Genomic DNA, 576,716 nt, shown 5'->3' with positions numbered 1-576,716 from the left:
ACACCAGAAGGATGGCGGCTTACGTTTATGCGTTGACTACCGGGGATTGAATGCTGTCTGCGTAGAACCGTTGTACCCCCTGCCGCTGATAACTGATTTGTTGGCTACCCTGGCGTCAGGGAAAATCTTCACAAAATTGGACCTCTGTGAAGCCTATTATCGGGTACGGATACGTCAGGGAGACGAGTGGAAAACCACATTTAACACTCCCCTCGGCAGCTACCAGTTCCTGGTGATGCCTTTCGGTCTACAAGGGGCACCAGCGGTGTTTATGCAGCTTATAAACGGTATTTTACATGAACACCTATATCGGGGCGTCTTAGTCTATCTGGACGACATTTTGATTTACTCTGATACAATGGAAGAACACGTCCAGCTGGTTAGACAGGTCCTGACCAAGTTGCTGGACGCACATCTTTTTGTAAAACTCTCAAAATGTGAGTTCCACCGGGAGGAGATCGATTATCTAGGTTTTCGAATTAGTCGTACTGGTATCCAGATGGACCCGAAAAAAGTAGCTGCGGTTTTAGAGTGGAAAGCTCCGCAAACCCGTAAACAACTGCAGAGTTTTTTAGGTTTTGCAAACTTTTATCGACATTTCATTCCGTCCTTTGCAACAACAGCATTACCATTAACGGAGCTATTGCGAACAAAAGGTGTGGTGGCCCCTGGGAAAAAGCCTAGGCCGGGAAACTACAATGGTCATCTGAATGCCAACAAGCTTTTGAAAATCTTAAACCGGCTTTTGCCACTGAACCCGTATTGATACACCCTAACACATCACAACCGTTCGTAATACAAGCGGATGCTAGTGACGTGGCAGTAGGAGCTATTCTAATGCAGAAAGATGCGAACGGTATGTTAAGGCCTTGTGCATACACCTCCCGAAAATTTACAACCGCAGAAAGGAACTGGGCAGTGTGGGAGAAAGAGGCCTATGCTGTAGGTCTGTAAATGGGCGTTACAGACATGGCGGCACCTGCTGGAGGATAATCCCATACCGTTCGAGGTCTGGACGGATCACAAGAATCTACAGGCCCTCCAAACGCCTCGGAAACTATCCCCAAAACAGGTGAGATGGGCACAATATTTTCAGCGGTTCCGTTTTGCCCTCGTGTTTAAGCCAGCTAAAGGAATGTTTTTAGCGGATGCGTTGTCACGGATGCCGCAATATCACAGTAAATGAGATGAGGGTTTACAAGCAGTAATCTCACCCCTAAAAGCGTATGTATTGACAGCCCCGCAGACCGAGGATTGGCTGACGCTTTTACGGAAAGCCATTCGGACGGACGCATGGGCACAAAACAATGCAGCATCCCTAACCCACCGTGATGGCCTAGTATGGTGGGGAGATAAACTCTATATTCCAGCAACATTGAGACAACGAGTGTTACTCCAGTGCCATGATAGGAAAACCGCCGGACACTTCGGGTTCCTTAAAACCCTACATCTGACGCGCAGACAATTCTGGTGGTCTAAAATGAGGAAAGACATTGACCAATACGTCCGGGGATGCCACACATGCGCGGTATCCAAGCCACAACCAGGGAAGCCACTGGGCTTATTACAAACCGTAGCTGAACCAAGCAGACCATGGGAGGAAATAGCCATGGATTTCATTGTAGACCTTCCCAGTAGCAGAGGTTATACCGTTATTTGGACAGTAGTCGATCTTTTCTCAAAGCAAGCCCACTTTATTCCATGTAAAGGCTTACCCTCTGCCCGACGCCTGGTACGTTTATTCCTACAACATATTTACCGTTTGCATGGAGTGCCTAAGAGGATAATATCAGACAGGGGGGTACAATTCACTGCCCGATTCTGGAGAGGGTTTCTCCGTGATATAGGGTCAACCCAGGGCCTTAGTTCAGCCTATCACCCTAGTACGAACGGTGTTGCTGAACGCACAAATGCCATGGTAGAACGATACTTACGCTCCTACGTTACCTACCAACAAAACGATTGGGTTGATTACCTTCTATTTGCTGAAACAGCATACAATAACGCAGTACATCGGAGTACTGGATTTACACTGTTCCGGGTAGTCATGGGGAGGGACTTCCCTGCTATCCCGGAGTTAGACCATTCCCTCCAAAAACCTATGACTCCCAACGACTGGGCTACTAACGTGAATGCTGTGTGGCCTCACGTGAAAACCGCTTTGACACGGGCAGCCGATGAATACAAGCTCCAGGCAGACAAAAGGAGGGCTACATGTCCACCTTTTCAGATCGGAGACCTGGTTTATTTGTCAACAAAATACTTAAAGCTACGATTACCAAGTAAAAAGCTAGGACCCAAATATATAGGCCCATTTCCTATCATTAGAGTAATTAACCCCGTAACATTCATGCTAAAACTACCCCCCTTATTGGGAAAGACCCATCCGGTATTCCACTCTAGTTTGTTAAAACCGGCCACTACACCCACTACAACACCAAAACCACCTCCTGGCCCGGTAACCGGTGCCCACTATGAAATACAAGACATCATCGATTCCAAACTACGTAGAGGCCAGTTATACTATTTAGTTCGCTGGACAGGGTATCCTGATAGTGAAGCATCCTGGGTACCTGTAAAAGACATAAACGCCCCAAGATTACTGAGAAAGTTCCACAAAGCAAACCCCCAGAAACCACATCCCTTACCTGACCATTAATATCATCTCTTTTTGTCTCCTCCTCTTAGACGGACGCCTGGTAGGGGGAGCCGCCTGTCGAGCGTCAAGAAGCACTTGACATCGTGTCCATGCACCGGCAGAACATGGATACCTGGCTGGAAGGGGGGGGGGTTGAGCCACATGGGTGATGGTGATGGAATAGGCTTCCGAGTAGGCGTTTATGTGCACGGGTGCCTTATGGGGTCGCGTGGGATTAGCTTACCACTCTGAGAACACTCTAGAAAAGGGACAGCATCCCAGTACGTCCGAAGGAAATGAGGAAGTACGAGACCTTCCAGCTGAATGTAATCTGGAAGGAACTATATAAGGACTCGCTTGCAAGGGCGTGACAGTTGCGTCTTTGTTTTGCTATGCTTTGCATTCCGGTTTCTGTAAGCGCTGATTGCCACGATTAAATGAAGATACACCAGCTTGGCTTTAAGCGTGTTCTTTGAGCGTGGACACAGTCCTAGGGGAGCCGAGACTATCTCTCTGGTCGATCACAGTTGGTGTTGGTAGGAGGACAGAGGTTGACCCCTAGACCCCTCGTTTGTGGGGTGCCTCAGGACTCGGTCCTCTCTCCCCTTATATTTAACATCTACATGAAGCCGCTGGGTGAGATCATCCGACAATACGGGGTGAGGTATCAGCAATACGCGGATGATACCCAGCTGTACATCTCTACCCCGTGTCAATTCAGTGATGCGGTGGATGTGATGGGCCGGTGCCTGGAGGATGGGAGTCAACAGGCTCAGACTTAACCCAGACAAGACCGAGTGGCTGTGGGTATTGCCTCCTAAAGACTATGTTGATTGTCCATACTTGGTTCTGGGGGGGGGGAGAAATTGTCCCCCTCAGAACAGGTTCACAATTTGGGTATCCTCCTAGACTCACAGCTAAGATTAGAGCAACATCTGACAACTGTGGCTAGGGGGACCTTTGCACAGGTTCGCCTGGTGCACCAATTGTGACCCTACTTGGATCGGGAGGCTCTCCTCACGGTCACTCATGCCCTTGTCACCTCATGGTTAGATTATTGCAATGCGCTCTACATGGGGCTACCTTTGAAAAGTGTTCAGAGACTACAGTTGGTTCAGAACGCAGCCGTGCGAGCTGTCATGGGTGTACCTAGGTGCACCCATTACACCAATTCTCCGTGAGCTGCACTGGCTCCCTATTGGTCTCGGGTCAAAATTCAAGGTGTTGGTTATTACCTTTAAAGCCCTACATGGCTCAGGGCCAGGGTATCTTCGAGACCGCATTCTACCGCATAACTCCCAACGACCGGTAAGATCCCACAGAGTTGGTCTCCTCCGGGTCCTGTCAGCTAAGCAATGCCAGCTGGCGGGCCTGCGGGGGAGGGCCTTCTCTGTGGCTGCCCCAGCTCTCTGGAACCAGTTACCTCCTGAGGTCCGGACCACCCCCACCTTATTGGCCTTCCGAAAAGCGGTGAAGACCTGGCTTTTCCGGCAGACCTGGGGCTGTTGATCTTTCTCTTGCGATCCGGCGAGATCCGGCCATGAATGGTGTGAATGAGTTTTAATGTTTTTAATTTTAAAATGTTTTTTATAATGATTTTAAATGCATTATGAGCCGCCCTGAGTCTTCGGAGAGGGGCGGCATACAAATTGAATAATGAATGAATAAATAAATAAATAAATAAATAAATAAATAAATAAATAAATAAATAAATAAATAAATATGGCTCAAATGTTAAGAAATAACAAGGTCCTAAATACCTTCTCTCCAAAGGAACTTCTTTTTCCTTGAAGGCTTGGTGTAATAGCATTTAAGATTGCACGAGACTCAAGAAGGAGGCACCTTCCCCTAAATTAATTATGGAGAATTCTGTAAAATGCAGTATACATGCCTAGAAGACCATGAGATAGGGGAGGCTGGGATAGACTTCTGAAAAAAACAGAAACTCCTTTATTACATAAAAATGATGCTGTTACAAAATATGCCACACTATTGGGAATGATAATTATCAGAACCTGTTACAGAAAGTACCAGTTGAACAAATCATAGATAGAAAGCAAGATAGCAGGAGTGTTTCTGAGAAAACAGGCTTCCTCTTAGAACGTACTGCTGTGATCAGCATAATATATTATTCCACAAATGTTCATTCCTTTCCAAACTAGAAGGTTATTCTTATGCATATAGGTGGAATTGACTAATCAATGAAGACACGCCAAGTCAGGTTTCTCTAACTGGTGAATGTTTTCAAAGTAAGTGCCATTAATGTAGCTCAGGGATCCTCTTTTTGATCTTGTCCAGTAAGATTCAGCACAGAAATATTGCATTATCTTCCTTTATGAGTCAAACCGGCACAATGCCATTTTACCTTGCCATAGTCACCAAAGAATAACAGACACATAGACACACATAAACATACAATTACAATTGTGGGAAAATTCTCTGCCAGTGATATGGTCAGGTTTTAAAGAGAGCAATCTATTTCTCTGTTAGCAGCTCATCCTGCCAGGTGGAAGTGAGTGGAAAAATATGTTTGGAAAGAGAAAAGAGGCTGGGAGAGAAAAGAGCATTGACTGGACTGGCCCATTTTGGGCTAAGCTTGCCCACTTCCAGCATTGCATTACCCTGAAGGGAATAAGACCTCCGGATGGGAAGATTGCATATCCTTACCCAAGCATTCACTATATATTGTTCAGAGCAGTGGTGGGTTTCAAAAATGTTTACTACTGGTTCTGTGGGTGTGGCTTGGTGGGCGTGGCATGGCTTGATGGGTGTGGCAGGGGAAGGATACTGTAAAATCTCCATTCCCATGCCACTCAGGGGGAAGGTTACTGCAAAATCTCCATTTCCTCCTGATCAGCTGGGACTTGGGAGGCAGAGAATAGACGGGGGTGGGGGCAGTCTACCGGTTCTCCAGAACTGGCCAGAACCTACTGAAACCCACCTCTGGTTCAGAGCAGAGATAACTGGAGCTGAGAGATGATTCTCTTATATTTCATAATTAATTAATCAAGGAAAATAATAACCATGTGCTTGTTTCATATTCACAATAGCTATTTCATGTGCACATAGCTATTGCAGGTCTATAACCCTTTACTGTCTTTAGCAACCATGAATGGAGGAAGTGTGTCAAAGGGAAAGAAAGGTGGTCTCTTATTCTGGGCTCTATTTCTTTTTCATCTGAATAGGAAATGGCTTGGAGAAAACAAAAGAGGAGGGGGCAGGTGAGAACTCAGAAGTCTCATTTGGGCAATGGGCAACTATGGCTTCCTTTTCTACAGTTGTCAAAGCAACCAGTGACAGAGCTTATAGCGTGAAAGCATTGGCAGCGTAAAAAAAAAAAATCCAGGTGGGGAAATTTCATTGGGAACAGTTTGGGCTCAAGCCAAGACCTCCTGGCCTGGCACCAAATGGCCAGTCGGTGAAGTTCATCACTGCAACTCTGGGGCTGGAGGCTTAAAATAGCCCCACACAATGTTATTCCAGGGCCAAATTTCCTGTACCGTCTCCTCAGCTTTTGCGACCAAAAGTCCCACGTTCTGGTCTCTACTTAGACCTACCAGATATGCTCACCTTCAAAAGCCCAACCTCCCAATGTAACCAATTTTAAATCAAAATATTTAAATCATGACATTTTCTTGCCAAAACAAGCATAGGAAACATAGCAAAATGAAATCTTTCTGATTAAATGCTAAAGAACATAATAAAAGTTTACACAAAAATCATTCAATAAAATGCAACTATGGAGAAGGGCATATTTTACATATATACATGAAAACATTTCACGTAGAGAGATTTTAGAAGCCTCTAACAGTGTGCTTCTACTCCTTTCCTTAAAAGGGGAGATTCAACAATGACTACTATTTGAATATAAGGAGCATTTCCTTAGAAATAGTCCACTTTATTAATGGAACCATTTCAATACAGCATCCAGACCAGGGTTGAAATCCAGCAGGTTCTGACAGGTTGTGGAGAACCGGTAGCGGAAAGTTTGAGCAGTTCGGAGAACCAGCAAATACCACCTCTGGCTAGCCCCAGAGTTGGGTGGGAATGGAGATTTTGCAGTATCCTTCCCCCAGGAGTGGGAGGGAATGGGAATTTTGTAGTATCCTTCCCCTGGAGTGGGATGGGAATGGAGATTTTGCAGTATCCTTCCCCTGCCACATCCACCAAGCCACACCCACAGAATTGGTAGTAAAAAAAATTGGATTTCACCACTGATCCACACATATTTGGGTGGAAGACTGTATCTCTCCAAGTAAGCTAGCTGGATCTTTAGGTCATCATCCATGAATTATACTATATTCCAAGTGGAAGCAAGTTGGAATATAGGTACACTATTTGTATTTCAAAAAGCCACTATGGCTGCCAAAATTTCAAAATGATAACTGCAAACACAAGCCAGAGTTTGTACCACTCTAAAGGCACTGGTAGGATTCAAAAACTTCCAGTGATGGAACATCCACAACTCTGGGAGGCAAGCTGTCCCACTTGTTGTTCTCACTGTCAGGAAATTCCTCTTTAGTTCCATGCTGAATCTCTCCCTGATGAGCTTTCATCTATTGCTTCTTGTCCTACCCCTAGGTGCTATGGAGAATAAATTGACCACTTCTTCCCTCTGGCAGTCCTTCAAGTATTGGAAGACTGCTATCATGTCTCTCTTGAGCCTTCTCTTTGTTAGGCTAAACATACATGGTTCTCTTAGTCGTACATCATATGATTTAGCTTCCAGACCTAACCCTAGCTCTTATTATTCCTTATTTATTATTATCCTATACGGACAGCATTGGAAGACTATTCCGAGTCTTCTGATGAAAGAAAAATGGAGACTTCCTCCTGAGGTTCTTCACCTGAACATGCATAAACCCAGTTTTTAAAATGCCTGCCTTTAAAGAACTGCTTCCTCTGTTGCAATAGTATCCCAAAGGTGCTTTTTAAAGAGGCATCTGGACTTCGTTTTTTTTAAAAAGACGTTTCATTTCTCATCCAAGAAGCTTCTTCAGCTCTGATTGTATGGTGGGGAATGTAAGGATTTATATTCCTTGTAGACAGCTGGTCATTTGCATACTTTTAGAGAGTCATTGAGGCCACCTGGAGGTTAATCTCTATCCTCAGGGTCATTTGAGTAGTATAAATGGGTGTGGAGCCTTCTTTGAACTCTGTTGAGAAAGGGTTGTTCAATTTCAACATAGACGACCTCTTTGACCCCTCTTTCAAACCAGCAGTCCTCTCTGTCCAAAATGTGGAGTTTGCTGTCTTTAAAAGAGTGCCCATTGTCTTTTAAATGCAGGCATATTGCTGAATCCTGTCCTGATGGGTGTGTTCTCCTGTGTTATGCCATGTGTTTATGAAGTGGAGTCAAGACTGACTCGCACTTTCACCTATATTCCACTTCACTCAGCTTGACAAAGAAAAGGGTGGTGGTGGAATGGCATGCAAGGGTGAGGGGAATGGCATCCAAGAATCATCAGTTCTCATGAGACATTGTTCCCCCCTCAAAGACACCCTGAGCAGATGTCCCAGTGTAGCCAGCTGTTTCCCATAACAAAATGAACAGAAGTGATTGGTGGACATAATGGACTATGGGTAGCCCGTGTGGAAAGGGGCAATGAATTATGTGTGCTTTTGCACAGGAAGCCCAGAGCTGGTTTCGCTTCTTCTGTGCCAATGTGGTTTATTCAGTAAAGTTTATACCCTTGGTAAAATAATGTCCCAGGAGTTTCTTTTTCTGGATTTGCCAACTAGATAGTTGACAAGTGGTTGTTTTGTTTCCCCAATGTACAGATCTGCACATGGCTCACTGCATTGTACTGCATATATCACCTTGCTCAGTTTGTGGCTGGGTGTTTTATTTGCCTTAGTGTATTCTTGGGTTTAAAGTGTGCACGTATGTTGTGTTGGCTGAAGATCCTCCTGAGATTTTCCAATATTCCTGTAACTTATAAAATGACAACATTGCTTTGTTTATTGTTCTCTTCTTCGTCTGTTATGGAGGAGCTCCTGCTGAGTCTTTTTTGGGATTTGATGATGGCCCACTTGGGATAGTGACACATTCTTTTTATATATATATATATATATATATTTAAACAAAACAAAACATAAAACAACCATAAATAAATAAATAAATAAATAAATAAATTTATTTCTATACCGCCCTTCTCCCGAAGGACTCAGGGCAGTGTACAGTCTATTAAAAGCACAAAGACAGACATCAGTTTAAAATAATTAAAATTATTAAATAATTTCGGCTCAGATTTAAAACCCCAAAAACCATCATCCATTACAATTACAGAAAGTGTGTTGATCGGTTACAATTCTTTGTGCTTAATCCCATATCCAAAATTTTCAAGTTATTTAATTTCTCTTATTTATTTATTTTTTATTTATTATTAAAATTTATATGCTGCCTTTCTTCCGAAGGACTCGGGGTGGCTCCCCGAGCTCGGTGGGTAACCCATTCCAAAGGGTCGGTCCATTTAACAATTTATTATATCCCTTTATGCTATTATTCTCATTTAACAATTATTTAACAATGGCTTAATGGGATAGTGACACATTCTGAGGCCTTCCTTGATGTGTTTTAGTTCTTTTTCTTTCTCATCTGTCTGATAGGCAGGCCTTCAGCTTGGTGGTGTAGGGTTCTGATAACTCCCATTTTGTAGGTAGTGAGAATCAAAATATAAATATTGATCTCTGTGTGTGGGTGGTTTTCTGTAAACTTCAGTGTTAAGCCTTCTGTCTTCCTTAATGTGTACTGCACAGTCCAGGAAGGCTAGACTATTTTCCTTAACATCTTCCCATGTGAAGTTGATGTATCTGTCCACAGAGTTGATATGTTTGGTGAATGCTTCCAATTCCTGTGTTTTGAGCTTGACCCAAGTATCATCCACATACCTATACCAGTGAGTGGGTGGAATTCCTGTGAAGGAGTTCAGGGCTTTGGTTTCTACAACTTCCATGTAGAGATTGGCCACAATGGGGGACACAAGTGAACCCATGGTGCAGCCATGTTTTTGTCTGTAGAAACCTTCATTGTATTTAAAATAGGTAGTGGTCAAGCAGAGGTCCAGCATGGTACATATGTAGTCTTGGCTGAGGGTTGGTTCTGTCAGCTAAAGTGCTGTCTTGTAGCAATCGTTTCTTCACTACCATGATAGCTTCAATTGTTGGAATGCAGGTGAAGAGGGGAGTCACATCATAGGAAACCATGGTCTCATCCAGGTCCAGTTTTAGTTTCCAAACCTTGCTGGTGAAGTCCTGTGAATTGTTTATGTGATGGGTGGTGTTGCCAACTAGAGAAGCTAATAAGATGGTTAGATATTTTGCAATGTTGTAGGTGACAGAGTTGATGCTGCTGACAATTGGTCTGAGTGGAGTTCCCCTGTTTGTGAATTTTGGGGAGTCCATATATGCATGGTGTGCAGTGGTGGGTTTCAAAATTTTTTACTATCGGTTCTGTGGGTGTGGCTTGTTGGGCGTGGCAGGGGAAGGATACTGTAAATCTCCATTCCCTCCAGACTCCAGGGAAGGTTACTGCAAAATCCCCATTTCCTCCTGATCAGCTGGGACTTGGGAGGCAGAGAATAGATGGGGGCGAGGCCAGTCAGAGGTGGTATTTACCGGTTCTCCGAACTACTCAAAATTTCCGCTACCGGTTCTCCAGAACTGGTCAGAACCTGCTGAAACCCACCTCTGATGGTGTGGCTTCCCCAGGGTAAAGACAGTAATATTGTAGCTTGTCGATGGCATTGTCCTTCAGTAGCTGTTGCAAGAAATCAACGACCTTTTTCTTGTAACTGCTGGTGGGATCTCTTTTCAGATTTGATCCAGTCAAAGCTGAAGAAGCTTCTTGGTTGAGAAGCAAAATGTCTTCAAAAACAAAAAACAAAATCCAGTTGCCTTTTGAAAAAGCACCTTTGGGACAACTATGACGTGGATGACTGAGAATCTTCCTAGACATTGCAATAGTAGTTTCCAAGTACAAATATTTGAGGAATGTAATACATTACATCAGGTCAACCATCCAAGACTTCAAGTAAGGCAAGTCATACCAATTTCTAGAGAGCAATTATTTTATCTTCAGTTTTGTTTCCATAGCAAAGTAACAATATACTAGATTTTTTTTTCTGAATCAGTATTTATGATCTTGGTGATCAGAATACAGATCTCTAATCAATATCTGTACCTTTATGTTACATTGCAGCAGGAGGATTGGACCCTTTCCATGGTTTTATCCTAGGTCTATAATGGAGCAAGCCTCCCTGTTGCAAAATACTAATTTTGATCTTCAATGACAGCATCCTTTACTATTCTGCTAAGAAAGAAAAGGAAAAGAAAAGTGGGGATGAGAGAAAGAGGACAGAAAGGAGACAGGGCGGGATGGAAAAAGGAGGAGTCTTCAACAGGGTCAGTCCCTATACTGCCAACATTTAGCCCTGAACATAGCACTCTTGAGAAAATCCAGGCTGGATTTTACCTGGACAGAAAAAATAAAACATCATCCAATATTATGTTATGGGTTGCGGTAAGGAAGTAATTATGCTTAAGATAGCCTACGCTTTCCAACCTACCCCCACCTCCATCCAAAGGAGATATGGGAAGAGTGCATTTTTCAAAAGTACAGGTAGTCATCGACTTACAGCAGTTCATTTAGTGACAGTTCAAGTTACAACACTGAAAAAAGTGACATATGACTTTTTAACACTTATGATTGTTGCAGCATCCCCATGGTCATGTGATCAAAATTCAGATGCTTGGCAACTGACACGTATTTTTGACTGTTGCTGCATCCCAAGGTCATGTGATCACCTTTTGCAACCTTCTGGTAAGCAAAGTCAATGGGGAAGCCAGATACACTTAACAACTGCAGCGATTCACCTAACAACGGTGGCAAGAAAAGTCATAAAATAAGGCAAAACCTACTTAACAATTGTCTCTGTAATGGAAATGGTCGTAAGTCAAGGGCTACCTGTATATAGAAGTTATATAGCTCCAGTAACTAGGGCCAAAGTTAGTTGATTTTTTGAGCAATGAGCAAAAAAGCAATGCTAGCTGGGGAAAAAGAAGGCAGAATATGAGAATCCTTGGCTAACACAAAGTCCTTTATTTTTGCCTCCCATTATGTAAATACTTTATTTTTAAGATGCAGTCCCTCAAAGTCAGATTTCTTGAGAGAAGAAAAGCTGAAGAGCATCTTCCTTCCTCCCGGTCTCCCTTCTCTCTTCTGTCATAACATTATCTTCTCTCTTACAACAATATCCTTCCCTGCCTATGAGAGAGGCTCCAATGGATCAAGTGTTTCCAAAAAGAATGGGAGAATTCACATTGCTCCCCATACTCACATATTTCTATAACACAGTGGACAGGAACATTTCCTCTCCTGCATGAGGAAAGGCATCCCTCCCTCATTGCTGTGAACCTTCCATGATTTCATTTCCCACCTGGTACTCTATTTTCACTTCAAAGAGCCACTTGATGTTGGTATGGAACCTCATCAAGGGCAGAAGAGGCTCTTATTGCGCTCTGGAGTCAAGGGTCACTGGTTACTTATGCTTCCAATCATGATTAAGAACAAGTGGCCATGCCAAATGACTGGCTGTGTAGGGACCAAATGGAGATAAGCCAAGAGAAGGCTAAATGTGCTACCTCTTTATGCTAAACTTTACATAATCCACTTTGACATTTGCCACTCCAGTAAAATCCAGGATAATCCAGTGACAAGCTTCACAATCTGATCCTCCTTCCAAAATATTAATGTAACTTCCCTATTACTATTACTCCAAAGCAGTGATGTGTGGGAGTGTAAGATCTTTCCAATTGTCCTCCTTCAGCTAAGCAGAGCCACAATGGTCAAAGGAAATAAAAAGAGGGCCAATTGTCCCTTTAGACTGAGTTGCCTTCAGAGTTGGCTAGGAAGCTCAGGTTGTTTCCTACATTCTACTATCGAAAGGGCTTGGATCCTGCACAGAGAAGAGTTCCAATCTCTCTCTACAATTTCTTCCTGGTGCACAATGGTTTAAGGATCAGCCTGCAGGAAAAGCAAAATCAGTCTTATCTAGTGGCTGCAATATTTCCCTGGACAATTCTGTGGCCATTCCTACAGTCCTTAATGCATTAGGGTGAAATAGCTATCCCAGGCAGCTGATTCTGAGAGTCAGTGCAGCTGCTGGGGGGGATGAATTATTGATAGTGGCTAATGACTGGATAATTGAGGCAGAGCAGAGAGCAGCAGGTATCAATTATACATGGGGTAGTGGGCAGCTGGGATTGAGCAAGAAAGGAAGGAGGGAGGGAGGGAAGGGCTACAAAGGTCAGTGCCAGGTCTTGTGGAGAACATGAATTACCACAGAACCAGAGTCACATCTGACATGGGGCTACCTGAAGCTCATGGATATAGGCTGTGCAAGGATAGCCTGACTCTTGAAGCCTTCAAAGTGCTGATTTGAGTAGTATTTTTTTCAGAGGCATCAGCAAAGGAGTAGCAGCTGACCATAGCACTGCATTCTCTGAAACTCAGCAGGGATCCTCTGTCTCTTGAGCTTGACCCTGAATGGACAGCAAAGACCTCAAAAATACATCAAATAAGCTCTCTCCCTTGACTACAACTTCCAAGCAAGGAATACCCTTACCTCAACACTGGAGACATGCACCCCCTGCTAAAAAGAACACAGTTTCCATGATGTAGATCAGGTCTGTCAAACTCCCGGCCCACAGGCCGGGTGCATCACATGCTGGCCACGCCCATGCCCAGCTTAGTGAAGGAGGGAAAAGTCGTGATATGTCTTGTGATGCCGCTGTGACGACGTGAGTTTGACACTCCTGATATAGATTGATGTGAAGAAGTAATCATGGGGTATCATAGATGGAAATATAGAAGGTAGCTAATCCAAATGTCTGCAACATCCCGGATCTGCAGTGTAGGGTGTTGTTGCAACATTCATATAATCGAATGTCTAGGGCAGTGTTTCTCAACCTTGGCAACATTATGCATGGCTGGCTGGGGAATTCTGGAAGTTGAAATCCACATATTTAAAGTTGCTAAGGTTGAGAAACACTGATCTAGGGAAATTAAATACTTAGAACATAGAACATCATCAGAGTTGGAAGGGACTTTGGAGGTCTTCCAGTCCAACCCTCTACTCAGGCAGGAAACCTTATATCCATTTCAGACAAATGGTTGTCCAATTTCTTCTTAAAAGCCTGCAGTGACAAAGCTTTGAACAAAAGAGAGTGCCCCACTCCCCATCTTTTTAAGAACTCTATTCTATTGTCTCCATTTTAAAAAATATTAGGAACTTTCTTCTAATCCTTGATCAAAACATGCTGTCATTTTCACACATTGGTTCTGGCCTTGCCCAACCAAATTAACAAAAATTAATTCTGCTCCATCTTTTTCACTCCTTGAAAATTTTTAGAGAATTCTTATTATGTTCTCTTTCAGTCTTCTGTCCTCTAAACCCTAATACAGACATGTGTTTCAACCATACTTGAGATTTTCTTTCCCAAGTCCTGAGTGGCACCTATAGATGCTACACTGGAATTTCCAGGCATATAAAAATGCTGAACACAGAAGTGGTTGCACAACATTCAAAGCCTAGTCCCAAAGGTGCTTTTTTCATGAGGCAACTGGACTTTCTTGTTTTTTCTTTGAAGACATTTCGCTTCTCATCCAGGACGCTTCTTCAGCTCTTCAATTCAGATCTGAAGAAGCTTCTTGGACAAGAAGTGAAATGTCTTCAAAGAAAAAATAAGAAAGTCCAGTTGCCTCTTGAAAAAAGCACCTTTGGGACAACCATGACCTGAATGACTGAGAATCTCCCTAGACATTCAAAGCCTAGGTTGAGCAGAATTCATCAGGAATGTTTCCCTAATTTGGAAACTTCATCAGTTTTAAACGAGAAAGGGGAACTTAAAACCAGACAGAACTACAAAACCAAGGGGTGGATTTAGCATGGTGGCCACACCTGCAAATACAATCAAGATCTGAGAAAGATGCAAAAACATGGAGTTTCTATAAGGAACCAACAACACTTGATAAGATATTATTAGGGACAGATGAAAAACTGATAAGAAAACTACTAAGCTTTAAAATGGAACATGAACAAATAAAAGAAACAATGATAGTATGGGCAAAAAACTTTGGCTATAGTATAGAACTAGATAAATGGCAAAAACTCTGGGATAGAAATTACAAACTGACAATGGCTACTGCATATAAGGAAAATCTTTATAAAATATTTATAGGTGGCATTTGCCACCGACAAGACTAGCAAAAATGTTTAAAAATATGTCTGCCAAATGTTGGAAATGTAATCAGACCCCAGGTACTTATTATCATATGTGGTGGACATGTATGAAAGCAAGAAAATATTGGATGAAAATACATACATGGCTGGAAAAAAATGATTAAGCAGCATATAGATTTAAAGTGAGAAATATTTTTGTTAGGTATAATACCAGAAAGTTATGATAAAGGGACTATATACAATGCTACATGTATTGACAGCAGTGAGAATTGTATTTGCACAATATTGGAAAAATGAGAACACCCCACCAGATGAAAACATAATCTGGAAAATTTTTGACTGTGCAGAGATGGATAGATTGACATTGAAAATAAAAGATAAAAGAGATACAGAGTACTATTCAATGTGGAATAGGTTTTATCAATGGTTAGAGATAAGAGGTAGAAGCTAGATGAAAAAAGATTATTGTTATGTTTAAGGAAATAAGAATGTTGTTGATAATTATAAGCACGCTAGTTCAATTAATATGATCATAAATAAGTTAATATATAAATATTGCTATAAACATCACATTTATTATCATTATTACTATTAGTATATCTATTATTATTTTTTTCTTTTGTAAAATGAAGTGCCTGGACAATACACTGTCTTCAAAATATTTATATATAAATAAAAAACTTGACTTTAAAAAAAAGGAAACTCCATCAGTTAACCTAGTCAAGGGTGTCAAACTCACATTGTTGTCACTTGACGTATCAGGACTTTCCCCCCCTTTGCTAAATCGGGCAGGGGCAGAGCCAGCACATGATGCAGGCAGCCCGCGGTCCGTGAGTTTGACACCCTTGACTTAGATGATATTAATATGATCTAGTATGTTGATTTTAAAAGCAAAGTGTTCTTAAAAAGAAAAATGAAGGAAATTTTAGCTGTTTCATTTAAATCAGTGTCCTTCTTACACAGCTCAACTTGGTCATAAAGCAATGCCCAAGAGGGGGGAGGGCGACAACCCACATGATAAATTATGAGTTTAATAAACCAATATTTTCTGGTTCAGGAACTTTCTACAAACACTGAGGCAGACAGCATAAAACAGAAGCATCTGCAGAATGGATATATGAATTAAAATACCGGTACTCATAGAGTCCAGTATGGGTTCTTGGGACCATCTTAGGTAGACATTTGGCATCATCTGTCTCTGAGAAAGTTCCTTTGCCAGAGCCCCAAGCAGTGTGCTGCTCTTGGCTGGAAAGGAACAAACAAAACTCCTGCAAAACTCATGAAACAGCATTCTCCTATCATTGCCTGGAACTGGGGCTAGATCGGAATGGGGAGGCCCTGATTTAACTAACGCCCATTCTCTCTAGGTGTAGACAGAGCTTCTACTACTAAGCATCTACAAAATGCCAAACTAGAGCTGAAAGGTAATCAAATGTCCTTCATTTGTCCTCTGCTATTGTTCTGTGTTTCCTGCTCATTGTCTCCCTCCCAATCTCTTTTCACTCTTCCCTGCAAAAGAAATTACAATTGTTATTTATTCAAACTCACCCACCTCATTGCTTCTAATCTCTGAGCCTGCAGCACTCAGTAAATTGAATCAGGGAAATGCTTTAGAACCTAGGAAAGGCTCTTGGCTAGGCACCAGAAACTTGGGAACCTCACCACCCAACAGGAGCATGAGAAATCAAAATTCACAGGCTTGTCTGTCATCCTACAAGCAACATTGGTAGCTCACTGATTTTGTGTGGCACATTCTGACAGCAGACAGATAGAGTGCCTCAACAAAGGAGGCATTTTCTCTTTCCTGTGTCTTTAAAGTAGATATTACAATTTCAGTTTTTAGTGTAGAATGCCACATGATGAAAAAACAAGGCAAACGATATCTCTACAGCCCTACTGCAAAGTCCTGAAAGGACATTCTGACCATCAATTGTGATTTCACCTGTGCAAAATCTCTGTGCACAGACCTTGATGGGTTTCCATTTTACAGAGGATTCAGAAAGATAACACAGCAGAAGAGATGCTCAGAGCACCACTGTAAGAAGAGAAAGATGATGTTGACTGCATAGACGTAAGAATCTATTAGGTATTACCTTGAGGCAATAAGAGCAGCAAAAACATGCCTATTTCTCTGTTCTTATGGCATTCTTCTAGTATCAGCTGGTTTCCCTGTTTAGAATGATCCATCCTTTTTGGGTCAGAAGAGCCTGAGGAGTACCTGCAAAGCAAATGTGAGGGCTACTTTCAACACTTATTAAATAGAATCACTTAGATTTACACCGAGTTGGATTCCAGTTTGCAAGTCCTATAAAATTGACTTATTGACTTATTATCTGGGAGGAGTTGAATTCTCTTCATCTTAAGAAAATGGACAGGGTCCTGGGCCCTGTCTGTACAACTAATTGTGTTTTAAATCCATGTTCCCCCTAGTTGGTCAAGGTCTCCAGGGAAGGGGTATGTCAGTGGATGCATATGATGATGAATGCTTCCTTCAGAGAGGAGATAGCTTTCATCCCTCCTCAAGAAGCCATCACTGGATCCTATGGAACCAGACAATTTTTTCATCCTGTCTCCAATCTTTCCTTTTCAGAGAAATGGTTAGTTTACAGTCCCAAAGAATTCTGGAAGAAGTTGATTATGAATTCCTTTTAGTCTGGATTCAGCCCAGGATATAGTACCAACCAATTCAAGATGCTGGTTTTATCTACAAATTTCTACATTGACAGTAATATCTGTCAATCTCACAGTCTCTGATACGATAAGCATGTTTTGCGTCTCTTCTTTGAAATAATGACATTTCACTGGACTCAAGAGGTGTGCCTCTTCTTTTGAGTTTCCATCTGGAATAATTAAGGAATGTCATTGATTACTGATTTTTGCTTTTAGCTGGTATTGTTTATTTTGTTTCTGTATTTTTGTTCCAGAAGGATGGCCGTATAAATCTTAAACAAATAAATAGTGCTATCAAAATTTCCAGAGAGATCCATTTCATTGGGGAACAGCCACAATACAAAGGAAATTATTGAACCAACCGACCCAATTGATCAGCAGAGAGCAACATGACCCTCCAACTTAATTTTGTGGTTTCCCCACCTCCGCCCCACCACCGTTTTGTAATGCAAAGAATTAATGTTGAGATCATCACAAGCCAGAGGAGCAGATGCTTCCACCTTCCGGCCTGGTCTATTTCCCATCTTGGTCTCTTGAAAGCTTGCAGCAGATCAGAAGATGGGAGCGGAAACATCCGCTGGGAGGTGGAAATCATCTCCCATTTTCTCATTCTCTGATCCAATTTCCTCCCAGAAGAGGCAGCGTCTGGTATTCACTAATGGCCCAATCTGTCTTAATTAGCCAAAGAGAGAGAGAAACCAGCAGAGGAAGGGGAGGCTGCAAATCTCCAGCCTTCATAAAAGAAACAAAGGAGGTATTCCTCACCCAGGCTGACTGGAATGTATTCTCCATCTATGAATAGATAGACATGGCACAACAGCCAGCTCCTTGTTCCCCGAACATTTATTTCCTCCTTAACACACACACACACATGCTTACACACAGTAGAATTAATTTATATCGTAATCTGGATATAAGACAGTGGAGAAAGAATGATAGGTAATCTAGGGGAATGGTTTTTCGCACCCACAACCTAAATCCCACGTATGCACAAATGAAGCTTTGCATACTCGCAACCTGCTTTGGTGGCCCAGTTCCCAACAGGCCATGGCCCAGGGGTTGGGGACCCCCTGCTCTAATGTATTCCCTCTTCTATAAGCAGGAATTTCTGGATTTTCTCGTGGTCTTCTAACACATCTCATATGAAGGTCTACAATAGATGCATATGTAAGGAATCACTAAAACAAAAACTTAACAAGAGACTCTGCTACAAATGGTCCTTGACTTACAACTACTTGTTTAGTGACCAAACTTACAACAGCAATGAAAAAGTGACCTATGATTGGTCCTTCCACTTATGACTGTCCCAGTATCCTCATGGCCACATGATCAAAATTCAGGCACTTGGCAACTGGCATGTATTTATGACACTTGCAATGTTCCAGGCTCACACATTCATTTTTTGCAATCTTCCCAGCTGGTTTCCAACAAGCAATGGAGGGATGCCAGAGTCACTTAATGACCATGTGATCCACATAACAGTGATTCAGTTAATGACTGGCAAAAATAGTCATAAACCTGGGCATGACTCATTTAATAACCACCTTGTTTACCAATTGAAATTCTGGTCCCAATGTGGTTGTAAATCAAGGATTATCTATACATTCAAATTGTTACTTACTTCACTTGATTTTTTCTCAGTTCATCCCTATTGTGTACTCAACCCAAAATAGCACATAGCAGTACTAAACATTGTACAATACTACAGTATTGGGCTGTGGAAACTTGATGGATGCCCTTTAACCAAAGTGCTTCTTTGAACCAAAATATACCAATAGCTCCACCTGCCGGTAAAGTCTAAAACCTGTTAATGAACAATAGGGTTGCAATGAATTGGGTAGCCTTATAAACCCGAAAGAACAAATGAATAACTGTAAACATAGGTGGAAAAAATGCTTACTAATTCTTCTATTTAAATTCCATTAAGAAAGTGGCTGCTTGAATTTTCACTGGTTGTTAATAGTTTTAAAAAGTGGATTAAAAAACGCTTTGTCAAAAAGATCACCAAGGTGATGTCATGCTCATCAATGCATCCTTAGGTCTTCTAACACTTTTAAAGTTTTACAGAATGTGGGCCTCTGTGTTTCAAGAGAGTACAGGATTGAAGTGTCCTCTTGTCAACAATAACAAATCTGGGTGGTTCTGTTTCAGCATAGTATCTCAAGCCAACAAAATCTGATCAGCACAAGCATTATTGAGCTGTTCACATCAAGTTCACCAGACCCACTCCTTCATGGTAGAATGTTTGGCTTTTTATTAGCTTTGCTCAATCACCAGCCCGTCTTCTCATCCATATGACAAGAGGAAGACATTTTGAGAGTGTGAACAAAATGCTTGTGATTGCAAAGGGATAGAATCCAGGTTGCAGTCAAAGGAGAAGAGCTTTTGAGATGTCCTTGGTGTTCAGAACAGTTCCCTAAATCTGCATTATTAATACGGCCTTGTCGGGTAGTGAATTATTTATTTAGAACTATTTGCAGGAAGTGCAAGAGGCACCAAGGTGCTTTTAAAATAAAGAGTACAGAAATTATATGGATTATTAACCCCATTCCTAACTAAGAAGAGGCTAGAAAACAAATAAGATGAAGCTTGTAGGATGTAACTGTTTAATTGGGGTCATAGGCAATAACTATAATATTGCTTTTACTGGCAATATGTAAAATAATATGGGAGGTTTTTCAGCTGCACAACAGAAAAAATATGAGATACACAGAATGCTGAATCTGACAAGAGGGTTTCCACTGCAGATACGATAACTGCTCAACAGTTATCTACAGAAAGCAGCAATTCTTACCTGGTGGCAAAACTCCAAAGTTGGCGTCAGGCACAGCAACTCTTAAGACCTTCCTTATCAAAACCTACCATTAATCTCTCTCCCAATCCTTTAGAATAAAAGGATTCCAGTGTTTAGTACAGAACCAATTGGTATCCTCCATCTTTTCCAGGGATAATGGGGATGAGGACTGTGAGATTGTATGCCCATATGTTGATTCTGAAGCTTTGCAAAGCCCACTTTTTTTTTTTTTTAATTTGATTTATATGCCGCCCTTCTCCGGAGACTCAGGGCGGCTTACAATGCGTTAAGCAATAGAGCTTAACTTTAGAGCTTAACCCATTGTTCACCTCAGGGGTGGGTTCTACTTATCTTTACTACCGGTTTGCAAGCCTCCCACCAGTTTTACTACCGGTTCTATAGAACAGGTCTGAACTAGGGGCAACCCGCCATTGGTTCACCTCCCCCGGACACCATTTGCTCTCATTAAAAATGTAATTTTTTTAAAAAGGTGGGGTACAATAGTCCTCACCCCCATGAAGTGAATTAAAAGCTGTCTCTAATCTGGCATCTGAAATCCCCATATATTATAAAGGGGGAATCAAGATTTGGCCACCTCAATACACATTGACTGCATAAGGCTGCCTTCAGTTCCCTGAAGACCTCCGATTCCAGTAAATGTAATTCAGTTCATTTTGCTTGGTTAAGTCCAAGGCACCCAATAGGACATAAAATGCTTATAGTATACTCCAAAACCTCCAAAACAACCTACCCTCTTTCTTGGGGTGTGGGACTACTTTTTTTCCCTTCCAGTTTATCCTCCTGATAGCCTAAAACATTTCACAGGTATCTTATTTCTGTATAACCCAGATCACATTTTGCTTGGTTCATGGGAAAACCAAACTTCGGAGAGGGCTCGCAACTTGGGTGTCTTCCTGGATTCACGGCTGTCTTTAGAAGAGCACCTGACGGCCGTGACCGGGAGGATTTTTCATCAGGTTCGCCTGATTCGCCAGTTGCGTCCCTTTCTGGATCGGGACTCCCTACACACAGTCACTCATACCCTTGTCACTTCCCGCCTGGACTACTGCAACGCTCTCTACATGGGGCTCCCCTTGAGAAGCACCCTGAGGCTCCAACTGGTGCAGAGTGCGGCCACGCGGGTGGTTATGGGAGCAACATGGCGCTCCCATGTGATACCTCTCCTGCGCGAGCTGCACTGGCTTCCGGTGGTCTTCCGGGTGCGCTTCAAGGTTTTGGTCACCACTTTTAGAGCGCTCCATGGCTTAGGACCTGGTTATTTATGGGACCGCCTACTACCACAAGCAGCCTCCCACCGGCCGGTATGCTCTCATAGAGAGGGGCTCCTCCAGGTGCCGTCAGCTAAACAATGTCGACTGGCAGCCCCCAGGGGGAGGGCCTTCTCTGTGGGGGCACCCACTATCTGGAACGAGCTCCCCCCAGAGATACAGAGGATCCCGGATCTGCGCACTTTCTGCCATGCTCTTAAGACTCTCCTATTCCAGCAAGCCGGCCTGGCCTAATTTTCTCCCCTGTTTTAAAATTCTTTTAAATCAAAATTTTAATCTGTTTTAAATTATTGGGATTTTTAATTGTCTCGGGCTAAATTATTTAATCTGGTTTTAATTATGTCTTTTAACCTTTGTATCTATGTATTTTATTTTGTGCCTGTTCACCGCCCTGAGTCCTTTGGGAGTAGGGCGGTATATAAATCTAATAAAACAAACAAACAAATAAACAAAACAAACTTGAGAGTGCACTACTGTACTTTCCAGAGTACTATAAATTACAGTATTAACCAGATACACTTCACAGAACTTTCTTCATTATGCAATAATCTGTTCCCACAAGCACTGGAAGGTTGGAGTGGCATCATAGAGACCAACATTTCCCAATATTGACAAATTGAATGTGAGTGTTCAATTCCCAGAATGCTCAGCAATGGCTATACTGACTGTGGAATTCTGGGAGTTGAAGCCCATATATCTGGAAACTGCTACAGTTGGCAAACCCTGATGTAGACCAAGTGGTATCTTCACAAAATAAAATACTTCAGCATTATAAAACCCATTTCCCACTAGAAATAGCATCCAAAGGGAGTTGCCAATTACAGTGCATTAAATCAAGGGTTGATAAATACAGGCATTATTTAACTTACATAGCAAATCATCAGCTTGGACAGAACTGTGGACAGAAGGTAACTATCAAGTTTCATGACATGATTTTACTTACTTAGGTCCACAAAATCTAACCTCCCCCTTAGCTTTTGGCATCAAGACAATATTCCACTCTTTGATAGTGTCAACTTTGAAATGTGCCCTGCTGTCACAGGCATCTTTTCGTTTCTCAGCTTGCCACAGACTATGGGGGAGTGGAGGGAGAGGTTTGGAATGCTAGCCCAAATGACAAGAAGAAATCATCCAATAGGAACCAAGGTCATATCCACAGATGTTTGGCAATAGCTTGAAGTTGCCATAGAGTCACCAGAACACCTAATTGGACAATGTGACTTGGTCAAAGAAGGGGAGAAAAGAATTCATTCTTTAATTAGGCAAAAACCGTGGCAACTAGCTAGAGTTGGTTTTGCTTCATGCGTGCTGAAATGATGTCCTCAATAAAGTTATACTTAAAGAGATCTGATCATCATGACTTGCTGTATTGGTTGAGTTGGGTTCATCAGTTGGAATCTTGACATTAAACCAACTCTTGCTCTTTGAACTTTAACTATGAAGTAATGTCTTTGGGGTCCTACCCAGCCTACCCAGTCATCTTCAGGAGTGCAAAAACTTGGGGAAGAGCACTGAGATGGAGCACAAGGGAGAGCCAGCAGTGAAGCCTGGAGTGGGCCCGATGAAGGAAGTTCCGGGAGCAGCCCAAGCCAATTTCGGAACCCAGGTGATGACAGCCCAGCCAACCGACAGGCAGTGTGAGAAGAAATCATGGCAACTGGGGACCTCTACCAAGCAGAAGAGGTGGTCTGGTGGAGGACAGCACCAAAAGCAGTTGAGGCAGAGTTTCCATTGATTTCCCCTTGGATGTCATTCACCCAAGCACCGAAGTGGAGAGTGGGGAGAGCAGCAGAATGGGATGAGCCCGGGGAGTGCAGATACCTTCCTGTGTCAGCCCTGCAGCCAGTGGCGGGATTCAAATAATTTAACAACTGGTTCTCTGCCCTAATGACTGGCTCAGTAGGCATGGCTGGATGGGTGGGCATGACCAGCTCAATGTCACTCACGTTGAGGGGTGCCTCGCCTGGCTTCTCCTCTCCTGGCCACACACAACCACACCTCACCCCTCCCCTCCCAGTCTCACCTAGCCTCCCGGCCACTCGCCTTAAAGGCCTCAACATATCTATAGTTCTTTTAAAATGTTGTTCATCTTTTTTTGACTTTATTATCTGCATCTACATACTATAAATGTACTTTCATGGACCAATGAGAGAAAATGGCGCACATGCTTTGCCCAAGAGTGCGATCATAAAATAGGCTTTTGAGGGGCTGCCATAAAAAAGGGGGAGGCAATGTTTTTTTTCCAAAGCAGCAGAAAGCAAAATAAGAAGCAATGGATGGAAACTGAACAAAGAGAGAACAACCTAAAACTAAGGAGAAACTTACTGACAGTGAGAACAATTAACCAGTGGAACTGCTTGTCTCCAGAAGTTCTGGGTGTTCCAGCCCATAGGGCTCACACTGCTTTTCTCACCGTGGCTGCCAACGAAGGTAAGGTCAATGGCAGGTTAGGGAGACCTGCTCCGGGCCTGCTGTGCTCGGCCAAAGGACACAGGCCACCTTGGAGGGGATGGTGAGGCTCAGACACCTTTTGGGCCCAACAACCTCCAACATAACCCATAGCAGCCAATTATGTACATATCTAAAAATATTTGTCAGAAATTGGCCAACTTGATTTTTCATCTTTTGCTGTGTAACAGAAACGAAGAATTCTCTTAATTTGTGATAAGAGAAATTACAAACCCACGACCTCCCAAAAATGGAAAAAGGACTACTAGTAGCATCAAGACTAAATCTAAGAAAGAACAAGACAACCAAAGGAAGATTAGAAGGCAGGGCAACAGCACTGTTAAGGCAAAAGATTTTGTCGCTGAAGGAGTGATACAAAGTTGTGCTTGTGTGTGTGTGAGAGAGAGAGGAGGAGGAGGGAGGGAGAGAGAGAGAGAGAGAGAGAGAGAGAGAGAGAGAGAGAGAGACAGAGAGAGAGAGAGAGAGAGAGACAGAGAGAGAGAGAGAGAGAAAGAAAGAAAGAAAGAAAGAAAGAAAGAAAGAAAGAAAGAAAGAAAGAAAGAAAGAAAGGACCCAAAGTTATCCATTGAGTCTCCATGAGTGAGAAACTACTCTTTCCTCTCGCTCCATAATTACTGCTCCATGTTGTTTTTTGTTCCTGCTGCAGTGATTTGTTTTGCGAATGGCCATTAATACTGTGTTTCCCTGAAAATAAGACAGTACTTTAATCGATTCAACTTCAAAATTGAAGTACATCGGGGGGTGGGGGGGTGGGTTCTAGCTGATACTCTATCCTGCATGCGCAGTACGAAAGTAATCGAGAAGTTGTAAATGTAATCATGCCTCCAAAGCAGCGGGCAGCACAAGCGACCACAAGGCAACAGGCGAAGAAGTTTCCAGACTCCAGCAGTGAGCTGACTCAACAGATGAAAAAGGAGTTAGTCTAATAAATGGTTTGGAGTCCATGGGAATATAACATCAAGAGGGCTAGCATGGAAGGGGTACAAGCTGCATGTTCCCCAAAGCCTACAAGTCCAAGTCCTGCAACAGAGCCACGACACCAAGCAAGCTGGCCATTTCAGGTTCTTAAAAACTTTGCATTTGGTTTAAGAGAAAGTTCTGGTGACCAGGGATGAAGGACATAGAGATCTATGTGAAAAGTTGTGCAGTGTGTGCAGCAATGAAAAACAGACCAGGGAAGAGTCCAGGCTTGCTGAAACAAGTGGCAGAGCCAACCCAGCCTTGGGAAGAGATCACAATGGACTTCATAGTCCATAGAACTCCCAGAGGAGGGGAAATACTGTGATTTGGACAGTAATACTTATTTTCCAAGCAATCTCACTTCATCGCATGCTTGAGCCTCCCATCTACTCAGAGACTGGCTAAAATGTTTCAACATATCTACCGATTGCACGGGGCACCAAAGTGAATCATCTCGGACTGGGTGGTCTAATTCACTGCTAAATTCTGGAGGGAATTCATAAAACTGATATAATCCTCCCAAGGGATTAGCTCGGCGTTTCATCAGAGTACGAACAGGATGAAGTGTTGCACGAGCGAACACCATGATAAAACAAAACCTGCATTGCTATGCCAACTATCAGCAACCTAACTGGGCAGACCTGCTGTTTGCAGAAGTTGCCTATAATAACGGTGCGTAGCAGTATGGGACTCACCCCTTTTAAAGTAGCTACGGGGTGGATTTCTTGCCTATGCCAGAGTACCTTAGGGAGCCCCCTTTCCCAGTAAATTCAAGTGAGTGAGTGGGTTCCCTCCAAATGCCTGGGGAAATGTAAGCAAACACCAGCTAAAGTAACCAGAAGTCAGAAGATTCAGGCAGACAAGGAGCAGTCAACGTAGAAACCATTCCACATAGGGGAGAAAGTATATTTGTCTACAAAGTATCTTAAGTTGTAACTACCTTGCAAAAAGCTGGGTCCAAAGTATATAGGATCTTTGCCCATAGTAAAGATCATAAACCCAGTCACAGTAGTTACTACTATTAGGAAAAGTGCACCTTGTGTTCCACTGCAGTCTGCATAAGCCAGTGGTAGGGTCTGAACCAAGACCAGTGGCTAAGATTACCCCAGGTCCGATCATAGTGGGGAGAGGGGAGGAACACTGAAGTTAAATGGATTCTGGATTCCAGACTATACAAAGAAAAATTCCAATACATAGTCCAGTGGAAGAGGTACCCAATGTCAGAAACCAGATGGGTAAAAGTGCAGAACATGAGGGCAGATAGATTAGTAATTTCAGAGGAGGAACTGGAAGTGTCATGGTGAGACCGGCTGGAAAAATAACGGGCTCCGACAAGCTCTGCAAAAATCCAGCCGGACAAACCGCTGTCGAGGGGTCTTCGGACTGGAACCATCCTGTAGAGATGGTGAACGTGGAGAGGTTCCTCAGACGACCAAGAGGAACAGGCAAGTTCCTCAAAAGGTTGGAGGCTGCTCTTCGAACCAGCGGCAGGGGTGTCGGCTCTGAAGCTGGGGCAACCGTACTAAGTTTGTTGTGCAGGAGCAGTGTCTGAACAGAGTGCTGGTACCGAGAGTGATTAGCCAACTCACAGGTAAAAAAAATTTTTTAAAATAATTTTAAAAGATGTCCCGGAGCGGCAATGAGCAGCTAATTGGCACTTAGGAAAGTTAATGGAGGGAGAAGAACAAAGAGGAGGTTAAAATACCAAAGCCCAAGAAAGAAAATTTCACAACTGGATTTAAAATTGGATTTGGAGAAACAAAAAATAATAAAAGAAACCCGAGGAAAAGTAGTTTTTATGTGGATTCAAAATATTTTTGACAGCTTTGATACTTAGTTGCTCTGAGAATATTGTGGATTTGAGAGAGACATCTGCTGGCGGAAAGAGAGAACTGCAATCTTGGTTGGAAGATAGAAGAGAAAATAACATCTGTGACCTTGATTAATAAAAAATAATTCAGAAAATGTGAGAACTCTTACGGAGTATTTGTTTTTCTGAACTGCTTGGTTTCGACTTTCAACTGTTGTGGAAGATAATAAAGCTTTAACTTGGAGTGGATTAAATAAATATTCAAATTGGATACTATTTGGAATTAAAGAGAGACTAAAATGGACTTTAAAATTTTAATTAAATATCAAAAGTTTTAACAATTTTTTAAAATTGACAATATGGAGTCTTGGATGTGTGAGGAATTAACTGAGGTTTAAAAACGTGTGAATCACTAAAGGGTAATAAAAAGTCAGAAATTTTGCTGGAGTACAAAAAACAGGAAAAAGATAGCATAAATATTGCTAGCTGATAAATATTTCTTGCTATTGATAGCAAGAAAATATTGAAGGAAAAGGAATTGAATGCAAAAAGCAGTTAGATGATTTCGCTGGGATTAACAATGGTAAAAAAAAGAGTGGAGGGGGGGGAAATATCCCCCCCAAAAGAATCAATCATAGGGAAAAGAAGAAAAGAGTGGAAAGAGATTAGGAGAAAGCTTGGGGAGAATTATTTCAGTAATATATTTAAAAGTGAGAAAAAGGATTCAAGAGAAAAGATATAATAAATACAAAAAAAAAAGTTGTTAAAAGAATGGGATAAAAGGAGGAAATGATTAAGAAGTGGAATTTTGGAGAGACCAAGTGATAATGGTTAGAGGGGAAAAATAGTGGAAAGAATATTACATAAATATTATATATTTACTAATATATAATAAGATATATATTAGTAAATTTAATATTATTGTGAGTCAAATAAATTAAAGGGTTTTAATGTAAGAAGTGAATATGACATTGCTTATAGCAAAACAGAATAGCAGATGAAATATGAACTGGCAATGGGGTTTAATTATGAAGACAAGTTAAATTAAGAAACAAAATTGAAATGTTGAAAAGTTGGATGGGGAGTTTGAAAAATATATACTGTAAATGAAGAATTAATTAATTGATATTTTAAGAAATTAGGAATTAAGGGCAGATAGTGATACTGTTTATGTATTATGTATTAAGAAGAGATTAAGATAAAGAAATATGGAAAAAGAATATTATGGCCAAAACTGGAAATATGTAAAATGTACTTGGGGGAGAGATGAAATAACAAGATATGGTGAAAAATGATGAATTTGCAATAAAGAATTATATAAAAGGGATGAATTTGGAAAAAGCGGGAAGATTGGAATAGATTATAAAAATTAAGATATATAAGATGTGATCCGGTCAACACTGTTCCTAAAATATGTATGATGAAAGAAAAATTTTAATAAAACTTGTTTACAAAAAAAAAAATGAAATAAAAAATTAGTAATTTAATGAGAAATATCCCCAGAAGGCAACGGGCCCTTCTTAGAGGCCAAGGCACTCCTGAAATAAATGTGTACTTATTTTCGAGGTGCTTATTTTCTGGGGGCATGGGGGGTGTCTGTCAACTTTGAACCTTGCCCTGCTGTCACAGACATCTTTTTGTTTCTCAGCTTGCCACAGACTATTGGGGGTGGGGGGAAGGTTTGGAATGTTAGTCCAGATGAGAAATCATCCCGTGGAAACCAAGGTCATTTCAACAGATGTTTGGCAATAGCTTGAAGGAGTTGCCATAGACACACCAGAACACCTAATTGGACAATGTGATCTGGTCATAGGAGGGAATGAAAGAATTCATTCTTTAATTAGCTGAAATCCGTGGGAAGTAGTTAGAGTTGGTTTTGCTTCATGCGTGCCGAAATCATGTACTCAATAAAGTTATGCTTAAAGATCATCTTGACTTGCTGGCTTGGTTGGATTCATCAGTTGGAACCTTGACAGAGAGTTCAAAATCACAAAATTCCATTGTGTATTGAGTCTCCTTCTTATCTGTTTTAAGGATATGATAATTATTTTCCTATTGGGTATTCCAATGCTGATCAAGTATTCTATAAAAATAACAGTCCCATTTTACTGGTGACAAGCTTTTATGGCTGGTATTAATCAAGGAGTGATGAGCTTTCAGGCTCTGTGGCCGTGATCTTGTTTTCTGCTGACCTGATGTTTCACCAGCAGCTATGGCTGGCCTCTTCAGAAGCATAGTGTGCTCATCACTCCTTGGTCTTTGATTTGCCTGTGAACATTATTGTGCTCCTTTAAGAATCTCTCCAGATTTGCCTTTCCACTCTGATCTGAATCTATATGGATTTGAAGAGTGATCTTTGCCTGGATTAAGGAAACAAACGTGCAAGACGACAAGCTAATTTCATTCAGCCAGCTTCCCTCTCAAAATGATAAGATATATGCTGCCTCCAGATTACTTTGATCCTTCACCAAGGGCAACAATGATTACTAAGACATATGGGGAGCTGGAATGCAGCATTTGGAAGGTCTGTCCATTTTAGCACCTGCAAGTTCAGAAAACAGGAAGCAAAAGTTCGGCAAGTTTTAAATTCTGTTCACTAATGGCTTGTACATCTTTGAGGAACATGGCAAGAACAGCCACACAAAATAATCTCCAAAAGTAGAACTATCTAAACTAATAAAAAAGAGCTCTTCCTGTCCCTCCATCCCAGAATGACAAACCCCACAAAATTTGACCCAACTAAGCTATTTTGTCTGCTGACAATTCCATATAAACAGGTTCTTCAAAAAGAGGAGTTTTTTGGGGGGTGGTCGTGGTGAAGAAATGGCATACACCCAATTATGAGTGCTCTCACAGAGCCATGTCAATTTCAGCTATAGAAAAAAAATCTGTCAATTTTCACATTTAATATTTTTAACTTAGTCCTAAGGATTAAATAGCATTTTAAAGTCAAAAGCAGTGTTTCTTAATAGTATAATAAAAAATACACTGATGGCATTAAATTTTAGAAATTCCTTATTTGCAAACAAGGCTATGAATATAGCAAACTATAGAGGATGGCCACAGATAACCGGAATAATAAAGCAACTTAGAGCTGGAATCCAAGTCTACCCAGTATCAGAATCTGTGCTTTATATAACACCAATATTTCAAGAAAACAGGTACAAATGCCAACTCTAGATTGTCTTCAAATGCAATAGCCCTGAATGTTGAAGGGAAAATAGTTCCTGAAACAGAACCATGCTTAGACCAATATATGACTATGTTCAACCAACTATTTCAAGGAAATTGAATTAATGCATATCAGCCAATAATTTTCTTTCAGTTGTCAATAGATATACAACATTCACTTGAACTAGACCTGCAGCTATACATTGGAAGTAGTCTCTCCATAGTTAAATGATATGCAACTAGACCTTTCATACTGTACTCCTCCTTCAGATCAAGTATCAGGTGGTTAAAATGTAGACGGTGCTGCCAGTGGATAACATAGTACTGATACTTTAATTAAGATTATTCTTGGCTGTTGCTTCGCTGTTCTTTTCCCCTTGAGAAACAGGACAATTTAGCACCATAATCTCGAGTTAGATGTTTTAACTTTATGCTGTCAGAACACCGAGCACACTTGCATATCAGAAGTTTTTGTCATTCATCATCTGGTCTTAAAAGTCTTCATCCTAACCTAATAGACCCTTGTGCTGGGGGTAGCACACACTATGTCTTCAGTTGTGACTATGTAAGACATGCCCTCAACTGGTTTAGGTATTTGGAGCAACAATAATTAAAGTGATTCAGGATCAGGGTCAGGCAGTCTTATGGTCTGGGTGGCTCTTTAGTTTGTGGAACTTGACACTGTCCAGCTTCTCAAAACGTTTGCCACAGTTCTCGCAAGTAAAGTTATATTGGACTTCTGAAGTATGCTTCTTCATATGCCAGTTGAGAGAAGACCTCTGACGACACTGATAGCCACAAATCTCACACCTGTGGAGAGAAAGTCGTCATTCCATTATACTCCAGACTAAAACCCAGGAAAGCATCCCCAGCCCCAACAACTACCAACAGCTGTTGCTGTCTATTCAGTATCTGCTACCATAATCGGGCAGAGTATGTATTTCAATTTACACATTTTTCCTGTCGTACTGAAAGTAGCTTTTCTCAGTATAATTGTAGTTAAAAATTGCATAATTACAAAAACAATTAGTTCAGTTCTTTAGTCTCAAGTATATCAAATATACTAACAATGATTACTAAGTAGCTCATTCAGAGTTTCCATTTTAAAAAATGGTTAGATATGATCAGCCAGACTGAGCCCTGGCCAACTTGCACAAAAAAGGCAAAGCAAGCAGGCTCCAAAGACCTCGCCCAGTTGCTCTCATGCTGGAGGGTGGCTCAGCCCAGACTTTCTTGTCACGCCCCAGGTCACTCACTGGAGAGGGGTCTCTCCAGTATGTGTTCGACGATGGACCTCCAGATGATTCTTCCGCTTGAAGGATTTTCCACAAGTCTCACAGGTAAATTCCCGGACCCCTGGGAAGATATAGGAATAAAAAAAGGAACAGGAAAACCCATCAATAGCTAACATAGGGACATTCTCTGTCCCAAAGAAGAGACATCTCCTGAAATAACTTGCTTGAATGGGCCCTGCCATTAATTTAATCAAATTAAACCTTAAGACACCATGCACCACTTAAAGGAATATAATATTGCTTTAAACTTAGAGGAAGGAAATAATAAAAAGAGAATGCCAATCCCATTGGTCCTCAAATTCAATATTCAAAGAAAACTAGATTTTAATAAACTTTTAATTAAAAGTTTCATAGAGAATAAAAACACAAATTAATAGAGTAAAAGCACAAAAGTAAAAAGTAAAAGAGCAAATAGAAAGAATAATCTGTTACTATGATTTATTTATTTATCTAAAACATTTATGTAAGTGCCCACGTTTATTCCAAATTCTGAGTGGCTCCCAATCAAGGTTTAAAACAATATCAGTAATAAAGATTACCTGGACCTGTGCCAGAGAGGCTTTTAAAGAAGTTAATCAGCACCTTGAATTGCACCCAGAACTCTAGGGCAAACCTAGGGGCACCCTTCACGGAGTATAACACCTCATTCTGGAATAGTTATAGCTTCCAGGTGGTCTTCAAAAGCAGCCTTATATAATCCACACTGCAGTAATCTAAACAGTGACCAAGGCATGAATGACAATAAGGAAGGTCTCCCAGTCCAGGAAAGGCTGCAATCAGCATACCAGATGAATCTGTGCAAAGGCCCCTCTAGCCATGGCTACCACCTGCTCAAGCTGGAGCCACGAGGCTAGCACAATCCCCAAAATCGGCACCAGCCCCAGGACTACCAACCCATCCAGAGTCAATGAAATTATTACAATACTATGATTATAAAAAAATCTCACTCTTTTCTATTATCCAGGATTTTTTTCTAATTGCAAAACCACTAATCATAAATGCACTTTGTTTTGTGCAAAAAATCTATGAAGGATTTCCAGTCAACCATAAATGTAGATAGTTTTTTCTCAAGTCAGAGAAATTAATTTAACCATCTCAGAAAATTTTATCATCTTCACCAACCATTCCTTCATTGTGGGTAGTGTTATGCCTTTCCATTTTTTAGCAAATACCATGTTTTCCTGAAAATAAGACTCTGTCTTATATTTTTTTGAACCCCGAAATAATAATAAAAAATAATAATGGAAATATATGCTAGTTTTCCACAAAAAGGCATAAAATACAGTCACATTCCACAGAACACCACAAATGGCCATAAATGCAGCCCAGTTGCTGACCCCTCAAAAAGATCCTTTTTAGTGGACCTAGCAATGCCATTAATAATTTCCCTTGTGGGAAAAATTAAAAGCATTTCCAATCAGTTCTGGGAAAAGCTAATGGGTCTTTAATCAGTGAAAACACCAAGATAAAATTATGAGAGATAGAAAATATGAAGCATGAAAAAATGGAAATTAGGACCATTATGCCGACTGCCACAGAAAATGTACTATCTTGGCCAACTATTATTCAAGTGCCCAATGAAAACTGAGAGAAAATGGGCATCTTGCAAAATCTTTAATTGCAGCGCTTGTCACCATGTTCCTCCACCTTGAAGAAAAAACAGTAAAAAAGGAACAATCTTTACTTAGACTAGAAAGCCACAGATTTCTCAGTGACTTGACTGGAAGGGAGAAACCCCTCTAGAGATTGTTGCACATCTTTTACTCTTGCCTACTGAAGTAAATAGGAGGAGCAACTTTCCTTTTCCACTGTAAGAAAATGATATCGTTTTTGGACCTCTCTATTCAAAACAGTTGGTATGCATTGATATGCAAGGTTAACAATTCCATCAGAACCACCATATACTAAAATACCATGTTTCCCCGACAATAAGACTCGGTCTTATATTTTTGGGGGGCTCCAAAATAAGAATAGGGCTTATTTTCAGGGAAACATGATTTCAGAGTTATCAGCCTGGCTGGGCACCCCACCCTTGGCACGCACAAAGGCAGCTCGCACGCGGGGGCCAACATTGACCGGCGCAGCTGCACCCCGCTGGCTCCCTTGGTCGGCGCACTCTGGGGCTGCGCAGCCTGCATAGCACCGGTGAGTTAATTACGTGTCCAAGCAGCAGCCTGGAGTGGGGGGAGGGGGGGGGGGAGAGGCATTTAAATCCAGACGCACTGCATGGGCCACAGGAAACCTGACAGTCAGTGGGCCAGAGCGGCCGGGCGGCTGCAGGAGGCTCATCTTCATGCAATGGCACTGGCAGCAGACGGAGGTAGAGGCATGGGGGTAAGGCATGCAATCCGGCTGCGCCACACAGGCTGCAGGCAAACCGAGAGACGGTGGGACAAAGTGGACAACCAGCCGCAGGTGGCTCATCTTCGTGTCTATTGGCTTGCCTGCGGCCTGCAGGGAGTGTCGAGATTGCCTGCCTTCCCCCCACCCCCCCATCTTCCCGTGGCTGCCAGTCTACTCTGGCCCACTGACTCTCAGCTTTCCCACAGTCTGTCCGGATTGCCTGCCTTCCATCCGCCTCTGCCTGCTGCTTGAATAGGTACGCAACTCACCTGCGCTGTGCAAGCTGCTGGACACTGTCGGCCCCCGCGCCCTCACAGCCTCCGGTGCTGCCCCCTCCACCCACTGATGACAATCTTCACTAGGACTTATTTTTTGGGCAGGGCTTATATTAGGCACACTTAAAATCAGGTTAGGTCTTGTTTTCGAGGAAACACCGTACCTCCGAAGTGATGAAGACATATCATAAATAGCAAAACTTAGAGGTGACAATATACCTGAATGGATTATCATGTGTCTTCGGAGATGATTAGATAGGTAAAACTTTTTGCCACAACCTGGGTGTGAGCACACCTTCGTTTTTCCTTTCCGATGAACAAGATTAACATGATTCTGAGGACAGAAAAAAATGAGAAGAACATTGTTCCTCTAGAGCAGTGGCCCCCAATCTTTTGGGTACCAGGAACCGATTCTGTGGAGAGAGGTTTTTCTGTGGACCGGAAGGGCCAAAGTTTCGCACACTGCCTGAATCCCACAAATGGGGCTTCACTTGTTTGCACAGACCAGTTTCTGGCATGCCGTGGCCCAATGCCGGTCCACAGACCATGGGTTGGGAACCCTTGCTCTAGTGTACAAATTGGAAAGTTTTACTTCTTCACAAACACACAAATCTATAGTAATTAAATTACTACCTGTCCTTCAATATATTTGTCTTTATAAGTCAAACATGGACCAAATGATGTGTAATATGCCATTGGTTGCATTAAAAATTATTAGGGTTTAATTAGGGCATTTAGGCCCTGAAGTCTAACCAAATGTTTCATGCAGGAATCCAAAGTAAAGCTTCCCTAGAGAAGGCTGTCTAAATTCTGCTTGAACATATCAATGGTTATTAGATCCACTACAAAAATAGCAGCTCTATTACTTCTGACATTTTGTCTGAGTCCTCAGCATAGAATATAATTTAGTAGCCAAATTAAGGTCAGAAGCTCTTTTGCTCTACCACCATAAATTTAATTAATCTAACAGGTCAAAGGAACTATACCTGGAAGCTACTAAGTGCTACATAGACTTGGGTGCATCCTTCATAAGGACAGTGGAACATCTCCAACATACCATCTGCATCTATGACACGACCTCTTTTGCTCCGCCGCCTCCTAAGAGAAGAATAAAAATTATTCAAAGGAAAACTGCTATACATTGTCCATAAATCTACTTCAATGTCACAAAACAATTATATTGTAGTATTGTGCTCTATGAAAAAAAAAACAAAGTGTAAAAAGAGATTCACCACTGCATCACAATAAACAGAGATTGTAGAGAATTTTATGAATACCAGTTTCAGGGCTGGAGAGAAGCCTGAAAAAAAATAAAATTTGAGACATTCCTTTCTGAAAGTCTAAGATAGATTTCCAGGAATTAGCACTAAATTCTGCCAAATGTTTTGTAAACGAACCTACCATTTACTGAACTTTGTTCCAACAAAAATTAATCTGCATTTCTCTGGTTTAGATTGTCACAAACACCATGCTGGACCCAGGCTAAGACCCAACTATTCCAGTATTTTTTCTTACACTGACCAGCCTCCGGGGGGGATGTCGATAGAAAATCTAGATTTGCCAAACCATGCTGATTCTTCTTCAGCAATGTTTGCTCTCCATAGGCCTATTTATTTTTGCATAATTAGTATTACAATATGCCTGTCATAAATATTAATCTGAATGGATGTATAATTTTCTGTATTTCCCCTTGGTCCCTTTTACAGGTGCAACTGATCAGCGAAATATGTTCAGGGCTACCAATATTTACCATTTAAGCAATGGTAACTCACTTGGCAGCAATTGTGGAAAAGTAACCAGAATCTTCAAAAATTGGACAAACTATATTCACAATACTCTATGAAACACATAATAAACATTTCTTATTGTTCCAAGAAGTAGCACCCAGTTGCTTCCCCAAATGTAGAAATCTGCTGCTGCTCACTCACTTTTCAGGCTCCTTTGGAATCTCATAAATAATGGATGACATGTTGTTTCCATCAGTCTCCTCCTCAGGTTCAGCCTCTGGTTCCTGCCCCCCGTTCTCATGGGCTGGTTTTGAGTTACAGGATGCTTCTGTTTCTGTTGGAGGATGATGCTCTTCTTTTTTGAGTTTAAAAAATGCCTTATTTTCTGTCATCAATCAGAAAGCAAAATTGTAGTTCTAAATGCTGACCTCTGCCTCACGTTATATAGGGATATTAGCCAAAAAGCAATCACTTCTGAATTGTGTTCTCTCCTAAAATATTGTGCAAGTGATTGAGGGAGAAATGGCAAATTAAATAAGCAGCTTATTGAAGATAAACCGGAGAACCTCCATGGAAAGAAACAGAAGGCAATGTCAAACATACACCACTCCAAAAAGAAGTTTGTACCATTTCTTTACATGAGTTTCACATAAAGCCAGATTTGAACATAAAACTAACAGGTGGTACCAAAAAATGAAAAATCATTTAAAAATTAACATAAAAATATGTACACACGCTCAAAATATACATTTTCATGTCCCAAATATGAAAATATCAAATAATCTACTTTATTTTAAAATTAACACTATCCTTCTTGCAACAATATTAAATAGAGGCAAACCATTCAATTCTTGATTTTCTCTTATTATGGACTTTATAAGCAATTGCTGATATATTTGTAGTTCAACTGTTTTGGCATGAAACACAAAAATAATCACAAAATTAGTTATTGCAAGATGAGTGAAAAAGTAACAAATCTGTCTTATTCCCACAGAGGAATGTCACTTCTTCACAGGATGTTGCACTGACAGCTGGAAGAATGCTTATAGAAAAGAATAGACATAAATTTGCATGCAACAATATGTAGACTGGGATTCCTCCCATTCCTTCTGAATTCTAAAGCACAGAGCTGGAGGCCCCTGCACTCCTTCCTCTATAGCAGAGTGCCCCAACTTTTCTGGGTTGGCCCAGAGCAGGGGAGAGGGGGGAAAGAGGGGGTGATTTTGTGGGAGAGGTAAGTGCATATGTGTGTGCATTGCACCCATGTTTTCGCAAGTGTGGCTGCGAGAGCCTGTGATGAGGCTTGCGCAAGTGGGGCTTTGTGCGCTTGCACAAACCCCAGTGGCAATTAGCCCACAGCAAGCTAGTGGGCCACAGCCCACAGGTTGAGGACCCCTCCTCTATAGCAAAAATGCCACACTTATACTTACAACAGTGCATTAAACCTACACATTTTAAAGCTAGGCACCTGGTCATTTGAGAACAGGCAGCCAAGATGGATGGTAGAAACTACCTTTTTTTGTTTTGATGCATTCCATGTTTTCCTTGCTATGTTGTCCATTCTCAGGCTCTGCCTGAGTATAAGGTGCTATACCCTCTATCATAGCACAAGGCAGCTCCTCTTCTCCTGTGTTGGTGACATTCAGTTGGATTCCTTCTGCTGTGAGAGAATCATAGCCAGGTCCAGCAATGATGATCACCTGTGAACCTTGCATCATACCTTGCACAGGGCAGCTGGCTACTACTTCTCCAAGTGTCTCTTGGGAAACGTTCTCAAACAGGGTTTCATGACCTGAACCCATCTGCATGGGCACTGGCATGCATACCACAGTTTCCGTCGTCTCTGGTCCATTGAGGGATGGATTGTGGCACATGCTAGTACCCTGTTCTGCTTGTAAATTCTCAAATGGAATATGGATGCCATCCTGTGTGATGAGGCCACTGGTATTTTCTCCTTCTGCATTTGCTGAGGATTGTTGAACCTGGGGTTTGTCTTTCTGATTCTCCAGCTGTTCCTCTGTCTCAGAGCTAGAGCTTTCTTCTGAAGACTCAGAGCTTCCAGCTCCAGTACCATTGGCAACTACAAATTTCAACAAGGATAAGAAAATTATCAGATAATTTCTTGGGAACCCAGACAGACAAACCTTACAGCCGGATACTTCACTTGCTTACTATCTATAGCTGTATCCAGGATTCTACACTATTCGGAATAGATAAATTAGGATATCTAAACACCTGCTGAACAAATGCCCTATTTGCCTCAATTTAAAAAGGCCTTCTCTTCACACTCATTAAGAATTTTAGATCACTTAATAAGACCGAAAGTGCATATTCTTGCCTTCTGTGTCTTCCACCATTACTCTCTGTGCAGAGAATAAGCATATCCAAAACTGATTTTAATGAGAAGAGATTAGTTATTTATTGTTCTCTATTGTACTTCCTCAACCTCTATATAAATGAATATGAAAAACAGTATTTTCTGAATGGTATTCTGGAGTCTAATTCTGTAGTACTTGAAATCAGACAGGCAAATCTTAGCCAAGAATACGTTGGAAAAACAGTGTGCTACAATCAGTGATTGTAAATATCAAATCTGGAACATAAACTTTTTTCTGGTTGGCACTAGGAAATGTTCTAATGTGGCATTTTAAAAATAATTTAAATTTTTTTTAAAAGAACATATTGTCACAAACTACGAGAAATGACAGGCCTAGAGAAAATTATGAAAAAACACTGGTTAAAATGGTGTAATATTACACAGACATTTTAATATAAACATTTAAACACAATATCTTACCTTACAATATTCAACCTGAAAGGAAAATAACTGAAAACTATACATATGCTAATAATCTTTAGGAATTCTCGACTATCCATGATGTTATTTATTTCAGAAATGAATTTCTTTTAATTAATGTTGTGTTGGGCCATCTCCAACTTCATTGCCCTAACTTAAACTATGCATTTCCAAAGTTATCTCATCTTGTGTCACTGATTTCCAAGCTCAGCTGCACTAAAGAATAACTCAGAAAGCAGCTAGCTATATGATTTGCAAAAGCTACATAGAAATATTTGCTACATGTTAACTGCAAAAAAAAAAAAAAAAAGGCAGGTTGGAGTTTTAACATCCAAGACACTCTGTACACTTACTTACCACTGTCACATTCATTTTCAGAATCACTGAGTGGTTTAAGTGGTGAGTGTAAGTCCTGGAAATAGCGGTGCCCTGCTTCACATTGCCAAACAGCTGTGGTGTACATCCCAAAGTTGGGATCCAGCTCGGAGAGATGAGGCTCATAAGGGCAGCGATTCTTGTGATCTTCATACCAGATGACTGTGTTCTTCAGGCAGTTCACATTTCGCCTTCTTCCTTGGGACATGGTAAGGATGGGAAGCAAAAAAATAAGATAAAGCAACAACAAAAAAAGTGTTTGAGAAACTTGGAACAGATGGTATGCTCTCTCTGAAAGCTAACAATGAAATCCATCTGTTTTTATATATGATGTAATTTTATGTTATTTCTACATTTAGGAAAACAACTAACCAAATGAATTTCAGCCAAATAGAAAAAAAGAAAATAGGTCCATTTTAGGCAGGAAAACTGTTAAAATAAATATGGTATACCTCAGTGTATTATCATTGTTCATAATGTTCTTTATGATTAATGACAATAAAGAGTAGCATTTTGCATTTCATCAGAAGGAATACATAAATGAAGTTATATTCCACACTTTCCTTTAGTAGTACAAAGTCATAGAATGCCTTAGCATCACATGATATTAACTACATATTTCTAGTCACTATGCTGAATATTTACAGTACTTAACTACTTCCTGAGACAGTTTGTACATTATGCTTTATGAGAGAGAAGTATTGTACAGGCTGCAGCTTTTGTAAGAATAGTGTTGATATTTAGGTTGCTTGACGATGTATTTCTTCTCCTTTCAGAAAATTCAGTCCTTTATCCATTCTGTCTAATTTGGACATCAGTTAAGTCTTACAAACAATTGCTTTAGCTTAGGCAATAAACTGACCTATTTGGCTATGTTCAGCCCTGAAAATTATACGGAGATCAGTATCTATCTCTTCCACATCTAGTTAACTCACAAGCTTTGGAAATGTCTTACAACAGAAACCAAAACCTTTGTAAATGAATGAATAAAAATGCTGGTTGTAGTGCTTATGACAACAATTTAGTTCAATGGGATTTATTTGAGGATTTTATAAGAGTACAATCATATATATCGGTGTTGGCGAACCTTTTTGGCACCAAGTGCCAAAACGGGAGTGCACTCCCATGTGCATTCCAGAAACCAGAAGAGTAGCCGACGGGTATGCATACGCACGCCAGGAAGATGATCTTCTGGTTTCTGGCACACGCATGCACACCGGCCAGCTGGTCTTCGAGTGCACATGCGCGCCAGAAACCAGAAGCCCAGGTGGCCGGTGTGCATGTGCTTGCCAGAAACCAGAACAGCAGCTGCCCAGCGCACACATGTGCACCAAGCGGCTGCTCTTCTGATTTCTGGCGCTCCCGCGCATGTGAAGACCAGCTGGCTGGAAGAGCAACAGACAACAGTTCGTGTGCCCAGAGAGATGGCTCTGCGTGCCACTTCCAGCACACGTGCCATAGGTTCGCCATCACGGATATATATAGTATATTCCTGGTATAGCTGAGAATTTATAATTTGAAGTAAACAAAAAGCATTTAATAATTCAATAATTTCAGTTCTATTTTAGGAACTACTTCAGATGAAGAAAAATACATTTTTAAAAATATCATTAAAAGGTTACTAAACCTGTTTCATTTTTAATAGTCATTACTCATAATGCCAACTCTAATACAGTATTTTAAAAAACTGAAATTTCTACATGAACATGACATGTGACTTTTCTGATTACTGAAGGATTATTGTCATTACATGTTGAAAAATAACAAAATGAAATATCTTTAACACAGGGGTCTCCAACACCTGAGCCGTGGTCCATTAATGGGCCATGGCCTATTTGGAACCAGGCCGCACAAGCACTGGGGCTGACGCATGTGCATGCAACTCAACTCACACGAGCAGTGGGTCAGTGTGCATGAGTCGAGCTGTGTGTGCATGTGTGAGTGCCCCATCGCTCACCCGAGTTGAACTGTAAGTGCGCACATGCATGCCAACCCCCACTCACATGGCCCAATTCCCCTCCCCCACAAGCCAGGCTGCCAAGCCCCAAAAGTTGAGAACCAGTGCTTTAATGCTCATGTCAATACTAAGAGAACAAATTTTAAAAAACCAAATAGCTAACTTAAATAAGTTCCTAACATTTAAATTATTGTCAATACAAGAGCTATAAATGATTTTAAACAGAAAATGTGATGCACTACAAAGCATTAAGAGCCACAGTGGCGCAGTGCACTACTGCAGCTACTGCTGCCTGCAATTTGGCATTTCAAATCTCACCCGGCTCAAGGTTGACTCAACCTTCCATCCTTCTGAGGTGGGTAAAATGAAGACCCAAACTGTTGGGGGCAATATGCTGACTCTGTAAACCGCTTAGAGAGGGATGTAAAAGCACTGGGAAGCGGTATATAAGTCTAAGTGCTATTGCTATTATATTTATATTTTAATTTCTATTATTACTTTAAAAAATGAAGCAATGCCATTCCAGGAAGTCAATAATGATATATTATGAAAATATGAAGAATTTTTCAGCATATACATTTTGGCTTTTTTAATTTTAAAAATATTTGAGCCAGTTATAGGAAATTAAATCTGTAATGAATGCTGAGCAGTTTCAATGTTAAGTTTAGTGTGATCAAATGTAGTAGAATCAATAAAAAAAGTTACAAGTTATAATGTGCCTTTTGATGTCTTGATTCTTTTTGATAGGTGTAAAGGCGATTATAGCCAAGAAAAAAATTTAACTGATTTTCAGATGCAAATATAAAGCAAACTAAACACTGAGAACATTAGATTCAACAAAACTAATAAACCAGATTGGGCCAAAGATGGGAGAATTTTAAACTATTAGGAGACAAGTGAAAATTATTTAGAGGTCATCGGAATTAGGCAGCTACAATAAATTTGAATAAATATTTCTGAAATCATTACATAGGTAAATGAAGATTCTTATACCAGGAATTTATGCTAACAATTATATATGTTCAGTCAAATTTACTGAGATTTACTTTATAAAGAACTGCTGCCAATTTCTGTATCACTGTAAATTCATTCCAGACTTTCTTCTTGATTTCTTTATACTTTATGGCATTCAGCTTTTTCATGTTTTTTTTAATTTAAAAACTGACAGCAATTCGTTGTATTTTTAGAGCATGAATAAAATTGACATATCAATGCATAGATCACACTTACTTTTCTTTCGCTGTGACTCATAAGGGATCTGCTCCCATGGTTTTCTGCAAGTAAAGATGGTAGCATATCATAGTATGCACGTAGATCTCCAGAAGTGAATACCAGGACTTGTTTGCCAAAGGAAAGCCTCAGCCAAAGGAGGTACTAAAAGCCTTTGAAAAACTTCTTTAAAGATAATATTTCAATAAGACTGTCATTCACAGAGAGGAAAGTAATGGTAAGAAATAAGGAAATTATGCTTCTGAAGATACCTAGTTTATACCCTAATAATCAGCACTATCTTTTCTAACAGCCTCTATCAGAGCAACAAACAACTAAAAACAGAATTCAAACATGCTCTCAGTTTCTCTGTTAGAGCAAATACTGCCAATGAGCAATCAAGGAGTCTATCAAGAACAGTTATCCACTATTACTTGATCTGGTATAATTTACAGGTCACCTTGCATAGTAATATGGATTGGTCTCTAAATTACATAGAGTTTTTAGACCTATATATTACATTTCCAGAGAATGCAATGCAAACTAAACTAAGGATATGATTGATCATTTTTAGGAAATGTTTTAAAAGATTTGATAAATAATTATTGGTTGCACAAAGATAGTAAGGATGGATAGTTATGGAGGATGCAATACTCAAATGTGACAGTCAAGTTATATTATTACATTCCAAAACAGCCACATCATCATCATCATCATCATCATCATCATCATCATCATTATTATTATTATTATTATTATTATTATTGCTATTATTATTTTATTATTATTTATTGAATTTGTATACCGCCCTACTCCCGAAGGACTCAGGGCAGTGAACAGCCAAATAAAATACATATAATACAAATGTTAAAAAACCATTAAAATACAATTAAATAATTGGCCTGGAAAACGAAATTTAAAACACCCCAAATTCATAAGACAAATTTAAAATTTAAAAATTTTTAAAAACAATTTAAAAGAGAGGTTAGGCCAGGCTGGCCTGCTGGAATAAAGTATTTTAATGGCATGGCAGAAAGCGCGCAGATCCGGGATCCTCCGTATCTCCGGGGAGAGCTCGTTCCAGATGGCGGGTGCCCCCAAAGAGAAGGCTCTCCCCCTGTGGGCCGCCAGTCGACACTGTTTGGCCGATGGCACCCTGAGGAAGCCCTCTCTATGGGAGCGTACTGGTCAGTGAGAGGCTACTGGTGGCAGAAGGCGGTCTCGTAGATACCCCGGTCCTAAGCCATGGAGCGCTCTAAAGGTGGTAACCAAAACCTTGAAGCACACCCAAAAGACCACCGGGAGCCAGTGCAGCTCGCGCAGGACAGGAGTCACATAGGAGCGCCACGTCGCTCCCATAACCACCCGCGCGGCCACATTCTGGACTAGCTGGAGCCTCCAGGTGCTCCTCAAGGGAAGCCCCATGTAGAGAGCATTGCAGTAGTCCAGGCGGGAAGTGATGAGGGCATGAGTGACCGTATTTAACGAGTCCCGATCCAGAAAGGGACGCAACTGGCGAATCAGGCCCTCCTGGCCACAGCCGTCAAGTGCTCTTCTAAAGACAGCTGTGAGTCCAGGAGGACCCCCAAGTTGCAAGCCCTCTCTGTGGGGGCCAACGACTTGCCCCCAATAGTCAGTGATGGCACCAACTGACTATATCGGGATGTCAGAAACCACAGCCACTCGGTCTTGGATGGGTTGAGCCTGAGTCTGTTCCTCCCCATCCAGATCCGTACAGCCTCCAGGCACCGGGACACTTCAAGGGCATCATTGGGATGGTCTGGGGTGGAGATGTACAGCTGGGTGTCACCAGCGTACTGGTGGTACTTCACCCGAAACCACCGATGATCTCACCCAGCAGCTTCACATAAATGTTGAACAGAAGGGGCGAGAGGACCGACCCCTGTGGCACCCCACATACAAGGGGCCTCGGGGTCGACCCCTGCCCCCCTGCCAACACTGACTGTGACCGGTTGGAGAGGAAGGAGAACCACCGCAGCACGGTGCCTCCCACCCCTAACTCTTCCAGCCGGTGCAGCATGATACCATGGTCGATGGTATCAAAAGCCGCTGAGAGATCTAATTGGACCAGGACAGAGGGGCAACTCCTGTCCCAAGCCCTCCAGAGATCACCAACCAATGCGACCAATGTCTTTTCCATGCTGTACCCAGGCCTGAAGCCCGACTGGAATGGATCCAGATAAGCCAATTCATCCAGGTACTGAGGGAGCTGTCGTGCTACCACTCTCTCAACAACCTTCACAACAAAGTGAAGGTTGGAGACTGGACGGTAATTAGCCAATACTGCCGGGTCCAGGGAAGGCTTCTTGAGGAGAGGCCTCACCACCGCCTCTTTCAAGGCGGCGGGAAAAACACCCTCACTCAAAGAAGCATTTATAATCCCCTGGAGCCAGCCTCCTGTAACCTTCAGAGAGGCCAGCACCAACCAGGAGGGTCACAGGTCCAATATACATGTGGCAGCATTCAGTCTACTCAGTATCCTGTCCACATCTTCGGGAGTCACAGAATCAAACGCTTCCCAGATAATATTCTCAAGACCTGCCTCCATCCTCCCCCCTGAATCTACCCTGTCAGAGGTAGAGGTAGATAAGTGCCTGATGATAATTGGGGGGGGGACACACACAGAATGGTTCTAGTTTTCCAGGTATCCACCTGTTTCCAACTACCCGTTTCTAAATGACAAGATGACATAAGATGTCTGTTTGCAGAATTAACCATCTCATCCTCCTTTTGTCAAACGCCTTGAAATCCAGAGAGTGACCTCTTCCCAGAGCAGCCGATTTTGATGGTACCCAGGGAGAGCAGAGCTAACTGGAAATCGTGCCTACGCTGACCTCCGAAACGTCAGGCAGTTTTGCTGGCAAGACGCCGCCATCAGCCCCCCACGTGCAGGAAAAGGCCTCGCGCCTGTTTTTTTCATGTCTTTGGCCCTTGCCTGCTTTGCACTTGGCCCTCGGGGGGGGGGGCGCACCTTGTATGACCACGAGGCCTCCGGGGCTCATTCGACTGAGTGCTCCCCCCCCCGCCTTCGCATTAACCGTCTAGCCATCTCCTCCCTCAGCCCTTTCTGCCGACTCTCACCCGCGGCGCCCGGCCCGCTCTTCTCGTTCCAGTTCCAGTAAATAAGCCGCCAGCTTGGCGTCACTCCAGCCACTGCGCTGCCTCAGGTCCACCCACGAGCCGTGAGACTCGCCCAGGTAGACTCGCCGCTCGTCGTATTTCTTGCGGGATTCGAGGCGTCGTCGTACCCGGTCAGACTCGGTGAGGCGCGGCCTACCCCGGGCTTTCCGCCCACCACGAACCTTCCGCCCACCCGGCGCAGTCTCGGCATCCACATCCCCAGCAGCGACCTCTTCTTCCTCCTCTTCCCCTTCTTCCTCGGGCTCCCCACCATCCTCCTCACCTGGGGCTGGGCCGCGCTCCGAATCATTCATCCCTGCTTCGTAACCAGGGAACCCTCCTCTCGCGAAGCTCTGTCGTCCGTTGGTCGCGCGCTAGTGACGTCACGGGGCGACCGCTCGCTCGCACCCCCTCTCCGGCTGGAGGAAGGCTCTCGCGCTCGGTCCGACGGGGAAGGGGCTGTTGGCCCAAAACTTTCCTCCAGGTGGCAGGTAGTCCAGTCCAGATGCTGGAGTGTGTATTTTGGCAGAGGGGAGCACCACCGTTAGAAAAAAGAAAAGTGCAACAGACTTACCTATGGTAGGACGATTAAACAAGTTGCAAGGGCAACGATAGCAAAAAGTTTTATTTCGCCCCCTCTTTGCTGCCTTCTAATGATCCTCCGGATTTTCAGAGTTCAAATGGAATGTCTGCCTGAAAAAAATGAGCATCCTGCCTTTCCTTTTGGTGGGGAGGAGGTTGGAGTGGGAGAATTAGACTTCGTTTTCCCTCTTGATCCTCCCACATAACTATTGTCATAACTCTGATCTGTGTGTTTGGAAAGCTCTTCAAATTGCTTCACTTCGATAAGAAAGTCTTTGTTCTTTGTTGTTCAGCCTTTGAGAATTCTTGTGAGCTTTGGCTGTGCCCTCAGTCTAATCATAACTTGGTGGTCTGTCACAAATAGTTTGATTTTATGTCTTAATAATAACTTTATTGTCACTGCACAACATACGTACAATGAGATTGGTGGAGCTCCCTCAGTGCACCCCTTCCAACACAATACAGCTCACAGTGAAGACAGACAATCCCTAACCCAATAAACCATATTAACAAACACCCAGTCCTATTGCACCAGTGTGAACATGTTGCGCCAGCCCTGCAAGTCCATCGTACTACATAGTTATGTTATTTCTCATTCAGGAGTCTGACAGCCCACGGATGAAAACTGTTCTTGTGCGGCTGGCTATTGCTTCTATCAGTGCTGTGAAGTCGGAGTCGGAGGAAATTTTGGGTACCTGGAGTCGGAGTCGGCAAGCAATGCACCGACTCCGACTCCTACTAAATTTAGATTGGAATGAAAAAAAAAAGCAAGTTTAAATGTCCCAATTCACAAAAAGTTATAATTAATGACTTCTCTACTTCTCTACTGTAAGAATAAAGACCAATGCATGCAGTGCCTCACGTAACCGCAAAACGAACACGTTAAGTGACCGTGAAGAAGCATGCTTTTCATGTGCTTCACTATATGGCACAATTAGGAGCGGCAATACTTATACTTTCCATAGTGTTGTGTTCTGCTGTTACAGGGAACGCAGCGCCCATGGGTAACCTAGCCTCTCACTGATAAGGGATTAAGTAAATATGTTTTTTGCAGGACTAGAGACACTTGTATAAGTGAAGGGAATGGAGGGTCAATAGTTCAAGACTGAAGCTGTAAACCATTGGAAAAACTGCTGTCATTCAGCTAAGGCTATAAAAACTTGTAAACTCCGATTGTTAGCTTAAACTTTAAACATGACTATGGGATTCTACTAGGGAAATCATGTTTTATAATAAATAGCCTCCTCAGGGTGCCGTCATTAAAACAATGTCGACTGGTGGTTCCCAGAGTAAGAGCCTTTTCTGTGGGGGCACCTACCCTTTGGAACAGGTTACCCCCAGGGATACGAATGATCCCAGATCTTCGTACTTTCTGTCACGCACTTAAGACCTTTCTCTTTCACCAAGCTGGGCTGGCATAAATCTCTTCATTGTTCTAAATCTTTATGCTGAAAATTCTTAACCGATGAGCCAAATTGGCTTAATCATCTTATATTCACATTTTATATGTATGTTATGTTAACTGTTCACCGCCCTGAGTCCCCCAGGAGAAGGGCGGTATAAAAATTAAATAAAAAAATAAATAATAAATAAATAAATGCCATTTCCTGGATCCTCCCACTGCCCTATCTTCAGCAGCAGATCAGCACACAAAAAGGAGAAGGCAGCAGCTTCTGCCCAACTACCTCTCTCTGCTAGAAGAGCTTAGAAGAACTTGGTGGAACAGCTTCTTGGATTCAACTGTAAGTGTTTATATTTATTTTAAAACCTGCATGCCTGCTTGTCTGTATGAGGGAAGACATGTGTATATGTTTCTGGAAGAAACTGTCTATCCTAGGTTTGTAAGTGTGGTGCAGGAATGTATGAATGTTTATGTATAGTGCAGATAGTTTATATGCTCTGAGTACTAAATGTAGGCTCTGTGTTGTGTGTGTGTGTTCAGTACATGTCTGTGCATGTTTTTCTGTATAGGACAAATCATGTCTAGGTTTAGTGCTGGGATATATAGCTTATTTGTTTGTATAAAGCCATGTACGTACAACTTACAGGACTGTGTATGTTGATATTAGAAATCTAATTATATGCCAGTTAGTATAACATATTTTATATTTTAGGGAAAGAGGCATCCTAAACAATGGCAAAAAGACTGCTAACAACAAACACAACTGTTTATGAGCACTTTGCATTATCAAGTGATGGAAAACATTACGTGTGCCAATGTATTAGAAAAGATGATGATGGTGAAAAACAATGTGATGCAAAAATTAGCAGTTTCAGTGGGCCTGATAAAAATGCACCTACAAGAGCATCAAATTTGAAAAGACACTTACAGCGTTTTCATCCCAAAGTGTTAGAAGCCGTGAATGAGAAAGATAGCAATGAAAACATTGCATCTACTTCTGTGACAAAAAACGTTCAGAAATCTACTGGAGAACAATCACAAATAAGAAAATTCTTTATATCTGACAAACTTACCGTAAGGATGACACCAGAAAAATTCAAACACCACATTATTGAAATGGTAGTAAAGAATAGTGTACCACTATCCTTCTTTTCACAGACAGCCTTTTTAGGCCTAAATGGAGAAATGGCAAAAAAACTTGGTGTTTCTCTGGATAGAGGAAGTATAAGGAAACTTATAATTGAGGAGGCCAAATGTAAAAAGGAAGAACTATAGAAAGTTCTGAAAGGACGTTTTGTCTTCCTTAAAATGGATGCATGCACACATCACAGAGTCAATTATTTCGCTATTAATGTTAGATTTGTGGATGAAAATAACAAAACAATAACACGGACCCTCGGATTAAAGGACACTCAGGCACATCACACCAGTGATTACCTTCAGAAGTTAGTGGAGGGTGTTTTAGAAGATTTTGAAATTAAAAAGGAACAGATTTTATGTGTTGCGACAGATAACGCTTCTAACATGTTGAGCACAATTGAGAAGATGAACGCAGATGAAGAAGGTAACAAACAGATATTAGAGTTAGAGGAAGACAGCTCTGCAAGTATTGGAGAAAGTTTAGAAACTGAAGAGAATGCTGACATTTTTTTAGACAACTTTGTTGAAGAAGCATTGAAGCTTGCTACTATTCATCATATGCGATGTGCTGTTCATACACTGCAACTTGCCATAAGAGATGGATTAAAAGATCGCCATGCAGCTACACCAATTGGCAAATTACGGCAAGTAACTGTTGCAGCCAGGGCCCCGAAAATAGATGCAATTTTGAAAAGACGTGCAGGAAAAGGAGCCATTTTGGATCAAACAACTCGCTGGGGAAGCACTTATTTAATGGTGAAGCGTTTGCTTGAACTTAAAGACTTCATAGAAGAAATGGACAATGAAAATCTTGCATTAACTGCAAGCCAGTGGACACAAACAAAAGAGCTGGAGAACCTTCTTTCTCACCCCTTCACTGTCACCAAGAGGTTGCAATGTGACGATCTAACCCCGGGTAAATTCCTCTTGGAATGGAAGAGCCTGTTATATTGCCTGAACAAAAATGGAGGCTCAATAGCTGAGGGCATTGCATCTTCAATGATGAAAAGAGACAGTCTTTTGCTGGAAAATGAAATCTTGTTAGCAGCTATTTATGTCGGCCCAATGAGCCGACTTTTGTTGAACAGTGAACAGACTGCTACTGGGAAAAAGGTCCTCTATGATGTAGCAGTTCGCATGAAGGGATTACGACCTGAAATACAGTCAGGTCCAGAAATATTGGGACATCGACACAATTCTAACATCTTTGGCTCTATACACCACCACAATGGAGTTGGAATGAAACAAACACAATGTCCGTTAACTGCAGACTGTCATCTTTAATTTGAGGGTGTGTACATCCAACTCAGGTGAACGGTGTAGGATTTACAGCAGTTTGTATATGTGCCTCCCACTTGTTAAGGGACCAAAAGTAATGGGACAATTGGCTTCTCAGCTGTTCCATGGCCAGGTGTGTGATATTCCCTCATTACCCCAATTACAATGTGCAGATAAAAGGCCCAGAGTTCATTTCAAGTGTGCTATTTGCATTTGGAATCTGTTGCTGTCAACTCTCAAGATGAGATCCAAAGAGCTGTCACTATCAGTGAAGCAAGCCATCATTAGGCTGAAGAAACAAAACAAACCCATCAGAGAGATAGCAAGAACATTAGGCATGGCCAAAACAACTGTTTGGAACATTCTCAAAAAGAAGGAACGCACCGGTGAGCTCAGCAACACCAAAAGACCCGGGAGACCACGGAAAACAAGTGTGGTGGATGACCGAAGAATTCTTTCCCTGGTGAAGAAAACACCCTTCACAACAGTTGGCCAGATCAAGAACACTCTCTAGGAGGTAGGTGTATGCGTGTCAAAGTCAACAATCAAGAGAAGACTTCACCAGAGTGAATACAGAGGGTTCACCACAAGATGTAAACCATTGGTGAGCCTCAAAAACAGGAAGGCCAGATTAGAGTTTGCCAAACAACATCTAACAAAGCCTTCACAGTTCTGGAACAAGATCCTATGGACAGATGAGACCAAGATCAACTTGTACCAGAGTGATGGGAAGAGAAGAGGATGGAGAAGGAAAGGAACTGCTCATGATCCTAAGCATACCACCTCATCAGTGAAGCATGGTGGTGGTAGTGTCATGGTGTGGGCATGTATGGCTGCCAATGGAATTGGTTCTCTTGTATTTATTGATGATGTGACTGCTGACAAAAGCAGCAGGATGAATTCTGAAGTGTTTCGGGCAATATTATCTGCTCACATTCAGCCAAATGCTGCAGAACTCATTGGACAGTGCTTCACAGTGCAGATGGACAATGACCCAAAGCATACTGCAAAAGCAATCAAAGAGTTTTTGAATGGACAGAAGTGGAATGTTATGCAATGGCCAAGTCAATCACCTGACCTGAATCCCATTGAGCATGCATTTCACTTGCTGAAGACAAAACTGAAGGGAAAATGCCCCAAGAACAAGCAGGAACTGAAGACAGTTGCAGTAGAGGCCTGGCAGAGCATCACCAGGGATGAAACCCAGCGTCTGGTGATGTCTATGCATTCCAGACTTCAGGCTGTGATTGACTGCAAAGGATTTGCAACCAAGTATTAAGAAGGGAAAGTTTGATTTATGATTATTATTCTGTCCCATTACTTTTGGTCCCTTAACAAGTGGGAGGCACATATGCAAACTGCTGTAAGTCCTACACCGTTCATAATGGTTCATTAATATAAACCATTTCTAGGTTTTACAGATTTTGTTTTTGGTTCATAAGCTTTGTTTTTGTTCTAAAACAACCAAATAATGTGGTTTGTATTTTTGAACTGGTAAAGTTCCTGTTCCTGATGTTTATGCCTGCTACTACTATCCAGCAACTTGATTAATTAAATTAATTAAAAAAAATTAATAAAACTTTGTTGTTTTCATTGTGTTTGTCTTTTGCTTAAACTGTTCAATACAGTAGACTGTTGGCTTCCCAGCCAGTAGTCCTGTGGTAATGACGTGTATGTTGCCTTTCTTTCCTTCAAGGAATGTATAAAATACATTCATATATTAATACAGAGGAGTCGGGGAGTCGGAGTCGGAAGTACAAAAAACTAAGGAGTCAGAGTCGGAACATTTATCTCCCGACTCCACAGCCCTGGCTTCTATATCTCCTTCCCGATGGTAGAAGGGTAAAGAAGTGCTGACTAGGGTGTGAGTCGTCCCTGAGGATTTTCCTCACTCTAAGGCAGCAAGCCCTAGCAATCTCGTCTAGTGGTATTAGGGGACAGCGCACGATGTTTTATGCTGTGCTCACCACCCTCTGTAATGTTTTTCTATCTGTCGCTGTCAAATCTTGCAGAATTAATTACCAAAAGGGAACAAAGGAAGAGCTAAAATCCTTAGTGTTGCGATCATCTGGCGGGCTCCTCATGAGGGGTCCAGATTAGAGAAGACACAGACACAGGTGTTTCTCGGGATGAGAGAGCCTCGAGCTGACTCCAGACCTCTCTTTTATTAAACAAGGGTATGGGGCGTATCAGAAGGCATGATTACAGCTATACATTCTCATATTACATTCTTGATTAAAAGGATTTTCTCCATATCTGGACATAACTTTCACATCCTACTATATTACAGTAAATCACATGAATTCTAGGAAAGCAATACTTAAGGCAGAAACAAAACTTAACTCTTGCTATGTTATCATATTTGGCTTCGTTTCCAGCATCCCATCACCTGCCAACTGAGAGGCCCCGTTATCAGAGATTTACCTCAGTTGTCAGGAATGTTAGTTCAAAGGGATTGCTACACACTTTCTGGTCTACAATATTATGAACAAAGAGAGAACGAAGAGGGCCTTTCAGTGATCATCTAGCTGAACCCGCTTTTCCTACTTTACTCTTCTTCCATAGCCAAGCTCCGCATATGTGTTCCAACCAGCCAAACTGGTCTATACATACACCATGGCTACCTCATTCCCACACCTTAGTCATTCATGTGCCTATAAAATTTAGAGTCAAAAAATTGCATCACAGAAATTGGTTCATTTTTTTCACATTTACTTTTTTTATTGTCAGTAAAGCAATATTGGTAGTAAGAATACTCTCATGCAGAGACTGAGGGGGTTCCCAAGTGAAGTGCCCTCGAGAAAATAGTTGGTGGCAGCAGAAACTACCAATACTTACCTCAAGGAAGCATGGACAAGGTCCGTATAACAATAGGGATTCTGGAAAAGGAGACTAGTATGCAATTATAATTTCATAAATTAATCCACTGTTGACATTTAGCCTACATGTGGGCTGGAACTGGATTCAACTTCCTACCTCAAATCATGTTATAGGAGCAATCAGTCTATTTAAGTAAACTGCTTATTACTCTGTTTTTGAAAATAAAATTCCTGCTTATTTAAAAAGTTCCAACAAATAGCAATAATGTTGATTCTACAGTCTCAGGATCACATCAGAAATAAAATGTTAGTATATTAATGGAAAACTATTTTAAAAGAAATTAGAAACCAGAAGTGCAAAGTAATTAAATTATAAAAATGGAAAAGCTCTAATTCATATGGCACTTTTAACTGGATTATTGGGAATAAGCACATTATGCAAATCATAAAATTGAATTGACCCAGCAAATTAACTATGAGGGTATTAATTTTAATTTAATTTTAATGAGGGTTGTTTGGATCTAAACTACTGAGAGTTGAAATCACTGGTTTAATTCTGTTATATGAATAGAACCTAAAGAAATCTGACATTGAACAAACAGAATTGGCAGCAACAAGAGAGGTTTCCTGTTAGCATTGACATGTCAGTTGCCTTTCTTCTGCGTGACACATGGAGGATCTTAGGTCCAGAATGGGACAACTTGCTGTGGTCAACTTGCTATGATCAACTAGTCGCCGCAACCTTGCTGCTGCCACTCACCTCAGGACATGACACGTTTAACTCATCTTGGGGACAACTCACTGCAGGAGCTGGCCAAGCAGGTGAGCAGAGTGTGTGAGGTGCGGCAAGAGAATGGAGTATGCCACCAGCAGCCGCAACTGCCTGCCACCACCACCACCACCCAAGCTGGCCAGCCAGTGCTCGACGCAAACTGGTGCAAATCACAGTGAAACGGTGCCCAGAGCATCTCTCCGTCTGCTTGGCACATCTGATGCGACTATGTCAATGTAGGACCCGATGCTGCCCCCTCTCTAGGCTCTGTGGAAGAGCCAGGAATGTGTCGTGGCCCCGCCCTCTGAGCCTATCCCATTGGAGGAAGAAAGCTCCGAGCATGAGGAAGAGGAGTCAGCCAGGCCTCCCTCTCCAGGCCCCTCCCCTCTGGCACTGTCTCAGGTGCCGGCCGAGGGAGAGGAGATTAGCAGGGAGACAGGTGTCTCAGATGAGAGTGAAGGAGAGACATCATTCCTGGACGCACGCCTCTGAAGATGTGATAAACGATTGCAGCAGCTCAGGAGGCGTGCTAGGGATTAGAACTGAGTCACTGGACCACACCCCAGAGACTATATAATAGAGGGTGGTGGCCAGTGATCCCTGTGACGAACAAAAATAAACCTTGGATAGTCACTAAAGCATCGTTCGAAACTGCTGAGAGGAATATTATTTTCTGTTGGACTCTTGTACGCTGAGTATATTATCTTTGTTTCTGTGGAAATAAAGCACTTGGCAGAAGGTGTGTATATCGCTGCCAAGTTGGAGATAAAGACCTGGGTGTGTGCCAAGTGCTTCCTTACCCCTCGGCTGGCTGTGTTTGTGTGTGTGTGTGTGTGTGGACGGGGACAGATCAGAATGGCAGGGGCAGGCAATGAGGGATTAGTGTCACAGGCATTGCCTTGGTCAGATCAGATGAGCCAGGGAGGGAGAGGAGCACTGACCTGCTGTAGCCTGTGCCAAGTTGTTCCAAGCACCAGCTGGCTGGTGGGGGGCTGCTGTTGCTAATACTGCTGGTGGTGTGGTCCACCCTTTTGGCACACCTCACATACTCTGCCCATCCGCTTGCTTGACTCATCCTCCGGTCGCCTTCAGGGTCCATTGTCTAGCTGTGCACTCTGCTCACCCACCTGGCTCTGCCCCCAACTGCCTGTGCCCTCTTACTGCATCTTGCACGCTCTGGCCACCTGTTCACTTGCCAGCTCCTGTGGTCAGTTGTCCACATAGTGAGTTAACCATGTCAAGTTTTCTTGCGGTGAGTTGGCGATGGCAGGCTGGCGGCGGCTATTTGGCTGCTGTGAGTTGTCCTAGGCCCTCTTAGGTCTGAGTACCATTTAGATTCCTTTGGTTGATACATATATTGTTCCTATATCTTTTGTTATGAAAACTCTGTGTTCTGTTCTACTATATACTACGTAGGAAGGGAAAAAAGGCCTTGTTTTACTTGTGACCATCTTGGGTTTAGAAAAGTACAAGCCTATCACTTTCTTTTCTTCCTTCTTGTTCCTTGGATTTCTCTCCTTGCTTTTCCACTTCCACATACCAGTGCATCAACTTTGGTGGATACTTCCTCTATCTTTGAGGTTAATTCACTCAGATAGAGCTCCACAGAGACCATTTTTTTCTGATCACAAACATACAAGTAATCCTTTCCAAACCTTCCTTTTTATACTCCAGACTGTTAAATGCTGTATCTGAATACTGTGAATCATTGTATCTAGCCCTTAGTTGTTGGTAATAATTCATCTTCTTGACTAAAAACAGTGATCAGAATATGCCTCTTCCATTGTTCCTATAATTGTATTTATTTGTATTGTCCTATTGATTTTAAAGCTTACCTATTATAAGAAGTGTGTGTGTATCAAAATGCTGTAGGGAAGGAGGATGTAGCAAATACTTGTACTACATGTCTTCCAATTTTGGGATCAAGTACTCTTGCTTTTCACTCTCTGCAAGGGATGGTACTTTTCTTAACAGTCCTTAAAGTCCCACCAAGAATTACCAGATAATATGGATAGGAAGAAAGCTTACTGGCCCTAACAAAGTCCTGCTCCTTTCTGCCCACTTAATCAAAGGGGCAAAAAATCTTTTTTTTCCCTTCAAATGACAAGCTGCATTTCATAAGGATTCTAAACAACTTTTCCCCACTAAGCATATAGTTCAAAACTCTTTTGCAGTACAAGGTAAATCTTCAAATACAATTACAAGTTACAATATCAGTAATGGTGTCTTCTATGGATAGATTATTTCCAAAACAAATAACAGATGTGAAAGAGAACATCTGAGAACATCCACAGGATAAAAGAGCTGAAACAAATATCATCTGATGTAGAAAATTAAATATGCTGTTGAAATATTGGAAAATAAAAAAAAATGTGGATAAAGTGGAAATGCAAACAAACCAAGAAAATCATCTATATAACTCCTTGCTGGATTTGCAAAAGAGGTTTGCTAACTGAGTTCACTTTTCATTAAAATAGAAGTTATTCCAGTTTGACTGCAGTTCAGATCAGTAAATGCTCAGAACTATTTGTGAAGTTACAGTGGAAAAACTTACAATGAAAAAATCTGTTACTAAGCAGATTATAGAAATATTGCAATATAGAAAAATTTAATGGACTTAAAACTGGTTTGTCTAAGTATCAGCAGCAAGCACTAGGAATTCTTCTATTTGTCATATTTATTTTTTGGTGAACATGGAGAACTTTCTTATGACACTGATAAATATGTCTCCTTTAAGTCTGTGTGGACATAGTATACTTAGATTTCAGTAAGGCATTTGACAAAGTAGACCACAACACACTTCTTGGTAAACTAGAAAGATGTGGAATAGATAACATCACCACCAGAAGGATTAGTAGCTGGCTGACAAACTGTACTCAACGAGTAGACCTTAAGGAATATGGAAAGAAGTAAGTAGTGGGGTACCACAAGGCTCTGTCTTAGGCCCAGTACTCTTCAATATGTTGAGCAATGGGCCCTAGACAACAAAATTAATTTTAATGTGGAGAAAAGCAAAGTTTTGCATTTAGGCAGGAAAAATCAAAGGTGTAAGTACAGATTAGGTGACACCTGGCTCAAAAAAAAAAATAACTGTGAGAGGGACCTTGGAGTCCTAGTGGATGATCACTTGAATATGAGCCAGCAGTATGCAGCAGCCACCAAAAATGCTAATACAATCCTGGGTTTTATAAACACGGGCACAGAATCAAGATTATGTGAAGTATTAGTACCGCTTTATAAAACTTTAGTAAAACCACACCTGGAATACTGCAACCAATTTTGCTCACCATACTACAAAAAAGATGTTGAGACTTTGGAAAAAATTCAGAGATGAGCAACTAAAGTGATCAAAGGCCTGGAGACTAAATCATATGAAGAATGGCTGCAGGCTATTCTAAAAAAAAGAATTAGGGGTGACATGATTGCAGTATTCCAGTATTTGAGGGGCTGCCACAAAGAAGAGGGGGTCAAATTATTCTCCAGAGCACCAGAGGGCAGGTTAAGAAACAATGGTTGGAAACTAATCAAAGAGAGAAGCAAATTAAGGAGAAACTTCCTCACAGTGAGGACAATTAACCAGTGGAACAGCTTGCCTCCAGAAATCGTGGGTGCTCCATCACTGGATGTGTTTAAGAAGTGTCTAGACCAGGGGTGTCAAACTCACGCCCGTGGGCCAGATACATCACATGCTGGCCACCCCCACGCCCAGTTTAATGAAGGGGTGGGGGGAAGTTGTGATACGTCATGTGATGACGCCATGAGTTGACACTCCTGGTCTAGACAGTCACTTATCTGACCAGAATACAATCACTTTTTTGTACTTCAGCTCACCCTCCAACACATGAAAAGATGGGCAAAACTTGGTTGACATATAAAGTGTTATGCAGTGAGAAAAGGAATTTCCTTCCAGATTTAGTAACATCCAGAAAATGTTAACTATTGTCTACAGAATTAAGCTTGATCATGGAACTAACTGAAGAACTTTAACATTTTGAACATTCTCAAATTTGTTTAATCTACAGCTATCTAGCACTAAAAATATACACATAAGACAGTTGGTGGTTTTATGTCAGATCTTATTTTACAAAGCCTCAATCCTCCATTTGCAATATCAGAAACATATTACATTAATCTACATCTTAAGCTGATTTAACAATTCAGGAATTTATTGGCTCAAATGTCTTAAAAACCTCATATAACATGACTGAAACCTAAAGCATGATGAGTGAAGTTTCAAACTTCTTGTTTGAAGAATTTGGCCTGTATTCTTGTATTATTGCCCTCTGTTTCTTTGTTGCACTGCAGCTCCTGAGGGCTGTGCATGAGACGGAATATGACAGTTATATCATGCAAAATAGGGTTTGTTTCCTGAAGACCCACAATCCATTTGGCCAAAGTAGCCTTGTTTTCTGCCCCAACCATACACATGGCAAATACAGGGCCCTCCTTAACTGTAGAGAAAGCACAAAATACAGTGTCAGCATTCTAAGGCAGCTCAAAAAGGATTACAAAGAAGTATAGGTGTGAAATGTTCACCTCAAGGCCAATTCATCATCCACTGTCAATTCCCAGAATACAGTTTATGTTACTTGCATGCAGTTCTTGACTTACAACAACCATTTGTTTAATGACTGTTTGAAGTTGCAATGGCACTTTTAACAAGAGGTCATTACACTTATGACCATCACAGCATCCTTATAGTGAAATAATCAAAATTTGAGAATTTGGAAAGTGGCATGTATTTATGACAGTTGCAGTATCCTGGGGTCAAACTATTGGCATTTGTGACCTTCCGAGCCGCCACCTCACAAGCAAAGTCAATGAGGGAAGCTAGATTTGCTTAATGACTGCATGATTCACTTAACAAAATTGTCATAAAATTGGGTGCAACTTACTTAACAATTGCCTTGCTTAGCAATGGAAATTCTGATACCAATTTGGGTCATAAATTAAGGACTATCTGTGTATGCATGGGACTTTACACAGATCCCACATCCTGGGTGTTTACATTTTCATAAGAGAACTCACAGACAAGCAAGCAGGGGTCTTTCTAACAAATGGTCATGCGAGACAAGAGAAGCTGTTAGTTTAAACTCCGTTCACTTGATTCTCCTATCCTTTTCTAGTTTTTACTTTGGGAAGGATTTCATCCTACTTGCTAGGGATGATCGAGACTGTTATTTTTGCATACAAAACACAATACCCACATATATGATGGTTACCTTTATCTGTGTAAAATTCATAATCGTCCAGAACATCCCGTTCCAGATCAATATCCAGATGCATGGGGTAGTAGAAATTCCTTTCTGGGTCAATCACTTCCACTATCTGTGAACAGAAGCAAGGAAGTGCTGATTATTTTTTCAATAGCAAATTATCTGACCAGAACCCTACTATCTTTGTTTAGGAAAAGTAAACAGAAACGTCTAGTCACTTATTCCAGTGTTTGTCTCCATTAAAGCTACATGCTTCAGAGGATATGGCAGAGCAATGTATTTTATTCTAACAATCTCAATTTTCAGCAATGTTTTAGAGATACTCAAAGGATAGTAAGTTATTGGTCTCTACTATTTCTGTAGAGTACTAGTATGACTGATAGTAGTGCTCAGGGTGTTCTTCCAGAGTCTGCTTATCCCTTCAGATATCCTCTGAAGTATACAAATGCCGTTTAAGCAATCAATAGGTCCCTCTTGTTCTTTTTCTCTATCAAGAAGCTTTTCCTTCCTAAACTAAATCCATGAAATGAGCCACTTTTCTCCATTTTTCCTATAGCTGGATGCCCTCTTTGTTCCCCAGTTTCATTTCTTTTGGCTTCTACATACTTGCACCTGAACATGTCCAACAGAGATTTTGTTTAATGTGCTTGGTGTTGAATTATTTAAACAAAAACAAATTGTCATCATTTTGTTGCCCTCCTCTGGTCCTCACTTCCAAATAACAAAGAAGTGAATGGAAGTGCTTTGTTGGAGCTTCAGCTAGTGCAAGATCCAGCTTGCTCTTGAACAAAAATTAGTCTTTGTCATCCAAAATAACCAATAATTACTTACTGTTCTCTCTCAACTAAGACCTTAACACTAAAAATAGCACTAAGCCATTCAGATATCAAATTCTTTTGTAGGTATCCTGTTTAATTACACTATTTCCCTCTCTAAAATGTCTAGGCTGCACAAACGCTATCAGGTAGGAATATTTTCACACCCTGAATTGTTTCTCCCTCTCTGCATGACTAACTCCTTGCATGCCTGTTCAGAGTACAATCATAGTTCATCCTTTTTTTATAAGTTTATTTTGCACTGACACATGCTCACACAACTCCATCTGGTGCGCTAGCAGAGAAATTACATGCATCCTTCCGTGTCTAACTCAATGTTATAAGCAGCCTTTAGAGAAGATACCAAATACTAATTTACATGTTCTTCTGAAAGCTTTGCTCTGAGGACATAGTAATAAACACACTTGGTCTTGAGCCATAAGCGAAAGGGGCCTTCAAGGAAAATGGGCTTTTCAGTATTATGAGAAGCAAGCAGTGACTGCTGATCAGGGCTTTGGGTTCCTGAAAGGCAGAGAAGAGACACAAAAAGAGCAGGTTATAAACAAAGGTTAATCACCACCATTATTTTAAAATATAAAAATAATATGTCAACTCTAGTTCTTTAGTAAATTAAAAAAAGAGATGTGCTTTGTTTTCATCCAAAACAAGAATTCTCAGCATTATCAGCTATGTCCAAGAAAGAGTTTAGAAACCAAATTCCAAGAAATCCAGACTGAGATTTTTGGATAATGTCCACAAGTATTTCAAATCTTAGATCCCACTATCCATTCATGTTGATTAACTATCAACTTTGAAGCTGGCAGCCAAAGCACTATATTTTGAAGAAATTTTATAAGCCAGTATTTCACTTCATTGCCACAGTATTTCTGTCACTATATAATTCTCCTGTGATTGTATTTCTAGTCCTAGAAGAAATAAAATAGCTAGAAGATGCAGAGAATTAAGTGCTAGCTATGAGAAAAATAAGTGGAGCACAGAAAAAAAATTCATGCAAAGGAAATTTCTTGTTCTTTCCCTGACCAATCTGTTAAATTTCCAGTTTCAGCGTTTGTATTTCTGAGCCAAAGAATAAGGATTGCACAATATTCCCCAATTGGTACACAAATATCCATGCTTCCCAAGTCTATTCAAGTCAAGCAATGCCTTGTTGCATTCTTATCTGTAATTTTTATTTCTGGTCCTGCTGTATGCATTATAAAATTAATAATTACGCAAACAATGGCTGTTGCAGGTATATATTGAGTTGCACATTTTTGTGGAGTTCCCTCTATCTCCTATGGCAGAGTGAGAAGGCAAACAAGAAGGAAGAAACCAGACTGGCCTACTTCCTATATGCACTTGACAGAAGGAAATCAATTAATTTGCAACAAGAGGAAAACCTCTTGTACAGGAGAAAATCTGGTCCTTGAGATTTACATTCATTCAAATAAAGGGGTATTTTCTTACCATAGGTTTGCCACCAGGCTTCTATTTTATCCCTTTATCCTGCCTTTCACAATTTCATTTATGTGAAGAAAACTGAACCTGAAATTAAATAGCATTGCCTTTTTGTTGCCTTTGAGCTTTCTCTGAGCAGCTGATAAGATTCTTTTCTTTTCCTTTCATTTTGAACATAGCTAAAGAAGCTCCCTTGTCTTACTTGCAGCTACGGTGGCACCTACAGACATTATGAAGGAAATCCCAATTTTGTTGCATATTCATTTGGTTCTCAAATCTGAGATTATCCAGTCAGCACAAAGAAAAAATGACAGAAAGGATTCAGTACCTACGATATGTGGATGATTGATTTCTTTTCCAGAATCCAGCACTTCCGAGTGGGAGAGCTGCAAACGTTAAGATAGTTTACATTCATTGATGACCCAAAAGTTAGTAAAGGAGCAACATAATAAGTTGCAGGAAGCCATTAAGGGACAGAAGATAAGGATGAGAATGAAACAGGAGGATTAGGAGTTGAAATACAGGTAATCCTTGATTTACAACAATTTGTTTAGTGACCATTCAAAGTTACCAAAGCACTGAAAACAGCGACTTATGACCGTTTTTCACATTTATGAATGTTGTAGCACCCCATGGTCATGTGAATAAAATGTGGATGCTTGGCAACTGATTCATATTTATGACGGTTGCAATGTCCCAGAGTCATGTGATCCCCTTTTGCAACCTTCTGACAAGCAAAGTCAATGGGGAAACCAGATTCACTTAGCAACCATATTACTAATAAAAAACTGCAGTGATTCACTTAACAAATGTAGCAAGAAAATTCGTAAAATGGGGCAAAACTCTCTTAACAAATTTCCCTTAACAACATAAATTTTGGGCTCAATTGTGGTAGTAAGTTGTGGACTACCTGTCTTAGTAGAGGAGTTAATGGGTAATGAAAGGAAGTATTTTTCTTTTACATGCTTCCCGAATATTTTCAGATTTAGCTTTCATTTACTTGAGAACTCCAAACTTTGGTTGTTGTTTTTTCTCTTAAAAAGTTAAGATTTTCATAATTAAGCTTTCTCTTATTTCAGGAATATATCTATACTTTCCACACAAAGCCTGTGGCCCACATACTGAAAAGGCCAAAAGCTCAAGATTTTTAGTTTTTCTTATTAATTTGAATGTTTCACACGTTAAAGGAAAGGTACTACATCCAAAAGAAACATCAGTACTTTAAATTAGTGGAGAAACTAATCATTTGAATCCGCACAGTAGATTATCTCCTCTACCAGTAGGACTGCAAATTTCTCAATTTACCTGATAAACTGTAACCTTGGCATTCAGATCAGCTGCAATCCTCTGCAAGCCCAACTTTGCAAGTTCAATAGGATCTTCTGGCAGAGGAGTCGGGACTGGATAAGGATTGATATGCTTAAATTTAGGGAACCAGTACATGATCCTCTGATATTTTCTTATAGGGTAGCTTTTATTACCAAAGATCTCGAGCAGTAAAAACCTGGTTTCCTGGTTTGGCATGACACCTTTAGGACAAGAGAAAGGACAAACTTATCAGGAATGAGAAGAAACTGTTTTTATTTACCCATTACTATAAGGAGTACAAGGTCTACAAGGAGAAAGCCTCAAAAATGAAAGTAGCTTAATTTTACCAGAATTGGGTCACTAATAAAAGAAAATTAAGTCCTGAGTATTAATTGGCTCTAGTTTCCAAGATACAACTTCAGGTTAAAATTGCATCAAAATAATTCAAAATTATTGAGGGGGATGTGCATTATGCTCCATAACTTTTCTGCAAAATGTGATGTAGCAGTGAGAATGGTACCACACCGATCATTATAAATTTATCTTTTTATTGATACCAATACATTTTTTTATTGATACCAATGTTTTATTGATACCAACTATGTTGTAAAAATCTTTCCAAAGCAAAAACCAGAAAAAAACTTCTCCAAGTGACTGGAAAGTTTTCCATTAACAGTTATTTTATCAGCAGTGTTAGTCAGCATTCTATGCTAAGATTATTCATGTAATATATGGAACAATTTTTAAATTGAGCAAGTTTGTCGAAATGGAGGATCCCATGTTTTTTCATATACATATCATTAAAAAATTCCCCACTTTTGGGGCCCTCTTGCTATTACTACCAGGCATGTACTTACCAAAGTGCTCCATCTGTTCAAGTAGCTGGACAGCACAATCCTGCTGCCTGGGATAGTATTTGAGCATTTTCTGAAAAATATTTTGAGGAATAAAGACTTTCTTAGGAAAGACATCCAAGATTTTGTTGTACACATTAACATCTTTCTCCACTCCAAATTCTGGCATTTTCTTCAGAGCTGCATAGATGAACTCTACGTGACCCGTGCGGCGGATATCCCGCTTGCAGAAGATGTCCACAGCTTCCTGAAATGTAGCTTTAGTTTTTTCGTGTTCAGATATTGTCTCAAAGATATCTTCAATTTTCACTAACGACTGATTGGCAGATTCTTTGTCAGGTTTTTCATGCTTCTTTATGGCAAAGTTGGAAGTGCTAAGAACTGTGCTCGTTTGGATACTTCTCACAGGAACCAAACTGGAGTTCTAAGACAAGCAAAGTTTATTGAAGAGATGTAAGAATTACAGACCAGAGTACAGTCAAAGAAATATTGCAGATAAATAGACCCACATTTTTATGCAATCTCAGAAATTAAGAGAAGTTTTTAGGACTTTTATTTTGTACCTGGAAATAAGAGCTTCTTTGTAATTGTAGAAGATCCTTTTTAAGAAAGGAGCCTCTTTTTGCAGAAAGCTCCCCAGCCACTAATAATGCCCTGAGGCACTTCATGACAGTCCATGTGTTTTCAAGAACAAAAAATTGGGATTTATCAACTTCCCATTACATGCCTCCAGAAAATCAAAGACCTAAAAATAGAAGAAGATGAAATTATGGTTACATTCAATGTCACAGTACTCTTTACACCCATAGAACCAGAACTAACAAAAGAATCCATGGCAGCAGTACTACACAGCATACTCAACCTAGCCAAGTACACTAAGATGGAGATACCCAGAATCATGGAACTCATCAACTTCTGCCTCACTAGCAACTTTCAGTTTGATGGATAAATATACCAACAAGTCAGAGAAACACCCAAAGGATCACCACTCTCAGAATTCATAGCAGAGATTGTAATGCAGCTTCTAGAAACAATAGCACTTCAACACATACAACATAAAGTATGGGTCCAGTAAGTAGATAACAGCTTTGTCATAATAAAAAGGAACAACAGAAGACACATGAAACAATTAGAAACATTTTCAAAGGAATAAAATTTACAAGAGAAGAACAAAGCAACAACATACTCCACTTCCTGGATATCCTCATCAACAAAGGAAACACCTGCAAATTAGGCATGTAAGTCTATCGAAAAACAACCTACACCAACCAGTTAACTAACAAGTAGACCAGCAAAATGCTGTGGACGTAATATACTTAGATTTCAGTAAGGCATTTGACAAAGTACACCACAGTATACTTCTTGGTAAACTAGAAAAATGTAGAATAGACAATATCACCACCAGATGGATTAGTAGCTGGCTGACAAACCGTACTCAACGAGTAGTCTTTTAGATTTTAGAAAGAGCCATCATAGTCATACTCCACTCAGTATCAAGGATGCAGCTGTAGAGATGGTCAACAGTACTAAGTATCTGGGGGTGCAGATAACTAACAACCTGAACTAGTCTCTCCACACATCCTCTTTAGTGAAGTGTGCAAACCAGTGTCTGCATTTCCTGCGTCGGATGAGAAGAGCACATTTTTCTCCTATCCTGGCCACTTTTTACAGAGGCACGATTGAAAGCGTTTTAACGAACGGCATCACTGTTTGGTTTGGTGGCAGCTGTGCCTCAGATAGAAGTCCATTCAGAGAGTGGTAAGGACAGCCGAGAAGATTATAGGAAGCTCGCTTCCTGTCATTCAGGATACAGCTTATAAACACTATGTGCCCACACAGCCACTTCACGGTCTGTTTCTGTTGCTCCCCTCTGGGAGGAGGTTTCGAAGTATTTGTAGCAGGACCTCCAGATTCTGTAACAGCTCTGTTCTCTATGCCATCCATCTGGTAAACTTGCAAGATTTGTTTCTCTTGCCATGTACATCTGAACTAGACTGTGTTGTTTCTCTGTGCCATATGATATATATCGGTACATGCATAATTTTGTATTTATTTATTTATCTTGTCATGTTTATATTTATATTAAAGGTGGAGACCCTTTGAGAGCTGTATGCAACTTAATTTCATTTTAATGTATGCCAATTAGTGTACATTCAAAGTGACAATAAAGTAGTCTAGTAGTCTAGTCCTTAATGGTATACATCCACATGGAGGGAAGTAAGCAGTGAGGTACTACAAAACTCTGTCTTAGGCCCAGTACTCTTCAATATTTTCATAAATGACTTAGATGAGGGAATAGAAGGGGAATTCATAAAATTAGTTTAGATGACACTAACCTGGTAGGAATAGCCAACACTCCAGCAGACAAGCTCAGGATCCAAAAAGATCTTGACATACTTGAACAATGGGCCCTATACAACAAAATGAATTGTAATGTGGAGAAAAGCAAAGTTTTACATTTAGGCAGGAAAAATCAAAGGTGTAAGTACATATTAGGCAAGACCTGGCTCAAAAACAGTAACTGGGATAGAGACTTTGGAGTCTTAGTGGAGGATCACTTGAATATGAGCCAGCAGTATGCAGCAGCAGCCAAAAATGCTAATACAATCCTGAGTTGTATAAACAGAGGCATAGATTCAAGATCACGTGAAGTATTAGTACCTTTTTATAAAACCCTGGTAAGACCACACCTGGAATATGGCAACCAATTTTGCTCACCATACTATAAAAAAGATGTTGAGACTTTGGAAAAAGTTCAGAGAAAAGCAACTAAGATGATTAAAGGCGTGGAGACTAAAACATATGAAGAACGGCTGCAGGATCTGGGTTTGGCTATTCTAAAGAAAAGAAGAATTAGAGGTGACATGATAGCAATATTCCAGTATTTGAGGGGCTGACACAAAGAATAGGGGGTCAAATTATTCTCCAAAGCACCAGAGGGCAGGGCAAGAACAGTGGTTGGAAACTAATCAAAGAGAGAAGCAACCTGGAATTAAGGAGCAAATTCCTAACAGTGTGAACAATTAACCACTGGAACATTGTAGTACACTAACCCAACAAAGACCTTCAAAACATCTTAAGTAAACCAAAAGATTCAGTAGGCCAGGAAGGAAAAATAGGAGTCATCTACCACATATATTGTAAGAATTGTAACCATCATTATGTACACCATAGACTTGCAGAACTTATCCATAAATGCCAATTACCAGTCAGAAGACACTGAAAACTTCTAATTCTCATAATTTACCATTTACATTTATTTATTTATTTATTTATTTATTTTTATTTTTATTTTTATACCTCCCTTCTCCCGCAGAACTCAGGGCGGTGCACAGCCAAAATAAAACATAGTATACAAAATTTAAAAACAATTTAAAAACAATTAAATAGTTTTGGCCCAAATAATTTAAAACAATCCAATTAAAACCAAATCAATTAAAACTGAGAGGATGAGATCAAGCCAGCCTGGCTAGATGGAAAAAGTGTGTTTTCAGGGCCCGACGAAAAGTCCGGAGGTCTGATATCGTGCGTATCTCCGGGGGTAGGTCATTCCAGAGGGCTGGTGCCGCCACAGAGAAGGCTCTCCCCCTGGGGGTCGCCAGCCGGCACTGTCTGGCCAACGGCACCCTGAGGAGGCCCTCTCTGTGCGAGCGAACCGGCCGGTGGGAGGCTATTGGCGGCAGAAGGCGGTCTCGCAAATACCCCGGCCCTAAGCCATGGAGCGCTTTAAAGGTGGTCACCAACACCTTGAAGCGCACCCGGAAGACCACAGGAAGCCAGTGCAGCTCGCGCAGGAGAGGTGTTACATGGGAGCGCCATGTCGCTCCCATAATCCCCCGCGCGGCCGCATTCTGGACCAACTGCAGCCTCCAGGTGCACCCCAAGGGGAGTCCCATGTAGAGAGCATTGCAGTAGTCCAGGTGGGAAGTGACGAGTACTTGAGTGACCGTGCGTAGGGAGTCCCGATCCAGAAAGGGACGCAACTGGTGTATCAGGCGAACCTGATAGAAAGTCCCCCTGGCCACGACCGTCATATGCTCTTCTAAAGACAGCCGTGCATCCAGGAGGACACCTAAGTTGCGAGCCCTCTCCGTGGGGGCCAATGATTCGCCCCCAATAGCCAGCGATGGCACCAGCTGGCTATATCGGGACGCCGGAAACCACAGCCACTCGGTCTTGGAAGGATTGAGTCAGAGCCTGTTTCTCCCCATCCAGGCCCACACGGCCTCCAGGCACTGGGACATCACTTCAAGGGCATCGTTGGGGTGGCCTGGGGTGGAGATGTACAGCTGAGTATCGTCAGCGTACTGATGGAACTCCACCCCAAAGCCACGGATGATCTCACCCAGCGGCTTCACATAAATGTTGAACAGAAGGGGCGAGAGGACCGACTCTTGTGGCACCCCACAAGCAAGGTGCCTCGGGGTCGACCGCTGCCCCCGTCAACACAGATTGCGACCGGTCAGAGAGGTAGGAGGAGAACCACCGCAGGACGGTGCCCCCCACCCCCAGCCCCTTCAACCGGTGCAACATGATACCATGGTCGATGGTATCAAAAGCCGCTGAGAGATCTAACAGGACCAGGATAGAGGAGCAACCCCTAGCCCGAGCCCTCCAGAGATCATCCACCAACGCGACCAATGCCGTTTCCCTGCTGTGCCCAGGCCGGAAGCCGGACTGGAGCGGGTCCAGATAGACAGCTTCATCCAGGTACTGGGGAAGCTGCCGCGCCACCACACTCTCAACAACCTTCGCAACGAAGCGAAGGTTGGAGACTGGATGATAGTTAGCCAAAACAGCCAGATCCAGAGAGGGCTTCTTGAGGAGGGGCTTCACCACCGCTTTTTTCAAAGCGGCCGGGTTCAACCATAGTTTCATTAAAATGGACAATAAAAAAAGCTAAGAAGGAAATGAAAAGACCAGAACACATCCTTTCCAACAGCCAAGACCTAAATCAATAGGTATTAACCCTGGGCCAATCAAACAGAAAACATTGCCCTAATCAAGGAATGATCAAAGAGATATGTATGACCTCACTAAAACTGGCAGGTCAAGCTATTGTATATAGGCAGGGAGTAAAGCCCACATTTATGCTGATGTACCTAGTTGGGCAATGAAACATCTGCAAGCAAACAACCAAGCTTGGAGAGCCAGGGATTTCAGTTTGGGAAAAACTAGCTGTATTGAGGGGCTGCAAGACAAGCAAAACAACAGCTCTGGATATGCAGAACTTGCTAAAGATTAAGATTCCTTAGTAAAGGAAGGTATTAGGATGCTATTACCTTTCCATAATTCTTGTACATACACAATGCATATCCCTTCCACAGTTAGGAGATAAATTCTGTAGCTTCCCCTCAAACATTCTAAATTGCTTTGTCCCAAAACTTCATTGTCCAAACATTATAACCAAATGTGTGAAATAAAAGGGTAACTGTGGTGTTGTAATAACTTATTCCTTCAACAGAAAAAGTTTTCACAGACCAATCCTGAGGTCAAGCAAAACATATAAAACAATGAAAAGTAAGGAGTCAGAAGTTGGCAGAAAGATTAACATGAAATAGTAATTATAGATTATCCTATTTCTCCATGTTATGATCTTCATCCCCAACCTTAATGATGGAGAGTGAAGTTTAGAGAATGTAATTTACTGCAGTATTTTGATTTGAAAAATATCGAAATTATAATATCATGTGACATTACGGAAGCAAAAGTTACTGAAAAGGAAGAATAACATAGTTTGAAGGGACCTTGCAGGTTTTCTAGTACAACCCCCTATTCGAGCAGGAAACCCTATACCATTCTAGACAAGTGGCTGTCCAGTCTCTTCTTAAAAGCCTTCAGTGATGAAGCACCTACAACTTCTGAAGGCAAGTCATTCTACTGGTTAATTGTTCTTCTGTCAGGAAATTTCTTCTTTGTTCTAGGTTGCTTCTCTCCTTGATTAGTTTCCATCCATTGTTTCTTGTCTTGCCTTCTGGTGCTTTGAAAAACAGGTTGAATCCCCTCTTCTTTGTGTCAGCCCCTTAAATATTGAAACACTGCTATCATGTCATCCCTACTGTTTCTTTTCACTAGACTAGACATATCCAAGTCCTGCAAACATTTTTCATATATTTTAGCTTCCACCCCACTAATTATCTTAGGGATGGACCCTTTTCAGACTCTCAACTTCTTTTTTATATCGTGGTGACCAAAACTGGATGCAGTATTCCAAGTGTGGTCTTACTAAGGCTTTATAAAGTAGTGCTAATCGTTCACATGATCTCGATTCTGTCCCTCTATTAGCGCAATCTAGGATTGCATTGGCTTTTTTAGCTGCCACACACACTGTTAGCACATAATTAAGTGATTGTTCACTAGGACTCCAAGATCCCTCCCACAGTTCCTGTTTTTGAGCCAGGTTTTACCTAATTTGTACCTGTACATTTGGTTTTTCTTGCCTAAGTGTAAAACCTTACTTTTCTTTACATTGAAGTTCATTTTGTTAAATAGGGCCCAGTGTTCAAGTCTGTCGAGAACCATCTGGATCTTGAGCCTATATTCTGGAGTTTTGGTTATTCCCACAGCTTAGTGTCATCTGCAAATTTGATGAGTTCACCTTCTATTCCCTTATCTCATAGGTGTCAAATTCTTCGCGTCACATTGCCATCATGTGACGTTTCGCGATGTTTTCCCCATTCGTGGAGCTGGATTGGGCATGGCCTGTGCATCTGGCCCACGGGCTTCCAGTTTGACACCCCTGCCTTATCTAGATCATTGATGAAAATATTGAAGAGTACTGAGCCTAAAACGGAACCTTGGGATAGCCCACTGCTTACATCCCTCTATGTGGATGTAGTTCCACTGAGGATTATACGCTGAATATGGTTTCTCAGCCAGTTACAAATCCATTTGGTGGTGGTGCTGTCTATCCCACATTTTTCTAACTAACCAAGGTTGTGGTCTACTTACCCTAGCAGGATATGATATCTACCTACCTAGCAGGATATGAATAGTATTGACACTTTGATTTTTGTGTTGGAAAAGATCCTGAGAATACTATGCACAGCCAAGAAAACAAATAAATTGATCATTGAAGAAATCGGCCCAGAGTTTTCTCACTTGAGAAACAAATGATCAAGCTCAAATTGTCCTACTTTGGACATGTTATGTGAAGACCTAGCTCTCTGGAAAAGGCTGTGATGCTGGAAAAGACTGAAGAAAAGGCCGACTGGCAGCAATGTGGATAGTCTCAGTTACAGTGACATTGAGAGCACCGCTGGAAAACCTGAAACACCAAGTTAGGGACAGATCTTCAATAAGAAAAGGTATCTACCGGTATGTGGTCACTAGGTATCAAAAACTACTTGATGGTCTGCAAACAAGATTTGAAATATGTACTATACTTCAATTCCCAACTCAGTAGTACATACTTACCTTATCTAGTTTTTAGATTGCACAAGTATAGCAATACATGACTGCCCATAATTACAGCTAACTTCCCCACAGCTCTTTTAAATATTTATGCCCCGACCCGCTTACTTGTGGCTGACGCTCAGCCCTCTGAACTCAGCCTGCACCTCCTTTAAAAAGCTAGGGAATATTAAATATATAGTAAAACCTAGAGCCAATAAGAAATAAACGCGTATACAAATTGGTCATAGAAATATGATATATTAAATGTTAACCGCATTGTCAAACCTAATTCATATTTAAATGGAACAACGCACATGGACAGTCACGATTCCTATCAGACTTTCTCCCAGCTCTGGCACATTCCTCTGTCCTACTCTCGCAGGCTCTTCTTGTTCCACAGCGCCCCCATCCCCCCCCCCACATTCCCCCGAGGGGCGTCCGCACGCTCGCCTTGTGCTTCTGACCTTTCGCTGTCTGGACCGCCATCCTTGGATTTCTCCACGTGACGCCTTCTCCCCAATTGCTCAGATTGTTGCCTAAAGTCCCGCCTCCTCTCATACTCGATTAGAGTTACGCGAGAGCCGCCTCGGAAGCCTCCCATCTCAATCCAAACTCTCTTAACGTTAGTTCCTGTGCAGTCTTGCTCAACCTTACTAACGTTAAGAGAGTTGGACTTCAACTCCCAGAATTCCATAGCTAGCGTTAGCGTTAGCGGATAGAGCCCGTCCGCGGGTTCCTTCGATTGGGATTGTCTTTTTCATTTCTTGGCTAAACTTCTACAGCTGGAAGTTCGTTGCCTCTTGGAGATTACAATTTTCACTTGACGGGTGGGTGGGTGTTGTTTTGTTTTTAAACCACTCCAGTAAAGTGGCTTTTGCGGGAAAACCCTGCGCAAATCCGACAGCACTATTGTCACTAAATTCCAGACAGTTACTCTGCCGGCCACAACACCTTCATTTGTACAGAGCTAATACTGCAAATGTGTTATCCTCTCATTTTTTGTTCTTTCCTCAATTTCAGACAAGATTTTGGAGGGGGTGGGGAGAGTACATAAAATAACTTGAATATAGAAAGGCAGGATAAACTTGTCTGACCAATAAACTGGTAGTTGATAAACCAGTACTCTAAGGGCTGTCAGAAGGGGGGGGGGGGAGTTGACTTATTTTCCAAAGTATCAAAGGGCTGGACAAGAAATAATGGGTGGAAGCTTGTTAAAGAGAAATCCAACCTAGAAGTAAGACATTTTCTGGCAGTGAGAACAATTTAATACTTGCCTCCTGGAGTTGTGGGTGCTCCATCACTGGAGGTTTTCAAGAATAGACTAAATAATCATTTGGCTGGGATGGTAAGGTCTTCTATCTTGAGCAGAGTCCAACCCTCTGCTCAATATCCAAGGTCCCTTCCAGCCCTATGATTCTATGGTCTATAACACTGGCTGGACACTTGGTGACCAGAGGGACAAACTCTTGTCATCGTGACCTGCTTTTGGGTCTGTAACTAACTTCCAATGACATTCCAGCTGCTTCTTTGATCCTGACCATCCACTTTTTTGCTGTTCTCCCATTCTTCTCTCAATTAGCTCGCATCATCTGGTTGCATCACATGTTCAAAATGCATTGTGCAAGTTTCTGTTGGCTGATCATAGTCCTAGGGAAACAGCCATTATCAGTTCCATAATTGGTTTGTTGTTGTTTTCTCTTGCAGTTTGTACTCTTCTGGCATGTCAAGATAGCTAGTTTAAGATGTGGTCCACCAGTCCATGAGGTGGCATGCAGAATGTCAGTATGAATTTCATTTCTTTACCTGATCACTTGTGAGATGCATAACCAATCTCAATTGTGTATCCCTATCAAGGCTGACTGGTAAACGTTTTTCACAGTTGCTTCGTATTCTGCCCATTTGCCTGATGGGCTGGCAGCCAGGAGGGTAACAGGCTGGGTGCTATAGAAAACTTATTATACCAAGCACTTGCTGCTCACCTACTTGTTTATGAAGGGATTTCAGGTCAGATATTCAGTAAGGTCTTTTTGCTGGTGAAAGCATATGCTGATGAATTGCTGTGCCCTGCTGAGTAAGTGGTTGGCCAGATACTTTGCTCCAGCACCAGTCTGGCAGTGCTCTGCCTGAATGACATAGTTGGGTCTGGCAGGAAGAATGCTAGGCATGGCACTGATAAAAGTTCGGTGACCTGATGAGTAAGGTACGAAAGGCAGACACATAGCTAGGATGGCAGCAAAAGTACACCCGGTGCCCCTGTGTTATCTGCTGCAGTAATTGGTCTACATGGTGGGTGACTTTGGGTTGCAGACCTCCCAAATCCCCTGTATGATTTGTTAGCATGTCACGAGGGAGGTACTGGCTGATTAAACTTACCAAACTTCCTTCTGTTTCAGAAGGATTGCCTCCTGGAGTTGTGGGTATAACCTTTGACAGCTGATATGCAACTTGCTGATGTGCTTTGGAGGATTTGAGAGGAGGAAATAAAAAGTATTACCATCCACTGGAGCAGATTGGAGGGGGGGAGATGTTCCTCCAGAGGCCAAAAGCAGGGTCTAGATCCTATTCTTTGTCACCGCATCATGCAAGTAGTCAGTCTTTTTTAAAAAAAATACTTTATTGAACAATATTGTATTGGGCCACGTGGGTTGGGATGAAAGAAGGGTAAAATATTGTGGATAGCTGCTGCTACAGTACCCTTCGGAAGACCGGTGCAAAGCACATGGGGCGCATCTCTTGGCCTCCTGTTGCTTTTGTGGCCGCAATCGATGGCAAAAGCAGCCACGCTTGCTGGAGGCACCAGCTGGAGTGGCACCCACGAGGCAGCTGTTCTGTGGATGGAATTGCCTGCTGTGACTGTCACCATTAGGTGAGGAGGGTGCGAGCTGTGTGGGGTGTGTCACTTGGCCTCTGGCTACTTTTGCAGCCACAATTGGCGGCAAAAATGGCCATGCTTGCTGGATGAGGCAGCCTGAGTGGCACTGTGAATTAGCTATTTCATGAATGGTGGGATGGCCTGTTGCGACCCTTTGGGAAGCTGGCACGAGGGTCACTGCCCCTCCCACCTCATACCAGTACAAGGGGGGGGGGAATAAGACACACATCCCTGAAAATAAGGCCAAGCGCCTATTTCAGGGTTCAAAAAATATAAGACAGGGTCTTATTTTCGGGGAAACACAGTGATTATAATTATGATATTAAAAAGAAGCAATCATTTTTTACTTTAATGTCAAAATCTACACAACATTAATGTTTAGAAATGTTTTTTAAAAGAAAGCAGAATTGGAAGGGACCTTGGAGGTCTTCTTAAGGAGGAGATACTATACCATTCCAGGCAAATAGCTGTCTAATCTCTTCTTAAAAACTTCCAGTGTTGAAGCATCCACAACTTTTGGAGGCAAGTCATTCCACTGATTAATTGTTCTAACTGTCAGGAAATTTTTCTGTATTTCTAGGTTGCTTCTCTCCTTGACTAGTTTTCCATCCGTTGCTTCTTGTGCTGCCTTCAGTTGCCTTCAAGAATAGGTTGAGACCCTCTTTGTGGCAGCCCCTCAAATATTGGAGCACTGCTATCATGTCACCCCAATCCTGCTTTTCATTAAAGCATACATACCCAATTTCTGCAACTGTCTTCCTTATGTTTTAGCCTCCGGTCCTCTAATCATCTTTGTTGTTCTTGTCAGCACTCTAGAGTCTCAACATCTTTTTTTTATATCATTGCGGCCAAAACTGGATACAATGTTCCAAATAAGGTTTTACCAAGGCACTATAACACTTCATGTGATCTTGATCCTATCCCTTTATTAATGCAGTCTTATCTCCAGAATTTTCTCTGGAGTTTGATGTGAATTTTACAGATTTGTTCCAAAATTCAACTGCTGGATTGAAACTGTTTCTTTGAAATTTTGAGTCCAAGTTATCATGTATGTTCTTATTTGTTCTGTCTCTGTGTCATATCTAAGTAAGAGTGTATATTTATATATTTAGGTTATGTTTATCCTGCCTTATTGTTTTTGTAAATATTTCAAGACAGCTAACATACCTAATACTCTTTCCTCCTACTTTCCCCACAACAACAACCCTGTGTTTGGGTTGGACTAAGAGAGAGAGTGACTGTCCCAAGGTTATCAGGCGTCTTTCATGCCTAAAGTGGGATCACAATCTCTTGGTATATCTATTAAGTGTTTTTTTTCATATAAGCATTTCAAATTGTGTCATTTTAATTAAAGTCCTTTTCTTCTTCCAGCAATTTGTAACTATGTCATCCATGACACACTCTGGCCTTCACTGAGTAATTATTACTGTGTCTAATCTGTTCATCAGATCTGGAATTCATTGTCATGAATTTCTTATGAGCTTGGCTAAAGGAAAGCTTAATATACTGCATCATGTGGCAGTGTTATTCAAGATGTGTTAACCAGTCATTCTTAAGATGAATTGAGGGCAGTGGTGGGATTCTGGGGGTTCTAGGGGGTTCGGCCGAACCCTTTGTTAAATTGCTGGCTCGCCCCGCCCCTTGCCCCGTCCCTCCGCACTACTATTTATTGCCAATAAATGGGGCAAGCGAGCCAGCAATTTAACAAACGGTTTGGTGTTTTTTTGTAATTTATTGGCCCCACAGCACACCGAACCATTTGTTAAATTGCTGGCTCGCCCGCCCCTTGCCCTGCCCCGCCTCCCACCCGCGCGGCACCAGCCTACCGTAGCCAGGGGTAGGCAATTGTGGCTCTTTTACAACCTGTGGACTTCAACTTCCAGAATTCCTGAGACAGCTTGGCTGTCTCAGGAATTCTGGGAGTTGAAGGCCACAGGTTGTAAAAGAGCCACAATTGCCCACCCCTTCCCTAGCCTGAGTTCCGCTGCCTGGGATCCACGTGGGCTGCCACGTGGTTTCCCACCGGCTCCGGACGCAAGAGAGCAGGATGGAGAAAGCAGCTTCCACGCCTTCACTCACCCTCACTCTCTGCTCTGTTGGATCGCCGGCCGTTCGCTTACTCCGCCCACTCCCAATCTATTGCTGCCTCCGGAGTCCCAGCTGATGGCTAGAGGAAAAAAAAACTGTTCAAATTCAAAGGGCCGCCCTATAGCCAGTGGTGCAGCTGAACCGTTTGTTAAATTGCTGGCTTGCCCCGCCCCTCTGCACCACTATTTATTGCCAATAAATAGTGGTGGGCGAGGGGCGGGCGAGCCAGCAATTTAACAAATGGTTCGGTGTTTTTTTGTAATTTTATTGGCCCGCGGAGCTTCAGCATAGGCTAATTAGCCCTTGCTTAGATCGGCTCCTGAGTCTCAGCTGATTTGTCTCAGCTGTTTTGCTCAGGGCTCTGCTGCTTGCTGGAGCAATTTTTTTTCCCCCTAGCTATCCTGAAAAACTGAAACTGAAACTGCTTTGCTGTTGCTGCAAGGTTGGATAATTAGGCAGGCAGATTTCTTTTCTTTTTCCTCACCAAAAAAGGTAGGTGCAAACAATGGGAAATTTAGGGAAAAAGAGGAGAGTTCAAGATTTTAAAACACAAAAGAAAAAAAGGTCTATTTAACTAGGGAATTGTAATAATTGAGATACTATTAATTGTATATTTCTGAAAGCAGAAATGGTTAAGTTGTGGTTTGGAGGAATATATGGGGGAAATTATTTGGTTTATTATTATTGGTAAATATAATTAATTGATTTGTAAGAAATTGGATTGCATGGAAATAATTGGAATATTCATGTTCATATTGATTAATATACAAAAAAGGTAGTTATATAACTAATTGATTTATATTAAAATGTTGAATTTATATTAAACAACTAATATTACATAATTAACCAATGTGAGTATGGATATAAAAATATATGACAGTGGGAAGGGGTATAATATAGAATAGAAGGGAAAAATTGAATTTGATTAAGATTAGAGATGAGGATGAAGGGTAATATTGGTTTTTTACAAAAATAGATGAGGAATAAATATGGCAAAAAGGAAATATAGAAATTGTAAATTTAATTGAAATGACTAAACACTGTTTAAATTTGTGAACCGACCAAATACTCTGTTCAAAGAAAATACATTGTATGTTTGTATGTGTGTTTCTAATTATTGTTATTTATTCATATTTGTTCTCTTTTATTCTTTAAAGTTTAACAATTCATTCTTTTATCTTAATATCTTTATATTTGTTTGGGGTTGGCTTTCTTCCCTTTCATCTTTTTTATTGTACAGCAATCTTTCTCCTCAAACCTACCACCTCTCTCTTTTCTTTCCTTCTTACTTTCTCTTCCTCCCCCTCTTCTTCTCCTCCCTACTTCCTCTTCCTTTCTCCTTCTCCCCCTCTCTTCCTCCCTCTCTTATCCTCCCTCCTACTCTAATTTCCCTTCCCTTCCTTCATCCCTCTCTATTGCTGTATCCTTTTATGCATATGGACTACTCAGAGGGCTGAAAAAGTTATTTTTGACTGGTCCTCGCACTTTTGACCAGTCCTCGAACTTACGACTGTCCTCACATTTTACGTTTTTGCCCTATCTTGTCACCATGGTGAAGAGAAGCAGTTGTGAAATGAGTGACATGGTTGTTAAGAAAGCTGCACGGGCATAAATGTGAGGATGGTCATAAGTGTGAGGACCGGTCAAAAGTGCGAGGCCCAGTCAGAAATGACTTTTTTTCAGCCGTCTGAGTAGTCCCTATGCACATAGCCACGCCCACCCGGTCACATGACCAGCTAGCCACGCCTACACAGTCACATGACCAGCTAGCCATGCCTACACGGTCACGTGATCAGCTAACCACACCCACCCAGTCACATGATTGCCAAGCCACACCCCCAACTAAGCCACGCCCACAGAACTTGTTGTTAAAAAAATTGAATCCCACCACTGATTGAGGGGGACATGCAAATATATCTTCCTTGCATCTGCTCAGGACTGGGTGCCAGTTGTGCAGAACACTGCCTCTTACGCTGATGCCAGGATTTTTTCAGTGCTTATTTAGCCATAGGAACTGGATGGTGTTCTCTGTAGAATGAGTTGTCTACCTGAGATTTGGGTCCATGTCTTACTTGGCTTCTGCAGGCAACCAGGCAGGGGGTCAGTGGCTGGATTAAGAAAATTGTCAGTGCTTCTTTGAAGGAGGGAATAATGTGGAGGAAGTTGTGTGTCTTCTCTTGAAGATGGATCAAATCATTTTCAATATGTTCTATCTGGCAATCTTGCCTTTGGGAAGAAGACTTCTGAGAAAATGGTTGAGACTCAGTTTCAGAAAATCCCAGAAAATAAGTTATCTGGATTGCTGCCAGATGCAGACCCATCATGAAATTGAAATGGCACAAATTCTGGATAATCTTTATCGGGCCCTCCATAGGGAGAATGTGCTCTTCTAGTTCTTTAAAAACTTTCAGCAGCATATAGAATAGAATAGAATGATTGATTGATTGTGTGATTAGACACACAATTTGTCTCTGGTACATAAACTCTCAGTGTACATACAAAACAACAAAATAATAATAATCAAAATATCAAAGTAGTAATAATAATGATACCAATAAGAGAACACAGTGGAACAGATGAGTAGGATAAAAGTAATACAGCCATACTACATGGGTAGTTTAGTTTAGTTTAGTTTAGTTTAGTTTAGTTTAGTTTAGTTTAGTTTAGTTTAGTTTAGTTTAGTTTATTATATTTGTATACCGCCCTTCTCCCGAGGGACTCAGGGCGGTGAACAGCCATGGTAAAAACAATGTACAACAAAAATTAAAGGCTTATTAAAATAATTCAATCATTCGGCCAAATTTAAAACATCCAACTAAGATCATTTTAAAACCCCTATCAAAACCCAATTTAAAAAACCTTTATCCTGTCAGTCCAGCTTGCTGGAATAATAGGGTCTTCAGAGCGCGACGGAAGGCACGGAGGTCGGGGATCCTTCGTATGTCCAGGGGCAGTTCATTCCATAGGGCCGGGGCCCCCACAGAGAAGGCTCTCCCGCTGAGGGTCGCCAGCCTACACTGTTTGGCTGACGGCCCTCTCTTTGGGAGCGTACTGGTCGGTGGGAGGCAATCGGTGGCAGAATGCGGTCCTGTAGATAATCAGGTCCTAAGCCATGAAGTGCTTTAAAGGTGTAACCAACACCTTGAAGCGCACCCGGAAGACCACCGGGAGCCAGTGCAGCTTGTGCAAGATGGATGTTACATGGGAGCGACGAGTCGCCCCCATTATTACTCGCGTGGCTGCATTCTGGACCAGCTGGAGCCTCCGGGTGCTCCTCAAGTGGAGCCCCATGTAGAGAGCATTAGAATAGTCCAGCTGGGAAGTGACGAGGGCGTGAGTGACTGTGCGCAGGGTGTCCCAATCCAGAAAGGGATGCAACTGGGAGATCAGGTGAACCTGATAACCTCCCCCCCCGGACACGGCCATCATATGATCCTCCAAGGACAGCCGTGAGTCCAGGAAGACGCCCAAGATGCGAGCCCTCTCTGAGGGGGGTAAGAACTCATCCCCAATAGCCAGCGATGGTGTCAGCTGGCTATATCGGGCCGTCGGGAGCCACAGCCACTCAGTCTTGGAGGGGTTGAGTCTGAGCCTGTTCCTCCCCATCCAGATCCACACGGCCTCCAGGCAGCGGGACATCACATCAAGGGCATCATTGGGATGGCCTGGGGTTGAAATGTACAACTGCGTGTCATCGGCATACAGTTGACACTTCACCCCAAAGCCACGGATGATCTCGCCCAGCGGCTTCACATAAATGTTAAACAGAAGAGGCGAGAGGACCGACCCTTGCGGCACCCCACAAGTGAGGAACCTCGAGGTCGACCTCTGCCCCCCCCATCAACACAAACTGCGTACGCTCAGAGAGGAAGGAGGAGAACCACTATAGCACGGTGCCCCCCACTCCCACCCCCTCCAGCCGACGCAGCATGATACCATGATCAATGGTATCAAAAGCCGCTGAGAGATCTAGGAGGACCAGGACAGAGGAACAACCCCTGTCCCGGGCCCTCCAGAGATCATCAACCAATGCGATCAATGCCGTTTCCGTGCTGTAACCTGCCCTGAAGCCCGACTGGCACAGATCTAGATAGACAGCTTCATCCAGGAATCGAGGAAATTGTCACGCCACCACACTCTCAACAACCTTCGCTGCGAAGCGGAGGTTGGAGACAGGATGATAGTTAACTAATACAGCCGGGTCCAGGGAAGGCTTCTTGAGGAGGGGCCTCACCACCGCCTCTTTCAGGGTGGATGGGAAGACCCCCTCACTCAATGAAGCATTGGTAATCTCCTGAAACCAGCCTCATGTAACCTCCCTAAGTAAATATACTTAGACATATGACAGTACTGTGGGAATTATTTTGAAGATGTAGTTACAAGATTATTGAGGGAAGGAGTCAAAGCTACTTTTCAGAGGCTCCTTGGACTACATGGAGCTATGACTCCATGAGCTTCAATGAGCTTCACACATTGTGCTAAGTTTAAATTCAGAGGTGTATCAAGTAATGGCATACTACATTTGTTATTTACACTCCTTACTCTCTACTAAGAATTCTGATTGTTTAGACAAACTTTACTGAATAAAGAACAGTTGACTAGCTTTGCCCAACAATTTAAGCCATAAGGAGGGGTTTATGAACTACTATGTCTGCATTCAGAACACACAACATTAAAAACCAAGTGTATTATATTTAAGCAATGTTTACACAACCCATGTTGTAGTGCACACATCATGCTTTCCTTGGTTTGTATTTGGCATATTGTATGAACACACACATGATGCTTTGTAAATAATGATTAATGACTTACTGCGAATCCATGTGACCATGATTTATTTCACAAATGATAGTTAAGCACACAGTCCTACAGTGATTATATACAATATACTGTACATAAAATCATAAATCATAATGATTCTTTTAAATTCTGATTTTCACATAGTAAAAGATACAACACATTTCAGTTAAGCTTCCCTACTGTACAGTACTTGATTATCAAACTTCATGGAAGAAGAGTAAGATGGCATTATACCAGAGGTGGTATTCAGCAGGTTCTGAGAGGTTCTGGAGAACCCGTAGCAGAAATTTTGAGTAGTTCGGAGAACCGGTAAATACCACCTCTGACTGCCTCCACCCCCCATCTATTCTCTGCCTCCTGGGTCCCAAGAGGAAATGGGGATTTTGCAGTAACCTTCCTCTGGAGTGGGGAGGGAATGGAGATTTTACAATAGCCTTCCCCTGCCACGCCCACAGAACCAGTAGCAAAAATGTGGTTGAGCACCTTGTGTAAATCTCAATAAACATGATATGTGATTTAGCAATGATATGTGAACCCTGCAGAATCGATTTATTTAAATCCACAATTTCCCATGTCTTGTGGAGTCAGGAGTGAGCCTTTCTATGTAAAAGGGAAGATACGTGTCTAGTAGGAAAGGTGATACGTGTCATCGGCAGGCAGGGTAGTGGTGCTGAATTTAATTGCCAAGTACGTTGGCGGCGGCGGCAGAGGGCGTCCTTCCTCCTCAGGACCGTCTCCGTTAACATGCTGGCTGCGTTCGATGGCAAGTCAGGGGCATAGGGGGCAAGGTAGGGGGTGTTTGCGCGATCCTAAATTTGCCTCTATTTAGGGTTGCTCGCTGACCTGGGACATCAGAGGGAAAGGAAACCTTGATTATGTGATTCATGACTGTCGCAGTCTGCGGGGGGTGAGGTGGGCGGGAGGGAGGCGGAGCATTTCCTGAGGAAAAGGAGAGCGGGGAGAACCAAAAAGGAAAATAAGCAGCCTCGGAACTGAACGTAATTTGTGCATCGTGGAGCAGGGCTTTCCTTTCGGGTTCCGTGGCAGCGCACTCGCCGGGGAGGGGGCAACTCATTCGCCCCACCCAGATTTTGGCTTCTCTGTTTCCCCTCTCCCAGTCTACAGGGCGGGACCGGGGCTGTGAGGCAGCGGTCGATTGGCCGAAGCGGAGGGGGGCGCTGGTCCGTCGGGGGGGGGGGGGGAGGGGGGATGGCCACCCGACTGAAGCCTCGCCTGGATGGGCTTAGCGTCGTGGGCGTACTTGTCTCCCCGGCCGAAAAAGAGGCACCAGGCAGCCGGAGGGAGGTGAGTACCCCACGCGGGTGGAGCGCGACAGGACGAGCCACAAGCTGTTCTCCATGGGGAGCGGGGGGATCGTTTTGAGCAAAGGGCGACGAAGCTTCGATGGCATGTAAAGTCGACCCGATCGCCAGCTGCCTTACTGCTGGAGAGGGGCTGGAGGAGTGTTGATTTTGCGAGGAAAGAAGCTGTGTGCGGCAGATATGGATTGTACAGTAATGCTTCGGGAGGTCGCGATCTTGAATGGAAGACGCGCTCGGAGTGCCTCGTTTTGGGGACTAAACCTGGCGCGCTCGCACCTTCCATCGCCATAATTTTTGCGGGGAAGGAACTGAAAGCAATCGCCCTTTCGCCCCTCCGGCTCAAAGAGGAGAAGGTCCTTTGGCCGTGACACACGGATGTAACATGTCGTGTGGAAGTATTGCATCAGAAGAACCCTGGACAGGGGGTTCTGCTCGCGTGTGTTTGTGAGCCTGTACAAATCAGAGTCTAAAAATGGGAAAGCCTCCTCCCCCTTCCTCCCCAAGATATTTTTGGGAAATGTCACACTAAAGATATGAACACACCAAGTCCAGAGAAATTGCAGCGTCAAAGAAAATTTCAGTGCTTAATTGACAGCATCAATGATATTTAACTCAGGGCATAATTTAGCAAAGATAAAGGAACTATATAGTGATAGATAGGGGAAAAGGAATATATTTTAGATCTCCCTCCCCCCCTCTCTCCCTCCCTCTCTCCCTCTCCCTGTGGTCACCAAGGAACAAGTTAAAGTGAATGGTTCTGCTTCACCACTGGAAAAGCTCATTTAGTCCTAAATCGGATTGTTATTATCATAATGTAATAGAGTCCCTGAAGCCTGTTGAGGCAGCTCCTGGATGAAGCACACCTGCTGCATTTGATGTTAAAAATTTATATCCTACAATTGAAATTTGACATTTGAAACCACCCAAGATGGCTTATGTAACAAAAACAACACATTTTATGAAATATAACTACAATATTAAAATTAACATTTCCAGATGTAACAAACCATGACTAAAGACCTCCAAGGGAGGAGGGGAAGAGAGTTCCATATCAATAGACTACTGTTTGAAAAGATCTGATGTTGAAAAGAGACACACGTCAGGACTGTATAGATTAGCGGATGGCTGTGGCTGAGGAGAAGGTGGTCATTTCATATAGATATTTCCTGAAAGGAAGCAAGAGATAGAAACAGGCGTACCCAGCTGCCCTCGGTAAATAGTGCAGAAAAATAAGAAAGGGGGCTGTCCTATTGCTCTGTCTGTCCCTTCAGTCCAAAATTTCTTTAGACTGAAAGCAGTTGTATAAAAGTCTCTGATTCCAGATTGTGCAGCTGAGTAAATCAGTTTCAATCCAACCTGAAAAACTCTCTTACAGCTGTATCTCTGGGGTAATGGCTTTGTATGGGGATCATCTCTTCAGGAATCTGTTAAGTTTACAGATCACTGTCACACATCGCAGTAAGTCGTGGTATGAGTTGGTAGAACATACTTAGTCACAAAGTAACAAAAATATTTTGCATGTTGTGATATGAATCCAGAATGCAGAGTGCTAGCATATCCAGATGGACACTAAAGAAATCAGGCTATAGATACTGTAAAAAATAATCAAAAAACAGATCTGTGAACATCTAGAAACAAAGTTATAACTAATATGAGCCATGGTTCATGTGGTTAGAATGTAGTATGGCAGACTACTTCTGCTGACTGCCAGCAGTTCAGCAGTTTGAGTCTCACCAGCTCAAGGTTGACTCAGCTATCCATCCATCTGAGGTTGGTAAAATAAGGATCCAGATTGTTGGGGGCAATAGGCTGGCACTGTAAACCGCTTAGAGAGGCTGTAAAGCACTGTGAAGCGGTATATAAGTCTAAGTGCTATTGCTATTGTTGCTATTGCTAATAGCGAGCACTGGTTTGTTAAAAACAGATCATGCCAAATCAATTTATTTCATTCTTTGACAAAGTAACTAAATTAGTAGACCAGCAAAATGCTGTTGGCATAAAATATTTAGATTTCAGCAAGGCATTTGACAAAGTAGATCATAATCTACGTCTTGGTAAGCTAGAAAAATGTGGGATAGACAGCATCACCATCAGATGGCTGACAAACCATACTAAATGAGTAGTCCTTAATAATATTACATCTGCATGGAGAGAAGTGAGCAATGGGGTAGCACAAGGTTCCGTCTTAGGCCCAGAACTTTTCAAAATCTTAATAAATGACTTAGATGAGGGAATAAAAGGGGAACTCACCAAATTTGCAGATGACACTAAGTTGGCAGGAATAGCCAAACCCCAGAAGACAAGCTCAGGATCCAAAAAGATCTTGACAGACTTGAACAATGGCCCCTATCCAACAAAATGAAATTTTATATGGAGAAAAGCAAAGTTTTACATCTGGGTTGAAAAAACCAAAGGTACAAATTAGGCGAAACTTGGCTCAAAAACAGTAACAGTGAGAGGGACTTCGAAATCCTAGTGGACAATCACTTAAAGATAAGTGCGGCAGCTAATATAATCCTTTGTTGTATAAACAGAGGCATAAAATCAGAATCATGTGAAATATTAATACCATTTTATAAAGTAAGGCCACACCTGGAATATCATATTCAGTTTTGGTCACCACATTACAAAAAAGATGTTGAGACTTTGGGAAAAGAAGAGTTGCTTAGAAAGAGTTGCTTTCAAAGAAGAGCAACTAAGATGATTAAAGGCCTGGAGACTAAAACATGAAGAAGAGTTGCACAATTTGGAATGAGAGAAATTAGATTAGAGAAAAGAAGAACTAAGGGGGACATGATAGCACTATTCCAGTATTTGAGAGGCTGCCACAAAGAGGAGGGGGTCAATTTATTTTCCAGAGCACCAGAGGGCAGGACAAGAAAGTATGGATAGAAACTAATCAAGGAGAGGAGCTATCTGGAATTAAGGAGAAACTTCCTAACAGTGAGAACAGTTAACCAGTGGAACTTGCCTTCCGCTTGCCTTCAGAAGTGGTGGGTGCTTCATCACTGGAGTTTTTAAGAAAAGACTAGACAGTCACTTGTCTGAAATGGTATAGGGTCTCCTGCTTGAGCAGCGAGTTGGACTAGAAGACCTCTATGGTCCCTTCCAGCTCTGTTCTGATTGATTGATTGTTTCAGTTTGGAGCATCTATCTTTTCTGATGTGTTCACACAACACACAGAACTTATGAGACCACAATTTAACATAGTATATTGTGCAAATGCATTTTGTGTACTTAACAATGATTTATATACATATACATTTATATATAACTCAGGCAATTAAATGCTGTGAAAGCATTTAATGTGGCTGCCTGTTGAAATCCTTTCCATATGTGATGGAAAACTAATCTCTGATAGGCACTGTTATATCATTTTTAATCATTCCAAATTTTTCTTTATGTTACTAATATATTTATTGTAGATCCAAGTCATCAGTAGACTTTTGGAACAGATTGCAAAATGCAAAGTACATTTCTCTTTCAAATGCAGCAGTTCCATTTGAATGGGCTAAAGGAAACAACATAATTCTCCACACAAACAATAAGAGTTATCTGCTTAATCATCTTGCATCTTTTCTGATTTGTACTGTGCTGTGCTTTGGTAAAGGGTGATAATGATGCGTAGGAATATATTTTATGCCTCAATAAATTGAACTGTTGTTTTTTTTTAATCTGTAAATCCTTTGAATACCCATTAAGAGTATTTTGTAACAATTGGCCAGATCTAATTGTGTAAGATTAAAGATTAGACTAAAGGAACAGGCAGTTTTGCTGCGAGAGTGATGAGCTTCTGGGTGTGCATTCCAGCAGGGCACTGCTTAAATATCAATATTTCATTTTTCTGGTCTAAAACTACAGTGTTTCATATCTAAGGATTGAGTGAAAAATAATGCCTCCAGTGGGCAGTGACTGGGCCTGTGTCTTTAGACCCACCTTCCTGACTTCTGGTTGTCCAGGAGCCCTCTCAGGCCATGCTTAATTGCCTGTGATCTCACAGTCTTAACTCCTTCCGCTATACAGCTCAGACTTGATGTTATAAGATGTTCATCTATCCCCCAAATTGAAGGAATGCTTTGTGGGCATCTTGTGGCTCAAATCAAGAACTCAAAAGAACTTTTAGGCTAGATGAAGAGACAGCTTTAAGAAGTTTGCCATTGTGGGAAGAAGTGTTTAGGGAGTATGGTGTTTAGGTGGAAAAGAATACAGGTAACGAAAGAGGTTGTGAGGATTATGGCACTTTCCTGTTTTGATTTATGAATAGAGTAGAATAGAATAGAGTAGAGTAGAATAGACTAGACTAGACTAGAATAGAATAGAATAGAATAGAATAGAATAGAATAGAATAGAATAGAATAGAATAGAATAGAATAGAATAGAATTCTTTATTGGCCAAGTGTGATTGGACACACAAGGAATTTGTCTTGGTGCATATGCTCTCAGTGTACATAAAAGAAAAGATACATTCGTCAAGAATTATAAGGTACAACACTTAATGATAGTCATAGGGTACAAATAAGCAATTGAATCATATTAGGAAACAGTCAATATAAATCATAAGGATACCAGCAACAAGGTTACAGTCATACAGTCATAAGTGGAAGGAGATGGGTGATAGCAACGATGAGAAAATTAATAGTAGTGCAGACTTAATAAATAGTTTGACAGTATTGAGGGAATTATTTGTTTAGCAAAATGATGGCATTCGGGAAAAAACTGTTCTTGTGTCTAGCTTTTCTGGTGTGCTCTATAGAGTCATTTTGAGGGTAGGAGTTGAAACAGTTTATGTCCAGGATGCAAGGGGTCTGTATAAATTTCCCAGCCCTCTTTTTGACTCGTGCAGTATACAGGTCCTCAATGGAAGGAGGTTGGTAGCAATTGTTTTTTCTGCAGTTCTAATTATCCTCTGAAGTCTGTGTCTGTCTTGTTGGGTTGCAAAACCTAACCAGACAGATATAGAGGTGCAGATGACAGACTCAGTAGTTCCTCTGTAGAACTGTATCAGCAACTAACCCTATTTAAATAAAAGTTATAGTGGTGGAGGCATCATTTTAAATTCAGCCCTCTTTTGTCTGTTTAGCTCCACAAAGGGTTGTGGGGGGAGGGGAGGGAAGGTTCAGAGCAGTCATGTGTGGAGTTGTATATGTGCCGACAAGATTTGGAGCCTAATTGTAAAATTAAAGCTTTCTCTTAGAATTATATGACTGGATAGCATTCCAGAGATTTTAGGATAACAAAGCGCTCTGTATTTTGCTGATTATGTTTTAGAGACTCTGTCAGTGTTTCTCAACCTTGGCAGCTTGGTGGTCTTCAGAATTCCCCAGTCAGCATGGCGGAATTGTGTCATTTAGCGATGGAATTGCCAGTCCCAATTGAAGTCATTAAGTGAGGAGGACCAGTGATAGTTGCCCATTCTGTAAGAGGAGATTGAAGGTGATGACAACAACATTGATGATGACAATGATGATGATTTCCCCTTGTGCCTGTCACAGCTCAGGTGTTCCCAGAAAAGAGGCACAGGCAGTGGAGGCAAAGGGGTGGGATAAAAAAAAAAAAGACCAGAGATCTCCTCCAATTTGCTAGCCCTTTGGGAAGGAAGGAGTGGAACTACTCTGCATATTTAGCAAGAGGGAAAAAAAGATGAAGGGAGATTAGCTGAAGGTTTAAAAATATTTAAAAGGATTTCTGAGCAAAGAATGGGAACAGGATGTCTTGTGAGCAATACTAATGTATAAGAAGCTTGATTTCAGTTTAGGTGAAAGGCAGACTTTGGAATAAACTTCCTAGGAAAATCATGACTCTTTCTGATGAATTTTCAAATAAAGGGCAGGCAAACCATCATCCAATGGTCAGCAGCAAACCATTACCCAGCTTGGATTCTGAGTGGAGCTGCTATTTTAACCTTGGGAGTTGAGGTTGAATGCTACAAGTTTGCTTTCTAATCTTTGTACACTCAGAATCACCTGTATGACATGGGTGGCCATACAAATCATATACATAAATAGATAAAATGAATTACGGGGTTTAAAAAATGAATAGACGTATAGAATTAGCTGTATATTCATTTGCAGCAAATAGTTACTTAGTACATGTACATATTCTGAAGTAAGGTAAAGATAATGTCAGCAATCCAGCTTGACTGCTAATGACTTAACACAAATTTATATATCAATGGTCTAATCATAACATGGATATCATGGGAGTCGATAGGTCTGTGGTGAGCAAAAACTTTTTGCAAATTAAACTGTGACACTATTGGTGGGTGAAAAAGGAACATGAACTGAATGGTCCATCCTAATATTTTCCTCTACTGTCCCTTATTATTATTAATAATCTGTTCTTTATTATTAGTCCTGTATTATTATTATCTGCCCTTTATTATTAGTAATCAGTTAGTAATATTAGTAATTATCTGTTCTTTATTAGCAGTAATTAATTTTTAGTAGGGGCCTTTCTTTTCTTTTTCCATGTTCTTAGCCTTACATAGAATTGGTTTCTTCTTTGCAAGATGGCTGTGCCAATTTTTGGCTATATTTTGGTTTGCATAGTGGGTTTTATATATTGTTAGTTCTCCTAACTGTCTCCCTTCAGAATTCACTTGTGATTTTGTGATTTTTTTTTTATGTTGTACATATTGTCTGCTGTCCCCATGTTTCTTTGTCTCAATTTCTCTCTTCTTCTGAGAGAATTTGATTAATCATATGTTTGCCACCTTCTTGGGGAATTTAACATTCTGGCTGAGGTCCAGCCCAACACTCCCAAATTCTTTTTCAATGCTTCTTTTTGCCCCCCAGGACCCACTTTTGACCCACTTCCCTTTCCCAATATGACACAACCAGATTTAGGGAGAGTTTTTCATCATACAACTATTTATTTTTTCCATCTTCTTTTGTCATGATTTTCAGTCTTGATTCTTTGATCTTTTCTCTCTGTTTAAAAAAAATTGGTCCCTTTTTTGTCTCTACCCTTAGTTCTGAGGCCTTTTGCTGGAAGAGGGTCTAGCAACTCTGTTGTCTGCTCTGAACAGACCTTTTGTCTACTTGCAGGTGCTATTGAAACTCAATGGAGGACTTCACTCGCTTGGGTTACTGCATTGTGGCTGGCAGCTTCGTAGCCTTCCAGTTCTCCTTCTCAGCCCTCAGCCCCCAGCTGTCCTTGTCCTTGAGCCCCAGCTACTCCAGCCTTCCTTCGGTCAAGCAGAGTGAATGGAATTCCAGGTAGAGAGAGGCTCTAGTGGATGTGGCTGGACGAATGGTTGCGAGATTTGCAGTTCTCTCACCTTTCCACTGTAAGAATCTCCATGGAACTTGAGAGGTTACGTTCCACGCCTAGTGTGCTTTGCACAGAATAGTTGCGTGCATATTGCAAGAGAGAGATTGTGTAGTTAGTGTTGCAATTATGTAATAACCTTTATGTGTTCTCCTCTTTAGATGTGTGTCTACACTCCATGCAGTGATAGTCGGCCTCTTCTGCGTCTACATCCTTTGGTATGACGATGCTGTAAATGCCAACCCCATCTGGTAAGAAATAACAGGCAATCGACTTGCATGCATGCCTCCTAGGGCACACATGTATAGATTTGGAGCCTGCTCTCCCTGGCAAGAGAAAGAGAGGGAGAGAGGAAGAAGAGGAGGTGCATATAAGCATGATTGTTTTCATTGTGCTGAGAAGCACAATGACTGTTTTATGCTGAAAAAGAATAAGCCTTTGTTATACTTGGATTTTAGGATGTGAGAGGTGGAAACAGGGTCACTCCAGGCAAGAGGATCTGAACTGGCCTTGGCATTGAGCCTAAAAAGGTGCAAACACTCCTGCCGAAGACATAATCACTCCTTTCTTTAATCCCATTCCACATTTACTCCATAGAACTATGCCTCCTGTTTCAATGAATGGGTTGAGTTGATGGGAGATTCTAAAGCTAAGAAGGCACTGATACCATTACTGCCTCTGTCTATACCACACCTTATCTTTCTGCTCTTTCTCCCCAATTCCTGCTTGATCTCACTTGTCCAGTTTCTTTGTTGTTTGACTTTGCACATGGCATGGCTGAAAGTCAAGACACTCTAGATTCTGAACTTCACTTTCAAGATTTGGATACAGAAGACTCACAAATACAACTTGAATAGAGTAGCTATTTTAAAATGAAGCCTAACAGAGTATACAAGGGTCAAAAGGTATATGTTTGTACTTCAGAATTTAAGTCCTGGCCATCTTCCTTTGTCTTCCCATCTCTTCAAGGTGGCTGCAGTTGAAAGATTGACATAACAGTTTTCTCAAGCCTGGGAAATAATGATTCCTACCACCTATCACATTTTGCTGACAAACATCTTGGCCCTATGTTAGAATTCCTTAGAAACATAGTAATGCCTGTGCTTTTAATCTTTTGTGGATTACCATTTCTCATGGACACTGAGTTAAAGATTGATTTTCTACCTTGAAAAATGAAGTGGAAATTCTAAGGGTATTTCAAATAACACAACTAACCATACTGTAGTTCAGAACCATATTATTACTAGACATGAGAACAAAGAAAGAACACAGGTGGCTGAATCTAGGAGAAGGTAGAAACAATACAGCTTTTTTTACAGTTCCGAATTTATTATTGCATCATTTAGAATAATTCTATAGAATAGGACACTATTTAATTTTATCAGGATTTTATGCTTCTATTTTATATTGGGGGGAGGGAATGAAACAGAATAATGAAAGCAGTATTGTATCATTGTGAAAGAAACCTTACAAGTTTTGTTTTGTACAAAAACACATACAAAACATACAAAACCCCCAGAGCTTCCAGTACAATGCTGCAACAGTGCTTGTGTCATTCTGATAAATGCAGCAAGCTTTTTTACATGCTACTTCTGTATGTGTGTAGGGGTTGTATGAGTGTATATGTACATGTATGTGTGTGTATGTACATGTAAATTGTGTGTGGGTGTGTGCGTGTATGTGTGTGTGTTTAGCAATCCTGAAAAATATTGGCTCAGAGATAGGCTAGAGAGAGTTGATGCTAGAAGAAATTCTGAATGACTAGGGTAGAAATGACTTAAAAAGCTCTTTTTCAAAATGCCACATGATATTGCCTGATGGAGGGTGGGGAAAATGGGCATCTAATAAATTAAAAATGGAGTTCCTCTCTCAATACCAGATCTTTGTCTTTTGACCTTGTCTCCATTCATTCATTCTTGTAGGGGAGATCCTTGGTTGGTCAAATTGAATGTAGCTGTCACCTGTGGCTATCTGCTATATGGTAAGCACTACACCATTGGGTTTCACAAGGTAGGCTAGTGGGTTTGTTTTATTATTTTATTTTATTTTATTGATTAAATTTATATGCTGCCCATTTCACTGCTGGAGTGATTTATCAAGGCAGCTTTCAGATTTGCTGTGAAGATTTTCCTTGCCATAATAATCCTGACATATAATGATCATCTTTGTTAATATGCTTGTCTTTTCCCTGCCTCCTTCTCAGCCAATCCTACTGGGAATACCTCCTACATGAGATCCATTACAGTATACAAGCAGTTATTATTCCACTAAGATATTTTCAGTAGGTTATATCCAAAAGAATTAAATTAAAGCAAGACTGCCAGGAGCTCCCTCCTCTTCTTTTATCATGATGCAGTGAGGTGGAGGACTCCTTAGAAGGGAGAAAACTTTGCAAGGGATTGCATTAACTGAGGCCAGTCGAGGTTGTGTAGTCAGTTCACCTGGGGGGGGGAGGGGCTCTATTTTATTGTTGCACTTTTCCTTTCAGTCATTTTGCCCCATGCTGCTTTGAACAATTTTTCAGCTTGACAGAAAGCCAAGTTTTCAAGTGGAATCCAGATGTCTAAATAAAGATGAACAAATCTACCACTGCCCCATGATGTGCTCAAATGTTGTATGCCTTTCATTCCCATGTCTTCCGTTAAGACAGTGTCGCTGTGAATATCTTGTAATGTGACCCATTATAGGAAATGTACACTGGACATTTTTCTGAAAGTGGCTGACTCTGACCATTAAAGAGGAGCAATTGGATTAGAGTTAGAAGAGCTGGGTTTGATATCCCATTTCTTATTTTATTTTTGATCTACAATTTAAAAAAAAACATACAGTTTATAGACCACAAGAAACTAAATACATATAACCAAATAAACAAACAATAAATTTGTCATGTAGAAGGTATGAAAAAATGTCAGTTTTTATTTGATGTTTGCAAGGTGTGTATGTGTTAGTGCCACATTTTCCAGCTATAGAAGAATTTCAAGTTCCCTCTGCAATACACACACACACACACACACACACACATTAAAAGGGCCATATAAATAATACATGATACCAGATGAAAAATAACTATTAATTCCCTAGTTCTACAATATTTGCTCACATGCCGCTTGTCGTTAAACAATCACATTGGCAGCATTAAAGCCAACCATTTTTCTCCACGTCCTTTTTATGTCATATGAAGTACTTTCCTACCCCACTTCTAGGAATGAAGAGTGATATAATATTGGCTGAGACACTTGCGCTCTGACAGGTCACTTTATCATTAAAACTGGGCCAGGTTTTCAACTCAACTCTTGCCTGCAGACTTAAAGACTCTGCTAGGGCAACAGGCTCTGTGGTATATAGAGATGTTGCTTTTCTGAAAGACCCTAAAAACATGGTATTGCAACAGGCCTGGGAACCACAAATGGAAATGAAGCCAATCAAGTGGCTGATTTGAGTGTGCTGTTGCAACCATGGGGAGGGGAGTTTGCTATGAGTTTTTGTTACGCAGTGGATTTTTAATTTTTTTTAAAAAAATGTTTGATAATTTGATAGGTAATTGTCTTACAACATTTAAAAAATCCATAGCATTGGAGCCACCTATGAATGAATTAAGCAGCTATATTAATTTGTTAAATAATAAATGTGTAGGGTATGTGAATTTGGGGGTAGGGTTAGAATCAAAAGTGAGTGGTCCAAGTGATATTACCTGCAATTGCCTATCAAATTAACTATCAGACAGGATTTAAAAAAAATACTAGAAGAATCTGAGGTGAATTAAGTCCTTTTTCCAGAGAAAATCCGATTCCCATAAAAATGGGGTTAGGACCATGATAATTTATCCTGCTCCTCAGTGCTCCCTGTTTTTGATGCCCAAGAAAGCTGGCACAGATTGCAGGGCTAACTTTTAGAGAGAAGACATTGAGTCTGATCATGGTTTGTGCAAAGGACCTTTCCCCCAGCATTTGCTCTGAGGAATTATTTTCCTTTCAGTAGTTTCAGCCTTTTTTCCCCTCATTCACTTTTGGCTGGGATTAGTCTGTTGCCCAGCTGCATTCCAAGGACTCTTCCCCCCCCCCTGTGATCTTCTGAGGTTGGTTTTGACTGGATCTTTCCAGTGAGGTTTTGATCTCATGTGTTCAATTAGCTGATGAGATCTACTTCCTCAAACAGGGACTGTGTTAAAGCACATTTATTATTATTACATTTCCCCCCTTCTCTCTGGTTTGACCAAATGTTTTGTTTGGGAAAGTTTAATTAGTTGAAATTATTTACTCAGAGGAATCAGTGGATTGCTGAGTTCCTGTTAAGTCAAGGTCTGTTTAAGAAAGGATTGGGGGGGGCATATAAGATGTTTGCCAATGAAGGACATTTTGTATGCAGAATATTGGTTGAGTTATTCATGAATAGATGATCTCAATGCTCAGACTGCCAGTGTTTGCCATGCACCTGTGCTACTAATGGCAGCATTAAAAAAAGAGAAAGAAATTAAGAATCAAATCTTTTCTATCCACATTTGGAAAAGCCTCAACTGCTAAATCCCTGCAGGTAGCACAGCTGAAAGAAGCAGGGCCGCAGGAGGAAAAGAAATCACCTTACTTTTGTATTTACTTTCTTAAATATGAAATTATTTTCTATATGTTTATTTTCTAATAAAAACAAGGTGCTTGTTTATGAACATGTGTTCTGCTCTGAATTCTAGATCTGTTGCTGCTAGTGCGCTACTGGAAGACATTGGGGGATTCTCTTTTCGTTTGCCACCACTTGGTGGCACTATATGCTTATGGATACGTTTTGGTTAGTTCCAGAGACCTTTAATTTTTCTGGTGGGTGGGGTGGGGAAAAGAGGACTTTTCATCCTTTAAAAAAAAGGCCATGCTTCTTCAACTTACTTGAGTGCATTCTGCAGTATCCATCACCTCAGCACCTCTATCAGCAAACATTTTCTGGTATTTACCATCTTGATCAGTTTCCATCCATTATTCCTTGTCTGGTCCCTACCAATCACCTGAAGGGTGAGACAGTTATCTTCTCTATGTTGCTTTAATTGTACAAATCCCAGAGCTGAAAAAGGGAGGCCAGATGCAGAGCAGTCCTAGGTTTGTTATGCAGTAGAAATGAAATGTAAAGAACAGATGATGGCAAACTCTAACTTTTTTTTTTTTTTTAATTTGATTTATATGCCGCCCTTCTCCGGAGACTCAGGGCGGCTTACAATGCTTTAAGCAATAGCCTTCATTCTTTTGTATATTTTATACAAAGTCAGCTTATTGCCCCCACAAACTGGGTCCTCATTTCACCTACCTTAGAAAGGATGGAAGGCTGAGTCAACCTTGAGCCTTGGAGAGATTCGAACCAGCAGAAATTGCAGGCAGCTGTGTTAGTAACAGGATGCACTAAACCCTTGTACTATCAAGGCTCTTTTTGCTGCCATTTTGTGGTCACCTGGCTTTTGTTGTCCTCATTCAGAAGACACATACAATACAGATAGTCTTCGACTACAATTGAGCCCAAAATTTCTGTTGCTAAGGGAGACACTTGGTAAGTGAGTTTTGCTCCATTTTACAACCTTTCTTGCCACAGTCATTAAGTAAATCACTGCAGTTGTTAAATTAGTAACATGATTGTTAAATGAATCTGACAATGAATCCCATTGACTGTGCTTTTCAGAAGGTCGCAATGACCCCTGGACATTGCAACCGTCATAAATATGAGTCAGTTGCCAAGCATCTGAATTTTTATCACAAGACCGTGGGAAATGCCACAATTGTTGCAAATTTGAAAAATGGTCATAAGTTACTTTTTGTACTTTTTTCAGTGCTTTTGTAACTTTGAATGGTCACTAAATGAGCTGTTGTAAGTCGAGAACTACCTGTACAGTGGGGGACTGAACTCTATAGAGGAGAAAGTGTTAGCAGTCTTGCATATCTGAGGTGGTGCCCTTTACGGTCATGTTCATGATAAAGATTCTCAACCAGAAATGTGAGGTGTCTGACTTCCCTTAAAACTACATTTGTAATGGGCAAAGATGTTCTTCCAGAATTCTGCTCTAGTGATCCATTTTGTGGTCTGGAGGGAAATCCCTGCCTTAGGAATGAAAAGCATACTAGAGAGCTAGATTTTATACATGATTTATTCCAAAAAAATAAAGCCCATCCTAGGATAACATTTATTTTAGGGCAAAACCTATTCCAAATGAGTCACAAAAATAAATTTATGCTAGTCTATGACCATAATAAAGATTTGATTTGATATAATAAATATTAGGAATAAAAGATGATTTAACGAATCCAGCATTTAAACCTCCCTATGGCAATTTTAAAAAATCAAGCATCCTTCAGAGTAATCATATAATGAACTGGAATAAAGCCAAGTCAGGGAAAAGTCAGAGTTTAATATGGTAATTATATCCCCAGGCTATGCTAAAAACTAGAAGTTATCACATGTGAGTGTGGAACCCCAAGGAAAAATGTTCTGTTTAGTGTTAGAAGTGAAAATGTTCCCTTTAGTGTTAAAAGTTTGCATTTTCTACCCAACAAGATGTTTGGCATATTATCCCTACATCTGTCAACTAGTTTTGGATCAACTATGTTGTGCCCAAATGTTAAGCCAGTATAACAGAAATTATAAAACAATTTCCTGTAAGAAAAGAAAGATCACAGTTGGCTTTATGAATCTATCATATAATCCAAACTGATTCGGGCTGAAAATGTGCCTTCCTGATCTCTAGTTGTCTCTGATCATTTGAGAACACACATATGTAGCCAAACCTATTTCTTCAGAAAATGAACCACTTCAACAAAGTTGCAGAAAACCCAGGTAAAAATAAAATATGCAGTTTCTCCTCAAAGTTCCTTTTTCATCTTGAAATATGAATGAAAAAAATCACTGCATATCAATGAAGAGAGAAGAGGGAAGAAAATGTCTATGCTCTACATAAATGCTGCAGGTTCCTATGAGTCACATAGAATTGGATATAGATGTCCAATAAGCAAAAAATTATGGGAGAAAGAGAGAGGTGACAGTTATAGATAGATATTAAAACCAATTAAAATGAAGAAAAATAACATATATATGACAAAATCAGGTAATATTGAAATTTACATTTAATAAGAAAAAAGAAATCTTAAAATATATTTCATATATAAAATTAAAAAATGACCCAATTGTTCAAATATTCTTTTTATTGAAAGGGAAGTGGAAGTGGGAGTGGGGGAGGAGAGGAGAAATTGTTTCCTATGAAAGCCATAAGAGCCATGGAACTTAAGAAGAACGAAGGCCTCAGGGCCAAACAGCTTGAGCAAGTGCTTAAATTGAGTAAACTACCACTGAACAGACCACCAAAAATTTGATAAACCAAATTAGTTTTAGAAACAGTTAACATAATAAATAAGTTGGAATAAAATTGTAAGAGGCTCAGTTTACCTTCCAAACAGATATATTGATTGTTTTTAAATTGGAAGTACCCATTATTTCATGGTAAAAGGATCGATGCTATGTCTGCAATCTAAACTTTTCTGAATATACTTTGTGGCATTAAATGTACATATTGAAACTGATCTCTGAACAAAGAAGGAAAATTTTAGTGGTAGCAACATATCTTCCTATATTAATCATCTGTTCTGTTGCTGTCTAATATATTTTGCTTTTCTTTCTTTCTGGGAGAAGGGGAGAATTGAGATCTCTGCTTAGAACTTTAAAGATTCACTGAAAAAGGCAGTGTCTTTAGAATGGCCATGGGATGGTAAAATCAAAATCTGAGGTATTTCTTTCCTTTGCCATAGAGTCGTGGGGTGCTTCCCTATTTTGCCAACTTCCGTCTCCTTTCGGAACTCTCCACACCCTTTGTGAATTTGCGGTGAGTTTGGTGATATCAGAAACAAAATGGGTGAATTTAATAGCTTGCCCAAGAACGTGCACCAGTTCTTTGATAAAGGGGCCCTTGTATCTATGTTCTAGGAAAGGACAGCAATCATCCATACCTGTTCCCCAGTAAAACCACAAGGCTGAGCTCAACATCTCAAACCTGCTGCATGCTCATATTTAACTATTTTAGTTACCTGCTGTAATTCTGAGAGTGATTTTTATGCTATTGCTTTACTGGGGGAGGCAGAGAATCTGAATGGACTGACATCCATTTGATTTTTTTTTTTAAATTTTGTGTTGCCTCAGGTGGTTCCTGGATGCAGCTGGCTGGCCACGTACTTCAAGTCTTGTTTTGGCCAATGGGTTGGCCATGATGGTAGTGTTCTTTATGGTGCGCATTGCTGTCATCCCCAGCTATTATATGCAGGTGTACTTTTGGTATGGAACTCCTGAATATGAACGTTTGGGCCTGGGTGTACAACTGGCCTGGATTGGGCCAAGCATTGCCTTGGAAATGCTCAATTTGATCTGGATGTACCGCATTGTCCGTGGCTTCTACCGAGCTTTATGCTGGTCTAAGACCTACAAGGCAGCATGAAGAAAGAAAAGTGGTGATACTTGACCTGGAAGACCCAAGTTCTCCTGGACAAAAATGGATTTCCTCTTCTAATCCCCTTAGAAGCCTGTAGCCCTAGGAACTGCTCCTGACTATGTCCTTGGGGAAAGAATCCCAGATTCATTAAAAAGGAAGCATATAGTTTTCCATTCAATCAAAGAAAGGTCTTGGCCAAATTGACTAGATTCAGCAATTTGCCATCTTCTAGAAATGGGGCTGTAGAATCACTTCACAGGGCTGAAGATAGGCAGTTTTAAAATGGAGGTATATCTAGCCTAGGGATTCCTTTGGCACAAGTGGGAATGCTTGGGAGATACAGTTTGGGGACTCTGCTGACACTCCGCAGGACTTTTGAATGAGACATGTAGCTTTGTGTAGCTAAACAGGTGATATTTCTAATAGTTCAGGAATTTAACCTCTTTCAACTATCAATCTGTCCATGATGATGATCAGGTACTGTTTCCTCCTAGGAAGAAAAGACTGGCTTCTGCTAGGGGCTTTTGGGCCATGTTTAGCGGTAAAGAGGATTGAAAATAGTGGAAAGATGAGGGAAAAAATAATGCCCAGTTATGACTACAAACAATGGGATTTCAGGACCTTCGCTAGAAGGACAGCAATACTGTAAATAGCATCCTTGTTTTACTAAATCAATTGAAACTTGGCATTCCAGTGAGAAACTTGCTTATACAATAGCGGCTAAGTTTCTAAAGACCAGAAAACAATAATTTTAACAAGGCTAGCATCAAGGCACACTTGCCTTTGCTCAGTGGTTTGGATAAATCAAAACTAAAGTGATACTGGGTGCCTCTAAATGTGCCAGGAATACAACTCCCAAAATCCCCATCCACTATGGCTATCTTCCACTCTGGTGTCATTTCTTCTTGTGGTTGCCATTCATGTATATGACAATCACATCTTCCCAACAATAATTTACAGTGAAAGTTTCTTCAGTTCCAAATGTATGTCTCAGTGAATGAAGCCCTGTGGAAAGGTATAGATACTATCACACAAGGCTGAACTTGTTTAATGTTTCATTGTTCTCGAGAGTGTAAATAAATAGTCGGTGCAAGATTCCCTTTTCCCAAAAGCCATTGACAGAAGCTTCTTGTTTTCCCCTCTGTGTTTCTATGCCTTTCCTCTTCTGTTACAGTTGTTTTTCATCCTGATACATGCAAACACAGACACCAGTACAGAAACAGGATATTGTGATGTTGGTTCTGTATCAGAGTTGACAAAAGTATAATGGTAAGATATGGCAAATCTTAATAATAGAATTCTTTCAAGAATTTTAAAATCTGTGAATTCCAACAGATGCCAGGGTCAGAGGACTAGTTGAAACTTAGGTAGTATCAACACAAACCTAGAACAGCATTGTAGAAAATTCCACAAACTTAATAATGTCTCATTTGTTAACATGGAATATCATACCACACTGATGTACAAGGGATATGCCCATGTGTTGCATGGCTAGCTACTGCTAATTTTTGAGAAAGAGTAAATCTATCTAAAGCCAGCTTTAATAACAATAGCATTTAATGAAAAGGTACATTATTTCATTGACTGTGACTGTGACTAATGGATTCAATTCAAGCCTTCCTACCTTTTTCTTTATTTAAAGTACATTAATAAAATAGGAGGTGGCCATCTGTGAAAATCAGCTGTCCTGTGATTGGTGAATAGTTTCCTACCAGGTGTACTCATTCAGAAAAGGGGCGGGCAGGAAGGCCAGAGGGTTTAATCAATGGCTTTGCTTAACATGCTCTGCACCCGTAGACACCATCACAAGGTATCAATGCTATAGAGGCATCTATATGGATCAACTAAAAACTTTATGGTTGCATCATTTTTGCCAGTTTAAGGATGAACGGATAGTACTTTAACCAAATCACAAGGAAAGGTCCTAGATTCAGACACTATGAGTTGCTTAACACAGTGGTTTTAAAGTAGTACTTGAGAGATACTTTGGCTTAATATATAGTATGAACATAGTCATTGAGAGACTTCATACTCAAGCCATTCCAGAGAGAGGCTTGATTACAGAGCTCTAGAAGCATTTAATTCTGATTGCATAACATGCCTAGAACATATTTGGCTTTATTGAATGTAGTTTTTCCTCTGACTTTAGTTTACTCAGTACTTCATGCTCCTTTAGTACTGTATGTTGATTCTTTGTGATGAAAGCCTTTGACTATTCATTCTTAAAACTTCCTTACTTAGATACCAGATCATTATAACTTCTTAGCCCTTGGGTTAAATCCAAGTATACGGTACCATGACTATTCTGCCCTCAGAATTAAAATCTCCAGGAGACTTGCTTCCACAAGACCAATGGACCTCCTAGGGAGAATTTTCACATGGATTGGGCTCCACAGTTTTGGAAAATCAAAACTGACTCCAGGTGCTAAACGCCTTAACTTGTTGGGGAAAAAATGCAAGCACCAAGATTGTTTCTTAAATTTACAGTATTTAATCATCATATTTGGTGCTAGGGGAATGAGCTGTGATCTTTAAACAGAAGCTGAAGAGCTTTGTTCCTAAATATGTGCCTTAAAACAACATTGCCAAACAGTCAGTTATCAACCTCAAATAGGCTGCCTTATTTTGTTGCCTTCCAGTTGTATTAGACTGTAATTCTCAGAGTTCCCAGCAGCATGACAAACAACTCCCCTCCCTCCCTCCCTCCACTGCTTGTAATTGCGGGAGCTGTAGTCTCAACATGTTGGGAAGCTATCAAGTAGGGAAGCCCTCCTAAAAACTTGAAAAAGCCCTCTCAGTTTTTAGATCTGTACAGATGGCAACATGTATTACTCTATTCAGAAATGGCTGATTTTTTTCCTTGCAATTTTGAATAATTAAATTCTTGCAATGCAGTGTTTGTAATTTTCTAGCCTCTGTATATTAACTGGAATCAATGAGTGTTAATTTAAATAATAATATAAATAAATAATATTAATTTATTAAACTCCCCCATCTGTTTTGATCTTATGTGAGTATCTGTGAATTGTACTTCGTGGATGTTAAATTTCAGCCTGAGCTGTTGGATATATTGATGGAAGTGTGTTTGTACCATATATGGGTAGATGGAACTTAAAGGCTGCATCCCACTGTACTGTACTAAATTCCTAATCTTAACATATACCTAATGTAGCCTGCCAGACATCTGGGTTGTGAAAATGAGAAGAAAGCTCATTCCAGAGCAGAAGTGCTGCTGCTTCTACTGTATTTTTTTTTATTGCCCCCTCCCTTCCTTCATGCATTACTTTACTGTAGCTTTGGATTGGTGTTTCTATTCAGAATGAAGTGTCTGTTGTGTAGTAAAACTACACAAAGAACCCAGCCTGGCTTTCTGCCCAATTTGATGCCTACAAGATCTTGGGGATGTTTATGAAACAATGAAACAGCTGGTGGGTGTTGTGAAGCAAAAAAGGAACAGGTTTCAATCCAAGCAGACTCCAGAAAAGATGTCCTCTTTTCTGGACCTTCCAGCCCTCTCTGATTGCAGCTGTCAAAAATCAGTGTTTCTGGCATTTAGAAGTAGGAAAGGGGGTGCCCGTCAGGTGTCATGAAAAGAGCCACTATTTCAAACTGTTTTTTACAGATACCTAAATGTTCCTGGTAGAAAATACACGAAAACAATGATGCAAATCCTTACCAAAGGTTGATTGTTGTTTTTTTAAATTGACTTTAACAGGTAAGTTAAGGAAAAATTGTCCAGTCTGCAGAAATTACTTGCTGCTGCTGAATTACAGTAGTATTGCCCTGACCATCCACCACTGCTTATTTCTGTATTAAGCCATAAATCATAGTTAAAGCAGACATAATCCTTACATATTCATATAATTAAATGCATTATGTATAAACCTACACTGAAGACTTGATTTTTGACTCTTGCTATTGCCTCTCCAGAATTTCAAACAGGGGAAGAGAAAACTGCTTCTTGAGATCAGCTGAGTATCTTTAATTTCAGTCTAAAACGGCTTGATTTTTCAGAGAAAGGAAAATACAGGCTTATGCAAATCAGAATATGATAGTCTCTGGTGGACACTAGGAAAATAATCCAAATGTACGGTATTAGTGTACACATTTTCTGATTAGAACTTTGGACCAGAACACAATTTCATGAAATTCACTCTGTAGAACTGATAGGAGAACAATATTTTGGAGAAACTGCATACTATCTGGGTTCCATGATGGACAATGGTTAACAAGTGAATTTTTTTAAAAAAAGATTTTCTGTTCTGGTTGCAAGCAGTGGTAATTAAAATCCCCCTTTACTCAGTTCTTTGTTAAATAATGGATAATTCTGGAAAGTTCTTATAAACTTTATCAAACTACTTTTCCTTGTATATGGGCAAGCCATTAGTGCCTGTTACTGCTTTGGTTACCAATACATTTTCAGCTAAAATTCAAAATACTGATTTTTAACTCAGAAAGTCCAATATGGCAATGCTTTTAGATACTTGCTGGACTATTCACTTCACACACAAGTAGCTTTCAGGGCACATATCAACATCTTTTGATTGTCTCCCTTTGAGGTGAAAGGGGAGGGTAAGCAAAGAGGCAGAGTGTTTTTCATTGTGACCCTAGTATTAGTCTCCTTTTGATTAGTCTGTTTCCTTTCTGGAGGGCCTGGGCAGTGGTGAGATTCAAATAATTTAACAACTGGTTCTCTGCCCTAATGATTTCTTCCAACAACCAGTTCCCCAAATTGTTCAGAAAGTTAACAACCGGTTCTCCCGAAGTGGTGCGAACTGGCTGAATCCCACCACTGGGCCTGGGGGAGTAAAGCTGCTGTGCTTCCTTGAATTTTATCTCTATCGGTTATTCTCAGATGTTGGTAATGTTTTATATTTTTACTATGCAAATTGCCAGGAGTTGCTTTTGAATTTGGCAATATAGAAATTTGATAAAATAAACCCACACACAATTAAATACATTGTCCACTAAATAGCAGGCCAATGGCATTACCACAGATTTATTTTGGCCACATTCACTAGCCCCATTTACCCAACAGCTGATGCATTTGGCATGCTGTTTTATCCAAATTTTCCTTCTTGGAATGGTGCAGCAGCAGTAGTGATCCAGTAGCAATTTTGCTTTCTTTCTAGGAAGCAATGCACACACACACACACACACACACACACACAGAGAGAGAGAGAGAGAGAGAGAGAGAGAATGGCTATGTTTACCAAGCGAATAGGCAGTGACATCAGCCCATCTACCAAGGTTCTATAAATGGAAATGCTTATTGTTAGAGAGACACAAGGGGAGAGAGGAAAGTTCTGATTCAGCCTCCATGCATCCCAGGCCCAGCCTCACATCATCAGCAAAATTTAAATTCCTAGTAGTTCCCTCAGGAATTGATGAGGCTGTGTGTGTGCCAAGTGACACAATAAGCCTTGAAAGCTACTACTGTTAATTGTGTGGGTGCCATTTCTTTCTAATGTCTCCGTCTAACAAAAATCTTTTAACAGGAGATGGAACATGAGCTCTCCCCAAAGTAAAGTGTTAGTTATTGAAGAAGAAAGGCTTGTTTCCTTTTCCATGTTTACCATTTTTCAAGCTGGTATTAAATCATTAAGATTGATAGAATACAAGACACTGATGTCAAAAGAATCGAGTTGTGGAAAGCACCGTTTTAAAATTTTTCTCATTAATTTTCTATTTTCCTATGGCGCAATAGTCTTATGAAAATTTTCCTATGTAGTAAGGTACCACAGCTTCAAAATTGTTACCTTTATACTTTAAAAATGACTATGTGAGGTGGCAATTGTATCTTGGGGTTCTCCTCCTTTCCTCCTAAAGCTTCTGTTAGGATTTATCTCAGAAATGTCCAGTTCATAATAGGTGGACCTTGAGCCATACTCGTCAAGTGGCAACCAAAGAATGTGAATATTTCAGCCCATGCAATGACTGGAAGATGAAATATGGGCAGCCAAGAGGGCCTGTAATTTATTAGTATAAATTTACTAGGATAATTCACCCTCACACTGTCCTGAGGACTGGCTAAGGTCAGTGTGTAGTATTTGTCTTTATGTGTTAGTGGAACAAATATTAGTTTTTGGTTATTTGCTATCTTTGATAAAATGATTTTGCTTGTCCCTGAGTTAGATCAAACTCTTGCATAAATTAAGGTAGTTAGTATTAACGGTGGAGGAACCCAATCCTAATCTTTCTAGCTTTGACCCTGTTAGTTCAAGTGGGCTGCTTGTCTTATGTTTTTCATGTCAGATTTTCTTTTATTGAAAAACAGCCAAGGTTGATGTAGCTCCTTGATGACTTGATGTAACCCTCCATTCTTTCTATCTCCTCTTCTTAGAGCAATAAACAGTAAGGTAAAGGTAAAGGTTCCTCTGCACATGTGTGCTAGTCGTTTCCGGCTCTAGGGGCGGTACTCATCTCTGTTTCTAAGCCAAAGAGCCAGCACTGTCCTAAGACATCGTCTCCGTGGTCATGTAGCCGGCATGACTAATGCCAAAGGCACAGGGAGCATTGTTACCTTCCCACCAAAGGTGGTCCCTATTTTTCTACTTGCATTTTTTACATGTTTTCGAACTGCTAGGTTGGCAGAAACTGGGACAAGTAACGGGAGGTCACTCCGTTATGCAGCGCTAGGGATTCAAACAGCTGAACTGCCAACCTTCTGATTGACAAGCTCAGTGTCTTAGCCACAGAGCCACTGCGTCCCCAATAAACAGTACGACGTTTCTATTTCAGACAATCTGAGGAAGGAGGAAATAACTAGGATTGCTGTTTCACAAGATGGACAACAGTGGCAGAGGCAAAAATACGGGTAGCCCTCAATTTACAATAATTCATTTAGTGACCATTCAAAGTTACGACGGCATTGGAAAAAGTGATTTATGACCATGTTGTCATGGTAAATGTCTAACTACTACATCTCCCTGATCACCCGGATCTGCAAGGGTTAACTGACCACACATCCCATAACCCCTGTAACCACTCCTTACCTCTTTGCCCCTCCTCCTGGGTATAAAAGATCCAACCACGTGGTCCACAGATTATTCCAGATGTATACCTGAAAGAGGAAGGTACAAGGTCAGTGACCTCCAGTACCATCAAATCTATAATAAAGCTACAGAAAAGAATCGAAGTCTGTCTTTGAGTTATTGGGCTAGATCCAGCTTTTAACAAAATGGTAGCAGAGGTCGGTTGCCCATAACTCCAGACAATGACTGAACCCAACACCTACCCTGAAGAAGCAAACAGAGCACAGACCAGAGCTCTTACCAAGAAGATGGCTGAGAAACTTGCAACCAAAGCCACAGCCATGGAGGAGACAGAAGCTGGAAGCGAGCAGGACTCCAGCCTGGACTCACAATCAGATGAAGAGGGGCCATCCAAGGAAATCACCGCCCCGGAAGAAGAAACAGCACAGAAAATGAATAAATTCAAACTCTCCATCCTGAAACTGATGGAGGCAAGCAGTGACAAAGAAAACCTCATCGCGGATCTTCAAAGCCTCTTCGAGCAGCAAGAAGCAGCGATCGAGGCCCCAAAGACCACCGAGAGAGAAAAGCCAGCAAAAAAGGGTAAGCCACCCCAACCCGATGATCCTGAGCTGGCAGAATCCATTTTCGCGCCCTCTTCCCGGCGGCCATCTTGGGACGAGCACCAGCCAATGGGAAGCCAGGATTTGAATCCCTTGGCGCGAAAATGCCCGAACCCCGAAACAGACGAGGGGGACTCAGAAAGCGATAACGAAGAGCCCAGCTCTGAAAGCGACCACGAAGAGATCACAATAACTAAGAAAAAAACACCTACCGATCTTGAATTGCAAAAGGCAATCGAGACCATTACCGCTGCCCTGGGCTCCGCTTTCGAGCCTCTTGCAGCACTCAAAAAATCAAAGAAAAATCCTGGAAAACACAAGAAGGCCAGGACAACCAACCACTCCTTACCTCTTTGCCCCTCCTCCTGGGTTTAAAAGATCCAACCATGTGGTCCACAGATTATTCCAGATGTATACCTGAAAGAGAAAGGTACAAGGTCAGTGACCTCCAGTACCATCAAATCTATAATAAAGCTACAGAAAAGAATCGGACTCTGTCTTTGAGTTATTGGGCTAGATCCAGCTTTTAACACATGTTTCACACTAACAACCACTGCAGTGGTCATGCATTCAAAATTCAGATGCTTGGCTACTGACTCATATTTAGGATGATGGCAGCGTCCTGGGGTCATGTGATCAACTTTTGTGACCTTCTGACAAGCAAAGTCAGTCGGGAAGCTAGATTCACTTAACAACCATGCTACTAATTTAACAATTGCAGTGATTCACTTAGCTACTGTGGCACAAAAGGTCATAAAATGAGGCCAAATTCACTTAACAAATATTTCACTTCACAACAAAAACTTTATGCTCAATTGTTGTCGTAAGTCGAGGACTACTTGTAGTGTTTTGATTATTATTTGGTAATTGAGTTTCAATTGCCATTTTAACATCTCATAGTATCTCAACATAGTGTCGCTTGGAAGGTTTTGGGGAAAATAAATGACAGCTGGATGTGGTTTCAAGGAATTGGTGCACTTCAGTGTCTTCAGTGCTGCCTACAGACGTTGGGCCAGTATGTGTGTGCTTTAAGACTGTGGGCATTTGCAAAGTCATTTTGTTATTCCAGAGATCTGTTGTTATCCAAAAATTGTCAATAAAAGGCAATTTTCCTCTCACCCAACAATTGCTTAAAACATTATGGTGGGTATTGCAATCCTAATGAATAATCAAAGGACCAAAATTAATAAAAAGCAAGCATTAAATCAAGTTATTGGAAAACAACATGCAAAAGAAATACAGCCTCAAAGTAGGAATATATCCTTCAACTGTGCTTCCATTAAGTCAATCAAATGAGGGCTACACACTGAAATCTTTTCATGCAACAACACAAAAGTGGTTAATGGGTCAAAGAAAGAGGAGAAGGAAAACTAGGATGGTAGGTTACTAAAAATGTATTAAATAAAAAGGCTTTGCTGTGATTCCGACCTCCTTGTTAAACAGTGCTATAAAACATGCATTTTAGTTTTACAATTAAGAGCATAGCTCAGATAACATAATTTATAAAAATCATCCTATTCAAAACTGTCTTAACCTGGATTTTTTTTTGCGGGGGGGGGGAGGTTTCTTCTCTTCTCTCCTTACTGAGCAAAGTGGTCTTTATTTCATTTGGTCTTTCTCATTTCCTTTCTTTTCTGTTATTTCTCCTTGCCTTTGCTAGCTTGCGTGCATACCGTCTCTGCCACTCCCTGCCCAGCAGAGTGACCCTCATAGGAAGGCTGCTAGACTTATTGGCCCTCTGCTTCAACCTTGGCCACTTCTCCCTACCCACTTCCTTCAGGCAGCCCCAACCTCTTAACCGGTCTCCCCTGGCCAAGCCTGGTCTTGCCTTCTTGATGCCCTGCCACTCCAGAAGCCGTGCCCATCATGCAGCACAGGAGATGGTAGAGTGAGGCTCCTGGATGGCAGCGCTGCTCAGCATGGGAAGTGCAGACTCTGTGGCTTGGCTCATCAAGCTCTGGTGTTACAAGAAGAGATGGGAGTTGGGTCAGGCTGAGGATGGCCATCAGGATAATATCCTGAACCATTCTCTTCCTAGAGTATTTCCTGTGGCTCAGACTGTGTGTCTGTTTATTGATTGACTTGTTTGACTAATGTTATACCTTACATTCTGGAGCTCAGGGCAGTATACACATAATGCTGCCTCCTCCTATTTTCCCCACAACAACACCGTGAGGGAGGTTGGGCTGAGAGAACTTAACTAAAACCAGGTCTATGTCTGACACTCTGCAGCCTGACTTATCCAGGTGGCACCTTCATGAAAAATATCACTCAGGCTCTAATGCAATCCACAGGCCATAATATGCTATAAATGAAGACCAATTGGAAACCATGTACACATTCAGAAACAAGAATAAATATGAATGCATATTTGTTTGTGACAGTTAAATTCTGCTTGTTGTCCATAAGCTATGAACTTAATACATAGCAAGTTTGGGTGAACAAACACACAGATGTGAAGATTATACTTCATTTCTTTACCCAACCCTCAGAGGCTTGTGCTGCTGCCCTGGATTGGCAGGCTGGGAACCCCAACATCTGAAGGCAGCCAGTTAGACTTTTTCTATCTGGCGCTCACATAAATGGCCCCAAACCGAGGATAGTAGAAGGCCGTGGGGCTATAAATGACTGGGAAAGTAAAAGACAGAAATGCTGCTTCTGCTTGTACAAAGCAACTAGTCTGCAACCAGATGTTCCTTGTAAGGAAATAGGTATCACAATGTTACAGCTGTAGGACCAGTTTGGAAAATTAGGGAAGTAGTTTTGGGACCCAAAACATGATTAGGATGATGAGACTTTAAAGGAGATATTTCCCTCAGAAGGAAAGAAAGCCTGGAGATATTTCCTGAGGTCATATTAAAGACTACGCGGATATTTATCCTATTTGATTTGTGGATGGGAAGAGAGGGATGAACTTTTATGGGATAAAGTTGTATTGTTCCATAGCTGAATAAAAAAGAGTAATCATGCTATCATTGTGAATAAAATGGAATCTAGGATTGTTAATTAGTTTATCATGTAGCTTTACTTGTTCAATAACTATCTTTAATTTTGCCTTGAATTTATGATAACTGAATGCAGTCAGTTGAATATTAACTGATAGTGGAGAAATATTTTTTCCAGACAGTCTTGAGTTGGAAAAGAAAATTCTTCCACTAATTCTTAGAAAACAGCTTTGCTTGTTCCCAAGAGCTGGGCCAGCACATTTGCTGACTGATCAAAGCTATCCTCAATTCTGGGTATGGGAATAGAGTAAATTGTTGGTTGAATTTTATTAGTGGCAACTGGGGAGTCCCTTCCATTTCCCAAAACAGGCTAATTTAGGGAATCCATGACGAGCTGTTCCATACATCCAGCTTCAACATCTTGCTGGTAATTCCTATTGTTCTGCTTTGCCCCGTTGAGTAATGGTCAGATTGGTGCTGCTCATTCTCAAAGCAAAAAATTAGTCTCTGGAAAAGTTCACCTGTGCCTAAAGCTCATGGCTGATGAAGAGAGAAAGGAAAAGAAAGAGAAAGAGAAAGAGAAAGAGAAAGAGAAAGAGAAAGAGAAAGAGAAAGAGAAAAGCTGTCTTTCCCATTCAAAACTAAACATTCAGCCTGAACCTTATTAGCAGGAGCATCAACTGAGATGGGAGGGAGCCATTCCAGCATCGGATAACATCAACCTGAGATGCTAACTGATGACTATCTGAAGGGTCCTGCTAGAAAGCCTTTGCCCCACCATGGGATAAGAGCCCCAAGGGTTCTCAGAGGCCCCATTTCTTTGCAGTTTTCCCATATAAAGGCTGAAAATGTGCAGCCCTTGGCTTAAGGCAAACATGTTTATAAAAGTACTGTGGAAACTGGCATCCATGCAGGCCGGCGCACTCCTCCCCGCTCCCCCTCCTTCATTCCAGTCAGCCCAGCCTCCCTGGCCCACTGCTCTTTGCTTCTGATTGTTACCAGATTTATGGATAGCCAAGGGAAAGAGGGAGGGAAAATATAGAAAAGCAATGCAAGTGAGGAAGGATACAGGACTTATAAGGCAAGTAAAAAGCAGGACTGAAGTTGCTACAGCCAGACATTTGGCTTGTTAGCTATAGTGCTGATAATATAAATTAAAGACACACTGCTCACCCCACTTCAGCTTCATGCTAGATCTGCAGAAGTAAAAAAAAAATTCAGTAGGAGTGTTTGGGGTGAATTAGCTCCAGCTAGAGCAGGTGGCAGACAGCCAAGGCAATCTTTGTTTATCCATTCTTATAAAATTAGGGCAGCAAACGTCGCTTTTGTATGATAGAAAAGTTACAAGGGAGAAGTCTAACCAGAATATCTGAGTTCTGTTCCTTTTTCAGTTCTGGGTCCAGTAATGGAGAATCATGATTATAGCAAAGCTACCAGGTCTGGACTGCAAAACTAAGGACAGTTCTGTTCTGCGCCACTGGTCCAATAAAAAACATTTCTCCCTCTTCGACTAGGCATTTACCTTGCTGAGGAGAAATTGATATTGTAACATGCTTTTATTTTATCTGCCCCTTCCTTGCAAGTGGTACTAAGAACAGTTCATTTAGTGACCGTTCGAAGTTACGTCGTCATTGAAAAAAGTGACATGACCATTTTTCACACTTATGCCCATTGAAGCATCCCCATGGTCCTGTGATCAAAATTTGGATACTTGGCAACTGGTTCATATTTATGACAGTTCCAGGGTCCCAGGATCATATGATCATATTTTGGGACCTTCTGACAAGCAAAGACAATGGAGAAGTCAGATTCGCTTAACAACCATGTTACTAACTTAACCACTGCAGTGATTGACTTAACAAATGTGGTAGGAAAGGTCGTAATATGGGGGCAGAATTCACTTAACTGTTTCACTTAGCAACAGAAATTTGGGGCTCAATTGTGGTCGTAAGTTGAGGACTACCTGTACTATTTCTCTTGCCATCTAGTGATTGCTTGGAATTTTGTGGCCCAGTTTCCCTAAACTTTGAGGTAAGTGGGTTGTTACTACATGAGGCAGTTTGCAGAATGTTAAAGTAGTCAGGGAGCATTTGGGGAAAAACAGTTTCCACCCATGGGAGTTCCAATCTTGCAATTTTTGGAATGGCTATTCAAGAGATCTTGGCTCAATTGCAAAACAAAGCAAAACAAACCCCAAACCCAGATGCATTGTGGAGATCTGTTTGGAGGGTAACCCTGAAAAGCAACAAGCAATCCAGTAGGTGTAACTAATAATGATTTGAAACATTGCTGAAGTTCCTGGAGCTCAGTATCTTTGTGACATGGTTCTGGGATGCCTCATCATGCTCTGCAACTTTGCAGATTCCCCTCTTGCATTATTTGAGACAGACATATCCTAGAAGGAGCAGATGCTGCTTCAGGAACACTGATTGCTAGGAATCTTTTTGATGCCAGCATGCTTTGCTTTACAGGGGGCGTGTGCACATCTCTATCTATAAATCATCTAAGAACTTTTAGGAGGAGAATGGAGTTTAGAGCCATGTTTTTGTTCATGTTATTAATTGGTAGGAGATCCAGTTTGGTATAGTAGTTAAAGATCAGGCTAGAAACCAAGACTTGTAGTCTCACCTTAGGCACAAAGCCATCTAGCTGACCTTGATCCAGCCCCACCCCCCTCAGCCCTGGGAAGCAAGCAAAGGCAAACCCCTTGAGAAAAACCTTGCCAAGAAATCTGCAGGGACTTGTCCAGGCAGTTGGCAGACATCAAAAACTGACTCAAAAATGTACACAAAAAACCCCCCTAACCGATAGACATATATACATACAGCACATAAATTTTTTTTATATCAAGAATGACTGATCCAGCAGCTAATCAGCTTCTTCAGAAATTCTCTTGATACGATTTTAAAACCCCAGTGTTTCCGCCATCTGTCCAATCATATAATTGGTTCTTTCTTTTTAAATTGACTCCCTGTTATAGTAAGAACAAGAATGCATCTATAGTAGATGCTGAACAAACCACTTGCTTTTTTCGGACTAATTGCTAATTGGCAGAAACTCCTGTCCAGCTCTGTAGGAGGACTAATAGTACAATTATAATAAGAAACTTCTGTACTAACCCTGGTATTAGAAAAACGTTCTGCACTGTTTTGTTAAATTTATGCCCCTTCCCTTTCTCTAAAATTTAGTTATTGCTTGTTTAATACCAGTTATTTTAGACTTTAATTGCAATCTGTATAGCTGGTTCACCAGGAAGACACTATTCAAGTTACTAGTCACAAAAAAAACAAGTGGAGACAAATTTAGAGATACACTATTTATAGGACAAATGCCTCTGCTAATAATGGGCATATTGATGGTAACCTTATGTAATTAGCTAAATTTGAATAGTTTAAAGTAATGATTTCAAGCATAGCATTCCATTATTAAAAAATATTCCAAAACAGAAAGGTTTTCAGAGTACATTTAAGGAACAAAGTCTGAGAAATATCCCTTAAAAGTTGGTTTTATGCAGTGGTGCCTCATGGCAGAACTAAGTATCTTGTTGCCAGGATCTCCATCACTCCGGCCTAGGGCCCTACTGGATTCCTGCCATCAAAGGGGAAGGGAGGAGGAAGGCATTGGGGGAGCAATCCACACCTGTATATCTAATAGTGGGAAATGGAGAAAGGGAAGTGACAATAGAAAAAGACGAACTCACCAAATCTTCAAGGCCGTTTGCCCTGAGAATAGAATATTACCAGTTTCACACCTCAGAGTTTCTCAAAACATCATACTGGCATCACATGGGACTGGTCATGGGGGGAGGGATTGGGAGTTGGAAAGAATACCTTTGTATTTTGTATGGGAACACCAGATTTTGCCTGACTTTGCTGCAACCAGTTCCTTCCAGTAAAAATTCCTTTGCTTCAACTAAATGGAGTCACAAGTCATGTTTCCTGAGAGAGCAGACAAAGGGCAGGTCTGACATTAGGTGGAATATGCAATCTTGGTTAACCCAGAGAGGATTTTACCTCTACAGTGGAGACGGTGCATAAAAATGTCAACTCAAGGAGCAACCAAGAAGAAATTGAAACCTAGGGAGAGGTGTCTAGGAGACTCCCCCCCTCCCAGGAGGACTGGATATGTCTGAGTGGCTGGACAAAGATGACCTGCCAAGACCCTGATGGTCCTTAGGGGTCGGAAAAAAAGTGGAGTGGGAAGAGAAAACCCAAGGAGTGACATTCACCTGTGGAAGCAGAGGTAGCCACTGATGTGGAAAGGGAGCCGAGATGGAAGGTCTGGAGGAAGAAAGCAATGAGGAGTGCAGAAAGAGCAACTGGGCAGATTGGATGATGGAACAAGCCATAAAGCTCATGGGGTGGGGGGGCCTTCAAGAATCTTAAAGCACAGATAATCCTGGCTCAGATGGGGCAACCTGATGTACATACCACACCAGTGGTGGGTTCCTCCCTGTTCGGCCCGGAGCCGGTAGCAGTGATGATATGATGTCACTGAACCGGTTCTGCCCCCCCTGCCCCTCCCGCATTATTCTTACCTTTTATTTGGCCCCACCCCCAATCTATTGCTGCCTCCTGAGTCCCAGCTGATGGCTAGAGGGGAAAAAAACTGTTGAAACTCTTGCGCGGGGCTTCAAAGGGCTGCCCTACAGCTGATCAGTGTTAAAAGAAAACAAATGAGTAGACCAGTGCCTGCAAAAATAAATGGGTAGACTCAGTGGTGGGATTCTACTTCGGTAGAACCCGTTGTTAAGTAGTTAAGCAGTTAAGCAGTTCGGAGAACCGGTTGTTAAAAGAAATCTCCTTTAATTTTTTTCCACTTTACAGAGTTAATCCTGTAAGGATTAATTACAACATTTGGTGTTGTTTCCTAGCCTAATCTTTATTACAGAAACTGCCTCTCCGGCAGTATGCCTAGATTTACTGTCATTTCCGGTTCCGGAGGCTATTTTTTTGCTTGACTTTCTTAAAGGGGAAGTTTTAAGCTTTTTACACCACTGTTGGGAGGAAAAACTCCCATTGGAGTTCTTCCAGCCAGGATGCAATCATCAGCACTTTGAAGAAATAATTGAATCCTTTTGTGTATATGGACTACTCAGAAGGCTGAAAAAGTTATTTTTGACTGGTCCTCGCACTTTTGACCAGTCCCTGAACTTACGACTGTCCTCACATTTTATGTGTTTTGCCCTATCTTGTCACCATGGTGAAGTGATATGGTTGTTAAGAATGCCTCACAGGCATAAATGTGAGGATGGTCATAAGTGTGAGGACCAGTCAAAAGTGCGAGGACTGGTCAGAAATGACTTTTTTCAACCCTCTGAGGAGTCCCTATACACATAGCCATGGCCACCCGGTCACATGACCAGCTAGCCACGCCCACCCAGTCACATGACCTCCAATCCACGCCCACAAAATAAGCCACGCCCACAGAACCGGTAGTAAAAAATTTTAGAACCCATCCCTGATCCACCCCCTACCACAGTTGGCGATGGAATATCCATCCCTGCTGCGACCTCCGGCACCTCAACCCATCCAACAGCAGTGGCCGCCACATCCCTAGCACTGGGGGTGGCTGCCCGGCAGGGAGTGCTTGCAGCCCCAGCCCCAGGAGGAAAGAGAGCCCGCAAGGCACACACACCCTGAGTGTGAAGTTTAACAGAAAACCCCAGCAATTGGGATTTTTCCTGGCCCAGGTCAGGACCTACATGGTGGAGTATGGCCGGAAATACCCACCGAAGGAGCCAAGATGAGATGCATTACCATAGCCCTGGAGGGGCCAGGTGCCCAGTGACCCTCCACACTGACAATGCCCCAGAGCTGAGAAATCTCAACCACTTCATGGCCACTCTCTGCAAGTAGTTCGAAGATCCCCTGGCCAATTACAAGGGACCACCATCCTGCAATGGAGGAGGCAGGTGACCAAGTACACCCAAGAATTTTGTGAGCTGGCATGCCAACTAACAGATTGGCCACAAGACATCCTCATCAGCTGCTTCAAGGATGGGCTGATGAAATCTCCAGGGTGGTACGTCCTGGTAGTAGAAGAAGAGATCGACTTGGCCTGCAACAAGCATCAGCCAGGACACGGGTGGCAATAGCCCTGCCTGAGAAGCAGGATACGCCAAAACCACTGATGAGCACCCAAGACCTACAGCAGTGCTCAACTGCATGCTTCAGGTACAGAAGGGAGGGGCACCATGCAGCTGAGTGCAGAGCCAGCCACCTGGCAAAAAAAAACCCAGAGCCTGCAAAGAAACCCACCAAGCCATTGCTGCAGACCTAGAAAATGGCCCAGGAAGGAGTAAAAGTCATAGAATTTTCCCCACCTCCTAGAGGTGGTGATGGAACTCCAACCAACCCAACAGAGGGCTCTGGGGAAACTGAGACCGACTCCAATGATGACCCCCTTGGTAAGTGGCCCCATCAATCCAATGACCATCCCCATAGAAATAGTGGTCCAATCCTTAGGACTCAAAGCAAGCTTGCCGACCCTCCTGGACTGAGGTTGTACCAGATGCCTAGTCAACCCTGCCCTATTTGAGAAGCTAGGGAGCAGACTCAAGCAGTTTAAGGTGCCAATGGCCTTCTGTCAGCTGGATGGGTCTGTAACGGGAGGAATACCAGCGACGTTCATCACTGAACTGGTGGAGTTGAGGATGGGGGCATATATCGAGACTTTGAATTTTATAGTGGCCCCTGGCATGGAGAGACCACTGGTGCTAGGGCTAATGTGGCTGCTGAAATGGAACCCCATGTGAACTAGAAGAGGGGGCTATTAAAAATATCACGGACAAACCCAGGGAAAAATCAGAGGAGGGCCCAGGGGGCCCAGGACTCCAAACAGGAGGTGGAAGCTGCATTCCAGGAGCAGAAGGAGGCAAACCCTTGAATCCCCAAAGAGTACCAAGACCTACGTGATGTATTTAGCGAAAAGGGGTCAGGCATGCTCTGACTGTTTCATAGAAATCCTACTGAGGGCCAAATTACCCAAACCCAAACTATACTCAATGACCCTTAGGGAACTGGGTGAGCTACGGACCTTCATTGACAAAAATCTAGAACGAGGGTTCATGCAACCAGCCCAACCCCGGGTAGGTGCCATGGTTCTGTTTCAAGAAAAGGAAGATGGGTCCCTTCATCTATGTGTGGACTATAGAGGATTAAATGCTGTCTGCATGGAAAATGTTTACTCCCTGCTCCTAATGAAAGATATGCTGGCCCATCTGGCAAAGGGAAAAATCTTCACAAACTAGACCTGCAAGAAGGATATTATTGAGTTAGGATCAAAGAGAGAGATGAGTGGAAGACAGTGTTCAACTGCCCCCTGAGGATGTTTCCAGTTCAGAGTCCTCCCATTTGGACTGCAAGGAGCCCCTGTGGTCTTCATGCAGCTAATAAATGAGGTGCTGCATGAACATTTATACAAATTTAGATGATTTTAATCTATACCAAGACTATGGTGGAACATGTCAGGCTGGTGTGGATGGTCCTAAAGAAACTCTGTGCTGCCAAGCTATATGCTAAACTTTCTAAATGTGAGTTCCATCAAAGCAAAATTGACTACTTAGGTTATCACATATCCCATGAAGGGATAGAAATGGACTCAGAGAAAGTCTGTGTGGTACTGGACTGGGCTTCACCCTGCACTAGGAAACAACTACAGAGCTTTTTGGGATTTACAAACTTTTATCAGCAATTCATTCCCTCATTCGCACAAATCACTCTTCCCATCATGAACTTGCTAAAAGAAAAAAAAAAAGGGGGGGGGGATGCTCAAGTCCAGCCAGCTGCTCCAATGGACAATAGAATATCAAGCAGCATTTGAGAAACTTAAATGCCTGTTTGCAGCCAAGCCAGTCCTAAAGCACCCAGACCCGAACGCTCCTTTTGACATCCAAGCCGATGCCAGTGATATGGCTGTGGGGGCAGTCCTCCTACAAAAAAAAAAAAAAAAAAATAGGAGGGGGCCCTGCAACCATGCGCCTACACATCAAAAAAAAACTCACCGACACTGAGTGATATGGCTGTGGGGGCAGTCCTCCTACAAAAAAAAAAAAAAAATAGGAGGGGGCCCTGCAACCATGCACCTACACATCAAAAAAAACTCACCGACACTGAGTATGGGTGGGCCATTTGGGAAAAAGAGGCATATGCAATGCGATGGGCATTACTTACATGGAAACACTTCCTGGAGGGGCTAAGGCTCCTTTTGAGGTTGGGACAGACCACAAAAATCTAGAGGTCATAACCCACCCACCCTGAAAGCTGTTGTCCAAACAAGTCTGATGGGCACAATACTTTAATCACTTCAATTTCATTCTGAAATACCTCCTGGGGGGAAAATGTCCTATCGTAGCTGATACACTATCTAGAATGCCTCAGTATAATAGATCTAAGCCAGAATAATAGACCAGTCATCCTTTCACACCAACTAATGGCATCAGTAACCACCAGGGCACAAATGAAAGTGAAAGCCCCCAAAACAGAAGGCATTGAAGCCACCTTAAAAGGGGCCATGGAGGGAGATGAATGGCTCCAGAAACATAAGGATGAGTGCATCATGAAAGATGGTTTGGCATGGATGGGAGCTAAACTGTACATACCAAAAAGCCAGAGACTGTTAATTCTAGAGAAAAGCCATGACTATAAAACTGTGAGACGTTTCGAGTGTGTAAAAATGGTCCATTTGGTCAAATGACAGTTTTGGTGGCCATCGCTGAAAAACAACATTGAAGGATACATGGCAAATTGCCCAGTATGTGCCTCAGACAAATGATGGCAAGGGAAAATACTAGGGCTCCTTCAAACAGTAGCAGAGCCTAGTGTTCCATGGAAAGAAATCTCTATGAAATTTATTGTAGAACATCCTAAGAGGTCAGGAAATCTTGGTCATAATGGACCTACTCTTCAAACAATTGCATTTTGTACCCTGCCAAAAGATCTCATTCACCAGGGCCTTGGCTAAACTTTTCATTCAACATGTCTATAGACTGAATGGCTTACAACAGTGTTTCTCAACTCGGCAGTTTTAAAATGTGTAGACATCAACTCTGGGTGAATATCCATAGTGAATAACCTCTGATCACAGAGTCCAATTCACCTTGAAATTTTGGCAGGAGTTTCTGGGACTTTTGGGGACCTCCCAGAGACAAAGCTCCAATCACCAGCTTCAAACTAATGAGGGGGGGGGGGGGTAAACGAACCAGTGAGGTTCTAGAACAGTACTTCAGGTGTTATGTAAACTAGCAGCGAGACAACTGGACAGAGCTCCTCCTGTTTGCCGAAGTAGCATACAACAATTCCATCTATAGCAGCAGAGGCTTCACCCCATTCAAAGTGGCCACAGGCCAAGACTTTGCCTCAATACCAGAATCTGACTTATTTTGTTTGGCATCTATTCTCCAAATTTCTTCCTTGTTAAGTTCAAATCAGCAGTTTAAAGGTCCGTAGAGATAGTACATGGGATTTAAATTGAAAAGTTTGAAAGCTTTTCTCCACCAGTGATCCTTAGCAAAACCCATCTCTTTTTTTAGTGACAGGTACAACACAAAATAAGGGCATGTTGCCTGACTGTGAAAGCAGCATAACAAGAGTGCTTGTATCATGGCCTACAACAGTGTTTCTCAATTCAGCAGTTTTAAAATGTGTGGGCATCAACTCCCATGCTGGGTGGGAATTGAAGCCCACACTTCTTAAAGTTGTCAAGGTTGAGAAGCATTGTCCTAGACATACAGTAGACCAGGCTCAAATAAGCATCCCCTTAGGCTATAAACACCAGTAAGGAATGTTTTTATGAGGAGAATTAAAAACTATCATCTGATATTAGATGCAGCCAATATAAAATCTTAATTATGTCAGAAAGACAATGGAAAATTCTTAGCCAATTTTTCCAATTTGTAAGAGATCACATATTATTTGGACGGACTGACAAATTATTTGTTGTACTATATTCAAGTTTGAATATTGGAATGTAATTAATGATCTCTCAACAATAAGGTAGGACACTAAGATCTCTCTCACAGTTACCACTGTTGAGCCTAGTACTGCTTATTTGATATCTGTACTTTTTGTTTTTCCTTCCTGAATGGAGGACCTTACTTTTCTCAACTGCATCTTGTTGGATATCATATGGCCCAATGTTCAAGTCTGTCAAGATCTTCTGAATCTTTCTATCTTTCAAATTGTTGGTGTCTGAAAGTTGAATGAGTTTTTTTTCGATCCCCTCATCTAAACCATTTATGAAGATATTGAAGGGCCCCAAGACAGAACCAAAGTTTATTTATTCTGACCTTTCTCTATCCACTTCAGGATGAATGCCTCTTCTGCATGTTTCCAACCTATTGGAACCCAGTCTTGAACTTTCTTTTGCTAGTTGGCCCTGCAATACTTATCAAGTGGGAACCATTCTATAAGTGCCTTCAGTTCTGGTCTGCCTGCCATCAGTTCTTCTTGCTATGTGACCAGCCCATTTCCATTTCAATTCTTTTTCTATCCCACATTATTTCAGCTGAAACAATCATTAGTGTCCATTTGTGGTTTTTTGGGTGAAAGAATAAAATAAAGGCACAATACAGAATTCCATCCTTTTTTCCTGAAAGGACCAAGAGAGAGAGAAAAATTCACTGAATCATAGCCATGGAGAAAAGTTTTAGGGCTACTATTTGCGAGCTGCAAAAATCTAGATGATTACTAGTTGACAGGTATACACGATCATTTTCTGAATCTGTTTGCTGTCATTGCTTCATTGTCTGGATATTGTGTCCCAGATATGTAGCCCTGAAGCTTTACAGGTAGTCCTTGACTTACAACCACAACTGAGCCTGAGCCCAAAATTTTCATTGCTAAGTTGTTAAGTGAGTTTTGCTCCATTTTACGATCTTTCTTGCCAGAGTTGTTAAGTGAATAACTGCAGTTGTTAAGTTAGTAACGTGGTTGTTAAGTGAATCTGGCTTCACCATTGGCCTTGCTTGGGACACTGCAACTGTCATAAATACATGTCAGTTACTAAGCCTCCAAATTTTAATAATCTTAATGGTTTTTTATACCAGCAACCATGGTATATTCTGGAATGGCCACAGAGGCTGGGAACCGGGGACACCATTTTACAAGGTGCAGGATCCTTAATGCTCTCTGAGCTTCATTGTTTTCTTGAAGCATTACTCAAACTAGGTGATATCATCAGTTTACTGATTATGTTACTTTGTCTGGGTAATGAAATGTCTGCAAAAAAACAATCAAGCTCAGTGAACACCAAGGATCCCTCATTTTAACCCTGAGGTACCCACATTCTCCCTTATTGGTTTTACAATGTCTGTCTTACTTTCAGCCTGGCCAGGTGATGTTGTCAAGGTCCTGTCCAAGTGCCTGGAAGCTCTGTGGATCTGGATGAAGAGACACCAATATTGACTTAACCTTACCAAGACTACGTGGTTCTGAATATAAGCATCCTCCCCACCCCAGATTTGGGGATTTTCCATCTTTAATCTTAGATGATGATATACTTCCTCATGTCTTTGAACGCATTCTATATTGATTAGGTGGATGTTAACTTGTTTATTTATATTATATTGTGGTGGGGGGGTTGGTTATTTTTTTGATAATCTGAGCTACCCAAAGTCATTTTGGAGTTGGTTGATGCTTATATCTAAATAATTAAAAATAAATCAAGCTGAATCATAAGCAAATCTGCCTAAACCAATTCCCCAGCCTACTTTGCAGCAACTTTTTTTTTTTTTAAGGAAGTTGCAATTTCAAATCCACTGTTTCACATAAATTGTCATGTTTTGGAATACATACATGAAGGAAAGAATCCCAGCCAAGTACTTTATCTTTTGTTAGGCTTCAACGGCAGTTGTCAATGTCATTCAGCTGTTCACTGGGAACCACAGCTGTGAAAACAACAATGGAGTGAATAAGCCTTCAATTTGGTGATTCCAATGAGAGCAAGAAATATTCCTTGTGAAACCTCACAGTTAATGTGTGTTGGAGTGTCCCAATTGGTGCTAAAAGGGAAAAAAAATGATGCACTGTGTCCATTTCTTGGTGTCTATTAAACTTACAGTGCCTTGCTGATCCAAATGAGAAAGCAGACAATACAGCTTAAAACACATAAATAGCATCAAAAATAAGGGCTATGCTTCTGAACAAAGAAGGATCAATCAGCAGAGTAAGATGAATGTATGTGTAGATGGTTCATGAACAAGTGGTCTTCCCTTCCTCTTTCTCTCCCTCCCTCCCTCAGGTGCTTTGGGGAATAGCTTGACCCCTTCCTCGCTGTGGCAGCCCCTCAGATATTGGAAGACTGCTATCATGTCTCCCCTGGTCCTTTTCTTCATTAGACTAGCCATGCCCAGTTCCTGCAACCATTCTTTATATGTTTTAGCCTCCAGTCCCCTAATCATCCTGGTTGCTGTTCTCTGCACTCTTTCTAGAGTATCAAAATCTTTTTTACATTGTGGTGACCAAAACTGGATTCAGTATTCAAAGTGTGGCCTTACCAAGGCATTATAAATCCTCTGCTGCATCTGTGATTTAGTAAATAAATATAGCAAACCTATTACAGTAGTCAAAAATTCCACCACCACTGATGTGGGTGGCATAAAAAATACAGTGATAGAGTGTGACTTTAAATATGCTTTAGTTGAAGCATATGAAGAAAAGAAAATTACATCAATGTCAAGCAATAGAGGATCATGTCAGACTATGACAATAGGCTGCATGCATTTGTGATTCAAGGTGACATTGTGTGAGGGAAAGCTATGCTGTATCACAAGATTACAAAGCACTGGAAAATATGTAATAAGTAATAAGTGTCTTGTTCCAATCACTGATTCAATGAATCAGAATCAGCTTCTGGAAGGAAGATTTTCTGAGTCAGGCCATGTAAGTATATTAAAGTATGCTTTAAAATGTGGAGTATGCTGCATTTTTTAAAACATAAAAAATTGTATGATTCTCTAGATTTGTTATGTATTATGTTCTTAATTTTTTTCGTTGTTGTTGTTTCTTATCTTGCTTTATGAATACATATCCAGATTCTTTTGGGAGGCCCACTTGAACTTTCCTGTGGCACAAACATGCCTCAACAACCTCTTTTTTCTTCCATGTCCTCATGATATTGTCTTCATTAATCACCATACTTGAAGCAGACTTAAGTGATTCTTTATTATACTGGTGGTAGTGTTTTCCCCCATTGCAACCTGAGGATTTTTGGATATACTATATTCTGTTAGCTAGAATGTGGGAGTATTTGTTTATTTATTCTTTTAAATGATCTATATGGTTATATATCTCAAAACAGTGCACAGAGTTAAAACAGTTTAAACAATCCAAGCCATAACATCTGAGGTGGCAAGCAGCAATTCCAACTGGTCAGTAAACAGCATAAACCAGTTGAGTTTGCTTAACTTCATAGCCCAATTCTAGGGGGGAATAGCCAATCTTTAATTCATTACAAAAGGTCTCTTGAGGGATGCTCTTCCACAAGAATGGATTAGCTCAGCACTTATTGATCGGTTTAGGTAGTTCAGGCACACTGTTTCCTCTTGAATCCCTGGGCATGGCCTACCAGAGGTTTTCCATTTTGGAGAGGAGGAAAATCCAAACTGGTCTTAATATCCATTCATGTCTCTGATCTAGGTGAACTAGATACTCACCCAGGAGACCTAGATTGGCTTTAATAGCAACAGATCAGTGTAGGGGAATAGGAGTTGCCTCTTTCTGAATCACTCAATTCTCCCCCTCCCACCTGCCAAAGTTGTTCTGTTTTTCAGACAGTTTTAGCATTCTTCTGGAATAACACTCTACACCAGGGGTCTGCAACCTTAAATACTCAAACAGCCATTTGGACCCATTTCCCACAGAAAAGAAAACACCGGGAGCCACAAAACCTGGGTGGGTGTGGCCAACTCAATGTCACTCACTTCCACCAGTCATATGACACACACCCCAGCCACGCCTACCCAGCCAGTCATTAGGGCAGAGAACCAGTTGTTAAAAACACCAGGAATCACAAAATCCTTTTGACATCTCTCTCTCTCCCCTCCCTCTCTCTCTCCCCCCTCTCTCCCCCCTCTCTCCCTCCTCTCTGTATCTCTCTCTTCCCCTCTCTCTGTATCTCCCTGTCTCTGCCCTGGCTGCTTCTCCATCCCCCACTGTCGCCCTTACCTTCTCAGGCCAGGCGAGGAGTGACTGGGAGGGGAGGGCGAGGGGTGGGGCCAGGCAGTGGTGGGATCACCTGACAGGGAGCCACAGCAGAGGGCTCAAAGAGCCGCACACGGCTCCGGAGCTGCAGGTTGCTGACCCCTGCTCTACACATATGCAGCTGCTTTTGAACATGGGTACAGCATGTTCTAAGATAGCATTATACCTGTATTCAGCAGGAGCCCAACTGTCAGCTAATATCAGTGAATAGTTAGGCTCCCATTGAATATATCCACTAGGACAAAACCAGAACTATCTGGACAAAACCAGATAGATGGCTAAACCCACCAGTCCAGCCACCTGTTATGGCTCACTACCTCCTCTTCCAGCAGCATCTCATGTTAAGGACAGTGAGTGTAAGTATTTTCCACTTACAGATTATGTGTGAGTGTAGAGGAAGAAAATAAATCCAGCAAACAGTCTTCAATTGTAGTGAGTAAAGATGATGGCCTTGAAAGGCATTCAAAAGATCTGCTATTAAGGCAATGCTCAGATAAATGAGACTCAAGTACAGGACAAATAAATAATTTATGAAAATGCCCCAGGCAGCCCTTCTCAGCCCCAATTCTCATGAAGAGGGAGGAAGGGAAGCACCAATCTATAGAAACTGACAGAGGTCACTTCAGATTCATACTAAATATTTGACATGGCAAAAACAACAGAAATGTGCTCAAGTTACTTTGAAAGGGAACTAACCAAAACACCAAAAACCATGGTGTTTTTTTTAGCTAAGATTTCCCTCTTGTCAGCTTCTAATGTGATTATCATCCAAGCCTTGCTTCCACAACTCTTTCCAAGGAAGAGACCTTTTAGAAAATCTGTGGCCAATGCTTGTGAACTGAGCCTGATGCTTTGTCTATCCAGTGTTTCCAAACCTTGGCCATTTAAAGATGGGTAGACCTCAACTCCACATGGGGAATTCTGGAAGTTAGTCCACACACCTTCAAGTGGCCAAGGTTACAAAACCCTGATCCAACCTCAACTCACTCCTTCTCAAGCCTTCTCTGATTAAAAAGTCTGGTCTTATTATACCACTGGCATTGGCAAGTATTTTCCTAAGTGATCAGCTTGAATTCAAGAAATTTTAGCTGCCTGGGTTTAGTTATGGGAGAGGAACTGGTTGTTTCCCATCCATTTTAGGGATTTAGAACCAAAAGCAAAAATGTAGACATTCAATATCTGGTGGCTTAAACCAGGGGGGAAATAATAGTATTTATTGACAGGATATTAATGTCAGTGAAAAAATATTAAACTGATAGAAAATCCCAAAAATATGCTACTAAATTCTCTTTCCTGTTCATGCTAATTTCTTTAATCTCTTCACCCTTGAAATTTAGTTCCCACCCTTGTCTAGAGGATTCGTGGCAGCAATTACAGGTTTCACTGAATCAAAAGTGATTCATTGAGGGCAAGTTGTCTCTTCCTATTTGTCATCTCTATTCTCATTAAGAGAATTATAGCCCGATACTTAAATTGTAAAGTTTTTACATTTGTTTTGGTAAATTTGTGTTTAGGACTACAAATGGATCAGTAGCTGTTTGTTGCTGCTGGAGAAGAATGAAGAGTTAAATTTTTGAGGTTCGCATGATAGTTTGCAAAAGTGTTTTGCTACAAAAGATGCCAACTGTCAGCGCCAAAATAACCCGAGAGACCCAAAACTCAGAGAAGAAGACAAAGCAAAAGGAACTAGTGTAGAGTCAAGGAGGCTTGGTCAGACAGGGCTGCCCTCTGAGTGACTGGATTTTGTTTTTCTAACTCATTCTTTTGAGGCTTGGATGCATGAAAAGGAAAGCGAGTGGTCTTAATGCTAGAAGCTACTATAAAGGAGAGAGGGGAGGGAATTGTGAAAGGCAGGAGGGCTACATGGAAGCAAGAACTAAAAATGGAGTAATACAGAAGTAGTGGAGCAGGCAAGTTGGGAGGGAGAAAAAACTGTGGGCAGGGGATGCTCTGCCAATCAGATCTATCAGCATTTCCCCATTTCACACATGCTTGGGCTTCTGTAAATATTTAGAATCTCCATCCATCAGGAAATCGAGTCAGCAACAAAACTGGATGCCCCCCAAGCCCCTCAAGGTGGAAAAAATGACACCATTGCTTCTTAATACCATCAGGCTGACATCAGCATCCTTGGCAGGTGGCGATTGGCCACGCAGCCTAGCCAATAGAAGAACTCCTCAGACCGGAGGAGGGGGAGAATGCCAGAGCAAAGAGTTTTTAAACTCTTGCAGTGAAAACTCTGGAGAATCAGACCTGACGTGCAACTAGGGAAGCAGAGAACCGCACTGAGCAACAATACCACCCACACCCTCTCCGTCATGTCTGCAACACATTTCAACAGGGGCCCAGCCTACGGCATGTCAGCTGAAGTCAAGAGTAAGGTAAGGGTAGCCAAGATGCTAGGTGTTTGTACGTGTGTGAGAGAGGGCTTTCGAGTACCACATGGAATGGTACTTTTTCAAGTCGGGGATGGGATTGAATCAGTCATAGGACTGGAGAAGTGCAAAGGACTGTTTGCCTCTATGAAAAATCCAGGCACGAAGGGAGAGAATTGCACTGCTTTGGTGCAGCTCCTCTCAAGCATTCCAAGCATTTCACAGACACCCTCTCCTTTCAATTTCCATGTTTCAAACTAATGTTCTCCCGTATCCTAATATTACAGGCAAGAGGTGGACTGAGGCTTGGAAAACTGTAAACTTTGGAGCAGGCATAGGAGAATGGAATAGTGAAAGAAAAAGCTGCATTTTTACTAATTCTATTCTTTGTCTGGAAAGTTATGATTAACCCATTTTACAGATACAGATACAGAATAATAGTTATGATGCAACTTTTGTCCCTTAACAGTATAGAAAGAGAATTTTACACATGAGGGTTCTGATTCTCTGTTTCATGATATTTATAAGGTCTGTTTGTTGAACCCTCAGAGGATAGCTTTTGGTCATGTGAATAAACATTCTGGCCAGTGAAGGTTTATAGTTGTGCTTTAAATATTAAGTAATGGCCATTGAATTCAACAAACCTCACTTCCAGACAATCAACACACAATTCCAATCCCTGGCCCAGCATCCTCCCACCCTATGAGAGTTGTTCACTAATATGAACAATATATTTGGACGGCACCAGGTTGGGGAATGCTGGGCACCAGTCACAATTACAGAACCAGTTTAAAAGAGCTGCTGCTCCAGAACCCTGAGGACAACCCTGATTCCTCCCCCCCCAATAAATATAAAATTAGTTTTTATAGTGGTTCTTATGTACACAGAACTTAATTCAAAATAAGTCAACTTTAGACTACAGTTCTGATTTCTTTGCTATTGATCTTTTTATTGTTTCCAAAAATTAATTTTGGTATATTTAAGCTGGTATATATGGCATCCCAAGCAGTCTTGCAACAAAGCATTGATCAGACTGAACTTTGGAGGTTCAGAGGTGACTCGTAATGAGCCTTTGCTATTGCAATGTTTGTTTCCCATCTTAATGTATACATACACAGATTGCATACAGAGGTATTTTGTGCCTCTGTCTGCATAAAATCTCTTCCTACAGGCCTACATCACACCAGTTAATTTGGAGGTGAGATTTGAGACACGAGAACCAACAGGATTCCCACGTCTCTTGAGAGATGTTGGGCTCTCCCTTGCTAGAGTTGTTTAAACAGAAATCAAAGGTTCATCTATTGGGGATGCTGCAGTAATAAATTCCTGCTATAATCATGGGTTTGGACTAGACGATCCCCAAGATCCTTTCCAACTCTTTTGTTGTATGATTTTATGAACATGCTATTCCATAAGTCATGTGTTCCACTCCATAGAGGCTGAGTAATTACAGCTTAGCATGTTCAGGGAACCCTGTTACTATGTGCATGAGTCTTTTCTTGCCTCAGCTCTCAGAGAGCTGGGAAGATGGAGACAGAATGATGGGCTTTCAATGGATTAGCAAAATAGCAGGAAGCCCAGGAAGCCATGATGTGATGGAACTCCCATTTGCTTTCAATGACTCTTCACATAGTGAGGCAGCCACTTCAGATTATTGGTCTGAGGCGCCATTTGGAAGGTAGAATGGAAAACAGCACACATAGAGCTATTACTTGAATCATGGGGGGAGACAAACCGCTAATTTTGAAAGGACCCTTAGCTGCTATTTTAGGTGGTTTCCAGAACGGAAAACATAATTAAAATAAAAGAAACTGAGGGAATGACCATGGCTGATTTGTTTATGTTCTCCCAATACCCTTTCTTCCCACCAGTAAGGTGCTGCATAGTTACAATTGAGCAGAAAGATTCCCTGCAGAAGATCACCCTAGACTTGTGTTCTTCCTTTCATTTTATGATTTGTGAGGGAAAACATCATCAGGACTATGAGGATTGTGATCAAGTTATTAGGCAGGAAAGTGTCCTACACCTCTGTCCTTAGCAGAAACAGCTCTTAGATGCTTGGCAGGCCTTCAAGTTAGGACTTTGTTATCTTTTGCTGCCTCCTTGTCTATGACCTTTTATTCTAAATCACATTGGGAGCAAGAGCTGATGTATTATCAGCAGGCTTTTTTTTTTTTTTTTGTAACTTAGCCTGACTGTTTGAATCTGTGTGGGGAGCACTCATCTACATCCCTGGATGTCAGAGCAGCTGTCCAGCTCTGATCAGCATATCCTTTAGATACTGTCCAGAGAGTCAATGAATTGCACATCAAAGGTCCTGGGTTTCAGACTTGGCATCTCCAACTGACTCCCTAATTGGTCAGGAACAATTTAGGAATGCATCCTATCCCCAGTCACTGAACTAGATTGACCATGGCTTGGCTGGGGATAAGACAGCTTCCCTAGCAGTTCCTCACTGACTAGAGAGAGCAGAGCCTCTGTGGATTGGCCAGGAGGCCCTGATTTCTCTCTTGGTGCCCTGCCTTTCCCATGAGGGCTGGTTCTAGCCAAAGACCAGTCTCTTCCCTCCCCCTCCACAGCTCCTCTCTGGTCTGTCTTGCTGGAGCCTCGGCAGCAACAGACTCACCATATATGGTCAGTTTTGGGGTTTCTTTGGAGGCTAGTTCTAAATAAGGGCATGGCTGGGCAGGGTGTACATTTTAACAGACAGCAGAGGGGCTGCACTGAGATACCAGGTAAGAGAAGCCACCAACATAGCCTTCACACACGTGTGTATGTATATGTATGTGTGCACGCATACCCTTATATGCACACAGATATATAGACAAAAGTCCATCCTTCAGGATATAGATGCCATCTGTAGCCATCAAAATAAAATATTTTTTGTGAATTCTGGAATAAAAGAATCAGACCTCCTGAAGGAGAAGTGGTACCTTTCTCCCTTTCATCCTGTGCAAGTTGGTTACTCTGAAATATTTAATTGTGATAATATTTTTTCTGTTCTTAAGAAAAAATCAGTATCCTTTAAGAACAATTATGGATCCTAACATCCAGAACGAATTTTTTAAAAAAACCATTCAGTTTTTAAAATACCAAACTTTTTTCCAATTACATAGGTGTCTGGTGCCCTGTGCACATATTTTGTATATTTTGTATTTTGTTTCAATCTTCATCTCAAAGATCTACAAGCAAAGAAGCAGACCTTAACATTTTCAGTTGATGTAAGACTTCAAAATAACTGAATTCTATAATTCTAGAACTTTCAGGCAGAATAATCCACTAAGAAGTCACAAAAAGAGCAAACATAATTAAAGTTCAAATATCTCCAGTTCTTTCAAACATCCCCATAATAAGGAAAAAAACATGGAAACTTGCATGTTTTTCTATCATTAGATTGTGATTAAATATAGAGAAGGGTAAACATTGTGCATCTGAACTTAAAATTAAGTATACATTAGAACATCCATTTTCAGTAGCTTTGGAATACTACCATACTATATCTTAGTGCAAATATTAGACAAAAATATTCCCAGGTGCTACAGGGAGTTACTACAGTATACCCCTAGAGATTGTTTTCGGTTGTTTTCTGCCTCCAGAATCTGGAAAAAGGCTGCCAAAATGGGAGCTATCTTAACAGATAGCTTTTGCAGAACTGTTGAATCGAAATGGTAGCAAACAAAAAGCAGTGACTTTAATTTCTCAGGAGAATATGTAAAGGAGATTTTCCTCATGAAAATCAGATTTGTATATGTTTCACAGGTACTACTAACTGCCTCTATATAATAAATGGAGGACAGAACTTACAGGATCATAAGGCTGGAAGGGACCTTGGAGGTCTTCTAGTTCAACCACTTGCCCAAGGCAGGAGTCCTTATTTCATTCCAGACAAATGGCTGTCCAATCTTTTCTTGAAAACATCCAGTGATGGAGCACCCACAATTCTTGGAGGCAAGCTATTCCAATTATTAATTGTCCTCACTGTCAGGAAATTTCTTCTTACTTCCAGGTTGGGTGTCTTTTTAACAAGCTTCCATCCATTGCTCCTTGTCCTGCCCTCAGCTGTTTCCCTGTGGCAGTCCTTCAAGTATTGGACACTCTTCCCTGTGGCAGTCCTTCAAGTATTGGAAGACAGCTATCATGTCATCCCTAAGCCTTCTCTTCATTAGGTTAAACATACCTAATTCCCCTAGCCATTCATTGTATGAATTAATCTCCAGGCCCCTTATTGTCTTTGTTGCTCTTCTCTGCACTCTTTCTAGGGCCTTCGCATCTTTTTTTGTATCTTGGTGATCAGTATTGGATGCAATATTCCATCACTGCAGTATAAAGCAGTACTATCACTTCTCATAATCCTGATGCTATCCTTCTATTGATGCGGCCCAGGGCTTTTTTTGGCAGTTGTAGCACATTGCTGGATCATACTTAAGTGTTGCCCCATCAAGACACCTAGATCCCTTTCACAAGTACTAATGTTGAGTCAGATACTGCCTATTCTGTACCTGTACATTTGGTTTTTCCTGCCTATGTGCAGGATCTTATTTTTTTCACCACTGAATTGCATTTTGTTGGATTCCCAATGCTCAAGTCTGTCAAGATCCTTCTGACTCTTGAGTGTCTCTTCCAAAGTGTTAACAATTCCTTACAGCTTGGTATCATCTGCAAATTTGATGAGTTCCCTTTTTATCTGCTCATCTAGGTTAATTATGAAGATGTTGAAGAGTACTGAGCCCAAGGCAGAACCTTGAATTACCCCACTGCATGCTTCCCTCCATGTAGATGTAGTTCCATTGAGGACCACATGCTGTGTGCAGTTGGTCAGCCAACTGCAAATCCATCTGGTGGTAGTACTGTCTATCTCACATTGTTCTAAGAAGTAGGCTGTAGCCTACTTTATCAAATGCCTTATTGAAGTCCAAGTATACTATATCCACAGTGTTTCCTTGATCCACTAATTTAATCACTTTATCAAAGAAAGCAATAATGTTTGTCTAGCATGATCTTCTGTTTTTAACAAACTCATGCTGGCTTCTATTGCTCTGTTCATTTCTAAGCGCTCAGAAATCTGCTGTTTCTTTTCCAGGATTTTCCCAGGAATTGATATCAAGCAGACTGGTCTGCAGTTTCCTGGTTCCACTTTTTCCCTTTTTTGCAAAGTTAAACCACATCAATTCGTTTTCAATCCTCTAGCATTTCCCCCATGTTCCAGGAGTTCTGAAAGATTTTATTCAGTGGATCAGAGGTCATATCTGCCAGCTCCTTCAGAACCTTGGGATGTGAACTATCTGATCCATGTGATTTGAACATCTAAAATGGATAGGTGTTCTCTTGCTAATTTTTGCCCATTTTCACCTGTATTCCTGTTCCAATTCCCTGGGTGCTGCTTTTGATAGGCTGGTCTATTTTTTCCTTATGTGTAAAGACAGATGCAAAGAAGGAATTAAGCAGTTCTGCTTTCTCCCTGCCATCACCTTCTTGTCATTTTCTCCCATTAGTGAATGGATCATTTCCTTGACTTTCTTCTTATTTCCTCCAAAATAAGAAGAAAAAGCTCCACAAGTTCCTCCAACCTTTTTTGGTTATATTTGGCATTTGTTGCAAGTCTTCGTTTATTCAAAGCCTTAGCTTCCCTGGCTTTATCCTTGCAGATTGGGGCTATTTGGGGCTATTACCCTGTTTCCCCCAAAATAAGACATCCCCTGAAAATAAGCCCAATCGGGCTGGCAATAAGGCCAAGCACTTATTTCAGGGTTCAAAAAAATATAAGACAGGGACTTATTTTCAGGGAAACATGGTAGTTATATGTCCCTCTTTCCATTTTTTAATACTTGCCTTTTTTTCTTTCAGTTTGTTGAAGTGCAGTCTTTTTGCAACTAGGCTGATTTCATCTGGGTCTCGTTTTTCTTTCTCTATGGTATTGTGTCAGATTGGGCTTTTATAATCTCATTTTTCAGTTTCCCAAGCATCTTGAGTTGCTTTCCCCTTTAGGATTTCCATCCATGTAATTTTTCCTAATCTCTCTCTTAGCTTGTTGAAATCAACTCTCTTAAAATCTAAAACATTAGTCTGACTTGATTAAATTTCCTGTGCTTGCATTATGGCAAGTTCTAGAATGACACGGTCACTATCCCCCAAAGTTCCCTTAATGAACTTAACCCTTTTAGTAAAAATTAAGTCTAGTATAACTGACCCTCTATTTCCCTCCTCTATCTTTCCATGACAAAGTTGTCAGCTAGGCACATCAGAAGCCTGTTTGATTTCCCACTTGCTGCAGAGTTTGTCTCCCAGATGATGTCAGGGTAGCTAAAGTCTCCCAATTATTACAGTGGTGTGGTTCCTGTATACCTCAATTTACTAATTAGCTAAAAGTTAATCTATTTCCTCTACTTGGTTAGGTGGCCTATAGTACATAACCTATAACAATATTGTTTCTTTTTCCTCTAATATTCACCCAAATACTTTCAAGAAGGTTTTCATCCTTGATATTGTGAATATTTCTGTAGAGGTATAGTAATTCTTTATGTACAATGCAAATCCTCCTCCTCTTTTGTTGAGTCTGTTGCAGTTTATATCCTTCTAACGGTATGTTTCAATCATGGGTTTCATCCCACCAGGTTTCAGTAAAAGCAACAATATAGTATCTGCTCTCATATACCAAGACTTCCAAGTTCTCTGTGTTTGTTCCCATACTTTTAGCATTAGTGTACAGGCATCTGAGCCCTTTATGTTGACCCTATATTTGCTTCCTGCATCTTCTGTCAATGTATCTGAGTGCCCCTTCCTTCTCAACCCTCCTCTTCCTCGTTGTCTGCACTGGCAATGGAAGCCCAGCTGCATTAACAGAATTATAGAATCAAGACCACACAAAGTGTTTATACCACTTTATAATGCCTTGGTAAGACCACACTTGGAATGTTGCTTCCAGTTTTCATCACCTCAGAATAAAACTCTAGAAAGAATGCAGAGAAGAACAACAAAGATGATTAGGGGGCTAGATGCTATAATGGTATAGGGTTGCCTGCTTGAGCAGAGAGTTGGACTAGAAGACCTACAAGGTCCTTTCCAACTCTGTTACTATTTTATGTTATTCTGATTTGTTTTCTTAGTGTTTATGCTTTGGTTTTTGTCCTAAAAATTGGTCTCCTTCCCCCTCCAGTTTTACTTTAAAGCCCTTCAGATGAGCTGAGCCTATTGTTTTCCAAACACATTCTTCTTGGTCCTTATGAGGTACATTTCATCTCTTGCATTGTATTGCATCTTGTAATACCAAGTCATCTTAACTGCTCCTTCCGCTATGTCCAAAAAGGCTGCTACCTTTTTAACAATAGCCATGACTTGCAGAAATAATCTGGTTCCTCTCTTACATTATTGCTTCAGGCTTTTCTCTAGAAGTGTTTGTTGTTATTTATTTTACACTGTGGTTGTATATTTGTTGTGTTATAATAGTGTCTTCTTTTAAAAATTGGTCTTGGAAAATAAATAAATATTTTCTGTTAGGAAGGCAAAAGATGGACTTGATTGTTGTTATAAAGGGACCAAAGAACTGCTTTATAAAGAACTGCTGCATAAGCAACCCGTTCTGCAGAAAAAATGGGCAGGAGGAATTTTTTAATTAAATGTTATTAGAAAAATGGAAAAAAATTCTATGTAATCAGAATGGGCAAATATGAAGGGACAGGAATCACCCTCACCAAACCAAGCACACAAACTGAAATCCTTTAATATATGTGAAAGTCTCAGATATAATCTGGAGCTGATCAGGACAAAGCAACAAGCACGCATGGAATGGCTTATCTAGAAAATGTTCCTGGACCCAAATCTCCTTCAATGGTGTCTGATTCAGAGGGATCCTCCTCTTTCTTTATTAACATTACAGACTCTAGTTTCCTTATGAAATGTCAATACTGTTGCCTTCATTTTACCAAACGTGGCATGACCCTTGCTGTGGAGCAGAAGAAATGAAAGTATTAGAGATGATTTTAAGAATGCAAGAGAAGTTTCTAGCCCAATGTTTACAGTGCTTGGCATGAGAAGCTGCTGCTATTGGCAACATTTTTGCTTGATATCCATGACTTGCAATTGTTTGCATCTGTGAAGCTGCTGTCAGAGATTGTTTGGAATACATCCCGATCCAAATTTGCTTCCCCTTCTTAGGTCAAAAGCAAAGTTTAAAACAGAGAACAGTCTGTGACAGGCATTCCTGTGAGAACTATGTCCCATTAACACCATGTGATAAATTCAGATAATCAGTCACAAAAGCTAAAGCTTCCAACAATTTTGCCTGCATTTCTTGTAGCTCCACAACCTGGAACCCATAAATTAGTATTTATTGCCTCTCTAAAATTGCACCCAAGCCTAGTTTGTACAAGGATATATTGTCACACTAACTGACTTTTCAAGCAGTCCCTTCGTGGGCCCTTTCTAGATTTTGGAGTAGAGACCAAAAGAAAGTTTTGCAAAGTTCCTTCTGCACCACATAAACATTAGTACTAATCAGCAATATATCATTGAGGGACTATCCAAAGCAGGAGTTGATGGTAATTGATAAAGGAAGAAGGTGTTTGGCTTGATAACCAGTTCCTGCTTGGTATCACTAAATTGCTTCTCTCTTGATGTGCTGGTATTCCCTAATGCTACCAAATCTGGAGTGCAGACATTGGGAAAATGCCTAGATAGCTGGAAATAATCAGATGTTTCTATAGCTTTTTACAAGAATCTAGTACTTGTAATGACATCTTGATTTCTGCATTCAAGTATAGTAGCTCTAATATTTTCTCTTTTAAAATGTGAATATGAGAGTGGAAGAATTACATTCTAGTTTCATTTTAGAACTGATTCATTTGTTTGATAGTTGTGAGCTTGGACATTTACCCAATTAATTATTTTAGAGTACATAATCCAATGTTCAAAATCCTTCCAGGAATTAGTATGTTGAAAGTAGATGCAATTGTTATGTTCAGTTTCAAACTGTAATCTGCATGGATCAACTTGACAGTTGAAACCTGAGTTTGGATTAGCCACAACACAAATTACACAGTTCCATATAAATATTTTAACATCTTTAACAGCAGAGGCCTCATCCTTGGATCTAAGTTTTCATTCTTTCTGCCTGAACATCCTATGCAATATATAGATAAGCTTCATTTTTTCCTTTCATTCACAGAACCCTGGGTCCACATATTTGCAATTGCAACTAATTTCTGCAGTATTCAGATTGTGTGAATTATGCCTATTTGCATAAGGTCAGATGAGTACTTCTATTACTTAATACAGGCATATCAGATACTTTCTACCCATGGTATGCTTTAGAATTATTTCAGGCACCAGCCAGTTTGTATGAAAAGTTCATGATATTACCCAGGAGATTTCACTTCTCTTGGTTCTTAACAATGAGCCTAAGTAATTACGTCCCATACTTCTAAATAGCCCCTGCCTCCCAGGGTACAACTGAAAATACTCCAAGCATTTTAAGGAAAGTACAGCTCCCATAAAGTTTGGAAAGTTCCATGATTTTGGGTTTGAAAATGCTAAGAATTTAGTGATAAATAAATCCAAATCCAAAATATTCGAAGCATTTAACTTTCATCACTCTAAATCAAAACAGTGGAATGAATACTTGCTTAACATGAATTTGATTATTTTTTAACACTTATGCTTCAATTTTTGTAAATGCTCCATATGCACCAAAAGATAAAAAAGCTACAGTGCATGATACAAAATGAAAAAGAGAGAGAGAGGGGAAGAAGAAAGAAAGCATTTGATTGAACAGCTGATATTTTAGCTATAGTAAAATTTAATGTAGAAATTACAATATAAAAAATATAAATAGCCATGGATCTGATCTCGATGATATATTTAACTTTTGTAAGAAGAGCAATGGGGTACTTACACTGAAATATAATGCTATCTTGATTCTGTGAGACATATACCTGAAGGCAACCTGCATTACAGTATTTTTTTTTCCACAGCTTTTGTGGTTTATTTATTTGATTTGTATAGCTGCCCATCTCACCAAAGTGATTCTGGGCAGCTCACAACAGTTACAAATAACCCAATGAAAAGTTGCTAATAGAGATTTCCCTTTTGATGTTCCTAGATCACCTGCTGATAAATCCAAATATAGCTATATGATAAATTCCTATAATTAAACAAAGAAAATAAGTTTAGCTGACTCACATGAATAATAGAATTATTATTCTATTACATCAAAATAGAATTCTTAACATTGCTTTTTCCAGTCTAATCACTATTACATGTATAGATAACAAAAGAAAGTGTAATGTTGGGCACAGCAGTGAAAGCTGTTCTAATAATGTAACAGATAAACAGTGCCAACACTGTGCTACTTTCCTTCTTCATTTTTTTTTTTTTGTTTCTGTAACATCTAGTTCATTCTCTGAGGAAGATTAAAAAGGAACAAATAAGTGAGTCTTGACAGCAGGCTAAACACATAGTCCTCCATTTACTAAACTTCCACATAAGTCCTGCCTCCATTTAGCTAGGCCTGATCTTTGAAACATCGCAACCAAGAGATAAATCTTTGTGGATCTGCGACAAGTATGTCCTCCATTTTTCTCCCAAGTTTGGTGAATTCCTTGTAGAGGGGACACAGCGTGTTTGGATTGGCAGAGCTCCCTGGCACAGCTGATGGTATGAAACTGCCTCATATCCAGAGAGTGGAAAGGCCCCAGGAATGCATACGAGTTCTTGTTCTCATCTAAGGCATTCATGCCAAGCACCAAGAATGGAGAAGAACAGTGCTGGGGAGGGATGCAATCAGGACATCAGTGAGATCAAACACAGTCTTCCCTTTTATTTAAGATGAAATAGAACAGCTTGCCTTTTCCTAAATATAAATATAAATATAGTCTCCTAATGGTGGCAGTCTTACTTGGGGGAAAAATATAGTTTTGCTAGGAGACAGCCAGGTCTCTGATTTGTACATTCCTTTCTAGTTTTATATTGATCTTTCAAACCTGATCTCTCCCCTCTAGTTCTTCCTGATTTCAAGCAACTTTCCTTGTGTTTTTTCTTGAGAATGTTTATGCTTGCTTTTTAACTCTTCACTTGGATTTAAGTACTTAATTTAATTTAATTTAATATTTAAATTTATATACCGTCCTTCTCCCAAAGGACTCAGGGTGGTGAACAGCCAGAAGTAAAAAACATCAAATACAAAATATAAAAACAATTTAAAAATGAATTAAACAATTTGGCCCGACAGTTAAAATCCCCCATTAAAAATCCAAATTAAAATACACAATTGGAGAGATTGGGCCAGCCTGACTTGATGAAATAAAAAGCTTTTAAGGGCCCGACGGAAAGTATGTAAGTCTGGAATCGTCCATATCTCCGGGGGGAGCTCGTTCCAGAGGACAGGTGCTCCCACAGAGAAAGCTGTCCCCCTGGGGGCCGCCAGTTGGCATTGTTTGGCCGATGGCACCTGGAGGAGCCCCTCTCTGTGGGAGCGTACTGGCCGGTGGGAGGCTCTCGGTGGCAGAAGGCGGTCCCGTAAATATCCCGGCCCTAAGCCATGGAGCGCTCTAAAGGTGGTCACCAACACCTTGAATCGCACCCGGAGGACCACCGGGAGCCAGTGCAGCTCACGCAGGAGAGGTGTTACATGGGAGCGCCATGACGCTCCCATAATCACCCGCGCGGCCACATTCTGGACCATTTGGAGCCTCCGGGTGCTCTTCAAGGGGAGCCCCATGTAGAGAGCATTGCAGTAGTCCAGGCGGGAAGTGACGAGGGCATGAGTGACCATGCATAAGGAATCCCGATCCAGAAAGGGACGCAACTGGCGAATCAGGCGAACCTGATAAAAAGCCCCCCTGGCCACAGCCGTCACATGCTCTTCTAAAGACAGCCGTGCATCCAGGAGGACACCCAAGTTGCGAGCCCTCTCTGTGGGGGCCAACGACTCGCCCCCAATAGTCAGAGATGGCACCAACTGACTATATCGGGACGCCGGAAGCCATAGCCACTCGGTCTTGGATAGGTTGAGCTTGAGCCTGTTTCTCCCCATCCAGATCCATACGGCTTCCAGACACCGGGACATCACGTCAAGGGCATCATTGGGGTGGTCCGGGGTAGAGATGTACAGCTGAGTGTCATCAGCGTACTGATGGTACTTCACTCTGAAACCACGGATGATCTCACCCAGCGGCTTCACATAAATATTGAACAGAAGGGGTGAGAGGACCGACCCCTGTGGCACCCCACATACAAGGCGCCTCGGGGTCGACCTCTGGCCCCCCATCAACACAAACTGTGACCGGTCAGAGAGGAAGGAGGAGAACCACTGAAACACGGTGCCCCCCACCCCTAACCCGTCCAACCGGAGCAGCATGATACCATGGTCGATGGTATCAAAAGCTGCTGAGAGATCTAACAGGACCAGAACAGAGGAACAACCCCTGTCCCGAGCCCTCCAGAGATCATCAACCAATGCGACCAATGCCGTTTCCATGCTGTGCCTAGGCCTGAAGCCCGACTGGAACGGATTGAGATAGACTGCTTCATCCAGGTACTGGGGGAACTGTCGCGCCACCACACTCTCAACAACCTTCGCCACAAAGCGAAGGTTGGAGACTGGACGATAATTTGCTAAAACAGCTGGGTCCAAGGAGGGCTTCTTGAGGAGAGGCCTCACCATCGCCTCTTTCAAGGCGGCGGGGAAGTAGCCCTCTCTCAAAGAAGCGTTAACAACCCCTTGGAGTCAGCCTCGTGTAACCTCCCAGGAAGCCAGCACCAACCAGGAGGGACACGGGTCCAATAAACATGTGGCCGCGCTAAGTCTACCCAGAATCCTGTCCACGTCTTCAGGGGTCACTGGGTCAAACTCCTCCCAGATAATGCTCTCAAGACCTGTCTCCATCACTCCGCCTGTATCTACCCAGTCAGAGTCCAGGCCTTCCCGAATTTGAGCGACTTTGTCATGCAGATACTGCACAAAATCCTCAGCCCTGCCCTCCAAGGGGTCCTCCTGCGCTCCCGGATGGAGCAGGGAGTGGGTCACCCTGAACAGGGTGGCTGAGCGGTTTTATCTGCAGATGCGATAAGAATGGAAAAATAATTAAACTTTGCCATTTTTATCGCCACTTGGTAGGTCTTAATATGAGACCTTACCAGTGTTTGGTTGGATTCAGAAAGGCTAGCCCTCCAACTGCTCCCTAGGGATCTTTTCTGGCGCTTCATCTCCCTCAGCTCCTCGGAGAACCAGGGAGCTAAGTGAGATTGGCGGCGGGTCAGAGGCCGCAAAGGCACGACACAGTCCAAAGCTCCAGCGGACGCCCCATCCCAGGCGGCCACCAGGTCTTCAGACGGGTCGTGAGCCAGAGCCTCAGGGAAGCTCTGTCTGGAATTTATCAGGATCCATCAGGCGCCTGGGGCGGAACCACCTAGTTGGTTCCGCCTCCCTGCGGTGGGGTGTAACGGTTTGAAGGTCAAATTGAAGGAGAGAATGGTCAGACCATGACAAGGGTTTAAAGAAGCTACTCTTCTATCTGTGCCCTGTAATCACTTTGTATTATGCATATTACATGCAAATGTTTGCTCCAAACCATACTCACAAATCACACTCCAGAATGTTGATTTGCACATTACTTTAACATGCTTCCTTTTTCAAAAGTGAGGAAAGTATACCTGTAACTAATGTTTCAGCTCTAGAGATTGACTGACTGACTGACTGATTGATTATGTGCCATTGAGTCATTTTATACTCAGAGCAGCCAGATAGATAGGTTTTCTTCAGGTCTCCCAATGGTGCCCTCACTCCTGTGCGAGCTGCACTGGCTCCCGGTGGTCTTCCGGGTACACTTCAAGGTTTTGGTTACCACCTTTAGAGCGCTGTATGGCTTAGGACCGGGGTATCTACGAGACCACCTTCTGCCACCAGTAGCCTCTCACCGACCAGTACGCTCCCATAGAGAGGGGCTTTTTAGGGTGCCGTCAGTCAGACAGTGTCGACTGGTGGCCCCCAGGGGGAGAGCCTTCTCTGTGGGGGCACCCGCCATCTAGAACGAGCTCCCCCCAGAGATTCGGAGGATCCCGGATCTGCGTGCTTTCCGCTGTGCCCTCAAAACATTCCTATTCCAGCAGGCCAGCCTGGCCTAACCTCTCTTTTAAACTGTTTTTTAAATTTTTTTAAATTTTAAATTTGTCTTGTAAATGTGGGGTGTTTTAAATTTTGTTCTTTGGGCCAATTGATTTAATTGTATTTTAATGTTTTTTTAAAATTTGTATTATATGTATTTTATCTTTTTGGCTGTTCACTGCCCTGAGTCCTTCGGGAGTAAGGCGGTATACAAATTCAATAAATAATAATAATAATAATAATAATAATAATAATAATAATAATAATAATGATAATTGTAACTGTGTCCATCCACTGCTATTGGTTGTTTCCTTCTTCTCTATCCTTCCATCTTTGTCAGCATTAGAGCCTTCTTCAGAGAGTTAGGTGTTTGTATATATCGTATTTTTCGGAGTATAAGAGCACCCTTTTACCCCCAAAAAGGAGGTGAAAATCTGGGTGCATCTTATACACCGAATGTAGCCCCACCTGCCCGCCGGCCCCCACCCTTTGGCCTGTGCCTCGCAGCAGTTACCTCCTTGCAAGCAAACAGCAAGAAAAAACAGCTCCTTTCAGCTTCAGCATAGGCTAATTAGCACAAGTTGATTAGATTGGCCTCCCTACTCTCAGCTGATTGTTTTGAGCATGGCTCTGCTGCTTGCTGCAAAGAGTGCTAGAGCAGATTTTTTTTCTCCTCGTGCTAATCAAACTATGCTGAAAGCAAAACTGAAAGTAAAGCAGGCTGTTTGCTGCAATGAGGCAAAATTAGGCAGCGGCAGAGAGAGATTTATTTTTCCTCTTTTTCCTCACCAAAAAAGGTAGGTGCAAACAATGGGAAATTTAGGGCAAAAGAGGAGAGTTCAAGATTTTAAAACACAAAAGGAAAAAAGGAAAAAGAAAAAGGCAAAAATAAAAATGGGGAGAAAAAGAAAAAGAAATGAAAGAGAAAAATGTTATACATATTTAGAATTGAAATATGAATAGTAATAAAATTAAATGGGAAATCATGATTGTAAAAATGAAATGAATAATTGGAATTTTTGTCTTTGTATTTTTGAAATCTAGACAATGATAAGTTTTTATTTTTTTATTTTTTTTAGAAATATGAATAAGTATAAACTGTAACAATTGAAATACCTTTAATGATATATGGTGGTGAAAGTAAAAAGGATTAAATTATAGCTTGCAATAACTATAAGTTCGAATCTCACCAGGCTCAAGGTTGACTCAGCCTTCCATCCTTTCTAAAGTAGGTTAAATGAGGACCCAGTTTGTGGGGGCAATAAGCTGACTTTGTATAAATATACAAAAGTATGAAGGCTATTGCTTAACACATTGTAAGCCACCCTGAGTCTCTGGAGAAGACTCCAAATCAAAATGAAAAAAAGCTTGGATAACAGCTAGAACATTTTAAAATTTAATTAGGGAAATTGTAATGATTGAATTATTTTTAATTATATATTGTGATGAAAGTAGAAATGATTAAGTTGTGATTTGGAGGATTATATGGGGAAAACTATGTGGGTTATTGGGAGTTTAAGATGTGAAAATGAGTAACATAAGAGGGGAAAATTATTTGGTTTATTATTATTGGTAAATATAATTAATTGATTTGTAAGAAATTGGATTGCATGGAAATAATTGGAATATTCATGTTCATATTGATTAATATACAAAAAAAGATAGTTATATAACTAATTGATTTATATTAAAATGTTGAATTTGTATTAAAGAATTGTAATATTATATTTAATTTAATTTAATTTAATTTAATTTCGAATTTATATACCGCCCTTCTCCCTGAGGACTCAGGGCGGTGTACAGCCAAGATAAAAAACATAGAATACAAATATTAAAACATTTAAAAATATATATAAAATTTGGCCCAAAAAATTAAAAATCGCAGACTAATTAAAAGAATTTAAAAATTTTAAAAATTTCACCCACATTGATTATGATATACATAATCAATAATCAATGTGAGGATGGATATAAAAATAGATGACAATGGGAAGGGGTATAATATAGAATAGAAAGGAAAAAATTGAATTTGATTAAGATTAGAGATGAGGATGAAGGGTAATATTGGTTTTTTTAAAAAAATAGATGAGGAATAAATATGGCAAAAAGGAAATATAGAAATTGTAAATTTAATTGAAATGACTAAACATTGTTTAAATTTGTGAACCAGCCAAATACTCTGTTCAAAGAAAATACATTGTATGTTTGTATGTGTGTTTGTCTAAAAAATTAAAAAAAAACTTTAAAAAAAAAAAACAACCCAGAAAAGGTAGGTGCGTCTTATACTCCGAAAAATACGGTATGTCCTAAGCAAGATAATTTGAGTCTTGTCATTTGTACTCTCACGAGAACTCTGGGTTGATTTGTTCAATGATCCATTGGTTTGTTTTCTTATCCATGCTATTCTCCAGAGTCTTCTCCAAAACCAAACTTCAAAGGTGTCTATGCTCTTCCTGACCTGCTTATTTAAAGTCCAACTTTCACTTCTATTAAGTGTCACAGGGAATACCATTGTTTGCCTGATTCTGATCTTTGTAGGTATAGACATACCATGGCATTTGAACATCTTTTCCAAGGCTTTTGTGGCCTTGGTAGTCTGCAGCACATTTCTTGACAGCTTGTTCATTTATTTTTGGCAGAAGCTGTCCACCAATTTTTATCTTTCTCACAGAAAGGTCACTATGTGCCATGGAGGATTCCATGACTATATTGTAAGAAATCCTCCAGGCCTGCTGGATATCTTGGATGGCCACATCTTACTTTACAGAAAACAACCCCCTATCTGAAAAGATGCAAATCCAGTTTATGTCATGGTAAATGTCTAACAACTACATCTCCCTGATCACCCGGACCTGCAAGGGTTAACTGACCACATATCCCATAACCCCTGTAACCACTCCTTACCTCTTTGCCCCTCCTCCTGGGTATAAAGGCTCCGACCACATGGTCCACAGGGTATTCCAGATGTATACCTGAAAGAGAAAGGTACAAGGTCAGTGACCTCCAGTACCATTAAATCTATAATAAAGTTACAGAAAAGAATCGAAGTCTGTCTTTGAGTTATTGGGCTAGATCCAGCTTTCAACAAAATGGTAGCAGAGGTCGGTTGCCCATAACTCCAGATAATGACTGAACCCAACACCTACCCTGAAGAAGCAAACAGAACACAGACCAGAGCTCTTACCAAGAAGATGGCTGAGAAACTTGCAACCAAAGCCACAGCCATGGAGGAGACAGAAGCTGGAAGCGAGCAGGACTCCAGCCTGGACTCACAATCAGATGAAGAGGGGCCATCCAAGGAAATCACCGCCCCGGAAGAAGAAACAGCACAGAAAATGAATAAATTCAAACTCTCCATCCTGAAACTGATGGAGGCAAGCAGCGACAAAGAAAACCTCATCGCGGACCTTCAAAGCCTCTTCGAGCAGCAAGAAGCAGCAATCGAGGCCCCAAAGACCACCGAGAGAGAAAAGCCAGCAAAAAAGGGTAAGCCACCCCAACCCAATGATCCTGAGCAGAATCCATTTTTGCGCCCTCTTCCCGGCGGCCATCTTGGGATGAGCACCAGCCAATGGGAAGCCAGGATTTGAATCCCTTGGCGTGAAAATGCCCGAACCCCGAAACAGACGAGGGGGACTCAGAAAGCGACAACGAAGAGCCCAACTCTGAAAGCGACCACGAAGAAACTACAATCACTAAGAAAAAAACACCTACCGATCTCGAGTTGCAAAAGGCAATCGAGACCATCACCGCTGCCCTGGGCTCCCCTTTCGAGCCTCCTGCAGCACTCAAAAAATCAAAGAAAAATCCTGGAAAACACAAGAAGGCCAGGACAACCAACAACGACCAGGCAACCGAGTCACAGCCAAATAAAGACACCTCGCACACCAACAACCGGCACAAAAGACTGCCCACCTGCAGGAAGGATCAACTGCAGGACTCGAACTCACCACCCGCTACACCAACTACGCGAGGCCCGAGGGAGAAGAGAAGAACCGGCTACTCACCAACGCCACGACATCCACCAGGCCGATCCATGCGACCAGGGACAGCGACCACGAGGTAGGAGCCGCTGCCACCACCGCCATTACCGCCGAGCCGCTGGGTGCAGGGAATCCTCAACCTACGACCTCCGCTGCTGCCGCGCCGCCGACCCGGGGAAGTCCTCGACTTACGACCACGTCGCCTCATCACCTTCTACCCTTCTTTGCCGGGGATCCAGCCATCCAGCAGTGGTGTCCACCTTCAGGAGGAATCTTCGGACCCACCGGGGGTGGGTCCAGCCTTCCACCGACAGGCCTAGGCCTAGGCCTGGGAGCTCCAGCAACAGGAACCTCACCCGATGGACTCCAGCGCAGAATGAGTTTCGCGCATGCCCAGTACCTGCCTGTAACAAGAGAAGCAAGCTACATAGATCCAAGCAAGTACAGAATGGCCACAGACATCCCAAAGCCTTATTGTGAGTTCAATCACAGTTTGGACCATGGACAGCTCCCCCCAGTAAGTAACCTTACTAACATTTCTGGGGCAAATTATGCCAATTTGCCAAAATTACAGTTAGATGGGGGTAATGTTATAGAATCGAGTCAACAATTAAGAGTTGCTCTCATGAGAGAGAATGCACTGTTCCTAGCTAACAGACCTCCCCAAAAGCCCTGGTCACTGGAAATTGACTGTATTCAACACAGGGCATTTTGTATCATGTTAACCTCCATTCCATCTGCTATGTATCCATCTATTGAGGACAATCTGACTGTTTATGATGTTATGCAAAAACTATGTAACCTGTTTTATAGCCAGAGTAGAGCCACTACCACTAGAATATCTAGGGAGTTCCACTCCACCAAGCACAAGGCAGGGGTCCCCATGAGTGAGCACATTTTAAAGATGAATGCTACAAGGGCAGAGCTCATGCAGAGGGGGGAAATCATCACTGAAGAGAGCATGATAAGCATAATCATAAACTCTCTTGATAGCAGTTGGGACAGCTTCATAACCCAACTAAATAGTCTCAGCTTGCAATACCTAACACTAGGCGCACTGATCAGTCAGCTCGTTGCAGAGGACACTCTGAGGAGGGAATGCCAACTATCCAAAAGGGATCCTAGACCCACGAAGAGGGTGGATTTCCAAGATAGGGCCAGGGATACCTCAGAATGTTATTCTTGTGGGTCAAGGAACCACTTAAAGAGGGATTGCCCCAGGAACCATAGGGACAGGGGACAGCACGACAGTAGAGGGGGGAGGTCACCTGAACGCAGGTACCCAAAGGAAAGGGGGCGAGGGTGGTCACCCAACCCCAGGAAACACCACGAGCACAGAGACCACTCCAGGGACAGTAGCTCTGGCTCCATGTACGGGATCAGGCACGATGACCCAAATGACAAACATAAGGTAGAGAGAAACACATGGCTTCTGGACTCAGGGGCCACAAGTCACACTACTTGTAACCCAGAGCTGCTAGACTCACTCACAGAAGTAGACTCAGAAATAAAGGTGGCAAACCAAAGCAAGGTCAAAGTAGTGGGGAAAGGAAACGTACACATCACACAGATAGGGGATTTAAAAGGGGTACTGCACATGCCAGAGATACCCCACAACGTGCTAGCCATCACAAAGTTGACACGGGACACAAACATAGAGATAAAATTCAAAGATAGAAAGGCACACTTGATCAAGCAAGGGAAAGAGATAGGAAAGGTAACCATACACGAGGGACTTCCCTACTTCACCCCAATGCAAGGGAGGAAGAAGGCATTGATAACAACATGAACCACAAAGTAAATGAGTATCCAGAAGTAGAGGGGGTGCAGTAAGAGGCAGGAAGTGGCCATGAGAAGGCCAACAAGTCTGTATCTATCGGTAAGCCATTGCATGATAACTGCGCCCACCTCCTCCACAGGAGGCTGGGACACATAAGTTTCCCCATTGTAAAGAAAATGCCGGAATGTACCGAGGGTCTCAAAGTAAAGAACTGCGAAAACTACTTGGAGTGTTCGGTCTGTAAGCGTTCTAAGATCAAGGTTAAGGCCATCCCCAGGGGATCCAAACGAACCACAGAGTCCCCCTTCCAATTGGTGCACATGGACTTGGTAGGGCCATTGAAACCCTCTGTAGGGCATAGGAAGCGATTCTTCCTCATGACTGTGGATGACTACACCAGATACGGGTATGTCTACTCCCTCAGACACAAAAACGAAGTATTCCAAAGGTTTAAAGAATTCCACAGAAGAGTAGATATGCAACATAACATGAGAATAAGGCAGATAATGACAGACAGGGGCTCAGAATTCATGGCCAAGGAATTCACAAGGTGGCTAAGAGAACAGGGCATAGCGCATTACACCTCTTCACCTTTGTCCCCCTTCCAAAATGGAGTCTCAGAGAGAAAGAACGAGGTATTGCAAACCATGATGAGGTGCGCCCTGGAGGATGCTGGGATGGGGCAGCATTTCTGGTCAGAGGCACTACACTATGCTAATTACACCCTGAATAGACTGTGGTCAAGCTCTATCAATAAGACACCATACGAGATGCTATACAACAGAAAGCCCAACATCGCACACTTACACATATTCAGCGCCTCAGCCGATGTCCACATCCCCAGACAATTAAGAAAGAAAGGGGAGAAATTATCAAAAAGACTGAGATTTGTGGGTTACGAACCGGGCACAAAGGGCTACAGATTTGTCAACAACAACAACCATTTTGTGGTTTCCAGGTCAGCCAGTTTCCACGAAAATGCAAACTGGTCGAGGGTACACTCCAACGACATTCCCACCAATAGGGTCACATTCGAACATGGCCAAGGGGGAAAGGAGGTCAGAGAGGTCGGAGGGCAAAAAGCCAACAATCGCAAGGCGAGCATCAAAGAGTGGAAAGAAGGGCACCCTTCCCTGAAGATAGATGACCTGACAGACAAAGAGGCAGACAACATGCAGGAAACCGAGCCAACCCCCAGCAGGCCAATCAGAGAAACCAGAAACAAGCTGCCAAGGAAGCTGGAGGACTACGTTATGGCCATCCACAACACCCATTTCACGCCCAGCTCATACGAGGACATCCTCAGGCTCTCCCAGAAAGAGAAAGAAGAATGGATGTCTGCCATGGAGAAGGAGATGGAGAGCCTAAGGAACCTCCAAGTATACTCACCTGCCCAAATTCCAGAGGACAAAAAACCAATAGGAACCAAATGGGTGTTCAGAGTTAAGACATTAGAAGACAACAAGGTCCTGTACAAGGCAAGACTAGTCGCGCAGGGTTTCGCCCAAAGATACCCCGAAGACTATACAGACACCTACTCGCCAACCGTCAGGGCGGAGACCATCAAAAGCGCCCTGGTGGTAGCCACCATCCTGGGCTTGGAGGTTTTCCAATTCGACATACAAACAGCGTACCTGCACGCCGAGTTGGACAAAGAGATATACATTAAAGCACCGCCTGGGTACAACGAGGGCGGGAACCAAACCTGGCTGCTGAACAAAAGCCTGTACGGGCTCAAGCAGTTGGGCAAAAGGTGGTATGACTGCCTAGCCAAAGCTCTCAGATCCATGGGCTTCGAGGCCACCTCAGCCGACAAATGCTTCTTCACGAAGAGAGAAAACAACACATTCAAAGGTGTGCTCGTTTACGTGGATGACATCTTGTACATCAGCAAGCACAAGGACAGATGTGACAAGTTCGCCACTGAGCTGGGTAGCCACTTCTCCCTAAAGTCACTTGGAAAGATCGATAAATACCTAGGGGTCCAAGTGATAAAAACCAACAAGGGTTTCCGCCTCTCCCAGAGAGAAAAGATCATCGAGCTGCTGTCCAAATGCAACATGTCCGAAGCAAAACCCAGCGAAACCCCCATGCAACCAGAATTCCTGAAGACCATGTACGAGGAATCTGAACCTTTCACAGACAATAAGTTGTATAGATCAATGATAGGGTCACTGCTGTATATATCCAACTGGACCAGGCCTGACATCGCCTTGGCTGTCAATCTACTGTCCAGACATGTAAGCAAACCCACGGTAACACACTGGAACACCATCAAAAGACTACTTAGATACTTAAAATTCAGTGCAGATGCCCTACTCTGCCTAGAGCCAGAAACATCCGAGAAACCAAAGCTAACCTGCTATGCTGATGCTGACTGGGCTGGGGACATAGATTGCAGAAAAAGCACCTCTGGCTACGTGCTACTACTCAACAATTGCCCCATCCATTGGTACACTGGAAAGCAAAAACTGGTGGCCACATCAACTACGGAAGCAGAATTTGTTTGCCTATCCAAGGCCGCAAACAACTTAGTATGGTTCGATGACCTGCTCTGCAACATCTGGGCTGAACCCTCATATCCAATAGTTATCCACGAAGACAACAAGGCAGCGATAGAGATCTCAAAGGCTGATGCTATAGGTCAGTGGTCTAGGCACATTGACATTAAATACAAACACGTCAGGCAGTTTTCAGAAATAGGTTTCATTAAGGCAGTACACTGTGACACAGAGGAGCAAACAGCAGATATTCTCACCAAACCCCTACCACATAAACAGCATGCGTACCTCATGTCTAAAATGTGTGTTTACATGTAATTCGTGCCTGTGCCTGTATATTCTCTGTATGTATACAACCACTTCCCCAGGTACCCAGTTAGACATTTAGAGGGGGTTTTGTCATGGTAAATGTCTAACAACTACATCTCCCTGATCACCCGGACCTGCAAGGGTTAACTGACCACATATCCCATAACCCCTGTAACCACTCCTTACCTCTTTGCCCCTCCTCCTGGGTATAAAGGCTCCAACCACATGGTCCACAGGGTATTCCAGATGTATACCTGAAAGAGAAAGGTACAAGGTCAGTGACCTCCAGTACCATTAAATCTATAATAAAGTTACAGAAAAGAATCGAAGTCTGTCTTTGAGTTATTGGGCTAGATCCAGCTTTCAACAGTTTAAAAATAATGAATCATAAGAAGGAAGACCAAGACCTTTTGATACCATCGACCATGGTATCATGCTGCAGCGGTTGAGGGGGTTAGGAATAGGGGGCACCGTTTTGCGGTGGTTCTCCTCCTTCCTCTCCGACCGCTCACAGTTCGTGTTGGCAGGGGGACAGAGGTCGACCTCGAGGCGTCTCGCATGGGGAGTGCCGCAAGGGTCGGTCCTCTCGCCCCTCCTGTTCAACATTTATGTGAAGCCGCTGGGTGAGATCATCCGTGGTTTTGGGGTGAAGTGCCATCTGTACGCTGATGATACTCAGCTGTACATCTCCACCCCAGACCACCCCAACGATGCCCTTGATGTGATGTCTCACTGCCTGGAGGCCGTGCGGGTCTGGATGGGGAGGAACAGGCTCAGACTCAACCCCTCCAAGACCGAGTGGCTGTGGCTTCCGGTGCCCCGATATAGTCAGCAGGTGCCATCGCTGACTATTGGGGGTGAATCTTTGCCCCCCATGGAGAGGGCTCGCAATCTGGGTGTCCTCCTGGACGCACGGCTGTCTTTAGAAGAGCACATGACGGCCGTGGCCAGGGGGGCCTTTTATCAGGTTCGCCTGATTCACCAGTTGCAGCCCTTTCTGGACCGGGACGCCTTGCGCACGGTCACTCATGCCCTTGTCACCTCCCGGTTGGACTATTGTAATGCTCTCTACATGGGGCTCCCCTTGAAGAGCACTCAGAGGCTCCAACTGGTCCAGAATGCGGCTGCGCGGGTGGTTATGGGCGCAACCTGTTGTGCCCATGTGACACCCCTCCTCCGCGAGCTGCACTGGCTCCCAGTGGTCTTCCGGGTGTGATTCAAGGTGTTGGTTACCACCTTTAAAGCGCTCCATGGCATAGGACCCGGGTACCTCCGAGACCGTCTTCTGCTACCAATAGCCTCCCACCGACCAGTCCGTTCCCACAGAGAGGGTCTCCTCAGGGTGCCATCAGCCAAGTTATGTCGGCTGGCGACGCCCAGGGGGAGGGCCTTCTCTGTGGGAGCCCCAGCTCTGTGGAACGAACTGCCCCCGGAAATTCGTAAGATCTCCGACCTCCGGGTGTTTCGCTGCGCATTGAAGACCCTGTTGTTCCGCCAGGCCGGACTATCAACACAATAGTTTTAAATTGGGGTATTTAAATTTATTGGGGTTTTAAATTTGAGCCACTTTATTTAATTATTTTAAATTTTATATTGTTGTTTTGTCTGTGTTTTTAAATAGGCTGTACACCGCCCTGAATCCTTCGGGAGAAGGGCGGTATAGAAATAAAATTATTATTATTATTATTATTATTATTATTATTATTATTATTATTATTATTATTATTATTATTATTATTAAGCTGGAAGCCCCTGGATAATAAACTGATCAGGCAGGCAAATTACACAATGGCTGTAGTCATCACACTGTGTAGATGAGATTTTATGGCATTTTTATTTCAGTTTTAATAATTTTTAAATTTAAACATATAGAATATATAATGGTGCAGCCACCATTATATTCTATAATCAATATTCAAGGAATATGACACACAGGAGATACATTTCAGAATGTCAGTAATGATTAGCAATCTATCTTTGAGAGTATGTTATTCACCATTGTTAATATTCTGACACCCGAACTTCTGCTCAAAAATTCAAAGCTCTAAAAAACAAAACAAGAGTTCTACAACATCACATAGGATCCAGCAGTGCACTTCTGCAGTTTCATGTTGCTCCATTGCTGCTTCTAGAGCTTGGTTTGGAGAACTTATGTGGCCAGGGTGGGAGCAGAGGAAAATGGCAAAGGAGGAGCAGTTGCATTTTTGTTGGAGGCAGAGTTTCAAGTTATTTCTTAGGCATGAAAGTGATTGGCTGGCCAGCCTTGGATTAGTCCCCAGATCTGGAAAGCTGAATTATTAGATGATTTATATATATCTTTTAGCAGAGGTTATCTAGGACTGAATCTGATGTCACGCTAACCTCTCCATCTGCTTCCAAGCTGTGTTCAGCTTGTAATTTCACCTTGTAAAAACAGTTTTTTTTCACTGGAGGCCTTGTATGCATAAACAAATGGGTATCCTTCCTCACAGACAAGGCCATGCTATTTTCTGCCTACTTTATCTAGTGTATTAAATAAAGCTTTTTCCTACAAAGTTTCAAAGTATGACCAGTTACTTGTCCTAAATCTGTGATGGCGAACCTATGGCACACGTGCCACAGGTGGCACATGTAGCCATATCCGTGGGCACGTGAGCTCAGCTCCGGCATGTTTCAGGCCTTCTGGGCCCACCAGAAGTACAGAAACAGGCTGTTTCCTGCCTCCAGAGGACCTCGGGGGGTGGTGGGGAAGGCCCGTTTTTTTTCTCCCCACCCTCCAGAGCTTTTCTAGGAGTCTGGGAAGGGAGAAAACGGCCTTCCCCACCCGCCCTGCAGGCCCTACGAAGACCAGAAACAGACAGTTAAACGTGCCATCGCGTGGGGGGGGGCACATGCACGGGGGCAGGGCGCATAAAATTATGGGTGTGGGCACGTGCGCATGCGACCCACCCTCCGCTTCTGGCACGCAATGGCAAAAAGGTTAGCCATCACTGTCCTAAATCATTTTTTTCTGCTTTAGCTGCATGCAAAAGAAGGCATTTAAGGAATTTTCCTTTCTCTCTCCATAATACATAAGAGAAAACCAATGTGGATTTTTCTAGGCATTGCTGTGTGAAGGTTGACCAAATCCTTGCCCCTTTGCTAGTACAGGTTCTCTTCAAGCACCAAAACACCCAGTTTTGATGGGAATATTTCAGTACTAATTTAACTTGGGTCAAAGAACACCAGCCACAGTTGTGCATATCGCCAAGAAATGTACAAGTGGAAGCATTTCAATTCATCACAGCTTCTTTTAAGAGAATCTCTACCTTGTTTTTAATCACCCCTGAAAATCTATACTCTTTTAGCCAGAGTATAGAAAAAGTATGCAGAGTTGAACCTGACTAGTAGTTAGGTGGCATATTCTAAGGCTGCCATCTGGCTACTTGTTTTTTTTTTTTTAAATATGGTATCAAACCATTTCAAACCACTTCAGGTCTCCACTGAATTCTTTTGGGCCTTCCACATTTGATCTTGTTTTTTGTGTTTTGACTTCAATAAAGATTTCTCCAAAGACAGCTGATTCATTATTGAAGATGAAGCTGTTTAGGAATTAAGGTTCATACCCAAAGAATAGGATGTAAACAATTGATAGCTGCAAGAAAATATTGTAATGTGGAATGTTATTAATTAGGATACCGTATGTGCCTGTCAGTCAGGCTCTAGTTCTTATTTTCATCTTTATGGTCAGCCAGTCCTGACCCAATTAATTTCTCATCCTGTTTTTAAAAAATATGACTTATTATTATTGTACTTCTGCAAATATTCATTTTTTCATCTCCATTTTGGTATGAATTTTGTCTAAATTATGCTGTGTGGAACAGAAATGTAACTTAAATAGTTTCATAGTATTCTGCAAGCTATTTTCCTCTGCCACCAAGATTTTCCTCTGCAGGACCTGCATCCTGAACTGAATAGAGCCCCAGGCTAAACCCAGGCTGAACTGAGCCCCAGGCTCCTGCCCCTCACTTAGCCACCCACCCCCTTTAGGGATGCAATTTGGGGGTGGCAGGTGGGACCGGCGAGAAGCGGGATGTAGGTCTTACCTTTCAAGCTCCATCGCTTTCCTCGTTGTTGTTTCCAGGGAAACACACTGTAAAAGAAAGCCTTCTCGCTAGTTCAATCAAACTTCTCGAACTCGCAAGAAGGCTTTCTTTTACAGCATGTTTCCCTGGAAACAACAACGAGGAAAGCGACGGAGCTTGAAAGGTAAGATGAGCGTCCCGCTTCTCACCTGCCCTACCTGCCACCCCAAATTGCATCCCTAAAGGGGGTGGGTGGCTAAGTGAGGGGCAGGAGTCCTGTCATGCCCAGCGAGGGGGGGAGAAGAGAAGGCAAGGGGAGCCACATCTTGCTCCACACGTCTCACTTCTCCACCGCCCCATCTGCCACCCCTCTCGATAAAGAGACAACGGGGAAGGGAAGCAGCTGTTGCCATTGGGGTGGGGTGGGACGTTTTGGGCTGCTCAGCCGGTGCAAAGAACAGGGAGGAGAGGGCATGTCCCTCCCTTCCCCCCCCCCCCCAGCCTCGCCTCCTCAACTCATTTTGGTTGCGTGGCAAGCAACTAGAGGAAATGGCGGGACCGGCTGCGCATGCATGTAAGTAGTTGGTGGGATGGTTTATTTTGCAGGGGTGGCTTATATTATCATATGCACTGAAAAGCCCGATTGGGCTTATTATCCAGACATGTCTAATTTTCGAGGAAACACGGTATTATGCCAGCATATTCATTGGAAAATCAGTGACTTGATAAGTATATTGATTTTTTTCTTCTTTCTTAGCTTTGTTTTATTTGCCTCATTTCTAATTTTTTAAAGTATTTTAAAAAGTTTGTTAATTGTGTGTGCATAACAAAGAAAGAAAAAAGCATGCATTCTAAAAGATAATAAGTTCATTTCCACCCCACCCACATTTATAATTAATGCAATTAAGTGTAAGAGAATATGTAGTGAGTTACCCAAACATTTTTTAAAATATTTACAAAATACAAACTAACAGAGTTGGAAGGGACCTTGGAGGTCCAACTTCCTGCTCAAGCAGGAGACCATATACCATTTTGGATGGATAGCTGTCCAATCTCTTCCTAAAAACCATTCATGCTGGAGCTCCCACAATTTCTGAAGGCAAGCCATTCCACTGAATAATTGTTCTCACTGACAGGAATTTCTCCTTAGTTCTAGGTATATCTTTCCTTGATTAGTTTCCATCTATTACTTCTTGTCCTGCCCTTAGGTGTTTTGGAGAATAGGTTGACTCCCTCTTCTTCACGACAGCCCCTTATATATTGGAAGACTGCTATCATGTCACCCCCTAATCTATCTCTTCGTTAGACATACCCAGTTCCTGCAGCTGTTCAGCGTATTTTTTAGCCTCTGGTCTCCTAATCATCTTTGTTGCTCTTCTCTGCACTTTCTGGAATTTTAACATCTTTTTTGTATTGTGGTGACCAAAATGTATGCAGTATTCCAAGTGCAATCTCACCAGTGCAGTGTAAATTGGTACTAACACTTCGTATGTTCTTGATACTATCCCTCTGTTAATGCAGCCTAGAACTGTGTTGGCTTTTTTGGTGGCTGCAGCACACTGCTGGCTCATACTTCAGTGATTGTCCACTAGGACTCCTATATCCCTCTCACAGTTAGTGCTGTTGAGCAAAGTATCACCAATTCTATACCTATGAATTTGGTTTTAATCCTTCCCTTTTTAAAAGAATCAGTCATGTGTGTTCTTCATTAAAAAAAGTACCTACAATCATGAGAAGATTAAGAAACATGATCTTGGAGGACTGTAGTCACTTTTGCCAACACATCACAGGTGGCATAGTCTGAAGGTGACTTAGCACTAGAGAATTGTGTGCATTCTGCATAGTCTTTGTATTGCTTAGTGCAAAATATTGCTTGCTACTGTAATGTCACATTCATTTGCCAGAATATGAGGAAATCTGTTGGCTTTATTGCATCTAAAGAACAAATAAAGGTCTAGAAGAGCCCAATTAACCTGAGGAAAAGGCTGCAGGGGATCTTTTCCCCTATGCAACTCAAAGTAAAACTCTCCAGGCCTTTGCAACAATTTGCTAGGAACCCTGGATGAGAGCTTTCTAAAACAATGTCAGAAGTTCAAGCATGGCAATAGGTTTTTTCCACTTGCCTCCCCAATGCCAAATGCTGTTTCCATTAAACCAAAGTTTTACCAGTGAACAAATCATACTGTTGGCCTATTGGCCAAGTTCAGATTGTACAGTCCAAACCCGAATCAGATTACACCTGACAGGAACACTTGCCTGAGTTTACTGATGCCCATATGCTGGTTCTGGCTTTTTAAATACCAGCAGCTGCAGGAGTTCACAATCTGAACCAAATTTGACATGTGGAAGCACTCTAATCAAGTTCCTCTCCCAGCCAAATGAGAAGTTGCAGTAATAAACATTTGTGTGAAAAATAAACAGGGGTCAGGGAAAGAGAGAAATCTCTTTTTTAGTGGTTAAAATCTGATGTGGATCAACTTCCAGCAGATACTTAAAAGGTCCTTAAAGAGTGTGGGAAAAACTACATCTCTTGTAGTTTGATCTTTATAGGCTTGCTATATTCTTTCCAAGACATGGTGATGAGGCAGAAACAAAAAAAATTAGCTTTGCTCTACTCTTATCCAGGGCTGGCTTTAGCCAAGGCTAAAAAGTCACTGGCCTAAGGCACCAAAGTTTAGGGGGCACGAATGCTGCCTCTCCTTCCAAGTCATTCAAAAAATGCACATTGGTGAGAGGTAGCATCATCTGTGTAGCCTGGGGGTATCATCCACCCTTGAATCAACACTGCTTTTATCCAATGCTGCTTCAGCTTGAGAATAGGAGATGTCACATTCAAATGTTTCTTTTTATCTGTCCTTAAATTCCTTGGGGTTTTTTTTAAGACTTTGTTTGGGTTGGGGGAGAGCAATCTCAATCTGTTCCCTGCTAGATAGATAAGAAACCTTGTTTATTTGTTTTATCATAACAGAATGTTCAGAAGCATAAAATGGCAGAGTTCATTCTCTCACCTCAGTTCAAGGGATATGTAGATCAGGCTCCATTCTAATTTTATTCATCTCTTTGCATAAATGAAAGGTTGCCATTTTTTCTTATTATGACAGACTTTTATTGGCATGTGTTTAAATTTGAAAACATTCAGTTTCTGAAGTGTATGTGCATGGTAGAAGAACAGAGGGTCCGAAGAGATCGAACTAAATAAAAACTCAAACGAAATACATTGATGGATGACAACCAGGAATAGATTTGTGAAACATCATGCAATTATGTCAGTGAAATAAACCATTCTATGAATCCTCTTTGGAGTAGATTTGGGGGAATTAATTCCCATCATGCTTGTGAGAGATTAATACTTGCAGGAAAAAGATCTCTTTAGTGTGTCTCTTTCCCTCAAAATAATCTTGTTCACTTTTGTAAATGTGCAAGGTAATAGAGCTCTTGGCACTTCCTTTCTTTCTATTATGGGAAGAATAGCTAATGTCCTCAGAAGTACAATTTTGAAATGGGGTGTGTTCAGATGGTTGAAGTATGACAGAAGAGAAGCAGCCTCTTCAGTGGACTCTACAGGGCTGTAAGTGTGGAAGATGTTCTTTGTGAAAATGTGAAATAATTTTTTTTGGGTGATTTAATGTGAGTAATCCTATTTCCCCACATGCCAAAACAAGATACCATATTTTTCGGACATAAGATGCACTCCCCCCCCCAAAAAAAAAGTGGGCAGAAATGTCTGTGCATCTTATAGACCGAATGTTGCTGAAGCTCCGCCCACCTGCTAGCCCCCACCCTTCTGTCTCTGCCTTCCAGCAATATGCCTCCTTGCAGCAAATAACAAACAGCCTGGAAAGCTTCAGCACTGCCTGATTTGGCACAAGCAGCTGATTGGCGGTTGGATCGGCCTCCTGGAATACTGATGATCAGTTATTCCAGGCTGTGGCGATCGCTGCCGCCCATCACTATTGCCGCCGCCCATCGCTGCCTCCGCCACCCCATTTTCGGCCTCTGTGCGTCCCCTTTTTGGCCCCTTCCAGCTAAACACTCTTTGAGGTCTCCCATCTACTGTATCATTTGAACAATTCATTGGTGGGTTAAAACTATCCCTTACTAGAGAAACAAAGCACCAGAGTGACCTCATGAAAACAGTGGCTCTCTAGATGCTTCATCTGCTGCATTTTGCTTTGAGTCCATGTCTGTGTTCGGAAGATGTGCATGCTGGGAACATGTGGCTGAGGTAAAGGGAGATGGTAGTTCTAGATCTAAATTTCACAAAAGCCACAGGGGGACAAATGGCATTGTCCAATATTGACAAAGACAATGAGAGAGGATTTTGAAATAATATGGAACTTAAAAAAAGATGATGAGGATGCCAGGCTAGAAACTCAGAAGGCTTTTGCCACTCATTTTAATAAGTGGAGTCCTAACAAACTAAAAAGGAGATAACAAATCACGTTTTCTTCCTGGTTTGTGTCTATGGAGATTCTCAGTCATTCAGGTCATGGCTTTGTGGTTTTGCTTTTAGCCACAATTCCTAGCTAACCTTGGCCAATATTACAAAGCTAAACAAGGCTGGTTCTAATTAGTATTTGGATGGGAGATCAACTGGGAATACCCAACTGAGAAAAACATCTGAAAAGGAAACAGTAGCAAGCAAACCACTTCCATAAAACTGCCAAGAAAACTGCAGTGTTGCAATTAGCAGGATTCAAAGTTGATTCAAGTGAACCTTTGACTTTTTAAAGCCAAACAATTTAACACTTTTCTCTATTTGCCTCCATGTCCACCAAAAACATTTTGGCCCGTTAAATATGGCAAACTGTTCATAAAAGATACAGGAGTAATGTCAGCAGAGAGTGTTTCTCACAACAAGAAATTGGGAGTAGGATTAGAGAGTGGATGAGTTTAATGCTACATAAATTGATCTGAACAACCAACAAGTTATTTGGCAAAAAGCTTTTAATAATCTAATTGTTGAACACCCACCACAGGCTACATTTTCTTTGCTTCAAGTGATGTTTCATTTGTTCCATACTTCCACCTGTGCTGTTGTTTCAGACTTTAAATGTTTTAGCTCAAGGAAGTTTTTCTTCCTCGAGCCCTTCTTGGGAGCCTCATCTTGAAAGAAGATATTTTTTTGTGTGACACATCACACTACCATCATCCTGAAATAGGAACATCTTTGATCCAGCATCTTTCCTGAGAGAAGTTTATTTTTAGCAATAATGAGGAGAAACACAGTCTATGAAGATGCCTAATCTTAATTATTCCATCACCTGACCTTTTCAACTGGCAGAATACTTTCACAAGACTGAAATACTGTTTTGGATTATTTTTATTTTTTTGACAAGATCACAAACTCTTCAGAGCTGTCTCCTATCACTCAAGCAGCCTGTTCCCAGAACACCAGTCAAACTACCGCTTCAGCTGCTTTGAGGGGCTGCAAAAGCCTTAGAAGGAAGGCCAGGACTTGGCTTGGAAATACATTTCCAAATAAAGTGGCAGACTAACACCAATATTGCTTTTCCCAGTGGCATAATAAAAACAAAACAAAACACCTGGGGATATTAGTCCCACATATTAAACTTCTAAGGCATTTGACTGATGAAAATGCGGATTCTCAACGATCACTACCAAAGCTATATAAAAGTCTATACAGAATTTAACTACTATTGGAGTTTCAGTTTGGCAGCAAAAATGGTATTTTTTGACAGCATGATTCTCTACCTGCCATTCTTTTCCCACAATAGCAGCACAATGGATGCATGAAACCTTCACAATGATAAATATGGCCATCTTGCTTTTGAAGCACAACTCCTTGAAAAATCAGCAAAATCAGTGCAGTCCATGATGTGGAAAAAATCTTAAATGTACTGCAGCAATGTGTATTTTTAAATAAGGAAAATTATCCAAATCATGATCTTGCAGGCAGAACCTGCATAGACAACATAAGCAGACTGATGGAATAAAATAAACCAGTGCTGCTTGCTATTTTAGTCAGAAAGGATATAAAAAATTCAGCCTTCACAGTTTATTTCCTGCTTTTCTTTGAAACAGCAACAATCTGGAGCAATAAAGAGAAATGTTTATGGAAAACATACTTCCCACATCATTTATACTGCAGGGCCTTTTGTCCTGGAACACACCTTTGCTGACATCCAGAGTAGGATATGAAACAAGAATCTTAGCTAAGATAGCAATAATGAACTATGGGTTACATAGCTAGCAAACTAGTAAAACTAGCAGTACATGTATAATGTCTATAAACCAACCGACATTGGAAACTTTTTAGTCCCAGATTACTGTACTAAACTATTAAAATCAGATAATACAGAAATATTCTTAAGGTTATTGTATGGGATAAGTGTATACTTAGAAACACAAAGTTGGAAGACTGACTACCTAGTGTGGAGTGACCTAGAACTTTCACACATGCTATTTCCTATGATTAAAATAGGTTTCCATTGCCACAGGGCCAACGTATCTTCCACATTTATGTTGGTTAGAAATTCACTCAGTGCTGAAATGTTTTATTAGTGATATGAGAAAGAGTGAGGGAAGGGGGGGGGAGAGAGAAGGTGAGGTGTTGTAAAATAAGACAAGATCTTATTCTGTGTCTATTTTGCCCTTCCTTTTTTTCAGATCAGTAAAAGAATTTTTGCTCCCCAATATACAAACTCCAAAATGGAGTGTTTTTTAAAGCCAGGATGAGATATCTCTGATTTATTAAATCTCCGTCCTTCACAAAGCATTGTTTCCAATGTAAAATTCAACACATACGCTTTTACCAACAAACTGAACTTTACTTTGATAAAGGGTAGTTTTAAAATTCTATTAGATGTTTTATTTAGTCTTTCCTCATTTAATCCATTGTAATAATTACTACTAGCTTTTAATTTTTAGAATGTGCAAATAACTGTAGTTAACATATGGTGGCGGTGAGATTTGAGGGAAAAAGGTATCTTTTGACCTTGTCAGCAGGGCCGGATTTAGATGAAAAGAGGCCCTAGGCTATTCCACTTATGAGACCCTTTCACCTATAGTGAAAGTGTAATTTTAATTTTGCTAACAATTTGAATGTAGGCCCCTCTTGATCTTGAGGCCCTAGGCTGAAGCCTAGTTAGCCTATAGGAAAATCTGGCCCTGCTTGTCAGCAGTCATTTTAAAACTTTGGATTGGATCCAAGACTTCATTTCACTTAAGAATGAAAGAACTGAAATTCTCAGAGCTGCAAATCATGACTAAATCAGTATTCTGATCAAATCTATTCATAAAATTCAAGTCTGGCAAGCGTGTGCACCACTTAACTGCTGCCTAGAGGAAAAAAAACCCTTAAGTTGAATTCTGGTAGATTCTTGCCTGGGAATTAGGGAAGATTCCATGATGTTGCAGGTTCAAAGCTTTGAAAGCTACTTAGGCACAGCTGGCTTCCATAGCAAGGACAACTTTTTTCCAGCTCTTATCACTCATGGCTGTGGCTAGTCCTGGACAAGAGAGTAGCCTAGCCAGTAATGCAGTACACTCCAGTAAAGCTTGGAATAAATATTTTGGGCTCCACAAAGGTGCAGCTACTCCTTAAAAGAGCCCATCTTTTGCCAGGCCCTGAAAAAACTTGCCAATCCCATTAAAAATCTATGTAATTTTTAAAGCAACTGTTACTTTTATTTCAGGCTCATGCAGATGCCTGGAAAAAAAAAAGATTGACTGCTCTGATGAATGAATGAGAGGCGACATGCTTGTATAAGGTCTGAAAAAAATTCATTCAAATTATTTCTGGAGGGTGCAGAGCTTTAGTGACCACATTGAACATACATTTCTTTCAATGTGCACACATGGCCTGCTTCTGAGATTGGTCTGGAAACTGCAGCATCATAGCTAGAATGCTGAAGGGGAGCAATTTATTGTAAACTTCTCTGAAAGAGAAGCAAAGACTGCTAATGAACTGCTGAGCTATAGAATAGAATAACAGGGTTGGAAAGGACCTTGGAAGTCATCTAGTCCAACTCCTTGCTCAGGCAGGAAACTCTAAACCATCTCAGACAAATGGTTGTCCAATCTCTTCTTAAAACCTTCCAATACTGGAGCATTCACAACTTCTGGAGGCAAGTTGTTCCACTGATTAATTGTTCCAATTGTCCGGAAATTTCTTCTGGGTTACTTCTCTCCTTGATTAGTTTCCATCCATTGCTTCTTGTGCTGCCTTCAAGAACAGGTTGACAACCTCTTTGAGGCAGCCTCTTAAATATTGGGACACTGCTATCATGTCTAGTCCTTCTTTTCATTAAACTAGACATAGCCCTGTTATTTTTCTTCTTCATTGGTATTGTGCCAGACTGGGCTTCCACTTTTCAAAATTTCCCAACCTTCTTGAGTTGTTTTTACCTTAAGGATTCTCATCCATGGAATCCTTCCCAAGCTCTAAGTTTATTGAAATTAACTCTTTTAAAACATCCAAGACTCTAGTTTGATTTTGTTCTATTGCTTGTGCTTGTATAATATTGAATTCCAATATTGCATGATCATCCCCCTGCAAGGTTCCTGTAACTTCAACACCTTCTATCGTTTCATCTCTGTTAGTGAGAATTAAGTCCAATATGGCTGATCTCCTAGTTCCCTTCTCTTTGTCTTTTTGGGAGACAAAGTTGTCTGCTACATTTGTCAGGAACCTGTTTGACCTTCCACTTGTGGTGCAGAGTTTGTCTCCCAGTTGATGTCATAGTAGTTAAAGCACCACCTATATTCGAGGTGTCCATGCTGACATAAAGTTTTATCCAATTATAGGCCCTAAATGTCTGCTGGATATATTCTCTTACACAGTAGCCAGTTATTAAGGTTTACAAGGGATGCCCACTGGATTACATGACATTTGCCAAGAATTCACTAGCAATAAATTGTAAAATGTTTTCTTTACAAACATCCAGATATGGTATTCCCTTTTTGATGTTTACATCTGGAGCCAAGTCTTGAAAATATCTAGATTTTAAATGAATATGTTTTTTATTATGATGGTTCTTGTTATTCTGATGTGTAATAACATTAACAGCTTTATTATTTCAAAATGTATTTTAACCAGATAAACCTCTCTTCTTGAAATCAGTATTCTACTACATTTAAGCTTAAATACAATCCAATATCAATCTATTACTGCTTTTCATGTATTTTCTGTTTCCTCATTTATGAATATGAACAGTTCTGGACTATAATTATTATAGTATTAATTACACTCTTAAATTCTTGTATGTAATTCTCAGAAGTAATAAACTCCATCAAAGAGAAGGCATTACATCATGCTTGTGAATGAATCTTTGTTTATTCCTTGGTTAAATATTCCAAAATACATCATTTCTTTCTGCAGCTAGCACAGAAATATGATCCCCAGCGGGAACTTGAATTGCGACAATGGATTGAGGAAGCAACAGGGAAGCGCATTGGAGACAACTTCATGGAAAGTCTGAAAGATGGAGTCATCCTGTGCGAGTAAGACAACACAGAAGGAGGGGGAAGCTTGTTCCCCAAAGATTGAGGATGGACAAAGAAGGTTTACTGCTAGTTTAGACTAGCATTAATTAGCTGACAAAGGACTTGGACTAATATGCTTAACTTATTAAGAAAAGGAAATGTTTGCACACTTTCCTCTGGCTTCACAGCACTAGCTGTTTTCATTCAAATTAAAATTTTAATGACTATCGTTTTCTAGATGGGCATTTTCAGATATAATCTATGGGGGGGGGAGAAATATTATCTCCTTTTTTAAGAAAACCTCATTAAACATGATTGTTGAGGGACATTTTTATTTAGATTTACAGTTCATCCTGCCAAGGATTCATCAATACCAAAAACCGTGAATGATTTATAATAGATAATTTGAAAAGAAACCTGGATAATAAAACAAGATTTAATATCCTAAATACCTACTAAAATTACTTTAAAAGGAAATAAAGAAATCTAATGTCTCCCCTGTATTCAAAGTTTTGATCCCTAAATATGTTCTCCCAATCCCAAGTATTGGAATAACTCAAGCATGCTTTAAATTTAATCGAATTTAAAGGGGATTGAAACACATTGCTTTTGGTGGTTTAGACATAATGAAATGCATCAAAGATGGATTTTTTTCCTGGTTATCTGGCAACTTTATTTACCATCTCAGCCAACTGGCCGAAAAGCAGATCATTTTCCTGTTTCCATTATACTGCATTTTTTATTACTATGAATATTAAACAATTTAAATGTAACCAATATTTGTACACACAGGTATAAGACTGCAATGCCAGCTCTATGTGGCTAGCAATCTCAAAATATTTGCAGTATCACTGAACCACATCCCTTAATTTAATTTTAATCCCTTAATTCCATTAAATCTCCATACCAAGAACCATGACTGAAAACACCACCTAAACTGCCTAATAAAGACACTATTTTTTTGAAGACCAATTAATTAGGAGCTTGGAGAATTGGCATCCTTAATACAATTAATTTATAGTGGATGTATGGGTTTTAAAACTAAGATTACTGAGCTGCGCTTGGTCTTTTTTGAAGTTAGAAAAAAAATACAGCAATTTTCTTCTGACTGACCACTTCTTGAGTACATTCCATGGGCACATAAGTATTTTTGTTTAGAGAGAACTTTTCAGAAAGAAAAAGCATACAGGTTGCCACTTCTGAATTACATGGCATTTTTTCCTCAAAGTAAACACACAGAAATCGTATATTGATGCTGAAGAAATAAAACTTTCTAGCAATAAAACTTTCCTCTCCCCCTCGCTTTCAGACTTATCAACAAACTCCAACCTGGATCTGTAAGGAAAGTGAATGAGTCCACCCAGAACTGGCATCAGGTACCATTCTCTCTTACTATGTCCAGATCAGTGCTACCTTTATATTATTAAGAAACTTTTACTAAGGTACATGAGAGATTAGCATTATGGCAGCAGGAAATAGCTGAGCTTTTCTCTTTACTACACAGTAAATAACTTTCCAATATTTGAGGGGCTGCCACAAAGAGGAAGGGGGTCAAGCTATTTTCCAAGGCACCTAAAGGCCAGACAAGGAATAATGGATGGAAACTGATCAAGGAGAGAGTCAACCTAGAAATAAGGAGAAAATTTCTGACAGTGAGAGCAATCAACCCATGGAACAGAAGTTGTGGGAGTTTCATCACTGGAGATTTTCAAGGGGAGATTGGACTGCCATTTGTCAGAAATGGTGTAGAGTCTCCTGTTTGGGAAGGGGTAGGACTGGATTAGGGGTCTACAACTTTGGTAAGTTTAAGACTTGTGGACTTCAATTCCCAGAATTCTGGGAGTTGAAGTCCACAAGTCTTAAACTTGCCAAGGTTGGAGACCCCTGGACTAGATGACCTACAAGGTCCCTTCGGACTCTGTTAATCTACTCTTATTTACAGCTGTTTGCTGTAAATAACAATGTATTGGCAACACAAATGAAGAAATGTTTCAACTAAAATAAAAAGGTTAAAGAAGTGATTTTTTAACAAATACAAATGTATTGGACAGAAATAAATAGTGAAATTCAATTTCAAAGCCTAATGAGCAAAAATATGCAGCCAAATATTGCAGGTGAGACTGGCTGATGTGTTTATGAGTATGAAAACTGGGCAATGAGGAAAGGAATTCCCTTCCCTGATTCTTTGATCCAAATGTTCCCTCTCAAAAGCAGCTTTTACTGCCAGGGTTCTGCTATGCAGTACATCAGTGGCCCCCAACTTTTTGGCACCAGGGACCAGTTCTGTGGAGTTTTTTTCCTGCGGACCAGAAGGGGTGTGTTTTCACATGCTGCCTGCATCTCATGGATGGGGCTTTGCACAGTCCGGTTTCTGGCATGTTGCAGCCTGGTGCCAGTCCACGGACCGGGGGTTGGGGTCCTACAGTATATGTTGTGTGGCTGTTCTGATAGTAGATATTTAGAGGCACAGAGCAATTACCAAACAGGGCAGAATAATATTTATCTTTCTACTTTCCTATCTTTTTACTAACTGCTACATCTTTGCTGACTGTAAAAAGTGAAGGAAGCACTTCTGGCTCATGAATCCACTCATTAGAAGAGTCCTCATGTAGTCCTTATGCTTCCACCATTGCACTTGTGATGCATTAAGTAGATGGCTATAATTTTTCCCCTTGAGCTTTGAGACAGTACTAAATCAGTGTTCCCTACCATAATGCTTTTCAGACGTGCTGGAATTACAGTTACATGCCATATTGGAGAAGATTCCACCATCCACTTTTTAGGGGAAGCATTGTAAAGGAAATCATTCCTGGAAAATGCTCAATGATTGTAAATGATTATTTGACTCCTGTTTTGCAGCTGGAAAACATTGGCAACTTTATTAAGGCTATCACAAGATATGGCGTAAAACCCCACGACATTTTTGAAGCAAATGATCTCTTTGAAAATACAAACCATACCCAGGTCCAGTCCACCCTGATTGCTTTAGCTAGCATGGTAAGTTGTTTTTGCTCATTTTTTCTTCAGTGAACCCTATATGATAGCATGAATGTATTTCATAGATATCACCCCAATAACATAATATTGTATAACCCAATCACCATATTGAAATGTGAGTGGTGGCCAAGATCAATGTAGCCTCAGATTACATTTAGAATGACAATCTCATAGCTAACTCTTCACTACTAGAAGAAAATACCTGTTATACTGCCTCTGATCTAGAATATCCCTTATTGGTCTATAAATCTTCCATCAGAAGAGTTATATTGATGGGCAGGAGGAATCTTTTTTCAGTATATTCAGTTAATTTCTACCAAGACTCCTTCCCAGAATTTTACATGCTAGCAGTAAACCCTAAATTATAGAAGTACATAGAACCCTTTCTTTTTGCACATCCATATATGCTCAGCCTAATTTTACACATTCAGAAGGAAAGTGCTGAGATTTCAGTTTGGACATCATAGAAATGATATCTCAAGGAAATCACTTGCAGATCTAAACACTGAGTCCAGGGTTTTTGATCCAATTTGAAATGAAATAACTAGGAGGTCTGGGGCAGGGGGAAACTTCCTGTTGCTCTCAACTCTGCTGCAAAACAGACCAGCCTCATTCTGGCAAAATACCTGAGAGAAACATCTGAAAGGATTTCTGATTGTCACAACACAGGCAAAGACAAAAGGCAACAGGGTGAATGTTGGAGTAAAATATGCCGAAAAACAACAGCGGAAATTCCTGCCTGAAAAGCTGAAAGAAGGACGGAACATCATTGGATTGCAGGTGTGTGGCTTCGGTCATAGCAACTGTTTCCCTAAGATACAGATATTTTATATCATTGTCTGTAGCAAACAATTTAGTATACCTTGCTATACCTTCAAAATTAGTTTCTTTGTGCAAATGTGTACTGTGGCCAAATACATAATTACCATGGCACTTCCACATGAGAGCTTTCATCCTTCTGCCCAAATGTCCTGAAACAGTTTGAGATTGATCTGCAATGTTTCTCACCACAGTCAGCTTTGAAGAACCAAGAACTAAGCAACACTTCCTCCAGTCAATTAATTGCAGAGGAGATAAAAATGGTGCCAAACCAGTGTGTTTGCTATTCTTAGCTCATTAGATGCAGACTAATACAGCAAGATGCATACATATGGATCAGCCAGGTGTGCATTAGCCAGTAAAAAAATGCTGATGAGAACCATGAACAAAACACTGAAAATTGCAGGGGAGAGAGAAGCAATAGAAATTCCCTTTCTCCCATCTTACATTGTAGGGAAAGAAAATACACTGTTAGAAAACCAATTTCTTCTCCAAAATAGACACATCCAGGAGGCGGGGGGGAGGAGAGGTGGGGAGGGAGCAAAACAAAACAATCCCAAGCAGCAGTAAGCATGGTTTGAGCCCACTGCTTAAGGGAAGAAAACATAGTCAAATTCACATGAGCTCTTTTCATCTGAGTTATTATGTGCAGGGAATCAAAACAATTTACTGCATAGTAATAGTACTGGAATCAGTAGATTTTTTGTTGTTGTGATATGCACCAAAAATATAGGAGCAGTTGCTGTAAAGATATGCCTGTAAAACTCTCAGGTCACTTCTGTTTATGGGCTAAGTGAATATCAATGGAATCTGCAGAATTGAAAGTGATTTTGTTTTGTAGGCTCCACCACTTTGAAATATGTAACATTATAATGCATGTACAAAAGGAATGGGCTTGCAATGTGATGCTATTTTCATCATTCTGACTCCACCTGGCCCCCAGTTGAGATGACATTGATGCTATGCCAGCTCTGAAGCTGGGAAATGGCAAGAATTTTTGCCAACAGATTGAAAACAGACCACTCACAAACTCTTCCAAGCTTCATTACTGGAAACATATCAGTATTTTACACTGCAGCCAAGCTACAAATTAACAGGCTCAACTGGTGGGTAAAGACAGCAGCATAGGAGATTCAATTCTGGAAAAAATTCAGAAATGGTGCAAAGTCTGTGGGTGAACTGCCCTCAGTTCCATTTTATACCTTACTCATTAAAACTGGCATCTTGTTGTCTAAGTATTATATTTGCCAATGTGATTTTTGCCAGTTTGTTCTCAAAAAATTATCTCTAGGAATGTCAGTGCTTTGAACTGAGTTTTCCTGCATTAAAATCACTGCCAAGTAGGTAAGGGAGACAGAAGACATGAAAAGGACCAGTTCTTCACTTGTGATTTATAGTGATACCATAAAGCTGTCTTCATATGGAATGTTTTGTTACCAGTCATGGCTGAGTAATGTTGCATGATATAAATCACTAGGGAGAAAATGGAGAAAAGATCTAAGTGACAGAATGAAGAGAAAGTTTTTAACCTATACAGTATATGAAATAGAAACTTGGCAAAAAGAGAATGATGAGTCTAATTGTCAATACTGCATTCTTCTTAGATGGGCACCAACAAGTTTGCCAGCCAGCAAGGTATGACAGCATATGGCACACGTCGACACCTCTATGATCCAAAGTTGGGTGCAGACCAACCTCTAGATCAGGCCACAATCAGTCTACAAATGGGAACCAACAAGGGGGCTAGCCAGGTAAGAAATCTGAATGGAAAAAAAATGGGTTACTGAGATGATTTTGATACTCTTATCTGTTTTCCTCCTCATTCTTCCACTGGAACATCAACAATTTATTGACTAGTAGGATTACCACAACTGCTTGTACAATAGCAGATACACTGCTTCTATCATAGTATAATCTCCATGTAGAAACAAAGGATAAGTTCCTTCTTTGCAGTTTCTGTATATTTCAGTATGCTTACTCAGATAATACTAGGCTCTTCAGATTGAAGACAAATAGGTACTTCAAGGCATATGAATCCTATTCACAACTCTTCAAGTTGTATGCAGCAACCACACAGCAACTTCAGTGCAGCTGCTTTAAGAAGTTGGACAGGTGCTATGTTCATGCCACTGCATGCTCCAAAGCCTGTTTGCCTTTGACTCTGAAGTACTTCAGAGGTAGCCATATGTCTACATAGCTGGGACATTCCTAAGGGTTTCAGACATACATTGTCTGAAACTAGGTAACTATATCTAGAACACTTTTATGTAGCTTGTGTTTAGGTCTCACAAAAAAAAAAACACAACTCTCAAATTCTTCCAAACACAAAGTCCCTGTTCCTGTTTGTACATCAACATTTAATTTGGGAGCACATGATTCTTTGGATTTTGGTCTCTGAAAACATGTGAACTGAGGCAAACACTATTATCTCAAGATATATTTGGTGTAAACAAGTCATCGCTTGTTCTTTCCTCTAAGAGTAGTGTAGAAATTAGGCACCTCAAATCTCAAAAGAGATTTTTAGCTCTCAAAAATCAAGATAAAGAAATTATTGAGGTATGCTAGAAAGCCAATTACTCCATTCTGAGATATATCAATTAGAAAATAAATATCTTACAAGGCAAAGAGTCAAATTATTTTTCTTGGGTAGCATATTTTCTTCAACACAAAGGTTTAGTAATCATGCTAAATACTAACTGGCAGGTATATATGTGTGGTCATTTATCAATTATTCCAATCTTTTCACACTTTCTCCAAGTAACTGCTTTTTACTTTTCTATTCTTCCCCTTTTTTCCTCTACTGCACCCACCTCAGGCGGGCATGACAGCTCCTGGAACCAAGAGACAAATCTTTGAGCCCACCCTTGGCATGGAGCACTGTGACACCCAGAATATCTCCCTGCAAATGGGCAGCAACAAAGGAGCCTCACAGCAAGGCATGACTGTGTATGGGCTACCGCGGCAAGTCTATGACTCCAAGTATTGTCTCACGCCTGCCTATCCTGTAATTGGAGATGATGAGGACCAATATAACCACAGCCATCATAACTTCTACAACTCTGAATAGCCAGCAGGAGTTGTGGGACAGATATAAAATAGAGACACCAGCACTGCAAGGCGCTTCCTAAAAGATCCATCATCATGTGATTATTTTAACCCAGGAATATAAGAAGATTCAGACAGTTCCTTAAATTGCTAACAAGCTCACTAAAGACTCCTTAATACATGCCAGAGCCAGGCTTCCCCGTCACTGAGTGTTAAAGCTTCACCTTGATATCTTTCACGCTTTGACTTATCAACTACTGTCACTGCTTTTGAGCATGCACTAATATGGCTCAAAACTCTCAGGATGAAAGATCAAATAATAAAACCAGTAGGTTGAGAGAAGTAGAAACAAAAGAATGAGTCCTCTTAACTTGGCTTCTCAATTGACAAAAAGCCCTGGCAGTTGTCAATCATTTCCCAGTGCCAGTTGCCGGTAATGTTTTGGATCAATGCAGAGGCAGGCAATGAAGGTACAATCTGTAATTGTTAGCTGCTGCACTCTATTTTGTATTCATTAATTACACAAATTGCTTCAGGGCAAGCCACATTTTCTGACCTGCTTAGATATAAAATATCAAGTTCTCCATATGTTAACTTTGCCAGAGGCTCCAATCACTTCTGTTTCCTGAAACACACCAAATTTGTGCAAGCGCAGTGGCAACCTGAGCCAGCCACTAACTTCTTGGAAAGCAAAAAATTGTGGTTGAAAATGTGTATGGGTGTATGGGTGGAGAGTGATTGCAGGAACTGGTCATACCAGCCAGGCAACATCACTAGACTGGTGACACATATAAATATGCCTTAAGATCAGTAGGTGGCCAATGTCAGGTCATTTGGAAAGGATGGTGCAAAAAGGAAGATGCAAAGTTAAACCAAGGACCTCTGCAATTTCAGGCAGAAACTGTCTGGAAACTGAACAGCTAGTTGCCCAAGAATACAAACTTTCCTGCAAAACAACCCAATGCTTTTTAATTCTTTGTTTAATTTTATAACAAGCAGCTTCTGCATAAACCTGCTGATATATTACATGGATAGGAATGTCTTGGCGATATACAACTGTTTCTTTGTATTTGCCTTACTTATCTCTCATTAGTCAGCATGTCACTACAGTATCTCTGATCTTATTTGTTCCATTCATCCCCATGTACATATTTAATTTGCAGTAAATAATAGACATTTGTGTATTTGCATACAACCTAAGAATTTAAAGGCATGGGAAATTAGGTAAAACTAACTGAACATACAGGAACCAAAATTATTTTTTAAAGCATTCTTCTCCAGATTTATGTAAATAATCATGTGCCTTGTACAAAGACAAAATCATCTACCATAAAGACAATACTGTGCAATTCAAGTTATAAGACCAACAACTATATACTTCACACAGAAGTAGGATTTATTAGTACTTGCCTGTGCATCTAGCTGTGGCTTGCCTTTCTTCCAGGAACTCAAGGAAAGCATCCTTTCCTCCAATTTCTCCCATGATAAGGTAGATTGTGAGATAGCCTGGACTGAGAAAGAGAAATTGGCTCAAAGTCACCCAGAATGAGCTTTTCTGGGTGTCTCTACTCCAATACCTAGAACAGGGGTTGGCAACCTTAAACACTCAAAGAGCCACAAAATCCTAACCGGATGCCCCCCCACCCCGTTCAATTCTGCAGCTGACCGGAAATCCAGTTCCCCCACCATAGATTCTCCACCTAGCATGGCATCCTTTTTCCTCTACCTGTCCTAACCAAAAGCCCTATCAATTGTGGAGCCGACCAGAAAACCCGCCTCTTGCCATAAAGTCTCCTCCTGGCACGCCATGCTTCCCTGCCCCTCCCCCAACCAGAAGCTCCTCTCAAAATTGTGCCACCGACCGGCAACAGGGAGCCACAGCAGAGGGATGAAAGAGCCACATGCAGCTCCAGAGCTGAGGGTTACCTACCCCTGACCTAGAACATAACATCACACTGGGTCTCACTTTTTGCTGCCTATGAATCTAATTATGCATATTAAAACATTTTCCTACTAACAGATAAATTTTATTCAATTATCATCTAATCCCTGCACTTGTAGTTCAGGATTGGTGTGCCTGTCATCTATATGTATATTTAGTTGAGGAATGGCTGGCTTCACTATTTTTTTTTTCCTATTGCCATATTCTCTGGTAATTATGTAGAACTAGAGGAATATTTGCTCATTTTCCAAAATGGCATAAATATATACTACTGAAAAGCTAATAGAGTCAATGAAAGCACTTGCCCTTTATCTTCCTAAAAATCCACATCCTTCCTACAGTTGCAAGTGTTTTGCATGCTAAACAGTTAAAGGCACGCTTCCCTTAAAACCAAAACATATAAAGAGGTATGTTTCATTGCAACGTTCTGTAAAAATTTACTTCATTCACTTTGGCACAATAAAGAGAAAAGGGGGCTTTTAAAATATGATTTTAAATGCAATTTAACACATACTTCTTACGTATCCATTTAAAAACAAATGAAGATGTCACTGTAACCCTTCCTATTACAACATGTCAGATCATTTACTTTAATGGTTCTCCAAGCAAAGGTCTTTTGTAACCCTTGGGTCTAAGATATTTTAAGAGAAGATAACCACACAGAATTCAATTATTCCATGAAACCTCTATCAGCTAAGTCATTTGTTTGAATTTTTATATAAGCATCTCTTATCTAATGGAAGCAGTCAGCACTACAAAATGTGCTAAAGGCAAACCCCATTACATTCATTACTCTTAGCATGAAATGTGAAGCTACACGATCATGAATGCATTCTTTACATTGCAATATAATCAACAGTATGAAAAAGACTTTTAGCAAATGAGTTATCATTAAAAGTTTTCAGTGAAACTAAAAATAAAATCTCAATATAGAGGACAGTTTTTGTTCACTTGAATATTTCTGCAGGAAGGAACTATCAAGATACAGCAGGTCTGTAGACAAGATTGGGAAATGTAAAGTGTTTGTATCTATCTCTTTATCTGGAAAACAGTAATAGCAACCCTCACTGTATTGTTGCCAAAATCATTACTAATGTATGCATACAGCCACCAAGAGTCAATTTTGCATATTTGGAATAATTGGGAATATTCTAATGAAACACACTTAAAAGTGAAATATTTCAGTTTTTAACACTTTGTTGAAGCAAATCTGTTCAATGAATTTTCAAATAATAAATTATCCCCAAATCAGCTGATTTTCACACAACCACATGGACAGAATTGCACATAAAAGCCTATTTAGTGTGCCTCATCATAGCTGATGTTCAATTCAAAGCAATTCCCAAGAATGATCCTGTGAGCAGGTGCTGTCCCTACGTATATATTTCACTATGTAACATATACAGGCCAGATTCATACAGAAGATTGAACAGATGAATTAACAATTGTGAGCCACTGAGAGTCATTTGCTGAGATGACCAGCTATAGAAATCAAACAAAACAATGAAACACTTGTCTCACTATGTTAAGTAGGTTCAGCTCCGCCATCATCATACTGCATCCAGTTTTGGTCACACTATAAAAAAGATGTTGAAACTCTAGAAACAGTGCAGAGAAGAGCAACAAAGATGATTGGGGACTGGAGGCTAAAACATATAAAGAACGGTTGCAGGAACTGGGCATGGCTAGTCTAGTGAAGAGAAGGACCAGGGGAGACATGATAGCAGTGTTCCAATATTTGAGGGGCTGCCACAGAGAGGAGGAGGTCAACCTGTTTTCCAAAGAACCTGAAGGACAGGCAAGGAATAATGGATGGAAACTGATCAAGGAGAGATTCAACCTAGAAATAAGGATAAATTTTCTGACAGTGAGAAGAATCAACCAATGGAACGGGCTTGTCTTCAGAAGTTGTGTGAGTTTCATTACTGGAGGCTTTCAAGAAGAGATTGGACTGGGGGGATTGGACTAGATGGCTACAAGGTTCCTTCCAACTCTGTTAATCTGTTAATCCTGCAAGGACTGCCATTTTACTAACCAGAAGATAAATTAAGACTCTTAACATGGCAACCTTTTTACCAAAGGGAAGGATTCTACTGTCAAAACACCAGGGTGAAGCAAACTTACTGTTAAGTATGTTGTCAATCCAGGTAGGAATAAAAGCATCCAGTAGAGAACACCTCCCTGCTTTGGTTATGCTTCCAGTATTTAACTTGTTCAACTATCCAGTTAGTGTGGTGATATAATTAGCTTAACAAGCTGCTGATTCATTTCCAAAATGATTTAGAATCCTGGAGCAGAGATACACTGGAAAGGCTGGATACATTCATATGGCAGCTTACAATAAGAAGGTAATAGCTTATTATTTAAAAGATTTAACACTAACACTTAACTCCATTCTATGCATCCTGAGCTTCCAATTAAGTAATATATCCTGAGGTTCCAGTTAACCAAAGATTTATATAGACACTGGAAAAAAAGGAATGACCTCTTGGTTGTCCTAGAATACACTCTCTAAAGTATCAATAACTGGCCTGAAGATTGGGCAACTGTGAATAAACAAGCCTAATCATCTGATTTGCCACAAACACACCATTCTATGATCCCAGGTTCTTAGATTATTCAGTTGTTCTGTTAGCTGGAATCTTCATGACTACTCTATATTTTTCCTGGCAACAATATGGACGTGATTTGCTATTAACTTCCTTGAAGTAGAAAAAAGATTTTAGGCTTACCTGTTTTTTTATTTGGAAAGGCAAATTAACAAGGATGTCAGCTGCATATATCTTCTATCTGTTCCAGATCTGCTTTTGTGCTATTTATGGGGCAATTCCCCCTTATCATAAGCACTTTCCACTCCAGAGATGGAACCTGCCTTGCCCAATACTCCCAGGAAATGCTTTCTTAAAATCTAAATGACCCCCTACACAGAAAAGAGATTTTGCTGTGCAGCAACTAGACCATGCTATATCATACATCTATTTAGTTATTTAATGAGTTATTGCCTTTCTACTTACTCAGAGCAGCTATGAAAAATGGAAAAATGAAATATAAAAAATGAAAATCATACAGATTATTTAAATGATGAGATTGGGAGGCAATTTCAGAGCATGTGTATTTGACAATCAGAGAGAAAGATAAACTCATTACATTATAAGTCATGGAAATCAAGGGATGGAATTCATGATTGGTAGAGAGTGGGCCGGATGCATCACGTGCTGGCTCCGCCCCCACCTGGTTTAGCGAAGGAGAAAAAAGTCCCCATACCTCATGTGACGCCGCCGTGACGCTGCAAGTTTGACACCCCTGGGCTATAGTAATGGAAGGATACAATTTGTTCAAAAGAAACTCAGCAAGAGAAATGGATTAATTATCACATTATACATAAAGAATGATTACACCAATATGAACGTTTGTGATGCTCTGGTTGAAAACCCTACTGAAAGAATTTGGATGAATATAAAGGGGGAAAGAATCAAAAAATTATTTTGCTTGGTTAGGCACCCTGTAAAACTGATAAGTGTACAAAAGCACTAGAATATTTGGCCTAAAGAGAAGAAAGCTAGGGGGAGATATAAAAGTCTTCCAATACTTGGAAATGGTCTGTCACAGGGAAGAAAGTATAGATGTATTTTCTGTATTGCCTGAGAATATGACCAGAGTCAATGGGTGTAAGTTTTATAGAGACAGCACCAAATTTGAAATAAGGAGCAATTTCCTGACAATAAAAGCTGTTAATGGAAATTCTCCTTCCTGAAGGGTCCTCCATTTCTGCAGGTTTTCAAACAAAAATTGGACAACCATTTATCTAGGATTATCTGGTGATTCCTACTCTAGGAAGGGGGCTGAATAGAAGACCTTCAAGATCCTTCCAACCTATCAGTTTGCAGTACAATAAAAAATAGGAAAAACTATATCCAAAAAACCAAAAGAGCATCTTGCAAGTTATAGCACCGTAATAACACACTGAACCTCTTCTTTTACTTTATGACATTTTTAAGAAGAAAAATATTCAGTTCAAGATCCCTTGCAGATTATTTTAAAAACAAGGAATGGGCTTTTGCTTCTTCAAACATTATGTACAAAGAACTTGTTGTCTGTAGAGCACAGAATTAGTTCAGGTTTAGAAGATACAAAACTTGATGCTATAGTGGTTTTAACTTGAAAAAATAACCAGAGTTTCTTAATTCCAAGAGTGAAGAAGATAAACTGGGAATAGGTCAAAATAGCTTCTCTTCCTTGTACAGTGCATTCAGAAAGTATTCAGACCCCCTTCACTTTTGTCAATTTGTTGTGCTGCAGCCTGATTCTACAGTTGTTGAAATTTATTTTTTTCTCATTAATCTATACTCAGTACCCTATAATAACAAAACAGGGAAAACAGAATTTTAGAAATTTCTGTAAAATTATTAAAAAGGAAAAACTGAAATATCACATTGGCGTAAGTATTCAGACCCTTTCAACACCTTGAAATTTAGCTCAGGTGCCTCCCATTTCTCTTGATCATTGCTGACATGTTTCTACACCTGTGGCAAGTTGAATTGATTGGACATTATTTGGAAAGGCACACACCTCTCTATAGAAGGCCTCACAGCTGACAAAGCATAGTGTAGCAGAGCAAAAGCCATGAGATCAAAGGAACTGTAGAGCTCAGAGGCTTATTGCAAGGCACAGAGGAAGACTACAACAAAATTTGCAAGGCACAGGGGAAGACTACAAGGAAATTTCTGTTGCACTGAAGGTTCCTAAGTACAGTGGCTTCCATAATTCTCAAATGGAAGAAGTTTGGCACAACCAGGACTGTTCCAAGAGCTAGTCGCCCAGTCAAACTGAGCAATCAGGGGAGAAGGGACTTAGTAAGAGGTGACCAAGAACCCAATTGTCACTCTATGCTCCAAAGATCCTGTGTGGAGATGGGACAGAGTTCCAGAAGGACAAACATCACTGCAGCCCTCCACCGATCTGAGGGACTAGATGGAAGCCTCTCCTCAGTGCAAAACACATGACAGCGCACTTGGAGTTTGCAAAAAAGTACGTGAAGGAATCTCAGACTCTGAGAAACAAGATTCTCTGGTCTGATGAAACCAAGATTGAACTGTTTGGCCTCAATTCTAAATGTTTGGAGGAAACCAGGCACCGCTCATCTCCTGCCCAATATCATCCCAATAGTGAAGCATGGTAGTGTCAGCATCATGTTGTGGGAGTGTTTTTCAGCAGCATGGACTGGGAGACTGGTCAGGGTTGAGGGAAAGCTGAATGTAGCAAAGTACAGGGATATCCCCAATAAAAACCTATTCCACAGCACTCAGGATCTCAGACTGGGCTGAAGGTTCACTTTCCAACATGACAATCCTAAACACACAGCCACAACAACAGAGGAGTGGTTTACGGACAACTCTGCAAATGTCCTAGAGTGGCCCAGCCAGAGACCTGACTTGAACCCTATTGAACATCTCTGGAGGGACCAGAAAATAGCTGTCTGCCAATGGTCGCCATCCAACCTGACTAAGCTTGAGAGGATTTACAAGGTAGAATGGCAGAAAATTCCCCAATCCAGGTGTGCAAAGCTTGTCGCGTCATACCCAAAAAGATTCAAGGCTGTAATTGCTGCCAAAGTACTGAGTGATGGGTCTGAATACTTATGCCAATGTGATATTTCAGGTTTTCTTTTTAATAAATTTAGACATTTCTAAAATTGTTTTCATTTTGTTGTTATGGGATACTGAGTGTAGATTAATGAGAAAAAAATGAATTTCAACAACTGTAGAATCAGGCTGCATCATAGCAAAATTGAAAAAAGTAAAGGGGGTCTGAACACTTTCTGAATGCACTGTATATAAGATTCAGAGTCAAGCCATAGTCTATCCTCCTATATGCATGGACATATTCATTCTAGTCATAAAAATATTTACTAGGATTCATGTATGAGGGAAAAAGCAATTTAGTGAAATGTTCTGAGCAGAATGTATACTTGTTCCATACACAGTATTATGGTAAAAGTGAAATGGTCAAATAAATGTTCATACTAAAGGAATTATAATGGTAAAATTGCTCTACGTATATTGCACCAAAATGTTTTTAAGACGACGGCACCATTTCTCAGTGAGTCATGCAGGTTTGCTTCTCTGAATTATACTTTATTACATAACACAGTTCTCAGAATCCCATGCCCAGTGCCACAGAAGAGCTGAAACACAGGCAACACATTGCCATTCTACCTGGAGACATGTTATTGAGAAAGGTTGACTTCATGATTATTGTTCCAACAGATAAATATAAAGCTTGTATTATGGGACCAAGCTAGGGCTATTTTTTCTTACATTCCATATATTCTTGCTGACTATACTTCGCAATTTAACATGAAGTACAATTCCAAGAACCATCAGACAATGGAAGAGAAGCTTGTGTGGAAGCCCTTCTCTATAAGCCCAAAATAAATTAACAAAAATGGAACAGCAGCATCTGATGCACTGAACCTCATATTTCAATCTTGAGAGAAAAATTTCCCAAGCATCAACCTGAATAAAAGCTGATCTTTCCCATACTTGCAGGTCTTTTTTTGGTAGTCATTAGTCTTTATACTCCACAATATTCATATAAAAAGATAGGTTACTGAATAGAAGAAAAGAGCACAAACCACCATTTCATAGTCACTCCAGCTGTTTCTCCAATGCATTGTGAAACAAATACCCCCACCCTTGAATAAAGAAACATTAACTTCCACCAAGTTCCTTTTAAGTTGTTATTGATTGGCTGCCTCACAAGCATCTATCCAATCACTGTAAACATCCACTGGTTCTGAAAGATCTTTAAGGACAAAAGTCAAGGATAATAATGTATTAACGTGTCTTCTAACTAGAAAAAACTTCTGAATTCAGAATGAATATGCAAAGCCAATATTTCTATTACGATTGTACAGATACCATGGAGCAAAGGAAAGTATACAGTTGTGCTTAATAGGATCTTGATCAGGGTTCATTTACAGTTTCTTAATACTGGGTAGACAGAACATGCAAATTTCAAGAATCAGTTAAAGCACTTGTCCTAAAATAAAAACTGGAACCATAAAATCAAGTTCAAATTTACACAGCAAAACAAAAGTAGATGTTACCAAATACAATAAACCCTCAGTTTAATGTGCCTCAATGTATTTAGATATCCCTGAGAATTTTTTGGTCATCCATTCCACCATCACTTAATGAATTAAGAGCCTTGGTAGTACAGTGGTCTAAAGCACCCTGTTATTAAGAACAGCTGCGTGCAATTACTGCAGGTTCGAATCTTGCCAAGGCTCAAGATTGACTCAGCCTTCCATCCTTTTTAAGATAGGTAAATTGAGGACCTAGCTGTGGGGACAATAAGCTGACTTTGTATAAATATACAAAAGAATGAAGGCTATTGCTTAGCGCATTGTAAGCCGCCCTGAGTCTCCGGAGAAGGGCGGCATATAAATCAAATTTAAAAAAAAAAATTAATATCCATTAATTTGAGGCTGTAATGGCTCAAACAAGAGTTTATTGTAAATGTTACCGTTTATGCCAATTACATGTCTTGATGCATGATTAATTTGTATTTAATACACAATCCTCATCTTGGATGTTTGATTAAATTGAAGCTTTATTATAGGTAAAATCCAAGCATATTTTTCTTAACTGTAAAAAACATCTAGGACAGAGTAGAGCAATTATTTGATACTTGAAATAAATAAATGAGCAAAGGATACAAGTGATAGGGGTCTGAAATTCTTCCAGACATACAGTACAGGATATCACTCCAGTATTCCGAGCTCTTTCCCTGAAACACAGAATCATAACTGCAATTAAATAGTAATTAGCCTACTAGAAGTCCACTAGAATTCTGATTGCAGAATAAAATGCAAATAGGTTATAGGTGTTAGCTATAAAACCATACCAAATAAAAATACTATATATTAATGCTAACTAGATTACTATAGATTACTATTAACACTTCAATCTTTCTTAATTTCACAACTGCCCTACCTAGAAAAATACATCTTCCTATGTTTTTGTTTTCAAAATCTTTTCTTCTGGATATCTACAGCCCCAACAGCTGTATCATATCCCTGTTTGCCATCAAACAGGGAAGCTGTGTTCTCCCATCACTTATATAAACAGCTTACATTTTAACATCACAGGATTTCTCATGGTTACAAAAAGGACATGTGAATTGGGTTTCAAGTGTTCCTGTCATCTTCTTCTTGGGTGGAGGCTTCCGCTTTGACTTCCTACGACCCATCTTTGCCTGCAGCAAAAAAAACCAAAAGATTAAGAAGGATTTGGGGGAAGAGGTGGGGGAAATTCATAAAAAAATTATATCTAATCCCAATATTTGTAAAGATTAAAGATGTAAATCTTAGCAAAAAGTTTGGCACAGTTTGTTACTGGATAATTGTTAAGATTCATCATCTGCAACAGGTGGAACTTAGAGCGAAGAAAAGATACATCACCAAAGATGGAACCTGCTGGGCCCTAGTAGAATTCCCTGTGATCATTATAAACTGAAGGCAGTTTCCTGCTACCCTGAAGCAGGTGATACTCTGTATTGTCTGATCTAAAATAGACCTAAAATTTAGGTTATATGTGGTTGCTATTAACAATGTTGTAATGACTGATATTATAGTGATGCTGCATGTTAGCAATGAGATATGCTAGCTAGCTAGTTTATTGTATACTGCTTTAGTAAGTTGCTTAGGTCATTTTTTTTTTAAAAAACTTCAGTGACATAAAAGCAAACCTAAGGCTCTACCGAGTTTATAGTCCTAAACAATACAAAATAGAATTGCCTCTTAGGTACCAATCCCTGTGATTTTTGGAGAACTATTTTCAGATTATTTGGTTGGTCCTAAAAATAACAATTTCGCGGTGAACTGTGTAAAGGCTTCTCCAACCAAATAATCTGAAAACAGTTGGGCCTCCGGAATCGAGAGTGGCCATGAAAACACCACCCGGATACGGAGATATACGGCGATTCTTGCAGCATCCCTGCAGCCATACACATCTGGCAACGGTGCGGCAGTATCCTAAAGCGAGGAGGAGCAAAGTCGAGCGGACGGAAGCCCACATGAACAGCTCTTCATAATACTTTACGTTATAGAAAGCATATATGTAGCTTGGAAGTCCAGGAGGAGAGGGGAGGGGGCCATCAGCAGCAGAGGCCTAGCGAACCGGCACCGAAGATTAACCACGCCGCGGCCCCCACGTTGCTTTCGCAGGAGCAACGGTGAGGCTCCGGACGGAGAAGGAGAAGCGCTACCTTTGTTTTCTCCCTCGCGACCCTTTCCTTCTTCCAGCACGAGGGCCAATCCCGGCTGTCACCTCCGACCTGGTCGGATACCTCCCCCAGGCCGCGTTTCCAACGGAGACCAGCGCTTCCGGCGTTGAGGCCGGAAACGGATGTTGTCGTCGCCCGTTCTCGCCACAGTGGAGAGAACAGAAAATGTAGAAGCATGGTAGTACAAAGTTCCGGGTCCCCCTGGCGTTGAAAAAGGGTTTGGCGCTGCTCTGAGGCGCTTCAGCGACAAACGTGATGATAAGAGCGTGTTTTTGCTAATGCCAGCAGTACGGATTTGGCGCTGCAGCAACCAATGCAGCGCACAAAACAGGTGTTACACCGGCATACCAAGGCATGTCCATTACTGCTTGTCCTACCATACTGTGGACCAATTGAAGCTTCTGTATGGTCTTTAAGAGCAGTCCCATGTAAAGCACATTGCAGTCTTCAAGCTGTAAAGTGACTAGTGATTTTGTGAAGGGCCCTCCAGTCTAGGAAAGGGTGCAAGTGAGGTTGTGCAAAGGCTTTCCTGACCACAGCTATTATTTCATATGGCATAACCGAATACAGCATTAATGCATAAAAACTAACAAAAATAGCATATAAAATGTGTTATCAAAATATAAAACATCAGAGCAGTGAACCATCTTAAAACACACAGCACAGGTGATAAATAAAATGATGAATAAAATTAAATTATATATGAGCAGTTACTGGGATTATTGACCACAGCTGACACCCGAATAGGAGCTATGAGGTCAGGAAGACCCTGAACTGGTAAAGGAACGTGCTTATGATTGTAACAATTGTTCTGTTAATGCTGTTCAGTGTTTTTAAATTATATGGATGGAGTAATTGAGGGGATGCATATCAAATTTGCAGATGGTACAATACTAACGAGGGTGGCTAGAACTTTGGAGAAGAGGTGACAAAATTAAAATTTTTTTTACTGTTTTTAGCTAGCTAGCTAAAACTGGGCAAAAACAAATAAAATAAGGGAATTCTAGTTGCAGTTCTTATTCTGAATCAAGAGGATCAACTGATCCCTTACAGTACACCCTTGTAGCTACAGGCTGAAGGCAACAACAGGAAAGCAATAGCAATAGTACTTAGACTTATATACTGCTTCATAGTGCTTTACATCACTCTCTAAGTGATTTACTGAGTCAGCATATTGCCCCCAACAATCTGGGTCCTCATTTTACCAACCTCGGAAGAATGGAAGGCTGAGTCAACCTTGGGCTGGTCAAGATTGAACTCCTGGCAGTGGAATGCAGAGTTGGCCTGCAATATTGCATTCTAACCACTGTGACACCACGGCTCTTAAAAAGCATGTTGAACATGCAATATTCTAAGTATGGTTTGTTGAGCTATAGTTTGAAGAATATGACATAAGATAGAGTAAAATCATACATCAAAATCAAAATTTCTGCTTCATGGCTCATGGAATAAAGAATGGTGGATGCCATTTGTGTTAGTTTCAACTTCATGGCAAATTGGGATTATTTGGGGGAAAATTGAGGAATACCAATATTGGCTGCATCTGTAATATATTTGCATGTTTGTAATGTAGTTTGTAAAGAGAGCCAATTTGGCTAGTTGTAGTACAATAGTGTCAAACTTGTGTCGTCAAGGCGGCATCACATGATGTATAGCAATTTTTTTCTCCTTTGTTAAACTGGGCATGGGCGTGGCCAGCGCGTGTTGCATCCGGCCCACGGGCCAGGAGTTTCACAGCCCTGTTGTAGTAGCATCAGGCTGGAAACAGAAGAATATGAGTCTTAATCCTGACTTGGGCACAAAACTAAAGGTGACTTTGGGCCAGTCACTTTGTCTCAGCTCTAGAAAGGAAGCAATGGCAAACCACCTCTGAAAAACCTTGCCAAGAAAACTGCAGGGACTTGTCCAGGCAGTCTATGAGAATTGGATATGATTGAACAGAAGAAAAAAAAATGTAGTTGGTGTACCTTTAGTAAATTATACCCTCATCCAATCTACTTTTTGATAAACTAGAAAAATGTGGAATAGACATATCCAACATGGATTGATTTGTACCGGATGGATTTGTAGCTGCCTGATAAACCGTACTCAACAAGTAGTCCTTAATGGTACTACATCCACATGGAGAGAAATAAGCAGTAGAGTTCCACAATGTCTTAGGCCCAGTACCCTTCAATATCTTCATAAATGACTTAGATGAGGGAATAAGAAGTGGAACTCATCAAATTTGCAGATGATACTAAAGTGGCAGGAATAGCCAATACCCCAGAAGATAAGCGCTGAATCCAAAAAACTCTTGACAGACTTGAACAATGGGCCCTATCCAACGAAAATGAATTTCAATGTAGAGAAAAGCAAAGTTTTACATTTAGGTAGGAAAAAATCAAAGGTATAAGTAGAGATTAGGCAACACCTGGCTCAAAAACAGTAACTGTGAGAGGGACCTTGGAGTCCTAATGGATGATCACTTGAATATGAGCTAGCAATGTGCAGCAACAGCCAAAAATGCTAATACAATCCTGGGTTGTATAAACAGAGGCATAGAATCAAGATCATGTGAAATATTAGTACCGCTTTATAAAATCCTAGTAAGACCCCACCTGGAATACTGCAACCAATTTTGGTCATCATACTACAAAAAAGATGTTGAGACTTTGGAAAAAGTTTAGAGAAGAGCAACTAAGATGATCAAAGCAGGGGTGGGTTCTAAAATTTTTTACTACCGGTTCTATGGGCGCGGCTTGGGGTAAGTGACTGGGTGGGCGTGGCCAACTTTTTTTTTTTTTAACTTTTAAAAGCATTTTTTTCGGCCGAAGAGGTTGTAGAAAAAATGTTTTTAAAAGTTTTTTTTTTAAAGTCTCTGATGAGGTGGGCGGGGTAAGCGAGCGGCGACGGGGGCATGGCCAGCCAATGTTATTACTGGTTCTCTGATCTACTACAAATTTTTACTACCGGTTCTTGCAAACCGGTACGAACCGGGAGCAACCCACCACTGGATCAAAGGCCTGGAGACTAAAACATATGAAGAATGGCTGCAGGATCTGGGTTTGGCTATTCTAAAGAAAAAAAGAATTAGGGGTGACATGATAGCAGTATTCCAGTATTTGAGGAGCTGCCACAAAGAAGAGGGGGTCAAATTATTCTCCAAACAGGACAAGAAACAATGGTTGAAAATTAATCAATGAGAGAAGCAACCTGGAATTACGGAGAAACTTCATAACAGTGAAGACAATTAATCAGTGGAACAGCTTGCCTTCAGAAGTTGTGGGTGCTTCGTCACTGGAGGTTTTTAAGAAGAGATTAGACACAGTCACCTATCTGAAATGGTATAGGTTCTCCTGCTTGAGCAGGGAGCTGGATGAGAAGATCTCCAAGGTCCCTTCCAGCTTTATTCTATTCTATCTAGACTTCTAAAATGAATATATATTATATACCCACATTTAAAAGGATTTTTTAAGTCCTTAACATTAAAAATGTTTAACTATTTTTGACTATCCTCCTTGACTATCCTAGTTATCATGATTATTTGATTTCATCTCTTCTGCCTGGATGCTCCACCTTGCTTTTTTCGACCTTATCTTCGGATTTTTGCTGGTATCAGAAAGGGAGGAAGCATAGACATCGAGAGTCTTGAACAATTCATTTGTAATATTTATACAAGTGGATGGGACGGACCATCTTCTCCTTTGTCTCTGTAACTCTGAACTGGTCGCCGTGAGAGGGCGGTCATTGAGACTCTCATCCCCCTTTTTTTGACTAACTTATTTTAATCACAAGACTTTCCCATCACTGTAAGAGGGAGATGGTATTCCGATGTTCTATTATATTAGCTTCCTTGTACAATTATCTACTTTACCCTTTTTTGTCTTAACCATCTGTTTTAAACCATCTTTAATACCTTAAGAAGAAAATGGCCTTTCATCGCCTCTAATTCTATCTCACCTCCGATGTATTCAATAACAGAGCTCCTAGCACTGCGAGATTCCCCCCTCTCGCAAGTTTGGCCCTCCCAGTTATCTAGGGCTGCCCTCGAGGACGGGTTTTGGAACCCCGAGAGGTGGTATGCTAAGAACCGGAAGCTTTGAGTTTTTTTAGATAGTTTTTCAAATTCTATTTTAAGGGGATCTGGGAGGAGGGTGGTTTCCAATGTAAATAATGAGGCTGGGGGACCTCCCGGGAGGGGGGTAGGTTGTATGGGTTCAGGGATTAACCCGCGAGGGACGGGATCTAGTCCATCTGAAGAGCACGGCGGAGGAGATGCAGAATCCGGGGCCAAAGAGAGGGTTAGAGCTTGTGCTGTTGATAGACATTACATCAGTACTGTAGGTGGGAGGGGCAGATATGGCGGAAGTAGGGGGCCACATCAAGTTGCGGGAGTGCGCGCTCGCTGTCTTCAAGCGGTGGCATGCTCCGGCCCCCAATGCTCTTCTCGTTCCCCAGGTGGCACAGACCCTCAGGCCCTGGGCCTTTGGCTGATGCTATGCAATGCCAGGTCCGTGGTAAATAAAGCCCCCCTCATTTGTGATCTTGTTCAGGAGGGGGGAGCGGACCTGGTGGGTATTACGGAGACCTGGTTGGGCCAGGAGGGGGGGGTCCCTCTTGTAGAGATGTGCCCACCCGGTTTCCGGGCATTTCATCAGTCAAGGTCACAGGGAAGGGGCAGGGGGGGATGGCAGTTATCATTAAAAAGGGTCTTGGTTCGAGGGAGGCCACTGTTCCTCAGACGGCCGGATGTGAGTCCCTCCTTGTGAAGTGGGGTCATGGGGTGCAGATGGGCCTGCTGTTACGTACCTGGCTCCCTGCCACATGGCAGCGGCCTTGCCTGAACTACTCAACGTTATAGCCGCGGTGGCGATTGATACCCCTAGGCTTATGGTCATGGGGGACTTCAACCTGCCATCCGTCGGTGAGGTGTCTGAGGTGGCTCAGGAGTTCATGGCTTCCATGACGGCCATGGACCTGACCCAATTAGTTCATGGTCCTACTCACACAAGGGGAAACACGCTGGACCTGGTTTTTGTCTCTGGTCAGTGGCTGAGTGGTCTCGAGATAGGGGATATAGCGATCGAGCCCTTGTCATGGTCAGATCACTCCCTCCTTCGCTTTGACCTTTGAACCGCCACACCCCGCCGCAGGGAGGTGGAACCAATGAGGTGGTTCCGCCCCAGGCTCCTGATGGACCCGGATAGGTTCCAGACGGAGCTTGGGCCATTTCCTGAGGCTCTGGCACATGGCTCGACTGAAGACCTAGTGGCTGCCTGGGATAGGGCGGCCGCTGGAGCTTTGGACCGGGCTGTGCCTTTGCGGCCTCTAACCCGGCGTCGATCTCACCTGGCTCCCTGGTTCACCGAGGAGCTGAGGGAGATGAAACGCCGGAAAAGACGCCTGGAGAGCAGTTGGAGGGCCAGCCGTTCTGAATCTGACCGAACACTGGTAAGGTCTCATATTAAGACCTACCTGGTGGCAATAAAAGCGGCAAAGTGTAACTATTTTTCCGCTCTTATTGCGTCATCAGATAATTGCCCGGCCGCCCTGTTTAGGGTGACCCACTCCCTGCTCCACCAGGAAGCGCGGGAGGACCCCTTGGAGGGTAGAGTCGAGGACTTTGTACAATATCTGTATGACAAAATCGCTCAGATTCGGGAAAATTTGGACTCTGACTGGGTAGATTCGGGAGGGAGGATGGAGGCAAGTCTTGAGAATATTACCTGGGAAGAGTTTGATTCTGTGACTCCGGAAAACGTGGACAAGATACTGGGCAGACTGAGCGCGGCCACATGTTTATTGGACCCGTGTCCCTCCTGGCTGGTGCTGGCCTCTCGGGAGGTTACACGAGGCTGGCTCCAGGGGATTCTAAATGCTTCCTTGAGAGAGGGTGCCTTCCCCGCTGCCTTGAAAGAGGCAGTGATGAAGCCTCTCCTCAAGAAGCCTTCCCTGGACCCAGCAGTGTTGGCTAATTACCGTCCAGTCTCCAACCTTCGCTTCGTTGCGAAGGTTGTTGAGAGTGTGGTAGCGCGACAGCTTCCTCAGTACTTGGATGAATCGGTTTATCTAGATCCGTTCCAGTCGGGCTTCAGGCCTGGATACAGCACGGAAACGGCATTGGTCGCATTGGTAGATGATCTCTGGAGGGCCCGGGACAGGGGTTGCTCCTCTGTCCTGGTCCTATTAGACCTCTCAGCAGCTTTTGATACCATCGACCATGGTATCATGCTGCACCGGTTGGAAGAGTTAGGGGTGGGGGGCACCGTGTTGCGGTGGTTCTCCTCCTTTCTCTCTGATCAGTCGCAGTCTGTGTTGACAGGGGGGCAGAGGTCGACCCCAAGGCCCCTTGTATGTGGGGTGCCACAGGGGTCGGTTCTCTCACCCCTTCTGTTCAACATTTATGTGAAGCCGCTGGGTGAGATCATCCGTGGTTTTGGGGTGAAGTATCATCAGTATTCTGATGATACTCAGCTATACATCTCCACCCCGGACCACCCCAATGATGCCCTTAAAGTGATGTCCCGGTGCCTGGAGGCTGTACGGATCTGGATGGGGAGGAACAGACTCAGGCTCAACCCATCCAAGACCGAGTGGCTGTGGTTTCCGACGTCCCGATATAGTCAGTTGGTGCCATCACTGACTATTGGGGATGAGTCATTGCCCCCCACGGAGAGGGTTCGCAACTTAGGCGTCCTCTTGGACTCACGGCTGTCTTTAGAAGAAAACTTGACGGCTGTGGCCGGGAGGTCTTTTTATCAGGTTCGCCTGATTCGCCAGTTGCGTCCCTTTCTGGATCGGGACTCATTAAATACGGTCACTCATGCCCTCGTCACTTCACGCCTGGACTACTGTAATGCTCTCTACATGGGGCTCCCCTTGAAGAGCACCCGGAGGCTCCAGCTGGTCCAGAATGCGGCCGCGCGGGTAGTTATGGGAGCAGCATGGCGCTCCCATGTGGCTCCCCTCCTGCGCGAGCTGCACTGGCTCCCTGTGGTCTTCTGGGTGCGCTTCAAGGTCTTAGTTACCACCTTTAGAGCGCTCCATGGCTTAGGACTGGGGTACTTATGAGACCGCCTTCTGCCACCAATAGCCTCTCACCGCCCAGTATGCTCCCATAGAGAGGGGCTTCTCAGGGTGCCGTCAGCCAAACAGTGTCGACTGGCGGCCCCCAGGGGGAGAGCCTTTTCTGTGAGGGCACCCACCATCTGGAACGAGCTCCCCCCAGAGATACAGAAGATTCCGGATCTGCGCACTTTCCGCCGTGCCCTCAAAACATTCCTGTTTCAGCAGGCCGGCCTGGCCTAACTTTCCCTTTATATTGCTTTTGATTTTATTTTAGACTGGGATGTCTTGAATTATCTAGGACCAGAGTGTTTAGTATATTTTAATTCGGTTTTTTTTTAACGTTTGTATTACATGTATTTTTATTGTTCGCTGTTCACCGCCCTGAGTCCCTCAGGAATAGGGCGGTATATAAATTTAATAAATAATAAAAATAAATAAATAAAAAATGAGGCACCAATAGAGGAAAATAAGGGAAGAAAACGGTTAATCTTTTTTCCTCTGATTCCTATTTTGAGGAACTACTGTCTAATCACAGAGAAGCAAGTTATGAAGGTCCCATGACATTTTGTACATCTGTTCTTACTTTGCATAGGACACTCATTCTTGTCAATATGTGCTGATGTCAGGAGGTGTTGTTCAGAGAGGCTGAGAGGTTAATCCTTCACTTGTTTGCCATTGTGAGTCACATGAATTCAGGACCTAAGAACTACTGACCAAAGAGCTGTTCCAGATATTGGATTATAAGTCATCTGAAACATCACATCTGATGTTGGACAATGTTTTGTGTGATTCATTTCTGCTGTATAAATTCTAAATTGTATATTATAGGAGATGGAGAGAGAGAGAGAGAGAGAGAGAGAGAGAGAGAGAGAGAGAGAGAGAGAGGGAGAGAGAGAGACCCTTTAAGTGAATTTCACTTAAAGTTAGCACTGTGTTATAGGCATGAATTAGTTTTCTCAGCAAGATACTTAACGAGCACTTTATTTTATCTTGCAGAAAAAAACATTTCTGTTGTATCCAGTGTTATTTCAAATTAATACATCAAGCATGTGATTTATGGCGGAAAAAATAAGCCAGTACATATTTTGATAATTGAAAATCCTTTTCTGTGGCAGTAAATGATGGAATGTAAGATCTCCAGAATCAATACAATTGCTAAGGAAAAGAATCTGCTGGATCCTGATCACCCCTGAAATGAGATTCTAGACTGCTTGAGTCCATCAGAAATTGTTCCAGCCCCAACAGCTCCAGAAGAAATATTTCCAAGCCCACCAAAAAGAGTGGAGTGACAACAGTAGTATGGCCGCAGGAGGCAAGCAAGCCATCTGTGGTGGCTTCCGCCACCAGGGACATAAATTGATGTAATATATAAATTGGTTAAATAAATAAACAAGGTACAGAGCCCCAATGGGAGCCATAGTAGAAATAGCAAAAGAAGCATAGAGCCATGTGGCTGAATGGGGGGGGTCTGGGGGGGTTATGGTCCTACAGTGAGCCAAGAGGACACCTGCAAGTTGCTCAGCAGCAGATTGGCATCAAAATAGAGCTGACAAGGGTATGGCCTTCACAAACACTTAGCAACCCAACTCAGAACTGGAATGGGAACAGATAATGGATGAGTCCAAATAGAGGAATATTAAATTTTTTTAGAGAAGCAGTGGTATATTTTGACATTTAAACTACATAGAGAATTGTATGCAGCAAAACAAAGTTAACAAATCAACTAGAAGGGAGCATTGGGATTGGTTTTGTCCTGCGTAGCAGCTGTTTAAATTTGGTGGCTTCTTAGGGAGACTTATATTCTATAACCACTTTGGAAAGCACGTCATTGTACCATCTGGGTCTTCAGAAGGAAAGTTGCTCAAATGATTTGCAAACTTCCACATGCATTCAGCTCCCATCAGCAGTATTTTGCTGGGAATATTAAGTAAAGCATCCTCTTGGCACCAAATATCTGCACACACAATGTAACTGAAATGGGATTTTATATTATCACCCTTCACCTTTGTTGGATTTGCTTCTTTTATTTCTCAAAGGCAAAGCCCCATGCTTTTTACTGGTTACAAAAATGGTCTCCCATCATCCCAATGTGGAAGTTGCCACTTTATTTCCTTTAAAATAGTCTACCATTACTTCCAATTAGTCTCTGGGAAGAATTCAGAAGTGCTGTTTTTGAACTTTAAAGCCGGACATCCTGGGGAGGTGCCTGTGGACAGCTCCCTTGGTGTTCACCAGTCTCACTGCACTATCTGACATCTCCCCTCCCAACCTGCGCTATTTTTTAAAGGCCTCTTCTAATTAGATGAAAAATGACAGTATGCAAACAATCATCCAGTATTATTTTTATCTCCCAGTAGGCCTGTGGGCACCCATAAACATTTTCAGAAAAAGATGGGTAGCTGCAATCCAATTCTTTATTTTTTCTACCCAGAAAAAAGGTGTTTGCCAAAGGAGTAGAAAAGTTATATCCGAGCAGTTTTGCCTTCTGATAAAGGCCTGCTTTTTGACCTGCTGTGCCTTCCCTGGCAGTCACTTTGTGACTGTTTGCAATGCAGTATTCTACATGTTTGGATGACTTTGAGTCAGGGAAACTAGTAGTCTAGAACAATAAGGTTGTTACAAGATTAAATGGAGAAAGAGAAAGAAAAATGCAGGGGTGAAATGCTACTGGTTTGGGCGAATCGGTAGTGGATATTGGGGCTGGTTCACCGAACCGGTAGCAATCGCTGGCTGGCCACACCCCCAAACTGGTCCGCAACCCACAGTCCTGCCATGCTACCCTGCCTTTCACACGGCCTTCCTGGCATCCCTGTGGCCAGTTTGTGAAGGCAGGCAAGCAGAAGGCCACGTGGAAGGCAGGCAAGCACGGCAGGGCTGCGGGGAAGGGAATAGGCTGCTAGCTCCCTTCCCTGCAGCCCTGCCATGCTTGCCTGCCTTCCATGTTGCCTTCCTGGCATCCCCATGGCCAGCTTGCAAAGGCAGGCAAGCGGAAGGCCACGTGGAAGGCAGGCAAGCATTTTAATTTTAATTGTAAAAGACTTATTAAAAAAATAAAGTTAAGTTGATAAAGTATAATAGCTTTTATTAATAATTTTATGGAAAACGTAAAAATTAAGACACTATCCTGCCATGTAATGGAAAATCACTCTTCTTTTTGAAATCTCACCTTTTTCAGTGGTGAGAAGAGTAAGGTCCTGCTCTTAGGCAGGAAAAACTAAATGCGAATAGAATAGAATAGAATAGAATAGAATAGAATAGAATAGAATAGAATAGAATAGAATAGAATAGAATAGAATAGAATAGAATAGAATTTTTTATTGGCCAAGTGTGATTGGACACACAAGGAATTTGTCTTGGTGCATATGCTCTCAGTGTACATAAAAGAAAATATACGTTCATCAAGAATCATAAGATACAACACATAATGATAGTCATAGGGTACAAATAAGCAATCAGGAAACAATATCAATATAAATCATAAGGATACAAGTAACAAAATTACAGTCATACAGTCTTAAGTGGAAGGAGATGGGTGGTGGGAACGATGAAAAGATTAATAGTAGTGCAGACTTAGTAAATAGTTTGACAGTGTTGAGGGAATTATTTGTTTAGCAGAGTGATGGCATTCGGGAAACTGTTCTTGTGTCTAATTGTTCTGGTGTGCAGTGCTTTATAGGGTAGGAGTTTTGAGGGTAGGAGTTGAAAGTTTATGTCCAGGATGTGAGGGGTCTGTAAATATTTTCACACCCCTCTTTTTGACTCGTGCAGTATACAGGTCCTCAATGGAAGGCAGGTTGGTAGCCATTGTTTTTTCTGCAGTCCTAATTATCCTCTGAAGTCTGTGTCTGTCTTGACAATATATATATATATATATATATATATATATATCTTTTTTTTTTTCTTTTTTCATAGGCTTTTATGTGCATATTCTTTCTAGCCAGGTTTTACCTATGTAAACTTAGTTGTTCTTCAGCCCTAGGTTCTGTGAAATCTCATTCACAAGTTCTTGGGCCCTTTTTCTGCTGCCAAACTGCAACTCTGTGTTGCTTCCTGGGAGACCCATTCTGCTGCCAAACTGCAACTCTGTGTTGCTTCCTGGGAGACCCAGATAGCTATTTCTACCTCTTAAGGCGTCATCCTTAAGGCGTCATATATATATAAGAGAGAGAGAGAGAGAGAGAGAGAGAGAGAGAGAGAGAGAGAGAGAGAGCATCATGGTCACAAGAAATTATAATACCTGTCATGGTCCCATCATATCCCAGTTCAGAGGAGGAGTTAAAACCGGGACCATCCAACGGGAATGGCATGTGTCCCTGGAATGTTTGGAGAGACCAGGGGCTGGAGACCATGCTGTCCCAGGACCCTCAGGCATTGGAGGAGGTGGTCAACCAGACAGAGGACTGCCTGCCCTTCAAGACCTGGGGAAGAATCGGCTGCAGACAGGCAGTGGTGCTGAGAGGCAGCAGATCCCCTCTGATGAGGAACAGCTGCCTCCCTCACTTGACCCAAGGGCATGGAGAGTAGAGCGGAGGCAAGCTCAAAGGAGGTCTGCAAGGTTGCTCAGGAGAAGGTCACCCCACCCCTCCTCACAAGGAACACCTGGCATGGGATAACCTAAGCAGAAACTGGGGTGGGGGATGGGGGGGAGATTGTCTTTGTCAGGAATAATTGTTTGCTTTGGCATATATGCCCCTGGCTTTGGAAAAAAACTCAGCCTTGACTCATGTTTCTCCTGTGCCATGTCTTTGCCTTACAGACTGCCTTTTGCCTTGTGGACATGCCTTTGGCCTCATGGACTTGCCTTAACCTGTGATTGGCCTTGCCCTTTGGACCTTGCCCTGTGAGCTTGCACCTTGTTTTTGAACTTTCTCTCTGCCTTTGCCAATTAGTTTTGGTGCTTACTGGCTTTTGTTTGGGAGACTGAGGGTGGCTGTCTTGAGGGAAGTGTAGGGTGGAGTCTTACCAGTCATTGTAGGGCCATTTGTTGTGGATTTTAACAGAGCAATAAAGGACTCTATCATAGCCTGTCTCTGCCTAGGTGACCTGGGTCATAACAATCCCACCTATACTGTACTAGTGAGACAATACTTGGAATACTGTATCCAGTTCTAGTCACCATGATACAAAACAATGCTGATGCCCTGGAAAGCGTGCAGAGAGGAACAACAATATGATGAATAGCTAAGGGCATTAAGTATGTTTAACCTAATGAAGAGGACTCAGAGTGGTATGATTGCAATCTTTCAATAGTTGCCATCCAGTTGCCTTTTGGAAAAGCATCTTTGGGACAACCATGACCTGGATGATTGAGAATCTCCATAGACAGTCTTCCAATATTTGAGGGGCTGTCACAGGGAAGAAAGGTCAATTTATTCTCCAAAGCAAGTGAGGACAGGACGGGAAGCAATGGTTGGACGCTCATCAGAAGGAGGTCCAAACTAAATTCCTAAGGAAGAATTTCCTGAGAGTGAGAATAATCAAACAATTGTTTCTGTAGGTTTTTCTAACAATTCCTTTGATAACTGATCAGTACACATTATTTGGTAAAAACAGAGCTGAAGATATAGGCAAAGACCCAATATAAAGTTATAAAAAAAACATTCTCCTGCTGTCTGGCATTTTCCTATCTACTAAAATAGGGTAGATAGAATTTTATGAAACTGGACTTGTGTTGTGTGGTGCATTTAAGCTTTTATCCTTGTCTTAACCAAATGAGAAATTGAATAGGTTCCTGACCAACCTAGCTGACAACTTTGTTGTCCAAAAGGTAGAGGAGGGAACTAGAGGGAGAGCCATACTGGACTTAATTCTTACAAACAGAGAAGAAATGATAGAGAGAGTTGAAACTGCAGGAACCTTGGGTGAGGGTGACCATGTTATACTAGAATTTAACATAATGCAAACACAAGCAATAGAACATAATACCACAGACCTAGATTTTAAAAGGGCTGATTTTAACAAACTCAGAGAAAACTTGGGAAAGATTCCTTGGATGAAAATCCAAAAGGGGAAAACAACTCAAGAAGCTTGGGAAACTCTGGACTTCTGGTTTGGCGTTGCGGTGAGACAGTTGGGGAATTAGCGGGCTCCGATGAGCTCCGCGAAAACCCCGGCTGACAAACTGCTGCCGATGGGTCTGTGGACCAGAACCATCCTATAGGGACAAGGAAGAAAGAGAGGCACCTCAGATGACCAAGAGGAACAGGCAAGTTCCTCAAAGGTCGGAGGGAACTCTCTGTGACTCGGCAGTGGGGGATGGCAGCCATGGCGGCTGCCATGAAGCTGGGACAACTAGACTACATATAGAGCTGGAGAGAGAGGAACGGAACGGAGTTATCTGAAGCCGGGTGAGTGACAGCCAACCCAGGCATGAAATAACAACAAGGGAAACATCTTATAACTATAAGACCCCTAATGATAAATAGCGGCTAAGGAGCATGGGGGCAAAGAAGATTTTGAAACGTAACTTTAAAGAGACAAAAACCCGGAGACATAATAGCAGTGTTCCAATATCTCAGGGTCTGCCACAAAGAAGAGGGAGTCAAGCTATTCTTCAAAGCACCTGAGGATAGGACAAGGAGCAATGGGTGGAAACTAATCAAGGAGAGAAGCAACTTAGAACTAAGGAGAAATTTCCTGACGATTAGAACAATTAATCAGTGGAACAACTTGTCTCCAGAAGTTGTGAATGCTCCAACACTGGAAGTTTTAAAGAAGATGTTGGATAACCATTTGTCTGAAGTGGTGTAGGGTTTCCTGCCTAAGCAGGGGGTTGGACTAGAAGACCTCCAAGGTCCCTTCCAACTCTGTTATTCTATTCTATATTTGGAAAAGTTGCTTAACTCATTCTTTGCATCGGCCTTCATACAAAAAGAAACTATAGCCCAACCTACTAAAAACATAACTGTAAAAGACAGACTAGAAATAAAAGTTAAAATAAGCAAAAAAATTGGTAACAGAACACCTGCCTGATCTTGATGAATACAAATCACTGGGACCTGAAGGATTACATCCCAGAGTTCTAAAGGAGCTGGCAGATGCCATCTAAGAACCACTCTACCACATCTTTCAAAAATCCTGGAGCACTGGGGAACTACCACAGGTCTGGAAAAAAACTGATGTTCCTATCTTCAAAAAAGGAAAAATAACAGACCCAGAAAACTACAGACCAGCCTAATATCAATACCTGGGAAGATACTGGAAAAGATAATAAAAAAATAGATCTGCCAACATCTAGAAACGAGTAAAGTAATAACTAGAAGTCAGCATGGGTTTGTTAAAAACAGATCATCCCAAACCAATCTTATTTCATTCTTCAACATAGTAACTAAATTAGTAGACCAGCAAAATACTGTGGACATAATATACTTAGACTTCAGCTAGACATTCAACAAAGTAGACTACAACCTACTTCTTGGTAAGCTAGAAAAAAGTAGGATAGCTTCACCATCAGATGGATTAGTAACTGGCTGACAAACTGTACTCAACAAGTAGTCTTTAATGGTACTACATCTACATGGAGGGAAGTAAGCAGTGGGCTACCACAAGGTTCTGTTTTAGGCCCAGTGCTCTTCAATATCTTAATAAATGACTTAGATGAGGGAATAGAAGGGGAACTTACCAAATTTGCAGATGATGCTAAGCTGTCTGGAATAGCCAACACTCTAGATATGGGGTGTCAAATTCAAGGCCTGGGGCCTGGATCTGGCCTGCAGGGTGGTTAGATCTGGCCCATGGTGCCTCTGCACGGCCCTCCTGAGCTCCATTTTTGGCTGCGACGGTCTTCTCCAGCCCTCTGCCAGTGAAAACGGAGCTTGCAGCAGGCCATGCACACACCCCAAGCTCCGTTTTTGCTGGCAGAAAGTTGCAGGAGGCCATCGCGGCTGAAAATGGAGCCTCAAGTGACATTGAGTTGGCCATGCCCACCCCAGCCACACCATACCCCCCCAAGGCCAAACACAATCCTGATGCGGCCCTCAATGAAATTGAGTTTGAGACCCCTGCTCTAGATGATAGGCTCAAGATCCAGATGTGTACATTCTGTGTAAACAATGACCGTCAGTCATACTTTGCCTACATTAAGATCAAGATTTGTGAAACCACTGAAACCTTGGAAGACACTGATGTTCTTGCCAAGCAATGTGGAAGAACATTCATTATCCAACGAGTCAGAAATTTGCAACTCCAAGCAACCAAACTTGATAGGCAAACTGTTTTTCAGAATATCTTACAGAAATTAAATGAATGAAAGAAGCAGACATTATTCATAAGACATTTATTGAACAATCATTTGCAAGAAAAAAAATGAGAAGATTGTATTCTCTTATAAAGCAAATTAAGAACACTACATAGAGAATAAAATTGAATTCTGGTGGTAAAGAATTATAAATCTCATAGGAAACTGAATTTTCCCAATTTTTGGCAAATCAAACAAAAAACAGATAAGACACAAGAAAAGGAAATGATGCATTATCATGCATGGTGTTCATTCACTCACTGTATTTGCAATGCAAAATCATCATTAGTCAGATTTAGAATACAGAAAAATCTCCTAACCCTTTGGCAGACATGTCATAATATTCTTTAAATCTGAAGTATTGGGGCATCTACTCCTTGGATAGGTAAATGAACCATTAAATCCAATGCCCTGATTTGGCTAAACAGTATAATATCTAACACATGCAAGAGATGTCCTGTATACTGTTGTTCCTTAGCCATTACTATCTCCTGCTCTATAGGACTTGCATGCAAAGAGGAGGGAAGCTCCTTGCTACACTACTTAAACTCATACTACAGGGTGCTGAATTGTGAACCTAAAATGGTCTGACAGAAAAAATGGATGTACAATCCTAAAGTGGCATTGCAGGAGAATGATAATAAAGTCTTTGTTATTCTTGAATCCAATTTAATCCCTTCTCCAGCACTTCAAACTTCAGGTGTTAAAAGTTAATTTCTGCCCTACTCTTCAGCTTGTTGAATCCCACTATCTTCACCTGAAACTGGCAGCATATTAATTTATTTAGAGTTGGTGGCATCATCAGGTCCAGTTATTGTTTCTAGAGTATGCTCATGACAAGCTCAGGCTTTTACCATGCTCCTGAGACAAACTACATAATCAAATAAAAGAACTGTCCTCACTTTTCCTTTATAGTGTTGAAGGAAGCTTGGGGAAATTATTACGGTGTTGCCCATGCATCAATAATTGGCACCTTTATTTATGTATGCATGACAAGTAGATGCTAAAGGCACTGCCAACAGAACCACCCCCCCCCCATACGTTATCTAGCAATAGAGTGTGCATACAGCAGAACTGTGACACTATCCAGGAATAAGAGTGGGGTTAAACTAGATAGGAGTTATACCACTGGCTGATATTGCTAAGCCTTCAGCTATTATTATTAGCCTATCCTAAAACCCTGAAAAACTAAACTGTACTACTGTTCAGAAATGAATCAGAATCACTGTCCATACAGTAAATGAGCTGGATCATTGACAATTCTTGATCTACGGTTGTCAAGGAATGGCAGGAGCCCCAAGCCTACCCATGGAACTTCAGAGGTTACATTCACTGGGAATGTTTGGAATGTTGAATAGAGAAAGGTTACTGGGTTCCAACAGGAGTGACTCTCAAAATATGAGAAAAAGTAACACAAACTTTCATTAATTCCCCTTCTTATACTTGCCAGCTCTCAACTTAATGGAAAGAAGCGAGGGTATGTGTGAGCCAGAGATGCCACCAGTGCCTCTCTCTCTCTGAGTCACAGTATCTAATGCAGAAGTCAGCAAAACCGCTGTCTGAATTTTAGATTAGTCTCCGCCTGGGTAGTGAAGTCTTGTAAAGAGACTTGCCCCTGGCCTCAATATAGAAGATTCGCATTTCTTTGCCATCAATCTCAAAGTAGGCAAAGCCTCCTTGGGAAGAGGGCTGCCCATAGAAGAAGCGTAGGTAACCATTTGGGACTTTGTAGAGGTGTTGCTTGGAGTCATCCATGAAGTTTCCTGCTCCGCTTAGCACATGGCCTATGCCACCTTTGTCCTGTAGGTACTATTCAATGGAGAAAGAAGAAGAAATGATAGATTTAGATCAGGACCGCATCACACCATTTGCGGACATCTCTGTCCATTATGCTGTAATTGCACATTAACATTCCTATGGAGAAACATTAATTAGATTTCTATTCAGAATACAGAATAACAGACTTAGAAGGGACCTTGGGGATCTTCTAGTCTAACTACCTGTCCAAGCACCCAGATTGAACAAATAGCTGTCCAGTCTCTTCTTTAAAACCTCTAATAATGGAGCACCCACAACTTTTGGAGGCAAGCTGGTCCACTGGTTAATTGCTTGATGTGTAGCTCAGTCTGGGACTTGCAGAACAACCATGGCAAGCTCATTGTGATAATCACAGCAATGGAAAAAATATTAGATGCTTCAGCCAAACTAAGCCTGGAGAACAATTGCTGCATTTAATGCTCAGAATATACTAGATGACACAGGCAATGAAATGCATGGCTGTGCTAAAAGGGCTTTCAGTGTGTGTGAAGCAAACGAAAGAGAATGGATTTGGGGATAGAGCATTTAATCTTAGGAAACACACACAGGGAAGCTAAGCTCATTCAAGAAAAGCTTTCATGAACTTTCAAGAAACCTAAAGAGCTGGCTAGAGAGAAGGCAAGAATAGGCTTAACTTAAGGAGTTCAGTATAAACACAACAGGAACAAAGGTAAGTCAAGGCAAAAGAACACTAACTATATAGGTTTCTCTCACTCAAGCCACAATGAAAGCAGAACGGTTATGCTTGAGATTGTTGTAAGAAAGAAATTGTAAAAAAGCAATAAATTCCAGTGCAGACTGGAAAGCAGATCAAAGAAAATGCAAATATGCAAGAAGCCTATGAAGAATTTATTTTACATGTATTGCCATAAAGCATTTACAATCTTGGTCATCTCCAGCAATTATAAGGGAGCCTATTGTCCTTCTCATTTTACAGGTTAAAAATAAGGACGGACAGGCAAGTTTCCTGATAGACTTGGGGCTCAGGCTCAGACTTTCTCTCTTTCATCAGTTGGGTTCCCATTCCAGTAGCCTTCCAAATATTCTGTGCTACAGCCACAACCACCTCAGCCAAAATAGTCAATGGGATAGTGGAAGTTGTAGATCACAAACATTTAGAGGGTCAGAGGTTCCCTCCCTACAGAGAACAGCAGAACTCAGTATGAGGTTTCTTCTCTCACCTGCAGGTTGTGATCATGGCCACACAGGTAGGCAGTGGCCTTGTGTTTCAATAGCAGTGGCTGAAGCTGCTTGACCAAGCATTCAGTGGGGCCGTGCTTTCCCACAGACCATACTGGGTAGTGCCCTGCCACCAGCAAGTAGTCATCCTGGGAACTGGCCATTTGTTTGCGGAGCCAAGACAATTGGCTACGGGCCATGCCTACATTCTGAGGACGTAAGGGCTGCTCGCTTTGGAAGTCATCCGAATTACCGCAGATGGTCACTGTGTCTATCATGAGGATTGCAACAGTAGTATTGCTGCCAGGCACCTTGAACCTCAGCTTGTAGTAATATTTAGGGAAATGCCTGCGTAAAAAAGGTTGGAGGAAGACATTTTAGAGGAAAGCAAGAGAACATGCTTCTACTTCACAAGAGCATTTCCAAGGTATTTCAAGATCTGCAAAAGACATACCTCCTAGATTACTTTTTTCCATCCCAACTGGAATATCATAGCAAATAGCTAAACAAACTGGCAATTTTGGATCCTTGAATCAAAACTTTATTTACAAATGTAGTTTGGAGAAGCAAGGAGAATGCTTCTTGCCCATGTGACTGAACCATTGTAGCCAGCCAATGGAGAGGTGCAGAAGTTCAATACAGGCCAACTTTCAGCCATAAAAGTAACATGGAATTCCCTAAAAATTTATTGTTTGTTTCTCAGTGTAAGGAGAAACAAGTGGTAGGAGAGCCTCCCAGGAAGTCAGCCTGGTACTAATAACAGTACAGATGTTGGCCAGACTCCACTCTTAAGTTCATTCAAAAGCCAGAAAGGGCTTATGACTAATAATCTTTACAGGAGCCAATTTTTTTTAATCTAAGCATGTACATATAAAGACAGGATATAAAATCACAGGAAGAATAAGATAAATGATGTCCCATTAGTTTATGCCCAGAATGTCCCTTGGCAAAGAGGAACACTTTCACAGCCAGAGCATTGGAAGCCCGTTAAAAATTGTGCAATGGATGTATGATGCAAAAATTGTGACTGATTTATGTCAAATGCATGTACCTAAGAATAGAGTTTGAATTATTACATTAATCTGTGTGCTGCAATATTGGTTTGGTGCACATATGTATGAGGCAAAGAATTAGAAGTGTTATGACTGTTGTGGGTAAGGCAGAACATAACTGTTCAATTTGCATAGTTGTGTTTTGTGTTTCTGTTTAAGAAGGAGGAAATATGGAGGCAAAGAAAAGTGTAACTGGCTGAATGTGTTTGTGAGTAGGGCAGGATAGAAGTGCTTAATTAGCATAGTTATGTGTGGGGAAGGAGGGTGTTCCTATTTAAGAAGGAAATACGAACTCAAAGTATACAAGTCTCTGTGTAACATATGTTCTCATACCACAAATATAATAAAGGATTTTATGCTACATTATTGTAAAAGAGAATTTAAAAGAATTATTCATTCTCTTTTTGAGAGATCGCATAATTTGGTGGCCATTGATATTTATTATTTGGGGGGGGAATCCCTTTTTTTCTAATAGTAAGTGCAGTTCAACATTCAAACCAATGGCCAAGAGAAGTGGTCCCCTGCCAACAGTGATTGTGCCCAAGTGGAGGTTAGACAACCATCTGCCTGAGATGCTGTAATAGGCTGCCTGCACTGAGCAGAATTAGCCCCAGTGGCCTCTTCCGGTTCTAGGATTCCGTGGTTCTAGTGTGAATATTCTAGCAGAGGATATTCACTGCATGGCAATAGCACATTGTTTCTCTCCCCACCAACACCTGCACACCCAGCAACTGCATTTCCTTCTATCCTTTGTCAGACCCCAGACTCACCAACGCTTGGAGATTTTGCTGTAGGCAATCTGGGCGGAGACATTCCCAGAATGATCATGGTTTCCAGCCACAACATACCAGGGCAATTTACGCAGTGAAGGTGCTTGGAAAACGGATTCAAAAGTTTCCTACAAAGGAACAAGAAACATTTATCTGTGGGGAAGAGGAAGAAATATTTTCTGCACAGTATCAACTGCTGGTAAAAATGTCAAGATTTTTCCAGGTACCACAAAAATTAGCAATTGTTTCTTTTACAATAATTGGCTTCCGACAAGCAAAGTCAACAGGGGATTCACTTAACAACTGCACCAATTCACTTAACAACTGTATTGCTTAGTGATGAAAATTTTGGGCTTAATTGTGGTTGTAAATAGAGGATTACCTGTAGCAGGTTGGGGTCATTGATTTAAGAAGATATTCCTTGACCCGGGTACTTACTATTATCTTTGTAACTTTAGAGACTGACAGCTCCACTCCATCACACCCCTAGGAAAAACTAGGGAGCCTCTAGGTGGATTCTTCAGGGATTAAATTTTTTTCTTCTGAGGTTGAATGAAGGGGAAGCATGTTGCCTTTTTAAGCAGGGCATCATTGCCTACAAATCCCTGCAAGGGGTCTGCCCAGTTCTGATGGAAGAAAGGACTTGTCAGAGGCCCAAAATGGGATTCTTCCCAAACAGGAATCTGCTTCAGTTATTGATTGCTTGCCTCCCATCCTCTTTGGGATGTTCAGTTGCAATCTGATGCCACATCAGAGATAATTCTACCCTTCCACGCGAAAGGGAGTCCTGCTCAACCAAGTGATTAGAAGCTGCCTAATCCCTGGAGAAGCTGCTTCCCCTTCTCTTGGAGGCTAGAAGGCGAACTCTCCCTCCCCCCAAAACAGCCAGACTGTTCCTATATAAGGGGCCCTGTTTCCTAAGACAAACTTATTCCCAAATAAGGTTTTGTCCTCTGAGGGTAGAAACTGCACATTTGTAAATAGTTGAAGAAGAAAATCCCAGGAAGGTTACTTGGTCACCCTTCTTCCTATGGGGGAGGAGTACGTTTACCCAATGTGCATACTGTACATCTTTAGCAGTACAGGCACAACTTGTTTTATTGCACTTCAATTTGTTGTGCTATGCGAATAATGTGGTTTTTTTATAAGACCCTCCACCAGCAAAAAGATTATGACTTGCTGAAGGCACAGATGATGATTAGCATTTTAGCAATAAAGTATTTTTTTTAATTAAGGTATGTACATTGGGTTTCTTTAGACATAATGCTATTGCACATTTAATAGATTACAGTATAGTATAAACATAACTTTTATATGCACTGGGAAACTAAAAATGTGTGTGACTCACTTTATTGAGATATTTACTTTATTGTGAACCAAAATAGCAATATCTCTGAAGTATTCCTGTATAGTTTTTTTCTACTGTTATCATTCTCAATGCAATTTTTCACCCAGATACAAATTTCTACAGAGGTAATTCACATAATTTAGTTACTTGTGGCTACAGGACAGAAGCATCAACAGTTCTTTTTTCTATACCAGAGCAAGGTACATTGCAGTGAGTTTTCCTCATTGTTCAAGCCCATCCCTTGTTCTTTTGAGAGTATTCTTCCCACATTTGCAATGTTTCTGTTCTCTGAATATAGGAAACAAACACATAATCCCAAGGTTCTGAAATCTTTCATTTTTTATCATTTTCATTTCTTTATCTCCTCTATCTCCTCTACATAAATGGTTTGCTTTTTCTATTGATCTGGCAAGATGTAATCTATTTAAATGTGCATCTCCCAAATTTTAGGATTTTGAGTATATAGGTTCCTTCAATTGAATAAGTAAATATTTTCCCCCTTATCTGTTTCTTCCCGTTCTCGCTAATCCTCCCATGCAACCTTTTGTAACATCTTGCTTGATGAAGACATCTGGAGGTGTTGAATACTTGCTTCCTCCTTTGGAGCAGGACAACCCACTGACTAATGTCATTTAAATTGATTTGGGAGAAGACTGCTTCCCTGTCATTCATATGCTTCAGTTGATTAACCTTTAGCCAAACATTACACAAAAGAAATATCTGTAAGTTAGGTAGTATGTATAATTCTGAACTTCAAGGTGAACCTAGGAGCAGGACCTCCCACCTCATTCTGCTTCCCAATTCCCTGTCTCTGCTGAAGGGAAGACATCATGATGCCTCACTAACATTTCGGTCACCTTTTGTGTTGCTACTCCCCACTAAGTAGATAACTTCATTTTAATCTACCATGGAATTAAAGGCCAGCATGAACATGGGCGGGAACACTGTCTGCATGCCAATTATGGTGGTTAATTAAAACCAAAATGAACACTGGTTGACTGATGAGGAGAACTCAGCAGTAATGGCAAGAAAATTTGTAGGGTGGTATGATAGTGCTTCAGTGAGCAAAAATGGTGCCTGGGTAGACATCCTAATTGTCAGACAATAGTTTATGGAATAAGTTAGCAAAGACTTCCTTGAACATTTTGCTTCATATTCTAATTTCTGTGTTCACTCCTTATCTTGTCCCAATTTAGTGCTGACAGTTAGTTGACCAGATTCTTGTGTATGGGTATGAGTGATAAATCTTTCTGAGCTACAACTCAACCTATGGTCCTGATCCTTTTGCAACTGACATATACTCCACATAAGAGGTGGACCTTGCAGAATGCCAACTAGATGCATATTAGGATTGCACATGAACATTATTCAGAGAGCCCTGATGGTGTTTTCATGCTCCTCACCTGGAAACGCTTGTCATACATATCAGTCACCCCACTGTAATAAAAGTTGTCTCCAAGAGATAAGATGAAATCAGCTCCCAGTGAAGCAACAGTTCGCCCCATCTCTTTGGCCACAGCTGCTTCACGAGCAGTGTAGAAAGGTGCATTGGGGAGTCCACCCCAATCTCCAACTGCAATGAAGCGTAGGGAGGAACCAGCATGAAGGCTTGGAAGGACAGCCAGGAAAACACCCATGAGGTACAAGAAATTCATCCTCTAAAAACGAGAGAAAAGATGAAATCATATTATTTATTTTTATGCTCACAGACACACACATACAAAGGGTAGAAGAAAGAATCCCAGAACTTATCTGGAAAGCCCAGCCAAGTTCTGGTTCCTACCTCTAGCTTTATTATTTGTTAGAATTATGCCTTCCCTTTCCTCTAGTCTAGGAGCTCAAGAGAGGAAATCTGAAGCTAATCCTGCCCTCTCTACAGGTTTCCAACTTTATGTTCCAGCACTGTGCTATTCACTCCTCAGCACCTGCCACATTGTGGTCATTTCTTTACCCCAAAGTGTATCTTTTAGAATAGTAATGATGCTAGGAATGCCTTATGCATCTAATCACTCACTGTTTTTTTTCTACCAGTCATGATAAGCTTTCATAGGCAATCACAATGGGAATTAGTCTCACTGAAGTAGTGGCTTTACTGCTGAAGAGATGGAGAATACTACAAGATCAATGGATCTATCAGACAAGTAAGCTGTTTTAGGTAAATCAAAAACATCATCTCAGTGCATCTTGCTCAGTTTGTATGTTTTTCAGTGACTCTGACTTATTCAAAAGTATTACTTTGATTGCAAAGCCAACAGTTGTGACTGAGGTCATTATCTATTGACCTATCTGGCAATGATCATCTTTTAGTTCATTTTATGTGCTTTTTAAAAACATGTTTAGGATTCTACTTTTGTTCTTTTTTTGGTAGAATTTAAAATTATTGTAAGTCATATAGAGTCATGCATTTAATGGGTGGCTATATACATCCAATAAATAAATACATACATACATACATACATACATACATACATACATACAAACAAACAAACAAACAAACAAACAATATGAACAATTGCAACTTGAATGTCAGGTAAAAATAGTAAAATCATGAATTAAATAGAAAAAGGTATAGTGAACTGAGGTATAAATTACATAAAATTCCATTTCCCTGCCATGAGACATGTAGACATGCAAAACTCCCCCCAAATATTGGAAAGGTGCCTCGCTCAGGCAATCTTGGGGTTTAAACTCAAAATCAAATTTCTAAAATACAATATATTTTACTAGATATAATTCCAGAACATATAAATAGCAAACATCATAATTTATTAAGATAATTTTATTAATATTATTGATATTAATAAATGTGAGGACAAACTTCACATACTAAAAATGCTAACCTTTTTTCTCTTTTAATACTTATAGTAATATAGAAGAGATACTAGCATTAATTCCAAAAATGCTTATTTTTTCTTTTATCTTATATCTTCTATAGCTTATATTTTCTATATCATATTTTCTATATCTTATATTTCATATATTGTATTTTTCTTGGCATGCTTCATCTTTTATTAATTGAGTATTAATTGTATAACTTTTCTATTTTGTATTTATTGTTTTTTTTATTGAAAAGTTTTAAAATATTTTTACAAACAAATTTTCCCCCCCTTCCTCCCCCCACCCATTCCCTTCTCCCCCCCCCCCCCGACTTCCCAGAGCAAAATACAGGGTGTATTTATTGTTGATATTGTTTTGAAAATACCTTGTTTTTAAATTAAAAATTAATTAATTAAAAAATACCTAAAGCACTACATTAGTACAACTGTCAATCTTTGCTTTCTTGCTTTAAAACTTTTAAGAAATCAGTTTTATCCAGAATGTTTCATTAATGTGTTTTTAAACACAGCTCTCAATGTGCATATTCAAAGGATTGCTAGTAGTTTACGATTTCCTGGGAAAGAGGAGAAGAGGAACTGCCTGGAGAGGCAGCCTCCAGCACTGGTCTTTTGAGCAACTCATTTGCATTTCAATGGGACTTGTGCAAGACAAGATCATTCTAAATGACCTATCTTCCTAGTTATCAGCCTATTCTCTTCCAAATTCTTCTGTGGCTTTCTATTCTTTGACCTTCAAGATCCCTGTCCAAATATGTAACAAAAAAAAAAAAAAAGATTTTCCCACTTGGAAAAAAATGGATTATTATCTTCCAGATTGTTTTGCATGCAGTATTTCCCATTATTAATCATTGTAAATCTGCCTGTGGCTGAACACTTTAAATATGCTATAGCATAATCCTAATGCACAAAACTGAATGTCAGAAATATTATATTGTTGCAATAATAACAAATCAGCCAAATAATAAAACCAAAGAAATAGGCCCCAAGACTTCTCAGAGCAGGACTTGACCTTCCTCTCATTGCTCACATTAGCAAAGAGTTAAAGAATAGGTGCTATAATCAAACTAATTGTCTTAATCCAGGGGCTATAGCAATCCATATGAGAAGCTGCATTGCTACTGTAGTCAAGATCATCTTGAATAAATAAGATTACTGCTGCTCCCTTTTAAATTTAAATGTGGTTATCCTTAGCAATCTTTCATTTTAAGATGATAACCCTTCCGAGAAAATAGTACTGGTTCAAACGACACGATCTCTACATCTCATCTGCACGCAGAGGGCAACTGCAAATGGGAACCCCATTCGTTTCCATTGCCCCGTATTAATTCCCTGGAAAGCGTTTGGAAGGCCTTGAATGAGAGGGAAGATGGACAGACCCAGCAAAGTAATTGCCCCTTTGGTTGGTTTGACAGATAGTATATGTTGTAGCCTGTTGCAGTTTGTTTTTCAGAAGTCAGTCTGGTGTAAAATTAAATTTGGTTTTGCGCTTCCTCCGTATGGTCTCCCTGCCTCTGTTATTTAGCCACGCTGGCATCCCATTATTCATGGGTCTTTTCCAGCTAGGAGCCACCCGGTGGATCCTGGCAAGAGAGGTAAGAAAGCCAACAAAAGAGTTGGGGGGTGGGGAGAGAGAGAGAGAGAGAGAGAGAGAGAGAGAGAGAGAGAGAGAGAGAGAGAGAGAGAGAGAGAGAGAGAGAGAGAGAGAGGAAAGTAACTTCAAGCGGCATGTGGAGTGTGTCGCTGCCCGCAAAGCCGCCCTCCTTACGTCTGTCAGTTTTTTCGGCCAACGCGCCAGTCCAGTCCAGGGGTTCTCTCAGCGCCGCTCGCTCCGGGATCTATCGCCCATGCCAGGACAACTGAAGCGCCTCACTAGGCAGCGGAGCATTTTATCAGGAGCTGGAAACGGGAAACAGGGGTGGGGTGGGCAGTTCCCTCCGGCACCCCCACCCCCCAGGGGAGTAGCGGCAAGGCAGAAAAGCTGAGTGTAGCAGAGGAACAAACCACAAGTCCCGTCCCCCCCGCCATGTGATGCTCCCTCCTCCACGCAGGCTGAGCTTAAAGTCATTCTTTAACCTGAGCGGGGCTGATAAGAGCGGCAGCCGCCCGGAGGCGTTTAACCCTTCTCAGGTGCCCAGGCGTTGGATCCGAGGAGGCCACGCTCTGCAGTTTAAGGAGCCTCTGAGGACACCTTGGAAGGAGAAAGGGTGGCCGGCCGGCCGTCCTGCAGGAATGATCCCCGCGGGACGGCCGGACGGAAGAGGGAGCTTTTCTGAGTCAAGTTGAAGCTAAAAAGAAGCCGGGGAGTCGTCCCGCTCGAGCCTCGAGGCTGACCCCCAGCTTGAGGCCTTCGGGAGATCCTGTGCAGATAGGGGCGATCTTGGGATGTTAAAACATAAACTGGAAAGGCTTTTGTGTGACTTAGGCAAATAAAAGGTCAAATGCTGCTGACACTCCCGGCAAAGATAACAAGGAAGATGGCTGGATCTGCTCAAGCAAGGTAATTGGGGAGCTGACCTTGAATGCTATCCTTCAATCCTACTTGATCCTCCTGAACCAGACAAGCACAACAAAGCTGACTTTTAATATCTAAAGAAAATGTGATAGGTAGCCATTAATTGCAATATCTAAACAGAACCTGCACGTGCAATGGAAGAAATCTTCAGGACCAAGTTGGGAATAAACACCAGAATACTGACATCTCTTTCAAGCCCCCAGAGTCAACTACTGATAAATTATCACAACATACCCAGAATAAAAAAGGAAAACATAAAATGGTGCTCTTTTGGAATGCATTGAAGATTACTTAATGTTTTCCATCAAAACACAATTATAAAATAGAAAGATAAAAGTGCAGAACATTTCAGAGAAGAGTTGCCACTACATCATATGCTCAGTCACCTTCCTGTAGACCAGTGGTTCTCAACCTGTGGGTCGGGACCCCTTTGGGGGTCGAACGACCCTTTCACAGGGGTCGCCTAAGACCATCGGAAAATACATATTTTCAATGGTCTTAGGAACAATTTTATGGTTGGGGGTCACCACAACATGAGGAACTGTATTAAAGGGTGGTGGCCTTAGGAAGGTTGAGAACCACTGCTGTAGACAAAAATCAAAACTGGCTAGCAAGATCCCAGGGCAGGGAGGGAGTTTCCCTTATGAACTTGGGTAAGGCAAACCCTCCCCATAAAAGACAGCTATGGGACCTTGTCTGCCCATGGGTTTCAACAGGGAGAGGGAGGCCTGGCCCTAGGATATTAAAAGGGGGCCATGGGTTAAAAACATGTAACAGGTCCCCAGCAAGCGCCAAGATGGCCACAGAAAAGCAGAGTACAACAGCAAATGCAGCAAGTGCTGTCTTGTTGATGCCAGAGAACGTTCCAGTTACTGTCCCATGTCTGGATCCGGATACCATGCCATGGTCCTGGACATGGGGATCTTTGGAGAAAAACAAGGTCGGAAGGAGGCCATGGGTAAAACAAAAAGGTGGAGAAACACTGGGCTAATAGATAAGAGAGCCTGGAAGTGGGAACCTTGATTTGGATTTCATGCTGTTGCAACCCTTTTTGCAATTAGTGAAACACAGTAGGATTATTTTTTGATGAGCAGTGGGGGGAATTGCACTGATGGGTCTCACTTTCTTATATTTCTCATGAAATGAAAAGAATGTGTCAGACAAAAATTCACTAATTTTTAAGGGATTTGTTAGTTTAGGTAATGAAATGCACAGAAAAGTGATATGCAGGAAGTGGCCTGCTCATCTTCCACTATTTGGCATTAGGTGCAAAGTTCTTTCATTTCCTTTTTAAGCTGCTCATTCTAGCTCAGTATTCTTCTGCTGAACAGATATGGATAGTCCTCTTGAGACCAAGTCAGAGTAAAAGCAACCAAACATCATGTCTTAGTTGAGATGCCATATTTAGGAAGAATCTGAGGTGCAAGGGCATTCAGTGGCCCTTGGAGAAAAAAATATTTTAAGATTATCATTTGGTATAGACCAAGTCTACAGAGAGACAGCCTTAATTTTGAGAGCCAGTTTGGTGCAGTGGTTTAAAGCATCAGGCTAGAAATTGGGAAGCTCTAGTCCCACCATAGGCATGAATGACTCTGGGCTAGTCCCTATATTGCATTCCTAGGAAAGAGACAGAGGCAACCACTTCCTGAAAAACCACTTCCTTGATAATAATAAACACACACACACACACAAGCATTTTGTTAATCAGAAGTAAATGGCACCACTTTAGATAATCCAGGATTGGTTTCATCAGTAGAATGAAAAAATACGAAAAAGGCAAAGAAAGGCGATGAACAATTATAGAATGATCAAAAAATTTATGTCCAGTGGTGTTATAGAAAATTGTGAAGCTCAGTGAATATATGGCACATAGCAATGTTAAACTGATCTGCACAACAGTAGTCTTATGCATGGTCACCTTAGAACAAGCTCATTTGGCCTAGAGCAATTTTACTTCTGAAGCAAAAAAAGACGAATACATTTAGCTCTTATTTGATTGCTTTCCCCCCTCTATAATAGTGAAATGAAGAAGTTCACCTCACTGATGGGGTACCTCAAGGAATGCATGACAGTTATCCTGATACCACTGATGTCCCTGCCCCCCCCCCCCCAAAATAATCTTGGGGCTTTGCTGTCCTCTATTCCTCTCTATACATGTAGATATATGATCAGCAGGAGGTAGATAAGGGAGACCAGCAAGGTCCTGGTTTCCCTTTTCCCAGCTTTCTCCTTGCTTCAGATTTAGGCTTCCACAGCACCTCTCCCTGACCTAGCCAGACTCTTAGTCAGCAAGCATCCATTGCTCCTGCCCTTCCTCCTCTCCAACATAAATATATGTTTGTTGTGTTCCATGTGAAGTTTTACTGTTACTTTTTATTGGTTTCTCTCTTCCAATGTGTATATCTGAAGGCTGCCCAAACCTACTGTACATCCAGCAACATACCTTGGATCTCTTGGGCTTCCAAGATCATCTTCCTTATCCATGCCTCTTCTACTTCTCTGATGAAAAGTTCTAGAAACTCTGATACTTACAAGATTTTTGTAAAAAAAAATATGTGTTGGTTGATTGGGCCTAATAACAAGGCATTGCTTCTGTTGGTGGGGTGGGGGTCTTTTTAGCAGTGGCTGTTTCTTCCTGTCCGGTTATGCCCTTTTGTCTTTAGGGCATAATATCCCTCACAAAGCCCTGCTTAGGGGAAAGTGGGGGGGGGGGCTACCACTTTAAGAGAAGTCTGTTCTTACCCTTTGAGGAAGTGAGGTCTAGAAATAAAATACTGTTTATGGGGAAAGCCACTACACAGGCACAGAGTAAACCTGCTTTCAGCTTCTACGCAATCTGTTGGTGGGTCTTACATGAGGCATTTTTAATTTTTGCCAAAACAATCAAATGAAAAGTCAGAAGTCTCTTAACTTCTAACAATACTTCAAATAAATAAATTCAACATATATTCTTCAGATATATAAAATATGCTGTGTCTGCTGCAGAAGGGGAGAAAATGGGTTGCAGGGGGAAAGTTGATGTTTGTTAAATTGACACAAACTGCCTCAGCATTTAGCATCAGCGCATGGCCGCCCATCTTGTTGAGGGAATAGGTGCCCAAGAATGACTTCCCTCCTGTGTGTGCTGACATGGCATATCACATAGCATCTCCAGCCCCTATCAAGAAACATATAGCCAGAATGAGTTTTATCTGTGGTCCAATTGTTCAGTCCGTTTTCCTTAAGCTTTCTGCAAACTTTTCCTCCTTTGGGATACTGGTGAGTAAAAGCATCAGATGATAAGTGCCTTATCACTGCCTTTGACACAGCATGTTCTGTAGCACATCAGTATAATCACGATACCCAACATCAGATCCTAAGAACAGGAATAGCATCATGCCAGCATACTAGAGGGACATCATGCTTGGGCATCTATTCCCTCAACAAACCATAGTTTGATATTTTTCCTGATAAGCTTCTGGAAGAAGGGATGACATTCTCTTCTACAGGTACTGTAGTCCTCAATTTACAGCCATTCATTTAGCAAGCAGCCAGAGTTACAACAATTTGTCCTTGCACTTATAACTGTCACAGCATCCCCACGATCACATGATCAAAATTCAGGCACTTGGCAACTGGCATGTATTTATGAAAATTGCAGGGCTGGGTGGGCGAGGCCAGGGTGGGTGCGGCCAGCATGAAATCACTTGTGTTGGGGGGGGGGCTGTGGTGTCCCGAGTGCTCTGCCAGCCAAAACAGGCTCCCGGGCTCTGTTCAACATCTGGTTTGAAAGAGGCATAAAGATAAATTTAACAATAGATTCTATTTGCTGTTTTAATTTTGTTATTATGATTTTTCTAAATAAAATCTCATCAGCTGCTAAATCCTATTGTATTTATCTGAAGAAACATTCAGACTATCTAAATAAAGGCTAAGCTATATTTGGAAATGAAAAATTCCATGAACTGGTCTATTGGATAAAAATAAAATAAAAAAGTAGGGTGAGAATAGAGGAAGCAACAAATTCTCACAGAAGACATGTCATCTTGTCCTGACAGTATTATTATATAGAGATTTAATGTAAGAGGAGAGGAAGGTGGTCAACCAGTTCTTATTATTATTAGGAATTCTATGAGGGTGATAAATATTAATGGCTAAATATAACTCTTTGTTGGTGAATACTGTGTAGCTCTAATCCAGCCATATCTAAAGGTCTGGCCTTAAAGCCTCAGATTGCAATTGGATCCAATTCTTTTTTTTATCCAACCTCATACAGAATTAGCACTGTAGGGGATTATGGATTGTCATCCAGGCAACACAAGTTTCTAACTTTTACAGAGATAAGATACAACTATTTATTTATCACTATATTTGGTTGGATATTTCAGTGCAATCCAATTGTTTTCAAGTATTCCATCTTTATGGAATATTGTTTATATCAGAGTTTAAACTGGAGGCATTGCAGGGCTCATTCATAGGTTTTGATTGCCTAGATATGAACATACCCGGTATGCACTATGATCATATATTACAAGGAAATTTAATGGTAGTGGGCAAAGTATCTTTCAACAAACCTTGTGTGCCATTATTTATCTTCTCACTCAGAATCTCTTATTAAGCTCCTCAAACTTCAACATTTCTGATTAATCAGTTTGCAAGTAATTAATTAAAGACCTTTTCCTGCTATTGAACTAACATGCTAACCACTCATTCTTGAGTTGTCACAAAATGAAATAAAATTGGCCATTTCTATAGCCAATCCCCAGCTTGTACCTCTACTGCCTCTGTTTCAAGTAATTGCTGAATGGTGTTCTTTTAATTGATGAGTGGGCCACTTGTATTTGTCTAACTTTACAGCCATAACAGGCACCCAAGGCCGTCTGTAGGGGAGGTTAAAAAAATGGTCAAGATAATGGGCACATGAGTGATCTGCCTTGATCCTTTTTTGCAAGTAGAAACCTCCAGGGTTCCATTAGGCACCTCGTGTCTGTAGAGATTCTCAGTCATCCAAGTCATAGTTGTCCCAAAGGTGCTTTTTCTTTCTTTTTTCTTTTTTTGAACATTTTTTTTAATTTTTTTAAAACACATAAACATACAAAAATCTTTTCAGAACGAGCCATTGATCCGGTCATAAATAGGTACAATTACTAATCCCTCTTTAACAAAAGCTTTTCCCAAATCCCCGTTAATTACCATAAAAAGAAAAAGAAAAAAAGATTTTTTTTTCTTAATTTATATCATTTTACACAAATCAATTACTTTCTATTATTTCACCACAAATCTTAGTTTTCAAATAACATAACTTAATTTTCTCTAACATTATTGCCATAAATTCTATCTGAAAAAAGAAAAAATTCTTAAAACCCATTACACTAATCTTAAAATCCTTAATTCAGTATCATTTCAATTTCTTTTCCTTTTAACATGGATGGATATATCTTAAAGACATAAATCCACAAAATATTTACGCAGTATTTTAACTGTTACCATTTATCATCTTCATTTTACTATTTATCTCAGTTTAACCCTCTTAATCACAACATAATCATTTTATTATTAGTATCAATTCCAGCATGGTCATCTTTATTTCTAAAAGTTTATGCCAGTATATAATCTTTCTCTTAATCATCTTCTTTTGGCTGTTAATCACAGCATATTCTTCTTAGGTTTTACTGTTTTTTTTTTATTGAAAAAGTTTTTCAAATACAATTTCCCCCCCCCTTTTTTTCCCCCTCCTCCCTCCCTCCCCTCCCCCTGTGGCTTCTTCAAAATAAAACCCAAATTCATAACAGATTATATAATACTTTAACATCCCCTTGCTCCATCCCGCATACACTGACCCTTTCTTTCTAATAATATTATTATATTCCCCTTATACTATACATTTCAAAATAACATTCTACTATAACATTATATAATAACTCCTAATTTAGCATAATAATATTATTATATCTCCCAGTTTAACAATTTCTACTCATAATCTACCCTTTTTCTCCCCCCATACATATATTTCTTAAATCAAATCTTTTATGTATATTAATATAACATTTCAAAGCAACCTTCCACTATAAGACTATATAATAAGTCCTAATTTAACATTAATTCAACTGGTCTGCCCATTTCCTCCACCCCCATAGATATATCTCTTAACTCAAATCTTTTACATATATTCATATCTAAACACAATATCCCTTTTCTTCAACTAAACAATCAATAAGCTAACCTGTCTCCACCCACTTTCCTACAAGACTACCATACTTAATAATTCTTAATATCTTTATTCTTCTGCCTACACCACTAAAAAGTATTCCCTTATGTAAATAAAATCCTCAAATGACTTTAAGCTTGTAATCCATATGATATCTTCTGTAATGTCTTTCAGCTGGATTGTTAACTCCATCACCCATATTAGGGTAACATCACATCCTAATTCCAACAGTATGTTTGGTATCTTCAATTACCATCTGCCCCCATCAATAGCAAATATCTTCTAAAAAAAAACAACCACCCGAGTGACTTTATATTTGTATTCTATGTAGTGTCTATAGTAGTGTCTTTCATCTAAATTATTAATTCCAACCACCGTAATAGGGTAACAACCAGTTCATCTGTGTGCCCCAATCCCATAACTCTCTTGCCTTGTAGCTCAGCATAAACGTAGTACATTTATCAAAGAATCCAAAAAAAAGATAGTTCCAATCCATTCAGTTTAAGGCCCTTTTCACATCCCAAAAGTACAGCACTGCAGAGATCTGTCACTCTCCTCAAGATAATATAAACCAATACTTTGCCTCAGCTATCTTTTCATATATTCAATCATCTCTTAGATAACTGGCATTACACTGTTGTTTAGTTTAAAAGTTTTTGTTTTTGTGAGACCTGCTTCTTCTTTTCTTGACTTTTTGTGGGTTAGATCTCCATCCTGATTTTCTTTCTATAAATTGTATATCAACTGTTTGGTTTTCATGCTGATCTATAACTTGATCTTGTTGGTTTTGCTTTTGTGGCTTAAATCTCCATTCTGGTTCTATTAGTTGTATATCAACTGATTGATTTCCATGCTGGTCTGTAACTTGATAAGTCATCACATTAGAGTCCAGAGCCGCCTCTCTTGTATTTATAAATAGTCCAGCTGAGACCTCTGAAGGAGAGTCCAGAAGCGGCTCATCTACAAAAACCTCTGTAACTTGTTGTTTTTCCATTACTTCCACCTCCTTCTGCTTATCCTGAATTTCTATCTCTTGTTGATTTTGCTTTTTGAGAACCTTGTAGTAAAATTCTTCTGCTTTTTCAACAGTATTTAGTTGATATCTTTCTCCTTGATATCTCAATATTATGCCAACTGGAATGTCCCACCTGAATGAAATGTTTTGTTTCTTTAGCTCAGTCACCAAAAATCCAAATTTCTTTCTATCTTTTAACATCTTGGGTGGCAACTCTTTATATATCCAGATCTTTCTTCCATACAATTGTAGAGTAGAATTAAAGGATTTCTGCACAATATCATTTCTTATTTCTTTATCTGTAAAGTAAATCACCACATCTCTAGGCAATTGCCTTTGCTTTGCAATCCAAGAGTTTACTCTATAGGCCTTGTCAATCTTACAAGATACCTCCTCAGGATGAACCCTTAAAATCCCGGCCAGAATTTGAGCAGATATTTTTCTTAAATCATCTCTATTATTTTCCTGTAATCCTCTCATTCTAACCGCAAATTCCGTGAGCCTGTATTGCATCATTGTAACTTCTTTTTCAATCCCTTGCTTTATATCTTCTGCATTGTGAGTCTCGTGACCAGCTTCCTTTTTAGACTTTACTTCTAAACTATAGTCTTGAATATTTATCAAATCATTTTCAATTCTTTGTATTTTATTGTCCAAATTATAAATCTTATCATCAACTTTCTCCATTTTAGACTCTAATAACTTGATATTTGTATCCATCTTTATAATTATTTCTGAAAAAGCATTAGTCACTGTTACAATCTTTTGTTGCAAATTATCATACTTTAATTGTATCAATTCTTTAATTTCCTGCCTAAATTTTTCAAAATTCTGGTTCACAGTCTCGTGATATCTTGCCATTTCCTCCAGGACAAATTCTTTTATATTAAAACCATTCTTCTGAGTCTGTAAGCTCGAAACTTGTTCACATAATTGTAAATGGGGGAACACCCCCCCGCTGCTTGTTTGTCAGGCTTTATTAGTTTTAACGCCATCCTGCCACACAGACAAACTCTTTTTAAAGAAAGAAAACTTCTCCCCAAACAAGATCAATATCAAATCTCCAAAAAAAAAAAAAAGAAACTTAAAATAGAATAGATATTTTTCTTCTAGATTCTAGCCAGCACTGTTTATTCCGCTACTTTGTAGCTTGTTACGGAAGGACTTTCACTTTTGGCTTTCTTCTTCTTCTCAAGCCTCAGCAGTCGCCATTTTAAACTTTTTTTTTCCTTCACTTAAAAACGCTTGTAAAATCATTAAAAATACTTGCGATTTAGGGTCCCAAGTCCAAATCTCGTCCTCTTTAATTAAACCATCTGTTGATTTTCGTTAAAAGGCTTGGTCACGTCGCCTGGCTCTGCAAAAGGCAGAGGTCTCCCGAAGCTCGGAGCAGCGGCAAAGGAAATAGGGAGCCTCATCCTGCTTCATCCCCAAGAGTAAAAGAAAAACTCTGGGGACTTCGCAGAGGGCTCTACCTGCCCTCGCCTGCTCTATCTCACATTTCCTTATGGAAATGGAGTTTTTCGAGCCGCCTTTCAGCTGTGAAGGCGGCTCTTTACAGGCGATGGGGCTGGCGGTCCCGAGGGACCATCTGACAGCGACGGAAGCCAAACCGGAAGCCCCCTTAGGTTTTACTGTTATTCCCAGTATAATCATCTTGTTTTGCTGTCAAACCCAGCATAATTTTCTTTATATTTTACCCAGTATAATTCTCTATGTTGTGCTGTCTATCTCAGCATAATCATCTTAGTGTCAGACTCCGCTCTTTCGATGCTTACATGCTCGGCTGCCATGGAAACTGGGGAGGGGGAGCTAGGGGGATTCTTGGGGGGGAAGCGTGCTGAAGAAAAACAAAAGTGAATCTTTGCTGCAGTTCTTTCTTTGAAGTTGATATGTTTCAAGGTCAACGGTCGTGGCATACCAAGAGGATGACACTGCCAGACGTGTGCTCCCATATGACCCCTGGAGGACCTGTAGATTGGATGATTTATGCTGGACAGTTGGGAGGAGATGCTTTCTATATGTGATTTTCGCACCTATGCTTCAGATCTTGCTTTTCTATGGTTGCATTCAGTTCACACTCAGTAAAAGTACCTTTCTTTATGAAACTGGAGTCGTGGTTTTTCTTTCTTGAGTATTGCTGTGCACATTGTAAGCCGCCCTGAGTCTTCGGAGAAGGGCGGCATATAAATCAAATTAAAAAAGAAAAAATAAAATAAAAAAAAAAGTATTGAAAGGAGGCACACCTGACATTAAGCAAGATCTCATTTTAACAGCCATCCTGGATAACTACCCAGGGGGCTGAACAAACGATGTCTGATAAAGACAGTGACCAGGACCAGATGGGAGCTGCTGGCTCTACAGTTTCGTCCCTCCACCCGGGGGGGGGGAGGGAACCTCGGACTGGATGGCAAATTTATGACTGGGAGAGGAACCAGAGCGAGCCAGATGGTCGTTGAGAGTACGGAGGCTACCAGAGTTGGAAAGGACCCCCCAAGGAGTAACAAGCACCAGACCCCAAAAGGGAGAATCTGTATGAATGCAGGAGCAGAAAGAAAGCCTCATGGTCGCCCAGGCTCTGCAACTTCTGAAAGATGCTGAAGAAAGCTGCAGAAGCCGAGAGAGGTATATTTACCCAGCTGAAAAGTGGGGAGACCATTCCAGGGATGAACCAGAGGCTGCTGCTTGTGGGGGAGAGGAAAAGCAAGCTGGGGAAGGAACATCTCAAGCCTCAGGAGCTCAGGCAAGAGATGCAGCAGTCCAAGGGGCCCCGGCATTACAGGCTCCATCCCAGAGGCAAAGAAAGCCAAAAATTCCCCCCATATCAGAAAAGTTCAGAGGAGATCCGAAGACCTTGGGGTTTTTCCTGACCCAAGTATGGAACCATATGCAGGACTGGGGGGAGGACTTCTTGTCGGATGTGAGGTGCGTTACCAAAGCCCTAGAGGGAGTGGCAGCTGAATGGATGGTGGGCCTTCACAATAACAACTCCCCCCTGCTGAGAAATTACGACCAATTTATGAGAGCCCTCAGAATGCATTTTGAGGACCCCCTAGCTGAGCGAAAGACGAGAATCAGAATGAAGGCATTCACCAGGGCCGGAGATCGGTGGCGGAGTACACCCAGGAGTTCCGTGAGCTGGCCCCCTTCATGAGGGTAATAACAGAAGTGGCCCTATTAGAGAATTATAAAAATGGAATGAATGAAGACATCTACCAAGATTGCTGGGCATGGGGGGTCCCCGAAGATTTGCAGAGCCGGTACGTGGTAGCAGTGGACGTGGAAATCGATCTGGCCTGAAACCGGATCCGTGGTGGCCGCGCCTGGGATCAGTCATCCTTCTCATTCCACAAGGGGGCGCCAAAAGCAGCAGTGGGGGAAGACAGGGCCCAAGCCAAAATCCTCCGCGTGTTTCAAATGTGGAAAGGAGGAGCACCAAGCTGCTGAGTGCTTCTCCAAGCCAGCGCCCAAACGACTGCCCCTGGAGGGAAGAAGGTGGATAAAGCACCCGCAAAAGCCCACGAGACCGCCCTGAAAGGAGAAGTCATTGAGTTCACTCCCCGGAAACAGGGTGAGTTGAACTCTGACCATCGCGGACGACAGCGAGACTGACACTGATTCTGACGACGACAACCTGGTGAGTCACAATGGGGGCCCCATGATCATCCCAGTAGAATTAAGGGTGCCATCCATCGGGACCCACGGGCAGATGCCAGCCCTCCTAGACTCTGGATGCACCAGGTGCATAATCAGCCCAGACATGGTGGAGAAGCGTTGAGAAGGCCCATTGCATTCTGTCAGTTAGATGGATCGGTGGCAGGAGGGGGCCCAACCAGTTTTGTGACCAAACCAATTGAGATGCAAATGGGGGATCATCTAGAGACTCTTAGTTTTATTGTGGCCCCAGGCATGGAGCGACCCCTCATACTTGGACTACCGTGGCTCCGTAAGTGGAACCCGTGCATAAACTGGAGAACAGGAGTTTTGCGCATTTGCTCCAAGAAACCAGGGAAAGAAAGGGAAGAACCCCATTTGGTGGATGGAGTGGAAATCGAGGGGGCAGCAATGGCAACAGACCACATTGAGGGGGAGGAAAAGATTCCAAAGGAGTATTGGGACCTCCATGAGGTTTTCAGCGAAAAGGCCTCAGACATGCTGCCCCCCACTGGCCAACGGACTGTACCATTGAAATACTTCCTGGAGTAAAACTCCCTAAGCCAAAAATCTACCCCATGACCCCCCGGGAGCTGGGGGAACTACAAAACTTTATTGACAAAAACCTAGAACGAGGTTTTATCCAACCGGCCAGGCCGAGAGTGGCAGCGCCGGTACTTTTCCGGGAGAAGAAGGATGGGTCCTTTCGCTTCATTGACTACAAAAATTTGAACGCCATTTGCATAGAAAATGTCTACCCCTTGCCGCTCATGAAGGACATGCTAGCCCACCTAGGCAAGGGGAAAATTTTCACCAAACTGGATTTACAGGAGGCCTACTACAGAGTCCGGATTAAGGAAGGGGATGAATGGAAAATGGCTTTTAACTGCCCGCTGGGATGTTTCCAGTTTCAGGTGCTCCCTTTTGGACTGCAAGGAGCCCCTGCTGTGTTCATGCAATTAATTAACGAAGTGCTGCATGAACACCTGTACAAGGGGATGCTGGTCTACTTGGATAACATTCTTATCTACACCGAGAACATGGATGACCATGTAAAGTTGGTGAGGATTGTCCTGAAAAAACTTAGGCCTGCTGAACTTTATGCCAAACTCTCAAAGTGCGAATTCCACCAAAACACAATTGACTATCTGGGGTAACGCATCTCACATGAGGGAATAGAGATGGATCCGGAAAAGGTCCAGGCAGTGTTGGAATGGGCCCCACCACTCACCCACAGACAACTACAGAGCTTCCTGGGATTTGCTAACTTCTATAGACAGTTCATCCCCTCGTTTTCCAAAATTGCGTTGCCAATTACCAACCTTTTGAAGACAAAAGGAGAAGTAAAACCAAAGCCCTCCCGGGCCCTCGAATGGACTATGGACTGTCAGGCAGCATTTGAGAAACTAAAACGTTTGTTTGCTGCTGAACCAGTCCTTAAGCATCCTGACATGGAATAGCCTTTTGTTGTGCAGGCCGATGCCAGCGATGTAGCAGTAGGGGCAGTACTTCTGCAAACTAATGCAGAAGGAAAGCTGCAACCCTGTGCCTATATCTCTCGTAAACTGACGGAGATCGAGAGGAGATGGGCCATATGGGAGAAGGAGACTTTTGCAGTTCGTTGGGCACTGTTAACATGGAGACAATTCCTTGAAGGAGCTAAGCACCCCTTTGAGGTGTTGACTGACCACAAAAACTTGGAAGCTTTGAAAATGTCACGTAAACTGTCCCCAAAGCAAGTCCATTGGGCTCATCACTTCAAACGATTTAATTTCTCCCTGCGCTACCTTCCTGGAGGAAAGAACTTTATGGCGGATGCCCTTTTAAGACTGCCGCAATACAATAGTGCTAGAGAGGAGGTGATCCGGCCAATTATCCCCTCAGTAACTACTAGAGCGCAGGCAAAGGCAGATCCAGCTCTTTCGGACGATTTGTCTAAGCAACTACAAGAAGCTCTAAAGACCGACGAGTGGTTTCTAGCCCACTCGAATGAGTGTACACTTCAAGATGGTCTGGCTTGGGTGGGAGCCAAGTTGTATGTTCCCGCCAGTCTGAGAGCAACAGTGTTACAACACGCTCATGATGCCAAAGTTGCTGGCCATTTCAGTTTTGTCAAAACACTACATCTAGTCAAATGACAATTCTGGTGGCCTGCACTCAAGAAGGACATAGAGGCATACATGGCCAGCTGCCCCATGTGTGCTTCAGCCAAGAGACCTCTGGGGAAGCCACCTGGTCTGCTTCAGAGTGTTGCCAGACTGGATGCCCCTTGGAAGGAGATCTCCATGGATTTTATTGTAGAATTGCCTGAAAGTGGGGGGGAACACAGTTATTTGGGTGATTACTGATTTGTTTTCCAAACAAGTGCATTTCATTCCATGTCCCAAGATCCCTTCTGCAAAAACACTGGCGAAAATGTTTGTCCACTATGTGTACAGGTTACATGGTGCTCCAAAATGTATAATCTCTGACAGGGGTGTTCAATTTACCTCCCATTTTTGGAAAGAGTTCCTGGCATTAATAGGCACCGCCCAGGGATTAAGCTCCACCCACCATCCTCAGACAAATGGGGCTTGTGAGAGAACCAATTCTGTACTGGAACAATATCTGAGATGTTATATAAATTATCAGCAAGATAACTGGGCAGATTTATTGCCGTTTGTAGAGGTGGCCTATAATAACTCCATACATGGTTTGTAGAGGTGGCCTCCGGCCAAGATTTTGTGCCAATTCCAGAGTTGCCCCAAGAGAATCCACAAAACCCCTCTCTGATTGATTGGATCGAACAGCTACATGGCACTTGGTCAGTAACTCATAAGGCACTCAATGAAACGTATCGAGCTCATAAAGCCCAGGCCGATAAGAAAAGGGGTCAGGCACAGGCTTATAAAGTTGGTGATATGGTTTACCTTTCCACCAAATACTTGCAAACTACCCAAAAGTCTAAAAAGCTGGGACCCAAATATATGGGCCCTTTTCTGATAGTTCAGGTCATTAACCCAGTCACGGTACAATTGGAGTTGCCAAAAATTTAAAATGAATTCATCCAGTATTCCATGTCAGTTTACTGAAACTGGAACATTCGTCCCCTTTACGTCCAGACCAAGAACCTCCTCCTGTCCCCATTCTGATTGAAGGAGAATAGCATTTTGAGGTCAAAGAGATCTTGGATTCCAGGAAGCATCGTGGTAAGGTGCAGTATTTGGTGGCCTGGAAACATTTCCCACTATCTAAAGCTGAATGGGTAAATAAACGAGATGTTCGAGCGCCAAAGCAAATGCAATTGTTTCATACCAAATATCCTGATAAACCTTGATTTGGGTATATATTGTATGTTTATCTCCCTTTTATCTCTTACAGGAATAATGTCTCTTCTGAAGGGGGACCGAATGTCAGCCTCCGCTCTTTCGATGCTTACATGCTCGGCTGCCATGGAAACTGGGGAGGGGGAGCCAGGGGATTCTTGGGGGAAAAGCGTGCTGGAGGAAAACAAAAGTGAATCTTTGCTGCAGCTCTTTCTTTGAAGTTGATATGTTTCAAGGTCAATGGTCGTGGCATACCAAGAGGATGACACTGCCAGACGTGTGCTACCATATGACCCCTGGAGGACCTGTAGATTGGATGATTTACAACTGGACAGTTGGGAGGAGATGCTTTCTATATGTGATTTTTGCGCCTATGCTTCAAATCTTGCTTTTCTATGGTTGCATTCAGTTCATACTCAGTAAAAGTACCTTTCACTATGAAAATGGAGTCGGAGTTTTTCTTTCTTGAGTATTGAAAGGAGGCACACCTGACACTTAGTTTGCTGCTTATCCCAACATAATCACCCTTTTTTTAAAATTTTACCATCCATCAATACATTACTTGTCAATATTCAATCACATTATCATTATCATCTTTATAACAATTTAACATTGAGGCTTAGTTCTTACTCCAAACCCTTCCTTATATAAATTAGTAAATTTCTGTTAATATATTCTATTCCTCTCATATTCTTACTTTTTTCTTTATTTCAGTTTTTTACATATTATATCAAATTCTTTTCATATTCATATTCATTTTTATTAATCTATAAAAACCTCCTTTTTATTATTATTGTCCATCTATACATTGCTTTATTTTTAATGACATTGTTTCTATCTTCTTTTTTTCCAGCCGTGTGTATATCATTCCTCATTTCCTTGTCTGTAACATATATTCCATTTCAGTTTCAATGTTCACAATTTAATTCTCCATATATCAATTTAGTTCTTTTTCTTACTTCTATTTCAAACAAATCACATCAATTTTCTTCTTTTGTTCCTTCACCATTTAACTTCTTTTGTTCCTGTGCCAATTAGTCCAATTATAAGAGTTCCATCATACTTTCCCTTTTTTTTCAACAAAGTCAAATAGTCTGCAGACAAAGAAAAAATAGCTCCATCTCCAAAATCCACGGTTATTTTCTGAAGTATTCACAATGTTCCCAAACAAGAAGCCAGTTACAATGTTTCTTTTTAGACCAGAAGGTGTCCCTATACAATCCACAATTTTCTTTAGTCATGCAAATCGCCATTTTGTTTCAATTATATAACATTCCAGCCCAATTCTCTCCTTCTGTGTTTTAAAAGTAATAATTCTTCTTTATCTTCTTTTCTTTAAAAGTCTAATTCGAATTTTAAAGTTGTTCAATTTTGAACCAAGTCTCAATGTTTATTTTTCAAATTTAGTCTATTCAAATATCAATTTTCAATCAGGTCTTTTTCTTTTTAAAAAAAAATTCCATCTTAAAATCTTCTATGCACCCTAGCTCCACGGCTGCTGATTTAAGGCTAGGGGTCTTACAAAATAAGTGGCAGTGGATGTTGGCTGCCTAACCAGAGGAGAGTTTATGCCTATGAGAGGACAACTAACTAGCCTTTTAATATACAGGATCATAAAGCATTATCGGTGTTTATACAACTTGAACCTGAGATGAAATAGTATTAGCTGAAAGAGGAGTGTGCAACAGTGATGCAAAATGATTTGGAACGCAAATACTTAGCATCTTCCTGCCATTCAAATGAATGGCTCCTTTAAGAGTTGTGTGAACTTTAGTAAGTGCACAAAATAAGTGGGTAAGAGATCTAGGAGAAAGCTCTCCCACTGTTCAATGTAATCTTGAGCTTGAAAGTAGTATTGTTTTTTTAAAAATGGAAATATAGATTTTCCCCCCCTCCAGTCACAGAGCTGTACATACAACTTATAAATTTATATCCAAAAGGCTGCAAGGCGTATTGACTTTAATCAAAACAAGAAGATGCAAGTTCAACATTACAAAACCCAGCTTGCTTTTTAGAATAGTACCAGAAGAAATAGTGTTAGTAACTACCTGGAACAGTGTCTGGGAGCTGAGCTAGTAAGCCTTTCCCCATTGCCATTTTCATGCCACTAAAAGCCCTGTTTGCTCACTAGGCTAAATATGAAAGGCAAACAGGAGGAGGAGTGGATGAAGCTAGATAGGGCCTCAGCTCTGTACCTCGTCATTTGCTTCCATTTTTTTTTCTTTTTTCCTCTTGGGTACAATATTTTTCCTTTCAAAAGGAGATGTGCTAAATTTTCCCTGTGACAAGCTGTTTCCATACCTAACAATCTTATGGCCTTACTCTATGACTTGTTGGCAGTAGTGAATCATTGGAATAAGATTTTGTTGTTTTTGTTCAGGCTACATCTGCTAAAGAAGTGGCCTACATTGGTAGAAGTTCACTTCCTGATTAATCCTGAAAAGTCATGATTTCCTAGGGCCATATATGCTATTCCTCAATATTTGCTAGGACTATGGGGTAGTTTTCTACCTTCTGGAGGACCACCTATTTCTTAAACCCAGTTTAAATTATTAGAATATTGCACTTTTTAATATCTTCATCCCTTTATGAGATGGACCTGAAGATGGCACCACTTGAAGCTCATTCCTTATAAATCAAGTAAGTAATTCCAAATATAGTGATATTAAAGTTGTAATGCTGTATAGTAATGGAATTGTAAACAGTTATAAAACAATTTCACTTTGGCCACCATCAGAGTAACAATTAGTGATGGTAACTTGAAGCCTGCAAGATGACTGAATGGCAGCACAAAGTTAAAAAAAAAATCTAATTCTCTCCTATCATCTAATAATTGCCCAGGTTTTTTCAGCCTAGATCTGCTAGCCCTGCTTCACCACAGCCCAGAGTTTCTAAAAATACAAAATATAGTGCTGTGCTTTTCAAAAAACAAAACCCTTTTTTAATGAAAGAAGTAAAGATTCAACATATCCAAATGGCCTTTCCAAATGGCCATGGAAGCTAAACCATTGCTAATTTCAATCAACTACTAAATGATGGGAAAAGAGAAAGAAAAAAAATTAACTGCATATGCTGCTTATACACTTGATATCACATAATAATAGCTGAACTGAGTCCTCCCAAATGGAAGCAAATGCCCAATTCTTACTCCGGCTTCTTATGCAGATGCAGGTTTTGGAAGACAGCTGCAGATCTTATTCAAGATGCTGTATTCTTTAAAGACTAGTCTAAATCTAAAGCAATGTACAAACAGGGAAAGTTTACCATAAAACCATTGAAATTAGGCTTCTCTATGTATTTTTATTTATCTTTCCATTTGAGTGAAGGCCCCAAAACATTCCTTTTTCTTGGTCAAACCTTCAGTGATGCCAAGGGTTTCCTGCTTGTTTCTATTTATGACACCAATGTGCACTGGCAATATTTGTTTTTTCTTGCTTTGTGTCATCTCATTGAATACCATGAGTAAGATGGGCTGGAGCATCCTTAACATTCCCGTATTAAACTAATATTTTCTTCCTTATTCAGACACTGTCCAAGGATAGCTTACTAAGTGCTTAATACTTCTTTGGCCTTGTCACCCATTCCCTTGGAAGGAAGTTGGGAATGCAATGAATAGAGGCAGGAGAATTACTGCAATGGGACACCAGATTTCACAACAGTAAACTCTTCTTGGAAAAAAAATATTGAAAGTTTTTTTTTAAAAAAACTTTAAAAATCAGTCCAAAGTAAAATACAAAAAAAAAAAAAATCAATACAAATAAAGAAGGAAAAAAGACAAAGAAAAAAATTAAAGAGAAAGCCAAAATGCAAAAACAAAAAAGGTAGAAGAAAAATAGCAAAGCAAGAAAACAGGCAATGAAATGGCTTCTTTATAACAGTTATAAGTACAATTGTCTTTTTATCTAAAGTTACATCGTGACTCTCCTTTTCATTATCCTATCTAATTGTCAAAACTATAGATCATAAGTTTATTTTTTCTGCTTTACACAAAAAATTCATGAGGGCTCTTCCTACCCATCCACCCTTGGTTTTTCTTGGTCCCTTTGAGCCATTGTTGGCTTCTGAGGATTGCCTGGATGGATTCCCGAAGTTTTCTTGGCAAGATTTCAGAAGTGGTTTGCCATTGTCTGCTTTCTTGGCCTGAGAGAGAGTGACTGACCCACAGCCACCCAAGTGACTTCCTCATTAAGGCATGGCTAGAATTCATGGTACTCAAGTAGAACTCAGGTTTTAGCCTGGTGCGATAACCATTATCCCAGACTGGTTCTCCAGGATGGTGACACTTGATGGGAGGGAAAATGAAGTTGGGAGAATCCACCAATTCTTAGACCTAATACTCTTCAACATCTTCATAAATGATTTAGATGAGGGGATAAAAGGGGAGCTCAAATTTGCAGATGACACCAGACTGGAATAGCTAACACTTAGAAGATAGGCTCAAGATCCAGAAGGATCTAGACAGACTTGAACACTGGGTCCATCCAACAAAATGCAATTCACTGGTGAGAAGAGTAAGGTTTTACACTTAAGCAGGAAAAACCAAATGCACAAGTATAGAATAGGTGGTACCTGGTTTAATAGCAGTAACTGTGACAGGGATCTAGGAGTCCTAGTGGACAATCAACTTAAATATGAACCAACAGTGTGCTGCAGCTACCAAAAAAGCCAATGCAGTCCTGGGCTGCATCATAAGAGGAATAGTATCAAGATCACATATGAGTACTGTTATATGCTGCTTTGGTAAGACGATGTTTGGAATTCTGCATTCAATTTTGGTTACCACAAAACAAACAAACAAAAAAAGATATGGAGACTCTAGAAAGTATGCAAAGAAGAACCGCAAAGATGATTAGAAGGCTGAAGGCTAAAATGTATGATGAATGGTTGCAGGAATTGGGTATGACTAGAGCTGTTATGATAGCAGTCTTCCAATATCCGAGGGGCTGTCACAAAGAACCCATTCATCAAAGTACCTGAGAGTAAGTCAAGAAATAACAGATGGAATCTTAATGAAGGTGAGATCCAAGCAAGAACTAAGGAGAAAATTCCTGACAGTGAGAATAATTAATCGGTGAAATGATTTGCCTCAAAAATTGTGAGAGCTCCATCACTGGAGGTTTTTAAGAAGAGACTGGTCAGCTGTTTATCTGGAATGGTATATGGACTCCTGCTTGAGCAGGACGTTGGACTAGAAGACCTCCAAGGTCTTTTTCAACTTTGTTATTCTGCATTCTGATTATTATCTCCTTTCCTTAACTTGGCTCATAATAGGGGTGTAAGGAGAGCATCCACCACCGTCCTTCTACTTCTGCAGAAGGATTGGCAATGGGGACTGCCCAATTATACCAGCATAGGCTCTGTGATGCAGGGTAACATTTCAGCTGGAGCTTGAGAAAGAGCCCTAAGGAGCAGCACACTTTCTTAGGCATTGGTTCTGAAAATAATATGACAGTTCGTGTTAGACTGCAATGGAAGCTTTTTGCTCTTTTCACTTATCATTAAAGCAGCTTCCTCCCAGTTTCCACAGACTTTCAGAACTCTGACCTTTCGGGTTTTTGGTTTGGGATGATGGCTGATACAGCCTAAAATGTCTAGGTTGAGGAGGCTCTGCTATTCTGTGGATTTACTCACTTTCCCAATAGAACTGGCAGGTTTACAAGATTGTCGGAGGATAAATGACTTGAGGATCAAAGGAGTGTCAGAGAAGACTGGAACAATCAATCTGATTACATATCCTATCCCTAAAATTAATGACCTGAGCTCTGATGTAAACTTAACTGATAGAGGGAATGAATGTGCTCACAGGGTTTTATCTCTGAGGAACACTCAGAAACCTAGAATATAGAGACATTTTGGTCAGGTTTGTAAATTCATTGCTACCCTGTTAATACCTCCCTTTATATCATATCATGCTTATCCAAAGGTGTTCCAATAAAAGACACCTTTATTGCTTAAAAATTGCTGAGAACGTGTGCTGGATTGTCATGTCTTTGAAGAAGGAGATAATAGCCAGGCTGTTTCAAAGACATCAAGGTACGGATTAGCTCTCTGGGATTAGATGCAGAGGCTCTCCTCTGTTCAAGCATCCCTCACCAAGATTGGCTAATGAGGTTGCTTCGGATGCTGTGTTTGGCTGCTTTTCTCATAAACTGCTTGGTTATAGGATCAGTGGTGAATAAGAAGTATTAACAGGGCTTCATTCAAGCCAGTTTATAGTCCAAGGGGATTGAGAACAAAGCTACCTCCGCTCCTGACTCCAGATTTTTATGTTAGTTGCTATATCCCTGTTGGACTTCTTTGGTTTTCATATTCAGTATTGTACCTTATGATTCTTGACGAATGTATCTTTTCTTTGTATGTACACTGAGAGGATATGCACCAAAGACAAATTCCTTGTGTGTCCAATCACACTTGGCCAATAAAGAATCCTATCTATATAGTGTGGTGGTTTGCCAGCAAAATAGCAATGGGGCTAGATTTCTAGTTTTGGGCTGAATGATTCTTAATACTTTACAGCGAAGCCTGAGTGGAGGGGTTTAAGCAGTTAGACTACAACCAAGGAAATCCAGGCTCAGCCATGAGCACTCATATGGTAACTTTGGACTACTCTACCCTACCTCACAGAGTACACTGTACTTGGATAGGATGCTTATGAATCCACAAAATAAATATTGCAGGGCAGGAGTGGGTTCTACTTACCTTTACTACTGGTTTGCAATGGGATCGCACCTGGTTTCTGCGCATGCGCAGATCGCTGATGACGACATCTGGGGCAGTGGACGGGGCCTCCCACCAGTTTTACTACCGGTTCTTGCAAACGGGTCTGAACCGGGGGCAACCCACCACTGCTTAGGGACTTTTCCAGACAGTTGCCAAGAGTCTACTCTGACTTAAAGGCACAACCCTTCTCCCCCCCACCCCCAAAACGTAGATTTGTACATTGCACTAAGACTAGTTTGATTATCCATTTTTTAAATCAAATGCAGCACATTTAATTGGTTTGCACAGTATTGTGGGTAGACACACTCTAGTAGTTCATAAGCAAACAACAAACCAGTATTATAGCTAAACATGATTTCTGCCTAAATTCAGTTCTGAGTCAATCCTAGTAGGCTTGCTAAAACCAGCTGTGGACTATAGATGCCTGGCCTGAAACCATGCATTTTCCTCAATTATTTCCTCGATGTATTCATCAGAGGATGGCTGATTTCAGTATGTCAGATTGTCCAGTAACAATATTATTATCCTATCTTAGAAGCCTTTCTAAGACTTCTATAAGAATTGGATTGGGGATTGGGAGAAACTGAAATTAAATTATGATTTAGGTATCCTTTTCAGGGAATATCCAAATACCAGTGAGGGCAACAGAGAATCCTACTTCTAGGAAAGCAAATGATACAGTAAAACAAAGAAAAACTTGTCTAAATCTATATTGATGAAAGTAAGCTATAGGGCTGTGTAGCACTTCAAAAATAGTCCAGAAAAAAGTACTTTGGGCACACATGACACCTGCGTCTGACTCTTTAAAGAACAGTGTCTTTGGCAGGATTGTCTACTGCTCATTGAAGATGCCATTGATTGCAAGCTAAGGCAAGGCTGCTTTTAAAAGTGGCAGACAGGTGCTAGATTCATCTCATGGTAGATTCCAAAGTATCTTTTCAAAACTGAATCTGAAGCATTACACAGTAAACTGCAGGATACAGCACAAACTCTGCAGCAGAAGCATTTATAAAACGTAAGTAGCAGATTTATATTTTAAACATTTTGATGAAGCTGAATTTATCTTTGGGTCATGGGTTGCCCTAAAATATAGATGAAGGTAAAATATGTTTATTCTTTCATTCATGGTTAAATTAAACTTCAACCCACACGTGTTTGCTGAAACAAACAAAACAGTATACCACGCACCCGGTATTTGCTTCCAGAAAATCCAAGTAGGATTGAAGCATTTCGGATAGCTTAAAATTCTTGGAACACAAGCACAAGTAGGATACAGTAGGAATATTTGCAGTGCAAAAAGCTCTCTCAGTGGATCAACTTGGCTGATGAGACCATACTAATTTGGCAATTTAGGAAAACTCTGTGTTTAAAAACAGGAGCTTGGGTTATGATGAAGAGATGGCAGGGTTTATTTGTGTGCAGGAAAAGCGCCACCTGGTGGTTTCAACAGATTCAAGGGCTGGGTTGGGATGATGTCTTTTGAAGTCCCTGCAGAAATGGAGTCCTTGGGGGACAGCTCAGTGATGCAATGGCCAGATGCAAGTGAATCAGACAGACCCTTATATACTTCAACCTGGTAAAGGAAAGTTGCTCTCTTCCCTTTTGCATGTGACTGTTTGTTTCCAAATTTTGGAACGCATTCCTTTAAGAATTGCAGTCAGCCTTCAGTCTTTTCACTTTTGGGAAGGGAGTCAAGGAATTAAGAGCCACAGATAGAGTTCAGCAACCAAGAACTTTAAATATAAGATTATATTCCATTCAAAGTGACTGATAATCATGGCAAACATTCTAGAACTTATAAAAACAGTTAAAGTCTGTAGGTGCATTTTTAAAATAACGCTGGGATCCTTAGGTTTGTTTATTAATGGCACATTTGGCAGAGTTGTAGAAAATATGAGTAGCTCAAAGTTGACTATGGGATTGTAGGACTTCTCTGATCTTGGTTTTTTTATTTGCCATGTTTCATTAAGTGAGGTTTGCTAGTTAATTATGGAATGGAGTGAAGCTTCTCCAAAAGCAAAGTGCTGAGGACAGGTAATAAAACATCTGCAGATGAAAAACCAAGTTCAGAGAATCCAAATACGTGTGTAAATAAAACCAATAACAGTATTCAGAGGCAGATGCTTAAGGTCCAAATGCAGTGATGGGATTCAGCCAGTTCGCACCACTTCGGGAGAACCGGTTGTTAACTTTCTGAGCAGTTTGGTGAACTGCTGCTGGAAGAAATCATTAGGGCAGAGAACCAGTTGTTAAATTATTTGAATCCCACCACTGTCCAAATGGATAAATAAAATCTATTCAGGAAACTAAATACAGAAAGTTCTCCACTGAGAACCATTTATTTAGTGACCTTTTGTAGTTACAATGAAAAAACTTACTTCAACTGGTCCTCACACTTAGGACTGTTGCGACATCCCCAAGGTCACATGTTCAAAATTCAGGTGCTTGAAAAATGGCAAGTATTTACAATGGTTGCAATGAGTCCTGAGATCATGTGATCACTATTTGCAACCTTCCCAGCTGACTTTTAACAAGCCAAGTCAATGGGGGATGCTGGTGTTGCTTAATGACCACATTATTCACTTTACTGTGAATCATTTAAGCACGGCAAAAAAGATTGTAAAATCATGATTCATTTAACAGCCTTGCTTAGCAACAGAAATTCTGGATCCGGTTGTGGCCATTAGTTGTAGACTATTTGTATCTGACAGAATGCCTAAATCTATGCACTTGGTCCTCATGGTGGGATGGGGGGAAATAGAAAACAAAAATACCTAGAAAACAGGCTGAAAAAGCAGAGCGGAAGCAAAGGTAACTCTGGCTTGGTAGCTCTGCGCCCTCTAGTGGTCAATAAGTTAAGAGGCACAATGAACAAACTGCTTCTGCAGATGGATTTTAACAGATTAATACAGGGGTGTCAAACTCGATTTCATTGAGGGCTGCATCAGGGTTGTGTTTGACCTTGGGGAGCCAGGGTGCGCATGGCCAGGGTGAGCATAGCCAGCTCGATGTCACTTGTGTCGGGGGCACCTGTGGTGACCTGAGTGCTCTGCCAGAGAAAATAGACTCCCAAGCTCTATTTCGGCTGCGACGGCCTCCTGCAACCCTCTGCCAGTGAAAACGGAGCTTGGGAGGGCCGCGTGCAGCCCGCTCGAGCTCTGTTTTTGGCTGCAATGGCTTCCTGCAACCCTCTGCCAGTGAAAACGGAACTTGAGAGGGCTGCGTGTGGCCCTTTCGAACTCCATTTTCAGTTGTGATGGCCTCCTGCAATCCCTGCCAGTGGAAACAGAACTTGGGAGGGCCACCAACAGGACAGTCCCTTGCTGTTTCTAGGGCAGCTCTGTGGGCCAGATCTAAACACCCTATGGGCTGGATCTAGCCCGTGGGCCTTAAATTTGACATCCCTGGATTAATAGATTAACAGAGTTGGAAGGGACCTTGTAGGTCATCTAGCCCAACCCCACCCAAGCATCTAGCCCAACCCCTACACCACTTCTGACAAATGGCAGTCCAATCTCTTCCTGAAAGCCTCCAGTGATGAAGCTCCGTAGGCAAGCTGTTCCATTGGTTGATTGTTCTCACTGTCAGAAAATTTCTCCTTATTTCTAGGTTGAATCTCTCCTTGGTCAGTTTCTATCCATTATTCCTTGTCTGGCCTTCAGGTTCTTTGGAAAACAGGTTGACCTCCTCCTCTCTGTGGCAGCCCCTCAAATATTGGAAGACTGCTATCATGTCTCCCCTGGTCCTTCTCTTCACTAGACTAGCCATGCCCAGTTCCTGCAACCGTTTGCCATATGTTTTAGCCTCCAGTCTTGCTTGGATCTTGACTGGATCACCAGAAAAATCATAATTAAACCAAACTTAAACTCCTTGACTCCCTTCCCAAAAGTGAAAAGATTGAAGGCTGCAATGCTCAAAGGAGTGCATTCCAGAATTTGGGAACAAACACAGAGGGCCTTATCTGATAAACTGGATGTCCAGTCCCCTTCAAATATGAAAGGTGAGGGCTTAAGCCAATTAGGCAGGGGTGAAATTAAAAAATTTCCCCTACTGGTTGTGTGGGCGTGGCTTGTTGGGAAAGGTCATGTGACTGGGTGGGCGTGGCCAACTCAACATCACTCACATCGAGGGGCTCCTCATCGGCCCCTCCCCTCCCAGCCACTCCTTGTTGGGAATGGCAAGAAAATGGGGAGGAGAATATTCCTGCCTATCATCCTTCCCTCAGTCTGTGCTGAGATTGAGGAATGGATGACAGGCAGGAAAATTCCCTTCCCCATTTTCCTGCCTTTCACAAAAATGGCTCCATTTCAGCTGCTCCCTCCCCGTCCCCCTCCCTCCTGGGGACTACCTGAAAAGAGACAGGCTGCAGCAGCTCTGTTCTGAATGGAGGGAGAAAAGTTAGCATTCTCTCTGCTGCATTTAACACTGAATTCTGTGGCAGAGCGAATGTAACTTTTCTCCCTCCATTCAGAACGGAGCTGCTGCTCCCTTTATGGTTCCCTCCTGGCCCCCTCCCTCCTGGGGACTACCTTAAAGGGACAGGCTGCAGCAGCTCCGTTCTGAATGGAGGGAGAAAAGTTAGCATTCTCTTTGCTGCATTTAACATTGAATTCTGTGGAATATCAAATGGCCAGAAGAGGTGAGCAGCAACCGGATGGGTGTGGGTGGGGCCAAGGAGGGGTAATTACTACCGGTTTGGCAAATTGATGCCCATAATCCCTAGTGGTTCGCTCGAACCGGTCCGAACTAATAGGATTTCACCCCTGCAATTAGGCCTTTATATATTAAAATCTTAAATTATGCCCAAAAAAGAAATAGCAATCTGTATAGATCTTTTAATACAGTCAAAATAAGCTCCTGATTATATTTTGTACCTACTGAGATTGCAAAGCAAGTTCTACCTAAAGTGGCCTCTAGATGTCAAGTCAAGATGTGTCCAATGCCTGTGACAGGTTGAGCAACCTAGAAATGGCTACAGTTGTTTTATTTTAAAACTTATTTTAGAATTTGTTTAGCAGGTTTTAGTGCCTATTATTCCAAAGCTATTTCTCTGCAACCACTAACCATTCAATCAACAAAAAAGATTTCAGACACCTATATTTCCTGGGAAGATGTGATATTTGCAAGTCAAATGCTAAAATGTTGCCTCCTTAAAAAAAGATTAAAAACCAGAAGTTTGCTGGCAGTAAATTGAAGGCTTATCATTAAAATTTGAATGCAAACTTGCCAATATCCAACGTACACCAGATGCTTGATTTGAAAGATGCCAGGACTACAGTTATAGCTGGAAACACAAGTCTATGATGGCACAGGGCTGGGCTGTAGACAGTCTTTGGAGCACCAGCCATTCCACAGCAGGCATCGCATTTTGCAGAGCTGGCCTCTCTAGCTCTCCATCCTAAGAAACAGAGGGAAGCTATCTTACACACTGAGAGGTGGTTGGACTATCTAATTCCATAGCCCTTAATATCATAATGTGTTATTAACTGGCTTTATGATTTAACTGGCTGGATCTGTGCACCACATTAAGCCAACACATAGTTTGTTTAATTTTTGACTTGGCATGTTGTATGAATTAAATGTTTGGCTCTGCAAAGCATGATTTGTAGTATTTGAACCTAGACAATTGTGGTTTCTTTTACATCCACAATTAAGCAGAACATACTTTATTGTATTGTGTGAATCTTGGCCAGATGGGTTCTTAAGTAAGCATTTTTTCCAACTCTATCAGGACTGAACATGCAGGGCAGGACTAACCACTGAGCTGTGCTCCTTTTAATGAATTAGTTTCAGTTTTTATCATAATGATCCAGCCTGACAAATTATCTCCTGAGTGCATTAATCTACTTATGTCATGAGAACCAAGTGCCTGTTTGGGAAACAAAGACAGGGCAACTTTGATACAGAGAAGGAACTGTAGGACTATAACAACAGGTATGAACTTTGTTTTAAACATCCAGTTTCTTCTCTGAATGTTCATTTTGAGTCTATCTCATCTTGACATCATCAGGAAACATATGCAGAGAGGATCCTCTCTCACTAACTTCCCCGACAAACATTAGATGTATTTTAGAATGTTAAGTATATTTATATTTAATATGGATTAAATATACAATATTTAAGCAAGCCAGTCTCACTGTGGTTACAGCTAGCTGTGGCTTATTTCATATCCTTCTAGATCATGGCTGTCAAACCTTTTCGCTTGCCTGGGCTGAACTTAATGAAGAGAAATTGTCTTGGGCGGCATATAAAATATAAAACAGTTAATGTATATAAATCTCATAATGATAAAAATTTACAACCTTGTGGGGGTTGCTTTACTACCTGTCCTGGGCTGCATGTGGCCTGGGGGCTCCTCATTGGACACATCTGTTCTAGATAATTTCTGGTCTGTACTTGTTGCCAGAGAATAAGTTCTCAAATAGACTCAAGTGTATTTTTCTAGGTCTTTACTTCTTTCTGCTCTAATGGATAACTCTGCTGGTTCTTTGTTCTTAGTGTCATGAATTTGTCACAGTAGGACAATTGAGGAAGGATCTAAGAGGATCAGCTTTCCAAAATGTGGTGCAGGCCGTCCTGCTCCAAAGAAATGAGAAGGGAACACTCCAGCCCTGCACCTACACTTCCCGAAAACTGATTGACACTGAAAGGCATTGGGCGATATAGGAAAAAGAGACCTATGCTATTAGATGGGTGCTGATGACCTGTAGGCAGTTTCTGGAAGGCAGCAAAATCCCCTTCGAAATGTGGACAGACCAGAAGAACTTGGAGGCCCTGAAAGCCCCGAGGAAACTTCCCCCAAACAAGTACGATGGGCTCAGTAAATTAATCAGTTCAATTTCATTCTTCGGTATTTGCCAGGGAGGAAGAATTTCCTTGCAGATGTGCTCTCACAAATGCCCCAATATATGAGCACCTGGGAGGAAATCGTTAACTCTGTCATCCCCTCCTGGCAACTGGCGGCACAGGTCTCAGCAAAGCGACAGCTGCTAGCTGCTCCTCAGCCGACTGATGATGCTCTGAAATGGCAGCTGAGGGAAGCCCTGGAGGAAGATGAGTGGTTCAGAGATCATAAGAAAGAATTGACGATGAGAGAAGGCCTGGCTTGGAAGGGAGAAAAACTGTATGTCCCAGCCAACCAGAGAACCCTGATCCTACACAAAGAAGCCACGATGTGAAGCTGGCAGGCCACTTCAGGTTTGTAAAAACCCTTCACTTGGTTAGGAGGCAATTCTAGTGGCCAACATGAAGAAACACATTGAAAGCTATGTGGCAAGCTGCCCAGTGTGCATATTCATGAAAAGCTTACCAGGGAAGACTCCTAGGCTGCTGCAGCTGGTGGCCAACCCTAACCAGCCACGGGAAGAGCTCGCCATGGATTTTATTGTGGAATTGTCTGAGAGCACCAGGAATACTGTAATTTGGACAGTGGTCAACCTGTTTTCGAAGCAAGCGCATTTCATTGTGTATCCAAAACTTCCTTCAGCCTGAAGTCTTGCCAAGATGTTTGTGCAACATGTTTATCGGCTGCATGGAGTTCCAAAATGCATCATTTTAGACTGGGTGGGGGGGGGGCACAGTTCACTGTGAAGTTCTGGCAGGAGTTCACTAAGTGAATAGGTTCCTCCCAAGGGCTTAGCTCGGGGTTCCATCCGAGCACTAACGGGGGATGGGGGAGGAGGAGAGAACTAATGGAATAGTAGAACAATATTTACATTGCTATGTGAATTACCAGCAGACCAACTGAGCGGAACTCCTGCCTTTCGCAGAAGTGTCTTATAATAATTTGGTACATAGTAGCACTGGGTTCACCCTATTTAATGCAGCCACAGGAGTTAAGTTCGTACCAATGCCAGAATTTCTGAGGGAGTCTCCTTCTTCAGTAACACTAGCTGAATGGATGGGCACCCTAAAACCTGCCTGGGGAAATGTGCAAAAGGCACTGAATAGGCCAGAGAGATGCAAAAGAAATAAGCTGATCAGAGAAGAGTCCCTCAGAAGGAATTTAGAGTTGGGATAAAGTATACCTACCTATGAAATACTTAAAGTTGAGGCAACCTTGTAAGAAGCTGGGTCCCAAGTACATAGGCCTTGAAATGTATTTAAATATAAGTAGCTCGGGTTGATAGTTGGGCCAAGCTCGGAGTTGCAAACATTTTGTCACCATTCGAGGAGACATTGTCAGTGCATTTTGAATTGGGTTCATCTATCCGAGCACTGGCCTTTAAATATCTTTTTATGTGATGCAGATTACATAAAACAAACATCCACACTAATCTGCATCACATGAAAAGGTACAATTCAAAGTGCACTGACAATGTCTCCTTGAATGTTGATGAAACATTTGCAACCAAATTACCAAGCTCGGAGCTCAAACCAGCAACCCAATATAGGGCCTTTCCCAATCGTTCAGATCATAAACCCGATCATGGTGGAATTATAGTTGCCAAAGGTGCTTTATTGAATCCATCCAGTGTTCCACTGTAGTTTATTAAAACCCTTTCAAGGCTTTAAGTTAAGGCAAGTTGAAAGAGAGCTGCCACCTCCTGTTATAGTGGGAGGTTAGGAACAATATGAAATCAAAAAAATATTGTACTCAAGACATTTTAGTGTCTTGAGTACAATATTTGTACACTGCACTAAGTATGTACACTGCATATACTTAGTGCAGTGGAAAGATTATCTCTCAGCCGATGCTGAGTGGGTTGCTGCCCATAATGTCAGGGCAGAAGAAGTAGTCAGAAGGTTCCATGCTAGATACCCACAATGTCCAAAGGGGGATTTGAGAGCTAAAGATTTGTGAGTAACAATGTTAATCTATGTTTGATATTCTTCTCGGTCTACTCTTCCTCCAGGGGGTCGGCATGTCAAGATTGAATCGCTTTACTTCTTCTGAGCTTCTATCAGTCTTCAACTTGCCATTCAAACGGGAGGAGGGAGAGGGGAAATGGAATACTAAGATTTCATCTAGGACTGTGAGAGCCTGAACCTCACCAAGGTCACTACTGCAGGTGTTAGACGGAAACATGGACTGATCCCATAACAAAAGGAAGATTTATACTTGGACCATGTGAACACCCAGGGATGGGGAGAAAAGGAATCTATTGTTTAACTAAACAAGCATTTCAGTGGGAAAACCAGAGCTGGTTTTGCTTCTGCAGTTCCCAGATGATGTATTCAATAAAATTATACTTTTGGGAATTCAAAGATCCCGAGGGTATCTATTTCTTTTGGATTTGTTAGTTGAACCGTTGACAATAGATGATAGAGAAATGCCACCTCTTGAGTCTAAGCATTTCTCAGAAGCTGATTCATGTGCAACTCTTATTTTAAAAACCTGCCCCTCTTTTATACTTCTGTGACTCAGCCTAGTGTTGCCTGAGCTGTAAAAGAACTATAGCCAAGGACCAAGGAATGATGGTTTGAATCTGGGCATGCTTGAAAATCTGACAAGCCAATGGGACAGCTGTCACACCTCTGGTTCTCCAGGGCAAAAGGACAGTCTAGCCTCCCCCCCACAGGGAGGAGACAAACTCTGATTCTGAACACAGCCGAGTGTGGACTGTGCTGCCTGCCATGTGCCAACAATTACAGATTGTCACAGCACTCCAGTGTGACTCTAGCCTTAGAGCTTAGATAGAGGAATGGCAATGAAGTGTCTCCCTAGGAATGTGCCCAGCTCTGTCATAATTCCTGAGAGGCATTGGTGCCAGAGGGGAAGATTTATCTCTTGAAGTTTGCCATACTTTAAAATCAAGCAAGAATCAGTGGAGTCAGGGAAATCTAGCCACCTGTAAGTGGTCACTTCTGCACATATCCTGTTTGGACAGAGAGCCTAAGCTGCCCATCCTCCCTGCACTAGCCTTTCTCCCCAACCCCCAATACAACAGGAAGAGCAGGAAGCAGATAGAGCCGGCTGCTTCCGTCAGACAGGCCAGGTGCTTCCTGCCATTGGACCCAGGAGGCAGCCCATGCAGGCCCCCAGATTGCTTCTCTCTCTTTCTGTGTGCCTGCTTGTGCACGCGTGGTCAAAGGCAGACACACTGCCGTGTGCCTGGGTGCCATGTGCAGATGTGGGCCGCTGCTTCTAGGTGAGAGTATGGGATATACCAAGAAGAAACTATTGTGCATCTGTGGGAAATGCCACTAGGGGCAGGGGCAGGATTTGGGGCTGCGCTGCATGACGGTCAGCACACCTCAGCCAAATGGGGTGGCTTTTGCAGAATCTACAAATTTGGTTTGCCTTGGGAGGGTCACCCACATCATAGCCACAGTATGATTAGAAAGCCAAAAAAAACAGACTGTGTTCCAATAAACTTCCAGCCTAAGGTTTAACAAGACTGATTATTTACTTCTGCTAAAATGATCTCTTGCCCTTCCAACAATAAAAGGAGAACAAAAATACATTTAAAAACATATTTGTTGTTACAGCATAAGCTATTGAGGAGGGAACCTCCCTTGCCTCACCTCTCTGATTCATCTCAGCATGGGATCCATGCTGGGAACTCCAATTACTGTTAGCAGAAATCTGTGGCTCCTTGTTCAGGGCTGGAAAAGTTTGCTGTAGTGATTAAGGTATTGACCCAGTGACCAGAAGACAGTGACTTCTAGTGCTGCCTTAGGCATGAAATCTGGTTGGGTGATCTTGGGCCAGTCACTCTCTCTCAGCCCAACCCATCTTACAGGGCTGTTGTTGGAGGAAGAACGAGTATTAGGTATGTTTGCCACCTTGATTGAGTTACTTATCAAGTAATAAAGATGGGATAACAGTCTAATAATAAATAAAAAAAATAAGACCCTCTTCATAGCCTCAGAGGTGCTATCCATGGTTGGAGATGAAGGCAGCTTATGTGGGAGAATATAGCTCCACAAGGAAAACTGAGTTTAGAAGGCTGGGTGGTGCCAGGACTGGTAGGGTTTGCTCTTTGTAGGCGTGTGTGCTTATCTGTAGAGATTGTTACCTCACATTAACATGTTATCAGACCTGCATGTCCATAAAGTCATAGTGTTCACTTTTCTAAACTTTGCATCAACCCCCTGGTTTCTTTGCCTGCAAAAGTTCCTGGAACATTTTTTTTTTTGCAGCCATCCCCCGGTGCTGCTGTTTGTCAGAGTGGGGTGTCCTCCCCACACCCCGTCTGGATTAGCTGATTCAGATTTGGATTTCTATGATTGCAAAGGCTCTGGTAAAGCCTTTGCTCCAGGAAAGTCAATTCCAGGACAGAGCAGGAAGCAATGAGCGCGAAACAACTCTATTGCTCTGTGTGAAGTGGCCTAATGGTTCTGAGTAATATTTTCCTGAGCAGTGGCTCCAGGAGAAGCAGGAAGTGAAGACATTTCCTGCCATTCAAAGCTGCCTCTCCCGCTCACTCCTCCGCAGACCTAGCCCTCATCAGTCTTCCACATTAATGTGAATATTCTTGGTACTCATTACACCCGCCTTCATCTGATTCCAGGTGTTTTCACAGACAGCCATCAAGGCCTGGCTTCCTGTTCTGTACAACAGCTCTCCAGAATTTTGCTGTCAAAGTAAAATGGTGCTAAATGACTAATTTGGCATATATGTGATGGTTTCGTTTATTTTGTTTCTAACAGCCAAGAGCTATTTACAAAGACCTTAGAACCAATTTTCTTCTAGTAATCGTTGAAATTCTCATAATAATGTTTCTCCTGCCCCAGGATAGGATTGATAAGGGGGATTATTTCTAGACAAAGGGTGGGCAACTTTTCACCCTAAATGGCACATATCACTTAGCAAGCTGAATAAGAGGTGAGGGACGGACACTCTTACCTGCCTGTTTTTCTGGGATCCTGAAGCCCAGTGCAGCTTGTCCCATGTTGAGGTATTTCAGAGGAAGAAAGAGGTTTTGGTACCAGCAATACTTGAGATGATTCCTGTTCAGCAATAATCAAATTGCTGCTGAACTGCTAGGAATGCTGGCCTGCTGGTATAAGGGACACTAGCAAAGAGAATGGGCCCCACAGTGGCTGTACAAAGCCTGGCACTCTTGTGGATGGACATTCCTGTCTTCATTGGTTAGAGTTCTAGGTGGTATTGTCATCATGTGGTCATCATACCAACATTCTCTCCCTTTTTTCCTCAACTTTTCAATTGAATAAGAATGATGTTATGAACTAGTTGTACAACTTTCTCCCCATATTAATTCCCATTGGCTTTATGTGGATATGGTTTCAACTTCAGCAGCAATGTAATTGCCCTTCCTTATTCTGTTTAAAGCAGGTATACAAGCAGGATCTGCAGGTATACAAGCAGGATCTTTTAAAAGAAAAATATTTAATAACAGAATTTAAGATTTCAAGATCCATTCAGTTTTATCATTTTCAAATGTATCCAGGTTCTGTGGTCTCAGCCTTTCTTCCCAGAGTATTAAGAACATTTCTGTGTGGCTGTATAGAAGTAGTTGCTGTTCTTACCTATTTTCTTCTTTAAAAATATATTTTCTTGAAAGTTTACATGTCAACCAATTCTGAGAGGGGGAAAGAGAAGTGGACAACAATTTTCATTTCTCCCTAGAGACAATTCATTTATATTTACAAACATGGAAACGTTTTCAGTGCGGTGCTGGGATCGTTTTAAAATCCTGAAAATCCTGCTCAGGTGTATGAAAATATTGGCATGCGTACTATGACTAACAGGTTCAAAAGAACCTATCTGGGGCACAGAGCAAAAGAGAGGTCAACCAGGACAGGATATATAGTCCATGCTCTAGCACTATGCACTGCTGAGATTTTAATGGGTTCCTCACTGATTAGTGCAGTGGTTCTCAACCTTCCTAATGCCGCGACCCTTTAATACAGTTCCTCATGTTGTGGTGAACCCCAACCAGGGGTCGGGTCTAAACTTTTTTACTACCGGTTCTGTGGGCATGGCTTATTTTGTGGGCGTGGCTTGGAGGTCATCTGACTGGGTGGGCGTGGCTAGCTGGTCATGTGACCGGGTGGCCATGGCTATGTGTATAGGGACTACCCAGAGGGTTGAAAAAAGTCATTTCTGACAGGTCCTCGGACTTTTGATTGGTCCTCACACTTATGACCATCCTCACATTTATGCCTGTGCAGCATTCTTAACAACCATGTCACTCATTTCACAACTGCTTCTCTTCACCATGGTGACAAGATAGGGCAAAAACGTAAATTGTGAGGACAGTCGTAAGTTCGAGGACTGGTCAAAAGTGCGAGGACCAGTCAAAAATAACTTTTTCAGCCCTCTGAGTAGTCCCTGTGCACAAAAGGACTACCCAGAGGGCTGAAAAATGTGATTTCTGACAGGTCCTCGCACTTTTGACCGGTCTTCGCAGTTATGACTGGTCATCATTTATGCCCATTGTACCATTCTTTTTTTTTTTATTGCAAAAGTTTTACAATTACATTTTCACCCCTTTCCCCCCCCCTCTACCCACCCCAAACTTCCCAACCTCCCTAACCCTCCCTAACCCTCCCCTCCCCCCGGACTTCCACACAATATACTTATATCAGGTAAAAAAACCCCCTTAATATAAAACGTATATAAAACTTGAACCCCTCCCTCCTCCTTGTAAGTTTTTCATCTTCATTACACTGAAATATTTCTATCTTAAAATATCATTTTCAATTAAAAGCTATTTGGTACTTCCTAGTTTGATATTTGTTCTGAACATAATCTATCCACTTTTTCCATTCCCATTCATAAGTCTCTTGTGAACAGTCTTTTAAAAATGCTGAGATCTTCGCCATCTCTGCAAAACTGGCCATCTTCAAAGTCCATTCCTCAATCGTGGGCAAAACTTCATTCTTCCAATATTTACCTATCAATAATCTTGCAGCTGTTATCATGTACAATATCAACTTTGTTTCACCCGTAGTAAAACCCTTAACTATACCCAATAAAAACAATTGTGGAGAAAATTGAATTTCGAAAATTGAAGTTCGAGGACTGGTCAAAAGTGCGAGGACCAGTCAAAAATAACTTTTTCAGCCCTCTAAGTAGTCCATATGCTAAGGTGACCAGACATCCTGCTTTTGGCGGGACAGTCCCGATTTTTAGCAATTTGTCCCATGTCCCGCGGCGTTTTAAAAAAGTCCCGATTTTTCATTCTGCCTCCTGAGTCCCGGCTGCCTCCTGAGTCCCAGCTGATGGCTAGAGGGAAAAAAAACTGTTTAAAGTCTTGCCACAGGGCTTCAAAGGGCCGCCCTACAGGTGATCAGTGTTAAAAGAAAACAAATGAGCAGACCTATGCCTGAAAAAATAGAAAAAACAGCCCCTTACAGCTTCCGCATAGGTTAATTAGCACAAGTTGATTAGCTCGGCTTCCCTGCTCTCAGCTGATTTGCTCTCAGCTGTTTTGCGCAGAGCTCTGTTGTGTTGCTAGCTGCAAAGAGTTCCTGGAGCAGATTTTTTTCCCCTAGCTATGCTGAAAAGCGAAAGCGAAAGTAAAGCAGCGTGACAAAATGAGGCAGAGAGAGATTTCTTTTTCTTTTTCCTCACCAAAAAAGGTAGGTGCAAAAATGCAAACAATGGGAAATTTAGGGCAAAAGAGGAGAGTTCAAGATTTTAAAACACAAAAGAAAAAAAGCTCTATTTAACTAGGGAATTGTAATAATTGAGATACTATTAATTGTATATTGTGTTGAAAGCAGAAATGGTTAAGTTGTGGTTTGGAGGAATATATGGGGGAAATTATTTGGTTTATTATTATTGGTAAATATAATTAATTGATTTGTAAGAAATTGGATTGCATGGAAATAATTGGAACATTCATGTTCATATTGATTAATATACAAAAAAGATAGTTATATAACTAATTGATTTATATTAAAATGTTGAATTTGTATTAAACAACTGTATTACATAATTACATAATTAACCAATGTGAGGATGGATATAAAAATAGATGACAATGGGAAGGGGTATAATATAGAATAGAAGGGAAAAAATTGAATTTGATTAAGATTAGAGATGAGGATGAAGGGTAATATTGTTTTTTTAAAAAAATAGATGAGGAATAAATATGGCAAAAAGGAAATATAGAAATTGTAAATTTAATTGAAATGACTAAACACTGTTTAAATTTGTGAACCAGCCAAATATTCTGTTCAAAGAAAATACATTGTATGTTTGTATGTGTGTTTCTAATTATTGCTATTTATTCATATTTGTTCTCTTTTATTCTTTAAAGTTTAACAATTCATTCTTTATCTTAATATCTTTATATTTGTTTGGGGTTGGCTTTCTTTCCTTTCATCTTTTTTATTGTACAGCAATCTTTCTCCTCAAACCTACCACCTCTCTCTTTTCTTTCCTTCTTACTTTCTCTTCTCCCCACCCGCTTCTTCTCCTCCCTACTTCCTCTTCCTTTCTCCTTCTCCTCCTCTCTTCCTCCCTTTCTTTCCCTCACTCCTACTCTAATTTCCATTCCCTTCCTTCATCCCTCTCTATTGCTGTATCCTTTTATGCATATGGACTACTCAGAGGGCTGAAAAAGGTATTTTTGAGTGGTCCTCACACTTTTGACCAGTCCTCGAACTTACGACTGTCCTCACATTTTACATTTTTGCCCTATCTTGTCATCATGGTGAAGAGAAGCAGTTGTGAAATGAGTGACATGGTTGTTAAGAATACTGCACGGGCATAAATGTGAGGACGGTCATAAGTGTGAGGATCAGTCAAAAGTGTGAGGACCTGTCAGAAATGACTTTTTTCAGCCCTCTGGTTAGTCCTTTTGTGCATATGGACTACTCAGAGGGCTGAAAAAGTTATTTTTGACTGGTCCTCGCACTTTTGACCAGTCCTCAAACTTACGACTGTCCTCACATTTTACGTTTTTTGCCCTATCTTATCACCATGGTGAAGAGAAGCAGTTGTGAAATGAGTGACATGGTTGTTAAGAATGCTGCACGGGCATAAATGTGAGGATGGTTATAAGTGTGAGGACCAATCAAAAGTGCGAGGACCTGTCAGAAATGACTTTTTTCAGTCCTCTGAGTAATCTCTATACACATAGCCATGACCACCAGGTCACATGACCAGCTAGCTACACCCACCCAGTCACATGACCTCCAAGCCACGCCCACAAAATAAGCCACGCCCACAATGGTGTCCCTCTTTACCAATGTTAAAATCTGGTCACCTTACCATATGCATAAAAGGATACAGCAATAGAGAGAGATGAAGGAAGGGAAGGGAAATTAGAGTAGGAGTGAGGGTAAGAGAGGGAGGAAGAGAGGAGGAGAAGGAGAAAGAAAGAGGAAGTAGGGAGAAGAAGAAGGGGGGAAGAGAAAGTAAGAAGGAAAGAAAAGACAGAGGTGGTAGATTTGAGGAGAAAGATTGCTGTACAATAAAAAAGATGAAAGGGAAGAAAGCCAACCCCAAACAAATATAAAGATATTAAGATAAAGAATGAATTATTAACTTTAAAGAATAAAAGAGAACAAATAGGAATAAACAGCAATAATTAGAAACACACATACAAACATACAACGTATTTTCTTTGAACAGAGTATTTGGCCGGTTCACAAATTTAAACAGTTGTAGGAGGTTAGCAGCCACCCCTTTCCTAGAAGAATGAAATATTTTGGGAAATATTAAAAAGGCAGAATATTATATTTCCCTGGATGAGAAATGGAGAAGCATATTTTACAGACAAAGCAGCTCCCACCTTCCTGCCCCCTACCCTTTGTTTATGGGCCAGAGGCAGAAAGTCAATCTTTTGTCAAAGGACATTTGCAACACAATAGCAACAGAAACTAACACAATGGGCCCCATCTAGCAACCAAAACTCACTACACGTGACCTGGGAAGCACATGTGACCATCAGCCAGCAAGGCTAGCTAAGCCTCCCATCCCCTGGGAGTCTGACAACCAATCAGGATACTCTTTCGGGGCCCCAAAAAATGCAAAGCAAGAGAGAGCATAAAAACCCGAGGATTTACTGTATTTTTTTTTTTTAATTTGATTTATATGCCGCCCTTCTCCGGAGACTCAGGGCGGCTTACAGTGCGTTAAGCAATAGCCTTCATACTTTTGTATATTTATACAAAGTCAGCTTATTGCCCCCACAAACTGGGTCCTCATTTAACCTACCTTAGAAAGGATGGAAGGCTGAGTCAACCTTGAGCCTTGGAGAGATTCGAACCAGCAGTAAATTGCAGGCAGCTGTGTTAATAACAGGGAGCTTTAAACCACTTTCTGCCCCTTTTCTGTTCAGGAACTCAAGCCATGTGATCCTGTCCACCATTAAACCATCTTTCCAAGCAGTCTCCATGTTTCCAGTGTCTTTTTCCCCACCTGGAGCAGAACCCAGAAGGATATTTCTTCCAACACAGTGTTTAGTCATGTCAATTAAATTTACAATTTCTATATTTCCTTTTTACCATATTTATTCCTCATCTATTTAAAAAAAAAACAATATTACCCTTCATCCTCATCTCTAATCTTAATCAAATTCAATTTTTCCCTTCTATTCTATATTATACCCCTTCACATTGTCATCTATTTTTATATCTATCCTCACATTGGTTAATTATGTAATTATGTAATACAGTTGTTTAATACAAATTCAACATTTTAATATAAATCAATTAGTTATATAACTATCTTTTTTATATATTAATCAATATGAACATGAGTATTCCAATTATTTCCATGCAATCCAATTTCTTACAAATCAATTAATTATATTTACCAATAATAATAAACCAAATAATTTCCCCCATATATTCCTCCAAACCACAACTTAACCATTTCTGCTTTCAACACAATATACAATTAATAGTATCTCAATTATTACAATTCCCTAGTTAAATAGAGCTTTTTTTCTTTTGTGTTTTAAAATCTTGAACTCTCCTCTTTTGCCCTAAATTTCCCATTGTTTGCATTTTTGCACCTACCTTTTTTGGTGAGGAAAAAGAAAAAGAAATCTCTCTGCCTCATTTTGTCACGTTGCAGCAAAGACCCTGCTTCCTTACTTTCAATTTCGCTTTTCAGCATAGCTAGGGGGAAAAAAAATTTGCTCCAGGAATTTACCTCTTTGCAGCTAGCTCTTTGAAGCCCCGCGGCAAGAATTTAAAGTTTTTTTCCCTCTAGCCATCAGCTGGGACTCCGGAGGCAGGAATAGATTGGGAGTGGGCGGGGTAAACGAATGGCGAACGGCGATTCAACAGAGGCAGAGGGTGAGGGTGAGTGAAGGCGTGGGGGGGGGGCGAGAGAGGGCTTTGGCAACCCCTGTGAAATGGCCGTTCTACCCCCAAAGGGGTCGCAACCCCCAGGTTGAGAACTGCTGGGTTAGTGGCACTTGTCATGCGAGTTGGCGCAATATTCAACTACTAAAAAATCACACACTTATGAGGCTATGTTATGCTTCAGAAAAGATTTGGAAAATGGTTAGGACTTAACCCGAGCACATTTCCTTGCCATCTTCTGATGCATCTACTTTCATGAGTTGATCAAAGCAGCTATATATTTTCTTCAAGTTCCAACAGAAAAAAGATTTCAGTATGTTTTACACTTCTAGTGACATATTTAATTATGGTGTGAAATGGCTTTCATGTGGGCATGAGGTTTCCTTCACTTCAAAATATGCATAAGTGAGGGAGGTGCCATCATGCCACATGTATTTGCATTCAGAAATTGAGATACATAAAAGAAAATATCAAATGAGCAATAGGCCAAAAATAAGCAGAGGGAATGCAGATGACTAGACGATCTACCATTGCACATGGACTTTTATGGGGTGGATTTGTTGGTTGGTTTGTGTCTTGCACACTCTTTTACTTCTTCAGGACATTTGAAGCCTCCAGGAAGAAAGTGAGTGCAGGGAAGAGGACCCTGAAAATTGTGTAAGCAAACCACGGAGCGGCCAGGAAGCAACATTCTCTGGCAAAAAGGAGGAAAAAAATAAAATGGGGAAAAAGCTGAAATGGAAGGGGGGAAGCCTTGGCAGTTGTTGAGTGTGATCAGCCCATCCTCCTATAACTTCCTCAAAACTAGAAAAGGGATGGACTTGCTCCCTTTTATCTCTAGCCCTAACCATTCAAGTTTCATCTATTTAGCAAATATTTCTGTTCTGTGAAAAAGAGTCAAACTGATCTGATAATAAATTAATTAAAGAGGTTGGAGCAACCAGAGAGTTGAACAATAACCTTCTGCTAAGAGTCTATGAGGGACGCGGTGTCTCAGTGGCTAAGATGCTGAGCTTGATGATCGAAAGGTCAGCAGTTCAGCGGTTCGAATCCCTAGTGCTGCATAACAGAGTGAGCTCCTGTTATTTGTCCCAGCTTCTGCCAAGCTAGCAGTTTGAAAGCACATAAAAAATGCAAGTAGAAAAATAGGGACCACCTTTGCTGGGAAGGTAATAGTGTTCCATGCACCTTTGGCGTTTAGTCAGGCCACATGACCACGGAGACGTCTTTGGACAGCGCTGGCTCTTCAGCTTTGAAATGGAGATGAGCACCGCCCCCTAGAGTTGGGAACGACTAGCACATATGTGCGAGGGGAACCTTTACCTTTACCTTAAAGAGTCTCTATGAGAAATCAACTTTCTGCTAAGTATCAGCATTAATAGTACAGTGATTGATAGTACAGTGATCTACGCACCCTGTTATTAACACAGCTGCCTGCAATTTACTGCTGGTTCGAATCTCTCCAAGGCTCAAGGTTGACTCAGCCTTCCATCCTTTCTAAGGTAGGTGAAATGAGGACCCAGTTTGTGGGGGCAATAAGCTGACTTTGTATAAATATACAAAAGTATGAAGGCTATTGCTTAACGCATTGTAAGCTGCCCTGAGTCTCCGGAGAAGGGCGGCATATAAATAATAAAAAAAAAAAAGTGAGCACCAAATGCAACATGATCCAATGTTTCAATTGCTCCTCCACCACAGAGGCATAGTTCCACTCAAATGGGCTGTTCCAATACCTCCCCTCAATAATGGCTTTTGGGAGGCTGTTAAATCTGGCCTTCTGAATTTGGGGGCTGTTATAGAGCTAAGGCACCTAACAGGACAGAGTAGAGGAGTAGGGCAACTCAAAAACATTTCTAGGCAAAACTGTCAGATCCACATGTATCTCTGTGTCTGTGGCATGCTGCTTTGGATTGGCCAACACATAGCCCATATCGATTATTTTGGTGCACGCACACACATATACACACCAATGCAATTTCTCAGGAAGTGTCTGTCTCTAGGAAGAATTAAACTTGTCAAGCAAGATTAAAAGAGCCAAACCAGTCAGGAGAAAAAATAGTTTAAACCATGAAGGAAAAAACTAAACATGGACAGATGTTTCAGTTTTAACACAGAATAACTTAGAATAACAGGAAGGGACCTTGGAGGTCTTCTGGTCCAACCCTCTGCTCAAGCAGGAGACCCTATACCATTCTGGACAAATGGTTGTCCAATTTTATTTTAAGTAAACTGGCTTCATAGCACACATTACATTAGGGAAGTGGGTCTTAAAAACCAGGGTTGTACTTTTTCAAGGAGAAGGGATGACCTGGAAGGGCTGAACTGAGCTCCAAAGACAACAGACCTTAGCTAAGAAGACATTAAGCATTGTAGATACAAAGAAAGCTTCTGGTTTCCACATAGTTAGGATAGCAAGATCAGCATGGGCTTTATGGTTACCAGTGACTTGAAAAACAATATCTGACTAGTTGAATACCTTGATTCATTATATTGGGTGTACACTTGTAAGTTGGGATGCTCAGCACACACCATAACATTGGCTTGGGGGTAATTGATTTTCAGCATTTCTTCCCAGTAGTATTTGGCAAGTGTGTAAAGTGATTGCTTAGGCCACTCTGTGTCTGCAAAAATTGAACAGTGTCATCTGCATAAAGGATGATGGAGACATGTTTATTTCCCAATTTTGACTGATAGAGAGCTGTATTGTTCAATTTGGCTACAAGACGATTGAGCAATAGATTGAAAAGAATGGGGAACAAAATGCACTCTTGTCTAACATCTCTTTTGACAGGAATTCCCATAGTATAATCTCTGGGTGTATTATACCACACCTTCCTCTGGGAAATCTCATGGTGTTTGCAGATAAGCAATAATAACTTTCTTTCCACTGAAGAGTTCTTCAAAGCCTTTCATAATTTCAGTCAAGAGACAATCTGAAAACATATCTCAGATCAATAAAAGCTGCATTAACTGCTGAATAAACTCTAGTACAGCATTTCTCAACTATATAGAATAGAAATACAACACTTTATTTAGCCAAGTGTGATTAGACAAGGAATTTGTCTCCAGTGCAAACATTCTCGATGTACATGCAAAGCAACAGAGTAATAATAATCATCATAATAAGAGGGAGTAATAAACAAGATGGGAAGGATAATAATAATATTACAGCCATACAACATGGGTAAATATACTTAGACATAAGACAGTACTATGAGGATTAGGTGTTCAACAGAGTGATGGCATGAGAGAAAAAACTGTCCCTGTGTCTAGTTGTTTGATGTCTTATAGCGCTGTCCTGAGGGGAGAAGTTGAAATAGTTTATGTCTATAAACTATTTTCTCAGCCCTCCTGACCGCACAATATGCAGGTCTTCTATGGAAGCCAGGGTGCTTGCAATTGTTTTTTTCTGCAGTTCTAACTATCCGTTGGAGTTTGTACCAGTCCTGTTTGGTTGCTGTACCAAACCAGGCAGTTATAGAAGTACAAATGACAGATAATAATTCCTCTGTAGAACTGTATCAACAGCTCCGGGGGCAGTCTGAAGCATTTTATGCTTAAAGGAGAATATTTGTAGTTCAGGGTTGACATTTCATTACCCAAACCAGGTAACATCATCAGTGCTAGTGAGTAGCATTAATGATTTGGGTAAGGAAAAGTCTGCAAGAAAACAAGCAAGCTCAGAGAGCACCAAGGACCCCTCAGCTCCTGGCCCAGTCTGAAGTTTTTGAGTTGATGCAGGAAGAACATCGTTTGTTGTGCCTTTTGAATGTTAGGTGTCCATTTCAAATCCTGGGAGATTATAGAACCCCAAAACTTGAAGAATTCTACTGCTGATACTGTGCTGTCAAATATAGTAAGAGGTGGTAGAATAGAAAGGCTCCTCCTAAAATCCTCTCATCACTACAGTTTTAAGCATGTTGAGCTACAGATTATTCCGGCTGAACCGCAGGGCCAGTTGTTCAACCTCCCATCTACATGCAAACTCATCACTGTTTCAAATAAAACCAATAACTATTGTATTATCTTCAAACTTCAGTACTTAACAGAGGGATCCTTAGAGATGCAGTCATTGGTATATAGAGAGAAGAGCAATGGAAAGAGCACACAACTCCGAGGGGCACTTGTGCTAATTAACCGGGTGCTCAGTGTGATTTTCCCTAGCTTCATCTGTTGCTTCCTATTTGTCAAAAGCTAATAATCCATCTACAAGTATGGATAGGCATTGCTAACTGAATAAGTTTAGGGAGAAGAATTTCTGGAAGGATGGTATTGAATGCTGAGCTTTGTAAAGGACCTGTGCATGTTCCTTCCCTGAAGATTCAAGGTGTTGAAAGATGTAGTGCAGTGCCATATTGACAGCATCATCTGCCAATCTATTTGCTCGGTAAGCACACTGCAAGGGGTCTAATAGGGCTCTCACATAGGTTGAAGAGTTACAGCATGATCAAAAGAGAATGACCTCCGAAGCCTATCAGGTCCTTGTCGCAGGGCTATTTCATACTTATAATGCCTGGATAATGATTGGATAACAATTGATTATCCAGATTGGATAATACAACTCTTCCTTCTACAAATATATAACTAACTTTTATTTTGCTTTTTAATAACTTATAAAATTGAAAGTTTATTTCGAGTAAAGTATCTCTTAAAGAAGCTGAAATTCTATTTACTTCAGACATATGTCAAATTGCTTAATTAATACAATCTTCAGTTGCTTAAATTGTCAAGTGCATATTAAAAACAAGTTTAATTTAAACAATGTTTCAAAATATTTAAAACAACTGCTAAAAATAAAATGATTTAAAATATTAATCCCTTGTTTAAGCCAAGCATTCCAGAATATTCAGAATAACAGAGCTGGAAGGACCTTGGAGGTCTTCTAGTCCAATCTCCTGCTCAAGCAGGAGACCCTATACCACTTGAGACAAATAGCTGTCCGGTCTCTTTTTCAAAGCCCCCAGTGATGGAGTAACACATTCCAATAAAACATCTTCCCCACTGATTCCAGATTTTAATTATTCCACAATATCAACTTCTCGAGTGATTTGGGATCAGCTTTGCAACTGCTCACCCATTAATGCAAAGAAAGGTAGCCTTTTGATCAAAAGATGTCCTCCATATTGCCCCATTCTGTTGATATCATTTCCCCCAAAATAAGGCATTCCTTGATAATAAGCCCAATCAGGCTTTTCAGCGCATGGCAATAAGGCCAAGCGCTTATTTCAGGGTTCAAAAAAATATAAGACAGGGTCTTATTTTCGGGGAAATATGATAACACAGCCACTAGATGGTGATAGTATTGGATGAGTGTAATAGTTCTCTCCCACATCTATGCCAATCTCTCTTTCCATGCAGTTTGGTTATTTTGTTTTTCTCTTATTTTTGCTTACAGGAATTCATTGTGGTTTATGTTCTCCAGTACATCAGAGAGTATCCATGTGGTGTTTTGCTAGCTTTCTTTTCTTTTAGCTATGTTGCGAACATTTTTCTTTTATTTCCAAGCACCCATAAATCATTCTCGTATCTTAAGGAAATCAGGTCACCTTCAAAATAAAAGCACAAGAGTCTAACTAAAAATGAGAAGATTATTGACTGGTTTCTGAGCCAGGCCTGGCTTCACATCTTCAGTTGAAGACGGATTTGTGCCCATTGCCTGATTATTTCTAGAAGGTGATCTAAGTAACTAACTGGTACTCATTAGGGGGTTAAGATAGACTAAAGAAGAGAAATGCAAATAATGTTTCATCATTAAGAGAGATTGAAAGTTATTGTAATCCCATACCCGAGATCTTGATCTGATTATCTTATTCTGTACTTTTTGAATAGCTCCAAAAACTTCCACAAGCTTTTGGAGTCAGGGTAATATCAAACACTATTAACCTGGCTCAGTCTTGCTGTGTACAACCTGCACAAGTTATGCTGTCAGTAACGCCTGATTCCTGAAGTATGCTTAGCATTGCACCAGCATTGTATACTGATCCCCCAGGTGAGTCTTAGCTATAAGACTCACCTGGGGTCTTATATAACATTCCATCAAGCTATTTGCAGTAAGGCTGGTTCTGTGACAGCACGAAGGGTTATTTCAGATCATCACCATAATTGCTAAACAAACTCTTCTAGGCTAAAGCTATAATCCTTACTTCCAGTTTTGTATATCCCTAAATTTAGTTGAATATATTTTCAAATTTGAAATCCAGCAATTCAGCACAGGCAATTATATTTTTGTCCATTGCATTATTTGAATCTTTAAATATGATTGTGTTTTCTCATGTGTTAGTTGAAACTAGATCTATTAAAGAAGAAAAAAAAAATGAGCGGGGGGGAGAAATAACTTATTTTTTTAAAAGAAAGAAAATTCATAGTTGTAACTCCACGTTGATTGCATACATGGTGGTATATCGTTTTACTTAGAACTGGGAAAACATTGGAAGAAATTGTACAGCAGCATGGATAGCTACTGAATGCTACTTTGCCTGCAATGAGTAGTGGAACAGAAAGCAACTATAAAAGCCCATTGTATTGGCACACTGAAGATACATTATCCAAAAAGCAAATTTTTCAGAGGAGAAATTTTACTTCTGTTAAAGATAATGAAAAAACAAAGGGGGTTACTCCTAATACCAAGTTGCCTGTAGATAGTTTGAGCATGCACCCATTGCTAAAGGGTGTACCCTCTTCATGCACACAGATACACAAACAAACACATACAGTCCTCTTGACATTATTAGCATCCAGGAGTTCCAGGAAATGTTCTCCAAATAGTTTGCCGTGCCAAAGTCACTCCACGGAAGCTAGCAAGGGTAGCTCGCCATAATAGGTTGTCATAAGCAGGTTGTGCAGTGAAAATTTCATAGTTGCTTCTGAAAACTAGTCTTGACTATTAAGCCAAAAAGTGAGTCCATATGTGTATGATGGCTGCTTCCCTTTTTGTGGATTTTTTGTTTAAAACTTGGGGTCATCCCTAACCTACAACCTACAACCTTGCTCACAGACTTTAGGTTTTGATTGATTGATTTATTTTGATAATATATTTTCATGGATTGTTGTTAAAACAGCTCTGCTCAGGAATACTACATATTCCAGTGAAGACAGGGGATTTTTTTTCATTTATTTATCAAATTTCAAAAACACCCATACCTTAAGCAATTTTGGATGGTTTATAATTAAAATCCCCATCCATATAAATAACACAGCTGAATAGAAGAACAAAATATAAAAAGGACCAGAACCACAATGAAACAAAACAATTAAAAAACAAAAGTAGGGGAAGAGAAGTCTACAGTCACCCAGTCTCCAGGGCTTGGGGAAACAATCAGGTTTTCAATGGTTTCTTAAACAACATAAGGGTGGGCACCCATAGCAGAGACTCTTTTCTTAATCTTCATAGAGATTGACAATCTAGATTGTCTGAATCATGTTCACCAATCGTGTAAAGGTATACAAATAATGCTTCCATGTAATTGTGGCTCAGCTGAAAGAATATACTTTACCCCACCATTCACAGTGTGGCAGTCATGTTACGATTATGTTCCATGCAAACAGGACTCTTGACCAGCTGCATTGTATTATGGTCTATTTTGCCTTGTGTCACTCACAAGGGATCATTTCCAAACGGAAGAGCTTTCTACGAAGGTATTAATTTTCCTAAGATATGCAGTTCTGCCAGTTTCCTTTAGACATGCTATAAATGACATGGCTAAAAAAGAATGACATCAAAATGGCCTCAGGTTTGATAAGTGCCTATTAGGGTAATAAATTCACATTGGTCCATGTAAACATACTTTCTTTACAGGAAGTCCTAAGGTCTTTAATTGGCCATTGATCTTGCTGCCAATGGCTCATGGGCTGATATCCACATTAAGTAAGGTTGAAGGAAGTGTTGGCTTTCAGCCAAGTATGCGGGATGCCCAGCTGGAGACAGATAGGCACAGTATCAGGAAGGAACCCCAAGCCAGCAGGATGGAGGGACAAAACCTGGTTTCTTCTCTGCTTTTTGGCTACCCTCACATCCAAGGCATACTTCTGGTTGCCTATGAAAGCACTCTGAGGATTACTAAGCTACCTCCCTCCTGTGCGTGCTGTGGAGACTTTAGTGCTCACTGGCCTATGTTATTCTAGCATGTAGACGCTGGCTTCCTCTTGTTTGCCTTCCAAGTCCTCTGGCTTAGGCTGGGTCCGACTCGGGAGTTTCCTTATCAGTCCTGTGCAGGCAGCTCCTGTGCTGCTTATCTACAAGCTGCAGAACATCCCCTGTCCAAAGAGGGCAGGAAATCTCTCTCATGCAGGGGCGGGGAGGGGAGCAGGAGGGGGCGGGAAGGGGGAGGGGGCTTGGCCCAGGCTCCGTCTTCAAAGCAGCTCCTTCCAGTGGCCAAAGAGAGCCTGTCAAAAAAGAGAAGTGGCCACAGGGGGGATTCAGAGGGAACAAGGTGGCAGGAAAAGCTGGAGCCTAATTGATTTGACGTCCCCAACACCACCGCCAGTGACAATAATAATTATTTGCAAGCTTTGGCTGAGGGAACCAGTGGCGAAGAGAGGAAGCAGCCGCGAATCATGGCCCTCAAGCATGGCAGCCAGCAGCAGCCATGTGGCTGACGATGAGGGTAAATTCTTGGATAATGCCAGTGGGTTACATCCTTTCCAGACTCTAGAACCAGACCTCAGCATCTTGTGTTTCATCATCAGGTGGACTCTTACAGCACTCTCTCTACATGTCCCTCCACTTTGCCATCCAGGCCTTCTTACAGCCAGCAGTCAGGTGACCCTTCCTTTCCCTTTGAAGATCCCTGGCAATCACCTGGAATTCTTCCATCTGCCCCCTTGCCAGCAACAGAGACTTGGAGATGTCCATCTTTGACCTTTGGAAACTGGAAGATGACTTTGGTTCTGCACAGTTGGACAGGTGAGGATCGGGGCATTTAGGGAGAAAGCACGTTTCTAGGCAAGAAAGAGCGTTTCAGCAAGGATTTGATTTTAGGAAAGATTGTGTATCTTTCCATTCATTAGTTCCACATAGGTTCGGCAGTTGAGCTATTTCCCTTTCTTGCAATTTACTATTAACCTAAGACTAAATCTCTTCTACATATATTGCTGTGCATGTTTTCCTTGTATGCAGTGTCATGTCTTTTTTTTTCCTTTAGTAGTAAACAGTCTGTATTTTTATAACCGTTCCTTATTATATCAAGCAATCTGTAAAAAGGAGGTTTAAAGTATCTTCTTAAAACTTTTTTACTTCTTTTGATTTTTATTTTTCTAAATTGGTTTGTCTTTTTCTAACTCTCTCTCCGTTTCTTTAAATGCCCAGTTTAAGAAAAGCAGCAGCCTCTGTAAGCTTTAGAACATATAACTAAAGAACAAAAATTTCACATTACTCTTCTATAATCACAAGCCAAATAGATTTTGCATTAGAATCAAAAATTCTAAAAGTTAGAATAACATCCTGCTGGCAATTATAGCTCTTCATTTCTCTTTGTGATGTTTACAATTAAATTATTTCCAGACATCAATAGATGTATTATTACCAGTTATACTTTTTATTTGAATTTCAAACTCTTCTGAGTTCTTTTAATTTTTCTTAGAATGCATCATTGTTATCATTTAACCTATAGTGATATATCTAATTAGTCTGACAATTGCATTCCTTATCATGTCATATCAGCTTCATGGTTTCCTTCCAGAGTGCAGTCTGAAGTAAAACTGAGTGATTTACTCGGTTCAATGTATTTCGTAAGATTAAATCCAAAACTTTTTCAAGAATCCTATCAGAGTAACACTTAGTATTCTTTTATCTATTATTATGACTTTCTCTACACTAAGATACACTAGACTTCTGTTATTATAATCTATAAAATAAGGACCCATATGACCATTTATGTAAGGAGCATGTTTGAATTTCACAATAATACACTAATTAATGTATTTTTAAGGATAAAGTTGGCATATATACCCCTAGATTAGATTAGATTAGACTAGATTACCCATAGAGCTGACCTCAATATTTTAGGAAGCTAGAAATATTAAATAGGGAAAGTGATTTTTCCCGCTTGTTTTAAGGAGGGGCCTTTATAACCATTACACACTTCCTCTGTGACAAACTTCCGTATAGGAAAAGGAATAAAGGCTGCCTGTATATTGTCACATGTGACATTGCACATACATATTTGGTTTGGCATGAGTACATTTGCTGAAAACCTGAGGATCCTTGTATATGTTCCTCGCATAAACAAATTAGAAATTTAAGTATATGAAATTGTCATAAGAGAGAAACAACACATGTGAGGAATGTATTCACTGGGCCTTTCTTCCAGGAGAAATTGTAATGCCATTATGTCACACAAACATCACTGAGTCTTATGCTAATAAAATAATATTATAGACACAATAACAGCCATTTTGTTTCCCTTTTCACATTAGGGGGATATTTTAAGGGGCAAAATGGTTGCCTGACACTTTATAAAATCTTAAGGTTTCTATTTGTATTCCTTGAAATTCCTTCATACAAACACACACACATACTCCAGCAATGGTCTTCATTTTCCTCCATTTTTGGAGCATGCCTCTGCCTCTGATATGCCAGGCAAACTTTGGGATGGGTCTGTATTATGCATAGTTTAATGTGCTTTGAAGAAAACAACAACAACAACAACAACAAAAATAAGTAGCTGTGTTAACAATAGGAAAAAATTAACAATTCACTTAATTAAAAGTATTTTGATTTTATTCAGTACTCCTGGAAGTAAGAGAACAAATTTAATTTAATTAGCTCAAATTATTTGTGGATTGTAGTGAAATTTCCATAGTTATTTAGCACTCATAATGTTTTATGCACCCCATTTATTTATTATTTCTCCAACTTGTATGCCGCCTTTCTCCGAAGACTCAAGGCGGCTTACAATGCATTTAAAAACCATATATAAAAACATTAAAAATCAAAACATTAAAAACAATTAAAACCCATTCACATTTTTTTCCTTTGCGTAATAGGTGCCCTAGTGAATAGCTGCATAACCAAAACTTGTGAATTTCTAATAAGGCTGTTTTTCAGCCTCAGAGAATATGATAACTCGGGTATTTCAGTGGCAGAACTGGCTTTTGAAAAAGCATTTCCTGCTTTTTAATTGTATACATATCCAAATATGCACATTCAAAGGGAGCCCTTTTTGCCCGTTTAATTTAGGGTAAGAATAGCTTTGAAAGAGCCTTGGATTCTGCTGGTTGGGAGGCCAAAACCCCCTAATGAAATTTGCAAAACCATTTCCTTAATTTTTAGAAGATTTTTATTGCCTGATACTGGAACAAAGGACTGAGGCAATGGCCTGGCATGTGCTTTGTTGTTATTTTATCTCCTTCATTTCAGTTACTTGCTTTGCAAAAGGTCATCCCATCTATCTCAGCGATGAATCAGAGGCGTGGGAAAGGAGAGGTCGCCTAAACATCATTTCATTTGTACTGAGTAGATGGTCAAGAATCTGTCCCTCTATTTGTTGCTTCACAATCTATTCAAACAGTCCCACTGACAGTGAAATCCCATTATTCATGTACGTGTTTTAATTTGCGTGTTTAAAATCTACTTGGATTTTAGTTTTGACTAAAATCCAAGTAGTTGCAAAACATTTTTTACCTTTAAAGTAAAAATTCATTGGGTGAAAAATGAAAGTGTTGTCTGAACAAACTATATTTTCCAGAACTAAGCATGTTTCACGACTGAAAGGTTACAGCAGCCTTACCTAATCTGCTACAACTCAGATGTATTGGACTATATCTCCTGTTTTCAGAAGCAAGCATGATGCATGATGGGCTTTCTGGAAAACTGGGAAAGGTGAGGCTAGTATGAGCATGGCAGCTGTGTTTATAGCCAAGGCAAGTGCATATATGAACCGCTAGCAAGTGCCCCCATTCTCTCAATCGTTAGACACGCTTACCACAAGACATAATCATATAATAGTGCTGACCCATTTTCTCTTTTCCTGCTCTGCTGGCACTGTGTGATCCAGGATGACTGTATGAATTGTGTCTTGGTCATTTTTAAGCTTTGAAGCTGCCCAAAATAAGACTGGGATGTTGCCACATTCTATTCCTCCACTCACATTACCTCCCCTGCTACCATTACAAAACTCTGGAGACCTGATAAGAACAGATGCCCCAAATTCTCTGTTTGCCACTTTTCAGTTACATGTGGCCATAAAGGGGAATGAGTGAAAATTAAAGCAACAATACACTCAAAGAGAACTTCTTTGTCTTGGATAAGGAAAGGACAAGGTAATGGTCAACTGTTTGGACCACATTATGGCTATTCCTTCCCCACGAACCCCACAAGTGAACATGCAAACCAGCTACAGCTTGCACATTTTTTTCAGTCCTGCTTTTCATCTCTGGGGACTGCTGGTAGGGAGAATTGCTGATAGGAAAGGTGTTTTCTGTAGGACCTCTGAAGTGAGTGTAACCACTTCTCTTGCCCTGAAGATCAAATTTCAAATATTCTTCATGCAGTAACCAATACAGCAGAAATATAAAGCTTAAGTTTATTAATTGCAAATAGGTGTTTGTTTGTTTCAAGTTATAATGGTGTTGGTCATATCATCTCAAAAATGATCTCATAGAGTAGAAAACAAAAAACCTAGGGCAGAAAGTCATCTTAATAAAATAGGGCTAAAACATTTGGGCTTTTGGTTCAAGAAAAAATATCACACAAAAAAGAAGGAAGGAAAGGAAAGGAAAGGAAAGGAAAGGAAAGGAAAGGAAAGGAAAAAAGGAAGGAAGGAAGGAAAGAAGGAAGGAGTTGGGATATTTTCTTCTCTTATGCTATATAAATTTACTAGGTAAAGGCCTTTTAGGTACCTATCAAAAGGCATTTACTGCCTTAATAGATTTACTTGGCTACAAAAATAAGCAGATGTAAAAATGAGAAAAAAAGGATATAAAAATGTCTGATTTGCCCAGGGAAGGTAAATCTCTCCTGGAAGCCCCTTTGCTCCTCTCCTCCAATGAAAGGTTTCTGTCAATGGGATGGGGAGAATGTGATTTTCAACTCTTCTGTCTTTCGGCAACCACTTGAAATCTCTCAAAATTTGTACTGGAGGCCAGAAGAAATTTCTGGAAAAGAGAGAGTTGAAAGTCACACTTGCTCCTCTCAGCAGAGGGAAGCTTGTGAGATTGAATTAGATCAGCTGCTGAAACTCGCTGCCATTCGTTTCAGGGCTGAGAAAAACTTAATCTTCAGTATTTTTTAAATTTATTTTTTAAATTTATATGCCTTATTATTATTAATACTAGTACTACCATGAATACTATCTGTTCACAACAATTTGAAGTCCCAATTGCCAGTTCTTTAGCTGACCTGATTATTTACATCATAATCATCATTATCTCTTTTATTCATTAAATATGAAACTCAGTCAGCTGAACATTTAAAAATGTTTATTTATTTCATCAAGCATGTATTTTATGACAGATACAAGTGTAAACATAATTATAAATACATGAAAAGGATACAAATAAAAGAAAACATTAGGATAGGGATGGTAGGCACGCTGGTGCACTTATACATGCCCCTTACAGACCTCTTAGGAATGGGGTGAGGTCAACAGTAGACAGTCTAAGGTTAAAGTTTTGGGGATTTGGGGAAGAAACCACAGAGTCAGGTAGTGTATTCCAGGCGTTGACAACTCTGTTACTGAAGTCGCATTTTCTGCAGTCTAGTTTGAATCGGTTTACCATGAGTTTGTCACAAAATGTATCACAAGTACGATTGACTGGTGCTAATGGTTGATATGGGTTGCTGCCAGCATCCTAGGTATCAACAAAGTATCTTCTTAAAATATATGATGTGTCGAGTAGCACAGTTTTTTGCAGATCTGCTGGTGTTATTACAGGAAGCTGCAATTTCTTAACGTGTTTTGTAAAATTCTTGGACATGGTACCAAGTGCCCCGATGACAATGGGTATCACTGTTACATGTTTCATCCATAGCCATGTAATTTCGATGGCCAGGTCGTGATATTTCTGCATGCTTTGGCCCTTGACAACTATGATATCTGTTGTGTTATGTTCCAAATGACGATCCATCTGTATTCAAAAGTCCCACAACGTCTTCACTGTCTCATTTTCGATAACTTTTTCCACTTTGTGCTCCCATGACTTTTCGGATACAGGTATGTCGTATTTTTTACATAATGACCAGTGGACTAATTTAGCAACTCGATCATGTCTAGCTTTGTAATCAGTTTGCACGATTTTGCTGCACTCACATATTAAGTGTGAAACAGTTTCAACTTTGTCGTTGGAAAGTCGGCAGTTTGGATTGTCAGTAGATATTTGTATCTTCGCTTTCATGTCATTAGTTTGTAGTGCTGGTTCTTGAGCAGCAAGTATTAAACCTTCTGTTTCTTTCTTGATAGTTCCTCTCTTAAGCCATGCCCATGTAAAGTTGTTATCACACTTTCCTTCAATGTTTTTCAAGTGCTGTCCATGCACAGCTTTAGTTTTCCATCCATTTAATCTGTCATTCAACTGGTTTTCCTTATATTCTGCCTTTGTTTCTGTTGTTTTTATAATGTTCTTCGTTTTCACAGCTTGTACCAATCTTTCTGTGCTTTGGTTCACATAATCATTCAAACTTCATTTTTCTTCTTCTACAGTTTGATGGATTTGCAATAGCCCTCTGCCCCTTAGTCTTCTTGGCAGGTACAACCTGTAGGTATCACTTCGTGGATGTAAAGTGTGGTACATAATCAAAGTTTACGTGTTTTCCAGTCCAGGTTTTCCAGTTCAGCCACAGTCCAGTTGATGATTCCTGCTGGGTAGCGTATCACTGGAACTGCCCATGTATTAATGGCTTTAATTATGTTTCTAGCATTCAGTTTTGATTTTAAACAACAATCTGAAGTCCCAATTGCCAGTTCTTTAGCTGGCATAATTATTGGCATCATCATCATCATCTTCATCATTATTATTATTATCTTTTATTCATTAAACATGAAACTCAGTCAACTGAAATGTACATTTAAAAATGTATCACAAATATCATTGACTGGTTGATACGGGTTGCTGCCAGCATCCTAGGTATCAACCAGTACCTTAAGATGTACGATGTTCCAAGTAGCGCAGTTTTTTGTAGTTCCGCTAGTGTTATTGCAGGTGTTAAAGCTGCAATTTATTGATGTATTTTGTAAAATTCTTGGACATGGTACCAAGTGCTCCAATGACAATGGGTATCACTGTTACATGTTTCATCCATAATCACATAGTGTTGATGGCCAAGTTGCGATATTTCATGATTTTTTCCGGTGCTTTTTCTTTGACTCTGGCATCTCCTGGTACAGCGATATCAATAAACTGTACGCTTTGGCCCTTGACACCTGTGATGTCTGGCGTGTTGTGTTCCAAATGACGAGCTGTCTGTATTCGAAAGTACCACAAAATCTTCACCTTCTCATTTTCGGTAACTTTTTCCACGTTGTGCTCCCATGACATTTTGGATACAGGTAAGTCATATTTTTTACATAATGACCAGTGAATTAATTTAGCAACTCGGTTGTGTCTAGCTTTGTAATTAGTTTGTGCAATTTTGCTGCATTCACATATTAAATGTGAAACAGTATCAACTTTGTTGTTGCATAGTTGGCAGTTTGGATTGTCAATGGATTTTTGTATCTTCACTTTCATGGCATTAGTTTGTAGTGCTTGTTCTTGAGCAGCGAGTATTAAACCTTCCATTTCTTTCTTTCTTTTCTTTTAATCAAGTTTTTTATTTTTTAATTTATACATATCATTGTGTGAATGGCGCTATGTTTGACTATCATACATTTCAAGGAACCTTGGTGGAGCAGTGGACTAAAGTGCTGTTAAGTAGCACTTAGCTGCCAGCTGCCTGCAATTACTGCGAGTTCAAATCTCATCAGGCTCAAGGTTGACTTAGCCTTCCATCCTTCTGAGGTAGGTAAAATGAGGACCCAGATTGTGGGGGCAATAAGATGACTTTGTATAAAAAAGAACACCGCTTAGTGGGCCCTGAAAGCCCTACTAAGCAGGTATATACAAAAAGTATGAAGGCTCTTGCTTAACGCATTGTAAGCCGCCCTGAGTCTCTGGAGAAGGGCGGCATATAAATCAAACCAATAAATAAATAAATAAATACATATAAACATATTCCTAATTATTACATTCTATTTTCCTTATTTCATATTATTTACTCCTACCTTTTACACAAAATTTTAATTTTCATATAAATATTAACTAGTATGCAATAACATCTAAACCAATGTGCTTTAGCATCTGTATTATCTTCCATTATAGTTTTAATAGTATAACCCTCAAGGAAAAAAATACGAAATTCTCTGTCTGTTTTCTTTTCTCCTGTACACCATATTTCACCCATTTTTACAACATCCCTCTCCTTCCCTCTCCTTCCCTTTCTCCTTCTCTCCTTCTCCTCTCCCCTCTCTATTTCCCCTCTCTCTTCTTCTCTGCTTCTACCTCCTTCCCTTTCTATTCTTCTCCTCCCCTCCCCTCTCTCCTTTTCCCTCTCTACCCTTACTCTTTCTCCCCTCCTCTCCTACTCCCTCCCACTCCACTCCATTTCCCTCTCTCTTTTCATTGTTGCATATAATATTCCCAATACCTATAGAATATGGTGTATTTTCCAATTAATATCTCTTTCAACTATAACCATACAGCTTCTTTAAATTGCATTCAAAAATCAAAGAAACCCTTACACACTTACACTTACATGTGTAATCACTTACACATATATTGTTAAGCATCATCATCATAATTATACTATCATCATAATATTAATTAATCTTCATGTTAATAATTGTATATACATCATCATTCTAGTCACATATATATATGCAACTTTAATATTAGTCTTTTAATACTAACATCACTTCATTAATCAAACAGCATGCTGTCTAAATATCAGTTTCTTACATCCTCACATTTCAAACTTACCACTATTTTCATTTTGTGTCTATTTTTCATATTTATTTTCCTAATTTATTTGGCTTTGTGATACATTGCTTTACACTCTTCCATTCTAAACTTCCACTAATATTTTTCTTTTTCCCCCCTCCATATTATTATATTCAAAGACATGATACTCTGTTTTATCATTCATATTCCCATTCTCTAATTCTTTCTTTCTATTTATTTTAAAATTTATTTAATACACATAAATATAGCTACTTTCACTTTACCTATACAATATTTTATACACTTTTAATAATACCATCATTCAACCATATCATTCTAATATTAATACAATTATTAACATATAATCATGACATATCTTTAATTCTTTTTCTCTCCTTAACCATTATCTCTTATCCACATCTCTTCCTTTAATCCTACCTTTTTTTTAACTTGTCTCCTCTGTTTTCCTCTTAAGTCTTTCATTCCATCTACTTTGAGGTTTATATTCTGAATCCATAATTTAATTTTTCCTTCTTACCCTGTCTTTCTCCACTGTTTAATTTGAGAGCTTTCTGTTCTAAATCCTATCATTTCCCCCTAAGCCTCTTCTTGTTCCTCCCATTTCTTTTTTAAATCTTTTAAAGTGTTTCCCCCCTGTTTTAATTCCTCAATTCTTATTAATTTTAATAGTGTCTCCTCCTTGTTATCTTCTGTTTGCTGGTTTCTCAGTTCTAATTTTCCTTCTATTCCAATGTCCAATCAAATCAGTTAGTTACTTCAGGGATCCTTCACTCCTCAAGTCGTTTTTGTATATTCATTAGTATTTAGGGGTCCAGACTGTTGTGGTTTGGGAATAACGAGAGGCACAAGCAAGCAAGTGACAACAGCTCTTTAATATACAGTGAGACTTCAGCAAAAACTCTGAGGCTGCAGCCCTCCTTATATACAATCCCGGAGAGGCTGTCAGCCAATCAGTAACTTAGGCAGGTTTGAAATTCCCGCTGAAATGTATCAATACATAACACCCCTCCCTTCCCAGAAGGCACTAACATTCAAATATTTACATAAGTACACACAAAATCTCGCAGGTGACCTGGGCGAGTTCTCCTTCTAGTCGACCTGCGCAGTTCAGTGTTTGGTGGGGCGTCGAGCTGGTCAGAGGGACTTTCTGTCTCCCCCGGCTCTGCCAATGGAACCTCCTAGATTTTGTCCTGGGCGTGGTTATCCCCGGCTGGGAGTGGCGACTCGCTGGGGCAGCGCTGGAAGCAGGGCTTGTCAGCTAAGTATTCCCTCGAACCCGGGCTTGAGTTAGCTGTTTTGGGAAAGTTGTTGGAGTTAGGTTCGGAGATCTCTAAGTTGATGTTTGCCTCGCTGACTATTCTCTTCCTTAGTTGGTCTATGTGGCGTTTCCAGATTCTGTCAACCCCTATGTCTACCGTGTAAGATTTTGGGCCCGTTATGCCCACTATGGTTCCTGCAACCCATAGAGGTCCGCTAGCATAATTGCGAGCGAACACCGGGGACCCAACCTGGAACTGCCTTAGTCCGGTGGTCTCTCCCTTAAAATTCTCGTGCGAGTAATTAGGGTGAAGCCTGTCTAACACGCACCGAAGCTTCCTGCCCATGAGGAGTTCGACTGGGCTTCTCCCTGTGGTCGTACATGGTGTGGCATGCTGGACTGCTAAAAATTGATCTATCCTGGCCTGCCAGTCCCCGTCATCTAGCCTGGACAATGCTTCTTTGGCCGTTCGTACGAAATGTTCAGCAAGGCCATTAGAAGCCAGATGGAAAGGGGCCGATAGGGGATGGCGGATGCCCAATCCGGCCAGGTAGCCCTCAAACAGGGTCGCTGTAAATTGAGGGCCGTTGTCAGATACAAGAGTATCCGGTAGCCCGTGGGTGGCAAATAGTTTCCGAAGAGCTTTAATGACTGCTTCGGCTGTGGTTGAAGACATGAGTATGATTTCGAGCCATTTTGAAAAGGCATCGACTACAATTAAAAATGTTTGTCCGTGGAAGGGCCCAGCAAAGTCAATATGGATCCTCCCCCATGGCCCCTTTGGTTTCTCCCACTCTCGGATAGGCGCTATAGGGGGATCGGGGCGAGATTCCTGGCAGGGTCTGCACTTCCCCACCCACTCGGAGATGACTTGGTCCATGTTGGGCCACCATACGTAACTGCGGGCTAAGCTTTTCATCCGAACTATCCCTGGGTGCCCTTCATGCAGTAACTCCAAGACCCTTGTTCTCAATTTTGTTGGTACCACCACCCTATCTCCCCACAACAAGCAACCCCCTTGCCTAAACAATTCGTTACGTTTGTTAACATAACCCTGGTATTCCCCACCGGCCACCTTGACAGGCCACCCCTTAAGGACCCACTCCATCACAGTGCGAATTACAGGGTCCCTAGCAGAGGCTTTAGCCACCTCGCAAGAGGAGATAGATCCCAAAGTCATAGGGTCGATCAAAACGACGGGGGCTTCCGGCGTGGGGTTGACAAGCAGTTCAGGAAGGGGGCAGCGGCTGAGGGCGTCCGCGTGGCCCAAAGTCCGTCCGGGTCGATGGACGAGCTGGTACGAATAGGCCGACAGGAAGATGGCCCACCTGGTCAAATGTGGGGACAGGGCAGCGGGGGTGGGCTTGTCACCGGCCAAAAGTCCCAGCAAGGGCTGGTGGTCTGTCACAAGTTCGAATTGATGGCCATAGAGATATTCATGGAATTTTTTAACCCCTGCAATTGCAGCCAGAGCCTCTCTGTCCAATTGACTATAGTTACGCTCTGCGCTGGACAGAGTGCGAGAGTGCAATGGGCACCTCTAGGCCGTTTGGCAGTCTATGGCCTAGGACGGCACCAACTCCGAAGGGGGAGGCGTCACAAACCAATACAAGCGGTAGCGCTGAGTTGTATTGAATGAGGAAGCTGTCTTCAGATAAAAGTTTCTTTACAGCCTCAAATGCGGCTGCCTCTGCTTTGCCCCAAACCCACGGAACATTCTTCCCTAACAATTTGTGCAGGGGATCTGCGACGGTAGCCTTGTTTTTTAAAAACATTGAGTAAAAGTTGAGCAGTCCAAGGAAGGCTTGGAACTCCGATTTGGATTTGGGGGCAGGTGCGCTCTTGATAGCTCTAACTTTGCTTTCGGTGGGGTGGATGCCTGTGCCATCCACCCTGTACACCAAAAAATCGACAGAGGGGACAGCGATCATGCACTTGTTCTTTTTAAGTTTAAGTCCCGCTTCCCTAAATCTGATTAGGACGTTCCTAACTCTGTCCCTTAGTTGATGTTCATCCTGGGCACTGATTAAAATGTCGTCAAAATAGGGCACCACCCCTGGGAGCCCTTGCAAGAGGCGCTCCATGGTGCTTTGAAATAGGCCAGGTGCAACGCTCACCCCAAACTGGAGCCTGGTGCATTTGAATGCACCCCTGTGAGTCACAATTGTTTGCGCCTCTGCCGTGGCGTCATCAATGGGTAATTGTTGATCGGCCTGTGCTAGGTCTAATTTGGCAAAAAATTTTCCTGGCCCCAGGGAGTGTAGTAGATGATGCACGATCGGCACCGGATAGGCGCTCGGCTGCAAAGCCTTGTTGATCGTGCATTTGTAGTCGGCGCAAATTCTGATTGAGCCGTCAGATTTAACTGGGGTCACTATGGGGGTTTCCCATTTCGCATGGTCAACGGGGACCAACACCCCTTGTTTAATTAATTTGTCCAGTTCTGCATCGATCTTTGGTTTCAATGCGAAAGGCACCCTTCTGGCTTTAAGTCTTATTTGGGCTACGTTGGGGTCTAAATTTAGGGAAATAGGGGTCCCCACATACTTGCCCAACGTGTCCCTGAAGACGTCCTGGAACTCGGTCAGGAGGCTGTCCTTCAGTGACAGCTCGGACATTCGGTGAACGCCGGTGAAGCCCATGCCAAGGGCTCGGAACCACCCCATGCCCAGAAGGCTGGGCAGCTGCTTTGTGACGATAGTTAGAGGCAGGTCTTTTTCAAAGTCTCCGTAGGTGATTCGGGACATGCCCACTCCTTTGACGGGAACCCGGTTCCCCTGGTAGTCTAGGATGCGCAGTCTCTGTTTGGATAGCTGGTCCTTCCGGAATGACGGCAGGATGGTCTTCAGGGTCGCCCACGACATTATGGAGAGAGCTGATCCGGTGTCGATCTCCATTGAGCATGGTTTGCCGTTGATTTCGACCATCGTGCTGACCTTGTCTTCGAATGCTGTGCTGGCCTGGTCGACGTGTATGCTGCGGCCATCTCGCGGTTCAAATTCGCACCGTTTTCTAGCGCCGCCCTCTCTTATTGGATGCTTCTGGCGCGTTGGTTCTGGTTGGCTGCGGCGCTCTCGTGGTTGATGTTTTCTGGACAGTATGGCTCTACAGACTCGCGCCAAGTGCCCTTTTTTCTCGCAACGCCTGCAAATAGCCTCTCTGTATTTGCAGGACAGTCTATCGTGATTCCCGCCACAGCTGGGGCAGTTACGCTGGGGGCTCCCTGAGTCTTTTCTTTGGTGCTCTGTGCAGAAGACGTCCTCATCCGACTCTGACTCCGAGCTGGATCCGGCGTCTTCCCTGTGCACTGGTGTAGACTTGGGATTGTCCTTGCTGGTCAGCGGGCGCTGCAGTGTTTCTGCGGCTTTTGTGGAGGCTTCATGAGCCCTGGCCTCATCTAGGGCTCTGGCAAGCGTTAGATCGGGCTTAGCGAGTAGTCGCCTTTGTAGTCTTATGTCTCGAACGCCACAGATTAGCTGCTCAAGCAGCGCATCGTCCAAGTCCCTATAGTCGCAATGTGTTACAGCTTTACGCAGGTTCACCATGTAAGCGCTGACCGGTTCTCCCTCTCATTGCACGCGTTGTCTCAGTTGGTAACGTTGCACAAACTTGGAGGGCACGGGAGCATAGTGAGCCCGAAGAGTTGCCATCAGGGTGTCCCAGGAAACGGTCTGGACCGGCATTGGCTCACAGAGTGACTCCGCCATCTCGAACACGTCCGGTCCGCAGTGGCTTAGAAAGAGGGCTCTCTTTCAATTAGCGGAGAGTCCCTGCATGTCACTGGCTTCAAGCGAGCACTCAAACCTCGTTAGGTACGAGACCCATTTTTCGCAGGCCGGATCAAAAGTCTTGGGCGGAACGTAGGCAGACATGTTCGGTATGCCTCCTGTAGTTCGCCTCGTCGCCTAGCTGAAACTAGGGGTCTCACTGGTTCGCTTCTTGTGGCCTCTATCCCACCTTCATCGCCAATGTTGTGATTCGGGAATAACGAGAGGCACAAGCAAGCAAGTGACAACAGCTCTTTAATATACAGTGAGACTTCAGCAAAAACTCTGAGGCTGCAGCCCTCCTTATATACAATCCCGGAGAGGCTGTCAGCCAATCAGTAACTTAGGCAGGTTTGAAATTCCCGCTGAAATGTATCAATACATAACACAGACACCAATTCTTTTTTTTTTTAATATTCCAGTCTCCAGTGGTTAGAAAGTAAATATATATTGTTCAACAGTTGTTTCCCTCTTTTTCAATATTTGCTCCCAAGTCACAAAAATTTACTATCATCAGCAGATGGTGCTCTTTACATCACTCTGCTTCATCTCTGCTTTTATTGTGATTCTGCTGCTGTTCTACTTTTATTTTGACACACCCAGTTTATTTCTCTTGCTTAGTTTATCTTATAGCTCCATTATTTGAAGAAAAGGTAGATTTATAGTTCCAGCATCTTAATATGCCTTCTTAATATCAAGCCTTTTATTTTGGGGATTCCATTTCCCACTTAATTTTCTTTTTAAACAGACAGTTACTTCTTTAAATTTCCAATATGCTTTTTTCCCACAATAGTTGCACGCCGCTGTAGCAAATTTTTCTAAAAGGTATTCCCCTTAAATTTTTTGTGGGGTCCAACTTTAGCTGTAAATCTTTTTTTACCCAGACAACACACCATTCAGCATTTCTCTACTCCTGCACAAATTTATGGTTCTGGCTGTTCCCCGGCTTCATGGCAGCCATTTTGACTGCCACTGCTCCTAGTCTTCAGATGAGAGGGTTTTCCTTGTCAGAGATGGGAGATGCAGCTCTCCTCAACCTGCAAGGCGGTCCCCCTTTGCTTTACCACCCCTTCAAGATGGCTATGGCTTCTAGTGAAGTCTCCGACAGGGAGAGCTCGAACAGACCCGCAGAGGTTGCACCGAAAGTGCCGGAAGTTCAACCGGAAACCCCTTCCGTTTCTTTCTTGATTGTTCCATCTTAAGCCGTGTCCATGTAAGGTTGTCATCACATTTTCCTTCAATGTTTTTCAAGTGTTGTCCATGCAAAGCTTTGGTTTTCCATCTATTTAATCTGTCATCCAGCTGTTTTTCCTTATATTCTGCCTTTGTTTCTGTTGTTTTTATAATGTTCACCATTTTCACAGCCTGCAGTAATTTTTCTGTACTTTAGTTCACATAATCATTCAAACTTCATTTTTCTTCTTCTACAATTTGATGGATTTGTAATAGCCCTCTGCCTCCTATTTTTCTTGGCAGGTACAACCTGTTGATGTCACTTCGTGGATGTAAAGTGTGGTACATATTCAAAAGTTTGCGCGTTTTCTGGTCCAAGTTTTCCAGTTCAGCCAAAGTCCAGTTGATGATTCCAGCTGAGTAGCGTATCACTGGAACTGCCCATGCATTAATGGTTTTAATTATGTTTCCAGAATTCAACTCTGATTTTAATATTTTGCGGACCCTCCTATTGATTTAAGTTCAGTGGGGCTTTTCACATACATTTTAAAGTCATCCATGTATAGTAGATGGTTTATCTTGCCATGTTGGCTTGAGATTTGGTATCCCACTTTTGTGTTTTGTAAGATTATTGTCAGTGGAATTAATGCAATGTTGAACAGTAGTGGTGAAAGTGAGTCCCCTTGGAAGATTCTTCGTCTGATGTTGACTTCACCAATGTTCTCCCCATTTGCTGTTAGAATTGTTTTCCATTTTTGCATATTTGCTTTCAAAAATGTACAGATATTTTTGCTGATTCCAAAGTTTTCCAGACAGGTGCTGATAATAATAATAATAATAATAATAATAATTATTATTATTATTATTATTATTATTATTATTATTATTATTATTATTATTATTATTATTATTATTATTATTATTTACATTTACATGCCTCCTGACTCCAATGGACTCTGGGCAGTGCACAAATGATTACAAGAAAAACAGCAAAAAGCAAAGAAGGGTAGAAATGGCAGGATAACCAACCAGGTGAAAAAACAAAACAAAAGCAATCTCATTTAAAAAGAGTCTCCAGTCATACCCACCAAAGGTCTGGGAGAAGAGCCAGGTCTCTAGACTCCTTTGAAACACTAAAATTGGAAACCCATCATAGGCATTCTGACTAGAAAAAAAGAAAACAGAATGCTACATTTGACAGATTTATCTGGTGATAGCTCTCTAAAACTCTTCTTTCTGTTTTCTCTCTTCAGTGGCAAAAGAATTTAGGTAGAAACTAAACATCTGTCAACTTGCTTTGATTGGTTGACTCTAGGACAGTGATGGCTAACCTTTTTGCTGTCGTGTGCCTAAAATGGGGGGAGTGCGGCGGGGTCGCGCACACATGCCCACACCCATAATTCAATGTGCCCCGCCCCCTGCGCATGCGTGCATGAACCCCCCATGCTCCCCCTGCTTTTGGCATGTGATGTTGGGCCTGGTAGGGTGAAAATGGCCTTCCCCACCCACCCAGAGGCCCTCCGGAGGCCAGAAACGGCCCGTTTTCTGACTTCCAGTGGGCCCAGAAGGCCCAAAAATCAGCTGGCAGGTGCGTACATGAGAGCTGGAGCTGAGTTACGGCAACACTTGCGTGCCCACAGATATGGCTCTGCGTGCCATAGGTTCCCCATCACGGCTCTAAGTAACAAATTTAGGAGCTTAATCTGAACTACCTGAACATTCCAGCCTGAAATGTCAGTTGTATGCAATATATCATTTCTTCAGTGACTATGATGAATTCACTTTTTCTTGGCATTCTTCTTAGGACAAGCAATTGCTGAAGAAGCATTATTTTGATTGTGACCTTGCGATGTCACAGCTATTGCAGGGATTGGCATCAAATTAAATGCAAAAGGATATCTTGCTGAGTGATGTTGTATTTGTCAAACCTGCCAAATTTGTCAAATATGATTTTTACTTTGGCGCAGTTTGACACTTCACATTTTCTCCTGCAAGAATATGATACTGAAAGTGAACTTAGCAATGGAAGACATAGCCAGTAAAAGCAATTTTGTGAATGAAGAGAGCTCAGCTGCACTCACCCATGGCCAGTAAACCCCACCCCAAAGAAATATGCTAGGGACAGATGTAATTTTAAAGAAGTGGATATCCTACCCTCATGTGCACTTTGAGCTTGTAGTTTGTACTTGGGAATCAAAGTCAACGGGAGACCAATCAGTCTCAAATCTAGTTACTGGTTAACTGATTGGTTGTTGGTTTGTTAGGACACTTCCATAGATCCAAGTTGCGCATTCCAAATATCTCCCAAAGCCTCACAACCATTCTCGCCATGGGTGGTGTTGGGTCAGTGACCCTAACTGATCTTTCCAAATGACCATTAAAGGAATAAAAAGCTCGCTCTGTGTATCACCCCTTTCCTTCTACTTGAATTACATGTTCATGGCTGAAAGAATGTTTTTCTGTGTCAGTGCAGAACATGCAATTTACTTTTAGTAACACTTTTTTTTCTTCTGTTTGATTATGTCCAATTCTCAGAGATTGCCTTGGCAGGTCCCTGCAGTTTTTTTAAAGAAGTAGCTTGCCATTGCCTTCTTCCTAAGGCTGAGAGAAAATGACTGGCTCAATCTCACTCAGCTACCTTTGTGCCTTGGAGTAGAATTTACAGTTTTCAGGTTGCTAGCCTGGTGCCTACATTTCTATATCAAGCCGGCTCTCATAGTAACACTATACATATATATTTTAAAGGATGTTGCTTTGCATTGTTCACATAGTTTCAATAAATACATTTATTATTTATTAATCAAATTTATATCTGGCCATCTCACAAAAAGTGACTCTAGGTGACTATTGTTGTTTTATCATTTGTGACATATTTTTTGGTGTTTAAGATGCACTCCCCCCCCCAAAAAAAAGTGGGTAGAAATGTCTGTTCATCTTATAGAGCTAATGTTGCCTTAGCCCTGCCCACCCACCAGCCTCCACCCTTCGGCCTCTGCCTCCCAGCAATTTGCCTCCTTGCAGCAAACAGCAATCAGCCTGGTCAACTTCAGCACAGCTTGATTTAGCATGAGCAGCTGATTGGCAGTTGGATCGGCCTCCCAGAACACCGCCGATCAGCTGTCCCAGGCTGCGGGGATCACCGCCACCCATCACCGCCACCACTGCCCATTGCTATCGCTGCCTATCACCACTTCCACGCGCCCCATTTTTGGCTTCCGCATGCCCCATTTTCAACCTCCGCACCCCATTTTTGGCCTCCGCAAGTCCCATTTTTGGCCCGTTCCAGGCAGCGGGGATTGCCGCTGCCACCTATCCAGCGGCAATCCCTGCCACCTAGAACGGGCCAAAAATAGGACACGCGGAGGCCGAATATGGGGTGCATGGAGGCTGAAAATGGGATGCGTAGAGGCCAAAAACAGGTGTTCGGAGCCGGTGATAGGCGATGGCAGCGATGGGTGGCAGGTAACAAAAAGTAATCCTATAGAATTATCTTCTAGTCTTTTGGTGCTCATTTCCCTCTCATTTTCTTCCCTCTCTCATACACATGTACGCACATACACACACACACACACCAACTATTTTGGGAATTAGCAAGCCCACCATTCCGTCGGTCATTTTGCAGCACGTTCTTCAATATGCTTTTCAGTGAAATAAGTTTAAGTTCACTGGCGAAAAATACTTTCAGCCAATCCTTGACTAGATTGGGGCAAGTAATTATGAGTAAATCAATGTTTTAAAAAGAAATGTTACTGCAGATATTTCTTTATACATGAGATTAGAAAGATAAAGTAGAAAGTGAAGAAATTTCAACATATTGCTTACATGAAAATCAACAATCATATTACAAATATTTATTTATTTATTTATTTATTTATTTATTTATTTATTTGTCATATTTCTATGCCGCCCACTCTCAGAGGACTCTGGGCGGCTTACACCAAAGACAGTATACTAAATAGCATATTGCCCCTAACAATCTGGGTCCCCATTTTACCCACCTCGGAAGGATGGAAGGCTGAGTCAACCTTGAGCCGGTGAGATTTGATCCGCTGATCTGCTGAACTAGCAGTCAGCTGAAGTTGCTGCAGTACTGCACTCTAACCATTGCGCCACCTCAGCTCTTTTATTGTATATTAATAAATATATTAATTCTTCCAAGGGACCATATTTATGTAACCCTAACCCTAACACTGCTATTGTGAAGTGGAAAAGCACTTGGAAGAACTCACATTTTGCATGTGCAGCAATAGAAAAAATATCTAAGGAACAAAAATCCTAAAAGGGTGGGGGGATTAAGAAGACAGAAACAGAACAAATTGCGAAAGTATGTTGTGTTGCTGCAAACTGAGGCATGTGCATTGTCTATTTGTTGGAACTCCCATTTACAATACATGACATAACACAGTCATGTTCTAAGAAACTCTGAAAGCATTAGGCTTGTAATGGGAAGAAGAAAAAATATCTGGGCAGCTTTCTCTGCATCTTTCCCAAGTTCCAGTTCTGAAGACAAGCTCTTCCTCACACTGGCCCCTTCCAAGTTTGTTGAAATGTGCAGGTTGTAGTCCCATATCCCATACTGGGATAGAAAGCAGTGAAGCCCTCGCTTGGACGCAAGCTTGGCTGGGGTATAGATGCTTCTCCCTTGTCGTGGTCAGATCATTTCCTGCTGAGGTTAGACTTCAGAACGCTACTCCTCCATCGCAGGGAGGCGGAACCGATTAAGTGGTTCTGCCCCAGGCGCCTAATGGATCCTGAAGGGTTCCAGAAGGAGCTTGGGGAGATACCTGACTCCCTTGTCCACAGTCCGGCTGAATCCCTGGCAGCTGCCTGGAATAGGGCGGCATCTGGGGCACTGGACCGGATTGCGCCTTTGCGACCTCTCCATGGCGGCGGATCCAGGAAAGCTCCCTGGTTTACTGAGGAGCTCCGGGGGATGAAGTGCCAGAAGAGACGTCTAGAGTGACACTGGAGGACCAGTAATTCTGAATCTGACCTAACATTCTTAAGAGCCTTTATTAGGACTTATTTAGTGGCGATACAGGCGGCAAAATGTTCGCATTTTTCCACACTTATTGCATCCGCGGATTCGCGCCCAGCCACCCTATTTAGGGTGACTCGCTCCCTCCTTAATGTAGGGGGAGTGGAGGAGCCCTTGCAGAGTAGAGCTGAGGAGTTTGTGCAGTTTCTGTCAGATAAAGTCGCTCAGATTCGGATGGACCTGGACTCTGATTGGGCAATTCCGACCAAGATGACGGGGACAGGTCTTAGTCCTATTGTGTGGGATGAGTTTGAGCCTGTGACTACTGAGGAAGTGGACAAGGCTGTAGGAGCGATGAGTTCCTCCACTTGTTTGTTGGACCCGTGCCCCTCCTGGCTGGTTTCGGCCAGCAGGGAGGTGACACGAGGCTGGCTCCAGGCTTTAGTTAACGTGTCCTTGAAGGAAGGGGCCTTCCCGCAACCATTAAAGGAAGCAATTGTAAGGCCCCTCCTTAAGAAGCCTTCCCTGGATCCAGCAGAATTAAAGAACTTTCGTCCAGTCTCCAACCTACCCTTTGTGGGAAAGGTTGTAGAGAAAGTGGTGGCACTTCAGCTCCTGCGGTCATTGGAGGAAACGGATTATCTAGACCCTTTTCAGTCTGGCTTCAGGCCTGGCTACAGCATGGAAACTGCTTTGGTTACGCTGATGGATGATCTCTGGAGAGCCCGAGATGGGGGTCATTCCTCCATCTTGGTGCTACTTGACCTCTCAGCGGCTTTCAATACCATTGACCATGGTATCCTTCTGGGACGACTAAGGGAGCTGGGAGTGGGAGGCACCATGTTATGGTGGTTCTCCTCCTATCCCTCTGGTCAGTCACAGTCGGTGTTGGTAGGAGGACAGAAGTCGACCCCTAGGCTCCTCGTTTGCAGGGTGTCTCAGGGCTCGGTCCTCTCTCCCCTCCTATTTAACATCTACATGAAGCAGCTGGGTGAGATCATCCAACGATACGGGGTGAGGTATCAGCAATACGCTGATTATACCCAGCTGTATATCTCTACCCCGCATCAATTCAGTGATGCGGTGGATGTGATGTGCCAGTGCCTGGAGGCTGTGAGGGTCTGGATGGGAGTCAACAGGCTCAGACTTAACCCAGACAAGACCGAATGGCTGTGGGTATTGCCTCCTAAAGACTATGTTGACTGTCCATCCTTGGTTCTGGGGGGTGGGGAGAAATTGTCCCCCTCAGAATGGGCTCACAATTTGGGTGTCCTCCTAGACTCACAGCTAAGATTAGAGCAACATCTGACAACTGTAACTAGGGGGACCTTTGCACAGGTTTGCCTGATGAACCAATTGTGACCCTACTTGGATCGTGAGGCTCTCCTCACGGTCACTCATGCCCTTGTTACCTCACGGTTAGATTATTGCAACACGCTCTACATGGGGCTACCCTTGAAAAGTGTTCAGAGACTACAGGTGGTCCAGAACGCAGCCGCGCGAGCTGTCGTGGGTGCACCTAGGTACACCCACATTACACCAATTCCCCGCGAGCTGCACTGGCTCCCTATTGGTCTCCGGTCACAATTCAAGGTGTTGGTTATTACCTTTAAAGCCTATTGGCCCACCGTATTGGCCTTCCAAAAAGCGGTGAAGACCTGGCTTTTCCAGCAGGCCTGGGGCTGTTGATCTCACTCTTGCAATCTGGCAAGATCCGGCCATGAATGGTATGAATGAGTTTTAATGTTTTAATGTTTTTAATTTTTAAATGTTTTTTTATTAGGATTTTAAATGTATTGTGAGCTGCCCTGAGTCTTCGGAGAGGGGCGGCATATAAATTGAATTAAATTGAAATTGAAAATTGGGGATACTTTCTACAAACATAATGATGGTGGAAGGAGAAAGCCTCCTCAAGAAGAGTCTCAAGAAAGCAGGCCTTGCTGTCAGTGTTCCAAATTATGATCTCTTTCAGCGCTGACATGAGGAGTCACACGCAGTCCTGAGGAGGCACACAAATGCCTTTTCCCCTCCCACAAACACAGAGCAGAAGTTTGAAGAAGCCCACATATGAGTGTGGCTGATTCTCTCTGCCTGTGGGTACAACCGCGACCGCTGGTTTTTGCTGTTGCTATCTGCTTCACCATCTCTTCTCCTTGCAGGCAGGGAAGTCACCACAGATCTAGCTTTCATAATTACCTGCAGTAAAAGCCATTCTTCACACGGTTGAAAATCATAGCCAGGCGAAACCAAATCCCAGCCTTGTCAAAGTCTGGATCACAGTGTTGCCCCAGTCACATACTTACGTTGGAATAAGCTTTTTTGGATTAGAATCTACTTTGGCATGTAAAGCGCTGTGATGAATAAACAGGTATACATCTTCAAGAAGATAAAGGAAAAAAGTTGAGGGGATCTATTTGTTGTTTTCTTGCCTGTCCATGGTATCTTCAAAAGCCTTCTCCAGTACTGAAGTTCAGAAGTATTAACTCTCTTTCTATCTTGTTTCTTCAAAGTCACAGAGGAGATCTAGCATTCATGCAATATGAGAAAATTGTATTTGGATACCACAAGAAATCACCTTCACTCTCCTAAGCTAGTGGTTGTCACCTTGGGCACAGGGACCGGTTCCATGGAGAAAGGTTTTTCGCGGACTGGAAGGGGTGTGGTTTCACATGCTGCTTGCACCCCTCTGATAGGGCTTCGATTGTCTGCGCACCCAGTTGCTGGCATGGTGCAGACTGGTGCCAGTCCACGGACCGGGGATTAGGGACCTCTGTTCTAAACTATGCATGCATACTTGGAATTCAGGGATAGTTGTCATATCATGGATAATTTGAAACCATAATTGAAGTTCCTCCATGATAAAATTAATTGTATGTATTTCAAAACTGCACACATAATATCCTCTCACCATCCCCTGGACCATTTGCAAAAATCTGTTGCAAACAGTTGGACTGACTAAGGCATGATATGTAAGTGGACAATCACACCAATGCAGAAAAAGTGGTTGTGAATACATGGGGTAGGGCAATCTGCTTCTTCTCTCATAATACTCATGGAAGTCAAAATTTTCCACTAAAGCTGAACAACAGAGTATTAGGGACACAAAAGGCACTAGTCTGTTGCTCAGCACACAATTAAACCATGGATTTTGCAACCACAAGACGCAGTGATAGTTATCAGCTGGCTTTAAAAAGGGACTAGGCAATTCCTTTGAAGTCCAGGAGCATGCCTTTTTGTCCCATTTTCTGGAAAAAATGTCAATCAACAATAATCTATTGCCCTTGGCTTCCCACCATCTTTACTCATAATTGGTCATCATGAGAAAGAAAATCTAGACAAGGAAGGTACTAGGTCTCATCCAATCTGGTTGTTTTGTCTTCTTACCTTTTCTGTTTCCAGCTTAACATAAAAGGGTCAAAATATTGCAGTGATACTTTACAGATAGTCCTTGACTTATGACCACAATTGAGCACAAAATTTATGTTGTTAAGCAACAATTGTTAAGTGAGTTTTGTCCTAATTTAACACCTTTCTTGCCACAGTAACATGGTTGTTAAGTGAATCTGGCTTCCCCATTGACTTTGTTTGTCAGAAGATCACAAAAGGTGATCACATGACCTTGGGACACTGCAACCATCATAAATATGAACCAGTTGCCAAGAATCCAAATTTTGACTATGTGACCATGAGATGCTACAACAGTCGTAAGTGTGAAAAATGGTCATAAGTCACTTTTTTCTGTGCTATTGTAACTTCAAATGGTCACTAAATGAATAAATCAAGAAATACCTGTATTTTTTTTTACTTCTGGAATGCTCAATTCAGCACAGCTGATACAGTCTCACTTTCCTTCTGTTCTTCCTACAGATGAGAAGCCAAGCAAACATGATGGAGAAGCTGAAGAATTCCCAGTCACCTGTTAAGCCTGAGCAGCCAAGCCTTCCACCAGCTGTTACCCCAACCTCTCTTCCTTCCCCAGATGGTGGGGGGAATGATGTAGAGGCCACTGAACCCCCCACCAGCCCCACTTCTTTCTCACCTCAAACAAAGGGGAGCCCTCCTGCTGAGGCTCCCCATGCAGCACTGCCCCCCAATGTCCCTGTCATCAGCCTGGGCTACAGCAAGTCCCCCACTCCTGTTGAGGTCCCCACAACCCAACTCACTGCCCTACACCCCATTCCTAACTTCTTGCAGTTCTCAGGTCTGCCTGGACCCCCTCCACCATCCTTGCCTCTGACTGGAGTAAGGAGTCCACTTTTAGCCCCACAATACCAGCCTCATCCCTTTCTCAACAAGTAAGTTCAGAAATCAGATCTTGGGGGGAGGGGGAGGGGAATGAGGAAAGGAAGAAATCCTAGTTATGTTGGCAAGCTGCCAGTGTCAACTCTGGGAACCATGGCAGTGGGTTCATCTAGACTCCGTTATAAGCAAATTATCCCACTTTTGGAAATTGACAAAAAGAGAATTATTGCAGGTCCATGTCAGCAGCCACAGCTTCTCTGTGACAGCATCTCCCAATATGGAATATGTGCAACTCTCAGAATATCTAACAAGCATTTATGTTCCATGTTGCCTAGAATTCTGGAAATTGAAGTTCAAATATATCTGGAAGGTACAATATTAGGGGCAGCTGCTTTCCTGAGTCATACTACAGATTGCTAAACCCTTAAAGTCTCAAGACAACTAAATTTGGAAATCGAGAAGGAAGCATCCTTGGCTAATAAGATAGCTTCCTGATAAGTAGTAGAAGCTCCCACACAGTGGAAACCAGAAAGGACCTCTTGAAAGCAAGAAGGTGAGGATAGCATCTTAGTCATGAAGCTTATTAGGCTAAGGATCATGATAATGCTAACAGTCAAAGTGTTCATCCCATCAAGCAGATGACAAAACCAGATGGATTTGTAACTGGCTCACAGACCGTACTCAATGAGTAGTCCTTAATGGTATTACATCTACATGGAGGGAAGTAAGCAGTGGGGTTCCGTCTTAGGCCCAGTACTCTTCAATATAATTAACAGATTAACAGATTAACAGAGTTGGAAGGGACCTTGTAGGTCATATAGTCCAACTCCCTGCCCAAGCAGGAGACCCTACACCATTTCTGACAGATGGCAGTCCAGTCAATTCTTAAAAGCTTCCAGTGATGAAGCTCCCACAACTTCTGAAGGCAACTTCTGTTCCATTGGTTGATTGTTCTCACTGTCAGAAAGTTCCTTCTTATTTCCAGGTTGAATTTCTCCTTGTTCAGTTTCCATCCATTATTCCTTGTCTAGCTTTCAGGTGCTTTGGAAAATAGCTTGACCCCCTCCTCTCTGTGGCAGCCCCTCAAATATTGGAACACTGCTATCATGTCTCCCCTGGTCCTTCTCTTCACTAGACTAGCTATGCCCAGTTCCTGTTCATTGAATGTTTTAGCTTCCAGTCCCCAATCATCTTGGTTGTTCTTCTCTGCACTCTTTCTAGAGTCTCAACATCTTTTTTATAGTGTGGTGACCAACACTGGATGCAGTATTCTAGGTGTGGTCTTACTAAGGCTTTAAAGAGTGGTATTAGTACCTCACTTGATCTTGATTGTATCCCTCTGTTAATGCAATTTAGGATTGCATTGGCTTTTTTGGCCGCCACCGCACACTGTTAGCACTGTTAATTGGTTGACCAAGATCCTTTTCACAGTTAGTGCTATTAAGCTTGGTGTACTTTTGGTTTTTCTTGCCTAAGTGTAAGACTTTACTTTTCTCTACATTGAATTTCATTTTGTTAGATAGGGCCCAGTGTTCAAGTCTGTCAAGATCCATCTGGATCTAGACATCTATGGTGTTGGCTATTCCTGCCAGCTCAGTATTATCCCCAAATTTGGTAAGTTTCCCTTCTGTTCCCTCATCTAAGTTGCTTATGAAGATATGGAAGAGTACTGGGCCTAAAACGGAACCTTGTGGTACCCCATTGCTTACTTCTCTGTATGTAGACATAGTACCATTACGGATTACTCATTGAGTACAGTTTGTCAGCCAGTTACAAATCCATATGATGGTGATGCTATATATCCCACATTTTTCTAGTTTACCAAGAAGTAGGTTGTGGTCTACTTTGTCGAATGCCTAGCTGAAGTCTAAGTATATTATGTCCACAGTATTTCACTGGGAAATAAATGTACATAAATGACTTAGATGAGGGAATAGAAGGGGGACTCACCAAATTTGCAGATGACACTAAACTGGCAGGAATAGCCAACATCCCAGAAGATAAGCTCAGGATCCAAAAATATTTTGATAGACTTCAACAATGGGTCCTATCCAACAACATGAAATTTAATGTGTAAAAAAGCAAGGTTTTACATTTAGACAGGAAAAACCAAAGGTACAAGTACAGATTAGGTGAAACCAGGCTCAAAAGCTGTGAGAGCAACCTTGGAGTCCTAGTGGACGATCACTTAAATATGAGCCAGCAGCGTGCAGCAGCAGCCAAAAAAGCTAATACACTGCTCAAAAAAATAAAGGGAACACAAGCAGAAGACATCCAAGATCTGAATGAATGAAACAGCCTTATTAAATACTTTGTTCATTACATACAGTAGTTTTGTGTTCCCTTTAGTTGTTTGAGCAGTGTATAAACTACTGTATGTAAAGAACAAAGTATTTAATAAGGCTATTTCATTCATTCAGATCTCGGATGTCTTCTGCTTGTGTTCCCTTTATTTTTTTGAGCAGTGTACATTCCTTGGTTGTATAAACAGAGGCATAGATTCAAAATCTTGTGAAGTATTAGTACTGATTTATAAAGCCACATCTAGTAAGCCCACACCTGGAGACTTTGGAAAAAGTGCAAGGAAGAGCAACTAAGATGATTTAAAGGCCTGGAGATAAAACGTATGAATGGTTGCAAGATTTGGGTTTGGCTAGTCTAGAGGAAAGAAGGACTTTCCTCTAGGTGGGACATGATAGCAACATTCCAGTATATGAGGGGCTGCCACAAAGAGAAGGGGGGGTCAACTTATTTTCAAAGCATTAGAGGGCAGGACAAGAAACAATGGATGTAATTACTTCTAATTACTTGATCCTGGCAGTCCTTTGCCTCTTTGTTTGTTTATTTATAGCTTGGAACTTGCCAAAACACGAACTCTCTTTACTACTGTCTGTAATGAATGAGTTAACCTAACAATTTAGGGCACAACAGGGAAGATTATTGAGTTTTGTGGCCAGGACTTTGGGGGAAGCTGAGCTTATGAACTGTGCCAAGCTACACACAATTATATGTCTGTAGAAATGGTCTACAAAGGTTCAGCTTTATTGATTATATGCTGAGAGAACCATTGTGAAAGTGAGCAACCTGGAGGCCACTAATAATATTTCTACATGATAGTGGTCCAACCAGTGCCATCCTGTGTGAAAGCTGCTAACTGAGTAGGGATCGTTGGATTGACGGAGTGGTCCCTGCCAATGCTCCTCGGGAACATGGTAGGTTCTTGACCACTCTGAATGGGAGAAGAGCAAAGTTGTTAGTGTGTCTCAGGTTCAGTTTAATCCAGTTATTTCTTTTAATGTTGAGATTTCATTTTCTTCCCATGGTTTATCAACAGCCCAACAATGGGTGTACTCTCTCTGCTTGGTCAGCCTAAATTGTCTTTCCTGAACATGCTTTGCCTTGCCCCAATCTCTGATGTAACCATGGCAGCAGATGAGCTGTTATGGATGTTTTCTACTCCATAATGAGATGACAATATTTTTCAGAATTAAAATTGGAGGCACACTTTGCCAAACATCTCCAAATATTTATTTATTTTGTGGATTATGATGACATTGGGATGACTATGATACATCCCAAACAATGTGACTGAGCCACTCACAATATGTGAAGGAATATAGCTGAAATAATCGTTAACTGGGCAGGTTAATCCCAGGTATGGGTTTTTGTTTCTCACCACAGTACAAATGCTATAAGGCTGGATTTACAGAGAGGGATGCAACAGACTCTACATAGAACAATGTTGATCTTGGACCTGCTGGCAAGAGACATGAGATAATATTTGTAGCCTATTTTTGTAGGGAAGATTTGTAAGTAAAGTTATAAAAACTTGTATTCATGCTTTGAGATGAGGGTTCTGATCACTGTTCTTTATTTCTCTCTAGCATCTACCTAGGCAATTCGGGGACATTTGGCCTCTTTCCCAATAATCGCCTCAAGCGGAGACCAAGTCATTATGAGCAAGACATTACTGAAGGTGAGTGGCCATGGGGAAAAATCAAGCGTGTTCCTCTCCCAGGACAGAGCAGAGAGAACTAGCAGAGTAACACGTGACAGATATGGAAACAATTTGTATAAAGTGACTACCAATATGGGGGAAGGAGTTCAGCATGACCCCTTTTGCAAAGGCCTCCTACTCTTTGAGACTTTTCCATGTATTTTCCCAGGTCTTCAACCCCAGAAAGTGGCACGCCGGGTCTTCACTAATAGTCGGGAACGGTGGCGTCAACAGAATGTGAATGGTGCCTTTGCTGAGCTTCGGAAACTCATTCCCACCCATCCACCTGACAAGAAGTTGAGTAAGAATGAGATTCTTCGCTTGGCCATGAAATATATCAATTTCCTGGTCAAACTACTGAGTGACCAGGCCAGACTGGCTGGAGGGGAGACTGCTGAAACAGACAGCCCCTGCAATGGCACTCCCAGGACTCCATCACCATCAGCATCCATAAAACTGGAACAGTTGACCGTCGAGTCAATGACTGTATTGGAAGCAGGAGAACCACGGTGATGTCTAGCAGTAACAGACGACCATCACCACCCCATTCTGTGCATCTACAATGCTGCACACATGGATCAAGCTAGCATCAGTGGAAACTCCTTGGCCTGCACATCCCTTCCTTGAGTCCGTCACCCATGGAATAGGCTGCCATAAGAGGGTTATATTGACTTTGGAAGACTTCATTTGACTTCAGGAATCCAAAAACAGAGGGAGAAGGTGTTGGAATCCCTTTGACTGATGCCCAATGGAAGCCTCAAAGCGTGGGGACTCTGGGAGAGATGAGGAATGAGATTTTATGTACAATTCCCTGGTTTAGGGTAGCAGGGAACTGCTGTATGATATCTGGTTTGAATAAGACACCCTCTAGCTCTTGTTGGCTGTAAGAGGAAGACCTTGATGTCAGGCAACACCATGGCTGGGAAGGGTGCTCTGGAGTTTCATTTTCACTGTTTGCTGATTAATGCTTCTGACTTTTAGCCGTAACACTGCTCCTGCTGACAAATCTAAGCCTTATTGTTGCTGGGGCCCCACATAAATATTTGAGCCTGTACATAGGAGCAAAAGGATATAAAAAGAAGTGGCAAGGTTAAGAAGCTGAGCTCCCAGGCCCAGCCTATTTTCCACCTTCCCATCAAAATGGGACTCTGGCTCGGCTATATTGGTGACATCTTTCTAGATGGGAAAAGAGCTGCTGAAGGACTTTGAGCATTCTTGTCAATAGCTTGGAAAGCAATGGCTACATAACCCTACAGACTGTCCAGTGCATCTGCCATGCTCTGCCTAGTTGGGTGTTCAGTAATACCTCAGTCAGGGCTATATAGGCAGTGATTTGTGTGAGGAGCTCTTCTTTTTGACATGCTGATTTTCCTGCATGCACAATGTTTTTGTTGGCAATTTTTGTGCAGAAACCTTCATCATCAGTCCCAAAAAATCAGGAGCACCACCTCTGCAGGAGAACTGGGCCTTAACGATAGTCTCTTGTGATCCAGGTGTGCTGTTGGGGAGTTACTCCAGATGCAAGCAATTAAGAGGGAGTGGATGGTGGTGGTGCAGTGGCTGCTGTGTCACTCCCAAGGAGCCAGTTGGGTGGGTGGGGGTTTGCTGGGAGCCCACAGTCTCAGAAACCTTCTCCCTTCCTGGAAAGAGAAGGGCGGTTTGTGCTGAGTCAATATCTTGAACTTCTCCACAAACCCTGGGCCCCTTGCCAAAACCACATATGACAGCAATGATTCTGAGGGAGGGAGGCCTGGGCTGCCTGTTATCGGAAGTAGTTTGCTGAAAGGTCTTTGGGATGAAGGAAGAAGAAAGATGACCGTATCTATACACACACACACACACACCAGCATCCATCCATTCAATTTTCAGATTTGCTTGCAAAGGAAATTGTTTTCTGCTAATATTTGCTTTTATTGGGAGGATGATTTGTAAGATGGGATTCTTACACTCATCAATGCTGTCCAGACCAGGAGCTCCTTGGAACCAAATTCTTCCAAGTTGAATGATGTTTTAAAACTGAAGTCAATTACATAAACAAAAACAAAAATAATATATTTGGTGATAATTGTTGACACTGTAAAAGATTGTGTGAGTTGCATACTATGTTTTGATTTTGAATTTTTCAGTGCAAGGAAATGATGAGGAAATACATGTGTGTCTGTGCATGTGTGTATGTAGTGTATTTGTGAATGATGGGACAGAAACAGCCATTGAAGATACAAAAGTATTGCATCCTGAGGTGATTCTTCCTGAGTCCCCTCTGACATGCCGTAAGCTATAGCAGTAGTACCACAATGGTTGGATGAAGCCACATTTAAGTCTCCAGAGGGGAAATGGCCCAAATATGTCCACAGGGCCTGGTGAATTATTCTGCCAACAGCCAGCAACTTACCTGACATCATGCACATTCCTTGGGTAACTCTTCCTTGGCTACAACCTAGTTACATGCTAGAAATTACCCTCAAAATACACAGAGCTGAATGGCAATTTGTGAGGAGTTCCTGTTTCCTCTTGCCAGTTTTGGTCTCATTCACTTTGCTGAGATTAAGGCGGCTTTCTTTTTGATTCTTTGTAGTCTAAGCAATCACTATGCCTTTCTTATCCACTTTCTAAGCAGTCCTTCAATCATGTGATGTTTATTTTATTTTATTTTTCATATTTGCTTATCATGCTATTTTTTTTATTTGATTTATATGCCGCCCTTCTCTGGAGACTCAGGGCAGCTTACAATACGTTAAGCAATAGCCTTCATACTTTTGTATATTTTATACAAAGTCAGCTTATTGCCCCTACAATCTGGGTCCTCATTTTACTACCTTAGAAAGGATGGAAGGCTGAGTCAACCTTGAGCCTGGTGAGATTTGAACTTGCAGTGATTGCAGGCAGCTGATATTAATAACAGTGCTTTAGTCTGCTGTGCTACCAGGGCTCTATGCTATATTGGTTTTTGCTCTAATTAGCTCAGTGAAAGGATCCAGGATATCTGTTTGGGTTTGCACAACATACTGAATCTCAACCAAGTCTTAGCCAACTATTTTTTAGTCCAGAATCTAGCCAGGGGTGAGAAATCTGTGACCACAGTGTCATGCAAACCCAAGAAGGATAGTAAACTATAACTGAATGCAGTCTAAACCTGTGAATACCCATTAATGTTTATTATCCAATCATTCTTTAAGTTAGTGACATAGTTTTATTTAGCTGTTATTGTTTATGTGAAATCTTTGAGATGCCAAAATCAAATTAAACGTTTTGCTCAAAATTTAGTGAAAATAACATGGTTCCAAGGAAAACAACTAATCGAACCATAGCAGGCCCAGTCAGTGAACTATTCTGCTCAGGCATGAATTGGATGGCTTAAAGAAAGATGCAGTTCAGCAGACAAGAGCAACTCCTACCAAACTGTTAGTAGATGTACAGAAGAGATGGTGTGTTTGTATGTATTGCTGAAGGACCCTATAATCCGAAGTAGGGTAGCCATATTTTAAAAAGCAGTGGATGCTGTTACAATCCAACTTAGAGCACATAGTGAAAATTGGATACCTTTCCCACTATGCTGGCATATGGAAGGTGCTGGTTTTAAATTCCACCATGCAGAGACAAATGGACTCATCCATTTTAAACAGCTGAAGTCAAGTTACGCCTCTGTATTTTGTGCATTCACCTGAGCATCTATTTTGCTGTGGTTTCATACAACTGAATGGTGCAAGGATCACTGCACCTCTTGATTTACTCGCACTTATCAATTCCATGATCCTCAAATGGTATTAATAGAAGAGGTACACATGCCTCCTCATGCTGAAAATTTGCCCTGTCGAAGGGGTGTCCACAGGGGATGATTAAGAAAGTCAAGATGACCACTACAGTGGTTCAGTTGAAGTGCTGCCTGTTTTTATTTGCATCACATGCAGAGCTTTTGTGGATACTTGTGCTATGACACTTTAAAATCCACAGCAGGAGAGGGAGAAGTGTTAGAGGACAAGATATTTTTCCTGCCTGCCACTTCTTTGCTCAAAATCACCCCTCCCCTGAAGCCAAAACAAAGGAAAGCTCAAGAATTCCGAGGGAAAATGGGATGAATGGAAATTTGAAGAAATGGGGGATATTTGGAAATTGAACCCCACTTCCTGTACTGCTTGCTTTGATCCCATTGCCCTTCAGAAGCTGCATTCCCTCTAAAGAAGATGAAAGGTGTACTATTGTACCATGCAATGGAGGACCACCTCACTGAATTCCAGGCAAAGGGCAACTAGAAAGAACCAGGAACCCTGCTAAGAAGATACATCTTGGGATTGGGGTTGTGTTGAGAAACACCTAAGAAGGTCCCAAGAAAGGATTAAGTCTCCCTTTCTACGCCAATTAGTTGGAGTTAGTTGCCAAAAATGGCACTCACCATCTACCTTTACGTACTGCTGTTTTCACTTCCCAATTCCTCAGATGATCACAATCATTTTGTCACATTCACAGTGTCTTCCCTCTTGAAGCAATTAGAGGTTTCAGGACGTGGTGCTGGGGTTTTCATTAGCAAAAATAAATTTACATTTGTATTAGAAATTGGTTTAAATCTAATGGTGTTAATGTTGAGGCCTGAAAGCCTTGTGCTTTACATAAAAGAGATGAAGGTCAAATGGTTGGTGTCAGTGCAAAGGAATGCCAGAGGTGGGCTTCTGGAACAAACAAATGCCCTTCTACATCAGGGTCCATGACTATTAATTTCTCTCTCAAGTGTTCTCTCTCTCTCTTTCTCTCTCTATTTCAAGGAAGACAAACAAATAATTACAGTCAATAACATTCTTTAATTCAATCAGTTAAAGAAGGTGCTGCATCTATAAACTTTTATTATGGAAAAATTGTAATTAATACATGCGTATTATACCCCGCTCGGAGAGTGGCACTTGGGGAGGGAGGGGTAGTGCCGAGGGCTGATTGGGACAGGGGCTGGGGCTGGAGGAGCTGACCCACCACATCACAGCTGCTGGTTCCCTTCTTTGGGGTGAGGGTGAGAGGGGGGAAGCTACGTGCAATGCAGGCGGGTTAGCAGAGGAGCTGTTCTGCAGACTTGAGCTATCTTCCCCTGTATAAAACCTGCAGGTGGGGAAAGGTAGAAAGTCATGATGGCTAGCAACCGAGGGGCTCCTATGAGCCCCCCCCCCAACCTGGAGGCGATTTGTTTGTAATCTTTGTAAACATATTTTGTTCACATTTCTGAAGCTGGATGCATAAAGTTTGATCGCTTTCTCTTCCTGTCTCAACTTGTTCGCTGGTGGCAGCAAAGGCATCAGTTTAAGGCACTTCCCTTAATTCAGCTGCAGGGTTATGAGTTCCTTTTGCTTTCAGAACCAAACCAGTAGCAAACCAACAGCTTCATAAGGAGTGGAAGGGCACTAAAGGGTCAAGGGAAAGAGCTGGAGATGGCTGCTCTGAAGCATCAGGCTGATATGGGTAGAAACAGATATGTGCATTTTGAGTCTAGACTAGGCAGGTGGGACACCTTAGCTTGGCACACTTCTGGGAAAACTTACAAAAGGGCCCCCTGTCCTTGTACCGAAATGGAGAGTTGCTATCTTAATATCCACATAGGACTAAGTCAAAATGGGGGTTCTTGCTGCAGGAGTAAAAGAGCCCTTCCTGTAAACATCCTGAGTGGGTTAGAGAAGGAAATGCTCTTTAGGGCTATCATATCTGGGTTGCAAAAATCTGGATGTCCATTAGATAGCACCCAGAAGTTAGTGTTTCCTGTACTATATGTCTACGCTGCCTTCTAGTGGTCTTCCACTAGATCTTGTAGCCTTAGGGAGTGTGGTCATATTCCCTGGTCAAGGAAAAACAGAATGGCATCAGTGGGAGTCATTTACCTCTGCAAGAAGTGGAAGACACAACAAAACACCTTACAAAATTTAGGGAATAAGATTTGGGGGACAAAGCAGGCCTTTTGGTCTTACTTGCCATCTCAGTTAACTCCATGCCATTTGGAAGGGATACTCCTCCAAGTCTTCATGGGAAACAGGAGCAAGGTTTCTTTCCTCCTAACATTGAGCCCCTTAGATCCTCCCTTGGGAATGGCTGCTGAACTCCCAGGATTTCAGACCACTAATCCTTAGGCCCCTTTATCAGATCACAGCAGTCTCTGGCAAACACATTATAGGTTTTTAGAAACCCATAGGTGCCTAAACAACCTTTGAAATAAGTCTATTCAAAGGCAAAAGTGAAATTTATCACTAATATTTCCTGTCACACTAGATATGACCATATTTTTATTGTTAGGCTGCCCTAGCCAAATATCAACAAAGAGGGAAGGAGAGTTTGATTTAAAAGCAAAGGAGGATAAAGGTAAATAGTGCTAAGTCCTCTCCCTGCCCAGGGCATACCTTCCTGCTGACTCTGCAAAAGTTCTTTTCTCCTCAGCCAGAAGTGAGCCTTGCAAAGAGAAAAGTGCCTCAGAGAAGAGGTTGCAAGAAGGTACACAAAGGATTAACAGGAGGAGCAGCAGCCACCTCTCAACACATCAGCAGACATGACACAAAGATGCTCAGTCCCAAATAAACAGGAACTACTCTCTGCTGAATATATATATATATATATGTATGTATTCCACACATATACATATACATACATATATATATATATATATATATATACCTCTTAGGCACTTTAAAATTTGACCAAAATGCTGACAGGATGTGAATATGGAAGAAATGAGTCTAATCTTGATGTTTCTGAGCAGCTCCTCCAGAAAGCAGGGGAATGGGGAAGAAGGAAAACTGACCCCCCCATTCACCCACCAATACAGACACAGATACATGATCTTGGAGCCCTCGGCACTTCCCTCCACTGGGCTTCCCATCTCTGCTCTGAGGAAGGAACTGGTGGGAATGGGAAGAGGGAAGCCGATGATTTTTTTTTCTTTTTTAAAATATATGGTTTTTTTTGTTTTTTAATTTTTTTTAAAACATTTTTATTTCATTTTTTAAATTCACATAACACAATAAGCCATTCCAATGGAGAAAGCCGAAGAAAGCTCAGGCAAAAATGATAAAACAGTTCGGATTTTTCTTTTTTTTTTTTTTTTTTTTTTTTTCCTATATATATTTTTTTGTTGTGAAGCAATATTGACAGTTATAACATATGGCTACCTGCATTCTGCTAGACACGGAAGAAACTTTAGAAAGAACAAAAACAGACAAAGAGCTACCCTTTATTTTCAAGTGCAGGGGGGTGGGGTCAGCAGCAGGAAGGGGCCTGGAAAAACAGACTGAAAGACACAAAGGGAGGCTTGGGGTTCCAGGGAAAGAGGCAAGGGAGTCAGGGATAAGGAGAAAAAGCACACCAAATTCCATTAGTACTATATATATATACTGTACTGTACTCATATATATACTGCGTTTCTTAAACAAGGAAGAAACTTGTTCAAAGGGGCAGGGGTAGGTTGCAGTCTGGGAAGCTGCAGTTTCATGGATCTCAAGGTTTTACTGCCGAGCGAGAGATGTGGGTCTGAGATTAATGGGGAGGGGGCATATGGAGGGCATGAAAGGGGGAAGCCAAGTGGGTTGTCAAAGGTACCTTGTGAAAGGAAGGACAGAAGGGCTCAACTGTTCTTCTAAAGCAAAGGTCAGGGGAAGAAGCAGCTCCATAGCAAGTAAGGTCTGAGGCTTACTACCAGCCCACTGGCAGCCAAACAGGGGACAGCTGACTTCTCCAAACCAAGAGCTCAAGGGACAGCAAAGTGGATGCTGATACATTTCTAGGGCAGAAACGCAGCAAAGGTGACTGCCCACCAAATGAAATTGTCTTGGGCCCTAAGGAACCTTAGCATCCTCCTGGGTCAGCAAGGGAACCCACAACTGAGCATCACTGGGGAGAAAGTCACTGAGCAGCCACCCTTTCCTGCAAACAGAGGACTAAGGGATCCAGAAAAGGGGATTACAGAAGCCCAAGTGCAGACATGCTTTTGGGGTGTGTGGGAAGGGATTCATATGGTCTTCAGGATTATTTTGGAGTTATGCTTCCTTCACCCTCTCTTTTAGATGGGGCAGCAGTAGCCAGGCCAAAGAGGACTAGGTACCACCATGTTTAGCCCAAGTAGCTCCCTCTTGCTGGTCAAGCCTAGGCTTTTATTGCTTTCCCCTTTTTAAGCATATAGATTACAGTAGGAGGGGGTGGAATTTCCTGCACCCGCTCCCCAGGCAGAGCACATGGTCCATCTGTTTCAACAAAAGATGGGTTTACAAAGGCACTATGTCAGCTGGCCAGTTAAGCATGTTGAGAGTAAGGCAAAGTCATCCATCTTGGTCCTTCCCTGAAGTGAGAAATTTCTCCAGTCAATCTCCCATGCTCTGTGAGGTGCAGGATATGATCTGAGTCTGGCTCCTGCTTCACACACAGACCCTTCTGCCTTGCAATTTCACAAGGAGCCGAGAGGAAAGATTCCTCTCAACAGACAAGAAGGCTGTGAAGAAGGGCAAGCAGCAGTTACAACTGTGGGTAGGAATGTAAGGAGTTCAAAGGAAGGGATGCTGGTGAATTCATAGATCAGCTCCTCATTCCAAAGAGAAGCCGTTGAGCAATAGATACATATGTGAGACAGAGTTAAAAAGAAGGGAAAACTCCCCACATTGCAATTAGGCTGGTTTACAAAAAAGTGGGGTGGGGGATAGAATTGAAGGCCAAACAGCTAGTCAACTTTTGCTTAGCTCTTTTAGGGGGAAAAACAAGACAGAAGAAAAACACAGAAGAGAAGGATGTGCAGTGGCAGTGATGGAAGGTGCCAAAAGGATGAAAGGAGCCAGAGAAACAAAGTCTACCCAAGATGGCCTCTGTTCCAGTAGGAACCTTCCCCCTTTGCCATGGCAACCTCACCATCATCCATCTCGCTCGGCAACCCGGGAAGATCCATGAGAAGCTGCCAGATGCTGCTGGTGCGTTTGACCGCAAAGCCCGCTGCCCCTTTCAGCTAAACATAAAGAAGGGATAATGCGTGTTTCCTAAAATGTGCTTTATGATAACAATTAATTGATTCATAAACTATGTATAATAGAGATTTTAATGTATTTTATAGTGTAAGAAGCACCAGGTTTTGTATTTTTAATTTTTTTCAACTTAGGTTTTTTTAGTTTTTTTCTTTACTTTTAATTTTATAATTGTCTTCAATTTTTTTAACCTGATACAGTGTTTTTTTTACAAGTTTATTTTTGTGTATGACAAAACTTTTGCCTTCAGCCCTCCCATAAAATGACAAAACTAATGAGGAAAAAGAAAAAACAACAACCAATCCTCAATTATTATTGATCTTTTAAAAAGAATTTAAAAAATAAACAAGAAAAAGGAAAAATAGACAAATGAAAAAATAAACAGAAAAAGTTTTTCCCCATACTTACAAAGGTGGGTTTTTCTTTTGTCCCAATTTATTTAGAGTCCCTGAGAACAGAGGACTTTGCAACAAAAATAGATTTTTTCTCTTCTTCTTAACAATCTTTAACATACAAAGATATTAAAACTATGCACTCCATTGCACTTGGCTCAATGCAAACAAAATTGGTTCTTTTAAAACCCCTAATATATATTTCGTTTTTTAAAATCCCCTCCCCCTTTTAAACAAAAGTTTTTGTGTGTTTTGCTGCCCATACCTGTAAGCCACCAAAATTGAAACTTCTGCATGTCACCCCTTATGGATTCATTCCCAGGGTTTATATTTACCCCTTCTTTTAGGACTCCAACAAGGTAACATGTAAATAGATGACACTGGTATTCCATCTACCCACCTACATGCTACTGTTATTCATCTGTTACCTCTTAAAAATCCCAAGTATTAAATAAGTGCTTAAGCACTGTTAGGATTTAAAGCTTCTTTTTTCAGAATTAAATAACAGTAAATTTCTACTCCCCTACCAACCACCCTCTAACCATTTTAAGTGCTGTTTCATTGGTGGTCACCCACCTCTGGATTCCTGCAATTCCTACTTTTTTTCAGATCTATCCATCTCCTGTTTTTAGGGATCTCATTCTGAGCAATGCTGGGCATTAAGGTCAGAAGCTTCAAGCAATTGAGTAAAATTATTGGACTACTTAAAAGGAAAGCAATCAGTGTCTTAAGTGAATGAGCTTACTAAATATATTTAAGAACTGAAGGAATGGAGCAGTATCATTTCTTGTAGGACTAACATATCTATTTGGGCTACAAAATGCCAGGGGGCCACTGGTCTTGGAGGCAATCTAGTGATGGTCTGGGTTTCTGCATATTAAATATGGCCACCTGGATTATTGTGATCTTCACAATATAATATTTGGAAGATTTTTCATGCTTTGTATGTTTGTGCTCAGAAATTGTCAAGCCTAATGAAAACAGAAGTTTGGATATGTTTGAGATAGTGAAGGCACAATCTTCTTCAATCTGGGAATGTTTCAAATGTTCTTATGACCAAATCAAATAAAAATCATGCAGCCTTTCAAATGCTACAGCTTGAGTCATGTTTAATGTTAGCACATCCCCAAGCCTTATTACACATTGGAATCCATTCCAGTGCAATCAGACTAGAAAAGGTGCTTAATGTTGATATTTTGCCAAAAAAGGTAGTGAACGGTAGGCTGAATAGTCCAAGGGTATCTTTTTTTAAGGCCGCCAGATTAGGAACTATATCAATGCCCGCAGATACAAAATATATCCAAGCTTAGTGTTCTTAAAGAAACACATGGGCATTTTGGGCACTTTTTAAACTGAGCAGTTTACAACCTTTCATAACAGGAATTGGGTTATGTTCTAATTGTAGCTGCTACATCCAAATTCTGCCCATATCACTGATTTGGTTCCATCTTTCACTCTATGAATATTCAGCTATAGAGTAGACAATATTTTTTTCTCAGACTGCTGAAAGAGGGATTAACAATCATGGTGTGAACTTTTATTCCAATGTCATCTCTGGTACATTATACTTATTTTTTGAATAACATTAAGAGAACTTAATGTGAGAGGACATTATGACAGAAGCAGCAGGTAGAATGCTAATCCTAGAATTCAGGAAATTCAGGTCTCCATTGTTACTTTACAGGAATAGACCTGGTTTACACCAATGACTAAAGCATCAGATGAGTGTCTCCTCTTTGTGGCAGCCACAAAATATCTACACGCAGGCTGCTCACTCCATTACAATTTTCCTCACAAAGAAGATCTCCCTCTTTGTAGAACAGCTGTCCTGCAGCTGTGCAAGGTCAGGCTCTATGAATCCTCCACAAGAGTAGGCTTGGATGTGGGTGTCTGCTGGTGTATATCCATTTGCATGTGTGTACAGGACAGGGGAATTAAGAATTCCTCTGACATGTTGATTGTAGGATAAGCATGAGAGCCTACTGCTGGCAGAAGAGAGAGGCAAATCTGCAACCCTCAAATTCCCTTCCTTGACCCTGTTTGTCCATTTGGGACTAGAAAATCATTGCACTTGGACAAGGGTGCAGATTCTTGGTCTCACCAGCAGGTTGGTTTTGGACTAAACTCTGCTCAAGAAATCCTTGGGATGCTCTATGAATCAACTGAGCATTACTGTAGCAAATAGTAGAACAGCTTCAGGAGATTCTCTAGATCAAATTAATTATTTGGAACACAACTTCAGGTATTGCAAATCATGTGCCTAAATACAATTGTTCTGGACTAATTGCACAGAAACCTGTTTCCTGCATTACTTTCTCGCCCTTTCCAAATCAGACAATTCCTCATCCCTATCCTTACTCCTTACTCTGATATAGAATTTCACTGCTGCCCAGTAAGAACCAATGATACCTCATGCAGAGTTGAGCATAGTTAATAGGAACAATGGAGCATGGGAGATAAACTCCAAAGAATTTGGCAAAGCTCCTGTCCCCAAAACTCAGCATCTGCTAAGGAGAGGTTTCTATCAAAAATGCTGGAAAAAGAAACAAGAGAGATCATTTCATGGGTGCACAACAGAAAGGGATGCTGGTTTCTCTCACAGGTTTTGTTGTAGTGTGAGACAAGGAAAGAGGAAAGTGCATGGAACTGTGTGACTGATCTGGTGCACATGTGTGCATTTGCACATGGTGTACAGATGGTAGTGTCAAACCCTCATAACTACCCATTAGGCAGCCTCCATTACTTCTAATTATATACAATTCATTTTGTTGCGCTGTGGTCTGCTGTGACTGTTAAGATCTTTGTTTTTGTTTGTTTTAACAGTAACAACAAAACCCAATTGTACTTAATTGCTGGTGTCACCTGTATGTAGAGGAAGCCAAAGGAAATGCAACAACTCAAAGAGTAAGAAAATGAAGTGGAGAAAAGGGATCAGCAAAAGTATCAAACCATAGTAATAACAGACACCCACAATCTCACAAGGCCAAAGCCTAGACTAGGTTGGGTACTCTGACGAAACGTACCTGTCTGAGCTAGCTACTCTAGCCCCAATGGTCAGTTTGGGGTACAATTGAAGTATGCCCCTTTGCTGCCTTGCTAATCTTTTTTTAACTATTTATAAAAGAATGAATACTGTACTATCCTAAATATTTGTCCATTTGCAATAGCAGCAAGGTGTTTCTTTTCAAAGAGAAACACTTTCCAGTCAAATCTAACCTGTCACCATGAACCGAAGAGTGCCCATATTTCTTGTTACTATGGGGAAAGGAATTCCAGTTCATGCAGAATAAGACTGGAAATATTTTCCATGTAATCCAGACATTGGTTTTTCTGAGATGCAGGAAAAGTTCATTCAGAGCAAGGAATACAAGGAAGCACTAGATATCAAGATCAGCAGAGAAAAGATTTGTGCTGGGGTCAGTGTGTGCATGCATGTTTGAGAAGGGAGGGGAAGAAGAGGATTTTATTCCTTGCTCTGGAATGGAATTCAGTTGGAGCATCTGGTATTCAGGAGTGTTTCTGCTTTTGCTTTGTTTTCGCTTGTAGAAATGCAATATTAATTTGGTTAACAAGGGAACATATGGTGGGAGAAATAATGCTTAATCTAAACCATTTCCAGATCTGAACCACAATGGTGCACTGAATTGGCCTACTCACTGAGTGGAACTAAGACCAAATTTGATTTGCCTGCAGGCTCCACCTATCTCTGCAGGTGTTTCTTCAAAGCAATGAGGGACTCAAGCCCTGATTAAGCAAGTGCTCTTAGTTTGTTTAACATAGTCAGAATTCACCTTGGATTTAGTCTAATAAGTAGACAAATCTCTAGGGAACAATCTCCTTTTTCATACCTCAGCAAACATAATCCCTCATAAATCTTGAGACAGTTTTCGGATTTGATACTGGTATATGTGAGTGTTATTCTTTGCCCATAATGAATGAAGAAAAATCCCTTTTTAAACCAAAAAAAAAAAAAAACACCATTGTTTGGGTGGCCTGTCCAGAACTATTTTATACATTATTTTAACAGAGAGTTACTTCAGTGTGAGTTGATGAGATTCTTTGAGAAGACAAGATTCTCCTATGCAAATGCAAAATCTGCTTTGGATCAGGGAGGTCCAACATAATTTTTTTTAAGCTTCTCATCTGTGTTACCCAATGTCTCTTACTTTTCTTTGAAGAGGAGCAGCTCAGTGAAGATATAGGTTAAGGACTGAAGATTCTGATTCGCAGGGCTTGAGTGAAAAAAATATCATTGTTGTCATCATCATCATCATCATCATCATCTTCATCATTTTTCTTCACTTGAAGATCCTGTCAGAGGAACCAAGACTGGACCAGAAGACACAAAGAGAGAGGCAGAATTAAAATTGAGACTCTGATAAACTCCTTTCTTTTTCTTATGCCTGATATTGAAATACTCATTAAAATTCACCCCGTGGGTTTTCTAGGCTCTTTGTGACTTTGTTATCTTCAGTCTCAGGCAATCTGATATCGCCCATTATTTGTCCTTCTGTAACACTTAATCCCTGATTTCCACTCATATTGCACCACAGTACTGTGCCCACCACCTTCTTATAACAGTTACCTAATGAAGCCTCCTGAGATTTTCATTCAGATTTGTCATCGTATAAATTTAATAGGTTGCTAAAACCAATAGCCAGCACTGATTCTCAGATGAGTGTATCCACAAGGATTACACATATAATTCCATACATCAATTTTTATTGCATGCACACTACACATTTGTAGGGATATATTTCAAACTGGGCAAAACTAGACAGCATAATAAGCATACTACCAGTATTGGAAATGGTAGCTCTGTATTCAGTTTGTTTCTTTTCTATCGTATTTATTAAAATATATTAGGATCTTGAGATCCACAGCTTCCATTCTTCCTCATTAAGTGTTGCTGGCAGAGTAAAGAATAACAAACTAATGATGTCAAGAGGGATAAATTGAGCTGAGTGTGAAAGAGGATCATGGACCACATATATTAGCAGCTTAATATCTGATTTTATCCTTCACATCCTTTCATTTGAAGGAGCAACTGAAGACAAGTTGTTGCTTACCAATTGTATTTTCCTTATGGCCCTGAAAAGAAGGCCAAGCCCTGACTGGTTGTCTCCTTACTTCTTACCTTTCAATCCATGAAAGGACAGAGAAGCCCTATTGGCTGTCATTTGTGTGGATGGGCCTCCCAGAGCCTGCCTTTTCCTTTTAGGGATTGTTTCACCTTTACTTTTCTTTTTTCTTTTCCTTTGCTTTCCCAGATGTTTATGCATATGAGAGCCTTTATACAACCTCTCTCTACTGACATTGATACAGGTTCTTCTGCTGTAACCGAACCATCTAAATGGATGGCTCAGATTCACAGAAGAAAAAGAGAAGCATTACAGTTTCCTTCCAACAGGCCTATCTTGTAAATTAAAGATTGTTTAATTTAAAAAGGAAAAGGGAACCACTGTAGTACAGTGGGCACAGTATAGGAAAGAAAGGAGAGTATTCTTCTGCCACCCTAGGTAGAAACTGAAAGGGAGGTCACTGTGAGATATAAGGGTGGAATTAAGATGTACTGGTAGAAGAGACGGGAAAAATAATGGTGACCAGGAGGCTTTACTGGACTCCATTCCTTATAGTTAGATCAGCTTTTTTTTAAAAGGAAGCTGCTGATCAGCTGAAAACAGAGCACCCCAGAGTGAAATGGCTATACAAGGCAAAACCAGCTGCTGGGGGAGAGGAGGGAGCATGCCAGCCACTGTACCCAATTATAGAGCTGGAGATTCCCCTAATCTGGAATAAAATATTGTGGACTAACCATGTGGAAGGGTTTAAGGCACCTCAGAATGGAAAACCTGAAGCAGAATACAAAATTTAAGTTCGAGGTACGTTTTATGAAGAGGTAAATGATAGATAATAATCTATTTTCTTCACTTCAGGAAATGGTAGGTAGCTCTTAGAGGTGCTGGGAAAAGCAGAAAGTGTAAATTTGGTCTAAGTGGGAATTGAACTGGATGACTAAAGAAAATCTATTGGTACCACATCAAACTTGAATTTGGGACTTTTGCCACTGCTAGCCCTTCTGCTGAAATTAGATAAAAATGTCTTCTGGTACTTCCATATCACATGATGTAAGTTTTCTCTTTCAATTTATCTTGCCTTTCATGCAATCTCTCTTGAGACTGCTACATAGGGCTGAATGCAACCCTGTCTGGGGTTGCTCCTTCATCAGTAAGAAAATGTTAAGTGAGAATTCAGTAAATTCAATAGAAACCAAAAGTTTCTCAGAGGCAAGAAAGATAACAAGATTATTTTGAATTACCAATGTCAGATAATTTTATCTCAATTGAAAACACTACCTGACCCGTCAGCTATTGTATTTGTAGTTTATAGGTCATTGTTAGCAGTTACATGTTATATAAGAATGTAAGATTTTATTTAGACATGAGGAATTCCAATCACTGCTGCTGGTACTCACAATATGTAATCCCATCTTCCCACAATATTGTGGAGCAATATTGGCCCTGTCTTGCAAAGTCTCTGTAATCCAGGTTCCTCAAAAATGGCTATGCCCTCAAGCCAAAGGGAGAGCCAGCTGATGTCATAAGTGGGGCTCATTATTAGAAACCATCTTCTATACTGTTTCATTTCCTTCCCATCCTAGATCAGCAATTATCTTCTTTGTCTGCTCCCCAAAAGCTGGAATAGTCCCAAGGTGACTAGGAGATAAAAAATGGTTCCTTCTTCCAGCCTAGCCAAGGATTGGGAGAGAAGCTGACACGCTATTAATGAAATTTCTTCAGGCAGTGACAGAAATTTCTCTGGTGTCTGGAAATTCGAAATTTCTTCTGATTTGAAAAGTCAAGACAGAAACGCAGGTATCGCACAATTTGCCCTCTAATGGCAGAGAGGGATGGAGCAGAGCCACACTGTGGACACACTTGCCATCTGCAATACGGAGACAATAGTGACGGGGCAGCAAATGAAGGAAGCAGGAAGAAGTGGTTGGATTTAAATAATTCAGATTCTCCGGGGGGTGGGGGAGAGAAATAGCATTGAAAATGGCCACCAGGAGGGGCTATGTGTCCACTGCTGGGAAGATTGGACTTCTTCCATTCTCCAGCTCTCAGTCTCTCTAGCTCTCTGTTCCACCTCCCTTCTGTCTCGGCTTTGCTTCTTCTTGGTACTGACAATAGGCTGGCATCACAGACTGAAGCTCTCTCTTCAGGATGCAATATCCTGAGGTAACAGTGCCTATTTGAAATCCCCACAGGCCTCAACAGATTTAGTATAGCAGGTACAGGAAGTGCCAATGTCACATGCTACATTTTTCAAAGCCTGATGGACAGCAGATGCTCTTTAATTACCAATCTCTCAATCAAGACTTTATTTTCTTCTCAGAGCAAATACGTACTAGCTTCTAGTTCCCCTTCACAAGTCTCTCTCCCTTTTCTAGAATCAACTTTCTAAGTCTAGAAATTCCTCTCAAGACACATATTACTAGACATGGCTCTACTAAGATTGCTTTGGAAAAGAGAGGAGAAATTATGCATTTTACAAAGTTTGGCACAGTTGATGAAAACCCTACAGCTAAGACAAGCAGTGAAATATATTTGCTAGATCCAGGTCCATTCTGTCCACACTGAAAATACCATTCCTGCTTTGCTCAGGTTGGATATTGTATTCAGATTCCTGCTTTTCAAAGTTTATTTATTTAAGTAGGCACTGCTCCTTTTCACAATGTTTTTAAAATGTCTGTTTTCTCCAGCTCTTTTTGTTCCACATTTTCTCTCCCATTCAGTCAATCCATATTCTTTTAATAAAATAAAGATGCCAATTCCCACACCCTAGTAAATCCCTGCCAGCCAATCGGATTCTTGACCACTGCTTATTATCATTAATTGCAGCCAATCAAATGAATTTTCCCCAATATAAAGCTACCAACTGAATGAGGTGCGCAGTGATGTGAATTATATGGCAATGGTCAAATTACAGAATTAGAAATAGCCACCACTACCATCACCAGCCCCCAATATCTTCTAGTAATAGAGCCAGTTATACAAATGAGAGATTCGGAAACAATCAGTCAAAACAAAAAGAGCTCAATTCTCATTGACTGTTTCTGCTCCCTGATTGGTTGGAATCAGAGACTATATGCCTGGGAAACCAATCAGAATGTCGTTCTTCAGTAACAAGTCACTCAGGAGTTGTCACTCCACTATGACAACATCTACTTGGCACTGAGGAATGAATCCAGATGTCCCTTCATGTCAGAGCATCATTTAAATGCCTTGAGTTATTTTCTATAGCTGTCTATTGTATCTGCCTACAACATACCTAATCTACTCTTGCCTCAAGTAAGACAGAATCAAAACTAGCTACACAGCATCCATTCAAATCTGTGAACCTTAAATGAATGTTGGTAGGTTACTCACGGACATCTGTCTTGCAATGCACTGAGCAACACTGAGTTATATCATCTTGCTCCACACTGCTCTTAATCAGAAGGTTCCATTTCTTCCACATATGATGCATGAATTTTGTCTTTTAGATTAAATATTCCAGGTATATTGCTAGCAGAAACACAAGGTGAGAGATAATTTTTATCGATGAATATATTATATCCCCAAATTTCAGTTCATGGTCATCATGGAAAGTGATAATATAAACTGTCACTCCCTTGCTCATTTGTGTCCTGGGGGAATAACAGAATAACAGTTGGAAGGGATCTTGGAGGTCTTCTAGTCCAGCTCCCCACCCAAGCAGGAAGACCCTATACCATTCCAGACAAATGGTTGTCTTATTACAAACCTCCAGTGAGGAGCACCCATAACTTCTGAAAGTAAGCCGTTCCACTGGTTAATTGTTCTGTTAGGAAATTTCTCCTTAGTTCTAGGTGGCTTCTCTCCTTGATTAGTTTCCGATCTGTTGCTTCTTGTTCTGCCTTCTGGTGCTTTGGAAAATGGGTTGATTCCCTCTTCTTTGTGGCAGCCCCTCAAACATTGGAATACCACTATCATGTTGCCCCAAGTCCTTCTTTTCACTAGACTGGACATACCCAATTCCTGCAACCGTTCTTCATATGTTTTAGCCTCCAGCCCCCTAATAATCTTTGTTGCTCTTTTCTCAAACTTTCCAGAGTCTCAACATTTTTATATTTTGTGGTGACCAAAACTGGATGAAATATTCCAAGTATTGTCTTACTAAGACATTATAAAGCAGTACTAATACTTCATGTGATCTTGATTCTATCCTGCTATTAAGGCAAAGTAGGACGGCATTGGCTTTTTTGGCAGCTGCAGCACACTGCTGGTCCATTTTTAAATGGTTGTCTATCAGAATTCCTAGATTCTTCTCGCAGTTGCGGCTATTAAGCCAGGTTCCACCTATTCTATACCTGTACATTTGATTTTTCTTGCCTAAGTGTAAAACCTTACTTTTCTCACCATTGAATTTTGTTAGATAGGACCCAGGATCTCTGTCGAGATCCTTCTGGATCTTAAGCCTATCTTCTAGGATGTTGGCTATTCTTGCCAGCTTGGTGTCATGTGCAGATTTGATGAGTTCCCCTTCTATTCCTTCATCTAAATCATTTATGAAGATTACCATATCTTCAGTTCTGTCCAAAACAGAACCTTGGAGTACTTACATGTAGATGCAGTTCCATTAAAGATTTATCTACTGAGTGCAGTTTGTCAGCCAGTTATGCTGTCTATCCCACATGTTTCTAATTTACTAAGAAGTAGATTGTATTCTACTTTGTCAAATACCTTATTGAAATGGAATATACTATGTCCATAGCATTTCGCTGGACTAGTGAATTTAGAAATTAGTGCACTAATTTAGAATTAGTATAAATTCTAATGTATAAATTTAATATATTCTAATTTAGAAATTAGAATTTAGAAATCAGTGGACCAGTTAATTTAGAAACTTCTTTCATTTGTATATCATCCTTAGAAACCAATGTTCATGGACAGTCAATTAACTTACTAGAAGCTGAAATAAGTTCCTTATGATTTGTTGCTGTTATTAAAATTAATATGCTGCTCAACCCCTAGTGATTTTGAAAAAGACTCTCCCCCCCACCCCACTTTCTTTACTGCAGATTCTGGATGTTGAGACTCTAGAAAGAGTGCAGAGAAGAGCAAACAAGGTGATTAGGGGATTGGAGGCTAAAACATATGATGAACAGTTGCAGGAACTCGTCATGGCTAGTCTAGTGAAGAGAAGAGAAGGACCAAGGGAGACATGATAGCAGTATACCAATATTTGAGAGACTGCCACAAAGAGGAGGGCATCAACCTATTTTCCAAAGCACCTGAACACCAGACAAGGAATAATGGATGGAAACTGAACAAGGAGAGATTCAACCTGGAAATAGGAAGAAATTTTCTGACAGTGAGAACAATCAACCAATGGAACCTGTTGCCTTCAGAAGTTGTGGGAGCTTCATCACTGGAAGCTTTCAAGACGAGACTCGACTGCCATCTGTCAAAAATGGTGTAGGGTCTGCTGGGCAGGGGATTGGACTAGATGATTTACAAGGTCCCTTCCAACTCCGTTAATCTGTATGTACATATGTATGTATTCTGTATCTGTATCCTCTAGGTCTATCTTGTGACCTCCATAATTTGAACTGCCAGCCCAGTTTAATGTTGCTGGTAAGAAAAACTGCATTGTTTGCATTTTGCACTGTTTCAAAATTCAAAATAATTTTTTTTCTCAATTAAAAGGAAAATTGCAGAAAAATGTTTGAATAGCACTCACAAAAAATAAACACCATCCCTGACACCACTACGGTGAGCTGTTCACAGAAAATAAATCTGGAAAGGATCTTTCAAAGACTGCTTGTGGGGATGAGGCAAGAGGTATGAAACGGAGCTGGAGAAAAATGAAGTTTAAGGAGAGTTACCATAGCAGGACAGAAGATATTTTCTTTTCTCTTTCCCACTTTAAAACTAGTAGATCAATCTTTCTTTTTTAAAATATTTCTCCTTTGAAAATCATTTTTCATTGGGCTGAAATATTCAGAGTAAAGAGTGGAAAATTGACCCTGCTATTTTCAGGAAGTTTCTTTTTATGGTGGAGTCCTGTCTCTGATGCCATTTTATATATACTAAACCCATTAAATATTTCAGGGAAGGTTTATCACAGCTCCTATTTTCATAATCTTTTAGAAATGTCTTGGAAGAGATGGTGACAAAGGTTAGTTCAACACCTCCTTGGATTTGCCACAAGTTTTGAATGCATGTCAAACTCAAAGCACACTGACGTTTTCTTCTCAAAGCATTTGGAAGCTCAGGATAAGTCAAGAGCAGAGGTGGTATTTAACAGGTTCTGACCAGTTCTGGAGAACCGGTAGTGGAAATTTTGAGTAGTTCAGAGAACCAGTAAATACCACCTCTGACTGGCCCTGTCCCCATCTATTCTCTATCTCCCGAGTCCCAGCTGATTGGGAGGAAATGGGGATTTTGCAGTGACCTTCCCCTGGAGTGGGGAGGGAATGGAGATTTTACAGTATCCTTCCCCTGCCACGCTCACCAAGCCATGCCCACCAAGCTATGCCCACAGAACCGGTAGTAAAAAATGTTGAATCCCACCACTGGTCAAGAGGTTCAGTAAGAAGAGTGAAATTTCACACTGGGCTTTCACACATCCCTATCAACTGCCAGAGAATAATAAAAGCAAATGCTATTTCAGCTTTGCCTTGCTTATAGCTGCCCAGTACAAATAAGATCCTGGTAGATGTGATGTGGGCAGTTATAGGTATTTATCCATACACCTGCCTCATTTGTGCCTAAAGTCAGGGGCCAGGCCTCTATGAAAACAGAACATGGGTGCTTTACTGATTCACCTGGCCTGCTCCCCCTCTTCCCATTCGTCCTCTTCCTCTTGAGAATTCTAGGCCTGGGGCAGTTGGTAGGCAGTACTAAGAAAAACAGGATAGGGGAGAGGTCAGGTGAGTCATTTCTCTCACATGCATGGTTCTTTTCACCCAATAATTTCTGTCCATCTTACCCTATTTATCAATGAATGGTATATTGAGTCAAATATATCAGCCCCATTCTTTATCCTCTTTCTTACACTGTATACAGTCTGCCATTTGCTGACTTCATGAAAAATAATTTCTTTACAAAATGTAATGAACAAAAATAAGTTCATTACATTACTATTTGGGGGTTTAAGTTTCTGGGTGTAGTTGCACTATGACATGTATAATTAGTTATGAGTCATTCCTTGGGCAATGCCAAAATCATTAGCCACACTCCATTTGATGGTGAAAAAAGTAAGGTTCTACATTTAGGCATGAAAAACAAAATGCACAGGTACAGTATACGTGGTACCTTGCTCAATAGTAGTAATTGTGTGAGGGATCTTGGAGTCCTAGTAGACAACCATTTAAATATGAGCCAACGGTGTGCAGCAGCTGTCAAAAAAGCCAACACAGTTCTAGGCTGCATAAACAGAGGGATAGAATCAAGATCACATGAAGTGTTAATACCACTTTCTAATGCCTTGGTAAGGCCATACTTGGAATACTGCATCCAGTTTTGGTTGCCACGATGTAAAAAAGATGTTGAGACTCTAGAAAGAGTGCAGAGAAGAGCAACAAAGATGATTAGGGGACTGGAGGCTAAAACATATGAAGAACAGTTGCAGGAACTGGGTATATCTAGTTTAATGAAAAGAAGGACTAGGGGAAATATGATAGCAGTATTCCAATATCTCAGGGGCTGCTACAAAGAAGAGGGAGTCAAGCTATTCTCCAAAGCACCTGAGGGTAGAACAAGAAGCAATGGGTGGAAACTAATCAAGGAGAGAAGCAACTTAGAAGTTAGGAAAAATTTCCTGACAGTTAGAACAATTAAACAGTTGAACAACTTGCCTCCAGAAGTTGTGAATGCTCCAACACTGGAAGTTTTTAAAATGTTGGATAACCATTTGTCTGAAGTGGTGTAGGTTTTCCTGCCTAAGTAGGGGGTTGGACTAGAAGACCTCCAAGGTCCCTTTCAACTCTATTATTCTAAATTCTAAATTCTAAACTCCCATTGATTTGAGCTAATCTATAGCACTGGAAGAAGATGACCATCTAATGAGAAATCTACTGGACACTTCATCCATACTGGAGCTGGCACAGCCTTACCCTTTAAGCCAAATCGGGGTAGTGCTGGCTTCTGCATGCACTGTTGGCATTAAATGAATATTTAACAACAACAATAATAAGAGCAGGGTGTCTAGAATTAAAGGTCTGTTACACCTCATGGGACCTGCAGCTGTTCCTATGGGCAACAGCCAGAAGCCACAGCTGAGAGAGGGGAAACTGGCAGCCACTGTGCTTCTCTCCTTCATCTCTCGCTCTTGCTCAATTCTGTCTGTCTTTTTCTTCCTCTCTTTTGTCTTCCTCCATCTGCCTGAATCCAGAGTTCAGAAAAGTCATTGGTTACTGTGGTAACATCTGCCCTCCCCTTGCCTTCCCCTAATAATACTGTAGCCTAGCCAATGGAGCAGGGAATATTTCCCTCCTCTGTACACAAAACACACATGCACATATTAAAGGGCTCTTGGCAAAGCTTAGAGCCCACCTGGCAGAGCCTTGGTTGAAAAATACCTCAATTGGTCCCAACCATCTTATGTTTGATAGGTCAGAGCAACTTCTTCCCATCAGCCTAATAACATTCTGAAGAGAAAAGAACACGAGAGCCATAAAGAAAGTAACAGGAGTATATTTACAGACATGAGGGGAGAGGAAGAGAGAGGGGGGAAAGAGAAAAGAAAAAAGAAGACAAATAATTTAAGAAATGAACAGTGAAAAAGAAAAGGAGAAAGCAAGAAGTAGGGAAACTGCTGGCGGAAGTGCCCCTGCTAGTCCTGCGGCTGTGCTGGGCCCTGATCCAGCCTTGCTCCGGACCATTGTTTCCCTGCCTGGCCCCCCAAGTCCAAGTTCATCTGGGTGTGACATCATGTCTGGTTGCTCAGGGAAACCAGACGGGCCAGACGTGACATTGGTTATGGGCTGGGAAGGGGAGCAAATCTCATTCCTGTTCTGCTCTGCTCCTTCATTCACCACCAGGGAGCAATGGAGGCTAGGAAGGAAAGACAGAACAAGCTGAAAGCTGTCTTATGTGGGACAGAAGGAATGGGGAAAAAACCATGTTGGACTTGTAATGTTCCCTCCCCATGGTATTCAACTTTTCTTTGTTGCTCTAACCTTCATACCATCAAGATTTTCCCTTCTGGTTGTGACACTGGCATGATTAAGATTGCCCTAAATAATATAACAACCCAGTCTTTTTATTCATTGTGCAACAAAATACAATTATTATTCAATCATTATAAGGTATTCTCTGCTGCACAGAAACTACAAATATGCAGGTTCTTCCTTCCTTCCTCCTTGCCCTGTCATTTTTTACTCTTCTGAGAGTGGTTGGTATGCTCTGCGAACAGGCATGCCAATGGCACTTAATGGCAGCCACCCATAATATCACTGGTGCTGAGCAACACACTCCTTCTCTCATCCATGTAAGTTTGAAAAGAGGGTCACCTTCCCCCCCCCCCCCACAATTACATTGTGCATTCTCTAAGCAACTATCTCATAGCAGAAGTAGTGTAGCCTATTAAAAAATCAGGAGAACAAACAGCATAGTTCTTCATTTCTTGGAAGCAATTTTATGGTTTGTGAACTATTCCTTCCTCCTCTAGAGGAGTGCCAAAAAGGGAGCACTTTGCGAGTGTGCTTGTCAGGGCCGCGACCAGGAAAAGGAGCTGTCCAGGAGTCATGCACGCACCGGATAAGGTATTTCCGATTTCCAGCATACAAGCAAGTCTTCCGGTTACTGGCACGCACATGCACATGCCGATCAGCTGGCCAGCACGCATGCTCACGCCAGAAAATGGAAGACCAGTTCTTCTGGTTTCTGGCACTGCCACATGCACAAAGGCCAGTTAATCATCATGTGCACATGCACGTCAGAAGCCTGGAAGAGGAACGGACGACAGCGCACGTGCCAGGTGACATGGCTCCATGTGCCACTTCGGGCACACATGCCATAGGTTTGCCATCACAGGGTTATATTGTTTCCCTTGTACAAGTACATCCCATGGAGAGAAAACATAAAGTTAGGATTTCTAGTTGCAGTTTTTATATGTGACAAAAACAATACGTCATAAACTCAGTTTGCCTTTTAAACCACAAAAAACAAAACCCTCCTTTTGTTTGCTAAAGGATTGTATGAGTAATGGTGGAGCAAAGCTTCCTGGGCAGTCAGAAGTTGGTTTCAGGAATGGATTTCTGATCAAACTCTAACCTAGGAAGTCTGAAAGCCGGTAAGTGATCTTCCAGTGCTCAGCACAGATGTCACCCTGAGTGGAATGGTGTTTTAGAGAAAGGCATAATCCAAATGGCTACACAATTCTAGACTTGGAATTGCCCACCCTTCATCCTCATTTTTGCCTCAGAGCAAGGTCCAAATTTATATTTCCAGTCATCATTCAGTGGAACTTAGAAAGGAACTTCTCTTGGACACAATAAGGATGTGACTTAAAGCTTTTGTGGCTGCTGATATCAACAAAGGGACATGGCAATCAGATTTCTTCTTTGTTTGTTTTCAAATGATATTACTGTTTGGAATAACCTTTTACTATAGACTACTACCGCCATCTTCATCTCCATTTTTATCTCTATTTCACCTCCATGGAGGTTCTCTTGTATGTATGCAACTACTTTGCACAATAATTTAGAGGATCAGTTAGTTATTAGCCAACTGTCTCCAGCTTCTTATTATATGACTTTATAATTCCAGTGGGAGGTACCAAGAAACCAGCCAAATTATTTCCTTTTTACTCCCAGAAGGAGCTAAATTCATGGAAATGAGAGAAAACATAATAAACCAAAGTGTGTGGTGGGGCAGGAAGACTTTACAATTTGAAAGCAGGAGGCTTATTGAAGTGGGAGAATAACAGTGGGGCAAACAGGACCAGTACAGCACAGTCCCAGGGTAACTCAGTTTTAATTTTTAAAATGTGCAAGCTTTTTTTCCAAAGGGAGAGGGGGAATAAACACAATATGGATTGGGACAATGTGGGACAAAGTCCACACACTTCAGTCATATGTGCATACTTAAGGAGCATGAATTCTGGTAAGATGAGTGGTTGTGGGTAGGGGGTCCCTCTGTATCCAGGAATTTGTCATCTTTGGTCTTAAGATGAGGTGGCACTATCACAGACAGTCCGGGTGCATAACCTGAGGGGCCTCTTGGACTCACGGCTCCTGCTAGAAGAACAGGTGGCAGCCATGGCTATGAGGGCCTTTGCTCAAAACTGTGTTGTGCACTAGTTATGCCCATACCTGGATAGGGAGACTGTCTGCTCATGCCCTGGTCATCTCCCATCTGAACACTGCAATGTGCTCTAGATGGGGCTATTCTTGAAAAGTATCTGGAAGCTTCAGCTGATGCAGAATGCAGCCGCATGAGCTATATTGGGTGCTCAAAGAAGGGTACATGTAACACTTTTGCTCTGCAAACTAATCAGGTGCCATTCTGCTTCCGGATCCAATTCAAGGTGTTGATTATGATGTATAAAGTCCCACATGACATGGGGCCAAGCTACTTACAGAACCGGCTTCATCTCTCATTACATTGACCTATCCCATCAAGTCAGGCAGGGAAGGTATGCTGCAGACCTTGTCAGTTAAAGAAACTGGTGGGATCTAGGAAGAGAACCTTCTCTGCCGTTGTTCCTGTCCTATGGGATATTCTGCCTCTGAAGTGAGGCAGACCCCACTCTCCTAGCTTTACAAAAAGGGGTTAAAACAAGGTTCTGCGGCCTTGCATGGGGAGCCAAAGGAGCACACAGTTGTGGAGTTAGTTGGTTACACAAGTTGCCTTTGTCAACTAATTTTTAACAGAGTTTAATTAGTCCTTAGAAATTAATTTAAATTTTTAATTCAAAAATTTTAATTAAAATTTTCATTTTTGTATACTGTTTTGATGTTTTGTTGTACATGAAAATAAACAAAACCCTAATGCTGTTAATGACTGAATGTATAGATTTGGAAATAGCATCTTCCAGGCATATAGATATATTGCTTGAATGCTTAGGAAGTATTGTGATGATATTATTAAACAAAGTTTAGCATAATGGAAATAAGTTGCATGGATGTCCGTTTCATTCTTTTCTTGAGATAAACTGCATTTTTATTTCTACTTAGGGTAAACATAACTTGTTAATTATTTGAACTTGAACTACTTCTGTAGTTAACCTTAACTACTACTACTAAATTTATATCACAAGTCATGAGTATTTCTTTAAACAAATAATAGTTAACATTAATTGTCATTAATGGTGATGAAATTTATTCCAAACACCATGAGGAAAAGTGAAGAGCTGATCACATTCTGTTCTTGCCCATGCACTACAAGCTAAACTATGGTTTTGTATTATATGTGCGAGCATGCCAAGTGATGATATATTCTTCCCAAAACATATCGAAATTGGAAAAACTATGGGTAACTATGGGTGATAATTATGATTAGTACACATATACAACCTTTCTATACTCTGTTTGCATAAAGAGAGTAAAATACATATTATGATCAATATGATTTTTTGCCATGTAAATATAGACTAAACATTCTGCATCAGTTTGAAAGCAGTAGCTTCAAATCTCTGTGTTCCTACAGTACCCACAGGAAAATTGAACTTATTTGTTTCTTGATTCTGCAAGGGAAAAATTAACTTCAGGGCTCTGCAGCTTTCCCTAAGTAGTAGAAAAGTGAAATTGACTGGTGTTTCGTCAATTTCTCTGTTCTATTTGGCAGGAAAGGAACAGCTGTAAAGCACTAAGTCACTGGACCCTTAGCAGACTTTTTTTTTTTTTTTTTGGTAGTGCCAAGTGGATATGAGGAGATTATTGCTGCCACAGAATCTGAAGAGCTTGATGTAAATTTATTCTTGTCAGCATATCAAATTGGCATAAAGAAAGACAGTTGGTTTCTAAACTGCTTTTCAGGGTTGGAACATGAAAATAATAGCAGTGTGGAAGTCTCTGCGGAGTAGTCTTGAGCCATACTTCATTCCATTCCATGGTGAGAACAAATGAACAGTAAATACATCATATCTTCAGAGACAGTGACTTGCCCAAAGGCACCCAATGAACATAGTTGAGCAGACTGATGGATCTTCCCCATTCGCCAGCCTGTCACTGAAATATATTCCACCTTGGGAATCTTTTCAAATTCCATCTTAGATTGAGACTCATAAGCCAAAGACTCTCTCTGAAACTCAGTTTCTTATATGAAAAATGAAGGCCATAATTTCTGAAACATGACTATCTTTTGACAATCTCCTAAAGAGTTCTGCTGTAAATTCTGGACTTTATGACACACCCCATGAGTAAATACTTAGATCCCTAACATTCAGTCCTAATTTTTATTCTGCAACTGCTCTCTCTCTTATTCATAGATAGAAAAATTCTGAGGTGATCCACATCCATCCCTTCCACAGAGCCATTCCCCTCCCCTTCCCACATAAGGCAAGGTACATTTGGGCTACTGTAGCACATATACCCCTATGAAGCTGGTTCCCCCTACCTGAGATTGCTGGGGGATGTTTAGAAAGTTGCCGTCCCGGGGTCCGATGCCGACAAACCGGTTGGCAGAGGAGGAGGAGCCTGGCGCTGAGAATGCTAGAGGGGAAAGAGATGTGAGGCCGTTAGGGCCACTAGGTGAGGCTGATGGCATTGATGGAAAAGGGTGGGCATGCAGGCCCGTCAGATGAGACTCAAGATAGCAAAATCCAAAGGAAAAAAAAAAGGGCACCACCTTTTCCTCCCCAGAATACCGTCTTGTCAGTGAACACAAAAGAATGGAACAGCTAGCTCTTAGTTGTCAGTGGGGCTTCCTTTGAATGATGGTAAATACTTTTGTTTTTGTTTGTTTGTTTGAGATACAGGAATTTAAGGATATTGATAGAAAAAGCCAGCTTTACTACAGGCGTAATAACAACATCTTGATGGAAACTTCCATAAAATCATACATAATATCCCCTGTGCCTTTATTGGGGGGAGTTGCAATATTTTATTATACAGGTTTTACTGAGTGAGATGAATACTGAGGAGAATCTGGCTTTTGTTCCATAAACCTCATTTCTCTTGGGCATATTATTTCTTTCTGGGTATAGATCCAAAGCCTTCATGTTGTGGCCTAGTTTTCTCTGCATCCCTGGAGGAGGCTGGGGGCTTCTATGTTATAACCGCTATTGGTAGACTCAGGCAGACCTCCTACCCATTTGTAGGAAAGATGGCATTCCAGAACATGACCATGTATGGGCCTGCAAGGAGATGGAGTCTCTAGGTCTGCATGCCTCTCCTGGGCACAGCACTGTGTGCCAGAAATAACTAAGCTCAGCTCTTTGGTATTTAGTTGGTGGCATAAGAAGGCAGAGCTCTAGATGAAACTACATAAGGGGTAGGGAATGGACGTGCGAGGTTCCCTCACATCCAACCTCATCTCCGATTTGAAAACTTGTCTGGGGCTATGAAATATTGTAAATGTTATCTAGAGGTACTACAAACCTCATGGTAATATATACACATACACACTGGCAGGAGTACACAAAAACAGCCAAGTATGGCATTTCACTTTTACACTAAGCCTTTGATCACAGTAGTGCTCAACACTTAAAGCTGATTTCTCTACTGCCCAACCTGATAGGACATTGATGGGAAGGCAGAAGCTCTTGTTTGGTGAGTTTAAGACCTGGTTTATGGAGATGACTTCAGGATTTGGCTATAAGAATCAAATGGTTTTTACTAGCCTGTAATCAATTTACATCACATACTCTCTGGTTCTCAATGGAACACTGGAAGCCTATGGACTAGATTTCTATTTGTTGACCTCCAGCTACCAAAAGGGATGAAGAGATGAGCTACACAATGAGTACGCCCACATGAGGGATCTGTTACTGTGCTGTTTCCAGGGTTATACTACTGGATAGAGGTTGAATTTTACTGGTCTCTGTTAAAAATGAACAAAATGGGATTATGTAAGAGAGATATTTTAGACCTTTTCCTACATATAAGGAGGTTTTTTTCAAGAAGGGAGAGCATTTAATAAATTTGAGACAAACAATTATTCTTATTTATCTTCATCACTAACACCAACACCTTACTGGCAATCTGATATGGCTCAGAGCAGCATTAATACTTTATACTGGTCCCTGCTGATCATGCATATCAGTTCTTAATGAGAGCTGGGGTTGAGTTTCAAACTTAGAAGCAGCTGCAACACTCCATTTCCTTCTGAAACCTTTGTTAGCCACCTTGCGAGAGTAGGAAGATGGCAATCAGTACATAACATAGCTCCAGAATTTTCCTTTATGTCTACAGCTTGTCACCAACCCTTTCTTCTTATTCCCACCCCCTCCCATAAATTATCATAAATTTAATGAAGAGTATGAACAATGTGAGAGTGAGTAATGCCATGAGCACAGATGTAGAAAAGAAAAGAAAAAGAAAGGAGGGAAGGAGAAAAAGCAAAAAAGAAAATGATACTGTAGCCAATCCTTATCTCCAAAGGGATTCTTTGAAGCCAAGAAAGATGGTAATAATTACTTCATTGGAGATCTAAAATTTTTAACTGCCACCCCATTTTTAATCAATCTGGTAGGATTCCCATTTCTAGGATGGAGACAGGCTTCATATTGCATAATGCCACCACTCTTCACCAGGAGATACCTGCCCTTCTAAAATAGGGAACAGAAGTTCTAGATTTCTGATCTACCCACTCCTACTCAAATGCCTGGGTTCTATTTATCATCAAACATCAAGGCCATTTTCTGGAAGTTCTGTTTCCCAATGTCTCCTTCTTCTCCCTTCCGTCCATCAGATTACCCTTTCCTGAGAAAGCACAGACCACAATTTGGGGTGATGGGAGAAAGCTTGCTATGGATCTTAGTGAGAATTTATATTTGAAGCACCATAATATCCATAAACACAACCCTTCCTCACATTACAAAATTCAAATTTCTCTCAATATTGCTTATTCTCAGAATTACCTATGGTTTATTTTTCTCCCTTGAAAAAATCCCCAAATTTACCAAGAAGCCACCATGGCAACCAACGATATAATGAAAAAATAAAAAAATAAACGTGTTGGAGTTGGGCAGCTACTGCATCTTTAAACGCTGGGGAATGGGATGGAAGGTGTAAAGGGATAATGGCAGCTAAGGAAAGGGGTCAGATGTGGTGTTTAAACCTTAAAAATAAGCACAAAGCACAAGACTTGATGATGACAACATGGTGCCCCAAGCCCACCTTCTGAATCTGCCAGTTGCTTATAGCTTGCTTTTTTCCTCTCATTCCCATTTGTCTATATTCAATTCACCTTTTTTTCCTTTCTTTTTTTTCATTTGTGCTTCTTTTCTCCTGCATTTGTTACTGTGCACATTCTTCTTTGTTTTTCTTTCCATTGCCCATCTTTTAGTCTTGTTCCTCCTGCTCTCCTTATTATTATTTCTGCCTTACTTGACATCTAGTGAGGGCCCTGGGGTGGGAAATGGAGACTAAGTTCCATTTTGCTTTGTGGTTTGGGTTACACTTGGGTCCACTTACAGGGTGACGTTGGTGTCGGCGCTCCGCCCTCTGGGTTAGTGCTGGTGGATTTTGTATCAGGCATTGGAAGGGGCACTGGTCTGGCCACAGGTGGAGGTGGCGGCAGCAAAAATGACCCCGTGACTTTGCCCTGGCCGCTACCGTTAGGCTGCGAACAACATAAATACAGTGATGCGTGAACGAGACAAGGCAACTTTAAAGATGCAGTATCTGCTGGCGGCTCTTGGGGCAGAGAAGTGGAGGGACTTTAATTTGATTTAAAATACCATTTTTCGCCCCCTTCTTTCTTCTTAAAATCATACTTTAGTTTTATATTTTCCCCTTACCTCCCTCAAACATTTCCCACATCAAACATTTCCCACATCCTCAATCTCTTCCTTTCAGATGCGTCTGTCCTATTTTCTTATTACAAGTCAGGCCTGAGTCATTATCAAGGGGTTGCCTTTGTTCCCACAGAACAGACAGGGCTGAACAATGACTATTTCATTGAGATAACAAACCAATGACTTCATGGAATTATTCATTATCTCTGAAAACTTCTTATTAATGAAAAAGCAACCGCTATTGTGAGGTATGGGCTGTATTCTTCTGGTTAGATTGGCTGCATCCAAGACATGTCCCTCCTCCTAGTCTTTGTGGGTCTGCAGTTTGCCTAATTGAATGAACCTATAGGAAAATATGTACGCACTGTCCACCTATAGCCTGAGCTATATATTCATTATCAATGTCTTTATTCTTTTTTCTCAGCAAAATGCCCACCATGGATCTAAAAAAAAAAGTATGAACCTAGTTCTTAGAAATGAGCACAGGATATTATGGTGGGTACCCAGATTTACTTGGATTCTGTAACATTTTACATATCTGTAAAATATGATTGCTATTACTACTACTATTAATATCAAAATTTGAAAACAGACAAATGGAAGGAATCAAGAGTGGTACACCAATTGTTATTGGGGAACTATACCACAAGAACTTAGAAAGAATTTGAATTTCTGAAATTTGAAACAATTTCTGATATCTCATACAGCAGCAGCGATTGGAAGCTCAGAATTAGATACTGTCTTTACAATTTCCAAATTCTTGGGGAGAGCTTGAGTTTGAGACAAAGAAAATATGGCTGTGATATACAAATCAGTGGAATAACTTAAATTCAACTGTATCACAGAACTAATGAGTTTGGATTAGTAGAAAATATTTAATTTTGATTATTCAAAATTCTCATGCTAGAAGCTTTTGAGCAATTATTTTCTTGTATTGGTTCCTCCCTGCCATGTGCAGTCTATAGGAAGCAACAGTTTTTCTATTTGGATTCTGTAGCAAGCAAAATCCATGGAAAGGATATTACATTAATAATTAGGACTTTACAGACATGTGCAAGAATGTGGGGCTTATTTTGTGATTTTAGAATTAGAATAGAATAGAGCTGGAAGGTCTTCTTGTCCAGCCTCCTGCTAAAGCAGGAGAACCTATACAATCTCAGACAAGTGACTGTCCAGTCTCTTCTTAAAAACCTCCAGTGGTGGAGCGCCCACAATTTCTGAAGGCAAACTGTGGGGGATTTAACCAGCTCCTGAACAGAGGTTCCCTTTGCCAAGAAGCCACAATTAATGTGTTCCCGTGATTTTTCTGCAATCAATCTACTTGCTCCTAGACTTGTTAAGAGTTGCAGTTTGTAAACCATTGCCTTCCCAGGCTTGGTCAAAGTCCTCAGAGGATTCAGAAGCAGAAATATCTAGATTTTTGATGGCAGACCAATGCTCTACAAACCAGGAATCAACATAAAATTCAATCATTAGTTAATTCTAAGAATGACAATAAATAAAGTACCATAAGTCATCAACATCGAGTTCTACTAAAAACTCTACTGTTTGATCTCTGGAATTGCTTTATTCCTAGAGCAGTGAGTCAAGATAATTATCCTGAGTAATATGCTATGCTGGAGTAAACAACAAAGCATGGTAAGGAATCTTAATGAGTCTGTCATTTTTAGCTTAGATGGGCCTGTCTATGGCTGAAGGCTCTTCTCCTCAGACTTTAATGCCAGCTGATCTGCTTCCATACTAGCTTATTATCCTGCAATTGCCATTTTGGATTCATGTATTTCTTATGGGAAAACCATCAATATTATGGTCAGACTTCACTGAATTATTTTATGTGCTGTCCTCCTGAGGTTTTTTAAAGTACTACTTTGTAATTTTTGGAGGGAGTAATACTATAAAATACTTTTGCATCATCATCAAACTTTCCATTTTAGACAGGAAATTCACTGCTGAGGCTTTTCAGGCTGAGTGATTTTTAAAAAGCTGCTTGTTTGAAATTTCAGTTTATGTCATTGTATATCCTGCTCAATGAAACTGTAAACAAGTTATGAATAAGAAATTTCAGATCTGTGTGTAGATCTGGGACTGGTTTCCCTGTTTTTTTTCTTCTTCTGGGTAGTGAAATATTTTACTATAACATAAAGGAAAGAAAAATCAAGGATCCAGGAATTCAGTACATTCATAATCTGGACAGGAAAAAAAGCTAATTAAAAAGGGCCAATTCATAACTGTTCTTTTAATCACATTGATCAGAAAACAATAGGCTAACAACTGCCACGAAAAAGAAACTTCTACAAGACATTTTGTAATAGGATTTACAGATGCATCAATATTTTAGAAAAATCCTGGCTATGTATTACAATAAAACAAAAACAGCAGCAAACAGTAATTTCTCATAGGATTTTAACCACTGACTTTCTTGCCCTCTAAAGAAATAGAGGCGATAGCTACTGTTCCCATGAAGCCACAGTTAACAAATTCCTCTGTTTCAACTGTGATCCATCAACTTGCTCCCCTGGATTTTTGCAATTTAGTTTTTATTCATTTATTACAATAATTTGTCTGCAGCCTACTTGTCAGGCTCAAGGTGGCTTACCATATTAAATGGTTTGTACACCACTGGCACTAAATTGCTTTAGGAATAGAAGCTACTGGGGTCTAATACTTTCATCCCTCATGGGGGGAAAGGTGTTAAAGATAAATAATGGTTCTCTTTCAAGACTCTTGTCAGCTCACAGAGGTTGGCTACAAAGGGATTATTGAGGAGGTGTGCTTGTTTATAACATCAGAACCTTGAATTATTATCTATCAGGTCATGGGGGGGGGTGTTGCCTTTCAATAGGAGTGCTCAAACTGAGTCAAACATATTGTTGAGAGTATATTAAAAGCAATATTTAAGTACAATCCAATTTACTTAGGTAACTTGGAATCAAAAGTGATTATAAAAAAATCACCCATGCCTCAACATTTAATATTTAAGTTTATTGATTTTCCTCTTTCTTTCCCAAAATATAAGTAAAGATCATAAACTTCAAAACTCTAGGGTGTTCTGAAAAATTCTCATTTCCTGGTTTATAAGTTCTTTTCCAGTGTCGCAAAGCCTAACATCTTTGGATCCTGCCATTCATGTCACTTTCACAAATGTCACAAAAATAAACATTCTAGAATGTGCTCAGTGCAACCCTCTGGGATTCTCTTTTGTTCAGGAGTTCTGAAGACTTTAAACCCTTCAGAAACTTATTTGGAAAAATGGTGCAGACAGAATTGGGGTAGAGAAATCGGATGATAGGGAAAGTAAAACCTGACTGGGCTATACCAGCCCATTCTGTAGAAGTCAGTTCCCATGTAAGGTCAAACAAAAGAGAAGGTTCTCTTTTGAATATGCTGCATCTCTCTCATCTATCCTTTTTTAAAAATATTCTGGCTGCCCTGAAGTTAATTTTCTTCAGCCTGAATGTTGGGCCTTGTAATTCAGTCTAATTTCTGAGGTAAAGGTAAGATGCCAAGAGCAAGCCAGTATCAGTCAGACAGTTCTTTCAAGGAAAGAAGGCCCATTCTGCCAGACTCACAGAACTAGTTAATACTGCTTACTGTATCACATATTTCCCTATGCCTTTGGCAGGCAGGCAGGCAGGCAAGCAGGCAGGCAGGCAGGCAGGCAGTGTTTGGGAGGGAGACAGAGAGGGAGAAGAGGCAGAAAAGGGCTATAAGGCAGGATTCTGGTGGACTGGCCGGCATCCCTGGGCTAAGGTGCGAGGCTCTTACCTGCCCAGAGCCCTGGCCTGAGCCATCCGAGCATACAAACTGCACAAATTCCTTCAGCGAGTCCTGGCCGTGGTGGTGGTGGTAGCGGATGGTCGGGTGTGTGAAGTAGGGGCTGGACTGTTGGATGATGGAGGTTGACGGGAAGTGCAGGGCCGACGCTGTGGCACGGGGGCTTCCTGGAGAGTGTAAGGATAGATGGATAGAAATAGAGAGAGAAGCACAGAGAGAGAAAGAGTGAGAGAGTGACAGAAAGAGATGTCAGTAACAACCCCCATGCCATGCTGCTTCCACAGCCCAATAGCTACCTATACCATCAAGGCCTCTGCTGAAAAATTATCCCCATATTCTTATTTTCAAGGCTGTTTTTCAATTAAGGATTGTCACAATCCCAACAAGGAGTGGTAGTTTCTCTTTTTCAAAAGAGGTTAGCATTTGCAAGCAGGTTTGAGCTGCATGCATTATACATCCGGAATTTGCAACAACCATGTATGTATCATGCACATATACATGCAGTAAAAATGGGTATACATTTGCTTCTGAACATGTGTTTATATCTCTGACATTTTTACTAAATTTTATTGATGTCCCATTCCTCATTTCTTATGTACTTTATTTCAGAGTTGTAACCTAATCAAAATGAATATATATTCTTATATTTATATCTTATTATTATGCTCTCATCTATTTCTTTCTTCTTTTGAATGCCTCCCTTCTACTCCCATCTTCTAATTCATTAGCAACTCACTGTTTTCTCTTAAACTGTTCTATAAAGCATAATGTACATTAAAATCAATAACTTCTAACTGACACCCAAGTGTAAAAGGGCAAAAGTGCATAACATAGTCCTCTCTTTGGGAATTACTGGCACATTGTAGAATGGAAAGGGAAGAGGGAAATCAGCCAAGAAACCAGCTGTTGTGTACTGGGGATTGACTCTCTCCTACTGTATGTGGCTGAAGTTCCTCCTACACAGAGTTATACACTAGGCAGATGGAGGAAATTGTAATAGGGAATCAGGACAAGAGCAAAGCAGATATTCATAACAATGAAATATAGGCTATACTGAGCAACTAGGCGGGTAAGAAATTAAGCATATAGAAAAGGGGAATGAGCCATAATTCTTTCACTAATTTAGGCAGCCCAGGCCAATTTCCAATTTGCTGTTCTTGGACTAGCTGACTGAATGAACAGTTGTAAGGGAAATCCAGAGATTTGAACAAACTATTTTGTTGTTTTCAGAGATGATAATGGCAGGGCTGCAAAAGCAAAGTGTATTTGTTGGGCAATTCTTTGCATAGGAAGATTTAGCACTGAAATAAATGAGTACAGGTAGTCCTAAATTTATGAGCACAATTGAGCCCAAAATTTCTGTTGCTAAGTGAAATAGTTGTTAAGTCTGTCCCATTTTACCACCTTTCTTGTCAGAGTTAAGTGAATCACTACAGTTATTACATCAGTAGCAATAGCACTTAGACTTATATACCGCTTCACAATGCTTTACAGCCCTCTCTAAGCCATTTACAGAGTCAGCATTATGCCTCCAACAATCTGGGTCCTCATTGTACTGATCTCGGAAGAATGGAAGGCTGAGTGAACCTTGAGCCGGTGAGAATCGAACTGCTGGCAGCCAGCAGTGAGTTAGCCTGCAATGCTACATTCTAACCACTGTGCCACCATGGCTCTTAGTAACATGGATGTTAAGTGAATCTGGCTTCCCCATTGACTATGCTTGTCTGAAAGGTGATCACATGTCCCCAGGACACTGCAACTGTCATAAATGAGTCAGTTGCCAAAAGCCTGAATTTTGATCACAGGACCATAAGGATACTGCAACATCCATAAGTATGAAAAATGATCATAAGCCACTTTTTTCAGTGCTGTTGTAACTTTGAACAGTCACCAAATGAACTATTATAAGTCGAGGACTACCTGTAAAGGCTTTTGAAATGTGATTTCTATACTATGCTATAACTATGTCTGAGTAGAATGTAAGCCTTCCACAAAAAGTATTGGTGCCCTTTATAAAATAACTGCTTGTTTAATTATTGTGTCTTTTAACTAATGGCTTTCACCCAAGCTTGGGATCAACTGTATCCAATGTATACTTCAAATCGCAGGTCAGAAAGGTTTCTTTGCCTAACACTTGACCTATTTTAGCTTACATCTCCTTCCTTTAATATTATGCCTTTTTTTCTTTTTGTAATATAGATTACATAATTCTTAAAAACCCATTGCCTGGAGTCCTGTACTGCCTATTCCTTGAAGAGCTGCTTATTATACACTGTCACTTGCTGTCTGAGAACTTACAGGACAAAGAGAGAAATCAGTCCTGCCACAATTATTTTTTCTGTTAGTTCACCAAAGTAGTATTATACTATGAGCTCATACAAAGTGGAGACTTGGTAGAAACTCAAGCAAGTAATGGCCTCTCTCCAAACATACCACTGACATTAGTTCTCACAAAACAACTTTGTCTTCATAAGTCCTACATCTCTCTGACAATGCACTTCAATTGGCACTAAGTTTACAATGATATTGCCTCTTTAACTGCCATCCATGGCAGGATCCAAAACACAGACAAGCAAGGAACTCTTCAACCTACTAATGTTTAAAATGTTAGTACTCTGTTTACAAAACCTGTTTGATGCTTCAGGGCAAGCCATTTGACAGTGTATCTTAGTGGCTTATCTAGATAAGAGGCTGGAGGAATGTATTCTAAACTTGCTTGTTCTATTCCTTACCTGAAGCACCTCATCAGATATGTTGCTACTTTAATTAAAATGCTTTCTTCTATTTCTTCCCTCCCTCTACTGCACACATATGTGCAACCTATGTACAATACAGTACATGATGCAGTACATCACTGTAAGTGATATAAAGTAACTATTAATCAGAAACCACAACATCATCCTAAGAAAAGCCAGACACCAAAATCTGTGACAGCATCCCTAAACTTCAAACTTTATGCTTATGGTTGATTACAAAAAATAAAAATACCTCCAGCGAATACACCTGTATCATGGTTCTTCCTAAACACTAGTCATAGGCATTTGTAAATAACACTTAAACAGATTCTCTGCTCATTTGATCTAAGCACACAGACTTTAAATGCCTTGGCTGAAGGCTGAATATGCCACGACCTAAACAAGGAAAAAGTCAAGCAAGTTATATAGCCTGTTTTTCAAGAAATTGAAGAAATTGGGGGTGGCGCAAAGGCTCAGCAGTTAAATGTTGGGCTTGAGACCCAAGGGTCATGTGATGGGGGAGCTTCTGTTCTTGCCCCAGCTCCTGACCACCTAGCAGTTTGAAAGCATGCAAATGCGAGTAGCTACATAGGTACCACTTTAGTGGGAGGAAACAGCGCTTTTTGACATCATGTTGGCCACATGACCACAGAAATATCTTAGGATAATGCTGGCTCACTGGCCCTTGAAATGGAGATGAACGCCACCCCCTATAGTTGGTTATGACTAGCAGAGTAAAATCCTCAGAGATTCCTTCTTTTCCTCTCTCCTTCAAGAAATTATTGCATTTATTTTTGAAATGCCTATTTCTTTATGACCCTACTTGTACAATGAAAAAATCTTTAGACATCTTTCTTTGGATGACCTCACTATCACAAAAAATGGCAGATAGAAGACAAATCTGGTGTCTTTTCTGCACTGGCACCTTAGTATTTTTGAAGTCCTATGGTTCTCTGCCTGCTCTAATGGGATTTTAATGCCAATGGAAAAATCTTTTAAAATCCCTTAAGCATTTTAAACTGGTATTTTTTTCTCCAATGATTGGACTTCATTACATTTTCCCATCTGCTGTTTTCATTTTAATGCTGTTATTTTATGATATGCATTTCATTACTTTTGTTGTAGTATTTTATTTCTATTTTCATTACAAGACCACCCTGTGAAGGTGACTTGGAAGGGCAGCATATAAATAACAAAAATAAAAATAATAAAAAATAATTTTAGAAGTGAAATAAGTGTAGCCATTCAGGCTCCAGACAGATTCTCAAAATATACTGAAATACGGACTTTTAAAATTTTTTAAGAAATGTACTGAAAATACATTTGTCATTTTCACTTTCATGGGGCTTAGGGTCCTACTTCAATTTCAAGCACACCTCAGAGAAGCAAGGATAAGTATTTCAGCTTGAAACAATAAGCCACTAGAAATCTGACAACTCTCAATGTATTGAATGTAGTCTATAGGTTAGATTTGCCTTTCTTGGATGCAAACTTTAAATATCCTAGTTTTTTAAACAAAATATTTAAATGTAGTTGTCCATTCATTCTGAAGCCTCCTTTTCCAAAGCATTTCCAAATGAGCATTTGAAGCTATATATATTAAACTAGATCTCAGTCCATCTATGTACTGCTATCAATTCAAACTTGGTGCTGTGGCTTTCAAGTTAGTCTGATTTATCAAAACTTTCTTCTTTATATGCCATCTTAAGGATAAATTCTTGAGAATGCTGTTTGCAATCAATGTGTTAAACCATTTTGGGGAAAAAAAAGAAAAGAAAGCAGGGGAACAAAAGACAGAGGAAGTGAAAGAGAGAAAAAGAGACAGCAAGAGACTATTGCCAGAACCGAGGTGGTTGAATCTATTGACATGCCCTACCAAGGAGACAACTTTGTCCCTTGCCTCCCATCTTGCCCACAATCCACCCATTCGCCCCCCTAAGAAAATGGCTTTGTTCTCACCTGGTCTGACTCCTGCTAGGACAGGCAGCGGGTGGTGGGTGAAAGCCATTCTCGGGGAGGTGGTGTGGGAGGACAGGGCACTGCAGAAATCCAGCTTTCCTGACTTCTTTAAAGAAGCCGGTCCTGGCAAGGAATCAGGGAGAAAGTTCATGGTTTAACAGGTGGAGGAAAGATGGATTAGTAGTTAGCCATGCTCTTTCATTCACTTCTGTGGTCCAATTTATGTTCTACAACAGATCTAAGGGATTATATTGGGAATGGCTGCTTTCAATTTTTAGTTTTTCTACCTGTCACTGAACAGGTTAAAGAAGCAGCTCACATGTCTATTCTGCATAAAAGCCAACAATGAAGTAGACGTAGATAGACAGACAGCATTATTATTCATTATTTCTACAGCACTTGATATATACTATTAAGAGCAATCTCCATGTGTCTCTGAGGTGCCTGCATTAATAAAATAAAAATAAATAAAATCTCCTTTGTGTCAGGTTTGATTCCCCCATGGAACCTATATACATCTAGACAACATACAGAAGTGGCTGCCTTAGCCCAGTTCCAGGATTTTTACTTTTTTTTACTTGTACTCCAACCTACGGCCCTGGGACTCCCTTTTGGTCTCTCATTCAAGAACATATCCTTAGCTTCCAAGCGCAGACTAGATTAGCCAGGTTCTACCACTTGCTAAGACTTAGATCCATCAATCAAGGTGTGCAATAAATTAGTGTTTTGACTCTAGGTTGCAACACTTTATTTCTTTTCAAAACTCTAGATTTTTCCCCATCTCTGCTACTCACTATTCCTTGTCCTAGAGCACATCTAAGTTTGTTATATCTCAGTGACAAGATGTAATCTGAATGCTTATTAGGGTTTTTCAAAGCCCTGCACCAGAGCAGTTTCTTGCCTTTGTTCTAAAGCAGTCTTGCTTCAGTGGAGTTTGCCATGTGATTGAAAATGCTTATTTGCATGACAAATGCTACTCTTCCTTTGAATTAACAGTTATTAAACATCAATATCAATTTGTTCAAAGGCTGTTTAAGTTTCCTCCACAATTCCCTGCAAAGACATAGATTTGTCACGTCATTTGAGCAAGGCCTTAGTTGGGTGCCAGGAGAACTAATAATAGCCAAAAAGTGAAAAAAGTAAATAGTAAAAGGCACAGGTACATGAAAAAAACCCTCTTCATAATTCACAAAAGAACTATTGAAATTGCTTATTTTCCAGAAATGGCTTCACTTCTTCACTGTTCAGCACAGCTGAAATACTTTCCTGATGTATTTTCTTGAATTTCTTGATTCCTACTTCCTCCCCGAAATTATTATTTATTAGATTTAGATTCTGTTTCTATTTTCTATCACTCAAGGCAGCGTACATATAGTAATACTCCCGGGTTTGGGTTGGTCTGAGAGAGTGACTGGTGTAAAATCATGTTCCAGCTTCCATGGCTAGAGCTCATCATATCCCAGTTTCTTATCCACTATGTCAGGGATCCCCAGCCCCTGACCCACGGCCCACTACTGGAGCTTGAGCCTTTTGGAACTAGGCCTGGGAAGTGGTGGGCAAGCGTGTGCATGCTCCATTTGCGCAAATGGAGCTGCATTGCATGCTTGCCTGCTGTTCATGTAGAATCATCCCCTGTCCCTCTCCCCCACCCCAGCCAGTCTGCAAAGCCAAAAAGGTTGAGGAACTCTGCACTATGTGACAGTGGCTCTCTTGGCTTGACAGATACACTTCTGTGAAGTACTGGTGGTGGGGCAGATATCAAGGTGGGAAACCAAAGTGCCAAGCACATGTCTGTATTCAGTTTATTTATCTGTTTGTTTATTTAATATATTTAAACACAGGGTTGCCCCTCCTCCCCCCAAAAAACTTTGTATGTTGTACAAATCTGAGAAACCAAGCAGGCTATTCCAATTTCTTCTATCCTATATACCAGGTTGTGGTAGGACTGGGTCTTGCTAAAAGAGGAAAGATCAGTCTACAATGTAGACAACTGTACAGAATTGTATGTTATGACCTTTCACAAAGCCAATGAGAAAATCTCAGTAAATCAGACACGGGAGCAAGCAGCCTATGCATTTATATCTCAAGGATATAATTAGTCTGCTCCTACGAAATAAGTATATTATAAAGTATAAGAACATTATAATTAAGGAATCTTGCAATATGTTTGTCATTGTCAATAATATTTTTTCTTACATATTACAAGGCTTAATATCCTTGTAATATAATACAGTATATAAGTATTAAGAGCCTTATAAGATATTCCATAACAGACCCGTTTGGTTTGTTCTGTTCTAATAGTTAACGTACCAGGCTAGAAACCAGGAGACTATGAGTTTTTAGGCAGGAAAGCCAGCTGGGTAATTTTGGGCCAGTCACTCACTCTCAGCCCATGACACCAAGCTTGGGTGAGACAAGCCAGTCGGCCACTTTCTATCACAACCAATGGATCAACAGTTGGTTGATCTAAAAAAAGTAGATCCTGCATTTGTGGGAAAACGCTAAGAAGAAAAAATCCCAACATTTTAAATGTTACTTTAAAATTGTTGTAGGACTCAGTTGATGGAGGTTGAAGAATTTGAACTATATTTTTGTCCTGTTTTTCATATGCTTGGTGTCATACAATAGACAAATACACATAGTAATTTTATCTTCGAATGAGGAAGTTGCGACTGACTGAGAGTACTTCTGCAGTTGAAATTGGAAATGTTAGTATTTTGCAATGGGGAAATGCTTTACAATGGGAGTGGGAGAGAAAATGTAAATGCCAGTCCTGAAAATGGAGAAATACATCTTAGGGGGAAAAAATTAAAATGACAGAGCATTGTTGAAGGAGAAAGGGAAGTCTCACAGCATTTTATTTTCAGTGTAATATCAGACTCCAGAACAAGGTTTATGGGGTAGGTCCAATAGCAACTTCTACAGACAAATTACCCATTTCATTGAGGATAACTGTTTTCATACATCTGGAGTCCCCAGGAAAAAAGAGAGTTTGCCATAAACAGCAGTGCAATAGAAATAAACAAATACTTTGAACAAGATGAAGAACAAAAAGATCCTATATCTACTCTATAGAGTGTCCATATAAATTATCAACAAATAAGAAGTAAATCAAGAAATTCAAACTAATATGTAAAATGTAAATATGGAAGAATGGCATATGAATTGAAAGCTTTAAAGCTTAAAAGATAAATGATTGAATTTTGGATGTATTCAGATATAGATGGGTATACTCAAGAACAAAACGTTGAACTGTCAGAGAGATGGTCAGATCATTTCATTTGGCCAGCTACAATTTAGAAATTGTGATATGTGCTTAAGGTTCTTCAAGTCAAAGGACTTATTACTTTCTTCCCTCAGGCAGCTGTTTAGTGAATAACGCCTCTTTTTCATGGCTTGACTATGTCTTGTTTCAATAGATACTGCTGTCATCAGCATATATCCCTCATTACCGGTATATCAAAATATTTATTAAATAGGCTTGCAAGTTTAATCTGCAAAGCTGTTTTATTATTTGCTATTAATTAATATAGCTAATTTTCATTTCTGTACTTGATTTATGCAGCAGTTGGAATTATCCATGGCCAAATAAAGAATATTGCTTAACTATGCCTTTTTAGAACAACCACTTAAGAGTTATTTCCCATTTGTTAAGGACATAAAAAGACATATCCAGCATTCTGTTCTTAAAGAAGCTACCCCAAACCTTCAGACTTGCACAGAAGATCTTCATGAAATAGCACCTTATTAATTGTTATTTATTAACAGTAAACTTAGTTTCTGAAAGTGGTTAACTATTGTTAATTAAATGTTACAGATCCACATGTAAAAGGAAAATATTACCAGATTTAGTGGAATTCAAGATCAACAGTAATACAACTTCTTCCCCCAGCCCTAGGAGAGGAAGTTTTATTGAGTAGTGCACAAAGAGCTCAGTAAGAATTTAATATCTTTCTTCCCCTGTCCTTACCACTTACTATGGAGAGACAATCAAGAGCATCCTGTCTGGTTTGGGAGAATTACTGCTTTGGACAGGAAAGTGGTGCAGAGTTGTGAGGATAGCAGAAAAGATTATTGGTAGTTCACTTCCTTCTATCTACAAGAGAAAATTTGGAAGTGGCCCAGGCAGTTACCTCCCTGATTCACAGGAGGATAAGGAGGTTCAGCACAATCAGATTTCAAAAATTTGATTATTGCAGCCAATCTCAATAAAAGTAGATTTTAGCCTTCTGGGAAGTTGATTTTCTGGTCTGGGCAGCCCAAAAGCGATGCTCAGGGTCCAGAACCTCCCGGGGGGATTTGTCCTCTTGCTCCTCAACGCCCTCGCTTAAACGGCTCCTTCGGAGGCAGATTGGCTGATGGAATTTGGGAGATGCCAGAACGACTTTGAGCACCAGGAAGCTTGGAACATGTCCAGTTACTCCATGGACAGAGCCTCGATGGACTGAGGGACAGAAGGCAGGATTGGAGGGTGAGCCTCAAATGGCATCCCAGCTCCTGCAGAGGGCAGCTCCAGGGCTGGGCTTGGGCAGGGCAGGGAAAGGAGTCCCAGCTGCCTCTAGGGGGTGAGAACTCCCCACCCTTCCCATTTGCTGGGGCTGTTGGTGTAGCTGCGAGTGGAAGGTTATCCCATGTGTGCGGCTGGAGCTGAAGCACAAAGTTGGATGATGGAGGCTGAGTGGGCAGGGGCCATGATGTGGCAATGACAACGACTGGCTAAGCTGTCTCGCCATAGCCCCACTGTCTTTATTTGCCCACAGCTGCTGCGGCTGGGACAGGGCAGGCGGTCACCCAGCGCATCCAATGAGCCAGATTGCATGCCTCCCCTCTGTGTCTCTGCCTCTGCCTGCCGCTTAAAGGGCTGGCCCAACAGCTGTGGTGCTCGGACCCACCTGTGCTGTGTGGGCTGTGTGACCCCAGGTTGTGTGAGTGTGATGCAGGTAGGGTGGGGCTGAGCACAGTTTATTGGATGTCCTGGGCTCACATCTAGCTGGCCATCGCTGCTGGTCAATGAGTGACCAAGGGGTCAATAAACTGCAGCTGCTGTCGGGCATCCCCAGCCCCCCTGTGCTCGCCGCCTCCTATGCACGCACCAAGGGGAGCACCCGGCTGGGGTGGGCCAGGGCTGAGGCGGCAGAGGCTGGCCCCTCACCATCTCCAGGGCAGTCCTGTGGCCCAGATCCAAACACATCGCAAGCCAGATCTGGCCCATGGGCCTTGAGTTTGACATGTTTGATCTAGGACACAGTATATAAGTGATGCTTGACAGGGTCCGCAGTATTGTCTGGGATGCTACACATCCTTTTCATGACCATTCTCCTTATTACCTTCTGGGAGGAGGCTTCGTGGTATCCGAAGCACAACATCTAGATTCAGTCACAGTTTTGTTCCACATAGTTATCAATCTTGTGAACTCTCAATATATATATGGGTCTAGGTATGTATATGTATGTACAGTATATAGCATGTGTATATGTGTGTTATGTATGTGTATGGGTAGATATATACTTTCTTTTGAGAGCAGGCAACAGAATTTCATTTTTAATGTGTGCCAGCATGCTCACAATACACAATGACAATAAAGCTTGCCCTGCCCTGCCCTACAGAATATGCTTAGCAAACATTAAAAATCAATTACTAAGACCTGAGTGTGGAATGGAATATAGAAGACAAGGGCAGGACAGCATAGTTAGAACTAGAAACGCTACAACATTTTATTGTACATTGCTAGAATTAGCTATTGTTCATAGCTCTGATGTTGCTGCCCTGGAGTATCACTGATTTGTTGGCTTTTGGACTCACCCTTAGACTCCACCCTAATGCACACACAAGCCATTGTTATAATAAACCACCTGTCTTTGGGCAGTTCACTTCAGTGTGAAATACAATACGGATAGGTGATGTAGTGTCAAAGCTGATTTAAAATCTACACATGGATTTTGTGTGTGTGTGCATTTGTAGATCTACACTGTGGATTGATCTTGATTAAAAGCATCCACACCTCGGGAAACATGATTATGAGTTACAAAATGCTGTCTCCACAGATATGAAACAGGGAATCTGGTGACATACCCCTTGAATATTAGGGGATCAATACAGTGCTTCATACAGAAATGGGCCATTCCTGTTCATCACTATTTTTCTAATGCAGCACAATCTGGCACTTCAGCAGCAGGCAAGGGGGGCCCGAGAGAAAAAAGCCCCCAGCCTGTTATCTCATGCCAGCTGCCTAACACCTGATACCTGTGCACAGGGATAGGGAGGGGGGCTGCCAGCCAGCTGTGAACACCTGTCTCTGTCAGACGGCTGGATGGTCTCTCCAGCTGTTCATACAAGCCCTGCAGCTGTGCTGCTTAATTGGTGATTTGTTCAGATGGTTGGGAACAAACCTCAACAAGACAAAGGAGGAGGAGGGAGATGAAAGAAAGAGAAAAAAAGTGTTTGAATACAGCCTGTTCCACAGCCTTCAGCCCTCAGAAAACTAAGGAAGACCCAAGTACAAAACCATAATTATTCCCTACAGATCAGCGGAATAATTTTGATTTATCGAATGTACTGCAAACACAGAGGAAGTGCAGCTTATAAAGCATTTAAGAAACTGGCTTAAGATGTTATGTACTGCATGCTGCATTGGAACACTCCTCTTAATGGAGTATTCACCTATTTTCCTTTGAAGTTACCCTAGAATTTGGAGGTAGACTAGAGTATCCTCCAGACACAGCTGCCCACTGCTTTATTCTGACAGTAAATGTGCAAATTCACAAACTTTTTCATAGGTATACTTTACTAAAACTGTATTTCCAAAAACATGTACACAGGGTATGCTCCTTTTCTTCTATGACATCTGACTTACAAATTAATGTGTATACATAACCTGTCTATACTGTGGGATAAAAATATTAATATGCAAAAGAGTTCAGAAGAATAGGTAGACTTTCCATGTAAGCATATAAAAATGATGTAAATGTAATGAAAAGGACAATACAGTATTAAGAATCTTCTTTCCATCTTCTGTGTCATCCAAGACTTACAGTACATTAATTCCCACACCTAATGGGCTACTGGCTGATCATATCTAATCCCCATAAAACAAGACAGTATTTGGAAAACATAGTTGAACAGGGGATTACTTTAAATGATGGAAGCTGTAACTGAATACACATATACCTCACCACAGCTACTATATGGGCTGATAGTATTTCCAATAAAGCAAATTTAATTTTTGTGAAGAAGATTGAATTTTTAAATTTTTTTTCTTCATTCACATTGGTTAAGAATACAGGATAATTTCTTCTGGAATGAAGGAAAATACCCCTCTAAACAAACAGGTGAATACCCAAACAAAGAATAATAAATGTAATAAGAACAGATTACTATTTAAATTTACAGCAAAAATTTTATGCAATAATTAAAATATATTGTATATCTTATTTGGAGAACAGAACAGAACTCAGCTTTCCTATATCTCAGATGTGGTCAAGCTTACTTCGGCAGTTCTTTAATCAGAATTGCCAGAGAGGTTTCAGATAAGCCAGGAATATATCAGTTCATTCTAGCCACCAGCATCCCATTCCACCGTCCTACAGCCAGAATCCATTCTTGTAAATCATTAGGACAGTTGATTTCCAGCAGTGTAAGAAATCCCAGTATGGACAGCTGCCGTGCCTTACATTGGAGTCCATTGCTCAATCCTTCAAACTATGTAGCAGCTACTTCGTTCCCATTATCCTGCACACAAACTTCTTTACCCTGGACATTAATCCTCTTTCTCCTTATTCATGAAGATTATGTCATGCACATATTCAACATATACATGCCAATATGCTCTCATTCATACTCACAAGCTAGCATTTTTGAGGTAGCTATATAAATATTTCATTCTGCAAAACTACACATGACCATAACTTATTTGTATCACAGTTTTTTTAAGTCTACACAAATTTAATTCAAAGTGTACAATTTACTATTGGTTCCATTATGCTTATGTAGTATTTCAGAACACCTTATTTCACTGGGTTTCATGCTGGGGAGCTTTATATATTTATATTTTGGGGTGCCGCAAGGGTCAGTCCTCTCACCCCTTCTGTTCAACATTTATGTAAAACCACTAGGCGAGATCATCCGTGGTTTTGGGGTGAGTGTTCATCAGTATGCTGATGACACACAGCTATACATCTCCACCCCAGACCACCCCAATGATGCCCTTGCTGTGATGTCCCGTTGCCTGGAGGCCATGCGGATCTGGATGGGGAGAAACAAGCTCAGACTCAACCCCTCCAAGACCGAGTGGCTGTGGCTTCCGGCGTCCCGGTATAGTCAGCTGGTACCATCACTGACAATAGGAGATGAGATCTTGCTCCCCACAGAGAGGGCCCGCAACTTGGGTGTCCTCCTGGATTCACGGTTATCTTTAGAAGATCATTTGACGGCCGTGGCCAGGGGTGCCTTTTATCAGGTTCGCCTGATCCGCCAGTTGCGTCCCTTTCTGGATCGGGACGCCTTGCGCACGGTCACTCATGCCCTAGTTACCTCCCGTATGGACTACTGTAATGCTCTCTACATGGGGCTCCCCTTGAAAAGCACCCGGAGGCTCCAACTGCTCCAGAACGTAGCCGCGCGGGTGATTATGGGCGCAGCTCGTTACGCCCATGTAACACCTCTCCTACGCGAGCTGCACTGGCTCCCGGTGGTCTTCCGGGTGCGATTCAAGGTGTTAGTTATCACCTTTAAAGCGCTCCATGGCTTAGGACCTGGGTACCTACGAGACCGTCTTTTGCCACCAATAGCCTCCCACCGACCAGTTCGTTCTCACAGGGAGGGACTACTCAGGGTACCGTCAGTCAAATTATGTCGACTGGCGACTCCCAGGGGGAGGGCCTTCTCTGTGGGGGCTCCAACCCTTTGGAATGAACTGCCCCCGGAGATACGGAATATCTCTGATCTCCGTGCTTTCCGCCGTGCCCTCAAGACCCTGATGTTCCAACAGGCGGGGCTAAACATACGAACATGTGAATGATTTTTTAAATGTTATCTAATTCTGGGTTTTATTTAATTGACCAAACTAAGTAATAATTTTAATTAGCAATTTTATGATGTTTGTGTGTCTATATTTTTCTTGACTGTACACCGCCTTGAGTCCTACGGGAGAAAGGTGGTATAGAAATATAATAAATAAATAAATAAATAAATAAATAAATAAATAAATAAATAAATAAATAAATAAATATATTATTGCATGCCTAGTGTTTTTTGCTAGTATTAGAGAGATATGTATTTCTTAGTTTCAAATCTCATCCATACTGGACTAAGAGTTATCTACCCTTCCCTCATGAGGCATCTTTGCCTATGTGCTCTGTGTAGGCTTAACTTCATTTTGTAACCCCATTTTAAACTAAGACTTCACCTGTATTTGGGTATGTGTCTGTTAAAGGGCTATGCTTCATATTTGTTGTAAGCAACCATATACCAACTTGTTTGAACCATTTCCCTAAACAGCAACTTCCAATCTGTAGAATCCAAACAGAGCTCACCTGAAACAAATAATTATCACTTGTCCTATACCTTCTTCATTAACAAAGCATTAATTAGAAAATATGGTCACTGTATTGGAAGAACAGATGCAATTGTGGATGAAATCTATGCAGGCCTAATGGAGATGGTAAATGAAGGCCAAAGATCAGACTAGTCCTTTTGCTTTTGTTTCCCATCTCAATATATATTAACTGATGAGGAAAGACAGTTGCCTCTTACCTGCATCCACATCATTGGGCCAACCACTGGATTGGCTGCTGCCAGCTGCTGGGGACCGTCCCGTCCCAGGATAAAACACATCATCTACTGGACTCTCCATTTCGCTGTCATCTAGTGATTTAGGCCGTTTGGTGGAACTGCAGTGGAACCATAACACAGACACACAGATCATAAGCAACAATGTAATGAAATACAGGGTTAAGTATTTACTCCCCACCCCACCCCCAGTTGGGACTAATTACTACAAGAAATGCTATTTGGTTTGAAGAGTCTTTCAATGAACTCAAAGATTTTTGCACTTCACAAAGTTTGTAGTAGACCTACCTGCTAGAAGGTGGTGATGTTATTGACCGTCTACCAAGAGCCACTTGATTGATGTTGTAGTAACTGGGACTCTCCAGATCAGCCAGAGAGAAGTTTGGACCAGATGCTGTTGCAACAGGAGCTAAGAGGTAAGAGGCAATAACTCAACAGACTGGAAGATAGGGAGCATGAGAAAAACAAAGGTTCAAACTGATTTCCTGTTGAGTTTCTTGAATTGAAATAATAATAATAAAAAAAGGAGTTGTAAACATGACCAATCACAGAGAGTATTGATTACAAACACATTTGTACCATGTGCATGCAGATTCAGGCAAAAACATCCAATTTACAGAGTAATTTCAGTGGAAAGGACGGAGGGGGAAGGAAGGAAGGAAGGAAGGAAGGAAGGAAGGAAGGAAGGAAGGAAGGAAGGAAGGAAGGAAGGAAGGAAGGAAGGAAGGAAGGAAAGTTTTTTTCTCTTATCCTTCAGTGTCTCCATTTGATTGCAATGGAAGTTTGAATACATGGCACATAAAAAGGCTGCATAATTCTAGAAGTTGACAGTAAAAGAGCATTCTTCTGTAAGTAAGATGTCAAGAAAGTTAAATTAGGAAGTGTGAAGAATGCATCAAATAAATCAATGTATTACTTATTTTAGATTTTTACCCTCCTTCTCTATAAAACTCCAAATTGCTCACAAAAAGATAGAAATATAAAACAGTAAACAATAGAGAAGCATATTAATATATTACACTAAATATTTAAAATATTTAAATCACTAAAACTTATTGATATACTCTCAATAAGATCATACATTAAAGATCTAGAAGACTATTAGTGAAGAAAGGGGCATCTCTTGAGTTTCAAAGTCCAGGCATAACCTCTGAAAAGGCTCTTTTCCTAGTCCTGATCAGATGGCTTTCAGACTCTTGAGTTCTTACAATACAATCAGAATAGAGCTGAAAGGGACCTTTGAGGTCTTCTAGTCCACCCCCCTGCTCAAACAGGAGACCCTATACCATTTCAGAAAAGTGACTGCCCACTTCTTAAAAACCTCCAATGATAAAGCATCCATGTCTGGAGGTAAGCTGTTCCAATGGTTAATTGTTCTCACAGTTAGGAAGTTTCTTCTAAATTCTAGGTTGCTTCTCTCCTTGATTAGTTTCCATCGTTTCTTCTTCTGGCCCTCTGGTGCTTTGAAAATTTGACCCCCTCCTCTTTGTGACAAGCTCTCAAATACTGGAATACTGCTATCATGTCCCCCCTAGTCCTTCTTTTCTCTAGACTAGCCAAACCCAAATCTTGCAACCGTTCACATGTTTTTGTCTCCAGGCCTTTAATCATCTTAGTTGCTCTTCTTTGCACATTTTCCAAAGTCTTAACATCTTTTCTGTAATGTGATGACCAAGATACTGGATGCAGTATTCCAGGTGTGGCCTTATTAAGGTACTAACACTTCAGCTGATTTTGATTCTATGCCTCTGTTTATACAACCAAGGATTGTATTAGCTTTTCTGGCTGCTGCCATATACTGCTGGCTCATATTTAAGTGATCATCCACTAGGACTCAAATGTTCCTCTCATAGTTTCTGTTTTTAAGTCAGGTTTCACCTAATCTGTACCTGTACCTTTGGTATTTCCTGCTTAAGTGTAAACCTTTGCATTTCTCCACATTAAATTTCATTTTCTTGGATAGGGCCCATTGTTCAAGTCCGTCAGGATCTTTTTGGATCCTGAGCTTGTCTTCTGGGTAGTGATGTTGTCTATCCCACATTTTTCTAGCTTACCAAGAAGTAGTTTGTGGTCTACTTTGTTGAATGCCTTGCTGAAGTTTAAGTATACTATGTCCACAGCATTCTGCTGCTCTACTAATTTAGTCACTGTCAAACAATAAAATAAGATTGGTTTGGTATAGTCCGTTTTTAACAAACCCATGCTGGCTTTTAGTTACAACTTTGGTTATATATGTTCGCAGATTTGCTTTTTGATTATCCCAGGTATTGATGTTAAGCTGATTTATCTGTAGTTTCCTGGGTCTGTTTTTTTCCTTTTTTGAAGATGGGAACCACATCAGTTCTTTTCCAATCCTCAGGTAATTCCTTGGTGTTCCAGGATTTTTGAAAGATATGGTACAATGCATTGTTCTGAGATAACATCTGCCAGCTCCTTCAGAACTCTGGCATGTACCGTATTTTTTGGACTATAAAATGCACCTAGCTCTTGGAGAGGAAACCAAGAAAAAAAAATCTGCCTCTGCCTCCCAGCATCCATCTGGTATTCACCAGGCCCACAGCCTGTTCACCTCTGCGGTCCATTCGCTGTGGCATGTTCGGACCACTGCTGCCCATTCACCGCTTGCCATGGCCTGTTCGCAATGGCCCGTTCGCCGCTGCCACCGCAGCCCATTCTATAACAGCTGATCGGTGCCGCACCAACCCCCCTCCCCCCCGCAATATTCGCTGTATAAGATGCACAGACATTTCCACCCACTGGGGGGGGGAGTGCATTTTATGCTCCAAAAAATACAGTAATCCCTCAGGTCCCAGTGATTTATAGTCATCAAGATCAGATAGCTGTTCTCTAACCATTTTCTTGTTTATTTTAATTTTTATTTCTAGTCTGTCTTTTACAGTTATGTTTTTGGTAGGTTGGGCCATATTTTCTTTTTGTGTGAAGACTGATGCAAAGAATGAGTTAAGCAGTTCTTATCTCTGCTGCCTGTTACTTCTTTGTCATTTTCTCTTAAGTGGACCTACTGTTTCCTTGACTTTTTTCTTGTTATTTATATGTTGAAAGAAACCTTTTAATTATCTAACTTTTGTTGCAAATCTTTGTTCATTCTGAGCCTTTGCTTTCCTGACTTCATCTTTACAGTTTCTGGCTACCTGCTGATACTCTGCCTTAGTTATGTGTCCCTCTTTCCATTTTTTTTGTACTTGTCCTTTTCTGTCTTTCATCTTTTCAGAGAAATCTTTGTGCAACAATTTTTTTTTCTTGGATTTCTTGTTTTTCTTTTTCAGTGGTATTGTGCTAGACTGGGCTTTTATGGCCATATTTTTCAGAGTTTTCCACACTTCTTGAGTTGTTTTCCTCTTTAGGATTTTCATCCATGGAATTTTTCTTAGGCTCCCTCTCAGTTTGTTAAAATCAGCTTTTTTAAAGTTTAAAACACTGGCTGGAATATGTTCTACTGCTTATGTTTACATTATATTGAATTCCAATATAATGTGATCACTCTTGCCCAAAGTTCCAGCAACTTCAACTCTCCCATCACTTCTTTTCTATTAGTAAGAATTAGGTCCAGTATAGCTTTTCCTCTAGTTCCCTCCTCTACGTTTTGGATGACAAAGTTGTCATCTAGGTTGCTTAGGAATATGTTTGATCTCCCACTTGCTGCAGAGTTTGTCTCCCAGTTGGTATCAGTGTAGTTAAAATCTCCCATTACTACTATGGTATATTTTGTTAATTGTTTAGCAAAAAGTTCATTTATTTCTTCTGCTTGGTTGGGTGGCCTGTAGTATACGCCTATAGCAATGTCATTCTTTTTTCCTTTTATATTGACCCATATGGATTCTAGGAGATTTTCATCCTTGGATTTCTTTAGAGATGTAGTGATCTTTTATATATTAATGCAACTCTACTTCCTCTTTTGTTAGGTCTGTTTCTTTTGAATAGTTGGTATCCTTCCATCAGTACATTCCAGCCATGAGTTTCATCCCACCATGTTTCAGTAATGGCAACTATATATTTACCTTCAGGCACTAGTACTTCAAGTTCACCCTGTTTGTTCCCTAAACTTTGAACATTTGTATATAGGCATTTGAGTCCTTTATGGGGTCTTAAGTATATTTCTTATATCTCCTACTTTGTATCTGGGTTTTCCATCCTTTCCATCACTCTCTACTTCATTGTGTTTTTCCTTTTTTTTCTCTTCTTCTTCTTTCTCTTTACTCCCTACCTCTTTACATGATTGGTTATCTGGTGATTTTTGCTTGGAATTAGGTTCTAAAGGTCTTGAAGATTGCCCCCCTCCCCCCTCAATTTTAGTTTAAAGCCCTTCTGAAAAGCTCTTCCCGAATATATTCTTTCCAGTTCTTGTGAGATTCACTCCATCCCTTGCCAGTAGCACTTCATGTAGGTAATGTAGACCATGGTCAAGGAAACCGAAATTCTCTTGACAAACACTAGTTTTTAAGCCAATGGTTCATTTCTAAAATCCTTTGCTCCTTTATTGGATGTTGGCCTTTTGTTAGAAGTATAGATGAAAACACCACTTGAACTCCTAATTCTTTAATTTTCTTCCCTAGCTGTTTGTAATCTCTTGTATTGTTTTTAGATTCATTGTTGTGTCATTGGTCCTCTCGTGCAGAAGGGGTCGTAATCCATGGGGTTGATTATTTTAGTAAGGTTCTCAGTTACATCTTTGATTTTTGCTCCAGGGAGACAACATACTTCCCTAGACTGACTATCAGTCTGTAGACTATAGTTTCTATTCCCCAAAGAATCAAATCTCTTATCACCAATATTCACCTTTTTCCCCCTAAGGAAGTCTTGGATATTATTCTTCCTGTCATAGAAATGCTGGGTTGTATCTCATTTTTAGAAACTATTAATGACTATGTTTTGGGGGGTTTTTTGTTCCAGAGGGAGGCTATAGAAGCGATTGTTTAGTTCCAGAGGGACTTCACTGGAATGGGCTAGGGTAGATAGTAAGAGCTTTACTCTTGATTGCTGTTTACTTCTAAAAGTGGCATATTTCCATTGGTCTTGCTCTTTAACTTCATATATAGTCATTTTTTGGGGAAACTGTTTAGGGAATACAATTGAACCCTATTGTGTTCAATTTGGGTGTATTTGTTTTCTTTCTTTTTGTTCATATATGGGGTCATTTTTTAAAGAAGTTGTTTGCTTCCTATTGTGTTTAATTTTGGCGTAGTCTTCTTGCTAAAGTTGGGGATTCTCACTTTGTTCACTGAGTTTCAGAGTGGCTAGAGTTGTTTCTAGACCCTTTATTTCTTCTTCTAGTAATTTATATGATTTACATTAGGCATCATATGACAGGTCTTCAGATATCCAGGTCTCAACCCTTTCAGGACTTTAGACAGTACAAATGTTTCAGTTGCGAAGTCACCTGTCTCACAGGTGCAGTTCCAGAAGCTACAGTATTCTGGGTCAATTATTATTTCCAGATACTTTTCTAAAGTAGAGCATATGGCAATAATACAGATGTGATGAAATGAAAGCATTTTATTATTAGATAAATCTACATTCTTAAGGAACATTCTTAAGCTAATTGGGTAAAGAAATTTCTGCTAACATCTAAGTTTCCATTTCATAACTACAGAATTCAGTATTTCAGTTAAAACATAATGGGAGAGCTATGTACATGCCATTTACATATTTCAGTTTTGTTCTCAAAAACAGGAAGATAAAATTCAAGGAAGCACTTCCTAGTGATTGGGATTGGGCACAACTATTGCTGATTTTTGCCAATTGCTGTGCTGTGCCTTTCTTGTGAACTTTACCCATCAATAGAGATGGCCAAAATCAGTTTGGTGCCTCCACAGAAAATGAATCTTAATTGTGGTGGAAATATCACAGTAAATTAAATAACTGACTATGATTACTTTATGTGCTCATGTCTTTTAGACCACATTATGATCATAAATGTTCAGATGTCTTAACATTGGCAACATTGCATTTCAATTTGCTCAGTAATGCAAACTCTTCAAAAATAATAAATAATTACACACAGAGAAAAAAAGAGAGAACAAAAGAGGGAAGAAGCCAAGTATTTAAATTATTTATTTTGGAAGAAATTAGCAAACAAATTCTAACAGGAAATTGATTAGCTCATTAAAAAAGATTAGAATGCATATTAAAGCAAATGGCTAAATAGAAATAGTATAAATAGCAACAGCAAATGAAAATCTATGTATGGGGCCAAGGCTAACAAAGTCAGAAAACTCAGGTGGTAACTGAGAATAGTTGGCTTGCAGAACAAGCAAGGCCAAAAAAAGGGGGTTTCTTCTTCAAACTGAAATATGGATTCTGACTTTGGCAGCATCTGAGGTATCCTAACAGAGATTCTGTAGAAGAAGAGAGATTGTAGATATCATGAAACTTTTCCCTAATGTGGCCTATCGCTTGGCCTGAGAAGAAAGAGAAACAGACTAACCGATTTCTCCTTTGCACAGAAGTAGTGGGGCTTCCCTGCATAAAGAGATCAGAGTTTCTCTAATATGACTCTGTACCAATATATATTATAGCCCAGAAAGTATATGGTAATAGAGAGGAATAGGATTTGGCAATGGCAGACCAAACACCAAACAAACAAACAAACAAGAAACAGGAAAATACAGAGTTTGGATCGTGCTTATGTAAAAGATATGTCCTCCACCCTGCATCATTAATGTATTCATTGTGGCCCTCACAATCTTCAGAAACCATCAGAAGCAGGGGTGAAATGCTCCCGGATCGGATCAGATTGCCTGGTCCGGTAGCGATCTTGGCCGGTGGTTTGGCGATGGTGGAGCTATGGTGGAGCCAAGCTCCGCCCACCCACCTGGGTGTCATTACTTCCTGGTTTTAACTAGGAAGTAATGTGTTTTTTACCTTCTGCGCATGTGCAGAAGGTTTTGTGCATGCGCAGAAGGTCTGCGCGTGCATGTGATGCACGGGCACGGCATGTGCGCTTCCGAACCGGTAAGGAAGGTAAGTAGATTTCACCCCTGATCAGAAGCAATAGGAAAAGGGAATTCTTGCACTGAAGGCTGGATTTTACTTTCTCAGTTATTTACTTTTCTCAAGAGAAAACACACACATAAACACACTTAAGTGTTAGAAAATAAAACGGAGCATGACTTCCAAGTACCTAGAGATATCTTCATAAAAAAAATAGCAAAGAGTACTTAAATATATCATTTTGGGGATCTTACTCTGCCATTGAAATATAGTCAGCAAGTACTGGTCTGGAGACTGAATACTTCTTTAGGCCAATTAGAGCTAGACCCATCAAATTAGAATTTTAGATGGATCAGCTGAAGAATTATGTACAGTACAGTAAAGATAAAATTTCCTGAACTCTTTCTCTGGGTACAAAGCTTTCTGTGTTAAAGTTTCCTGCAGTTAGTTAATCTTATATCACTCAGCATTCTTTGCTGAGAAAGGCAGTCTACAAACAAATTCTTAGGAACAATCGATTCCTAATATATCACGGGTGTCAAATTCATGGCGTCATGTTGCTGTCAGATGACATTTCGTGACGTTTTTCCCATTCGGCGAGCTGAGTGGGCATGGCCTGCGCATGATACATCTGGCCCACAGGTTGTCAGTTTGGCACCCCTGTAATATATGCTTAAAGGTGGGGCTGATTCAGTTCATTGCTTTCAGTGCAGTGGGTCACCATGCAATTGCCATTTGTATTGAAGCATCCACCTCTACTGATTCTACATATATGAATATCTTGTACCTTTCTGTCAGAAAGTAATTTTAATATTCATGTTAGATCACAGAGAAAAAGAAATCGTTTGATGGAAGACTTCGCAAATTTTCCAAGTATCTTTCAATAAAAGTTCACTGTGCAACTATTCCATCCTTTGCTCCTTAACAAAAAAAAGAATGGAAAAATGTTGGAAAATGACAGTCTAGATGTCCCTCCTACCCTGTAAAAGTTTTGTCCAAAAGTAACCTGAAAAGAGCCTTCATGTTCACACCAATTCCTTGACAAGTCAGGAAGTTCCTTTTTTGTTCAAAATGTACTATTTATTAATGTACTAAGTGATGGGAGGGAGAGACCAATAATAATTCTAAGAGAAATGCTAAGGGATTCAGCATTCCTTGCAAGGGGTACAGTATGTATTTGGAAGACATCTATCTAAATATACACACACCTATTTCATTAGAAGCATTTGAGAGCCAGTACAGCCATAATCACAGCTCTCACTATCTTGTTCTCAGCAATTTTACAACCCAAGAAGATGACCCAGAGAAGATATATGCATCCCCAAGTCTCATCACCTTAAAATCACCATACCAAACCTGCAGTTTCAGTTGCCTTAACTTACTCTGTGACACTCTCACCAGCTCTGTAACATTCCAAACGCCTGATGTCACAAAACAGTCCTGGAAGGTCAAATGCCCTGCAAAGAAAAAAAGGCAGACACAGACTGGGTCATGAGGATGGAGTAGAATATGAGAGGCTATAGCAATTGGGGACTGGGATGGCTTGCTATACTGTGTCTGGATAGAAAGAAATTCTAATTTGCTTCTATCTTTTGTCTCTTTTGTGAATTGTATCTTAACCTCAGCTTTGAATCCCATTCCTCCTCCTCCTCTTTCGGGTTTAATTCAAGCCTAGTTCATGATTTCAAATCTGCATATTTACTCCCACTCTAAGATTACAAATCCTACCTTGCTTGCCCCTATATTTATTTCTCAAGAATTCCATATCAATCTACAAAGATCTGTGACTCCTGATCATTCTCTACTTATCCCCACCTTGGTGCAGAAACAGATATTGGTGGGAAAGGAGGGAAAAGGGCTTCAATGAAGTTCAAAATGGAATATAAGAATGTTGAGCATGGAATCCAACTTAGAGTAGAATGTTGAGCAGTGATTCACTCACCATTGGGCAGTGGTTTAATGTCCGCATCTCCTTGCTGGTTTGAATTGTCTGATTGTCCGGATTCTAAAACACACAAGGAAAAAAGAACTTGTCATCAATATATTCCTAGAACTAAGAATCAGAGGCATGTGGTTGACAATGTTGGGCCCTGCTTTATGGCATCATCTACTTTGCTACTTTCATACTGAATGAATGAAAAGAACTGCTCTAAAATTTATAAACTATTTCAGTTTTCCTTCACTTCACTTAGAATTTTAGAATCATAGGGCTGGAAGATACCTTGGAGGTCTTTTATTTCAGTTCCCTGCCCATGGCAGGAGACTTTATAACATCCAGGTCAAATGATTGTCCAATCCTTTCTAGAAAACCTCCAACAATGATGCAGCCACAACTTCAGGAGGCAAGCTGTTCCATTGGTTAATTGCTCTCATTGTCAAAAAGCTTCTCTTTTGTTTCAGGTTGGATATCTCTTCAATGAGTTTCCACCCATTGCTTCTTGTCCTACCCTCAGGTACTTTGGAGAATAAGTCAACCCCCATCTTTCTGTGGCAGCCCCTCATGCACCGTAAGAAAGCTATCATGTCACCTCTAATTCATCTTTTCCTTAGGCTAGGCATAGTTTCCTTAACTGTTCCCTTAACTGTTCCTTGTATGATTTATCCTGCAGATTCCTTATCATGTTGTTGCTCTTCTCTGTATTCTTTTTAGGGTCTCAGCATCTTTTTTTGAGTGTAATTGTGATCAGAACTGGATACAGTATTCCAGGTTCACCTCACTTGTGCAAGATAAAGTGGTACTATCACTTCTTGTTATCTTGGTGCTATCCCTCTCTTGATGCAACCTAGGACTGTACTGGCTTTTTTTAGAAGCTGCCGCACACTGCTGGCTCATATTTAAGTGGTGGTTCACTAGGACACCTAGATCCCTCTCACAACTACTACTGTTGAACCAGGTACCACTTATTCTATAACTACCTTTGACTTTACTTGCTTCAGTGCAGGACCTTACTTTTCTTACTAGTGAACTGCATTTTGTTAGCTAGAGCCCAATAATTAAGTCTGTGAATCTTGAATCTTGAGTCTATCCTGCTAAATGTTAGCAATTTCTCCCAACTTAGTATACTCTGAAAATTTGACGAGCTGTCCTTCTATCCCCTCATCTAGATCATTTATGAAGATGTTGAAGAGCACTGGGCATACTACAGAACCTTGAGGTACCCCACTGCATGCTTTCCTCCATGTGGATGTAGTTCCATGGAGGACCACATGCTGAGTGCAGTTGGTCAGCCAACTAAGAATCCATACGGTGCTGCTATTGTCTCTCCCACATTGTTCTATCTTACCAAGAAGAAGATTGTGGTCTACTTTATCAAGTGCCTTACTGAAGTCTTAAGTATATTATATCCACAGTGTTTCCCTGATCCACTAATTTAGTTACTTTATCAAAGCAGGCAGTAAGGTTTGTCTGTCATGTTCTGTTTTCAGAAAACCCATGCTGGCATCTGGTACTCACTTCATTCCTTTTCTAGATCCTCTTAATCTGCTGCTTGATTATCTTTTCCAGAATTTTCCTGGGTATTTCCCAAATAAATAATTTGGGAAATATTTGATTGCCATTATTAAACACAGATTCCTGACATGCTGTTGTAAAATACAAAGATGTAGTAGACAATTCTTTATTTCATATTTTACAGGATTACAATACGGGAGTCAAGAAGGAATCCTCTCCAATACACATATAGGACATACATATAATTATTGATGTTATTTCTACTTCCATTGAAAATAACAGAAAAGCTTAGCAAGTATGACATTTTGCTTTATTTATTATAAACCATACGGAACAATATATTTTTGTTCAAACAATAATCTTTTGTTAAAAGATATAAATTTTAAAAAATGACTGATATTTCGCCTGTCCTTTTATAATATCCCCAAATCCATTTCTTGAAGCAAGCCATCTTACCTGCTTTTCAATCTTGTCCTGTAAGTATTTTTGCCCTGTGGGATTGTTCCAGTTTACATATTATGAGCACATTGTGCAATCTGTAAGGCTAGTATTAAAACTGAGCAAATTTGATATTTTGTTTTTTGTGCTGATGGCACCATGATATTTAAATGAGTCATATCATGATTCTTCCTTAGACAAGAGTTCAAACTTTATAGGAAATAAAATTCTGGTTTATGGCAGATTTCACTGGACAAATAAAAATCTGGAGGCCATATAGCTGAAGGATCAGTTTATAATCCATTTCAAAATATAACAGAGTAAAACAGAAATATTGTTCTATGACAAATGAATGTAACCCACTAAAGAGAATCTTATTAAAGATTGAAAACCAAATTATATGTAGAAAAGTCTAAGAATTTAAATCCTGGTTGTTGTATCATTTAATTTGTAATATCAAAAAAGAGAGAATTGCACATGTGAAACGGGCATTTTAATCTTACTTCACTACCTTTCTTAATTAAAAAAGTATCTCCTATGTTATCAAGACTATCATTTGACCAGATCCATACATGCAGAGTTCAAGCTAACTACTTTATTATGTTTGAGTCTGACTATAATGCAGGAATTTCCCCAGTCTGGCAGTCTACTCCTGGGAACAATTAGATAAGGCTCCAAGAAACTGCATATGGATTGGACCTAGCACTTTTGTAGTTGCCTGGTGATTCTAGGCTATCTCTGTGCTTGATCTCTCCTCCCTGCCAGGCTGTGTGCTTCCCAATGTGAACATCTGAGAATTTAGGAGATAGAGTTGGGAGTGGAATAGAGAACTGGCACCATGTTTCCTTTGAAGCAGTCACTTCATTCTGTCTAATGGTCTTTTTAAAATCATGGTTTTGTGAATAAGCCACAATGCCTAGGCATAAAGCCAGCCTGTATATGATGGTAGCAAACTCATTCCTTTAATAGCAGGCCTGCATGAATCAAGTAAAAGAGAGGGGGGAGGAAAATCCAATTTAAAGAACAATTTGGTTATGCTACCTTTTCTTCCTTTTCATACTATCTCAGCAGTTTGTTCTCTGAAGGGATTCTCCCCACAATCCCAGCCAGATTCAGATACAAGTTTGGTTAGAAGAAAATCTTGATTATTCAGGATAGTTTGAAGAAAAAGTTAATGTTTTATTCTACAAAAGAATGGTAGACAGCTGAATACTGTATATCCCCTCTAACTGCAGAAGAAAAAGGATTACCTCTGTGCTCTCAGAATAATCGCCTGCAAATATGGAAGCAACTCCATTATTTCCTCCAGCTTCCTTTGCTATTTTTGCCACACTGAAGAGATTCCTGATTCTGCACTCATAAAACCTTTAGCAGCTTTTCCTTTTCCATACAGTTCCTCAAGGCCATATTATGGCTTAAATATGGCTCTTCCTGAAGTATTATCATCTAATATCTCCGCTCCTTCCGTCGGGACTTGAAGACGGCTTTTCAAACAAATAGGCTGAGACTGATTCCTGGCTTTATTATTTACTATTTATTATTTATTATTACTATAATTAATTATTTGGATTAAATTATGATTTTATTGTACTTGTTTCTTAACTTGTGTTCGCCACCCTGAGTCCTTCGGGAGAATGGCGGCATATAAATACATGTAATAAATAAATAAATAAATAAATAAATAAATAAATAAATAAATAAATAAATAAATAAATAATAACTCTCAGACCTGAAAAGGTCCTGAACACTGCTTGTCCAATCCTATGTACCTCTGCTGAAATATCCCACAAGCACATTAACCTGTTAAATTTGGAAGACAAATGCTTGACTATAATAAACATGTGGTATGAATGCCTATATTTAAACTATATTTAGTCTAATGAAGAAAAGGGCAAGGAGTGACATGATAGCAGTCTTCCAATATCTAAGGTGGTGTCATGAAAAAGAGGGGCTCAACCTATTCTCCAAAGAACCTGAGGGCAGGACAAGAAGTAGCAGATGGAAACTTATCAAAGAGAGATCCAACATAGAAATAAGGAGAAATTTCCTGACAATAAGAAGAATTAATCAGTATGACTTCTGTGTTACATGGATAAATATTACCAAGCAACCTTTTATGATTCTGATAAGCATCACAAAGTTTAAGAAATGCTTTGAGTACTATATGTATGGTATATATTGATACTACATATAAAAATGGTACACAGGATTGGAAAGATCGGAAATAATTTTCTGATAAAGACAGGATCCTAACAATGACTTTGCATAACTCTATGCATGTGCATACTCAAAATATTGTGTACAATATTAGGTTGTGTCACTGAACTGAAAAGAAATGCCAGAAAAACAACCAAAATAATTAACAGGAGGGAGCAATTAGTCCTCAACTTACATCCACTTCTTTAATGATGATTCGAAGTTATGATGGCCTTGAAAAAAATGCTTTATGACCTGTACTTGCAGTTAAGGCCACCATCCACCCATGGTCATGTGATCGGTTTGGTTGCTTGGTAACCAGCTTGCATTTGACTAGTTGCAGCATCCTGTGTCACATGATTATGACAATTACTTTTGCCAGATTCTGGCAAAAAACATTCATTGAAAAAAGCTGAATTTGCTTAATGACCATGTGATTTGCTTAACAAGCATGTGATTAGGTTAATGACCACAGTGATTTTCTTTGCATCCACAATATAAATGGTTGCAAAATTGTTAGCATAAGTTGAGGACTACCTGCATCTTATAAGAAAAAGTTTTAATATTTGGGTCTTCTTATCCCAAATAACAGAAACGATCTCTATGTGTAGTTATGTAGGAGGGGATCATAGTGTTCTGCATGATGTGGAGAAAGTAGGGAGTCAGAACTTTTAAGCCCACTAACATTAGAATTCATGAGATCATCTAAACTTTGATATTGGGATATTTAAATGAGATCAAATAAAATATTTACAGAGAAAAGTGAAACTATAAAACATATTAGTAAAATGTATCATTTTGATAGCTTAAAAATGAATTTGCAGAGGGATACTGCTAATGGTCGCCACTAATTATCAAAACAATATATTATGTCCTTTGTCAGTGGTTTTAAATAGAGGTTCTGATTTGCCTGGTGTATTTGTATACATGTCCTTTTTGGAATTCAACAATGCTTGCCTATATTTTTAAAGTAGGAAAAATAATTTGAAGATGCTTATGTAATATAATATAATATAAGCAATATTTTACAATATTTCATGTCTAACAAGGATTTTAATGCATGAAAACTAGAGTTATCTTAGAAAAATTAATTCAAAATCAGGAGGTATGGATCTGTTTCCCTAATTCTTCTTACCCTTGCTAGGGTTTCCAGCTTCCTGTCATATCTACTTGGAGAAAAACAATTTTGGCAGATGGCATTGTTTTGAACATGCCAAAATCCCCTCTTCTACATAATATCTTGAAGGAATTCTATGCTAAAGAATAGAGATAATGTCTATACTAAACAAGTACTTCCTCCTTGTTTGGCAAGAGGAAAGATTAAGTCTCTTGCTTAATAAAAAAAATGTATTTTTCTGAAAGTAGAATGTTAAAATACAGGTCATATTTCAATCCAAATGGAGGATAAGACTCATAGAGTCCCTTGGCAGAGTCTGTGAAATATGTTCTGTACAAGACCTAACTGAACTTTGAGTGTCCTGGATAAAAATTAGAAATGCCGTCTTGGAACTGTCAAATTCCAGGTGACCACTAGATGGCAGCAAAGAGTCAGAGACAACTTGTGATTCTTTCCTATTATTTAGTGGCTTTCTGGGTTTCTGCAGCCCAGGTATGGTAGCCCTAATAAAAGCATCAATTTCCACAAATCCCTCAGAAGGAAAAAGAACATCTGAAATAAAATGCCAGAAGAAAAATTTCAAATCATTGGCTATCATAAATGTTTCAGCTCTACGCCACTGTGCTTTAGGACTGCCTGTCTCATGGTGCTTGTCCTAATTTAGTGTAGGTCACTAGTTGCAGAACTCAGGTTAGCTACATCAACAGTGCCGTACAAGGTTACCTTTTATCAGCGTCAAATAAAAGCAGAAAGAAGAAAGGAAATATGTCTCTTGCTCTGCAACAGCTGGGGAAGCATGAGGAAATATTTCAGAGTTAGTTCTCTCCTCCCCTTACCCCCACCCACCCCCCTTCTCTTTTTCCTTCTTTTCTACAGTTGGCTAAGGCACACTGTTCCCTTCCGGCCTTGCAACTGTTGGCAGCCATTTTAAAACTTGGCAGCCATTTTAGTGCTGGCGGCTAAGTGCGCTCCCACAATGCCGGCAGCAAGCAACTGACACACGGACAGAGGAGTATGGTTTTGCTTAGCCCAGGGATAGATGGAAGATAAATTCTTAAGCATGAGGGGCTTGCTTCAGAATTAATATATCATCACTTTTATTTTTCTTTCTAGTTTAAAAATTCTGCCACAGCTGATAGCCAGCTGAAGGAGACAGATAGAAGAAGAAAAAAAAGGCAAAATGCACTTAGAGAACCCTGCTGCATTCGGTTAGATTCATGCATCATAACTGCTTGCATTAATGCTAAGAAATAATCTAAAAGCAACATCAATAAATAGCAGCAAATTAAAAGCACACATTGAAGGAATGTGCTGGTCAGTCAGTTATTTCTCTGTGAGGTATCTCAAGGCAGGATGGCAAAGGCATTGCCCTTAGTGGGAACAGTGAGACAAAAAGTTCTGCATAGGACATGTGGAGAAGGACACAAGGAAGGAACTCTTTCAGGCACCAAGGCATTTAATGACTTTTCAGGTATTCAGAGTTAAACTCGGGAACAACCAGTCAGCAGCATATCACGTTAAGGGTCAGTTTAATATGGTCCTAGAGATTACTGAAACAGAGCTAGTCCTGGCTATGTTTGTGTTTCAGGAGAGAGATCAGTCACAACAGGGACACTGGCCTTCTCAAGCCTGGTATTTAGTCCATGTTCCAGTTACAGACTTGGAGAGCAGCCTCATTTTAATAAACTGTCCATCTGATTTGGTTGACTGACACTCTTCCAATCAACATCTCCTTAGTTAAATGGAATTTTTTTGTATTCATCCCAAAATTCTGGTCTTCACCTGGCCCATTGTTGACTCTGCACAGCAAAGGATTAAAAAGATTTTTTTGACCTGTGAGGAAAGTACAAGTCAAATAGAATTGAGCTTCCTATGCATCCTGATGGTTCCAAATTTCAAATTCTCATAGAACATCTCCTAGCAGCCTTGTATAAACAACAAAGTACAATACAAACTGGATCATCAGAAGTGATGATTAACACTGATGATGTTATCTACTTTGGGCAATGAAACCTCTGCAAGCAAGCAACCAAGCTCAGAGAGCATGAAGGCATCCTCATGTAGGCAGATTCCTTGAATGGCATTTTTGTCCAGAGCCAGTCTATTGAAAATCTTAATTAAAAAAAAAAAACTAAGTATATTCAACTAGAATATTCATCCAGATGAAGAGTTGAAGACTTAATTGACAGTTATTTAGATCAAATATGAATGAAAGCAGCTGACTCCATCCAGCCATTGCTGTGCTGATAACACACTACTACTGAGACAGGCTTTATATCACTTCTGTTATCAAATAGAGGCCATGCAGTACTAAAAAGCACAACTAGGAAGAGAGTATGTTCAAACTACTGCAATGTTACATGAATTTACTATTTAATATAAATAAAGTAAAATGTTTAGAAGATTAAAGAAATGTTCAAAGCCAAAAGAAAAGTTTCCTTTTTTGATGGCAAAAAAGACCTAGGAACAGGTTTCCAAATTAGGGATGAGCTCTGTATGCAATCCTTATAATTTTGTAAGAAAAAGGATCTGCAAGCAATGTCTTTTAAAATGAAATATTAAATTCAGGCAGTAATCTAAAAATAGAATGGAGCAGACTTTCAAAAATACCTCTGGGTGTTTTTCAAGTAATACTGTAAATATGAGGTAGCATTTCTGGGTTGATTGGGGATTAAAATAAACTGAAATGAAAGTAACAGATTCACCTATAGTAGAAGGATAGAGTGTTTTTTAAATATATATAAAAATGGATATAAAATATATTCCTTTTTCTTCTTCCAATATACCATATGGGTTGGAAATGGATACCTCAGACCAGCCATACCGGTTGAGAAATATAGTTTGACAAATGGCTTAACAATATTTATATTCCAATTTAGGGTTTCTCGTTGAGAGGTAATTGAAAATCACTTGCCACTTCTTTGGTCAAAATCTCCATAAAGTTAAATTTAGTCCAGAAATGCCCACAAGGACTGTATTAGAATTGCTGTCTTGGAATGACCAGGCAAACTATTCTTTTTCAGGACAAAATATACCATCAACATCATCATAACACTCAGCATTCCCATAACCTTTGTGGGTTTCTATAATTCAAAGTCTTCCATCGGCACTACACTTTGCCCACAATCTGACATGAAATAAGACAAATCCCTTTGCCTTTGTTGGTTTGTTTGGCAATTGGGTAGGTGTTTTGCATGTACATGTGTGCATGTATATGTATGTACATGCCATGACTTCCTCAAACTGGCTTAAGAGTCTTTTCCTCAAAGGCTGTGATCTCCTAGCCTCAGAGGTGCTTTTATCTAACAAAATAAACCCTTATCAGGAGGCAGCAGCTGAACAAACAAACAAGCCCATTGCCCCTGCAGAAGAAACACTTTGCTGAGCTCTTTATCTATCCCTTACAGGCCTGGTAAATCTCCTCTTCCCAAGCAATAGGCAGGGAAGGAGAAAGGGGCAATCTTACCCAGTCCACAGGCAGTTGCCCCTTCTTTAATATCATTACAGAAAGATATAGAAAAGTGGTCATGGTTGCCATTTTAGGCAAAGGTTGCTATCTGGGGACTCTTCGTTTAAACCCAAAAAGTACACATATGTGTATTGTGCTTCATGTTTGATTTTTCAACAAGATGCACTTCCAAAAACTGAAAAAAAAAAGTTAACTGAGAGGACTGAAGTCAATGCCTAAGAATCAGCCTAGAAACCCTCTTCAAACTATTTTAGAACTACATCCTTGAACTTCAGGCTTGGTTTGAGTCATGACTGTTAGCTAATCAATATCCCTTTGCAATAAAATAGAGAAAAGAAGAAAGAAAGAAAAAAGGAGGGAGGGAGGGAAGGAGGGAAGGAAGGAGAAAACAACTAAAATAGAAGGCAAGGCTCAAGTCAGATATTTCATTTTCATTTTTCAGAACTACTGCTGAAATGGAAGGCTCAGCAACTATATGTCTTAATAGCCGGTTGTTTTTTTTAGGTTACTGAACTTCCTCAGTCCATGTTATTGCTTTTTGATTCACATCTGGAACTGAATGCACAACAACCAAATGATGAAATTATTTCAAAGTGTACAACTAGCTTATATTGGATAAAGGAGGGAAGGAATTGGAGTAAATGGGCCAGATGACATGACCCTGATCTGGCAGCAACTTAAATGGGAGAAAGAATCTTTAGACTACAAGTAGGAAATTCTCTTGAAGGGGATTGGGAAGACAAGCATAAGATTGTTTTCTTCTTCTGCAAGATGTTCTTTTAAGCATGAGGTACTGACATTCTTCTATATGACATTGTTTCAGGTATTATATTCCCCCTTCAACCTTCTCCAGACTAAACATTTCTTTAGTCTCAATGATTACTCTGATAATTTGCACTTCTATTCTGTGTTCTTGTTCCATTTTGCCTGAATGTATCCTAATGTAGTGCCAAGAACTAAACAATACTTGAGTTGGGATTTGATTAATACAGAATAAAATGAAATAATTATTTCTCATAATTAGGAAACTATACTTTTCAGGATGTAATTTGAAGACTAAAACTATATTTACGGTTTTTTTTGAAGCTCCTTCATATAACTGGCTTGTACTTGGATTGTATTGAATGAATATTTGAAGAACTTTTTTGATGAGTAACATCATCAAACAAGGTATCCTCCATCTTATCTTTTAATTACTTTTACCTCAATGAAGAGCTTTAATTTTGTTAAATTTAATTCAACCAGTTTTATTAATCTATCAAGACAGTTTTAAATTTTATGTTTTCTAGGAAACTAATTGTTCTATCCAATTTTATGTAATTTACACATTTGATAACCATTCCTACCTCCTCTTGATACAAGTCATTAATAAAAATCTTGAGGAGTACAGAACTCAGAGTTGAAACTTGTGGTGTCCCACCTAGTACTGCATTCTAATTTGATGATGAATAACTGATGAGATTCTTTTATTATAATTTTAAAGCCAGATATTTGATTTGATTTGATTTGATTTATATGCCGCCCTTCTCCGGAGACTCAGGGCGGCTTACAACGTGCTAAGCAATAGCCTTCATCCTTTTGTATATTTATACAAAGTCAGCTTATTGCCCCCACAAACTGGGTCCTCAATTTACCTACCTTAGAAAGGATGGAAGGCTGAGTCAACCTTGAGCCTGGCGAGATTCGAACCTGCAGTAATTGCAGGCAGCTGGTCTTAATAACAAGGTGCTTTAGACCACTGTACTACCAAGGCTCCTTGTATATATGATATATATATATATATAATATATGAATACATTTAATTTTCATGCCATCCATCTTACACTTTATTAGATCATTAATCAACATATGATGGGGCACTATGTTAAATGTTTTACTGAAGTAAACCTATAGCATTCCCATAATTTATTTAAGAAGTTACTTAATAAAAAATGAGATTAAGGCTTCTCTACTTTTGACATATCTGTGTTCACCTTGGCTAATAATATTGTTGGCTAATAATAATGTTGTTGTTGTTTTAATTTACGGCCAAAATATTTAATTATTTTAAACTGTTTTTAAATTTTGTATGTTCTGTTTTTTACTTTGGCTGTTCACCGCCCTGAGTCCTATTTGGAGAAGGGCGGTATAGAAATGGAAACAAACAAATAAATAAATAAATAAAATAATATCATTGTTTTCAAAGTGATTACAAATGAATATTTTTATTATTTACTCTAGAGCTTTTCCATATGTTGTATTGATGTTAGATTCACTGCTCTATAGTTCCCTCAATCTCCTCTTTTCCTGTTTTTGAAGACAGAAAATATTTGCCTTCTTCCAGACATTTGATTGTTTTTATTATGCTATTTGGTTGTTTTGGTTTATTGTTTGCCTTTTTGTTGTATGCTATCCACAGTCGTATTGTTTTAGTTGGGTGGTCTTATAAATCTACTAAACTAAACTAAACTAAAACTAAACTAAACTAAACTGGCAGGCATCTTATCCTTTCTGGGGATTTTCCAGGGCTAATGTATAATTTAGCCAAGCCATCAATAAATTCTTTCAGCACTTAGGATGTAATATTTGGTCCTGGATATTTAATTTTTTTCAAGGAAAATGAGAAATATGCTGATAATTGCAGAGAAACAGGCTGACAACACAGCATCCACCAAATAAACAGAAACACTGTCAGTCTCGGTCTTCAATCTCGCCCCTTCAACCTGTTGTTTAAAAGAGATCTTACAATAACTTCTTATCAGAGAACAGTGAGCCATAATAGGAATTAAACGTTGCTCTTTATCCATTAGCATTTTGCTATCTTTACTGAGAATCTGATGTACTACTTCTTTTCTCTTCCATTTCTTTTCAACACATCTGAAGAAGAGCCCTTGGAAAAAGATGTTTACCAAGGTCTTACAATTCTTTTGGCATATTCAGCTGAATTTAAATTTTATCTTTCTGGATACTTTTACCTTTCTTGATACTTTGTGATCAGCTTCCCTTTCAATTACTATTTAAAATGTTCATCATCAATCTCACCTTACATGATAAGTGTCTAGTTCGGGATGGTACCCAAGCAAAGACAAAGATTGACATATGATATTCCCCCGCCCTCCCAAATTTCTCTGTTTGGCAAGAAACGTGCTAAAACTTAGGGCCCTGTTCAAGGAGACAATAATTAACTTAGTTAAATTGTACCAGTTTTATTTTGAATTCTATTTGTATGTATCAACCTCTTTGTGGCTGGCAAACTGAGGAAACAAGGACCATTTGGATTTCTGGAATGATCTTTATTGCTAGTAGGGCAATATAACAGAATCTTGAAAGCCTTCCAAAACATCTTTCCAAATCATTTTTTTCCTAGAGTAATTAAGAAATGATTACTGTGAGCCTCTCCTCACGCTTTTACCCTCACATCTCATGGGATAAGGAATCTTTTCTGCAACAATTCTGCTTTTTTCCCCCATTTTCCCAGGAAATATGAGACATTCTATCCATTTGTGATTGCTTCTATACCTTGCTTTCTCAAATATTTCCTTTTCCCCAATAAACTCCTTTTTATATTCTTTGATTTGCTTGGATGGTTTTCTCAAGAAATTTCTTATTAAAACTTTCCCATGTGTAAGACCACATAGTTAGAACTCACCATGATTCCTTCGAGGGGCGGGTTTCAAAACTCGTCGCTACCGGTTCGCTCATGGGTGCTCGTGCACTCATGCGCAATGCTTCTGCGCTGCGCAGAAGCGTCCGGGCGGGTGGACGGAGCCTGCCGCTGCCGCTACCAATTCGCTCGATCTGGAGAGAACTGGTAGCATCCCACCACTGATCCTTCATAGAAGTACTAGAAATTCCATAGCTAAATAAAGTAAAGGATGTCAAGGAATTCATCTTGACTGATGGCACTCTTTCATAATTTTCTTTCATTAGAGGACCCTTAGAAAAATATGTTTGTCAAGGTAATTTTAAAATATTCCCTACCTGATTTGTAGCACTAAGCACATCCAAATACATTTTTACAGCTCCTTGTGAATGAAACACATCCTGTTTTAGCAGTGTATCAAATAGATCAGCATTTTTCAAACTGGGGTGCCATGAGTGTCTAAGGAAGCAAGTTGTTCGCTCAAATACTGACAATTATCTATCACTAGACCTTTGCTTCTTGAACAGGGGTTCTAGAACAGTCTGAAAAAAGATTGAAACTTCCTGATGCAGATGAAGCAGATAATGGTCCACAAAATCAAATTTGTGCAAACAGCACAATCATCTGATCCATAGACCTTTAAAGGCCACATTGTTCTTTGTAGCATCATTAGCCAGAAAAGATAATTATCAATGGATTTGAGAACTTCTGGAATTTCTTCTGTTACAACCCTATCCTTGCTCTTGGCAGATAGCTAATTTTATGAAGCAATGGTCCAGTCAGCCCATTTGTTTCCGTTCCTGCAGAAGTGAGCTTACCACAACACCTTCTATTCTGGCAGGGCACAGCTGCATCCCATCTGCCCTTCAGGTTACATATTCTGCCTCCTGTTCTGCAATCTGTTTTTTCTTCCCCTGAAAACTAAGAGATTGAGTCTTCTGGGAAGACCTCAAGGGTGTTCCTTACTTTCACAAATGCAGATTATCTTCTCCCTTGCATACTAGGTTTGCCCCTTTGACTGTCCTTATGGGGAATGTTGTCTTCCATCAGATCCTGCTGTGACACCTCCTTTCTTGAAGCAGATATCACTGAAGTATTTCAGATCTTCTATTAGGTTTCTTCCCCCTTCAAGTCATGCTATAAACTTGCACTTGCTTCAAATATATTCCAGACTGTTCCTTGACAAGCATTCCACATTGCCACAAGCATCATAGGTTATAACTGCAGAATTCTATCCATTTGTCTAACTTTATTTCATAAGATAATACCTCTGGAAGATTCTTGTAACACATGGGAAACTAATTTTTGAATTAGAATTATCTTGATACAAGAATTTTTCTCTTCTATATTTTTTTAAAAATAATTTTCATTGTATGTGCGGTCTTATCACTTCTCATATATAACATGGGAATAATACAACAGTATTCTATTTTTAAGACTGATGCAGTTTCAAGAAGAATGAAAAATTATGGATACTACCCTTCAGCTTTGCTGGGAGAAATATCAACAACCTCAGATATGTAGATGATACCACTCTAATGGCAGAAAGCGAAGAGGAACTAAAGAGCCTCTTGATGCGGGTGAAGAAGGAGAGTGCAAAAGTTGGCTTGAAACTCAACATTAAGAAAACTAAGATCATGGCATCTGGCCCTCTCAATTCCTGGTAAATAGATGGGGAAGAAATGGAGGTAGTGACAGATTTTATTTTCCTGGGCTCCAAGATCACTGCAGATGGGGACTGCAGCCAAGAAATTAAAAGACGTTTGCTCCTGAGGAGGAAAGCTATGGCAAATCTAGACAGCGTACTAAAAAGCAGAGACATCACCCTGCCAACAAAAGTGCATATAGTCAGGGCTATGGTTTTCCCGATTGCAAGGTATGGCTGTGAAAGTTGGACCATAAGAAAGGCTGAGCGCCAAAGAATTGAGGCCTTTGAACTATGGTGCTGGAGAAGACTCCTGAGAGTCCCTTGGACTGCAAGGCAATCAAACCGGTCAGTCCTAGAGGAGATCAACCCTGCCTGCTCTTTAGAAGGCCAGATCCTGAAGATGAAACTGAAATACTTTGGCCACTTAATGAGAAGGAAGGACTCACTGGAGAAGAGCCTAATGCTGGGAATGATTGAGGGCAAAAGAAGGGGACGGCAGAGAACACGGTGGCTGGATGGTGTCATTGAAGCAGTTGGCATGAGCTTAAATGGTCTCCCGGGGATGACAGAGGACAGGAAGGCCTGGAGGAACGTTGTCCATGGGGTCGTGACCAGTTGGACACGACTTCGCAACTAACAACCCTTCAGCTGCTTTATTCTTTACTTTTCTTTTAGTTGTATTATTGTGTCTGTTTTAAAATGTTCTCCCTATGAAATTGTGATTTCCCTCACAACATAAAAATTACAAATGGCTATATATTTTTATTTTCTGAGCTGAATGGAATTTGATTTATTTGTTTTAGTGATTTGTACTTAACTTTTGCTCAAATTATCTTCTGGACAGTAAAAAAAAATGAAATAATCTAACTGCTTTTGTTCCTCTGGCTGGTGACCATGAGTTTTCCTTCATTTCTATTGTCTCAAGATAAGTAATAAGTGCACTCCCAAATGGACAGTTCCTAAATACTAGCAATCAAATGACACTGTATAGCCATTCTGTGTTTTCCTGTTAAACAGATTTTTTTATGAAAAGGAAAAAGACAGAGATGCTGGGAAAATACTGTACAGTTACAAATGAAACACAATATTGTCTGGACACTGTTAAAATTTCAATTAGGCAGGATGGTTGCACAATAAAAGTCTTGCCCAGAAGCACACTTAGTGCAGATGTAATCTGGTTGCAGCTGCTCTCTTTCTCTGGCTAATGGATTAGGCCAAGTTTACCCATTGTTGGGGTAAAGATGCAAAATTCCAGAGGCTTTTGTTACACTATCCAGGCCTGAAGATCCTCCTCACTGATATTTCTGAAGACCCTTTTTTTTGGGGGGGGGAGGGAGGGGGGGAAAGGTTGAGATTCAGAAAGAATTGCGGTTGATTGGAACAACAAAGACTCCAAAACATTCTTCAAAAAATGTTATCATTTTTCATCATTTCCACTAACAAAATGTATGATACGTACATACCTACACAGTTCATTTGTGCACAGAAAACTTCTTGATAAGCATGCAGTATTTACATGCTACATATATGCAAACAGCCAACCTCTCCTAAGAAAAGTGCAAAGGATAAATTTCTATGTTATTGAAAGGGCTGATGCTGAAAATAAAGTCTGGATAATAGAATAGAATGGAGGTCTTCTAGTCCATCCCCCTGCTCAAGCAGGAGAACCTATACCATTTCAGATAAGTGACTGTTTAGAGTCTTCTTAAAAACCTCCAGTGATGGAGCACCCACAAGCACCCAATGGAGGCAAGCTTTTCCATTGATTAATTGTCCTCGCTGTTAGGAAGTTTCTCCTTAATTTCAGGTTGCTTCTCTCTTTGATTAGTTTCCAACTGTTTCTTGTACAGTCCTCTGATACTTTGGAGAATAATTTGACCCCCCTCTTCTTTGTGGCAGCCCCTCAAATACTGAAATACTCCTATCATGTCACTCCTAATTCTTCTTTTCTTTAGACTAGCCAATCCCAAATCCTGCAGCGGTCCTTCATATGTTTTAGTCTCCAGGCCTTTGATCATCTTAGTTGCTCTTCTCTGAACTTTTTCCAAAGTCTCAATATCTTTTTTGTAGTATGGTGACCAAAATTGGTTGCAGTATTCTAGATATGGTCTTACCAGGATTTTATAAAGTGCTACTAATACTTAATGTGATCTCAATTCTATGCCTCTGTTTATAGAACCCAGGATTGTATTAGCTTTTTTGGCTGATGCTGCACACTGCTGGCTCATATTCAAGTGATCATCCACGAGGGCTACCAAGCCTCATGGTATTCCACTGCTTGCTTCTCTCCATGTGGATGTAGTACCATTAAGGACTACTCATTGAATACGGTTTGTCAGCCAGCTACAGATCCATCTGGTGGTGATATTGTCCAAGTCCACATTTTTCTAGCTTACCAAGAAGTAGGTTGTGGTCTACTTTGTCAAATGCCTTACTAAAATCTAAGTATATTATGTCCACAGCATTTTGCTGGTCTACTAATTTAGTGACTTTATCAAAGAATGAAATAACATTGGTTTGGCATGATCTGTTTTTAACAAAGCCTTGCTGGCTACTCGTTATAACTTTATTTGATTCTAGTTGTTCACAGATCCGTTTTTTTATTATCTTTTCCATAATTTTCCCAAGTATTGATGTTAGACTGATTGGTCTATAGTTTCCTGGGTCTGTATTTAATGCCATGTTTGTGAATTATTTTCTCAAGGATACAAGGCAGCACTTTCTTGATTCCTTTCTCGTAGAAAACTGCACTCAATGAGCCAGAGACTCAATAAATCAGAACCTAGTGATATCCACCCAATTCTAGTGCCTCAGTTATGGTCAGATGATGTAGAAAAAATTAGATTAGATGCAACATGCTCATTTGCACCCATTTCAGCTACATATTTTTGTGTGCAATTTTGGGTGCAATATAGGCTTCTTTATGTACATTTTGGGCATAGGGTCATGCCATGGTACAGAAATCCATAGCGGATTCATTTTCCATCCTTAATCACGTCACATTTGGATCAGTACATTTAGCTCTATAGTGCTCCATTTGCTCATATAATATGAGTTCAATGGGTTCAACATTTGAAACAAAATCTGTGTAATACTAAATTGTTGTAAAATGATAACTATACAACCAACTAATACACATCTCTGTGTGTGTGTGTTTAAGTCAAATTTTTGGATTGGATGTAGTAAGATATGGCAAAGTGCAGCCACTCATGGGCCTATGGTGCTCTATGATAAATTCTACTGGCCCCTCACATCTCCCAGCTGCTTTCAACTGAATAGCCTGGGATGGCACCACTTTGCCATATCTTACTGTTTTTCTCATCAGCTCTGTTCTGCTTCTTGAGGTCACGCATGGAAGGCCACCGTCACTGACTGGCTGCTGAGCCTCTGCCTGCCCCTTCTCTTGCTAAGGCACATATAAAGGGTATGAATAACAATGCCACACATGAGCAGGACGAGGCCAGGCCCAACAATCCATCCACGCATGGCACAACTTGAAACCCTTCCTTGTTACTGTCTAGTAATTTCAGCTGCCACCCCTCTTGAATGCTAAAAGTTCTGGCATGCTTTAGGATGAGGAGGACTCTATAATTATTTATTTTCTCTGTTTTATTTTATTTGCAGATTAATCTAGCAACCTTGCCCTGTCCAGTAAATTTCATAAGAGGGTAGTTTTAGGAGGGAAGGTGACACCTTCTCATCAAAAGTCTCTGAATCCCTCTGATCCTTCTGATATCAAAGTGAGTCCTCCAGACTATGCTGGTATAACACAACTGCCTTGTCTAATTTACAGAATTTTATGAGGAATCAAGAAAATGCCCTCTCGGTGGTATAAACTTTTTCTGTTTTTCCACTCTCTGCTTCGCGCCCCCCCCCCCCCACTATCACAATAAATCCAGGCATGGTTAGGAATATGCAAGAAATAAGGCAGTTAGGGAGTTATCCCATGGGAAAGAAGATTAAATTGGCCCTTCTTTCACTTTTATTCTATGACTTGAATTTCCAATTTGTCCATTTTATTCCTTGAAGGATATGTCCTTGCCTTCTTTCTTGTGCTTTGCTTTGCCTAATTTATCTACTTTCTATAAATTTTCCTAATGTAAATATGTAAATGCATAAATGGAAGTATTAGTTGACATGAAAGTATTTCATGGTAAATAAAGCAGCTTCTACTTATGCAGTCCCTGTACTGTTCTCTACAAACTACAAATGCAGGAATGAGCAATTTACTTGCCCCTTGCTGCTTCCATTCCTTGGAAACTTGGGTGCCCTGCAGCCTCTCATTGTGCTGCTAGAATTCAATCAGGTGCTTTAATCACTACTTTAGGACTGTACTTAGTCTCTTTTCCCTAACCAAAGGCCACATTCAAGAGAGAAAATACTATTTTAACACTGGTACAGCTATGAAGCACTCTCAGTCATGAGCTGCTAATGAGGAGGCAACATCCTGTGCACATAGTAAAAGGATGTTGCCAGGGATGTTTCTGTCTTGATTAGGTCAATGTTAGGTTAGGCCCCACATTGTTGATTCTCTCCTAGTATCAGTATCTAAGATTTAAACAGTTTAAATGCTTTTTAAAGTAACATCTAAATCCGGATTTTGACAAAAGCATTCATTCAATGGCTAAAACAGAATAACAAGTCTCTACCTCAAGCACTAATTTTGCAAACTCTATAAATATAGTACTCTATCAAATTCTTATAATGATGCAGCCTATTTTAAACCTATTCTACCCTCCTTGGTTTTACTTACCTTCATTACAAACTTTCTAGAATGCCTTAAACTGTTGTCTTGTTTTCTATATTTATCATCTAGAAGTATATACTTGTTGGTGCCAATCAATATTCATTTTTGGAGTACCTAATTGAAAACATATAGACTTTCCCTCTCTAGCCAAACCTATCCTACAGGGGAAAAACAGAGGAACGATTACAATGTACATTATGCTGAGCACCCAGAGAAAAGGGAAGATATAATTCTAACAATTAAATAAACAAGCAGTTTAGGGATACAGTATTCCCATTCCCAATGGTTGAATTAAATCTCTTTTTTTTCTTGGGCAAGAAACTCTCATAACTGATCATGCCAGCTCAAAGGTCAGCTTAATGATCCATCTGGGCTGAAATGCATATTAGAATTGCTAAAATAGTATTCTCATAACTGACTTTAAACCCATATCACCATATGCATATAGGCAAATGCTGTCTCGTATTTTTCCAGTGGTTGGGAAAGAAGCTGAGGAATTGCAACTGCAAGACTGAGCTAAATAAATTTAGGATTCAGTGCTCTATGGCCATTGCCACAATATGCTAGAAATTTGGGAATCATAATCCCAAATCACCTAAAAATCACTAAAATGGAAATTACTGCAGTATAAAATAGATACCTCTGTTCTAATTTTCTTGTAAAACTGAGTTTGGGATCCCCAAGGGCTGAAGGCAAGACTGATAAAACACTTTGGAACAGCTGAGCCCACAATTTTGATGCCCAAGCAAGATAAAATAAGTTCTTTTTACTGGATGGGAAGGAACCAATAGTAGCAGGGTTCATTCTGGATTCAGGACACAAAAAGTCATCTGGCAAAAGGCCATCAGCTTGGGTCTCCAGTACTGCTTTTCCAAACTGGCTTCAATACATGCTGCAGAACCATAGAATTATTATCTCTTTGTACATCATACAATCCCATGAAGTTTGTATATTAATGGAGCAATTGGGATAAAGATTAAGACATTCAGAGGAAAGGCGTATCTAGTCCCATCTTCTCAGATAAAGAAACACTAGTATTTACTATTATTACTGCATTATATTTTTAATCTACATCAGTGGTGAAATGTACAATTTGTTACTACCAGTTCTGTGGGTGTGGTTTGGGGGGTGTAATGTGACTGGGTGGGCGTGGCCAACTGTTTTTTTTTAACTTTTTAAAAGCATTTTTACAACCTATTCGGGCTGATAGGTTGCTTAAAAATGCTTTTAAAAGGTAAAAAAAGGCTCTGATGATCACAGTTGTGGCGCGCAATCATCAGAGTCTTTTTTTTTTACCTTTTAAAAGCAGGAAGTAACGACACCTGGGCGGGTGGGTGGAGCCTCATGCCACCATCGCTACTGGTTCTCCGAACCACCTGCCACAATCGCTACTGGATCGCCTGATCCAGTCCGAATTGGGAGCATTTCACCCCTGATTTACATTTTATAGAATTAGGAAAACTGTTCTATAGAAAATCTCAATATTCTTACTCCACCCCTACTTCTTTTTCTACCAAACTATCTTGTTCTCACAAAGTGAAAGAGATCTTTTACTAAAATAAAGCACTGTTTTTAATTTGGTGTTAAAATCACTTTGCCTATCTTTCTAAAGGCACATAAAGAAGAAGAAAAGACAAAAATGCCCGAGTTGGCACAGTGCCGACTCTTCCACAGCCAAAGGAAGCTGCTGGCACTTTGCATCTACCCCAACCATTCTGGTTGGGATTGTGATGACTTGGAGGCCTCTGACTGGCAAGGAGACAGAAAAAAAGGAGGAGGGGTATGTATACCCCCTAGACAATACTGGCAAAATTCCCTGCCCAGTAACTTCTCCAAAGCTAGAGAAAGACTTCCTGATCCCCAACTCAGTCGGGGATTCTGGAGCAAGTGCTGGTCTGGGCCAAAAAATGGCAAATTCTGGCAAGAATGCAACAGCAATTGCACGGGATGGCAAAGAGAAAGTGGTAAAATGGGGGGGAAGGGGAGAGAAAAAAAGAGAGATAGAAATTCTAGGAGAGAAAGCTAAAGCAGGTAAAGGCAAGTAAAAAAGAAAAAAGAAAGGCAAGATGCATTTCTGCATTAAGAAAACTAAACTGGTTGTTCAGAATTGTTTTTCAAAAGAATTTCAGTTTCATACGGCAGCAGGTGATAGAGATAAAATGAGAGAGAAGTAATGGAAAAATACTAAATAAAAAGCAATGAATTTTCACACTGTTAAGCCTCTCAGAATGATGCAGTTATTCAGTAGGCATATAAGAGAAAAAAACACATTGTATTTTAATGCAAGTACATTCAACCAGAACTTATTAAGCCTATATACATGTAGAAAACAATGATATTTGGAAAATAGCACTTAATTTTTATTGTTGTGTTCATGATTCAGAAAACATGAATAAAACCATTTATTGTGGGATGCATAAATTGGATCAAATAAACTTAAGGATGGAAAAATAAGAAACCATAAACAATTGGATTTAACAGACCCATCCCTTCAACTCTGGGTTAAGTATACTGTAAAATAAAAGCTGCAAATACGTAAACCACACAGACTTAGGAGTGTGGAAATGCTTGTGAACATATGTGTGGGTGTAAGACAGAAAAAAATAGCAAAATTGCATTTGGGTGAAATTATGAAGTGCTGTAATCTTGGGACCACTGTTGTAAATAGCTACAGTACTGTAACACACTAGAAAAAAGTTATAATATGGTCTACTGCCACTAGATGGCATCACTCCCTGTCAGGAAAGTCTTTTAATGGAACCATGAACCCAGAGAAGAGTCAAACCAATCTGAATTCTAAGAATGGCCTTGAATGGTGCCCTGAATATAATCAAACTGGGTCAAATCCAGAGTCAGTGTATGTGGCCACTGTAGACAAGAAAGAAGAGGGATTCTATGACATCTAACAAGGGATTAGATCGCTTTTATTAGTTCAAAAGTAATTTCCAACATTGTTGTACTAATCTCTTAAGTAGCCAGTTGGTAGATTTATCCAAACAAAATATTATACTGGCAATTATTTAATCTAAATATAGCATTCATTTTTGCTCTGTATTTCTTAATTAAAAATTAAGAATCTGTGTTAAAACTGCTCCAGAGCCTAAGATTCAGAAATAATAGATCAAATGAGGCACAAATCGACAATAATACTAAAATGATTCCCAGAACTTGAGACAAGCAGCAGGAGGAAAAAACAGAGAAAGTAGCATCTCCTGAATTACATGTCTAGTTCTAGAAATGTTACTACATTTGGGGAAATAATTACGAATCAAAACAGTAGATTGAGTTCTAGTCCTGCCTTGGGATGAAAGCCAGCGGGGTGACTTTGGGCCAGTCACTCTCTGTCAACCCAACTCATCTCACAGGACTGTTGTTTTGGGGAAAATAGGAAGAAGAAGGAGTATTAGGTATGCTTGCCACCTAGAGTTATTAATAAAATTAATAAAAGCAGTATAATATAAAAATAATAAAATAGTAATAATAAAAAATGTGGATACTAACTATTAGCAATAAGATCTAGAAGATATAAGAGAAACAGGAATCACAGAGATCTGAAATTGTCATGAAAAAGATGGAGAAAGAAAAAAAAGTAAACGGTGGTATAGATGGTGGAAAAGATACTTTCATGCTGAAACCTAGCCTTCTTTGCTGCCTAATTGTAGCTGGACAGTTAATCACGAAAAAAGAAAAAGGTGTTTGTCTCTTTAAGAGAAGACTTGGCACTGCCCCGGTGCCCGTTGGCAGCCAGGTTTTATGAGCAGCCTGCGCTTGCTGCAGCCATTTGATGAAGGCGAAGGAGACAGAAATAGGAGTGAGATAGGAACATACTGCCAACCATGCACTCCCCTAAAATGGCGGCATAGCAACAGGATGGAAAGACTCCTAGCATCCTAAGAACTCCCCTCCTCAAAAAATAGTAATAAAAATCAGAGCAATCTGCTCAATGAGTATACAGACCAAAAGGCACACCACTAGATATAAAAGCCAAAATCCATTCAACTGAACAGATAAAAAGAAAGACAAATAGTTCAATCTTATTGGCAAACTGTCAAATCTATCTTCAAAAGATATTAGGGTAGGGAGGCTATGTAATGTCTCTCAGCCACTGTTTCTGTTTTGGAAGGAGGGTGTCTCAAAGTATATTTCTGCATTTTTCAAGGAGACATAGCTAATTACTTCTTTGTACAAATATCAGTCTGGCAACTACCAACTTGGAAGACACTGTTGAAAAGGTTTCACACATGATTCTAAAATTGGAATTTCCTGTGTTTATAGACTAATCAAAGAACTACACTAAACTACACTAAACTGAATACGAATTCCAAAGACTCCCTACTTTCTGACCAGCAATGATTTTTAAACTTTCTACTTGCAGGAAACTCTCTTTTTTTTTACAATGTCAAGGGTACACCGGGTTCCCTTGCAGAAGATGTGAGGGCATATTCTAGAATGCACATTTGGTCAAGTATTGCCACTCTTTGTATCCTCATCTTAGATCTGCATGAAGCAAGATCACATTCAAGAATTCATAACTATAAAATAACAGCAGGCATTCCTGTAAGCACCTTAGAGCCTTATCTGAATTGTGGAAACAGGTCATTTCAAAAGCCCTTCAGGTTTGAATCTTGGTTGCTTATCCACACAATAACTTTTCCTTTACTGCTATTCATGAACAATGATCTATATGGGTGGAGCAGGGGTGAAATCTAAAATCTGTTACTACCGGTTCTGTGGGCGTGGCTTGGTGGGGGGGTAATGTGACTGGGTAGGCGTGGCCAACTTTTTTTTTTTACTTTTAAAAGCATTTTTTCTACAACCTTAAGAGGCTGCAGAAAAAAGTGCTTTTAGAAGCCTCTGACGATCAGGCAACTCAGCTGGGATCGCCAGAGGCGTTTAAAGGCATTTTTTTCCCCCTACAATCTCTTCAGCTGAAGAGGTTGCAGAAAAAAGTGCTTTTAGAAGCCTCTGATGATCAGGCAACTCAGCTGGGATCACCAGAGGCTTTTAAAGGCATTTTTTTTTCTACAACCTCTTTGGCCAAAGAGGTTGCAGAAAAAAATGCTTTTAGAAGCCTCTGACGATCCCAGCTGAGCTGCGTGATTACCAGAGGCTTTTTTTTTTCACTTTTAAAAGCATTTTTTTCGCCGAAGAGGTTGTAGAAAAAATGCTTTTAAAAGTAAAAAAAAAGCCTCTGATGATCACGCGGCTCAGCTGTGCATGGGTTGGGGAGGGCAGGGATTTTTGCTACCGGTTCTCCGAATCACCCGTCGCCATCACCTCTGGATCGGGAGATCCGGTCCAAATCGGGACCATTTCACCCCTGGGTGAAATCCAGCAGGTTCTAACAGGTTCTGGAGAACCGGTAGCGGAAATTTTGAGTAGTTCGGGGAACCAGCAAATACTACCTCTGGCTGGCCCCAGAATGGGGTAGGAATGGAGATTTTGCAGTATCTTCCCCTGCCATGCCCACCAAGCCATGCCCCCAGAACCGGTAGGGAAAAATTTTGGATTTCACCCCTGTGATGGAGTAGGATAGATCTTCAGATGGTCACATCTGACACAAAATTTAGAAATTGAGTCTCGAAAGTTAAAAGTCAACAGATTTGTCACCAAAACACCCAACTATTTTTCGGAATAACTGAGACAGTGCATACCTGTCAACTGAAAGTTCTTCAGCAAAATAGATTCAGGAATATTTGTTATGCAATATATAAATTCCTACTAGAATATAAGAATTTTCACATCTTTCTTGCAATATTTGGAAGAAATGTTTGACTCTAACTTTAGCATGAACCTCATAAACACAGTGTAAATCTATTGCAGCAGCATCAGAAAACCACAATAGTTTGATCATTTTTATTTTGTAAAATAACGCCTCTCCTACAAATTACTCTTTTGAGCTCCCAAACTTTCACTCTTGAAATACATATTCCTCTATCCCTGTCAGCATGAGTGTTCCTTGAATAGTTCAAGTTTAATCCACTGGCAGATTTGTTTATTATTACTACAAAATTCCTTTTCCGTAATCTCATGCTCTCTAAAGGCTTTGGATCGTATGTCCTATCATCCTTAGGATTTTTCCCTATGATTTGAAGTAGAGAGTTACAATGCAGCATCTATAAAGTAATTGACATGGGGGAAAGTAACTTGATCCTAGGTTATAAATACAGAAGCAGCAGACTGAATACAGCATTTGATCATGGTAGGAAAGCAAACTAAGAAATACAAGAATATCAGAAAAGGAAGTGTAATAATTTTGCTTATCATAATAGCTAGCTGCATATATAAACCTAGGATAAAACAATACTATGAGAAACTACAATTATAATAATACAATATAAAGGATCTTCTAGAGTAAAAAATCTGAAATATATTATAATCCTTGTATCTTATACATTCAGGTTATGAGTGATCAAAGAGTGGGTCAGAAAGCCAGTCCATCACTTGCCATGTTGTTCTGTCTCCAGTAGGGGGCATTGTATAAGAAAAGTTCCAGGATCATTTATTAAATCTATGTACAATATTTCAAACAATCATAGACCTTTAAGAAATATTTCTTTCTGTAGTTATATATTGTGAATTAGCCTAATAAATAAGCAAGACTGGACTAAATTTCCATAAATTCATTGAAAATCCCCAATTTATTCTCTCAATAACCACAACATATTAAAGTTTGTTGAGTCAGTGAGCTTAAGGATGCACTATGAGAAATTTTTCATCTCTTTAGGATACTATTTGCTATCTGCTCTTCTGGTCACCAAATATCCCCTTCTGACTTCCCAGAGTAATTGGTTTTCATTCATGTTTTTAATCTCCAGGACATTCCTTCCCCACGGCACCCACCACCCATTTAACTTTATTCAATTGTCATCTTGGTTAATGTATTCCCTATCTAAAATCACATGGAGCATTTTTCCCCAATTTGGTTCTCTCTCTTTGGGGGTGAAATGTGATTTTTAGACTGGAGAATGTCTGGAGGATATAAATCAATCTGTAAGTCCTCTTCAAAGCTTTACCCAGGCTGCCATATCACCATGGAATCACTGACAGAGTATCTGCCAGCAACTATTCGACACTGGACTCTGTTTATAACAAGGCCTCACCGATGGTGCAGTGAATGTTATTCTGCTTGGACAAAGCAGGAGATCCTTTCCTACCCCAACTGGGCCTCTTAAAGCATCAAGGCTGCCAACTATCCTGGGCTTGGACAGCACCTCCTTCTTTGTCTCTCAGCTTTAATAAAAGTTATTTTAAAATGTGGTTTCTCTCAGAGAATGAATCAATCAATAAACAGAAATGTGAGCTCTTGGTTTTGGGTGGAGGGGGTAGGTAAGGGAGGAAAGGGAAAAATCAAGGAAGGGTGTGAAGGGAAGATTTTGAAAATGCAGGAAATCCATTTCTCTAATGTCTACTGCATACTTGTCTACTGCATACTCTCCCACATACAAGAAGTGGGGGGGGGGGAAGATAGGGAATGGAACTACAAACTACAGAAAAGGAATTAACACAAAGAAAAGAGAGAAGTGGTCCTTTAATACAGAGAGAGAGAGAGAGAGAGAGAGAGAGAGAGAGAGAGAGAGAGAGAGAGAGAGAGAGAGAGAGAGAGAGAGAGAGAGCTAGCTAGCGCTGAGCTTTCCTAAAATACTCACAAGCGCTGAGCTCTGCTTGGGCCTGTTCCAGTCCCCTGCATCTGTTTGGCAGGAGCCCAGCGGGGTTAAGGTTACCCTGAGCACAGGAGGGGCCTATTCCTGCAGAGAGCTCTGAAAACTGGCTCTTGGTGGGGAGGGAAGCAAGAGAGGGAGTCTTACCCACACATTGAATGCTGCTGGGGTATACAATTTACTTTGTGCTGAGACGAGGGGAGAGGCAAGACTCAGCAATAGGAGGTAGCTTTGCCTCTCTCTCTCTCTCTCTCTCTCTCTCTCTCTCTCTCTCTCTCTCTCTCTCTCTCACACACACACACACACACACACACACACACACACATTCTTCCTGTTTTCTCTCAGTTTCTTCCTCTTCCACTACCTGGACAAATTTACAATCAGATCAAGCTGTGGGTACATACGCTAATGTGAGAAGGAACATTTCTTAATGTTACTAAGCACTCACATTTTGAAATCAGGTCAGTATTGCAGACCTTTGCTCATGCACAACTATGTGACACACGAAGTCTACTTTTCAAGACATATGTATCATACTTACATTCATGCTATGCCCTAGTCCCCGCAAGGACTCTGACCATTTCCTGACTGGTCCCCCAGGACATTTGCCAAATATGCAAATAGAGGTTAAAATGTCAAGGCAGTCCTCAGAAAAGGCAGAGCTCCTGTACCTTTAAGAGGACAGAATATGGCACTTCAAGAGAATCAGCTTATTTTCTCTCCTTCCTTTATGATAAACCCCTCACATCCTCTCATCTGCTCTTCTTCAGAATGCTAAATGTTTCAGGAATCCTATCATCCTTTACATGCTGCACTTACTTACTATGGGTACACAGTAGCAAGGAGCCCAAAACAGCTATTTCAGAAAGCTTCATGCACTCACAGCATGCAATAGCCCGTTGTACATCTGTCCCACCAGACGAAGGGGACAACTGAATGAGAAGGGGAAATAAGAGAGCAGGGAGGCTTAGTGCAGAGGCCCAGGAGGCCTGGGCAGACTGAATGGCCCTTTGTCTGCTTTAGTGAGGTTATCTTAGGTAGTCTCAAAATCATGCTTGACCTCCTGTTCCACACTGAAGTCATTTTTAAGAATTAGCCCAGTTTGGGAGAGAAAGCCCAACCCAGCCCAGCCTGGCCAGCTGTCCCATACGACCCTCACAACACTGACCTACTTTCTGCTGTAATAATAATAGAGCAGGAAAACGCAAACAGGGTCCTGACTGCTCTTCTGACAACAGACAACCCTCCATGCTGGTCAGGCAGCGGTGGCTGGGATTCCGATGACTTCACAGTTGCACTGTGTAAGAGAATGCAACCCTCAGTACTCAGGTGCTAAAAGTCAATGTTTCCACACACTTAAAGGACTAAGAATACCAAGACCCAGAAGTAAGAATTTCTGACAAAAAATATGTGGCATTTTTCCCAATAACCCGGTGGGCAATTTCACAGAGTATCTTGTCAATTACTGTACTAAAAATTGAAATTGGGAGGTCACTGGATGTTAGCTATATTTACTGCCAAGCAGCCTTTGCTAACCTGCTGGTCTCTTGGTTTACTGAGAAGCTCTGGGAGATGAAGCAGCATCTTTAGGAAGGGACTCCTAAAACTGTAGTAGCAAAAGCAAGCATGACCAATCACAGGTACAAGCCCATTTTGAGTTAAAGGGTCAAAGCATCAATTTATTTTATTTTATTTTATTTTATTATTTTTTCTTCTCTTTTCTCTTCTCTTCTCTTTTTTAAACTAATTTGTATTAAAGATTTTCACAGAAGTAAAAGATAAAGATGAAATAATATCAAGTAAGATTAAGGAAAAGAAAAGTGTGAAAAGTAGTACAAACAGAACAAAAAGGGAAAGATATATAAAGAAGCAACTTACTATCTTCTTTACAGTATAAATAGACTTATTATCTGTCCTCCCTTTTTAAAGTTACATCATAATTTCCTTCTTTCCATATTCAACACCTTTTAATTACTACATCCAGAAATCACCAGTTCATTTTTTTCTATTTTTAACAAAAATCTATTAAGAAGCTTCCAATCTTTAATAAAAGTACTTGTTGTCTTATCCCTAGTAAAACAGGTCAAATTTGTCAGTGGGTGGGAAGTTTTGGAAAATGTGGTTTGGGCTTGTTTGGATGAAATAAATTATCTAGATCCTTATCAATCAGGTTTAAGTTAGGCCATGGGACAGAAACTAGCAAAGTCAGAAAGTCTACATGTCCTTGGCCTTTTCTATGTGGAATTCCTGAACATTTGCCCCTCCTCTTCATCTAATGTACTGTACCATCTGTATGAGGCTGCTGGGAGAAGTCATTCATTAGTGCAATGTAAGTTATCATCAACATGCGATGATATATAAGTATACATCTCCATCCTAGGCTGAACAGGGAATTCAGTGAATGTCCTGACCCATTGTCTGGAACCAATTATGACTTAGATGGGATAAAGCAGGCTCAAGATGAATCCTTGCAATATGGAGTGATTGTTTATCCAAACGACATCTGGTTCTTAGGAGCTCCAAATTTCTTTCTGAATGGAGTTGCATGTCCCCCGAAGGAGCAGGATGGCAATCTGGGTGTTCTCTTGGATTTGAGGCTCCTGCTGAACAACAGATGGAGGGTGTAGCTACAGTAAGAGGAACTTGCAGGATGTCCTGGTAAGATACCTCTATTGCATTGTGCTAGGATTACTGCAATTCACTAGGCTGGGTTTGTCTTTGAAAACTATTCTCAACCTGAAATTTTGGTGCAGAATGCAGAAGCCTATTGGTTTGTTCAGCAGAATGACACATCCACTACTAACATTGGTTACCTAACAAGTTTGAGGATACAATTCTTTTGAGAACTGTGCTAAGGTACAAAATGCTCATGTTAAACATTTGAGTCTTAAGACATGGTATACTTTCATGTATTCCTATCCAAAGTTAAAGGTTAGAGTTATGAATTATGACTTTCCTTTGGCTGCCCTAAGTCTGCCTCCAATTCCTTATTCCTGAGTCAGGAAAAAAGTAACAATATTTTATGATTCTTCAGTCCAGAATTTTTTTTAATATATGTATGTATGCATGTATGTACATATATATTTAAGGTAGTTATACAGGAATTCTAAATGGCAGCATGCTAAGTCACGTCACATCTGATCTGATCTAGCCTTTCCTCTCCTTTTTCTATATTCAGAGCTTTGGATCACTTTTCTTTTCCTCCTCTAATTCTTAAGTTCAAGCTTTCCATCTTTGTGAATTTGTAACAGCATTTGGAAGGCCAAATATTTCAATGTGGATTCCTATCCTTTACAATCAGAAGGAAAACCTTTCTGTATCTTGAACTTTTCTGTTTTGGTTGTAAAATATTCTCTGATGATCTTACCTCCTGCCCTGTGAAAGTAAAGATTTGGAAAACCAGGTTATTTGCAATCAGATGCCAACATCTGATTGCAACTCCTAGAGTTTATCAACATCTGCCTATGTGAATTAAACCCAAATTTGAAATAAAAGTCCAACATTAATGAATGCAGTAAATGCAAATTTCCTTTCCCCCTGTTTTCTTGCTATGTTCCTGATGTTACTTTGTATTTGCCTTTGATAATTCCATTAACCACAGACTCTAAAATTTAAAACAGGCCCTGATTCCCTGTAAGTGGCTACAATCCTATGCATGCTAATTTGGGACTAAGATATATTAAATACACAATTTATCGGCTCAGGCTATATGTGCATTCAAGCAGGCTACATGGCTTCACCACTGTCAAACTAGTTATTAAGTCTGCATCACTATTAATCTTCTCATCATTCCTATCACCCATCTCCTCCCACTTATGACTGTATGACTGTAATCTTGTTGCTGGTATCCTTATGATTTATATTGACTGTTTCCTAATATGGTTTGATTGCTTATTTGTTCCCTATGACTATCATTAAGTGTTGTACCTTATGATTCTTGACAAATGTATCTTTTCTTTTATGTACACTAAGAGCATATACACCAAGACAAATTCCTTGTGTGTCCAATCACACTTGGACAATAAAGAATTCTATTCTGTTCTGTTCTGTTCTATTATTCTATTCTATTCTATTCTATTCTATTCTATTCTATTCTATTCTATTCTATTCTATTCTATTCTATTCTATTCTATTCTATTCTATTCTATTCTATATACTGCAAATAAACATAGCTAATGAACCCATCTTTAACTATTATCAAAAATATATGGCACAATTTATACTCCCAAAATGGTGGAGAATGAAGAATTTTTAATCATTTTCCTGCCGTTTTCTTTTCCATTCCTGTAATCTCGCAGAGAGAATAGTTTTGTGGGTTATTTAAAGTAAAGAAATGATGGGAAGAAAGAAATGTTAAATACCTATTCTGTTTCATCTCTGTTCCCAAGTCTTTTTCCTAAAGTGTCTTTCCAATTCAACAGCAGTTGTCAGGATTCCATTATATAAATTTGTTGTAACATAATGAGTAGTTTGTTCCTACACAAGGTAAGAAAAAGAATCATTTTCTTGCTCATAATTTAGTATTTAGATTTATCTGGGATTTGCAGGAATTGTGTTTTTATATGTAAAGGAGGTGGATCTGTACTGCAAAAAGAAAAAAAAAAGCTTCTTTCTCAGCCTGAATTTCCTACATCCCCTTCTTGTGCTTGTAACAAAGTTTGGGGTTTGGACCTCTTCTACCTAGTGCAGCAGTTATATTGAATATTCATTAGCTCAGGCCCAAAAGGGTGATTTATGTTCTCTTAAAGTTAACAAGACTTCCAGATTCTTGGAAGAGAGGCAGGTGGGGGCACCACAGAATGTGATTAGCGAGTCATGTGTCTTTTATTTCATATACTTCCACTTCAAACTAGTGTCAAATTGTATAGAGTAGTTTGTGAATCTGGTTCACAATTCATTTATGTATTTATTTATTAAATGTATTTGTTGCCTATGTTTTACAGTATTATGAATTCAATATGCATTTCTTCAACAAATGTTGTTGAGATTATTACTAAGAAAGTCTATTAATTTCAGAACAATTTCCTCAGATTACCTCTGCTACCCCAATCCATTACAAAATAGCAAAATATAAATTTGCTAGTTGATTTAGGGATTAAGCAGGAAGTACTTCCTCTTTACTTTAGGAAATTTATGAAGACAATGAGCAATTATAATTTCATTTTTTAAAATATAGAATACTGTAATGGGATTGGAAGAGACCTTGGAGGTTTTCTAATCCAACCTCCTGCTCGTTCAGTTTTATTTATAGTAAATATGCCCTGTATAGTCACAGCATTAGGGTCCTCACCTCAGCATCTACCTCTCTTTTGTACTACTTTGTGGAGTCATAGATCATCACACAATATCATGTGTAAAATTTTGGGTGTGCCAAAAAACGCAAAGATTAAAAATCTTAATGGAGCAAATTGCTCAGTTGTGTCCCTTTTGCAAGCAGATAAAGCTTTGTTTCCCTCTGGGCGAAAAGTGTTTGGGCAGATACCACTGGGCCTGCCCTCTCCATCCTACTGTCTGCTTGCCCGTGGCCTCAATCAGGGCCAAGCTCTCAGCAAACCCAAGCCTACACCCGCCTACCAGGAGGGCGAAGAGCCCCCGCGTGGCCAGCAGCAGCATGGGCAGCTGCTTGGTAGCCAACACAGCACCCACTGCAGCCAAGAAGCATTCCAGCAGCAGTTGGGCCAGCAGGCAGGGTGGATGTAGGCCAAGGCATGCTGAGAGCTTGGCTCGTTGCAGCCACAAGGAAGCAGACAGTGGGATGGAGAGGGTGGGGCTAGAGGAAGCCCCCACGCTCACCGCTTCCTGTACTTAAAAAAATAAGAGCTCCCCAAAAAGAAGCCCAAGTGCTTATTTTCAAGCCCAAAAGAAAATAAAACTGGGTCTTATTTTGGGGGAAACACAGTATGTATTAGTAACAGCAAAACACAGTACATTCTGAGGGTCCCTTTGGTTTAAACTATGTTCCCTTTGGCCCCTAAAGTCTATCATCTTATTGTGTTTTAATCTTCATTTTTGGAGGATAATAGTGAAATGGAAACAAATATTCATTGCATTGTTGCATTATGTCAATGGAATGCAATGAACATTGCTACAAAATTACAGAAATTAATGGGTAATTTTTTAATGTCCAATAAAGTCATGATAAGTAATGATTCATTAATGAGAACAATTAATGCATTTCTAACTTAGGGAAGATGGACACAAATTTATGACACTTGCTATACTTCTATTGGGTTTCAAGGGCAAATTATTTAATACAATAACATTCCTTGATGTTCTACAAAATAGTGGAGACAGATGGATTTAGCCTATGTAGACGTTGACCTTAAAAAGCAATTCTGTAAGTGCAATTCTGTAAGTGTAAGTGTTTATATTTGGGAGAGAGATTTTGATTAATATATTTTTTTTAAAATCACAAAAAATATGGAGGTCCATAGAAGAGTTTGGACAAACAGTTCTATCTGCTTTCAACTGGGAAAATAGAAATGGAGATCCTCATATGTAAAAAAAATGAAAGTTGAGTATCACATACAAAGTTTTGAAAAATCAAAGGAGAAAAGGACAAGAGATATGTGGTAAAAATGGAGAAAAAAATTAATTGGTCAAGAGTCTGTAGACATTATAAAGGACATGGGCCAAAGCAAGGGATAATCGGGAGAAGTTACGCATTACAACTTTTGAAATCATTTAATTTAGTAGATCATTTCAAAGTTGTTTTACTTGATGAAAGCAATAATGATAACATTGTTCTGTAAACTGGACCTGTCACTACTCACATATCTAAGCTAGGGGAATCTGAGCATATTACCTAAAAGCCTTTTTATATTTTTGACTCCCACAAATTGTCCAGTCATTGTTGAAGTCAGCAATCCTTATAATAAAACTGTGCTTCCATGGATCATCTCTAGGCTAATTTCAACTGGCTTAGACATATCAGAGGTTACTCTTTAAGATGCTTACTAGCCTTGGAGTGACAGTGCAGCACTGTCTCTTTAATTCCATGTGAAGAACTTAAAGTGTGAGATGGGATTCTATTCCCACACCCAGCATAGGCAGCTGCCTGAAATTCCCCACCAAGATGTTGTCTGGGTGACAAAACACTGTGGATACAAAATGTTCTGCCAAAACATTTCCCTACTAATTCAATTATGTAGGAAGAAACTTCCCAGATTCCTTTTGCTCCCCTCATATCCTAAGTGACATCACCAGGACTTGTATATCTTATGGAGTTTCTGTTGTTTTCAGTATTGCTGCTTTTATCTTTATTTGGGGCAGGTGGATAAAAAGAACAGTTTCATAAAATGCTGGGTGGGTGAGGATAAAGCTGTAAATTAAAAGGGCAAGCAATCCAAAAGGCTGCATGAAAAAGAGAGCTGGGAATGTTGTGTATGACTATCTAAAAACAGGCTGAGTCATCTTATGAGTCACAAAAATTGTCTCTACACGGGGTGGGCAACCTGCAGCCACAGAACTATAGGAAACCCTCAGGCTCCATTTTGCAGACCCCAGAATCCCCTTCAATCATGACTGCTGAAACCCAGTAGCTCAGTTTCCCACCATTTTGAGACAAGAAAATATGATTCCTCACCCTCCAAATTCTTCTATCTTGCCTGAAATGATGGAAAGGAATAACTGTAGTTATGAATGCTGCCAAAAGATAGAAAAATGGCAGAAGAAACTAATATTTCTTTTTTAAAGAATTTTACTAGCCTATAATCCTACGTGGATAGCTGGTGACAGCTTAGAAGCTAAGCAAGTTATTTAATATTTATCAGGGTTTCAGTGTCCTGCATACTGTAGTTCCTTTGCTGCTTTAATAGTTGGTTTACACCAATGAGTAATAGGTGTACAATATTATGTAAAATAAGGATCTTTGCTTGAATTGCAGTTTTTATAAAGACTATAGAATTCAGGTTTTTTCACCACAAAATAAATATATTCTATGGGGCAAAATAATCTCAAAACTGAGACTATAGAACATGTAACATTACTACAACCCAGAGACTACAGAAATCTCATCGATGTAGCCAATAACTTCTTGGCTCTTAGTATGCCATATAAAATAATCTATATTGGGAAGAAAGTTTTAAAACCACCCCACCCCTAGAGAATGAAATATTTTGGGGGATATTAAGAGGCAGAATATTGTATTTCCCCAAAGGAGAAATGGAGAAACATGTTCTTAAAGTCAGAAAGCAGCCCAAGTCTTCCTGCTGTAGAAAAACAGCCTTAAGCAGAAGAGGTTGGTCTTTTGGAATGGAGATTTGTTATCCGTTCAGAAAGACTGGGCCAGTCTATTCATAAAAAAACTGCCTTCAGCCACAAGCTCCCACAGAAGGTTGGAGCTGATGGGATTAAAAAGTAGGGGGGAAAAAGACTCCTAAAATCTACATTCTGCCACCCAAATTCTAAGAACAGAACAGGACCTTTAGGACATAATTGGATTTACCCACCACCATTAGGATAGCAAAAGACACAAGGCTCACTACATTGCACAAACCCCTGGAGCATCTCAATCACAAAACTCCAGAATTCTATAAAAATACATCCACTCACCCAGCCATTTTGTCAACCACCCCAGAAACATGCTGCTGTCCCTAAAGTTTCTGGCATCCAAATAAACAGAGACCTTCTTTCCAGGAAGCCTAACTCCATTTTATTTTCAGCGTCTTTCTCCCTGCTTTGAACCTGACTGCATTTTTCTTCCAACAATACCATAGAGAAGGCAGTAACACTGCCGATGAGCTTGTAATGTCAACTCATGTTTTTTCCCATTTTTACTAGTACCAAGGAAAAGAAAGCAAATAAAAAAACAAAATGAAATGACCAAATAGTCTAAGAGTAAGGCAAGGAAAAATATGTTGGCAGAAAATATATCATTATTTCTTCCACTAGATTCTTCTCAAAGGATGCTAAGCATAAAATAAACTTTCTTACTAAAGGACATAGACCTTATCTGGCCTTGCTCTTTCCAGAAGTAATTTAAATTACTTTTTTATTTAAATTGCATCAGACTTCAGAACTGTGAGATTATTTTTCCTTTGGCTGTTTTTCTGTAAATATTATTTTAAAATTTTAATACTCTTTGTTTAATATAAAAAAGGCAAAGTTTCCCCTGTCCATTATGTCCAACTCTAGGGGCGGTGCTCATCTCTGTTTCTTATCTGAGGGAGCCAGGGTTGTCTGAAGACATTTCTGTGGTCATGTGGCCAACATGACTATATGCTGAGGCATACGGAAACACTGTTATCTTCCCACTGAAATAGTTCCTATTTATCTACTTGCATTTGCATGCTTTCGAACTGCTAGGTGGGCAGGAGTTGTTTAATATACAAAGGAAAATTAAAATGCTAATTTACTGGTAATAGTGTTGCTAGTCAGTAAACTACAATCAATAGCTGAGTGAAAATGGCTTCAAGTGTGAAATCCAGTGGAAAGTTTATGTACATACATAAATCTTGCTTGCAGCTATCTATTACAGAAATAGGATTTTGTAAAATATTACATAAAATAGGATTTTATAGATAACTGTCTGCTGATTTCAGTATAATTAACATTAAAACAAAGAAGCAACCTAACCTCCCAAGTTATAGGGGAAAGAATAGGAAAAAGTATATGTAAGCCATTTGGAATTCCTGAAGAAAAGGCCAAAAATAAATCTATTAAATAAGTTCTGTAATGTAAAAGAAATATACGTGCTATATCAAATCACCCCAGTTGACTCGGAATGTTATATTTTTTAAATGAAATTACAAGTTCTAATAGTAAGTCTCTGACATCTGAAAATGTCAGTGAAGTTTTCTGTTTTTTCTCAACCCACAAGAAATGGAGAGGTTTGGAAAGATATCCAATGTTTGTCTTTACCATATTTCTGTGACTGGAGAATGACACAGCTGATGGATGAAACAGATCTACTGAAAGAGAGAATGTACCTCATTTTGGTCTATCTGGGCTAGCAAATATTTTTCAAGTTTCAAACAGAGGTTCTGCCCTCAGTAGACTTATCAGCACATGTTTTCATAGTTGCATATGATCTACCTTTTTCTTCTTTTCTCGTCATTCAGAAGGATGCAAGAGAACGGATGGTGCTTAACCTCACAACCACTCATGTCTGAACATAAGAAGATCTCTGCTGGATCAGATGAAATGTCCTAAAATCCCACATCCTGTTTCCAGTAGTGCTAACCAGATGCTTCCTATATCCAGGACATGAAATCAAACACTTACCTTCAGCCCACCCCCACCCCCCAAAAAAAATCTTGTCCCAAGTATTTGGTATTCAGAGTTCTGTTAGCACTGAATGCTGAGTTCTATTTAGCTACCATATCTAAAAATTAGTGATAATATAGTATTAATAACATAGTACATAAATAGATAGTACAAGCACAACATTAATAACAGTGATAATAATAATAAAAAAACCACCCAGGAAGTTACTGTATGTTATAGGCAAAACAATTCTAAAAATGTTGGCCACATTTTTAGTCTAAAGTTTTCTTCCCTGCTCCTTGTTTTTGTTTTTGTTTTAAAATCAATCAATGACAATTTTTTAATTCAAAATATTAGTGTTACAGACAAGATCATTCCTTCTGATTTCAATCAATCCAGAATGATATTAAAAATCATATTGATTTCAATCCAAGTGGCAAGCCACTTGAGTTAAAATTTCCTTTTCCTCAGCTCCAATTCTCTCCATGAAGAGAATTGCAACCAATCCTTATTAAACATTCTATGAGATGCAATAATATTAAATTAGTTTTCTGTTCTATTATTTAAAGCAACCCTAAATTGATTTAGAAGGCAGGGCTTTCAAAGTTGATTATTTCAGGGTCACATAAATATATATTCCCTGAAGTTTAAAAAAAAGCACTGAATCATAAGTACAGTAAAAAAGGACAAAAGGTGAAAGCAGAAGCAACTCCAAGCAATATATCCTTTCCAGACATGCTTTAAGGCTTAAAAGATGGTTTGTAACAATTACACAACAACCTTAGTTTTCAGAAGGGAAGAGAAGAAACATGGGAGAAACACCCATAAGCACTTCATGTACCTGATATCTTGAGGAGGGGTGTTTTGTCCCCAGCTACATCCTGAAGGAATTGCTGCTCTGATGTTCTGGGAAATCAGCCAAGGAGTTTGGATTATTTTTATAAGCCCATAAAAGCACTTGGGATTCATATGAAGGGGGCCCTACATATAAAGAATAGATGCGTGAAATACACATGGGGGAAGCTGAGTGGAAATCTGGAGAATAGTGGAACTCTAGTAGCTGCGATCCAATTTTCTCAGAATGTCTTGAGGAAAGCACCTGGTTTCTTTTTCTATCATATTTGAAAAATCAGTCTTTTGGAATCATTTTATTGTAAGTGCATTATTCCTGATTTCTTCTTTCTTTCAAATTCAGGAGCATCTCATTCCCTTTCTTGCTGAATTCACTGTTAGTAATTCCGCTCTGCTGTTTTGTTTTTCTTTATATATGAATATAGGCTGCTCGTAAAAGCCACAAGAATTCAAAACAGTGTGTGTGTGTGTGTGTGTGTGCGTGTGTGTGTGCGTGTGTGTGTGCGTGTGTGTGTGTGTGTGTGTGTGTGTGACACTAGAAGGAACCATAATTTTTCTGTGACAGCTTTTTGTAAGTGCAGAATGAAAGAAAACATGTATGAAAGAAGGCAAAGAACATTCAGCTCTTGGAAGTCCATGGTAGACATGTGATGTGACTTGGGAGCTCCCAGATAACAGCCCTTGGCATAGCTAATAGGAGGGTGGCAGACTCAAATTGTTGTTTGCTCTTAATTAAGTAAGCAAGAACAGCGCTGTCACCTCCCCTGACATCCTAAGGCAATAATTTTAGGGGCAAAGATTTCTCCCTCCCCTTTCTGCTTGATCTCTCCAAAGTTATCCTTAGTTCCTTAGTTGGGTTATGCCCTTGAACTCAGAGCTGAGATGCAAAGTAACAAAGTTGACTATTCTAAACTATCCATTCCACATTGGACCATTATTGATTAATCCCTGCCCAGAAAATTAAGAGCAAGTAAAGACAGCCTAGTAAACTCCCATTAGCAGATAGTTGCATAGTGGAAAGTCGAGGTTGTTTAAAATTAAAAAAGAAATATAAGAAGAAAAGATAGTGACTATTAAACAGTCATCCTCTAAGAAAAACATGTATAGCACAGAACCATGAACCCAATGAAATGAATGCCTAGATGGGTGCAGAGATTCACAGAAATAAAATCACCAGTAGGAAACACATGTCCCAAGCTGCATTGATCTATGATCTACCTGCAGGACAGATTAAATGTTCATCATAATCCTGTATACCTGATTTCTCATTATATTCTATAAGATCTACTAATCCTCTTGCTGAGATCATCTATGCACCAGAGGTCCAGGGTGCCAGAGACAGATGACACGATGTTTCCCTTTAACTATTTATTTTTACTTACGTATTTATTTTTTAAAATGTATATTGCCGTCTACTCATTCACGGTGACAGAAGGTAGCTTACAGGAGATGAAAACACAATATAAAAGAATTTTAACTTAATTTAAATAAAATAAAATAATAAAACAGTAACTATACAATTCTTGGCCAGTTTTCCCAAAGGATAAGTGTCAAAATCACCCATCCTTGACTTGGTACCGTGCTGGCTTCCTGCCATCAAAAGACTGGGTGCAGGGGAGGCTTGAGGAGGAACCAAATGGGCAGCAATAAACCTGTATGCATTCTTGTGTGGGAATTTGGGAGAGGGGATGACAGCTGAAGAAAAGCAGAGCACTGTGCCAAGGCATCTTAAAGGCCATTTACCCTGAGTGGAACGTTACCAGCCAAAACACCTCAGAGTTCCCAAAACATCCAGGCGACATTGCATTGGCTGGGTTTGGAGTGGTTCTGGGGGGGGGAGGGTGGACATAACCGAAGGGAATAGTCTTTGTTTGCACAGGAACTTAGATTTCGCCTGACTTTAATGCAACGAGCATCTCTTAGTAAAAGTGCCTTTCACTTCAACCAAATGGAGTCAAGGATTTTTCTTCCCTAAGGAATCAGACTGGGGCAGGTTTGACATTATGCAGAATCTGCAATTGTGGTCAATCTGGAGAGAATGCCATTTCTACCGTGGGGACCGTGCACATGATATCGGCTCAGAGATGGATATTGGCTTTGAAGATTCTGCTTCAAAGACAGGCTGAGTGATGAAGTCTACAGCACCTGCATCTCCAGGGCCTCTCCTCCCACCCTTCATGTTTGGTACGTGTCAGTGGAGAAGGTGGAGATTGACCTGGCTCAGAATAAGCACTGCCCAGGGCATGGATGGCAGAAATCCTTTCCAGAGAAGAAGAAAGTGCCGAAGCCACAATTGAGTGTCCCGAACCCACAACAATGCTCGACAGCCTACTTTAAATGTGGCAAGGAGGGGCACTGGGCCAACAAGTGCAAATCCCACTGTTCTACTCAAAAGATGACTTAGAGCCCCACCAAGAAAGCTGTCAAACTACCACCTTGGACCTGAGAAATGGTTTTAAGAGGAGTGAAAGTCATAGAGCTCACCCCATCCCCAAGGATGACCAACCAAGGGCCCTGGGGAGAGTGAAATCAACTGTGACCCCCTGGTAAGTGGCCCAGTCACCCGGTGACAGTCCCTATTGATCTTCAGGACAAAAAGCCAGTCTGCCAGCCCTTCTGCACTTAGGGTGCACCAGAAGCCTTGTAAAGCTTAGGCCACTCAATGTGCAGTGGCATTCTGCCAGCTAGATGGCTCCAAAGTGTGTGTGTGGGGGGGATCCCAGCAACATTTGTTGCTGATCCCATAGCAATGCAAATGGGGGCACACATTGAAACCCTAGGTTTCATTGTAGCACCAGGCATGGAGAAACCCCTGGTAATAGGATTAGTGTTGCTGTGGAAAAAGAACCCTTATGTGAACTGGAAGAGGGGGCTACTAAAAATCCAGTGAGGTGAGGCTAACGGATAGCCAGGAAGGGGCCCAGAGAATTGAAAGCCAAGGCAGGAGGTGAGGGTTGCCATGCAGGAGCAGAAGGTCAACTTGCAAACTCCATGGGAGTACTGGGACCTGCAGGATATGTTTAGCAAGAAGGGCTTGGATACGCTCCCACCCCATTGGCCAACTGACTGATCCATAGAGATATTACCAGGGGCTAAACTGCCTAAGCCCAAACTGTACTCAATGACTCTCAGGGAACTGGAGGAATTCAGGACTTAGATAGACAAAAATGTGAAGCAGGGATTCATCCAACCGGCCTGACCTAAGGTGGCTGTTCTGGTCCTGTTTCAGGAAAAGAAAGCCGGGTCCCTTCTTTTATGCATGGACTATAGAGGGATGAATGATGTGTGTGTTGAGAACATCTACCCGTTGCCCCCAATGAAAGATATGTTTGCTCACCTGGAGAAGGGGAAAGCTTTTGCCAAACTGGACTTCCAAGAAGCATATTACCAAGTCAGGATTAAGGAGGGTGACGAGTGGAAACGAGTGTTTAACTACCCCTTGGGATGTTTCCAATTCCGAGTTCTCCCTTTTGGACTACATCTCCCCACACACTGTCTTCATGTAGCTAATAAATGAGGTGCTGCATGAACATCTATACAGGGGGGTGTTGGTTTACTTGGGTAACATATTGATTTATACTGAAATCATGGCAGAGCATGTGAAATTGGTGAGGGCCGTGCTCAAAAAGCTTCAAGCTGCTCATCTATATGCTAAGCTCTCCAAATGTGAATTCCATCAGAGTGAAATTGACTACTTGGGCTACCACATCTCTCACAAGGGGCTAGAGATGGATCCTGAGAGCTGTATTAGACTGGGCTATACCTCATTACCCGAAAGCAACTGCAAACCTTCCTGGGGTTTGCCAACTTTTACCATCAATTTATCCCTTCGTTTGCCTAAATCACTCTCCCCATTACCAACTTGTTAAAAACAAAAGGGAAGGGTAAACCTAAAACCAGCAAGCCACTGAAATGGACAATGGAATGCCAAGTGGCATTTGAAATACTTAAATGCCTATTTGCAGCTGAGCCAATGTTGAAACACCCTGACCCAAATGCCCCATTTGTCATTTAAGCAGATGCCAGCGATGAAGCTGTAGGGGCAGTACTCTTACAAAAAAACAGGGAGCCCTACCACCTCCAGAAAATTGTATGTTCCTGCACGTTTAACGATTACGGGTACTAGAAAAGAGTCATGACTCTAAAACTGCAGGGTATTTTGGGTTTCTGAAAACCTTACACCTGGTCAAAAGACAGTTTTGGTGGTTGTCACTTTAAAAGGACATTGAATGCTATGTAGCCAGCTGCCCAGTTTGTGCCCCGGCAAAACGAGGTCAAGGGAAAACCCCAAGACTCCTCCAACCAGAAATGGAGCCAAATGTTCCATGGGAGGAGATATCCATGGACTTCTCTGAGAGCAGTAATTTGAGTGATAACTGATCTGTTTTCTAAACAGGTCTACTTTGTGCCCTGCCAAAAAATCCCTTCTGCACACACCCTGGCTAAACTTTTTGTGCAGCATATTTATAGGCTGCATGGTGCTCCACAATAAATAATCTCTTATTATGGGGTGCACTTTACCTGGAAGTTCTGGCAAGAGTTTTTAAACTTTTGGGGACCACCCAAGTGCTTAGCTCCACTCATCATCAGAAAATGAATGGAGGCTGTAAATGTATGAATGGGATTCTAGAGTAGTACCTCAGGTGCTATATTAATTATAAGACAATTACCAACAAGACAAGCTAGAAAAATATGGAATAGACAACATCACCACCAGATGGATTTGTAGCTGGCTGACAAACCATATTCAACGAGTAGTCCTTAATGATACTATAGCTATACTATATACTATACTATACTATACTATACTATACTATACTATACTATACTATACTATACTATACTATACTATACTATACTATATACTATATCCATGGCCAGGACCTGGGTACTTGCGGGACCGTCTACTACCACCAATAGCCTCCCACCGGCCGGTACGCTCCCATAGAGAGGGGCTCCTCCGGGTGCCATTGGCCAAACAATGCCGACTGGCAGCCTCCAGGGGGAGAGCCTTCTCTGTGGGAGCACCTACTATCTGGAACGAGCTCCCTCCGGAGATACGGAGGATCCCGGATCTGCGCACCTTCCGCCGCACTCTAAAGACCTTATTATTTCACCAGGCGGGCCTGGCCTAACTTTCTCCCTCTTTTATAAAAGATTTTTAATTTTTAAATATCTTTTAGTATTTTATATATTCAAATTTTAAAATTGGTTTTAAATAGTTTGGGGTTTTAATTTGTCTGGGCCAAAACTATTTAATTTGATTTTAATTCCATTTTTAAATTTTGTATGTATGTGTTTTATTATTTGGCTGTGCACCGCCCTGAGTCCTTCGGGAGTAGGGCGGTATAGAAATGAAATAAAATAAAATGAAATAAAATGAAATGAAATAAAATAATAAAATAAAATAAAATAAAATAATAAAATAAAATAAAATAAAATAAAATAAAATAAAATAAAATAAAATAAAATAAAATAAAATAAAATAAAATAAAATAAAATAAAATAAAAATCTACATGGAGGGAAGTAAGCAGAGCGGTACTACAAGGCTCTATCTTAGGCCCAGTACTCTTCAATATCTTGATAAATGACTTAGATGAGGAAATAGAAGGGGAACTCATCAAATTTGCAGGTGACACTAAACTGACAGGAATAGCCAACACTTCAGGAAGATAAGCTCAGGATCCAAAAAGATCTTGACAAACTTGAACAAGGAGCCCTATCCAACCGGATAAATTTCAATGTGGAGAAAAGCAAAGCTTTACATTTAGGCAGGTAAAATCAAAGATATAAGTACAGATTAGGCAACACCTGGCTCAAAAACAGTAACTGTGAGAGGGATCTTGGAGTCTTAGTGGATGATCATTTGAATATAAACCAGCAATGTGCAGCAGCAGCCAAAAAAGCTGATACAATCCTGGGTTGTATAAACAGAGGCATAGAATCAAGATCACATGAAGTATTAGTGCCACTTTACAAAACCCTGGTAAGACCACACCTGGAATACTGCAACCAGTTTTGGTTACCATACTACAAAAAAGATGTTGAGAGTTTAGAAAAAGTTCAGAGAAGAGCAACTAAGATGATCAAAGGCCTGGAGACTAAAACATATGAAGAACTGCTGCAGTTTTTGGGTTTGGCTAGTCTAAAGAAAAGAAGAATTAGTGGCAACATGATAGCAATATTCCAGTATTTGAGGGGCTGCCACAAAGAAGAGGGGGTCAAATTATTCTCCAAAGCACCAGAGGGCAGGACAAGAAACAATGGTTGGAAATTAATCAAAGAGAGAAGTAACCTGGAATTGAGGAGAAACTTCCTAACAGTGAGGACAATTAATCAGTGGAACAGCTTCCCTCCAGAAATCGTGGGCGCTCCATCACTGGAGGTTTTTAAGAAGAGTGTAGAGTCTAGACAGTCACTTATCTGAAATAGTATAGGTTCTATATTTGGGCAGGAGGCTGGACTAGAAGACCTCCAACATCCCTTCCAGCTCATTCATTCATTCTATTCAATTGAACTGACCTCCTCCCATTTGCTGAAGTAGTGCACAACGACTCCGTAGATAGCAGTACTGGCTTTACCCCATTCAAGATAGCAATGGGACAGGACTTTGCTTTTATGCTCGAACTTCCCCTAGCTACTCCTCCCATACCATCCTTGAAGGAATGAATAGTTCAGCTACAGGATACCTAGCCAGTGATGAGGAAACATTAGAAGATGCAAGAGAATTGTATAAAAAACAAGCAGATAAAAAAATGCATGAAACCAAAAGACTTTAAAATAGGGAACTGAGTTTACTTATCAACCAAATACCTGCAATCCAGAAAACCCTGTAAAAAATTGGGACCAAAATCCATTGGCTCTTTCCCTATTAAGGGAATCATTAATCCAGTAACTCGGTTGTATTCACCCAAACTTTCATTGCAGCCTCCTTAAACCCAGAATCCTCTCCCCACTCCAGCCAAAGACACCACCACCTAGACTTCTCACGATCGAGGGCGAACAGCACTTTGAAGTCAAAGACGTTCTAAATTCTCATAGACAATGGGGTGTACTACAGTATTAGTAGCATGGAAATATTTTCCCCCTTAGAAACCAAATGGATGGATTCCAAACACGCTAGAGCAGCCAAACTCATAAAAAATTTCCATAATCAATATTCTGACAAAACAAAGTGACTTTGTAATTGTATATTGTCTTGTTTCTCACTTCCTTTTTCTCTCTCCTCTGCAGGACTAACATCCCTGTTAAGGGGCGTTGCCCTGTCAGAACCACCATCTTCAGGTTGGCGTCATGCTGGCTTCCTGCCATCAAAAGACTGGGTGGGTGGGAGGCTTGAGGAGTAACCAAATGGAAAGCAATAAACCTGTATGCATTCTTGTGTGAGAATTTTGGAGGGGGGATGACAGCTGAAGAAAAGCAGAGCACTGTGGCAATGTGTCTTCAAGGCCATTTGCCCTGAGTGTGGAAAGTTATCAGCTGAAACGCCTCAGAGTTCCCAAAACATCCAGGCAGCATTGGATTGGTGGGTTTGGACTGATCATGGGAGGAGGAACATAACCGAAGGGAATGGTCTTTGTTTGTACAAGAACTTAGATTCCACCTGACTTTACTGCAACCAGCATCTTTTAGTAAAAGTGCCTTTCACTTCAACCAAATGGAATCAAAAGTTTTTCTTCCCTAAGGGATCAGACTGGGGCAGGACTGACAGTAAGCCTGAGCAACTTTTGACCGTGTTGTGGGAACTTTCTGTTTGGACTGACCTTTGGCATTCAAGAGTCTAAGGATGTTTCTTATATAGCATGAGTTCTGTCTTTCCACAATACCATTCTCCTTGGACTTAAGTTTCTCTGACACAGCCTGTTTTTTTTTCTTCCCCCATTTACAATGCACAGAACTGGGGAGCTGGCCATTTTCCTGTCTTTTAAGCCAATTGCCTTAACTGCCTTCTGAAACTAGAGCTATCAGTTTCATAGCCACTCTATCAAAGATCCCAAACTTAATTCTAATCCATTTCACATTGGTTTTATGGTCCGTGCAAATAGTGCAAGACTTGATTTTCTCTGCTAATTGAATCCATATACACCAAACTCTTGCCGCATCTGCCCTCACAGCCAAGGTGCTTAGGTAAGCTTCACTCCCGTTCCTGGATCCAGAAAGGCCCTACACTGTAAATAAAATCATGGTGGCAGATTTGGGGGAAATGCTTAGATACAAAACACGTATTTTGCTATCATCACCCCTTTCAGCAGGAACATATGGGAAGAGTAACATCCTGATAGGCAACTTTTCCCACACAATAAGAGTTCAGGTAATGTTTTGGTTTGGTTTTGTGAAAGAGGTAGCTAAGTTCACACAATAGGAAGTAAAAACACAGGGGAGGGTGTGTAGCAAGTAATTTTTCCCCTTGCTGTGTGGAGTTGTGATAATGAAATTTTGTTATACCAGGAGCTGCTGCAGCTAAGGAAACCAAGGCACTTTTTGAATGATGATTTCTACTGGAGGGAAAGTGATTGACTCATAGTGTATCTGTATGTTTTTAGCTTTCCAAGATCCACAGGAAGAAAGAATGTCACACAACCAGTTTTCAAATGCCTTGAAAAAAGGATAAGTAGAAACAGTTTCTTGTGGAAGTGCCTTAAGCCAGGAAAAGGTGGGGAGGTTTCAAAGGCATTTTAATTCTGTTTTATTACGATTGTACTATTCTTATCTGGAGTCTTCAGGATATGGCAGGCTACACTCTAAACATATCCGATGATAGATTTCCTTGCACTGTATCATGTCAAAACATAATACCAAAGAGGAGATGTTTTAGTGCCTCTCCATCTTGAAAACTACTGGCACAAGACAGAGGCATAGCCTTGATTTCTCCAAGAAGTATTCAGTTTCAGGATGTGTTCACTCATAATATTCTGCAGTGTAGAATGATAAACTTTTCTTCATCATTTAGATTATATGAAATGGATTTGGGATGGTGATTGTATCTGTCAGGGGCAATGGTGGGATTCAGCCAGCTCGCACCACTTCGGGAGAACTGGTTGTTAACTTTCTGAACAGTTTGGCAAACTGGTTGTTGGAAGAAATCATTAGGGAAGAGAACCGGTTGTTAAATTACTTGAATCCCACCACTGGTCAGGGGCATGACCCCTGTGAGCTTTTGGGTCATATAAAATAAGAATTTGTATTGGTAGAAATGTAAAGAGGGAAAGAAAAGGCAGTTTTTGGCCAGCAGAATATTCCATCCACTGGCCAAAATAATGACTTCAGAGAGAGTTCTGATCTTGAATTGCTTTGGCTTTCAATTGATGCACTCCTTAAAGAAAAGCCTTTTTTTTAAAAAAAATGTACAAGATAACATTACAGCCATTCTTCTACCACCAGGAATCTCCTTCAATGCTTCTGCTGTCCTTGGCTATGTTACCACAGCTCCTGCCTTGCAATTCCTATGTTCTGCTTCAAGGTTTTATTTCTATCTCAATCCAGGGCAAATAAAACATCTGCTTCTGCATTCGATCTCTTCTCCCTGCCCACTAAAAGATTAGTGTGTGCATGGAGCCACGGATATCCAGGTGTTTGGGCATTTTCTAATCTTCCTTCTATTTCCCTCTACCTACAATCATTCAGAAATGCTATTGAATACAAATTTACTACCCTGTTTCCCCCAAAATAAGACATCCCCTGATAATAAGCCCAATTGGGCATTTGAGTGCATGGCAATAAGGCCAAGCGCTTATTTCAGGGTTCAAAAAAATATAAGACAGGGTCTTATTTTCGGGGAAACATGGTACTAGGCTACATGGTTAAAACATTTAGAGTCAAAGGCACTTTAGAGAAACTTAAGACAAGCACATGAAGCATAATGACATCCAACACTATTTATTTAATCAAACGTACCTTGGACAAATTTTCAAGCCGAACACTCTAGGCATTTCAGTTTTGCATCAGGTTGAGAAAGCTAGCCAGAAATCTTGAAGAGGTAAGTTTAGTGGCTGCAGTGGAGCACAGCATGAACATCTTGCAGTTATAAGCACAGCAGTGGGGCAACCTAACCTAACCTATTGGCTTACATGAGTTCACCCCTTAATCATTTCATGATAAAGAATGGAGGGATCTCTATATTGCCAAAATGGAAGGGCAGAGACAACAATAGCTTGTTTTTTCCTAATAAGTTGTATTTAGTTTGTTCATACAATATAATTTAGTCACATATAGATTACAGGTAATTCTCAATTTATGACTATTTAACAACAATCTCTGAAAAAGTGACTTATGTCCTATACTCACACTTACAACTATTGCACTATGCTGCAGTTATGTCATTGCAATTTGGGCACTTGGCAAACAGTTTGCATTTATGACTAGTTGTAGTGTCCTGCAGTCACATGATTACAGTTTGTGACCCTTTTTTGCCAATTTCTAGCAGAAAAAAAAACATTGGGAAAACTGGATTTGCTTAACAACCATATAATTTCTTAACAGCTACTGTAAAAATTGGTCCTGACTTGACATGATAACAATGACTTACAATGGAAACTCCATCCCAATTGTGGTCATAAATTGAGGATTACTTATATTAGAGATTAATTTCTCAGTTTATGTCTGTGCACACTATTTACCTTGCACTTTGCTAACTGCCTGCTTTTATTGTTGTTGTTTTTTGTGTAGCTATTCTAATTAGGGAGGAAGGCAACAGCTCTAGAGTGGAACAAATCTAGAAGACTGAACAGAATTTACTAACAGGCTGATCGTCTTTCAATTCTTGCTATTTTTTCAAATTCCACCCCTGAACAAACCCCTCCATACATTTCTACTAACGTAAATAAATAACATCTTTCCCCAACAGTGGCTTTGCTTTTCCTGTTGTTGGTTGAATGGGATGAGATGTGGAGATTTATGATGAGATGTAGTTTGGGGAATGGTTATAATTTTAACCCACAATTGCAGACTTTAGGACTGGAAGCAATTTTCTTATTAGAATCCCTAGGCTCACCCATCATTTTTCATCTCCCATTTCCCTTCTCCCCATTTTCCTGCTGCGTCCCAGTTTTATCCCTGCCTCTTAAACAGAACTCAAACCCAAGGAGACTAGCAAGATATTGACAATGCCTTTTTGTATCATCCTCATCCTTCTCAGGGACAGTTCAGTCCTGTGTTTCTTTCAGCCTTTCTCTGACAGTAGAATATGCATTTCCATTCTGTTCTAAGAGCCTAGGGTCTATTTGCTTAGAAGCAAGTTCAGAAGAGCTCATTCCTGCAACCGCTAATCTGCCCTTAGTGTCAGGGAAGGAGGCAGCTGTGTCACCACTACCATGGTCTTACTGTGTCTCCCATGTATTAATTACAGAGATATTGTTGCTAGTTTTACGAAATATAATTTTCAACCACAGGTGACTTTTCATCTAGGGCTGGGCTTAAAGTGTATCACGGAAATATGAAAACATTTCCTACGAAGTTCCGTAACTTTGCCTCCTCATTCTTAGAAGGAAAACTATTGTGTTAATTATAATGTATAGGGTCTCTTGCTTGAGCAGGGGGTTGGACTAGAACACCTCCAGAGTCGCTTCCAAGTCTGTTATTCTGTGTTTTATTTGCAGTGGTGAAACATCACCCCATATTTTCCAGTATTTTTATTTCAAGAATTAAAGGAGAACTAAAATTACTACTGGACTGGCTGAGCTCATCAGATGACTACATTTGTGTTCATGTCCCCATGAGTCTTGCTGTTTAGGTGGGCTAACAACTGTATGAAAGAAACAACCTGTGAAATTACCAATTTTTTTGCTATCCTCTCCTTACCTACATTAGTCAAAACTTCACCTAATAGCATCTTACATCTCTTGGCAAGTTCATCGTTGCACATGGGGAAGCTTATGATCGTTCAGTGCTGAGAGAAAGATGCTCTGCACATGCTCAAAAGCTCTACATTAATCCTTTTTGTATGTTCAAGAAATAAACACCAGCACTACAATAAACTTAATTGCATGACTTAATTGCAAAGACAGGGAGGAAAGAATTCTTGCACAAAATTAAGCTTTTGTCTACTTGTCCTCATCCTGCACCTGTGGTCTTCCTGTAAAGTTGATTGCTTTCCAGTGCCCAATTCTTTTGCAGTATTAAACTTGAACCATCTGCTGCCATTCAGGGTCCCCATACAGAGAACCCAGCTCACCGATTCCATACATGCACACACATTTCAAGACCAGCTTTCTGCTACAGTTTCCTGTTCACTTCTTCGCCTAAAGGCTGGAATAGGACACTTTTGGACGCCAGATTTGAGGGGCAGCCAAGGCACTGGGGAGGGGGCAGGGGTGGTTTGGGATGAATCTCTGGTTGCTGCAGCACATTGCCTTCCCTTATGCACTCAGGAGCAGATTTGGAGGAGGCTGGGAGCGGGGAGCGGGATGGCAGGAGGGAATTCAGCTGAGGAAATACGCAAAGAATTTGCTTGGCTCATAGCCAGCAGGTCAAAGTAACAAAGACTTTATTGTTTATATTGGATCCCAGGAGGTACCATGAGGCGCATATAGTACAGGGCAGCTTCCCAAGCCCAACAGCACAAGCTCTTTTGGGGAGGGACAACAAATTTTTTCCCCTCATATAGTCCCCCCCAAAAGTGGTTTCTGCACCCCTTTCACACACACATAGTGCTAATTCATCTTCCGCCACGTGCACATCTGAAAAGACTGCCTCCCTATAAGAAAGACACACAGTGGACTCTGCTGCAGACTTGTCCCAAACCCCAGACACTTCTGCACTATATACCACTCCCCTCTCCCCTCTCCTCCAACCACAAATCCATTTTTTTCAGCTGGCTCTCCCAACCTCCTTTCCACAATTGTTTTCTCTCTCCCTCTGCTAGCAGACAGATTCCCTCCCAAACCCATAGCTACAGCCGCTTTCTCCACCACAGAAAATAAGCTGTCAAACAGATGTGTGCAATGCAAGACATCTGGGGGCCTCGGGCTGGAACAGGGGAGGCCCAGCCAAGGAGCTGGAGAACTTTTAAAGGCAACAGAGCCATATTTACTTTGTAGCCAATAAATGCTCCATCATTAGAGGTTTTCAAGAACAGATTGGACAACAATTTGTCCAAAATGGTATAGGGTCTCCTGCTTGAGCAGGGGATTGGACTAGAAGACCTCCAAGGTCCCTTCCAAGTCTGTTATTCTTTGTTCTATGTTCTAATGCACTTGGATGTTCTCATCATCATGGCAATTATTGCTTTTAACCTCAGTTTGTAGTTAGGGAAACACTGCACCATTGAAAGGAGGCTACAAAGTACATTCCAGAATCCATTTACATCAGCATGCTTCAGAAAGAGTTACCCCCTTGCCCCTCTTTAACTCCACCTGCCTCTATTATCTGCCAGTGCTAATTCTCTGTGACTCTTCCCTTTCCGAATTAACTGTCCTGGGTAGCTGAAATAGGCAGTCTCAGGCTAAGCAAAGGATTAGCATACAGGAAACTCTGTTGCTGGCACTGGGGTGTGCCACATCCAGGAACAATTGCCTGAGGTTAGGAAAGGTAGAAGCAAAATCTGGAATTGTTCATTCCCATCCCCATAATTCCAAGATGGGATTGATTTAAATTAATCTGAGTTTTCACCTTCATAGGAATTACTATTATGATTGGTCACACAGTCAGCCAGATGTATAGACAGTTTGGAACTTTTGTCCACCTATTCAATCCTTCCCAAGGACTTGGGATAGTCAAATGTTGAAGGCATTGAAGGTATTGTCACAAGATGAAAGCTGTTCCAAGTAAAACTGCCTTTTGCAGTTGAGTGATGGTGATTTTGTCAATGCCAATGGCGTTCAAGGTGCTCCAGATGTTTTAGGATTGCACCCAAAGTACTTGCTATTGGTATAGCTTTGCTTTCTTTTGCACCAATCGTTCTACTTCTATTTGCAGGTCTTTTATTATTATGATTGGTCACATAGTCAGCCAGATGTTTAGACTGGATGTAGCATTTTTGTCTACTGTTGAGTCCTTATTATTATTTCCACATATTATTATTTCCTTCATAAAGAGTTATGAAGTATTGCAAACATAACACAAAAGAAGAGCACACATGTAATGTATGTAGTTACTGACCTTTACAAAATGTGAGCAACTAAAGGCTGACTTGTGCATGCAGAGGACAGGATGAATTGGCTGGATTCAGACTCATAATGGGAGGTAATATGTTCAAAGGCAACTTTACATGCGTATTACTTCTAGACGCCACCACCCTGTTTTATTATGTTTTTCTGAGGGTATAAAATGGGAGAGTGGATCTCTTGGTGGCTTTTTTCTTCTGTATGATTAGAAGTAGCTGAGTGACAGCAATTGCATCCCCTGGGTGGAGGCGAGAACATTAATCTTTCTCTCTATAGCTCTAGAAATCAGAGAAAAGGTTCCTAACACTTATGAAGTGCATTATGAAGCTATTCATAATGGGTAAAAAAGAATGATTAGCAGTAAGAACACATATTCCAAAGACAAAATGACAACAATGCAAGGAGAAGTTATAATGAAACTTCTGCATCCAATCTAAATTGGCCCTGAGCATATGGGGAAGGTCCTATTAATTCCAAATTTTGTGGATAACTATGTACTCCAGTTCGTGGTCCACATCCACCTTTGTTACAAGGTCTAGTTGAAACTGAAGTGCGGGGCTATTCTATTAAGAGCATTATTTTTTAAAATCCAAAAAGGTGCAAGGAGCAGAACTGTAGCAATAATATTTCTGCTCTCTGCATTTTTGGGATTTGGTTAAAATTGCCAAACTCTTAAAAGGCAAAACATGACTATGCCTTGCAATTCTGCAGAAAGTAGGCTGGCTTTTCTAAAACCCTAGGAGATCTCAGTGCTTGCCTATCTGAGCAACTTCAAGTGGCTGTTAGGATGTCAGTCCCAGAGGGACAAAAGCAAACCTTGGGCATAACAACAGTGGGCAATTCTTGTTGGCTTTATACTGGCCACCCAGAGATTCAAGAGTTTGGGGAAGTACAATTAGCACCTTCATCACATCCAGTGCTAATTATCATGTAACCTGCCCTCTGGTTTAAAGGACATAATAATGTATATTTAATCTATAATTATATGGTAATGAGTATATAATTAAACAGTTGGAGGGGGGAAGTGATATGCTCCAAAGATTGAGAAATAGGATACAAATAATCTCTTCCACCTAGGCTATAATTGGTGTAGATCAGGGTTTTCAATGATCAACTTATCTCTTGTTTCAATTAATTTGAAAGGCTTATGGCTCTGAGAAACTGAGATGTAAAAAAAACCTCCTTGTTCAAACTGACCTGTATGTACCTGGTGGCATTTTCCAACCGATAGCTTTGAGCCACACTGAAACTTTTGGCAAGCAGGAAAGCATCTTGAATCCTCAGGCCCAGGATGCCAATCAAATTCTGAGATTCTCAAGGATGGGAGTAAGGGAGATATTTTGTATCTTCATGAATGTGATGTTTTGGGGTTGCCTTTCATTGTCTGATGCAAATTTGCCACATGATTTCAGAAAGTTCTTGCCCCACTTGCTGCCCAACACAAATCAGAAATTACTGAGGGAAGCTGTAATTCCTTTGACGTTGCCAGTTTTGTAAGGAAAGGCTGAAAGGGTACTAATGTGGCAGAAGAAGCAGAAGGCCTCTGCTCTATTTTGTCACTGACAGACACATGACTGATGAGCAGGAACAGCAGCATGCTAAAAGAACAGTCCTGCCTTTTGATACTGGGCAACTTGTTCTACCATTACTAATTTGCTAATAAAAAAAAGAGTTGAGCCTCAACTTCCTGATCCTCCAAGAAAGCCAAGTCTTACCTCCCCTGCCTTCTGCAGGAGAAATCCCAGCAGGGAATGTCAAGGGCACACTTCAGATAACTTTAGTTCCTATTGGGTGAAGACGGCAAAAGATGAAGTATTTAATTCCACACAGAGCCATCTGCCATCCCTAAAATACATTTATTCTACAGGCCACCTTAGTGGGTTCTATTCCAATTCATACTCTCTCTCTCTCTCTCTCTCTCTCTCTCTCTCTCTCTCTCTCTCTCTCTCTCTCTCTCTCTCTCTGTGTGTGTGTGTGTGTGTGTGTGTGTGTTTGTGTGTGTGTGTGTGTCTGTGTCTGTGTCTGTGTGTCTGTGTATATGTTAAAACTTCTTTCCAAATCTTCCCAAAGGCTTTGACTTGTGTGTGTGTGGGGGGGGGGGGGGGCATTTAGTACAAAAAAAGAAATCAATCAGTTGTATGAATTCATTATTGGATAGAACAATTATAGGGTATTCATTATCCAGGTAGAAATGGTCTCTTGGCTGATTTCACTTTTCTGGCAACCCAAATTATTTCACCAAATTCTGCAGAGAGACAGTCCTGGCTCCAAGCCCACATCTCTGGAATTAAAGGTAAGTCTTCTACTGGCTCTGAATTTTCTGCCCACTGATGTCTTTACTATTTGCCTGCTAACCACTTCTCTATCAGATATTCATTATATAACTAAAAAAAGCCTATGGCTTACATGCTGCTGTCACAGAATAGCAGTTTCCTGCAGTAGCTCTCATATTATTGGAAATTACTAAAGATCAAAGCTTATGCATTAACTGGAACAGAGGTGGGGAAAAGCATTCACATATTTCAAGTTAAACCAAGTTTATACTGTCTTTGAATGCTGTGTTATCTATGTGTGAAAGAAGACTTGTTGAAGAACTTGCCAGCTGACATCTAAACTTAATATAAATGTAGATGATTGTTGTGAGATATGGAGATTCTCTATTTTTAGCTTCCCCCCTCCCTTTCAGGGTTGCTTTCAGGGACTATATGCGAAAGAGTGCTGTCTTTTGTAGGCCTAAGGAGGCTCTCAGTTATACATACTGCCTAAATAGCATACTTGGGAGACAAACGTCTGGAGAGTCCTATGTCTACATTTCAAGGAACCTTTTGCAAAGTTCTGGTTTAATATAAACATACTGCATCAAGACTAGGATGATGTCTGCTACACATGAGCTGAGAGGGAGGTCCTATTCCCTCTGATTAGCAATACTAGAAGGGACAAGTGCTCCTAGCGAGGCTACTGGCAGAAAATGTGGAAATATTAATGGTATGTTGTGGTTTGGCTTGAAAGGCTTTGGTTTATACAGCAAACTTAAGTCCAGCGCCATGTTTTTGAATGAAATTCCTTGGATTTTCCCATCCTTTTTTACTATACTGAAACAATTATTTCAAGAAAATTATTTACAGTATTTTAGATTCCCCAAGGAAAGCATTTTGAAGCATATAGTTGCACACACAGAAGTGGAAAATGTCCTGGATGAGACCACCAATATTTCATTAGAACTAGATAATGCTCTAGAAATAAAACAAATGAAGGTTTTACTTGGTTAACCTAAACCTGTCTCCATTGCTTTAGTGTAACCTAAACCTATGTTCATTGTGAATAATCTATTCCTTCTTCATCTAACCAAACAATTTTCATTCTGACTAGAACTTTAGAATGGATCTATAGTTTCTCATCCTAGATGTATAAATCATGGCGATCAAATTTCTGCCACTTTGCAACAGAGGAACTGAAGAGTGTAACCCCACTGTCCAATCATACCTGAAGAAGCCAATTCTGCTAGAATGCTATTTAGTGTAGAGAGGTGTTCTTTACTGAAGCCCAGATAGGTGGCTGGGGGAAAGGGAAGCCAGGACATGCTAGCAGAAGGTCATGGCAAACTACTTCCCTATTGTTAAGAAAATTAAGTGTCTATGTCAATGAAGTTACAAGATATTGACTCAAATTAGGCTTTACCTTCACTCTTTGTGGGCCTTAGTAAAGCAGATCAACCAGACCATAAGAAGAAATCCCAGGTCTATTGTCTAACCTTGGAAGGAAGGAAGCCTTGACAAAAGTTTCTGTAATACCACTGGGAGAACTACATGGATGCAGTCACATTTGACTGAAAGTACAAACTGGGGTTAGGCAAGGATTTGACACACGTCCTTGTTATGAAATACTTCTGTTAACTCTTCCCCATTTTACTTTTTCCTCACATTCTCATGTTACTCATGTGCTTGCACCCATTGATATGGCACAGACTGGTCAGTTGTGGAGATAGAATAATTGGCCAGCTGCTGGAGCAAAGTGAACTTAATTTTATTGTGGAACAGTTTGCAAAATGGATTCTTGTTTCAAACAGAAAAATTTTAAAGGATCAACACCAGTACATTAGAAAAGCCCCACTAGAGCAGTTAAAATGTATTTCAGAATTCTGCTTGTGAGTTTTTTCTATGTTGTCTAAAGCAGAAGAGTTAATATTTTGCCCACAAATGACCCACCTGAGCTGATCTAGTTCCCCACAATAGAGTTTCATACACTACCCTGAATAATAATAATAATAATAATAATAATAATAATAATAAACTTCTAAGTTGATGCAACAGAAAGAAACAGTTATTTTATCAGCAGACCTCTAGCGTGCGTATCAATGCTGCAGGCAAAACCCTTTTTGTTTGTTTTGTTTTGTTTTGTTGTGGCATGAGTTGATGATGCAGCAAACTTTCCTTTTTGTCAGGTGCTGCCCAGGAAAATGGCAGCATTTTAGGAAGAAGTCAACAGAATTATCCTACCACAAGAGGGCCCTCTCTGTCCTCTCACTAGGGAGAGATGGGGCAAAGGCACTGAGAGAGGAATGGGAGGGGGAAGGGAAGGCACCAGGACAGAGGAAAAGATGCAGGAGAAGCCCAGTATGAAAAGAGTAAGAGGAAAAGACAAAAGGGCTGTGAAGGGACAGGTCGAGGAAGGAGAGAGACAAAAGCAAAGCCAGACAGATTGCTGGGAGAAGGGATTAAATCTGCCTGATTTCAATGCATCCACTTGTCTTGGATGGCCCTTTATCATCCTGTCTCTTTGCTTCCTCTACCAAATTCCTGCAGCCAGAGGGGGTTAGTTCCAAGGCTCCTCCTCCCTCTCCACCTGCAGCGCTGACTGTTTCTCCATCCCTGGGGGCCTGTTGACACAGATTAGTCTCGGGAGGTCAGGGGTCAATAGAGAACGAGGCAGGGGTCACGACCTCAACAATTCCAGCAATAATGAGGCACGTGGCAGGCAGCAAAGAGGGAGGGGGGAGGGCAGAGTGCAGGCTGCCTAAGCAGAGCTCCTGAGCACTCTGATCCCATGAGATGGCTCTGATCCCTGCTCAGCACCTCTCATCTCCACTGTCACCTGTGTTGTACAAGTGAAATCCCTGTTCGTTTCTATTTCTTTTGCAGGTCAGCTGAGCTGGCATTCTTTGATGGCACTACCATGCCTTTCTAACTGAATTTTTCCCATGTGGAGATATTTCATATGAAACTCTTGTATTATGGAACCTTTCAGCTTCCTAGACTTAGATGGACAATGCTATGGTTCCTCCAGGTCATTCAACATTCTGCACTCAGTACAGAATCCAAAAGACAGTGGTCTTCCACGGTGGCTGTGAAATCACCAAAGGTGCTCCAATGGACCGAGAAGATCTGAGTTCAGGTCCTCAGCTGTGAAATGTGCTAAGTGATGTTGGTCAAACTGTCTTTCTTGTTCAATTAGGACACAAGAGTCCTGTGAGAATTTCAGTGGGATTGATATATACAATACTGAGTTTCTCAAAGAAATTGATGGATGAAAATATGAATAATGAGAAATAACACAGTACCCTTTCCCCATCTTTTATAAACAGCCCTATATGCACACACAAACACAAAAGGCATCCCATTAATTCATATAGGAATAAATACATTTCTTATTCTTGCAGAATATAGTGGGGGAGCTGTTCATAGCTTTGAAGTATATAAGAAACAAAGAGACGAACTGTGCACACATGATAAACCGAACATCAAACTAGTCCATCATGTTTTATAGCAATGGAGAATTGGTAGTGGTACCGATAAAGGAGAATATTTGTAGCTCAGGGTTGAAATGAGAGGTCCTTGGTGCTCTCTGAGCTTGGCTGTTTTCTTGCAGATGTTTCATTACCCAAACTAGGTAACATTGTTAGTGCTGACTAGCATTGATAATGTTAATTAATTTGGGTAATAAAACAACCCTACAAGAAAACAACCAAGCTCAGAGAGCACCAAGGACCCCTCCTTTAGTAGTGGGATATACTCCAAATGAGTTGGCCATGGTCTGGCTAAATGGAAGACTTGTAAAAGCCAGAAGCTGGTAACTCTATGTATGAACAGGAAAACAACGTAACAGTTTCTAGTAAGAAAGATAAGTCCAATAAATTTATCATTAATTAGTGATTCAGGAAAATGTTTAACATGATACAGCTAAAGACAGTTTGGTCAAAAATAAGTAAATAATTAATAAAAGCCTGGTAATAATGAGATGAATCTAAACTGGAAATTGTGAGTTTTCCTTTAAGATGAGTAATATTAATAATTAAATAAATATTCAAATGCAGGAAACTCAAATTATTCTTGGCAGATTAAATTAGTTCCTTATTAATCTAGCAAAATGTATACGTGTGAATAGTTAGTCAAGGTCCATTATTAAGGGAAGAAAAAGAATAATTTTCTCATTTCATGATTCAGTCCCATGGAATGACATGGAAGAAATAATAGATATGTGAGTCTGCTTTAACAAAATTTCTGGATCCAGTCCAATCAAAATTAAATCCATTCATTTCAAAAGGGGAGTTACGAACATATTTAAGTATCAAGCATTAAAATAGGGCACCGCCACTCAGTCACTGTTTCCACTCCTCAATTTTTCAAAAACAGTTAAAAGCTTAATATGTGACCATTTTGCACTCCAGAGACTTCCCTTCTTGGGGAACAATGCTACAACGGCTGAAACTTTACATTTGGAGTGAGGAGACAGAAATGAGCTAGAAGATGGCTGATTTTCTACCAATGGGAAAGTGGACCATGTACAATGTGTATGGTGCTTCAATGGAAAATACTAAACTTCCCTGTGCTTTCAGATACCATATGGCTAAACCAGCAGTAAATCAACAAAATTGTATTTCAAATATTTGAAGGGCTCCTATAAAAACAAGGGGGTCAAACTATTTTCCAAAGCACCAAAAGGCAAGACAAGAAACAATGGCTGGAAACTAACCAAGGAAAGAAGCAAGCTAGAACTTAGGAGAAATTTTCTGACAGTGAAAACAATAAAACAGTGGAACAGATTGCCTTCATAAGTGGTGCTCTTATCACTGGAGGCTTTCAAAAAGATGCTGGACAACCATTTGTCTGAAATGGTATAGGGTCTTCTGCTCGAGCGGTGGGTTGGACAAGAAGATCTTTGAGGACCCTTCCAACTCTATTACTCTATGTTCTAAACTTGAAAATATAACTGGCACAAGATCAGACAGATCCAGCATTGATTCTAAAGTAGTCTGGACATCGACATGGATCTCCTCAGTTTTAACAGCACCTTATTAAATGGTTCCCTATCAAGACCTTAGGAGGTGGTAGCACTAGCTGGCTCAGGATGATCTTGAAATGTGAAACAAAATCAGACTGTTGAGAAGTTGGATGGGGGACCACCTGGAATTCCAGATTGCTTGGATAGTGGATAAACTGGATAATCAAAAAATCATCCAAAAGGAGACAAAAGGAAACTGATTTTGTAATGCTGACAAGAAATTGGAATGGAAGAAGTCATAGTATTTCTTTTACATTACTTTAACATTACCATATTTTTCCAAAACCATGGAATGACTGAAACTAATTCAGCCATTTCTTTCCATGCTGCTGTACAAAAGTAACTTCTACTTTGAGTTCAAGCAATTTTGGATGATTTCATGGACATATAGTCTTCTTGTTAGAAAATGCTTTACCATTGCATTCCTCAATGAGGTATTTTTGATTTCCTGGTCTTCCTTGGATTTTCCTGGCACTCCCCCCACCCCCGAACTATCCAATAACTAAGCAGAACTGAAAAGTTAAGTTAGCAAAATTGTTACACTGTTCTAACTTAACTTCCCTAACTTAATTAATATAAGGATTCATTAATTTAAAACAAATGCAGAATTCCTGATATAGTCAGAGATACAGAGGCTAATATCAAAAGAATAGGGAATCTACATTATTATGAAAAAATAAATGTTCTTTGTTTATGAAAAGAGAAAAAAATCCTTTACTTAAAATTTTGTTGCTGATACGTGTAATTAAAATCTTAACTATTTATGGTTTAGTCTGAAAATAAAATAGCAAGATGAAACAAGTTAAACATTCTGTGTCTTTGCTGGGGTTCTGTGCATAGATAAGAAAGAAGGCACTGAGTAGCATGCAACTGAGAAATCTCAAAGAAACATCCAGAAATGTTAAGATTAAAAACTGGACATATTTTTCTTTTAAAAATGTACTTAATCACTACTATATCATAACGCTGAGCTTTGCATCATAGGATATAGCCATATTAAATAAAGAATCAGGGAGATCTGGTGTCTTGATAGGCCTCACTTTAGACTTTCAAAGGAAAATTAAACAAATTTATGCAAGAGAATTAGTATCTTTCACTGGCTATCCACCAAGATGGCTAAGCAGAACGTTCAGACTTAAATGATTTCTAAACACCAGTAACGGGAAACAGGATACAGAATAACAGAATTGGAAGGGACCTTGGAGGTCTTCCAGTCCAACCCCCTGTTCATACAAGAGACCCTGTACCATTTCAGACAAACAGCTGTTCAGTTTCTTCTTAAAAACCTCCAGTGATGAAGCACCCACAACTTCTGAAGGCAGGCTGCTCCACTGATTAATTGTTCTCACTGTTAGGAAGTTTCTCTTTAATCTATCTTTGATAAACTTCCATCCATTACTTCTTATTCTGTTCTCAAGTGCTTTGGAGAATAGGTTGACCCCCTCCTCTCTCTGATAGCCCTTCAAATATTGAAGACTGCTATCAAGTCACCACTAGTCCTTCTCTTTTTTAGACTAGACATACCCAGTTTCCACAACTTACTTGTATCATGTTATGAACAGAGTGAGTCATATAATCTTGATGATCATCAGATATGCCACTATTGGAAGTGGAAGTGCAACTGGTTTAGAGCACTAGATTATATTGTGCTAATTTTTTTCTATAAATATACTATAATTGATATAAATTATATTAATAATATTCAATTACATTAAATATAATCCTTTAAGGACAAATTTATGAGAATTAAGTGTATTGTGAAAACTGGAGTCGTTTGATGCTGATAAATTATAAATTGTACCTGAGAAAAGAACTTACTATTTCTTTGCAGATAATTGTTCAAGGCAAAGACTAATATTTGTAGGATTATGAAAAATAAATTTAATATGTTGTAATTCACTTTAGATTCGTGAAGTGAAGGAGGCTAGCATTTTAATAAATTCTATCACTTTAGTGAGGTATATAATAATTTCCATGAATTGGTCCTTAAATTTTCTGTACTGCTGAGAAAACAGAATGGAAAAATAATTGAGGATATCTTAATCTGATATGCATATTATATACGTATCTAGCAGAAATACCAGAAATAGAAAAATCCATTCTAAAAATCACTATATCATTTTTAATTCCATTATTAGAAGGTATTTTGTAGAGGATAAAGTTCAGCCTAAATATTGAGATCATTGCTCACATTATTTAGGCTAGCCACTGGAAAAACACACACACACTCTCGACTGCACACACATAGATCTTTAGTTCATTAAATCCAACTTCATAATTCTAAAATAAATAGACAAAACACTTCTGAACATGACAAAAGTAGAACCTTAGGTATGTTTCCTTCTTGATTAATATATTTTATTTCATTTGAGATTTCTGTTTTTATTATTATTATTATTATTATTATTATTATTATTATTATTATTATTATTATTATTATTATTATTATTAAAATTTCTATACCGCCCTTCTCCTTTCGGACTCAGGGCGGTGAACAGCCAAAATAAAACATTTATACATAAAGTGCGATTAAAAATAGATTTAAAATAATTAAATTTGGCCCATAGTTTAAAATTTATCAATTTAAAATCCATATCAAAATTTAAAATCAACCATAAAATCATAAAATCAAGAGAGACCGGCTAACTGAAAGAGATGAGTTTTTAGGGCCCGATGAAAAGTCCGGAGGTCGGAGATCACTCGTATCTCTGGGGGTAGATTGTTCCAAAGGCTAGGTGCCACCACAGAGAAGGCTCTCCTCCTGGGGGTCGCCAGCCGGCATTGTCTAGCCGACGGCACCCTGAGGAGGCCCTCTCTGTGGGAGCGAACTGGCCGGTGGGAGGCTATTGGTGGCAGAAGGCGGTCCCGTAAGTACCCTGGCCCTAAGCCATGGAGCGCTTTAAAGGTGATCACCAACACCTTGAAGCGCACCCGGAAGTCCACCGGAAGCCAATGCAGCTCGCGCAGGAGAGGAGTCACATGGGAGCGCCCCGTCGCTCCCATAATCCCCCACGCAGCCGCATTCTGCACCAGTTGGAGCCTCCGGGTGTACCCGAAGGGGAGCCCCATGTAGAGAGCGTTACAATAGTCCAGACGAGAGGTGACGAGTGCTTGAGTGACTGTGCGTAGGGAGTCCCGATCCAGAAAGGGGCGCAACTGGCGTATCAGGCGAATCTGATAAAAAGCCCCCCTGGCCACGGCCGTCATATGCCCTTCTAAAGACAGCCGTGCATCCAGGAGGACGCCCAAGTTGCGTGCCCTTTCCGTGGGGGCCAGTGATTCGCCCCCAATAACCAGTGATGGCGTCAGCTGGCTATACCGGGACGCCGGCAGCCACAGCCACTCGGTGTTGGAAGGGTTGAGTCGAAGCCTGTTTCTCCCCATCCAGACCTGCACGGCCTCCAGGCACTGGGACATCACTTCCAAGGCATCGTTGGGATGGTCTGGGGTGGAGATGTACAGCTGAGTATCATCAGCGTACTGATGGAACTCCACCCCAAAACCACGGATGATCTCACCCAGTGGCTTCACATAAATGTTGAACAGGAAGGGCGAGAGGACCGATCCTTGTGGCACCCCACAAACAAGGCACCTCGGGGTCGACCGCTGCCCCCCTGTCAACACGGATTGCGACTGGTCGGAGAGATAGGAGGAGAACCACCGCAAAACGGTGCCCCCCACTCCCAGTCCCTCCAGCCGGCGCAACATGATACCATGGTCGATGGTATCAAAAGCCGCTGAGAGGTCTAACAGGACCAGGATAGAGGAATAACCCCTATCCCGAGCCCTCCAGAGATCATCCACCAATGCGACCAATGCCGTTTCCGTGCTGTACCCAGGTCTGAAGCCGGACTGGAGCGGATCCAAATAGACAGCTTCATCCAGGTACTGTGGAAGCTGTCGCGCCACCACACTCTCAACAACCTTCGCAATAAAGCGAAGGTTGGAGACTGGACGATAGTTAGCCAAAACAGCCAGATCCAGGGATGGCTTCTTGAGGAGAGGCCTCACCACCGCCTCTTTCAAGGCGGCCGGCAGGACACCCTCACTCAAAGAAGCGTTGATAATTCCCTGGAGCCAGCGTCGTGTAACCTCCCGGGAAGCCAGCACCAACCAGGAGGGACACGGGTCCAATAAACATGTGTAGCAATGACTTATATTATCTTTGTATTTCAATCATCTTGTTATAAACTCTTTGCAATATTTCTATTAGCTATCTCTTCATGGGTAAGAGGTGCTTCTGAGTTTGCTGAAATGGCTTATGTCTGTATCAGAGGGCACATTGTATAAATAAAGTTTCCTGATATCGCCAGTTGCTTGAAAGCATATTATGTTCCATAGCTTGTGTGAAAAGACCCACTCCTTGAGACTGGCACTGCCGGCACTCATAGCGAAGAACACTGGAACATGGACTAACAGTGTAAGTCGCATAAAGCACTCATTAAACATATATAAGAACTTTTCATATGGATAAAAGTACTGTTGGCTGACTTGTGTAAAAAATTACTTGCAAGTAGTATAACATTGAAAGTCAGTTTGGTATAGTAGTTAAAGCACCAGCTAGAAATGGGAGATTGTAAGTTTTAGCCCACTTTAGGTAGAAAGCCAACTGGGATACCTTGGTCCGGTCCCTTTCTCTCAGCCCGAGGAAAGAGGCAAGGGCAAACATGCCCTTCAAATACTTCTGAAAAACATGCCAATAAAAACCCAAGGACTTGCCCAGACAGTCTCCAATCGAACAGAAGAAAAAAAAGTGTAACACTTTGGTAATTGGTATGGGTTCTTTTTAAGGCATTGTTATGAACTTTTTTTAAAAAAAATGTTATCATTATTATAGCTCTAAATAAGATAGAAGGTAGTTAATAGCTAACTGAATTCAATTCAAATAGATTTTTTTAGTGTAAAAAACCCTCTAGCCAACCCACCTCCCCATTAAAATCTTTAAGAGTGAACAAATTTTGGTAAGTTGTGAAGGGCATGTTTTGAACAAATCTGTGGCTAGTATAATAGCCACATATTAAACACATGCTCACTGTTCAAGATAATACATTATGGGGCATCTATTTCCAAAGTTTGGGCACAGCTGTAAACATGGCTCAAATCCAATATAACTATTCACACTCTGGTAAATGAAACTGTATTCACCAAACCAGGAGTGATATTTCTTGAGCAACAATCAGCAATAAGCTGCTGGTACATCTTTCTGAAAAAAAGTGAATACAGCGGAATGGCAGAATTTGCACACAGAGCATTGTAGGCTTATTTCCTATCATTAGTAAAATTTCAGATAGCTGTATATCTGCATCTGCCTGGCCATGCCTCCCCATCTACTTCCTAGTTCAAGCATCTGCCTTAAAATATTTGGACTATTTAATTCAGCAAATTTCATAACATGCATTCAACTAACTGCTATGCAGTTAGTAATAATGATGCATGAAATCAGCAATTAAGAAAGAACAAGTGCACATACCAGAGCGTGATTACCAAGGATATGCATAGAGGAAAAGCAAGGAAAATGTGTAACAGCTGACATGTATTTAAGAACTAAGTACATGACCCTTCATTGTCACAGTGATAGGAAACATTCATAAATAACTGAAATTGGAAAACTGAGTCTTTGAATTGTAAATTACTTCTGTTGTTCTTATTTATTTATTTATTTATTTATTTATTTATTTATTTATTTATTTATTTATTTATTTATTTATTTATTTATTATATTTCTATACCGCCTTTCTCCCGTAGGACTCAAGGCGGTGTACAGTCAAGAAAAATATAGACACACAAACATCATAAAATTGCTAATTAAAATTATTATTTAGTTTGGTCAATCAAATAAAACCCAGAATTAGATAACATTTAAAAAATCATTCACATGTTCATATGTTTAGCCCCGCCTGTTGGAACATCAGGGTCTTGAGGGCACGGCGGAAAGCACGGAGATCAGGGATATTCCGTATCTCCGGGGGCAGTTCATTCCAAAGGGTTGGAGCCCCCACAGAGAAGGCCCTCCCCCTGGGAGTCGCCAGTTGACATAATTTGACTGATGGTACCCTGAGTAGTCCCTCCCTGTGAGAACGAACTAGTCGGTGGGAGGCTATTGGTGGCAAAAGACGGTCTCGTAGGTACCCAGGTCCTAAGCCATGGAGCGCTTTAAAGGTGATAACTAACACCTTGAATCGCACCCGGAAGACCACCGGGAGCCAGTGCAGCTCGTGTAGGAGAGGTGTTACATGGGCGTAACGAGCTGCGCCCATAATCACCCGCGTGGCTACGTTCTGGAGCAGTTGGAGCCTCCGGGTGCTTTTCAAGGGGAGCCCCATGTAGAGAGCATTACAGTAGTCCATACGGGAGGTAACTAGGGCATGAGTGACCGTGCGCAAGGCGTCCCGATCCAGAAAGGGACGCAACTGGCGGATCAGGCGAACCTGATAAAAGGCACCCCTGGCCACGGCCGTCAAATGATCTTCTAAAGATAACCGTGAATCCAGGAGGACACCCAAGTTGCGGGCCCTTTCTGTGGGGAGCAAGATCTCATCCCCTATTGTCAGTGATGGTACTAGCTGACTATACCGGGACGCCGGAAGCCACAGCCACTCGGTCTTGGAGGGGTTGAGTCTGAGCTTGTTTCTCCCCATCCAGATCCGCACGGCCTCCAGGCAACGGGACATCACAGCAAGGGCATCATTGGGGTGGTCTGGGGTGGAGATGTATAGCTGTGTGTCATCAGCATACTGATGAACACTCACCCCAAAACCACGGATGATCTCGCCTAGCGGTTTTACATAAATGTTGAACAGAAGGGGTGAGAGGACTGACCCTTGCGGCACCCCACAAATAAGGTGCCTCGAGGTTGACCTCTGCCCCCCTGCCAACACAAACTGTGAACGGTCAGAGAGGAAGGAGGAGAACCACCGAAGCACAGTGCCCCCTATTCCTAACCCCTCCAGCCGGTGCAGTAAGATACCATGGTCGATGGTATCAAAAGCCGCTGAGAGATCTAATAGGACCAGGATAGAGGAGCAACCTCTGTCCCGAGCCCTCCAGAGATCATCCACCAATGCGACCAATGCCGTTTCCGTGCTGTATCGTGACCTGAAGCCCGACTGGAACGGATCCAGATAGACAACTTCATCCAGGTATCGGGGTAGTTGTCGTGCCACCACACTCTCAACAACCTTCGCAACAAAGCGAAGATTGGAGACTGGACGATAATTTGATAATATAGCCGGCTTCTTGAGGAGGGGCTTCACAACCGCCTCTTTCAAGGTGGCGGGAAAGACACCCTCACTCAGAGAAGCATTTATAATCCCCTGGAGCCAGCCTCGTGTAACCTCCCGGGAGGCCAGTACCAACCAGGAGGGACACGGGTCCAATAAACATGTGGCAGCGTTAAGCTTGCCCAGAATCCTGTCCACGTCCTCAGGAGCCACAGAGTCAAACTCTTCCCAGATAACGCTCTCAAGACCTGCCCCCGTCTCCTCCCCTGGATCTACCCAATTGGAGTCCAGGCCTTCCCGAATCTGAGCGACTTTATCATGCAGGAATTGTACAAAATCCTCAGCTCGACCCTTTAAGGGATCTTCCCGTACCCCCACCTGAAGTAGGGAGTGGGTCACCCTAAACAGTGCAGCTGGGTGGTTCTCTGCAGATGCAATAAGAGCGGAGAAGTAGTTAGATTTCGCCGCTCTTATTGCCACTAGGTAGGTCTTAATATAAGATCTCACCTGTGTTCGGTCAGATTCAGATCGGCTTGTCCTCCAATCGCTCTCCAGGCGTCTTTTCCGACGCTTCATCTCTCTCAGCTCCTCGGAAAACCAAGGAGCTAGACGAGATCGGCATCGGGTCAGAGGCCGCAAAGGCACAACGCAGTCCAAGGCCCCAGTAGCCGCCCTGTCCCAGGCGACCACCAGGTCCCCAGTCGAGTTGTGAGCCAGAGTCTCAGGAAATGGCCCAAGCTCCATCAGGAACCTTTCGGGGTCCATCAGGCGCCTGGGACGGAACCATTTGGTTGGTTCCGTCTCCCTGCGGTGGGTGGAAGTGACTTGAAAGTCCATGTGAAGGAGAGAATGATCAGACCATGACAAGGGCTTGATGTCTATATCCCCTATTCTTAGATCATTCAGCCACTGATCAGAGACAAAAATCAAGTCCAGAGTGTGATTCCCCAAGTGGGTGGGGCTTTGAACTACCTGGGTCAGGTCCATGGCCGTCATGGAAGCCATGAACTCCCGAGCCATCTCCGACATCTCACCAGCGGATGGCAGGTTAAAATCCCCCATAACAATAAGTCTGGGGGTTTCCACCGCCACCCCGGCTATAATGTCGAGCAGCTCAGGCAGGACCACTGTTACGTGGCAGGGAGCCAGGTACGCAATCAGTAGGCCCATCTGAATCCCCCGACCCCACTTCACAAGGAGGGACTCACATCCGGCTATCTGAGGAACAGTGGCCTCCCTCTGGCAAAGACTTTCTTGTATGAGTTTTTGTATAAAATAGATTTAAAATTGCCACATTATAATTTTGTATGTATTATTTTGAGGAGTGGAGAAAACTGACTAATATCTTCTATTATTCACTTATCTAGTGGTGGGATTCAAATAATTTAACAACCGGTTTGCCCAGGGCCAGGTTGGCCATCGTGGGAGGTGTGGCCCATTCCCATCCTTCAGCTTCGCTGCACATGCCGGACGAGCCTCCTGCAATGGCCAACTTGATCCCGGGTGAATCAGTTGTTAAATTATCCCCCCCTGCTATAAAAGTGGACCCTGGGTGCTGAGCTGCAATGGAGAAAGGGGAAATAGAGCAGTTGGCACGAGGGAATGAGGAGGAGCAGGGAGAAGAGGGAAAGCGGCTTCCTCCTTCCCTCATGCCAGCCGCTCCATTGTCCATTGTCCATTTCTCCATTGTAGCACTGTGCAGAACTTGCCCCACCCCCCTGCCCTGTAACAGGGTTACAGTTACCAATATTTTTTTCTGTTGGTAATAGAAAATCGTGGCTCAGGTATTACAGGTTTTATACAGCCATTCGGAACACATCACACAGCGACCAAAATGGGGCAAGGAAATCACCAAGAGCAAGTTTCATAGATTATGTTTGCATAAATATTGCTGCCTACCTGTCTACTATAGAAGTCAGGGGAGGAGGGAAGGGGCCTTTCTGTAAAAATGGTGGCGTTCTCGAAAGCAACTTGATCGCCCGACTCTAAAGAGGTAGTTGAAGTCAGCCCTTGCCATTTTTGGAGACTCCAGATCAGTCCGGCTAGCAACAGTGCTGAAAACGTAGGAATCACCCAGTGTTGTGGCCTGTCAGCCACTGGCCCCTTCAGCAGCCAAATCAGATGAGTAGGCAGGATGGGAGTCAGGGCCAGGTTCAAGGCAATCTGAGAGCTCCAAGGTGGAAGAGGGAATGGAACTGTCAGAGATAGAGACAGAGGCAGAGCCTGGGCCGTCCATCAGCCCTCAGATGGAGAGTCAGCAACTCCCAGTTCTGGAGGTGGCTGATGAGGAAGAGGAGGAACAGCTGGGTCCAGTGCTTGATGCGTGGATGTGCAGAAGGCAAAGAAGAGGAGAACAGTGGAAATCAATCGGACAGTCCTTGAGATGGAAGAGCCACCGCTGCTAGCGAAGCCCCACCCTAGCTCTGGGGTTAAAAGGCAGGGTGTGGAGATGTGACAGACAACTATTCATCTCCCTGCTAGTCCGCCACTAACAGCCTGCACTTCCGAATCCTGTCTGAAAATTATCAGAATTCTTCTTGTAATCTGCAGCGCCTTCTGAGCATGTGTGTGTGTGTCTCTGCTGCTGGAAGAAAGTGAGCGCGCCTTCCAGGACTTCCTTTGCAAGTGTGGGAAGAAAGAGAGAAAGACTCCTGGTGCGTTGGACCAGTTCTGGGGGAAAGGGAGCGAGTGTCACTTCCCACAGGACTTAGAGACTTCATAGCCTGCTGTGAGAGAGTGGCTGCTGGCGCTCCTAATAAAGGGAATGTTTTGTTAACTACAAAGGGCTTGTCGTGTTTGGGAGCCGGGTCAGAACACCCACGGGGGGAGTTGACCTGCAACAATCTCTCACACACATGAACCCTTCATACAGCTCTCCCCTCCCCAGCCCTTGCTGCAGCCCTTGGGTCCCCTAGCAAGCACTGTACACAGAGTGCTGCTTTTGCTATGCCCACCGGCGACCTACAGTCCCTGCGCTTCAAAAACTGCAGGTTGGACTGGTCTTGGAAACGATCATTTCGCAGGCAGCCAGATCTTAGCTCCCTGTCAGCAATACTGGTGAAGGAGCTGGGCAGGGACCAACAGGGCTCGCAAGGGGGTGACAAGGCAAACCCTTCCAACAGACACCCACAGACAAAGTAGGTAAATGGACTGATGGCCGGCGGTGAAGGAGGGAAGGAAGGAAGGGACAAGTGGGTGTGGGTGTGGGTGCGGCAGCCCCAAATCCCAGAGGGAACCGAGGGCAGGGGTAACCCCGACTTCTCTCCCACCAGCCACTCGGTTTTCCCATTGTAGCACCATGTTGCGCTGCAGAACTGGCCCCACCCACCTCCACCCAGATGCCCTCGCTTCCCCCCAAGCATTTCTTTGCCTACTTGATTTCCAGGTCCATCGCATTTCTCCATCGTGTTTCTCGCTGATGTATGCAGGGAAACAAGTTTGTGGGACAAAAAAAAAAGTTCAATCAATCAATTCCAACTTCACAAGATTTTTTTTTTTTTTTTGGGCGAGAAGTTGGAATTGATTGATTGAACTTTTTTTTTTAGTCCCACGAACTTTTCTTTCCCTGGACACAATGGCGAGAAATGCGATGGAGAAACGTGATGGACCTGGAAATCAGGTAGGCAAAGAAATGCTTGGGGAAAGCAAGGGCATCAAGGTGCCACTGAAATGGGCCTGTCTGTCTCCAGCAGTTGCCCAGGCCCATAAGAGAGAAGGCCGGCACTTAAATGCGGCAGCATTCCAGCTCTGGCTAGGAAAGGGCAGCCCCCATGGGCGCTGCAGGCAGGATGCCCACTTGCTTCAGCACCCTCTCTGACCCTCTGGCGCTCTGCCAGCACTTTGGCCCTGGGTTGCTGCCTTATGCGCAGGCCCTGCCTCGCCGCCTGCTGTAAAGTAAGACAGTTTTCACCTGAGTGATGTGATTGAAGGTTTCTGTCGCTCCTCTCTTGGACTTTTGGGGAGGGTTTTTTTTTCCTCACCTGGAAGGAAGTTGAATGAAAACAAGACATGTTCCAGAAAACACAGATTTTCCAGAACACATCTAACCAGGTCGCCAAACTCAGTGAAAAATTAGCTTCCGGTTCTATTGAACCGGTGCAAACTGGCTAAATCCCACTGCTGCACTTACCTCTTCTCTTAGTTTAAACTAATTAGTTCAAACTAATTCTCTGTCAGCTCATTTTCTTGTGCAGTAAAGGAAGAAAGATCTATGAAGAGCACCAATACAGCAAATGTTGCTGTAAACATTTGACCCCTCTTTCAAACCAGCAGTCCTCTCTGTCCAAAATGTGACTTTGCTTCCTCACATTGGAAAAACAAAACAACCACTTCATAAACGCATGGCACAACAAAATAGAACAAACCCATCAGGACTAAATTCAGCAATCTATCTGCATTTAAAAGACAAAGGCCACTCTTTTGAAGACAGCAAAGTCCACATTTTGGACAGAGAGGATCACTGGTTTGAAAGAGGGGTCAAAGAGGCCATCTATGTCAAAATTGAACAGCCCTCTCTCAACAGAGGGAGAGGGATATGACATCATCTATCTCTAGTCTACAACACAGTCCTTTCAACAGTTCCAAGAAGACTCCACACCAATTTACACTACTCAGGTGACCCTGATGACACAGATAAAATTCCAGGTGGCCTTAATGACTCTCTAAAAGAATGCAAATGACCAGCTGTCTGCAAGGCTTTCCATTCCCCACCCTTCAGTCAGAGCTGAAGAAGCTTCTTGGAGGAGAAGCAAAATGTTTTCAAAGAAAAACCAGAAAGTCCAGTTGTCTCTTGAAAAAACACTCTTTGGATATACAATGAATGGTTAAGTGAAATAGGTATGTCTAGCCTAACAAAAAGAAGGATTAGAAGACACACAATAGCTGTCTTCTAGTACTTGAGGGACTGTCACAGAGTAGAGAAGTTTGACTTATTCTTCAAAGCTCCTGAGGGCAGGACAAGATCCAAGGGTGGAAGCTCGTTAAAGAGAAATCCAACCTAGAAATAAAGAGAATGTTCCTGACAGTGAAAAAAATTAATGAACAGCTTTTTCCCCCTGAGTTGTGTTCCATTGCTGGAGGTTTTCAAAAATAAATTGGACAATCATTTGTTCAGGGAAGTATAACAGGAGGCAGGGGGCTGGACTAGAAGGCTTCCAAAGTCTCTTCCAGCCCTTTGATTCTATGCAATTCTATGCAATTCCATTCATCAGGGGATTCCACCTATACATGTAAAATTTTGAAAGAGCTGTTTGGTTGCCAAGATGAAATGGCCATGCAAAATATGCACAGAATATTATGAGGAGTGGCCAATTACAAAATATTTATTTCACACAAACTAAATTGGTGAGGCTTAAAACATGTTGCTCCATGCCAGTAGTGAGATCTAAGCCCAAAATCAGAAAATCACTGATTTCCCCTAAGTAAACACAACAAATCACAAAGTGCAGATACATTAAACACACACACACAAACCAGTGGTGGGTTGCCCCCGGTTCGGACCGGTTATATAGAACTGGTAGTAAAACTGGCAGGAAGCTCCGCCCACTGACCCAGACATCATCATAAGTGATCTGTGCATGTGCAGAAGAGCGCACGCGTGCACGAGCAAAGTGAGCGCACGCGCGCGGGCACAATGCAAACTGGTAATAAAGGTAAGTAGACCCAAACACAACTGAAATGCTACGTAGAAAACACACCCCATGACAAACTGCTTCTCCTAGCTCAATATTCAGGCACTGAATGATGGCATGAATGAAGGAACTTCTGACCTATGCCCTTCTCCCCAAAAGGGAAGCCAGCAGGGAAGGTTGCAAGTCATTGCTGTCTACCAAGAGGACTCCCTCTGTTTTCTGGGGACTGGTTGAAAAAGATCTGCCCCATAATCACAGTAGGATTTTAGCACAGAGCATCTGTAGCATGTGGCATTTGCAGCTGGCCCCCCAAAACCAGAGGGAATGGCTGCTAATGGCCTGTGCTGCAGATATTCCATGCCCAAATCCTACTTAGATTTTGGGATGGACCTTTTTTAGTCAGCCTCTTTTTAGCCAGTCAGAGCGTTGGAGTCAGCCAGCCTGTAGGAGGGATTTGGCCCTATATAGGTCTGAGTCTCTCTGGCAGGCAACTCCTTTGCTCTGTCTGTTTAACAACTCAGGATATCACTTAATAATTGCAATTGGGATTGCCAGGATCACAGTCGTTGAGCAAAGCAATCACACGGTCTTGCTTATCAACCATTTTACTCAATGACAGAAGATTCCGATCTCAATTGTGCTCATAAATCATAAGGACAGTGGACTTGGTCCTGTAAATATGTTTCTGAGATCCCCCATTTCTTCGTCTTCTCCCCTGGTCCTTTTATACACCCTTAGGATATGGTTGTGTTACCCGTTTGGCTAAGATGTACTCAGCGATGGAGCTTCTTGGTCTGCGAGACTCCCCCCTCTCGCAGGCTTGGCCCTCCACTCTATCGAGGGCCTACCTCGATGACGGGCTTTGGAACCCCGAGAGGTGGCATGCCACAAAGAGGGGGCTGCGGGGTTTTTTAAAACTGTCTTTGTCTAAACTTTTAAGGGATTTGGGGAGGGGGGAGGGGGGTTGGACAGGAACTGGGGTCGTGGGTTTGGGGGATAACCCACTTAGGGGAGGGTCGGGCTGGGCCGGGATGTGCGGCGAGGGGTGGGGGGAGTCCGGGGGTAATAGGGGGGGTCAAGCTTGTCCAGACTGTGTTTCCATCATCGGTACTGTGAGTGGGAGGGGTAGATATGGCGGGAGCAGGGGGCCATATCATGTTAAGGGAGCACGCACCCGCTGTCTTCAAGCGGTAGGGCGCTCTGGCCCCCAAAGCTCTACTCGTTTTTCAGGTTGCACAGACCCTCAGGGCCTGGGTCTTCGACTGATGTTGTGCAACGCCAGGTCTGTAGTAAATAAAGCCCTCCTCATTTGTGATCTTATTCAGGAGGGGCGAGCGGACCTGGTGGGTATTACGGAGACCTGGTTGGGCCCAGAGGGAGGGGTCCCTCTGGTAGAAATGTGCCCACCAGGCTTCCACGCATTCCATCAGCCGAGGCCTCAGGGGAGGGGAGGGGGAGTAACGGTTATTATTAGAGAAGGCCTTAGGCCGAGGGAGACCACTGTTCCTCAGACGGCCGGTTGTGAGTCCCTCCTTGTGAAGTGGGGTCAAGGGGTTCAGATGGGCTTGTTGATCACGTACCTGGCTCCCTGCTACGTGGCTGCAGCCCTGCCCGAGCTACTCAGTGTTATCGCCATGGTGGCGGTTGATGCCCCCAGACTTATGGTCATGGGGGATTTTAACCTGCCATCCGCGGGTGAGGCATCTGAGGTGGCTTGGGAGTTCATGGCTTCCATGACGGCCATGGACCTGACCCAGCTAATTCATGGCCCTACGCACAGCGGGGGAAACATACTGGACCTGGTTTTTGTCTCTAGACAGTGGTTGAGTGATCTTGAGATAGGGGACATAGTCATTGAGCCCTTGTCATGGTCGGATCACTCTCTCCTTCGCCTTGACCTTCGAATCGTGGTACCCCGCCGCAGGGAGGCGGAACCGGTAAGATGGTACCGCCCCAGGCACCTGATGGAACCTGATAGGTTCCAGATGGAGCTTGGGCCAATCCCTGAGGATCTTGCACACGCCTCCACTGGAGACCTAGTGGCTGCCTGGGATAGGGCAACCGCTGGAGCTCTGGATCGAGTCGTGCCTTTGCGGCCTCTGACCCGGTGCTGTTCTCACCTGGCTCCTTGGTTTACCGAGGAGCTGAGGGAGATGAAGCGCCGGAAAAGACGCCTAGAGAGTAGTTGGAGGGCTAGCCTTTCTGAATTGGACCGGACACTGGTAAAATCTCATATTAAGAATTACCTAGTGGCGATAAGAGCAGCAAAATGTACCCATTTTGCTGCTCTTATTGCATCATCAGATAATCGCCTGGCCGCCCTGTTTAGGGTGACCCGTTCCCTGCTCCACCAGGAAGCGTGGGAGGACCCCTTGGAGGGAAGAGCCGAGGACTTTGTTCAATATCTGCATGACAAAATCACTCAGATTCGGGAAGGTCTGGACTCTGACTGGGTAGGTCCAGCAAGGGTGACGGAGGCAGGTCTTGAGAATGTTATCTGGGACGAGTTTGATCCTGTGATCCCAGATGACATGGACAGGATTATGGGTAGATTGAATGCGACCACATGTTTGTTGGACCCGTGTCCCTCCTGGTTAGTACTGGCTTCCCGGGAGGTGACACGAGGCTGGCTCCAGGGGATTATAAATGCTTCCTTGGGTGAGGGTGCCTTCCCCGCCGCCTTGAAGGAGGCGGCGGTGAGGCCTCTCCTCAAGAAGCCTTCCCTGGACCCGGCAGTATTGGCTAATTATCGTCCAGTCTCCAACCTTCGCTTCGTTGCGAAGGTTGTTGAGAGTGTGGTTGCACGACAGCTTCCCCAGTACTTGGATGAAACATCGTATCTAGATCCGTTCCAGTTGGGTTTCAGGCCTGGGTACAGCACGGAAACGGCATTGGTCGCGTTGGTTGATGATCTCTGGAGGGCTCGGGACAGGGGTTGTTCCTCTGTCTTGGTCCTGTTAGATCTCTCAGCGGCTTTTGATACCATCGACCATGGTATCATGCTGCACCGGTTGGAAGAGTTGGGGGTGGAAGGCACCGTACTACGGTGGATCTCCTCCTTTCTCTCCGACCGGTCGCAGTCTGTGTTGACAGGGGGGCAGAGGTCAACCTCGAGGCCCCTCATATGTGGGGTGCCACAGGGATCGGTCCTCTCGCCCCTTTTGTTCAACATTTATGTAAAGCCGCTGGGCGAGATTATCCGTAGTTTCAGGGTGAAGTACCATCAGTACGCTGACGACACCCAGCTGTACATCTCCACCCCGGACCACACCAACGATGCCCTTGAAGTGATGTCCCGGTGCCTGGAGGATATACGGATCTGGATGGGGAGGAACAGGCTCAGGCTCAACCCATCCAAGACTGAGTGGCTGTGGTTTCCGATGTCCCGATATAGTCAGCTGGTGCCATCACTGACTATTGGGGGCGAATCATTGGCCCCCAAAGAAAGGGCTCGCAACTTGGGCGTCCTCCTGGATTCACGGCTGTCTTTAGAAGAGCACTTGACGGCCGTGACCGGGAGGATTTTTCATCAGGTTCGCCTGATCCACCAGTTGCGTCCCTTTCTAGATCGGGACTCCCTACACACAGTCACTCATGCCCTCGTCACCTCTCGCCTGGACTATTGTAATGCTCTCTACATGGGGCTCCCCTTGGGGTGCATTCGGAGGCTCCAACTGGCGCAGAGTGCGGCCGCGCAGGTCGTTATGGGAGCAACATGGAGCTCCCATGTAACACCTCTCCTGCGTGAGCTGCACTGGCTCCCGGTGGTCTTCCGAGTGCGCTTCAAGGTTCTGGTTACCACCTTTAAAGCGCTCCATGGCTTAGGACCTGGTTATCTACGGGACCGCCTGCTACCACCAATAGCCTCCCACCGGCCAGTATGCTCTCATAGAGAGGGGCTCTCTGGGTGCCGTCGGCCAAACAATGTCGACTGGCAGCCCCTAGGGGAAGAGCCTTCTCTGTGGGGGCACCTACAATCTGGAACGAGCTCCCCCCGGAGATACGGAGGATCCCGGATCTTCACACCTTCCGTCGCGCGCTTAAAACGTTTTTATTTCATCAAACTGGCCTGGCCTAAATCTTCTCCTTTTTTAAATTTAAATTTTAAACAGAAATTTTAATCTGTTTAATTATGGGATATTTTAAAATTCAGTCAAATTATTTAATCTGTTTTAATCTATTTTAAATTTTGTATCTCTGTGTTTTATCTTCTGGCTTTCACCGCCCTGAGTCCTTCGGGAGAAGGGCGGTATAGAAATTTAATAAAATAAAAATAAAATAAATCAAGGACTACCTGCATTTACTGAAGTTCTGTTATTATATACATAAAAAAACATATCTACAAATGACTTCCAAGATAAAATCAGCTTCAATAAAAACAATCATTCTAGATATAGTCAAATCTGAACAAGCAATATGAACAAGCAATATGATTTCTGCAAAGCTGGTCCTAAGTTACTAATCTTTTGGAGATGTCTCTGAAAATGTCAAAAACTATAGATAAGATTGACTAATAGATAACTATGTTATCTATTATCTATTATATTATCTAAACTATAGATAACATTGACTAATGTTTACTGAGTCTGCCAAAGTCCCTCCTGAGCAGATGATTGTCTGCGCAAATTTAGTAATCAAAGGATTATAATTGATTGGTAACTGGTTAAAGAGCAGAAAGCATGATATAGTAAAAACAATTGCTTCTTGAATTTGAGAGATGTAAGCATGGAAGACCCAAAGATTTGTATTGGACCAATGCTTCATATTTGCTGATTTTTCTAGTTTGCCAGTGACTCCAAAAGATTTAGTGTTTAAACTAATAAAGAGTAGTGAAGAATTCCAAACTGATACCTTCACAGTGGAAAAGATTACTAAATGCAAATGTGTTTCACTGTATGCAACTGTGAACTGATGCACACTTGAGTAAAACTTCTAACTTCATGTATATTTTGGTGGCATCTCAATTGGCAATTAAGAAAGGGTTCTTTGAGTTCCAGAAAATAACTGCAAAAAATATAGGGCTTGTTGTAATAAACAATGAACAACATTTTATTTTGTTGGGCATTATCAGGAGAGGAACAAATATATCTTTATTTGTTGTAATCATAGTTAGGGTGTTATACAATAGTGGAGTAGATGGGTTTTGTTTGATTTAGCAGGTTTTATTTCATTTTCTTAAATTCTTCTGTAAAGCAGTATGAGACTAAGAAACTATCTGAAGGATAGATAAAAGATGGATAAAGGCAGGCTGAAAGGAGTTGACAGTAGAAGAAAAATAAACAGATTTTAAGGAGAAATCATTAATGGATGATTTATCCTCCATCCATGCCCTCATTACACAAGACCAATGGTCATGAGGGCATATTAACAGGAAAAAATTCCAGCAAGGAAATCTGTCTCATTGGAGGGAAGAACAAAGTCAATGCACTCCTAGGCTGCATCAAAGGAGGAATAAATGAAGTGATAATAACTGCTCTATCCTAGCACTAGTGAGGCCACCATTAAAATACTGCATCCAGTTCTACCATACCATCACTACCATACAGAAAAGATGCTGAGGCCCTAGAAAGAGTGCAGAGAAGAGCATCAAAGATTATACAGATGATACTAAGCTGGCAGGAATAGCCAACACCCTAGATGATAGGCTCAAGATCCAGATGGATTTTGACAGACTTGAACACTGGGCCCCATCTAACAAAATGAAATTCAATATAGAGAAGTAAAGTCCTACACTTAGACAAGAAAAACCAAAAGTACGCATATAGACTGGGTGAAACCAGGCTTAATAGCAGTAACTGTGAGAAGGATCTTGGCGTCTTAGTGGACAACCAGCTAAATATGAGCCAGCAGTGTGCAGCGGCAGCCAAAAAAGCCAATGCAATCCTAAATTGCATTAATGGAGGGATACAATCAAGATCAAGTGATGTACTAATACCACTCTATAAAGCCTTAGTAAGACCACGTCTAGAGTACTGCATCCCGTTTTGGGCATGGCTAGTCTAGTGAAGAGAAGGAGCAGGGAAGACATGATAGCAGTGTTCCAATATTTTAGGGGCTGCCACAGAGAGGAGGGGTTCAAACTATTTTCCAAAGCACCTATAGGCCACACAAGGAATAATAGATGGAAACTGAACAAGGAGAGATTTAACCTGGAAATAAGGGGAAATTTTCTGACCTTAAGAACAATCAACCAATGGAACACCTTGCCTTCGGAAGTTGTGGGAGCTTCATCACTTGAGACTTTCAAGAAGAGATTGGACCACCATTTGTCAGAAATGGTATAGGGTCTCCTATTTGGGCAAGGGTATTGGACTACAAGGTCCCTTCCAACTCTGTTAATCTATTTAATGAATGGTCTGGAGGCTAAACTGTATGATGAAAGGTTAAAGGAACTAGGTAAAACGAAAAGAAGGACTAGGAATGACTTGATAGTAGCCTATTCTCCAAGCCTGAGGGCAGGACAGGAAATAATGGATGGAACAACATTAAAGAGAGATCCAACCTAGAACTAAGGAGAAGTTTCCTCACAGTGAGAACAATTAATCATTGGAATGGCTTGCCTCCAGAAGTTGTGGGTGCTTCATCACTAGAAGTTTTTAAGAAAAGATTGGATAACCATTTGTCTAGAATGGTATAGGGTCTCCTGGTCAAGGAGGGGGTTGGACTAGAAGACCTCCAAGGTTCCTTCCAAATCTGTTATTCTATTAAATCTGGATTTCACATACTGATTTCAATCAACCAACCAAATATTGATGCACAGATTATTTCTTAAACACATTTCATTCTTTCCTCCTGCTCCAGTGAATTCTCTGACATAAATACTTGTCATGGCATTCCTGGTTGTCTGAAATCCCAGATTCCCTTTCTTTGCTGCACATTTTTGGAAAGTGATTTCCAAATTCCACAGATGTTGATTCATCTTCTCTTATAATGCTCACCCTAGGGTTCCACCCACAGAAAGTCAGTTCCTAAAATGCTACTTCATACTTTATCATAATGTTTTTCTGGTTTCAGTGTTCCCACTTATCTCTGACCCAACCACTGTAGATTTTGTATATCTAATCAGTTTGGGATCTTCTAAATACCTTTCCCGCTAGTTCAAGATTAATTAGATTTATTAATTGTTCTGCAACAGCCCTTGACTGTCAAACTATACCTTGCCTCTAGTAAAAAAAAATCACGCCCCAGCTTTCTGGCCATCAATTTCTTCCCCCTCATCATTTCCTAAAATCTGACTAATAGTGGCATTATTCTAAGCTGCAAAAAGATGGCAGATGAGGCAGCAGGCACAGAACACACACCTTTCAATCTTCTATGAAAATATAAGGTTGGCAGTTTCTTTACAAATTGGGGCTGGGGAAAAAAAATCTGTTTTTCTCCCTCCAGTTTATCCCAACATGCATATTTTCCTCAAAACTCTTAAATGTTTCCACATGTTCCATTTCCATACTTAGTTTTAGTGAGGCTTCCTCTTCTGCACAAGTCCTGGGGAAAGCCCTCATCCATTCTCCCCCCCCCCTCCCTCCCTCCCCTCTCTCTCCAATGCAAGCAAACATTTCATGCCATGAATTACTGTCACAATTTAGAGCAGGCAATGAGAAACTGGTGATCCTCTACTTTGCTATTAGACTACAACTTCTATCATTTCAAACCATTGGTGAAGCAGACTATGACTGTTAGGGAATGAAATAATATTTGGAGAGACATAGTTTTTGTATCCCTAACTTAAAAATCAATCACAACTTGAAGTAGTCATGAGGGCTGCAATCTAGGCATTCCTGGGATCATATCTCTACTTTCCTACTTTTCTACTGAATCAACATTGGTACTGTTCTGTAAACTATATCTCCCACCTATCACTTTGATAAAGGGCATCTGGGTTTTTCTAATCCTAAATCTCAAAAAAAATTCTACTGTCAAAGCCCTTTTGGAATTCAAAGTTATTTTAATAGCTGTGGAAAAATAAGCCATTTCTATAATATGGCTGTAGTATTATTTTTTTATCCTTATTATATTCTTTACTCCTCCCTTTTCTTGGTATGATGATGATTCTTTGTTTTGCATGTACATTGAGAGTGTCTGCATGAGAGACAAATTCCTTGTGTGTCTAATCCAAATAAAGTATCCATTCATTCATCAATGCCTCCCTTTCTCCAGTTTCAACAGGTAGTGCCTACTCCGTCGTCCTACTTTCCATCCTATTGTACACCCACTCTTTGAAATTTCTCCTAGGCTAGCAGTGAGAAAACACAAAAGTGGGCTCCACTTGGTAAAGTTATTCTCTCTTGTGATCACCAACCTAACTTCATTTTTGGATGCATCTAGAAAAGGTCCTCTTGACTCAAGGCAGGCACTTATGGGAGATGGCATTCAGGGATTTAGATATCAGCATCAGTATTATGAATAATTGCCAGGAAAAAAATTCTCTCAGTTAGGATCTCATTGTCTAATTTGGACTAATATAGTTTCTGAACTACTTTCAAAGATTAACAGAATTATATGACAATGACTCTAGCAAGAAATGTACTTGTGTTAAACTATTAACAATCATTCCTAGACATCAAGGCCTCTTGAGAGATAGTGATGGGCTGAGAGGTCCACGAAAATCAAGAGAGTTGTACTTCCTCTTTGTGTTAGAGGTCAACCAAGAAATTTCTTGTCAGCAACCCAATACTTAAAGAACAATAAAATGAATCTAGAAATTCAACTTAATCCAAAAGTGCCTAGAAGTAGCATTTTACTCATGGGAGGACTGTTGTCCAAATCCTTGTCTCCATCCTCCTCAAAGTATCTGCAACATATTCTAGGCACATACTAAATAATAATAATAAACAAAACTCATATGCCGCCCAACTCTAAATGACTCTAGGCAAATTATAACATCCCGCAACAGAAACTCTAGCAAGAACTACACCTTTCTAAAATCTTAGGCTTCTGATCAGAAATTGTGAGATCTAAAAATTGAGCTCTCTGGATGTCACAGTAGCTCCAGCATATCCCCTGGCAGAGAGTAAGCAGCAGATGGAAAACACTTCAACTATCTCTGCCATCCTAGTTAATGAATTGAATGAAAGAAAAAGGTTAAGAAGCACAAGGGGGAGGAGGTAGCAGAAAGACCTTGACAACTGCCAGTGCCATTTGGTTTTGGTGGTATCATTTTATTGATATAAAAATATGTATGTGGAAAAGGCAAAAATGTTTTAAAAAAGATACATCTGTCATCATCATGTCTACTTTGGCCAAAATTTCATTTTTATAATTAATGACTGCATAATGATAATTCTGTCAATTTTCTACCTTTCCTAAGATCAGATTCTGCTCATTAAACCATGATGGAAAATAGCATGTTGCTTCTGTTAATATTAAGATGAATAGTTTATATTCCTCTCAATTTCAGCACTGGCAATGAGACACAATATCTTTTGTGAAACAAGTGGTTTATAACTCATTTTGGATTTGGATTGAAAACTTTTGGTACTTTCTACTCCGTGCAGTTGCTTATCTAGGTGTCCTTTTCTCTGGATTTGGCATTATTCACTTTTAATGTAGAAACTAAACATCTCATTTTATTGTCCAAGTCTATGTTGCTTTTTGGTATCTTTTCCAGACATAAGTGACCAAATTTCTTGGCAGAATAAGAAATGCAGTTGACCAAGGAGTATAGACTCTTTTTGCAGTTCTTTGCATTTAATTAAAACTTTGCTTGCAAACCCAGCCTAGCCTACATAGGGAGGAAACTGATGTTGTGTGGTAATATTGAATTAATAATTTATTAGATGTGCTTTTCCTATAGAAAAACAAAATATTATCCTGACTGAAAATGAACTATTACAAGTTCATAAAATAGTTATTGTTGTCTGGAGTAGAAAACAAAACTCGCTTTCTATCCCTTCTCTACAGCCAGCATTTTAAAAAGTGTCACTGCACTGTTTAATACCAATTCCTGGCTTCATCCACCTCTTTAAAATGTTGTCATCTGGATAAAAATTATTAATGAACAAGACCTATTGCAGAATATTTATAGTAGGAGAATCAACTACTAGATACTACAGTCCTGTGAGGAATCTCCACCTAATTGCCTCTTTCCATTCATTATAGTCAGGTGCTGTCTCAGAATCTCTACTTGACAGGGAAGCAACCTCTTCTTAACTTCTTCTTAGTTTGGTATCCAATCACAGAGTGCCTTGGTTTTTTGGTGCATTTAGTATGTCAAATAACATTGTGGAAGAGAATGTCAGAAATCTACCGAAATCCAAGTCTTAATTTCTACTGTTTCTTTTCCCTATTTTATACTACTGTTTTATCTTATATTTAGTATCAAATCCACTTTATAATGATATATAGTTATGAACCAAATTGCTGTGCCTCAATCCTGCTGGAAGAAATCCTACAGCCTCTGTCCTCTTCTGTTATCCTTGCCTTGGTTTCAGGAATAACAGGGTAACAGAGCACAGAAAATAAATCTTGTACTAGTTGTCCAGTCAGTCAGTTCAAGACCTCCTTTTTTAAGGCCTTAGCAGGTCGTGCTCTTTCTCCTGCTTTCATTTTATGGAAGACCAGCAAATTCTGTCAACCAGACATACGTCACTGTTCCCTCAGGGCGCCACAGGTGTTGACTTGACATCTCATAGGGAATTTCCTGAATAAATATATCTTTAACAACACTACACTGCATTTTGTTCAAGCAACAGGGAGGCTCTCTGATTCCCTCCCACTGCTCTGCCCTGTGCACCAAGCAGCACACCGTTTGGAAGACAGACAGTGATGGACAGTTAAGGGGAGCAGTGTACACAACATCTTACTCCTCCACACATAATTCTTCTAAGACCTATCACCAGTGGTGGGTTGCTACCGGTTCGATGGAATGAAACATCATCTGGAGAACCTCTCCAATTTTCATCTCCATACATGCCCCCTATGCCAACTCATTTGAAATTAAAGTTCTTACTGATTAAAGAGGAAATCTTTCACAGAGTACTGTACCAAAAAAAAAGAGCATTCCTCTATTTTCTCCAGAGCCTGTCGTACTACTAGGTGAAGTGATTGATGGAAAAGAAAAAGTAACAACTATATCCTAGACTTTCATCTTCAGTGGTACATAGACCTAGTCTGCCATGTTCCATGAAAGTTAAGCTGTTGTCCCTCTGGTCATGTAAAAGATGTGCTCCTCAAAGAGTCAAAAGAAAATTCAGCTGTCATGCCAGGGGTCCTATCCATTCCTTCAGGGAGTAAATTGTCATGAACTTTCCCCGATTTTCTCTTTAAGCAAGGGCATTTCCTTTTACTAAGATCCATGTCCTGAATGTAAACAAGGAATGTGCGCCACAATACATTTGCTTACAAAAGCAGTCTGCAAATTAGAGATTCTGGCTTGTACAGAATATCATAACATACTTATGATATGTTGTACAAGTGGTTGTAATTTGTGCTTATTTTATATGGACATAATTGGTCTAAAATGTGCCCAAATTGAACAATAAAGAATGATGCTGTACTGAGTGCTACAGAAGCTTATGGAATTACGTTCATTTGAAGAATGACAAGGGATGCTTAAGGCAAAGATGAAGTGAATAGAGGCTTTTGATGAGAAAAAGATATATACATTATAAGAGAATAAATGTTGCAAAAAATGATGAGAAAAAAAAAAACTCCTGTATAATGGGTACTGGGAGAAATATATATAGTTGCAAAGAATATCATCAGAGAGCAAGAAACAATTATACTTAAGAGACAGAAATAATGCAGAGTGATTTGAAAAATAAAATCATGGGTCTTTCACCCATGTGAAAGGACTAAATTTTTTTTAAAAAAACTACTGTGAATGTAATTAAAACATACTGAATGTGTCTAAGAGTAGAATTGAAACAAGTGCTATAAATATTAATCTACAAGAAATACATGATGAATGGGAAGTCATCAATCTTGTGACAAGTTGAAAATGTAAGGCTGAATGTATGGATGCTATAACTGAAGATATCTTGAAATATGGATGTGGTTTGTGTATAGAATGGCCATTTGAAAATTGCATATGCACTACTGAATAGAAAAATTAAGAATGCCATTAATGTATCCAAAGGAAAAAATTAAACTATAGGAGTATCCATTTAAGCGTGCCTGAGAATGTGTTTGGCAGAATTCTGATTGCAACAATTCAAAAAGTGGCAGTGAACAAAATATAGACAATGTAGAGTATCTATTTGCAGCCAAAGAGATGTAGAACAGGTTTTTTGCTCTTTAGCGGGTCATTGAGGAACGCATGAATGTGGGAAACTTTACATTTGTTGATTTAGAGAAAGTGAGAGGCTTGAATTATGGTATGATGGCAGAAAATGGAGTTGCCATCTGGTTACTGAATGCAGGAAAAGTAGTAGAAGATGAAGTAAAAAATGAGAGAGAATAAATGGAATATTAAGTCAATGTCTCAATACTGAGTAGAGAATAAGATCAGGCCATGACCTCATCTTAGCTATTAAATGGATTTAGAAAAAATCTGTACTGTATGGACAGCCTGTGATAGCAAAGTATGTATGTTGGGGATGTGAATGTACTGTATGTGTTTTGTCTGCAGACAAAGCCATATTACTGGTTGAGTGCCCAACTGATCTTTGGTTGAATATTGAGTTATATAAGTAATAAGTATAAATCTGAAAATTAATCAAGTTGTGCTTGAAAGGGAAAAGGGACTCTATGGTTACAATATAACTGATATAAACATACAACAAATAGGTATATATTGGTTAAATATTTACTAAAGATGGAAAAAAATGGAGAAATGTTACATCTTACAAATGATAATATGTGGTCTGTTGAAAAGAACATGTGCTTGTTTCAGGGCACAAAAATGATTGTATATAAGAGTGTACTTCTGCTCACATGGTCATATATAAACGAGAGTTGGTATTAATAGAAAAACAAAGTTAAGTGCAGCAGGAATGGTGTACTTAAGAAATGTGTGTGATAAACAAGGAGATAAAAAATGAAGGGAAGATAAAAAAAATGAAGGGATAATACAGAAGTGAGTGACCAGTGTAAAAAGATACATTTAGAAAGTAGTTCAGCCATATGAAGAAGAAATTGAATAAATGAGGAACAAATAGTAAAGCAAATATATGAAGACCAAAAAAGTCATGACTGGCAGACTTGATGAGATCCTGAAAAAAAAAGAAATTAAGAGTTTAAAGAACAAACAATTCTTTAAACAGTTTATAGAAATAATGGAAGCAAGGAGGGTTTAAGGATATAACGGCATGGAGAAGCGTACTGAATGATTTTGTATCTCTAGAGTTAACTATGTTCCCTTTCCTTTTCTTATGTTATACCTTTAATTTCTTTGACTAACTACAGGTAGTCCTCCACTTACAACAGTTCATTTAGTGACCATTCAATGTTACAACACCACTGAAAAAAGTGACTTATGACCATTTTTCAGTTACAACCTTTGTAGCATCCCCATGGTCATGTGATCAAAATTCAGATGATTGACAACTGCTTCATATTTATGATGGTTGCTGTGTCCCAAGGTCATGTGATCACCTTTTGTAACCTTCTGACAAGCAAAGTCAATGGGGAAGTCAGATTCACTTAACAACTGTGGCTAGAATGGTTGTGAAATGGGACAAAACTCACTTAACAAATGTTTCACTTAACAACAGAAATTTTGGGCTCAATTGTGGTCATAAGTTGACAACTACCTGTATTTCTTTATTGTTTTCTGTGCTTTGTGTAATGTTGATTACCCTGAAAGGGAATAGGATGTGGGAAACATACATATGTACATATTCAACAAATATCAAGTTTATTCTTTTGTTGAAGTATATTTTTCAGAAAAATTGTAGCTCCAATGATAGAGCCTGTAGCTGAAGAGTTTTGAAGCTGACTATAGCTGAAAGATATAAAATAATACTTTGACACAGAATACACTTTCTGTTCAAATCATTACTATCATGTGATCACCTTTTTAAGCAGTGAGTCATTCCGCAGGAAAGTATTTCATTCCATCAAATAAGAGAATACTGATGGTTTATGATATCTTTGCATATTTATGAAAAACAAGTATTACCATTTTATATATTCATTAAAACTTGCTTTATTGTCCATATGATATGGTATTCATGGTGACTTATGCAATTAAAACTAAAAGTAGTGAAACATAAAAACAATATGAGTAAAATAAGAAGTAAAATTAAAATCAGTATAATTAAATCTATTAATTAAAATCCTGGTGAAAGAGATGAATTTTTGCTATTTTTCTGATTATAGGGAGGGTGGGTCTAAACACATCCCTGGAGAGGGGGGCCTCTCCCACACTCCAGACAGAAGAGACCTAGAAATAAAGGGATCTTCAGAAGGATGTCTCCTGTTGATACTCGTAACCCAACAGGTTTATAACAGGACAGGTCGTTTTGTAGTTCAGGTGTAAGCTGTTCCATAGAAACACAGAAAACTAACACAAAAATGATCTAGTGGTCCATCAAGTCTGCCTTTAAGTTTTATGTTTTCTTTTTAATTAATTAATTATTTTTTTTAGATTATTATTTTTAATTTTTATTTTATGTTTTAATTTTTGTTGGATGATAGATATGTATCTATCCCAAGCATGCTTAAATTCAGTTACTGATGGTTGATCCACTACTTCCTCTGGAAGTTGATTTCTTTACTCTTTCTGTGAAGAAATACTTTCCAGTATTACTTTTGAACTTCCAGATTTAAAGGTTAATATCAGCAGTTTAAGTTATGTCTGAGGGACAACTGGCAACTGCTGCACATCTTTCAGTACAGGCACATGGTACTATTGCATCTTGTGCAAGTTATCAGCCTAGCTATATCATTTTCTACCAACTACAGTTTCTGGATACCACAGCGAAAGTGGGTTGTAACCTACTGTATACATGGTTAGTCATTCTAAGCTAGTCATTGTAAGCAGCTCAGGACTTTTGCATTCTGCTTGCCAACCATGGTTGTGCAAACATAATTCTTGCTACTGCTATTACCTGCAGGTCCAGTGACAGCCATGGATCAAGGAACAGATCCAAATGGTGAACTTGCCCTTTCTGGAGGAATGCAGCCCCATCCAGGACCAGCTTCATCTCAATCTCCAAGTCAAACATTTTCTTTAATAACAGCAGCTCCATCTTATTTAGTTTAATTTCATCTTGTTCTTCATTATCCACCCCATTATCAGACTTAAGCAATACAGCAGTTTTCCTTGACATAAGAAGCAGTAGAGCTGGGTGCCATCAGTACACTAATGGAAACCCATTCCTTTTCATTGCTCTGAATGACCCCAATTGGCAGTTATATGCAAGTATTAAACAGCATTGGGAACAAAATAAACCCCAGCAGAATGCTACAATCTAGGACTGCTGTTCCTAAATGGGGCACCATAGCAAAACCACAGGGGATACAACTGGATAGTTTAGTACTGTCTTAAGTGGAATTATCTTAAGTGTTTGGGAACTGCTAGTGGTGCCATAAAAATTATTGAGATGCTAAAGGCACAATAAACTAAAAATCTTTACACAATGATCTACAAGTGAAACAGCTCTTCCCCAGAACCTTTGCAAGAGTGCCTTGATATTGTTATGTATGAATGGGCAGTTGTAGAAATCAAAATTATAAATAATACATACATAAAGAGGCAGAAAATTCCTCCAGAGCATTCAGGATTTGAAAGTCAATCCATCAGCTTCTGGGTCAAATCTTTATTTATTTATTTATTACATTTGTTGGCTGCCCATCTTGTTGCAAGACTGATATTTTGTCCCTATAGAGGTTTCCATCAGTGCCAGTCTAAAACTCATCAGGACAATGGAGTTACAAGTAAGTGGGAGGATAAAATGAAGGGAGTTCTCTTCAGAGAAAAAAGAAAGAAACAAATAAAATAAGCAAATGGTTCTTTCACTCTCAGAATCCCAGGTCCAGGTCCTGAAAGATTAGTATAGGCAGTCCTCGAATAATGGCCACAACTGAGACCAGAATTTTGGTTGCTAAGTAAAGCAATTGTTAAGTGAGTGACATCCAATTTTACAACCTTTTTTGCCATGGTTGTTAAGCAAATCACTGCAGTTAACTTAATCATATAGTCATTAAGCCAATCTGGCTTACCTCATTGACTTTGTTGTCGGAAGCCATCTGGGAAGATTGTAAATGGAGATCCCAAGACTCCAGGATGCTGCAACCATTATAAATACTTCTGGCGCCAGGTGCCCAAATTTTAATCACATGATTGGGGGGGGATGCTGTGATGGTCGTAAGTATAAGAAATGGTGGTAACTCACTTTTTTGAGTGCCATTGCAACTTCAAACGGTCACTAAATGAATGGTTGTTAGTCAAGGACTACTTGTAAATCTAGCATATGGCTTGCTGGATGCACTGAATTCAATTACTAAAAATGTACAGAGCTATGAAACTGCTTTTAGCAGATGAATATAGTAAAGTGGGATGTGTGGTGACTTTCATTTCCCCCCTTTGATGTTCATTTGATATAAAAAATAGTCAGTGACATACACTTTATAGTATAAGTACATGTTAAATAAGCATAGAGACACTTATTTTGCTTCTCTGTGTCTGCCCAATTCAAAGTGAACAGCTCCTGGCTGCCTCTGCATCCTTTCTACAATACTGAGGGGTGTGAAATTCCAAGGCCAGAGAGCCATCAAGAAACATTCAGCCTTTTTTTGCTGTGTCTCTGATTACCCATCAAGTTTGTCAGGCAAAACCACAGCATAAGTTTTCGGCTAATCAAGGCAGCCAAACTCGTAACAATACATAAGCTGGTGGCTCAGCTGGTAGTCTCATTTTTTTGCCAAACCTGCAGGCAAAAATGTATCCATTGCAATGCTAACATGCTGCAACTTAGTTTCAGCCTATTAACACTCCCAGTGTTATTAGTCAAATGCTCATAAATTGCTCTGAACTGTGAGAATATACACTATATGAGAATTGCACCATAAAGATGTGCTGTAAGGAAAGGGCAGGTGACTGCCAGATCCTGCTTCCCATTGTGCTAATTAACTGTTCCTCATATCTTTTTTGCTTCATCTTTTTGTTTGCCTCCTTTCCTTGGCCTATTGACCCATTATAGCTCATATTCCAAATGGATGAGTCCTTATGCCATGAGCAAATTTCTTATTTGTTTTTTTCCCCACTGTTTGGTAAGACTTTTGATGATATACACCAGTTATTTCTCAATTCCTGCCATCAGTTTTATGTCAGAACAGCAGCTGCACTCATTTTTACTCTTTTCTATCTGCTCACAATCATTTGCAACCCATTTTTATGTCAAGTTAATGTCAAGGACTCTTGAAGCACAATTGTTTGTTTCCCTGTTTCATTCTTCTCATTTATCAACATAGTGATTAGCACTTATTGGTTGGGTCACTCCATATGTGCTGGAGAATAACTTAAGTAATAATTTAATACTTTAAATGCCTGGTTTTGTTCATCTTGTAACTTTTGACCAAAGAGAATGACATTTCTTCAATTACGGAAAAGACAAGACTATGCCCTGGTGGTTGCTAAGCAACTTTTTAATTCAGCAGCTTTGCAATGTTTGTCAACATTGGAGTGCAATAGTATAAATTTTGCAAATAGATATGAGATGAAGAAAAAGACTGGCTAGTCTTCCAAAGAAAGTTTGCCTGAAAAATAGATGATTCAGGCCTCCTGAAGACAGGAATGTGCATTCCCTCTGGTCATATCTGTTTGGGGACAGAAAACCTTCTTAATGCATCTGTTTGAAAGCAGTTCGAAAATACAACCATACATCTCTTCATTTTACCAAAACAGAATAATTCTAGAAACTACTCTGTAGAGTCACCTTATACTATGCTTGCTCCTGTGTACCATCCTGAAAATTATTAAATGCAAGCCAGCTATTATTGATTAAGCCTAGCTCCAAAGAAAAACAATGTCTGTCCAGTAATCCTCTCCTTAAAAGTAATTTTATCATTGGAATCAACTAGCACCCATTCCCAATTTCCAGTATGGTTTGGGTTCTTAGTGGTGATGGAGTGTAATGCTTTTATTTGAAGGCAGTGGCACCTGCCAATGAGCTCTAAGCTGCTCTACCTCCAGAGGGTGATACATCTGGGATTCTTTGCTACCTCCATCTGTACACAGGCCAGTGCCAAGGATGTGGTACTGCCCCTCCCTGCATACACTGCCATTGCTGTTGTCATCCTCTTTGGAGTCACCAGGCTCACAGATGGCCTGTGGCTAAGCCCAACAGCTGCTGCTTGGAGGTTTGGCAAAGCAGAGGAGCATGTGGAGATCAGAGAAGAAGGAGTGGTAAGAGGAGTAATGAACGAGTGGCTATGCAATAAAATGTGTACGGCCTGAGGTAACCCACGTGCTGCTGAACAGAGAAGACAGGGAACAGAAAGATAACACAAACTAAGCTATAAAGACTCTAATGCTAATAAAATGTCACATAATGAAAACCATTACAGAATAAAATCAGAATAGTATCTTTTTCATACAACATATTAACTTGGATGTCAATCTGGTACCTTGGCTAAGAATTCAGATACACTGAACCCAAAAAAGAATATATTTAAGAATAGGGAAAAGAGATGTTTGCTTCAAAATGTTATATGCACTAAAAAATCTGACTAACTCAACGAATCTGTTGCTAAGAAAAGTCAATAGAGAAGTGGCAAAAAAAAAAAACCCTAATGCTTAGATTTCTTTATTTTATTTTTTACTAAAAAATAAAATTGGGGGAGAGAAAGGGAGAAGATGCAATGCAATGGTGGCTGGAAAAGGGAGAGAATTACTTAGTACCATTTTCTTATTATAACAGTTCCTGATTACTATTTGAATTATTGGAGGAAAAACATAGGCACTCATAATTTATTTTATTGCAGAGCTAATAGAAGAGAGGACAGGTCCCAATATCACAGGTCACATACAATCTGTCTCCCACAAATCAAAAATAATTAAAATGCCAAGAGATTATTTCATCTTCCATTTAATGTGTAGTTTGACTTCAAAAAGATATGTTAATTATTGTATAGATGCATCCCATTTAGGATGACTCCCACTTGCATTTTGGCTGAAAAATATTTGCTAAAAAAAATAGAATGTTCTTCAACAAGCTAAATAGGGAAGGGGTACATAGCCAACTACTACTTACTTTTTAGCCATTTAGTCTAAGCCTGCAGTGCTAAGGCCACATCTTTTCATTTGCTACAATACTAGTTCAAACCAATAGCTGCCAATAGTTAAAACCAATAAACAACAACAACCAGTAACAATAAATCTGTGGCTGAAACTTTAGTGTTAGGGTATAGTTTTAAAAAATACAGATATACTGTAAGGAAATATACAATAAGAATTAGAATACTTTCTTGAACTTGTGTAAAAGATGGTGTTGGATATGTGACCTGGGTGAATATTTTCACAGAAATGAAAGAAATGAAAATGTTTACTTATTCAGAAAACTTTGCAAAATCAGAGACCACTGCATATTCCAATACAGCCCAAGATTACACCCCCCCCCCTTCTATCTAGGCCCTGATTTAGTAGGAATTTTCTAATTCCTATTTAATACCTTCAAGGCATTTCAAATAGCAAACCAACTATTAACAGCCTTAAAATACATTAAATACAGTTCTTATTAACTTGTAAGATTATAAGGTTAACTGCCCAAAAAAAGTACTACATATCTTCTAATTTTTTTTTTTAAATGGCTATCAACTTCATTGTGCTGAAATTGTAAAATGACAAAAAGGACACTTATGTTTATGATTCTGGTACAATACGTGTAAATTTGTTAATTGTTAATTCACCTTTAGGAAAAGTAATATGTAAATGTAAATTTGAAATATATCTTTATATAAAGAACTCTGGATCTTCCAAGATGAGGCAAAAAAAGGATTATTCCTTTACAACTGAACAGTGGTGCCACCCTTGATTTAAAAAATTGATTTGATTATACAGTTTCTATCTGTATTTAGGAATTGACTCTCTCAATATTATGAAAAAATTGATAAATATGTGGTAAAAATCAAGCTGCTTTCCAAAGGCATGATATATCTTGTCATTTTTTTCTTTTTTTACCCTCTGTTTTTATTTTTCCTTCTTTTTGTATATTAAAGCAAAGAGAAAATTTTAAAAAAATCACTCTAGAAAAAAAAAGACCTAACTAAATCAAATAAAATGCAGCCGCAGGCTGGAGAGAACAATGACAGCAAACATGCATGACAAAGATTAACATTATTATTAGGAGGGAGGGTGGCAATAACAAAAGCACAAAATTGCCTTCCACACAGACATGCACCCACAAACATAAGTGAACACCTGGCATGACTCAAGTCTAAATGGCTTTAACCATTTCTATTACAGAAAAAAAAATGACCTGTATGTTTTGGGAAAGAGTGACTGTGACAACTTTGCACTGTTTACCCTCAGCCTGCTCCCTAGATGGAAAATTTAGCACATTTTGCACTAGTTGGTTCACATATGTTGAGAGGGAGAGGGAGAAGGAGGGGGAGGGAGGGGAGGGAGGAGGAGGGGGAGGGGAAGGGGGAGGGAAGGAGAGAGGGGGGAGAGAGAGAGAGAGAGAGAGAGAGAGAGAGAGATGTACAAACACCCTTCACCTCCACTGATATACATTGTCTTTTCAAAAAAGGAAAATGCTCTTTTAAAAAGGAAATTTGGAAGGACACAAAGAGGAATTTGGTTTTGGATGAGCATTGCCTAGCAGCGCATTTTAAATACCTAATCGTCACATTGCTTACGGAGCAGAGCATCCGTCCTAAGCCACAGAGAAATACAAGATTCATAATAACCACTTTCAGCCTGACTGGTGGTTCCTTTCTGCACCTCACTCCCTTTCATGCAGTCATCCTCACCGGTCTTCCTTGCCTTGTAATTACTTCACCACAGCATTCTACTCCTAACAAGTAGATTACAGTCCTAGAGGGATCATAACATTAAAAAGAGAGAGGGAGAGGAGGAGGAATTTAAAACGGCATACCTAGAATTTAATATATTCCCTTTATAAATAAAAAGAGAGCTCTAGGTATGGGTTATCGATGCTTACTCAAAAATGTGTTGCAAATTTTGGGGTGGGGGAAATGGAGACCCTCCCTTGTTGACTTATTTCAAGAGAGTTTGGGATAGCAGTTTAGCTTTTCCTCTTCCTCCCAAAAAATAGCTCTCCTAAAATAAAAATCATCACTGATTAGAATTCAGCTGCATACATATTCATTTTATAAATAGTTAGCTTCTAGCCAGCAATAAATCAATCAGAAAATGAGACATTATCAGAGGTACACCGATCAGGTACTAAATTCTGTAAACTAATCTGGAAGTTTCAAAGTTTGTGTCTATGTGCACACAAATAAATGCTAATGTGAATACATAGCACTATGTTTTAGCACTATTTCTGAACAGGTAAATCTTTTTTAAAAAATGACCAGAATTCTCTGACAAAGTGAGTTAAATATACCTATTATTTCAAGATCACTGCAGGGCAGATACAGGATATAGCATCCTGTACATATTGTAGCAAACATATTCAACAATGTGCATTTAAAAAACAATTTAGAATACATTGTTTACATACTGTAACTATTTATGCAATTGAGGCTTCATTGCTGAATGTTATACCTAACATTCAGTGGTATAAATAAATTTTATATTATAAAGTGGATTATTCGATGCAATAATAATAATAATAATAATAATAATAATAATAATAATAATAATAATAATAATTATTATTATTATTATTATTATTATTATTATTATTATTTTATTTCTATACTGCCCCTCTCCCAAAGGACTCGGGGCGGTGTACAGCCATTTTAAAACAAAAAATATACAAATATCAAAATTTAAAATTATTAAAAATATTACACAATTTCGGCCCGGATTAAAAACCCCAATTTAAAACTCCCAATTTAAAATAATTACATAGTTAGCCCTGCCTGGCGAAACAGTAGGGTCTTAAAAATAAGTAACAGAATAGTATGATGGTGATGTTACCCATTTAGTCGTGTCCAACTCTTGGTGATTCTATGGGCTAGATCATTCCATGTCTATACACATGGTATCTGTTTCTTTGCTATTTTTTTTTATTTCAAAGAAGAAATGCTTTAGTTCTTCCTTCAGTTTTCTGAGGGATAAATACTATATGTCTCCCTCTTTCTTGACAAACTTCCATGCTAAATGTATTTGTAAAATCCCTAATAGTTAACACCTCCTTGTTATTCTAAACATTTTGTTACCAGTGTCAATAAGAAGCATTACTCGTAGTCCCCAGATATGTGCACTTTTGGAAGTGACATATATCTCAAGTTTCAGAAAATAGAATCATGCAAATGTGTATAGAGTAGTGTCAATTGTATTTCCTAGAATGAAATTTGTGTAGAGCACTTTAAAGTGGAAAAGAGATAGTAGGAATTAAATGACCAGAATAATTAGATGGGCTGCAGGCTATAATATACAATAAACAGTTGCAGGAACTAGGTAGTCAAGCAAACAGAAGGACTAGGGGCGACATGATAGCAGTCTTCCAATATCTAAGGGACTGTCACAAAGAAGAGGGGGTTAACTTATTCTCCAAAGCTCTTGAAAGCAGGACAAGAAGTAACAGATGGAAAATTATCGAGAGAACCTATCTAGAACAAAGGAGAAATTTTCTGACAGTGAGAACAATTAACCAGTGGAACAGCTTGCATTCAGAAGTTGTGGATGTTCCATCATTGGAGATTTTTGGAGACATTGGATAGCCATTTGGCCGAAATGATAGGGTCTCCTGCTTGAGCAGGAGGTTGGACTAGAAGACTTCCAAGGTCCCTTCCAACTACGGTATGTTATTCTGTTTGAATCATATTATAATCCTGCAATCTGAAATGTGCCATTTGGGGGCACCAGCGTGCCCACAGAAACATCCAATGATACTTGCCAGCCCTATTTTGTTGTTTAGATTTGCTTTTTAATTTAAAAAAATGAGGATCAGGCATGTAGCACAGCATTTCACCAACCTCCAACATAATCATTAGTTTCAATAAAGTCTACAGGTGAGTTTCGTAGATTTCTTAGAAAAAAGCATGGCTGGTTGCAACCTGCTGCTTTAGCCAAAAGTGCATTTCTGTTCACAAATATCTCAAAGATAAGGAGAGACATTACAAAAAATGCTGCTGAAGGAGGTAATAAAAGTTCCAATCTAATATTCTGCTAAACTGGTGCTAGTAACTAGCTTTATTCCTCATGTTGGCTATGTTTGGAATTAGCAGGTTCTCTCTCTCTACATCCATTCTGCAAGAGCACCTACAACTCATCTTCAGGAATTCCACTGTGCCCACCAGTGAAATATGTTATCAAGTTGTTAACAAGAAAAGGTTAATGCAAGTGAAGCTCATCACATGAAAACACCTTGGAAGGATACCATACCAACCAAAGTTGCTATATACTGTAGTTTATAAAACCTTCCTGGCCAATGGGGGTTTTTTATATAAAAATGCTCACATATAAAATAAATTATTGTAACAAGTTATTTCATCAAAATAATTTTGCACAGATTCATACAGTAAGGAAGAGATACTTACAAGAAACCCCTACAAGGGAGACATTTGATGTGCTCCAAGACATATCTTAATATAAAACATGTACCGGTATATGGCGCAACTGCTTATATTTCAAAAGGAAGGTACAAACAATAAACCTTTAAAAGTTTTTAATTAACAATTCTGACTCAAATGAAGGCTAGATCAACACAGTCTATTCCCTTTCACTGTACTTCACTGCATTTCTGCAGCTACACCTTCCAGGCTGTGAGACCTTCTGTTTCTCCAAACACACCTGCCTATTTTTGTTGCCGAGTCTCAATGATCCTGGGGAGTATGCACACAGGGGAGGAACAACAAAGCCACACAGACTCTACAGCAGGGCACTTGGGAGCAGTCCTGTGCATTATTCCCCACTTTCAGCATGATTGGTTCCCCCAAACCAAGCAGCCACTAGGCACAGTATTTATTTATGAATAGAGTGCCTGTGATATATGCCCCAAGTGACCCCCCCTGGCACTTGCTTCTTTAAAACCTCACACACACACATACACACACCTGCTCAGAGCATGCTGCTTTCTTTGATTTATTCAAATGATGAGTCTGATAGTATTAAATCAAGATTTTTAAACAAAAGTTCACTGAACAAATTATACTGACCCGATTTGGATATAGCTGCAAGCCAAAAATAAACAGACATTATGGACTGAAAAATAATGTTATACTTTATGAAAATAATGGCTATAAATGTTTTGTGGGTCAGGTCGGTCCTCTTCCCCCCCACCCTTCCAATTAGTTACTGAGCCCTTCACTCAGTTCTCTATTCTGTAAAATGGAATTTGACTGGAAAAGAAAGTTGTGGTTTCAAAGGAACAATTTTCTATTGTGCTGACCGTGGCTCAGGATATTGCTCTGAATTTCATTTGTTTCTACCATCCTTGCCCACAATTCCTTACGCCCAATAGAAAAGCTAATTTATATGAAGTGTTTAATTTCATTAAAATAAAAACAGTTAAAACATGTTTATTCACCTTGACATTTTTAGGGTAATTTGTCCAGGATTTTAAAAAAATGTTGTAGCCTTGCTTTATGCCAGATGTATTTCTTCTTGATGTTTTATTTAAATATTATTTTAAGAGGATGCTTTTTGTTTTTGTAAAATGCAGGGGGCAAATAAATAATTAATTTCCATGGTTTTATTTTTTTCAACTTTTGCATTATTATATCTTAAGGAAAACCAATTTAAGTATATATTTATACTGTTTTTTCTTTCTCATTTTTTAATTTTTCAAACCAGTCTTGAATCAAAAACTATTTTAACTGCTATTGGTCATGCAGTATATTTTCTCTTTTCAAAACCATTGTGCCAAATGTGAACTGAAAAACTGACAATAAAATGTTTTTTTTTTAATTTAAAAACAATTATTTTAATTTGAGTTTTTGATGAGAGAACAAGAATCTAAACAGGTATACACTGCTGACATTCGAACTTCCTGCAGACATTCGGATTTACAGGTTCACAGTAACCAATTCTTGGTGTGGAAGGACCAGGCTACTTGTTTCATAGCTCTCTTTGCTACAGAACAGCAGCTGCAATTACAAGTATGGCTGACAGTTCGTTGTGTTTTCAGTCCAATCTTTACTTGAAGCCAAGTATCGAACACATTGAATCAGGAATTATTTCTGTAAATGTTAAATTAACAGAAATTATTTAGAATAATGTCAACTCCAAGATGAAAATACTAACTTCTTAATTCCCATTTATTGGCTACTATAGATATAAATACAGTACTCCACACTTTTGAGGAGCTACAATTTCAACAGATGCTATGATAACCCAATCAGTGATGCAATTCAGAGATAGCTAAAACACACATTCACGCTTTATCTGAAAATTAGAAAGATGAATATGGGGAATGGGAGAGCAAGATGCAACCTTTTTATTCAGAACTTTAGCAGTAGATTCAACTTCATCTAATATATGTTACCAGATGTGCCATATTACAGGGCTAATTGATTGCTGTCATTTTAGACTGTTTAAATACATCCACAACATAATTGTACAATGTTATATTTGGCATTCAACTGGAGTAAATTATTCAGTTCTGGAAGCCATATGTCAAAAATTATTGATAACTGGACTCAGAGGTTGTCTGCCAATTATTGGCCAGTCATAAATACCCCCTCTGGAGGCAAGTTGCTTAAGATAGAAGTGTCTATGCATCCAGGTGGCTTCTTGGATGAAATTGATTATCTCCAACTTTTTATTCTGTGTTCAACATGGGTTGCCCAAATATATGATCTTCTATGGGAAAAGACAGAGAACTGCCTTCTTTTGATTCTACTTCTTTTTTGGCAATTTTTCATTCTGCTAAATATGATATTCTTCTAGATTATTTGTGTTTATTACTCCTGCGTGCATGGATTCAAAGGGTAGTATTGATAAATTTAATATCTACACAAAGCTGTAGGGTGTTTATCAAGAGTTTTGCAATAAGGTATCATCAATACACTAATGATATTAAATTCTATTTCTCCACAATACCTGAAATGCAAAAATTTTAATTATTATTGTTCATAGAGTAAGTGGCATTGGTTACTCAGTACATGTAACACCACTACTCTATGAGCTACTTTGTTTGACAGTGTGCTTCAAGGTACAACTCAAGTGCTGGTTGTTATTGTCAGGTCCACCACCGTATTCTGGTGTCCTGTCATTGTGCTGGCGGGGGAGAGGTGGAATGCATGTTTGGGATTCTTCTGCTTCTGCTGTTCACTTGGGAATTAGGGAAGGGGGCTGTCTTCGGAGACTGGACAGACTCCTTCCCAGATGGTTTTTGCTAGGTTCCAAGGCCGAAGTACACTGTGTGTGAACTGTGATCTGCTCAGCATTCTCAAAACATCATCTCAGCATTATATTGGCTGCTGGTGGACTGGTCAAGGAAGGGGTTGGATTGGGAAACCGAAAGAATTGCTTTACACTTTGCGTGGGACCCTCAGATTCCACCTGACTTTACTGCAACCAGTTTCTCTCAATACACGTTCTGTTGATTCAATTCAATGGATTCAAGAGTCTTGCTTTCCTGAGGGCAGGTCTGACAGTTACTGTACGTTTAAATCCTTCATGGATTAGGATTGGGCTATGACCACCTCTTCCCAGTTGTTTCTATCAGTCTGATCTAGTCAGGCAAGATAGGAATGCTTCTGTCCTGTTGGCCAAAGAAATGCCAGCTGGCAGGGCCTAGGAAACGTGCCTTTTCTGTTGTGCCTCCCTTATGGAAACATTTTCCCTCCAGAGATTTGAATGGTCCCAACTGTGCTAACCTTTCATAAGGTCCTAAAGATCTAATTCTGGACATGGGGCTCCAAATGTGTGCAGGGACCTGCTTCTAGGTTGTGTTCATGATTTGGTTGTTGTTTTTTGGCTGCTTGTACTTTTAATTTTTTTAACATTTGTTATTGTTTGTATTCTATTTCAATTTTGTTCACTGCCCAGAGCTACACATTGAGATTGGTGGCCATATAATTGGCTAAGTAAATAAATAAAATATACTATACTGGCTGCTGGTTAGCTGCAGAATCCATTAAAGATGACACTTTTGTCGGTAGTGGTATTTAACCTTCTGAAGTGCTTCTTCCCCTGGATCTTCAGGAGGAGCCTATGCTTATATCTTCTTTATTTCTGCCAATAGCTCATGTCTTTCCCGAGGTCTTCCCAATGTTAATGCTTTAGGGTTTTTTTCCTCCTTTCCTATACCTTTCTGCTAATTTTGGAATATCACAAGCTTTAAATTTATTTTGAATGTTTTTAAAGCAATTTTGTTTTGTTTTGTTTTAAAGACAAAATACAGTATTAAAATGTACTATTAAAATATCAAATAATCAAATTTTGGAATTATGAAAGTGGACTATAACATAAGGAAAGGCCAAAGCTAATCAAAAATAGCCATCAGGAAAAAAAAGATTTTAAAAAATTGCTGAGACACTTGAATGACACAGTGTCAGAAAAAGAAGACTGAGAAAGACTGGTACCTTCCCTGTGGAGCACTTAGCAAACTTTCATAATTATAGGATCTAGGCAGCAAGAGCAATTCAAATATCACATTTAGCTCTGATATCTTCAATATGCTTCACAAATAACACTGAATCATAAATATTGAGGTATAAACTCCAGTGACTGAGTTCAAGCATCATACTATAGAACTAAACAACTACATTATGAATTAGTACATAAGGATATGAAACTATAAAATTGTGACTGATCACAGAAAAAACTCCTTAAACCTTCTAGGAAGTAGAAAATACTGTAACAAAGGATACCAGTCCCAAAGGTCTCCCTCCAAAGTTTCTTCTGTCTGGGATTTGCTGTTTATTTATAACGTCGATTTGGCAGATAACAAAAACAAAAAAGCAAAGTGTACACAGCACAGTAATATTATTGAAACGGTCATATCCTTCATCTATACAGTAGTAGCAATTGTTCAGATAAGCTCATATGAACACACCAGTCTTTGCTTACTTCCTCACTTGCCCCTCAGATGCCTGTGAACTTTTGCATGAGTAAAGCAGCCAAATGACTGAGCTCACCAAGCTTGTTCTAGGTGCAGTGACCAGTGTCTCCAGGCTTCTCAAAGGATTTAGGCACCTATTATGTTCAAGCCACCAAGACTGCATCAGGTGTATATGAAAGGGGGAGCCACCAGTGGTGGGTTGCTACCGGTTCGCCCTGGATCAGGTGAACTGGTAGCGACGGTGGGAGGCTCACCCGGACACTTCTGTGCATGTGCAGAAATGTTGCGCGCACATGCACGCGCCCACGAGCAAACCATTAAAAAGCTGTCATGAACACCTGCTTACAGCTATTGTACACAAGCCTTTGGAGGGGAGCTGCATTTTAAAAGCCCAAAAATACCCAGACAGGTAGAAACAGGAGCCTAATCAGAGGTTTTATGCAGACATGTGTCTGCAGCCTTTGCAAACTGGAAAAATTTATTTGGAGTGTTAGTCAGCAGAGGAGGTGAGTTTCACTATCAGTACCCAGCCTTCTTGAATTAGACCCTGTGTTTTCTCCGTCTTCTCTGAGTCTGCATTTCTGTTTTGATTTGGAAGCCCAAGAAGGAAACAGTAAGTTCATTTAGATCAATATTTCTTCTGTTTTCGAACTCCTCAAAATCAGCTATACTTAACTCTTAAAGAATTCTGAGTCTGCAATAGTCATGACAACATTTAACATCCATTCTTGCCTGAAGAATGAATCTGCCTAAATATGCAATACCATTTAAACATCTGCAGTTTTCTGCTGGTCTCATCTATGGATAGGTTTTTTTTGGGTCAATTTAACTCTGGACAAGCATGCTAGGAATTGCATGTCCACAATGGATAGGGCCACAAACCTAAGTCAGGGGATCCTAATAATCTTCCATGCTTTGCATGGATACAATCTACTCACATATACAAAGTCTACTTATATTCATAGACATTCCACTAAAGTTTCGCCATCACTCACACCTGTTGGCTCTGTTGGTTGTATTGCTGCTATATAAAGTTCCCTAGGATGTGTTTTCAATTGTCCTTAAGGAAAGTACAAACAAAAATATATACTGCTTAAAATTATTCAATGTATGAATCCACGATAAAAAGTTAAAAGGAACATCTGAACATTCGCTGATGTGAGCTGCCCTGAGTCCTTTGGAGAGAGGGCGGCATATAAGTCCAATAAATAAACATAAAATAATAATCTGCTATTTGCTGAGTATCGATGACCTCAGAACTTCAGTGTAGAGTCCAGAATCAGAAGACGGTCATCATACCTTCTTGTTTGTTCAGTTTATAGGTTGCCTTAATTATCCAAGCAACTCTAGTTTTAATTAACAGAGACAATGAAGTCTGCATGTGGTAATACTTAACAAGTGATAGTGATCCACTAAGAAAATTAAAAGACAGAAAGTTTAAAGGAAACAAAGTTTTGAAGTCCTATATCTACCCAGGTCTGGGGGGGGGGAACGTTACTGGGCACTAGAATCTCAATCTCCTAATGATGGACAACATTCTCTTAATTTTCTCCAAACTGTTAAAAGTATTGCAGTTCTGGGGAATCATCAATAAATATGCATTTGGCATTTTCAACTGTGCAATAAAAGAAGCAGCAGTTGTGCCAATTGGTTATTGAAAGAAATGAAGGAAAAACTAAAGACAGTCTTTTATTATTTTGTTTCCCAAGTAGTGCAATTTTCTAAAAGGATTCCAATTACATGCTTCAGAGTATGTTGAACAGTTTACCCGTTTTCATGAATGTCTCTTCTAGGGAGCATATTATGCAAAACCACAGATTTCTGCCTGCATAGTTACATATGTTTAACAATGGTTCAAATTTACTATGGCCCCAGGGAAAAGTGACTTATGACCAATACTTGAACGTAACAGCCCCATAGTCATGTGATTGCAATTCAGATGCTTGGCAACTGGCTTGCATTTATGACAGGTTAAAGTGTCCTGTAGTCACCTGATTACGATTTGCAACCTCTTTTTGTTGATTTCTAGCTACAAAAAGCCTGTTGGGGAAGCTGGATTCATGTAACAATCATAGTGATTGTTTAATGATCACCATAAAAATGGTCATAAAATCAGGTTGCAGACTTGTGACTGCAACAAATTACGATAAATTCTAGTCCCAATTGCAGTCATAAATCAAGGATTATCTGTAGTCTCAAAATTATTTAACACAAGTAAAGAAGTACCAATTCAATAAATTGCAAAACCAATAGAACAGGAAGAACATATATCTATTAAACTTTGTACATTTGTACATTTAAATATAAATATTGCTCAATATGTTATCATTACACCAGAGAAATAAAGTAGCATAGATTAAATCTATACATATTTGTTCAGAAGTAAACCTCAAATAATTTAGAGGGGCCTATGCTGGAGAAAGTGTGTTGCAGTTTTAGGGTGACCTCTTATTAAAGACTTTCTGCCAAAAGAAGAGTTCTATCAGCACAACAGAAGGGTCACTGCCCCCCACCCCTCAGCAGGCTACATATTCTGAAAACATGGAGATCCTACAGACTGTGTAAGGTATGGGGTAGTGTGTAGCGTAGAACAAGGGAAAATATGAAGGAGAGTCCTTTTATTTTGTGGCAATTCTACTGCCCTACCACAAAATAGGACAAAGCTTATTATATAAATCCACTATGCTTTATTGTAAACTATTCCTGAAGGCCTAATGTATTATGTAAACCCTTCCAACTGTAGTTTATTGAGTAACCCGTGGCTTAATGCAATCTGTGATCTTAGACTATATGAAGATTACTACTGAATACAATGGACTGCAATCTTACACATATTTATAACATGTTAAGTCCCTTTGCAATCAAGAATCGTGTATCTGAGAAAACATGCCTGGGGCTGCATAAATTACAAATGCCCAGTTCAAATTTTGTTCCATCAACAATGCATTGCCACCCACAAACTCAGTTTTAATTTGAATCCGATTTGACATCAGAGACTTAATAAAAAATAAATGTAAATGTAAAAAAGTTTATTGCATCTTTACTTAAAGAATGTATGATAAAATAAATAAATTTGAATTATAGAGTATTTCATCTGTAACTAAAGCTTGGCTACTATGGTAAATGCAGTTATAACAATGCACGATGAAAGTAAGGCAAGTGTGAGAATAAATGGAATACTTAGCAAATGGTTCCGCAGTGAACCATTGGGGATATGATTCTACATATAGAATCTACAGATTCTACATATCTGGAGACAATACTATGCAGTTGGCTGAGAATTCAAACAATTTGCAGCAAATGTTGGGCTGTACTAACCAACAAAGAATATGTATCTGAAAGCTAATGAATCAATGACCAACATACCAGTGCTTCATAGTTAAAATGGAATGAGCATTTGGAAATTATTCACAAGTGACAGGAAAAAAAACAAGAGCAAAGCAAAAGGATGAATTTCTGCATTTTGGTAGAATGTTTGGTGGCTACCTTTTAAGACATTAAATCGTAGTAAAAAGGTACTACAGACAAATGGTTGTCTGTTAGTCAAAAAAAAGCTAAAATACCTTTAAAATCTACCCTCTGTATTATATGGAAGAGCTAGGTGAGCCAGGAGAAACACAGCTGTCATGCGTGCAACATATGCAATAAATGAATGCAGATTGAATACGAGAAGCAGTTACAGAAAAACAGTTTTGATGAAATAACATCCATTGGGGCAAAAGGAATAGATATAGCAGTATGAAAAAATATGTTGAGGTCATCTGACCATACGGAGAAAATGAATGAGGACTAAATAGTAAGAGAAATAGCCAAAAGAGAGAGGGGGGAGGGAGGGAGGGAGGGAGGGAGGGAGAGAGAGAGAGAGAGATGACTTGGAAGAACAAAAAAGAACATATTAAATTTTATATGAATGTAAAAAAAAGCAAGGATGGTTTGCAAACAGAGAAATATATGGAAAGATATAGAAAATAGCATTGATGTAATCCACATTTCAAATTCTCTAATTGTTTTCATAGTTGCTGCAAATCTGACAAAATAATGAACATTTATAAAATATTTTGAACGCTATTATTTACACACTACAGCTAGAAAAAAACAGTCGTAGAAAAAATACTTCATTTAATTCTGGTTATGTGTAATGAACATGCCACTTCAAAAGGTTCCATTTCTATGTTAAATAAGATTTTTTAAAATAAAACCAAGCATTATAAATCTGTAATAAAAAATGCTGAATAATATGACCATTTGTGGAAACAATATAAACCTTACTTGGTAACATAACTCTAAAAACAATTTCAATTAAAATAGTTTGCCCTGATGAGAAACAGATAAAGAAATGCTTACCATTCACAGTAACTGATCTGGCAATAATAATGGGCCAAAAGAAATGACCAATGATACTATCTATCTATCTATCTATCTATCTATCTATCTATCTATCTATCTATCTATCATCTTTCCATCCATCCATCCATCCGATTTGCAAAGCTGCCCCTCTCACAGTTTGTAAGTCTGGACAGTGTACAATAATTTAAAAAATTAAAAGAAAATCAAGAAAGAAAACATACTATACAAATCCGAAATAAGCAAGATAAAACAATATATAATCAATATTTAATTGAGGCTGACCATAATAACCTAGACTTCTCAACACGGAAAGGGCTCCTGTAATACATGGGAGAAGACAGCTCCCATGTATTACAAGTCTTTTACAGCTACAGTATATGGAAGACCAGGAGGGTCTTTCCCAGAGATATTTCAGTGGATCCAAAATGGTCAATACAAGAAAAGAAAAGGAGTGTCACCTACAATCATAGAAGATATTCTGTTACCATCAAGTCTATTCACCTCCTTGGTAAGGTCAGGAGTGCTGATAAATGGACCTACCTGACTCTTAGTTTTCTTCTCTCCCCCCACAGCAGAGGGGGGAGCAGAGTGGTAAATAAGGAAGCAATGATGGAGAAGCTGCAAAGTGAGAAACAAATCCATAGCCAGAAGAACCAAGAACCTAAATTAAACTAGTAGATCAACAGTTATGCAGACTTGAGATATGATCAGGGCAGAGAACTGGATATTCAAAAGACCTAATGTGCAATAAAAATCATGGTCACTTCAGCAAGACATTATTAAAATTGGAAAGGGTACCCAAAGCATGCCCTAAAATACTATTTAATTCTTTACCAAGAGAGCCAGGCTGGATATGTTATGCTTGGATTACTGTAGTAGCTTGTTGGCTGGATTAACCAACACCTCACTCTGCCCTTCTCCAGAATATGCTGTTGATACTGTTCTGGACATTCCTTCTTTTTCCCCTTTTTCCTTTGGTTACCAATTGGTTGGGGATTCAAGAAAGATGCCAGTACACACTGATGAGCATGTCCAATTATTTGAAAAACTTGCTAATGACTCATGTACCTATTTACTTGATTTAATTATCAGACCAGGGTCATTTGGATCTATTAAATAATAAACTAGCTGCATCAAAGTTAAGGGCTTTTTCTCACCTTTGGTTCTTTGGCATAGGTTTCCATCAGGTGACATTGGATCACTTAACTTTAAAAAAAATCAACCTAAGAATATTTTTTTTCCTTGACATCTGGTGAAGTTGCTTTAAAATACACCAAACCTTACCTAACACTTTAATGCATACATGTTAATATTATTCCATGTCATGGCCTTTTAGTTTAGAAGCTTCTTATTTTATGATACGATGTTGTAACTGATTGTAGTATATTATTACATCAAGGGTTGTTATTGTATGTCTATAAGCACATAATAATTAAAGTTACGACTACTACAGTTCAAGAAACAGTGAACCAAAGGAGTGGAAGTTGAACTGTGCTATTCTATTAGCTAGCAGACTTCACTGGAAATTGGACAGCTTTAGAGTGGCCCTTTGCATCATCCCAGAGGCCACCAGAACAATGGGAGAAGCGCATACATAGAACCCAAATAAAGGCCTTTCTGTAGATCCAGTTCCAGAGAACTGTGTACTCTCTTTTTGTTGAATAATTAACCTCCTTTCTCTCTCTTTTTCTGCCATTGAGATACCAGAGGTGGGCTTTCAAAAGCTTTGCTGCTGCCATATAGAATGGTTAGTATGACTGGCTCTGACTCTCCACCTAGACCAAGCAGCCTAGGTCCTGTTACTTAGGTAATATCATCTGATGCCACCCAGAGAAATGCCTTCTGTGCCATGGGAACAGCACCCCACATCCATCCACCACTAACGAGAATTGGTTGACCCTGACTTTCCCTGACTTTCAAAAAGGGCTGTCTCTTTTCCCGTGCACTGGGTCGAGGAAAGGTATGATTTCATTGGCTGAGGGGTTTTTTTGCATGATAGTTTTTATATCTTTATGTTTTCATGGTGTTTGTTTTTCTCAACTATTTATTCATTGTGTCATTTTTATATGGACTTGTTATTTTCTGATTAAATGTTATCCTCAATCATATGCCGAGTTGGTAGCTACTGTATGTAATTCAATTATACAAATAATTTGTTCTATACTCTGGAACCTTTAAAAACACCTCCAGTGCCAGTCCACCAATAGCCAGAGTGAGAAATGGCCACTGTAGGCAGCACTTTTTCATGTTATGAAACAATAGTAAATGGTTATGTAATTGATCACAATTGTATGCAGGTGTTTGCCTGTTATGCAAATAGTGAGAGTGCATTCAAGAACCTATCTCATCCTAGGTTCTGAATAGATCTGTAAGTAGCTTCAGCACTTAAAATATTTTTTGCACATCTGCAAACACACTTCAAAGAATGCTTATATAAGGTTTGTTATTGGATATGTAATACTTAACGGTGGATACATTTATCTTTAATTTTCACTGATTTTACCAGGTCAGCCATAAGCATGACTAAGTGTAGATCCAACTCATTATGTTTTTACTGTCATGGAGAAAGAGAAGCAAAAAGGTTTTCTGCATCATATTTCATAATAGTTTAGTTGGCTTTGGGTGTTTATGTATCTCAGAAAGCAGGGGGGAAGATGCACTGCTCTGCCCCAGGAGGGCAAATTGTTGAAACCTTTTCCAGCATCAGCTCGTCACACTATTGCTTCTTTAGCAACTTAAGCAGCAAAGGAGCAAAACAGTCACCATGGCCACTGCTCTCTTTGAACCTTGACTTTGAAATTTTATAGCCCAGAAGTAAAATTGGCTATGTGTAGCAATGTCGCTTTCAGTATTCTACTCGCAGTTCAAGAGAATATACTGAATGCAGTATAACATTTCAGATTTCCTTAAAATTTCCTACATTTTTTTTCCTATCCAATAAAATAAACTTCTATCCCCACACCTTCATTTTCAGGGGTCCTTGTGTCTCTATTCTACTCTTCTACCAGATTAAGAAAAAAGTCATATATAATGAAGCCAAATTTTGCATAATAGCAGGGAATGAACATGAACAATTAGGTTTGTATTAGTAAGCAATATGCATTAGTTATTCCTTTTCTATTTGTATTATAATAATTCTTTTCTGTTATCTGTGATTACCACCTCAAGAGTTTTAAATTTTAATAATGGTTTGTCTATATTGTCAAATTATTGTAAATTGAATATTTACTTCCCTTGTTAGATGTACAGTAGGTACCAATTTTATTCAACAAATTTAGCTTTAATAGCATGCACCACTGTATTGTTTATTTTATTCTGTTTGCTCACACCAAATTTGTACATTTGGTTTTATTGTATTCTTACTTTCTCTCTTTTTTAATGCTGGTCATTGATTTAAATAAATAAAATCTATCTATCTACTCCATTTAGCACTATATTCTGAGGAGCAAACCTGAGATATTAACAATATTATACTGAGAATAAACAAAAAATAGCCCACATACCAAACCAGTCTTCTCAGCTTCAAATTCTTTACTCTTAAAAAGGGATGCTGGGATTCAAACTTTGCAAGGCTCTTTTTTCTTTTTTTTAAACCAAAGCCTTGCCCATTCATGGAAGGCTGATATGGCATTTCTGCCTAACATGCAGCATAGCCTGAAATCTCTCCCCTGATTATATGGATTGAATTAGATCTGAGTCAGAAATCTTATGGTAGTTGTAACACCTTTCTTTCTCTCACTTAGTAAAACAGGTACCGAGATCACCATTTAGAGTACTATGAAATTTTGATTTTAAAGAAAATGATTTTATTTTTATTTTACTAGCATTTTGAAACATCTATTTTTGCCCCATGTGCTAGAAAACAATCTAAGGGTGTGTGCTTGCAGATATAACCTATTTCATATGTGTGCATCTATTAGTACATTCTACATGCTGGCAATTTTATCAGATCTACATCCAACATGTGATGTAACTCTATAATTTTTAAAGAAATGGGACTTGTATTATTACAGTGTAATCCATATTTTACAGAGATTTTTTTTTATTCAGAAGCGAGACTTATTGATATTCAGTCACTCTAAGTGAATTCGGCAGACTTCTAAAGGTTGAGATGATGACAGGAGTTCTAGACTAGTACACTGTAATTTGGCCTATAATTGTTCCTAAAATTTCTCTAAACATTGATATAATCTAATTTTTTTAAAAAAGTGCCAGCAAATTGAAAGTAGTTGCTAATAGGGCTAAAATGTTGTCAAGAGTAATTAAAGGTAGTTGCTAATCATATATTCTAGGAAGTAAATTCTATCAAACCTTATTGTAGCTTATCACTAAAAGTTTAGAACTAGAATATGTCAGAGACAAAAGGGAGCTCTACAATGGAATCACTGTAGTGGAACTTATGCAGCAACTTCATACAGACTTATTGGAATGAAGAAAAGTTCGTATTAAGTATTTGCAGAATACTTGGTGGAAAATTCATTGGAAAAATATAGAAATGCTTGGATTCCTTAGATTTCTTTAACATATATAACATGCCCCTCTCCCTGAATGGCCATTCAGAGTAACTTGCATTATATTCTTAAGCACAGATTAAAAAAGAATATTACAGGCTATAAAAAGAACTTCAGAATATAGGATTATCCACACTCTGAAAACTATTCAGAATTAGTTGCATTAGATTTCACCTAAGCACAGCACCTCAGTGCTATTCATCAAAGCAGTTGTCTTTTTTCAGGCTTCTATTCAACACACACAGTCTTTCTCCCCCAAAGTGGCTGCTTGAAGAGTCTCTAGGCAACACAGAGGTGCTCTGCCCATACCAGGTCAAAAGCATTTCTTCCAAATAGTTTCAAAACATACACACTGTAGTGCATACTGCATAGTGAAATAACAATATAAAAGGTAGAATCCAAATCTTTTGTTCTTCTCATTGCAAACATCCCTTCAGTAGCTTTAAAAACAAAAACAAAATTGCCAGTTCAGACGTAAGTGCTAACCTGACGTTACAATCAGCTGTGACCACATGTGCCTTGGATAAATGATAGAGGAAGCCATATACTTATTGCCTAGCGATAGTCTACACATTTCTCCCATTGCCTTTTCATGAAGAGTACATTCTTCCTCCTGGTAGAAATCTAGCAAACTTATTATGACCCTTTACTTTATGCATATCCCACCTTTATTATTTTTACAAATAACTCAAAGCAGTGAACATACCAAACATACCTTCCTCCTCCTATTTTTCCCACAACAACGCCCTGTGTGGTGGGTTGGGCTAGAGAGAGTGGCTGGCCCAAAGTCACCCAGCTGGCTTCCATGGTTAAGGTGGAACTTGAATTCACAGTCAAAGAGTAAGTTAGATCACATGAAATCTTTATGAAATGTTGTAGCATTAGGTTGCAAGATAATCATTTTATAACCCTGTATGTGTCATATGAACAATAAGTTGTTATTGAAAACCAGCTTGGTCTTGTGATTAAGACACCAGACTAGAAAGCAGGAGACCATGAGTTCAAGTCCCATCTTTGTTATTATCAATCAAACAAACAAACAAACAAATCAGGTGTCATGATCCATCAAGCCATGATTCGGCCATCATGAAAGTGCTCTTTGCTTGCATAAACCCTTTTTCACATACATATATTTCCTTCCTTCTACTCTGTTTTTTTTTTATTTTTTTTTTATTTGATTTATATGCCGCCCTTCTCTGGAGACTCAGGGCGGCTTACAATGCGCTAAGCAATAGCCTTCATCCTTTTGTATATTTATACAAAGTCAGCTTATTGCCCCCACAACTGGGTCCTCAATTTACCTACCTTAGAAAGGATAGACGGCTGAGTCAACCTTGAGCCTGGTGAGATTCGAACCTGCAGTAATTGCAGGCAGCTGGTCTTAATAACAGGGTGCTTTAGACCATTGTACTACCAAGGTTCTTGGTTTCTCTTCAGATTGTATAAATCTTTCCTTCTTTACACCCTGGCCTGCGAAATGTTGCAATGACGGCTGATAAATTTTAAATTCTGATTGAGAGATAAATTTGCACTAATCATATAAGAAACAGATCCTGAGAAAATATACTTAAATATGAAGCTTACACCGTGATAAAACTACAATTAAGTTATACAGGTAGTCCTCAGCTTATGACCACAATGGAGCCCAAAATTTATGTTGTTAAGTGAGACATTTAACTGAGTTTTGCCCCATTTTATGACTTTTCTTGCCTCAGTTGTTAAGTGAATCACTGCAGTTGATAAGTTTGTAACTTGGTTGTGGCTTCCCCATTGCCTTTGCTTGTCAGAAGGTCACAAAAAGTGATCACATGACCTTGGGACATAGCAAACATCTGAATTTTAATCACATGATCCTGAAGATGCTGCAAAGGTTGTAACTGTGAAAAACGGTCATGTTACTTTTTTCAATGCTGTTGTAACTTTGAACATTCACTAAATGAACTGTTGTAAGTGGAGGACTACCTGTATTTGATCCAAATTTATACAGAAAATTCAAGCATGCAAAAATAAGTTTTCAATGCAACTCTACTACTTTTCAACTCTTTTACTTTTCAGGTAAAAGTAAATTTTCCACTTTTCCACAAATTTGTAAAAGCAATGCTGGACAGTTTTGTTCTGAGATGTGTGTAAAAATTATGACTGTCATTGTTGGCACATTGCTATACGTGGGAATAAGCAATAGCAGTCTTTCTTGTTTAGGGCTTGAAAGAAGGTAATAGATGTGTCACCACATGTTTTTAACATTACATTAGGAATCAATTAAATATTTATCAGAAAGATGCACAGAGAGATTGCATAATGTGTTTAAATCATTGTATGCATTACCAGACCAGTACTTAGATATTATTTTCCCCTTTGGCACCGCTCAATTGTTACCTTAAGGTATGTAAACTCTGCTAAGATTTGTGACCCTTAACTTGGGCAGAAGACAGGTGAAGGCAATGAGTTTAAAGTAATTTTTTCTATCAGTTTAAGGATAGGTGGATTGCACTATACTCAGTAGTTGTGAAAGGCTCCTTCCGGAAATATTTTAACACAGACCCCTAGAGCTGTGAAAACAGTTAAAAATGAAGTTTAGCAAACCTTCCTCTTTGAACCATTAAAATAGCTATGTCCTCCAAAGGGTTATTTAGGTGCATTGAAGATTTTCCCCAATTGTTTGTATATGCACAGTTGCACCCTCCACCCGCAACAGACCTTCAAAGGAGCATACTGCACCTCCCTAACAATGTAATTGCTGTAAGGCTACAACTACAAATGCTTTGCAGAAAACAGCAACATGCTTCAAGAGCTTGGCCCAGCCGAAGTATCAGCACACAGAATGTTTTGCAACTGTTGACACTCATGCATTTTTGCAAGGCGAATACACTGATCTGCACTGTGGGAAAGGAAAAAATAGCAATTTCAGCTATGGTTTTTCTTAGAAGCTTTTTACTCATTTTTCATGAAAAAAAAAATCCCTAAAAATCAAAACCCAAGCCCCTCTTGTGTTACTAGTAACTTCTAATGTCTAGTCCTTAAAGAAATTACCTAATAGGTAGGGAGCAGTTCTAACTGTACAGAGATTGTTATTTTTGGTCTCTGGACTGGTCCTTGTATATCTAGCATTCCAGTAGTCAATCTGAACAAGATAGGAAGGATGAAAGTAATATAGATCTCTGAAAGATACATTACAGCAGTTAAAAGTTGACATTCATTGCAGCCTCCTCACACTTAAAATCGTTTCTATTGGCGAACTGAACCTTCAGACTGATAAAGGTAATAACAAGCTAACAAAAGAATGGAAGGTCCATTGTTTATATTCTAAATCTTAATGACAGAGGAAAAGATAACAAAAATGCAAATTTAGCCCTTGAAGCAATGCTGGGCAGGCGGCCTTGAAAACCCTCTTGCAGTCTTCAAATTCCACCCAAGATTTAGGGGGAAATGACTCTGTTAGCAGGAAGCCAATGAATATACATGCATTAGGCCCCCAAAATGGAGGGGGGGGAACAAGCTAAAAATCCTGTCTGCTGTGTCTACAATGTAAGAGTGGAGCTACCTCATCCCTCCCTGGTCTTTGGCCTCCCCTACTCCTCCCCAACCCCCCCAAAATGAAAAAAAAAAAATAGATGTCCCTTCTTTTACTTTACAGAATTTGCAGGTCTCCAAGCATGCCAAAGAAACTGAAAGGATAGCTGTTCTTTTTTTTTTTTACCATTATTTCACATTCTTAAAATAAGTTTTCTTCACTTGGTAAATTAAACCATAATTTTATTTGCTTCTTACTATGACTCTTTAATTAGTCATTTGTGGTATACTGACAACTTTTCCAATTTATGGAGGAAAACACCTGCCCACTTTGAAAAGAAGAAAGAATTCTTAGTTGACTAACGGAATGTCTAGTTATAAATCTGTATTTCCCCATCAGTACCAGGTACAGGTTGGGTCTACTCACTGATAATTTATATCCTAAGAAACTCCCCTTAAGTAGAATCACAGGACAAGATCAAATTTTCTCATGAGATATGAAGCTACCTTATAGAAAATTAAACCAATTAATCTAATCAAGTACTGTCTTTGTAAACAGCAATTGCTTCATCAGTACTGTTTAAGGCTGAGATTTGTCTCAACTGATCTTTCTGAACATCAGTACAAAGACTGAAAAGATGTACCATATGCATAGTAACAGCAGCATCTACAAGTTTACTAACTGCAATGGCAGAATTGAACTTCAGTCTCTTTGTCTCCTGCAGTCTCCAAACTGGCCTCTTTGGAAATGCTACTTGCATGAGGAGGTACTCTCCCTTTCTTGGCACTAGTTATATTATTGCCTGAAAACTTGGAACAACATTCTCTATTTGGGCCTCAAAATGTGAATAGAATAGAATGAATGAGCTGAAAGGGACCTTGGAGGTCTTCTAGTCCAGCCCCTTGCTCAAGCAGGAGAACCTATACCATTTTAGATAAGTGACTGTCTAGACTCTTCTAAAAAACCTCCAGTGATGGAGCACCCACGATTTTTGGAGGCAAGTTGTTCCACTGGTAAGTTGTCCTCACTATCAGGAAGTTTCTCCTTAATTCCAGGTTGCTTCTCTCTTTGATTAGTTTCCATCCATTGTTTGTTGTTCTGCCCTCTGGTGCTTTGGAGGATAATTTGACCCCCTCATCTCTGTGGATTACTGCTATCATGTCACCCCTAATTCTTCTTTTCTTTAGACAAGACAAACCCAGATCCTGCAACCGTTCATCATATGTTTTAGTCTCCAGGCCTTTGATCATCTTAATTGCTTTTCTCTGAACTTTTTCCAAAGCCTCAACATCTTTTTTGTAATATGGTGACCAAAATTGGTTGCAGTATTCCAGGTGTGGTGTTACCAGGGTTTTATAAAGCGATTACTTCACATGATCTTGATTCTATGCCTCTGTTTATACAACCCAGGACTGTTACTAGCTTTTTTGTCTGCTGCTGCACATTGCTGGCACATATTCAAGTGATCATCCACTAAGACTCAAAAGTCCCTCTCACAGTTACTGTTTTGAGCCAGGTCTCGCCTAATCTGTACTTATATCTTTGATTTTTCTTGCCTAAATGTCTAATGTCTAATAAGAAAACTGTGACCATTTATGTATTAAATTCTTGTTACAAATTGTGCATCTCTCAAAATAGCAAGAGAACCATTGAGTGAAAGAGACAGACAGAGAGAGAATGCAGGAATTAAGTGCAAATAATAAACATAGTGCTGAACACATGAGCTTAAATGTACAGAATTAACCTAGCACTGATTTGCACAGACATACTGTATTTACTATTTGATGAAAGTTAAAAAGTGTACAAAACTCAGGAGAGCCAGCATTATACAAATAAAGTCAGGGCCTCCATTTAACCACTGAGCTCCCTGTGGAAGTAATGGAGCAGCCTTCTAAAAGGGGGCAAAACCCTTCCCCTTTAAAAGGGTGCAGTTACATGCAGTTACCGTTATCACCATACTGTAATAATAAGCTACAGTCCAAGAAAATTCCCTTTCTTGAAGTTGAAGCTGAGTGGATAACTTACTTCCTTCCTTCCTTCCTTCCTTCCTTCCTTCCTTCCTCCCTCCCTCCCTCCCTCCTTTCTTTCTTTCTTTCTTTCTTTCTTGGCATTTTTCTGATATGAGCATAAGATTTCAATTTTTTTTTACAACCTCTATGCAAAACAGCTGTCTCAAATTGAGAAGCCAATTCAAAACCTATTTTCCCCCTGTAACAATGCCAAGATTTAAAGAGGGACTGCAGAGGGAACTTTGGGAAGCTTTTTTGGAATTTGGATTTCACGTACGAGTGTGCTAAATTAATAATTCTACTGCAATTGCTCTTCTTCAAGAATCATAACATGGTAGCGCTGGCATTTCAAATCCATATTTTTGGATCAAGATATCTGATAGAAAAAAATGCTGGTGATTAAATTTAGGATCTCCTACTTTTTTTATTTACTCCAATGTTATATTCCAAGATTTTGTTCCAATTGAATCATCGTTAATAGGGGGGGGGGAGAGAGAATTCCCATAACATGTGTGCACTTAAGTCTAAATATATTGGACACAGAAGGCACCACATTCTGCAGTGTAGTTTTATTTCTGAACCATTCAACAGAAGACAGATGAGTCCAAGTCATGCAGTATATTTACCTGAAAGGAAGACTATATTTGCACAAAATACTTTACATTTATAATTGGAGAATTGTCTTAGATGCACTGGAAATATAGTAATAAAAGTATATGAACTTTTTCCAGCCTGATCTTCCTTGCAGAAGAGAGGGAATACAATCTTAAATTCAGTATCTTTTTCCTTTTGGGCAAATGTGGCAACTGAGGTCTTTGGTATCATCTTTTAAAAATACATGAAACATCATAGCAAAAACAGCCTGCTTGTTTGTAGAATGTATTTTCTATTTTAATACTTAATATTATTAATGATTGACCTCTTCTCCTATAAATATATATGTAGTTTAACACATTTTCATATTCTTCCACTTGCTTTTTTAAAAAAAGACTAGAGTAAGTCAATTAAAAATCCAATCATTTAGCGGTCAGATTTCAGTGGCATGATCCCCAGATTGGCTCCAAAGGATTAGTCATATGACATCCACAGTTGCCTGTCCCTATATGCATGGAAAAGCACAACTAGCATTCAAGTCCTTTGTTGTAGGGTATAAGGTTAATAAGAACCATTGAGGTTATTGACCAGATTAATAAGAAGCAGGAGAATTTTATAGTTATGGTTCCCCACTTCTTTGTATGTGAATGAGGTGGAACTATGAAACGTACAGTATCTGTTTCTCCCACATCTTCTGAGTTTAGTCTTAAATCTGGATTGATTTGAAGTCATGGCTACACGGATATCTCTTATCACTGAAGCTTCCACAGGAAGCTAAATGTCTAAAGTTACAAAGGGACCGTGCCAGCTCAAAGCCTGTTTTACCAACCCAGAATGTAAAAAAAGTCCCCTTAAGGACTTATAAGGGGTATTGTCACAAATTATTTTTGAACACATTTTCATTTTAATGAAAGCAATTAAATTACAGTCTAGCCTTTCTGAGTTTGTATGGTCCTACAAGATGTCCCTCCATATTTCTGGGAAAGAGATAGTTATGCTATTACTTGTTAATATGCTGCAGCAGTCCCAGACTTTTTAAACTGAAATTTGTGAAGATTGTTGTGCTGGATATGTGTACAACTATACAATCATCACAGATGCAGAAACTGATTATTACAAGAGTAACTATCTCAACATGATACAGTAGAAAGTAACCCCTTTTTATCCATAGTTGATCTGGAATAAGAATGTCATATAGCAAATTACATTTTTAGCCTTAGGAGGCATCTTAACATTGGAGGACAAGCAGTATTACCTCCTCTATTTAATTCTCTCAGATGTCAGCAAGCTTAAGTACATATCCTACAATTTCCATCCCATCCAAAATGATTTAACTGTTGTCTGCCCTGTTCCCTTAGGATAAGTTCAACTAGATAATTAAACGAATGATAATGAAGCATCTTTATAGAAAAACAAAACAAAGTAATAAACTACCATAATTAGCTCCTCCTTTTTTCTTTTTTCTTTTTTGATGCAAAATTACATTGTTAGCTTGGTTGCTAGATGTCCGAGACCGTTTCTCTTCTCTAATCCTCATACTCCAGATTTCAGGCACATTTATTTATTTGTAATTCCTTTTCTCTTGGGAGCTCCATACCACATACAAAAAGGCTTTCCTTAATTTTGTCCCCAACCAACCCTGTGAAGTAGGTTCGGGTAAGAAGAATGGCTAGCATATGAGAAGATAGTACTAAAAGGAGGGGCGTTAATCCTTTGTTGCTTGCTATGGGTCACAACTCTGCCTGACCACTGAAAGGAAAAGGCCCTCAGGCACAATCTGGGTAGTTATAAGTCCTCCAGCACTAACTCAGGAGAGGGCTAGTAGTGGGAGGAAGAGAAGAGAAAGTAAATCATACCTCCACACTTCCCCCTATTCAAGGAGTCACATAGCATCCAAAGAAGGGGGGGAAAGTCATGCCCCTCACTATGAAGCCTCATCTCTCTTTTGCTCTCCTGGATCTGCTGCGCTGAAGCCACACATAGCCAACTCTCCCTGCCTCCACCCATCTTGGAAAATGAAAGCAAACAAGAACTAAAATAAGGCTTCTATGGCACTGTGTTTATACTGCTGGGTCCATGAAAAGACCTTTCAAGTCAGACAGCTCAGCAGAGAAACAAGAGAAATTTTGCTGGGTAAAGCTTAGCAGTTGAGCAGACCTGGGAAATTTTTGCACCAGATGTTTTGGCTTTTTCTCCTCCTTTCCCCTTCCCTGTTCAACCCTGCCTCAAACATGCTACATATCCCACAGGGTGCAAGTTAATATATATATATATATTAATCTCTATAATAACTATTCAGAATTGCTTCATAATTCTGGGTTAAACTACAGCATTCAATAAAAAATTGAGTTTACTCAGCAGAGAAAGAAGAGCAAATAAATGAGCTTGCTGAAACATTGAGAGGAATGAAATAGGAGGCTTGATTGGAATAGATAAAAATGGTGGAAGGTGAGCAGGGTCATCTGAGGAACATCCTATATAGCAGGAGATGGTACCAGAGCAGAGCTCCAGTTTATTTGATGTACAGTACCTGGGGAAGAAACTTGATGTACTTAATCAAGAGAAGTTTCACTTCACATCCACCACTTAACACAATGCTGAGTTCCTTTCAGTTATTGGTATGTCTCACAAAAGGACAGAAATAAAATTTAAAGGCATTTATATTACATTTTTAATTAATTAACGGCCAGCAAAAAGGATGGATTTACAACCTTATTTCAGTCTTCCTAAAATATTCTACATTATGTGCAAACAGACATGTTCTCCTCAAAGTGCAATTTGGTTCCTTCACTCACCATTTTAATGCCTTGGCTTCATACAGATTGAACAGAGTACAGAAGGACTATTCATTCTTTCCCAAGATCAAACCCCAACTCCAGGAAGGAGAACATCCTTCATTTACAAGACAGACAGACAGACAGACAGACAGACAGACAGACAGACAGGACCAAGAGTTCCTGATCTTCTTTTGGGACATGCAGATAATCATGGAGGATATCATCATGCACCTGATGTCAGTCACAACTAACTGGATGGAAGTTCACAAGCCTCGGCCTGGTGCAGAGCAAGATCTATGGGAGGAGACCTGCAAGCTGCAGCATTTCCAGGAACTGGCACTTAAGAAAACAGGTGGGGCAGAGAAAAATGTGCCCAAAGCATGGGGGATGGGAAAGATGCCCATGTAATCTAGCCAATCTTTCTCTGTTTGCCGTAGGAATAAAAAACATTTTTTTTACACCTGAGGGACTGACAGTTTTTAAAATAGGTTAATATATTAAAACTAAGAGAGGAAGAGAAATATGATACATATAAAACTAACTAAGGCTGTCATATTTAAACTTTTATGGATCAAACCTACTGCATCGGAGTATCTGCCAATCCACCTATGGCTATTTATTTTTAATTTCTTTCTGTGTCACTTGAATCCCTTTTCATATCCTTTTGTCTCCTTTCCTACAAGTATACTATATAGTCTTTCTTATAGGAATGTGTTCCACATTCAAGCCTGGTGTTTGTTTAGTTTTGTTCTGCACTTCAAAAAATAGACATAGCTATTTCTTTGCAAACTTAATTTTCCATGATTCTAAATCTATATCAGTAACCACTGATTTCAAAACGGATGGATACCCATAGTTAGTTAAACACCATTATAGATTTGGAAAAATACATAGCTTTCCTGGAGATGACGGATTTCAATTGATTTTCTCAACTCAATTAAAAATTTGTTCAATGTCAAACGTCTCAAATTAGATAGCATATTGTTCAGTGCATTTAATTCAGCATTCACAGTTATACTGTAGTTATTATTTTTAATGTATTTTTATTACGTATTCATATGTTGTAATATCTCACCACTCCCATTTTCCTAGAACTTAATTCAGAAGTCTTTAATTCTTCTGTCTTTTTCATGTGCAGTTAAGAGCTTTTCAGACAGCTGTTACTGCAGAACTAACTTTGTGTTAGGGGCACACTTATTTTTTATACTTCCTAATAATCAAATTATTTTTTCTAGTTCTAAAAAAGCACCTTTTTAAAGCCAAATTGGATATACACTTCTATTATTCCGTTCACGTTTACATTCTGGTGTGTCTGATAAGGCTACTGAATTATACATTTCTTACCATAACTACACAGGGGCACATTTTGAAGCTTTTGGTAACAAAATATGAAAGTATGAAGGTTTGTCTGCATACGTAATTCCACATGTTCCCTAAAATTAAATAGGGAAACCAGACTAACGATGCAATGGTTAACTACTAACACTCAGGAGTGCAATGCCCTTCCTTCATCAGTGGCACTATTTAGATCAGAATTTGCTCAGGGTATCATCTGTTTTTCTGTTTTAGAGATATTTCACCTTCTTAGCACTTAACACTAATACTGGAAACTAAATTGGTTTCCCCTTAACTAGAAGTAATCTTAAAGTGCCCTGATGCTGCTTAATCTAGAATTACTACAATTTTAATTATCGTATTTGCCTCCTCTTTCCAGAGTGAATGCAGTTCTTGACAAGCTGTACTTCCACTTTAAAAGCAGAATTTATAAATCTTTCTTTTTAAAGGGGGACAAGAAGATCACATCCTGGTGATACCTGATACAGTATTCTACCCACCCCGAAAAGCACTATATGTGGAGTGAATAATATACTAATTTTGTACCTTACTGTATATTGTTTGTAATATTTTAATTCAATTGTTCACAGCTAGACTACGAAGGCTAAAATACAACAGTAACGTCTCTATCTTAAACACACAACTTCTCAGGGCAAACTTCAGACAGTCTAAGTATGCCACCCACTATACTTAACTGGAAAGGACGATACTCATATTTTCCTGAACGTTAAACAATAGGTTTCATTAGCTTTCTCTAGAATCTCACCAGTGCAGGTTCATTCTTCTTTAACTATGTCAAACTTGTAACTCATCATCAGCCTATGATTTGGGAAATGACATGTCAACTTTTATACTGTTTACCATTCATATAAAATATTAAAAGAGGATTGTTTTTGTAGCCAGGAAATAACCTACCTAGCACCAAAGAAATAATGCCTTCTACTCATCACCCAAGGCAGTCTTCATAACAAAATAAAATAATGAAGAAAACTAGAAAACACCAACATGGTAAGAATAGGAAACACATCTGGCATTTGTGCTTGACAAAAAATATTAAATTTTGGATCTAGTACCCAAGCTATTTACAAAACATGCTTTCACTAAGGGAGGATTCTCTTCTTGTTTTACAATTTAAAAGAAATAAGGGAATAGACCAAATCCTTAGAAACAAACATGACTTATAGTGAAACAATGATATAAGTTAGCATTTCAGTGAATGAACTTTCGTCAAATAGGTTTTAAAATTTTCATAATACCAAGACATACCCAAGCAAACTAAAACAATGCCCCAATAGCAAGGATGATAAATGAATTGCCCTACTGGTTTTAAGATCATATCTGTAAAAATTAATACTTTGGTTATGGTTTTTAAATGGGTAGAAGTGATAGGTTTATCCATGACTGCCCCCTAAAAATAAGATTAGCTGAATCAAAAGCAAATTGCTCTAAATTCTAGTAAGTGCGCTATTTTACTAAGTTATGTATATGCAATTAAGATCAAGCAACTGAGTAAATTGTCTCTCTTCCACACCATAGGAACAATATCCTCTTATCCCCTTTTTCATTCTCTGGTGCACAATTAACAAGTTACCAATGAAAAAGCAGCACATAACCTAATGATGTAATATTGGAAAGCTGAGATCTGAATCTTCTGTCTATTCTTAAAGAATCACCAATACCAATGGGAGGACCCTGAACTGTATTGGGGCTATCATGCTTTCCCAATTAAAATTCTCCAGTCCCATTACTATTTATTCTATGAGGAAAAACATGTAGATTAAGAGATTAAAAATATGCATTATTTTTACAGCTAGAAGACATGAATAATTAAAATCTTATGATTGAAAAGTTTTCTATTTATTACACATTTTCTTAGCAAAGGCCCACAATAATTTTTAATATTAATGCTCCTATTATTGTATTATTTAAGGTGTTGTTTTTGATTCAAACACAGATAGATAATGCTGCCGCTTTTAGAATTGAGCTTTATGCCACCTTGGCAAAATGTGTTCCAAAACCCATACAGTATTTAATGTTATTTTTCCTCAATAATCTGATGATTGACTTTGATATATACTCAGCTAGTCCAAGTGGATTGGTGAAAAGGAGAAAGATGAGTTTAGCCTATCCTGCATCACTGATTTTCCAAGTCTGTTCCAAAGTTGTTTTTCACTTCTCCTCTACGGCTGAATTTACTTCTGGTCCAGTAACAGGAAAAATACATACATACATTCTTACATACATGCATATAAACAGGCAATCAGGGGATGGGTGATAGCAATCTCCCACACTGACTTTTCTCTACAAATATCTAACATCTCATTTTTGCATTTGCCATAAGAATTTTCTTGAGGATCTTTCTTAAAACCAAAAGGTCAAATAATAAATGAAATATTATGGAAAGCACATAGGAACTGTTCTCTTGGCATGCAATCAGCAAAAATCTGTCTGATTTACTGTCTATGCTACTGATTGCTATCTTTATTTAAGACCTGTACAGGAATAAAGCTAGGATAAAAAGGGCAGTATAGTGGAATTCTAAGGCTAAACACAGAATCAATTTTTTAAAGTTTGGTAGGTTGTAAAATCTATCTTATTCCACTGGTAAAAGAGATTTTAGCACAAGTTCTATTTCCTGTCTTCAGTGGCATGAATTAAATTTCCTGTTCCACCATACTTTTTCTCAGTCTTCTTTATTTTACTTAAAAGATTAAACACTTTGCAGTTTTAAGAGAATCTTGTCTTGCAAAATAACGGCATGCATGTTATTAATGCCATCAAATATTCGTAACCCACCCATATCTTGTTATGGCTTGTGATATCAGAAATTTAAAACTGGAAGAGAGCAAACTCTTATAACAAACTATTGACCTGTAAATAGCTTTAGGCTTAAGTGGCCTTCTTGACTCTGGAGCTTTTCATTCGAGTAGGAGTGAAGAATATGGCCTATGCAATTCAACTGTGAATACACACATATATACTTCCATGAAAATGCAAGGAATTCAATTGCTTAAGGATCACATTACATTTTAGAATGATTTGCTGGCTTACTTGCCAATATCTGGGGGAAATTACTTAATCATTAAAACATAAATTATTGTCAGAGGTCATTTACTTTATTCACCTCATGAGTTTACCCAACTTTCTTTATTTGACTTGGGGTATGGACTGAAACTCTCTTTCAGATGATTTATCTGAATTTTAGAAAGCATGATAAGATCTACTTTTAAAATTCATTTTCTTTTAATTGTGATTGTGTGTGCTGCTTTATTCTTGACTGAAAGTGAGTAAAATTGCCACAAATCGATATGTACATATTCTGATATGAAAGAGAAATTCTCTGTTTAAATGGGTTGGTGTGGATCTGGCTGGGAAGATGATGGGGGCCTAGTTTTGTTGTTGTTTAATTAGAGTGGGAAAGGAAAAGGAAAAGCACTTGAAGAAAAGGAATAGAGGAATGCTGATTTTTACTTGCCAGGCCTGGAAGTGCCCTGAGCTGTGCAGAATAGATGACATGAGTGTGCCAGTAATGCCATCCGCAGGCGCTGAGATGAACCTCCTGACATTGTCCAGAGGCTGCAGGACACACACTGGATGGGCATATTCTAAAAAAGGAGAAAAAACTCCTGACAATATTATTAGACTGAAGCTATAGAAACACAGACTGGTGGGGACACATAAGGTGGCCAGAAGGTAGACAACTGGGTTTAACACAGAAGGGTCTTGTCATTGTTGAAGAAAAAGTGTCATAAAGATGGAAGTGGCATCCAGGAAAGCTGGATTATTGTTGGAACCTTGACCTCTTAAAAGCAAATGAAAAAGAAAAAGAAGCAAGAAATACTATAGAAGCAACAGGAGGAGGAAGGGAAGTTTGGGGTAGATCCTTTTGAGTACAGCAAAAGATAAATCTAGAAATATTCTGCAGCCATCCAATTTGGTTTTCAAAGTCTATGTCTAAGCAAATTAGATATAGTGCTAAAAATAAACCAGGCATTTCTGTTTCAATTGCAAGATAACAAAACTAAAGGAGAGCTGAAAAAAAAAATGAAAAAAATAATAATTAAATACGGTAGGGACATGTGTTCATCTATACAGTATAGTCAAGCTGAAAAAAAAGAGGCCATGAAAACAAAAAAAAGGGGTTCCAAACTATCCCTTCCACTCTTAACTCTCCCTTGAGAAACTTGTTCCTGTGTGGGATAGCAGGCACTGAAAATTCATTTATTGCTCTAATGCTGCCACACTATTTGTGCAGGAGTGCCTATCTGAATGTTTGCAGTTTACAAGCTGCGAGCATGCTGATATATTAAACTGATCCAACAAAAGGAATTAGGAGGGGAGGGGAATCAAGCAAAGAAACAAAATCCTGACCCCAAAATAAATGCTCCTCAATTTGCCTTCTAATTAAACAAAACCTTTTTCTCTTTGCTGATCTGACATTTACCTAAATATTGTTTGTACACCTCTGCCCCCTCCCCAACCCTCAGCTTTCAGCAAAAGATATTTTTTTTACCATAAGAAGTTATAGGCATCACAGGTAGGACAGAACCAGGAAATCAAGAAAGACTACCTGTTATTTTCAGTTATTTTTCAAATAACTGAATGTGATGGACTCATCCTAGTGCACATCTTAAGTTAGCAGTTTGCTAATCAGGGATGAAAGGAAACATATAGAGAAAGAGAAAATTTTGGAGAAAAACAACTGTCCATAAAATTAAACATAAAACCCAAAAACCATGATCAGTGTTATTTGTTGGACCTACCAGGAGTGTGAACAAAATACGCCAAGTAAAGATCCAGTTCTTTAATTGTGACTCCAATGTGGTGTGGCTGGACGCAAAGGCCCGGGTTTGAGCACTGCGGCGACTTGTATAGCCGCTCCCCATCAGTACTTTCAAGGGGGATCCCTTTGAACAAGATGACCATAACTAGGTCCAGCCTCCAAACCTTGTCAGCCTGCCTCAGGCAGTCAATCCTGCGAATTTTGCCTTTCTGATCTGGATTGGAGAGGACACAACACGGTGCTTTCTTGCCCGTGATGGTCAAGACAAAGTCCTCACGAAACTCTGGGCGGATATCCTTGCGTAGCTTGGCCAGGAGTCGGGATGCCCATTTCTGCTTGATCTCGGGCTTTTCACCAAGTAATTCATCCTTCACAGCTCGTTCCTCATCTTTTGACATTCGCTTCTCGTGCTTCTTAAAGTACTTTCGTTTCCGAGCTTGCAGGTTGAACCATGTGTAGGAAAAGGCACGGACATGAGGAAGGAGAGCTTCAATGAAGGGGTGGAATTCATCCTGGGGAGAACAGGGTGAGAAGAAAGGATGCAAAACAAAGAAAGGAAAAATCCATTAGAATAAGAAAATCAGGAGGGGGAAGCATCGCAACATGAAATTTATAGGACGGGGTAGAGAAACAGCAAAGTGAAAATACATAAAGCCAAGCTCAGAATGTGATTAATCCAGCTAAAAAATAAATACGATACTAGAAGAAGGATGACAAGCAGGAATTTGGGGAGGGGAGGGGAGAGAAAACAGTAGAATTAACATTGTTTCGACAATGCATTAGTATGGAAATCAAAAAAAAAAATCAGCATAAAGTTGTGGAAGTAAAATTTCTCTTCCTTTAAAAATAAAAGTACCGAAGTTTGTTTAGCAATGTAGGAATTAAAGACAAAATCAGTTCTGATCCCCTGTCCTAAACCCAAAGCTCTAAATATTCTTTTTAAATTTAAATAATTTTAGTGGGCCTTCTATCTTTATTTTAAAAATAAAAATTTCCCTACAACAAAAACATCCAGGAAAAAAAAATAGTCAGAAATGGAAATAATTACCATTGCTCTGTCTCATCCCGGCGAAGCTAAGCCCCCGATTCAGAAATTCTGGGCTCAGAATTGTAGAGAATAGAAGGCGGACGATATTGTGGGTATACGGGGTGGAAGGTGAGGAAAGGAGAAAAAAGAGGAAAGTAAAACTGTACAAAGGAAGGGTACACAAGAGTGCTGGATATTTCTTAAATTAAGTAGAAAATAATTGTTGGCTGCATCTTTCACTACAAACTGTTCACCAAAATGTTCAAGTCTTATTTAATAAAATGAGTGGGAAAGCAAAAGGGAAGGACTAAAAACTGAAAGAAGGCAGCTAGGAAGGGAAACCTCAGCCGAAGACAGAAATAAATCAACATCACTCTGCCTGTGCCACATGCACAAAATAGGTTAAAAATGCCAAATGGCTGTTAAAAAAAATACTAACAACAATAACACCAATAATAGTGATAAAGGGAAGAAGGAAACAAAATTAAAAAAATAGGAAGGACAACAGCAACTAATCAGAGAGGGGAAGCTGAGACCAGGGAAGAATCTCTCTCAGCGTTGGCAAAGATGCAACTTAGATGTGGCTCCCTCCGCCTGAGAATAGGGGTGATCGCAGGTCTAGGGGAAAAGGGGCAGACTCCGCTCTGGGATCAGCTGTGATCGGCTGCTGGCAAAACCCAACTGCTGGGGTATGGGGGATTTTGTTGTTGTTGTTTCCCCCCTTTTTTTCCTTTCCCTTTTTCCTCCTAAACTCTCTGGCTTGCTTGCTTTCTCCTTTCATGCTCGGTCCCCAACCATTTGCCTTTGCCAATGCCAGCAGAAAAAAAGAGAGAGAGAGAGAGAGAGAGAGAGAAGAAGGATCCACCTATTTGGCAAGAAGACCTATCGTGGAGCAGCCAATGGCTGCATCAAAGGAAAAGGGAGGTGGAGGGGGAGGTTGGCAGAGAAGGAATCAGGGAGGGGGTGGCAGAGAGAGAGAGACAGAGAGAAAGAGACTGTGCAGTTAAGAGACTGAAAACAATTTGCCAAATCGACAAGTTCGTATCTAACAAATAAGCAAAGTCCAGCAGCAATGGCATTTTTATTGGCCTGCAGATTTTGGCTAGAATACAACTTGCAAAATATTTTAAATAAATAAATCTCCTAGGATACACCCCAAACTCATCTCCCCCCCCCAAGACAGCCCCACAGGCCTCAGAGAAAGCAGCTGTTCTGTCTTTCTCTCTCCATCTTATTCTCCTTCTGTCACCTCTTGGCCCAACTATTTCTAGGAAAAGATCTGTTCAACTATAATACTCTTTAAGTATTTAAAGAGTATTTAGATTTAGCTTACTTTTTTCTTAGTTCAAGCATAGAAAGTCATTGTCCCCTGCCCCAATAATTTCTTCGTAAGTTCCTGTTATCTACCTAAGACTTCAGCCAGCCAGTCTGTCCTGTTCCTAGCAAAATATGAGTTTTCTGCACATTTCCCCTTCCTTCTGCCACTTCATCTTAACATTTGCCAAGAACTTCAATCCTTAGTGTTGGCCGTCAATCATTCATTTTGATAAAATTATTTATGTCTTCTAACCCCAAATCAATAAACCAAACATGACAAAACTTAAACATACTGTAAAGTTGGAATTATCCTGAAACTTTTTCAAGAGCAGCTATTTTAAGATATTTCATCACAACACACTCTTTGTTACCTGACTTTTGATTATGTTGCAAGTTTAAAACAAAGAGAATCAGAAGAGCTGATTAAAAATAGTATAAATTAATTTCAGATAGAGAATTCTAGGAAAAAGGAAAAGTAGTACAAAGAAAGACAATAAAAAGAAAATGTGTAATATTTACGTATTATATAATACAAAAATATATTATATGTATGTACAAATACACATAATTATATATCACATAAAGTGTAAGATTGAGGTAAACAAATGGAAGAAGAAATAAAAAAGTTAAAATGGGGAGCTTTAAAGAAGATTAAAAATATGGGCAAGAAAGTCAATAATAATGATTATGATTATTAATAATCATCCTACAATGATACCTTTAACACCATCAAACAACAATATCTGCTTATCCCAGGTCTCTAGGAAGGACTCAATAGGTGGATAAAAATACCAAATCCAGTCTAAACTTCTGGCTGACTATGCGACAAACAATAATAATAATACCAACATCTTCAAGACTACTAAAAGAAAAGTTGTTTACTGTCATAAATATACAAAGGTTTGAAAACAAAGAAATAATGACTTGTTATTACAAATCAATTGCAAATGGCAGCTGTACTTAGAATAGTTTACAGTCTGCAACAAAGCCTTTAATATTATTAAGCAACAACCTCTGCCTATCTCAGGTCTTTGGAAAGCATTTGATAGGTGGACAAAAATGCCAAATCCATATAAACATCTGACTGACCATGTGCACAACCATAATAATAATCAACCATAATAATAATCAGTCCTCCAAAGCTTTTGCTTCAGTATGGGAGCATTTTAGAGAGACTTGGGAAATCATTCTTACTTTATTATAACTGAACCTAGTTTGTTTGTTCTTTGACTCAGCCCATCCATGCTCTTAGCACTTTATCGACTTCTCATAGGGCAACAATAACAGAGAAGCTCAATTTACAAACAATTCAGGGCACTACTCATACTGACGCAAAGGGCAGTATACATTCCTCTTAGCACTGCCATAGCTTGAGTATTTCTAGCTTTGACTATGCATGTGTGAGTGCAGTCCCTGATATACCAAATACACTCGTGAGAGGTAATCCATGGAGATAGCATGAAAGTCAGATCTATGCTGAGCCTTTTCTTTTCTAATGCCCACTGTCAGCTCCAGGCCTTGTTGCCAGGTTTTCAGCAGCCAAGTAGACAGCCAAATGAGAGTTCCGGATTTACATTTGCAAATCATAAGTGAAGGTTTGCCCTGCTCAGCTTAAATGGGGGGGGGACAAATGGCTGCTTCTCATTTCTGTCCACCCACAAATCTGGCATTAGCCAGTCCATTGGAGCAGGGTACAGAACCCTCCAACCTCTTCCCACACATAAACAGATTGCTTGCTTGGGAAAAGTATGGGCTGCCCCACACCTCTCTGTGACCCTAGTGACAAAATATCAAAGGACTGTGACCAGATACCTAAACCTGCTCCTTCTGCTCGATCACACAGATTATAGGTGAGCAAGCAGGCAGGCAGGTAGGCAGTTGAGGTGGAAAAATTCTCTCCAGGCACAAAAGCTTGGAGATTAATTTTCTGCATCTGTGTCATGAAGGGGTATATGTGCAAGCTGAAGCACAAGGAAATAGAATAAAAGAAGATAAAAGAAAAATGAACTGCCCTTTCCCTCTCTCTCCTCTTTAGCCATCCCCCCCAAAGATTTTCAAAATAAGTTGGTGAAATTTAAAACTCATTTGACTCTCATAACCTGGGAGCGCAAAGACTCCCAACTTCTTATATACACAGAATGCTTCCTTTAAATTAGTGTATTTCTTTTAACTTCTAAGTAACTAATACATTTTTTTCTTTAATATAAGATTTGATATGGAGCTGAAATATGCTATTCCTCCATGTAAAAAAGGCACTGCACAAAATTAAATTTTAAAATCCAACTCTAGGGATACTTATGAGAAGCTGCAAATAAGTATAAATACCTTTCTTCCCCTCATAAAAGGAGTACCAATATCCATGTTTTATTCAATTTTTGGCCATGTACAAGTACAACAACCCCAGATTTGAATTCGGTGTTGAAGCCCTTTGCAATATTTTTTACCTCAATATAATCAACCCCCTGAACTGATTATGAGATCTGACTAGCCCTAACAATGCCAGTCTATAATATGATGATACTTGGTCACAGCTAAAATTCTGATGTACTCTTTTTACTTTTCTGATACATTAAAACAAGCACACGTGTAATTTAATTGTTATCTTGCATCAGTATCAGATTTCTATGGGATTTATGGAGATAAAGACGCAAGTGGAATTCCACATTGGACAAGTAACCTATAATGTTTCATCTAGCATTTTTTATTCATTTAAAAAAAGAGAGAGATGAAAGTGAATCTTTTCTTTTAATACTACATTGACGTTAATTTGAATATCACTGTGGATATTTGTCATTTAATCAAAACAGAAACAGAAAGAGAGGCTACAAATGAAACAATGGAAACATCGTCAAGCATCGGCACCCACTGTTGGTGATTACAAAGGAAGCTGTTGACCGTTCAAACTAGAAAACATTTATTCTTATTTAGGGATTTTGCAACAGATTTTTTTTTTTTTGATAATGCATACTTCGGTACAGCCATATTAGGGAAATAACCTAATATCACAAAAACCTTACAATGGAATTAATCTGCCACATATAGTATAGTTGCTGTATAACTTCTATTCAAATCAGTGAAGTTCCTTGTATCATCCCCTGGTTTCCAACATTAAATAATAAAAGGCGACCATATACGAGAGGTCTAGTACAGAAGATTATTGTTTCTTGCAAAATAATAAATTGGAATATTTGACTGAAGAGAAAATGTGTGCATCATATTCTCCATCTAATCAATCAATAAACAAGTGAGGAGAAATAAAATAATTAGTACACCTAACTAGAAGATACACGACACCAATAGAAACATATCAATTAAAGGGAAAGAAGAAAGAAGAGTATATTTTTAAAAGAGTCATTCTAAAAACCTAGAGGGAAACAGATCAACTAGAGGAAAACAAAGAGTCAGCTCTAATATCTGAAACAGTTTCCCTGCCTCCTTTCACCAAAACAAAAACAAAACAAGTTTTTATCATTGCCATTCCAGTTTAAAGCATCGTCACTTTTATCTGCATTAACTAAAGATCTTAAGGGAATCATTTAAGAAAAAGTTTATTTAAAAGCATAGTTTTAAATGCTGATCTGGAGGTAGGGAATTCTCTAAACTCTGGGAAAACTTTTATATCAAAATTCTACATATGTTTACTCAAGAGTAAATATTGAGTTCACTACAGTGTGCTGTGCTCCCAAATGAGCATCTAGCGGACTGCAGAAGCTAATTGCTTCAAATAAAACTTTCCAACTCTTTGTCTATTTTCCGTGTGTGTATGTGTGTGTGTGTGTTTATTTTTGCATTTTCATTTTTGGAGGCTCTCTTTCTCTCCCTCCCTCCTTCTCACTTTCACTCTTTTCCAGTAAGAGGATCAACTGTAAAGCTTTCTTGGGGTTGTCATAGAAACAGTCAGTAGCACCCTGGCAAACTACTTCCTTAGTGAATGAATAGCACATAAATTTCCACTCTCCACAGGGCTAGCGAGATCTACAACATATTAGCCTGTGGCTTGCTCCTGCCGTTTTTCCCCCCAGAGTGCAGAAATGAGAAAGCTTTTTTTGCTAAAAATGAGTCTATGGGACTCTATGTCCATCTTGGCTGGGTTCCAGATGGGGTACTAAATTTAAGATGGCTACATCTTCCCATCATTATAAAGAATGATGATATGCACTATTTTGCAACATACATCATGATATAGGAGCAAAGTTATACAAATACACAAATACACGATAGAAATTAAAATAAAAGAAATTGACTGGATGCAAACAACAACTTCCGGCATGGATTAGGATAATTAAACTGTTTTGTTATTGCCCGATAAGACAGAATAGTCTCCCAACATAATACTTTTTTAAAAATGTGTACTGTATATTGCACAATGCTCGCATGAACCCAATCTAGTCTCTCAGTAATTGCCAACTCACCTCTTTTAAAGTAATCATCAAATATCTCCTACTCATGTCTCTCCAATATTAACATAATTCATTTTCACAACTATAGGAAATATTTATTAATGTACATCTCACATCTTTGGCATATTATACAACAAAATCCCTAGAACAATATCAATCGATATAATAGTTATATCAGCTTGCTTTGCTTCTTCATTCTTCTGAGCCTTATAACACTTAGAGCCTGCTTGAAAAGTTTTTCTCTCTCTGACCTGATTTAGCACAAACAAGGGAAAACTGCAGTAGGCTCCACGTCCTAACGAACTTGAGTTAATTAATGCTGTGAAAGAAAGAGGTTCTCTCTCAGCCTCTTGAATCATGGTTCACTACCCCTTTCAATTTTCTATCTCTCCCCGCCCCAAAAAAAAGTGAGAGAGGAATTGCATTCAAATATTTTTTCCCCTGTCTGAGCAGGGAAAATAAACAACGCACAAAATGGAAACGGAACAACAGTATTACATAAATCTATGCAAGAACCTGTTATAAAAATACTAAAAACAGTTATCTCAATATTTCACTTTATAAGTAGGCAAAGATAAATAAATTAAACAAGTTTAATAAGTGGTTCCATAATTTAACATTAAACCGAGCAACTGGACTTAATGAAAGAAATTGAAGAGAGTCCAGAAAATCTATTTGTTCTTCCTTTCTATAATTGTAACAATAGGGACAAAAACAATTAAGACTCTTAATTTCTGAGTAAATTAATCCAGTCCTGACTTCTGTACATAATCATACTTCCAATCAATATTCGGATTAAGAATGAAAAATTGAGAGTCTCTTTGATTACAAATTTACTGAATAAAATTGTTCAACTTTTGCCATGAGGGCTAGATTGTCCAACAAAAGTATATTTTATAAAAAATAATTTACAGTATGACCCTATAAATCCATAATTCCTACAACAAGAATTAAGAACATGATCTAAACACTAGCTCTCCAGCACATGAGTATTCCAAACTAATTCTAAAGTTTAAAACATTTGATAATGCCAGTAACACCAGGTTTGCTGTTAGTGCAATCCTAAATGTTTGTGCTTAGTAAGCTGCCCAGAGGTTTGCATAAAATTGTAGAAACACTACCAATAGTTATTAATTATTAGAGTGACATAAAATTCTACAGAATTGAGAGTCTAAGCTCAGATACATATACTGAAAGAGTACTGGGCGTGCGGCAACAAAGAACAAAAACCAGCAAGCAAAGTATCATTACTTTTAGCTAGTTTTATATTTTACTCCTTTAGTTTATGATAGGAAGTGTTCTCATTATTCACTGGGATTCCTCATTTCCCTCCCCCACCCCCATTTATTGTTTATTCAAGTACGACTTATTCATTTGTACTTTATTCACATACGATTTATTCAAGTGCTATACAATTCATTCATTGAAAGGGGGCAGCTCCCTTTGGTGCCTAAAACAGGTCAGTGTGTAAATTTGTGGTATGTGAAATTATACAGTTTGTTTCCTTTGTTTTGTTTTTGTGGCAGAGTTTGGCTTGAACAGAGCCATTTTTCCAAAGACCACAACCAAAAATTGTAAATGAAATTAAATGAGCAGATAGAGCTCTTTATCTACTGTTGTACAAATAAACACTAGTATAAGGCTTCCTGTATTCTTGATGCCAATATCACTAGAAGCTCTGGAACATTTATGGCAACTGCTTTTCCAGTCAGTTAGGTCATCGGTAGGAGCCGAAGACTAAGATGAGACAAGCACATTAGACAGAAAAGTACAGTTGTCTTACTAAGAAGCTACAGCTGGGATGGGAAGGCTACTAACCCATATGTGAATGTGACCTGCAGGTTATTGTGAGGAATAGGTTATATATAATACATTTTTAAAACCAAAATAATTCCATCCTAATGACAGTAGACACTTCTAAGGCTGTGTTGTATTTATTTTTTTCACCACAAGAATTAAGATTTATACCAGAAAGTAAGTTTTAAAAATGGACATGATTACACAGATTTACCAAAAAAGAACAATATATGCAACTATTTAATATACATTTGAAATTATTTTTAATAAAAATAAATGTAATTTTAATTAATAAATAAACATTACTTTACAAACTGCCTACAGACAAGTAATTATTCACCAGTAACAACAGGAACAATTTTCCTTTCACTGTTGTTTGTACCATGATCTCTGAATAAGCCGGATGTGTCACGCATTGGCCACACCCACGCCCGGTTTAGCAAAGGGGAAAAAAGTCCCGATACATCATGTGACGCTGCCATGATGACATGAGTTTGACACCCCTGATTTTGACCAACACAATTCATTGGCAGTATTCAGAAACAATGCTAATTGGACTTATCCCAATGAAAATAAACACAACTCCTCACCACCAGTCTAACCAATGGGTATTCTGTCTCAAATTGAGAATTGTGTCTAACACATGTGGAGAACATGAAACCAGGATTGATAAACTATGGTTTATTGTCACACAAATATATTTCAGACTCACTGGTTTTACTGCTGCAAAGACAGAATGCATTTTAGTTTATTTATAATTATTCATAAATTACAATTGTACCTAAATCTAAATAAACTTTGGTTCATTGGCTACAATTTATTGAAACAAATTCTTCGAACACTTCATGGCTTGATTCATAAAAATAGCTTGGTTTAATAAACTATTGTTAAGATTAACCACAGTTTAGGGCTTGACCAGAAAGCTAAACTGAAGTTAACTGAAATTTGAAACAAATGTTTTCAACCTACTTTTTGAAGAAGTTCTGGAGAAAAACACAATAAAGATCTCAGAAGCCTGAAGTAGGTTTACATGCATTAAGCATAAACCTCATAATTTTTAGGGGATCTTTTTTAATTTTAAGTGAAAACTAACTAGTATCTACATAAATACATTAAAAACTTTTCAAAAAGTTTTAGACTGAAATAGACTAAAGAGTCAAGGCTTGATATTTACCCATTTAAACTTTTTAAAAAGTTGTTAATACATTTATGTGAATCTTACTCTTTCAGATAGAATACCAAGAAGATATGTCTTATAATCTTTTTTTAAAGGTAAAAATGCTCCAGATAGCAGACAAGTCAAAATCACTGTCCAGTTGGCATCTGTAACAATTACATCAAATGTTCATACATATAAATATGGGTTGGTTTCAGCATTTAAAGATTACAACTAGAGAAACCAATATAAGCTGACAAATCATTATGCAGGCACTCACAACAGTTTTACAATCCCACCTGCAAACCTCTGAAATACTCCCATCTGCATATAGACTTTGTGTACAAATGGTAACTGATAGAAATGCCATATCTGTTTCTTATTCCAATTACTGATTACATTAACAGAGGAATGGAAAGGGAGGCGAGACATCAGGCACCCACTATTGCAACATTTTGCAACAGCTTGGTATCAGAAAATGTTTTAATGATATAACATGTTTCTAAAGGCATCTTGGCAACCAAACTCCACAACAAATAGAAAAGACAAAAATATAATAAAATATGAAATGTCTCAAAATTAATCTCATGACGACAATAGTATAATGTATGCTGGGAAGAGAACTGAAACACTGCATAATGAATATGCATAACATAATGAATACTTTTTCGTTAAGCACCTGATGAGGCTTGTAATCTAGAAAAGCCAGATAGAGCTAGAGATAAAATATGTCTTGAAGACTCTGCACTGATTTGTTGGGACAGTAAAATTTCTCCACTGACATTTCTAGATCTTTTTCCAAGTAAAGAGAAAGATAATCTTACAAACAGATTTAAATGTGTTTTTGTCTTGTAAGAATGCCCTCAGAAATCCAAGTGCTATATCTATATATGGTGTGTGTGTGTGTGTGTGTGTGTGTGTGTCGAAATACTCCTCAGATTGGTGAAAAATATTGAAGCGAAAATATAAAGATCTCTCCCAGAATTGTGGGTGGGCCTGACTCCTCACATTGCCTTATACTGTAACTTTAAATTTCCGCTTCATAAATTTCAGATCAATTGATAGAGATTCCCACTACCTTCCCTGGATTATCCCAGTGGTTTATTTTATTTGCCTGCAAAAGGAATCATCAATGCCATCATGGACACCAAGGAACCCCTGAGAGCAGACCCCATTGCATTGAAAAATCTAAATCACTGAAACCACAGGAATAAACAACAACAATAATGATGATAACTAAATTATCAATGACTCTGGGTGACTCACAGCAATCCAAGAAATTTAATAAACTCAATAGAATATTGAAAAATAAAAATGGCAACTATGATGAAGTAAGGGGGCTCGTTCTCCCTCATTGAAGGCCTAGTTGAAGAGCCAGCTCTTCATGGCTCTTCTAAACAACATTAGAGTGAAACAATCCAAATATTGGGAGGATCCTCAACGTTGTTTACACATCAAAATTATATCCCACCTATCTCTGAAAGATATCAATACTCTGTTCCTCACGAGCTCACAAATATACAGAAATTTTACCTCAGTAAGAAGGTCCATATTAAGGCAAATTACAATATTCTGCAAATTTTAACAAATGCATATGGTAAAATTCATTTTCCAGAATGAAAGATTTTATGGCTAAAGATGCCATAGGAAAGCTTATGGCACAATAGTTGAACAATAAACTTAACTATTTAAAAATAATCTGAAATGTTATTCCCTTTGCGATAGCCATTCAGAGGCTAATAAAAGCCAGGCAATTGTCTTCTAAAAGGCAAATACACTACATTTGCATTCAGGCAGGTACTTGGCTTTTGGTGTATATGGAATTCTTTGATGTTATTCGTATTTTTTTATTTATGTATTTTACTTGATTTTACTTGCATCTTAATAACTTTGTGTGCTCTGTGTTTTTGTCTTGATGTTTATTATTGTTAGTTGCCATGAGAATCATCCTCTCTGGTAAGACATGATATCAATTAAACTGGCACACCAGTTGTAATGCAGTAATACCTATTCCAAAATAATGTCTGGATGTAAGGTAGCCTTTTTGCTGAATGGAGAAATCTCCGAAGGCAAAGCAGCCCAGCTGCTGATCACATTTTAACAATAAGGAATTGGAACTAGATTAATGTCCTAGCTTTCCATGGTAGAAGAAAGCAGCTCTAAAAACTAAAATGTTATTTCTAAAGACAGCAAGTAAATTTTCTCAAACTGACACAATTAAATAAGAATTTGAGGAATTAAAGCAATTCTTCTATAAGGAGGCCAAATGCAGTCCAGCAGCCATAGTAGGTTAGACTGCACAAGATCCTTAATCGCTCTCTAACTTCTGCAAGTCTAAACACACTGAAAAAGCAAGCAGCTTTTAATTTCAAGCTGCTAGCATGAAGCTGTTTCTCTGCTCAGCTTAGACAATTGGAAACTGTACAGGCTTGCCTTGAACCTCCTATCTCTTGTAGTGAGGCAGAAAGTGGGTTTACAGAACATGCCTGTATCTCCTGAAAAGTGGCTGTTATCACCTTGGTATAGCTATAGTAACAGTAGCGTTTAAAGTTTATTGAGTATTTCAGAATGTGTTGCCATTGCTTTTCTTGTATGTCAGGCATGTTTTATTTTTGTTTTTTTACTTTTTAAACTTATTCTTAAGAATATTCTGTTTTGCCTCAGGTATTCAATAATTGTGACTCATATAAGAATTCTGCTGCTTGGTTCTGCACTGCCTATATATAAAATAAAAAAGAGACTCATCACTAATTGTGAATCCTACAGACAAATTCACCAGGTACCATTCACTCACTAAAAAGTAAATGGATCATAAATTTTAAGCTGTTGTTTTGAGCTTAAATGTCATTGTGAACATTTGCTATATCTGCAGCATATAACAAACCATTATTATACAGATGGTGGCTTTAGGCATGCAAGCAAAGCCCCACACCTTTTTATACATAAAAGGGTTTTGGTCATATGATTGAAACCACCATCTTAATTTTTTTTTACATTTCCACTGTAGACAATGACAATACAATTGTTGCACTTGAAATTATATTTCAATCCTGAAGCTAATTTGCCCTGGCCTACCAATAACATGGTTGCTTTTGTGCATTTAACAGAAGTTGTATATATGGAAGTAAACAGATTAAGGTATATTTCAAAATTCTATGTAGCTCAAGACTTACTACATTTATATACTTGTATATATGAAACTATGTTTTGGTTTATCCCTAATCATCTATAGATGAATATCATGGTTTCTTTCCTAAAAGAAACCATAGTATTTATATTTTATTATATTTCTAGATGAAATGTTAATATATATTGCTAGTCCATATATGATGCTATACTCTAAATAAATACATACATACATACATACATACATACATACATACATACATACATACATAAATTTCTTAAAAGACCTATGTGCAACCAGTTTAGATGAAATGGACAAGGCAGAATTGCCATACTGAAAATATTGGTGAATGAGTAAAAGGGAACCAGGAGTGCATAACTAAAGCCGGTTTATAAAATCACATGTGATGTTCTAGACTGTCATTTCCAAAAAGTAGTTCTTGCTGCAAATTAAGTTGCTGTTAAAAAGTTAGCAATGCCATCAACTAGACTGTCCAGAGAATTTTCATAGAATATAGAACATAGAATAATAAAGTTGGAAGAGACTTGGAAGTCTTCTAGTCCAACCCCCTGCTCAAGCAGGAGAGCCTATACCATTTCAAACAAATGATTGCCCAGTCTCTTTTTGAAAGCTTTCAGTGATGGAGCCCTCACAACTTCTGGAGGCAGGCCATTCCATTGGTTTATTGCTCTCACTATTAGGAAATTTCTCCTTAATTGTACGTTGCCTCTATCCTTAGTTAGTTTCCATCCATTGTTTCTTGTCTTGTCTTCTGGTGCTTTGGAAAATAAGTTGACACTCTTGTCTTTATAAGAGCCCCTCAAATATTGGAACACTGATATTATGTCTCCCCTAGTCTCCCCTTTTCACCAGAGTAGACATATCCAATTCCTGCAACCATTTTTCATACGTTTTAGCCTCCAACCCCCTAATCATCTTAGTTGTTCTTCTTTGTACTCTTTCCAATATCTTAACATATTTTTTATAGTGTGGTGAACAGAACTGGATACAATATTTGAAGGGTGGTCTTACTAAGGCTTTATAAAGCGGTACTAGAACTTCACGTGATCTTGATTCTATCCCTCTATTAATGCATCCTAGGATTGCACTGGCCTTTTGGCTGTTGCGATACACTGTTGGCTCATATTTAAGTGATTTTCCACTAAGACTCCAAGATCCTTCTCACAGTTACTGGTATTAAGCCAAATTTCACCTCATCTGTACCCATACAGTTGGTTTTTCTTGCCTAAGTGTAAAGCCTGACTTTTATCTACATTGAATTTCATTTTGTTAGACAGGGCCCAGTGTCCAAGTCAGTCAAAATCCTTTTGGATCTTGAGTTTGTATTCTGGGGTGTTGGCTATTCGTGACAGTTTAGTGTCATCTGCAAATCTGACAAGTCCCCCTTCTATTCCCTCGTCCAGATCATTTACCCCATTGCTTACTTCCCTCCATGTGGATATAGTTCCCTTAAGGTCTACACATTGAGTAGGATGTAGTTCCATTAAGGTTTACACGATTTGTCAGCCAGTTACAAACCCATCTGGTGGTGATGCTGTCTATCCCCCATTTTTCTAGCTTGCCAAGAAGTAGGTTGTGGTCTACTTTATCAAGAGCTTTACTGAAATTTAAGTATACTACATCCACAGCATTGCAGGGTCGAGCTGAGGACTTTGTGCAATATCTGTATGACAAGATCGCTCAGATTCGGGAAGGCCTGGCCTCTGACTGGGTAAATCCGGACGGGATGACTGAGGCAGGTCTTGAGAGTGTTATCTGGGAGGAGTTTGATCCTGTTGCTCCTGAGGACGTGGACAGGATCCTGTGACGGCTGAACGCGACCACATGTTTATTGGACCCGTGCCCCTCCCAGCTTCGTTGCGAAGGTTGTTGAGAGTGTGGTGGCGTGGCAGCTTCCCCAGTACCTGGATGAAGCTGTTTATCTAGACCCGCTCCAGTCTGGTTTCCGGCCTGGGCACAGCACGGAAACGGCATTGGTCGCGTTGGTGGATGATCTCTGGAGGGCTTGGGATAGGGGTTATTCCTCTATCCTGGTCCTGTTAGCTCTCTCAGCGGCTTTTGATACCATCGACCATGGTATCATGTTGCACTGGTTGAAGGGGCTGGGGGTGGGGGGCACCGTTCTGCAGTGGTTCTCCTCCTACCTCTCTGACTGGTCGCAATCCAGGGGGCAGCGGTCGACCCCGAGGCGCCTTATTTGTGGGGTGCCACAAGGGTCGGTCCTCTCGCCCCTTCTGTTCAACATTTATGTAAAGCTGCTGGGCGAGATCATCCGTGGCTTTGGGGTGGAGTTCCATCAGTACGCTGATGACACTCAGCTGTACATCTCCACCCCAGGCCACCCCAACGATGCCCTTGAAGTGATGTCCCAGTGCCTGGAGGCCGTGTGGGCCTGGATGGGGAGAAACAGGCTCCGACTCAACCCTTCCAAGACCGAGTGGCTGTGGCTTCCGGCATCCTGATATAGCCAGCTGGTGCCATCGCTGGCTATTGGGGGCGAATCACTGGCCCCCACGGAGAGGGCTCGCAACTTAAGCGTCCTCCTGGATGCACGGCTGTCTTTAGAAGAGCATATGACGGCCGTGGCCAGGTGGGCTTTTTATCAGGTTTGCCTGATACGCCAGTTGCGTCCCTTTCTGGATTGGGACTCCCTACGCACGGTCACTCAAGCACTCGTCACTTCCCGCCTGGACTACTGCAATGCTCTCTACATGGGGCTCCCCTCGGGGTGCACCCGGAGGCTGCAGTTGGTCCAGAATGCGGCCGCGCGGGGGATTATGGGAGCGATGGGGCGCTCACATATAACACCTCTCCTGCGCGAGCTGCACTGGCTTCCTGTGGTCTTCCGGGTGCGCTTCAAGGTGTTGGTAACCACTTTTAAAGCGCTCCATGGCTTAGGGCCAGGGTATTTGCGAGACCGCCTTCTGCCGCCAACAGCCTCCCACCGACCGGTTCACTCGCACAGAGAGGGCCTCCTCAGGGTGCCGTCAGCCAGGCAGTGCCGGCTGGCGACCCCCAGGGGGAGAGCCTTCTCTGTGGCAGCACCTGCCCTCTGGAATGACCTGCCCCCTGAGATACGCACGATATCAGACCTCCGGACCTTTCGTCGGGCCTTGAAGACATACTTGTTCCATCTAGCTGGGCTGGCTTGATCCCATCCTCTCAATTTTTTTTTTAAATCGAATTTTGGTTTTAATTGGGTTGCTTTAAATTCGGCCCAAAATTATTTAATTGTTTTTTAAAATGTTTTTAACTTTTATATGCTATGTTTTATCCTGGCTGTACACCGCCCTGAGTCCCACAGGAGAAGGGCGGTATAGAAATATAATAAAATAAATAAATAAATAAATAAATTTCACTGATCCACTAATTTAGTCACTCTGTCAAAGAATGAAGTAAGATTTATTTAGCATGATCTGTTTTTGATGAGCCCATGTTCATCTGGTTCTTTTGGTTATAACTTTATCAACTCTACTGTACACTTAAATAAAGCCATAAAACATGTGATAGTCGATTCTGTTTTCCCATATCAAACCTGCTAAAACCAAAAAGAAACGGTAACACCATTTTCTCCAATCTGGCACCATCCATAGAATCCAGTCTAGATAAAGCCAGCATGATCAATGAAAAAGGATAACAAAGGGAACTATAGTTTAAAGCACTTAAAAGACACCAGTTCATAAAATATGAACAAAATTTCCATTTAGGATTAATCCTTCCTTCCTATTTTTGTGGCTTACATTCCTTTTGCACAAGGGACACGTCTGTATAGAAAGGCCTAAAACATTCTTCCCTGCCACTTCCCACAGTTCCAATCCAATCCAGAGATTCCATTCTTTCTACTCACGTTCTAACTAAAAAAAAAGGGAGATGCTATTTATTCAACTCTTGCTTTGCACTTCCAGCTCAACACTGAACCTCATTGCTGAATGACAAATTCAACACTGAACTCTCACATCTAAGTTTGAGGTCATTTCTATGGCATTAAAAAGCCACAATTCTTTTCTCAAAACTAAATGTCAGGTGCACTATAGCAGTAACAAGGGAAAACCTTTTGTACTTCTGAGTATAATGGTCTGAAGCAGAATAAGATTCAGACCTTGTCTTCTCAAATCCCACCCTCTCTCTTGCTTTGGATTCTGATTCTATACTGAAAGAGCCTTCGTGAAGCAAACTGTGTGCATTCTACTACTGTGCTCTGGAAATCAAGGGTGAGTCCAATTTTAAGGTATGCAGAATAGGAAAATTAAAGCAATTAAAAGAAGTTGAAAGAGATAAATCTGCTTAACTAGGCAGTATAAGTATTCTAGTAGTGGTGTCTTCCTTCATCAAAGCATATCTGAATGCTTCTGTGGGAAAGCCAGAAGCCAGAGAAGGAGAGAAAAACAGCGGGGTTTCTCCATGATATTCAGGTATTTGCAGTAGGAACCTCTCTCCTAGGAGATGATTTGTCAGTTGCTTACATTGCCTGAACATGGGCAAGTTTATTCCTCCTACATGCCTCACACTTAAGGAGATAAATCCTACTTCCTGTCATTAAGACTTCAGAAGTATATTATTATCTCCTGAATGCAAGGGATAAGCTTTCCCCAAAATGCTGAGATTACTCCTAGTTCATACTGAAGCCAGGCAACATTTGAAGAGCTCTCAACCCAAAGTATCCTACTGTTTTCTTTTGAATGCCTATTTTCCTGCTTGCCAACGTTCTCTTTAAAAGGGACCTCTTAGCTATTTTTTTAAAAAAATCAAAACTGCCATGCCTCATGTTTAAGAGATCCACACATTTGCTAGTGGCAAAGCTTCTTGGATACATTTAAACACTGCCTATGTGGCAGCAACTGGAACAACAGAATTAATTATTCTTGTTGAATTTAATCTTCATATCCTTTTGCTTTAAGGCACAGTTCAGCTTCTTAAAGACCTGCAGGTTTCTGCCTGAAAAGCCTTTCCCATTTTTGTTTTTCCTGTTTCCTTACAGTCAAATACCCAAGTATGAAATATATGGAACACTTAAAAGTAAGATGCTAGAATGTATTTATCTTCATTTTTAAATTTTCTCTTTTATTACCCTGCATGAGGAACATTTCAGCAAAAAATAAAAAAGAAAGAGGAATCCTTCAAATACATTCCAGATTCCTAGGCGATGAGAGAAAGGAAATAGGTGTACGTGGCTCCAAATCCTTTCAAGAAAATTTCACAAGAAAAATGCAGATATATTTAATAGGTCAAGTTTCCATATACCCTGTTTCCCCCAAAATAAGACATCCCCTGATAATAAGCCCAATCGTGCTTTTGAGCGCATGGCAATAAGGCCAAGCGCTTATTTCAGGGTCCAAAAAAAATATAAGACAATGTCTTATTTTCGGGAAAACATGGTAACAATATCTTTAAAAAGAGGAAATACCTCTGAAATGAATTTATATTCCAATAATCAGACCATCATACTTACTTGTTTTATTTTAAAAAAATACAGCCTTTAGTTAATGCTTCTGTAATGCAGTTCTCATTTTCTTGACAATATATTTGATGGACAAACTATTCAGAGATAAATAGATCAAAATACCAATTATTTTAGAAATATCCTGAACTTTGTTATTCTGATGATTGAAATCGCAAATACATATAATTGTATTATTTATTTTTCCTAGTTATTTGGAACTGTTTCAAACTGCCTTGACTGTTGAAAATATAAGTAACTGAGTTTTTAAAAATGGTAATATCTTATGGGATTTGAAAGAATATTCTGTTTCTAATGGATTGTTAATATTTATTTCAGATGTTACACCTGCATATATCATCATGTCTGAACTGAATAGTCATTTCCTTAAATATTTATTTGTTTTGCAAACAAACACCAAAGCTTCTTGCCACTGTTGATTTTCAATGAATGCATTGAAGGTTAAGACACTGAAATTTAAATTAATTCAAACAATGTAATTAGGAAATTAATTCCCCCATTTTTAAATGGGGGAAATTATTTTCATATCTCTTAAAAGCAAGGATATCCAGAGGTGGTATGTGACAAAATGTGTTCCATGAACCATTTTGCAAAAAGTAAAATTTATACAGTAAGGTTTCCCTTTCAGTTTCTCTGCACACATCATCAGTTTTATATGATCTTGGTTTGGTGCAAGTGCCTAGATTTGAAAATATCTTCTTGAAGTTTTAAATATATTTATGTTTAGTGGGAGTTGCTGCTATATAATAAGGATAATAGTTTTCACTGCCTAATTTCATGACTGTCATTATGTGACATTCTGGGTTTAGATTCTGACCTGCTGTTCTGAACAAGTACGATGTCTTTCAATTTTCCTTTTTGTTTGTAAACCCAATAACTATTAGTTACTGACAGACATGTGTTACTTACCTATCTCACACTTATTTACATTTGATTTCTAATTTCCAACTGACATCATGCAGACTGGATAGGAACAGCAAAATGCTTGATATGGTCCAGGGGGTCTTAAAATGCCCAGATCTGATACAGAGGGCTAGATTACCTTTCCTTAGGTAAGTTAAATCTTTTAGCAAAGAATGGGATGGGATGGGATGGGATGGGATGGGATGGGATGGGATGGGATGGGATAATAGAATAGAATAGAATAGAATAGAATAGAATAGAATAGAATAGAATAGAATAGAATAGAATAGAATAGAATAGAATAGAATAGAATAGAACAGAACAGAACAGAACAGAACAGAACAGAACAGAACAGAATATATAATCCTTTCCCTCCCTATTTTCCCCATAATAACTATCTTATAGTGTGGTTTGGCCTGAAAGAGAATGTCTGACATCAAGGACAACAACTCATAATTTTGTAATTTCTATCTATCCATCCTTTAATCACCACACCCAATTTTTTCCTCAGAATCTATTTTCTCATTTTACTTTCTTCCATAAAAAGTAGTACTACTAACAGATATGCCATGATAAGAAAAACTAAGAGTTAGATTATATTCATCTTTTCAAATATATTTCTCTGCATTGAAATGCAATGAAAAATTAAAGTTTCTTCTTAAACCACTTCACATTATAGAAGTAAATTAACTCTCCAAACCTTAATTAACTCAGTACTTCTGATTCAAGAAATTGGATGTGAAGAGATGGTCGCCAAATTTCTGCCCTCAGAAATTTCCAGTTTTATAGTTTCTCTCATCTTTATAGCACCATTGTGGTGAAAATCAATATAAATGAGAATTTTGTCTTTAATTGTCAGACTTTCCTCCTTGCTGTATAAACTAGAAAGAGATCATCCATAGTACAAGAATTTAAAAGCTTTGACTATTAATGAGAAGTAAGGTTAAGATAGCAGTATAAGAATACGTGAATAGCAATAGCACTTAGACTTATATACCGCTTCATAGTGCTTTTACAGCCCTCTCTAAATGGTTTACAGAGTCAGCATATTGCCCCCAACAATCTGGCTCTTCATTTTACCTATCTCGGAAGGATGGAAGGCTGAGTCAACCTTAAGCTGGTGAGATTTGAACTGCTGAACTGCAGCTAGCAGTCAGCTGAAGTAGCCTGCAGTACTGCACTCTAACCACTGCGCCACCTCGGCTCTACCGGCCACCTTGGCTCTATACTACTGCACCATCTTGGCTCTATACTTCCTATAAGCAGGAAATGTGATGGCAAAACCCTTCTACAGGTACTTCTTGTTTGGCTATCATAATTAGGACCAGTGATTAATTAGCCATAAAGTTAAGCAGTTGCTAAGTGAATGATCTTCAGCTTTCCTTTGCTTTACAGACCTGAAAAAAATTATAAATGAGGGGACTTGTAAAGTTACTTTTTCCTCACTGTTGTAACTGTGAATGGTTGCTAAATGAGGCTACTAAAAGAGGACTACCTGTACATAGATGGGAAGAGGCTCACCCCTTTTGTAAAAGAAAGGTATTCTACATCTGTTTATGATTTGGTAACTACATTGTGGGGGAGTGTAATAATTATGAAAAATAATTCTTATATCAATACAGATTTTCACAGCGGATTTATTGACTCAAAGTATCACTTATGAATAATTTCAACCAGGCTAATAAAAAGATGTAACTTATGAATTTTATCTCCCCCTCATCCATTTCTGTGCAGAAAAGGTCAATATTATGGTCTAAAATAATACTGAAGAGCTGTACTGTTTCTGTTCCTAGTATAGTGAAGTAGACTGAGAAACACATAAAGCACCTGTGAACAATCAATTTAAGTCAAGTTCACAGTCAATTTAAAAGAGGAACTCCAAGCATTTCTGGTTACAGTATTTTTCTACATATTATCTTAATGTATGTACATTATCAAAACTAATATAACCCCAAGTAAATCCTCTTCACTGAAGCACCCTAATTAATATGAGCAAATTTCTCCCTGAAATAGTGGATAACTGTTACGCAAAATCATATCCATGTTGGGGAATTAACTCTGGTGAGGAATCATTAATCTGTTAGGCTTTTAGTTTCTGGTAACAGACAAAATTGAGAAGGTGATAAGATGGATGGTGCAGAGTTACAATCGTGGCAATGTGTCAACATATGTAAGCAAGTGGGAGGGAGGGGGGAACTTTAATAAGGAGGGAAAGTGGGCAGGACTGGACAATGGCCAGGCAGAGAGAGAGAGAATGCAAGTATTGGATCTTTACCAATAACAGCACAATCTTATGCTGTGCTTTAAAATGATAGTACTATAGAAAAAATATCCAGAAACTGAATGCAAATCCAAACAGTAACAAAGATTTTCTGATACATGAAAATGGTTCTTCCAATTGCAACCATAAATTTCCCTTTCTCACATCATTATTGCACTATGTTCTCTTTACATTACAGATTAAAATCTCTTCAGTAGCCATTTATGGAGCGATAACATTTCGGTGGAAAGGTGAACACCATCCGGCTTATTCAGAGTGAATAAGAATTAACTGTACAACACTAGTACACAATGAAATGCATTGCATAGTTATGTATTCAAGTGACCACAGGTGGGGCTATTGTGCCATTTTCAATAGAGCTTTTTTTTTTAATAATAAAACAATTCAATTCTTACATAAAATAAGAAAGTACCTAAACATTCACAGGGTATATGATTAATCCACCCCTGAGTATGGACCTTAGTGCAGGAATAGCATGCTTAATGAGTTTAAAACAGAGTTGGGATCACAGTCTAAGTTCATTCCCTCCTATGACATCAGCTTTCCCTTCATTATTTCTCTCCAAGGCTACATTTATAAGTAAGTATTTTGTTAACTTGGGGGTGGGGGGTGGAAAAGAATTATAGATGAGCTGGGTCTGGATGGATTCCAGACCACCTGGAATTAATTTCAGATCAGTTTGTTTTAAAAAATTGCACTTAGAAAGGTACATGAATGAATGAATGAATAAATGAATGGATGAAGTGTTTATTACAGGTCCTTAACTTACAGCTACAGTTGGGACAAGAATGTCCATCACTAAGCAATGCGGTTGTTGGATTGTATCTGATTTTATGACATTTTTTGCTGCAGAGATTAAGCTAATCTCCATATTTGTTAAGTGAATCATGTGATTGTTAAGATAATCCGGCTAGCCCCATTGACTTTCTTGTCAGAAACTGCTGGAAACAGAGCAAACGGTGATCAAGTGACCCCAGGATTCCATAAGCATTGTAATTACCTGCCAGATGTCAAGTGCCCAAATTCTGATGACATAACCAGGGGAATTCTGTGATGGCTGTAAGCGCGAGGACTCGTCGTAAGTCACGTTTTCAGCATGTTTATAACTTTAAACAGTCATTAAACAAATGGTCATAAGTTGAGGACTATCAGTATATCAAATATCTAAATAAATACACCACAGATATACTTACATAAACATAACTATGGCTATATCTACCAATTTTACTCCTAGCAAAATTATCTACAGTATTCACATTATTTTTTTTTAAATCAAGATTTATTGGTTCCTCCCCCCCCACATTTACCCACATCTTTTTTGAACAGAGTATTGACCATATCTTATCTTATACAATTTAGCAAATTCAAATACATTTTACTCAATTACAATTTTTGCCATAATTTTCTTTTTTCCCTTTTTTTTAATCATATCTCAATATTTCTTTGCTTACTTATATAAACAATATCTTCATTCGCCCTCAAATTCTAATTTTCCTGCTTATTCATATTTATTCTCTTTTATTCTTTAACAATTCATTCTTTATCTTAATATATTTGTGTTTGTTCGGGGTTGCCTTTCTTCCATTTCATCTTTTTTGTTGTACAGCAATCTTTCTCCTCCAACCTACCATCTCCCTCTTTTTTTTCTTTCCTACTTTCTCTTCCCCTCCTCTTCTTCTCTTATCTATTTCCCCTCCCCTTCTCCTTCTCCTCCTCTCTTCCCCTCTCTCCTACTCTAATTTCCCTTCCCTTCCTTCCTCCCTACTCTTCCTTCCCTCTCTCTCCTTCCTCTTCCCTTCCATCTCTCTTCTCCTCATCTCTCTCTATTGCTGTATTCATCTTCAATTTAATATTTTCCACTATGGAGTCCAGGCAACCCCAATCTTTCATTTATCAAGTATATTTCACAAAATTCCTCTTATCTTTTTAATTATAAACAGTATATTTCATCTTATTCTATTTTTCCCTTTAAATTTTTACCCAAACAATCTTCCAATCCTTTATCTTCTTTACTTTTAGCAATATGTTTTTTTCTTCTTTACTTCTTGCAAGTATAACACTTAAATCATCTTTTAACATTTCAATTTCATTCAATTTTACATTCAGTTTCAGTTTTCCATCATAATTTCAATTAATGCTTATGTTACTTATTTCTCTCCATTTAATGCTTTCTCCAAAATCATTCTTTCTTTCACATTGCACCTACTGGTCTATTTCATTTAACAACATTTTCACATATAATTTCTACCACTAACATCATTCTCTTTATTAACAAATAAAGAGAATGATGCCCCCCCTACAGTATTCACATTATTGTAGGAATAGAAATGAGGGATATGCAACATTGCAACTTTGAAGGTGAAAACAAAGTTTAGTAAACAAAAATGTAAACAAAAATGTAAATGACCAGTGACCTTGACTGGGAAGAATTTTGCTCCTATACTATGGAAAACAAACAAATATGATTTTTTTTGGCCTTAAAAATGATAGTATAGATGTAGATTATAGAGGAAAAAACTGCACCTGGCCTATCAGCAGAGAAAAGCAGAAAATGTTACTGTGGTCTCTATGCCCAGTGACTCCAGTGCAACTGCTATGTGAGAACCAAAATCCTGTTATCCTTAGGCAAACACAAATCAATCAGAGAACACAGGAAGCTACAGCATTTGAACATGAGAGTTGAAGTACTACTCAACCATCACCTTTCAGGTTCTTTTGGTTTACACCGCTTACATTTACATTTGCTTTACTATGTCTGGTCTTTCTCCAGGCTCTTATCAAATAAATGTTCTGTGTGCTGAATCTGCAATACAAAGCAGGATACTTGGACTGACCTTCATTTGCTTCCCTTCTATACTCACCATTTTTTTATTATTATTATTTTACAAATCTTTTTTAATTGCCAGCTTATTACAAAATTGCACAGCGCTTGGAATACACAGTCCACAAAAGCAGGAAATGGAAGAAATGCTAATCAGAAAAGAAAGAGCAGGAGAGCACAACTGGCTCCAAATTGCAGGGTTTTCATCCCCACATAATCTTGCTGGGCAGCCAGCTGAAACAGGGACATTTGTCTGTCTTCAATTCTCAATGTGGTAATGCCATACCAGCGCCAATTCCCAGCTGTCTTTCACAGCAGACAACACAGAATCAGAATTAATACCTAGTAAACCCAGGGTAGACAAAGCCAGAAAAAGACAGAACAGTAAACTCCAGTAGGCCAGACCTGCTCCCCCAGTTACAATCCCTGCCTTCTCCTTTGTGCTCACATAACACAGCTAAAGCACACACACACAAAATAGATCTCAATAATTTGTTGATCCCACTCAGGAGTTGAACAAGCTATGCTGTACAGTATGATAAAGATGTCCTTTCAATAATAAACCCCCAAACAATCAGGAATTTTTTAGTGTGGCTCAATCAATAACAGGACTAGCCTGAGACAACTAATCATAGAATGAATAGAGGCAGAAAGTTTATCTTTTGTGCAGCATGTATGTACAGCACTCTAATGTAAAAATAAAATCCAAATAACTGCATTATTTATGGGAAGTTTTCCGTCTAAGATGTTTGCCCAACCTAACGTAAAGGCAATTATTCAATAAGTCAGTAGGATGCAATCTACGGGAGCTTTTTACCAAGATCTAGTCTCCCAGTATTACATATGTGTCAATGTATGCCTATATATAAATAAAAAACAGGGTTACCAATATTTTGGATGACCTGCTTTGGAACATGGGGAGCATGAGTGCAGCATGCTTTTACAGCATCTTTTATTTAAACTTCCACAGAGGCCTAAAAAAGGCACCATTGCTTTTAGGAGTCCTCTTGTTTGTGCAGCTACAAGCTTAACATGATTCCTTAAAGGAACGGTATCTGCATACAGGCTCATGTGGCAGCTTGAAAAAAGAAGCAACTGCTTTAAAGAGATTCTGCAGCTGCATTCTGAACATCTTTACAAATATTTTGAATTGTTTTGAAAATATGCACAGGCCGAATATATATTAGCTACCTTTCATTACAATCATAATCCCCCCAAAATTGAGATGTAGTACATTTTAATGAAAACAGAAAAATAATCATTATTTTTTCATATGCAACGCTCTCTTATTTATACAGTTTTGTTTTGCTAATACAATTTGTTTTGCTTATATGCTTTTGTAGAAATCTTATAGAAAAAAATCTTAAGAACATGGAATTAAGAACCTGGAATGCTAGAACATATTGTGAAATAATTATTGAGGATTTATGTTGAGTCCTTATCGGTCATTTTTTACTTTGCTTGATGTGGAAGTTACTAATTTGACTGCCAACATCACAATTTGGTATCTGCCACAGTTATTTCAACACTACCTGACAACTTTATAATTAATGTACATTTTCAGATATAGAGAGAGCAAACATAGTTGCTGAAAGAATGCATCCAAATAATATTGATGCTTTACAAATGGTGAACATAGCAATGTCATGACTAAAATTGTATAGTTAACCTTCAATCTCCTCGTTAGCCATATAAGCAGTTATAAATGTTTAGACATCCATGATCAGATTAGAAAAACAAATCTAATAAAGATACCTTGATAAAATATGTAATAATATTTGAAATATTAGCTACGCTAAAGCTGATGTCTATAAATACGATTCTAATTCCTAAAAAAATAAAAACAACATTTAGAAACATTAAAAAAATATTTTCAGAATTGCCAGTAATATTTGCTACATTTGCTTGGATTTTTGTCTTTGTGTGCGTGTGTGGGCTGAGTTTTGATTTTGGGGGGAAGTATTTTTGTCAATTTAAGATATAAAAAGATTAAAGCATCTGTTAATTTCTAGATAGGTAGCGCTATCTGAACCTCTCCCTGAACTATCCCAGCTAACCGAGTATATTAACTGGGAATGAGGAGGAATGGCTCCTATTATAATAATCTTTAGTAATAGTGGTTGTAGTAACAGCATTTAATTAAAAATAAATAACAATTAATAAAACTAAGTAAAATAAACACCTACTGAGCCTAAAATGAGTGAAAGGATGTCCAACTAGCACTTAATCAATATTGTGGTTCCTGGTGGGGCCAAATACTCGGCAGGAGCTCTCATACAAGTGGAAAGATGCTCCTCATTCCCCCCCACCCCCTTATCAGGGTTTTCTTTCTTCTTTTCAGTCTATGAATTTCAATAAACACTCTGTTTTGGAGTGGCATTCTAATGGAGTAAGTTTTGTTCCAGACTACTATGTAATTCTAGTCAAGGGTAAATAGAAACACATTCACATAAAAAAGCCTCTTATTCCAGGATGAAATTTGAAATTTCATCTTGATCTAAACCAGTGCATCTTGTGATGGAGCCGCAGAAGCAGCATTGATTTTTTTACTGCCTACCGAGTGCTGAATAATGTAATTCCATTTTTAATGGGGGTAACTGAAGTAAATAAACAGCCTTACCATCCCAGAATATTTTATCAATGCATGTGCCAATACAATCAAAGAGATTGTTTTAAACTGGTATCAATAGTCTTTTTCAAATGGCCTGGCTCTGAAGGTAATGAAGGTGTCTTCTGGGCTGCCTAGGTTCAGTAAAGCCTAGGATGTGTAAAAGGCAGAAAGCAGAGAGATATTTACTTTTTCCTATAGGCAGGAGCAATCAACTAAAGTCTCTTTTTTCTCTCTCTTTTTTGAGGGATCCAGGAAGCAGCATGTAAGCAAGGAATTTCATGACAGAATTCTTCATAACTTTGTAAGTGATCATCTATTGCAGAGGTGTCAAACTCAAGGCCCATGGGCTGGATCCGGACCACTGGGTGCTTAGATCTGGCCTGTGGGGCCGCCCTGAAATAGCAAAGGACCAGTCCACGGTGCCTCTGCCAGTGAAAATGGAGCTCACAAGGGGCCCCCGAGCTCCATTTTCACTGGCAGAGGGTTGCAGGAAGCTGTCACTGCTGAAAACAGAGCTCAGAAGCCTGTTTTCGCTGGCAGAGTGCTCAGGCCACCACAAGCGCATCCCCCCGACACAAGTGATGTCATGCTGGCCATGCCCACTCTAGCCATGCCCCCTCAGCGCCCCCAAGGTCAAACGCAACCCTAATGTAGCCCTCAATGAAATTGAGTTTGACATGCTACTGTGAGGTAGCATCTCTCGTGACTATCAAGAATTGGTACTGCATTCATTTGATTAATCAGGGCTCTTCTTTCTTAAAACCTAAGAATGCTGCTGAGTGGAACAGCAAAATGGGTTGGGCTAAGTCAGCCTCTTGAAGTCTAGAAACAATTTTGTCTTTTAAAAAAATAGATGATAGAAATGTTCTCAGTAACAGATGTGAATTAACAAATTGTAATAGTTTGTCTACACTGTCACATATATATAGTCAGATGTTTTAAAAGTGGTAGCTGACTGTATTGCTTCAGCGTTTCAAGGAAATGATAGAGAAGGTAAAAACTAGACTGCTGTCCTTCCAACAGCAGACAAAGATATTTTTATTCAGGCTGGCTTCTGGCATCTAATTTGTGCCCTGAAGTGCTGGGTGCTCCTCTTTTTCCATATGCTTTTAACCAACTTCTACATTTGATGATTTAATTATAAAATTATATGATTTTGCAGATACCTGCAGTTAAGTAAAAAGGTAAGATATGCATTTAATAAATAAACCTGTATTCATAGAAGATAGTTATATCAGATCTAATGTGGAGAAAAATAATGCAATTATGTAAATATGGTGTGCAAAGATGTGCAACATCTACCACTATTGGCACTAAAAAGAGAGACAGAGGGATCCAGATATTGGAATCTGTACAAATGAATGCTTGTTTGTGGTTTTCTGTGGAAATTTAAAGTGTCCATTGTTGCAACCCTTGCCCAGCTCTTTCTAGAAACATATCATTTCATTCCTTACAATGCTCATATGTTTCCTAGCAGCATAGGAACGAGCATGGCTCCATTCCTTCCCCTACTCCAAGAGAAGACTGAATTGTCCACTCTGCACCTGCACCACAACTGTCCACTACACTAGCCAGGGAGGGGGGCAGTTTCTCAGAAGGTCATGCTGATATATACAGATAGCAAAATGACTACTTACCAAAGGTTTTCAAAGGTGCATGAAGTTGAACCATATCTCAAGACAGAGGAGGCAACTTCTCAGGACCCTAGCAGCAATTTCTATTGCAAAGCAAGGACTGGGTTCTAACAAGGCTTGGCCTCTTTATCTGTAATGCTGCCCTTCTTCCTGTGCTCTGAAGCCCATAAAGAAGTCGCCTTTTTCAGCAGACCATGCCCATAACCCTTTTTCTCAGAATTTCTGCCTGGGCAGAAGAACAAAATACTTGCATATTGCTGCTATTCAATTCAGCCAGAAGGCAGAGTTCCAGACAGAGAGAGAGAGAGAGAGAGAGAGAGAGAGAGAGAGAGAGAGAGAGAGAGAGAGAGAGAGAGAGAGAGAGAGAGAGAAAGAAAGAAGAAAGAAAGAAAGAAAGAAAGAAAGAAAGAAAGAAAGAAAGAAAGAAAGAAAGAAAGAAAGAAAGAGAGACTGAAGGAAGAAAGTGGCAATGGTATTGCAGCTGCAAAGAGACCTATGGCAGTATTGGAAAAGAAAGAGATTATTGTGATGTAGGTAGCATGGAAAAAAGAAGAACGGGATGACAGATATGCCAGTCTGGATATGAAAAATCTAAGTTTATCCATTAATTCAGTGTATCTCCATATTTGAACATGTTTTAATCAGATTTCCGATAAATCTCAGATACTTCTTTCCCAGTTGGCATCTAGCTGTTGTCACCACAGGAAATTCTGCCTTAACTAGAGATCAGAACTGTAACCAGTCACAGCAGACTGATCGCTCTTCCTGTACCCTACAGCCAAGCATCTGTTCACCAGGTGAGCTTTACAAGGAACAAAACTGTCTATGGATCTTAAATGTCTTTAAGGGCAATGTCCAATTTTTAAAAAAGCTCTCAAAAGCCTTAGAAATGAGAGGGACGGACATGTTTTTCAGATTGTGGGAGGAAAGTGACCACACAATTCTATTTTCTTAGATAGAAGGGAAAAGTACAAACCACATTTGATGAGGCGGGTGGCAAATTAACCAGAGGCAGATGTTAAATTACAAAAGAAACTTGTGTTACTTTTGAGTAAGTGGGCACTGAGGATTGCAGCCTCATTTTCATGTGTATGAATAAATTTTCTCTCCCAATTATTTCTCTTTAAAACCTTATAATTATTAATACAGAGCAGAAAGTTAAAAAGAGATGTTATTGTGGGAACTGAAATACCTTATTAGCAAATCATAATTTTACATTTGTATGAAAAAAAGAAAATAGCACAGTCTCATTAAGTGTTTGCTTTGGGAGCTTTATTCATAGCAATCTAGGGTGAAGGTTGAATGAGGTTGCCAGGTTTTGTGAATGACATTCTAATATTCAAGCTGGTAGAGTGCCACACAAAATCAATATTGTTAATAATTTCTGTTGCAATTCTGATATAAAACAATGTAACTATCATTATCATATTCATCATTCATCATCATCCTCATGTCACATCCCCTTTTTTACAGATGAGGTTATTTATTTATTCATTCATTTGAAGCATTGTTAGGTGGTCATTTTTCCCCTATCCCAAAGAATCAAGTATATGTTTTACCCAAATATGGCAAGTTACATCCAGTTTTGGTCACCACACTATAAAAAAGATGTTGAGACTCTAAAAAGAGTGCAGAGAAGAGCAACCAAGATGTTTAGGGGGCTGGAGGCTAAAACAAACGATGAATGGTTGCAGGAACTGGGCATGGCTAGTCTAGTGAAGAGAAGGACCAGGGGAGACACGATAGCAGTGTTCCAATATTTGAGGGGCTGCCACAGGGAGGAGGGGGTCAACCTGTTTTCCAAAGAACCTGAAGGCCAGACAAGGAATAATGGATGGAAACTGAACAAGGAGAGATTCAACCTGGAAATAAGGAGAAATTTTCTGACAGTGAGAGCAATCAACCAATGGAACAGAAGTTGCCTTCAGAAGTTGTGGGAGTTTCATCACTGGAAGTTTTCAAGAAGAGACTGGACTGAGACAGTGAATATGTAGGAATAAAAGGAGTAGACTTCCTTGATAAGGTTCACATCAAGCTGGGAAGAAGATAGGCCACAGAAAAGAATTAGGCATGCCTATGGAACTACATTTTATTGCAGCAACTCCAATATCCTAAGTATAAATCTGGGGAGAGGCATGTCTTAGAAGCTCTTCTGTATCCTCCTTTCTCCTCTTTACCTTTCTTCAGTCTATAACTTTAAGTCTATCTTTTACAATTTAATGTCACTCTTGGTTGTCACTCCTGTCATTAGACCTTGCGATTTTGAAAATATATAAGCAAATAAGTATGAATCCAGAGTGTAACATCCCATGCCTTCATAGCATGTTTCTTGTTTCTAATTAGCATTCCCACATTCTCTAGAGTTATGTTCTTGAGGATCCATTTTGGAATGAAATTCCAAACATCTACATAAATGTTCTATCAGTTGAAAAATCAAAGTCATTGTTTGATGACAAAATATGAATTAATTAGCCAATATTTCCTTGATTATTGGACTGCTAGATTTGAATCCCACCTTTCTTTCGGAAGCTCAGCTCATCCAGTGAATGCTTCATCAACATTTTTAACACTGATCTCTACCTCCTATCCAGGGGTAAAATCTACTTACCTTCCTTATCGGTTCGGAAGTGCACAGACCGTGTGTGTCACATGTGCACATGCACCTTCTGTGTATGCGCAAAACCTGTGCATGTGCAAAACCTTCTGCGCATGCGCAGAAGGTAAAAAAATTATTTCCTGGTTAAAACCAGGAATTAATGACACCCAGGTGGCAATCGCTACCGGATCACCAACCACAGGGAAAAATCGCTACCGGATCACGTGATCTGGTCCGATCCAGGAGCATTTCACCCCTGATCCTACCAATAATAATAATAATGCTATCCATGGTAGCAGCTATTCAATAATTGAGGGCCCAGGGAACCACTCTGGCTGAATATCACGTTTTTTATGACCTTTAACCTTCTAATGGCTGAAAATAAAAGATGCCAGTTTAAGATAAAATGCTGCTCTTATGAACCATCCCATTTACGCAATCCAAATTTTGAAGTGTCTCACAATAGCAGTCTAAGAGCTGGATAGTACAAATGGTGTACTACATAGTACATTTCATGTCACAATTTGGCTACAGACTTGGACACATTGTGGAATCTACAGAGCCATAATGCCACCACCACAACATATTGCTAGTTATGGGCCTATGACATAGGCCCTATGTTCTCCAGTTTCGATACTGTTTTTTCCTTAGAATCTATCGCCACTTCAGCAATACAAAAAAGAGATCACAAAACCAGGGTTTTGTGGGGTGGGAGGCTGAATTAATACTGTTGATTAAATGCATTTAAAAGTTGCAGAAAGACCAAAAAAGTAGCAGAAACACAAACTGCTGATTTATTTGTTATCAAACTGAGTGTAAACATTTGATAAGGACTCTTTTTTGTGCATGCAACTTCACAAGCAGACATCTACAAGCAGATTTAAAGAAACTGCAACTTTTAAAAGGGGTTAAAAAAATGGGAAGAAGGAAGAAAAGGCAGCTCGGGGTAGTCATGAGATGAACTAATGGAGAAGTAATTACCCTGTTTCCCCCAAAATAAGACATCCCCTGATAATAAGCCCAATCGGGCTTTTGAGCACATGGCAATAAGGCCAAGCGCTTATTCCAGGGTTCAAAAAAAATAAAAAATAAGACAGGGTCTTATTTTCGGGGAAACACAGTAGCTGAAAGGAAAACCGTCCATAGCTTGTCTCATGCTCAGCCCTGACTTGTGGTCAGCAGAGAGGGTGCTCCAGAAAAATAATCCTGCCCTGATGACTCCCTGCCTTCTTCACCCTCAGGTCCCCTGTGCCTTGCAGCTCTGGACATGCTCCGGGCCATCCTGCCAAAGCCAGAAGCCAGGCAGAAACTCAGATCCATGGCTTTGAGTAAGAGACTCCTGAACGCAGCTCATCGGCCTGTGTTTCCTGCTCTGGCAGTTGCTCATATTGGGAGAGGGGCCAAGGAACTCCATTTTCTCTCTGCCTGGCTTTCTCCCTCTTAAAATGGAGCTCACCTTTACAGTATATTTGGCACTTCACAGAGGAAATGCAAAACAGAGATTGAAAGGCAGATGGGGGTTCTATTGCATGCAGTTATCAGCACAGTGGGCAGGAGGGAGAAAAATTTCCTAGACATCTGGGAAATCAAATAGTTAGGACAACGGGACAACCCATATTTTAGCTGCCAAGGTCTGCACTCAGCCAGCCTGGTTGAATGTCCGAAGACTAGACAACCTGATTAGGGAGCAAAATCAGCAGCCAGCTACACAGGGAGAGATCTTTAAAAGTTTCAGATTCAGGATTATGGGGAGAAAAATACTTTCCTTTCCTTTCCTTTCCTTTCCTTTCCTTTCCTTTCCTTCCCTTCCCTTCCCTTCCCTTCCCTTCCCTTCCCTGCTTCCCTTCATTTCCTTATAATTTATCCTTAAATCAGCTTAGCATTTCAACAGAATTTATTGTTTGTTTTAGACAAAATGGCATTTCGTAATCAAAACTAAACCAAAACACAAGGTCATTTTGCTGTGAAATGTGGATTCAAAACAGAAGGTTTTATTTGGACATGACTTGCCAGCAAATTGAAATAAATTATTTCCCATGGAAGCACTAGTTTCAGTGCAAATACATTTCTTTGTGGACTATAATTCAGTATGAAAATGTTCAGCTCATTGACACCAAACTAGTAAAAGACCAAACTAGTCACAAACAGTATTGTGAATGAAAGTGAAACCTTAGTTGTACATACAGTGAGGAGAAATTAAGAAAACAACAAAATATGAATGGATATTTTAATATATATATATATATATATATATATATATATATATATATATATATATATATATATATATATATATTTCTTTTGAAATGTCTTGAATTTTATTTTCTAGCATGTAAAAATGTATTTAGAAAATACTAAACCTGCTTAAAAATATAAGGGAAGTAAATAAAATACTTAGTATAGCAAAAGAAAAAAGTTTGCAAAAAGGGAGGGAGGGAGGGAGGGAGGGAGGGAGGGAGGGAGGAAGGAAGGAAGGAAGGAAGGAAGGAAGGAAGGAAGGAAGGAAGGAAGGAAGGAAGGAGCAAGCAATTTCAGCTTTCACAATTGGTATTTTGTATCAAAACCTGGTTTGCTCAGCAGCGTCTTCTCTTTCCTTTTTGCCAGAAATGCAAAACCGACAAGGCCGAACTAGCACACTTTTTCTGTTAAATCAGTCCTACGATTATTTCACTTCAGAGAAAATCTTGTAGCTATCTTTAGTTCTTTCCACCCCATTTATTCAACTGTTACCATCTTAACATCTCACACTCAATGATATTCTATTGAGAATGAACAGATCAAAAATCAGAAACCTGGGGTCCTGTGTCCAGAATGTATTGGAGTTTATGTGGATTCTAGGTGTGAGAGCTTAGAAAAGCAGTTCCATGCTCCCATGTGCACACATAAAATCAATACAGAATAATTGCTACCGAAGTCATATGTACATTCAACAGAATTGGGCCCATTGCCATGAACAGAGATATATAGGATTGTATGTAACAAAAGTAGAGTTTCAGAAGGAATTGCTGATGCCACAAAATGAAGACCACATATGTCCTAGCAGCCTCTGTGTGGGAGTCAGCATCCTTTCAATTACTTGCAGAGCAAGGCATGGGTCAAACAATGAGGCCTACCTCCATTACCATCTCCATATGGGTATATATCTCCATCCCGCTAAATCCTGCTTTCTGATTGGCTCCAGCAGCCCGCATTACTGCCTCACACTGCAGCATTAGTTGGAGCCACATTGCCGAATCCACAGCTGTAGCCTTCCGGCAGTAAGCCAAAGATGCAACTGCAGAAAGACTATGATGTTCTGCCACTCCTAGAGGCTGAAGCCCACCCCCTTCTTAGCCTCTTGCACCTACTGAGATGGTGCCCATCTCATCAGCCATGCACACAGACATGCTTACAGCTTCCCCGCTCCTTCCCCTTTTCCGCACCACCCACTTTTTGTTGACTGCAGATTGGAAACTAAAAGCAGCCCCTCTCCAAATCCATACTTCTGCCAACACCCTCCCAATATTGCCTCATTTTTCACAAAGAATAGGCACTTATTTCTCTCTCCACCCCCCAAAAAGAGAATGACAAAGTTTCCTGCAAAGTGTTGCCCCTGGAGGTCAGGACATTGGCTCTAAGTGAACGCTGCCAAAACTGGAGCCAAAATGCAAGGGGTGGGAATAGTGAGGAAGATATTCATCAGGAGCCAAAAAGTGGTCAGCAGCAGAAAAGAAAGGAAGGAAGGAAGGAAGGAAAGAAGGAAGGAAGGAAGGGAGAAAGAAAGGAAGGGAGAGAAAGAAAGAAAGAAAGAAAGAGAGAGAGAGACAGAGAGACAGAGAGAGAGAGAGAGAGAGAGAGAGAGAGAGAGAGAGAGAGAGAGAGAGAGAGAAAGAAAGAAAGAAAGAAAGAAAGAAAGAAAGAAAGAAAGAAAGAAAGAAAGAAAGAAAGAAAGAAAGAAAGAAAGAAAAGAGAAAGGATGGCAATGGGGGGCACAATTTAGGGAGCACACTGGCCGTATGGGTTGAAGGAAGGAGACTTTCAGCTCCAAGTAGGGAGAAAATCACAAAGAGAAACAAGGTGTGTATGTGACCAAAACCAGCTGTGTCCATCTTCTTCTTTCTTGAGCAGTGGCCCAAGGCAATCTGGCAGAGCGCAGACAGGCTATCTGGCACATCCAACCCTGTTTTGCACTATCTTGCCACAGAGATTCTTTGTTGCCAATGGGTCTTCTAAATATTAGTGGTATTTGCTGTTCGGACTGACAATACTTTATCTAACATTGAAATTCTAGTTTCACAAACTTTTTGATTTGGTGCTTGTGTGTATCCATACATATTTATATGTGTGCACATATTTTTTTTATCATTGCTATTTTTTTTTCTACTAATATTTGAACAAAAGAGATTAAAGGATGATGTCCATTTTAAAAAGGCTCTGCTGGAAATTGCAAAATACCTGGCTCCAATAAATCTGGGGAAATTTTACAATGATTCCTGCATTTACTATGATGTAAATGCAATGTATCTTTATTTTTTATTTTTACTGAGTGAGAAGCCTGAATATTATTAATTATGACTGTACTAACATAACCAATCTAATTGTGGTAGTAAGATCTCAGTTTAAGGGACTAATGGGAAGAAGAGGTGTCTGTTAAAACAAAAAGTCTGTTAAATTCAAATTGTAAGTGGGATTTTTTCTTAAGTTAATTTTTCATTTTTAGCCAATGGTATAAGGGATTTTTATGCAGAAGCATAAATTCCATAGGCAGATTTTGTCTGCTGCAACTGAAGTCACTAAATTAAGGGTCTGTTAAACCAATGAATTACTCTAGAGGCATACTTGTTATTTTTATTTTTTGTAAATAATGCATCTTGCAAAAAGAAGAATATAATTCCTATTCCTATATCTCTGGTCTCAAAGATCCCCATCCAAGATACAAGTGAAACAATACTTCCTGGACGTCAGAAGAAGAGATCTGCAGGGCAGAGAAATACTAACTTGTTGTCTGATACTTCATTATGTTCTCTGCTCTCGCTGCAAAAAGCAGCACATTTGCTAGCAGGAAGGTTCTCCAAAATCCTGTCATATCCATACCATCCGTAGAGAATGGGAGGGTGATGCCTCCTCTCCAAGAATCTATCAACATTGTGTAGCATAAGTTACAGTTTTCAACAGAGATAAACATTTGATGAAAATCTGGATTTTTAAATAAAAGAATTCCAGGAAATGATACAGAAAATGCAACAAAAATATCCAGATCCTTCATAAATCAAAATGTAACTAAACTTTGCAAGAAATTTCCTTGATTTTTTAAAAAGATAACAACTGCACTTTAAAAAATCAGTTAAAAGAGAATAGTGTTCAATTTTCTCTTGTTTTACTTTTTTAATGATGAACTCTTCCCACCAAATCACAACAACAGAAAAACCTTAGAAAATCTTCAAATGGCATGTTGTTATTTAGAAACTTTACATTAGAAGGAAAAAAAACATGAACGCCTGTTTCTCAAAAATATGTACAATTTGTAAGCTTTACTGTTAACTATACGTATATTTAATGTTTGTCTGCTCAAAACTACCATTGCATTCATTGGACCTGATTTCTTAGTATACCTGCAGAGGATTACAGCCAAATTTTTTCACTTACATTAGAGCAAAACAGATGTATGACTTGCTCATAAGCTAATTTGGACAATATTGAAATTAAAATAAAATTCAAGAATCCAGACCCATCTCTGCTCCAGACAACCTCATGAATCTGAAATAATAATTTGTTCATTTTTACATTTTTTATGCTACTTTCCCTAATATTGATTAAAGACTAATATAAAAATCATATATCCACATTAAAAACAACTCTCACTTCTAAAATGGCAATAACATTAAAAAATCAATAGCAGCCAAAATAGGTTTTTAAAATATCACCCTCTAAGTAGTTCACGTTCACGTAGCCGAGCATTTTTAAAAGATGCTGAATCTGTTGAGAAGACATACTCAAGAATGTTATTTTCTCAAGGACAAGGTACCTAAAGTAATGCCTCACTCATTTATTTTAAAAGTGAGAGATTTTTTAAGTATTTTAAAACATTCAATATAAAAACAACAAAGATCATTTTAAGAGTTGTAATTGGGGGTTAGAGATACAACTCCATGAACTGTCATTCCTTAGTACTGGTGGATTCTATTTATTTACTGTTGGATTTCAGTCAATCAAGTATCTCTATAGGGATGGTGAACAACAAAAGAGCCACCTATTTTAGAAAAAGAATAGGAGGTCTGCATTTCTATTACAATTTCACAAACCTTTTATCAAACTCTGTTGTGTAATTTCCATTCCACTATTTACCAGAATAGGAATTCTTGCCAAGCTAGTTACTTTTGCTGAATTTAAGGCCCCAAATACGGTATATCTCCAGCTTTATATTTCATATAAATGTAGAATTCCTATCACCAAGAAGACCAACAAGCACACGCACATGTACATATTCAAAGACATCAACTTTTGCCATATTTGTGGTTTCTCTGTTCCTATTTATGGTTCCATATTTGCTTTTCCTTTTTTTTATTTATATTATTTGTATTTTTTTAAATATCAGCCATCCAGAGTTACTTGGTGATTGGTCCTCCATATAAATTTAATAAGTTTAATATTTTAAAAAATCACAAATCAAGCCTCCCTGCATGGTTTAAATTCTCTGATAATTTACATGCAACTCCAAGGAGCTGAAAAGTATGGGCTCTCCCTCCTCCCCAGGGTATTCCCAATCCCTCCAAGGGATTTAATCCCACCAAAACTGCCTTCCCATCTGGCTGGAGATCCCACAGACATTCTGGATCTAGTCATTAGATCAGCAAAACTGGGGAACAGAGCAACCTTTCTGCCCAAGCAATCCGCCGCTGCTGCTGCTATCCAAAGGGCCTTTTATGTATCCTTTGAGGATACATTGAAGGCCACACTCCAGAAGTTATAATTAATCCTATTTAAGATTCTGAGAATTTTGTTTTTGATATGTACATCTGTGTCCTGAATCCATACATATCAAAAACAAAATTCTCAGAATCTTAAACAGGATTAATTATAACTTCTGGAGTGTGGCCTTCAATGTATCCTCAAAATTAAGGCAGGAGTAGAAAGATATCCCCAAAGAAAATTGTTTTATGAGGAGAAAAATAAGGTGCTATGAGCTAACAGCAGAAATAAGTCCAATGAGTAGGTTGCTTTGTTGTCGTGTTCAGTCTAGAAGTCCATACCTCAGCCCATTGCTGTGTGCATAAGGATGAGTATACATAGGTACATACACACATCTTTTATTCATTAGAGGAAGGTATTGTGCTCCTGAATTCAAACCAGGTCCTTTGCACTTATAACCAATATTTCTATTTATACATAATGATTTTAGGCTTGAAGTCTGTCACAACAGCTGGGGTTATGTGATCATTCTTCTTTATAAGCCCACTTGATAGATTAAGTCTTCAAGTAGAATCCTGCTATTCTTCATCCAAAAACACAGCACAATCCAACAGAAAAGTGAGGCCTGAGTTTCAAATTTTTAAAATTCAGGACAAACTGGTTAAATGTCGGTCTCCATTTCCAAACTGTAAAATGGGAATAAGGGAAATCTACTTCACTGTCAAAACAATTGAAAGAGAGGGCTGAGTCGGTCCAGCTGGAGCTCTGGAATCAGAAGAGCTGTTAACAAATACATCTATCAAAGATCCTCTTCCTTTGTCAACTACGGAATACTCCGAGTGTGCCACTAATTAGAGAAGAGGGATCATTCTCCCAAACAAGCCCATGTGCTGCACTGCCTTAATTATCAGCCAACAGTTTTAGCTGCAGCTTTAAATTACTTCCACACAATGCTCCTCCACCCACCCAGATGCAGACTCTGTCCTAAACTCGCCAGATAAATGCCAGGAATGGATAAAGCAAGGACTGGCAAAAAGTAACAGTGGCTTCACTTTCTTTGAGTGGGAAGATCCAATCCCAGACATCTATACATCACTCTGTATCTCTAAGGTGTGCAGGTACAACTTCCATAGTAGACAAAGAGGTACTAGTAAGAAACCAATGCTATGCATTCCTTTCAATCGACTTGCTTCCTCATAGATTGGGTTTCTTGGGCATCAACAGAACATGCAGTAGAAACAAGACCTGTTTGAACAGGATGCAATATCAGAAAAAGATACATGCTGACATTGGAGGGAAGAAATACATCACAAAATCATTAAACATTAGTTCTACAATGTGCTTAGATTCAATAACAATGTTTGTGGTAGAGGCAGCATCTTTGAGTAAAATTGTATTCATGTAGTATTAACCTCAATTGTTTGTCAAATATTTTATTTCTCAAAACATTTTCTGTTCACTGGAGTTAGTCGTGCAACACACACACACAGTCTTTCTACGAAGACATAAATATAGATGGATATATAGTAGGTACATGCCAATTAATAATGTAATTGAATAAATAAATACAGAATACCATAATCATTTACTTGAAAGACTATTATTTCAATATATTTCCTAATATTAATCACTTTTTGGATTTCTAAAGTATTTTCACTGAGGAGAATAAATATAAGAGTTTTTCAGAGTGCAAATATATATCCATTCCATATTTGGAAGAAAAATGACTCAGAAAATGCCTTCCTATTATTTTATACCATAAAATAGTGAATGTTTTCTGTATATTTTTATTGTTTTGATTTTATCATACATTGAATTAAACCTGATTATTCTAACAAAAATTAGACATTCATGAAGTCTCAGGAGATTTACAAAAATTTAAATGAGTAAAGATTCTGCTAGGAGCAGATTATAAATATATAGCTATCAACAGCTTTCCAGTTTCAGCTATTAGTGCACTTTGAGTTTTTGAATATTTGCTAAGCAATGGGTATGAAGTGGGGGTGATGGGTGGATCAGTCTTAAAAAATAAAAAATAAAAATTCCATTTTCTCCTGAGGGAATCTTATTAAGAAAGTCTCCACTATCGCCATAATATAAATCCTTTAACTGTTTTTGTTTCCTCTTTGTAGTTACTTTAATTAAACTTTTTAAAAAGAAAATCTTAAGCGATTAACAATTATAAGTACACTTTGAATATGTAGAATTATGCCAGAAATATTCTTTTCTCCTAAATGGAATCCTGTTGGTCTTGTGTAAAAGTGATGCAAAAAGAATTTTTAGAAAAGAAAGTAAAAGTTGACAATGTGTCTCATGCATTTTCATTGCACCGTATGAGTTGGCAAAAAATTATTTTCCCAGGATAAGACCTAGCACCATGGATCTTGCTCATCCACCATCCATTCTTATCTGTGACTTTCTGCTGCTATCTGTGACTACAGCACAACAGAACCATGTCTGTGCCCAATCTCAAACCAATAAATGCTAAAGGGCTATTCATTCTTTCAGCGGTGAGCAACTAACAGAGGTCCTTAGGTCTCCTCAACACAAAACCCTCACCCAATAGGAAAGAATAGTTTTCCAAATCAAGAATCACAGAATGAATCCCAGGCATCTCCAGCCTAGGCCATCCAAAAGCTCTGCCTGAAATTGCTACAGAACGTAAGCCGGACTGGGAATAGCTGAAGTTTTTTGGTAAACCAATCTTTCCCAAGACCTTGAATGGATTAGAATCTAGACTATAAGTTCCAGTCTTTCCAATGAACATAAGCAATAATCAGGCAGAAGTTATTGCAATAACCAACATCCTATTGGCATGGCAGCCTAGAGAAGGTGGCACCTTATGCAGCCTAATGAAACTAAAACCTTGTCCTTCACAGGGAGTGTTGCAGTGCTGGGTTGCTACCGGTTCGCCCTGGATCAGGCGAACTGGTAGCAACGGCGGCGGGAGGCTCTGCCCACCCGCCTGGACGTCTCTGCGCATGTGCAGAAGCATTGCACAAACGTGCAAGTGCCCATGAGCAAACCGGTAGCGGCCAAAACTGAAACCCACTACTGGAGTGTTGCCATTGGCAGCTCCCTGTCTATTTCATTGCAGAAGAGGGCACTGGCACTACAGCTACTGGCGTATTAAATGGAGTTATGAGGTTCATAGTTCAAGACATTCAAAGAGCCCCAGATTAGAAAAGGTCTATAGTAAACATTAAGCTGGATGAACCAATGACCTGAGTCAAGAAAAACCATACCATGTCAAGAAAAAAAGTCACCTTTAACTTATCTAATCATTGGTAAACACTGATGCTAGAAAACAGAAAACTTTAAATGTGATTTTTGGTCAAAATTAGCAGGCTATAGATAAAAATGTTGCTTTTCAGAAATTATGATTTTTCAAAGTGTTCAGGGCTGATTTCATTTTAAAAGTGTACTACTGTGTTCTCTAAAGTTATTATATTTTTATTATGCCACTTCTCCCTCCCCACTTTCTTTTTCTGGCCAGCTTGCCTAACAGACTCTCAGCCACATTAAATGGTATCCAATATATGAACACACAGACACATACAGTGTCACACTTCGAGGATCCAAAGAATTAAATCAGGAGATACGAAGAATTCTGTGGCTGTAATAAACAAACAATTAGCCCCTTTCTTTATCCCAGATTAAATCCATCCCAAACACCCAGAAAGTGAAATAAATCAGTTGAAATCCTAGAGACATCTTCTCCACAGTTACCCAAATATTAAGATTAGACATACCCAAGTCCCATGTTGACGAACCTATGGCACGCGTGCCAGAGGTGGCACGCAGCACCCTCTCTGTGGGCACATGAGCCATCGACCCAGTTCTGCTCTGCTGTGCATGCACTTGCGCCACCCACCGGCCAGCCAGTCTTCGGATCTGTGCCACGCATGTATGGGGGCAGGGCATTTGCAGGGCGTGCATGCATGTGGGGGCAGCAGGGCGTATGCAGGGGCATATGCAGGGATGGGGCACATGCGCGGAGGCTGCGAGCGCATTGCATTTTGGGGGTTCAGGCTGCAAGCTTTGGCCACTCGGCCCAGAAAAGGCTAGCCATCACTGCCCCAGCCCATGTGCACAAATGTTATGCTATTAATTTTGGGTCCTGAACTTTCTCACTGGGAGTCAGGAAGAAGCACTGTGTATTTTGTTGTATCAAAAGTTGTCTAATAAAGGGCAACAATTACAATAATTTTGGAGATACACTCTCTTTCAAGGCCCTGATTTATATCTTGTCTTGGTATTGAGGCGGAAACTCCTAAAACAGGAGGGTTCATCGTCCCCCTGATGATGGCAGCATATGGAAAAGTAATAAATAATGGATGAAGGCTGCAGACTTAAGAATGGTTTCCTCCTTCCCCAATGTATCCAGCCACATTTTCTCTTGGCAAACTTCAGTATGGTACAATTTAGACAGACGGGTGGAAAGAGAGCAAGCCACTCTATTTCTCCCCACATCGCTGTGAGACTCCAAAACTTGAGGCAATCAAGAAACTACTTACTTGAAGATCACCAAACTTTGTTTTTGGAATAAAGGTTGGAAAAAAAGAAAATACACACAAGAGAAGTTTGAGAATAATAGAAACATGGAATGTCAAGAAGACAATATGATATCCAACCAAACTGTCACTTTGACGCAAGAAATTGTTAGTTAAACAAATTGACAGGATGTGGATTTAATGAAGATTACTTGGGGCTGGGATAAGCAGAAAGCTTCTTGCCATATTTGCTACACACTTGGGAATATGACCTCATGCTGCATAAATGAGTTATTTGGAGAATCAGTGCTTGAGTAAACAAGTCTCCATCCATAGATTTTAGGCATATGGAGTAGCATTCTGCCTGCCAGAGCCAATACCAATTCTCTGGAAGCTGCTCTAAAAAACAGGATCCATCCATAAAAATACATAAGAAGTTCCTTATTGCACCAGGACTGCAACCAACCATGACAGAAAAGGCAACGCAATACTTTACAATAAAAAATGTGTATAGCAAGCATATAGTCAGGGTTTATACACAGATGCCTGGGACCAAAGCACCAGAAGACTGGACAAGAAGCAACAGATGGAAACTAATCAAGGAAAGAACCAACTTAGAACTAAGGAGAAATTTCTTAATAGTGAAAAAAATTAAGCAGTGGAACAGCTTGCCTTTAGAAGTTGTGGGTGCTTCACCATGGGAGGTTTTTAAGAAGAGATTGGACAGCCATTTGTCCAGAATGGTACAGGGTCTCCTGCTTGTGCAGGGGGTTGGACTAGAAGACCTCCAAGGTCCCTTCCAATTCCGTCATTCTGTTAATTTCTGTTAATGTACAGGGATGTAAAGAACTACAAGGATGAACAGTTTTTCTATGTTTAGGAGCAGCACTCTTTTATCCTCCACGTAGAAGGCTGCAGTAGACAGGAACCCTATCATGCACATATGTACATAGTTCTTTTAGCTACATAAAAATAGGGGGAAATGCCACCATAAATTTTCACTTCATGGATATATTAAGTGTGCATGGATGCTTTTTGTATACACATCTCTTACTTCATCTAGAGATATTCTACTAAAACCTTGAATATGTTTCAAATTGTGTAAGGGATGAATTGTGATAATTTTTGTTTATATTAAACAGCAAAGACCCATGAAAAATATAGCAAGTAGGGTTTATTGTAGTATGTACAAGAAGAGTCATAGACAACATTGGAACTACACAGCCAGAAAACCCTGGTTTTTGGACCTTCACATTTGCTTTTCTCCCACAGCTTGCACCAAACTTGATTTGTGTCATAAAGGCCCCAAGTACTGTAAACATATATTACTGAGTATTCAAATATATTTCACATTTTCTAAAAATTGCACAATTATGTACATTGTTCATCAGCCATGTACACTGCAATGTTAACTGCACACTGATTTATTATCTATGTGTAGCCCAAAAGATGTAACTCTTTCCTCCAAAACTTCAGGTGCTGAGTTTTGATAGTGAAAATACAGGTGGAGAGTCCAAACAGGAACTTTGAAGACAAAATATTTAACAATGGAGGTAGAAATGTAAACAGAGAATTTTCTGTAAAAAATATTCCTTTGAAATTACTGAAATTTATTATACAAAAATGAAAATCTATTTAAAATTATGAAGCCTTGGTTGATCACTGAAATAAAAAGAAGTTGTTTACAGTTTACAATTAACTATCTATTGATATCCCCAAACTGTGAATGTTTATAAATATCTTAATGAATTGTTTGTAAACTCACCTGAATGCTCGTCTCAACACTGTATAAATGTTTATTTATAGGCTCCCTAATTTCAGACTCTTTACTGCTTAGTGTATTGTTCTATTTTGCTTTATATTTGTGTGCATCTTGATACTTTCAATGTTCCCTAAGGGAAAAGTCTTTGTAAACCACAACATAAATTCATAAATTTTGAATCTTTTCTCATATCTATCTATATCTATATCTATATTTTTCAGCAGGACCTTTAGCAAAACTCTCTGTGAGAAGTTACACAAGTGACAAAAATTCATGGGTTACCAAGACAGTATAAAAATTATCCTTAGACATGTAACGCACCCAAAGAATTGAGGGAAAGGAAAACATTTCCATTTCAGATTACAATACAACCATTTTCTACATTTGGTCAGACTCCACCAGAACATTACATGGCCTCGAACTGTAAAAAGCATTTTAAAAGTGATTGTTCAGAGCTCTTTCAAGCAGGGTTTCCAGATACAAGAAACAAAAAGCGAATAAAAGCACCCAGAATCTATCCAGAAGTTACAAAAGTAAAGCAACAACTGCATTTTCAGGAATTTAAGATCTATATGTTTCCATATTTTCTATAGTAGTCTAATGAAGGCCTTTCTGATATTCAACTACAGATAGCCTGAGAAATGAATAGGCCATAAAATCTTAAAACTTTTATATTGCACGAATAAGAACCAAGGAAAGTAATCAGCTGGAGAATATTAACTCATTTGTTTCCAGTGTTGAAGTCCCTTGCTGGCAAACAAATCCTGTCTTTTTTCCCCTAAAAGTTGGGGAGGTAGGTAGAGAGAAAGAGGAGTTAATTTTACTGTATGTCAGTTTTTAGCAGTGACATACAGAGATAGTGGTGAGCAAATGCCAGTATATGTTAGCTTTACGTGTTTGATGTGGAACACTTTTCAATATATTTTGTAGGTACATATCCTGGGTTTCTAAGGGCTTAAATTAAGCAGACTACAAATATGACTATCACTGCAATTTTATGCATGTATCCTCAAAAATTCAGTGGACTTATTTTGAGGTATGGCTACAAAATTGCAGTGTAAATGTATAAAATACAATTCAAAGAAAATGTATATAAAAGGTAATTATGATTGAAGCATATAACTTTCCACCTGATTCTGTATTTCACAAACAATTCTTACGTGCTTCAGTTATTCATGGATAACATTGTGTGTTTCTTACACTATCTATAAATACAACCAATGTGTGCCTTATTTTTAATGTGTTGATATCTGCATAAAAAATAGGAATGCATACATAAAATAACACTTAAAATATATAATACACATACCCAGATCATTTTAGGAATTTGCACAGAGATGTTAGTTGTCAAGTTTCGAGGTCGTCTCAAATAAACCTGCATTTACTCTAGTGCTGACATTAGTATTATTAAAGGACAAAGAAAACTGGCTGAAAATTTCTCAGTATTGTTTCTGAAACCCTTTATCCTAAGTATGAAATATTTGTGGACCGGCACCCGTCCAGATAGTTCTACAATACTGTAGTGAGATAAGCTTGTACGATACTTAAGATTGCCAAAACTTTGAAATACCATCAGAAAGATGTGCCATAATATTAACTGCAAGCAGGTTTTGAAGATCAGCTGTGCATATCTTTCAGGCTGTCTACAGCAACTGCTTTAAGTGGCAATGATTTGGGGCTAACCCTGCAAACTGTAGACATGTTGCCAAGTACTCTGCCATACAATACTCAATAAGTATTTGCCCAAGCCAGCGTTATATCTATGCAGGTTGTAGTTACAGAGAAAAAGTTTCATGGTCAACAGGCAACATAACATAAGCATATAAACATGTAATATATATCTTATCAGACTAACTCCCCAACTACTCATTCTGATTTTTAAAATGGTAATCTTGAGCCCCATTCAAGAGTGTTTTTTAATGAAAACAAGAGAGCACATATTATAATTTTAGATGTTTTTAAAAAGCACAATATGCAGGCCCAATTCCTACCCATTCACATTCCTTTGCTAAATACACACCAACCGTAAAATTCTTGCTACATACACACACACACACACACACACACACAATGGTTGATCCTATCTCCACAACCTACTTTGATGTTCCTAGCAATCTGATATACATGCAGAACTAAAATTTCAACTATTTTTCCTTAACAGACCACAGTCTTCTTAAAAGAATACAAAAGAGATCAAGTTTAATGCCAAAGTACAGTGAAAGTGTCAGAGTCCAACATTTTACCACAGAATAAATGAACCATTTCCACAATGATGGTCACTTCAAGAAGTGGCTCCTAGCACGCAACACCACCACATAAGACTGATTGCCTGAGACACTAGGGCAAGTCAAGACTGTGGAACCAAAGTTGTCATTTAACAGAATTAGAATCAGATCCTGTTGAGTATAAAATAGAGTTATATTTAATCTGAGAGGAAAGAATCAAGTTTAATATTAACCTGTTCTGGTTGGAGACCTGCAAACTGATAGAACACTAAACAGAAAAAGTGGGTGCCACACAGGAGGATGGAGAAAAGGAAAAGCAATTTGGATAGTAATCACAAATCCAAGCTACAGAAACAGAGTACCAGGCCTAAGAACTGTAGTAGCAACAACAAAATAATGTAGTTCAAAGAGTGAAGAGGAAAATGCTTCCGTTATCTACTGAGGGCATTTGCCACAGATGAAGCCAGGTTTGTTCAATTCACCAGATACAAATAAAAGGCAACTCTTTGCAAGAATACAAGGTTTTCCTTCTCAGAAGCAGGAATGAAACTAGACTCTACTTTGGCATCAACCCAAAGGCAAGACAAAAACAAAGAATTGAACACCAAGCCACATAAGGTTTCCAAAAACACCCCCTGAAACCTGCCATGAGCACTGACTTTGCAGGCTATATAGGCAGGCACTTTCTTATCTATTGATGTTGACCATCTTTATAAAGTAGCACAATATAAAGGCTACGTCTACCACAAAAATATGTATCTTCCCTTAAATTAAGACCTATTAGGATAATAGGTTTTAACCTGTGATTGATTTTCAGACCTTTCTTCCCAGAATATTGTTTTTCCCATGTAGGACTTTTATATATGTTTAAACACTATAGCTAAATAGTATCTAAAACTGAGTGTGCCAAACAGAAAAAAAGCCCACATCAAATTATTTAATAAACTAATAATAGTTTATTAAAAAATAAAAATCCTCAAAAACGGTCACATTAAAAAAAAACCCTCAAATTGATAAACTGAATAAAAGACGCCAAGCTGATGTTTAGAAGTAAAAATATGAATACACCAAATTACTATCAAGTTAGATGCTCAGGATTGTATCTCTGTCTTTCAGCAGAGATAATTTTTTAAACTTAAAAAAAAAGTAATCTGTAAAGACAGTTATAAACTTCTAACTCATTTCCTATATTGCAAGCTTTTTAAATACCAACTTATTTGACAATATTTTGTTACTATAAAATGGTATTTTATTATTCACATACTAATTCACATGAAATTTAGGAATACCTTTATCTTAAGTTGTATTTGTTTGATTGTTATATTCAGTGTATATAGCTGAATTTGGGCAGCTAACAACAATAAAAACCCATCAGAAAAACACCAAAAAGTGTTTAGTTCTAATAGATCTACCATTAGAAATATTCGGCTAAAGCAAATAAAATCTGTATTACTTGTGCTGTTAAATATTCTATAATTGAAAGGACAAACATAAAATGTTTGTATAAATATGTATAAAACAGTACAAAAAGATTTCTGCATTTCAAGTCACTACAAGGAAGACCATGCATGCAGTATATAGTTATTCATCTGTGTATGTTATGTGCGTGTACATAGAAATATGGGGAATGTATTACATATACTCAAATATGTGTATTATGAACACAATGTGCAGAACGTTGACAGACCGCAAACACTGACAACCAGCCCGTCAAATTTCAGCCTTACAAAATTTTAAAAACTATACTTCATCTGTAGTACAACTGCTGCGAGGAACAGGGATACTTATAACAACAAATGTCAACTGCTGCTAAAATCCCAAGAAACTTTACTGGTACAATAACTGCTCCACTTTTCAAAACTGATATTCTCCTCCATTTCACTATTCAGTAAGAATGAGACAATATTTTTCCTCGCTCATCACACTGATTTTTCCTTCTCTCTGTGCAAGAGAGATTGTCAGCCATCCTCATCAAATTGATCACAAAATCAGCAGAGAAAAAAGTAAACTTTCAGAGCGATCGCCATCTAATCCACACGGCTCCCTGTCTGGGTCCCTGGGAAGACGGGAGGAATCCTTTTTCCGCTCCCCACCCTCACCCGCGAGAGCTCGCGCAAGCACAGCACCTCGAGCACGACAAAGCTGCGTCCAGGTCCGCACCTTGGACGGGCTGCCCGGGGCTGGCGCTGACAGGAGAGCCAAGGGGCCACCAATTCTTTCAACTGTCCTAACGCTTCAACCTCACCCTCCGGCACACGGATCTAAAAAGAAGAAGAAGCGGGGAGGGGGACGGCTACTCCTTCTTGCCCCATGTACCCTTAACCTTCCTCATAAGCAGGCAGTATTTTCAGAGACAGTCTGAGGCGCTGGAAAAAAAAAACCCTTCTTCATTTTAATGTTAAAAGGGGCAAACCATGTATGTGTGAATGGCCTGCAGTTGCTGGCGAAGCTAGAGAGGGGGTGGTGTGTGTGTGTGTGTGTGTGTGTGTGTGTGTGTGTGTGTGTCCAGGGAGAACAATTGTAGCATGCTCCACTCGTGCTGAGAAGATCGTTTGGAGTTGACTTTTCGCCCACTCGGGAGACAACCTCCGCGGTGCCCGCCTTTTTCCTCTCGCCTTTCGAGGAACCAGGCACGTTGCGCGCAAAGAGGCGCTGTGGCCCCTGACGCGTCTCCCCGCCTGCTTCCTCCCGCGCCTCACCACCTATCCATTATCTGCCAAATTCCCCGCGGAGAGGGAGCCCAGAAAACAGCCTCGTGAGTCCCAGCGTTGCCGACAGAAAAGAGGGAATTGTGGAGGGCAGGCCGTGCCGGCTGATGGGGAAAGGTGATCACAAAAATTGGGCCAACTGGTCGGCAAGCAGCGTCATAGTCTGCTGGTCCGATCCGATTCCGGGGACGTTGGAGAGTGGAAATGGGGAGGCTACTCTAGAGCGTTCGGAATCTCGGAGCTATACGGTTTCTTTATCGTTTGAACTCTTCCCTCCCCACCGCCGCAAATCTTGTCTTCACACTGTGTCTTAGTGCACCCCAGCCAGTAAATGTGTTGGCTCCAGAAAGCGCCACCTTTATATCCGAATTATAACAATGTTCGACAGAGATTTATTTCTCGCCACAGGCACCCTATCTCGCCCTCTCCCAAGCGCGGAGAGCTCCACAGCGCTCCGCAAGTCCCTGCGGGAACTCTGACCTCGGCGGAAGGTTAGAATACTTGGTTGCCTCGAATCCACCTTTTTTGCTCTATGTAGAAAGGCAGAAAGCCTACTCCGCCGCCAGGCCCGAGACCACGCAGGGCAAAAACCAGAGAGGATCCCCTAAATGAGGCCTCCCCTCTTCAAAAGGGGGTGTCTGGCTGCTCCTACTTTAGACCTGAAAAGGCGCCAATTTTTAAAATATATACAAACGTACCAAACTTGTATGCAAAAAGAAACCCCGTTGTCTACCTGAGACTATCCTGCAAGGTGGTGGAAAGAAGCTGTGATGGAAAGAAGCCATTATTTTAAAATAGAAAAAAATAATGTTTATTGTAAAAAGTCTCTAACTTTCGTCAGACAGGCTCTGGAGGGGAGGCAGAAAAGGGGAGAAAACCTCTTTAAAACTGAGGCTAAAACCAACCTCGCCAAAAATATTATCCCGGGTAGCGCACCGCCTTTGGCTGGAATCCCCTCCCAGCGCAAAGTGCCCCCCTCCTTTCCTTAATCCCTTTCCTTTCCCCAGAAGACCCGGTGCCCACCCAGGACAACCAGTGATGTGCAACTTCAGTTCTGCAAGAGCGGAAAGCAGCAAACGTTAAAACTGTTCCTGAACTTTAGAAACTTTGCCAGCCCGTCAAAATACCCCCACCCATCTCCCCCTCAACGCAACAACCTCGGCTTTCTCTCTCCCACCCCCATCTCTCCAGCCATAGTCTCAGCTGCGCCATCGGTAACTCAGCCTAGTTTTCTACTAGCTCTTCTTCACCCCCACCCCACCCCCGCCGTTAATTTTTTTAAAATAAATTTGGGGGAAGCGCCATTTTCTGATCTCCTAAACCCGTGTGCAGTGAATATAACAAAGAGCTTGGAAAGATGCCATCTCTCTCTTTCCTCTCTCTCCCTCTCTCCCCCCAACTTCCCTCCCTCTCCCTGCTCTCTGCAAAGGAAAAGACGCGAGGAATTCTTTCTTCCCCAGCAAAACCACGCAAGGCGACAGAAATAACCCTCAAACCAGCGGCGGAGGCAAGACTGGCAGCGGCGGCAACGGCAGCAGCAACAACACAGGACAAATAAACGAGCGAGCGAGCGCACTCAGAAGGCAAAAGGAAAAGGGGGGGGAGGAAGAGAGAGAGCGAGAGCGAAATAAAAAGCGAAGCAAAACACAAACAGAAACCACAAAAGAGTTTTGAGGGTGTCCCGTAAGGGAACAACCCCGCAGGAAAGGCGCGCTCACCCCCTCCCCGCGCCCGCCGCCGCCGCCGCCCTCCCCCGCCAGGCCATCGCCGAGCTCAGCAAGTTGTTACCTGGGTCAGGCAGTACGGGGAGTACATGGTTACTTTTGGACTTTGCTTTTGCGGGATTGTGTTCACAAGGCGAGCAGCTGCATAACTCGGGCTGCTGTGGCTCCTTCTCGCGGTGCCTCTACTCCATGCTGGTCTGTAACCCCGCCTTGGAGCTCTGAAAGTGAAAGTTTAGACAAAGTTTGGAACGGAGAACACTTTTGCCTTGAAAAAAAATGTTCAGCCTTTGAGCTCCCTCCCACTCATCCCCCTCCCACCCATGCACGCACACACACACACACACACACACACACACACACACACACACAAAGCATTCAGAAACTCTTCTCGCTTGCTAGCAAGTTTTAGATTCCTTTGAAGCCGATATTAATAATCTCCAAAGACGAAGAATGCCTTCTAGCCAGGATCTCTCCCCACGCACACGAACACACACACACCGCCCACCTCTTCCCTTGGTGGGGAATTCTGAGCTAGAGGGGGGGCGATGAGGGAGGCTAACGGACGCATTTTTAAAAACGGGGAAGAAGAACAAGACGCCGCCGGTAGAAGCTTGAGGCATTAGCCCGATTTAAGATATTGATTTTCACTGGGCATCAAAATGCCACCCCATACATCAGTGGGGCGAAGGTGATGCCAGTCAGTTGTGCTGAAAGTCACTCGCGCTCTGTATGACATTCCAAGGGACGGGCAGGCGCCCAACCTGCATGTTCCCCGTCCCGTCCCCGTCCCCCACCTTTCCTGCAGCCCCGGCTACATGAAGGAAAACCCCTTTCCTAAATCTCGAGGGTGGCTTCTCCGAACCGAAGTCGGTCCCAGGCGAAATGGGAGAACTGGGGGGGGGGGATCCGCTCCTTCGAAGGCCCTGACACCGTGCCTACATCGGGGCTGTTATACAGCGAGCTGGGAGGCGCGTGTGGATGTTGGGCAGAGAAGACAGTTTCAAGAACCTGAGGAGAGTCTCACTGGCTCGAGGTTTGAAAAAGGCAGCCAAGCCCCCGCAGTGCTTTTGCTGTCGGGTTGAACTGTGGCCCGGTTCTGGCTCGAAGGCCCCGCAGCAGCTTCGTATGTCAAAGTGGGGCGCCGAAGGCTCCGGCCAGGCCTTTCCTCGCAGGCTGAGCGAGCGCCTGAGGAAGGAGGCCCGACTGTGCCGGCAGCGATCACGTCGGAAGAGGCCTGCGTGGCCGGTGGAAAGAGCGGCTGCTCCTGCAAGCCTTTCCCTAGAAAACCTCGGGTCCCCTCACCCGCCTCGCCAGCTGCAGGCGGCTCCCCTCCGCAACCCCTGCAGCAGATCCCTGGGCGGGAGCAGAGCGGCTGGAATTACAGTACCGGGCCGGAGCGAGGCTTCACCTAGGGAAAAGCCAGCTTCAAGGGCCTCCTTTGTCCGCCAGCGTATCTGCCGCGGAGAGGAGGGGGAGAGGCTGTTCTGCCATTTCAGGTTCAAAAGTGCAGGTTGGAGTTCGGGGTGGTTTTCCTTCCTCCCTTCCGCTTCATTTTAAAGGTGGGGTGTTGGGGAAGAAGGAAAGGCCTGCCAAGGCCACCACGATCCTGATCTATCCTCGACCCTCTTCAGAATCGCAGTCAATGCGCCAAGATCGAAGAGAGACCTTTTTCTGTTTGCCTTCGATTTGAACTAAGCCTCTTTAGAGGCTAGCTTGCCTTTGCCATCCTAAAATCGAGGAAGGCCACTTGTTTGGCTTCACTGGGCCTCCTGCTGTCTTAGCAGATGGGCTCCAGGTTCACTTACAGCAGGCCCTTTCAGGAGGATCTTAACAGGAGCAGAACCAAAAGAAGAAGAAATAGCAGAAGACACCCCCCCCACACACACACAGCATACCACATATGCAAAGTTTCAGAAAGTACCTGGCCCTGAACCTTGTATTGCTTTTATACCATTTGAACTATCAGGATTTCCCCTCTGATTGGACTTGAGGATCCCATTATGTTTGACAGTTCTTTCCCCCTCTGACCAAGAATGGCAGCAAAATCAGTTTAGCCCTCAGGAGCCAGTGTAGAGATGTCTATGAAAGAAGGCTCAGACCCCAGCTCTCATCATGTATCTGCCTCTAGGTGTTGCTGGGGGTGGGTGGGTAAGGTGGTGGAGTCCTTCACTCTCCAGCATCGGTATGGATTGCAGAGGTAACCCATTGAAGAGGACCAATGGTTTAGTAGCTAAGGCAACAGGCTAGAAACCAGGAGACTATGAGGGCTAGTCCTGCCTTTGGCACAAAGCCAACTGGGTGACCTTGGGCAGTCATTCTCAGCTCTAGGAAGAAGGTGAAGGCAAACCACTTCTGAAATCTTACCAAGGGCAGGGACTTTTCCAGGCAGTCCCTAAGAGTCAAGACTGATTCAAAGGCACCAACATAATTCCATTAAGACCCTAGGACTGACTTCTACTGTTATTGGGTAAAAAGCCTTGGCATACAGGCCTTCTCCTGCCCTTAGGGGGCAGTGTTTTCAATCCAGTTCTCTTCAGGATGGACAGAAACTGCATAAGAAAAACAACTGACCTTCAGATAACACTTGTATTATTCCTCTAGAGTAGTGGCCCCCAACCTTTTCGGCACCAGGGACCAGTTCCTTGGAAAGAGGTTTTTCAGGGGACTGGAGGGGGTGTAGTTGCATGTGCTGCCTGCATCCTATAGATGGGGCTTTGCTTGTTTGTGCGGCCCGCCATGAACCAGTGCCAGTCCATGGACGGGGGGGGGGGTTGGGGACCCTTGCTCTAGAACACATCTATTTCTGGGTAATGTTACATATAAATTAACCATCATCAAACCTATTACACTGCTACACTGTTGTTACACGCAATCTATAACTGTGATCTGTGTAATCATGCACAGGTTTGTCTCCTTAATTTTGACGTTTTTACAGGATTGAAGTGAGCCTTGCCACACCTATTGAAATCTTTTCTTTCACACTGAAAATGAAAGTGAAAAATTGGAAATAGTGACAATGCAATTTTTTGTTTAAAAACAATCTAGACAGGGCATGTCCAATCCACAGTTCGCAAATTGCATGAGGCCCTGGATAGCTAGTAGTGTGGCCCCACAAGATTGCAAACTTTTAACATTGTTTATGCAGACACACTCAATGTGGCCCAGGCAAGCCAAAAGCCCATGCTCTTAGACCAAATATAGTAAATAGTGAGTCTTACACAGGGTGTCCAATAAGAGCACAAATATGTTCCAGTAGCCTCTCTCATGAGGTTGTCTTCATCTAATTACCATTATATAGTGGCTTATCCTTAACAGTATCAGTGTTAAAATTTGCTTTCCTCCTTACAACTGACTTTCATGTGAATAAATCTTTTGTGCTTCAACAGCCATGACGCATTCATGATATTTTTAGGAAGACCTATTGACTAGTTTAGGGAGGTGCTGGGCATGACCCTAACCCTAACTCTTTCCCTCCAGTTCCTGACCATTATCTTCAGGCCCATTCAAGCTCTGGAGAGCAGAAGAATCTAATTCTTTCAAACAAATCTCCCCTATACCTGCCAGGTCATTAAGTCAAGGCCAATGGCGAGACCCAGATCAACCTGCAGAGGAAGTGACCAGTGTTCTGCAAAGGCAAAGCACTTTGTGTTCTCTCTCTCCCTCCCTCCCTCCCTCTCTCCTCCCTCCCTCCCTCCCTCCCTCCCCCCTCTCTCCATGATTACTTGCACCTGACAAGTCCTCAGTTAATGATCATAATTGGGATTAGGAACTCCATCACTAAGCAATGCAGTTGTAAAATGTAATATCGTATGACTGCCCTGACTCACAACAGGTTTACAGCAGCTCTGCAGTTTCCACTTGTGGTCCTTATTTGAATCCTGCATGGCTGTTAGGAAAGACATCACATGATCACCATAATGCAACCTCCCGCCAGGTTCCCCACTGACTTTGCTTATCTGAAGCCAGTGTGAAGATCACAAACAGCAAACCTGTGACCACGAATTGCTGCAGCTATTGTAATTGCAAGCCATTGCAAGCCATTGCAAGCACCTGAATCACAACCACATGATTGGGCACAACTTCAAGGATCAACTATAAATCTTGTTTCAGTGCCACCATAAACTCAAAAGATTGTTAATCAACGACTACCTGTATTGTACCTGCAGCAGGGTAGAGAATAAATGTATTTTATTACCAACTTCTATATTGCTGACATTATGTGAAAGCCTGCGATAAAACCCTAATATAATTAAAGACCACTATATTGAAACCATGCTAGTGTTTTTCCCTAGCAAGCACCACAAATGCAAAAGTTTGTCAATCCAAGGATATCCTTAGCTTTACCAGTGTTAAAAATTCTTATTCTGGCACCATCCAGGAGCACCTCAAGAAGGGTTGGCCTCACTGTTGGGTTTTGTCACATATTACCCTGGAGGGAAGTCAGGGAACCACAGTGGCTTGAAACAGAAGTAATGGCTCTGCAAAGGAGACAGCCATTTTATGCCAGTAAAGTTTTCTCCCAACTCAAGGTTGGTACTAAGCACTACAACTCAGCAGTGGAGAATGGCCCTTAGAGAACCTCTAACAGATCATTATTGTTTTAATAGTCATGCTAATTAGCACATGAAGCTACTGATCCTCAGTCAAAACAAAATTGGGACAAATAGTTTACCTTTTTAAGGGCAGGATTAGAATGTAAAGAGTCACAATAAATTAGAATTATTTGGCTGGAACTAAACTGAAATACAAAATGGTGCAAAAACGTTAAGGACCTAAGGGTAGAAAAACACTACTATGCAAGTTATAGAAAAGCCGGTAGCCTAATATCTTTTGAAAATATACTTTGAAAAAAAATCCAATACATTTTTGGATGACAGAATAAAACTCTGTATTTTAAAAAAAAAACAACGCAAAAAACAATTACTGTATATATGGTTTAGGTCAGCATGGATCAAACTTACCTCCCTTTCCCTGTACCCTGCCAATCCATAAAATAAAATACTGGTAAATACACTAAACCAGAGATCTACAGTTTAAAAGTCATTCCCTATCCTAAATTGTTTTTTTATCACTTGTTAAATACCACATACCGTATGAAGGGGTACAAAGAATGTTTAAAACCTAATTATGTATTTTGGAGTATGAACTAATTTTGATAGGTCAAATGACTAACAGATAACTTCCAAATGTGGGGAGCCTGATTAGTATCAAACAGTTTAGGCGTGGACAAATGTGAATAGTGCAGTGACCACCTGCGTAGAATAAATTTGGTGAACATTTATTTATTTCTGAAATGTAGATGCCACCTGATTCCAAAATGACTCTGGGCAGTTTATTTCAAATAAGAAAAACAGCAGAGAAGTCCCTTGCATCTGGCCAAACACACTCTCCAACAAAAACATCACCACCTCTATCACCCCTCTATCCTCAGGCTTATGAAAACACCCACATTTTTTAATCTTTCTAGAATATCTGGTGGGTTGATATGGATTTCTGGGGAGAGAAGTATGATTCCAGAGGTGCTGTAACAAAGAAGGCATGCTTCTTCAATCCTGATGACCACATTGTTTGAGTGAGGGGACCTCAAGCACACTGACTCTGCTGATCTCACTGGATGGACAGAAACCATGGAATGGTTTCTTAGGTAAATTGGCCTTATGCCATGAAGAGCTTTAAGATGATGACCAACTACTGGGATGGTACCTGGAAGCCCACAGGCAGCCAGTGCAGCTCATGGAGCAGAGGTTCATATAGAATGTGCATATGAGGCATGCCCAACACAGCTCATACCACTGCAATCTGGACCAGCTATCACCTTCAAATGGCCTTCAAGAGCAGCCTTATGTAGAGCACATTGCAATAGTCCAACAACAGGATTGACCACAAGACTGTAAATGACTGTCTGGTGGGCCTCCTTATTTAAGAATGAGCACAAATGGCACATCATAAAATAATAGGTGAAAGGTCATCTTGGACTTACAGCTCTGCTCAAAGATTATTCTACTTTTGATTGGGGAAGTGCAACCTCATCCAAGACTAAAGATGGAGAGTACTCAGAACTGGGGGGGGGCTCAAAAATCCATAGTTACTTGATTTTGAAAGAATTGAACTTAAGTCTATTCTTTTCCATCCAAACTCACATAGCCTCTATATAGTACTAATAGCACTTAGACATATACACCATCCCATAGTGCTTTACAGCACTCTCTGAGAGGTTTACAAATGTCAGCATATTGCCTCCAACAATCTGGGTCCTCATTTTACTGACTTCAGAAGGATGGAAGGCTGAGTCAACCTTGAGCCTGTTGGGATCGAACTCCATGCTGTGGGCAGAGTTTATCTGCAATACTGCATTCTAACCATTGTGCCATTAAGGATCCTATAATAATGGACCAGCACATTGATAGCATCAGTTGGCTGGTCCAAGGTTGGGATGCATAACTGGATACCATTAGCATATTGTTGATATTAGACTCCAAACCAATGGATGGGTTCCCTCAGTGGTTTCACTATTAAATGTTAACAATCACTGTTTTAAATGTTAAACAGGAGGAGAGAAAATGCTGAGCCCTCAAGCATTGCTGAGACAATCAAAGACATTCATATAGACTGTTTCAATAATACTGAGAAGTAATCAGTGCATAACACACTAAAGGGTATGAAAGTTTGCCAAAGTAAAAATAAAAAGCATGCAGCTTGACTGGCTAATTGCAAAGGTGTTTTTCATATGTGCAATTGTTATTATTTTCTATACTGTGCTATTGTTTTATCTAATGTAGGCAGTAATCATGTGAGCTTTTTAATTTCCATTCTTCAACACAAATTGAACACACGAGCTAGCTACTCCTTGAATTAACTGGTTTAAGTTGTTTGATTTCAGAAGGTGTTCATCTACTGTGATTAGCCTTGCAGAAAATGCAACAAAATCAAAAGTTTAATGGCTTAAAAGCTCAGAGCTTTTTCTAGTATAAAGTTTACTGGGTGAGATTAAACTACAATGAAGATTTTTTTGACCTTGAGATATCGCAAAATTCATTGGTTTTGCAAATTTTATGCATTAGCTTTTACTGTAAATGTAGACTTAATATAGTTGATTTACCTATCCTTTAATTTGATCACAGCTAATTTTTCATAGTACACTACTACACATTGAGCTAGTTCTCACATTTTGTGCCATTTAGGGTAAGGCTATTTGGTGAGAAACATGAGTTGCTACTTTACAATCAGATTTTCTGTACGTTCATTGGAAGAATACATCCTCTGCTAGTTACATATTCATTATGGAGGAAACAAGAACCTTAAGTATTATGGGAGGGACTATTCACTCCTTAAAAAAGAATAAAAATACATATTCTACATTTCTATTCATTTCTACATACTACATTCTATATTGGATAGGAAATACGTTTGGAGACAAAAAGTCATATTGGCAACTGAGCAAGTGGTGGTAGATGGATACAGCACAACTTGACTACTAATTTACTCAGAAAGTGAGAGATAGGCAGAGAAAGAGTTGCTTGTTTATTTTCCAAATTTCTAGGCCGCCCAACTACCATGAAAATTCCTTTGCATACATATCCACAGAGCTTTGGCAACAGTTCTTGCTGAGTAAACATTTCCACATGTCCTCTCCTGTGCTCTAGAATGTGCAGTATACCGGTATTTTGGAACATCAAAAGGTAAGTGTTCAGTCTACGTCCCCTTTGAGAATTCTTGGCTAAAATGGAGTGGGAGGATGAGTGAATAAATCCATGGGATTTGAGGCTCTGCTGGGGACCTGATATTGATATGGGACAGAATTTGAGGTATCTATCTTTACTTTGCTTGTTAGAAATGAGTTCATAGTCTTTACCCTTCCTTCTAGACTGGGCAAAATTACCTAGCTGGTAAGGAAGAAAGCCATGACACAGCAAACCCGCTATAAAGTGCCCTGGATGAAGCAGATTATTTGGACCCTATTCACATCCTGGGTTCAGGCCATGGCACAGCACTGAAACAGTGGCTGTGACTGAAACAGTGACTGAACAATCAGAGTTGTTGATGACTTTTGTAAGACTTGGGAGGTTTGAAGATGCTACCATTCTGTTCCTCCTGGACCTCTCAGCAGCTTTTGATACCTTTGACCATGGTATAATTCTCTGAGGGCTGGGAATGGGAGGCACTTTGTTATAGTGGTTTTCCTCTCTCCTCTTCAATATCCTCATAAACGACTTAGATGAGGGAATAGAAGGGGAATTTACCAAATTTGCGGATGATACTAAGCTGGCAGGAATAGCCAACACCCTAGATCAGGGTATCAGACTCAAAGCCCGGGGCCCGGATCTGGCCTGCAGGGTGCTTAGATCTGGCCCACAGGGAAACAGCAAAGGACTGGCCCAGTGTGTCCCTGCTAGTGAAAATGGAGCTTGGGAGGGCCATGTGTGGCCCTTCTGAGCTCTGTTTTTATTGGCAGAGGGTTGCAGGAGTATGTTGCAGCTGAAAATGGATCTTGGAAGCCCATTTTTGCTGGCAGAGCACTCAGGCCATCACAGGCACACCTGAAACAAGTGACATCAAGCTAGCCCTGCCCACCCCGGCCACGCCCACCCCGGCCCTCCAAGGTCAAACACAAGCCTGATGCGGCCCTCAATGAAATTGAGTTTGACATCCCTGCCTTAGGTGATAGGCTCAAGGTCCAGATGGATCTTGACAGACTTAAACACTGAGCCCTATCTAACAAAATGAAGTTCAATGTAGAGAAAAGTAAATTACACTTATACTTAGGCAAGAGAAACCAAAAGTACACATATAGACTGGGTGAAACCAGCCTTAATAGCAGTAACTGTGAGAGGGATTTTGGAGTCTTAGTGGACAACCAATTAAATATGAGCCAAAAGTGCAGTGGCAGCCAAAAAAGCCAATGCAATCCTAAATTGCATTAACAGAGGGATTCAGTCAAGATCAAGTGAGGTACTAATACTACTCCATTAAAGCCTTAGTAAGACCACACCTAGAATACTGCATCCAGTTTTGGTCACCACACTATAAAAAAGATTTGGAGACTCTAGAAAGAGTGCAGAGAAGAGCAACAAAGATGATTAGAGAACTGGAGGCTAAAACATATGAAGAATGATTACATATGAGGAACTGGGCATGGCTAGTCTAGTGAAGAGAAGAACCAGGGGAGACAGGATAGCAGTGTTCCAATACTTGAGGGGCTGCCACAGGGAGGAGGGGATCAACCTGTTTTCCAGAGAACCTAAAGGCCAGACAAGGAATAATAGATGGAAACTGATCAAGGAGACATTCAACCTAGAAAAAGGAGAATTTTTCTAACAGTAAGAACAATCAACCAATGAAACAGTTTGACTTCAGAAGTTGTGAGAGCTTCATTACTTGAGACTTTCAAGAGGAGATTGGATCTATCAGAAATGGTGTAGGGTCTCCTGCTGGAGCAGGGGGTTGGACTAGATACCCTACAAAGTCCCTTCCAATAATCTGTTAAAATTGACACAATCCTCCTCCTTCCTCCATGGCTGGTTCCAGTCAGTGTTGGGAAGGGAGGGGAGGGGAGGGGAGGGGAGGGGAGAGATCAAGCCCTAGGACCCTGCAATATGGGATGCCTGGGGCTTGAGCCTTGCCTCTTCTTTTTAACATCTACATAAAAGCACTGATGAAGGTCATCCAATGTTATGGGCTTATGATACCCAATTATATATCTCCACTCTTGACTGGATAAGTGATGCTATGAAGGTGCTGGCTGAGTGCCTGGAGGTCATAAGAGTATGGATAAGGAGGAATTGGCTTCAACTGAACCATAGTAAAATGAAGTACCTGTGGGCTTTTGCCTCCCTAGGCACAAATGATATTTCACCTCTGACTCTGCATGGGGTGGAATTTCCCTGGACTAAGTTGGCGTGCAATTTGGGGATCCTCCTACACTCATTGCTGTAGCTTGAGGAGCAGGTGGCATCTGTGGCTAGGGAGGCCTTTGCACAAATGCATCTACTGTGCCAATTACACCCTTTCCTGAACCAGGAGGCCTTGCTCACAGTCACTCATACCTTGGTCACCTCCTGTTTGGATTACTGCAATGCACTATACATGGGTCTGCCCTTGAAGATCACTGGAAGCTACAACTAATTTAGAGTATGGCAGTGAGCTCAGTGGTAGACGCCCCTAGATTTACCCAAGGAACACCTCTGTTGTGCAAGCTACACTGGCTCCCAGTTACTTTTCAGATGCAATTCAAGATGTTATTATTACCTTCAATGCCCTAAAGTCTGCAAGTCTGGGTCTCCCTAAGGATATATATCTATCCTACCAGAACAGACAGGGTGGGCAGACTCCTAGTCCCTTCCCTTAGACATCTTAGGGCAGTGATGGAGAACCTTTTAGACACAGAGTGCCCAAACTGCGAGCGTGCGCATGCCCAAACTGAAAGGTGCGTGCGCACGCAAATGCACACATGCACAGCAGAGACCCGAAGACCAGCTGGCCAGCGGGAGGCAGGGCAACCCAACACTGGCAGCGCGGCAAGAAGTAAGATCTTTTTCTTTCGTGAGCTTCTGTTTCGTCATTTGCAAGGAAACAGAAGCTCACGAAAGAAATGCCACAGAGATCTGACCTGGGGCAATGGTGCGCATGCCAGCAGAGAGGGCTCTGCGTGCCACCTCTGACATGCATGCCACAGGTTCTCCATCACGGTCTTAGGGAATCTAGGAAGCGTGCCTTTTCCGTGGCAGCGCCTGCCCTATGGATCACTCTTCCTTCTAAGGTTCTGCAGGCCTCCACCCTCCTAGCCTTCTGAAAAGCACTGAAGACATGGCTTTGTCCTTCTAGTGCCAGAATAGGGTGAGGTGGATGACAGGATTTAGTAAGGATGTTGGAAATATAACTTTGGTTTCTAATTTTTATGGTTTTAATATATATATGTATTGTGCTGTTTTTTTATTGGGAGCTGCCCAGAGTGTGATATTAAAAGGTGGATATATAAATATTTTAAATAAATAATTTTAAATAAATTTTAAATAAATAAATAAACAATTATATTTTTCTCACACATCAAATATTCAACAAGATCCCAGCCCCAGCCCTGTCCAAGAGAGCCTGCTATGTACCTCAGCTGCCCTGGCTCTCTCTCTAGTTTCACAGCCCTTGCTGTTCATCCACGTGGCAGGCAGTCTAGTTGTTCACACAGCAGCAGATGCTTGTCACTGCCAAGTCCCACATCCCACTGCTGTTTCTACAGTCACTGCAGCCTTGCCGGCTTCCCATTCCTTTATTTATTTAGCTCTTTGCTGCTGTTACAAATCTTTTGGGGAGGATGCTTTATCTTTAATTCAAGCCTCCCACCGCCGGTAGAGCCACAAGGAACTTATTCTAAGCTGCTCCCATCCATCTGTCACCACAGGATTGAAGGAAATGGCATGGAAAAGAGATAAGAGCTAAAAGGACGGGACTTGAATCTGTTTAAGCAATGCATCTCAAAAACGTGTTCACTCCAAGATCACTAGTAGGAGAAAAGATCTTTCTGAATTCTTCCTTCTTTCTGTGAACAATCAGTCTACAGATACTGGAGCCTTATCAAATCTGCTGTGTCTGGAGTACATCTCCAAAGAAAAGTAAAACCATATAAGGGTGGAGGTAATCTTTATTAGAGAAGGAAAGGGAAATTAAATGACTCTGAATTCCAAGTCTTCAAAACAACAAATGAATTTTGTTCATCAAAATGACAAGTAATTTAAAAAAGCTGTGGTAAACATCCAATTAAACAGAGTTGGTCTTTGCCATATTCATGTTCACCCTTTATGTTTTACAAGCCCTTCTACTTGGCAATTTTTTTCTGAAGAAGGTGCACTTCAACCCCACTAATCAGGTTACTAGAAAATGTCTATGATATCAAAATGATATGGAACCAAACCTTGGAGATAATTCTAGCCAAAGAGCAGTACTCTTCTCAAAGCCACATCCTCCACATATGGACTTCCAGAATTATTCATAAGCGCAACCATTTGTATTCAATATATCTGGGAGATGTCTAATAAAGGAAGGGTTGATCTCTCAACACAGTCTCTCTGCCAAAGCATTGATTTGTTTTATACTAAAGAAAATGCAAAGGTTAATCAGAAACTAACTCATATTTGCCATTAAAAATACAGTTGGTTAGGAGTTGTAGATAATCCTCTGAGCATGGTACTGAAGGATACACACGAATACGAACTCACAGTTGTTACATTCATGTTTTTACCTTACACTACCAATTGTTAGATTTCTACTAAAATAAATAGGGCTAATTCTTACCAAATGATAAATTTGTGTATGGTTTTTATACATGAAACTGCAGTTGGAGTTCCCCACTTTGAACATTTCCTTAAAATAGTTTTAATTCTGCTCTGATTTTCAGTGAAATCAAAGCATCAAATAGCAATTAAAATACTGCAAAAACTTGTCTGTATGTGGGATGGACTCAGCTGAACTGGATTTGGGCATAAATACTATTATAAATATATAATTAAACATTCCTAATTTAGGACAAATCATAAGATATCTTCTGCTACTGTCTTATTGTCCCTCAAACACTTTAGAAGTGTTCAAACTAGAAAGATAACACGTCAGGTTGCTTGAGACAAAAGGTTAGACCAGGTAGCTATTCAAAATACTGCAAAGATCAAGTCATAATCATCTTCACTAACTTGCACTCTTCAGACGTGCTATGCCTACAATTCCCCAAATTCCCGGTCAGCAGGTTTTGCAGGCTCAAGTCACCTGGAGGGCACTATGTTGGCCTATGGTCTCCTGAGGAATCAATCAATTTCTTTCTGAAGTCCACAGAAACACATAATTGGCCGCAGACTGCCCTACATTGCCTTGCCAGGTTGACAGCAGCCTCAATTCCATCCCTACACAACTGTCTTCCACTCCATTATTGGGAACCATCAATCACCGGCAAATATAATGCAGACCCATGCCAGGGCACAATTCCAAGCTGGTCTATGAAATATACAGCCACCTATTCAAATTATCCCAGATATCTCCTCTCCATTCCCCTCCAAATGGACTGCAAACAATCCTTGCCTGCCCCCTCCCCACACCTTGCTATGAGATGATCCAGTGAATAACTACTCAAGGATTTGCTGCCAAAAAGAGGCAGAGTAGCCAATTTTACCTCTCTGAGCAATAGACTGCTACCATAATTACCCTCTCTCTCTCTCTCTCTCTCTCTCTCTCTCTCTCTCTCTCTCTCTCTCTCTCTCCCTCCCTCCCTCCCTCCCTCCCTCCCTCCCTCATCTTCTACCTTTCCATTTGCTTTTCATAGAGGATGCTTACAGTTCCACACATTTCAAAGTAAATGTACTGATTGTCGGTGATAAGTTCGGTTGAGGCATAAGTAAACAGATCCCAGAACTGGATCCATGAAGCATAAATTCAAATCCCACTACTGTCAGTGACTTTCTCCTTGACTATACACAATATCTATGCTTTACAGAGATGCCTGCTCTTCCTGCTACCCTACGGGATTTTAATTCACTGGGAGGATGACAATGGCAAATCCAGGAAAAAAGATTCAACACTTTGAGAGTGATATAAATGTGCTAGTGAACTGTTATACAGTATGCCAACTGTATCAGAAGAGCTGGTCTTTATTAGTGTAGCATAAGTAATAGGCAAAGTATAGACAGAGAAGTAGAGAAATTAAGATTCAGATATAGACAGCCTTGTCCTCAAAGACACAACCTTATACATAGCATGTTTTCCATCCTAATATCCTCCAGAAGCGTTGGATTTCATGTTGCCAGGACATACGCTAGTTTAAGCAATATTGCTTTACATAAGGACAGAATGGCTTGCAAGAGCCTAGTTCGTTTTTGTCCCCCTCACAACCACAGAAACTAGAACTGAACTCTGGGCAAGTAGACAATAGATAGAAATAGTCACAGGTAATCCAAGTGTTCTTCCGAAAAGGATCTTGGGCTGTACTTGTCAGATTGCAATGTCCTTCTCTGGAGCACCTAACAATATTGCTGCCCAGACAGTAAGTAAGTAAGTAAGTAAGTAAGTAAGTAAGTAAGTAAGTAAGTAAGTAAGTATTTATTTATTTATTTATTTATTTATTTATTTATTTATTTATTTATTTATTTATTTGCCGCCCTTCTCCGGAGACTCAGGGCAGCTTACAATGCATTAAGCAATAGCCTTCATACTTTTGTATATACCTGCTTAGTAGGGCTTTCGGCCCCACCTAAGCGGTGTTCTTTTTTATACAAAGTCAGCTTATTGCCCCCACAATCCGGGTCCTCATTTTACCTACCTCGAAAGGATAGAAGGCTGAGTCAACCTTGAGCCTGGTGAGATTTGAACTTGCAGTAATTGCAAGCAGCTGGTGCTACTTAACAGCACTTTAGTCTGCTGCGCCACCAAGGCTGCTTTGTGTTGCTGCTTATGTCATTGCTGTCTTTCCGCTAAAAAGACCAAGCTTTCCACACACATCAGAAGACAGCTACAAATAAAGTAGAACAGAATGAAGGCTCATCTTATCTAGCTTTGGTACAGGAATACCTGACAGTGTAGCTGTAGCCCTGCTGCTACATTCAATAGGACATTATACCCATATCTTAATATAACAGTACTCTTTTCCTGAACGGTAGCTCACAAGCACAGTTCTGCCCATCATCTGGAATATCAGGTACCAAACACAAAGCTGAACTGTACGTCCTTTGCTATCGGCCGTTACAATTACCAAGCCTTTGGGTTATTAGTCTAGGACTATTCTAGCAGTGGTATTTGACAAACAACATCAGTCCTATTATCTGAGAACATTGTTGTTAATAAATTATTGCTATTGATTATCTTAACATTTCATTTTCACTCCAAGGACCCTAAGATTGTGTACCCTATTTTTCCCTGACCCATTTTATTGTCCCTACAATCCTGTGAGGCAGATCAGTGGTTGGGTTCACCCAACTTGCTTCACGAATCAATTAGATCCATCACCAATATTTATACAGTATGCTAGTTTGAATACAATATGGTGGGTTTTAATCTTGGTTAGTTTTCTTTAACTAGGATGTGGCATGCAACACATATGGAAGATGCTGAAAAGAAATGGATGATTAAAGAAGGAGAAAGAAATGCAAGTATAAACATTTATAACCTATGCCATGACAGCTAATGCGGACTTATGCCTGGTTTCTGAAAATTAATGTTTTTGCTGCCAGCCTGCCATAGCAAAGGCTTGGCAAAGGTTCAGCAATAAAGGACCCATTGTTTAAAGGACCCTTTCCTAACCAGTTCCTCCCAGGTGTGCTGGATTACAAAGCCCATCCTCGTAGCCAACAGAAATGACAACCAATGCCAGTGGTGGAGAGAAAAAGGCTCAGTGCTCCACTTCACCCACCTGATCTTGCCGTTTGGAAGAAGTCTTGCCTTAGCTGGCAAATAGAAAGAAGCTGCAGATGGGCAGCTTGCATTTCTCTCCCTCTGGAACTCCGTAATATCCAGCGGCTGCTTATTAAAGAGGAAATGGGACTTATTTAGCTCTGCCTAGCTGGAGCGGCAACTCTATGTCACCTGCGCAAGAGACAAGCAAATAAGGGAGGCAGATGCCACTGGAAAAGGAAGGGAAGGAAAAGGAAGTTTTTTATTGCTATAAATAACATTTGAATCCAGTGATGGGATCTATACCTGGAAACCTAATTTACCAAAACCTTTTTCTAAATGCCTTCTCCCTCCTTAAACTGTTTTCTGAACTGTCATCCCGATGTCAAGGGAAGGGGAAGGAAGTGCACTTTAGTATCAAGACTCTACAAACCAACCTTCTTGGTCACCACAACTGGCTCTTTTAAACAGAGCCATTGTTTCCAGAGTCCTTGAATTCTGACATTCAGTCATGCCAAGCTGGCAAGGCTCTTGAACCCAGTATCACCAAATGCTAGAGATAAGATGCTCACCCTCAATTCTTCCTAGGCTAGGCATCTAATCATTCTTTCTCCAAACACCTTGGCCTCCAAATAGAAGGTCAGTCAGAACCCCCCCACAACTGTGTGGGGTGCATCTGGAGCCTGGAAACCCCTTTCCAAGTCCCCCCCCATATCTTCTTTTCCTTTGGGGTGAAATAAAGGCAAGACCATCTGTGCAGCCCCCCTTCTTCCCCACCCAAGCTCATTTCTCTGCCAAACCTCTGATGCCAAGGTCTGCTTCATTGTCCCTGGACCTGCCAGCTTCAAGCTGCACTCTCAGACACCACTGGAGCCGTATCTCCGCCCCATTCCCTGAGCACAGTTTTGCTGCAGCAGGAGGGGCTTGGTCCTTTTATTTATTTAATCTTTTTTTCAGTATGGTGAAAGCCCGCGTGAAAGCAAATTTGGCAAGGCCTGGAGTCAGTGTAGTCAGACCAACATGTCTTTGCCAAATCTCTTCAATCCTGAGCCGTAATTCCCTGCAGCCCCCACCCCACTTCCACACTGTTTCAGCCCTTGACCCTTTCTCTTGTCTCCATCACTCACAACACAAAATAAGCCTCACTAAGGAGGAAGCCATTTTAGTGAAGGCTGGCCACATACTGTATGAAGCAGGAGAGAGCCAGTGAGGCTCTTGCCATAGCAAAATTGCTGGCAAAGGTTTGGGGGTGTGGGAATAGATGGCTCCAGCACTGCAGTTCCAGCAGAACTGCTCACTACACAGAACATGGCTGCCGTTCTTCAACATATGGCAGAGCAAGACAGCAGTGGCCATACTTCCAGGTATAGGGAAATTTAAATCCAGAATACAGCAACCAGCCCAGTCAGAGAAAGTGAAGGCTGTCCCTGATGAGCCATGGAAAATTTCCTATGTGGAACCAGCAGGATGGGAGAAGGAAGAAAGCTGCCCCACCCAGCCACACATACACGTGTCTTTTGCATGCAGGTAATGGAGGAACTGGCTGAGACTATTACAGAGAGACAGAAGGGAATAGTATTGAACCAATTTCAGCCATTTGTAATCAACAAACAGACAAAATGCCGAGTTGTAATATTTTTAGGTTCAGCAGTTATGGAGCATCCTTGCATCATTTCCACAAAACAGAAAACTGCAGTCCTGTCTCTTTGTTAAAGTGATCTGGCTTTGATGGAGGTTTTTCTTTCTTTCTTTCTTTCTTTCTTTCTTTCTTTCTTTCTATCTTTCATTCATTCATTCATTCGTCAAGAACTTATTAGATAATAAGTATAAACGTGGATTGGATACATAAAATAGATACAAATAGAGGAAGCATTAGGACAGGGATGGTAGGCACGCTGGTGCTCTTATGCACATCCCTTACTTGCAGCCAACTGAGATGATACAGGGCACTAGAGAACTGTATTCACCCCCTGAGAAACTCAAGTATACCCTAGGAAAGATTATGAATTTGCTAGGTCCATGATGACTCATCATCTGAAGACAGCAGATCAATAGCGAACAAGTTACAATCTCTGTTCACCATGAATTTCCAGACTATCCAATACCTATGGTTTTGCCCTAAATTAGGTTCTGCAAAACTATTTATAATCTAAGGGTAGGTATCTTTTTTTTAATCAAGGATAATTTAATAATTTTGCCCTTGTGTCAAACTCATACGGTATGTTCAGCAGCAACTTTCAAAAGAGCTCTGGAAACTCGGAAGGCTGTACATAACTCTGGGCAGAATTTAAAGTATTTGTTTCTGCACTAGAAGGGGAAATTGCAATCTGGATAGCTTTACCAGAAAGATGGAATGCACTGGGAAAGAAGAGAAGTAAATTTCCTCTGTAATAAGGAATACCGTCTAAGAAGAAATGAGGATTGAGATTGGATATTCTTCATGAAACATAGTTGAGAAGGAGAAAGAGAAAGAACTGGGCGTGCTTGGACAAGCCATTCTCAACATCCCCTTGGCATGGGATGAGAACAGTTTTTCAGTCTTCAGGTCCTGCAGGTCAGCTAGTGCAAAAGAGAGGGGAACTTGAATTTTTAATAATTTTACACCCTGGTTCCAACTGTGAATTCAGAAGTAAAATTGCATTGAAATAAATGACTTGTTTCATTCTTTATTTATAAGTAGGTTTAAAGAGTCGAATAAAGATGCTTCTAATCTGCTACAGTATATTTATTGAAAATAAGTTTGGCAGTCAGCAACACACCAGCAATGTGTTTGTTTGTTTGTTGATGCTTGTTGCATCAAGGCCTCACCAGAGAATGCCTCCAACTTTCATCCAGACTGTGATCTGTTCTGCAACAGTCAAGGAATGAGTGAAACAAGTGTGTTGATGAGTCACTATTACCTATAAAGACAGTTCAACTTGTCCAAGGCATCTTATGCCCAAGTACTGTAATTGGATACGGAATACATGTCTCTTAGTTGGAAACTCATTACAGAAGATTCTGTTGCTAATATATATCAACTAGCAGAAGTGATCTTGGGAGATACATGTTAAGACTTTGGGATTCTAAAGATTTTGTGGTTTCCCTGGCAATTGAGTACTTTCTCAAATGATCACATAATGTGATTTTGTTGATTGCTTTGATCAAGAAATGGGTTGGCTGGTATTGAAATGCCCATGCTGTCATGGACCTTCTGAGGACACAAAGTGCAATTTCTTCCCCATCATTTTTTGCTTCTGTCAGGGGGTAATAGTCCAACAGTGATAAAATGTCTGCTGGAATTGAGGCTTTGAGATTGCTATGTGTGAATCTTGCCTTTCTCTTCTTTTACCATTTATTAATAATATTCCCCTATGTTTTTTTCCCCATGCGTCCCTTCTTTTCTATCTTAGATTCAACTTAATGTTAGGGTTCCCCATGTGATGGCCTCCAAATGTGAGAGACTACAGTTTCCAAAATTTTCTCTTCAAACTCTCTTCCACTGCCCATATTGGTAGATAAAGACAGACATTGTAATTTAAATTCCTTGAAAGTAACTAGTTCAGGAAGCTGCCTGTGCTTCCATGTGGTGACTTCCAGTATAGTTTCATTTCTAATAATGTTTTTCTGTCCCAAACTCTCAATTTAAAGCTTGTTCTGTTTCTTTCTTGACTACTGCACTATTAAAATCAAATTCTGGTAAAGCAGAGCTTCTCTGCTTCACATTTTCTACCTTTCTTTTTCTTTCTTCTTTCACTTTCTTTCTTTCTATGTCCGTATGTGTGTGATTTAACATATACTTCATTAATTCAACCTCTTTCCATCAGAGATTTGGAATAATTTTTAACCCATCTCATTTGTTAAATCTTATCACTTTGGCCTTTATAAAATCTATAAAATTGTACATTGTTTCTCTTTTAATACAATTGAAAATTTGTATGCTCATCCATGATTTCTCACACACTCCTGCAGTCTTCTGATGCTTCGTGTTCATTTTTTCTCTTTCATTTTTTTTTTTTGCCCTTGATTTTTCAACCCTTCTCACTTGCCGTACCTAGGATTACCATCATATTTTTTTCTTGCATTCTGTGTTGCCTCATCCTTGTATTCTGCTTAAATTCATCCATTAGCTGTTGAATTTATTTATTTATTTATTTATTAAATTTTTATACTGCTCTTCTCCCGAAGGACTCAGGGCGGTGTACAGCCAAAATAAAAACCAACAATATAAAAGTTAAAAACAATTTAAAATTATTAAATAGTTTGGCCAATCATCTAAAATAAAATAACCCATTCCCATAAAATTTTAGGCCAGCCCTACTTGATGGAATAATAGCGTTTTAAGGGCGCGGCGAAAGGTACGGAGGTCGGAAATCCGATGAATCTCCGGGGGCAGCTTGTTCCAGAGGGAATGAATGTATTTCATTCTCTTTTCTTCTTCTAAGCCTCCTCCCATTCTTTTTGTTCTTCTGATATTTATGTCAAACATATATCTAGGATTCCATTCCTGACTATATTCATTCTCTTTTAGTGTCTTTGTATCTCTATTGACTTTGAATCATATCTAAAATAGAGATTATAATTTTTTTCCACTTAATATATATGAAACATGCTTCTTTATTCCTGTTCATCTCTCCTTGTGTCTTTTTGTAATTAGGTTGTAGGCAGAACTTATGTCTTATCTTTGTCATATATGTTCTGTATCTTTGTAGTAATGTCTTAGAAATAAATATTAGGCAGAGTTGGTGAGCTACAGATCCTTCAGTTAAATAATGCTAATTGTCAGGACCCAGGAAGCTTGACTCTCTATGACAACTCCTCTCCCCTGACACAGTGTATCCAAAGATCCTTATAGTTCCCACCCTAGCAACTTTTAAGAAATCCCTGAAAAATTAGCTGTTCCCCCAGTCCTTGGACTAGAGAAAGGATTTATAGGACTTTGTTTCAGGAGCTGCTTTTTCCACATATACAGATAATGTTTCCTATTGTTTTTCTGTTAATGTTGTATGCTGCCCAGAGTATACAGAGGTGGACAACCTTCCACATCTAATAAATACATAAATACAGCATATATATTTATAAAATCAGGATATTGGCAGCATAGCAATGACAGAGGACTCCAACAAATGCAAAAAGAAAAAAAAAGTGCTCTTGAAGATCTGTTCTTGAAAAGGCTTCACTTGCTATACAGTGAATTATTGTATTAAACCACTATTCTTGCTAATAAACTACATAAAAATAAAAGTTCAGAGCAAAAAAAAGCTCTATTTTTATTTTCTGAGGCTATTTGGGGTTCTAGAACCTTTCACCAAATTTTCACTCCTGATATTTATTTAATGACCATCTTTTGACACTTCGTTGGGAAGGGGAACAGAAGCTAAACTGGACATGTTGTGTTCAGATTTGCTTCTTTCATTAAAGAGTCTACCGGTAGGTGAAACGTTCTCACACTTTTCTTAAAGACTCAAGAACAATAACATATTCCAACTTTCTAGCTTTTTAAATGTTATTGCTGTTTCTATTATCAAACTGGACTTTAAAATAACAACTTAAAAAAAATCCTTTCTAAAGATCTAAATGATTTTAATTTATTCTCAACCTTGTAAGCACATAATGTTAATGTTAACCACCACTGGCACCTCTCCAAAATGTTTTGGCCAGGTCTTAGCATACCTGGGGTAGTTCTGTTAAATGGACACTTCAATTATAAAACCAACAATAAAATGAATGTAAGTTCGCTGTGTTAATAAGACACCCACAGTCTGTGTGATCATGGAGCGGTTAGTTTGCTTCATATAATTTTCTTTCCAGCTTGAGGTTTACCATACAATCTCTCAGTTTGTGAAAAGCCATATGTAAATCATCCTAGTAATAAGACCGAGGTAGTCCAACTATATAGACAGATGGAAAATATAGGAAGTTGTTCTATCCTCAGCTAGACAACTTGTCAGAGGTAACTTCACTGATTGGCAATGATTGGCCCAGCTTTATTTCTCAGCACAGGTGGACATGGCAGGGTAAGAACCTGGACTCTTCTGCATGTAAAACATGTTCTAACATAGCAGGTATTTAGGGCATTTCCACATTGCAGTCTTTAGGTACTTGTTTCTCATGCTGGAAATGGAGCCATTTCTTGATTTCAACCTCTTGTTTTGCTTTAATTGTGATTATAGTTTATGTTCTATGTAACTGCATTTATTACATTCCATTGGGGATGGGAGGGAGGGAGGGAGGGAGGGAGGGAGGGAAGGAAGGAAGGAAGGAAGGAAGGAAGGAAGGAAGGAAGGAAGGAAGGAAGGAAGGAAACCTCATGCCAAGGGAAGCTGGAAGTATGGGCCTGTTCTAGATGTCGTTTTTTTCTTGCTGCACAATCTGCAGCAGCACAAGGCAGAACTGTACCGAAATAGCTTTTACTTCTTTTTTCTCCCACAACTGAAGGTAACATTAAACAGTTTCAAACTGTTTCTCCATTCAGGAATGGAAACAATGGCGTTGTGAAAGTGCGTGAACTACTGCAACTGCCTAGAAGGGTACGGTTCCAATTACTCCTGACATGTCAGAAGCAGCATGTGAGTCCATTCCCCTGTATTTATTCAAGTGATACTTCCATTAAATGAAAAGCCCGTTACATGCTTGCAAGCTTCGTGGTTCACACTGGAACACTCTGCTGTCCCACTGAAGGCAATTCAAATCCTTGAGCCTGACCCAGACTAGAATAGGCACATCAGAATTGCAAAATATTGTTTTCAAAGTGCTTCTAATTTAATAATTTCCTTTATTTGGCCTTTGGTCCAAAAAATGATATTTCCAAAATAGATGGAAATATTTCAAAAGTTTAATTCCACTTTCTCCAATCTAGGCACCCTCCAGACGTTTGGATTTCAATGCTTAGAATTCTCAACAATGCTGAGTGAGGGAATCTGGGGATTGAAGTTCATACATCTGGGAATGCCTTGGGAACAATCTGATTCACAATGATATACATTTTCTGAGAAAGTAGGCCTACTGCGAGACTTCTCCATGTTTTGCTTAGTTGTTTTCATCCAGAAGAATCGTTTTCAATAATCATTCATTTGCATTTTTGGACTGATATTTTAAATCATTTAGATTGCTATTTAGTGTTTGTTTCAGTAAGGTTCAGATCCTTCACAGGGGGTTCCAGGACAAGTCCTAAAACTTGTACTGCCATTGAAAGCATAAAAACAAACAAATGAGAGCATATTATCATATAGCGAATTAACATATAAAAGAACAGCAATAAAACCGGTCACTGTATACATGTGGCAGGTAAGCAATTCATTTAGGACTTTAGTTCACGAAATTCATGGTTTCTTCCTTTCATTTTAATAATGGCATCTATAAGATCAATGCTGTAAATTATCAGTCTTTTCCCAAAACCAGTAAAGCTATTTTCTCTGTATTAGCATTTTTAAAAGCTAAAAATATGACAACCAAGAAGGCCTTGACTATCTACTTTAAACTTGTTTCAGGTGTAAAATACAGAAGAGGGCATATTACTTAAGTAACACGATCCATATCACTTAGGACTCCTGTGGGAAGCTTCTCTCCTTCAGACATGGTTGAGTTCCAACTCCATATGTAACTAGCCAGTGTTACATATCAGTGATTTGAGAAGGCCACAGATTCCCCATCTCCAATTTGTCATATTGAATGTTTGAATTATGAAACTATTAGTCACATAGTTTCTGAACCTAATCTTGTTATTACTCACATTCTGGAAAAGTTGCCATTCAAAGGGATCCCCTCATGGCATTAGCCCCGTGCTAGCTTTATATACGTATGAATTGAAATGGCCAATCTCTCTTTTTAAGAAGGCAGCAGCTTTTGACAATGAGCGATCCAGGAAGGCTTTATGCTTGTTGTTCAGTGCATTTAGCATTGACCCATGAAGCAGTTGACTCCCAACAATCAATTTCAGCATTTGCCTCCCCTCTTCAATGGTATCAAAATCCCCCAAAGAGCCAGGAAAAGTGAAAGTTTCTTACTCCACACATACATTCCCTCGAGCACAAAAATAGTACAACTGCAGGAAAATATATATATACTCTTTTAAAGCACTGGGGACTGAAAGGAATGGAATGAAAATATCTGGGAATTGCAAAAAATAAGTACAGTTGGTTTTCATGGTTTACACTTTGGAAGTGTAAAGCTATCTAAACATTTATACATTTTTCCAGTGATTGTCTTGTTAAAATTGCTGATCTGGTTGCCTTTCAGCAGTAAAGTCCTCAGAGTTCTAAGTTTAGACTACATCTGATCTATATTAGATCTCCGCCTAATATAAGGAAGCCAGTTTCTATACCAGAAGCTATTTGAGAAGCCAGATTAAAAACTGCGTTCTATAATCAACCAAGAGAGCTAGGATGGCTTGCTGGCCACCAGTTCTAATACCTCATCAGAAAGACCATAATCTCTACATTATCTAAATATTTACTATCAAGGAAAAAAATATTGGAGTCTTAAAGTAAAAGTGTCAGATCACCATGTAGCAGGAAAATTTGCAAGATACCTATAACTGAAGGATTGAAAATAAAGTGCCAATATTATACATAAACTATGGTACCACTATCCTTTGAAATACAGCATACAGTTCAAGCCATCTAGTATCAAAAAGAATGCTGGAAAAGTTGTAAGAAGTAGCAACTAGAATGATTAGTGGGCTCAAGCAATTACTTTTCTGTTTAAAAAACACAGTTTTACACAATGGTAGAAAGTTGTAGCAAAAATGGAAAGAAAGCAAAGCTCACTTAGTATGGGACACTTACTTGGGACAGCACTTTAAAAGAGTTGAATAAACACAGAAATTGGTGCATCCAGCAAGACATTTAAAATGTTGGTTTCTCAGGTCTAAAATGGGCTTTGCTTCAAGCAGAAAAATAATCTCGAAAATATCATTTTTTTCCACAACACTAAATTTGGTTTATATTGGCAGGAAAAAAAAAACAAAGTATTTACATCACCTGAAATTCTTTGTAGGCTCTTCATAGAAACATACTAGTTCCTTACTACCACATACTGTATTTCATGCTCATTTAAATAAATATAAGATTGAATCTAATTGTTTCAATCATTCAACTCACTGCCTGAACAAGTAGAATGGTTCAGATAATTCAAACTGTTCAAGTCTCTTTTGCTTTTACCATCTTATTTCTGTAACTCCCATCAGTCCCCATTTTTACCTAAATCCCTTTCTTCAACTCTGATCATTTTGATGAGACATCACATCAAAAAATCCCAACTCTTGAAAGACCCCAAAGGGGCATGGCAGAAAACTGCTAAGGATCCTAATTCAGAGGATCTTAAATCCTTCTGACATTCTGCCACATTTTTAAATACTGGGTAAAATTAGACTTCTTCTCAAGCTGATCTAAATTTATTCTTTCCCATTACTTACAATGGAAGATATTTTTTAAAAATTCTAAAACCAACAAATAAACACCAGGAAGAGCAGCAAACATGTTTCCTTCCTGCTTCTGCCATGGTGACCTGTTACTGGCAGGTCATTTGGAAATCTAAGAATGCTCTGAGCAGAGGACAGGAATGCCCTGCAGGAGGTTTTTTTTTTAAGCCACTTTGACAATTCCTTTGATAATCCAATGTCATTATCACGGTTTATGGTCATGTTACAAGTTTATCACACTTCCAGAAATGAAAAATGATGTAACTGCTGAAAAACATCAGCCAATATAATGCCTCTAAGCCACGGATGTCAAACGTCACATCGTCGTCATGTGACATATCGGGACTTTCCCCCCCTTCACTAAACCGGGGGCAGGCAAGCTGTGAGTTTGACAGCCCTGCTCTAAGCCATTCTAAGAAGTCTCCACTAGATCTATATAAAGAACCATCAAATTTACTTTACTGAAAGAACGCCAAATTGATAGCAAGGTTTCTGTTGATTATTTAGATTTTCTAAGCATCTAAAGCAAATCTGGTCACATACATGCCAAATAACAAAACAAACTGAGAAGATGGAGGAGTACCATAAAATCACCAAAGAAATTGGGGGGAAATGTACATCCTGATATAAAGATAGAACATTTCACACTAAATGAAATGATAAAACTAAGCACACAAAAAGTGCTCTGCTTGCCGAGATGAGGGATTATTTTACTCAGCATCCTGTCTTCCATATATCATTGGCTCATAAGAAGCCCTGAGAAAGTTTAAAGCAGAGTTGGGAGAAAAATAAATTGCTAAACTATTATTGTGATATATGGCTAGCAATACATTTCACTTTTGGCCTTTGCACCAATTAAAGTGTGCATGTGCACACAGACATATACACATACTTACACACCTATTGCAAACTTTCATGCTACATTATGCATGTGCATAATAATGCTTCCAATTCCCCTTACTTCCCCAAAAACCTGAAACAGCAGTCCAGGAGTAAAAGTATTTCTCATATTAGGGAACCATAAAGGAAGAGATGGATTGATGGGATTTTGTTATAAACAGGTATTATGATTCATTATAGTATCTGTTTATAACAATGAATCTAGGAGAGCAGCAGGTTTACCTCTAGGAGGACAGCAAGTGCTCCAGGAGATGATCACTGTAGGTAACAAGGCTTTTCCAAAGAAAACACCCTTCTAGGCACATATGTCAAGTCTGTAGTACTGCATGAACACCTGCATACTCAAGCAGGTCACTCCCAGTCCTGGAATAGCATTGTAGCAGTAATGTCACTTTCACAGTATGCCCCTAAAGAGAAGCTGATGGGACAAGCATAGCCAGTTGCTAACCCAGACAAATGACTTCCTTAAACTTTTAACAAATATTTGGGTGAAATAGATGTGCCTTTCTTCAGAACTGAATAACAATAAATATCTACAGAGAGCAGTAAAAGGATACAGTAGAAAGTGTAAGTGCTTTAAATACTCTAATGAATGTAAACAGGAAAACAAAAATATGAAAGTACAAAGATTTATTTATGTAAAAACTGAATTATATTTTTGATAGAAAAGTAGCAACTATTTAATTGTTTATTTTTTATTTTTTATTTAGAAGACTGTGTAGCTTACCGGTACTTAGTTTATTGGATTTAGAAGCTCACCACCAACTCCGTAAGACACTGGGTAACATATAGTTTTAAAAGATAATATGTAAAGCAGTAAAACTGAGTGACTTGCCTTAAAAGCTCAGAATTGTCCTGGCCTTTTGGGTGACTACAGTATCTTTGATGGTCAACAATTCTGAATCAGCTGTCCTTCTGGTTCAAGAAGCATCTGTAGGAATTCTCCTAGCTGGAAAGAATGAGAAAGCACTTCTATTTTGTAGTTCATTGCACGTTCATATATCACTTAGCAGTTCCTGAAATGTTGAAGCTCATCTAATGCAAATTGGTTTCAGAGTAAAAGGCCACTACAAAACTATGGAGCAAAAAAAAAAAAAAAAATCATTGGATAGCAATCACTTTTAGTAGGCATCCATGCCTCACAAGACTGCTTTCATTACCAAGAATATCTGATGCCCTGACAGGGAAGTCTTTCCGAAGTTTGCCATGGTCAAGTTCAGTTACATTCTTTTATGCCTTCAGGTGTTTGGTTAGTCTACCTGAAGGGGGAGAAGTACCATTGTCTTGGCTGTGATGTCATAGGAACAATACTTCACTCCCAAAGCCTTGTGGAAGGTTTGAAAGTTGCTTCTCTTTTTTTTTTTTAAATTTTAAAAAGCAAAACTTTATTCGTTCTTAAAAAAACATTTAAAACATACAAAAGCTTGATTAAGTTAAAAGTTAACTTAATCAAGAAACAAATTTACATATACATATACAATAAACGACTTCAACTACTAATTTCTATTATTATATATACATATATACAAACCTACAGTGACATATTTCATTTTCTATCTATCTGGCAGTGCATTTTTTAAATTATGTTAATTTCCTCTAAATTTCATCTTAACCCATTTGGCCTCCTCTGATTTATCCACTGGTACCATCTATTCCATATTATAAAATATTTTGAGTCCTCCTTATCCTGTAATTCTAAGGTTAATTTGTCCATTTCTGCGCATGTGTATATCTTTTGTATTAGCTCCTGATCAGTTGGCAATCTATTTGTTTTCCAAAGTTGTGCTACTGCTAGTCTAGCCGCCATTATGTAAAGTATTAAATATTTTATGTCATTCCTAATGTTCTTTTTGATCATACCTAATAAAAAAATTTCGGGTTCTAATTCAATTTAATAATCTGTTATAATCTCATAATGATTATGAAAGTTGCTTCTCATAAGGATATTACAATGTGCTGAGATAAGTACTGTTTTGCAGTTTCTGTTACAGACTACTCTGGGGGAAAAAATAAACAAGTTCCACAGTTGTAATGAGGAAGTAGTTTGTGAGACCTTACTGTTGGTTTGTGGAAATTTTTGCTGATATAAGAGGTTGGAGAGCAATTGAGAGGTTATTGGAGTTTTCATATATGGCAATCTGGATATCATGCTTATTGGTTCCAAATTTCTGTACCATACAGTCCTTTCAGTCTGTTGGGGATAAGGCCCTGAGCAGAACTGATAAGCAGTTCTAAATCTTCCTCTCCATTCAGATTCCATGTTAGCAATTTGAGAGAGCTGAGAGTCACTGTATCAGCCTTTATTAAGTATGAATAGTTAGAGCTAAGCAGGAGAACACTGGCTGTAGCAGATAGACATTAGGAGAGAACTGCCAGAACATGAATAAGGCAACAACATAATTGATTGGTTCATTGAAAGAAAAACTTTTTGTTGTTACTGTTTTTTATACAATGAAGGAAAAAAAGAAGTGAGAGAAGAATGAGGAAAATGTAAAACTAGCTCCTTAATAACAGAATAACATAGCTGGGAGAGTCCTTGGACATCTTTTAGTCCAACCTCCTGCTCAAGCAGGAGACTCTATACTATTCCAATGTGGCTGCCAGTCTCTTCTTAGAAGCCTCCAGTGATGGAGCACCCACAACTTCTGAAGACAACCCAACCCATTGGTTCTCACTGTTAGGTAATTTCTTGTTAGTTCTAGGTTGCTTCTCACCTTGATTAGTTTCCATCCATTATTTCTTGCCTTGCCTTCTGGTGCTTTGGTTGACCCCCTCTTCTTTTGGCAGCCCCTCAAATATTGGAACACTATTATCATGCCACCCTCAGTCTGTCTTTTCACTAGATTAGACATACCCAACTCTTGCAACTGTTCTTCATGTGTTTTAGCCTCCAGCCCCCTCATCATTTTTGTTGCTCTTTTCTGCACTCTTTCCACAGTCTCTACATCATTTTTATAATATGGGGACCAAAACTGGGTGCAGTATTCCAAATGTGATCTTATTAAGACTTTATAAAGTAGTACTAATACTTAACGTGATCTTGATTCTATCCCTCTGTAAATGTTAATACTTATAATTATTTTGTACATTCATAATGAAAAGTTTTCAATTATCCATTGATTATAGAAATCAAAAAGTAATTAAAATACTGAGATGTAAAAGATTCCAGTGGCACTTTTGTACCTTACAGGTACAAAACTCAGACACCACAATTCAAGAATTATGTCATCAGTAAGTAATATTGGTTCAGGCACCTCTGAAATAACTCTTTGCCAAATTATTAAAATGCATCAGCATTTTGGAGGCCACATTTAATTTAAATACTATTAAAACTGATTCCTTGGCAAATTTTATAACAATTTTATGACATAAAATTTATCATACAACAATTTATCACATAATACAAAATGTCATAAAACCTTTCCTGTGCTGATGTTTGACTCTGCTGTACAGTTCAGCATGGGCTAATTTCAAGGCAGATACATCCTCTGAATGTAACCCAGTTTTTCCAGTGAAGGCAGCACATTAGAAACTCTGTCATTCTTGAAGGCATTAAGGAATCTGAAATATCTCTGAAAGGATGACCCAAGATGTCAATGGGCTGCCTCGTTTTTTTAAATGTGAAATTACCTCCAAATGCAAGTTAAAATTAATTTTGTTTTGGGACACGCCAAGTAACTATTGTGTTCCCTTTCATTCTATACCATCAAATTTCCATAATTAAATATACCTTTATCTATTCCTTCAGTCTGTTAATTTGTTACTGAAAATTCTTGAACAAGGTAAATTGTTTCATCCCCAGAATCTACCCTGCTATGGCTTCCTGTACTGTTATTCCACTTCTCTAAGGGCCTTGTGCCGCATTTCAAAGAAATCTCAGAACATTCACGTGCAACAAAGATAGAAGACAAACTTTATTTGGCCAAGATTAATAACCAGATCTCTGATAATGGAACACAGCTCACATATGCAGTGGTGCTGTCAAGGGCAAGAAACTTTGGGGTAAACTTAAAAGGCTGAATTATGAAACTCCACTACCTATTCTCAAGATCATCTAAACAGAAAAGGAGATGCCCCTATGCTTAGCAGCTACTATTACTTACCTGCATGCTCACAAAACTGATAAATATTCAACAATATTGAATAATATTCAGAGGATAGTGAATTAAAATTTTAATAAAAAAATATTTTAGAACTTTAGAACAGCAAATTTGTTTCTGCTCAAGTATCAGAACACAGAGCTTGCATTTTGGCTTGCATCTTCTCTACTTTATTAATCTGCTGTCTAAATCTTCTGCAAAACAATAACCCACTCAAAATGCTAATAAGAACATTTTCATTCTGCTTGCCTTTCCCCCCTTTGCTTGAATGATCCTAAAGGTTCTGGACCCATGACAATACACCCCCCCCCAAATAATTAAAACAGGTAATCAGATTGAAATATAATCACAGCACATAGCACCCTCACATTAACATAACTTAGCTGCTGCCATCAGAAAAGCCAGCTCAAAGACAACCATTTTATTCTGGAAAATGTTCAGGATCAGACCTTCTGAACCTTTCAAGGGAAGAGTATAACCTTGCCAATGGAAATGCCTTCCTTCTGATCACAGGGCCAGCCCTAGACAGTTTATTGTTTCAAATGTTTGTGCTTCACGGCTCCTTAAATAAAGGATGCAACTTTACAACTATGAGGGTGCAAGAGAACAGATTTCAGTTGTTTTAGATTGCTCCCCAAAAGATAAAGAAGAAAAAGGTTCATTAAAAACCAATTCCACTGAAGAGATTCAGTTTCAACATGCATTAACGGCCACCTGCTGTACCTATCCCAGCACACATATGCTTTGCACAACTTTCTCAGCAAGACAGTTAATGGGAAGAATGTAATCGGTAAATCTAAGAATTCTTTGTGTGAGAAGTGACACCACAAACTATGGATCTGCTAATATTCTATTTATGAAAAAGAATGTCCTTCTGCATTACATCACTGCTGTTTCAAATGTTAAAAGACAGCATTGATTCACAACTTTACAGTCTATCACTTGGCGGCACCAAAAAAACAAAATTAATGTGTGTGAGCCAGATTCTATACTGGAGCGAAAAGGGAACCTGAAATCAGCCTCATCCCACAGCCCAACATATGGAAAATACTCCAGCCCTCTTCTCTCCTCCTGCCTCCTTTCCCAATGTTATTTTTAGGAAGCCTTTTATGAGCATGACAGAGGGAGTAAGGGAATAATATCAAAATATAACAAGAAATAGCCAGACAAAGGAAGCAAAGATTGTACAAGATTTTTAAAATTATTCCTTATCAGTGCCTCAATGGAAAGATGGAAGTCTGATTCTACTATTCTTTCAGGGATACTTCTAGATGGAGGAGCCCGTAATCCATGAGAACCAGCTCAATGGGCAGATGGGAGCTCAAATGGCATACTTTGGGGAACATCCTATGTAGCACAGGAGTCCCTGCATTCTTTACAAAGTGCTGCAAAGAATGCAGGGGGAATGCATTGCTGAGAACTAGGAAAGTATGTTCTACCTAAAGAATGCAGGGGGAATGCATTGCTGAGAACTAGGAAAGTATGTTCTACCTAAGCATTCTTGACCACAGAGCCAGGAAGCCGATGATGGGCAACCCATTTGTCATAGAATAAGCTACTGGTGCTTTTCCATCTAAGGAAACCTGTGAACTGGTTCTGGACAGGTGCAACTGCATGCTGCCAATTTGTTTTGAGAACTGAGATTATTTTTCTTCCCTGCCGGGCTCCCTTGCAGTTCATTTCAAAATGGAGCCAAGCAGGGCTTTCTGTTCTTTTGACAAATTGGAAGCTTTGTTGAATCTGTATGTGGCCTGGATCCCCTTATCTACAAATTCTTGCTTCATCCTGCCACCAACATCCTGATGAAAAGGCCTTTTAAAGGGAAAGATGCTTGATAGCTTTGCAGCTCCTCTTCATAAGATTTTTTTTTTTTGGCAGATGAGCAGATGAATAAAGCATGGAGTAAGGGTCTGCAGAAGAACAAGAATAACTTTACAGTATTTCCCTTTTGTAGGAGGTATGAAGGAATTTTTGTTTCTCTAAGGTCTACAACTGAGGAGGGAAGGTCAGCATTGTGATTTTTTATTTTGTATTCTCTCTGCTGCAAGATTATAAGCAATACAAACAATCACAAATCACCTTCAAACTATTTTTAAGATTGGGAAATGGAAATAGCAGTGTTCTACAAGTGACTCTTACAATTAGTTCTTTATACATTTAATACCAGTTGAGAGACAGCACAATTAAGGTTTCTCCCTAACATTTTAACTTGGAACAGTATTTCCCAAAAAAATCATACAAAACCCAAACATGAATGTGTCCTGAAAGCTGTGTAATCAAATGCTTAAATACTGAAGATGTATAAAATACTCAAAATGCAGGGATGAGATTTTTTCAGTAATCAATTAATTTTTCATAACATTGAGTTTAAGAATGGATGACTGTCTAATCTTATAGAACCAGGAGGCCTGTCATTTTTTCTCCCATAAATCTACTTTTGATTCTTCTGCTAAATTTTCAGTACTGTAGTTTGTTTAAGTGATCAAAGGTTTACAAAAACATTTTTTAAATTTCTTCATAAAAGAATGATCTTTGGCACACATTTCATATGTCGTAATTCTATACATGCAAATTTGGCATGGGAATTGAAACCGAATTTGGATTCTGAGATCCAAATTTGACCACTTTTCAAAAATTTGTCAAAAAGACAAATGTTTAACTTTTGTGGCTGTAGATACATTTCCTGTTGAAAGCAACAATGTTCACTGAGTAGATCCAACGGTCTTTGCAACCACATCTCTCTCCAATCTTTCTAACGTGTATAATTAGGAATTCTCCCCTTAACTCTCTTTGCCATCCAACTACATTATTTTCTTTTCAAAGACAATACATCTAATCTATACCTCCAAAGTAACAAAATACACAAACATTAAGGACGCCAACTGCAAATGTCAGGTTAAAATCATCACACTTCATTATAGTTCAATTTTGTGATTTTATTGGGGAAGTTCTTGACTTTACAGTGAATATTCTCCACTATGGCTAAGGCAAACAGAGAGATTGCAAATAGATGGTTGCAGGAGGTTTTATTTCCTTCATTTGGTTATTTTCTACATTATACAGGGTTTCATTTATATGCACAAAATGGAGTTATATTGTAATGTTCTATGTGAACAGTATACCCTTAAGTGGACTCTTGAAACAATATTTCCCTAAAAGTATTGTCTTTGTTCTGTTTATTGTCCTAATTATACTTTCTGGGGGGAAAATAGAAAAAAAATATTTTTCCTTTTTTTTAAACTAGATAATGAAATCATTTTCACTAGTTGGTGTATGTGTGTAATATATATATGATATATACAAATTCACAGCATAGTTCAGCTGCTGTAAAGTTTCCCACAAATTTATTCAAATAGGCTCAATTACAATTCATAGAATTCAGGTTTTGGAAAAAAATGAAGACAGGTATTTGGATTCTGCCTTTGGCCCAACGACTTAAGATACATACATTATCCATCCAGTTAAATATCTTCATATGGTAAGAAGTTGATCACCACTTCTTTAAACCTCCCCTGTAGAAGTTAAAAGATTCAAAACACTTGAGTTGCCAGGATTATGATCAATGCCGTTTTTGTAAGGTCAGTTTTGAGTCTAATTCCTGACACCGTGCCAGAGTTTAAAATAAATATTCTTCGTACTGTTCTAAAAAGTACATTTAAATTTCATTTTTGTTAATAAGGCCTCAAGTAATTTCAGAATTATGTTTTATAATCAATCTATACATTTATAATTAAATAATTAGTTAGCATGCCGGTTACTAAAACATCCTGTTCAAATGTTAGCTTACTAAGTGAGAATCTGAAAGTTGAACTCAGTAAAAGCACCAGGATAGAAAAATGCCAAAACTGACCCATCATACCTTGGTTAGCATTGGTCTATGGTTACAAGTCCACTCTTCATTTTTGGAAGACCCTCCTAGCTGAAAATCATGCAGTTTCATTTCTTCTTCCTTCCCTACATTTCAGGCTGATATTTACTGTACTCACCTGCCTTTCACTTGCAGCAGAGAACAGAAACAACCATTTAACCATGAAGTAAAACTATGGGATTCAAGAAGAAGAAATGGGCCCATCTCTATTATTATGAGCTTCAGTTGAAATGTGGCAGTTGGCCTAATATGTTATAAGACCTCGTCATCCAAATACTTTTTGAACAATACTTGCTGATTATGTTTAAAAGATTGGGTTTGCTGAAATCATTATTCTTCCTTTCATTACCCACCCATCACCCCCACACACCGCAATCTCTGGCTAAGCTCTAGCCCAACAGATCCTATTTAGTGAATCCAAAAATATTTTAAAAGAATAGCATTCATTAGTTTTTTTTTTAATTTAAATTCAGGGGTTTTTTTAAAAAATCACTTGGCTAGTAATAGATGTTTCCATTCTCCAAAAGTAAGACTTTTAAAAATAAACCAAATAATACAAGTTTATTACTAGATCTCCATACCCGTAGTTTTTGTTCTTACATTTGCCCAAACCATAATTTTTGCCCTAGTGAAAAATCTCATGGTCAATGGCAGTCCCATCCTATCTATATTCATCCAAATGTTTCCAAGATCTTTCATATCAATAAACTTTCTGGGGCTTTTTTCAGAATAATTGTTCATTTCCTTGCCATACAAATTATTAACTGGATAATTGTGTAAGTATTAAGAACGTCAGTATTCACATTCCAGCAAAGTTGATGTCTCCCTGTGCTCTAAACAACTGCAACTGTGATGAAATAGGGCTAAGGTATCTAATTTATAATGACTTTTCAATATTTCAACCCATGTCTTGTGCTAGCTATTTGCTATTAGTAGACTCTCTCTTGCCTAAAATGAGCAAATTGCTTTTCTAAGTTACAACCCTTAAAAGTCTTACTACACAAGTTCTTCCACGCCTGCCATGAAGTGCAATATGCTCTTTTGAATTGCTCCTTTATTTTCACATAGCTGGCAGAAGAAAATTTCTTGGTGGATTGTGCCCTTCAGTTTCGGGATTTCTAGGCTTTTGTGTATTCTTAATGCTATGATTCTCTCTCCCTTTCTCTCTCTTTTTTAATAAAACTTTTGTTTCCAAAGTAGTAGAGAGAATAATTCTAAACCAAAATACTTGGTCAGAAAGAGTTATGCATGCAAGTCAGAGAAGAGAAGGGAGACGTTTGGAAACAGAGTACAATATACTATAGCTACCATAGAATAAATCTAGAATACTATCAGTAAAAAACAAAGTCCTCCGCATAAACCAGAATTTCCAATATGAAATTAACAAATAACAATCAGTTATTTTGTAAAAATCTATTTGCAGTACTTCAAATATTCAAATTAAAAAAGGAGAAATGGTAACAAAAATATTACAGGTAAGCTTTACAAATATATAACCCTAAGATTTTATTAATAAATATACACTTGCATATGCACACACACACACACTTTATTCACACTTTTAAAATAATAGGTACTATTTCTTATTTAAAATAATAGCATTTTCTCTCCTATAAAGTGGAAGTGATACTTTTTGCTGCCATGAATTAATTCCAAAATTCGTAATGTTGATTTACTTACACAAAAAAAAAAAACAAAAAAAAAACGAATGGAAAATCAACTACCTTCTCTTACCAGAGCCAAGACTCCTTTTTTTTTCCAAAGCTGATTCCACCAGCAGCAGCAGCAGACTCTTATGGTTAAAAAACAAAGAGTGGGTTTGCTAGAAGCTCTTTCTGTCTAGAAGCTGCTACACAAAAAGTCGCTGGTATTCTCCAAACTGCTGGTTGCTAAAATATTGCCAAGAGATGTGGGAGGGGGTGAGGTTTTCTACTGTGTTAAATATCCAGGTCTCTGCAAGTCTTTTGAAGAGTCTTATGCACAGCAAGTAAAAGTGCTTTCAAAAAATTCAGTTCTGAAAATGAATAGCAAACAAGCATGCTGGATCATTTCACAGGAACCAAGCTGACTTTGAGTTATTGTTTTCATGATTATTTTCCTTTTAGAACAACTATTTTCTTTCATGGAATCCTCCCCACCATCTCAGCACCTTGAGCCCAGTCTTCTGTTGCATCTACCTATGCCTGCTTCTCTGCTCTGTGACTTAATATTTTTCTGTGTTCACAAAATCAAATACACAACTATAAAATTAATCACACTGAAAAATGAAGCCCCATATAAAAAATATTAAACAGTCAGGTGACAAAAACACAACACAAAAGAATTCCTCAGCTACTTTCTTTTAAAACCATTCAAAATTATGCTAAGAAAGCAACATTTGCTAGCAAGTTACCCAAAATGGCATGCAACTCCTATCAGAGGAAATAATGTTTAATAGTTATTATTTGTACCATGACAAATTAGTAGGCTTGATAGACATCTGCCTTACCAAGCAATTTATTCTTGAGTATTGTCAATGTCTTTCTCTTCTCTATCGACACATATTCCATAGGCCCAAAATAAGTAGTGATAACAAGAGACAAGGACAATGGTCATGGAAAGGGACCATGGTGAACACTGGGCCCAGAAAACAGCCCTGCTGACCCCGCCAGCACAAAAGAACTATGCAGAGCTACACGCAACCAGTTAGCCTGGACAGATTGCCACACAACATGCAGAAACTACCTAGTATGACAGCCATAGAAGCAAAACTGCAGTCGAGTTTCAGCATGAAATTAAGCATTCTGGCTCAAAAAAGTGGGAGGCAATGTACTATATTATTAAAGTGGACCTACATAATATTGAGTATGGAAGCATGGAGAGCAACATGATCAGAAATCTTGAAAAGGTTGACATGCCTGAATTGACATGCCTGAATCAGGAATGCAGGTTCACTATATTGCACATATCTTCATTTAGCTCAAGGAAAAGTGAACCTAGAACCTAGGAACTTGTGGAAGTAAATCTGTTAAGAGTTTTAAAAATAGCCTTGTTTTAGTTTAGGAATTTAATTGTACTAATGGTCATCCTGATCCTAATCCTTTCAACCACTGTTAGGATTCTTCTGTGGGTTTACCTCCTATTGGTAAAAGAATTCCCACCAACAATCAGTGGTGGGTTTCTACCGGTTCTTCCCGGTTTGGGTGAACCGGTAGTGGTGGCAGCGGGAGGCTCCGCTTACCCGCCCGGACGTCATCACGGATGCTCTGCGCATGCGCAGAAGGTCCACACACGAGTGAAGCGCGCGCGCGCGTGCTCCCGGTTCCAAACCGGTAGCAGAGGTAAGAGGAACCCACTACTTTCAACAATGGTGAGTGAAGAAAGTGGAAGGGAGTAGGGTAACTGGGTGATGCAAACTATTTACTCCATTGGTTTTAGGTGAACTACACCCAGTACAGTCTTCCTAACTTATTGAAGCATGAGCTTTGATGGACAATAGTGAGTTTGCATATATTTTTTTTAATGTAACCTCCATGACCCCTCTATTTCATGAGATATATATAACCTACACATTTTTTAAAAAGTGAAAGTGTCCCACGGCTAGGAGTGCTTAGTAATCTTCCTTTGACTCTGGTCCATTTGAAACCATGAATACCTAAGACCACATCCATCAATTCTTCTCTTCTTTGGTCTGTATTATGTAGTCACTAATTGTCCTACTCACCTTTCTAGAAAGGATTAAAAGAAAATGACTTTTCCAACTTTTCTACACCATTTTCAGAGTCTGTTTCATACTTACATTCTTGAATTGAATTGTGCACAAAAAACTATTTTTTTGCCAAAGGGGAGTGGGCTCAAAAATAAACTTTTGTGATTTATAGAGGTGGGGGCTTCCTTCTTGCCCTGGAACTGGCAACAATCTGCATGCCTGTTAGGAAGGAGAAGCTTTTCCTTCTTTAGGACCAGCCATTAACCGTATACATATATAAGCAAAAGCTGAAATCAGATGTTCCAGTTCTTAAATTAAAAAAATGTGGCTTTAAAGAAACTATCCACTTAACTCAGACATTTTTCCCCCAGCACTCACCATGAGATCCACACTGACTTAGAAATAAGTCCATTAAACCTGATGAATCTTAATTATGACTTTGTGTAAAACAGGACTGAGTAACTGCAGTGCTTTGCATGCTTCCTCAGGACCAGAGCAGCTGCTGTTGCAGCTGGCAAAACCTTCTAGCCCCTTCTTGAAGAGAGATTCTGAACTCTGCCAGGCCTCTGAATAATCTGCATCTCTAACCCCTTTTCTTCTGCTCTTTGCCATGGTCTCTTTTCTTGTAAAGAAGCATGCAGCTAATCTATAGAAATAAACATTCATTTGCAGGTTTCAATTCAAAGTACTGTCTTTTTCCCAGGCCATTCTGGCTGTCTTACTTACCAGCAGGTTGAAATGAAAAGTGTACACAAAGATGTTGCTAGTTAGACATCAGGCAATGATTATTCCTGAACTTCAAGTAAATCTTGCTTGTGTGTCAACTGCAGAACACTGCACTAACAGTAACAAATTAAAACAAGAGCACCAAGAGCTCATCAACCTCAAAAGAAGGTCCACCTAAGTCTGTGGAATAGCTACATATAGTCTCATTTTTAATGAAATCCAAGAACTGAAGGCCACAGCATGACTGGAAGCAGAGATGGGGTGGTTCAATTTTTCTCTGTCTTTTTTTTCTGCTCAAAATCATTCCCAATTACTTTCTATCAGCACAAGAAGGGCATATAACTTCTATGAGAAGTTGAGCATTTCTGGATGTGAAGAGTTTATTTTCCAGTTAAAACAATAAAAAAACTATGAGAGCCTTTTGTTACTCTGCAGATAGTACAAATATTATATACAAAATTAAGTGACTATCCACATACCAATGGATAATGGATGAGGGGGCAGTCGGCTATTCCCCCAGAGTTGCATGAGTACAATTCCATAAACCCCGGCAGTAATCAAAAGTGATGCTTAACTATCTAGACTATCAGAAGACCAGCTTAACTATCCCTATCATAGAATCACTTCATATCCTTTATCTTATCCAACACAATCATCCACAGATAATCTATCACCCTTTTCTTCCAAAGAGATAGCACTATACTATCCAAAGTTTTTCCAGTCTCCCAGAATAGTGTGCATGCAAATTCTCATCATAACAGTGTTCACTGAAAGTTCACAATACAAGCCATAATTAAAATTGAGCATATTATACTATGCCTTGTCCCATCGATTTTAGTTGAGCTTTGATCCAGCAAAAACCAAATGTTAATATTCCCTCTAGAATTAGTCTGAAAATTCCATCTAACCCTGAATGAACAAATGGTGGCTCCTCTTTTGGAATTGCCTTTCGGTGATATTCTTTTTTTCTTTCCTTTTTTTAAAACATCCAACTAAACTCTGCTCAGGTTTAAAAGGTTGCAGGACAAATCAGACTTTACATAGATGGCTTATTCCAAAAAACGTAAATCAAATTCCATAGCAAGTCTGCTGTCATTTCACATTTACTGACATTCATCATCAAAATGAGTAAATGTCTTCTATTTTTGCACCAACTGCTGTAGAACAAGTCTTTCTGCAATTCACACATTATATTTGAACTGCATTTTGTTGGCAGTATTTTTACTAGCAAATAGCCTGCACTGTTTAACTACCAACAATCATTAATAGATCAGAATGTTGATATTAATAATAATGGAAATGATGCTGTACTAGGTGAATGCAAAAGTTCTGTTTTCAGTCAGTACCCAAGTCTATAACTATGGGATATGATTAACAATAATAAAATAATTTGATCATTCAACTGCTCTAGCTTTTCATACAGTGATGAGATTCATTTTACTGTTATTGCTCAGGTAGCCTTACCCAAAAGCAGCAAAACAGTTTTCCTACTCAAATAGGAGAGATTTTTACAATCTTGTTCCACTGGTAAGATTGGTAAGATCAGGTGCTGCATTTACTCACTCATTCAAATGAGCACCATTTCTCTCCCAGGATATTTAGTTTCCTCCTGTATAATCTTTTAATCCACTACCAAAAATGCTAACTATTCATGGTGGAAAAGGCTATGGCTTGGTCATTGCCACATGCTTTCCATCTTTAAGGTGAAGGTGAGCTCATGCTGCCTGTGATATTTTTCACATACCAAATAGAAAGCCACCATTTAGTTGCATGGCCCCATTGTTCTTCACTCCATGAAAGTGACTTCCTGGACAATACAAGCCAGGGAGAATGTTTCCTCAGAAATAAGATGGGAAAGGCAAACAAATGTATTTTGCAATCTGAATTTCAACACAATGAATCCCAACACAAAAACTGAAAAAATATTCTTGCCTTTCTCTGTTTGCAGGCCTGTGCAGGGCACGTGAACTCCAGGACAAAAGCTGCTCCCTCCAGCTTGCCTGGCCCAGAGACTTCATGGAATGGGGCAGCAAAGGAGAAAGAGACTTTTAGCAGAAGGTAGGCTAATGTTTTTCATTTGGGGGAATGTTTTGCCTGCTTTTAATTGACCCAGAATACCACAAAATACCCAGGAGCATTTCCTAGAAGCATTCTGTCGACGTCCATGAAATATCCCCCACCCACCCAGCCTTTTGCAGGCTCAATCACTCTCTCCAACGAGCCGGCCTGCAGCAGCCTGACTGAGCTCCTCCGTCAGAATCCGGGAGAAGCGCAATTTAATTTTCCGCTTTCAAAGAGGGAATAAGGAAGATTTGAATTCAAATATCCTCGCGGTCAAGCCTCCCCTCTTTTCCCCAGGTTTGGAGCCACCTCTTTCACCAGCTCGCCTCTTTGGGCCGATTAGAATCGTTGTGGGAAAAGAAGCTACAAAAAGATGCCCACCCGGCTGCTTTAAGACACATCTTTCTCAAGCTCCCCTCAAAACCAGTTACAGCCAATCCAGTTCTCAGGCTCTCTTCTCTAGATTAAAAGGAACCAGCCGCCGCCTGGAGAACCAAGAAAAGCCTCTTCGTAATGAGAAGTGTGGCACTCGGTTCTCCAGCACCGGCGTTGGCGCTTTCGGCTTTCCATTCATCGCTCGGAGCGCAAGAAATTCTCCCGGCCTGTAGTGCGTCTCATTAGGGAACCCCTTCCTTTTTTCGAGATGCGTCGATTCTTGGCGGATGTCGTTAAACACACACACACACAATTTCGCCTTAAAACCTCCAAGGTGCAGCGCGCAAACAAATGCCCGTCTGTTTTCTCTCCCCGCCCACTCCGCTTCCATTTTATTTAAAGACCTCTTTACTTTTCATTCGGCGCAAAGAGTCGCACAAATGATTAGAAGTCAAACCTTCGGTTTGCCCCAGGAGACAGTTCCTGAACTGACTATCTCCCAGCTCCGGAGGCTGCTTCGTTTTCTGGCAGAGCCACGCCAAGATCGCAAGATCTTCGGGCCGCCGCTCTGCCCAGTTCCAAAGGGGTTCAGGAAAGTTAACCGTCGCCTCTGCCTCATTTAAATCTATTGTTAGCGGCTCAGAAATCCTACAGCGCTGTAGGGCAGACATTCTGGTCGAGGGGTCTCTTCCTATCTTTTCCCACAGACACAGCCTCCCCGGGGAGGCCCCAGTCCGCCCCTTGGGCCGGCTGGAGAGGAATTGTAAGCTCCTTCAGGCAGGGACTTTGGTTGTTCAATTGCTGTGTAGTGTTGTATATACAATAAATAATAACCGGAGGATGGGTGCCCTCCCCCCCACCCGGCACATGCCTAAATCCCGGGCAGCCTCTACTCTGAGTAAGGAGACTTCGAGGAACACTGAGGGACGGATTCTTTTCTCAAAGTTGAGGTGCAGCTGCCGCGGAACACTGAACCAAAGGGAAATGTTCCGGGGTGGTGGGGGGGAGGGGGGATAGCAGAGAGCGCAGTTCTCAAAGTCAGATTGAGGAAGAAGTGGGAAAGGGAAAGGGCAAAGGGCAAAGCAGGCAAGACGCCTAAGGAGTGCTTAAAAGGACTCGGTCTCTGGCGGACGAGGGGCGTGTGGGGTGGCGAAACCTTTACACTTAGCTCGCCGGGGTGCCTGGCGCCGGTCGGGATCGTGGCTGTGCAGGGGGGGAGGTTCTCCGGGATTCAACCCCCTTCCCAACCCCTTCCCTTTCCCCACTCGATGGCAGAGCAGCGCCCGACCAAGCGAGTGACGGCAGCTTCCCGACCCGGCCGCGCGACTCTCACACCTTTCCACGGCTACCACCTCCTCCTCTCTGCCACCACCACAATTAAGACAGTAATTAAAGCCCCCGCCCTCATCTCAGAGGCTGCCCCGAATGAGCTGCTCGGTTTGCCTATTACTTTTCAAAGTCGAAACCGCTGGAGTAGGAGGCGGCGGCGGCGGCGGCAGCAGCTCTGGCAGGCCGAGCACAAAGGCGTGATTGTCCGTCGCTGCTTTGGAGGGAAAGTATTAATAAGAGAGGAAATTATTGATTTCCACGGCACGTACCGTGACGGCGAAGAGATTTTGGGCAACCGTCAGAATCCCATATATATACACGTACATAAATACATATGTATTTTTTTCCTCAGGGTTAAAAAATAAAAACAATAAAAGCGAAAAGCAAAGCACCACCGGGGGTGGAGGACAGCGAAATCCTCTCTCCGCAAACCCTTCAGCTTCTTGCTGCGGCAGCAATGGAGCAGGAGGCGGCGGATGAGACAGCGGCGAAAGAGGCAGCACGTGGAGCTCAGCAAGGGCCCGAAGCCGAAGAGGGAGCGGAAGGGAGGCGGCGGCGGAGTCCGTGGAGGTGGAAGCGGGACCAACTTGGGCAAAGCGCGACCCCCAAAGACCCCAGAACTTCGCCCGGCGCTGAAGGGGCAGGCGGGAAGGCAGGCACCGAGGCACCGAGCTGGCCGTGTCTAGGCTCGCCGAGCTTCCCTCCCCGCTTGGATCGTGTTTTACTGGAGCGGCTGCTTGATTTGGAAAGAGATTGGCCTCCCAAGACTGGAGAAATGCCACCTTCTGTGCCGCCGGATTTGCAACACTTCCAAGCTGGAGCAGTGCACTTTAGCGGAGGGGAGGGGGGCAGAGCGAGGGGGGAGGGGGGAGAGCGAGAGAGGCAAGCGGGAGGTGGGGGGGAGAGGGACGTGGAAATCGAGCCTTGCTGGGAGTTTGGGGGCTCCCTAAAGTTTCCTCTCCTTTGGGGCCTGCGCTACGCTATTCCATTCGCATTCGCTTCTACCCCCTTTCCCCCCCCGGCCGATCCATAATATCAGGGATCGGTTTCGGAGTGCGCAACGCTGGCCTGTGGCGGGCTGAGAAGCGGGGGGGGGGGCATGAACCGTGCTCTGCGCTCTGATAGAGTTTGCTGATCCTGTTCGTGCCGCCTTCGAAGTTCGGTGGAAGCGGCGCCCGCCTTGTGCAGAGGAGGGGATGGGCTGGAATACGGGTTTTGGGAAGTGGCTGCAGATGGAGTGTTCGGAGACCGGAGGCGTCCATTGGATAGGCGCTATGAAAACAGAGGGAAAGAAAGAACCGGGGAAAGTCGAATTGAAAAGGGGAAGACGGAATAGAAAGCGGGAAAGGGCACCGAAGATCCGGCTGCCGCTTCCCAGAATATCGGCGAGAGGACCGTGAGGATCTGCAGGAGTCGGAGAAAAGGAGGTTTCCCCACCCCCACTCCGCTTTTGCCTTGTGCACTCCTGAAACAATAAAAGGCAGGCACCAAAACTTCACTTGCGGTTTGGGTTTCTCCCCCTTCCCCTTTGTGGTGATGTGAGCAGAAGGGAGGGATTTCATAATTAGGTCGCCTGTCAGAAAGTTTGAGCCAAACCAAACCAGGCGCAAGAGAGACAAGTCAGCCCCTTCCTCCGGCGCCATCCGCCGCCTCCGTAAAGCTAGGCCGGCCCGGCTTTGACTCGCCGCTGACACTGCCGCCCGAGCCCCCATTTGGCACCTTCGCGAAGAAAGGGACGGGAGGTGGCGAGAGCGGAATACTTCTGCGATCTCGGATAGTCTGGCTTGTTTTTGGTTTAATGAGACACCCCCCTCCCCCCGTTTTTTCTCTGAGCCTGCCCATATCTGGGGGCGGGGGCTTCTGCGCGCAGATTCCGTACGAGCCCCCTCCCAGCGAACAATAGAGAGAAACTCCCTTCACAGCGCAAGAGAGGCCGGGAAAAGGGGGGGCGCTGGACCTCGGGGAGACGAAGCCCTCTCCTTTGCTCTTCCTTTGCTCTTCAGCCATTGCAAACAAAATTCGGTGGGCTCTTCCTCGCACCCCACTGTCATTGTACATGGCCCTACGGCAACCGCGGAGCAAAAAACGGGGGCCAAGGAGAAATTCGAGCGAGTGATGGCGAGGCTACAGCAGCCCTTGCGCCTTGCCTGGCTCCTCCGGACGACGGGGCAAAGCGCTGCTCTGCTCGCTCTGTCCCATCAGAAACCTGCTTCTTCCAGGCAACTGTGGTGGAGGGCTGGGCGCAAGGATTTCAGGCAGGGAACGGAAGAATCCCCACTGATGGCGGGTGGGATAGCATTTTGCAATGGGACCAACAGGCGGAACAAGGAGGTGCCTCTTGCATCCGTCGGTGCCCGCCACTCGCCGACGTTCTCGCTCACTCCAAAAAGGCGCCGCCGCCGCCAGCTGAAGAGGGCTTGGAGTCATCACGTGGACACTATGCTAATCGAGGCAGGTGACTCATAGGTTGGTGGGGGGGGGATGCGCCCGGGTGAGCTCTCCGCAACAACCCTCCCTCGCCGCCTCGTGAGAATGCGCGCTTAGAAAGGTCTTTTGCGCCTCCGGATTGCAGAGGCGGGGAAAGCCGATTCGAGCAGTAGAGCCTCAATCCTCCGCGCGCTTCCTGGGAAGTAAGCCACGTTGAATTTAGTGGGACTTATTTCCCGAGGAAAGACCCTGGAGATCCGCTCTTGCCTTCGATTGAGAAAAAATTAAGGGAGTGGATGTGTCAGGAGAGAAGGGGGGGGGCTTCTCCAACTGAGTAACTTCCACGATTTATAGAAAGAGAGAGCAAAGGGGGGAAAAAACTTTCTCGCGTTTGGGAAGGTCTCGAAATCCTCGTGGTGAAAGACACTTCGAGGTTTATTTTTAGACTTGCAAATACACATAGAGAGACACACAAACATAATCTCCCTTTCATTGTTCTGGCCTTACTTAACTTTGCGAAATAAAACAGTGGAATTTAGAACGCACACATAACCTGCTGATGTAATTAGGTAGTGAACACACTGAATTCTGCCGGCTGCTGACAGGATCCCTATTTCCTTCTCGTTTTCATGCTCCATCCCATATGAAGGATAACGGGCATTTTTGCCGAATAAAGACAAAAGTATTATTCACGACCTTTTCGCAGGTAAAAAACTGTCCTCAAGTCAAAGGCCAGCCGTTTCATTTGGTTGGTTTGAATTTCTAAGCGAATGGTTTTAAATAACTCAGGTCGTTTGTCCATGCTAGTTCCTGAAATGCAGACTTCAAGCTCCTAACACCACTACTTTTAATACTACTACTCCTTAGTCTCATTGTCGTCATCATTATCACAATTTAGGTCTTTCAGGTTTTCCTCAAAGGTAGGCTGAAGATGGCGCCGCCTACGTCGAGCCAGGGCGAACGAACGGGAGAGGTCTCAGCGTCTCGAACAAGCAGAATCGGCACGGATGGATGAGCCTCTTTTCTTCTCCCGCGACCGCGGCTCCTCTTGAGCCCCGAAACTTGCGTCGTCTTGGACGGAGCGGTTTGCAGGCTCTGAAGCGCTCTAGTCTGGGTTAAAGTCGAGGATCGCGCTTCGCGCAAATCATGCTTGTCACCTTGCCAACCTTCCCACTTTCGCTCGGGCAAGGAGAAGGCAACGCCTTACTTCGGGTTGTTCTACCTATTTAAAATAATATTATACTGATATTCTTACAAAAGCTGGCAGGCAGAAAACTTGAAGAGACCAACCAAATAGTCAAAATTAACTTTATGCAACTCCTTCCCCGCCGTGCCTTTGCGAGATCAGGAGCGGCGCGGGATGGGATGGGGGGGGGGGTGGCGGCGGGAAAACTCAGCCTGTTGATTTCGGATCTCCTGCCGACTTTTCTACTAATCGAGGCTGGGGTGGCCCAGGAAAACAGCAAAGGGGCTTCTCGCACTTTCTTAAGAATTAATACATTGTGGAGACTATCCAGGCGTATTCGGCAAATGTAGGCTTGATTACTCTGGAGCAAAAACCCTGATGCTCCGTAGGATTTAGTCCCGCCTCGAGACTGCAGTTTTCAGATTTCAAGTGCAGTTGACCTCAGCGGAGATATCTAAGTAGGTGTACTTCTCTCATCGAAATCAACGATACTTAAAAGCGGTTTCGCTTGGCCCGTTCCTGCCCTCGGTGTATTTTTTCCACCAGCGACCGAGCCAACCGAGGATTTTAATTCCCATTTCAACAGCGATTGGTGATTAAGGCCCGCAGAGCCATTCCCAAAAGCCTCGTGGGAGGCAGTGATTTGCGGGAGATGCTCTACTGAACCTCGGCTGGACTTGCCGAAGAGATCTCTCTTCTGGATTTTGCCCGGTGATGATTTTAAACAGGCAAGATCACATTGCGGTCCTTGTGTGTTTGAATATATTAGCTCTAAATAATTTCCCTTAGGACAAAGCAGAAATTTTGGACAAGCGATGTTTGAAGTGAAAATCCCAAACAGAGCCTTTGAAAAGTTCAGGGAGATCTTGCCCACCAACACTCTTCCTCCTATTGAAATAGGATTGTCGTGAAAAGACCCCTAATCGATTAACTCCACGCTTTTTTTTTCCCCGTATAACTAATTTTTAAACAAACTTCTGCGAAATAGATACAAAGATACCTTTGCTGATTCCTCAAACTCCAAACAAATCTGATTTCTTTAATAAATAAACAAATGCTATCAGTTGTCCCTCCTGTGTCTTTTGAAATTGAATTTTTTTGTCTTTAAATATTTCACATTTGTGTGAGAAGAGTTTACATATTATTGGTGGGTTTTCGGTGGGACAAGACTTTTGTGGTCCTTTTTCAGGAAGAAAATACACCAAAGAAATCGGACCGTCCCTGTTGAGAGAATGAATCTCTGAGCACCGCATTTAGGAATTCCAAACTATCAGAAGTCACCAATTCAAGAGAAAATACTTATCTTTTCCCAACGACCCCACTCAAAGCAAAAGCAACGTTCACAAAACTATGCTTAATTTTCATTTAATTCTAGTATCAATGTTTTATCAGAGCCTTTGCTTTTCGACCCAAATATGCGTACTGTATGTCTTTTCCAAACAGTGCATCCCATGTCGTTCCTTAGACGCTATCATTTCTTTTAAAACGAAATCCTCCTTTGTCTATTTTTTCCGATGAAGTTTAAACTCTTAGACGAAAGGAGGAAGTGGGGTGGCCGGGTGGATGCTTACAGGGGGATGAAGCGGCATTGCCTTGCTCCACTTATTTTCAAGTAAACCTCCCCTGGTTCCCGTCAGCAAAACAACTTTATTTATTGTGAAGGTGTTCCTATTCCTCTCAATGAGGCGAAAGAGCATTTGGGTTTTAGCTGCTCCGAGTGGGTTGAAGTGGGGGGGGGGCTCTCGGTTCTAAGAAGGAAACCCCGAAACTTCTACAGGCAGATGACGCGGGGGGGGGGGGCAAGAGAGGCGGCAAAGGGGCTTCCTTAACTTGGCTAGCGTTTATTTAAGGAAGCGGGGAGAAGGAAAGGCTGGGTGCAGGCAACGTCTCCGGAGAACTGATCATTAGCAAAGGGAAAGAAAGAGGAGGGGGCGCCGCTACTTCGAAAGAAAGTTATGGGATGGAATGCGGGGCGCAAAGTGGGTCCAACAAGCCCGCCTCTTTCTCTGCCTGGTTTCTGCACACCCGATGGACTTGGAAACCCTTCCGCCCTCTCTGCCTATCGAGAAAGGAAAACTCAGCCCAGCTAAGATTAAAGCTCAGCCTCTCCGGCGGCAAGGCCACCCGTTGGCCGCTGTTGGACGGCAAACCAGAAGCCGGGACTTCAAAGGCGCAGGACCCGGGAAAACGAGTCAACACCAACACCCCGCACTTGAGGGGGGAGCCTTCGGCGCGGGCCGTCGGCCAGACACTAGGATGATTCCCGGGAGTTGCAGGCCAAGCTGGACAGTCCTCCGGGGCCACTCGCTCGGCAGCAATTTCAGGGCTGCTTTCGCCCTCTCCCACTCCCTCGGGGCCCAGGAGCAATCCTTCCACCCTGCCATAGCAGGCGTCCCCGAACCTGGAATGCCGGGCAACCCTCCTGCCGTGACCCGCAAACAGAGGCACTTCCTTTAAATCACTTTCCCCGAAGGGTCTCTGCCCTGGGAGGGAAAACGCCTCCCCTTGGCCAGTTGGGCTTCTTCAAACAGGAAACAAAAAGCTACCACTCGGGCAGCCTTGACCATGGGGAGGAGGGCTTGCTGGGCCCTAGAAGTGATGGGGAGGGGAAGGGGGTTGCATAGAGAGTGGAACCAGCCTTGGGGGAGAGGGCGAGTGGCCACTGAACAAAACCCTGGGGATCGTTGCCCCAAAAGCTGCAATGCAAAGGAGACCTGGAAGATATCTGAATTCTTGTTTTATCCTTGAGAGAGGGGACAGAAAGGAAGTCAGGCAGGCATTTCCTATAATGGAATATCAAGAACCTGTATCAGTCACAGTTTTCCTGCAATACCCTTCCTCCAATTAGGCCATTTAATCTCACCAGAACCCTTCAGGCTAGGTTGTATTTAAATATTCCTGGATTGAAACTATCCCTTTTTCATAAATAGAAGGACCATTTATTTTGGGCTGCTAAAGTTTGGAGGAACCCTAAAGGGAAGTGATGGTTCAAATATATTCTCCTTCCTGCCATCTAATGGTTGTCATGATTTTTGATGTTCAGATCAAGTAGCTCTATGCATAACTAGACCAGTTAAAGGCCAATGAGTTGCATTTATACAGCAGTTTAAGCTTGTTTGGGGCTAAGCATCATTAATGGGTGTGTTTGTGTGTGTGTAATGTGTGGCTTAGTGTGTTTTGTAAATACAGGCTACTGAGTTTTTTATGCTTCAATGTGTAGCAATAACAATATAGCAATAGCTATAGACTTATATACTGCTTTACAATACTTTACAGCCTTCTCTAAGCAGTTTACACAGTCAGCATATTGCCCCCAACAATCTGGGTCCTCATTTTACTGACCTCCGAAGGATGGAAGGCTGAATCAGCCTTGAGCCTGGTGAGATTTGAACTGGCAAATTGCAGGCAGCCGGCAGGCAGGCAGCAGAAGTAGCCTGCAGTACTACATTCTAACCACTGCGCCACCGTATAGCTTATGTAAATGAGTTAACTTAGTTTCAGTGTTAAGCATTTGAGTAGATGCAACCATTTGGGGGAGAGGGGGGATTAAAATACAGATGTAAATCTAGGCTAGAGGAGACCCTGAATGCCATTTGTGTCATGGTTCAATTATGCATTGAAAATGCATAATTATGTGAATTATGCATTTTCAGTCATACCATGACACAAATGGCATAATTCACATAATTTGCACACTGATAACATGATGTGGATTTTAGCAGATGCCTATGCCCTCGGTTTATAACTGTAACAAAACTAGGCAAGAGGAAAAATGTCTAACAGCTTTCAGGAAGCCAATTAGATTTATGGAACACACAGTCCAATATCCTTAGACCAGAAAATGGCAATCACTGTTGCAGAATACTTCAGAGAGTTTAGCATTTAAGAAGTGGGGCACCCATACAAATGGGAAGTTCCTGCATGAAGTATGTCCTACTGGTCGTCATTACAGGTAGTCCTCAACTTACAAAAGATCATTTAGTGACTGCTCAAATTACAACAGCACTGAAAGAAGTGACTTATGACCGTTTTTCACAGTTACAACCAATCCAGCAACCCCATGATCATATGACCAAAATTCAGATGCTTGTCAACTGATGCATACTTATGACTGTTCCAGTGTCCCAGGGTCATGTGATCACCTTTTGTGACCTTCTGACAAGCAAAGCCAATGGGGGAGCCAGATTCACATAACAACCAGCTTACTAACTTATCAACCACAATGATTCACTTAACAACTGTGGCAAGAAATGTCGTAAAATGGGAGAAAACTCACTTAACAAACGTCTCACTCAACAACAGAAATTTTGGGCTCAATTGTAGTAAGTTGAGGACTACCTGTACTAGTAACCACAGTAGTTCTTGACCCAATATACATAGGCACAGACAATGGATTTGGTTCCTTGTTGGGAATCTGGTTCTGGGTTAGTGACTGAGAAACTAATATATGGTAGTCTATATCCTTAGTCCAAATGTTGGTATGAATTGTGGCTGAACCAGAGTGCATATTTCTTCCTATTTCTTTAACCTGGCCTTTCTCCATCTATATCTGTATTAAATGAGACATTGAATTAGATCTATAAGTAAAGAATTGAGAAGTAGAATATAGTGGTTTTCCTCATATATTTATTGTATTTATGTACAGCATATTTAAGTTATTAGCAGTATAATCTTATACAGAACTATTTAATTCAGTTTTGAGGTATGTAAGCAAGCTATGCTTGATGGTTGGAAATGACAGTGTGTTTTATCTCATTGCTTTATTCTTCAGCTCCCAGCTGCCACCACTGACTGATCCGGTCTTAGAGCTGGGGAGACCCCAGTTTGAAAAAAAACCTGGGGTCCCCCTCTGCCCCAAGCAGAATAGCCTTACAAAATTGTATCTGAGACCACTGAAGGTTTCCAGAAGTGCAAGGGCAATCTCACTTCCTAAATGTCACATGTCTGATTGAAAGATCAGTGAAGTCTGTTTAACTTTTTAAGCCCAGAACAGCTAAGGATGACAAGCTGCCTCACTGTGGGCTGGGAATAAGAGAAGGCAAGGTCATGGGAATATGGCATAGAAAAGAGATTGCTCTGGCAAGTCTGTGCAATTATTCCTTTAATATACCAGCTACTATATAACCAGGTTCACTTTCATGACTGAAGATGGAAAGTGGCTATTTGCTTATGAGGCCAAGGGCTGCTGAACAAGGATAATATCTCAGTCTTCTAATATTTTTTGTACCATGAGTTCTTCAGAAACAAGAGAGAAGGATTTTCTTGTTGCAGCACTACAATTTGATTTATATTCCACCTTTCCTCTAGAAACTCATGCTTACTACTCCCTTCTCCAATTTTTCTCCATGGCAGGCTACTGTGAGTAGACTGGGCTGATGCAAAGGGATCAGCCCCAAGTCACTTTGGGAGCATTCATGATTAAGAATGGGTGTGAATTGGACTTCCGGTTTGCTGCTCGTCGCTGCCAGACGTTCCTTTGGGATCGTCAGCTTCCACTGCCTGTCAGAGCCGCCTTCACAACGGAATGGCGGCTCGAAAAAACTCCGTTTCCATGAGGAAACGGAGATAGAGCCGGCAGGGGTGGGTAGAACTCTCTGCGGAGTCCCAAAAGTTTTTCCTTTACTTTTGGGACGGAGCAGATGAGATGCCCCATATCCCCAGCCGCTGCTCCGGGCTTTGGGAGACCTCTGCTAATGCAGAGCCAGGCGTCAAAAGCAAGCCTGCAAATTTAACAGATTACTCAAAGAAAATGTGAGCTGGACCTGTAATACTGAACCGCAAGTATTTTACTTATCTTTTAAAAATTACTTAAGAGAAAGGAGGAAAAGAAAGAGGAAAAAAAAGCCTTTTAAAATGGCGTCTGCCGCGGCTGGAGGAGAGGCTGAAAGGGAAAGTCCTTCCGTTTTCTATTACATTATTACAATGTAGTGGAATAAATACCACTGGCTACATTTGTAGACAAAACTTCGCTCCTGTGTCTTTTTCTCTCTTTTTCCCTTGGAGACTTGATATTGTTGTTGATTGGAAAGAAGTCTTTTTTCTTGGTTTTTTTTTTTTTTAACAAAGCCTGCCTGGGCGGAAACATGGCACTGAGACTTACAAAGTCAGATAAACAAGTAGGGGGGGGGATTCCCCCACTAACAATTTAAAGGAACAAGTTTTAACTCTTCAGTCTCAGAAACCTGATTTTAATATAATAGAATTTCTCTTAGAGGAGATTGAAAGAAGGGAGGAGATTGTGAATCAGCAACTTGAAAAATTTAAGCAGGAAATTAAAGAATTGGTGAAATCTAAGTTTGATTTTTTGGAGAAAAAATTCTCAAAAGTGGCTAATGGTTTTTCAGAATTTATGATACAGTTGGACACAAATACTAATTTACTAGAGTCTAAAATGGAAGAAATTCAAGATAAATTGGACAATAGAACTCAAAAAATTGAAAATGATCTGATAAACACTCAGGATAATAGCTCAGAAGAAAAACCTAAAATGGATGCTGATCAAAAGTCTGGTAATGTAGAAAATTTGCAACAGAAGATTGAAAAAGAGATTCTAATGGTACAATATAATTTCACAGAATATGCGATAAGATTAAGAGGTTTGCAGGAAAATAATAGAGATGATTTAAGGAAAATATCTTCTGAAATTCTAGCTGGGATTCTAAAGGTTCAACCTGAGGAAGTGTTTTGTAGGATTGACAGAGTTTATCGAATAAACTCCTGGATTGCCAAGCAAAGGCAACTGCCTAGAGATGTGGTGATTTATTTTACAGATAAAGAAATTAGGAATAATATCGTGCAAAATTCCTTCAATTCTAATTTGCAATTGTATGGAAGAAAGATTTGGATTTACAAGGAACTCCCACCTAAGATATTAATGGAAAGGAAGAAATTTGGTTTTCTGGTGAATGAGTTAAAAAAGAGAAATATCCCATTTAGGTGGGATGCCCCAGTTGGTATTATATTCAGATATCAAGGAGAAAGATACCAGCTAAATACTGTTGAAAGAGCGGAAGAATTTTATCAAAATAGGTTGAAAATGAACTTAACATCTTCAGGTATAATACAGGATAAGCAGAAGGAGCTGGAAATAAAGGTAAAATATCGAATTATAGAGACTGTACCAGATGAATTGCCTTTGGATTTATCGGACACCCCAGCTGGATTATCTACAAATTTGAGAGAAGTGGCATCTAACCTTAATGTGATGACTTATCAAGGTAAGGACAAGCATGGAAACCAATTAGGGGATATACAAGGGATAAAAAAGAAACATGAGACACAAAAACAAAACCAACAAGACCAATCTACAAAGCAGAATGAAAACCGACCAGATGATACACAATTTGTAGAAAGGAAACCAGGATGGAAACCAAACCCACAAAAAGAAAAGAAAAAAAGAAATAGGTTGCATAAAAATAGAAATTTTTAAATCAAGCAACAGTGAAGCCAGTGACTTTAAAATATGAATGATTATGTGTAAACATAGAAGAGGCGACGTATTGGTTAATATCATCCTGAGGATTGTGGCAGATCTCTGCATGGCCGTAATCCGGGGACGTGAAAAGAGCCTTAAACTGATGGATTTGAATTATCCACTTTGGAATTTCCTTTTGTGTTGATAAACATATTATAATTATCTTGAATCACAAGGCAAGAGAATTATGCTGGGGCATGCAGAAGATCGGGTTGTTACCCACTACGATGATGGGAATCAATAATCCTGATGAAACCCACAATTATTACTATATGGAATATAATTATAATGTCACTCGGGTGGTTGTTTTTACCTTTATACATATAAGAAGATATTTACTACTGATGGGGGTAGATATGATTGAAGATCCTGAATAAACTGTTGCACCAGCAAGCTATGTTACCCTATTATGGATGTTGGTTCTACCAATCCAGTGGAAAGACCTCAAAGAAGATATTATATGGACTATAAATTTAAAGTTATTGTCTTTTCTTTTTTTTATTTAGATATAATGGAATATATAGACATATATTTTTAAGTAGTGTGGGCAGTGAATCAAAGATATTAAGAATTGTTGTGTATGGTAATTTTGTATGATAGTGGGTGAATAAGCTAGTTAGTAGATTGATTAGTCTAAGAAAAGGGATTTTTAAGTGATATATTTAGGGGAGTGGAGGAAATGGATAGAGTGGAATAAATGTTAAACTAGATTTTATGGGAAAGGCTGCTTTGAAATGTTATAGTAATATATATAGAAGATTAAATGTTAAAGTAGGACTTATCGTATAGTTTTAAAGTGGAAGGTGGTCTTGAATTGTTGTAATAATATATAGATACAAGCTTGGGAGAGGAGAAAAAGGGCAGATTATTGCCAAATTGGGAGTTATAATACTATTATGCTAAATTAGAAGTTATTCTATAATGTTATAGTATAATGTCTTTTTTTTTCTTTCTTTTTTCTTTTCTGAAATGTATGGATAAAGGGGGATGTCATAATATTAATAATATTTTTAGTAAGTAAAGGTCAATATTTAGAGGAGGGAGTAAGTAATCTGTTATGAATTAGGTTTTTTTTTTTGTTACGAAGAAGTCACAGGGGGGGATGGGTGGGGAGGGGGGGTTAGGGAGGGGGAGGGAGAGGGGAAAAAAAGGGGGGGGAAAATTTGTATTTGAAAACTTTTTCAATAAAAAAAAGAATGGGTGTGAATTGTGACCCCAAATCCTCACCAACATCTTTATCACTCTACCACATTGGGCATTTCAGAATTCCCTTATAGGCATATGGGTTTGTTCATGAAGGACAAGATATTTTTCCCTCTTCCATAAAGACATCGTGTTCTGCAGCTCTTGCGGTTCTAACACTGATTCATAATAATTACCCTGGTTATGGTCAAAAGAAGTGGCACAGGCTACTTCCTGCTATAATATTACAGCTTGAGAAATCAGGTAGAAATCCTTGACTTAGCTTTTTTTCCTCTAAGTTAAAACTTTTCTTCATAGGCTGTTTCAATGACAATACTCTTATATGGTGAAAGAAGTGAAGAAATTCTGGTCAGTTGCAGTTCAACTTACGGAGAGAAGAACAATGGTAAATAGTTCTTCCTGTTGCACTAGATTGTTTTTTTAGACAACCTATAGGTGTTAAAAATAACACCTATAGCTTTGGAGCTTTAACATTTATGCTATTTTAATATACTTTCTTCTGGAGTTACCGTATTTTTCAGAGTATAAGACGCACCTTTTCCCCCAAAAAAAGAGGGTGAAAATCTGGGTGCGTCTTGTACTCTGAATGTAGCTCCGCCCAGCCTCACAAACGGAGATTTCAGAGGCTGAAAGAAGCCTCTGAAAGAAGCTTCAGAAACAAAGCTTCCAAACAGCTTCTAAACAGAGCTTCAGAAAATTAGCCTCTGAAAGGCTTTTATCTAAAATAATATGGCAAGCAACAAAAGAAGAATCAGTAAAGGTTCTAACCAAACTATGCTAACAAATCTGGAGAATGACACAATAACCAACAGATTGGAAGAGGTTAATCTATATGCCAATACCAAAGAAAGGAGATTGAACAGAGTACAGATAGTCCTTCAGAATAAAAGCCTCTGAAAGAAGCTTCAGAAAAAAAGCCTCCAAACAGAGCTTCAGAAAAAAAGCCTTTTTTTCTGAATCTCTGTTTCGGAGACTTTCAGAGGCAGAAAAAAAGTTTTTTCTGAAACAGAGTTTCAGAAGTTTCAGAGGCAGAAAAAAAAGCAAGGCACATTGCTCACAACCAACGAATCTGTTGCTAAAATTCACCTCTAGGAACAGCTAATTGGGGGTATTTTGGGAGGCCGATCTACCCACCAATCAGTTTTTTTCTTATTTTCCTCCCCAAAAACTAAGATGCATCTTTTACTCCGGTGTGTCTTATACTCTGAAAAATATGGACACTTTCTTCTGGAATTATATGACATTATATTATATGACATTTTCAATTAGGACTGAAAATTTGAAACTATCCACAGGTCCAATGATTGTAGTCTCACATTATCATTACTATAATTAATTATTAGATTGGAGAGAGAGTGTGTGTGCGTGCATGATGTGTGTCTTATAGAACACTTAAACAAGGCAAGGTATTAAGAAATTCAAAACAGTGTTGCAATGCCTGGAATTTGTTTGCCTGGGATTGTGCTCTTGTGCATCCTGTAGTCATTTTTTAATTTCATGTTGGCATTACTGAACCAGCACTCTTCTGTATAAATTTTGTAATTAAAAATTGCAATCAGGTAGCAAGGCATTTAGCCAAATCAAACTTCAGAAATATCATTTGTTTTCCCAGAAAGAAAAATGTGAGCAGACATTTTTTTGAGCAGACATCTTTTTATGACCCTCTTCTGAAATAATGCACAACAGATAGAAAATGTGTGATAAATCCTGAGTTTAATTTTTCACTGTATCTCTTTCTTCTTTTTCTTTTGCGACAACTTTTTCCAGCATGAATAGCTAGGGAAGTCAGCCAGCTTCCTTCCAGTTTGGGCAACTATGTTGGCAAAGGTAAATCTTTTGTTGCTCTTGTTAGGACCTACCCAATGAAAACCCTGCAGGATATTATTGTATTCCCAAGAAGAACTATACATAGAGAATTGGACACGTTTGATTTGCCCTTTGTCTAAAAGGAAAGCGACATGATTGGCAGTTGTTCATGCTAGCTGAATGTCAAGACTAGATGACTGTAATATGCACTACACTCCAAATTGTCCATGAAGACAGTTCAGTCCAATATTAATAGCTTGGCTAACTTTCAGGAAGTAGCAGAATTTCTGGAAATAACTCTGATTTGATTCAGCAGGAAGAAATATTGAGTTTTTGTACTGTGGATCTATGATCCACCTTCAAATTTGGAAGACCTACCCTTTTGATTTTTATTGCCATGAAGTCAAAGCATAGTTTTTGGGAAGTCAGTCTTCTTACTCCCCTGTTTACAATATTGAAAAGCCAGCAACACAAGTTTTGCCATAATGTTTCTATTTCTAGATGGGGATTTTAGGATATGGAGCACATTGGCATAGTTGCTTTAATTAGATTTGAACAATTGGTGCTTGTTCCCACAGTCATATTTAATGGGGAAGCTTCTGAGATTTAATGGAGAAAGGCTTCTTCCCTTTGTCCTCTTTTGTCTGGACTGTTTCATCCTATTTCTTTTTTCAGGACCAAATCCAAAAAGCCATGTGAGGAAAGGTTGATCAGCAGTTTCCCCCTTTTTAAATGTATTATTTAATGGCATGCCTTCATATTCAAAGTCTATCTTGATGTGGGAAGGAATTCTCCTCCACATCATACCGGTGTACAATCTTGGTTTCCTTCTCACTCTTCTATTTCTATGAGCCATGAGATTTCACTTATTTCCAGAATGCTCTTCTGAACAGCATAGCAACAGCTGGTTAGCAGTGCAGGATGCTGTCCATCCTGTGGGGGAGGGGATTAGATCAGTGGTGAAATCTAAAATTTGTTACTACCGATTCTGTGGGCGTGGCTTGGTGGGGGGGTAATGTGACTGGGTGGGCATGGCCAACTTTTTTTTTTTACTTTTAAAAGCATTTTTTCTACAACCTCTTCGGCTGAAGAGGTTGTAAAAAAAAAAATGCTTTTAAAAGGCTCTGATGATCCCAGCCGAGTTGCCTGATTGTCAGAGACTTTTGTTTTTTTTTTTAAAGCATTTTTTCGGCCTAAGAAAAAGTGCTTTTAAAAGTAATTTAAAAAAGCCTCTGATGATCGTGTGGCTCAGCTGGGCATAGGGGGGGGGGTAGGAATTTTTGCTACCGGTTTTCTGAACCACCTGCTGCCATCGCTTACCGGATCAGGTGATCCAGTCTGAACCGGGAGCATGTCACCCCTGGATTAGATGTTAGAATCATAGGACTGGAAGGAACCTTGGAAGTCTTCCAGTCCAACTCCCTGCCTGTTCTGCCCCAGCTATGGACCCCAAAGAATGCAGCACACACAAAGTCCGTACAAACCTTAGTTTTCTAAGTAAGGACTATTAATGAGCTTTCTTAGTAGTTGTTCGAATACAAGTACAGTTTAAATCAGTCTTTTCTGAACAAGGGCTGTTAATTTAACTTCATTAACAGCCGACAAGAATCCAAAGGATAACAACTCAATTCTGAGGCACAGTATTGCAGATAACCGTAATCTTACTGTGGTTGGCAGAATGCCCAGAAGCAATTTGCAGGAAAACTGACAAGAGATAAATAAGAATGTTTCTGGAATCAAGACGCGAAGGAATATGAATGAAATTGTTTCCTGCAAATTGCATCAGTCGTCGTCCTTCCTTAAATAGCTAGGGGAGTGGCCAATTAGCCCCAAGCCTTACTCTCAAGGAGATCTCCTCCTGAGGAGCCACTCCTGCCTTTTAACAGCTCTGCGCGCTTGTGCATCGAGAAGAGGCTCCTCCTTTTCTTCCTCTCCACTTATGGGAGTTTCTAGAGGTTCTGAAGGCCCTGGCTGAATCCTCGCCTCTGGCACCACATCTTCTCCAGCCTCCTCATTGTCTGACTCAAGCGCCAGCTGCACTGGCTGCTGGCGCAGCACCACACCAGCCTCCTCACTATCAGAATTAGCTACTAACTCCACAGGCCGCTGACAGGCCACAACACTGCCCAAGGCAGGAGATCTTATTGCTTTCCAGACAAATGGCTAACCAATCTTTTCTTGAAAGCCTCCAGGAGACATGTTGTTCTGTTGATTAATTGTTCTCGCTATTAGGAAATTCCTTCTTAGTTCCAGGTTGGGTCTCCCATTAGTGAGCTTCCATCTTTTACTTCTTCCCATTCAGGTGCTATGGAGAATAAATCAATCCCCACTGCCATTTCCTTGTGACAGTCATTCAAGTACAAGAAGACAGGTATCATATCACCCTTAATCCTTCTCTTCCTTACGCCAGACATACCTAGTTCCCTTAACCATTCATCATACGATTTAACCTCTATACCACTTATCTTTGTTGTTGTTCTCTGCATTCTTTTGGTGGCTGTCAGCACCTTTTTTCTATTGTGGCAACCAGAACTGGACACAGTATTCCAAGTGTGGCCTCACTAGTACAGTATAAAGCAGTACCATCAATTCTTGTGATGATAATCCTCTGTTCATGCAGCCTAGGACTACATTGATTGTTTTGGCAGCTGCAGTACACTAGTGCCTCATACTTAAGTGGTTGTCTACTAAGACACCTAGATCCATCTCACATCTACTGCCTATACTATACCTGTCCATGTGATTTGTGCTGCCTAAGTACAGGACCTAACTTTTTTCACCTCTGAGTTGCATTTTATTAGATGGAGCTCAGTACTCAAGTCTGTCAAGGCCTTTCTGAATCTTGAATCTATTTTCCAAAGAGTTAGCAAATCCCCCCAGCTTGGTGTCATCATGCTCAAGGAGCCCTGAAATGTTTTCAGTGGCTCCAAGGTTACATCTACCAGCTCCTTCAGTACACTGGGATGTAATCCATTGAATCCTGGTGATTTCAATTCTTTTAAAGTAGATACCATGTTTTCCTGAAAATAAGACCAGTCTTATATTTTTTGCCACCAAAGAGGCACCCATGTCTTATTTTGGGGGGATGTCTCCCACTGACTTACCTCACGGCGGCAGCACTAACAGCCCTGCCCAGCAGGAGCCTGCTGCCAGCCCACTTTTTTTTTTTAATTTGATTTATATGCCGCCCTTCTCCGGAGACTCAGGGCGGCTTACAATGCGCTAAGCAATAGCCTTCATACTTTTGTATATTTATACAAAGTCAGCTTATTGCCCCCACAATCTGGGTCCTCATTTTACCTACCTTAGAAAGGATGGAAGGCTGAGTCAACCTTGAGCCTTGGCGAGATTCGAACCCTGCAGTAATTGCAGGCAGCTTGATGTTAATAACAGTTAATAACAGTGGTTTTGTCTGCTGCGCCACCAGGCTCCTACTTCTGCAGCTGCTTGCTGCTGCTTATGCATGTCGCCCCAGCCTCAGTTTTGCCGTCAGAGGCCTTCAGGAAATGCCTCTGCAGCAGGGCCGGATTTTCCTATAGGCTAACTAGGCTTCAGCCTAGGGCCTCAAGATCAAGAGGGGCCTACATTCAAATTGTTAGCAAAATTAAAATTACACTTTCACTATAGGTGAAAGGGCCTCATAAGTGGAATAGCCTAGGGCCTCTTTTCATCTAAATCCGGCCCTGCTCTGCAGCCAAGAAACGAGCTCCAGATCAATCAAGTGGCCACAGAAGAAGTGGGCCAGCAAGGCGAGGCAGATGTCAGGGTGTGCAAGGCCTGGCTGCAACTGTCTGAAGGTAATTTTGGGATAGGTCTTATTTTTGGGGAAACATGGTAGGTATTCTTTTACAAATTTCTTACCGATTTTATCTGTTGCCATGGTTGTTTTTGATTCCATGATTCAGAGAGATGGTGATGGAAAACTCTGAAGGTTTTGTTTTGTTTTTACTACAGTAAATGCAGAAAAGCAAATAAGGTAAGTGTGAAATACTTTTGACTCATTACAGTTTGTCTATTGGAAGAACTGCAGTGGTGAGTCTTATCTGGGATGACAGTGAAGATGCTTATAGGGAAGAGGTGAAGGCTCTGGTGTACTGGTGCAATAAAAGTAACCTGGTTCTAAATGTTAATAAAATAAAGAAGATCATTGTAGATTTTAGAAAGAGCCATCATAGTCATACTCCACTCAGTATTAAGTATGTAGCTGGAGAGGTGATCAACAGTATTAAGTATCTGGGGGTGCAGATAACTAACAATCTGAACTGGTTGTCCTTAGTGAAGAGTGCAAAAACATCTGCATTTCCTGCATCTCATGAGGAGAGCACATCTTTCTTCTTCTGTCCTGGCCACATTTTACAGAATCACGATTGAGATCATTTTAACAAACTGCATCACTGTTTGGTTTGGTGGCTGCAGTGCCTCAGAGAGAAAGTCTATACAGAGAGTGGTAAGGACAGCCGAGAAGATTATAGGAAGCTTGCTTCCTGTTATTCAAGATTCTGCTTATAAGCGTTATGTGCTTAGAGCTCAAAGGATTGTTAGATATCCTACACACCCACTTTACGGTCTGTTTCTGTTGCTCCCCTCTGGAATGAGGTTTCAAAGTATTTCCAGCAGGACTTCCAGATTCTATAACAGCTTTGTTCCCTATGCCATCTGTCTGATAAACTCGCAAGATTCGTTTTTCTCACCATGTACATGTATACGTCTGAACTAGACTGTGATGTTTCTCTGTATCATATAATATATGTGGGTATATGCATACGTATGTATGTATGTATGTATGTATGTATGTATGTATGTATGTATGTATTTATTTAGTCATGTTATTTTGTCATGTTTATATAGTGTATACTGGAGATGGTAACCCTTTGAGAGCTGCATGCAATGAAATTTCATTTTAATGTATGTCGATTAGTGTACATTCAAAATGGTCTATTCTATTCTATTCTATTCTATTCTATTCTATTCTATTCTATTCTATTCTATTCTATTCTATTCTATTCTATTCTATTCTATTCTATTAAATGGAGCTTCATCACTGGAAGCTTTCAAGAAGAAACTGTGAATCTGTTAAAAAAATAGGTAACAGGGCATGGCATAGTAACTTCCTTTCAAAATGGTTAGGCACTTGTTATAAAATATTTCTCTTAACTTATTTGGTTGCAGTCCTGGAATGATACCCAGTTTCTGAGTACTTGTTTGTTCAGTTGAAAGTCCTAAGTGTACGTTTTAATGTCTAAATAACAAACATTCCACCTCTAAAATTCCAATATGAGTAGGATTTAGAAATAATCATTGGCGTTTAGGTGTGTTTTTTTACCATCAGAGGAGGTTTATTATTTCGCTACCACAAGGACTAGAAATTATTAAAAGTTTGAAAGGTTAATTTTATTCCTTTAGCATAAATCTTATGATTCATAGTTCCAGGGAACTCAGAAAATGATGAAATGTAGTGCCTTAATCACAAAAATATTAGCATATAATGGGTTACTTGAAACTAATTTTCCATGCCAAGGAGAACAAGGCACAATGATCTGTAACTCAAGCCGTGGCTTTTGGCTTTTTTGCTGTTCTGCAATGCAAGTATTTTGTATCTACTATAAACTAAAACCAAAATGACAAGTGGGGGGGGGGGAGAACCCATCAGTTTCAGATGCAAAAGGGTTAATTTAATTCAGTAAGAATTAACTATAGAGTTAACTACAGAATCGCACATCTGCAGTAGAAAATAGATCAGTTTGCGGAAATGTGGCCTCTCTCCCCACCCTTTTAAATTATTTGTGGTCATGGAAATGTCTAACACTCTCCTCCCAGCTGCCTAAGCATGAAATTCATATTAAACTTTGGGTTTGTATACATGCATGTCCCTCATTTGTGGATTGCAAAATCAAATGATGGATTGTTTGTGCATGCAAATCTTCATGGAAATAACACAACAGAGACCATTTTCATGGTATTTCAAACATTATCCCTGGAATCAACTGCTGGTCATCATCATCTAATTAAGAGAAATATAATTATGCATATTTTGCTCCATTTAATCTACTTTCGCAAAGACACTGAAACTTTATGCTTCAGATGATGCTCAGCCTGATTGTTTCTGGTATCTGAAATTTCATCATGTATTCCCTATACAGTTTCCACCCTCTCTCTGCAACTATGAAGGCTAGAAATATACTTTATAAAAATGCCAAGGTTCTTATAAAATGGCTTATACAATCATGGGATGCATCTAAGCCTGCTTAAGGCTTGGGGCTTTAAAATCAGTACTCTGTCATTTTAGACTTTCTCCTAAGAAACAAATCATGGCTACATCATTATCCTTCATTATAAGTGCATTGATGCACTTACTCTTAAAGTCATGGTAGAGATCTCTGATAGCTTCTTCCTCAGGATAAAAGAATCTCCAGGATGGCAAAGAAGAGAAAGGATTCCAGTAGTTCAGGCAGCATCTTAAGGAAATGTTGAAAATCAAATTCTTATTGGAGGGAACCTTGCCACGTCCCCTCTTCCAAGGATTTCTTTGAATTACAGAGTAAGACGGGGCATGGAAGAACACACCGCACAGAGGCTCTGCTTCCGTCTGCTCTTCTCTGCCTCTTGGCATCAAATAAGCTCTTAAAGAAAAAGTCCTGGGCTGATTTCCAGAGCTTCCATATTATTCTGCTGGGGCAACCAATTGGTTTCCACAAGCCACACACCCTGGGGCAGCTGCAATCCTCAGCTGCTGCCATGAGAGAGCAAGTAGGTGCTTTGCTTCTTTCTTCCAGAAGGGAAGGCCCTGGAATCTAAACCTCCTCTGCTAAGCAAAAAATTAGCCCCATCCCTTGGAAATGTGGGTGTTGAAACAAGCAACTGAGGTTGGATCATTCTTGCAGAAGCATTTGCAGGAGTGAATCCTTGCTATGACTGGGATGTTTGGAGTCCAGCAAAAGGAAAGGGAGAACGATGTAGCGGAGGATAATGGCTATGGTTAGGAGCAGCAGGGGAAAATAGACACACTAAAGTTAAAAAGCTATAGTTTCTACAGAGTCTGTAGTAAAGAATTATTTATCCTGACCTGCTCAAGGTTGACTCAGCCTTCCATGAGTTTGAGGTCAGTAAAATTAGGATCCAGATTGGATTCTAATGTGATGATTCATCAAGTTACAGACCAGCATAGAAATCAATCAGTTGACATACAACTCAAAGAAAAGAAACCAGAATGGAGACTTAAGCCACAAAAGCAAAACCAACAAAATCAAGTTATAGATCAGCATGAAAACCAAATAGTTG

The 576,716-nt window shown here is 40.4% G+C and overlaps 8 protein-coding genes and 1 long non-coding RNA gene across 26 annotated transcripts; 4 read left to right on the top strand and 5 right to left on the bottom strand.

The window, feature by feature from the left end:
* Nucleotides 1-29,808: 29,808 nt before the first annotated feature.
* On the bottom strand, nt 29,809-45,476 carry ZNF653 (zinc finger protein 653). The gene is made up of 9 exons (XM_070935259.1): nt 45,124-45,476; nt 42,043-42,086; nt 38,838-39,053; nt 37,197-37,763; nt 35,885-36,068; nt 34,943-35,054; nt 34,176-34,290; nt 31,300-31,399; nt 29,809-30,853 (listed from the first exon to the last, which is right to left on the bottom strand). Exons 1-9 carry the CDS (start codon nt 45,474-45,476, stop codon nt 30,676-30,678), a joined length of 1,869 nt encoding a protein of 622 aa, XP_070791360.1. The 3' UTR covers nt 29,809-30,675.
* Nucleotides 45,477-57,214: 11,738 nt separating this feature from the next.
* ECSIT (ECSIT signaling integrator) lies at nt 57,215-70,714 on the bottom strand. 3 transcript variants are annotated; one of them, XM_070935257.1, is made up of 9 exons: nt 70,516-70,567; nt 65,143-65,217; nt 63,370-63,551; nt 62,810-63,230; nt 61,950-62,173; nt 60,973-61,030; nt 59,566-59,708; nt 58,378-58,483; nt 57,215-57,606 (listed from the first exon to the last, which is right to left on the bottom strand). In XM_070935257.1, exons 3-9 carry the CDS (start codon nt 63,472-63,474, stop codon nt 57,389-57,391), a joined length of 1,275 nt encoding a protein of 424 aa, XP_070791358.1. In that variant the 5' UTR covers nt 63,475-63,551; nt 65,143-65,217; nt 70,516-70,567; the 3' UTR covers nt 57,215-57,388. The 3 variants fall into 3 exon arrangements, with proteins under 3 accessions (XP_070791358.1, XP_070791357.1, XP_070791359.1); XM_070935256.1 differs by lacking the exons at nt 65,143-65,217; nt 70,516-70,567 and adding an exon at nt 70,666-70,714; XM_070935258.1 differs by lacking the exon at nt 65,143-65,217 and having other exon boundaries at nt 70,516-70,593.
* A 10,468-nt stretch (nt 70,715-81,182) lies between these two features.
* Nucleotides 81,183-99,113, top strand: LOC139310962 (TLC domain-containing protein 4-B-like). 2 transcript variants are annotated; one of them, XM_070935255.1, is made up of 7 exons: nt 81,183-81,266; nt 88,330-88,500; nt 88,714-88,803; nt 90,475-90,533; nt 93,237-93,331; nt 96,319-96,392; nt 96,707-99,113. In XM_070935255.1, the coding sequence occupies exons 2-7, from the start codon at nt 88,346-88,348 to the stop codon at nt 96,996-96,998; spliced, it is 765 nt and encodes a 254-aa protein (XP_070791356.1). In that variant the 5' UTR covers nt 81,183-81,266; nt 88,330-88,345; the 3' UTR covers nt 96,999-99,113. The 2 variants fall into 2 exon arrangements, with proteins under 2 accessions (XP_070791356.1, XP_070791355.1); XM_070935254.1 differs by lacking the exon at nt 81,183-81,266 and having other exon boundaries at nt 88,411-88,571.
* A 24,843-nt stretch (nt 99,114-123,956) lies between these two features.
* CNN1 (calponin 1) lies at nt 123,957-170,008 on the top strand. Its single transcript, XM_070938274.1, has 7 exons — nt 123,957-124,116; nt 160,165-160,286; nt 161,578-161,644; nt 163,128-163,265; nt 163,935-164,045; nt 165,689-165,835; nt 166,900-170,008. Exons 1-7 carry the CDS (start codon nt 124,054-124,056, stop codon nt 167,149-167,151), a joined length of 900 nt encoding a protein of 299 aa, XP_070794375.1. The 5' UTR covers nt 123,957-124,053; the 3' UTR covers nt 167,152-170,008.
* Nucleotides 170,009-175,184: 5,176 nt separating this feature from the next.
* Nucleotides 175,185-178,456, bottom strand: ELOF1 (elongation factor 1). Its single transcript, XM_070935253.1, has 4 exons — nt 178,342-178,456; nt 177,209-177,330; nt 176,792-176,862; nt 175,185-175,875 (listed from the first exon to the last, which is right to left on the bottom strand). The coding sequence occupies exons 2-4, from the start codon at nt 177,322-177,324 to the stop codon at nt 175,811-175,813; spliced, it is 252 nt and encodes an 83-aa protein (XP_070791354.1). The 5' UTR covers nt 177,325-177,330; nt 178,342-178,456; the 3' UTR covers nt 175,185-175,810.
* Nucleotides 178,457-193,785: 15,329 nt separating this feature from the next.
* Nucleotides 193,786-201,467, bottom strand: ACP5 (acid phosphatase 5, tartrate resistant). The gene is made up of 4 exons (XM_070935252.1): nt 201,216-201,467; nt 198,465-198,592; nt 196,645-196,990; nt 193,786-195,454 (listed from the first exon to the last, which is right to left on the bottom strand). The coding sequence occupies exons 1-4, from the start codon at nt 201,465-201,467 to the stop codon at nt 195,212-195,214; spliced, it is 969 nt and encodes a 322-aa protein (XP_070791353.1). The 3' UTR covers nt 193,786-195,211.
* A 30,465-nt stretch (nt 201,468-231,932) lies between these two features.
* Nucleotides 231,933-235,125, top strand: LOC139310959 (uncharacterized). The gene is made up of 3 exons (XR_011599911.1): nt 231,933-231,976; nt 232,541-233,239; nt 234,898-235,125. It is a non-coding gene; the product is annotated as an uncharacterized lncRNA (long non-coding RNA).
* Nucleotides 235,126-252,593: 17,468 nt separating this feature from the next.
* On the top strand, nt 252,594-282,729 carry LYL1 (LYL1 basic helix-loop-helix family member). 5 transcript variants are annotated; one of them, XM_070938270.1, is made up of 6 exons: nt 252,594-252,822; nt 252,905-253,121; nt 255,904-256,037; nt 276,195-276,622; nt 280,454-280,545; nt 280,736-282,729. In XM_070938270.1, the coding sequence occupies exons 3-6, from the start codon at nt 256,002-256,004 to the stop codon at nt 281,077-281,079; spliced, it is 900 nt and encodes a 299-aa protein (XP_070794371.1). In that variant the 5' UTR covers nt 252,594-252,822; nt 252,905-253,121; nt 255,904-256,001; the 3' UTR covers nt 281,080-282,729. The 5 variants fall into 5 exon arrangements, with proteins under 5 accessions (XP_070794371.1, XP_070794372.1, XP_070794370.1 ...); XM_070938271.1 differs by lacking the exon at nt 255,904-256,037 and adding an exon at nt 259,540-259,701 and having other exon boundaries at nt 252,594-253,121; XM_070938269.1 differs by having other exon boundaries at nt 252,594-253,121.
* A 2,655-nt stretch (nt 282,730-285,384) lies between these two features.
* NFIX (nuclear factor I X) lies at nt 285,385-513,776 on the bottom strand. 11 transcript variants are annotated; one of them, XM_070938268.1, is made up of 11 exons: nt 513,603-513,776; nt 462,570-463,101; nt 339,002-339,064; nt 338,442-338,516; nt 330,397-330,517; nt 330,073-330,209; nt 320,323-320,445; nt 315,620-315,795; nt 311,532-311,679; nt 308,512-308,606; nt 285,385-294,250 (listed from the first exon to the last, which is right to left on the bottom strand). In XM_070938268.1, exons 1-11 carry the CDS (start codon nt 513,627-513,629, stop codon nt 294,236-294,238), a joined length of 1,512 nt encoding a protein of 503 aa, XP_070794369.1. In that variant the 5' UTR covers nt 513,630-513,776; the 3' UTR covers nt 285,385-294,235. The 11 variants fall into 11 exon arrangements, 10 of the variants coding, with proteins under 10 accessions (XP_070794369.1, XP_070794359.1, XP_070794360.1 ...); XM_070938258.1 differs by lacking the exon at nt 311,532-311,679 and having other exon boundaries at nt 513,603-513,775; XM_070938259.1 differs by lacking the exons at nt 311,532-311,679; nt 513,603-513,776 and adding an exon at nt 463,638-464,068.
* Between the last annotated feature and the right edge of the window lie 62,940 nt (nt 513,777-576,716).

Source organism: Pituophis catenifer, unplaced genomic scaffold, assembly GCF_029215685.1.
Source record: "Pituophis catenifer annectens isolate HBS135680 unplaced genomic scaffold, rPitCat1.0.hap2 SCAF_2, whole genome shotgun sequence".
NCBI classification, from domain to species: domain Eukaryota; kingdom Metazoa; phylum Chordata; class Lepidosauria; order Squamata; family Colubridae; genus Pituophis; species Pituophis catenifer.
This window is presented reverse-complemented; position numbering and strand designations above follow the sequence as displayed.

Coding starts and splice junctions, on each gene's coding strand:
- ZNF653 (XM_070935259.1), bottom strand. CDS start 45,476: ATGAATGATTCGGAGCGCGGCCCAGCCCCAGGTGAGGAGGATGGTGGG. Junction 39,054..42,042: donor TGAGTCACAGCGAAAGAAAA/GTAAGTGTGATC, acceptor CCATGTCCCAAG/GAAGAAGGCGAAATGTGAAC. Junction 34,291..34,942: donor TAGCACTTAGTAGCTTCCAG/GTATAGTTCCTT, acceptor TTCTGTCCTCAG/AATCATGTTAATCTTGTTCA.
- ECSIT (XM_070935256.1), bottom strand. CDS start 63,474: ATGAAGTGCCTCAGGGCATTATTAGTGGCTGGGGAGCTTTCTGCAAAA. Junction 62,174..62,809: donor TGAACAGATGGAGCACTTTG/GTAAGTACATGC, acceptor CTTGTCCTAAAG/GTGTCATGCCAAACCAGGAA. Junction 61,031..61,949: donor CCAAGGTTACAGTTTATCAG/GTAAATTGAGAA, acceptor TAACGTTTGCAG/CTCTCCCACTCGGAAGTGCT.
- LOC139310962 (XM_070935255.1), top strand. CDS start 88,346: ATGGAGGACTTCACTCGCTTGGGTTACTGCATTGTGGCTGGCAGCTTC. Junction 93,332..96,318: donor ATGCTTATGGATACGTTTTG/GTTAGTTCCAGA, acceptor CCTTTGCCATAG/AGTCGTGGGGTGCTTCCCTA. Junction 96,393..96,706: donor ACACCCTTTGTGAATTTGCG/GTGAGTTTGGTG, acceptor GTGTTGCCTCAG/GTGGTTCCTGGATGCAGCTG.
- CNN1 (XM_070938274.1), top strand. CDS start 124,054: ATGTCTGCAACACATTTCAACAGGGGCCCAGCCTACGGCATGTCAGCT. Junction 124,117..160,164: donor CAGCTGAAGTCAAGAGTAAG/GTAAGGGTAGCC, acceptor TTCTTTCTGCAG/CTAGCACAGAAATATGATCC. Junction 163,266..163,934: donor TGATTGCTTTAGCTAGCATG/GTAAGTTGTTTT, acceptor GTCACAACACAG/GCAAAGACAAAAGGCAACAG.
- ELOF1 (XM_070935253.1), bottom strand. CDS start 177,324: ATGGGTCGTAGGAAGTCAAAGCGGAAGCCTCCACCCAAGAAGAAGATG. Junction 176,863..177,208: donor AAATCCTGTGATGTTAAAAT/GTAAGCTGTTTA, acceptor TCTGTGTTTCAG/GGAAAGAGCTCGGAATACTG. Junction 175,876..176,791: donor ATTTCAGACCCCTATCACTT/GTATCCTTTGCT, acceptor TTGTCCTTAAAG/ATCTTTCAGAACCAGTGGAT.
- ACP5 (XM_070935252.1), bottom strand. CDS start 201,467: ATGAATTTCTTGTACCTCATGGGTGTTTTCCTGGCTGTCCTTCCAAGC. Junction 196,991..198,464: donor AGCAAAATCTCCAAGCGTTG/GTGAGTCTGGGG, acceptor TTTTTTACGCAG/GCATTTCCCTAAATATTACT. Junction 195,455..196,644: donor GCCATGATCACAACCTGCAG/GTGAGAGAAGAA, acceptor TCCATTGAATAG/TACCTACAGGACAAAGGTGG.
- LYL1 (XM_070938270.1), top strand. CDS start 256,002: ATGATGCATGATGGGCTTTCTGGAAAACTGGGAAAG. Junction 256,038..276,194: donor TTTCTGGAAAACTGGGAAAG/GTGAGGCTAGTA, acceptor TTCTTCCTACAG/ATGAGAAGCCAAGCAAACAT. Junction 280,546..280,735: donor TGAGCAAGACATTACTGAAG/GTGAGTGGCCAT, acceptor GTATTTTCCCAG/GTCTTCAACCCCAGAAAGTG.
- NFIX (XM_070938268.1), bottom strand. CDS start 513,629: ATGTACTCCCCGTACTGCCTGACCCAG. Junction 330,210..330,396: donor ACATCACCACCTTCTAGCAG/GTAGGTCTACTA, acceptor GTTCCACTGCAG/TTCCACCAAACGGCCTAAAT. Junction 308,607..311,531: donor GCCGACACCAACGTCACCCT/GTAAGTGGACCC, acceptor TTTCCCCTCTAG/CATTCTCAGCGCCAGGCTCC.